The sequence below is a fragment of the Schistocerca serialis genome, chromosome 9 (genome assembly GCF_023864345.2).
Source record: "Schistocerca serialis cubense isolate TAMUIC-IGC-003099 chromosome 9, iqSchSeri2.2, whole genome shotgun sequence".
Classification (NCBI taxonomy): domain Eukaryota; kingdom Metazoa; phylum Arthropoda; class Insecta; order Orthoptera; family Acrididae; genus Schistocerca; species Schistocerca serialis.
The window spans coordinates 309,726,909-310,303,624 of record NC_064646.1 but is presented as its reverse complement, the minus strand read 5'-3'; the positions used below and the strand labels follow the sequence as shown (position 1 = coordinate 310,303,624).

At 42.6% G+C, this 576,716-nt stretch overlaps 1 protein-coding gene, 1 long non-coding RNA gene and 1 other non-coding gene across 3 annotated transcripts; 2 read left to right on the top strand and 1 right to left on the bottom strand.

Annotated features, from left to right (window-relative positions):
• Positions 1–96,213: 96,213 nt before the first annotated feature.
• On the top strand, positions 96,214–467,355 carry LOC126419569 (uncharacterized). Its single transcript, XM_050086756.1, has 8 exons — positions 96,214–97,157; positions 240,915–240,999; positions 348,946–349,113; positions 415,596–415,724; positions 426,190–426,348; positions 441,459–441,666; positions 456,780–457,042; positions 467,178–467,355. Exons 1-8 carry the CDS (start codon positions 96,214–96,216, stop codon positions 467,214–467,216), a joined length of 1,995 nt encoding a protein of 664 aa, XP_049942713.1. The 3' UTR covers positions 467,217–467,355.
• On the bottom strand, positions 374,348–374,422 carry Trnat-agu (transfer RNA threonine (anticodon AGU)). Its single transcript has one exon. It is a non-coding gene; the product is annotated as a tRNA-Thr (tRNA).
• Positions 467,356–497,579: 30,224 nt separating the features above from the next.
• Positions 497,580–557,718, top strand: LOC126419236 (uncharacterized). Its single transcript, XR_007575944.1, has 2 exons — positions 497,580–498,045; positions 557,535–557,718. It is a non-coding gene; the product is annotated as an uncharacterized LOC126419236 (long non-coding RNA).
• The last annotated feature ends 18,998 nt before the right edge of the window (positions 557,719–576,716 follow it).

The following is a 576,716-nucleotide window of genomic DNA, read 5'->3' as shown; positions in this document are numbered from 1 at the left end:
GCCGACACAGTGTTATTTTGAGGGGGCCGATAGGCACGCTATCTAACGCAGACGGGCGTGAATTCTGGAACAGGATAAGTAGTGAATTCTCATAAGAAAAGTATGCAGCTCCTCAAATACTTATCTTTTATTCTTTGATGAATACAGCGTTCTTCTTGAGACATTTATACGATAACTCTTAAACTAGGTAAGGCTAATGGCACCTTGCTAGGTCGTAGCCATGGACTTAGCAGAAGGCTATTCTAACTGTCTCTCGGCAAATGAGAGGGAGGCTTCGTCCGTATTGTCGCTAGCAATGTCGTCGTACAACTGGGGCGAGTGCTCTATCGTATCTCGAGACCTGCCTTGGGGTGGCGCTAGGTCTACGATCACACAGTGGCGACACGCGGGTGCGACATGTACTAAATGGACCGCGGCCGATTTAAGCTACCACCTAGCAAGTGTGGTGTCTGGCGGTGACACCACAAATACGTAGACTGAAAAACCAATTATTGTATGATTATACGATTGCATATCGGTTTGTGGAAGCAGACACATCCGTAAAATATCTACGACTCTGTGTATGGAGCGCCTTGAAGTGGAACGACCATATAAAATTAAATGGCAGCCTGAGAATCACTGCAAGATTCATCAGGAATTGTAGTCCATTAAGAAGAGAAGTAGCTTACAAAATAGTCCTTCGACCAAGAACTGAAGATTGCTCGTCAGTATGGGATCCATAGCAGAAGAGACTGTTAGAGAAATAGAGAAAATCTAAAGAGCAGCGAGCTGTGTTACAGATTCATTTAGCATGTACGAAAGCATCACAGTGATGATCAACGGCCTCCAGTGGCAGACGGTGCAAGAGAGGTGTTCTGCATCTCTGCATGGTTGATTTTACTTCCTCTTACGTATATGTCGCGAAAAACCATGAAGATGAAATTAGTGATACATGAGCCATACGGAGGCTACCAGCAATCGTTCTTCCCACCAACTAGTCTACTGGAATAGGAAAGATGGGGAGTGGGGGTGGGGGGAGTGACAGTGGTCACAAAGTATCCTCCGCGACACACCGCAAGGTTGCCTGCCAATTGCAGCTGTAGATGAAGTTCTTCCAGTCCTACTCATACTACTACAGTAAAATTAGCCCCCACACATTCTCCGGGGCGCCAGCACGCTCTTCATTTCGATCGGATGCACGAACGAGTTTTCGTTCTGATCAGTCGGACTGTGCAGGTCAGCAAGACCCCACACGCTTTGCTGCCACCAATCCTCCGGTGCAGTGTTCAGGCCTAACTGGCAGGCCTGCCTGAGGCAGTATCGGCTCATTAATACGAATTAGCTCAGATGAATGTTTCGCGGGTGATGTGCCGTCAGTTTATTGCGTACCAAGCTATAGAACACACTGTTTCGAGTCAGTAGTCGTTTCATTGCCGGTGCTGGCAAATAGGAATTGTTTTCAAAATCAATGCTTCCACCAAGTGTGAAATGCCTACTGTAATTTGATTCTTGTATACGAGATACTCATTTTACTAAGAACCTTCAACATCGCAGCGCGTCAGCAATCGTTGGTTAATATATTAATAAACTAAAAACCCGCCTCGATTGCGAAAAAAGCACTTAAGTGTTAACCCAGGTTTCTGTGGATCACATTTTTTTAATTCTTAAAATTACGTAGTTAACTGAAATGTATTGTAATACATGTATTTCGTCGTTTTTTGACAGCATGTTATTTGCAAAATTATCCGCCCTGTTTCCTGTCCCTGGTTGGTGTCTCAACCAGTTGCTATTTAGTGCACTGCTTTCACTCAGTTTTTCACAAATTTCCGCTCACTACTTCACCTCACATGCACTTACACAAAATGTGGCGAAGTGTGATCTGAGCAGACACTTCAGACAATACACTCAGTCTGAGCAGACACTTCTGACAACAGGCTCAGTCTGTTCGCACCATCAACAGAATAGGCTCTGCTGACGGTATACTACGCCTTCCACATCGCTGGCATCGTATTCTACACAGCGCTGGTGACTACTTTGAAGGACAGTAACAGGTGCAACCATGTAACTCTTCTACATCGGTTGTGAATAAATAGTTGCCACTAATTAGGTTCCAACCCTCGTACTCAAATACGTAGATATGTAAACAGGCTGAATACAGCGCTGCGGTCGGCAACACCTATGTAAGACAACAAGACTCTGGCGCAGTTGTTAGATCGGTTACCACTGCTATAGTGACAGGTTATCTAGATTTAACTGAGTATGAACGTGGTGTTACAGTCGGCGTACGAGCTATGGGACTAAGCACCTCCGAGGTAGCGATGGAGTGGGGATTTTCCCGTACGACCATTTCGCGAATGTTCCGTGAATATCAGTAATCCGGTAAAACATCAAATCTCCGACATCACTGCGGCCGGAAAAAGATCCTGCAAGAACGGAACCAACGACAGCTGAAGAGAATTGTTCAACATGACAAAAGAGCAATTCTTCTGCAAATTTCTGCAGATTTCAATGCTGGGCCATCAACTAGTGTCAGCGTGCGAAGCATACAACGAAACATCATTGATATTGGTTTTAGGAGCCGAAGGCCCACTCGTGTACCCGTGATGACCGCACAACACAAAGCTTTACGCCTCGTCTGGGTCCCGTCAACACCGACATTAGACTGTTGTTGACTGGAAACATGTTGCCTGGTTGGACAAGTCCCGTTTCAAATTGTATCGAGCGGATGGACGTGTACGGTTATGGAGACAACCTTGTGAAACCATGGACCCTACATGTCATCAGGGGACTGTTCAACCTGGTGGAGGCTCTGCAATGGTGTGGGGCGTGTGCAGTTGGAGTGACATCGGACCCCTGATAGTCTAGATACGACTGTAACAGGAGAAACGTACGTAAGCATCCTGTCTGATCACTTACATCCATTCATGTCCATTGTGCATTCCGACGGACTCGGGCAATTCCACCAGGACAATGCGACTCCCCACATGTCCAGAATTGCTACAGAGTGGCTCCAGGAACACACTTCTGAGTTTAAACACTTCCGCTGGCCACCAAACTCCCCACACACGAACATTATTGAGCATATCTGGGATGCCTTGCAACTTTCTGTTACGAAGAGATTTCCACCCTCTTGTACTCTTACAGATTTATGGACAGTCCTGCAGGATTCATATTGCAGTTCATTCCAACACTAACTACATCAGACATTGAAATTACAATTAAATCAATACCATTAGCTGCTGACGGGCGTTGATATACATCAACGGGGACAGTTGAAAATTGGTGCCCCGACCGGGAGTCCAACCCCGGATCTCCTGTTTACATGGCCATGGCAGACGCTCTATCCATCTGAGCCACCGAGGGCACAGAGGATAGTGCGACTGCAGGGACTTATCGCTGGTAGCTCCCCGTGAGACCCACATTCTCAACTTATAGTCCACTCGCTAAATTCGAAGTACCCCTGCCATTATACCCACTACTCGCGGCAGTCAATCTTACCGAGTCAAAATGGTGCAGGCAATTCGAGTGCATCCGCACTGAAGAAGGTCATCAGCCGGTTAGCCTTAACGATATGAAGATGGCATCTTTTCTTTCGGACATGTCAGAAAGAACAGATGCCATCTTCACATCAGATATTAGTCACGCCCATGCCAAATCGTGTTGTGGCACTTGTGCGTGCTCGCGGGGTCCCTACACGATATTAGACAGGTGTATCAGTTGCTTTAGCTCTTCAGTGTGTATATACATAAAGGAAAAAGCTTATTGCTTATTGGCAAAATTCTCGAAAAGTTCTTGATCGATCTACTCAAAAATTTTACACGACACTCTAATAAACGTTCGGATACTAAAAAGGGAAAAGCTGTTTGCAAAACTGTCCAGAAGTTCTTGACCAATTTACATCGGATTCGTACGCGATACTCTAATAAGCATTTAGATGTACACATGCTATGCATATAGATGTATATACAAAGGGGAAATGTTGTTAGCAAAAGTCTCTAAATGTACTTGACCGATTTACTTCAAATTTTTACATGTTTAACAAACATGTACAAGTGCACATATACATTGTATATGAAAACATATAACACATAATAAGAGAAAAGTTGTTAACAATCGACTGAATGGACACAAGCTCCATATTTCTGATGTATATAACATATAGATAGATATATGTAACATGTAAAGGAGAAAAATTGTTGGCAAAAGTCTCGAAAAGTGTTTGACTGATTTACATCAAATTTTTATGCGATATTGTAATAAACGTTCGGATGGACATAAGCCACATATTTTTAATGTATACAGGGTGATTAGAATGTAACTGTGTACACTTTGCGGGTTCGATGTATGCTTCAAAATAAGAGAAAACGTTAAATAAAGTTTTGTCTGAATTTGCTTTATTTCTGAGTTATGCAGTAGAGTATGGATCACATATGCAACATAAAAAACAGGAAATTACTTCTTCTAATTACTTCTTCTCAGAAACCGAAATCACAAAGGGACCAGAAATTCAACGCTACTACCTACTGTACTTTACTCTAGGACATGTTCAGAATGATGTCCATGCAGACCAAGAACGTGATGTGCTCGACTTCTTACCAGTCTTCGAAAGTTGGAGGCTCTCTTCATCCCAGCCTGCACAGTAGCATGGCTATTTCTGTTCGCTGCTGTATTTGTGCTACATCCTAAATTGCAACACCATACACGAGATCCTTGAGAGATGTCCAGGGGTTGAGATCCGCAGATCCGACGGGCCAAGCTACTGGTCGTGCACGAGCTGTTCACTTATCAGTGTGACCAACTTTGAAATACTTTCTTACCCCCTGACTGAAATGTGCAGGGGCACCGTCGACAAAGACACATCAATCGAAATGAAGGAGAACACGACACGCCGAAAACTTGTACTGGCCCGTGATGTAATGCCTACCACAAAAGACATTTGGCACCATAACTCGGAAATAAAGCAGTCTCAGACAAACTTTATTTAACATTTTTCTCTTCTTTACCTAATATTTGCACCGCAAATATTGCTGAAATCGAAGGTGCCATTGATGTGCGGTTTCCACACAATGGATTAGTAGTCAAGCTCTCGTACCGTTAGCCAATCAAATTTTAATAATACTTAGAAAGTGTAGTTTCTTTTGAAAACATACGCTTTCCAAACGGAACAATGCCTGTTGACATTAACAGACTAAAAGTAGGGTACATTAGAATGTCAGAGCTGTTTGTTGCAGGATTCTAGTGCGAGTCGTTTACGAGATACCATGTTTTGAGAAGTTTCCACACCGACATTTGTACAATACCTATGGCAGCTCACACTAAAGAACAGCACAAGTACATACACTAGTTATGTGTAAACTGACCAATAACGAGACAATTGGCCATCACAAGTTGTGTTCAAAGTGACGCCCAGCAGCGGCAGTACACGCTTCTAGTCTGGTATAGAACGAGTGCTACAACATGCTAGCATTTCAGCGGAGGTGTGCGAGCAGGCTGTGGTAATACGGCGTTGCACATCATCGGATGTAGTTGGTGTGTTATGTAGAAGGCGTCTTTTAATTTTCACCACATAAAAAGGTCTACAGGCGTCAAATCCAAGGAACGGGCTGGCCAAGGTACAGGTATTGAGCGACGAATTCAACGACTTGCAAACAATTCGTGAAGACATCCTGTAGTACTTCGTACACTATGTTGATGCTGCATTATGTTGATACCGCAAGTTCCTTCTGATCAGCAGAGGAACGTCTTCTAACATCCGTGGAAGTTGGTGTGTTAGGAGGCTGCATACACTTATGCGCGTTTAGTGCTCCGTCTATGAGAAACAGTCCTATGAGCCGATGGTTAAGCAAACATAACAATATTGTGCCTAGGAAAGAGGCCCTCCTTAAAGATAGACCGCTGCGCATACGTCAGGACACGTGACACTGCAGGTCTTACGGCTGCCACCAACCGTCTCCGACGAGGACCGAGTAACTACACTCTAGCATGTTTTTATACACTACTGGCCATTAAAATTGCTACACCAAGAAAAAATTCAGATGATAAACGGGTATTCACTGGGCAAATATATTATACTACAACTGACATGTGATTACATTTTCACGCAATTTGGGTGCATAGATCCTGAGAAATCAGTACCCAGCACTACCACCTCTGGCAGTAATAACGGCCTTCATACGTCTGGGCATTGAGTCAAACAGATCTTGGATGGCGTGTACAGGTACAGCTGCCAATGCAGCTTCAACACAATACCACAGTTCATCAAGAGCAGTGACTGGCGTATTGTGACGAGCCAGTTGCTCGGCCACCATTGACGAGACGTTTTCAGTTGGTGAGAGATCCGGAGAATGTGCTGTCCAGGGCAGCAGTTGAACGTTTACTGTATCCAGAAAGGCCCGTACAGGACCTGCAACATGCAGTTATGCATTATCCTGCTGAAATGTAGGGTCTCGCAGGGATCGAATGAAGGGTAAAGGCACGGGTCGTAACACATCTGAAATGTAACGTCCACTGTTCAAAGTGCCGTCAATACGAACAAGTGGTGACCGAGACGTGTAACCAATGGCACCCCATACCATCACGCCGCGTGATACGCCAGTATGGCGATGAAGAATACACGCTTCCAATGTGCGTTCACCGCGATATCGCCAAACACGGATGCGACCATCATGATGCTGCAAACAGAACCTGGATTCATCCGAAAAAATGACGTTTTGCCATTCGTGCACCCAGGCTCGTCGTTGAGTACACCATCGCGGGCGCTCCTGTCTGTGATGCAGCGTCAAGGGTGACCGCAGCCATGGTCTCCGAGCTGATAGTCCATGTTACTGCAAACGTCGTCGAAGTGTTCGTGCAGATGGTTGTTGTCTTGCAAACATCCCCATCTGTTGACTCAGGGATCGAAACGTGGCTGCACGATCCGTTACAGCCATGCGGATAAGATGTCTCCCATCTCGGTTGCTAGTTATACGAGGCCGTTGGGATCGAGCACGGCGTTCCGTATTACCCTCGTGAACCCACCGATTCCATATTCTGCTAACAGTCATTGGATCGCGACCAACGCGAGCAGCAATGTCGCGATACGATAAACTGCAATCGCGAAAGGCTACAATCCGACCTTTATCAAAGTCGGAAACGTGATGGTACGCATTTCTCCTCCTTACACGAGGCATCACAACAACGTTTCACCAGGCAACGCCGGTCAACTGCTGCTTGTATATGATAAATCGGTGGGAAACTTTCCTCATGTCAGCACGTTGTAGGTGTCGCCACCGGCGCCAGCCATGTGTGAATGCTCTGAAAAGCTAATCATTTGAATATCAGAGCATCTTCTTCCTGTCGGTTAAATTTCGCGTCTGTAGCACGTCATCTTCGAGGTGTAGCAATTTTAATCGCCAGTAGTGTATTTCAGACGCGCCCAGCTAGCCGAGTGGTCTAACGCACTGCTTCTCGAGAGGGAAGGTGTGCCATTCCCCGTCACGAATCCGCCCGGCGGATTAGTGCCTGCGTGCCGGCCAGTCTGTGGATGGTTTTTAGGCGGTTTTCCAGCTGCCTCGGAGAATGCGGGCTGGTTCCCCTTATTCCACCTCAGTAACACTATGTCAGCGATTGCTGCGCAAACACTGTCTCCACGCACGCGTACACCATAATTACTCTACCACGCAAACATTGGGGTTACACTGGCCTGGAATGAGACGTTCCCAGGGGGGTCCACTGGGGGCCGAACAGCACAATAACATGAGTTCGGTGTGGGGTGGCGGTGGGATGAGTGGACTGCTGTAGCCTGTTGTGGGATTGTGTACCATTGAGGGCTACGGCGGGGACGAAGCCTCTCCGTCGTTTCTAGGTCCCCAGTTCAATACAGTACAATACAGTACAACTATTTCACACGAGTCTAAGAATTCTTGACTGTGTGTTTAAATGCATGCAAGATCTTGATAGCACACGACAAAGTTAAGACCTTTAGTGGTTGTCTTTTCAGTTACCCCGCACAGTGCCGAGCGTTCACAAAGTATGGTGGACAAGCTCACTAGTGTGACGTCACAAGTTCGTCGTAGGGTCCTTATATTTCGTTGGCTCGACCAGGCAACTACGCAGGGAAATGGCACAAACAATTGTCGGGGTGTAAACTTTTCAAGATCTCGAATTTCGCACTAGAATGCTGCAACAAACACCACTAACATTCTTCTAATTTACTCCTGTATTAGTCTGTTAACGTCAATAGGCATTGTTCCATTTAAAATAGTGTATGTTTGCACAACAAATACACTTTCTATGTATTATTACGATCCGTTTATTGGTTAACAACAAAAGCTCTAGACTACCAATTCATTCTGTGAAAATCGCACGTCAGTAGCACTTTGTATTTTCGCAGTATTCGCGGTGCAAGTTCCATATTATTTACCCTACATCTGTAATACATAAATGGGTAAGTTATTGACCGATCTACTCCAATAAGCTTTCAGTCGGACATTCGCAGCATATTTTTTTAAATAACAACATGCAGATGTCATGATCTAACCGACTGCGGGAAAGAGAATGCTGTGCTGTGATATGAAAACTTGCGGTTTTGTTTTGTTTTTCACAGTCAGTTTGAACTATCACAGCAGGATATTTAAACCATTACACGAGTTGTCTGTCCCATATATATTCTTTCTCCTTTTACAGAGTATTCCACAATTCATGATACATACTTCTAGAGGTTGCAAAGGGGACAGAGTAGATCAAGGTCTACATAGGAAGCCACGTCAAGGAACGTCATTCAGCACCACAAAAGCGTCAAAGTTGTAGGTCCCGGCGCCTGTAAAAGTGTTTATGTTTATATACAGGGTGATTCCGTGATGATATTACATCTTTCTAGGATGATGGAGAAGGGCAAATATAGCAGTTTGAGGTAGGGGTCCATCTACCGAAACGAACGATTCGGAAGTCATAAGCGAAAACTGTTTTGAGACTTCTGACAGTGGAATACATGTATTCGTGCTGTTGTTGCTGAAGATAGTAGGTAGGTAACGTTGAGAGGTGGTATGGGCCACAACAAGGAAAAAATGACCAGTAAACATGGGCCCTGAAATGTATACTAGAGGAGCTATGAGCATCTGTTTATCTTCGTTGCTGTGAAACATCTTCTCTATTGGACAACTGCTCATAGCTCGTAAAGTATGTAGTTTAGAGCTCATATTAACCAAACATTTGATACATTTATCCTACTCGATTGTCCTAGGAAGTTTTTAACATCATCACGTAATCTACACATACACATACGCATCGCCGCCTATAACTTTGATGCTCTCATTGGATGACGTTTCCGGATTTGAGTTCCTATGTATAACTTGTCTACTAAGTCCCATCTTCAACCTCTAGAAGTGTGTAACATGAATTACGAAACAATCGGTATATAAATTTAACAAAAATTCTGTTTACAGCAAAGTGCTATTTTATTTTTTGGTTTCCTCGCAGTCAGTCTTTACAGAAAACAGGAAAGTTTCATTCTTGGCTTATCGGTTTATGATTAGAATAATATTACAGAATCTAAATCATCCAGATCTTTGTAATCTTGCCTGTAAGACGTAAAAACAAGGAAGTAAAAAATCCGCAGAACATCTCACATTTTTTCCGCAAATCGGAGCATCACATAACGCGTTTATCTCCTTACTGCATGCTGGAAAAGTTTTTCTCACTATTTTTTAGGTATTTTACTTCTATGGCAGAAGCCATTTTAATATTAGAATCTTTATACATTGATGCGATTTAGTCGTTCTTATATTCAGTATTGAATCAAGAAGATGCCGATGTTCTGGTGCAAGCATGTGCTGTACTCTAGCGGTGGAAGAATAAATCGTCTGCGTTCGCCCTGCTCCTAGCAGATGGCGCTAGTACCACCCGTTTCAGAAACTCAGTGGTGTTCACGATTCCGTTGCACACGTAGGCCTAAGCACCCCGATTATTCAGATGCTGATTGTGTGGTTTGCCGTTTATCCCGGCACAGTTCGACGAGTCTTGAAAAATTAAAAAAAAGGAACTTACTGGTCTTCTGTTACAACCAGAACGAGTGTTTTCGTTTAAAATACGGTACTCTGCATGAGGTGTATTTTATCAGACACATCGACGCATCGAAATGCGGTGACTAGCTACTAGGATATGCAGGACAAAATTCGTTTGAGTATACGATATTTTGAGTCTTCGTCATAAAAAATTGAAAAACATCAACAGAAAATATAGGACAATTATTTCTTTAAAGTAAAGTAAGTGAATGAAAGAAATGCAGGAAGATTTAAGAATAAATTTGTAAATAATCTGTCTGTTTCGGCGTGGAAAGCGCAACTAATGCACTGGGCTTCTAAATGTTATATTTTGTAAAAAGTCGATTCCGGTTTAAAAAAAAAATGCAGTTTGAATTATCTGTTTTTTCGGTTATCGGTACAGTCTCGAGTCTGCAGTAGTACAGATATCGGGAGCTGAAGGCCGCTGAACTTAATGAAGCAATTTTCGTTCGTCTATGTCATCCACAGTAGTAAAGCAGACAGCGCCAATGCTATATTTATTTGCTTTTTTTGTGTCACCTGTCCAATTGAGTCAAAATCTGTTATGCTGTCAACAGAGTGCGCTGTTTTATAAATACATTTATATAATTTGTGTGAAAAGCAGTGTTGTAAAAAGTAAATTGCGAGCGACACGCAGAAATTAGCAACACTGATAACTGTATTCAACATGGAACCAAAGTCGGCAAACCACTCCGCGTTATATAGTTGCTTTATATCAAGGGTGGGCAAATATTAGCCCCAGGCCACATGTGGCCGGATGTCCTCGTCAATATGCATGCGCAGTACTTTTCCGATGTATCTCGTTTATTTCGACTTCGTCTGCGCAACAGTAAATACATAAATTTTTAACTTTAGTGGAGACATGAATCATCCGAAAAAGCGTAAGATCAGGGCTTCATATTATGTGCTTAATAAAGAATGGACAAACACATATTTCTTGTTGATAGAGGAAATAAAGCATTGTGTTTATTGTGTCACGAAACGATTGCCGTGTTTGAGTACAACCTTGGACGGCCTTAGGAAACAAAACATAGCGAATTTAGCGGCAAAGTTTCCGAGCAAGCATGTAAAATAAAAGCTGCGGAGTATGTGAAGTGCCTGAAGAAGCAACAAACATTATTTACAAAATAGCTCTACAGAAGCAAGTTTCAGGATAGCCTATGACCTTCCTAACGAACGCAGCAAGCCGTTTTTGGATGCAGTGTGTGGGAGAGAGTGCAGGAATAGTGTCCTGCTGCTAGGAGCAAATTTGAAAGCGTTTCATTGCCAAGGACTACAATGCGGCGCATTGACTTAACTACTCCGGGAGCAGCTGAAGACTGCGAGTAAGACATATTTTGTTTTTCTTGGCAATGAGCGAGAGAACAGATAATAAAGGCACTGCACAACTACTAATCCTTATCTGTGGAATTAATGAAAATTTCGTCATCACATAGGAATTACTTGACGTAAAATCAGATAAAGACAGAACCACTCCTCAGAACTTTCTTGAGTGTGCTCTGAACTGTGTGGAGAAAAGTGGCTTATGAAAGAAAATGGTAATCATTACAACAGATGGGGCCAGAGCTTTCAGTGGAAAAGAGTGTGGGTATGGTGAAGCGTTTAAAAAACAAGTTACATGCACAAGACACATAGAGTTATATGCTGTCTTTTCGATGCAGTTTGCATCAGAAGAGCCGTTGTGAAGTTTTACTGGACTTAAAGCATGTGGTCAATCCTATTGTTGGTGTTGTGAACACGATAAGAGCAAGGGTACTCCACCACCGACAGTTCAGATCCGTTCTTCACGATGTGGGGGCAGAGTATGAAGACGTAATTTACCAAAACATTGTGAGGTGGTTGAGCCTTGGCAACGTAATAGAAAGCGTCTGGGCACTGCAGAACGAAAGCCTTGTTTTTGGACACGAAGGATATACCTCATGTTTTTTTTTTTTTTTTTTTTTTTTTTTTTTTTTTTTTTTTTTTTTTTGCAAATATAGGACATGAGGAGTGATAATACGAGATGATGTTTCAGCTGGTATTCGAGAAATTGAATGAAATGAATATGACACCGAAGAGAATGGGGTTGTTTATACATGTAATCTGGACGCATGTAAAATCATTCAGGACGAAACTAGGTCTGTCTGCAAGGCAAGCAGGTGAAGGCAGTTTTTGTCATTTCCCTTTATTAGGAAAAGGGAAAGTTTCTGAAAGTGTTTCTGCTTAGATCAGTGATCATCAGCAGAGTTTGAAGGAGGAGTTAACAGAGTATTTCAGGACTTTTAAGAAAACTGAGCCTCAATTCAACTTGCTATCTTATCCCATCACTGTTGATACTGACGCAGCATTTGAGGAGATGAAGCTTAAACTTATGGACATACATTCAGGTCACACTGTGAAAGAAATGTTTACTGCTGTAACATTAGTTGAGTTTTACAGATCTTAATCACCTGCAAAACTTTCTTGTGTGAAACAATTTGCTGCGGAAATGTTTGGGCTTAGATATATCTGTAAGCGAAGTTTTTCTTATTTGAAGATCGACATGAGTAAATATCGATGCTCTTTGACAGACATTACCTCGCAGACTATGATGAGAATCTCAAGAAGCACTTTCACTCCTAATATCAAAAACCCTGTAAAAGAGTGTGATAAAGATACATTTGCGTCATTAAACGTGCTCTGAAATTAAATGTGCTTGCAGACGTAAATAAAACAAAGTCAACAAAATAAATAAACTGAACAATACTGCGACTATTTTATTCATATTTATTGATTTTTATGGTACAGTTTATACCTTTTCTGAAATGCAAAGTTAAATAGTGAATGTAATCATTTTAAAAGGTGCGGCCTTCCGCTAATCTCCGCTTCCGCAAAGTGGCCCCCGAGCCAAAACAGTTGCCCACCCCTGCTTTCTGTGGAGTACCCGATCGTACAGAACTTGGTTCTTCGTACGAGTTTGTGAGTTATATCTCAGTATTAAAAGACACCGGTATATTCCCGGTAGTTACACTAAGAAACTGCCTGCAACTGCGTTATTCTCTGGCAAACGTGTTCACAAATCCACGGCATTTACTTTGTTAATATTTATATGCTAATGTGAAGACGGAAATAACAGCGCCTAGTGAATTTATGAGGCATCACAGATTAATTTCGACGGATGTTGAATCTGTAAGGAAAAAGGAATATTCAGTTAAGGCAGTGGTCCCCAGTCTATTACCCCTGAAATACAATCAGATACTAGCTAGTAGCACCCCTCCACCCTTCCGCCCATCATCACATTATTATCAACATCAGCATATAACTAAAATTAAAAAATTAAAAAGAATTATTTGTGAATAGCGTTATTTTTCAAAAGATGAGACATAAATGATATTTAGTTTAGTTTTTGTATGTGTTTTATTAAACCACGAACTAATGAATCAATTAGACATTTGCTCATTGTCCTTTTTTTTACGGAATGATGAATAATTCTCTGTAGTACATCACGAGTGCTACCCACAACTGCTTCTCAGAAAAGGAAGCAAACTGTCCACATTGGGGGTAGACACTTGTTGCAAAACATGCTTCCTCTGTACGACTCCCCTCCCTAGCGGCACTTCATTCACACACTGCACCCCCAGTTAAGAGTAAACTAGTTAAAATGTGTGCATTATTACATATCTTTCGTAAATCACTTGATTGCTAGACTCCTTATTTCTAAAATTGCTAAAACTAGAAGACTTCAGGCTGCTAATAGTTTTCGCCTGACCACTTCTAATAATATCTATAATACACTACTGCCCATTAAAATTGCTACACCACGAAGGTCACGTGCTACAGACCCCAAAATTTAACCGACAGGAAGAAGATGCTGTGATATGCAAATGATTAGCTTTTCAGAGCATTCACACAAGGTTGGCGCCGGTGCCGACACCTACAACGTGCTGACATGAGGAAAGTTCCCAACCGATTTCTCATACACAAACAGTAGTTGACGGGCGTTGCCTGGTGAAACGTTGTCGTGATGCCCCGTGTAAAGAGGAGAAATAGTACCGTCACGTTTCCGACTTTGATAAAGGTCGGATTGTAGCCTATCGCGATTGCGGTTTATCGTATCGCGACATTGCTGCTCGCGTTGGTCGAGATCCAATAACTGTTAGCAGAATATGGAATCGGTGGGTTCAGGAGGGTAATACGGAACGCCGTGCTGGATCCCAACGGCGTCGTATCACTAGCAGTTTACATGAGAGGCATCTTATCCGCATGGCTGTAACGGATCGTGCAGCCACGTCTCGATCCCTGAGTCAACACATGGGGACGTTTGCAAGACAACAACCAGCAGCATGTACTATCAGCTCGGAGACCATGGCTGCGGTTACCCTTGACGCTGCATCACAGAGAGGAGCGCCTGCGATGGTGTACTCAACGACGAACCTGGGTGCACGAATGGCAAAACGTCATTTTTCCGGATGAATCCAGGTTCTGTTTACAGCATCATGATGGTCGCATCCGTGTTTGGCGTCATCGCGGTGATCGCACATTGGAAGCGTGTATTCGTCATCGCTATACTGGCGTATCACGCGGCGTGATGTTATTGAATGCCATTGGTTACACGTCTCGGTCACCTCTTCTTCGCATTGACGGCACTTTGAACAGTGGACGTTACATTTCAGATGTGTTACGACCCGTGGCTCTACCTCTCATTCGATCCCTGCGAAACCCTACATTTCAGCAGGATAATGCACGACCGCATGTTGTAGGTTCCGTACGGGCCTTTCTGGATACAGAAAATGTTCGACTGCTGCCCTGGCCAGCACATTCTCCAGATCTCTCACCAATTGAAAACGTCTGGTCAATGGTGGCCGAGATTACTGGCTCGTCACAATGCGCCAGTCACTACTCCTGATGAACTGTGATATCGAGTTGAAGCTGCATGGGCAGCTGTACCTGTACACGCCATCCAAGCTCTGTTTGACTCAATGCCCAAGCGTATCAAGGCCGTTATTACGGCCAGAGGTGGTTGCTCTGGGTACTGATTTCTCAGGACGTATGCACCCAAATTGCGTGAAAATGTAATCACATGTCAGTTCTAGTATAATATATTTGTCCAATGAATACCCGTTTATCATCTGCATTTCTTCTTGGTGTAGCAATTTTATTGGCCAGTAGTGTAATTATAATACGGTGTAGGCCTACAGTACTGCAATAGCCATTGCATAGCAACTGTTGCGTTGTGCTTTCAGGTTGTTTATTGTTGTGAAGTGAATAGTGAAGCAATTTCCGGTCTATATCAAAATCTTCTGCATCTTAAACTAATTGGTATTTTGCTTTTATATCAATATGGCTGGTTTCGTCAGAATCTCGGTGTCATGATAATATCTAAACTGTACTATAAGTAAAGCCACCAACTACAAATTGCTCCCTGTGTACATGTGCAATCTTTACAATTTCTGGTCTGTTGCGGGAACTACCTACAGTTCGGACAAGGCATGAGATATTTAAGCATGTATGATAAATATGTCTCAATTTCACTGTCACAGATGCGTGGCACAAAGCATAATGAATGTGTGTAGTGCGTTGACTATGTGAGGAAGATGTTCATACTCGCACATTCGTCTCACGAGCTGAAACTTCCACCACACTGTGTCACGCATTAGTGCTAGTATTTGAAATATAAAAAGTGGAACCAGTATTACAGTCTGATGAAACAGTAATATCAGTATTGATCTCTAAGAAACAGTTTCGTGATCGGAAAATAGTTGAACCCTTTTGCTTTTATCCCTCTGAAAATTTCATTTTGCAGCTCAAAGGCTAATCATCGCTTGCTGCGAACCATTACGTTGGGGGTATTAAGTCGAAATAATGACTTCTAGGGCCCGTTGCCTGTCACCTTAAGTAATCGAAAACAGTTATGACTTTGATGTACCTGGACCTCTCAGACCTACGTAACTGCCATATAGCACCACTTGAAAGAAAACACACGTTAATATTTGTGAAAGAATGGAAATATAACCGTATTAAAGTAAGATATAGGACGCAAAGATTAGAAAGGCAAAATGAAAATGCGAACGTTATACTTTAAAGACTAACATAGTTGATTTTGGATTTAGACAGCAAAAATTATGTTACCATTATCACAAAAATTCAGTTTCAAAAATATCTGTAAATTGTTAAAACGTCAATAGAAAATCGTCAGCTTGCAGTCTATAATGGCTAGCTAGAAGTGAATATTTACCATAGTCTACAGATAATTGTAGAGCTTTCCTTATGCCGCTCACAGGAACTTGTAATTTCCTGATAACTATGAAACTGTGCGTTTTCAGCGCATGAAACGTTTTCATTGTAGCTGAAAGTCTAGGAAGATATTAAAACTATTGCTAATATTTAGAAAAGTTTGTAACTGAACATTTCGGCTGTGCATCGTACGTAGTTGGTCGAGGGAATGAGAAGAAGCAGCGGGATGCCTTCTAATGGTTTAAATGGCTCTGAGCACTATGGGACTCAACTGCTGTGGTCATAAGTCCCCTAGAACTTAGAACTACTTAAACCTAACTAACCTAAGGACAGCACACAACACCCAGCTATCACGAGGCAGAGAAAATCCCTGACCCCGCCGGGAATCGAACCCAGGAACCCGGGCGTGGGAAGCGAGAACGCTACCGCACGACCACGAGATGGGGTGCCTTCTCTCGTGACTCCGTGTTCAGTCACTTCACTCCCCGTGACGTGCGTAGTTTGCATACCTCCGCATGTTCCCTCTGTAGTGTGCAACGGATCTCACCAAGATACGCTGAAAAATCAACAGCATGAAGACATGTTATCGGTATAAGGTTGCCACTAGATTTTGTCTGGAAAAATTGCTACATTAAATAGGAACGTAGGCTGTTGAAGAAAAGACAAGATTGGAACATTCAATGTTTACAGCAGTATGGTTTGTTTCATCGACCATGTTCTCCATTATTTGCACAGTACACGAAATATTATCACTTACTCCCTAGGAATTAAGCTAGAGCTATAAACTAATAGAACTATAAACGCGTAAGTATTGTATTTCTGCATGAGCCACACACATACCACACTACTGGTGTACCAAGTGTTCCAGACAAGCACATGTGCTTCCTGGCTCGATTTTCACCACGTGTGCTCTAGGTCGCCTTTCCAGCAGTTGATCGATTTATACCTTGTCCCTGCTCTCGTGTATAAGTGCGGTGCACAGTGGGAGATTCTGGCCAATGACGAACCGAGCTTCGTGGCATTGTTTGATTTTTTTGAATGGAGCATCGCGGTTCGTTGGCGCGCAAAACTTTCGGGCACTAAATATGTCGTAATAGCCGTCAAAGAGTTGCACGCTTTCCCTTGCCTCGAGGGTTGCTGCGTGGGAGGAGGCGGCCTTCCTCGTACTGGCGAACGCTATTGTTCAGGGTTTTAGGAAGTCTCCAACACCCACACTCTCTGCCTCCGTACTCTTTTGTGCTTTTCCAGTACTCGCATTTCGTGTGTGGCTCTTTGGCGTTTGGCAGAACTGCTCCCACGCTTATAGAATGTCTGCGTTGTTTCCCTGCGGGCTTCCTCAGGCGTCAAATACCGTGGAACTCAACGCCAACTTACGGTCTCTACTAATCCTTCGCATTCCAGTACTGCAGGGGAAGTAGGGTCTGGAGTGAATCCGGGAACTCTCGTACTTCTCTTTACGAATTGGTAACATTTTTTTGCCCGTTATACTATAAACACAGCCGGCAACTTCAGGACCGCCATGAGGTTCGGTAGTCAAGACGCGTTTTTGTTGAGCAAAATAATTTGTTAGATTTTTGCGGTTGCGTATCTTTTTTTTGTGATACTGTATGTTTAAGACGCAACTTACAACGTCGTATTACAAGTTGTAACACCTGTAACAGGCTTTATAAACCCATGCCATTTTAAACGATTCTTCATCTTCTTTCTTACGCAGAAGGAATTTTACAAGGTACAGTTCTGGTAAAAAAAAAAAAAAAAAAAAGTAGATGTAGTGGGGTTAAACGGGAACTACCTGATATTATCCTAGGACTTCTTTACATATAACTTGTAAGTGTGACGTAAGAAGTATATGCTTTCAGGTGTACGCTACTTGTGTGTACACGTTTTGATAACTGCAATTTAATTTTTACATATAGGATTTACAATTATTTTGCACCAACTACCACACTATTTTTGTCACTGATAAGGTGAGTTATTCCTCTTATTGAAGAGGTATATTTTCACTTCAGGCCGGCCATTGTGCCCCTGCGGCTCTAGGCGCTTCAGTCCGGAACCGCGCGACCGCTACGGTCGCAGGTTCGAATCCTGCCTCGGGCATGGATGTGTGTGATGTCCTTAGGTTAGTTAGGTTTAAGTAGTTCTACGTTCTAGGGGACTGATGACCACAGATGTTAAGTCCCATAGTGCTCAGAGCCATTTGAACCATTTTTTTCACTTCAAACAGCACCATTAAGCGCTTTATACTGTAAGGAAAATAACACTTGGTTTAACAGCATTCCGGCAACACCGGCAACCCAGTACCAAATAGCTCCGTTCTTCCGACTTGCGTATACCACAAGAACAACAACAATGCAAAATGACCTATCTGCCTTTAAAAAGACAGATATTTTTCCCGCTTAATGCAAATGCATTTGGCGAAGAGGAATTTGCACCATCAGCTACAACAGAAATAATAGTGCCAGATTCCCGGAGCACAAAAGAGTCAGTTCCTGTTCTTCTCCACTTCCTGTTCAATCATTTTAAATACTGTATAATTTAAGTCATCAAAACAATACCCCCTAGTTTACGTACGTTGTTCATGGTTCAAATTGCTCTGAGCACTATGGGACTTAACTTCTGAGGTCATCGGTCCCCTAGAACGTAGAACTACTTCAACCTAACTAACCTAAGGACATCACACACATCCATGCCCGAGGCAGGATTCGAACCTGCGACCGTAGGAGTCGCGCGGTTCCAGACTGTAGCGCCTAGAACCGCTCGGCCACACCGGCCGTCCCAGAATGTTCACCTTCCCTTTTATCGCCCCTTTATACAGGGCTAGATACAAATTACATACAATGTGCATCCTATCTCAAATACGGATGTTAAGTACACAAGTTACGTGGTCCCTCTCATCCTCTCATCTGCTAGCGCTTCACAACTTCTGTTACTTGACGTAAAAAGAATAAAAAAAACTCCAGGTACTGGTGTTCGTAACTAGGCCATTTTCAACAACTTACATTGGCACCAATTCATCGAAGTTGGCGTCAGGCAGACTACCTAGCAAATGTCAGCGTCAAGGGGAAAACAGGAAAAATATGATGTCTTGGTGCAGTAGTGAGAGCATTTTACTATCTTCACTAGCTGTCTTTGTTTCCACAGCGTTTACTTAGCTGATTTGCACTGCCAGTGAGGAAATGTTTTTCTAGTGAAGACGAAAAACGTAACGGAAGGCGACGGATAGTCGAATATTGTGGAAGAATCGTGCCGGTATGTGCTCTCAAGTAATAATGGACAGTGGCGTACCTATAACGTCCGGAGTAGACCGCAGAGGAACTTCCATACTATGTCCTCTTATAAGTGAGGTGCTATAAGGGATTCTGGAACGTTTTCTCGGGGAAAAAAAATGAGCGCAGCGACACATTATCTGGCCGAATAACTTAGACGTCAATGAAATGTCATAAGCAGAACGCGGGATTTTTAGGTCGTAAAAAGTGCGTGTTACGTACTAAAATCTATCAGTACCTCATTGAGGCTATATAAAACCTAAAGTAGATCCTTGTTGATATATGAGCACATTATTGTTCATTAAAAACAAGGAAAATGGAAGTATACACTGCTGCACAACACAGCACACATTATACTACAACTTTAATGTTCAAACTGATACGAGACATTTTTAATTTTTCCAAGATAAAAATATCATGTAAAACACATATTGTCACTTGTTGAACTACGGATAAAATGTAATTTAATAGCCGGCCGTGGTGGCCGAGCGGTTCTAGTCGCTTCAGTCCGGAACCGCGCGACTGCTACGGTCGCAGGTTCGAATCCTGCCTCGGGCATGGATGTGTGTGACGTCCTTAGGTTAGTTAGGTTTAAGTAGTTCTAATTTCTAGGGGACTGATGACCTTAGCAGTTAAGTCCCATAGTGCTGAGATCCATTTTTTGTAATTTAATAAATGTCTGATAAACCAATGTTTGCAAACATTCGGATAATAGCTGGCTTAACAGTAAATAACTAATACGTTTTCTAAATTCACCAGCGATTATAGCGCTTGTCGATCAGTATTAATTTATATGCCAAAAATGAACGTCTAAATCAACGAATGTGACCGGGGTGTATTCACCCACTTAAGGAGCATGTTTAACGGGATTGCTGCAATCAGGGGAGTTGGAGTGACGAAGGTACATGTTTCTCCCTCCTCAATAAGTTTTGTAAAGCAGTTCAGTTTTTGAATCTTAGACAAACAATGACACTGTTGAGCGTATATATTCTAGTTTAACTAATTACACGTACTAAAAGGTCTTATGCAGTAAGAATTAATGGTTTTCAGGAATCACTAACATGCCAGTAAATCATTTCTACTTATATTATTCATTAACAAGACAATATTCCAAGTTTTAATTTATTGTCTCCGAATGTCTACAAGTGGTAAAGGAACAGAATAGATAAGCGCGAATAAGTTTGTAGGAGGCTGGCCGGCAGGCAGTCGGCTAACAACCGAACACAACGCGACAATCAGTTACAGTCCAGTTCATGAGTCAAGAGGAATCTCCGTAAAGAGAGTTCAAGGCAATGGAATGATGCTATGTAAATATTTATTACAAAATATTTGCAGGTTCAAAAGTTGCTGTTGGATCAACTAGACTTAAGAAATGTTGCTACAACAATTATACCCAAACTCGAACTCGGGACCTTTGCCTTTCGCGGGCAAGTGCTCTAACATCTGAGCTACCGAAGCACGACTCACGCCCGGTACTCACAGCTTTACTTCTGCCGGTATCTCGTCTCCTACCTTCCAAACTTTACAGAAGCTCTCCTGCGAGGTTCGTGTCAGACCCACCATACTTGCTCCGGACACTGCGAGAGGGCTGTACAAGCAATGATCACACGCACGGCACAGCGGACACACCAGGAACCGCGGTGTTGGCCGTCGAATGACGCTAGCTGCGCAGCATTTGTGCACCGCCGCCGTCAGTGTCAGCCAGTTTGCCGTGGCATACGGAGCTCCATCGCAGTCTTTAACACTGGTAGCATGCCGCGACAGCGTGGACGTGAACCGTATGTGCAGTTGACGGACTTTGAGCGAGGGCGTATGGTGGGCATGCGGGAGGCCGGGTGGACGTACCGCCGAATTGCTCAACACGTGGGGCGTGAGGTCTCCACAGTACATCGATGTTGTCGCCAGTGGTCGGCGGAAGGTGCACGTGCCCGTCGACCTGGGACCGGACAGCAGCGACGCACGGATGCACGCCAAGACCGTAGGATCCTACGCAGTGCCGTAGGGGACCGCACCGCCACTTCCCAGCAAATTAGGGACACTGTTGCTCCTGGGGTATCGGCGAGAACCATTCGCAACCGTCTCCATGAAGCTGGGCTACGGTCCCGCACACCGTTAGGCCGTCTTGCGCTCACGCCCCAACATCGTGCAGCCCGCCTTCAGTGGTGTCGCGACAGGCGTGAATGGAGGGACGAATGGAGACGTGTCGTCTTCAGCGATGAGAGTCGCTTCTGCCTTGGTGCCAATGATGGTCGTATGCGTGTTTGGCGCCGTGCAGGTGAGCGCCACAATCAGGACTGCATACGACCGAGGCACACAGGGCCAACACCCGGCATCATGGTGTGGGGAGCGATCTCCTACACTGGCCGTACACCACTGGTGATCGTCGATGGGACACTGAATAGTGCACGGTACATCCAAACCGTCATCGAACCCATCGTTCTACCATTCCTAGACCGGCAAGGGAACTTGCTGTTCCAACAGGACAATGCACGTCCGCATGTATCCCGTGCCACCCAACGTGCTCTAGAAGGTGTAAGTCAACTACCCTGGCCAGCAAGATCTCCGGATCTGTCCCCCATTGAGCATGTTTGGGACTGGATGAAGCGTCGTCTCACGCGGTCTGCACGTCCAGCACGAACGCTAGTCCAACTGAGGCGCCAGGTGGAAATGGCATGGCAAGCCGTTCCACAGGACTACATCCAGCATCTCTACGATCGTCTCCATGGGAGAATAGCAGCCTGCATTTCTGCGAAAGGTGGATATACACTGTACTAGTGCCGACATTGTGCATGCTCTGTTGCCTGTGTCTATGTGCCTGTGGTTCTGTCAGTGTGATCATGTGATGTATCTGACCCCAGGAATGTGTCAATAAAGTTTCCCCTTCCTGGGACAATGAATTCACGGTGTTCTTATTTCAATTTCCAGGAGTGTAGTCATATACACACTATCAACAAATTTAAAGGTTAATATTATATAACTTCTTTACACTCGGTAATTGCAATAAACGTTTTAATTCACGTATAAATTGGAACACCTTAGAAGTTTTGAGTGCCACTGAAATATATGGCCTGCGGTACCGAGAATGCTCCAAAAAGTGGTTTTAGGCACCAAATTTTTCAACTTTTTTTCCGTTTAGACTCCCCCTGAGATGTATACTCTATCTGTTGCGTCGCTCCCCCGCACCTCCCCCGCCCCCCTCCAACTCCCTTCCCCTTAAGTCATGAAACGCGTAAGTATGGTTTTATTTACAACTAAGAACCCAGGAAAGAATAGGTTTTAACCTAAAGGTCCGCAGTCTAGCCATAAGACATAACTTTCGCCAACTCAACCTTATATTACGTTGTCGAGCTTATACCTTAATCCTCCCCATAATAGATGTAAGGTTTTATCATTATAATGAATCTTCAAAGATGAAGAGGAAGATGTCTGTTGATGATGTTTCATCAGCTTTTCCGTTATACTACTCGACATCCCACGTATTTCATTCTACAGGGTGATAGAAAAAGAAAGCACATATTTCAGTTCTTTATTACAAACTATGAAAGACAGCCGGCCGGAGTGGCTGAGCGATTCTAGGCGCTTCAGTCTGGAACTGCGCGACCGCTACGGTCGCAGGTTTGAATCCTGCCCCCGGGCATGGATGTGTGTGATGTCCTTAGGTTAGTTAGGTTTAAGTAGTTCTAAGTTGTAGGCTACTGATGACCTCATAAGTTAAGTTCCATAGTGCTCAGAGCCGTTTGACCCATTTTTGAAAGACAGAAACAAATTGCGCTTGTCACTGTATAGAGGAAGGTTCAAAAGTTTTATGTTCGCACAGACATAGAAAACGCCTCTGTTTGCTGCAGAGGCTATGCCGATCATATAAGCACTCCAGCATGTATCTTCATGGATTGAACAAGAGCTTGATCATATTTGACGCACTGAATGTACTACCAGCTCTCAACACTCCAGAAAATTGAAGAGACAACAGCATTCATCCCGTAATAATGAAGATGGTTGATCTGCAGCGCTGTGGAACTTCGGTGAACACTCTCAGGATTCAATCGCTCCACAGTTTTCAAGGAAATGTGGACCATCTCGCAAAATTGCAATATTCAACAGGTTCTTATCCCGAATTGCAGTACGCCGACCACATCTATGATCTTAAGTTGAAGGCATATATTCCACGGAAGAAGGAGGGAGGATCACGCAAGCAAAGAGGCATCAGTAATATCAGGGATGTATCGAGCGGGTCGCGAGATAGGCGCCCGTCAAGGGCACAGACGCAGAGGGCGGGGGGGGGGGGGGGGGGGGGAGCATAAAAGATAAAAAAGAATGCAAAGAATGACATTTAAGTACTAACCAGAGAGATAGATTAGTTTCCCTACCCCTCGTCTTCCGAGCTGCGTCTTTCCCTCGGCCAGCGAGTGTAAATGCCATTTGTCTGTGATGTCATTTCGTCCAAGTAGTGTATGAAACAAACAGCTACTAACGAACATAAGTTTATTGCTAACATGGTTTACGCAGCAACAGTGCGCTTAGTTCACCCAGCTGCCGTCTACACAGCTCAGTGGAGCTCTTGCTGCCGTATGATCTCAAAGATCGACTAACGGATGTCGAAATATACAGAGTGGTCACCACCAAATACAATTAGTGTAGTTGTTCTCGAAGTTCAGGAGACTTCCTACTGTCCTACGTCCAATTTTTGTATCGGTCTCTTGTTCGGTTTTAGGAAACCAAACGAAGAATACGATTGCCGACGTCATGTCTGGCGGGCCCTTGAGTTTGCGTGCGCAACGCCGTCACTGGATAACTTCAGTGCAGATTGACTCGGAAACGGCGCAAGGTGTCTAATTTTTCCTGAATAATATTTCTGTGCAAATTCTACTCTACAACATCCTTATAAACTGTTCAGCCTGTTTCTGACCACTCTGTATACGCTATTTGATGGAATGTTTCCAATTATTGTCCACTTCTACAGAGTAAAGGCTGCAGGGAGACTTTTTGAGCAATAGTGCTTCAGAGTATTTAAACAGAATAAGTGAAAAGAAAAAGTGATCCCACGCATATCATACCACTTCATCTGAGTTTAATTTCCCACCAGGGAAAGACTTATGTGAAGGCCCTGCATCTTATCTTGAAAAATGTGCATCTGATTTTGGTGTCAAGTTAATCTGATTATTGATACGCCGGATCTATACTGGTCAAAACAATTAGTGAATCAGTTGAGATATCTAAGTTCTGAAGTATTGTCATCGGCAGAGTGAACTAAAATGGCTCGACATCTTTCTGTCGGTTCTACGGCGTGGAGACAATAACATTACGGTCACTCAGATAGTGGTAATAACGGAAAGTTGTTGCAGCGGGGGTTGGTGTTGGCTTGTGTTTGTTCTACCAAACGAATTACACAAGAATTTGGGTTCAGATAGTGTAGTGAGCAGGTAGTGCAATGCAACAACAACGTGACTTACCGGAAGCTATGATATGGAGTGCCATAGGACGGTTTCGAAGCGGGACAGACACAGAGGGAAGTGGCTGCAGCTGTTGGAATGTCCCAAAGTGTAATTTCCAGAACCTGGACGCGATTTCAGACAAGAGGAACCGTTAAAAGAAGGCAAGGCCAAGGTCGTCCACGGGTAATATCAGCAAGAGATAACCGTTATCTCCAGTTAACAGACGGCGAGACAGGAGGCTGAATGCAATTCAGCTGCAACGCACCCTCCAGGCAGCAATAGGACACGCAGTATCAACACAAACAGTTCGAAATCGCCTTTGGGAATGTTGTCTCTACGCACTGCGGCTTATGGTGTGTGTCCCATTAAAATCATGACACCGTTTATCCCGCAGAAACTGGGCGGAGGAACATCAGGATTGGAGTCGTGGTAAGAAGCCTTAAGAGTAATTAGCAGCATCTACCTGCTCTGTATGTTGTTTGTTGTTGTTGTCTTCAGTCCTGAGACCGCCGGCCGAAGTGGCCGTGCGGTTAAAGGCGCTGCAGTCTGGAACCGCAAGACCGCTACGGTCGCAGGTTCGAATCCTGCCTCGGGCATGGATGTTTGTGATGTCCTTAGGTTAGTTATGTTTAACTAGTTCTAAGTTCTAGGGGACTAATGACCTCAGCAGTTGAGTCCCATAGTGCTCAGAGCCATTTGAACCTTTTTTTTTAGTCCTGATACTGGTTTGATGCAGCTCTCCATGCTACTCTATCCTGTGCAAGCTTTTTCATCTCCCAGTACCTACTGCAACCTACATCCTTCTGAATCTGCTTAGTGTATTCATCTCTTGGTATCCCTCTACGATTTTTACCCTCCACGCTGCCCTCCAATACTAAATTGGTGATCCCTTGATGCCTCAGAACATGTCCTACCAACCGATCCCTTCTTCTGGTCAAGTTGTGCCACAAACTTCTCTTCTCCCCAATCCTATTCAATACTTCCTCATTAGTTATGTGATCTACCCATCTAATCTTCAGCATTCTTCTGTAGCACCACATTTCGAAAGCTTCTATTCTCTTCTTGTCCAAACTACTTATCGTCCATGTTTCACTTCCATACATGGCTACACTCCATACAAATACTTTCAGAAATGACTTCCTGACACTTAAATCAATACTCGATGTTAACAAATTTCTCTTCTTCAGAAACGCTTTCCTTGCCATTGCCAGCCTACATTTTATATCCTCTCTACTTCGACCATCATCAGTTATTTTGCTCCCCAAATAGCAAAACTCCTTTACTACTTTAAGTGTCTCATTTCCTAATCTAATTCCCTCAGCATCACCCGACTTAATTAGACTACATTCCATTATCCTTGTTTTGCTTTTGTTGATGTTCATCTTATATCCTCCTTTCAAGACACTGTCCATTCCATTCAACTGCTCCTCCAAGTCCTTTGCTGTCTCTGACAGAATTATAATGTCATCGGCGAACCTCAAAGTTTTTATTTCTTCTCCATGAATTTTAATACCTACTCCGAATTTTTCTTTTGTTTCCTTTACTGCTTGCTCAATATACAGATTGAACAACATCGGGGAGAGGCTACAACCCTGTCTCACTCCTTTCCCAACCACTGCTTCCCTTTCATGCCCCTCGACTCTTATAACTGCCATCTGGTTTCTGTACAAATTGTAAATAGCCTTTCGCTCCCTGTATTTTACCCCTGCCACCTTTAGAATTTGAAAGAGAGTATTCCAGTCAACATTGTCAAAAGCTTTCTCTAAGTCTACAAACGCTAGTAACGTAGGTTTGCCTTTCCTTAATCTTTCTTCTAAGATAAGTCGTAAGGTCAGTATTGCCTCACGTGTTCCAGTGTTTCTACGGAATCCAAACTGATCTTCCCCGAGGTTGGCTTCTACTAGTTTTTCCATTCGTCTGTAAAGAATTCGTGTTAGTATTTTGCAGCTGTGACTTATTAAGCTGATAGTTCGGTAATTTTCACATCTGTCAACACCTGCTTTCTTTGGAATTGGAATTATTATATTCTTCTTGAACTCTGAGGGTATTTCGCCTGTTTCATACATCTTGCTCACCAGATGGTAGAGTTTTGTCAGGACTGGCTCTCCCACGGCCGTCAGTAGTTCCAGTGGAATATTGTCTACTCCGGGGACCTTGTTTCGACTCAGGTCTTTCAGTGCTCTGTCAAACTCTTCACGCAGTATCATATCTCCCATTTCATCTTCATCTACATCCTCTTCCATTTCCATAATATTGTCCTCAAGTACATCGCCCTTGTATAGACCCTCTATATACTCCTTCCACCTTTCTGCTTTCCCTTCTTTGCTTAGAACTGGGTTTCCATCTGAGCTCTTGATATTCGTACAAGTCGTTCTCTTATCTCCAAAGGTCTCTTTAATTTTCCTGTAGGCAGTATCTATCTTACCACTAGTGAGATAGGCCTCTACATCCTTACATTTGTCCTCTAGCCATCCCTGCTTAGCCATTTTGTACTTCCTGTCGATCTCATGTATGTAGTGACATAAATTTGAAGCAGTTCATTCCCTCCTGTGGTAGTAGTGTGCAGAGGAGTATACTGTCGTCGCAGCGATTACTTCTGCTGCCCACCTGTAATACCTGCGCACACATCTGTTTGAGCAGTCAGTCCTATACGAGATGATCTATCACGGCAGGTAAATTTATTTGCTGCTCCTTTCCAATTCACTCGCGTGCCAATATTGCGCCAGTTGCTGTCGAAAGGCCATAGAATCACTCGCTTTTTAGTTTTCACATCGTCTGACTGGTCTGAATGTCGCATAACAATGACCTTTCTGGTCAAAAAACTCTGCACGGTACTGAGTCTTTGCTGTTTTAAAAATTTTGAATTTTACTCCCAGAACGCTTTGTTAAACACCACTGCGATTTCACTGAGAGCTGTTGCTTCTGATTATTACAGTTTTCATAAGCTCTTTAGTGAATGTAGCCTCACCGGCAAATTCAGGGAACCTTCATCAAATTTAAGCATAAATTCTCCCTCCTCTTTGTCCGACTCAGCTGGCGAGTTGTATTTACTGTTCTCGCCATCGAGTTGGCGATAAATGGTAGTGCCCCTTTCTTTTTCCTGCTCAAGGAAGTGATTTGCAATATTTCTGAGTGGTGTTAGGTGGTGCATGCGATTTTTTTGCAGGATTTTCAACCTGCTACATATCATGCATGACCTTTGTGCAATGCTGTTCATTTGCAACCCAAATTTGACCGGCGGAGCGGAACACAGGTGCTATTTAGGAGCCCTGTGTCGGATGGCAGCGAGAGAGAACCATCCCACTTCAAGGACACGCCTCTAGTTTACAGCGGGCTGCGTGCGCCGTTCGTGCACAGGATGGCCGCCACAGATAAGGCAGGCTAGCGGACGTCGCGTGAGGCCGCCGCAGATATGCAAATAGCGGCCTGGTGTTCGCTCCGGCAGCCCAGCGCCCTCCCAAACAGCCTCTGTGGCTGCACTACACGCCCGCTCCTTACTGCGAGTGCAGACTATCATCATCGCGACACAACAGTCAACACTGCGCTTTCGTTTATTACTGCAATTTAGTGTTGTAACGTGTCATTTCCGTGAGAATTAACGCACGAGTAAAAATTGTTCTTCCGTTTCTTCCAACGGGGAAATCATGAACCGACATCTTAAAATTGCTGTGGGTGATGTTTCTAGTCGCATTATCGTTAAGAATGTCGGCGCACAAATCTATCGTCTTGCGTGGTTGCTCAGAGAGGATCATTTACTAATCGTGAAAGCATTATGGAGATGACAGATAAACTCCAGTGGAAGACTCTAAAAGAGAGACGCTCAGTAACTCGGTATTGGTTTTTGTTGCAGTTTCGAGAACATACCTTCACTGAAGAGTCAAGCAGTATATTGCTCCCTCCTGCGTATATCTCGCGAAGAGACCATGAGGATAAAATCAGAGAGATTAGAGCCCACACAGAGGCATACCGACAGTATTTCTTTCCACGAACAATACGAGACTGGAATAGAAGCGAGAATCGATATAGGTACTCAAGGTACGCTCCGCCACACACCGTCAGGTGGCTTGCGGAGTATGGATGTAGATGTAGGTGTAGAGACCACTGAATATTCACGTCTCAGGTAGCGCAGCTGCTTCATTACGCTGGTGGCCACACGTTCGATAGACCCTTCAAGCATGTGTATAAGTTTCTAACGTGCCGTTAAGACAGGCTCTCCAAAATACAGTACGTCGAGAACGAGTGAACCTTCCGAGATCAGGTTCTGGGCAACTTAGAGTGGATTATCATGAGTCGTTACGTTCACTGCCGAGTGTCGCGACCCCATGAACCAAGCGTATTCACCCATGACGGTTATCAGCTTCTGTTAGAACCTGCTGAAGAGGTAGACCTAAGATCTTCTTGATCTGATCACTCCACCTGTTCGCTTCTCTTCCTCTCGGTCTCTTACTCTCGAACTACGCTTCCATGATATTTTTCCAGCTTTTTCCATTTCTTTTCACAATACGGCCAAAGAACTGGAGAAAATTTTAGTTGTGCCTGTGTTGTGCTGTCCGTGCCTCGCAAACGTAAGAGATGACGGAAAACTCATGTGTTTCAGCAAGTCAGACATTTCTCGTGTTCGTTATTGCTCTTTTCTCCTAGATCTTGGTAAGCTTCTTCGCAGTTACTCACTCTAGCGTGTCCGTCTTCTTATCTCCAGAGTTTCCTTGGCACAGATGGTTGACCCAAGATAGATGAAAGAATGGACGACTTCCAGTTGCTTTAATCGACCTGTGAGCTGAACCTATACTCCTCGATAAATTATCACGAGTTTGGACTTGCTCAGAATGAGGTTCAGTCCGTTTGATACACTGATGTCCTTTACTTTTGTTAATAGCTCAGCCAGTTCGTCTTAGATGCTGGCTAAAGTCGTGGTGTCATCAACAAATCGGATGTTGTAAATAGTTCTACCACCAACTGAGATGTCTTTAGTACAACCATTAAGAGTATTCCTAATGACATGTTCTGCATAGATGTTGTACAGTTAGGGGTACACCACCCTGTCTGACACCTTTTTAAACACTGAAGAAACCGGACGCACCAGCGCTTGTCTGTAAAGCTGCGAGGTGACTATTGTATATACCTCTGATCAGTGCTGTCCAGTGTGGCGGGACACCGAAGTCTGCAAGCACCTGCCACAACTTTTCCCAGACAAGGTAGTTAACGGCTTTCCTATAGTCAAGGACGCAGATGAGGACAGGAATACAGAACTCTATCAATTTCTCGATTCGAAACTTCCTGGCAGATTAATACGTGTGCCGGACCGAAACTCGAACTCGGGACCTTTGCTTTTCGCGGGCGAGTGCTCTACCAACTGAGCTACTCAAGCACGATTCACGCCCCGTCCTCACAGCTTTACTTCCGCCAGCTCATTCTGGAAACATCCCACAGGCTGTGGCTAAGACATGTCTCCGCAATATCCTTTCTTCCAGGAGTGCTAGTTCTGCAAGGTTAGCAGGAGAGCTTCTATGAAGTTTGGAAAGTAGGAGACGAGGTACTGGCGGAAGTAAAGCTGTGAGGACGGGGCGTGAGTCGTGCTTGGGTAGCTCAGCTGGTAGAGCACTTGCCTGCGAAAGGCAAAGGTCACAAGTCCGAGTCTCGGTCCGGTATACAGTTTTAATCTGCCACGAAGTTTCATATCAGCGCACACTCTGCTGCAGAGTGAAAATCTCATTCTGGAATTTCTCGATTATTTGTAGTATGTTGAGTATCTGTTTACGAGTTCCTTTTCCTTCAACAAAACCAGCTTGCAAAACTGGCTTGTATGTGGATATCTAAGGCTAAATGTATGGCTTCAAACGCTGATTCAGGATGTAGATCAGAACTTTGCTTGCGTGGCTTATGAGAGCGATGGTTCGGTAGTTGGATCAGTTTCTGATTGACCCTTCCTTGTGTATTGGCGAATAAATACGTGCTATGATTATTAGTCAGATTGGTTGGCAACTTTCAAACTGCCCTCCTTACGTTCATTTTGGTATCGATCATCTTCTGTTTCTCAAACACATATTGACTTCGCTTAAATCTGTGATGAAATTCTCTTTGTCTTCATGACGACTATATGGAACAGCTACTGAACGACGGTGAGTCTTTTCCGCCCCTCACAACCATGCTCAGCAAGTAATGGTCTAAGGCGTATTGTACGAATTCTACGATATTATACAGTTTATCTATTTTTATCCACCTCTTCGCCCTGAAAGCTGAATATTCAATGTTGACTATACAGATACCCTGCAGTTTGCATCCTGTTCTAAGCAAAACTACTTTTTCCCACATTTCTTAAAACTTCATTGTAATGCCCGTAGTCATTCGTGCTGTCACAGCCTTGTGACTGCCAGCGTCCTCTCCTTATTTACCTCGAGCAGATCAGTTCTGTTAGTTACTAGCCTAACAAGGGGAAGGCCTGACAGACGGCCAACCGATTCGGCTCAGATTTTGCAGGTCGCTTGTGTACAACATAAAACGAAAAAATCTAAGATATTTTGGGTCAACACCCCCACATTTTTGAGAAAATCACCCCTAAAGCTTATGACGAGCGATCGACTCAAAATTGGCGTGATCGATAGATAATTGTAAATAGAGCTTTTTTCATCATCAGGCATGGGGTCCGAAAACGCATACTTTTCCAGAAATCGAGGTAAGAAACTTTTACAACTGCCGCTTCTGTACCCATATGTTTAACACCTGTCGGCGACAGCGCAGATAGCGCAACGGCCAAGGTAACTGGCGGGTAATCGGAAAACCCGGGTTCGAATCTCGAAGAAACCTGTCAGATGTTATTCTTTTCGTTTGTATTTTTCCATATCTCAATTGATAGGGATAGGAGGGTTAATAAGTTAAGTAAATCAATATGGAATGATAATAATAAGGTAGGCAAACTAATTTCCCAAACGCCGTGAGTTAGTAAAGTATTAAACTTTAGCCTTGTCACATGAAAGCAACTCCGAGTAAAAGTGCTGCGACTTCCTCACGAGGAATCACAGATAGCCAACCGTGCGACGCTCGTTTACAGCGAGGTACGGGATAGAATGTACGCGGGGAGAGTTATGTTGTCCTGGTTGCCTCTTCGTCATATCATAGGGAAGGAACAGTGTAGCTGTCGAAAGATTGCATTCATTAGATGCTCTTGGTGCCGTGAGTAAATTTGTTACGAATGTTTATATGACAAGTACCATCCATCGAGTTGTTCGAAGAAAAGTGAGGACACGTAACTGACTGGAAGAGCCATTGTAAAGTGACCTGGAGTAGCGTTTTAGTTGTTTACTATCCAAAGAGATTTGAGAAATTTATTTGCCTACCTTATTATCATTCCTTATTGATTTACTTACCGTATTAACTCTCCTATCCCTATCAATTGAGATATAGAAAAATACAAACCAAAAGAATAACATCCACTACGTTTCTTCGAGATTCGCAGTCAGATACCTTGGCCGTTGCGCTATCGGCGCTGTCGGCGAAAAGCGTTGACCATGTGGGTACAGAAGCGGCAGTTGTAAAAGTTTCTTACCTCGATTTCTGGAAAAGTATGTGTTTTCGGATCCCATACCTGACGATGAAAAATGCTCTATTTAGAATTATCTATAGATCCCGCCAATGTTGAGTCGATCGCACGTCATAACCTTTACGGTGATTTTCTCATAAACGCGGGGGTGTTGACCCAAAATATCTTAGATTCCTTCGTTTTAGGTTGTACACAAGCGACCTGCCAAATCTGAGCCGAATCGGTTGGCTGCGTCTCAGGCCTTCCCCTTGTAAGACGTTGCTTTCACGAGCCGCTTCTCAAACTACCTGCTCGAAGTAATTTTCAGACAGGATATTCAGAACAATCTCATACAAATCTCTGTCTCTGATATCAGTTTTAATTGCATGACACCCTTCTACCGCTTTCAAGTTGACATCTTCTTCTGTTACGATATCACGTTCACGAAACTTAACCGCCATATTTTCAAAATTTCGTCTGAAGGTGTTTTAAAAAGGCACCCGATTACCTTGTTTGAGGCATCTTTGATGCTCAACTTCACCCAAATCATTTCACATTCTGAATCTGTTATAAACTAATTGGATATTCTAAAAATGTTTATGGCAAGAAATACGCCACGACCACTGCTGTCTAGGTGATGCTTGCGATAAATATATTCCAATCTGAGTTCAGGGTTTCGCTACTATTCATCTGCGTTCTAAGGCGACTTTCTATGCTGGCATTATTCACTGCAATAAGCGATACTAATTCTGGGACGTTGCCTTGTTTATTTCTGCAATATTAATACCACTTTTATTATAATCTTCGGAGTCTGTAAAGACAAGAGATGTTCTCTCAGGGTAATATGACTTATCTTTCTTCGATTTTGGCAAGCAATCTATCAACAATCCTAAATAGAGCTTAGTTTAACATAAAATAATCCCGTGTGCGCGCCACACGTATTCTGGTTCCGTAGCAGCCGCCTCCTTCGAATAGTGCACACCTGACCTGTTGAGTGGGACGCTACAATTCTCCATCCGATTGCGAAGCTTAGGATATTTACATCCGAGGTCTTCGTAGAACTTTCTCAATCTCTGGTTTAGACATTTCACTCGGCTCTAAAACAGCCGCTTAGTGTTATTTCCGTATTCGGACTTCGATATCGAGATGAATGCACTAGCATAGGCCGTCCAGTGTTGAATGGATTCACGGCCACAGTATGAGCGGTGTGGACGCTCCATTAGTTGAAAAGACACTCTGGCTGCATAGGCTAGGAGGAAAGTACTAAAATTTAAACGGCCATCTTATGAGCACTGCAGGGATATGAAAGTGCTCGTTAATTAGCGGTGATATTTGGCTTGACCTCTACAAAATGCGTACATAGGATCAAAAATACTATAGCGTGGTGTTTACCCACTTGACTATAGCTGGCGGCGTGGTGAACAGCTGCGTGTGGTCACAATGGTAACTGCTATTGGCGGCTGTTCTACCACGGGTTAAGTACTGTACGAAGGCGCGCACATTTGCTGCATTACGTCAGCTGTAGCCAGTGGTAACTTAACTTACTTAAAAGGCATTATAATTTGCGAATAAAATGTGAAAATAATAGGACAGTTGTATGTATATCATTATGCAAATATAACTATTGAGACAAATAATACACGTCTTTAATAATCTTGCTATAAATTTATGAAAGTTTTTAAAATTCATACGCCAATAGAAATACGTGTAATATTGTTGAACGTCATCTACTGATGTTTCTTGGTACTTACAGCAATGACGTTTCCATGGAAATATCGATAGGATGGCAATTGGTAGTCAAAGTTTATGCTATAAGACGTCATTTGCATGGAAACGCTGCAAGACGGCGGCAGCCGACGCAAGATGTGTGTGGAAGATGCTTTTACCATGGAAACGTCGTTATGTAAAGACTGACTTCCCTAATTAACAAGCACTTTCATACATTTACGGTGCTCATAATCTGAAGACCACCGTTTAATCCAGTTTTGGCTGAGGTTTTTTATTTTTTGCCAACATGTTGAGATGGCAATTTACTGGTTATATGTCTTACGTTAAGTAACGTCAAAGATTTAAGAGCACGCTTGTAGCAGTTTTTCATTGCTTAGTTGTTTCGGTTATTTTTTTTAATTTAATAAAATCAGTTAACAGTTTTGACCTTTCCTAAGTGTTAGTTAAGTGTAAGAAATTGATAATTTATCATGTTATGGGCCCAGATTCGTTTCGAAACGGTATTTGTAACAAAACACTTGGTCACGAAAGGACTCTCACCTAAAAGTTTTTCGCGATAGCAACTACAGTGGAAAAATATCGTATTCCTTTACTCCATGGAACAACTTTCGACGACTGGAAGTTCAGGATGGAAACTCTTCTCTAGGAACTGGAACTTTTACCATTTGTGGAAGGGAATTACCTCACAAAGGTGGAATTTGTGAACGGAGATAGGGGCAAGTACACAACGTGTCGCAAAGGAAACACCATTGGCTGATACAATATTGGAAATTGGAGTATCAGCTTGTTCAGCACATTGGCGGCAGTCACTTGGAATATGCGAAAGATAACGTAACATCTTTGGAGTTACGGACATCTCAGTGCAAAAAATGGTTCAAATGGCTCTGAGCACTATGGGACTTAACATTTGATGCCATCAGTCACCTAGAACTTAGAACTACTTAAACCTAACTAACCTAAGGACATCACACACATCCATATTCGAGGCAGGATTCGAACCTGCGACTGTAGCGGTCGCGCGGGTTCCAGATTGAAGCGCCTAGAACCGCTCGGTCACAAAGGCCGGCCATTTCAACGCAATAAATTTGAGAGAAAAGGAATTTTCTAGTGAACTTTTGTTGATAAAACAATTGTTAAATATGAATTTAAAACAACAAATGATGTACTAGTTGATTACTTTGTAAAGTTTCATAAATTGTGTTGAATCCTTCTTAATCGTCAAATATGTGGGATCTAGGAAGCCTGCCTTCTCGAATCGCTGGACAACATTCAAGCAAATCTTATTAATCAGCTTTAATACGAAATGAACAATGGCAATACTTAACTTTCATAATAAACAGAAACGTCGCAAGCAAAGGGCGACATGCATATAAGAAATCTCTGCAATATACGCAATACCTAAGTCTGATATGCTGGTCTTGAAGTGGCTAACATTGTTGCTGCCGTGATCAGTCAGCGCGGAGCTTATGTCCTCCTCGCATGAGGTCTCTGACGTCGCGTTGTCGTCCTAGAGAGGGGTCGGTTAGAGGGCAATTGGCTGACGTCTTCGTCACAGCCCTCTGTGGTCTCTCGTTTACGACTGGCGCTCTGGCGCTTAACTTTACGCCGAAACAAATTGATTTGAGACTTACTTTCAACTGGAGCTGCTGTCGAAGAAATCGACACCGCGTGGCATCTACTTTTAACGATGGCTGCAGAATTCTCGTAGTTGTCACTACAATCAATCGCCCTAAATGAAAGACTTGACACTGAGCTAACAGGCAATCATCATAGGTCGTACCACTCGTTCCTTCCAGCTCCTGGATTTTTCCCTTACCATCTGCGCCCGTCCTGTCCGCCTCTCCCCTACCCTCACCTACCTTGGCCTCACCATTGACCGTCACCTCACCTGGATCCCTAATCTCCGCTCCATCCAATCCAAAGCCCACAACCGCCTCCGACTCCACAAACTCCTCTCTAGCCAGAAATTGGGGTTGCACCCCTCTACCATCCTCCTCATCTACCAATCCTTAATCTGTCCCATCCTCTGTTATGCCAGTCCTGCCTGGATATCCACCCCCCCCCCCAAATTCTATAAGTCCCTCCAGATCCTCGAGTGCCATGCACTCCACCTCGCCTTGCGTATACGCCTCCCGTCCCCCACGCAGATCCTCTACGACCTCATTCCTTTCCCCCATATGCTCCTATTCCTCGAACATATCTGCATACTCTACACCTCCCGCCGCCTTGATGCCCCTCACCCCTAGTTGCTCCTCTCCTCTCCAATCCCCACCCTCTGCCACGCCTTCATTATTGTGTCCCCCCTACCCTCCATTTCTACACCCTTCATCTCCTTTCCCAAGGTGGCTTCCGTCAACTCCCCCTCCCGGATGATGCCCCCTCTCCCTCCATTTATCCCTCCTATCAACTATGATCCTCACCCCCCCTCCTTTCCTCTGTCCTTTCCCAGGCTCCATCTTCCCCCCCTTCCATCCTGTTTTCTCCCTGCCTAACCTCTCTCTGCCTCCCTTCTCCCCCCCCCCCCTGAGTCCTTTTGTATTCCCCTCCTCTGCCTTTCCCCACTTCATGTCGCGTCTGCCCAGCACCCTCCCCCCTCCACCTCTTTTGTGGGTCCTCGTCCTCCATCGGCTCCTTTCCCCCCCTGCCCCCCCACATCGTTTTTCCGCTCCTTCCCCTCCCCCTATCTTTTCTTTCCCATCATCTGTCCAGGTTCCCCCCATCTGCCCTCGGCTGTGGTATGTCATATTTGTGCCAACTTTTTAGTGCAGTGTTCAAGTGAGTGTTCGGTGTTGTTCGTCTTTCCAAAGTGTTGCAAACAGAAATCATGCTGCCGCTGGGTGTGAATTTTATATCTCTTGCGAACAGAAACCAGACTGTCGCCGTGTTTTTTAATTATCTGTCTATTACATTAACAGTCTGCTTCATATGTATTTTATTAGCATCATCAACCCTTTGTTTATGTTTTAAGCTCGACGATTTTCCGCAATTTTACCATTTAAGTCACCGATTTTATCGCCTGCTCCTGTTATTTATTATCTTCGTCTTTTTAAAACAAACTCTGTAGGCTGAAGAGCCGCGTACTAAGCTGCTGCCAGCCCGCCCCTTCTGGGGGAATAAAAACTCAATAAAGAAAAAAAGAAAACTGAGCTTAGTAAAAAATTGGCTACTGGATGAACAGTCGAAGCGGAAGGGAGTCGTCGGGAAAAACAAAAGCGTCGGTAATACACCGCGTCCTTCAGCTTGTCAGACCGGACATTGTGGAAAGCCTGGTCACTAAAGGCCTAACTCCAGAGTTTAGTTATCAAATAAGAACTAGGACATTAACAATTCAGTGATCGTGGGTAACGTCAAAGAGGAAGATGGTTTTTGTGTTGCAGTATGAAGTGAAGATCAATCAGCGAGTAACATAAATTGATTCCTCGCTCTGGAGCAACGGAACACTTTGTTGACAGTTGGACACCTCTCACTAATTGAAAGAAATTGGAACAAACAATTGAAGTTCAAGTAGCGAATTCAGAAATTTTTCTTTAGGCTAAAGTAAAAACAGAAACTGAACTCACAAATGTTTTAAAAGGATAGGAAATACAGATAAGCATTAAAGATATTGTATCTATGCCTGATCTTAGCTATAATTTGCTGTCAGAAAATTGGAAATGAATGATTTTAGTAACATGTTTGAGGAAGTTGAAGGTTTATTTAAATAAGGAAAAGAAACTGTTGCCATTGCAAGTAGGAATGAATCTCAGGTATGAGTTTTAATTTTTTTGCAATGTACAGCATTGTCAGCTGCTTCAACTGAAGCTAACGTGACACGGTAGCACAGCAGATTAGGCCATTTCAGTTATGTTAGCAATAAACGCCTCCAGTCACAAGTTGACAGTAAGGCACTGGACACTTCAACGATCCCAAGGAAAAGATGTTCAGACTGTGTCGAGCGAAAACAATCACAACTGCCTGACAATCACACTAGGAAACGTCCCACCAGACCTCTTGAGTTGATCCACAATGACTTGTGTGTGGCAATCTCACCGGAATCATTCGACGGTAAGAAGCATGTGCTCACGTTCGTCGACGAATTTACGCTTTTCACAGTGGCCTACGCATTGGAATCGAAGTCGAAGGTAACTCGCTATCTGAACATCGTTCGTGCCGTGGCTACAGCTATTTTGAGTTTGGAGATCAGCAGATTGCGCAATGACAGTGGCCATGAATACATGTCGAACGAGTTGAAACAATTTTTTAAAGAACAAGGAATACATTCTGAGTTTACAATCAGCTACTGCTCAGCGAACTGGTGTCTCTGAGTGAACGAACAGAACGCTTATTGAGAAAGCTTGCTGTTTGGTACTTCAATGTGAATTAAGTAAGACGTTATGGTCAGAAGCTGTTCCTATGCCGTATCCCTACTAATCAGAAGTTCTACTGCCACCCTGGAAGAAAAAATTGATGATACTTTGTTGTATAACGAGAGACTTAACTTGAGTAAGGTGAGAGTATCTGGATGTATTGCTTATCTGCTGTACCAAACGAAATGAGAACGGGAAGTTTGACAGCAACTCCTTGACACGCTCCTTCACTGGCTACTGCCCTAATGGCCACAGACTTCGGGGTCCAAAGGAAGGAAAAATAGTCACAGGTAGGAACATTGTTTTCTACGAAGGAAGATATGATTTTGAAATTGCACTGACTGAGAACTGTATTTATCAGAGAAACAACACAAAGACGATACTGAAGGAGAATTCAACGAAGAAAATATTAAATAAAGTGATGAGTGTCATGAAATAAATCCCATACCAGAAGTGACCAGTGACGAAGAGGAAGCTGAAAAGGAAGCTACTACCAATACCTGGATGACTATGGTGTACATGCACTGAAAGCTGAACCGTTTGTCGATGGCGTACCGAAAAGCTACAAGGAAATTGCAACTCGTGAATATAAGGAATACTGGTAATAAGCTACACCTGGATGAAACTGACTCTATAAAGGAAAACAAGACTTGGATGTTTGTTGATTTATTCCTTGCAAGGAAGGCCATCGGCAGTAAGTGGGTGTTCAAATTGAAGAAGGACAAGGATGGAAACATAAGTCACAAGGCTAGGCTTGTCGCCAAAGAACGTTTAAAAAAAAAGGTTTCGAGTAAGAGGAAATACAACCACCAGTGCTTCGACATTCAGCTATTAGAATCTCTCTCTTTCCAAGCATTAATTTCGACTTGCGGGGTCTGCTGTTATTGTTTACCGGATTTGGCGTGTTTATTGTAAGGGTGGCCGGATGCCCTTCCTCTCGCCACCCCGAGCTATTAGAATAATGGCACTTACTGCAACCCAACAAGGACCCAACAAGGACTGGTTCTGGAACAATTGCTTTCAATTTGCACTATGTTATCAGATTATTGTGGCTTTCTATGATCAGCATCACATCGGGAAATAAAGCGTGATGCCAAATTGTCAGTTCCCATTGGTTGGATCATATGTGACAGCAATTGCAAATGAATATGAAGCATCTCAAGCTGTTAAACTGAAGCAATGATAGTGTAAGAAGATCATGAGAGAAATTTTTCAGCTAAGCACCATAGCTGAAGAAAGACTCATCAGTGGGGAAACGGATTGTTCCTTTGACAAGATAGCTGTTATGAAGGTTTCAAATACTGCGCCATTTATTGCTAAGATGCTATTGTGAATCCTGGTATAAACTAGGTTAAGGGAATGAAGAAACTTCAGTGCTCAACAGGACCACAGCACCTTCAGTGGAAACGCTTGTATAAACTTGTATAAGACGGCCGCGTTGGCCAATCGGTTCTAGGCGCTTCAGTCCGGAACCGCGCGATTGCTACGGTCGCAGGTTCGAATCCTGCCTCGGGCATGGATGTGTGTGATGTCCTTAGATTAGTTAGGTTTAAATAGTTCTAAGTTCTAGGGGACTGATGACCTCAGATGTTAAGTCCCATAGTGCTCAGAGCAATTTGAACCATTTTTGAAACTTGTACAGACGCTTGTATAAACTAGGTTAAAGCAATCAAGAGGTTCCAGAGGTGAATAACACCACAGAATCTTCAATGAAAATATATTCTATGGTATCACATTTTTAAACTGTGCTGTCTCAGGTGATGTTTCTACACACATCAAAAAAAGTTTTGCATCACCTCGGTTCCGAGACTTCCGGAACCTGTAGAGAAAACTGGAATAGAGATCAAGATAAACATCATTTCCGCCCTTTTTATTGCTCATGAAAACCACATATTGCATGTTGTACCACCATACAGTCAGACCTTCAGAGGTGGTGGTCCAGATTGCTGTACACACCGGTACCTCTAATACCCAGTAGGACGTCCCCTTGCATTGATGCATGCTTGTATTCGTCGTGCCATACCATCCACAAGTTCATCATGGCATTGTTGGTCCAGATTGTCCCACTCGTCAATAGCGATTCGGCGTAGATCCCTCAGAGTGGTCGGTGGGTCATGGCGTACATTAAAAGCCCTTTTCAATCTATCCCAGGCATGTCTGATAGGCTTCATGTTTGGAGAACATGCTGGCCAATCTAGTCGAGCGATGTCGTTATCCTGAAGGAAGTCATTCACAAGATGTGCACGCTGGGGGCGCGAATTGTCGTCCGTGAAGAATGCCTCGCCAATATGCTGCCCATATGGTTGCACTATCGGTCGGAGGATGGCATTCACGTATCGCACAGCCGTTATGGTGCCTTCCATGACAACCAGCGGCGAACGTCGGCCCCACATAATGCCACCCCAAAACAGTAGGGAACCTCCACCTAACTGCACTCGCTGGGCAGTGTGTCTAAGGCGTTAAGCCTGACTGGGTTGCCTCCAAACACGTCTGCGACGATTGTCTGGTTGAAGGCATATACGATACTCATCGGTGAACAGAGCGTGATGCCAATCCTGAGCGGTCCATTCGGCAAGTTGTTGGGCCCATCTGTACCGCGCTGCCTGATGTCGTGGTTTTAAAGACGGACCCCGCCATGGACGTCGGGAGCGAAGTTGAGCGCCATGCAGCCTATTGCACACAGTTTGAGTCGTAACACGACGTCCTGTGGCTGCACGAAAAGCATTATTCAACACGGTGCGTTGCTGTCAGGGTTCCTCCGTGCCATAATCCGTAGGTAGTGGTCATTCACTGCAGTAGTAGCCCCTGGGCGGCCTGAGCGAGGCATGTCATCGACAACAGTTCCTGTCTCTATGTATCTCCTGCATGTCCGAACAACATCGCCTTCGTTCACTCCGAAATTCCTGGAACTTCCCTTGTTGAGAGCCCTTCCTGCCACAAAGTAACAATGCAGACGCGATCGAACTTCGGTATTGACCATCTAGGCATGGTTGAACTACAGACAACTCGGGCCGTGTACCTCCTTCCTGGTGGAGTGACTGGAACTGATCGGCTGTCGGTACCCCCTCCGTCTAATAGGCGCTGCTCATGCATAGTTGTTTACATCTTTGGGGGGGGGGGGGGGGGGTTAGTGAGTTCTCTGAACAGTCAAAGGGACCATGTCTGTGATACAATATCCACAGTCAACGTCTATCTTCAAGAATTCTGGGAACCGGGGTGATGCAATACTTTTTTTGATGTGTGTATATAACGAACTCCAACAGAAGTAAACGTTTGAGAGGTCATATCGTGCGAGCATGTGATCCTGATAACTGGAGAAGATCAATTCATGCATACGTTGCTCCACTTATTCCAACTACACTGTAGCTTGTACTACAGTTTGCTTTTGCATCGTGACCTGTTTCGTACCATACAAAAAGGAAACAGTAGAGGCAAACAAAATATAATTATTTATTTCCACTTTTGCTAGCTGCCGACACCATGTAAAAATACTGTGGATACTGTTACTAGTAAAACTACTACAGAAAAAGCGTCGTTTTCCAAATCTATTCTCGGAACTGGAACCAAACTGGACCCAGATTTTCTGTATTGCCGCACTCTACCACATGCGTCTGAAACGTCTTACGAACTGCAGTGCAGTTGAGTGACTACCAAGGAGTAATACGTGGCTCAGAAATAATCAAGCTGACGGTTTGTCTTCACTGCCTCACAGGAGCACAGCTAACTGTGTCCTAGTTTAAATAAGTAAAAGTTCGACAGAGAGCTGCTATACGCAGTCTGTATAGTATTTTCTGGGTACTAATTTTCTCTGTATTCAGAACAACAGTCACTCCATAATTGTGGGATTATAGCAGTGACGGAAATCAACGATCCATCTGCAACGACTGTTTATTTACGCCGGTCATGGGTCACATGATCGCACTCAGCTGCCATCAGCTACCGCCACCTAATAATGAACTGATCACGTTCGATATGGATTGTGCCAAATAAACTGCCGTTGTAACTGGAGTTGTTTTGTGTGATTGTTATTTTCTAGGAACAATAGAGTGTCAGTGATTTGTAACCTCATGTCAAACCGTTACTATCACACCTTTACCTGGAAATCATATTAATAGGTTCTGCCGTACGAGGGCTGGCTAACGGCAGGGAACGCTGCCACGCAGTGAGACGTGTACACTACTGGCCATTAAAATTGCTACACCACGAAGATGACGTGCTACAGACGCGAAATTTAACCGACAGGAAGAAGATGCTGTGATATGCAAATGATTAGCTTTTCAGAGCATTCACACAAGGTTGGCGCCGGTGGCGACACCTACAACGTGCTGACATGAGGAAAGTTTCCATCCGATTTCTCATACACAAACAGCAGTTGACCGGGGTTGCCTGGTGAAACGTTGATGCCTCGTGTAAGGAGGAGAAATGCGTACCATCACGTTTCCGACTTTGATAAACGTCGGATTGTAGCCTACCGCGATTGCGGTTTGCTGCTTGCGTTGGTCGAAATCCAATGACTGTTAGCAGAATATGGAATCTGTGGGTTCAGGAGGATAATACAGAGCGCCGTGCTGGATACCAACGGCCTCGTATCCCTACCAGTCGAGATGACAGGCATCTTATCCGCACAGCTGTAACGGATCGTGCAGCCACGTCTCGATACCTGAGTCAACAGATGGGGACATTTGCAAGACAACAACCATCTACACTAACAGTTCGACGACGTTTGCAGCAGCATGTACTATCAGCTCGGAGACCATGGCTGCGGTTACCCTTGACGCTGAATCACAGACAGGAGCGCCTGCGATGGTGTACTCAACGACGAATGGCAAAACGTCATTTTTTCGGATGAATCCAGGTTCTGTTTACAGCATCATGATGGTCGCATCCGTGTTTGGCGACATCGCGGTGAACGCACATTGGAAGCGTGTATTCGTCATCGGTATACTGGCGTATCACCCGGCGCGATGGAATGGGTTGCCTTTAGTTACACATCTCGGTCACCTCTTGTTCGCATTTACGGCACTTTGAACAGTGGACGTTACATTTTAGCTGTGTTACGACCCGTGGCTCTACCTTTCATTCGATCCCTGCGAAACCCTACATTTCAGCAGGATAATGCACGACCGCATGTTGCAGGTCCTGTGCGGGCCTTTCTGGATACAGAAAATGTTCGACTGCTGCCCTGGCCAGCACATTCTCCAGATCTCTCACCAATTGAAAACGTCTGGTCAATGGTGGCTGAGCAAGTGGCTCGTCACAATACGCCAGTTACTACACTTGATGAACTGTGGTATAGGGTTGAAGCTGCATGGGGAGCTGTACCTGTACACGCCATCCAAGCTCTGTTTGACTCAATGCCCAGGCGTATCAAGGCCGTTACTACGGCCAGAGGTGGTTATTTTGGGTACTGAATTCTCAGGATCTATGCACCCAAATTGCGTGAAAATGTAATCACATGTCAGTTCTAGTATAATATATTTGTTCAGTGAATACCGGTTTATCATCTGCATTTCTTCTTGGTGTAGCAATTTTAATGGCCAGTAGTGTATGCTTTTTGGCGCAGTGGACTGTGTTTGGTTAGTTACGTATCGTTGCATTCAGATACTGCTTTGCAGAGTGACCTCGGACTTTCCTGTCAACCGCAGACTAACACTAATTACGTGCACCAGTGCTTGTACACAGCGTCCACAGTTGGAATTTTGAGGAGCAGTTGCATTCTGAGAACTTACATTCTTGGGATAAACAGTACGATAAGACAGAAAACACGCGTAGGACATTTCTCTCTGCGCCTTCCGGTGTGCTTCTTACAGTAGCAGATGCGATCGAAAATTTATCCTGCTGTCGAGGGTTGCGGTCATTAGTAATTTGAAACTTTCTACATATCGTAAAATTCAGACGTCAAATTAAAGTAAAAGTTCTTTCTTGCGGTCCAGTTCACGGACTATTGTCTGAGGTAATGTTGTTACAGATTGTCTCAGTCAAGTCTAATCACCATACAAAATGGATTGGCAAAACTGGTAATCGTCTGTTAAATATCTGTATTCAGTACAAATAAAAGTGATGCGAAAAGAAGGAAGGGCGGAAAAATAACGCCTTGTTGTGTAGCAGTATGCTTGGGTGTCGGAATTAGTGCGAATGCAGAGGTATTCTGGTGATAAAAACGTTTCTCTGACACACATACAGCAATAGGACGTCAGTTTCTCAACAGGAACATTAATTTTATTGTGGCTTATGATTTGTAAGTCTTTCTAGAACTTTCAGAAAATAGGTAAACATTCAGTTAAAAACATATTCGGAATATATCATTCAGCCCGTGTAGCAGACGATCGAAATTAATATAAAGGGAGATAAATTAATAGCTGTAGTCAGCGAGTTCTCAGGCGGAATTGTTTTCACTTCTTTTATTTTTACCATCGTCTCTCAAAATATACGAGCATTATGCAGATGTGCTTTATTTTTCTGCATCAAATTGCCTGCTGTTACACACCGAAAGAGCCCAGAGCCAAACAAACTCTAATCGTTCTTACCTTCACCGCACACATACTTCTCTATCAGCAAAAAATTGTTAATGTCTTCATTATTTTATCTGAGTAATGCTTCTTTACGCGAGCTTCATGAGTAAAATAAAATTTCTCGTCTTTTATAACAGACCAACTTCCTGAGTCCTGATCACATATTATACCACTGTTTGCTCATTCACTTTTTCGTTTATAGTAATGTAAAGGGATGAATGTTAGTAAATATCTAATTTTAATTAAACTTTAAACTTAACACAAACTGAAAAACGGCAAACTACATGTGTAGGGCACAGAAAGCTTGGACTGTAGAGATTCACTTTTAAAATTTGTCTGCAACAGACAAACTCTAAAATATCCTTAATATCCCTAAACTAAATTGTTACTCATTTTCCTACGCAGTGAAGCCTTATTGATATCCATTTACCAGTCCTTTGCTACAACACGATTTTCGTTTACTTTCACCCAGCTCACAGTAAATTAATGAAAACGATTCAATATGGAACAGGAGACCAAAAACAGTATTGTATCTATCCTGGTACTAAACGTTTTCTTGCTGCGTAACCCGTAGCGTGCCCGTAAACATCACGCAAGGTCCCTTGATGTAATCTATTTGACAGGAAGGTCGGCTGAAAAATTTAAGCCTGGCCTTCCTTCGGAAACAAAAAATGCAGGTCAGCGATTTATTCTCTCGATGCCAATTTCCTATGCACAATCAGTGCTGATGTCCTCGGAGAAGAATCTACCTTGCTACATGTTACATAAAAACAGTAGACTCAGAGACGAAAATGTAAATAAACGTTCATATCATTCAGAAATTCTGCTTAGCTCAACTCTTTTTTTCCAACAGTCAGTGAAGAAGAAAAGGTTCATTAATTTCTCACACCAGCTCGTCAACAGTTTATTGATAGAAAGCATTTTGCTTTACTAATATTTATATATAGTTCCGATTACTAAAAATTATCATTGTAAATCAAAGTGAGATGTAAAGTAATTATGTAATAAATAAAGGGCTACATAATTTAAAGGTGGTGGACAGAACTTTAGGTTAAAGGGAGTGAATTCAAATTTCAATGGCAATTAGAAGCAGCTAACAAAATACGATAAACTGTTGCTAATCGCGTGTTAAGTAAGGTAAAACTACAACTACGTAAGCTTTACTTAAGAGAGGCGAAGTTAGTGGTACATGGCATAGGACTAACTTGAAATACAAACAGCAAATTTAAAAAGAAAAGTTTGAAACTATCAAGTATAGATAAGGACACACTGGAAACAATATAAATATGTTAGACGTAATGTTTCTCTTCATCAAGACCTTACAGAGTAAAACAAAACGTTTTGAACCAAACGGAATGAGATAGCTGGAGGCGACAATTTATGAGTAGTGGATTTGCTGCAAAGCATATGGGAACAGAAAATTTTCTTATCTTGTTTAACAGGTTAGTGCTTTGTTAAAAAAGACTGATGAAGGACAAAAGTAAAGTGGCACGTGTTGTATAGTTAGGTAAGGGTTCTGTATCAGTGCGTTAGTGGAAAAGCCGAAAAATGCATTGAAAAGAAGTACGCTAAACGTCACGACTGCTTCAGTAACAAGAGGGAAAACTCAGGAAATTGATTCAAATTTCAAACAGAGCGCATGTATAATTTAACAAGACTAATGGTTTATTTATAATTTATAAAAAATAAAATTGTATTCTGTGGCGTTTATGTGTCGAATGCAATGTGATTGATCCAAAGGGATTCCAGTTACTTGGAAAAACAGGGTAAAACATTTTTTGACAGCTGGAATAACGTTTGCATTAAAGAAAATGCAATTGCTGAGTATTTCTTCATCTAAGTAAATGTAAAATAGTCACATGGGGTCAAATGCGGAGAAGAGGACCGGCGAGGAACTTCTTGGATATCCAGTCCAAAAATTTTTGAACTACATGAAACCTATTCGCAGTTGCGAATACGGACAAACATCAGCTGTATAAAGGATTGACGGCAGTGAAAATTGGTGCCGGACGTGGAATCGAAACCGGATTTCCCGCTTTCCACAAGCAGTCCCCTCAAAACGCTTTGGCTATTCGCTCACGACTTACAGCCAGACCCAAACTTCCAGATGTCGTCGTTCCTGCATCACAACCCGTACTCGCTCACGTATTATTTTCTTCCCGGCCCACCCCGATAGCTGAGTGGTCAGCGCGACGGATTGCCATCCTACGGGCCCGGGTTCGATTGCCGGCTGGGTCGGAGATTTTCTCCGCCAGGGACTTGGGTGTTCTGTTGTCTTCATCATCATTTCATCCCTTCATCCCCATCCGTCGCGCAGGTCGGCACCAAGGCTACCGGACCTGCCCCGCAAGGAGCCTCCCGGCCAATGACGCCAAACGCTCATTTCCATTTCATTTAATTCCCGTATAGGGAGGAGATTTTAATTGGACATCACTCCCTCGTATCGGCGGATAAATGCGATATCGCAGTGCCTGTGTTCTTACAAAGAACGATGCAATGTTCCTTAGGACATGCATGCATTTCCAAGGGAACAGGCACTTCGAATACATTTCATGTATTTCATAACGGCTGTAGTCGTTCTTCTTAACAACACGGGAACTGCCGTATCATACTTTTGAAGCAGACACAGCCTTCGTGCGTCCCGGATGGTGTAATATCCCTGTGCTAGCCCATTTCGTTGCTCGCAATTGTAGCACATTTCTGCGTCAACAGACTATGAGGACCGTCCAGTATCATTACGTAATAAGACACAGCCCCAGTTTTACGCATCTTTACAGTCAACCATGATGATACCAGAACGTCTGTTTTCCTCGAATTCTATTTTCACATATTTCTTTGCAAATTCACCTTATCATCAAACTCTTTCGGTCACGTTTTAGTCTGTGGGAAGTAATAATGAATCGATTAGTCTACAACAATAAGAGGCTGCCAGACGCTGTTTACATTATGTTTCTACTCCTCCGAAAACCATTTTGATATGTCTTTTGTCTCGCATGTTTGGTTTGCAGTTAAATGCAAGGAAGCAGGAAAATTAGATTTTTAAGTGCCGTCGACGGCGAGGTCATTAGGGACGGAACACAAGTTCAGACTGGATTTGGTATGGAGGAGTAAATCTTTCCTCTCCTCTACAAAGAAACCATCATGGAATATGCCTTCAGTGATTTAGAGAAACCGTAGAAAATTTAAACCCGAATACATCCAGAAAATAATTTTTCACTCTGCATTGGAGTGTTCGCTGAGATTAAAACTGTGTGCTGGCCCGAGACTCGAACTTGGGACCTTTCCCTTTCGTGGGCAAGTGCTCACCGACTGAGTTACCCAAGTACGACTCAGGACTCGTTTTCAGAGCTTTACTTTTGACGTCAGGAGTTGAGGTACTGGCACAAGTAAAGCTGCGAGGACGAATCGTGATTCGTGTTTAAGTAGCTCAGTCCGTGAGCACTGTCTGGCGAAACGCAAAGGTCCCGAGTTCGGGTTTCAATCCGGCAAACAGTTTTAACCTGCCAGGAAAGTTTCTAAACCTGTATAATCGGACTGGGATTTGAACTGTCTGTCGCCTTCGACGATGCGGGCCCAGTGTGATGACCACTCCTTTGGCGTCAAGAAACGTGGCACCCATTGTGCATTCACCATCTTCTTTATAGGGTATACTACGTTTAGAGTATTCGTATGAGGTATGAGATGCTCATCATCCTGACAGTCTTAATGCAAAGGTCTTCCGTTATGACATCACGAATTTCATCGACTTTTCCTTCAGATGAAACTAGACTCTGGCGGTCGAAACAGGCCGAATCTCCATCGTTTGTATGAAAATGTTTAACTTTTGAACTACAGGTGATTTGGTCAAATGATACAGAGTCCATTTGATTATTCCTGTAATCAGTTTGTGTGAGGGCAAGTTTTTCAGAAATATTTTCTCGCGACACTATCCACATCATTATTCGTTTGCACGTAAACTATAACAACTGTCACTTAGATAGCTGCTAACGCACAAGTGCACGTCGTAACTATTTAGGTATTTGAACAGTAAGGATGGATCGGATATTAGGGAACTGGTTAACAGAAAGCGGAGCGTACTGGGGGATTAGTCCACGAAGTATTAAAATATCCTTCAAACACTTAAAAAAAAAAGAAAAAGCAGCACTATTACCTTGTTCACAACTCTCAACGTTTTACTCAAAATGAAAAATTAAATATTAAAGATTTTACCCAGGAGGACTCCACTCACATAAACAATGCTCAAAGAATTAAAGCCAGTAAAATAATCAACACACAAAAGTCAATAAACAAGAAACTCGAGAAGATAATGCACAATTTTTCTGTGGATGATAATTGATCTTAACACAATATTCAATTATTGTAAACCCTATAAAATTCTTACTGGAACAGATCTATTCTAGGAAATGTCCCAGCAGAAGACAACAATAAAGATTAGAAGTGATTTGAACATAGTACATGCAGTGGCCAGACAGCAGTAAAGAACAACACAAACAACTTCTTATTTCTGTGATGCAGAGCCACATATTTTTAAAACAAAACCATACTCACAGGCTACCTGCAACAACCTAGATAGGGGTTCATTCAGAACGGCAGAATTCAACGGTTTGGCTACAGCAACATAAATCACTAAACTTAGTTTTAATCCAAAATTGTGTGCAAGGCAGTCAGTTACACATTATAGGACATGCACAACGACGTTTACCACTGCAATAGGTGTAACACGAGCCTTGACACACATCAAAAGCTCTCCCCCAGATCATATAGCCACAAAATGACACTAGCCGTAGAACGCTACGTATAGCCGAACATGGCCGTCTTCAACTGTTGCGGACACGCAAGAAATAGACGAGCACCCACGCGATGCACGAGCCTGAAGCTGCGCCTAGCTAAGCCGTCTGCTTGTTGAAAATTAACGGCACGCTTTCGCGTCCTGCCGTAATCTCTATAAGCTGTAGCCGTTCCTTACACCATCGACAAACTGTTTGCCTTTCCTCACACTGCAGGCCGAGTCGAAACAACCAGCCAGCTTGCGCTCTTTCGCGGATGTAATAAACTGAGCCGTCCACAACTGCTGCTCAGAGGAATCACTTATTAAGAGACATATCGCTTAACAAAACTTGCCTGAAATTCTTATAACTTGCACTGTCTTTTTACGCTACTCTTGCAGCGAGAATAACGACAGTGGTAACAGGGACACCATTCCATTTTTTTTGGTTCTTGCTCCCTGGCGTAAGGTGTTCGCGACCTGGGGGCGGATGTGCTTGTGCATTATTGTCTTGAAAGACTAACCCATCGCAGAGGTGTTAAACATAGGGCTGGCCATGTCTCGATTAGCAGACTCCTCAAATTATCGTTGATATTGGTGAGAGGGGTGCAATATCCATACATGCAACCAGGCCGAAAAGGGCTGACCAACCACCCCGCCAAAACCGTGGGACACCATTTCAGAGACGTATATTAGTACCTAACAGACCACATACTGTCTTTCGCCGATCTCACGCGGCAGACAAAACCAAAAAGAGCCCACGTCATTGATACTGGAAATTCTCACTGTGCTGCTTTTTCAACGTAAGACCTGCTATTATTTATCTGATTTTGGATGCAGTTGTATGTGGGACGTTTAAGCGTTGCACATAAATGTGACATATACTACACTGAAGTGCCAAAGAAACTTGTATAGGCATACGTATTCAAATACAGAGAAATGTAAGCAGGCAGAGTACGGCGCTGCGATCGGCAAGGCCTATATAAGACAACAAGTGTCTGGCGCAGTTGTTAGATCGGTTGCTGCTGATGCAGTGGCAAGTTATCAAGCTTTAAGTGCGTCTGAACGTGGTGTTATAGTCGGCTCACGAGCGATGGAACACAGCATCTCCTATGCAGCGATGAAATGGGGATTTTTCCGTACTACAATTTCACGAGTGTACCTTGAATATCAGGAATCCGGTAAAACATCAAATCTCCGACATCGCTGAGGCCGGAAAAAGATCCTACAAGAGGTGAAGAGAATCGTTCAACGTGACAAAAGTGCAGCTCTTCCGCATATTGCTGCAGATTTCAATGGTGGGCTATCAACAAGTGTCAGCGTGCGAACCACTGAACCAACATCATCGATATGGACTTTCAGAGCCGAAGGCCCATTCATGTACCCTTGATGACTGCACGACACAAAGCTTTACGCCCCGCCTGAGCCCATCAACAGCGATATTGGACTGTTGATGACTTGAGAGATGTTGCCTGGTCGGAAGAGTCTTTTCAAATTGTGTCGAGCGGATGGACGTGTATGGGTATGGAGACAACCTCATGAATCCATGGACCTACATGTCAGCAGGGGACTGTTCAAGCTGTGGAGGCTCTGTAACACTCCACACGTCCAGAATTGTTACAGAGTGGCTTCCGCTGGCCACAAAACTCCACTGTCTTTAACGTTATTGAACATATCTGGGATGCCTTGCAACGTGCTGTTCAGAAGAGATCTCCATCCCCCTCATACTCTTACAGATCAATGGATAGCCCTGCAGGATTCATGATGTCAGTTCCCTCCAGCACTACTTCAGACGTTAGTCGAGGCCACGCCACGTCGTGTTGCGGCACTTTTGGGTCCTCGCAGGGCCCTACACGATATTAGACAGGTTTTCCAATTTCTTTGGCTCTTCAATGTATGTGCTAAATACATTACCTGACCTAAAAAGTAAAGCACGCAGAAGGGGAGTGCCAAATAAAATGAAACTTCACGGGTTGAGAGGGTATGTGACGTTACTTCACGTATTACACTATCGAATCACATTTACAAAGAACTTGGCAGTGGGATCCTACTTATCAGTATTACGTTTGACCCCATTTAGCCTGGATGTATGCACTGAGTCGGTTTCCAACGATACCGTAAACTGTTGTATCCTCTCCTGAGGTTAGCTGGTCTACGGCTGTTGTAGCTTGCGTGCGAGTTGGTCCCACACTGTATACTGGGAACAGACCCTGGGATCTTGCTGGCGAGGGGATACCAAAACATCACGCCAACAGCTGACAGACAGAAGTGCCATGTATGAGGACGATCGTTGTCCCGTTGAAAAATGCAACACGATACTGTGGCATGAGAATTAAATCACGAGGCCGCAGGATGTCCCTGTGCCGTTAGCGTTACCTCAGCCACTACCAGCCGTAGACCCTGAAGCCATATACGATGGCATCCCATACCGTTACGCCAGACCAAGCGAGGTGGCGCAGTGATTAGCACACTGGACTCGCATTCGGGAGGACGGCGGTTCAAACCCTCGTACGGGCATGCTGATTTAGGTTTCCCTTGGTTTCCATAAATCACTTCAGACAAATGCCGGGATCGTTCCTTCTAAAGGACACGGCCGACTTCCTCCCCCATCCTTTTCTAATTCGAGGTTGTGCTGCGCCTATAATGACTTCGTTGTCGACGGGACGTTAAACATCAATCTCATCTCCTCCACCGTCGCGCCGGCAATAACTAACACCGCTGCGCCTCTCCAAAACATTGCTAGAATGTGACATCTCCCCACGTCGCTGCCACATTCGCCAACGATGGTGATCCCACGTTGTGCAGAGCAACGTTTCATCGCTGAACGCAATGGGGCACCATTCATCATCAACAGTTCATATTTCTCTATCACGGGACCACTTCAAACTGAGCCGTTTCTGTTGTGTTAATGCCAGGGATGGTAATTCCCTAGTCTGGCTGCTGCTAGTATGTGACAAATGGTGAGGTATGACACAGAACGTTGCTGGTAGTCCAATATTTTTCTCGGACGGCATACGAAGATGTGAAGGGGTTACGATATGATTGTGACAATACGGCGATTCTCCCTTGTGATGTTCAGACGTGATCGACAAGAACCTTGACGGCGAGTGTGCCTGCCATCACGTCGCCATAAAGCCTAACAGTTAGCCACTGACACACCCGGATGCCCCAGAAATCTGGACATCGCACGATTCGGCCAGCCGGTCAAATAAAGACCCACGGTGAGCTCTCTTTGAAACTCTGTCAGCGGCTGATAACGCTGTTTCACATAAGTATGCAACATCTCTTCACTCTACATCTGACACTGTTTACGCCACTTGTATACCCTACCAGACCTGATAACAACACGAAACACGAAGAATACTGATGCACCCTGGAATCTGATGCTCGTTCTGTCTGTCACAGAGAACTGCAACTCTAAATCACTGCCGGCCGCTGTGACCGAGAGGTTGTAGGCACTTCAGTCTGGAACAGAGCTGCTACTTCGCTCGCAGGTTCGAATCCTGCCTAGGGCATGGATCTGTGTGATGTCCTTAGGTTAGTTAGGTTTAAGTAGTTCTAAGTCTCGGGGACTGATGACCTCAGATGTTGTCCCATAGTTCTTAGAGCCATCTAAATCAGTCACATACCTGCTGATGGTGTCTACGTGTACAATAGTATACTGATAGCCGACGATGTCTTCTGGATCTTTCACTTTTTTGTCTCATATTGTGATTTTTCAGTGGGAGAGATTTTAGCTACGGTAACACCAGAGAAACAATGGCGGCACTCACATACCGGATGCTTTATCCATTACTTACCTGGATAACACGCCGGTAATCTGATGAAGGCGTTATTTCCAGCAAATGGCTTGATCCCTTTAGCATTTTTTTTAAAATACGGAAGCTTGTGCCACTTCTGCTGTCTCGTCAAAGGCCCCTATCGGACAGGATCTCACATATCGACCTGCCTGTCGCGAGCTGGTGCGTCACTGCCCGAGTGGTCGATAATTCGGGCGTTCACTGACCTGCCATAATGTCACTCGGTCGCTCTTCCCTGCTTGCCGCCTTCGCAGCCCTCGCCGGCGGCGGCGCCGCGTCAGATCGAACGATAGGACGCAAGGCTGAAAAGAGGTTTACTGAATATCAAGTAGACTGACTGTGATTTATAACGTCACGGCTTTTGCTAAACAACCACATCTCTTCTATCTTTTCTTTCCGCTGATGTTCTGGCCGGGGCTACCGGAGATAGCGGTTATTTCTGCGTGAGGTGTGCTTTGGCCAAAAGCTCAATGTGTAGCACTCTTTTCGTTAACTCATCGTCTCATTTTTACATCGAGTAGCACTCCATCCTTTAAGTCATAAATAATATTGTTGACGTTAAAGGTATTTGAAGACTGCTATGCTCCGTTTTCCTAATTCCGTAGACGATATCTCCCCCCCCCCCCCCCCACCAATGAACCCATCTGATAAATTAGCCAAAAACATCCATGAGTGATTTGTCTACCTACAGAAAGGAATTAATATACTTTTTGACTCCTCGGCTACATTCCAATAATTGTTTCCTATTACAATAGTTGTTCCCTTGTGATCGTAACTGAAGCGTGGCATAGTTATAACGTGATCAAGTGATCAACAAAAAACATTTCTGTGCTTGATGATTTTAATTAATGCACATTTCATATGTTGCTAGTCAAAGTTCATAAAACGGAAAACACGGTTTTAAATAAAAATTTGTGCTCGCAAACTCTGCTAATTAAGAGATTATCTCAGACAGCAATTATGCGTCTACGCTTTATCAGACGTGAAACACAGTACTGCAACTCGATGTTTCTGCGAGCCGTATCTGCTTCTTACAAATACTGCTTTCCCAGTGTAATGTGTCATCTGCATCGCGTGGTGAACTTCCATTATCCAGCGAATATTCCGCCGGCCGCGGTGGTCTAGCGGTTCTAGGCGCTTCAGTCCGGAACTGCCCGACTGCTACGGTCGCAGGTTCGAATCCTGACTCGGGCATGGATGTGTGTGATGTCCTTAGGTTAGTTAGGTTTAAGTAGTTCTAGGTTGTAGGGGGACTGGTGACCTCAGATGTTAAGTCCCATAGTGCTCAAAGCCATTAGGGCCAGCGAATATTCCGGATACAATGTGACTCAGACCTTTTGGGTCAAACTGAAACGGGTGATACAGGGTCCACAACTGATTGTATTCATATAGAGAACCAATGGTCCGAAATGCATATTTATTGTGTTATGGACATACAGTATACAGTGTACACCGCATAACAACGACGTACACTATGTGATCGAAAGTATCCGGACACCTGGCTGAAAACGACTTACAAGTTCGTTGCTCCCTCCATCAGTAATGCTGGAATTCAGTATGGTCTTGGCCCACCCTTAGCCTTGATGACAGCTTCCAATTTCGCAGGCATACGCTCAATCAGGTGCTGGAAGGTTTCTTGGAGAATGGCAGCCCATTATTCACGGAGTGCTACACTGAGGACAGGTATGGATGACGGTCGGTGAGGCCTGGCACAAAGTCGGTGTTCCAAAACATCCCAATGGTGTGCTATAGGATTCATGTCTGGGCTCTGTGCAATCCAGTCCATTACAGGGATGTTATTGTCGTGTAACCACTCCGCCACAGGCCGTGCTTTATGAGCAGGTTTTCGATCGTGTTGAAAGATGAAATCGCCATCCCCGAATTGTTCTTCAACAGTGGGAAGGAAGAAAGTGCTTAAAGCATCATTGTAGGCCAGTGCTGTGATAGTGCCACGAAAAACAACAAGGCGTGCAAGCCCCCTCCATGAAAAACACGACTACACCGTAACACCATCGCCTCCGAATTTTACTGTTGGCAGTACACACGCTGGCAGATGACGTTCACTAGGCATTCGAAATATCTATACCCTGCCATCGGATCGCCACATTGTGTAGCGTGATTCGTCACTCCACACTTCGTTTTTCCACTGTTCAATCATCCAACGTTTAGGCTCCTTACACCAAGAGAGGCACCGTGTGGCATTTAATGGCGTGATTTGTGGCTTACGAGCAGCCGCTCGACCATGAAATCCAAATTTTCTCACCTCCCGCGTAACTGTCATAATACTTGCAGTGGATCCTGATGCAGTTTGGAATTCCTGTGTGATGGTCTGGAGTGATGTCTGCTTATTACACATTACGACCCTCTTCAACCGTCACTCAACTGACAAGGTCGGCCTGTACACTTTTGTGCCATACGTGTCCCTTCACATTTCCATTTCACTATCACATCGTAAACAGTGGGCGTAGGGATGTTTAGGTGTGTCGAAATCTCGCGTACAGATGTATGACGCAAGTTACACCCAATCACCAGACGACGTTCGAAGTCCGTGAGTTCCAAGGAACGCCCCATTCTGCTATCTCACGATGTGTAATGGCTATTGAGGTCGCTGGTATGGAGTTCCTGGCAGTAGGTGGGAGCAGAATGCTCCTAATAGGAAAAACGTATGTTTTTGGGGTTGTCCTAATATTCTTGATCACATAGTGTATCCCATAACAATTGTTCAAAACGGCGATGTCCATTCTCAGTGCATAAATTGCAACAACGTACGCAGTTCTTGGAGACTACCCCTTGCGAAAGGATGTGGTTTCAACACGACGGTGCACCAACCCACTTCCATGTTAAGGTCCGCAGGCACCTGAAAGACACGTAACCTCATGGATGGATTGGAAGGGCAGGTTCTGTCCCATGGCCAGCGCTATCACCGGATCTCACACCTTTGAACTTTTTCCTCTAGGTTTACGTCAAGACGTTGGTGTATGAAATCCTCGTAGCTCTTTCTAGCCTTAGAGAAAATTTTTTAAACCTTTATCTGAAATACGCCAATTTTCATGCATTATGACCTATGGAATCAGGTAAAAATACTGGAAAAATTCTCAAGGGTGATAGTTAGCACGATCGTGCTCGTTAGGTTTTATCCCAGACCAAATAGTTTGAATAGTGCTGTATAATAACTGTTTTTATCTATTTTTCTTTCAAGTATTTTGAATACAATGGCATGGCGGAAATGATATAAACATATATATGTTGCAAAATAATCTAATTGCACACAAATACACACAAACAGACATTGATTTTTAACATGGATTAAATGAAAGCTGGTTTTTCCTTTGACTTCCACACTTGGTACTATGTGACGTGGCTCAAAATGCTGGACAGTGTCGTCACTGGAGAGGTTACGTAAAACGGAATCTTCCAAAAAGTTGTATTATTTCTTCATCTGTAAACCCTAAAAGACAAAAGGATATTTTATTTGCATATAAAAACCACACACCGTAGTACGACTATTTACTGTACTGTCTGCATGTGAAAGTGAGACTGGCGTCAAAGCTTGGCATCATTAACACCTCACACGCACGATCGGGTTACTTCAAATATAAATATTTATAAAATCCAACTGGCACTCTATGTACTTTGTTAGACACCATATATACGTTAAGTGAAACATTCTCGGTCAAAAATAAAGCAGCGTTACCTTAAATGAATGAAATGGAGGAAAATACACTGTAGAGCCAAAGAAACCGGTACACATGCCTAATATCACGTAGAGTCCTCGCGAGCACGCAAAAGTGACGCAACACGTCGTTGCATGGATTCGACTAACGTCAGAAGTAGTGCTGGAGGGAACTGACACCAGGTATCCTGCAGGGCTGTCCATAAATCCGGAGGAGTACGAAGGGGTGGAGTTCTCTTCTGAACAGCACGTTGCAAGGCATCCCAGATATGCTCAATAATGTTGATGTCTGGGGAGTTTAGTGGCCAGTGGAAGAGTTTAAACTCAGAAGAGTGTTCCTAGAGCCACTCTGTAGCAATTCTGGTCGTGTGTGTTGTCGCATTATCCTGCTGTAATTGATCAAGTCCGTCGGAATGCGCAATGGACATGAATATATGCAGGTGATCAGACAGGATGCTTACGTACTTCTCCCCTGTCAGAGTCGTATCTAGACATATCAGGGGTCCCATATCACTCCAACTTCACACACCCCACACCATTACAGAGCCTCCACCAGCTGGAACAGTTCCGTGCTAACGTGCAGGTCCATGGATTCATGAGGTTGTCTCCACACCCGTACACGTCCATCTGCTCGATACAGTTTGAAATGAGACCCGTCCGACCAGTCCAATGTTGGTGTTGACGGGACCAGGTGAGGGGTAAAGCTTTGTGTCGTGCAGTCATCAAGGGTGCACAAGTGAACTTACGCTTCCAAAAACTCACATCGATTATGTTTCGTTGAATGGTTCGCACGCTGACACGTGGTGATGGTCCAACATAGAAATCTACAGCAGCTTGAGGAAGAGCTGCACTTCTGGCACGTTGAACGATTCTGTTCGGTCGTCGCCGGTCCCGTTCTTGCAGGATCTTTTTCCGGCCGCAGTGATGGAGATTTGATGTGTTTCCAGATTCCTGATATTCACGGTACACTCGTGAAACGGTCGTACGGGAAAATCCCCACTTCATCGCCACCTCGGAGATGCTGTGTCCCATCGTTCGTGCGGTGACTTTAACACCACGTTCAAATTCACTTAAATCTTGATAACTTGCCATCGTAGCAACAGTAACCGATCTAACAACTGCGCGAGACACTTGTTGTCTTATATAGGCGTTACCCACGCAGCATCATATTCTGCCTGTTTGAATATCTCTGTATTTGAATACGCATGGCTATACCAGTTTCTGTGGCGCTTCAGTGTACATTATATATACCCCGCGGACGCATGGCTCTATTTTCTCGTCAAAGTTTGAAGTCATTTGCTGTCCTCTGGTGGCCACATTATATTTGAGGTGCGACAAATTTAAAACCAAACCCAACGATCGTGCCGGCCACGGTGGAAATGGCTAGAAAGGGATGAAAGACCAGCTTGCTAGGATCCAAACTGCCAATCTTGGTACAACATACATTAGGAATCTTTGAGAGAATGGGGCAGAACTTAATGCGCCGTTGCACTGTATGCATTGAGACTGACGGTTGGCGGATATCGCTTTGAACAATAATTATTACTTTGAGCTACGTTGTTATTACGCGGTGTACGCTGTTTGTGTCCATAACACAAGAAAAAAGCATTTCCGACCTTTGGTTCAATATCTCAATATAATCAGTTGTAGACTCACTGTCACCTGTTTCACTTTGACCCAAAATGTGTGACGCACCCTGAATACAGGGGTACACGAAGGACTCTTCGTCACACACTGCAAACTGATTTGCGGAGTACAGCTGTAGACGTCATTTCCATGCCGCAAATACTCCAATAACTAATATAAATTTTTTTCTTCATTAATATGTGTGACGTTACAGTTAAATGAGTGTCTTTCGTATAGCCTTTCTACCAAATTTGTCGCACCCGCATTAGGAGAAACTCCGAAGAAATTGAAAAGGCTATCTTACGTTAGCCTTAGTTTGAAGTGACGAGCTAATCCGTCAGGGACCCTCTGTTTAAACTTGCTTTAGCTTTGTCATTGAGGGGGTAACTGACCTCTTCCGCCGACTACTGAGTTGCGTGCCTGTTTACGCAAGTAGAGCACTTTCGAGTATACGATAGGGGGGCTGACTGCATGCTAGCGATCGAAACTTCATGTTTTCGGAATTACGACTTCGTAACTAGTTCCGCGACCACGTTTACAAACCACGTGTTCAGGAGCGCAAGGATCTTAGATTAAATTATCAGACTTTACAGTTACGAGTAACAACTGATGTAAATTTGAACCCTGAATATGTCTTTCAGAAGACAGAGTAGAAGACATCAAGTCTTATTAATATTTATATGTGAGTCGGAGTCATGTTCCACAAAGCCCTGTTCACCGTAGTTTGCTTAGATCCAAGAGAAACAAACTGTGTTCTTGTTTCGATCACACGCTGCAGAAAGTACCAGGCCATCACGCTCTTAGTGTCTTGAAATCTGACGTGTAAATCTGCCACTGTGAAAGAGGCAACTATATGCGAGTCGTCCTCAAAGTACCTTGGATGCTCCTCTGCATGGTAGTAAATTATTTATTCATTATCAAATTCTCACGCTGTTCTATCACTGACTATCAGCAGTTCTACTAAATCTCAGCTTTACCACAGCAGACAGCGACGGAAAACCCCGTAGCATCAGTACCGTCTTCGTTAACTTTGGTTGTTTGGCGCTCACTGTTCACGAGAAATTGCGCCGTCCTCTTGGCAGGGAGATTTCCGTGTTGTGCGGCAGTCAAGATGGATGCGAATGTTACAGAACAGAGATGAAACAGTGTCATCAATCTTTCCTCTGTCGCTTCCTCATACATCTCTAATCGAGATGCAGCAGATGGCCTGTCCAGTACCCTAACACTCGGATTCCGAGGACAATTCGCAACGCAACATGAACATGGCTGCAGGATATCTGCATGACATTCGTCCACAATTCCATCAAGGAGGGGCATTTTTCCTACTGCACAACGTAATCACGGTAGTAGTTTACCATCTATCTGTGAACATAGAAGACCCACGACTATAGGTATGCACGTCCATGCCGTAGAGCTCTCAACCCAAATTCTTTAACCGAAAACAGACGGGAGAAAATGTGTTAATTTTCAAGATTGGAAAGACATTCTCTCCATGAATTAGGCCCTTCTCAGACATAGCGCACAGCGAACTCTCAAAATTACGAGCTGGGCATCGCTGAACAGTAGTATTATGTTGAAGTGGGGAGACGAGGAGGGCAGTAGTTCAATCATCGGCTGTTACATGTCGATTCTGCCGGAAACACTGAGGATAATTTTGGGAAGTTTCACACAATTATCTCGTAGAATACTAGCCCTGGGTTACACTTCACTCAAAGAACCCAAAAAATATCACTTTCAAACATCTTTTGCTCACATTTTGTTATTCCATTAAGTATTAAATAAAAATACTTGACAACAGTACAATAAATTAATTTTGTGGTCAGATGTGGTTTTATAAGCAAACAATTTCTTATACATCACACCAATATTAAATAAACATCCTTTAAAGTTTATTTCCAGCTGTCCCCACTGAGGACACTTAACTTCGGATGTTTTGCTGGTTATTTTGTAGAGTAGCTAACATAATTTTCTGAATAATTCTTTTTCTATTTCGGATTATTAATTTTCAGTCTCGACCTGACCAGTAGCTTTTTGTGAATAATTCGTTATACAAACTGGAATTAATCCTAAGAAGGCCATAGTTTAATGTCATAGTCTTTTCCTTTATTTCAGAAGAAGAACTTTCTTTGTGGGTTTGTAGACGATAAAGTATATTTCTGGACTAACAGTCTGGGAACTACATTCTATGGTTTTCATTTTAGCAGAACTGCTGTTTCCGGAAAAATGCTTTATAAATAAGGGCAGTTGTTCCAGTCTTCAGTCCAAAGACTGGTTTGATGCAGCTCTCTACACAAGTTTATCCTGTGCAAGTATCTTTATCTGTACATAACTACTGCAACCGACCTCCATGTGAACCTCCACACTGTACCCGTCTCTTGGTCTTCCTTTGCAACTTTTACCACCTCCCTGTCACCACACACACACACACACACACACACACACACACACACACACACACACACACACACACACTTCCTCCATTACCAGTTACCAAACTGCCGACTACTTGAAGCCGCAGGCTATCTCTTATCAACCTGCTCCTTATTTTAGTGAGGCTGTGCCAGATATAAGGGACGATTAAAAAATTTAAAAATTTCCTTTTGAGGGCATTGATGCAGTGCATGTGCAACGTAGTGTGAAATCGATGTAGGTATATAACCACTCAAGTGTTGGCATGGGATTAGTGTAGCATTCGATCGTAACTGTCCACTAAGAGGACTATGCCTGTCAGTATAGACTAATCGTTTTACGTCAAAGCATCCACACTTCATCAACACCTTACCTGTTGCCCAGGGGAAAGATAACCAGTAATGGCTTGCTCTTGCCACGTGTACACTGATGGGAAAAAATTGCAACACAAAGGAGGAGTTGTGCAATATAAAAGAAAGTTGTTAGGCATGTTTCTATGTCTCAAAGATGATGTCTGTTCAAATTTCACGCCATTCGCTCAAGTGTGGCACTAGTAGCGCCTCTATGAGGATGCAAGTCGGGTTCTGCTTTAAACACACGCCGTAACGGTGGTGAGCATTAGTTACCTTTGTATGTACGAAAAAATAGGAGAGACGGAGACAGCCACAGAGCTCAGTATCAATTGAATATCATTTGCTGGTGTAGCGCAAGCATGCGTGTTTACGTTGCGTAGGCGGCGACAGTGGCTGCTGTCAGTGCGAGCTGTGAAGCTGAGAAACTATTCTAAATCTCTCTTGAGTGTTTAACACCAGTCAGATACATGTACTACGTCTTCAGTGAAGCCGAGACTCCTACTTATTTCCTAGCTAAGTTAATTGGCATGGTACACGCTATTTGGCTGGAATATCGTGTACGTCGTTGCCCTCAAATCGTTTGCAAGTGTTGACTGTCAGTGCTCGGTGCGATTCTCCATACTAGGAGACTTTGCAGTTTAACTCATTATGAGTTAAGACAAGCCTGTGAACAAATGTTCACATAATGACTCTCGCAATCGTCTAAGTGCGGCGTGAGTCGCCTTTCTCAATCACTCAGTGATTTGCTGCAGGAGAAGAAGCGAATTACTCTGTCTGCAATTTGCCTATATATCAAAGCTGGTAGCCCCGTGTTTTCTTTATGACCAGTAAGAGCATTCGTACTTGTTGTAACTCCAACCACTGGAGTTTTTGCAACCTATCGCAGGCGTCGTTTCTTTCCTAGGGCAGAGTTCAACTTCTGATACGTAATACTGAAATAAACAGTTTTTTCTTTCACGCGAGTTTTAACACAGATGGCTACAGTGACTGACCAATGTTTTGAATTGTTTCTCTGGATGTTTCTCCGATATCTCCCGCCGTGTTCCTGTAGAAAGGCTTTCCAAAGGGTTGTCATTAAAAGCAGGGAGAAAAGCAGCTTTTTCCGGCGGCCTGTACAGTGGCACCAGCATCTCATTGTGTCCGCCAGGTGTCCTGCTATGAATATTTTTGGCCTACATGGAATGGGCGTTGCCATCATAAAATTCTCCTTCCCTCAAAACTGCGTCTCATAGCTCGGGTGTGGGGAAATTACTTGCATGGTGTTACTAGTGTGAATGTTAGTCGCTTATATTCATGAAATGTCGGTTAGTTTATTCGCTTTGCCTATCAATAAAATTCGTACATTTGCATGTAACTTTGTTGTGTGCTGTATCGACTTAACTGGAATTGTTGCAGGAATTCAATGTAAGGTGTGTTATTTGTTTGAAGGCTTACAGTTTAAAAAAGGAGTGTAACAAGCATTCAAGCACTCGTTGCGTTGTGTAATGGATAGGGGTGCAATACTTACTTCCAAAAGGGTCTGGGTTCAAAGGTCTATTTTTTAAATTTAAATGCTTGTCGAAATGACTTTGATCTTTATTTCTGTTCAATTAATAGCATTAAATGTATTTTTTTTTTTTTTTTTTTTTTTTGTAAATTTCTGTTCTGTTGTCACGTCAGTTTAATCAGTGTATGAATTTTCACTTACTCTCAATTTTTCTTCCTGTCATTCTTTCTGCACCTGGAATTGTCCTGGTTGTGAATTTAATAATATTTACTCGTCTATCATAGCATTTAAACAACTGAAAATGCTAATCTATCGGTTGAAAGATAAAATACGAAATAATCTATTTATATTGATTGTGCAGTTGTAAGGTGTCAGGCAAATCCAACAACTTCCATGAAAACCCTGACATGATAAGCAAATCCAGTAATATGTCACATAGCTCCGAGTAAATCGTGACATTAAATTAACCAAAGTAATACGAGTAACGAGTGAGCAAATGGAATACCACAGACTAACACAAGAATGCCTAAATGCATGTCATACCTTCCCACCGTGAGACAGACGCAGTTCCGAGGGGAGAAACGAGAACAGAAACCGAGAGCAGAACCGTGTTAAGCTGGAAGGCCCTACGATAAGGGACGGACGGACACCCACGTCGCCAGCTAACCGCTAGGACCACACCACCCGCAAGTTTTAGCGTGAGACTTTTTCGCGTCTCTGTTACGTTTCAAACTTTAAAAACATTGCCCCACCACGAAAAGTATAACTTTTATCATTGGATAGACAGAATTTTTGTAGGTGGAGCTTAAGGATAACATTGAGACCCTGATTGGTCAGATGAAAACACAGCCAGATAGTTTTTTTTTTAAACCAACTTCGGTAAATTGTAGTAAAGAGAAGTTAGGAGAGACTTGCTTCAGAGACGGCGAGGTGAGCGGAGCTGTGCTGCCCACCACCCCCTGACGAACACTGACAAAGTAATGAACGCACGCGATGCCACATAACAGTGCATAAAGCTTCACTCAGAACTGCAGAAGTCTCATCTGTTACACCCCCTTTTTGTGTAATACTAGTGTCGATCGTCAATTAAAGCTCATGGTGTTCACATTTGCCACTTGAAGTAAAAATCTGAAACGCGATGATTTTTCTGTTACATAATTATTGAGAAGCCACATCAGCCACTGTAATTTACGACAAGTTAGATAAGTAATTAAAGATAATTGAGGGTCACTGTAGACCATTTTGATAGTTTTCTGTTTTGTGAAACTTAATTTAAACCTAGATTATAGATGTGATATGGCATAGGTCATCCTTCGACCCATTGTAGAACTTGGAAACCCATTCAGGGAATATTCGTTCACATTTTTGTTGAACGCAGTTGGTTTTTACCATCCTGTATTAAAACATTTCCTTTTATCAATAGTGCAATTTATAAACGATGTTTTGTGAGTAGAATAAAATTTCCAATGGTAAACATAACTGTTTTTTCGACGTTATTTTACCAGCTAACTAAAAATAGGAAAGCCTTGAACCCCTTCCACTAAATTTAGTTAGTATTAAGATTCTTTTACAGGGAGTGCAGTGGAGCTGACGCTGAAATCATTAAGTATTTGGTTATATCATCGCTATTCTCACTGAACTCTTCTGAATTCTACATGTAATGTGTGGTCTGGCGTCTCCTTACCAGCAACAGGACCCAGGTTCAAACTAGTCAATTCCCTAAAAAACACGCTCAGAGCGTCGTTGCGCGAAAGTGGTAGGGAGACACGATATAGAACAAACAGACACCATGCAGAATGTTAGGCAGTGGTGTCAAGAATGTATTTCTCATTGCAAGATGTAAATTTTTTTGATGATAATCGTCATACAAACATATGGAACTTGAATGTCCATCGCAGTATGGAGGAAATAACACAGATAAAGATTTAAACTAAAGAAAGGATTGTAAGTCAAAAGAAATTCAAGCACAATGAGAAATATAAATAATGATTGGAATAATATTGACGAATACAGAGGATGATAAAACGAAAGAATTTAAATCGAAGTTAATACATAAAGATAAATGAAACCATTAATTAAAAGGATCCAAGTGGAAAAAAAGAGAGGAAGGAATGGAGCAAACGAAAAAGTTAATATGACGATTAAAATGTCGTGACAAAAGTATATAAATCAAAAGAATGCTACTTAAATAAACTAATTCAATAAATATAATTATCAAAGCCATTTTGATAGAGACGTGATAACAATAGGTTTGAAAACACGTGACGAGATTGGAACCCACATCCTTTCGCATGTGAGTACTGTACCTTATCTATTAAGTTACGCAACAAATCCGCATAACATTTTTTGAAGATGTAGGGCATCATGCGAAATTCCTAAATTCTTTTTTCTTCTATTGCTTGCAAACGAGAGCCCACCAGAGAGAAGGGGTACAGAATGTGATCCCTGGCACTTTAATCTGCATCACCAAAACATCGACCCCACCGTTGAGGAGCTCACCTTGTTATAGAAATCTTCTGACACTTTCTTGCGGCATTGAAATGAGTATAGGAACAGTTCCCAAACATTTTTGGAACACTGTCAGTCTCAAATCTGTTTTTGAACGGTTTTCAAGACTTGTTGCAGTTTCAGTTGAAAGTAACATTATGGATGTGCAAACGGAGTTGATGGATCTTCAATCTAATCCCCCGTTCAAAAGAAAAATTCTGTTTTGTCGTAAATGTCCAATAAATCTATGAAGTTTTCCTCAAAAATAGTTCACACGTCTCCATAATAAGGCTGCAAATGTGATATCAGTTGTTTCGATAGACATATGTGCGTGGACGTTTTTCGATTGTTGAACTTAATATGGCACGAGTACGAGGCAGCGTTAATGACGATCTGCGAAATTTTCTGTGTCTCTCCCTGTGTCAAGAGTCTATGTCAGATATAAATTCTATTATGTTTTCGGAAAGCAAAAATATAATAATAGTGAAAATTTGCTTTGTTTGTGGTCTTTTACGTCAAGGAATTTGTAATATCAAATCAAGCGACCTGCAAGCCATTCAGTGATCCTTCTGCGGGTAAATTACCATGTAATAGAACACGTTGCAGTTTCTCCATCTCCTCACTGAGACAGTGTGGCGCAGAGATGTTCGCAGACATGGCAGATCATTGGACTTGTGCGGAGTTCTTAGCCATCCCTGAACTACATCACATATGCACATTGTAGAAAGTAATAGCGCTATAACACTTCTTTGGATTACTTCTGAAATTACCTCTACAACTGTCGATTACATGCCGTTAAGAGTAATGTATTCAGTTCTGTCTCTAAGAAAATTCTCAAATCAGTCACAAATCTTGTCCGATACTCAGTAATCTGGTATTTTGTTCACTGAACGACACTGCAGAACTGTGTTGAATGCCTTTTGAAAGTCAAAGAACACGAAAAGCGTATAACTACCGAGGACAGTAACAGAAATGTTAACACTGCTTTAATCCGATATTTTTAATATAAGATGACAGACTTCATTGACACAAGAATGTGGAAGCAGATTGTACTGTATGATAAATACCTTAGTTCAGATGATGAATGTGTTGGGATATACATTAAAGTTTCTTGTATTTGTTCCAGGAAAAGTATTCCCGGTACGACGTTGCGGAAAGTTTGTTTTTACCGAGCCCTTTTAGTACACTTTATGACGGTAACCTCGTCAGGATCTGGCGTGGAAGCAGTGCATCTTCCACGACCTCAGCGACTCGGCATTGTAAATCGCGTCGCCAGTCAGTGCTAAAGGGTGTCGTTGACCCCCAGCTGGAGCGCCTGTGGTCCGGCATGTACATTATGTACGCCCCCGTCTCCAACTGCCGGGAAGTCCACCCACAATCGATAAACCACCTGCGCGCCAGACACCTGGTCGCCTCATGTGTCATGCAGTCTGACGGCACAGTACATTGAGCCCTTTGATGTGACTGGTTTCAGTGTCCAGTATCGGGCCCGAGACAAACGAGGTGCCCTCGGCATAGACGGTTCGCGTGGCAAGATAGTCTGAGTTCTACTAAAATGGCCAGCCGGAGTAGCCGAGCGGTTCTAGGCGCTACAGTCTGGAACCGCGCGACCACTACGACCGCAGGTTCGAATCCTGCCTCGGACATGGATGTGTGTGATGTCCTTAGGTTAGGAAGGTTTAAGTAGTTCTAAGTTCTAGGGGACTTATGGCGTCAGCAGTTGAGTCCCATAGTGCTCAGAGCCATTTGAACCATTTTTGCTACTAAAATGATTAGTGTGTTGTTTTTGTTGTTGTTGTTTTTCGTTCAACCACGACTCGGCACGATTCAGTCTATGCGTTTTTGGATTGGAGGAACTTGTTATCTTAATACACTACTGGCCATTAAAATTGCTACACCACGAAGATGACGTGCTACACACACGAAATTTAACCGACAGGAAGAAGATGCTGTGATATGCAAATGATTAGCTTTTCAGAGCATTTACACAAGCTTGGTGCCGGTGGCGACACCTACAACGTGATGACATGAGGAAAGTTTCCAACCGATTTCTCATACACAAACAGCAGTTGGCCGGTGTTGCCTGGTGAAACGTTGTTGTGATGCCTCGTGTAAGGAGGAGAAATGCGTACCATCACGTTTCCGACTTTGATGAAGGTCGGATTCTAGCCTATTGTGATTGTGATTTCTCGTATCGCGACATTGCTCCTCGCGTTTGTCGAGATCCAATGACTGTTAGCAAAATATGGAATAGGTGGGTTCAGGAGGGTAATACGGAATGCCGTGCTTGATCCCAACGGCCTCGTATCACTAGCAAACAAAATGACAGGCGTGTTATCCGCATGGCTGTAACGGATCGTGCAGCCACGTCTCGATCCCTGAGTCAACAGATGGGGACGTTTGAAAGACAGCAACTATCTGCATGAACAGTTCGACGAAGTTTGCAGCAGCATGGACTATCAGCTCGGAGACCATGGCTGCGGTTACCCTTGACGCTGCATCACAGACAGGAGTGCCTGCGATGGTGTACTCGACGACGAATCTGGGTGCACGAATGGCAAAACGTCATTTTTTCGGATGAGTACAGGTTCTGTTTATAGCATCATGATGGTCGCATCCGTGTTTGGCGACATCGCGGTGAACGCGGATTGGAAGCGTGTATTCGTCATCGCCATAATGGCGTATCACCCGGCGTGATGATATGGGGTGCCATTGGTTACACGTCTCGGTCACTTCTTGTTCACATTGACGGCACTTTGAACAGTGGACGTTACATTTCAGATGTGTTACGATCCTTGGCTCTACCCTTCATTCGATCCCTGCGAAACCCTACATTTCAGCAGGATAATGCACGACCGCATGTTGCAGGTCCTGTACGGGCCTTTCTGAATTCAGGAAATGTTCGACTGCTGCCCTGGCCAGCACATTCTCCAGATCTCTCACCAATTGAAAACGTATGGTCAATGGTGGCCGAGCAACTGGCTCGTCACAATACGCCAACTGGCTCGTCACAATACGCCAGTCACTACTCTTGATGAACTGTGGTATCGTGTTGAAGCTGCATGGGCAGCTGTACCTGTACACGTCATCCAAGCTCTGTTTGACTCAATGCCCAGGCGTGTCAAGGCCTTTATTAAGGTTGTTCTGGGTACTGATTTCTCAGGATCTATGCACCCAAATTGTGTGAAAATGAAGTCACATGTCAGTTCTGGGATAATATATTTGTACAATGAATACCCGTTTAGCATCTGATTTCTTCTTGGTGGAGAAATCGGCCGTGGCAGAGCACGCACTGAATGAGACCGACCACGTAATAAAATTCGCCGACACGGAAGTTCTGGCTGTAGAGAAGCACTATCACACGCGCTTGTTCAGAGAAGCTGTAGAAATCCAAAAACACGCGAACAGTTTCAACAAGAAATAGGAAAGCCTTAAGGTAAACGGATCCTGGCTTCCCGTACTGCAGCGAACGACCGTCGTAGGTAGCAAGAGGAGAACCGCACCGGAAATGACCGCGGAGAAGCCCTCGGACGTTGGCGTGCCAGGTACATATAGTCTGCGGCCGCGAGCTTGGCTCCAGTTCACCACCGGCAATGGAGGGTGAAGCTTTGACAATGCCAGCCACTCGTGCTGGCGAAGCGTCAGAAAAATCATTAGATGAACGTCGGCCGAAGAACCCGAGACAGAAGCCAATAGGCAGTTTGTATATAATGTGCCGAAACCAAGGCAGGGACCCGAGTCACACAGCTCGCATCCTCCTGGACGGTTTTGTGAGCACGAGGATGAGTTGTCGCGTCTCCCCTGGACACCACAGTCACGAGATCTCAGTGTTATTGAGTGTTTGAGATCTACTTTGGAGAGAAGGATGCGTGACCAGTATCAAATGGTTCAAATGGCTCTGAGCACTATGGGACTTAACATTTGAGGTCATCAGTCACCTAGAACTTAGAACTACTTAAAGCTATCTAGCCTAAGGACATCACACACATTAATGTCCGAGGCAGGATTCGAACCTGCGACCGTAGCAGCAGCGCAGCTCCGGGCTGAAGCGCCTAGAACTGCTCGTCCACAGCGGCCGGCTGTGCCGAAACCGATCATGACTTTCAAATGGCTGGTTGCGATGTCTCTTAATAATGTATAGTTGAATAACAGCCACGGAGTGGAACAAGATCCCGAATGGATAAAATGACATTCGTTGTAAACTTCCAAACTTCGAATCAATCGATGATAACGTCTAAATATATTTCGAGTTTTTCAGCTTTGAAATTAAGATCACTATAGCTGTCTCACCGGCAAGAAAACTCCATATATTTTTCAGCAAAATTTCAGTTATCATTTGGAATATTTGGGAGAGTATAGCTACTGCCGGAATTCGGCTGTTCACGAAAGGAAATCTCCATAAAACAGGGGATTTCAATTATTTGTGTGTGTGTGTGTGTGTGTGTGTGTGTGTGTGTGTGTGTGTGTGTGTGTGTGTGTGTGTGTGTGTTCGCGCCTAAGTTAGAACACCTCATAAGGTGTATACAGTCTGTTTAATTTGTTGCACCCGTGAAGTGTTCATGAAATAACGTTATCATTAACTCCAAAAGATCGCATTATTAAAGTCAGTACGTTGCGTTTGTGATAGCAGCACTTGGGTACTTAACAAAATTGCTGGGAATGTGGAAGATACCATCGGATCAACATATTAAGCTTCTGGATGTGTAATAGATCACTTTAGGTATTATAAATGAGGTAGAAGTTCTAAATAATCCTGCATGTATTTTTAGTGGTTTAAAGATTGTAAGAAACTGGGTCTACAAAGCTTAAGTTGACGAGAATAGCTATTTTGTCGACGGGCATATAGCATTATCGAGCCCTCACAAAGATTACATACTTCCTTGTTCTCTGCCGGCCGGTGAACCCGAGCGGTTCTAGGCGCTGCAGTCTGGAACCGCGCGTTCGCTACGGCCGCCTCGGGCATCGATGTATGTGATGTCCTTAGGTTAGTTAGGTTTAAGTAGTTCTAACTTCTAGGGGACTGATGACCTCAGAAGTTAAGTCCCATAGTGCTCAGAGCCATTTGAACCAACCTTGCCAAGCGGTTTAAGGCGCTGTACTCATGAACTGTGCGGCTGATCCCTGAGGAGGTTCGAGTCCTCCCTCGGGCATGGGTGTGTGTGTTTGTCCTTAGGATACTTTAGGTTAAGTAGTGTGTAAGCTTAGGGACTTACGACCTTAGTAGTTAAGTCCCATAACATTTAAAAAAAAAAGAAAAAGAAAAAAGAATCAACCTTGTTCTCTTTTTCTGTATCACTGCCTGACTGCAACTGCTAATTTTTCCTATCCTGCAATCTTTACTGGTAATTATTTCTGTATAATTTCTTATTACTCATTTGTTTGTTTCAGAATTAGGCATCGTTATTAATCTACCTAGGTAAACAGACCACTACATTTGACGTACATCCATTCTGGCATCTGTCTGTGGACTTACACATACGATACTCACCATTTGCAAAGGATAGATAGCCTCGTAGTTTGATATTCTTATGACATCTTTGGACGAATAAAAGAAACAATACTGAAATAGCGACAGACATTTCTAACTGCTTTTAATCTACATTCCGATGATTAAGAATGTGATAAGGCACACTTGCAATTACCAGAAAACTGAAGCGATTTTGTGTTTCTCAGACTTTTCTTGATGAGTGATAAGCCGTTCAGACAAAAGAGAACGGAAGCTAATGATGAAAATTAGGTGGCGAGATCTAATAACTAATGAGGAGATACTGAATCGAATTGGGGGGGGGGGGGTATTCTGGCGCAAGTGGACTAGAAGAAGAAATCGATTGATAGGACACATCTCGAGGCTTCCAGTAATCGCCAATCTGGTATTTGAAGGCGGTGTGGGGTAGAAGGGTGAGGGGGGGAGGAAAGCGGTAAAAATTGGTGAGACAGACTAAAGTCTGAAAACAGCAAGCATTTTCATATTATGGATGTATGATGTAGGAGCTATACAGAGATGAACAGACGTGCACAAGATAGATAAGCTTGGAGAGGAGCATTAAACCAGTTTTCGGACTGAAGACAGCGACAATAACGACAGCACCTACCTATGCTATGCTGGGATCTGTAACCAGCGCCAAAAACTTTCCTTTCCGCGAGTAAACGAGTTCATAAGACACAAATAAGTATTGCAACAGCAAAATGTACTCATGATCCACTATCAGTGCGGCTTTTCCCTGTAGGAGGTTCGAGTCCTTCGGGCATGGGTGTGTGTGTTGTCCTTAGCGTAAGTTAGTTTAAGTTAAGTTATATTAAGAAGTGGGTCAGCGTAGAGACTGATGACTTCAGCTGTTTGGTCCCATAGTCCACAAATTTCCAAAATTTTCATCATCCGCTAAGTCGTGATGAGAAAGAAACATACAAATGTAAAAGTTATATGATTCAAATTACTTTCTGCGTTATTACATGGTACATGAGTTATTATATATTCTCCTATTTATAAAGACAGGTTGTAGTTTAACGTTGTTAGCAAAAATCTTGCAAAGTACTTAACCCATTTGCTTAAATTTTTACATAGAGCTCTAATAAACGTACGGACGGACATAGGCTACATATCTTGTTAATATGTACGGTATATAAGTATACATATACTTCGCTGAAGAGCCAAAGAAACTGGTACACCTGCTTAATATCGCATAGGGCCCTCGCGAGTACGCAGAAGTGGAGTGGACTAATGTCTGAAGTAGTGCTGGAGGGAACTCATCATCATTCCTGCACAGCTGTCCATAAATCCGTAAGAGTACGAGGGGGTGGAGATCTCGTCTGAATAGCTCTATACATCTTAGTGGTAGGTTTCCTGTTAATTTAGGAAACATATTTGTTTTCCCCATCAATGATCAGAAATGTATAATCTACATGTCTTCAGTAGATATGAACTTTTTGAATGCATGTTGGTTTTTTTGTGAAACGTTTGTGATTTAGATAGTTGAGGAATATTTCAGCTATACTTTCCCATATGATGACACCCATAGCTAGCCGATTTGTTTGTTTGCAGATCTCTCCATTGAAAGAGAAGTAATTATAGTTCAATATCATTTCGAAAACGTTAATGAATTCTATTATTTATATGGGTGTGAACTTCTTGTACTTTTTCTAAGGTTTTGTTTAATAACAGCTAAAGCATGATGAATGGGGATGTCAGTATAAGATTTGTTACATCTAGAGAAATTATTTGGCATTCGTCAGCACTGTGTTTGTCTTTCAGATCACTGACAAATGAGAGGTTATTTTTTTATTGAGTAGGTGCTTTCAAACACGTAGTTATCCTGTATGAACTTGTCCACTTTCTGTAGAATTTTGTACCCAGGGTAATTTATTGTTTTCTCTAGATGTAACAGATCTGTATACTAACATTTCAAGAAACGTGCAATTTATTCAGATGATTCAGGATTCACCCTGTCGTGCTCTGTCTCCTCCTTCAAAGTTTAATGAACTCGTTCTGTTCCCATAAAGAAAGCCACGGACTCATGACTCAGTCATAATTAATACATTTATTCTTCTGTTTTTTCTTCTCCGTCTTGTAACTAAATAATGAGTTGTACAAAAAATACTTGCATTCCTTCTCGATTAAGCTCGCAGAAAACAGCAATACTACAAAGTTTAGTTTAATACAAAGTCACAATATTTCCTGCAAGCACATGCAATTGGCCAAATACAGAACTGTTTTCACTTAATTTGGATGACGGCAGTGGCATTTTAGTGCATTGATATGCGTGCAGTTCTTCAAAAGTAGTATAATTCTTTTTCTCTGAGAAACAGAATTCCCGTTGAATTTAATTAAGAACAGTTTTTAAGAATTAGTTGCTTGACGAGAAAATAACATAGAAATTCTGACTCCTGTTATGATAGTATGACATGATGAAATATCCTGATGAGCTTGCAAATAAGAAGAGAGCCAGTGTCTTCTAATCCATCAATCTTCAGCAAACCACAATTCATGACTGCGGAAGGGTGAAAGCAGCTATTAAGATGGAGAGCGCTTCTCAGGACGAGAGACCGACGCTGATCATTTAAGACATTATGGCTGACAACTCGCGTAGATAGAACTTTGATACGCAAAGTTGCTGCAATTGGAGGTGCCATTAATTCTACGAGTGCCTTCAGCGTGGAAGGAAGTAAATCGGCCCGATGTATACATGCAAGTAACGCAGCTCTTGCGAATGAACATCTCCCCAAGACCGAGGTTTTACCTACCAAATCCAGAAATGGCGTCAGGACACGCTTCATGCGTCTGATTGGCTATTTAGATCTTTAACATTTTGAGGCTATGCTTTTTATTCGAGCTCGACACAGCATTCTCGAAAGCACTTTGGTAAATTTCATTCGTGTGGCGTGGACAGTATTTCTGCATGAAATACCTTGTTTTAGTGACACGACGTCTGACATAAATATGTGTTATCAATATATTTGACGAGATCTACTGATTTCGTTACGTCTGGGGCAACAGCGCTTTCAGGAATGCTCATGTAACTCCCCACAGCATACAACATGTTGTGCGTGTGTGGATCATCAGTTCTCCTGAAACACTGCGTGCACCAATTTGACCAGCAATGAAATTTAAAATGAACTGTAATTCATATTGCCACATAACTCGTATCCACTGTTCCGCGCACCTGTAATGTTGTTACTGTATAAAGTGCAGTTGTAAGCGATCAGGTCGTTGGTTCCCCTAGGCTCTGGCTCTGACAAGGGAACCTCCCCATCGCACCCGCTTCAGATTTAGTTATAAGTTGGCACAGTGGATAGGCCTTGAAAAACTGAACACAGATCAATTGAGAAAACAGGAAGAAGTTGTGTGGAACTGTGAAAAAATAAGCAAAATATACAAACTGAGTAGTTCATGGGAAGATAGGCAACATCAAGGACACTGGGCTCGCAGGAGCGCCGTGGTCTCGTGGTAACGTGAGCAGCTGCGGAACGAAAAGTCCTTGGTTCAAATCTTCCATCGAGTGAAAAGTTTAATTTTTTATTTTCAGTTTATGTGACAAACTCTTATGTTTTCATCACTTTTTTGGGAGTGATTATCACATCCACAAGAAAACCTAAATCGGGCAAGGTAGAAGAATCTTTTTACCCATTCGCAAAGTGTACAAGTTACGTTGGTCGACAACACATTCCTGTCATGTGACACACATGCCGTCACCAGTGTCGTATAGAATATATCAGATGTGTTTTCCTGTGGAGGAATCGGTTGACCTATGACCTTGCGATCAAATGTTTCCGGTTCCGATTGGAGAGGCACGTCCTTTCGTCTACTAATCGCACGGTTTTGCGATGCGGTCGCAAAACACAGACACTAAACTTATTACAGTGAACAGAGACGTCAATGAACGAACGGACAGATAATAATTATGCAAAAATAAAGAAAGCAAAATTTTCACTCGTGGGAAGACTTGAACCAAGAACCTCTCCTTCTGCAGCTGCTCACGCTACCACGGGACCACGGCGGTCCTGAGCTCACGTTCTCCTTGTTATTGCCTATATGACACATGGACTACTCAGTTTGTATATTTTGCTTATTTTTTCACAGTTCCACACAACTTCTTCCTGTTTTCTCAATTGATCTGTGTTCAGTTTATCAAGGCCTATCCACTGTGCCAACTTATAACTAAATCTGAGGGGGGTGCGATGGGGAGGTTCCCTTGTGAGCACTATGGGACTTAACATCTGACGTTATTAGTCCCCTAGAACTTAGAACCACTTAAACCTAACGAACCTAAGGACATCATACACATCCATGCCCGAGGCAGGATTCGAACCTGCGACCGTAGCGGTCACGCGGTTCCAGACTGAAGCGCCTAGAACAGCTCGGCCACACCGGCCGGCGTGTCACTGGGTTACACACAACAGCCATCAGCTGCATGGCCTCATTCCATATAATGAACACTTGCGCTGTACAGGAGAATGCCACACGTATCACTACCTACTCTTCTACAAAGGCGTGAAACCAGCGATGTTGGATGAGACGTGGATGCCGGACGCCTTGTCTTCTACTAGGTGTTGATAAGCCACTTGTTCACGTTTGATAAATAACAGTCACAGCAGCATGTCAGCATCAGGAAGTTGACTGTTACTGTTCTGTTCCGTTAAACCAATTTAATTCCACGAATATCACAGTATGCCCATATTCTGCGCGTGGCATCGACCGAACGATCATTGGTAGCCGTTACATAGTTTCGTAGTACGTAGCTTCCCGCTAACACCGAAGTATTCAGTGCAGAGGAAGGAAGTTTGTGACGAATCAGTGTAGTTGAAACTCCTGCTCCGAAAATTTTGGCTAGTTGTTTCTTACAACAAATGCAGTCAGTAAATAATATTTAATAAGAATCCTTTGAAATCGGTTTTTAATTTTGATTTTATGTTATGCTCTGAATATCAACAACGCGTAAATATATGTATACACTGGGATATTTCAGAGAACAAGGTGATACTGTTAGCAGCGCGTGGTTTTGCAAAATTCGTTGGGAACCAAAAGATTCGTCCTCGAAGTAAACACTCCAAAAGCGAATTCACGGAATCCAGATTCTGATGGCTCCAGTATGCAACTATGGAGTGTAATAGGTGCCTGAAGATACCATTACCGAGATTCCGAAACTAGTTGACGTCTAAATGAAATAACTTCTCATAACATACGGCTCTTTGGCAATTTTACCTGGTAAATATTTTACCGGCCGCTGTCTCGCTTCCACAATTGATCAACAAAGATTTAAGGAAATTGAAGACCTATTCCAGCGGTGTACGGTTGTTATTCAGAGGAAGTAGGTTGGGGACACGTAGCGTTTGCCGCCGGGTGCGAATGCCACTGTACTAATTGTGATTCAGTCAATATCCCCAATATAAGAAACCAGCGTGGGGAGCAGCGAACAATGTGCTGTCCGGCAAGTTCTGCAGGCAGAGTTACAGGATGCAGCGTGCTTCGAGGCAGAGAGTACGGTGGATCATTGACATTCGACACCATCATAATCAAAACGTCGGCAGTTTCTAAAGAAAATAGCGTAATGCATTTGTTTCTTGTAACTGCAACATTATAATTAGTGGACGTCACTATCTTCATGTCATTAATGATTGGTATACGACTCTGAACCTTTCCCTGATTACGATCGATTGTTGAAATAAACCGACGAACTATAATCAAATTGAGCGTCTTCATCCCAATACTGAAAAAGATTACAGTGATTAAAGATTTTCTTGATCATCAAACTGGCTGAAATTAAAGTACTTACTAAACGGCTTCGGTTTTAAAATCAAAAAGTAGTTAGTGGCTCTAACGTAAAAGTTTCTTGTAGTTGTTCAGACAAGTTTTTCATACTCTTTAAATTAATTACGTGTTACTTTTTTTTTCCTGAATGTATCTTGCTGTTGTCTAGCACGCTGCATTTCGACAATACTTTTATACAGAAGAAGTTATTTTAATAATTATTGTAGTGTTGGCCAGTTCGGGTCTGAACAGTGTCAGAAGAGATTTGTATTCTTGTGCATGTATTGTCTGAGTGTTCGTAATTGTAGTACAAATCATTGTAATAGTAATTTTCAGAATTTCGTAGAAAATGCGTCTCTTTGGATCATACACTGAAGAGCCAAAGAAACTGGTACACGTGCCTAATATCGTGTGGGGCCCCCAGCGAGCGCGTGCAAGTGCCTCAACATGACGTGGCATGGACTCGACTAATATCTGAAGTTGTGCTGGAGGGAATTGACGCCATGAATGCCGCAGGGCAGTCCAGAAAACCATCGGTGTACGAGGGGGTGGAGATTTCTTCTGAACAGCACTTTGCAGGGTATCCCAGATATGCTCAACAATGTTAATGTCTGGGGAGTTAGGTGGCCAACCGATGTGTTTAAACTGAGAAGAGTGTTCCTGCAGTCACTCTGTAGCAATTCTGGACGTGTTCAAAAATGGCTCTGAGCACTATGGGACTTAACATCTATGGTCATCAGTCCCCTAGAACTTAGAATTACTTAAACCTAACTAACCTAAGGACATCTCACTACACCCAGTCATCACGAGGCAGAGAAAATCCCTGACCCCCCCTCGGGAATCGAATCCGGGAACCCGGGCGCTGGACGTGTGGGGCGTCGCATTGTCCTAATGGAATTGCCAGAGTCCGTCGGTATGCGCAATGGACATGAATGGATGCAGGTGATCAGAGAGGATGCTTACGTATTTGTTACCTGTTAGAGTCGTATCTAGACGTATCAGGGGTTCCATATCACTCCAACTACACACGCCTAACACCATTACAGAGCGTCCACCAGCTTGAACAGTCCCCTGCTGACACGCAGGGTGCATGGTTTCATGAGGTTGTCTCCATACCCGTACACGTCCATCCGCTCGATACTATTTGAAACGAGACTTTTCCGACCAGGCAACACGTTTCCAGTCGTCTACAGTCCAATATCGGTGTTGATGGGTCCAGGCGAGGCGTAAAGCTTTGTGTCGTGTAGTCACCAAGGGTACATGAGTGGGTTTTCGGTCCCGAAAGCCCATATGGTTGATGTTTCGCTGAATGGTTCGGACACTGACACTTGTTGACTGCAAAGCACTGAAATCTGCAGCAGTTTGCGGAGGGATTGCACTTCTGTCACATTGAACGATTCTCTTCAGTCGTCGTTGGTCCCGTTCTTGCAGGATCTTTCTCCGGCCGCACCGATGTCGGAAATTCGATGTTAGACCAGATTCATGATATTCACGATACGCTCGCGAAATGGTTGTACGGGAAAATCCCCACTCCATCGCTACCTCGGAGATGCTGTGTCTCATAGCTCGTGCGCCGACTACAACACCACGTTCAAACTCAGCTAAATCTTTATAACCTACCATTGTAGCAGCATTAACCGATCTAACAACTGCGCATACGCGTTGCTGACCGCAGCGCCGTAATCTACCTGTTTACATATCTCTGTATTTGAATACGCATGCTTATATCAGTTTCTTTGGTGCCTCAGTGAATATAAAGGTACACCGTTTTTTATAAAAAAACTTGAAAAGTTCTACACCAATTTACTTCGAACTTCTACACGATACTCTAATAAACCTTCACATAGGCTGCTCATTTTAATATATACAGTATACAAATATGTACTTCTATATGAAGACAAATCGATGTTTAATGTTGTTACCGAAACTCTCTAAAAGTACTTGAACAATTTACTTAGTATATTTACACTTCATTCTAATGATTATACGAATGGACAAAAGCTACATATTTTAATAAATATGCATTTAATATATAAATGGGGAAGGCTGTTACCAAATATTTCGAAAAGTTCTTGATTGATTTACTTCAAATTTTTATACGAAACCGTTATAGATTTCCGACGGACATAAGCTACATACACTGCGGTGACAAAAACCATATATACCTTCTAATACCGTGTCGGACCTCCCTTTTCCCGGCGCAGTGCAGCAGCTCGACGTGACGTGGACTCAGCCACGCTTCGCCTACAGACAACCATCACTACGAAAGTGTGGCCGGTTCAAGATTCTGTGCACGAACTGACGTCTCCATTATGCTCCATAAATGTTCAATGGGACTCATGTCGGGCTATCTGTGTGACCAGATCACGCACTCGAATTGCAAACAACGTTTTCCAAGTCAATCGCCAATAATTGTGTCCCAAATGTGGTGTCACCGCCAGACACCACACTTGCTAGGTGGTAGCTTAAATCGGCCGCGGTCCATTTAGTACATGTCGGACCCGCGTGTCGCCACTGTGTGATCGCAGACCGAGCGCCACCACAAGGCAGGTCTCGAGATACGGACTAGCACTCGCCCCAGTTGTACGACGACTTTGCTAGCGACTACACTGACGAAGCCTTTCTCTCATTTGCCGAGAGACAGTTAGAATAGCCTTCAGCTAAGTCCATGGCTACGACCTAGCAAGGCGCCATTTGTAACATTGCATGTGCCTCAAGATAGGGTCTCTCTTGTATCATCAAGAATGCTGTATACCAAAGGACGATATAAAAGTTAAGTGTTCTAGTAGCTACGTTCTTTTCTTTAGCACATTCATTACGAATCCTGTTTCAGACCTCTATCTAGCCTACGTGAGATTACGCGTGCCTTTCGGCTACTTCAGTGTGGCGTAGCTGTCTTGTTACGCCACAATACCAATGAAATGGCATACTGTCATCCATAAAAATTCCATCGTTGTTTGGGAACATTAACTCCGTGAATGGTGCATATGACCTCCAGGTAGCCGAACGTAACTATTTTCAGTCAATGATCGGTTCAGCTGGACCAGCGACCCCCTTCCATTCCATGTAAACACAGCCCACATTACTACGGGGCACCCATTACCTTCCACATTGCTGATAACTTGGTTCCTTGGCTTCGTGGTATGTGTACGACACTCGAATCCTACCAACAAAATGGCTCTGAGCACTACGGGACTTAACATCTATGGTCATCAGTCTCCTACCAACAGCTCTTACCAACAGAAATCGAAACTGACCTGATCAGGCCACGGTTTTCCAATCGTCTAGGGTTCTACTGCTAGAGTCACGAGCCCAGAAGAGGCGCTGCAGGCGATGTCATGCTGTTGGCAAAGGCACTCGAGCCGATCGTCTGCTGCCATACACCGTTAAGGCCAAATGCACTTACATAGCGGACACGTTCGGCGTGTATCCTACATTCCTTTCTGCGGTTATTTGCCGCGGTGTTGCTTGTCTGTGAGCACTGACAAATTCACGCAAACGCCGCTGCTCACGGTCGCTAACTGAAGACCGTCGGCCACTGCGTTGTCCGTGGTGAGAGATAATGCCTGAAACTTGGTATTCCTAAGACATTCTCGACACTACGGATCTCGGTATATATTCCATGTCTGTGCGAACCTGTATGAAGTATTTCAATCAAGTTGCCAATAGAATCCCGTAAATCTCTTGACTGATATACTTCAAATTTTTACGTTATACTCTAATACACGTTCGGACAGACATAAACTATATATTTTTAATACGTAAATATGTGTGTAGTATATAAAGGGGAAATGTTACTGCCAAAAGCCTCGAAAAGTTCTTGACCGACTTATTCAAATTGTTACACGATATCCTACCAAAAAGTTCTTGAGCGATTTATTCAATGGGCATATTTATACACTATTTTAAACAACAGTGTAAAGTTTCCTGATAAAAATGACTTTGGGAAAGATAATTCTGTACTGTGATCTGCAGTGAAAACGGGTGGTGTGATTTCTTTCTCGCAGCTAGACTAACAGTTCCGCCCATATATTACAAAACTAGTTCTATGCAACTTCATGAAGCCTTATATTATGTAAACTTATTGATCTCCAAATACCCACTCAATTTTCATGCTGTGTTAGTACTGTCTCACATCATGTTGCTCCATCTTATGTAGGCCTATAGATCTCCAAATAACCACTCAATATTCATGCTGATGTCTTAGGTTAGTTAGGTTTAAGTAGTTCTAAGTTGTAGGGGACTGATGACCACAGCTGTTAAGTCCCATAGTGCTCAGAGCCAGCCATTCGTTCATGCTGTATTAGTACTAAATTGGTCATTCCCGATGTCTCATGATGTGACCTATCAACGGGTCCCTTCTTTTGGTCGAGTTGTGCCACAAACTGCTCTTCTCCCCAATCGTATTCAATACCTCCTTATTAGTTTTTTGATCTACCCACCTAATCTTCAGCAGCCCTCTGTAGCATCAAATTTCGAGAGCTTCTGTTCTCTTTCTATTTACACTGTTTATCGTCCACGTTTCACTTCCATAAATGGCTACACTCCAGACAAATACCTTCAGAAACAACTTCCTGACACTTAAATCTATATTCGATGTTAACAAATTTCTCTTCTTCAAAAACGCTTTTCTTGCCATTGCCAGTCTACATTTTATATCCTCTCTACTTCATCCAGCATCAGTTATTTTGCTGCCCAAATAGCAAAAATAATGTTCTAGTTTAAGTGCCTCGTTTCCTAATCTAATTCACGTAGCATTACTTGATTTCATTCCAGTACACTTGTTTTTCCTTTGCTGATGTTTACATTATATTGTCCTTTCAACACACTGTCCATTTTGTTTAACTCCTCTTCCAAGTATTTTGCTGCCTCTGACAGAATTACTGTGTCATCGGCGAACCTCAAAGTTTTTATTTCTTCTCCATGGATTTCAATACCTACTCTAAATTTTCCTTTGGTTACCTTTACTGCTTGTTCAATACACATATTGAATAACATCGGGGATAGACTACAACCCTGTTCACTCCATTTTCAACCCCTGCTTCCCTTTCGTGCAACTCGACTCCTATAACTCCTGTCTGGTTTCTGAACAATTTGTAAATAGTCTTTCGCTCACTGTATTGTACCCCTCCTACCTTTAGAATTTCAAAGAGCGTATTCTATCAACACTGTCAAAAACTGATCTACCCTCAGGTCGGCTTCTAGCAGTTTTTCTATTCTTCTGTACAGAATCCGTGTTAGTACTTTGCAACCATGACTTTGTGAACTGATAGTTAGGTAATTTTCACACCTGTAAGCAACTGCTTTCATTGGTATTGCTATTACTACATTCTTCTTCAAGTCTGAGGGTATCTCGCCTGTATCATATATCTTGTACACCAGACGCAAGAATTTTGTTACAGCTAGCTCTCCCAACGCTGTAAGTAGCTTTCAGTGCTTTGTCAAATGCTCTCGCAGTACCATATTTCCAGTCTCATCTTCATCTACATCTGCTTCCTGTTCTATAATATTGCTTTCAATTTCATTTCCCTTGTATAGAGACATTATATATTACTTTCACCTTTCAACTTTTCCTTCTTTGCTTAGGACTGCAGCTGCTACTGCTTACCCCCAAAGGCCTCTTAGTTTTCCTGTTGGCGGTATCTATCTTTCCCCTAGTGAAATATGTTTCTAAATTCTGTTATTTGTTCTCTAGCCATTCCTGCTTAACAGTTTTGCACTTCCTGACAGTCTCATTCTTTAAACGTTTATATTCCCTTTTGCCTACTTCATTTGCTGAATTTTTAAATTTTCTCCTTTGGTCAATTAAACTCAGTATCTCTTATGTTGTCCGAGAATTTTAAATTTCCTCCTTTCACCAGTTAAATTTGGCAGTCCTTGTGTTATCCAAGGATTTATCTATTTGATCTTCTGCTTCCTTGACTATTTCATCTCTTCAAAACTACCCATTCATCTTCTACTGTATTCATATCTCCTGTGATTATCAACTGCTGCCTCATGTCTCCTCCGAACCCGTCAACAATCTGTGACCCTTTCAACTTATCCAGGGTCCATCTCGTTAACTTCCTATCTTTTTTTGATTTCTTCAGTTTGAATACACAGTTCATAACAACTTATATAGTTTCCATCTTCTTAATTTCCTTCCTTTTTCCAATTTCTTCAGTTTTAATCTGCAGTTCATAACCAGTAAATTGTGCTCGGAGTCCGCATCTGCTCCTGGATATGTCTTAAAATTTAAAATCTCGTTCCTAAATCTCTGTCCAACCGTTACATAATCAACCTGAAACCTACTGGTGTCTCCAGCCAGGTCTCTTCCACCGATACAGCCTTTCTTTATGCTTCTTAAACCAAGTGTTAGCGATGATTAAATTCTGCTCTGTGCAGAATTATACCAAGCGGCTTCTTCTTTCCCTGCTATTCCCCAGTTCATATTCAGCTGCTTTTTTTTCGTCTCTTTCCTTCCTACTAACGAATTCCAGTGCCCCGTCAGAATTAAATTTTCGTCTTCTGAATAATTTGTCTTCTGAATAATTTGTTTTATCTAATCATACATTTCTTCAATCACTTCATCATCTGTGGAGCTAGTTGGCATGTGAACTTGTACTACTGTGGTAGGCATGGACTTCTTGTCTATCTTGGCTACGATAATGCGTTCACGGTGTTGATCATAGTAAGTTACCCTCATTAATGTTTTCTTATTCATTATTAAACCCACTCCTGCATTACTCCTATTTGACCTTGTACTGATAACTTTGTTTTCATCTGATCAGAAGTCCTGTTCCTCCTGCCACCGCATTTCACTAATTCCCGCTGTATCTAACGTCAACCTATCGATTTCCCTTTTTAAATTTTCTAACCTACCTGCCCTAGTAAGGAGTGTAACATTCCATGTGTAGAATGCGTTTTGTTTCTCCTGATGATCGTATTCTCCTGAGTAGTTTCCGCCTGGAGATTCGAATAGGGGCCTATTTTACGTCCGGAATATTTTACCCAAGAGAACACCACCACTTGACTGTACAGTATAGTTGCATCTCCTCGGGAAAAATTACGGCTGTAGTTTCCCTTGCTTTTAGCCATTCCCAGTGCCAACACAGGAAGACTGTTTTGATTGAAGTGACAAAGCCAGATCAGTCATCTAGATTGCTACCCCTGCAATTACTGAAAAGGCTGCTGCCCCTCTTCAGGAACCACACGTTTGTCTGGCGTTTCAACAGATAGCCCTCCATTGTGGTTGTATGTATGGTATGGCTTTCTGTATCGCTGAGGCACACAAGCCAACCCACTGATGGCAAGGTCCACGGTTCGTGGGGGAATATGAAGTTGCAATAATGGTAAATGAGGCTTACAGTCAGAAAGAGAAAGGAAGAGGAGACCGACCGGAGGGGTGTAGTGGCGGGGGGGGGGGGGGGGGTAAATGGCGTTAAGAGGGGGAAGTAGGAGATAAGATGTGCAAAAGTGGTGGGTGTGAAGGGAATGGACACAGAGAGGTGGAAGCAGGAAATGGGGAGAACAGGGGTACGAGAAGATAGATAGAGTGAGCAAGGAACAGGTGATGGATAGAGGCAGGGGGGGTGGAGGAAAAGAATATAGGGGCGGGGAGGGGGTGCACATGGAGCGAGAGAGGGGTAGCAAAGAGTACGGAGGAGATGACGGACACAGACAGTGGTGAAGGAGTAGGAGATGGAAAAAGAGGGGGTGAGGAGGAAATGAACAGGGAGAGGGAGGGGAAAAAGAAGATTAAGATATGTATCCACTTCTCATACATATTTAGCAATTGCGAAACATTACTAGGTTTGCTAGCATCAGATAAAACGAACGTCAACATCAGTCACATTGTATAATCGACGAAACATGTGGCATGAAGTGGTGCAGTGTGACACGAAATATACTTCTGCACTGAATTTCGCTAGGCTGACTGAAGGGTTCATCAGGGCTGCATACATAAGATGTCTGTAATGACCGTTGTGTGCACTGTTACGACCAACTATACTTGCTAAAATAATATCACCTAATGAGTACACTTATAGCAGACGATTTTTCGTTGACACATGGGTGACTGTTGACGCATCGTCACATGAAAAACATTTCACATTCTTTTAGTTGATGTAAAAACGGAATTTCCAGTTAGAGTTTGTGGATCACTGGTTTAATTAGAGCGAATATGTGCGTATAATCACGGAGAAAGCATTTTCATGACGTTGCAGTGGTCTTCATTATAATATTCGTTTCAATATACTTAAAAAATACAGTTTGTATCCCGTGCAACATTTATTAGAGTGTAAATACTGAAATATGGTTCTGCCTTCAGCGAACCCAATATTTTCTCCTTTAACATCGAAACATTCTTCGGTGAAGTTCCACCATCGTCAATAGGTTCATTTATTTTCTCTCAAATGTATACTCCCATGTTTATTATAAAAATGGATACACACAAATATATGTATACCAGCTGTTACCCGCTTCTTGGTCCGCATATCAGTAGTTTTGTTATGATGAATGGTGGTGAGTAAGTAAGCTACAAATTTTATGAGATGTCTATGGATATATTGGTGTAGAGACGGATGTGTAAAAAATGTATGTAGTACTGGTATGTAGGTACAAAATGTACGTTTTTCTATTACTTTGCTGTATGTCGAACTTGAAAGCATGCATTGTTGTTGTTGTTGTGGTCTTCAGTCCTGAGACTGGTTTGATGCAGCTCTCCATGCTACTCTATCCTGTGCAAGCTTTTTCATCTCCCAGTACCTACTGCAACCTACATCCTTCTGAATCTGATTAGTGTATTCATCTCTTGGTCTCCCTCTACAATTTTTACCCTCCACGCTGCCCTCCAATACTAAATTGGTGATCCCTTGATGCCTCAGAACATGTCCTACCAACCGATCCCTTCTTCTGGTCAAGTTGTGCCACAAACGTCTCTTCTCCCCAATCCTATTCAATACTTCCCCATTAGTTATGTGATGCACCCATTTAATCTTCAGCATTTTTCTGTAGCACCACATTTAGAAAGCTTCTATTCTCTTCTTGCCCAAACTATTTATCGTCCATGTTTCACTTCCATACATGGCTACACTCCATACGAATACTTTCATAAATGACTTCCTGACACTTAAATCAATACTGGATGTTAACAAATTTCTCTTCTTCAGAAACGCTTTCCTTGCCATTGGCAGCCTACATTTTATATCCTCTCTACTTCGTCCATCATCAGTTATTTTGCTCCCCAAATAGCAAAACTCCTTTACTACTTTAAGTGCCTCATTTCCTAATCTAACTCCCTCAGCATCACCCGACTTAATTAGACTACATTCCATTATCCTTGTTTTGCTTTTGTTGATGTTCATCTTATATCCTCCTTTCAAGACACTGTCCATTCCATTCAACTGCTCTTCCAAGTCCTTTGCTGTCTCTGACAGAATTACAATGTCATCGGCGAACCTCAAAGTTTTTATTTCTTCTCCATGAATTTTAATACCTACTCCGAATTTTTCTTTTGTTTCCTTTACTGCTTGCTCAATATACAGATTGAACAACATCGGGGAGAGGCTACAACCCTGTCTTACTCCCTTCCCAACCACTGCTTCTCTTTCATGTCCCTCGACTCTTATAACTGCCATCTGGTTTCTGTACAAATTGTAAATAGCCTTTCCCTCCCTGTATTTTACCCCTGTCACCTTTAGAATTTGAAAGAGAGTATTCCAGTCAACATTGTCAAAAGCTTTCTCTAAGTCTACAAATGCTAGAAACGTAGGTTTGCCTTTCCTTAATCTTTCTTCTAAGATAAGTCGTAAGGTCAGCATTGCCTCACGTGTTCCAGTGTTTCTACGGAATCCAAACTGATCTCCCCCGAGGTTGGCTTCTACTAGTTTTTCCATTCGTCTGTAAAGAATTCGTGTTAGTATTTTGCAGCTGTGACTTATTAAACTGATAGTTCGGTAATTTTCACATCTGTCAACAGCTGCTTTCTTTGGGATTGGAATTATTATATTCTTCTTGAAGTCTGAGGGTATTTCGCCTGTTTCATACATCTTGCTCACCAGATGGTAGAGTTTTGTCAGGACTGGCTCTCCCACGGCCGTCAGTCTAATTAATTTAAAAATGGCTTAATTCATTACATTCGTGAAAAAGTAAAGTTTTTAGTGGTTCCTCTGACTCACCTAATACTGGATGTGAGATTTTGCCAACAGAGCAGCACTTATGAACTGCTTCTTCCTTCCAATTCAATGCATTATAAAACCTAGATTGTTGATGCATCCCCACTAAGATGACTAATTCGTGATTAAAATAGTCAGTTAATAGATGTTAGTGAAATGCAGCCTCAGCTAGTGTCCCACGTCCCACATGTAAGGGTACGACTCTCTGTTGAGACTTCAAGCGTCTTGGAAGCTGTATGAGACGCCTAACTCTCAGCGTCTAAAAGGCGACGGGTTTGTGACTGGACAAATTCTTGTAGGTCTTAAGGCCGCCTGACGTTCTGCATCCAAGTTCTGGCGGATGTGAGACTTCTCTGAAGCTCTTTGGATTCGAGTGACTTTCGCAGCTTAAGCTCTCTTAAAACAATGCGGTAAATCTTACGTTTGCGAGACTTACAGCAATAGTTATAAGCGCTGTTCTCGGGTTACCGCTTTCATTGTTGTAACTGCACCGAAACTCTCCAGCAATGACAGGTGATGTAACAACTCAATATCATAAACCACGTGCTCAAAAACATTGAATTGGCACTGCCATGAAATAATCGTTGTCTGCATCCCAATGAAATATACCATATTTAAAAATATTAATAATAACCAAAAAGATATAACTTTCTGACGTAGCCTATGCTGTACCTCAGGGTTCAAGTTAAATCTGTACCGAATTTCATCGGAATCGGTTCAGCGGTAGAATCGTGACAACATCCCGAAATCTCTTCGAACAGTCATAGTCTAGTCACCCATTATTTGAGAACGAGAGCACTTAAGTGACTTGGAAAAAATTTTACATATAATTTCAAACGTTTATAAAATTTTTTCTCGCTGACAACTCCCATAAATGATAAATGGAAAATGTTTATCGCTTACTACATGCCGATTTAATTTATTACTTCTTTACTATTGACTGTATTCGCGACGCATTTTTCAGACGGTATTGACGTATATCACTGATTGTACCAGCGGAATTATATTATTATGCGACTCGCAGTTCAGCACATATGAAGTCATGAACTTTGAGATGCATGAAAAACTGCCGCATCATACATGACGCTTTAATTTATTACTTCGTTACTACTAACTTTACTCGCAACACATTTCATAGACATTTGGGGATGGCTAAAAAGTCACCTTAAACCCCTAGAACGATTTCAGCCAAATTGGTACACATATTAGTTACGATCTGGAAAGAAATATGTTGGAGTAACAACCACCAGTGTGAAACATCCTGGCAGATTAAAACTGTGTGCCGGACCGAGACTCGAACTTTCGCGGGGAAGTGCTGTACCAACTGAGCTACCCACGCACGACTCACGCCCCGTCCTCACAGCTTTAATTCCGCCAGTTCCTCGTCTCCTACCTTCCAAACTTCACAGAAGCTCTCCCGAACCTTGCAGAACTAGCACTCCTGAAAGAAAGGATATTGCGGAGACATGGCTTAGCCGCGGCCTGGGGGATGTTTCCACAATGCGTTTGGAAGGTAGGAGACGAGATACTGGCAGAAGTGAAGCTGTGAGGGTGGGGCGTGAGTCGTGCTTGGGTAGCGCAGTTGGTAGAGCACTTGCCCGCGAAAGGCAAAGGTCCCGAGTTCGAGTCTCGGTCCGGCACACAGTTTTAATCTGCCAGGAAGTTTCATATCAGCGCACACTCCGCTGCAGAGTGAAAATCTCATTCTGGAACCACCAGTATGCTATAGGGGTGAGCATGATAACGAGGAGAGAGAAAGGGGGGGGGGGGGGGGAAGGAGATTGAAGGTCAGTGAGGTGGAAGGAGAAAATGGACATAGGAGGGAGGGAGGAGCAGATAGACAGAGAGAGCGGAAGGGGGAAATGGACAGAGAAGGGAGGGGGTGGAGATTGACAGGTAAACGAAAGAGGAAGAGATGGACAGAGACAGGGGGATGAAGAGACAGGGAATCAGAGGGGGAGAGGTGGAGATGAAAAGAGAGATAGTGATGGAAAAATGGATAGATGAAAGGGAGAGGAGGAGATGGACAGAGAAAGGGTAAAGGGGGAGATGAACAGGGGGCGTGGGAGGAGGAGACAGGCAGCGAGAGGGGAGGAGGAGTTGGACAGAGAGGGGATGAAGAATGACATGAGGAGGGGAGGACGAAGAAATGGACTAATAGAGAATTGGAATAAATATATATCCAGCTAATGCTGAGTACTCGCCTAGTAACGTATAAAGAAATTTTACCTGATAATAGAAACAGGATCGAGATTGTGGTATTTACATTTATACAGTTACTAGCTCCAATATAGAAAGAAGTGAAGCATCGATCGTAAATTTTTAATCTGTTTATCTCAGATCGATTTCAGTTTCTGCGCCGGCCGCGGTGGTCTCGCGGTTCTAGGCGCTCAGTCCGGAACCGCGTGACTGCTACGGTCGCAGGTTCGAATCCTGCCTCGGGCATGGATGTGTGTGATGTCCTTAGGTTAGTTAGGTTTAAGTAGTTTTAAGTTCTAGCGGACTGATGACCACATATGTTAAGTCCCATAGTGCTCAGAGCCATTTGAACCATCAGTTTCTGTGTAGCTATCTTCAGTGCAATTATATCCAAAGCTGTGACGACTCATCGTAAATATAATCACACTTACTACCCGTTGATATTACAGATAACCAATAGTTAAACTGTAACCGTTCGTTATGTGCAATATGAAGAGATACCAAGCGCAATTTTATTTGCGATGACTCATCGTGACTCGGATATGACTGCACTGACGATAGCTAAACAGTAGCGGAAATCGATTTGCAATGAACACATTAAAATTTACGACCGATTTTTCCTTTTCTCTTATAGTGGATCTCACAGTTCCTGATGGAAACAAAACGGAAGACAATTATTACTAGTTGTTACCTGTGGGTGTGCTGGCGTATCAGTAGTTTCGTTATGACAAGTGCTGGAACCTCCCCCGTCCCTGGGCACCTCCACCCAACCGCGCTTCCCGCCCTTTCACCGCTCCCCACACAGCCTCACCAACTGTCACTATGCATGATGCGGTGGCTCGCTGAGAATTGTTGCTGAGCGCTGCGTGAGGAGGGACGTGTGGGCATGAGCGTGCTTCTGTGAGTCTTGTTATTATACAACATCATACCGCGTGTACATTGTTTCTGCTGCTGTTGTTGTTGTTGTTGTTGTTGTTGTGGTCTTCAGTCCAGAGACTTGTTTGATGCAGCTCTCCATGCTACTCTATCCTGTGCAAGGTTCTTCATCTCCCAGTACCTACCGCAACCTACATCCTTCTGAATCTGTTTAGTGTATTCATTTCTTGGTCTCCCTCTGCGATTTTTACCTTCCACGTTGCCCTCCAATACTAAATTGGTGATCCCTTGATACCTCAAAATGAGTCCTACGAACTGATCCCGCCTACTAATCAAGATGTACCACAAATTTCTCTTCTCCCCAATACTGTTCAGTATCTCCTCATTAGTTGCATGATCTACCCATCTAATCTTCAGCATTCTTCTGTAGCACCACATTTCGAAAGCTTCTATTCTCTTCTTGTCCAAACTATTTATTGTCCATATTTCACTTCCATACATGGCTACACTCCAGACAAATACTTTCAGAAAAGGCTTTGTGACACATCTATACTTGACGTTAACAAATTTCTCTTCTTCAGAAACGACTTCCTTGCCATTGCCAGTCTACATTTCATATACTCTCTGCTTCGACCATCATCAGTTATTTTGCTCCCCAAATAGCAAAACTCCTTTACTACTTTAAGTGTCTCATTTCCTAATCTAATTCCCTCAGCATCACCCGACTTAATTTGACTACATTCCATTATCCTCGTTTTGCTTTTGTTGATGTTCATCTTATATCCTCCTTTCAAGACACTGTCCATTCCGTTCAGCTGCTCTTCCAGGTCCTTTGCTGTACAAACTGTAAATAGCCTTTCGCTCCCTGTATTTTACCCCTGCCACCTTCAGAATTTGAAATAGAGTATTCCAGTCAACATTCTCAAAAGCTTTCTCTACGTCTACAAATGCTAGAAACGTAAATTTGCCTTTCCTTCACCTATCTTTTAATATTAGCTGTAGGGTCGGTGCTGCCTCGCGTGTTCCAACATTTCTACTGAATCCAAACTAATCTTCTCCGAGGTCGGCATCTACCAGTTTTTCCATTTCTGTGTAAAGAATTCGTGTTAGTATTTTGCAACGGTGACTTATTACATTGATAGTTTGCTACATTTCCCGTCTGTCAACACCAGCTTTCTTTGGGATTCGAATTATTATTTTCTTCTTCAAGTCTTGCTCACCAAATGGAAGAGTTTTGTCTCGGCTGGCTCACCCAAGGCTATCAGTAGCTCTAATGGAATGTGTCTACACCCAGCGCTTTGTTTCAACTTAAGTCTTTCAGTGATCTGTCAAATTCTTCACGCAGTGTGATATCTCCCATTTCATCCTCACTACATCCTCTTCCATTTACATAGTATTTCTTTCAAGCACATCACCATTGTGTAGACCTTGTATATACTCCTTCCACATTTCTGCTTTCCCTTCTTTGCTTAGGACTGGTTTTCTTGATATTAATACAGGTGGTTCTCTTTTCCCCAAAGGTCTCTTTAATTTTCCTGTAGGCGGTATCTATCTTATCCCTAGTGATTATGCTTCTACAGCCTTGCATTTGTCCAGTAGCCGTCTCTGCTTAGCCATTTTGCACTTCTTCTCGTTCTCATTTTTGAGGCTTTGTGTTCCTTTTCGCCTGCCTCATTTACTGCATTTTTATATTTTCTCCTTTCATCTATTAAATTCAGTATCTCTTCTGTTTCTTCTAGCCCTCGCCTTTTTTACCTACTTGATCCTTTGCTGCCTTCACTATTTATTCTGTCAAAGCTACCCATTTTTCTTCTATTGTATTTCTTTCCCCTGTTCATGTGAGTCGTTCCCTAACGCTCTCTCTGAAACTCTCTACAACCTCTGGTTCTTTCAGTTTTTCTAGGTCCCATCTTCTTAAAACCAAGAAATTGTGGTCAAATTTCACATCTGCCCCTGGAAATGTCTTACAATTTAAAACGTGGTTCCTAAATCTCTGTCTTACCTTTATATAATCTACCTGAAAGCTGCCGTGTCTCCATGCTTCTTTCACATACACAACCTTCTCTCATGATTCTTAGACCCAGTGTTAGCTATAATTAATTAAGTTCTGGTTCTTTCAGTTTACCCAGGTCCCATCTTCTTAAATTCCTTCACTTCTAATCTACATTTCATAACCAACAAATTTTGGTCAAAGTCCACATCTGCCCCTGGAAATGTCTTACAATTTAAAATCTGTTTCCTATATCTCTGACTTACCAATATATGTATCTGAAGTGTCTCGATGCGTCTTCCATGTATACAGTCTTCTTTCATGATTCTTAAACCCAGTGTTAGCTATAATTAAGTTGTGCTCTGAGCAAAATTCTACTAGGCGGCTTCCTCTTTCATTCCTTAGCCCCAGTCTATATTCACCAACTTCTCATTCTCTTCCTTTCTCTACTATAGAATTTCAGTCCCCCATGACTATTAAATTATCGTCTCCCTTAATTATATCGATAATTTCTTTTATCGCATCATACATTTCTTCAGTCTCTTCATTATGTGCGGAAGTAGTTGGCATATAAACATTTACTGCTGTGGTAGACATGGGCTTCTTCCCTATCTTGGCGCCGGCCGGAATGGCCGAGCGGTTCTAGGCGCTACAGTCTGGAACCGCGCGACCGCTAGGGTCGCAGTTTCGAATCCTGCCTCGGGCATGGATGTTTGTGATGTCTTTAGGTTAGTTAGGTTTAAGTAGTTCTAAGTTCTAGGGGACTGATGACCTCAGAAGTTAAGTCCCATAGTGCGAAGAGCCATTCTGTCTTGGCTACAACAATGCGTTCACTACGCTGTTCGTAGTAGCTTATCCGTGTTCTTATTTTTTTCATGATTAAATCTACTCCTGCGTTACCGATACTTGATTGTGTATTTATAACCCTGTATTCACATTCCTGTTCCTCCTTCCACCGAACTTCACTAATTCCCACTATAGCTATCTTTTACCTACCGTATACATTCCCTTCTTTCAGTTTTCTAACTGATCTGCCCGATTAAGAGATATGACATTCCACGCTCCGATCCATAGAGCGTCAGTTTTCTTTCTCCTGATAACGACGTCCTCCTGAATATTCCACGCCTGGAGATCCCAATGTGGCACTATTTTACCTCTGGAATATTTTACCCCAGAGAATGCCATCATCATTTTCTGCTTTGCTAATGTTAGATTATAGCACTGTCATTATATTATATTCTCTTTTCAGTACTGGTTTGGTACTTGTTCTTTAACTGTCGTTAGTTAGGTTGAAGTGTTTGATTTCGAAAAATGTTGTGGGGATATGTAGGTAATGAATGAGCTTTGTAAATTTGTGATTGAAAGGGGAGGGGGGGAAGGAGCTGCTCAAGAAAGAGGCACATTTCCGTAATTATGTATTAGGAAGCAAACACAGTAAAAAAAGTGAGCCATAGCCACAACGTTTATGCTGCCGTCGGCAAACTAAGGATTCGTTCACCATCGGGTAATGGAGTTGTCGAACGGCTAACGGAGTGTACAGAAGCCCCCCGGAGCCTGCAAAACATACGAGCAACGACGGCTTTTCGAAGAGAAATGCACTGCTACTGCACAACTGCCGTTAGCGCCTCAGGGCAAGGTATTGATCACGAGACCTTTAAAACTGAGAAACAGGCTGCTATCGCAAGCAAAATCTGACAGCGCTTTGAGAGGGCTTTACTGGTTTCTTACACTCAAAGGCGAATAAGAAGGGGGAGGAGAACAAGATGAATATGGCGCAGAAAGGGGAGGAAGAAAGTAGCGGGTAGCGTCGTGTGGCGAGAAGTATCGAGGAAATGCCGGTGCGTGGCACCACGCGCTGTTCTGCGCATGCGCCGGGGCTGTCCGACTGACCAGTGGCCACTTGCCGTGACCACTGTCCCTCTCGACCCCCACCACATCCCTCCCTCCCCTTACACCACCTCGCTGGAGGGTGGGAGTGTTTTAATGCACCGGCCAGTTCGTCTGGAGGACCTACGGAGAAGAGGTCACTGCTGTTTGGGACAACTTCTTACTACGACACCGATGGAAGTGTAAAGCTAAGTGTTTAAACATAAAAAAAAACAGATTCTACATCGTCCCTCAAATTTACAGCACACACTGAAAGTTCTAGACCAGCTTACATGCATCTGTCACCACCGTGTTACACTAATGTCGTACATGGCACATAATCCAAATAGGAGTACTTCATGCACTAAAGCATGTTATAAAGTCGGTAGCAGTAGAGGTTGACTAGGTCTATCCTATGTGAATTAAGTTTTGACAACTACAGTTCAGATTTTTCAAGTGTTATGTACACCAGAATCACGAGTCGTAATTAATAAATGCTGAAGTGGCCTAGTTGCAACAATTGTGGTAGCTTGTTGCACGGTACAACTGCCATACGTGCAGTAAAATCGAAATTCGTAACAGCAGAATACACGCGAGACTTTCTTCGGCGTTTGAGGTAGATTTCCTTTTACAAGATCTAAAATTCTATGTAATTGCGAGATTTCAATTTCAGGCTGAGACATGATGTAAAAATTTAAGAAAGAAAATCTTTCCCCACGGGTGCTTTACAATATAAGTCTCACAATGAAAGATGAATAATGCGAACTGAGATCAGTGAGACACTTCTTTACACGAAAATTTAACTAAGATCTTCGTTGTATTTCTCGGGGCTCCTGCTTTAAGGGTGTCAGAGCTAAGTGTGGTGGTTGTGCTCGCTGCGCTTGTGTACGCTTTGCTGCCGCCAGCGCATTTATTATTCGAGAGCGGAATCGACCACAGCGAGCCATAAATGCACTTTGGACAGGCAGCGCTATCGACTGCTACTCCGGACGAGCGAGAATTCAGTAATCGAATTCTGACTGCCGGTCAAAGTCACGCTAGTTTCAGACAGTAGGAAAAAAAAAACATTTTATAGCCATGCATCGACGACAATATAGTGCGCGTTTCACGAAATTTTAATTAGTTCATAACTTAGCATTTCAGTTCCAGACATTTGGCAGACAGTCATATAGAAAAACGTCCTTAGACACGAATAAAATTGAAACTGTTGAAATTCATAAATAAAAATAAATCTGTTCCCTACAGTTTTTTTCTGGGCATTGAAGGTATACCAGATCTGCATCTATAGTATACATTCGCGGGAATTCGCTTTCAATTTCGATCCGAAAATCTAATACTGTTGTTGTAAAATGCTAATGTTTGGAAAGTGATGAAGAGGAGAATAGTCGCGCTATTAGCAAAAAATATCTACGCAACAACACGCAGCGTCGTTTCAAATCTCAAGATAATTTGGACTAGACGACTTACCGCAGTCTTGAAGAAAGTGGTTTGCGGTAATGCCCGTGTAAAGACTGAATGAAGATAAATTCTCCAACTGAAACCTCCCATGACGTGTTCAGTGAGTATGTAGTTGTTTTAATGAAGTCACCATTATTCGAGAGTCACTATTTGGAGATTAACAGTGCCTGAAGGACAAAATATCTGTTGAGGAAAACTGTTATTGAATAACTTTGTGTTACATATACACTTAACACTTGTTAGTGAACTTAACACTTGTTAGTGAACTCTAAAGCAAATTAGTTTCCAGCACTATTAAGTAGGCTATTTTTCTTTAAACTTTTTTCTTTATCGTGGGAAATGGAAGAAAGAAATGTGATTGATTTTGGAATACTCAAGACAAACGTCCGATAGGTATGGGAAACATTTAACTCTAATGACTAACTTTTAAGAAGTAAAGAACTGTTTCCTGATAAATCAAAGTCGTGCTGCAAAGATTCTTCTCTCATATTGTAAATATTGGTACTATATAAGTAGTTGTTAACGTATTACATTCTGAGAACGGGTAAGTCTCACGGTTCAAGTCTAAATCGTAAACTATAATCTGTATTATCAGCAGATTATTTCAGAGATTCAGTGAATTTTTGACTACCCTATAATTTTGCGGCGGATGATTTACCCTGTACATATAATGTGGGTGACTAAAGACATTTGGTCAGTAATAGAGGCTAGGAGACAGTGAAGACTTGTGTACTTCAAGCAGAAGCCCGTTTTCTCGGATACTAAGAAGGCGATAGCAGGAAGTGGTGTCTTCCTATGAGCAAGGCCGGTACTCTGCAATGCCCGTCATCTCGAGACCGAGAGGTGTGACGTCATCAGGGTCAGGCGGACGAGGAACATCGTCCACGTCGGCGACAACGACCGCCACGTCGACTACCGTAATCGTCAACGACTTGAACGACGACATCTCTGTGACGTCAGCGAGCTTCACCCTTCTGCGCGACAATGAGCCGCTGCCTCCGGAACACCAGGAGCTGAACGTGAAGGCGCTGCAGCGCAAGCTGATGGAACTGAAGGCCGAGAAGGAAGGCGTCCCACTCTTCACCAAGACCAGGAAGTACAACAACAACAACAACAACAATAACCGGATCACGCGGTCACAGAACAACATCTCGGATCCCAAGAAGAAGAGCAACGTCGCAGGGGAGAAGGTGCTGAGCAAGTCGGTGAACAACCTGAGCGCCAGCCTGGTGAGCAACAACGCCGGGCACAAGGGCTATCACCGCAACTGCTACACGAGCGCGGGCCCGGCCGACTACTCCTACTTCCACCTCTACGGCAGCATGGCGGCGGCGGCCGTCGCCAAGCACAACAACTACCGCAACAACCTGCAGAACGGCGCCGCCGGCGCGCAGACCGAGTCGCCCAAGCTGGCGCGCAAGAAGCGCTCCTCTCCAGGGGAGGAGGGCACGCCTCCCCAGCAGCCGGGCGGTCGCGGGCGCGCGGCGCCGCCCGGCCAGGCCAGGGATCGGCCCATGTTCGTGACGACGGTCAAGTCGGGCTGCTTCCTGGAGCCGCCGCCGGAGCTGGCCGCGCTGCTCGGCCTCCCCAGGGCTGGAGGCCTGGACCAGCGCCAGGTGCTGCTCTACTCCTTCTCCAGCCAGCCGCGCGTGCTGCCCAGCAACGCCGGCCGCCAGCAGGTGCACAAGGCGCGCTGCCCGGCGGCCGCCTTGGCCGCCCAGAAGCAGCAGCAGCTGCAGCAGAAAAACGGCGATGCCAAGAAGTGAGTAGCCTCGTGGCGACCTTCATGCAAGGCACATTCAATAAATAATTCCCCACAATTTTGCCCTCAGAAGATATTTCCTTTAAGAGTTAGAATTTGTTGACATCAGTCAACATTTCTTTTGCGTATACTATAGTTCAATTCCTTTATCTTGGCGGTTCGCGCATGCCCGCCCAGACGCCGGAGATTGCTGCGTTGCCAGTTGCAAGCGCCAAGCAAACTCACGTTTACGGGGGAGCGCGCAGTTTATGAAGTAAAGCCACCACGGCCGCATTAACCCTTTCGCTGCCACAGAGACGTGCTCCCCGCATTCCGCGCTGTGCGCGATTTTGTCATCACTCCACTGCTCGCTTGCGCAGACACATGGTGTTCCGACTGCTTTGACACACTTATCGATTTCACAAAAACTATTTGGCCCAAAAATTTGATTTTTACACTTCTTCTTGACTGATACCTTCCCTCCATAAATGACTTAATTTTGTTTCGATGTTCAACGCAGTTATTGTGCAGCATTAAATGTAGTAAACCACTGCACGAAGTTTTGAAGAGTTTGCAGAGGTAAAAGTCCATAGCGTATACTTTCCGTATGGTCGATTTCAGTTGCCACTAGAAATTTCAAAAAATTACATCCAAACGAATAAAATTCATGAAGTAAGACACTTCCATATTGTTTTTAAATAAAGAAAATATTAAGCACAGAACAAGGTTTGAACTCGGAACCTTCCGCTTAGCAGCCAATCACTCTTTTTTTTGTGTTTGGTAGCTGCGGACGCCACATGACATCCGTTCAAGTTCGTTTGTTGATCCTTCAACTCAATTTTTTTATTACAGAGGCCAACCGGCTCTCTGACCGAACACGCTGAGCTACTGTGCCGGCTATTAAACCATTACGCTAACGCAGCCCATCATTCAGTATCATTCCTGGAGGACTTTAGGACGCGAAATACCGACAAACACTATATGACTATGAATTACTCACGTTTCGTCGAAGTACAATAGGAAATAAACAATTACCGCTGTTCTTTATTGCGAAAAAGCGGTTAGTGAGAATGATACAAACACCTTTCCTTGCTATCGCCTGAATTAGGAGGCTTATTGCTTGTTTGGTTTAATTAATTAATACAATATGAAGCAATTGGTAAAAAGGAGGCTTTTTCCAAACTTTCTATAAAAGAAATTCTGCTATCAAGACATTGCTTTCGTTCAGTTACTTTATTTATGACTGAACGTTTCTAAAACTGCAGACACTCGACCGTGCTCTGTACTGCAGTCGAGCTCTGGCAACGTCGTTCTCCGTTCATTGGCTGACTGTGTTTTGTGACGTCAGATGCACAGAACGAACCTAAACTCGGCCGCCGTCATAAATGACGCACACTTTAGTAGCTCAGTACTAGGCATTGCCCAGCTTTGTATTTATCCCAATCTTCTATTAGTCTATCTGCTCCTTCCCTCACCCCCTCTCTGTCCATCTCCCCTACCCACTTTCTGTCCACTTCCTCCTCTCCTACTCCCTGACCATACTCTCCTGTCCCTCCTTCTCCCTCTCTCTCTCTCTCTTTCCACCTCCTCCTTACCCCTCTCACTGTCAATCTGCTCCTCCCTCCTTTCTCCATCTGCTCCTTCCCCTCTCTGTCATCTCCTCCTCCCACCTCCAATTCCATCTCCTCCTCCCCCCTCTCTGTCATTCTGCTCCTCCCACTCTCTCTGTCAATCTTCTCCTCGCCACTCTGTCTGTCCATCTCTTCATCTCCCTCTTCCTCTTCGTATCCTCCTCTTTCCTTTCTCTATTCGTCTCCTCCTCTCCTCTCCTCTCTTTCTCATCTCATCCTCTCCCCACACCATCCCCTCCTCTTCTGTTTCTCTATCCATGTCCTCGTCTGCCCTCTCTCTGTCCATTGCCCCTCTCCCTCTCTCTGCCGCCGCGCGGGATTAGCCGAGCGGTCTGATGTGCTGCAGTCATGGACTGTGCGGCTGGTCCCGGTGGAGGTTCGAGTCCTCCCTCAGGCATGGGTGTGTGTGTTTGTCCTTAGGATAATTTAGGTTAAGCAGTGTGTAAGCTTAGGGACGGATGACCTTAGCAGTTAAGTCCGATAAGATTTCACATACATTTGAACATTTTTTTTTCTCTGTGCCCATCTCCTCCTCTCCCCATCACCCTCCACATTATCACGCTCACCCCAATAGGAAACTGGTAGCCCCATAGTACTTCTTTCCAGACTGTAACTAAAATGTCTACTAAATTTGGTTGGAATCATTCCAAGGGTTTACTGTGAGCTTTTTATTCTTGGCTTTGCCTGTGTACTCACACACCAGATCTATTTCACGTACATTTAATATATTTCACATATATTTGGACCCATATTTCCGTTATCTTTTTAGTGAATTTCGGTCTGGAAGTTCATTTTCACGCTGCACAATGTTTATGACGTCGGATCTCCTGAACTATATTGCATAGACTGATAGAATTTTGCAGGTACATCCAGTGGTATTTGTAACTACAGTGTTCAAAATATGTTATGAGTAGAATTAGTAGTAAAGAAGTAATAAATTGAAACGTGCTTGGTGCAGCAGTTTTTCACAAACCTCAGTGTTTATGACGTCATACTCCTGATCTATATGTTAGACAGTGAAATATTTTTTTATGTACATTGAGTGGCAGATGTGGATATCGTCTGCGAAATTTGTTGCAAATCAAGTTAGTAAGAAAGTTAAAACAAATTTAAATATTGTACATGTTGTGCAGTATCCCACGCATCTTATTACTTGATATCATACCTCTCCTAAACTATGTGTCCTAGAATGATATATTTTTGTAGAAACTTTCAGCGACATATGTGGATATTGTTTGCGAAATGTTTTCTGAACAGAGTCAGTATTAACGAAGTAATAAATTTAAACGTCTTCCTTGATGCGATAGTCTTTCACGCATCTCAGTGTTTATGACGTCACATATCCTGAATTACGCATCGTAGGATGATATAATTTTTCTGGTACATTCACCGACATATGTGAATACTGCCTGCGATGTGTTCCGCGAATAAAGTTAGTAGTAAAGCAGTAAAATCAAACGTCATGCTTTATGCGGCAGTTTTACTGCATGAACAGCGAAAATGTAGTAAACGATAAACTTTTTTCCTTTCATTATTCAGCAGGAGTTACCGGCGAGAAAAAGTTTCGTAGAGTTTTGAAATTACCTGTAAAGTTTGTTTCAGATTTCTAAGTGCTCCCACTCTCAAATTCTGGATGACTGAAATATGGCTAATCGCACGTCGTGGACTAAACTGCTTCATCACATACATACCTACGTACATCCATACGTACATACATACATACGTACATCTATTTTCATAATACGCATTTATTTTTCTACAGAGTGCTGTAGCGGTCGGAATTTTTACAGTATACATCATAAAACTAGATGAGAAACCCACCGTTGCTCGGGTATGTAGTTATAGCTGTGCCAGCGACTTCGTATCCACGATTTTTTTTTACTTACAAAGTTTCCTTCCTTTCAGAAAGGCCACAGTTCTTACCATATGACGGAAAGTGATCCAGTAAAACGAGAGTAATATCTGGCGTTCCCCAGTCAAATGTTATAGTCCCTCTTCTGCTACTGATTTACATAAACGATTTAGGAGACAATCTGAACAAACCTCTTGGATTGTTTGCAGATGGCGCTGTCATTTTCTGTTCTGTAAAACCATTAGATGATCAAAATCAATTGCAAAATGATTTTGACGAGGTATCTATGGTGTGGAAAGTGGCAAGTGACTCTAAATAATGAGAATTATGGAGCCATCCATATGAATACTAAAAGGAATCCACTGAATTTCTATTACACGATAAATCACACACATCCATTGTCCGTAAATTCAGCTAAATATTTAGGGATTATAACAGAGATGAATTTAAATTGTAACGATCACATATATAATGTTGCGGGCAAAACGAACCAAAGTCTGCTATTTATTGACAGAACATATAGCAAAAGCGACATGTCTACTAAAGAGAATGACTACCTGCTCCTCTTCGTCGTCTTCTGGTGTATTGATGTGCCGCATGAGATCGGCATCAGATAGGATTGCCGGAGAGTGTAGACACCCAAATCACAATTCAGTAAATTCGTTTTTCCTCGTCAGCAAGTAAAATATATATAAAACGTATCCACCGAAGCCGAACAATTTCTTTAAATTTTTAATACTCAAAGTGAAATGAGTAAATCTAGCCAAGTAAATAGAATGTCAGCTTGTATTCGTAAAGGCCAGATTGCGGTGCCTGATTCTGTCACTGACGTAAAGTTGGGTAAATACTTCTGCCACTAAGGTAAAAAAGAATTAATAGCGCCATCTACTGGCTTTTTGTGTACTACAGCGTAATGATTAAACTTCCGAAGTATATAAAACTTTAAATTGCCACACTGTTATTGACTAATTCTGTGTTACATATACAGTTAGCTCGATTAACACATGTTAGTGAAATCTAAGGCAAATTAGTTTCCAGCACTATTAAGTAGGATATTTTTCTTTAAACTGAATTATCGTGAGAAATGGAAGAACGAAATGTCATTGATTTTGGAATACTCAAGACAAACGTCCGATATGTATGTGAAACAATGAAGTAAGCGTAGTGTACCGCTGACTAACTTTTAAGAAGTAAAGAACTGTTTTCCTGATAAACCAAAGTCTTTCTGCAAAGATTCTTCTCTCATATTGTAAATATTGGTACTTCTATGTGTAGTTGTTAACGCATTACATTCTGAGAATCGTTGAAGTCTCACGGTTCAAGTCTAAATCGTAAACTATAATCTGTATTATCAGCAGATTATTTAAGAGATTCAGTGCATTTTTAACTTCCGTATAATTTTGCCGTTTGTGTTCTGAGTTTGATGAAATAAAGCCTGTATGTTTCCCCAAGCTACGTTCAATTTGTCTGTGAAAACCCCATGAAAATTTGTCTAGTAGTTTTGGAGATTATTGTGTATAAACAGACAGTCATGACAGTTTTACAGTTTTGTTTTTAGTGTGGATTTGCACTTCACTGCGTCATTTTCATATTAAACCAAACGAATGACTACACCTTGAATTGCATTTGAGTGCGGCATAAAATCCATCTCTACTAGTAATGAATGTTTAAAACTTTTTTATCTGTTCAGTGAAACTATTTGCCAGAAACTGATTGCGAATGACTAGGGACTATAAAAAAATACAATAAAACTATTTTTAAAAACTTTGTTTGTCTATCTGAACAAGCTAATTTCCAGTAGCAGTTGACGAATTTACAGGTAACTTGAGCGTAGCTGAGGCCGACATATAAGCTATATTTAATCAAAATCGGATCACTAAAAAGAGAAATCTTATTTTAAAGTTTTACAAGAGTGCTCAACTTAGTAGTTCGGATGTTTACCTCAGTGGCACGATGATCACAACATTGTACACCAGAGAATCAATGCATGGTGCTGCTAATTTCGCAGAATCAATAGATGGCGCTGCCTTTTTTTTTTTTTACCTTAGTGACAGAAGTATTTTCGCCAGTTTATGTCAATGAGGCCAACTGCCTTCCCGCAGTGGTATCACCGGTTTCCGACAATTCACCGAAGTTAAGCACTTTCGGGCGTGGCTAGTACTGGGTTGGTTCACCGTCTGGATCTGCTGAGTGCTGTTGGCAAGCTGGGTGCGCTTAGCCCTTGTGAGGCGAATTGAGGAGCTACTTGACTGAGTGATTGAGAGGTAGCGGCTCCGGTCGCGAAAAGTGACAACAGCTGGGAGAGCGGTGAACCGACCACATGCCTCCCCCCACCCCCCACCCGTTATCCACATCCGGTGACGCCTAAGTGCTGAGGATGACACGGTGGCTGCTCAGTACCAATGTGCCTTCATGGCGTTTTCGGAAAGTGTCTTTTATTTGTTTGTTTTTGTGTCATTGACATAATTAAGCGCCACCATGCTGTCTTTACCAACACAAACTAAGATTGAAGTTAGTTCGCTAGTAAATGTAAATGTCGTGTGACGAGGGCCTCCCGTCGGGTAGACCGTTCGCCTGGTGCAAGTCTTTCGATTTGACGCCTCTTCGGCGACTTGCGCGTCGATGGGGATGATATGATGATGATTAGGACAACCAGTCCCTGAGCGGAGAAAATCGCCAACCCAGCCGGGAATCGAACCAGGGCCCTTAGAACTGACATTCTGTCACGCTGACCACTCAGCTATCGGGGGCGTACAGTTCGCTAGTGTTAATGGATTTATTGGTTTCGCTTTGTGTATTAAAGACTTTACAAAATTGTTTCTCTCCTTTGGATAGGTTTAACTTATATTTGACTTATAGTCTAGGAAAAACGAATTTATTGAGTTGTGATTTCAGTGCGTAAGTTTCATTGTCCGCCCCTGGTAGCTGAGTGGTCAGTGTGACAGAATGTCAATCCTAAGGGCCCGGGTTCGATTCCCTGCTGGGTCGGAGATTTTCTCCGCTCAGGGACTGGGTGTTGTGTTGTCCTAATCGTCATCATTTCATTCCCATCGACGCGCAAGTCGCCTGAGTGGCGTCAAATCGAAAGACTTGCACCCGACGAACGGTTTACCCGACGGGAGGCTCTAGTAACACGCCATTTACAGTTTACTTTTTCATTTCGTTTCGTTTACTATTTAGAATGACTAGAGAATGGCCGAGTCTTTCTCAGTGCACCAAAACGACTAAAAGACAGAGAACTATACGGTGTCAGGAATTCACTGAAGATCGTGAGGCAACATGAGCTGTGGGTCGAGAAAATCAGGCTTTAACTTGCTCTTTGGAAACTCTTTCCGAAAGCGAGGCGGAACGGGACTCCGATCGAGAGCGTCAAGCATTGACTTGCTCCTCACTACATATTATAAAGAAGTCTCCGTCCATAGTTACTTACAACGCAAACTCCCCATTGCACCCGTCTCAGATTTAGTTCTAATATTGCCCAGTGGAGAGCTTGTCAAAAACTGAACACAGATCAAGCACGGAGATAGGAAGAAGGTGTACTGAACTCTGAAAAAAGAAGCAAAGTAGAAAGTCTGTGTGGTCCAAGCTCAAGGTTTGCAATGTCAAGCGAATTTGAATAGCCACGGCGTTGTGGTTATGTGTTCACGGTGTTGGAGCCGTCGGGTTATTGAAGTGTCTGTTCGCTGTATTCAAATTTATGTGTGTCCCTGTGTACAGTCTGTTTGTGACAGTGAAGTATGCCGCCCGTTGTAGCCGAGCGGTTCTAGACACTACAGTATGGAACCGCGAGACCGCTACGGTCGCAGGTTCGAATCCTGCCACGGGCATGGATGTGTGTGATGTCCTTGGGTTAGTTAGGTTTAAATAGTTCTAAGTCTAGGGGACTGATGACCTCAGTTGTTAAGTCCCATAGTGCTCAGAGCCATTTGAACCATTTGAACAGTGGAGTATAAGGAATGGATCTGCAGACGTACATACCCCCTATTCTACACAAGTACTGTATGTTATGACTTATGCGATCCTTTTTGGAAGTGTTGACTCTTGAATCACTTCGTTGTAACATAGTTCAGACCCTTTTATTTGTTGTTTTCATTTCTGTGAGAGGTTTGCTCTCACTATTCATCGCATTTGGTTGCGACAGTAATATATCCGTACCACATGACTCGTATTATATAACCAATGTATGTTATGTTATGTTATGTTATGTTTACCGGGGACCTAGAAACGACGGAGAGGCTCCGTCCCCGCCGCAGCCGCAGTGGTCCGCAACCCCACGAGGACTACCATGGTCCACTTCACCCCTCCGCCGCCCCACACCGAACCCAGGGTTATTGTGCGGTTCGGCGCACCCGGTGGAACCCCCCCAGGGAACGTCTCATACCAGACGAGTGTAACCCCTATGTTTGCGTGGTAGAGTAATGGAGGTGTACGCGTACGTCGAGAACTTGTTTGCGCAGCAATCGCCGACATAGTGTAGCTGAGGCGGAATAAGGGGAACCAGCCCGCATTGGCCGAGGCAGATGGAAAACCGCCTAAAAACCATCCACAGACTGGCCGGCTCACCGGAACTCGACATCAATCCGCCGAGCGGATTCGTGCCGGGGACCGGCGCTCCTTCCCACTCTGGAAAGCCATGCCCTAGACCGCACGGCCAACCGGAAGGGCTTAACCAATGTACAGTATGACACCTGTCGAGACTACAGAAGAATAGACACGTCTATGACTAGGAACAGTTCATAATTTTGTGAAAAAGAAAATATTGGGGGACGAGAGACATTTGAACACTGACCTCCCGCTTTGCAGTCCAACAAGCCGGCCGGTGTGGCCGAGCGGTTCTAGGCGCTTCAGTCTGGAACCACGGGGCTGCTACGGTCGCAGGTTCGAATCCTGTCTCGGGCATTGATGTGTATGATGTCCTCAGGTTTGCCAGGTTTAAGTAGTTCTAAGTCTAGGGGACTGATGACGTCAGACGTTAAGTCCCATAGTGCTCAGAGCCATTTGAACCGTTTTGCAGCCCAACACCGTTACCACACAACCATGACACTGTGGTTCTTACAGGTCGCTCGACGTTGCACATCTTAAGCTTGTACCGTACACTGTTTCTATTTTGCATCTTTTTTCACATTTCAGTGCACATCTTGTTCCTCTTTCGATGCTTGATCTGGGTATAGTTGTTGACGGGCTACCCTCTGGGTCATTTTACCACTAAATCTGAGAGGGCTGCGATGGGGAGTTTCCCTTGTTAGTGCTACCCGAGCAAAGTTGGGGTGGGTCGCTATTATTAAAGAGTAATGAATCACAGTTTATTAAATTGCACTTGACTGTTCCACTTGGTAATTATATAAAAGGATTAGGAACGCCAACGGGAAGAATGTAAAGAGATTTATCATAAATATTTGTTGTAAGAAATAAAAATGCCTTTGCACGATGCTTATACAAACGAATTTACGAATTACATTTGTTCGTAAGGAAAGGAAATAATAACTTTCTCATTATCAATCACAAAATTCTTGCGGTCGTTAGTAGGGTGTTTAAATCGCGCTTATGACAGACGGAACTGGCGGGCTGGCGTAGATGAGAGCTGTAATGTATTTTACCGAGTAGTGATCCAGCTACTGGTATCGCGTTGGAAGGCACTCTGCAACTCGGCTGGTGTCGTCTCGTAGCAGCAGGCAAGAGTGCCGTGATATTCTGCCCATCTTTCACGGCGGTGCGTATGCGGCGGGCAGTGCCGTCACCATCATAGGTCTCCTCTTTTCCGTCTCGCTAACAAGTGTCTTCTTTATCGACACGATCACAAATATCCAAGCGCCCATCTCTTTGCTTTCTTCGAGCTATGTCCCTGCGAGTGGCCACATGCTCTATTGTCTGGCTCATATTCTTCTTCTGCCAATCACATAATTGTTTTCTATCGTTGTTCAATGTTTTGTGCCTCCTGCAATTTTCACTGCTTATTTTGAGTGGAATTCCTTCATTAGATCGTCTCCATGTCGCCAGTGAAGTTGACTTCTTAAGTAATAGAACCCAGTACGTTGTCCTCGATGGTGAGTGTTCATCGGAGGTGAGGGTATCATCTGGAGTGCCGCAGGGAAGTGTGGTAGGTCCGCTGTTGTTTTCTATCTACATAAATGGTCTTTTGGATAGGGTTGATAGAAATGTGCGGCTGTTTGCTGATGATGCTGTGGTGTACGGAAAGGTGTCGTCATTCAGTGACTGTAGGAGGATACAAGATGACTTGGACAGGATTTGTGATTGGTGTACAGAATGGCAGCTAACTCTAAATATAGATAAATGTAAATTAATGCAGATGAATAGGAAAAAGAATCCCGTAATTTTTGAATACTCCAATAGTAGTATAGCGCTTGACACAGTCACGTCGATTAAATATTTGGGCGTAACATTGCAGAGCGATATGAAGTGGGACAAGCATGTAATGGCAGTTGTGGGGAAGGCGGATAGTCGTCTTCGGTTCATTGGTAGAATTTTGGGAAGATATGGTTGATCTGTAAAGGAGACCGCTTATAAAACAGTAATACCACCTATTCTTGAGTACTGCTCGAGCGTTTGGGATCCCTATCAGGTCAGATTGAGGGAGGACGTAGAAGCAATTCAGAGGCGGGCTGCTACATTTGTTATTGGTAGGTTTGATCATCACGCGAGTGTTACGGAAATGCTTCAGGAACTCGGGTGGGAGTCTCTGGAGGAAAGGAGGCGTTCTTTTCGTGAATCGCTACTGAGGAAATTTAGAGAACCAGCATTTGAGGATGACTGCAGTACCATTTTACTGCCGCCAACTTACATTTCGCGCAAAGACCACAAAGATAAGATAAGAGAGATTAGGGCTCGTACAGAGGCATATAGGCAGTCATTTTTCCCTCGTTCTGTTTGGGAGTGGAACAGGGAGAGAAGATGCTAGTTGTGGTACGAGGTACCCTCCGCCACGCAGCGTATGGTGGATTGCGGGGTACGTATGTAGATGTAGATGTAGTTAAGGATAGAATCCTGTGTTCTGGCCGTTTGTCAGCCCTTCCTCCTGTGCTAAAATCTACTTCCATTTGAGTGCGATCTTTCCCACATCACAGACGCTAGAAGACACTCACAGCAAGCATTCTCTCCGTTAGCAACCTTCACATCGTCCATTTCACATCGGCATTTCATGTCCCATAGTGGCATCCAATTATCCTCTGCTCCATGATCCGATAAGGTCCTTTATACTCTTCTCCTCTGCCCACAGTTGCGGCAACGACTCTACGTGTCCCACGTAGAGGGCGCTGGGTCTGGGCTAAAGGGTCGAAGAGGCAGTTATGTCCAACCCAGTTTTTCATTAGTTATCAGCGTTCTGAAACTGTGTGGGCGTCCAGTGTCCGGTTTTTGTGACATCCAACGCGTCTAATACGGTTCCTGACATTCTTAAAAGTCTTCACTCATACCTCTCAATTGGTGGTCGACCCACCTGGAAGAACTTTCACGAGAATAACACCATCACTATTCTAAGAGGCTGTCATCATGATTTTTGCGACAGACGAAACTATCTTGGATTTATTCTTTTTCGGTTATTGTTGATGCTGACACTTCAATGGCTGCCATTATATTTCTGGCTGAAAGTGATGCACCCAGTTTTCGTCACCTGTAACGAGACTTGACAGGCGAGCCCCTCCATTCGGCTCGGACTTCTCCAAAAGTTCAGATGAAGTGTCTTTTCTTTGAATCTTATGGTCTGTCGTGAGCAGTCGTGGAATCTATTTGGAACACATCTTTGAATATCCTTGAGTCTCAGTTACTGCTCAGGCACTTCCAACGTTGTAGAACCAACTGCCGAATCGTGATGCGCTTGTCTGCACCACTAATGGAAACCACACGATTCAAAATTTCACGTGCAGTGGCTGTGACACGACGTTCTGAAAGTGGTCGATCATGGAACACACTTTCTGGATTTCCTGACGCTTTAGTTCTCTTTACTCATCCCCCAAAAGTACTCCCATCACCTGTATTATTAAAGATACAGTGCACAAAAATTCTTACGGATATCTACCACCGTTTCTCTCTCCGCAACCAAGAATTCAATTATGGTATGTTGCTTGTAAGCGTAGAGCCCACTTTGATGCTTTACTGTGCCTCTGCCATCTGTCGGAATTGTTCGAAACTTCACAAACGTGCAGAAGAAACATCAATTTCAAGCACCTAAAAGGACATTTTCCTGTGCAGCGTGTTTCACAATCTATGTTGCACACTTTTAGGAGGCGTAGAGGGGACTTAAAAGATCAAGTTTTACATAGAAACCCACGGCCGGAAATATCATCCAACGACGCTACAAGAGCGTCTAAGTTACAGGCACCGGCGCCTGTAAATGTATGTTTATACATGGTGATTCACTGATGTTAAAAACTTCCAAAGATGAAGGAGGGGGAAAAATGTATGAGTTTGAGGTAAGGGTGCCTGTGTCTGAAATAAAAGAGTCGAAAGTTGTAAACGAAAACTGTTTTATACCTCTGACTGTTGCTGCCAAGACTGTAGTTGTAGACAACTCCCAGAAGTGATAGTATGGACCAAAGCAAGGAACAATGTCTTGTAAACGTGGGCTCCAAAATGCATATTTAATAGCTATGAGCGCTTGTTCAGTAGAGGAGATGTTGGGTTGGGTTGTTTGGGGGAAGAGACCAAACAGCGAGGTCATCGGTCTCATCGGATTAGGGAAGGATGGGGAAGGAAGTCGGCCGTGCCCTTTCAAAGATACCATGCCGGCATTTGCCTGGAGTGGTTTAGGGAAATCACGGAAAACCTAAATCAGGATGGCCGGACGCAGGATTGAACCGTCGTCCTCCCGAATGCGAGTCCAGTGTGCTAACCATTGCGCCACGTCGCTCGGTCAGAGGAGATGTGTTTCACACTATCATTGCTCAAGTCCCATTTCGGTATTCAACCGCGGGTGAAATAGTCGTTCTACTAATAATTTACGAACATGTAAGTTAGGATCCAAGCAGCCAGTTGCCCATCGCTAGGCCATCTAGTCGACAGTAAAATTTATTATTAAAAGAAAAATAATTGTATGATGTTAACAGTCTCAACAATGTGATAATTACAATTACTTAGTCAGCGCTTGATTTCGTGTAAAGAAATTATCTTCAATAATTAAGATTCTACCTCCCAAATGGATACTTCTGTACAATTTTATGTCAAGCAAAAGTGAAATGCAATCATCTGAAAAAGCTTTTTCTGGCAATTGGTGTAAAAGCTCTTTGCGGTTTGAAATGAAGAAGTTATTTGGAAATCGGATTCGTTTTTAAGTATTTAGAGCAAGTAGTTAATGGCAGATTCTCTGGGGTTTCCTAATCCCTTAATTATGGGACGAACCGGAAAATCTTTTGTGTGTGTTTTATCTCGATCCTCATAGCAGAAGCTTTAGAATTCATTCCTCAGAGTTTACGCAGAAGGTCTGGAGAAGTAATATTAAAACAGCCATCTAAGCAAGATTTGAGACTTTTAGAGTAAGTATGTGTAATGTCACCACCCACTTCTTGCATGCCTTTTCCCTGATAAGATATTAACGTTTTTCACCGTGTTTTCTCAATTGAGTCAACTTCATTTGTACAGCTAGGGGCCCAAATCAGTCCTTTAAGTATCAGTCTTCCATTGAATTTAGTTTGACAGTGGTGTAGCAGAGTGGTGTTTCCGTGCCGTAGAATATTCCGAGGCGAAAGTTCATTATAGATATAATTATACGTAACCCCAAATTAATAGATTGGAAACTTCAAAATTCTCAGTTGTCCTTACTGATGTGAAAAGCACATTTTGGAACTCCTAAAACGACTTAGTTCCGCCACATTTGCACTTAGAATCATTGCAAATCTTGGATAGAGATAGCTCAGTAAGCTGACATATTTTGCATATTTCCATTAAATATGTCATATGGAATGATATTCTGGCGTAACTCGTCTTCAAGAAAGAAAGTCTTTATTGCTCAAAAACGTGCTGTATGAATAACGTGGTGCTCGCTCGTAATCATCTTGCAGACATCTGTTTAAAAAGTTGGGATTTATGACTACTGCTTCAGAATATGTTCATTCCCTCATAAAGTTTATTGTAAATTATCCACTACAGTTGAAAGCGAACAGTGACGTACATAATTATAATACCAGAAGGAAAAATTGACATTCATTACTCCACATTAATGTTGTCTCTATCTTAAAAAGGGTTGCACGATGCTGCAACAAAAATTTCTGATCATCTACTGAGTGTTATAAAATGTCTGACAGAGAGCAAAGTAAAATCTGAAAACAGACTGAAGAAGTTTCTTATTGACAAATCCTTCTTTTCCGTAGAAGAATTTTTACCATTATAATGGGTAAAGTGTGGTATGTAGGAATTACTAACTCACATCTATGTATTAAAAATATATATAAAATAAAATGAAATAAAGTTACAACTGTTGAGCATATACCCATATTTACAAATTAATTTGCAATGTGAATGTAAAATGACTCGTTTCACATGCTAGCAGTTCATCATGCAGAATGATTCCTGGACTTAAAAGTAACTAAATTACTAATTAACCTTCCCACCGGTCCCTTTTTCACATTGAATATTAAGTACATCTGTGATTGAAAATGATTAATTTCGATTTTCTATGTATACATGGATTATTGAGTGAGAGGTAATTGACGCACTTAAAGTTCAAAGGCCTATGCTTCAATTCTAATTGTTCCTAGAGCATTGCAGGCAGGTAGCATGTTCTTCACGCTTTTTCAAGTACCTGTGCCTGTTGTAGCACAGATCAGTTTCCACTCGCAGACAGTTTTGGAAGTGGGTGTCTTTCTGCAAGCGCTCGGGTGATCCAGTTTTGAGGTCAGGTGGAAACAAGAGGATACCGTCTACAATAGAACATTGCTACGTAAAATACAGGGTAATTCCAAGCAACCTTCAGATTAATAAATCTGTATTACAATCACTGACGTGAGCTGTCAACTCCTGTTTCCTGCAAACCATCAGCAGCATAAAATAATTTGCACATTGTCAACTTTTGAAGTGGTCCTCGACAAATGACTCCGTCGTATATTCTGTATGTCACACGATAATTTCTCTCTGGGCGTGTTACAACTGCATGAGACAAGCAGCTGTGAAGGGAACTAACGCATTGGTGGTCCCTAACGACAAACTATACCCTTCAACTCCAACCATTTTTTCTGAATTTGTAACAACGTTTAGGGTCTGTTCTATTGGTAATTTATGTTTTATAAGGCTTGAAATGGTCAAGAATGTAGAAAATCGTCCTTAATTTTCAATATGACCTTTATTTCTCTGGCCCGCATTTTTGTAAACTGATATCGATTGTGGTAGTAGTCGTCTTCAGATGATGCAATATCGTTACAGAGTCAAATGTTATACACAGTCCAGTCACATTAACGTGATCAACGCCCATATCGGGGTCAGAGTGGAATAAGCGCTGAAACATGGCAGGTGACAGCCGTAGCAGTGCACGTTCAAAACGGCATGATCATTCGATTTCGGACCAAAGGCGCAACCATTTCCCAAATGGTTAAGTTTTTAAACTGTCCGTGTGCCACGATGGTTAAAGAATACCGTCCACGACAAAATGGCGCTATCTAAAATTGGCACTGAGGCAAGTGTAGTGCACCACTGGCTATAGACGACAGGGGTGCAGGTTTGGACGAATAGACTTGCAATTGTTGAGCAACTGGTCGCCCAGATGAACCAAGGAACTTTAACTGCATCTCGTCAACGACCGTTCAGCGAAAGTTCCTGCATATGGGCTTTCGCTGACACGCTCCTGGTTCATGCACCCATGCTGACTGTTGTTCATCTGGGCGAAGGTTCGAATTTGCACTGCCAGTACCACATCCGGACGTCGACTGAGTGGCAAGAATTAAGTTTTATGGTCCTTCAGATAGGAGTTGGCGCGTATGGTATGAAACGCCTGTAAGGAAACACCCTGGAACAAATGTCGGGAGGGTCCAGGCTGGAGAAGGGGTCGTTATGGCGTGGGGACTGTTTTCGTGGCATTTCCTGGGTGATCTAGTGATTCTGGTGGTCGCACTAGATCAACACAACTATGCATCTATCCTTGGGGACCATGTCCACCACTACATACAGTTCGTTTTTCCTCTACACAGTGGCATCTAGTAACAGGTTTGCAACACGTCACACAGCTCGCAGTGTTCATGCATAGTTCGAAGATCACCAGGATGAGTTTACAGTTCTCTCCAAGCAACGAAGGCCCCGGATTTAAAACAAATCAACAATCTCTGCTACCGCCTCAGTCGGGCTGTTAGCGCTATAGATCCTCAACCGAGAGCCTAGCAGCTGGCCATAGCACTGAAGATAGCAAGGCTCCATGTCCACATCGGCCACTTTGGGAACCTCATTGGCTCTCCCCCCGCACGACTCGCAACTGTTCGCATTTCAAAAGGTGGTTGTACAAACTTCTGGGAGGTGATCACATTAATGTGATTGGAGAGTGTACGACCGAATACCGAGCCACTACTTGATTGTACAAAGTGTGACGTCTTACACTCTGTAACGATATTTGTGATCAGAAGATGATTCGTCACACTATCGAAACCGGTCGTCTCGTTTTGTAAACTCTCGACCTAGACAAATAAAGGTTATAGCAATACATGTGACTTTGTAAATCGGCCAGTTACGGAGATGTGACGCCATTAGGTTCTGCAAATGCTACTGCTCTTTGACGTCTGGAAGCCTATTCCAGTCGTGGTGATCGGTAACTAATTTTTAATAATTGATTACTCGAGCCCAACACTTCTGACCTTCGTAGCGGGGCGAGCACGAAGTTAATGCGATCTGCCGGGCAGGCAATCTGAAAGCCATCAATGTCGCGACAGGCGTGCGTGTAGACTATGGGCGCCGCTGATGCTAAGAGCCACTCAGTGGTAGCGCACTGCATTTCTGAGGGCCGCCGAACGGAAATACTTTATCCCTCAGATTTCAGAACCGTTGTGGCTACCTCTAACTGGCAGTCACATGTCTTTGAATAAATGATGGCACGAAACGTCCTTAAATTCTTCACTACCCGCTCTGTATTGCCATTACACTATCTGACTGAAAACCTCCACTTAGACATCGCTGTACATCTGACGGTATAAGAATACCTTATTGGGCGTCCTTTATCTATTATTAGAACATCTGACCGTGGAAGCATTCTTTCCAGAATACACTGTGCGAATCAGGCCTTTAGCGACAAAATTTCAGCGTGGTGCATGAATGTTTTCGATTATTTGGAGTAAGGGATCCGGAGTAAATGCATTTCGTTTGGTTTTTTATCCCCATTTATAAGTGTACGTAAGCTACACTGAAAATATCTGCACAAGTGTGCGGATTTCAACAGTATGCGCAGTGTATCTTGTTGGAAACAAACTTATTCAGTTCACTAACGGCACTTGCTGTTGTCTATGGTAACGTACAGTTCATTCTTCGTCCACAAAAATAGTTCAAATGGCTCTGAGCGCTATGGGAATTAACATCTGAGGTTATCAGTCCCCTAGACTTAGAACTACTTAAACCTAACTAGCTTAAGGACATCACACACATCCAGGCCCGAGGCAGGATTCGAACTTGCAACCGTAGCAGCAGCGCGGTTCCGGACTGAAGCTTCTAGAACCGCTCGGCCACAGTCGCCGGCAATCCACTTACAAATCTCCACATGCAACAGGTGAAGTAGCAATGCAAAATTGTTATTTACTGAATTAAAAGATTGTCAGAGCAGACCGAGCGAGATGACACTGTGGTAGCACACTGGTCTCGTAGTCTCGAGGACTGTAGTTGATATCTCTGTCCTTTCATATAGATTTAGATTTTCTGGGATTTCCATAAATAGCTGTAGTTAATGCTGGGTTAGTTCTCCGAAAGGGTACGACCAATTTCTTTGTCTATCATTCTCCAATCAGACATTGTCCTACCTCTGTAATGACCATGTTGTAGTTAAAAGCTTAAACCATAATCTTCCTGTTTTCTTCCTTTTGGTCGGAACAGAATATATCTCGCTCGATGCGCTCCAAGTGTTCTTAGAGACTGAAAGTCAGGTTGTACGTGAGGAACCATATGTGCATGGCGTGTTCTCCAAACCATTCTCAACGATGAATGGGGTGTTGTGTTGCTGAAGACACACACTACGTTCTACTGCTGTAGACGAACAAACGGACTGACATGAGCGGACAGCAGAACATTGTATTGTTGGCCGATAAGAGACGCTGGTAAGTATCGTCGAGGGCCCCTTTTCTTCATGTGTAAACACCCAGAATTTGAAGTACATGATGTTTCGTGACGAATGGTAAAGATTTTAGTAGGTAGTACTGTAGATTAACACGATTAAAACGTTTCCTGTAATGTCTGCAATTTTTATTGGTTACAGAGGTACAACTGGATACAGAGATAAATTTTCATTTTTTGTGTTGGTACTGTAATTGTTATAGGGTTTTTCATCGATTATCGTTATTGTTTTGAAGTTCTAGTCATTTAGATTTGTTTAAGTTTACATAATTGAATTTTTCAATTTTGATGATGATTTTTAGGTCAGTTTCACAGGTTTTTTTGTTTTGTTTATTTTACATCAATATCAAACATATTCGCTCGGTTTGGTATAACCTGTCCTTGGTACTTACCACACATGGATATCTCTAAAAAGTTTAAGGTGCCTGTGAAACCAGACCCTGCCAGGTAAGAAAATCCCAAACACAGTGACGTTTAGACATTAGAATAATAGCTGTTATACATGACCTAAAATATGTCAAAATGGTTCAAATGGCTCCGAGCACTATGGGACTTAACATCTGAGGTCCTCAGTACCCTAGACTTAGAACTACTTAAACCTAACTAACCTAAGGACATCACATACATCCATACCCGAGGCAGGGTTCGAAAGTGCGACCGTAGCAGCAGCGCGGCTCCGGACTGAAGCGCCTAGAACCGGTCGGCCACAGCGGCCGGCTAAGATATGTCAATGAGGAGGGGGGTAACCTTTACTTCAGATGAGACAAACGAACTATTATCTGTACCGCTTTTTTATTATAATAATCACCATACACAGTGGGTTCAGGGTGTGTATTCGGCGATGAAGGAATACCATATGAATGAAGATCCGGTAAAGTGATACAAGAAAAACTTAATGAACCAACATTAAGCAAGATAAACACATGAAAATTTACCAAGGCTATTTTTACACTAACGTAATCTCAAGAGAAAAACAAATACTAACGTGACTTTAAGCATACTGAACACAAGAAAATTTACCCCAAAACTATTATACTGACAGTGTTAGAAAATCACACAATGGACTGTACGCTGACTACCCTATTGCATCTGGATAATATCGTCTATCTGCCGAATGCCTTCCTGGAATTTAAGCCCCAAGAACACAAACGCAATACGTGGCGCACATGGAAACGAGGGAATGAGAAAAATTACGCAAATCGCCTCCAGTATAAAGCAAATTTGAAGCGAACGCAGTCTAGTGTCTTCCACACTTAGCGCCTGAGCAACGCGGTATTTGCCTTGTGCAGACTGCGGCGATAAGGACACCCGTGGTCGGCTTTGGCGTGTGTTGGCGGCAGATGTGTTGAAACGTCCCCTTTGAACAATTATGCACGGGACTGTGCTTAACCTGACACACAATGTTTTTAGCGCAACGCAATCTGACTTTCAAAATTCCCTACTAAAGAATGGCCCTGACTAACGTTAAACTATACCTTTCGCAAATCACTTACCTCACAAAAATCTCCGCTGCTCAAGCTACTGCAATACAGCGAGCGCCACTACTGCCAGCTAAATAAAAGATTCAAACTACTAAAGGCACTAACTACTGATAGGGATAGTTAGCAAATGAAAGATATTAATAGAGAACAAACAATGTATTTACCTTAATATCATCACAAGTCATAATATATATATCAGTTCATGACAAATTAGAAACCTCAGCCATCTCTCTCCCCACATCCACCACTGCTGGCGGCTCACCTCCAACTGCGCAACGCTACGCGCTGTTCACATCCAGCTGCCGCTGCCCAACACTACAATGGCAGACAACAATGCAAACTAGCCACAGACTGCACACAGCACAGCCAGTGTTTTCATATTGAGCGCTACGTAACGTTGCCAATAAGAAAACATAAACAGCCTACTTACATAGCCCCCATGCTCCCCACAAAAAAATTTTTACAAATGGTGTTGGGCACTGGCCAATACAGATTTGACAAAAATTTTTCACAATTACAGTAACAAAGAAATCAAATGCACACACTTATTGATACAATGTTGGTCAAAAGCTAAAATTTTCTCACAGTCCATAAAGACGGTCCTAATCGTACATAACAGGAGAATAGCAGTGTTTTTCTCAAAGTCTGAGCAGTAAAAGAAAATGCACACAGAAGTAGTGGATTTCCATGCAGTCTTGAAGAAGTAGTGTTGTCCTTCCAATGGAAAGACAGTGCTGACTCTCGACATGCTGACAGGTAATGGGCCACAATAGAGCAAACCCACAGCAGAGTCATTCGAAGTTTGGAAGAATATTGGTAGTTAGGTCATCACAGAGCAGACCCACTGTAGTCCTGGTAGAGATTGTGGTATTGGTGGGCCACCAGAGGTGCAGACCCACTGCAGTCCTTGTAGAGATAATGGCGTTGGTGGGTCATCATAGATGCAGACCCACTGTAGTCCTTGAAGAGATGGCCAGCAGCCATCTGTTGTGACTGTGCTGGTGCACAATCACCACTGAAGAGTCTTGCGGACAATATAGCAAGTCCATAAACCACCACTTGTGCACTCACAAAGTTTTTGAAATTGTTCTTAGAACCAGCAATGCTGTTATCCAGTCCCTTGCTGAATTATTAACACACGTGCAAACACTAACAGTCCCTACTTCTCACATATTGTCCATATACTATGACCAACAGAAACGTGTGCAGTGAAATGTAACTTAATTTGAAGAACTGGTAACAATTCCAATTTGGTAACATAAAAATACAATTACAAAGACACAGAAAACATCATTAAAAACATAATAATACAGATAACATTTGTAGTACAGGCTTTACAAAAGAATAGAAATAAACATATACATCAGTGGAATTATGACATGAGTACATACATAAAAGATCACAATAATTTTTGAAACATCAACTTCACACATGAGCATTAAACAGAATAAATAATGTGTAAGCATATTTATAAGGTAAATAACATATTATTAATGCCAATTGTATTTGAGGATAAAAGTATTCCTCATCATAGTGAATGTAGCTTAATATTAAAAGAGAAAAAAAATTCTATGAAACTGTACACAGAGACAGGAAGAAAACAAATACACAAGGGTACACAAACATATAGTGGGATAACACAAAAGGGAAAGGACAGGGTTCATTTTCAGTGTAACATGTGGTACTGCAGTCCAACCCAAAACTTCATATATCTTTCCTCTTATTTCATCCTTTGTTTCCACCCAAAAAATTCTATCCAAGCATGCTTTCTGTATTCTGTTCATATTTCTTTCAAAATAATTATTTCTGATTGTACAATACTCATTTGGGCCCAAATCCTTTTTATATAACTTCGCAATGCATTCTTTACCTATTCTCCATAGTCAGTTTCTCATATAGTCTACCCCCTCTTAAGCTATCTTAAATCTACTGAGCTCAGATGCTAAACTAAGGGATGAGGCAATGCAGCAGCACGTAAAACAATTATTATAAACAGCAATGAAAAAAAATGGAAAATTGCAAAGCAAGCTACAGTATAAATTAGCAAAAGTCAAATTCAATAACACTATGCCTGGCAAACAGCAGCAACTTATACCTAAACATGACATAGCGCAAGCAGAAAAAATATTACACTAAAATGGCCATGTCTAATACCTATGTCACATCTTAACATTAGAGTGATGCATCACAATTTATTCTACAAAAGAAATTACCAAGTACTTGAAAAGAAAATTATAGATGCAGTTACTGGTATTAGTCCCTTCTTATTGTTCTTTCCTTTCCAAGTGCTCCTTTTTTAAAGAATGTGGATCATAAAATAATTATTTAATAGATCTGTTGACAGAAAGTGTTCACATTAGCAAATGCATTTCATTTTATAAAAGCAATGCTGCAACACAGCTGGAAACCAGATGTCAAATGAAATAAGCAACTACGAAAAGCAAAGCATAAAAATATCATTCAGTAGTCATGTGACATTTCATAAGTTAGTAGAAATTCTCTCAACTCTCATAGAAAGACGCTTGTCATAATCAGGTGTGCAGATGTACGAATATTTCCCATCAATTCATAAGCATTTCAGTAATTAGCACAAAGTGCGAGTAATCATATGTTTTCAAGTAACAAGGGTGTCGCATTAGCGATGAAAGGCACACCCTAATGGCTTGTTCTCCAGGTGTTTTCCTGTGCTCTGAAAGGCACGCGCTAATGGCTTTTTCTCCAGGCGTCTGACACAGCTGGGTGCCCGCGACGCATTACGTGCAGGTGGTCACTTAACTTTCGTACGGAAATATTTACGACAGGAGATTCTGCTACCGTTGCAGTCTCATTTAAAAATATTTCACAGGTCAAGAATTAGCGTTGCAAATCTGTAGAAACAAAATCCTATAAATATAAGTGTCCAAAAAAAATATTCATCAGCATTGTGATACAGTCACACATTTCATAACTCTTAAAGTACGAATCTTGGTTTCCAACAACCTTTTTCACAAACCAGAGTCCCTAAACACTACTCATTATTCCTTACCATATTCGTCGACACTTCTTCAATGTTTCATCATAACAGCTACGTGGCTTAATCAAATAACTCATATAGCATCAGCCTATTAATCATAAACAAACCTCAGCAGCATAATACACATCGTCGTCGTAAAAATAACATCATAACACCTCAGTCAAATCTCAAAAACGTCGTAGCTTTCTGCAATAATTTCAAAACCTAAAAAAATTCTCTGCTCATGTCAATAGTGTCATCTGCCTCAAACGTACTTTAAAAATCATGATCTCATACCAAATACATCATTCAAAGCTCTCATAGTATCACAATGATTCCGAAAAAATATGAACAGTTCACAAAGTACAGACAAAATACAATTTCATAAGTGTGAAATTATCCAGCTGTGTAATTACGTAAACATCTGTCACTGACGTAGTAAAAAAAATGTTTATCTCTCAGTTAAATGATCAGATAGCTGTGTAATTCTGTGTTAGAGAAATATGGTACCGATGTGTAAAGTTGTATAAGCAAATACCATATTAGCTAGGGTTCCTTGTGGTTGCCACACACATGGTACACAAAGTAAGCGTGTACCCCCCTGAGGATTAATGTAATTATACCCTCAGGTGTTACAGATTACACCAATGGAATGAAATATATCACGGAAAACTTTCTTTGTAATTCAAAAATCTTTAAAAATAAATGTTTTAAGTATAAAATTGATCACTGAAATGCGTGTCCTGTAGCGCTAAATGTGCATCTTGTTGTAAGATAATCTCTGTGAAAGTGTCGTAGTTATTTTCCTCCGAAAGCTAAGTTCTGCAGAAGCCAATGTACTTACCTCATGATACACAAAAGTGAAATGCTTTGCGTATAAATGTCTTAGTTATTACGCTTATTGCCGTGATGAAGAAAGTACTGTGCAGTAACATATTGTTATGCCACGAAAAAGGCTGTCTCATTGTTGCTATACCACACAAGTTACTACTAAAACATGTTTTACTTTGTAGAATAATTCAGAAAACTGTGCAGATATAAAACAGATACACCGCAAAAGCAACATTGTAAATTGTCACTCATTAGTAGCGTCGTGATAAAAATCGTGTAGCTGTCACATAAACTAACCTCTGTGTCATCTGGTATCTCTCAGAAAGCACCTTGAATCCATAATGTATTTGCAAGTAAACCAAAATGTTGCATTAAAATCTCATTAGCAGTACCAGATATAATGTTATTTTTCTCGGAGCCAGCCGGCGCACGTGTATGCCTGCCGTGCGAGTCATTGTCTGTCTCTTTGTTGCCGCACGTCGTTACTGGGATTAGGAGACCTAACTTCTACGAATTCGCCTTGCCGAGAGGGCCCTGCCCTGTTTAAATCCCGCCAGTTCTGATGCAATTCAGGTCTGTCGTTACGATCACATCGTCTGTCGTCATGTCGATAGCTCCTGTAGTTTCTTTCTTGTCGGTTAAGTGGTGGAGAATTTCTCCCTGAATCGTAACTGCGCGCTGGACCGTTGCGTCTAAAGTTATTCTGTCTCCCTTGATAATATTTATTTTGGTTCCCATATTGTCTGTTTCTCTTATTGTCTCTGTGATAGTCACTACCACGGAGAGGTGATCTTTCCCTGTAATTATTACTACTCTGCCAACGGTTGTCATACGGGTGGTGTCTGTTTTGGTCACGATATGTGTTGTGAGAATAGCCTTGTCGTGTAAAGCTATTACTTCTTTCGTCGCGGAATTGCGACGGATGTGACCTGTAATTGCTGTGTTCCTGGTTTCGCGTTCCGCGATTGTCAGTGTCAATTTCTAATTCTTGTAAGAGTCCCTGAAATGCTTCAATGTCGTCTTTGCAACGTCCTGCCAAAATAATATGTCGTAAATGCTTAGGCAGTTTGATTAAGCAAATGCGGATGAGTTCTGAGGGGCTGTATGGGTTTGACAGGTATTGATTCTTGTGCAACATGTCTTCAAAATATTTCACAAGACTGGAAAATTCAGATTGTTCGAAGTGTTTCATCATTATGATGTTATGTTTTACACGGTCTTGTGTCGCTTGAGACCAATATGCTGAGAGGAAGGCATGGTAAAACTCTCCTTCACTGTGGCAATCGTGAATTACCGATCGCATTCTTACAGCTGGTTCATTCTCTAAGTAGCCACACATAAATTCTAACCTGTGCTCCAATGCCCAGTTGGGAGGGAAACAATGAGAGAATTGATGGAGCCACGCTTGTGGATGAATGTCGTTGGCAGAATTCTTAAACGTTTTGAATTTACGTGTAGTAATGAACAGCTTATAGTCAAAATCATCATGTCGGCGAGTCGCATATCGGTCATTGTTAGGTCGTGTCGGCCGTTCCCTCTCAAAATTCGGTGCACATTCCCAATTTCTTTCATTACTTCCGAAATGCCCTGTGTTATTTTGTGTCTGTTCCGTATTTGTATGTCCCTCTTCCCGTATTGGGGCGCGAGTGTCCTCTGAAATACGTAATTCTTGTACTACTTGTGCCAACTGATCTTGCACTTCCCGGATTTCTCTTTTGTACTGTGTATTGATTTGATTTTGATTTTGTTTGAATTTCCTAATTTGTTCGCTCTCTTCTGTGTTATTAAAGACTACCGGTTTTGTGTTATTCAGATTATCGTCTACCTTCGTAGATAAATTATTTAGCTGATCCGAAAGTTCAACTACTTTCTCTGATAATGAACTAATTTCCTCCATGTGTCTTTCTACTGTGTCCTTTAAGTTTTCCTGAGTTTTTGCAAGTTGCGTAACCGAATCGGTAGATGCAACTGAGTCAATTTTAGCTTGCAAGGTCTCATGATTTTCATGAACAATAATTTGCAGGTCTTTTATGGCTGCTTCGTGATTCTGTAATGCATTTTCATGCCGCGAAAAAATAGGTTGAAAATGCTCACAAATTTGTGTTTTTACGTCGTTACAGACTTTTTGACATTTCGATTCGATTTTATGCAACTCAGTAGTTAAATCTTCACGTGTTTGTTCAAGTGTGGTGTCTAACTTTTGAAGATTTTGTTCCATTGTGTCTAACTTTTGAAGCTTTTGCTGTGTTTGTCTCTGATTTTGTTCCATTGTGTCTAACTTTTCAAGCTTTTGCTGTGTTTGTCTCTGATTTTGTTCCATTTGTTGCATTAATTGCAATAATAATGTATTAGTGTCTGGAATCTGTTTCTCTACGCTTTTCGGCAGTGCATTTGCACCGACAACATTCACATTTTGACAAGCAGAAAATGTGTCTTGACTTATTTGAGAAAACGGTGATGACCCAAAACCTGAATCTACAGTATTTGCGAAATTGTGTCCTGTCATTTCGGATTCCTGAGGCGAGCTGTTGCCGACCGATCGATCGATAATGCTTCCCTTTTCACTAATTGTTTCACTGTCCGTGCCATTGTTTGCCGCCTGCTCCATTTCCCTATGCACGATTACCAAATTACTACTTTGAACATCAGTTAATTCCTTACTCTGCGGCGCTAACACACTGCTTTCGTCTTCACTGTCATTTCTCAGTTTACTTTGGAGCCTAGTATTACGTTTTTCACACGCCATTATTGTCACAATATTTCACACGACAACACAGAAAAGCACAATTAGAAGAGCAAAATAAAATAACATAGCAATGGAAATAATGTCTACTTAATTGCCAGCGCAGCTGCGAAATACTTGGTGCAAATCTACATGCATGCCACAACTGTTTTACTGTACAACAATGAAAGGCTAAACTACAAAGGAGATTCTCTCTACAATTACGCGCTAGCAATAAACAAAATCTACACTAATTACACAAACTACAAGAAAAAATCAGAAGATTCCAGTGAGGTATCCTAGGCTAAGGGTCGACATATGAAACGTCCCCTTTGAACAATTATGCACGGGACTGTGCTTAACCTGACACACAATGTTTTTAGCGCAACGCAATCTGACTTTCAAAATTCCCTACTAAAGAATGGCCCTGACTAACGTTAAACTATACCTTTCGCAAATCACTTACCTCACAAAAATCTCCGCTGCTCAAGCTACTGCAATACAGCGAGCGCCACTACTGCCAGCTAAATAAAAGATTCAAACTACTAAAGGCACTAACTACTGATAGGGATAGTTAGCAAATGAAAGATATTAATAGAGAACAAACAATGTATTTACCTTAATATCATCACAAGTCATAATATATATATCAGTTCATGACAAATTAGAAACCTCAGCCATCTCTCTCCCCACATCCACCACTGCTGGCGGCTCACCTCCAACTGCGCAACGCTACGCGCTGTTCACATCCAGCTGCCGCTGCCCAACACTACAATGGCAGACAACAATGCAAACTAGCCACAGACTGCACACAGCACAGCCAGTGTTTTCATATTGAGCGCTACGTAACGTTGCCAATAAGAAAACATAAACAGCCTACTTACAGTGTCGATGCCTGGCGAACCTGCTGGCGTGACAATTCTACTCTGGCCTTGACTGGATATACAGTCGTAAACTGCCCTAAGTTTTCGTGAGTCGAAAAATTATGTTTTTACCAGGTTAGGCAAGCTGGCTGTGTCCACTCGCCAATACTGAGCGACATGTACACTGTTGCCCTCAAATGATCCGCAGAACTTAACTAACACAGCTCGTAGCTCATAATCACCAATCCAGAGATATTACCAGAGTGTTAATCCAAATATGGGTGATATTAGAGCCTCGTGAGCACACACAGATGTCCACAAAAAATATGTCTTCCGGAGCCACGACAAAGCGGGATGTGCACCGTCCAGCACACAGCCCTTCAAGGAAGCGAGTGACCTCAATTATTGTTTTGTAATTGCCTATATTGTTGAAGACTACCCCCACGTAGGGTAGGTTTTCCTCCTGACACAACCAGTGTCGGTCAGTGAGCGCATTTGCTGCAACTTACGTCTTTTCTTTGCCCAGTGCGGTTTCAGAAACAAACTAGGGCATAGGCTAGTTTCATCCAGTCCAATGAACATTCACTAATCTTTCATTTAGAAGTAAACTCCGCCAAAACAGGAGCTATCCACGTAGATGTTATGCATTGTTCACACCCCGGTCATGTGATATCTGAATGTTTACAAAAATTCTGGGTACTCACACTGTTGCGGTCCCTTCTGATCACTCGCTGCATTCCAAAAGCGGCCTTCTGCTGTGTTCCTGAGTTAAAAGGCTTCTGCAGAGTAGGAGCTGTTCTCATGCCTTCTACATGTGAGTGTCACGTGAATTTTGTTCATGTCAAGATGATGACACACTTCTGCGTAAATGGATGGCTAAGTTCTCCTTTGAGAGCACCCAGAAATGGATCGCATACTGCGTTAGGATGTTTACTTCAGCGCAGGTGCGAGTCAGAAGACTCGCCTAACTGTGACTCATTGTTGTGCGGTTATCACCACCGAAAATGCCAGGTGCGGTCCGCGCGTAGTGTCCCCAGTTAATCTCCAACAGCGGGGGTTTGATGGTTTATGGCTTTCCTGAGCTGAGTTCCGTGTCGCTGTGCCCGGGTTGGATGTGAAGCCTGCTTACACTTCGGCCCACTGCTACAAAAATGCTGCTTGTCTATGAGCATCCAAATTAAGTGGATTTTGTTAGAAGCTAGTTATGTGAGCCATGAATGAATTAATTACGCTTTACACTATGCAAATAACGTGATTCTAAACAAATTATGGCTTGTAGGCTATCAAATTCATCGGCTTGATAAGTAGAATCTATTTGTTGACATAAAAATTACATTAGTTGGTAAAAGTTATCGTGCCACCTTACAAATCCTTTATTTTCAGACAAAAAAATTATGAAGTTCAATTTACAAATAGAATCTCTGATTTACAAAAATTTTGGTGAATGTATTTTGTTTTCTGCTACTTAATATCGAAAATACTGTGTTTTCTTTTAAATTACAATGTATCATAGTCTTCGTACGAAGTTAGATCTGTATTCTCACTCTACTTTATGGCTCAATGTTACATTATTGAAAGATATAGAAATAACAAGGAAATGAATAGTTGCAATACTTAAGTACAAGAATATCACGCCACTACGTACTTGGCAAATATCTCTTTACATTTTCGTTTCTTCCGTATTCCATCATAGTGTTGCGACTCTATATTTGAATTCCAAGGCCGGCCGGAGTGGCCGAGCGGTTCTAGGCGCTACAGTCTGGAACCGCACGACCGCTACGGTCGCAGGTTAGAATCCTGCCTCGGGCATGGATGTGTGTGATGTCCTTAGGTTAGTTAGGTTTAAGTACTTCTAAGTTCTAGGGGACTGATGACCTCAGCAGTTAAGTCCCATAGTACTCAGAGCCATTTTTTTTAATTCCAAGAGCTGGGTTGTCCACCCTCTTTACATAGTGGACAAATTGATCAGATAAGCAAACGACCATATTGATTTTTGGATTGGAAATCGTTTTAAATCTGGCCTGAGTATCTGTTTGATATCAATGTGTTGTATCGCTGTTTTCAGCATGGCAGCATGTCTTCTTTGAAGCCACTGCAGTACTTCATGTCTTGCTAATGTGTCTTTTATATATGAACGTGTTGCATCATCATTCTTAGTATGACAACACGTCTTCTTTAAAGCTATTCCCATACTTCGTTGGCTGCGTAACATGTAAATCCGTTTGTTAATGTCTTTTCTTTGTGAGATTTTACAAAGTTTGGGGAATCGGTTAAGTGAATACCATGTTCTTCACTAAGTAGTGGAATGGTTTCATTGACAACTTTACATGCGTACCACAACGACCTGGTATCTGTTGTTAGTTGATGGTTACTAATATTTTTCCAGACGTCAGTCCAGTTTAAAACAGGGTAATTGTTCTGGACTCTGTTTGAAGCTTTTTCTCGTAAAGGAGCGGTAAGTGCACATTGTATCTCTCCGACTTAACTTACCTACTCTGTTATTGCAGTTGTCAAGTACCTAAGTCTTGGATGTATATTTTCAGCGTTAACGGTGACATGGCTTTCAGGGGTAACAGCATTTCTGTTAGGATATCGGACAGATTTGAAGCATTGACTTTTCTCCTTTTAATAACATTATGTACTAGCAAGGTCTTGCACTTTGCCCCTACATCAGTCATGGTGACTCCACTTTTCTCGCAAGGTTAGATAAACCCTTGTATTTTACCTTGAATATATTTCCACTGCACAGGAGGTATCCTAAAGCTGACAGGATACTCTTAACTGATGTTGACAGGACCGTCAATATGGATGCGACGTAGAAAACCTTGGGTTGGTTGTAGTCGTTTACCAGTTTTGCCTTTTGATGTATGTTTGTCTTTTAAGCCTACCGCAAGTATTCACAAACGCTCACTATGCCAATACGGTATTATATGTGTACGGCTTTTGTAATGGAAACGCTGCTGCTGCTGGTTGTATATGATACAATAAATGATTCTCTAACCACAGAGTATTAAATTCAAGAGTGTTTACTCGTGTTTTCAATAAACTACGTGAGACTGGTGCAGTGCTCAGCAGCTATGTTTCATATGAACGTGTTGGTGTACTGAGTGTGGTCAGGTAGGGGACATTAATCAGCTGCTGAATGTATTACTTCAACTATGAGACACAGAATTTCTCACGTTTAGGCGTTGCACATACAAGAATATGGCGGATATTACGTATGCATGAGCTTTATCCTTACCATTTACAGCGGATTTAAAGCTTTCAACAAGGATATGAAGGTGGATGGCTAGAATTATGTCGTTGGCTTATTACAAATCGCCAAGTAATCCCATTAATGCTGTTTGCTGTTGAACTACATGTAGTCGTGACGGTATCAGTGACAGTCGTAGCTCAGAAGGGTGGTTTGACGTAAACCCACAGTTTACCTCTGTGTAACTATGTGGTGTGGTATGACAATCAGTTGACTGGGCCCCTTCCGTTACCAAATCGTTTCTCATGACACTGCTCTCGATCCTTCCTTAAAAACACGCTTCCAGCATTACTGGAAGGGTCCGTTTGCTACAAGGTTCTTACAGCATGAGGGCGCACCTGCACATTCTCGTCGTAAAGTCACAAATGATCTAAACCTAAGATTTTCCGGAGGAATATAGCGAGAAATGGTCACGTTTCTTGACCACCACCGAGCGAGGTGGCGCAGTGGTTAGCACATTGGACTTGCATTCTGGAGGACGATGGTTCAATACCGCATCATGCCGTCCTGATTTAGGTTTTCTGTGATTTCCCTAAATCGCTCCAAGAAATTGCCGGGATGGTTCCTCTGAAAGGACACGGCCGACTTCCTTCCCCGTCCTTCCCTAATCCGATGAGACCGATGACCACGCTGTCTGGTCTCCTTCCCCAAACCAACCAACCAACCAACCAACCTTCCCTAATCCGATGAGAATGATGACCTCGCTGTTTGGTCTCTTCCCAGAAACAAACCAACCCAACCCAACCCTCCTTACCACCAAGGTCCAAGGATCTTACGCCGTTAGATTTTTCCATGTGGGACGGTTGGAGGACGAAGTCTAGGAAGAAAATGTAGTCACAAGAGACCAACTGATTGCACGGGTTATGTAAAGTGCTGGCGTCACAAAAGAAAGCCAAGACGACATCGGATGAGGTACAGATGGCGTTGTCAAGGGAACTCGAAAATGAATTAAAATCGGAGGTATAATTTATGAAATCGATTTTCAACTTTATTATTTCCCGTCCGTAAACATCTTCTGTGAGTATATCTTCGTGTTACATTCTAAAAGCTGCATCTCCGAATAAAAACTGAGATTATGTTCTATGGAATGTTTTACGTGAGTTAGTCTGTACTACCATCGCCTAAAATATTGCTCTATAAATACCTTGTCTACCCACCGCCTTACTTAGCGATGTCCTTTTGACGAGCACCTGATGCGCCTTTCGCCGTGCTCTTACCTCGCATCGCTGTGTACTTATGTGTACTATGATTCATCAGTCCAGGCGGCCCATTTCACGTTCCGTACATCAAACTATACAGTTCCATTAATGAAAATTAAGATCCCATGTTTACTGATGTACGGAAAGAGGGCACAAATATTGAACTGAAGTGTATCGTCGACATCAGCGTACTTAAAGACAGTTCACTATCTCAGACAAAAATGGAGTCCTTATGTTAACGTAATTATTCGACCATTTGCTTTAAGTGAGTTTTGGAAGCCGTAGAGAACCTAAATGGAAATGTTTCAATGATACTTCCATCTATTTCCGCACAAATAGGGGTCTAGTGTCCCAGTCAACGAGTCATCTAGCTTACAAACAGTCCATGTATCTTCTTGCACTCACGCAGTCAGTGTTTGGTGTATGACCCAGTGTGAAGAATACTACTTAGAAATCCTCTTCCGTTATCATGGACCTAGTAGAAACAATCTATACTGATGAGGCAGCTTGTAACAACCACACATGCCCATCAGTTAAATCACAATGAGCATATGACTGTAGTCCTAACAGTATGGAGGAAATTAGGCAGCTGGTGGGGATATGTACACCTACTTTGAAAATGACAGGCTCGACTCTTACTCAGTTTTACATAACATCGAGTGACGCAGTTAACGGTAGGAGTGAAAAGTGACTGGGTATTGCGTGAGCATAAATACATAACACGTTTTAAACGCATTTACACACACCGAAAAAAGTTTTGCTTCACCTCAGTTCCGAGAGTGCCGGAACCTGTACAGAAAATTGGAATAGAGATCAACATAAACATCATTTCCGCCCTTTTTATTGTTCAAGAACACCACACATTGCATGTTGTACCACCATACAGCGAGACTTTCATAGGTACCTCTGATACCCAGTAGCTCGTCCACTTGCTTTATTGCATGCCTGTATTAGTCTTGGCATACTATCCACAAGTTCATCAAGGCACTATTGGTCCATATTGTACAACTCCTCAACGGTGATTCGGCGTAGACCCCTCAGGGTGGTTGGTGGGTCACGTCGTCCATAAACATCCCTTTTCAATCTATCCCGGGCATGTTCTATAGGGTTCATGTCTGGATAACATGCTGGCCACTCTAGTCGAGCGATATCGTATACTGAAGGAAGTCATTCACAAGATGTGCACGATGAGGACCATGAAGATGAATGCCTCGCTAATATGCTGCCAATTGAGCTGCACTATCAGTCGGAGAATGGCACGTATCGTAAAGCTGATACGGCGCCTTCCATGACCACCAGCAGCGTCCGTCGGCCCCACATAATGCCACTCTAAAACAGCGGGGAACCTCCACCTTGCTGCACTCGCTGGGCGGTGTGTCTAAGGCGTTCAGACTGACCGAGTTGCCTCCAAACACGTCTCCGACGATTGTCTGGTTGAAGGCATATGCGATACTCATCGGTCAAGAGAACATGATGCCAAACCTGAGCGGTCGATTCGGCATGTTGTTGGACCCATCTGTACCACGCTGCACGGTGTCGTGGTTGCAAAGATGGACCTCTCCACGGATGTCGGGAGTGAAGTTGCGCATCATGCAGCCTATTGCATACAGTTTGAGTCGTAACATAACGGCCTGTGGCTGCACGAAAAGCATTATTCAATATGGTAGCTTTGCTGTCAGGGTACCTCCGAGCCATAATCCGTAGGTAGCGGTCATCCACTGCAGTAGTAACCTTTGGGCGGCCTGAACGAGGCATGTCAATGACAGTTACTGTCTCTCTGTATCTCCTCCGTGCCTTAACAACATCGCTTTGGTTCACTCCGAGAGGCCTGGACATTTCCCTTGTTGAGAGCCCTTCCTGGCTTAAAGCAACAATGCGGACGCGATCAAACCGCGGTATTGACCGTCTAGGCGTTGTTGAACTACAGACAACAGGAGCCGTGTACCTCCTTCCTGGTGGAATGACTGGGACTGATCGGTTGTCGGACCCCCACCGTCTAATAGGCGCTGCTAGTGCACGGTTGTTTACATCTTTGAGCGGGTTTAGTGACATCTCTGAACAGTCAAAGGGACTGTGTCTGTGATTCAATATCCACAGTCAACGCCTATCTTCAGGGACGTATCAACGACGACATTTGACCGCTGATGCCTGGAAATATGATGCCTGGTCTGACGAGTCTCGTTTCAAACTATATCGAGCGGATGGATGTGTATGTGTATGGAGACAACGTCATGAATCCATGGACCCTGCATATCATCAGGGGATTGTTCAAGCTAGTGGAGTCTCTGTGATTGTGTTGAGTGTGTGCAGTTGGAGTGATGTGTGACCTCTGATACGTCTGGATACGACTCTGACAGGTGACACGTACGTAAGCATCCTGTCTGAGGTTAAAATGGCTCTAAGCACTGTGGTACTTAATATCTGAGGTCATCAGTCCCCTAGACTTAGAACTATTTAAACGTTACTAACCTAAGGACACCACACACATTCATGCCCGAGGCAGGATTCGAACCTGCGGCCGTAGCAGGAGCGCGGTACCGGACCGAAGCGCCTAGAACCGCTCTGTCACAGCGGCCGGCCGCACGGCCACTCCGCGCGGCTGTAAATAAACAACTCTCCATGTGAAGATGATGGCGTTAAGCATAGAAACGCTTAGTGGCAGAATGAACAAGTGATTGATGCAGAAACTGTTTTATCTGTACCAAGCTACTGTTCATTCTGTTATACATACTGACGTCGACAGCGCGTTACAATCCAGATTTCGTTGTTAATATTCTCCATTCGTGCGTTCACAGTGTCTTTACTCACTTTAAAATTATCGAAAGTATTTAAATTCCGTTGTCCAATTATCGCCTACATCAGAGAGTGTAGTTACATAGACAGAATTTGAATACATTGCTTGTAACACACGAGATTGGAAAGGTGTTATTCCATGGCGTCATTGTGTTCAGCTTGGTGATATGACACTCAGAAATACGCCTCTAACAAAGATTTCTGCTTAGTTCACGTTTTTTCACTTCAAATTTATAATAAAAATAGCTGCACAGGCAAGCTGAGTAACCACATCTCACACTTTTCTGTTACGACTCATGTAACGGAGCGCTTCGTGATGCAGCTTTATTAAATTTCTTAGTACGTCTAGCTAACGCACAAAAGAATGTGTACAACGGGCACGACATAGAAGAGCAAGCACGGCACGCAAACTGTCCATAAAGCACGGCGATAATTCAGACAGAGTTATGGGTTCATTTGACTAGGGCGCGAGCAGCCCGAAATAGCTTAGTGGGGCTAATCAACAGCTGAACGCGATATCGGTTATCGAAAGCAAACATTGCCGCTGGGGCCTCAGCATCGAAGCTGCGTTAATTTCGTACACGCTGCAGCGAAATTACCTAAGTATTGTGATAGCGGTTATGGTTTCCTTACCGTAATCCAGCGTATGCGCAGTACTCATGGAGGGAAGAGGTGGTGTAGGAAGAATTGCGCGTGTTTTTAAATTAAATGAAATTCAGACTAAATGCTTTGTTGTGGCCAAGTACAGGTGACGGCTTTCATTGCGCAGAAACCATACAGGCTCGAAGACTAAACGGTCCGAAATACTGACGATCTCCAGATGACGGAAACGGCTGTTGAATCCGAGCGGCATTACCTATTATTGTCCAAAACAATGTACAGATAAACTTGGCAGTGAGTGCCTATAGCCAAAACGCCGCTGCAGGACAGACGGCTGCTGCTGCTTCTTCCAAGAAGATCTTGCAGAATGGGCACGTGCGGCGACGGTCAGAAGGTTTCTTAACTGGCCAGCGCTTCAGAGTAGTATACCTACACCTATAAAAAAAAAAAAAAAGGCAGAGGGCTGGCGCCAAAGTGCAGGATGGACCAACTGGTAGCTCTCGCCTGCTGGGCCGCAGAAATGGTCGCTTGCTTTTTACCCCAGAGGTTCTCTGCCCTATGTTAAGGTGACTGGATTTTCTCTATTTCTTCACCTCTCACGAACAAGAAGACGCTCCGTTCAAAACTGACCCTTTTTCTCTGTATCTATGGAATTTTTATTATAAGATATCTTTCCTCTGTGTAATTACTTCAGTGTTTTCAAAAACGGTTCAAATGGCTCTGAGCACTATGACACTTAACATCTGAGGTCACCAGTCCCCTAGAGCTTAGAACTACTTAAACCTAACTAACCTGACATCACACACATCCATGCCCGAGGCAGGATTCGAACCTGCGACCGTAGCGGTCGCGCGGTTCCAGACTGAAGCGCCTCGAATCGCTCGGCTACAGCGGCCGGCTTCAGTGTTTTCATCTGCAGTTATATTTTTAGGTACTTCGAAATAAAGTTAATGGACAATTTATGAATACAGCAGTGGTTTCTTCGCCATGAAAACGTACTGATTTAATATTCGTTGATTACTCCTCCACTCGACCTTTACATTAGGCCTTGCGCGGCCGCACGCGCACTCGTCACGGTACGCGGCGTTCTTGAGAGGGTTTATAACAAGATGCTTTGCCGGCCGCTGTGGCCGAGCAGTTCTAGGCGCTTCAGTCCGGAACTGCGCTGCTGCTACGGTCGCAGGTTCGAATCCTGCCTCGGGCATGGATGTGTGTGATGTCCATAGGTTAGTTAGGTTTAAGTAGTGCTAAGTCTAGGGGACTGATGACCTCAGATGTTAAGTCCCATAGTGCTTAGAGCCATTTGAATCATTTTGAACAAGATGTTTTGCAAGATCAGTTAGTTAGTCAGCTACCACTAGCTACTATGTAAAGCCCTTTTAGACATTATGCCTCCATACGACAGGATCGCAACACGGTGGAACTGCTCTCTTCTCACAATGTTATTGTCAGTTTAGCGGCTACTTTCCTAAGTCTCGGAACCATCGCCAAAGTCTCATGCGTAGGGTGGCACATTCAGCGCTACTGAAATAGCAGTCTATGGCTGGCCTGCTTCTAGGAGGTGGAGGAGAAGAAGAATAAGGAGGAGGAAGAAAAGGAGGAGGAGGAGGAGGAGATTAGTGTTTGACGTCTCGTCAACAAAGAGGTCATTATAAACGGAGCACAAGCTCGGATCAGGGCAGGATGGAAAAGGAAACGGACCGCGCCCTTTCAAAGGAACTATCCCGGCGTTTGCCTTAAGCGGTTTAGGAAAATCACGGGAAACCTGAATTAGGACGGCCGGGCGCGGGTTTGAACCGCCGTTCTTTAGAATGCGAGTCCAGTGTGCTAACCACTGCGCTGTTCGCCCCCGTCAGCTGAGAATGTCAATCCTAATGGCCCGGGTTCGATTCCAGGCTGGGTCGGAGGATTTCTCCGTTCAGCGACTGGATGTTGTGTTGTCCTAATCATCATCATCATTTCATCCCCATCGTCGCGCAAGTCGCCGAAGTGGTGTCAAATCGAGAGATTTGCACCCGGCGAATGGTCTACCCGACGGGAGGCCCTAGTCACACGACATTTACATTTATTTACCACTGCACTGCCTCGCTCGGTGATCTGTTTCTAAGCGTCCAATAATGCTACCCGTAAACCCACGGTCCAAGCGATATCGTTGTGACATCACTAAGTTTGTTAACTTCGCCAGACTCTGTTCACTACAGAAGTCGAAGGGCAACTATCACATTACGTAATTTACGCGCATGTTTTTGTTGTCTTTGGATCACATGCCTATTCGAACCAGGAAGTACCCTTTTCTTAGGCACGTCGCACAGTTTACCGTCAGTGGCGAAATGCTAACGGTTGTGTGTGCTCTGTGAATGTGTTTTTACTCGGCTTTTCTCTTTTACACTGTTATAGCAACATTACTTTACCTATTTGCAAGCCTGCATCATTCTAGAATGTACAGAGCCGTCTTACTGAATATGTGCATCACAACACACGATAGAGCTTGGTGATGAATCGTCACGAACATCAGAAGTTCGCACTGCTGCCTTTAATTCCGAACTTCTCTGTCTATACCCTATGTGCTGAGTTTCTGCTAATGAAAGAGCCAGAACGTGTATATGTTAGTGTTGTTGTCGACATTTTTATTCTAAGACATTTTTCAAAAGTACTGTTTATGCCACAAATTCTAACATCGCCCTTGAAAATGTAACTTGCACACAGTAAATTCCCTGCGCTACTAAAGAGAAATAGTTAACTGATAATGACTGCTCGATCTCCCGCTTGCAGCGCACTGCCGATAACTGTTAATTAATGTGAATGACCTTCATAGCTGACACGACATTGTGGGGTCGGCGTCTAATCAGCTGGTTGCCGGGCTGCAGTGACGTGTGATTGCGATCTGTCTGAGTCACTACCCAGCACGCGAGACGCCTGTCGCGAATAATCAAGTGCACTGCAGCTCCGAGAAACCTGCCAGCTCATAGCTCAAGGTCTTCGTGGAAGCCATTCTATGTGTGGGTGTGCAATGTGCATCGGCTGGAAGCAACCTGAAAATTAACTCAAAACTCCACTTGAGTACGTCCCTCCGTCCACCCACGCGCCCTTGTGTGTGTGTGTGTGTGTGTGTGTGTGTGTGTGTGTGTGTACCGTAGAACAGCAGTTATTAATGGTCATTTTCTTAACACAGAAATTAACTAATCCAAACTGCTGGGGAAACTGCAGACCTGCTCATATATTAGAAGTCACAAGTAGAGTATTAAGTTCGAACCCGTAACTTTTTGATATAACTAAATTTCCTTATCTACACTGGAAGATTACTGTCTAACCCTACATTGTTCCACTCCTAACTGCAGTTAATAGGAAGTTTCTTAATCCATGGATATATGTCAAAAGTACCCCTCCAGACGGCTGTATGTGTTAGAACTTCACTTTCGGGACGGGGAGGTGCGCCAGCCCTCCATCCAATCCGCCCTGCGGATAAACGATGAGGGTTAGTGTGCCTACCAGCCTGGATGTGGTTTTTAGGCGGTTTCCCACATCCCATTACGTGAATACCGGCCTGATACCCATACGCAACGCCGGCCGGGGTGGCCGAGCGCTTCTAGGCGCTACAGTCTGGAACCGCGCGACCGCTACGGTCGCAGGTTCGAATCCTGCCTCGGGCATGGATGTGTGTGATGTCCTTAGGTTAGTTAGGTTTAATTAGTTCTAAGTTCTAGGGGACTGATGCCCTTAGAAGTTAAGTCCCATAGTGCTCAGAGCCATTTTTGAACCCATACGCAACATTCGCAAACATTAGAGGACCTTATGTCACTTTTACATGAATAACACTGCACACAGATAGTTGGGGTGCACATATTGTGTCCCAGGGAGGGGTGAATCGAGATGTCGACAGGTAAGGCATCCGGCCACTTCTTAAATTAACCGTACCAAATCCTTCCACAACGCTACGCCAATGTGGGGCAAAGACACAAGAAAAAGAATGAGATATGCTAGAAGTTATCAATGAAGTGAAATGGAAAGAAGACAAGTGTTTCTGGTCAGACGAATATAGGGTAATATGAACAGCAACAGAAAATGGTATAATGGGGCAGGATTCGTTATGAATTGGAAGATAGGGCAGAGAGTGTGTTACTGTGAACTGTTCAGTGATATGGCTGTTCTCATCAGGATCGACAACAATCCCACACCGACAACGATAGTTCTTCAGGTGTACATGCCGACGTCACAAGCTGAAAATGAAGAGATAGAGAAAATATATGAGGATACTGCGCGGGTATTTCAGTACGTAAAGAGAGATGTAGAGGAAGGAATGGAAGATAGGGTTACGGACTAACGTGGGCTTCGTACGAAGAATGATAGAGGAGAGAGACTAATTGAGTTCTGCAGTAAATTTCAGCAAGTAATAGCTGAGGAGGTGGTATACGTGGAAATGACCAAGAGATACGGGAAGATTTGTTGAAGTACATCGTGGTCAAGTAGACATTCGGAAATCAGATATTGAATTGTAAGGCATACCCAGGAGCAGATATAGTCTGAGAACACAGTTTAGTAGTGATGAAGAGTAGGCTGAAGTTAAAGAGATTAATCAGAAAGAATCAATACGCAAAGAGTTGGGATACGGAAATAGTAAGAAATGAAAAGATTCGTATGCAGTTCTCTTAGGCTATACATTAGGAACAGCTCAGTAGGCAGTCCTGTTGAAGAGGAATGGACATCTCTAAAAAGAGCAATCACAGAAGTTGGAAAGAAAGAAATAGAGACAAAGAAGAGAACTGCGAAGAAACCATGGGGAACAGAAGAAATAGTTCACTTGATCGACGGAAGAACGAAATGGTCAGGGAAATTCAAGAACACCAAAATACAAGTCGCCTAGAAATAAAAGAAAGGTCAGAGAAAGTAAGGCGAAATGGCTGCATGAAAAATCTGAAGAAACCTAAAAAGAAATGATTGTCGGAAGGACTGACTTATCATACAGTAGAGTCAAAACAACCTTCGGTGAAATTGAAAGCAAGGGTGGTAACATTACGAGTGCAACGGGAATTTCACTGTTAAATGCAGTGGAGAGAGCGGATAGGTGGAAAGAGTGCATTGAAGGCCTCTATGAGGGGCAAGATTTGTCTGGTGTGTTATAAGAAGAAACAGAAGTCGATATAGAAAGAGCTTTAGAACACTCAAGGTCAAATAAGGCGGTAGGGATAAATAAAATTTCATCAGAATTACTAAAATCATCGGGTAAAGTGGCAACAAAACAACTATTCATATTGGTGTGTATAATGTGTGAGGTTGGTGAAATACCATCTTACTTTCGCAAAAGTATCCGCCACAAAATTCCGAAGATTGCAAGAGCTGACAAGTGCGAGAATTGTCGCACAATCAGTTCAACAGCCCGTATATCCAATTTTCTGACAAAAATGATTCTTAGAAGAATGGAAAAGAAAGTTGAGGCTGCAGTAGATGACCATCATTTTAGCTTTAGGAAGCGTAAAGGCACCAGAGAGACATTTCTGACTTAAGAAAAATCAGGACACGTTCATAGTATTTTGTCACCTGGAAAAAGCATTCGACAATATCAGATCGTGCAGTATGTTCGAAATTCTTAGAAAAATAGCGGTAAACTGTAGGAAGAGACGGCTGATATACAACACATGCAAGAACCAAAAGGGAATAATAGGAATGGAAGACCAGGAACGAAGCGCTTGGATTAAAAAGGGCGTAACACAGGGACGTAATCTTTCGCCCCTTCTGTTCAGTCTATAGATAGAAGAAGCAATGATGGAAATTAAAGAAAGGTTCAAGAGTGGAATTAAAATTCAAGGTGGAAGGACATCAATGATAAGATTCGCTGATGACATTGCTATTGTCAATGAAAGTAAACGAGAATTGCATGAATTGCTGAACTGAAAACGGTCTAATGAGCACAGGTCGTAGATTGAGAGTAAATCGAAGAAAGACGAAAGTAATGAGAAACAGCAGAAAAGAGAATAGCGAAGACCATCAGGATTTATGGAACGAAGTAGATAAAGTTTAAGGCATTCTGCAACCTAGGTATCAAACGAAACAGACGGACGGAGCAAGGAGGACATCAAAATCAGACTAGCAAGGGGAAAAGGACATTTCTGGCCAAGAGAAGTCTGTTACTGTCGAACATGGGCCTTAATTTGAGGAAGAAATTTCTGAGAATGTACGTTTGGAGCACAGCATTTTATGGTAGGGAAACCGGAACAGGACAGAATCGACGTATTTGAGATGTGGTGCTACAGACGAATGTTGAAAATTAAGTGGACTAATAAGGTAATGAATGAGGAGGTTCTGCGCAAAATCGGAGAGGAAAGGAATATGTGGAAAACACTGACAAGAAGAAGGGGCAGGATGGTAGGAGATGCGTTAAAACATCATGGAATAACTTCCTTGGTATTAGAGGGAGCTTTAGAGGGTCGAAACCTTAGAGGAAGACAGAGGCTGGGTACATTTCATTTTCTCGTTCGCATAAGTATGAACAACCTCTACGAGTGCTTCAAAAGTGTAACTTTTTGCTTTGATTTCCCTAATTGATCGAGAATCGCTTTACTCTATGGATGATAGAATTGCTAGTTGGAAGAATAGCCCCAAATATCTGATTCAAAGATAAACTGACGTAACGTTGAAGGCAATTCCTTAGGCGACTCATGGCCCCGCTGTCAATTTTTGCATGCCTGCTGTGTACCCCTCTGATGCAGAAACGCAGAACATCTCGTCCCGCCACGAGAAGCAGAGCTCTTTGAAACTTGTCAGTGTTTCTGTTTGATCTGCCTTGGTGAGGTGCCATGACTCGAGACAGTTTGTGGCCATTGCCTGTCCATTGCAATTGCCGTGTAAATACTTCTCTGAGGTCCACATGCAATTGAAAACTTCTATCATTGACCAACACAATCGGATTACCATCTGTCTTCAGTTGTATTTAGAGTACGCGAGCTTATTGCCATAATTCTGGCGACAGTCTGACTAATGCAGGCTGAGAGAAAACAACATAGAGTGTAAATTTCCGGTCACTATGAGAAAACGGCCTGATCGATGATCTTTTCTCATTTATTGAAATCGAATAACAAACCAAACAAACACTTTTTCTGCCTATAAGACGCCATCTGTTCTGTAGGAAGGTACCTCACGCGTTATTATTTTGTTAGCGAAATTACAGTAAACATTTCTAAGAAGTTACATATCTGACTTTATAATTTTATAAATTAAATTTAAAATTTTATAAATTAAATTAATTATATACTCTCGTGAACGCTAACGGTGTATACCTTGCGTTGTTAAAAGTCAGTCGACAAAATTATTCTCTTATCTTATGCTATTTATATTATGATATGAAGATGATCGGAAACGCTCGAAGCTAGTTATCTACTTTCCTACAAGCGATCTTGTCCAATAAAGATTTTTTTTTACAAAAGATCAACATTCATTGAAGTAACAGGTCGCTGTCTCTACACCGAGAATATCAGATGTCAGCAGAAAAAAATGGTGGACTACAATATCACCATGGCGGATAGTTGGTGGCACTGTAATCGCTTATTCTCATCTCTAGCCTCTGGTCTTACTAACCACCTGGCATTCGTACTCTGTACACCAAAGTTCAGCATCACCAGAGATCAGATAATTAATGATTTAAATATGAATGTCTTCTGGGGCACCGTAGTAATGATGTAGGGCACTCGAATTTTTTTTTTTTTTCCATCAGACATGAAGTAGTGATTTTACACATTCGTATAGGTGATAAACGAGGTTTGCTCCACTTTCAACTCAACTGTTTTTCAAGGTCACCCAACAACCCACTTCCCCTCCATTCAAATAGGTGTACATAGATCGTCGGAAACAGGAAACTTTTTTAAGATCTTTGGCAGGCTAGCGAATAAGAAGAAAACAAATGTTCTCACACAAAATTTTTTTCTTAATTGATGCATATAATTGTACACACAGAAAACAATTCTTTATTTTTGTTTGGTATAATTTCAATAACATCCTGTTTAATTTTTAACTTATAATTTAAATCTACATCTGAATCATCTGTTTCTTTCTGCAGTCAGTAATTTGATAAATACAAAAGCGGTATATTTTCGAATTCTAATATATACATATTTTTTCTGTAAACCTTCTGTTTCATAGTTTTAGCAATTATCTCTGTTCTTTCTTGGAATTCTTCTAGCTGAGATCATTTGGAAAATTTAATTTTGCCTCTTATCTCCTGTATAACACTATTCCTAAGGCATTCCGTATCTTCCTGTGTGTATGTTGTCAACTCTTCTACTCCATAGTCCTATGAAACTTCAGGATGAAACTTTAAATCTACAGCTTTTGCAAATGAATGCCCATTGAAAATAGTTTTCCGCTAGCTTTGAACTCAGCAAACAGCTGTTTTGTTGCTAAGTGCACAGTTCCCAGTCCACCACATTTAGATACATTGTAAGCATCGTTTTTAAGCACAATCAAATGGGACTGGAGCTTTGTCAAAAAATTTTGTGTATCTATTAACACAATAAATGTCCACAGATCCTCTCATTTCTGCAAGTACTCCAACAAGTGACCAACGTACGTTGCTATTTCCAGTAAATACAAAGATCTTAGATTCTCTAGTTGTAATCATATTTCTCCTTACACTAAGTTTAAAGTAATATGGCAGCTTTGCTTATACAATCGCAATGGTTTCTTCTTTTTCCAATTGTAGCTTATGTTCTTCCATCACCGCAGTTTTTTCTCCAAATACTCCAGTTTTCATTTTTTGACCCCAGTGTCCTCTATTTACACTTTTCTTTTGCGTGCATATAGCATATTAACCGCTATGAAAGGAATAATTACTGGAATAGGGAATGGTTTAAGTCTTTGTGATACATTTACTATTTTTATTAAGACCTATGGAATAACATTAATTGTCAGAACCAGTCATAAATCGGTAATACGTTTTAGGTGGAACTGTGGCGAAGAAGGTTCTTGACTGCGGAAAATATGTTTCCTGCGCTTCATTACGATACTACTGCGTAATAATTATGTCGTCTTTGTTAAAGCCTGAGTTAAGAATTTCAAAGTAGTTTACAGGTAAATAGTTAAAAGTATAGGTAGAAAAATGTAGGTTATCATCATTTTTCAGTGTTGATTGTCTGGAAAGTTTACGCTGACTAGATCAGAGTGCAGTGGAGCACTTTACAAATACTTCGTTGGTGTTTAATACACTAATACAGTCTTGCACATTGTCAATCAGACGATCCGTTCTGTAGCTGAATAATAAAGCCTCCAGCCTGATAACATGTAGTTTTTTAGCAAAGGATGGTATAAAAGTTTCTCATAGGCACATGCTTCGACAGTATATAAAATCGATAAAGTGGTTACTGATATCTTTGTACACCCCAGGGCTTATGATTTGACATATCAATTTGTTATGTATCTTTGCTCTACAACTGGAGCTCATCCACATTAAACAGTCTATTCCGTCTTATCATTGCCCACAATCACATGGCTATTTTCTTGAAGACAGAAGTCATAGTTTGATATCAGGTAGTCACACATCTCCATTTTATTAAAACCCCTCGCAAAACCTTGCATTATAACCAGGTCAACAAAATAATAGTCATCTACATGAAGCTGCTTCAGTATCTCAGATCTTCCATTAGTACACCTATTTTAGCGTCAGCCAATTCAACTTTATATGCTGTAGCCACAGGATTTTTATATTTTCTCGAAATGGTTTCAAGTGGTTCCTTGCCGATTTTTGTCGAATATTCCTCTTACTGTCACATTGTTGTTCCTGTGTAGGGATTGCTCAAATGGCTCTGAGCACTATGGGACTTAACATCTCAGGTCATCAGTCCCCTAGAACTTAGAACTACTTAAACCTGACTAACCTAAGGACATCACACACAACCATGCCCGAGGCAGGATTCGAACTTGCGACCGTAGCGGTCGCGCGGTTCCAGACTGAAGCGCCTAGAACCGCTCGGCCACCCTGGCCGTCCCTGTGTAGGGAAATTTACCACATAGTTGCTAAATGACCCGCACGTCTCCTTCTTTAACATAACAGACGATCTCTTCTCTAATTGCTACTGAGAGTCCACTTTGTCACAGATTTTAATGACCGTAATAGTGCAACAGAACGGTTCTGTAATGGATGTAAGCACATTTAAATTCTTCTCGCTAAGGAGCGTATCATTTTCAATGTAATTTGTTACCAATATTAGTATCAAGATTGTTGAGGTTTTTCAATAACAACCACAAACCTAAGCGTTCATCGGTTTGATTTTGCCCTGCTCCCTAATAGCTCAGGGATGCTTAGCACTTTGCTATGTTCACAATTTCCACTTGCACAGAAGTTTTGTCAGTTGTACTACTAAGCCTTCTTTTAGATTCTAAACATCTAAGATGGCGGCCCGTCGGGCACGTCATATCCACTGAATTTGGTTATACTTGCCTTCTAGCTCTGTTGCGCCATTCTCTCTCTCTCTCTCTCTCTCTCTCTCTCTCTCTCTCTCTCTCTCTGTCTCTCTCTCTCTCTCTCTGTGTGTGTGTGTGTGTGTGTGTGTGTGTGTGTGTGTGCGCGCGCGCGCGCGCGCAAAGATATTCATCTGACAATGTGTATTAGACGGCGTTTCAGGGAATATACTACCGGCTGCTAATGAGCTCAACAGGTACTAATTTTCCACACTACTTTTCTCAGTTTCGATCAGTTTTATTTGGCAGAGAAATGAAAATTAGAATTTAAAATCTCGTCGACGACGAATTCGTTGTAGAAGGAGCGCAAGCTCAGATAGGAAAACGATGGTGAGGAAAACCGACCCTGTTCTTTTCATAGAAACCATACCGGCAATTTCTTTAAGAGGTTTTAGGAATATGTGGGAAACCTAAATCTGAATGGCTAGATAGAGATTAGAGCCTCCGGTCTGGTGAATACAAATCCAGTGTCCTACCCATTGTGCCATTTAGCTCGTTATTTTTCTTAGCATCGTCAGATAACAGTTGCAGTGAGCTGTCGAACATTATTCCATCTTTCACGAAAAACTGGCATTGCTTGATTAGTTTCTACTACTCAGTACCCAGGCACAAGGCTTTTACGGATACTGTTTGACAGTAAACGCTCAATACGGACGCCTATATGGTTCCGAATCTATGTGAATGTACAGAGGATAGACAAAGATATGGAAATACGAAAAACACAATACACTATCATGGTTAATACGGTGGAGGAAAAGCATTCGTATTAAAATCAACTACCAGTCGTCTCGTAAAGGATAAATACACGTCCTGTATGGCCTTCAGAGGAATTGTATACCATTACTCCTGCAAAACAGCGGGGAGTTCTGGTAGCGATGAGGAAGGTGGACAGTGATCACGCAGCCTCCTCTCCAAAGTAGACCACAAAGGCTCAATAGCTGTGACTGCGGTGGCCAGAGAACATGTGACAGTTCATCCTCATGCTCACAAAGACAACCCAGTGCGATGCAAGTTGTGTAAACATGGGTCCAGTCATCTTGGAACACAGTATCGCCATTGGTGAGCAAACATTGAATCAACCAAAATGGTCACATAATTCTTGACAGTCATGTGACGTTGTTGGTTGGGGTTGTTTGGGGGAGGAGACCAGACAACGAGATCATCGGTCTCATCGGATTGGGGAAGGACGGGGAAGGAAGTCGGCCGTGCCCTTTCAAAGGAACCATCCCGGCATTTGCCTGGAGTGATTTAGGGAAATCACGGAAAACCTAAATCAGGATAGCCGAATCCAGTGTCCTAACCACTGCGGCACCTCGCTCGGTATGTGTGACCTTGTATAGTAACCATGTGGCGCATGGGATACCACGATATGGCTACGCGAATCATCATCGAACCACCGTCGTATTTCACTCGTAGGACGTAAATTTGACCAGAAGTTGGAAACATTGCGAAACAACACTTAGCCAACAAAATGGCGTTCTTCCGTTGCTCCATAGTCCGGATTTTATAGCTTCGGCACCACGTTTTCCTGTTACGGACATTTGCAGCGCTGACAAGTGGTCTTGGAATTTTAGCTCGCCATATAATTACCAGCTAATAGAGCTCCCTTCAGGTTTTTTATTTTTTTTTTTCCTGCAGCTGTCGTCGTCTTATTCTTCGTCGTCTTATTTTTCGTCACCTTACGGTCACTCAACACACACTTTCGTTCGCTAAGTCACTTAACGGATGCTGTTTTTCCATATTCCCTGTGTGTGGTACAAATCTTCGAACGCTGCCTCTTGAAGCGTCAGAAACTTTGCCTTTCTTGGTTGCGGAAGCACCCATGATGCGAGCACCTACAACGTGCCCAAGTTCGAATTCACTTAGCTCCGACATAATACACTTACAACTACGGAGAACACTGTTCTGACTACAACTGACACTTGCAGCGTACTGAGAACACTGCAGTTGGTGACCAAATACAAAAGCACATCCCTCAGGCTTGGTTAGCATCTGCATTTATGTTCAAGCATGGATATCTCACTGTGTTTCGATACTTTTGTCCAACCACTGTACCTCTTGTATGGAATATCAGTGCGAAAATATCTCAAAAACCTTACTAACAAATAAGATCTACATAAATTTTTGCGTGCACAGACTTCTAGGTCTCGGGAGGTAAAAAGACAAACACGATTTATCTCATACGTACCTTCCACAAGTCTTTGTGACTGCACAGATATTCGAATACCCATTCCTTCAAACCAGTGAACATCTTTGTTCATGTGAACATGGTCAAGACTTCATCCCAGAAAACGATGAAACTCGAGCGTAAGGAACTCGTGGCGTCAACGAAGATACTGAACCAAATTAATGCACCGAGAGGATTGACGCCGCTCTACGACGCGGATTGAATCCAGTTGGGCATGTATGCTATGATTTTGAGCGTCATTTTTCTCTCTCCAGTTGTGTTCTCCCGTATCTCAAAAACGGTTCAAATGGCTCTAAGCACTTTGGGACTTAACATCTGAGATCATCAGTCCCCTAGACTTAGAACTACTGAAAACTAACATCCATGCCCGAGGCAGGATTTGAACCTGCGACCGTAGCGGCTGCGTGGTTACAGACTGAAGCGCCTAGAACCTCTCGGCTACAACGGCCGGCTCCCCTATAGCGAAGTACCTTTTCATGAAGAAATACCATTCACCTATTAGACACACGGGGCTGTATATACAGTGTTACTGCTCTTCATAATAACTGTCTGAACTGACGTACTTTGTTCTATGCCAAACGCACCTCTATATTGTAGTTTTAAAACGTCTTGCAACGTCTGAAATCAGTTCAACAACTTTATATGTGCGTCAATATTTTATATACGCCGTTCACTACTCTGGATTTTGATTAAGTTTCAACGTTTCCAGAATTAAGTTTTCATTTTACAGTGGAGTGTGCACTGATATGAAACTTCCTGTCGGAAAGTTTCATGTTTCAGTGTGTTGCACACACAAAATATGCTGCTACTTTTGTGCCGTTCATCTCTCATGGAAGTCATTATTTTTACTGACGATGCTGGGTCCCTCAGGTATAAAATAATCAGTGCCAGCTAACACACCCTTGAAGTTGAAGAAATTCTGCGTTTTAACGATCAGTCACCGCACAGAAAAAAAATTTCTGATTGCGAGGCATGAAAACGGAAGCCATCATTTATTCAAACTTTCAAGTAAAAGTGTCGGATGATTAAAGTTTTCCATTTTTTGAGGGGGTATATGGTCCACGTTTAGACAAGATAATTTTTCGCATGACGAAGCGCTGTTAAATATTAGTTAGATGGTAATAAATGCACTGAACGAGTTTTTGCATGACAAGTTGATATGTCACATGGTTGAGAGATTGAGAAATGTATCTACAAGATATTTCAACTCAATAGTTTGAATAAAAAAATTTATGTTTCCCAATGAATCCGGCAACCAGCTCTACATGTCAGCATGATATAATGGTGATATGACCATTTGCGCATGCACGCTAACAGCAGAATACTCTAAAGTTATAGTATCAGAACTTGAACGATTATTAAAAAATAATTGCAAAACTAATTCAAACTAATTTAGGATTTTCTGTTTCTTTCTGTCGCCGCTGGTGTCGGGACATTCACAAATTACTATACAGATAAGCATTCATTGTGTACATTAAAGTAAGCCACCTTGAAGGTATGGAGACCTCAAGCTGACGTGACACCTGATTTATGAACGATGAACGCATGAGCCCCGAACATAAAATCGAGTAATCTGACTCCGTTTTCTGAGCTACTCATAACAGTCCAGTTGCAAGGCTTGCGGTCTTATCACCGACTGAAAGATCTCTAGATTACGAAGACATTTGAGACTTTTCTTTCGTTGTCGTGATACGAATGACATTGCTTGTTCAAGTCAGATTCCGTGTTGCCCATAATTAACTATTGACAAAAATAAACTATCAGAAGCCAATAGAATTTTAGACTTCTTTCTGGAAATGTAAGAATTCGTGCTGTTAAATATAACTTTTAAGCTCGAAAAACCTTTTGGAAAGAGTGATAGCTCGCGATTAGTTAGCAAGCATCATTACCAACTTACAGCAAGCCTACTGTACTATGAATATTAGATTTTTTACCTCCTTCCATGGTCGTTGAAGACGATAGTTCTCTCTTACGTACTGCCACGAAGCTAATGAAGGAAACTGACTGATACGATATCTAGGTCTACAGATGTCAACTATTCTAATTCAGTGCGCACCAACAGCTGAGTAGCAGTGAAGCGTCCATCAGGAGGTAGATCGATCCCAAAAGCGGTTAATGAGACTCCATGTCGAAGATGTGAAACTGTCGACTGTTATGAAGAACATCTCATCGCAATTAAGTTCCGGTCCATCACTACCTTTCCGCAGTTTCTTTATACCCCTGTACGAGCAACGATAAACTACTTCTGATAATTAATACCCTGCCTGTCGATGGAGGAAGTACACCGATGGCCTAAAATACTATGATCATCTATGTTATCGTCCAATGCTAGAACGTAAATTAACGGCATAGGGACCAGTACGGTTTCTTGAAGTCATCACTTTGTGACCAGAGGAAGATTCCAGCAGATCCTTTTGGTGATCTGTAATGACTTTTCCGGATGATTTGATAGCCGCAGCGTATAACTAAATTTCTCGTAGCTAATGAATTCTTCTTTTTGGACTTTTGCATGCTCTTATGTGTTTTGTCGATGGAGAAATTATCCTTCAATTTATTCATCAATAAAATTAACTTAATGTACATGCTGCATGGCGTATTCCGCAATAATCATAGTTTTCTCGAAGGCAAATGCTACAACTGACACCTTCACTCGACAAGGAAACTTGTTACAATTTTTCCAGGTCAGATGTTGCTCAACCCAATGCAGTTATAATTGGCAATGACGTTGAAATGCAAAGAAGTTTGCTGCGGGGATGTATTTGCATCAACGTACGTGTTACAGTGCTTTGCAGAAAATTCGATCCTTCTGCGCCATAGTACTCAGTGAATAGTTGCACTAATTGTCATATGTATTGTTTTGCAGAGACAGGGAGTAAACGACATCTCTGCGTCGGAATGTAGCATCGATGCCTACCTGATTGTTTCCGAGATACTCGTTCCATGAGCTGGACCTTTATAGCTAGCTCTCTAAGAGACGGTTTAAATTAAGAGGTTGTGAAGTGCTGAAATTTTTTCATTGTGTAAATATAATTTCTTAAATCAGTAGATGTCCATATGGTCTGTATACGGAAGGAATCAAGTTAGCCGGCCGGTGTGGCCGAACGGTTCTAGGCGCTTCAGTCTGGAACCGCACGACCGCTACTGCCACAGGTTCGAATCCCGCCTCGGGCATGGCTGTGTGTGATGTCCATAGGTTAGTTAGGTTTAAGTAGTTCTAAGTTCTAGGGGACTGATGACCTCAGATGTTAAGTCTCATAGTTTTCAGAGCCATTTGAACCACTTTGAATCAAATTATCTCCATTCCAAAAACAATAAATAGCACTAATCCTCAATTGCAGATTAAATGTCGATGTTTCCTAGGGTGTGACATCAGGCCCAAATCTTAGTCTGAATACTGCTGTGGACAATGCAATCTCGTCGGGTAACAATAGGGACAAAAAATTCCGAAGCCAGTGGAGTTCACCCAACATTTGAGACTGCCACTGGGGCAGCTAATATAAGGAACATTAATCTGTCTTTATTCCAGATGCTCCTTGTTTTGTAGTGTCGAAGTCTTGTGAAACATTTTGTTGCTTGGAAAAATATATGAAATGAAATAATGTGTAGTTGAGAAGGTAAAGTTACACTAGTTAACAAATTTAAACTTTTTTCTGCATCTGGCTTGTAAATGGGTGAATTTACCTAAGTTTGGGGTGCTGAATACACAGGTAAAATCATTTTTTCTCTATGCCGTCACATTTCCTAGATAGACAGAAGAATAAAAAATGGTAATAGCGAAAACTGACACAATTAAGTCAAACAGAAATATACATTTATTACGTTTGAAATCAATACTATTTTGTATGTATATGGGCATGATGCCAATAAAAGGTCCAAATTAGTTCAGAAGATATTTTCACCTTTAGTCGTCTTTAGTTTTTGAAAAATACGACGACGGAGCTTGTTTGGTTTTTCATCACTGTCCCTAATAAGACCCCAGCAGTAGTCATCTATCATCGAAGGGTTCCAATGGCCTTGGTAACGGTGTTCAATGGCAAGAATGTCTTGGTGAAAGCGTTCACCATGCTCATCGCTTACGGCTCCCAAATTTTCCGGGAAGAAATCAAGGTATGAATGTAAAAAGTGAATTTTAAGCGACATTCTACACCCCATGTTCTTATAGTTGTCCAACAGATCATTCACAGTGGTAACATAGTTTTTCTCTTCTGTGTTATCCAAAAAGTCCTTCACAATTGCCTTAAAAGAAGACCAAGCATCTAATTGGATATCTGTGAGTTTGGTATGAAAGGTTGGATCTTTCAGCAATTTTCTTATTAGTGGTCCAACAAATATACCCTCTTTCAGCTTCGCCTCAATTAATTTGTGAAACTTTTAAGTAATTGAAGGCCTCACCTTCTTTGTCCAGAGCTTTTACGAAGTTCTTCATAAGGCCCAACTTGATATGCAGGGGAGGCAAAATGATTTTATCGGGCTCAACCAATGGGGTAATGTTCACACTTACGTTTCCAGGAACGTTTCACTTCTTTACAGGCCATTCCTTGACTGTATAGAGGTTTTTGGTGTGACGGCTTTCCTAAAGGAACAAAAAGCAGCAGTATTTCTTGAATCCAGCCTGTAAACCTGTAATGAGTACAACAACTTTTAAATCACAGCAAAGCTGCCATTCATGATCCTTATATTTGATTGCCTCTAGCAGCAAAGCCTTGGTTCTACATGTTTCTTTCATTTGTACTGCGTAATCCAAAGGTAACGATGGAAATGCATTGCCATTATGCAGTAGTACTGCTTTCAAGACCATTGAGATCTCTTCATACACACATTGAATTCTGCATATCGAAATATTGAGCGACGGAAGCACCTCTTGATGTGAAACAAGAAATTTTGGTCTCTGGAGCTAGAAGGTTCCGTTGTTGCTGTCTCGACCCCAAGAGTTCAGCTTGCTGTTTCAAAAGTTGTACATCGCGAATCAAATCGTTCAGTTCCTTTTGATTAAAGAGCTGAGGCGAAGTGTCATGATATTTAGGGTGGTACTCCTCTAAATGTTCAATACTTCCTGATTCACTTGACACTGTGTCAAGTTCCGTGGCTTTCGAGTTACAGACAGGAACAGGCAACCCCACATCATGGGGCACAGGCAAATGCACTGAAGATACATTTGGATACTTTATTTTATTTCTAGTTTAGCTTGAATGTCCCGAAATATTTGTAAGAGAGAAGTAACAGTCTGAATAATGGTCTGTAGGCTCACTCCACACCATCGGAAAAGCGAACTGCCTGGCTCGGCGTTTTCCTTTCAACCACTCGGTTAAGGTTGTAGTACAGGCTATGCAAGCAATATGAGGCGCAAATTTTATCTTAATCACAAGCAGGACAATGAAAATACCACTTCCATGCCTTCTTAACCAAATCAGTGATTGACTTTCTTTGAGCTTTTGGAGTGACTCTCCCACACACGCAACAAAAGTTGTCGGGGCGGTTTAGACAGCAACGAGATTTTCTAGTTCTAGTGTAAGTTTGAAACACAAAAAGTTTGCAGTATCTTTCAAAGGAAACACGCACTGAGGATCTCTTTCACAACACGGGATCACCACACCAACCATTTACTGACGATTTGTAAATCTTCTAACTCTCCTCTGCAAATCAAAAACAAACAATTAAACATCAAAGCGGAAGTACAGCAAAAAGCGAAAATACTGAATACGAAAAATAAAAAGCCTTTAAAAACTAGAAAATGGTAGGTGCTAGAACATTTTGAAAGGTATAGTCGGATTCTACACACCAAAATACATGTTAGTTGATGTATCACATCGTAGATGCAAAATGGCTGTTGACTAGTGTTATTTTATAAATTTTGGTGACAGATTTTTCGAGTTCAAGTAATGGATTTATAGGTTAAAGCTGATAAATAATATCTTCACCAAAAAATTGCGAATAGCCATCTGTTTATGAGCACTCACACTCAAATATTTAGCTGTGTTACAAATTTCTTGATAAGTGTCATTAGATATGGAGATTTTGCGATATGTTTGGAAACATTTCCTGCAGAAGGTACAGATATTTTCCAAACGAAAATGCTTTTCGTATTTTCTTGATTGACCTAAAATTTCATAATTAAATAATGTTAAAATATGTCTTGGAACGACCTTGGGAAGCTGCGCGGGTGTGTGAACAAGCAGCCGAGCCGTATACTTCGCGGTTCCTGTTGACGGTTTGAGGTGGACACGTAGAAGGAAGAGCCAAGCGCCTACCACGCCTTAGCGGAAATGTGACGAAACCGTTCCCGAATTGAAGATCGCTATTTGCATGACGAATATGAATATGGTTCTATGATTTACAGGATATGAGAGACAACGAAAGGAAATCGAACAACGAAATAAAATGATGTTTACTTCACAATTCCTACTAAGTAATAATAGTCCGTCTTAAAATAATGTAGTTTCCTAGTTTTCTCTATTAGGTCTCCATCAAAAGATGATAAGTTATAAATATCTATTCAAGAACGTAGGGTTAGTTTCCTACAAGTATGAGCGGAAACGCACCAAGTTCTCGATCAGAATAGTTGCATGAAACTTTCAAGTAGCACAGAGACTGGTTTATCATTCAGTAACTTTTTCACTTTTAGTTCTTGTTTAATATTTCCTGGTACATATTCTTCGTCTTGATCAATTATTTTTCAGTTTTTAATTTCTTTTTGTATGTCATAATTTTATCTACATTGCTTTCCACAATTTTATCTTATTTTTCATTCAACTAGTTTGAACTTGAATGATTGTAATCTCGATAAAGTTTGAACTAGCCACTTCATTTTCACACTTTTTCCTAACAGGGTACAGTGCCTTCACGAACTTTATTTACTTCTGTCAAGTCACTGTCTATGTAAGCTTAGTGCCCGCTGCTTCGCTCACGTAGACTGCAAGGCCTGTGGAGATTTTTCTGTTTTTGTTTTTTGTTTTTACTTAATCGAATTTTTACGTTGTTCAGAAATTGCAGCGAGTTCCAAACTTGTCACGCTAATTGAGGCCATATAAGCATGGTCTTTTCCGAATATGCTTCCGACCAAAAAGCGATTCTGGTAGTTAGAGTCCAAAGTTTTTGTTAACAATACCTTTTGCATTCTTGTGGAGATATTTCCATAGCGACTTCCGTCCCATAACAAATATTTCTTTATATCTAACCGAAAATTGAAAAACCAATTTTCGTTGAATTTAGTTTTAAAATGTTTTAAAGTGTGACGAAATATTTTCTTAAAAATTTTCGTTCCCTATTGCACTCCTTTAGGGGTTCAAATTTCAGGAACACTGAAACGTGTATACCAGCTGTAATAGTTGTAGTCTTAAAAATTCTTTGGTAGTGCTTAGTAATTATTTATTTTCAAAGAAACTTCAACCAATGTTTTAGCCCCTTAGTGGCAGCATTCCCAAAAATTCTGAAACACGTATTTTTTTATATACTGACTGAGAAACGAAATACCAGTTTTCGTAGTTCTAGCTTCAAACTTCCCTTAACAGCGGCATTCTTTCAAAATGCCTTTGATCTCTTGTTTCACCCCCTGGGTATTGGAATCTCAGACAACCCCTTCTTAAACGAGGGCTGTACTAGAAAACTTCAAGTTTCTATCCTTAGCGGTTTGTCTGGATGATGATGAGTCAGTGCATCAGTCTGACCCTATTTCACTCCCTTATTTGTTGAATTTCCAAAAACAATGATACATTTATTTTTTTATCTCTTACCGTGAAGCTAAACACCAATTGTCAAAGGTTTAGCTTTAAAAATGTTTTGCAGTGAAATATTTTCATAAAACGTTTCACCCCCTATTTAACTACCAGTTTGGGGCAATCGATCTTCTTCGTGTCAAGAGCTAACACAACATGAAGTTAAGTGATGTAGTGTGTATAGGTGACTTGAAGGTCACTTGATCGAAACAGGTTATCTGTGAATAAGTACACGTTACAGTAGCTTTTGGTTATCCATGTTACGGCTGTGTATGTTTATGTATGTATACATGTATGGTCTAAGCCACAGTGTCTTCCGGTTTCAAGGCACCCACTAGCAAGTCCGTTGCCATAGGCACAGCATAAAGGACGGCGTGTCCTCGCTCGTGGGCCAGCAATGAACTCTGTCATTCATGCTGCCGGCCCGTCCACGATAGGACTATGATTACGATACTGCGCTTCCTGAGACACTTTGGCGTCCTAGTGATTATTCTGCTGATAATTTTCGCTGTTTCACTATAACGTCTTTAGGCTACGATCGTACAGCTATTGTATTTCTTTGCGTTATTGTATACTAAACTTTTACCTAAAGCTACACCTGCGTATACGGTCTACACGAATTGAACACACCTTCTCTTCCTCCTCATCTCTGTAACCACCTCTTCCTCCCTCTCTCTGTCCACCTCATCGTCCCACCACTATCTATGTCCTTTTCCCCACTCTCTCTGTGTCATCATTTTCTCCTCCCCTCTCCTCGTCCATCTCATGCACCCCTCCTCTCTCACTATATCTTGCCCCCCCCCCCCCTCTGACTATATACTCATCCCCCTCTCTCTTTCCATCTCTGCCGGCCAATCTTCCTTTCCATCTGCCCACTACCCTTCTAGGTGCCTCGTGCATATCCCCATCCTACCCTCTCTCTCTCTGTCCATTTCCTCCCCTCATCGCCTCTTCTATACTTCTCAACCTGTTCCCAGCCATGCTCATCAACATCTGTAGCATCTGCAATACACTTCAATAAAGCAGGCCAACACAACTTCAATGCAACACATGTGGTGTGCAGGCCAGCTTACATGTCGTGTCCTGGAAAACCATTTCTTGTCCCTGACACAAGCAAGTAGATTTCGCAAGCGGATATTGCTCCCATAGAATATGCCTGTCATTCAGGGCATCCTATACGCCAGGAGCTGAAAAAAAGACGTTTTTGCTATATCTCCTTCCCTTTGGAGCTAGGAGACTATAAACCCCAGAGTACTGATACTCATTAGCCCCTAGTGTTTTTGTGCCACATTTGGTTGAATCCGATCCAGGGGATTTGAAGGAAATCCCAGTCAGACACACACATTCACGCTGCTTTGCACACGGTATATAACAGACAGATTTGTAAAGTCAGATTCCTGTACTCTTGATTGTAAGCACCGTATAATCAATACATGTCGGCAGTTGTAGATGTGAAAGGGAAACCCTAATTTTCTTAATGTATAACGTAATTTTATTACTGTTATACCTAGCTTATCTTTAATTCAATTCACACATTATTTGCACAACTGTTTTGAAACAAAGTCCCAAGGTTTCGTCTTTTTTCATAAATAAGTAATATATTCGAACTATTAAACAGGAAAAACTTGAAATCTTAGATCAGATTTTATAGGTGGTATCGACTTTCCGTCCACCACCGCAGCTCAGGAATCAGTGGAGCTGACTGCCGTGCAGAGGACCTGTGCTTGAATCCCAGTACTGCCAGGGATCTTTCCTTGTCGGAGAAAAGCAATTGGATGCACTCAGCTTTGTGATGTTACACGAGGATTTAGTTGACCGATTAGTAGATAGTGTCGGAAGTTCCATGCGGCTTTTCGCGGATGATGCTGTAGTATACAGAGAAGTTGCAGCATTAGAAAATTGTAGCGAAATGCAGGAAGATCTGCTGCGGATAGGCACTTGGTGCAGGGAGTGGCAACTGACCCTTAACATAGACAAATGTAATGTATTGCGAATACATAGAAAGAAGGATCCTTTATTGTATGATTATATGATAGCGGAACAAACACTGGTAGCAGTTACTTCTGTAAAATATCTGGGAGTATGCGTGCGGAACGATTTGAAGTGGAATGATCATATAAAATTAATTGTTGGTAAGGCGGGTACCAGGTTGAGATTCATTGGGAGAGTGCTTAGAAAATGTAGTCCATCAACAAAGGAGGTGGCTTACAAAACACTCGTTCGACCTATACTTGAGTATTGCTCATCAGTGTGGGATCCGTACCAGATCGGTCTGACGGAGGAGATAGAGAAGATCCAAAGAAGAGCGGCGCGTTTCGTCACAGGGTTATTTGGTAACCGTGATAGCGTTACGGAGATGTTTAATAAACTCAAGTGGCAGACTCTGCAAGAGAGGCGCTCTGCATCGCGGTGTAGCTTGCTCGCCAGGTTTCGAGAGGGTGCGTTTCTGGATGAGGTATCGAATATATTGCTTCCCCCTACTTATACCTCCCGAGGAGATCACGAATGTAAAATTAGAGAGATTAGAGCGCGCACGGAGGCTTTCAGACAGTCGTTCTTCCCGCGAACCATACGCGACTGGAACAGGAAAGGGAGGTAATGACAGTGGCACGTAAAGTACCCTCCACCACACACCGTTGGGTGGCTTGCGGAGTATAAATGTAGATGTAGATGTAGTTGCGGTTCCAGATCCAGAAAACAGACAATGGCTAGGAGAGGGGTACACTGACACGACGCCCCTCCATACGGCATTCAGCGATGCCATTGGTGGAGGATGACATGGTGCTCGATCGCTGTTGATGGCCCCACCAGGACCTATGGACGGACTATACAATTATACAATTACCATTGACGGTCCATACGGTATTCTATGTCTGCAAATACACTCCGCAAACTACCTTGCGTTGTGTGGTACATCACATTTTTCGTGTGCCTATCCCCCCCCCCCCCCCCCAAATCCTCGTTTCATAATCCGATCGCTATTCTTTAGATGTCCTCTTTCTCCTTTATTAATCCTGTATCATAAAGGCCCATACTGCCAAACAATATTAAACTGTCGGTTGAACGAATATTTTGCAGGCTAGTTTTTCCGTGGATGAATTACATTTCCTTAGGAAGAGTGCAGCTGTCTTCAAGGGGCAGCGGCATTGACTAGTAATGAAAACGTCTTCGGTGCCAGGTTCGCACCCCGGCACTGCTTAAATTTTGAGTAAAAGTGATCGGCAATGGCTGCCGAAGACTTAGCAATGAGAGGCTACCCTCATTCTGCCAACACTCTTGTCACAGAGGTTGCAGGAGTGGACAGATGTTTAGGACACTCCCTTTCCAGTGAGATTGGAAATTGCCCGTAAAAGCGCGGAAGAATCAGCAATGTTCAACGGTGTATGGATGCGGTAGACAATGGACACAACTGCAATAATTTGCCTGTAATTGCCATTTGGCCGGTAATTTAAAAAAGTGTCTTGATGATCTCTCCATTGACAAAAGATTCGGGACTAGTCCCCCATTCAGATATCGAGGACACGACTGCAGAGGGCGCGGGGGTGGACATGAGAAGAAGACTGGATATACAGCGAAGAGATAGTGTTCTGTGATTCGGATCGTGGAATGTCAGATGTTTGAACGTGACAGGGAAAGACTCAATCTACATGTGGTGTGAAGTGAATTGGAAAGGAGACAAGGATTTCTGGTCAGATGAGTATGAGGTAATAACAACAGCGGGAGAAATTGGTATAACGGGAGTAGGATTAGTTATGAATCGGAAGTTAGGGCAGAGAGTGCGTTACCGTGAACAATTCAGTGATGGGGTTGTTCGTATTAGAATCATCAGCAAACCAACATCGACAACGATAGTTGAGGTACACATGCCAACGTCCCAAGCTCAAGCTGAAGAGACAGAGGAGGTATATGAGAGTACTGAAAGGGTAATACGGTACGTAAAGGTAAATGAAAACCTAGTTAATAGTCACGGTGGATTGGAATTCATTTGTAGGGAGGAAAGAGGAGGAGGACATTAGTGTTTAACATCACGTCGACAACGAGGTCATTAGAGACAGAGCACAACAAGCTCGGAGTAGAGAAAGATGGGGAAGAAATCGGCCGCGCCCCCTCAAAGGAAACATCCCGGAATTTGCCTGAAGCCATTTAGGAAAGTCATGGAAAACCTGAATCAGGATGGCCGGACGCGGGTTTGAACCGTCGTCCTCCAGAATGCGAGTCCAGTCTGCTAACCACTGCGCCATCTCGCTCGGTCCTATTGCGGAAGAAGTAGAAGAAAGGGTCACGGGAGAATATGGGCTTGATAGTAATAATGAGAGAGGAGAAAGACTAATTGAATCCTGCAATAAATTTCAGCTGGTAATAGCAAATGCTCTGTCCAAGAGTCACAAGAGGGGGAGCTATACTAGGAAAAGACTGGCAAATACTGGAAGATTTCAGTCAGATTACATCATGGTTAGGCAGATTATCGGAAATCAAATATTCGATTGTAAGCCATACCTAGGAGTAGATTGAGTTCACAATTTAAGGGGCTCCGGAAAGGCTCAAAATCATGAAAAGTTCAATTTTTACTTCTTTGCGTTTTCTGAATCTGCAGACTATTACCTTTTAATAGATATATAATTTATTCAATTCCGAAGACTACAACTATTTTTAAATTTTTTTTGAAATGTGTTCTACTTGGGCGTGACCCACTGTGGCGCTGTTAAACTGCTGTCAAATGGTTTTATTATTAACGTCCATGTTCATCAGGTACATTTTAGTGATGTGAGATAAAGTATGTGTTGTGGCTAACCTGTGATGGTTCAATATATATCGCTGGTGTGATTGTCGATTGTTTCTTGTTTATTTACTCTTTCGTTATCTCGAAAATATTCGTAATTAATTCTGTTTCTTGAGTCTCTGTTTTGTTGAAGTATAATAATGAGTAAAAGTAAAATTATTAGAAATCGTCTGAAGGCTTTTAAGAAAAGTAGAAATGTTGGAAAGCCAAAGGTATGTGCTATTACTGTAAACAATAAAGACGATAACCAAGTGAGTGAACCTAACCTCTCAAGTACACCTGCCCATAGCAGTCAAAGTGGGAAAGAAAATACTTCACAGAAGAAGCTTGGTTCAATGAGTGAAAACTATGAATGTTTTATGGGCGAATCGGATGTGAATGAAATATTTGATATGTCGGTTCTCAAAGGAATTTTTTCAAACTGTGTAAGATGTATTCATTGTAGTGAAGTTGGTCTGGAACTCTCCATAATAAAGCACGTAGGACTTGCTAGTGAAATACAACTGAAATGTGATAAGTGTTCATATGACCACCTTTTGGAACAGTGTTGCAGTAACTGCAACTGAAGAAAATGGTAGCAAAATCTACGAACACAACATTAGATTTGTTTATTCCTTGCGTTCAGTTGGTAAGGGTGCTACTGCAGGTGCAATTTTCTGTGGCATCATGAATCTTCCAAATCCCCCAACCAAGTTTACGACCTATAATAAATTAATAGGGTCTAAAGTAGAAGATGTCTGTATAGAATCTATGAAGAACGCTGTGGAAGAGGCAGTAATGGAAAATAATGGTAACAGAGATTTGACTGCAGCGTTCGATGGTACCTGGCATAAACGGGGACACACATCTCTTCATGGTGTAGTATCTGCCACCAGTATGTATACAGGGAAAGTTTTAGATGTAGCAGTAATATCAAAGTATTGTAGATGTCCACAAAAATATAAAGGTACACATGAAAATAATTGCAAAGCTAACTATAGTGGCAGTAGTGGAGGAATGGAAGTGGCTGGTGTTGCCAGTATATTCCAGCGTTCTGAGGCGTGTGATAAAGTGCGATATGTTAATTACCTTGGTGACGGTGATTCTAAAAGTTTCAAACATGTTCAAGGACTGAAGCCCTATGGTGATGATGTTGTAGTGCAGAAATTTGAGTGTATTGGACACGTACAGAAGCGAATGGGAACAAGACTTCGGCGACTGAAAGCTTCGTACAAAAAACAAAAACTCAGTGATGGTAAAGGGTTGGATGGGAAGGGAAGGTTAACTAACAGTGTAATTGACAAAATACAGAACTATTATGGAATGGCTATTAGGCAAAATACACAAAGTGTCGACGAAATGAAGAAGGCTGTTTGGGCTCTTTTTTTTTCATACTTCTTCAACCGATGAAAATCCCCAACATAGCTTGTGTCCCAAAGAAGAAGACAGTTGGTGTAAATATAACAAAGGATTGCTAACTGGTGAAGTGTACACTCATAAGCATAGTCTGCCTCATGCAATAATGGAGGTGATAAAACCTATTTTCAGAGACTTAGCAGCACCTGAACTGTTGAAAAAGTGTATTCACGGAAAAACTCAAAACCCCAACGAAAGTGTAAATAGTATTATATGGTCGAGAATCCCCAAGACTGTATTTGTTGGAATAGAAACACTTCACTTTGGTGTGTATGATGCTGTTGCGACTTTCAATGATGGCAACATTGTAAGGTGCAAGGTATTTAGAAATATGGGAATGAAGATAGGTTCTAACATGGTGCGAGCGATACTTGCTTTAGACAAGGAACGCCTTCGGGCTGCAGACAGGGCTGTAAAGAGTCTAGAAATACAAGCAAGAGTAAACAGGAGGAGGAACAAGAGGAAGCTGGAGGAGGAGTTTGCAGAGGATGAAGGTAATCCATCCTATGGACCTGGAATGCACTAAAAAGTTAATCCAATCTTTGTCGCACGATTCCCAAAACTTTTATTTTCTCATACTAATTACATGTTTTCTAAGGATCTTCCAAACATATTTGTTTCAAACTTTCAGTAAATGTTACACAGTACCTTCTGCATAATTTAACACAGCCTTTTTTCAAAAAACTGTATATTTTTGAATATATAAATAAAAAATTGCAAAAAAATGTTGTGAATTTTCATTACAATTGAAAAAAAATCATCTTTAATAACTGAACTAAAATTTTGTAAAATCCCTGTGTTAAGCTGCAGCCCATATTCCAATAAATAATCTGTAAAAAGTTCAACTTCCTACCTCAAATACTTTGTGAGGAAAGATGTAATTTATAAGCGTTATTTTAACATTGCAAGTATAGGGCGTTCCGGAGCCCCTTAATAATGATGAGGAGCAGGGAGAAGTTGAAGAGACCAGTTAAGAAGAATCATTAGGCAAAGAAGTGGGATACACAAATATTTAGGAATCAAGAGATGCCCTTGAAGTTCTCTATGGCTATAGATACTGCGCTAATGAATAGCTCAGTAGGCAGTTCAGTTGAAGAGGAATGGACATCTCTAAAAAGCGCAACCACACAAGTTGAAAATGAAAACATAGTACAACGAAGGTAACTGCGAAGAAACAATGGGTAACAGAACAAATACATCAGTTGATCGAGGAAAGAAGGAAACACAGAAATGTTCAGGAAAATTCAAGAGTACAGAAACACAAGTCACTTGGAAATGAAATAAATAGGAAGTGCAGGAAAGTTAAGGCGGAATGCCTGTATGAAAAATGTGAGGAAATAGAGGAAGAAATTACCGTCGGAAAGACTGACTCAACATGGGGAAAAGTCAAAGTTAAGGCCAGGGGCAGTAACATTAAGAGTGCGATGGAAATTGCGCTGTAAATGCAGAAGAGAGAGTGAATACTTGGAAACAGCATACTGAAGATCTCTGTGAGGTGTAGGATTTGCCTGATTATGGAAGTGAATAAGAAACAAGAGTCGATCTAGAAAAGATAGGGATTTATGTATTAGAATTTAAAAGGGCTCGATGGAATGAAGATCAAATAAGGTAGAAAGGATAGACAACATTTCATCGTAATTTCTAAAATCATTGAGGGAAGTGGCAAGTTGGTGCATAGAATGTATAAGGCTGGAAATATATCATCAGAGTTTCGGAAAGACATCATTCACACAATTCCGGAGACTGCAAGCGCCGAAAAGTGGGGTAACTGTCGCACAATTAGCTTATAAGCTCACGTGCAAGAATAATATACAGAAGAGTGGATAAGAAAATAACGATCAGATTGGCTCTAGGAAAGGTAAAGGCACCCGAGAGGCAGTTCTGACGTTGCGGCTGATAATGGAATTGCGACTGAAGAAAAGTTAAGACACTGTATAAAGCGCTCAGTAATGTCAAATGGTGAAATATGATCGAAATTCTAAGAAAAATAGGGGTAATCTGTAGGGAAATTCTGCTAATACACAGTATGTATAAGAACCAAGAGGAAACAATAAGATTGGAAGACAAAGAACGAAGGCAGGATCGTAGTCTTTCGCCCCTATTGTTCAATATACGGAACGAAGAAGCAGTGACGGAAATAAAATAAAGATTCAACAGTGGAATTAAAATTCAAGGTGAAAATATATCAACAGGATTCGTTGATGACACTGCTATCCTCAGTGAAAGTGAAGAAGAATTACAGGATGTGTTGAATAGAATGAACTGTCTAATGGATGCAGGTATGGATTGAAAGCAAATCGAAGAGAGGAAAGTAATAAGAAGTAGGAGAAATGAGAACAGGGAGAAACTTAACATGAGGGTTGATGCTCACGAAGTAGATGAAGTTAAGGAATTCTGCTACCTAGGCAGCAAAATAAAACATGACGGACAGAGTAAGGAGGACATAAAAAGTAGACAATCACTAGCATAAAGGGCGTTCTTGTCCAAGAGGAATCTACTAGCACCAAACACAGTCCTTAATTTAAGGAAGAACTTTCTGAGGACGTACATCTACATCTACACTCCGCAAGCCACCTGACGGTGTGTGGCGGAGGGTACCTTGAGTATCTCTGTCGGTTCTCGCTTCTATTCCTGTCTCGTATTGTTCGTGGAAAGAAATATTGTCGGTATGCCTCTATGTGGGCTCTAATCTCTCTGATTTTCTCCTCATGGTGTCTTCGCGAGATATACGTAGGAGGGAGCAATATACTGCTTGACTCGTCGGTGAAGGTATGTTCTCGAAACTTCAACAAAAGCCCGTACTGGGCCACTGAGCGTCTCTCTTGCAGAGTTTTCCACTGGAGTTAATCTATCATCTCCGTAACGTTTTCGCGATCACTAAATGATCCTGTAACGAAGCGCGGTGCTCTCCGTTGGATCTTCTCTATCTCTTCTATCAACCATATCTGGTACGGATCCCACACCGGCGAGCGGTATTCAAGCAATGGGTGAAAAAGTGTACTGTAACCCACTTCCTTTGTTTTCGGAGTGCGTTTCCTTAGGATTCTTCCAATGAATCTCAGTCTGGCATCTGCTTTACCGACGATTAATTTCATATGGTCATTCCATTTTAAATCACTACTAATGCCTACTCCCAGATAACTGATGGAATTAACTGCTTCCAGTTGCTGACCTGCTATAGTTTAGCTAAATGATAAAGGATCTTTCTTTCTATGTATTCGCAGCACATTACGCTTATCTACATTGAGATTGAATTGCCATTCCCGGCACCATGCGTCAATTCGTTGCAGATCCTCCTGCATTTCAGTACAATTTTTCATTGTTACAACCTCTCGATATACTACAGCATCATCCACAAAAAGCCTCAGTGAACTTCCGGTGTTATCCACAAGGTCATTTATATATATTGTGAATAGCGACGGTCCTACGACACTCCCCTGCGGCACATCTGAAATCACCCTTCCTTCGGAAGACTTCTCTCCATTGAGAATGACATGCTGCTTTCTGTTATCCAGGAACGCTTCAATCCAATCACACAATTGGTCTGATGGTCCATATGCTCTTACTTTGTTCATTAAACGACTGTGGGGAACTGTATCAAACGCCTTGCGGAAGTCAAGAAACACGGCATGTACCTGGGAGCCCGTGTCTATGGCCCTCTGAGTCTCGTGGACGAATATCGCGAGCTGGGTTCCACACAATCGAGTTTTTCAAAACCCATGCTGATACCTACAGAGTAGATTTCTAGTCTCCAGAAAAGTCATTATACTCGAACATGATACGTGTTCCAAAATTCTACAACTGATCGACGTTAGAGATATAGGTCTATAGTTCTGCACATCTGTTCGACGTCCTTTCTTGAAAACGGGGATGACCTGTATCCTTTTCCAACCTTTTGGAACGCTACGCTCTTCTAGAGACCTACGGTACACCGCTGCAAGAAGGGGGGAAAGTTCCTTCATGTACTTTGTGTAAAATCGTGCTGGTATCCCATCAGGTCCAGCGGCCTTTCCTCTTTTCCTAGTGGACGTACGTTTGGAACACAGCATTGTGTGGTAGTGAAACATGGACTTTGGGAAAGCCGGAACAGAAGAGATCCAAGCCTTTGAGATATGGTGCTAAGGACACTGTAAATTAGATTGGCTGATAAGATATGAAGTGATGAGATTCTCCGTAGAATCTGTGGGGAAATGAATATATGGTAAACACTGACAAGAAAGTGGGACAGGATAATAGGACATCTGTTAAGACGTCACGGAACAACGTCCATGGTAGTAGAGGGAGTTATAGAGGACAAAAATGTAAAGGAAGACAAAGACTGGAACACATGCAGCAAATAATTGAGGACATAAGTTGCAACACGTGATTTGAAACGAAAAGCTTGGTACAGGAGAGGATTTCGTGACGGTCCACATCAAAGCAGTCAGAAGACTGATGACCCAAAAGGATTCTCTTACAACAAGTTTTATGTGGTCGTTGGACTTTACGTCGCTAGGGACGCTTACTCCTAGATGTTTACTAATGGACCTTCACGCATTTTGATGTGAAATACGTTTATTTATGCTGAAGATCAACTGACGCTTCCTGCAGATCTTTCAGCTCTGCAGATCTTTCAACTTTCTGGTGTTACAAGTGTCCCGTGAACAGCAGTATCGTCCATAAACAACATCAAAGAGCCGCCTAATCAACTCAGCACTTCACTTAACATACACATTTAAAGTTAACGGACCTATAAGAAAACATTCAGATACTCTCGAACTTATTTTATGTCTGACAGTTTCACCCCCTTGAGAATGAGGTACTCTGAACCTGGTCCGGTAGGCAGTATGCTCTTAATTTGTTCAGAAGGCCAAAGTGCGGAATGTGTGGAGTGCTTTTCGATAATCAAGGAACCACGGCATCAACCTGTCTCCTCCCCCCACCCCCCCTCACCGGCACTCTTTACGGCGCTCAGGACCTCATTAGCGAATAGAAGGATTCGAATTTCACACGATCGCAGTTTGTGGATTTCATGTTACTTCCCGCAGAAGAGATTCGCTTTCTCCAAGTATGGCGTAAGGAAAAGGCGTGAAATATTTAGCATAATTTTGAAACTGGCTCATGTTAGCGATTTCGCCTTCTAATAACTGCATTGGTAGGAAGGCCGATTTTGAAAACGGTAATGACCTTTGTCTTATTCTTGTCATTTGCACGCTTCTTTACTCCGGTGACCCGTGATAAACTGCGGCTAGAGGAGTGGCAACTTCCTTCGTATAATCTCTTATATAGTCGCTCAGATATTTCATTAGGTTCAGATGCCTTTTCTGTGTTGAAAGATTTGTTCATTTTCTTATCCTTTACTTAAAAATTTGTCGTTTCAACTCTCATATGGTGATTTAAAGGTATAACAGTAGGTCGATCGTATGCCGTGAAACTAATATGAAAGACCTCGCCACTTTGGATACACTGGTTTTCGCCTGATCATCATAGAAGTTGAGGGACGTCGGGCCCTGTTATATCCGGATGGGTGACCGTGTTGGTACGTCCGATACCATTGGCTCAAGAACACACAATTTGCCGAAGTGGCCTCCAATTGAAACATTTGCACCATGTCGTTGCGCCCTACGATGTTATTGCTGTACCAGGTGTACATCAGACAACAGATGTATCACCAATGCGGTTTGTCCTATAAAGATTTGACAATGAGTCATTTTGTTGCCACATCAACAAGTGCCGGACTCGCACGAGTGATAAATTAGAAAAGGGTGTGCATAGTGTTGTGTTGTTGTGTTCAATATTTCGAAATTTATACCGAACAAAGAGCACTGGCGGACATTAACTTGTTTTTCATTTTAAGAAAACTGCAGCTGAGTCGTACGATTGCTTCGTGAGGCTTATAATAAACATGCTCCATCACAAGGTATGTGTGAACCGTGGTTTTGGCGTTTCAAATATGGTGACATCTATGTTGCAATAAACCGGCAAAAATGTGAAGAGGTGGAATTGTAGGCACTGTTGAACGACGATGATTCGAAAACACAAAAACAACTCGTCGAGCAATGTAGATGGGTGTTACATGAATTGAACGACAGGCAAATGGAAAAGCGCAAGAATCACATGAGACATTTTACTCCCTCGGTACAAAAGGAAGTCATTTTTGCATCGTATAGTTATGAAACATGAAAAGTGGATCTATTTTGAGAATCGCAAATGCAAAAAATCATGGGTAGACCCAGGCATGATGTCCACATCGACCGCAAGACCGAATCGTTTTAGTAGAAAAACGGTGCTTTGTGTTCGGTAGAACCAGTGGGGCGTCGTCTATTACGAGGTGTTAAAACCAGGGGAAACGTTTAATACCAAACCTTACCGACAAAAGTTGACCGATTTCAACCGTACGCTGCTTGAAAAAAAGGCCACAATACCGAAAGAGGTAACACAAAATAATTTTTCTTCATGGCCTTCAGACGCGGCAAAACCGGTCCGCGACACGTCGTAAGCTCTCGGCTGGGAAGTTCTATCCCATGCCGCTTACTTAACGCACGGCTCCAGATTATCACTTGTTTGCATCGATAGGTCACGCACTTGCTAAATAGCGCTTAGTTTCGTACCAAGACGTGAAGAAATGGCTAGATGAGTGGTTCCAGCAAAAGGGGAAAATTTTTGCTAGCGTGGTATTCACAAATTGCCCGATAGATGGGAAAATGCACAACAAACGATGTAGCATACTTTGAATAAAGCGCTATTTATCATTCTTCTGAATTTAGCATGTTATTTTAGACAAAAAAATGTGTTTTATTCTTGTACACCTGGTAGTATATCAGTTTTCTTTCTGTTACTTTTGTTTATCTATAAGTATTAGACATCGTTTAAATATGTTTAAGATCTCCTCGCTTTCATAGCAACTGTATAACACGGTCACTGAATCACTGGCCGGTCTTTGCCTACAGAGCCTTGCTCGTCACGTAATAGTCTAAAGCATTCAGTAGACTTTTTCTTCCAGCGATACTTCACTTATTCTACCCACAAGAGAGACGTTCGATGTTGACTACCAGATAATTGGGAATCTGTTTCCCGTAACACTTCCGAATGAAAAGTATTTTCCTACGTTTCTTATGATTCATTTTTAACACTTGTAGCCTCTGACGCTATACCACCAATCTTGTGGGTTTCTGATTCGCACTCTTTGCGCTTATACGCAATTTGAGCGGATATCTTTAGTGTGAGAAAAGTTCTGCATAAGAATTTATTGGGCTCCAACGAAGTCCTAATATTGCCTCTGCAGCCCGGAGCACTCCAAATCCGATGACAGGTGGTCAAAAATTAGCCCGAAGCACTATGGGACTTATCTTCTGAGGTCATCAGTCCCCTAGACTTACAACTACTTAAACCTAGCTAACCTAAGGACATCACGCACATCCATGCCGGAGGCAAGATTAGAAACTGCGACCGTAGCAGCAGCGCGGTTCGGGAGCGCCTAGAACCGTTCGGCCACAGCGGCCGGCTATAAGAGCTGGTCACTTGGGAAGACTGATGTCTGACTACTTGACACTCATTACTCCGTTTCCTATGCGGATGAGCGTCCGCAAAGTGCAGCATTGTGTTTAAATGGCCTGTGGATTGTCTCAAAACGACGAAAGTTGTAAACTGAATTATACGATGTTACATAATCAAAAAATGATTTTACTGATTGCAGCTACAAATAGGTAGAATCTCGACACATCGTCTTCGACATCTCGAAGTGAGTCCTAATAATAAAACGCTTCCCGAGATTTTCTGAATAGAAAAACGTCACCGATACTAACAGTATTTCCTTCCATTCTTCAGAGTGTTCTCTTTATGATTATTGTTTTTGTATATATTTATTAATTGTCTGGTTCTCCTCCTAACTTCCAATATTTACCAAACGCATGTAACTGAATCGACTGTGCTTTTTTTTCTTCCTACTGTGTTTTTCTTCTACCATGTCTTCTATCACCATCATGTGGAAGCCAGACACGTCTGAAAATGTAACTCATTAAAATTGATGTGCTGTGATGCCTTTTTGCCAATACGTATTTTATTCCTCCAACTTGTTTCAGCACCTCCCTGTCTGTTATTTTATGTTCATTTTACCTTTAAAATTTACCTCCAACATCAAATCTCAAAGCTGTCCAAATATGGTCATCAGTTTTGTTTGTCGGCAGAAATTTCAGTTGTTTCTCGGTCATCTCTTAAAGTGTTTTTCCCCTTTGGTAGTCTGCTTAGTGATATTATTTGTAATTAGTTCTGTTATTTTCAAATGTCCAAAATATGTAAAGGAAACTTTAATGCCAACCGTATACGGTAAATTACAAAAGTATAAGTCTAATTTGCTAGAGCTTTAAAAAATGGTTCAAATGGCTCTGAGCACTATGGGACTCAACTGCTGTGGTCATAAGTCCCCTAGAACTTAGAACTACTTAAACCTAACTAACCTAAGGACATCACACACATCCATGCCCGAGGCAGGATTCGAACCTGCGACCGTAGTGGTCGTGCGGATCCAAACTGTAGCGCCTTTAACCGCTCGGCCACTCCGGCCGGCTGCTGGAGCTTTACTCATAACTGTCATTCTAACCAGATACCAGAGCATCCTGCCATTTGCGACGCCAACGAAAATTGATTTGGGTTGAGTTGTTTTGGGGAAGCAGACCAGACAGCGAGGTCATCGGTCTCATCGGATTAGGGCAGGACGGGGAAGGACGTCGGCCGTGCCCTTTGAAAGGAACCATCCCGGAATTTGCCTGGAGCGATTTAGGGAAATCACGGAAAACCTAAATCAGGATGGTCGGACGTGGGATTGAACCATCGTCCTCCCGAATGCCAGTCCAGTGTCTAACCACTGCGCCACCTCGCTCGGTACGAAAATTGAGAACGATAAGCGACGAGTGATAAGACTATTAGTAAATATATGTAATAACACGATAAGAAAATCTTGTGCTGAGACCTGATGCCTGTTTTATGTAGAAAGACGAGATATTCTTTGCTGCGTAAAATCTGATATCATTGCAGGAGACGTGGAAGTGAACTCTAAATGCAGCAGCATTTGTAAAGAATGAGAGCATGAAAAACATAAATGACACAGGTGAAATGTTGATGGTTCATAACATCTGAAAGCAGTGAGTATTCTGGCGGCGGTGAAAATCGATTATCTGTCGCGGAGTCCAAGGTGACAACTGAGGCTAGCAGGCTCTCGACGCACGCTGCAGAATGGATTGGACAACGTCCACGAGAGTGAAAGCTGCTGCATATTAATAGTAACGACTTGGTTCCGACACGACGAGACTAAATTCGCGTTCAGTATGGTAGACTTCTGCGAGTGGCTTAAAGCTACTTTGCAGACTTTGAGAGTGACTGTCATAAACAGCTCAAATATTATTGTACTGTATTGTATAATTACTGCTTTCAGAGTTGTTATACAGTTTGATAGTTTGAAGTATGTATTTTGTTTAACTATAGTGATACCAGTTTTACTCTTTTCTTTTGTGGAGGCGGTGATTTAAATTCATTCATTTAATAAATCTGTTTATGGGAAGTGAAATGAGTCTTTGGTAAAAATTGTATTATTTAATTGAATATTATATATTTTAACTTACGTTGAACAATTAAAAAATGTAACAACATATTTGCTCTGGGATGCTCTGTGCCCCTACAGTGAATAGCAGAGGCGCTAGTCCCAAGTGAACAATAGTAGAAATAGTCGTTTACTCGACGTAACACGGAGGGGTCGCCCTGGGTGTGTGTATTCTGCCATTGTCTGCTCTCATTACCGGAGTCAGAGAGTGTAAATAGCATACTCCTCTTCTTCATCGAAGTAACTTGTACACAATATGTTCACATAATACGTTTTGATGCACACAATTCACAAAAAGTAGACTAAGTGTTTTAATATTTGATCTTTTTGATACAATGGGAATGATATAGCCAACCAGTTGCACTTCAGCAGTTTATTCAAACCTTTACCTAGCTTTCAACAAATATAAACCTGTCTTCGTCAGAAGAAATGATATCACCTAAAAATAGGATATATTACAACCAGCACATAGAAGTCAATTGCGCAGTAAAGAGAAGCATAAAAAATTACGTACAGTGGAAATATAAAATAAACTCACGTGTTACGTATTGCATGAAAAAATAAACGAAGTCATAAGGCTTAGTCAGTAGTAAAAATAGTTCACGTAATATCTAAGGCAAACGTGCGTCATACAAACATATAACTAAGAGTACAGCAGCTACAAGCCAGGAGGAAACTTAACACTCAGGTCCCGCTCACATAAGAGGCGGTGCTGATCACAAAATACATGTGACATGTTGATAAAATTACATTAAAATAACATTACAGAAAATGGAAATGATCGTATGGCATTGTTGGCCGGGGGGCCCCATTCGGGGGAGTTCCACCGCCGTACTGCAAGTCCTTTTTAGGTGATGCCACATCGGCGACTTGCGAGTCAGTGATGATGAAGTCCCCTGCCGGGAATCGAACCCGGGCCCCTTGCGTGGTAGGCGGTAACGCTACCGCTACGCGACGGAGACGCACAACATTACAGAAATAGTAGCATAACAAAAATTAAGTAATAGCATATAATCCAATGCAAATGGTGAACAAAACTACGACGCAGATTAAAGTAGAATAATGACAGATCGCGCCTTTGAGAAAAATAATATCTCGAAGATAGCAAAATACCAGATACAGCTGCTATGTCATTTTAGCATCAGCCGAAAGTCATCAAATAAGGTTTTCTTTTTAGACTGTAATTGATTATTAAGAATAAAGGTCCTATAACTGAAATTATGCAAAGTTTGGTCATTATGTTTTAAGGCGTGAATTAAATTTCTTCCAAGACTGTTGTTGTTTGAAAATGAAACTTTACATCCATATTTCTTAGTATGAAATATTGCCTGGAAACGGCATGGAAAAGAAATTCTCTGAAATAGTTTTCCGCTCTGTTTCGAGATGTTATTTTTCTCAAAGACGCAATGTGTCGTTATCCTATTTTAATGTGCATCGTAGTTTTGTTCACCATTTTCACAGTTGTATGTTCTTTTCTATAATTTTTGTTATGTTACTGCTTCTGTAGTGTTATTTTAATGCAGTTTATTAACATGTCAGGTGTGCTTTGGGGTTGGCACGGCCTTTTATGTGAGCGCCACTTGGGTGTTAAGTTTCTTGCGTGGCTTGTCCCTTCTGTCCCGTTAGTTGTCTCTTCATGTGTGTGAAGCATGTAGCCTTAACTTTTATACAGATCATTTTTGCTGTTGACTAAAGGTAAAGGTTTGATTAAACTTTTGACATTCGACTGGTTGGCTGTATGATTCCCAATTTTATTCATAATTCTACAGTCGCTAACTGCTGCCATGTTCAAGATTTTTATTTCGATATGATGATAATATGAGTGCCTTTACACAATCCAATGAAGGAAACCCTGTGGGAATGTATTAGATGGAATAGTACGTAGAACTACCACTGCATGAAGAATGTTGGTACCCGTGTACAAACTAAAGAAATGTCAAATCTGCAGAAGATTCCAAAACTCTATGGAAATCAACGTAACCTCATCAAATGGCTTGTAATGTATCAGATGAATGTAACCAAAATTTAAGAGAGGTGCCTTTAACACCAATGTAAATCACTTACCTACAAGGAAGCTGGTTTGAACATCTCAATGTCTTATTGGTTCAAATGGCTCTGAGCACTATGGAACTTAACAGCTGTGGTCATCAGTCCCCTAGAACTTAGAACTACTTAAACCTAACTAACCTAAGGACATCACACACATCCATGCCCGAGGCAGGATTCGAACCTGCGACCGTAGCAGTCGCACGGTTCCGGACTGCGCGCCTAGAACCGCGAGACCACCGCGGCCGGCTCAATGTCTTATTAGGCTTTGGTCTGTTGAATAGTACTTTTTGTTCAAACCAACTTACAGATGGATAAATGCTTTAGTTTATGAGCAAGCGAAACTGAGCCCTTTCTTTGAATTTGTTTGGGAGAATTACGGTTTACATTACAATCGAAACTACCTTACGATCTGCATGTTCGACATACATACTTCGACAGCATTTAGACGATATAAACGTTTTTTACATGACAAGAGTCTTATACGTTGCTGTCAGTTGTAATCTGTTGTGTAACTCAGGATAGGGCACGAGACTTTGGATCACACACATCTCTGTGGAACATTACGTATAACTGTATTTTAGTTATATTGTCTTTCTATGTTTCTGTTTCGAAGAAAGGACATGCTGTCCCAACCATAAAACAGAGGACCACAAGTTCGGTTGCCATAGTTTTTAACTTCATAAATGGCAGACAAGGTACCAAAACATTTGAATAAAACTGCAGTCGGAATTTTGCTGTGAGTCCGTCTTGAATCAGGACATACGTATAACAGCATCTTACCTTTACGTGGTCCATTGTAGACTAATCTTTCGTCGCCATCAAACTACCAGACCACTAAGAAATCACAATCCACATACGTGGCAAACTGATGGATACTCCTCTTTGCTCTTTCCCTGTCCACGCTAATTAACACGTTAGGCAGTTGGAGTAACAGTATTTGTACTGAAGACACAGACTGTGATCCACATGCTAACCAGGAAACCTCTTAACAAACATTTTCTTTTAAACTGACTTTATTAAAATGGCATGTATATTAGCGATAAGCAAGAAGAATTTTTTTACCTCTTCTACACTTAACAGCACAAGCTTTACGCTATCACTGTTTTGCACACGTGCCAAGCATATCATGGATTGTTTGCTAAAAATATTTATTCGCACTTTGGCTGCAAAGTCTAGGCTAAATAGGAATCGAGCTATACAGTACTTAATATTGCAGAGGAAAATAACTTCCGACGGACGACAGCAATAACTTTTTGCCGCGTAAACCATTAGGCGATGAGAAAACGTGGACGCGGTATGAAACGAGAATGTCTTTAATCCCGTCTCTTTAAGTTTTTCGTTTTAACTAAGTAACATGATTTCTTCGGACTAAATTACTCGTTTCGAGCCGGCCGGAGTGGCCGTGCAATTCTAGGCGCTACAGTCTGGAACCGAGCGACCGCTACGGTCGCAGGTTCGAATCCTGCCTCGGGCATGGATGTGTGTGATGTCCTTAGGTTAGTTAGGTTTAATTGGTTCTAAGTTCTAGGCGACTTATGACCTCAGAAGTAAAGTCGCATAGTGCTCAGAGCCATTTGAACCATTTACTCGTTTCGTTAAAAACACTTTCAAGAGAATAAAATTCATTTAAAAAATCGAATAAGAACGAGTGGGACTCGAGAACCGAGGAATCGAAATTTAACTGTGTATCGATAGTTAATTCATCCTGGAAATCGAGCATCTCGACAATTTTTACCTGTTATCGATATCGATGTAGTCTTTCTCTTGCTGAGAAAAAGGTCTTAACACAAGGATTGACAGACAAGCTGCCCACAAATGACAAAGCAACATTTTTTTCGTGTGATATAACTACAGATTACCAATTTTTGAATTTTTTCCTTTACTTGTACTGTGAAACCTCGCTTCTTGCCAAGTTGCATGGTTCTGGGTTAACCCTGTAGCTTTTGATGGGAGAGTTTGCGAGTATGAAAATGTGTGACATAAATGGCCACATCTTTTGACTTCATTGGCTTAGGAGCTCACATTTATGACACCGCCAAGGCACTATGAACTTATGCGACATAAATTTCAGCTTGTTTCGTATCCCACCTCCTGAGAAAATAGGATCTTAACAGACGGACAGACAGACGGTCTCGTAACAGAAGGCATAAAAATACTTTTTTCGTGTGTTGTAATTACAAGTTAATAGTTTTCTGATTTTTTTCTTTAGTTGTAATGTGAAACTGTGCTTCTTGACTAAGTTCGTGATTCTGGGTTAACGGAAATTACACTATAGGTCTTGACGGGTGAGCATACATGAAATTATGTAACATAAATGGCCGTATCTTTTGATCGCGTTGACATAGCAGCTACAATTTTTTACACAGCCAAGGGACCGTAGACCCTAATACGTAACATAAATTTCAACGTGATACGTCTGACCATTCCTGACAAAAAGGGTTTTTAACAGTCAAACAGATAGACGGGCAGACGACCGACAACAAGGTAATCCTAGAAAAGTTCCGGTTGAGGTACGGAACTGTAAACATTAAAGGTTTAGAAACAGACACGAAAAAGAAAGCAATAGTAAAAAATTATAGCTCAGTTTATGGACTAGACTACATTACTATAATACATAAGATAAAGTCCTCCCTCAGTGACAAAAGTGAAGATACATCTCACTTTTTTTTATTTATTTTTGGGAAGGAACAAACTCTCCGGAGCGTTACCTTCGCATCTTAATAACGGAAGCGTTCTTCTTACTAATAGACGCCTACTGTGTCCGAGACGATCTCTTGTGTGACTAACAAAGTTCATTACTCTGCCCCATAATAACCCTGTCTACGAAGTTTGCCTGCGGGCGGCCAAGTTCCACTGCGCCACTTTGCGCGCGTATTCGAACTTAGTTACCGTCAAGTTGTAAATAGGCAGCTTGTTGCATCGCTTTCGCCCTCACTTCTCTTTGCTAATTAAATACTTAAGGCGTTTAACACACAGAGTGAAAGAAACATTGATCAAATAGGCTCTGCTTTGTGACGTATGTGTTACGTAAATACTTCAAACTAGCGCCCGTAAAATCACTAACTGAGGCTTCTGAGAGAATTATTGTGACGGCTTCGTTCCAATAGTCTTCTGCGGATAAGACTATCATAGATAACGTCTCCATGCTTCCATGTCTTTCCAAGACAGTCTTTATTTGTTACCAATGGCTTTCTCTATTCGAACGCAGTTCCTGGACGATGAAACTTTCCTGCATTTTCGTCTTATGTAACTCATCGTCCTTCTTAAACAAATCAATTGATCTAGAACATACTTCTTCCAGACCACACCAAGGTCTCTTCCGTTTCTTCACTTATTCTCCTACTGTAAAAATAAATAAATAAATGTCAGTGCGCTTCCTTCTGTGGAAAACCTAAGCTGTGAATACTTGAATCCATATATATATATATATATATATATATATATATATATATATATTTAAGGCCCAACGGTACCGACCAGCCGCCGTGTCATCCTCAGACCACGGGCGTCACTGGATGCGTATATGGAGGGGCATGTGGTCACCACACAGCTCTCCTTGCCGTATGTCAGTTTACGAGACCGGAGCCGCTACTTCTCAATCAAGTAGCTCCTCAGTCTGCCTGACAAGGGCTGAGTGGATCCCGCCTGCCAACAGCGCCCGGCAGACCGGATGGTCACCCATCCAAGTGCTAGCCCAGCCGGACAGCCCTTAACTTCGGTGATCTGACGGGAACCGGTTCTATACTTTGACACACATAAACAACAAATAATTACGCATAATATAAGACTAGAAAAAATTGTTTGCTTTACATTTTTTCTAGATACTTTGATCATCGGAAACTCCCAACCTATGATATGTATCATAAAAGAGTAAAAACGTTATAAAAAATATTTTACAGAATCTTCAGACTTTCCAGTTTTACAAAATTATTGGCAGTCATTTTAAGTTCAAAAATGGTTCAAATGGCTCTGAGCACTATGGGACTTAACTGCTATGGTCATCAGTCCCCTAGAACTTAGAACTTCTTAAACCTAACTAACCTAAGGACAGCACACAACACCCAGCCATCACGAGGCAGAGAAAATCCCTGACCCCGCCGGGAATCGAACCCGGGAACCCGGGCGTGGGAAGCGAGAACGCTACCGCACGACCACGAGATGCGGGCTCATTTTAAGTTCTTTCAGGCATGTTAAGACTCTTTTTAGTTCACTTCTTGTCGCTGTAGGACCACGTTGGGCATATTTGTATAGACATGAAGTGCCCATTATATTGAGACAGCGCGACGTAAAGCTTTAATCACGAAAAAATGTTGACTGGAAACGTAGTTTAGCGACCTCAGAATCCTTGCGATGACCCTAGAACCCTTGCCGTGTGTTCACTACGTCAGTTGAGACTATATTTACGCCCCAGACCGGATATGACGTGCATACTTTACGCACATAATATGGTAAATTTGAACCTCTGGATCTCGGTAACGGATAATGATACCGAAAAAAGTTTTCAGATTTACCAATAATATCATGTTAAGAACATACGTTAAAAATTTGGACGATATACCATGAATATAAATTACAGAAGCCACCAGCCCTCCGATTGGTACCTTACGTAACCAAACATTGTGGTTTTTCATGGCTTCCTCAGGAACTATACACGAGGAGAACCAACGGATTCGCTCAATTTGCATCGGTCGCAGGAAGTGCGTAATATTTAAATTTACACCATGTACTGCAGGATAGCTAGGATAGTTCCGATAGGTACACAAATGGTTGCTAGGCCAAGTGCTATTCAAAACACCTGACCCCTTATCTCAGTGATCAAGAAAACCCGATATATGACACCCTCCAGAGTAGCATTATCGCAGACGGCTGTTTTGAATATATGGATCGATTAACTAATTCTTGTTTGTGCTTGGAGGTTTGAGTTTTATACGTAGTATAATAATATTGGCTGTACAATTCTTGGCGAAGCAAACAGTAGAATATTTCAAGCCCGCCACCCTCAATACAGCGGAAGGTGAGACTGTCCTGTCTGCGATACGAAAGTTTTACAGGGACGACGAACTAACATAATCCACATCTCTGCATAACTACTTCGTAAGTCATTCTCACGTTATGGAACAGACTATTTCGTATTAAATTTATAATTTTTCCGTCCTGCTGCATTCGCATATTAAGGAAGGGTTTTAGGAAATTCTTCCTCCACTACCGATTTCCTAAATTTACCCATTGGTGTTTCGCGAAATCAACATTGAGTTTTTTTTATGAAGGTAATGGGAATCATCACTGGGAGAGGTAGCGTAGTCATTATGTTACTGGACTTGCATTCGGAAGGATATTGGTTCAAAACCACGCCCGGCCACCTAGATTTATGTTTACTGCTGCTTCCCTAAATCACTTTAGGAAAATATCGGAATGGTTCTACTGAAACGAACGTGCATGATTTCCTACACTAGTTATGGTCTTCACTGCGAAGACTGATTTCGCGTAGCTCTCCACGCTCATCTGCCCTGTGCATAATTCCCTCTGCTTTGCGTAACTACTGCAACCATCATCCTCTTGAGCCTACACACAGCAGTCAAGCTTCGGTCAGCGTCTACTGTATTTATCCCTAACACTTTCCCCCAGAATTAAACAGGCTGTTTCTCGATTCAGCAGGATGTGTCCATTCAATCTAGTCAAGCTGTACATTCGTGGTACAGCTCTTTTCTCCCCAATTCGATTCAGTACTTGTGCTTTACTTATCCGATCTACGCACTTAGCCTTCAGCATTTCAAAAGTTTCTGTTCTCTTCTTATCTATACTGCTTGTCGTCCACGTTCGCTCATATATTGTGTATGGCTACACACAACAAATACTCTGAGAGAAAAGTTTTTAACACTACGGTCTGTATTCGATGTTAACTTGCATATCTGTTTAGAAAACCTTTTCTTGCTGTTGTACAGCTGCATTATGCACCCTTTTTACTTTTGCCGTCGTCAGTTATTTTGGTTCTAAACCAGTAAAATTCATCTATGACTTTCAAGTGTCTCATTTCCTATTCTAATTCCCTTAGCACTAGATAATTGCCCACTGGTGTTGTGCCTCTTGCACGGTGTTGCGGACGTAGCGTGTGGTTATTGGTATTTCGGTTGGCAACCGTGTGCCCTGGAAAATTAACACGTAACCGTCAATTACATCTGTGCAAAGGTGTATCTGAAGATGAGTTGGCAAGTCCCGAAGTCACTCACTTTCTAGTACTCTTAAATCGACTGAAGTGTTTAACATTACCATAACTTTTAATATAAAATAGTTTTCTAATCACTTCTCTATACAAGACCAAGAACAGTCCAAAATATTCTTGAACGCTAGAAAAATTAGGAACTTTTCAGAACGTTATAAAGTGTAGAACATTCGAAAATATTTTAGAACATCCAAAAATATTTTTTAACATTAAAAAATATTCATAAAAGCTCAACAGCGCAGATAAATTTCGAATTTTTTCCCTTAAACTATGTATAGATGCGAAAGATGTCCTGGTGATCACCACACTGTGGTAGTGATATCTTCAAACACTGGTATCTACAAAAGCGCAACAGCTACCACCGCACAGCCACTATCGTACACAACAGTATAATCAACAGTGACACCTGACACAAAAACCAGTAATTAGCGGTAGGTGGTTCCTGGAAATTGCAGTCTTCTGAATAGAAACTGCGCTTCGGTAGATATGAGCGGGGTCCTCGGAATAAATGCTGTTCTTCCTTTTAGCCTTTCGTGATATTATTCTTGCTGCCATGATATTGTTTGATAATTGTTCACGACCATTTCTCGTTTGGAATTCTTAAATTAATACTGTCAGCCACTTCATTTCTTACTGCTGAAATGGTTGTCTATTAATTTATTTGAGCTGTTGACAGTGTTACGTAACTCATATGTAAGTAAACTTTGGCTGGTTACACAATCAATTGAATGTGTGCCTTCACTAATTTATAATAATTTTTCGACGAAATGTTTCGCTTCTTCATCATTGGAAAGTTGAGCTCTCATACTTGTTCTTAATTGTACTTTCTTCACTGGAGACCAAAGAAATTATTTTTCCGAACACGCACTGATTTCATCTGCTGAAGTTGATTTTGGAATTTAGTGGAATCGTTTGTCGAAAATATCCAGAATGTGTAAGTATTAATTACAGGTTGCCTCGAAGATCTAGAACATTCTCGAAGCTTCTTGAAAATTCTATAACATGTTGCAACATTCTGCAGCGTTCTCGAACATTGAAGAAGGAACGTCTTGTCCAGTGTCAACCTCTTCGGTACTCGATTCCAAGCTGCTTCACTATCTTCCCGTAAGAAGTCCACTAGTACGATGTCCTTTTTTGACAGACGATTATTCGAACCCGACCCTTGCATTTCCATACCTAGCTTCTCATGGATGGGGTATGTAAGTCTACCGTGTGATACAAACCCCAAGGCGTTACCAAAGTGTGTGGAGGAGCCATGGTGGCACGCATGAACAAACAACGCTTACATTTATTATGTCGTCACGAACAAATGCCCTCTTTAGGTACCCATATTTTCTTAACTAATACCTGCGGTTCCAAAACAAAACTTCCTCCTCGGATAGGGGGATGGAGGTTTACCACGCCATATAACCCCCTAGGGCAGCGATACGCACAGACACACCACACTTACTTTTACTATATACACCGATTACTATACGCGGCGGCGACAATGTACTAGGATGGGTAATGCGGACTAACTAATATAATTCGACTGGACTCTATTACTCTTGATATACTTTTGTTGATGTTTATCTTATAACTTCTGTTCACAACACTATTCATTCGCTTCCACTCAGCTAATTTTCCAAGCTCTTTTAATCACTAACAGAATTACAATGCCATCGGTAAACCCCGAAGTAGTTCATTCTTCTCCCTAAGCTTGAAGACCCATTCCCCATTTCTCCTTACGTTCCTTTACTGCTTGCTCGGTGTACAGATTGAATAATGTGGGGGATAGGCTACAATCCTCCCTCACTCCCTTCCGAATTACTGGTTCGCATTCCTTCTACTTGTCTAACATCACAGTGGTTTCTGTACAGCTCGTTGTGGCCGAGCGGTTCTAGGCGCTTCAGTCTGCAACCGCGCGACCGCTACGGTCGCAGGTTCGAATCCTGCCTCGGGCATGGATGTGTGTGATGTCCTTATGTTAGTAAGGTTTAAGTAGTTCTAAGTTCTAGGGGACTGATGACCTCAGCTGTTAAGTCCCATAGTGCTCAGAGCCGTTTGTGCCTTTTCTGTACAAGTTGCTGGAAACCTTTCTTTCCCTTTGTTTTATGTCTGCTACCTTCACAGTTTCAAAGAGCATATTTCAGTCAACTTTGCCAAAAGCTCTCTCTAAATCTACGAATTGCCTTTGTTCAATCTGTCTTCTCAGACAAGTTGTAGGGTTGTATTTTCCCGAAGCACAAACTGATCCTTCGGAAGCTTACTTCTGTCAGTCATTCCACTCATCTGTGAACAATTCTTGTCAGTATTTTACAACCACGACTTATTAAATTCACAATTCGGTGATAGTCTTATCTATCATCACCTACTTTCGTTGGAACTGATACTGTTACGTTCTTCATGAAGTCTGAGCCTATTTCGCGTGTCTCCTGTGTTTCACATACAAGGTGGAATACTTGGGTCATGGCTCTTACTGTCACGGAACTAATTAATTTTGAGGGCATGTCGTCGACTGCAGGTGCCTTGTTTCGACTTCGGTCTTTAAATTCTTTTCGTACCCTCGTTTTGACTTAGTTCTTCAAATTCGTCTCGTAATAATGCATCTACCGCCTCTACGTCGACTACTTCTTCGCCCCTTCCATAATATAATTTTCATGTTTTTTCTATTTTATAGCCCTTCTTTGTATTCCTTCGACGTCTCCAACCTGCCTTCTTTGCTTAATACTCACCAATTTTCTTACCAAAGGGCAAGCTGAAAAATAATGCCTCCGAATTTTTTATGTGGAAACTCTTAAGGCACTTAAAATAAAACAAATGTTGTTCATATCTACATCTTTATTTCTCGTGTTTACATATTTATTTCTGAACACATTGCAGACAAACACATTTGTCCGAACGAGATATCAGTTTGTTGATACCGTCATTGTACTTTGGTGATGGAGACACAACCGCACCTCTGCTTGCACCGCTTCATCGCAATCAAAGTGAAGTCCTCGAAGGTATCCTTCAAGTTTTGGAAATAGATGAAAATCGGATGGTGCCAAGTGGGACTGTGTGGAGGGTGATCGATGGCATTGAAACAAAGGTGTCGGTTAGTCAGACGTCGTAGTGGTCGTGTGTGGTCTGGCACTGATGTGCTGAAGGGGAGGGTTCAAAAAATGGCCGTGAGCACTATGGGACTTAACATCTATGGTCATCAGTCCCCTAGAACTTAAAACTACTTAAACCTAACTAACCTAAGGACATCACACACATCCATGCCCGAGGCAGGATTCGAACCTGCGACCGTAGCGGTCTCACGGCTCCAGACTGCAGCGCCTAGAACCGCACGGCCACACCGGCCGGTCGAAGGGGAGGGTATTCTGTGTGTGGACGAACTCTTCGAATTCGAAATTCGATTACAGCAAGCTGTTTATTACGCACCAACATAGTTAAGTTACACACAACCACTTTACACGCTACGATTCGTAGCCCTCTTGCTGCAGACGGTTGAAAATATGTAGATGTGAAGAAGAATGATGTAGAATGTTAATAACGTTTGTTTTATTCAAAAAGCTTTAATAGTGGAAACGAAAATTTTTGGAGGCATTGCTTTTTTAGTACGCCTTCTTTATTTATACAACTGCTTCTCTTTTTCATAGTCATGCATGCCTCTACAGCTTTGCATTTTCCCCCTAGCCACTTTGAAATTTCAGTCGCTCTCAGTTTTTGACGTCTGAATTCCCTTTTGCCTTTAGTGGTTATGCCCTATCCTTACTAACCTACGCTCGTGCTCCGCCTGTAATGACCTCATGGAAAGGACATAAAGATCAATCTCTATTATACTGAATTCCCTGAACATCTCTGATAAACTTCCCACTGGCCAACGGTAACGATCTTAGTAGCACGAATACCCATTCATTCTGTGTTTGGTGTTATGCTTATCTCATGCTGTATAAAGACTCTTAAGTTCTGCTGCTGAATTCTAAATTTTTTCGTAGTAGCGTGCTGCATTTGCGTTCTTTTGCAGATGCATTGCACATTCCCAGGACCCATCCGACGGTTATGGAGGGTGTTCAGAAAAAAGTGTGAAATACTTTGAGAGGCGTTAGCACTTATCGAAACTAGAAAAAAGAGTCCAGTAAACATGAGCCCGGAAACGCATACTTTCCGATATAAACATGTTTATAGGAAGGTCTGTGTGACGCTTGGTTGTGGGTATTAGCACGATTGTTGCGTTGGCCCTCCATTAAATTTATCGGCAGGAAATTATGATGCCTCACTCACAGTACTCCACCCATCATTAAGTGGCCTACAGTCAGTTGTGTGGTTATAGTCGTCTTGTAGGCTACGTCAGCTTTCGTCGTGTTTGTGTGCCTTATTGCACAGTATGTCAATCCTGATTACGTATCATGGTGTTTTACCTTCTTCCCAACGCGAAATTAACTTATGTGTTTACTGTTATTGCGCGCTTTGTGCGTACAAATGGTGTAGTTCATTTACATTTTCTCTCTTCCGTCACTTGTTTGCAGTGGAAACCCACTACTCGACAAGTGAAATGGCAGATATGATATTCTGCTATGGATTAGCAAATAGACATAGCCTGCGTGCCTGTGCCTTCTATGCTGAAAAATATCAACACTGATTGTCAATCAGCGTATGGGCAGACGTACTTGGTGATAGATTGATAGGGCCATTCATGCCAGCAGAAAGACTAACTTGGGTGTATTAACTGGACTTTCTCGTTAATGTATTGCCTACCTTGCTGGAGGCTGTGCCATTCCAGAAACGAATGCAAATGTGGTTCATACATGATGGCGCACCAGCACACTTTCGTCCCATGTGGCCTGCTCGTTCCCCAGGCCTCAGTCCCCTAGACTTTTGGTTATGGGGACACTTGAAGGCACTGGTCTACGCCACGCCAATCTACGATGTGCGGACACTACAGTGTCACGTCGTCAGTGCGTGCCACCAGGTACAACAACAACCGGGTGTACTTCAAAGGGTACGTCATTCCTCACGCCGGAGGGCATAGGGGTTCATTGTCATGAATGGACGCCACGTTGAACAACTCCTGTTAGCATGTGTTTATCGCATAAACTATGCATTTCCAGAACCACATTTATTGGATTTATCTCAGAAAGTATCCATTTCCGCCGGCCGAGGTGGCCGAGCGGTTCTAGGCGCTACAGTCTGGAGCCGCGTGATCGCTACGGTCGCAGGTTCGAATCCTGCCTCGAGCATGGTTGTGTGTGACGTCCTTAGGTTAGTTAGGTTTCAGTAGTTCTAAGTTCTAGGGGACTGATGACCTTAGAAGTTAAGTAACGTAGTGCTCAGAGCCATTTTTTTATCCATGTTTATTGGACTTATTTCTTTGTTGATGGTGTTGGGACAGCATCCAGCCAAAAATTTACTTTCAGTTCCTTTATTCAAAGGGCACCGTTACCGGTTTCGAATCGTTATGATTCATCTTCAGACGCTTTACACGCTATCCTTGTAACATGTGGTGCGGTGTTTTTACAGATTCTAAAATATAAATAATACATAATTATAAGCACGCCACACACAAATGGTTGCGTTACAGACTTTCGTTGGATGTGACATACGGGAAGTTTCGGTTTGGAGTGTTTGTTTGCATAATATTCGTCTAACAGATGTGGTTACATTCCCACTGCATTCTCATTGTTGCGCACGTAAATTTTTCTCACTTTTAGTGCCACACCGCTATGCTAAATGAAGTGTCGCGCTCTTCGGGTAATTCGGAAAGGGACCGAGCAAAATCGAGGCAGCCCGGGCCTCGACCGTCACGCGGCCGCGCGATCTGCATGTGTCAAGTTTGACTGTGGTAGATCCTGTTCTAAATGTCGCGTCTTGATAGCTTTATTGCTGTGTACAATAACTGACAAAGTTATTAGTAAAAATGTATAAAAAGCCTGTCATCTAGCCTGCTCGTAGCTGCTATCGACAGCCAAACGGCTGCCTTCTGAACTATCGTTAGTTTTATATATCACATCGCTCTGTCCTAAGTGCGATTCAAGACACTGACTGGAGTATTTGTTTTTACAATTAAGATTCCATGCCCACTGACTGCTGTGCATTGTCGTTCTATTGCAGCCTTACAAACTTGCTGAAGAATACTGTCATACCACTATTCGAATTATGACTGCTAAAACCTTTACAATCTACTCCAGTAAATATTCTGTCATGTACATATTGCTTGATATGTTGCGAAACATGAATCAAAATTTCATATTTTTTCACAGCAATTAACTACCAAACAGGAATTGTGCTCTTTGTATGAGGAAGCAGTATTTGGGTCATCATTGTTAGTAGGCATTGGTGTCATGTGAAACGCAATGCCAAAATACGCCATTAGACCTCAGTTTTTAATTACACAATCTTCCGACGCCTTTAATGAGTTCATACGAAGACCACAGTCTCAGCTATGTTAACCCCTTGGCTGCTGCAGCTGCGCGTACGGCTGACCGTGTCGATCGCGCCCTCGAGGTCGCCTGGTCCGTTTACCTGCGCTAACAGCCGTCTCCGCGGACTACTGTCTGTTGCTGAGCTCTTCGCTCAGCCGACTTGGACCCGTGCTGAGTGTGATTACCGACGTTACAAATAAACACAGCGTATCTGGATACTTATTCCACAGCTTTGAATGTGGCGGTGAATTGCTCGACAGACCGAATTTACACAAACTGCTCAGGCTACTAACATGTAACTCCTCTTCAAAGGCTTTCTTTCATTTGCAATTAGTTCCTGCAATTCATCGTAAGGTCTTTGGATACATCTGAGTTTCAGTTGACATACTGATACTTAATTATCAGATTTTACTTACGATGTTTGCGCTGGAAAATCCGTAACGATCAAACTTTGAGGTTCATCTGTGCTATCGCAATAATTCGCCCGCAAACAACTTTCGAGGGAAGCGTCTGGACGCCAAGACACACTTTCGAAGCTAATCGCTATGTTTTGAGCTCATTACCCCAATAAATTATACGCAGGAAAACTTCAAAACCAAAATATCAACGTTTCTGAATTCCCTTCATACGTGACGTAGTTGTTATTATACAGTAGAAATAAACGATGATGTATAACTTTTGTTTAAGAATTCGATAAGGAAATACTTAAGTTTCTACACTACCTAATTAAACGCCATCTTCAATTCCTAATGACCTTTTGTGCCTCAGTACTCAAGTATAGGTCGAACGAGTATTTTGTAAGCCAGCTCCTTTGTTGATGGACTACATTTTCTAAGGACTCTCTCAATGAATCTCAACCTGGCACCCGCCTTACCAACAATTAATTTTATATGATCATTCCACTTCAAATCGTTCCGTACACATACTCCCAGATATTTCACAGAAGTAACTGCTACCAGAATTTGTTCCGCTGTCATAAAATCATACAATAAAGGATCCTTATTTCTACGTATTCGCAATACATTACATTTGTCTATGTTAAGGGTCAGTTGCCACTCCCTGCATCAAGTGCCTAGACGCTGCAGATCTTCCTGCATTTCGCTGCAATATTCTAATGCTGCAACTTCTCTGTATACTACAGCATTATCCTCGAAAAGCCGCATGGAAATTCCGGCACTATCTACTAGGTCATTTATATACACTCCTAGAAATTGAAATAAGAACACCGTGAATTCATTGTCCCAGGAAGGGGAAACTTTATTGACACATTCCTGGGGTCAGATACATCACATGATCACACTGACAGAACCACAGGCACATAGACACAGGCAACAGAGCATGCACAATGTCGGCACTAGTACAGTGTATATCCACCTTTCGCAGCAATGCAGGCTGCTATTCTCCCATGGAGACGATCGTAGAGATGCTGGATGTAGTCCTGTGGAACGGCTTGCCATGCCATTTCCACCTGGCGCCTCAGTTGGACCAGCGTTCGTGCTGGACGTGCAGACCGCGTGAGACGACGCTTCATCCAGTCCCAAACATGCTCAATGGGGGACAGATCCGGAGATCTTGCTGGCCAGGGTAGTTGACTTACACCTTCTAGAGCACGTTGGGTGGCACGGGATACATGCGGACGTGCATTGTCCTGTTGGAACAGCAAGTTCCCTTGCCGGTCTAGGAATGGTAGAACGATGGGTTCGATGACGGTTTGGATGTACCGTGCCCTATTCAGTGTCCCCTCGACGATCTCCAGTGGTGTACGGCCAGTGTAGGAGATCGCTCCCCACACCATGATGCCGGGTGTTGGCACTGTGTGCCTCGGTCGTATGCAGTCCTGATTGTGGCGCTCACCTGCACGGCGCCAAACACGCATACGACCATCATTGGCACCAAGGCAGAAGCGACTCTCATCGCTGAAGACGACACGTCTCCATTCGTCCCTCCATTCACGCCTGTCGCGACACCACTGGAGGCGGGCTGCACGATGTTGGGGCGTGAGCGGAAGACGGCCTAACGGTGTGCGGGACCGTAGCCCAGCTTCATGGAGACGGTTGCGAATGGTCCTCGCCGATACCCCAGGAGCAACAGTGTCCCTAATTTGCTGGGAAGTGGCGGTGCGGTCCCCTACGGCACTGCGTAGGATCCTACGGTCTTGGCGTGCATCCGTGCGTCGCTGCGGTCCGGTCCCAGGTCGACGGGCACGTGCACCTTCCGCCGACCACTGGCGACAACATCGATGTACTGTGGAGACCTCACGCCCCACGTGTTGAGCAATTCGGCGGTACGTCCACCCGGCCTCCCGCATGCCCACTATACGCCCTCGCTCAAAGTCCGTCAACTGCACATACGGTTCACGTCCACGCTGTCGCGGCATGCTACCAGTGTTAAAGACTGCGATGGAGCTCCGTATGCCACGGCAAACTGGCTGACACTGACGGCGGCGGTGCACAAATGCTGCGCAGCTAGCGCCATTCGACGGCCAACACCGCGGTTCCTGGTGTGTCCGCTGTGCCGTGCGTGTGATCATTGCTTGTACAGCCCTCTCGCAGTGTCCGGAGCAAGTATGGTGGGTCTGACACACCGGTGTCAATGTGTTCTTTTTTCCATTTCCAGGAGTGTATGTTGTGAAAAGCAATGGTCCCATAACACTCCCCTGTGGCACGCCAGAAGTTACTTTAACGTCTGTAGAAGTCTCTCCATTGAGAACAACATGCTGTGTTCTGTTTGCTAAAAACTCTTCAATCCAGCCACACAACTGGTCTGATATTCCGTAGGCTCTTACTTTGTTTATCAGGCGACAGTGCGGAGCTGTATCGAACGCCTTCCGGAAGTCAAGTCTAATGTAGTTCACCTTCATTTTATAGCCTCGCTAAAAAAATGGTTCAAATGGTTCTGAGTACTATGGGACTTAACATCTGAGGTCATCAGTCCCCTAGAACTTAGAACTACTTAAACCCAACTAACCTAGGGACATCACACACATCCATGCCCGAGGCAGGATTCCAACCTGCGACCGTAGCAGCAGCGCGTTTCCTGACTGAAGCGCCTAGAATCGCTCGGCCACACCGGCCGGCAGTCTCGGTAAAACTCAAAAACGGCTTACCCGATTTGGATGACTTTTTTTGTTCCGTTCGTAATTGTCCTCACTTTTAGAATCCGAAGAAGAAGTATGCTGATGAGCTCAACTAGGTGAAGTATGTGGACGTGTATTAGCAAGAGATTCTTCTGATGAATCATCATCATCTCTGCAGTCGTTGAAGATGCCACACTCACTGTCACTGTCACTCCTTGTGAATACCTCCAGTATCTCTTCGTCAGTGCAACCATGACGACGCGCTATTTGTTTGTGGAATTCAAAAATGATAGCACTCTAAAAATCCTGAACAATAGGCAGAAAGCTAAACGACACCACAGAAGCAGAATGCAGATATGATCACACGAACCAGCTAGCATCTGTGAAATCTGACGGAAATACCGCTGTAATCGAAACGACATCACAGAAGCAGAATGCAGATGATCACACGAACCAGCTAGCATGAACGTCGAACAGCAACGGTGAAATCCGATGGAAATAGCGCTGAAGGACTATAGACGTCCGCAAGCCCACAGGTAGAGGAACCGGCTGACGGTAAAAGCCGTCATTAGGACTCAGGTAGGGGATATGTAGCGACGGTGAATGCCGTCTGCAGCACCCATGGGATATACCACTGCAGCGGTTAACGACGTCTGCAGCCCCAGCGGTAAGGTAGAGCGAGGCGGAATTTCAAGTCTGCAGCGCTCAGAGGGTTAATTACAGTATAAAATGTTGCTCCAAGGCTCGGGTTTGTGTTGCAAGATGCAGGAAATGTCTGTTGCCGCTGTCCGGCATCAATGGTGATATGAAAACAAGCGATGTCAATAAGACAACTGTCCGGCGATAAGATCTGCCCCGAGAAGTCCATTTTTCCGTGAAACTGCTTACGGGAAGCTTGGACCAGACAGCATGTTTGCCAGCCGTACTCCTCTAAAGACAAAGTGGCTCTCGGTGCAGTCAGAGTAAAATCGTGCATTGGTCTAGTTTCATGGTACCGGTGAGATTCTGCACAATCTTAGTTTGTCGTACGAAGGCTTACAAATTCACTAGTCATCGGACGAATACTGTTGACATCGAGAGATGCGGGGATGAGGTATTCGATCCACATGTGCGACACGCAGGTGACCTAGATATATTCTTCTTGGGTGATAACTCCTGTCAGCTTCGAGCTAGTGTGTTGGATCAATATGTCGCAGATGAAGACATCTGTAGGATGGACCACTCAGCGGTGTCTCCGAATTTGAGTTTTTAGAGCATGTTTCAGATGAATTGAGAATGTGAAATTCAGTGAGGCTTCACCACAATAACAGTGCTCTTTGAGTTTCGATATGGCGACTATGTCACATTGTTGCTAACAACTCCCTGTTAACTGTATAGTTGCTGCCGAAGAAATTTTATTTCTATTACTTTTTTATTGATATCTTCGGCTACGGAACTTTTCTGATTGTGTACTTTGGATAATTTTGTACGAAATATGTTATTATTGTAATCACCAGTCCGAAGACTAGTGTGATACATATATTGACGCTAAGCTAACCTGTGTAAGTTTCTTCATCTCTTCGTAACCACTGAAACCAACATCTACTTAATATTTCTTACTTTATCCCTTCCTTGAGCCAAGTTGTGCCATAAAGTTAGTTTCTGCCTGTTTTGAATCAGAACCTCACCATTAGATATTCCATGTAACCATCTTAGCTGCAGCGTTCTTCTGCAACACAAAATTTCTAAAGATTTTATTTTCTTCTTGTCTGTATTGATCATCCTCCATGATTTGCTTCCATTTGCATTCAAACAAACCTATTCATAAAAGGTTTTCTGACACATTTATATTCGATGTTAACGGATTTTTCTCTTTCAGAAAAGATTTCTTACTTTTATGAGGCTGCACTTTTATACACACAGATCAAAATTTGTCTCAGTCAGTTAACCATGATTCTGCCACTATCATTTATTTTGCCGGCAAAAAATAACAAAACTCCTATAGTAGTTTTAGCCTTTCATCCCTACTCGCCGGCCACTGTGGCCGAGCGGATCTAGGCGCTTCAGTCCGGAAACGCGCTGCTACTACGGTCACAGGTACGAATCCTGCGTCGGGCATAGATGTATTTGATGTCCTTAGGTTAGTTAGGTTTGAGTGGTTCTAAGTCTAGGGGACTGATGACCTCAGATGTTGAGTCCCATAGTGCTTAAAGCCATTTGAACCATTCCCTAATGTAATTCCCTTGCCTAATTTAATTCAACTACAGTCGATTACCCCTGTTTTAGTTATAATCGTTTTACAACCTCATTTCAAGACACTGTCACTTCCGTTCAATTGATCTTCCAAGTAATAGGCCGTGTCCGGCTGGAAACATTACAACGTTGTCGCGAACTCTTAAGATTTTTATTTCTATTTCTTACACAAGTTTTTTTTTCATTTCCTTTATCGCTTGCTCAATTACAGACTATAACAAGTAAGAAAATATTTAGTTCCTAAGGTTTACTATGTTACTTAATCCTTCCGGCATATTCCTCACAAAATGTAGACTCATTTTTCGATCATACTTGAGCTGCAGGCGCTAGTGTACAACATTAATTGCTTGATATCTGAAGTATTAAAAACCCTTACCACTACCACCGTAACACAGGCGAAAGGTTTCTTGAAGGATGTGAAATCTTTGCACGGGAGATAGATAGATAGATAGATAGATAGAGAGAGAGAGAGAGAGAGAGAGAAAGTATTTTATAACATGACATGGCAGCATACCAAGAAACCGCTTATGTAAAATGATTCTGACCAGGGAAGGAAACAGACTTACACCTCTAAAATGTTGCACTGTCGTAATTTCAAAATATCCTCCTGCATTTGCTACTTTTCTGTAGCCTGGTCGTTATGCCGTGACTCACAAAGGACATCTCTCGGCTCGAACAGGAATTTGTATTTAAACGTTTACACAGGACTCACCTCCACATTTCTATCCAGACCTGCGACGACATGAGATTGTGTTACTCTTGGTTTCTCCAGAACAGCGCCTGCAGTTTGGTGGAGGCGGTTAAACATGCGAGTCAATCAGGTACCTCAGCAAGTAGTCGACTTGTGTAGTATACGAGTACATGTGTCGGTATTGACGTGTAGGTACAACAAAAATGGATGAAACTACTAATATTTGTAACGTTTTAAATATTGTGGCGTCCAAGTTAAGAAGGCGTTATCCAACGGATGACGGTGTAGGACAGAATTATGACACTTTCGCAGTGTTTTTGGAGGATTTAATTATTCAGGAATATGAATTTCAGTGCTCAGCAGAAGTTATATTGAAAAGCATAGTGGATGAAGAAAGCGGCTTTATAGACTATAACGCGATTAATAGTGTTCGAAATTGTAGTGCCAGTGGCAGTGGCGAAACAGTACTCCTCAAAGATAAGCTAACATTTCAGGAAACTAAAAGCTTTCACTAGAAAAGAAATCAAATGCTTATAGTATATTAACAATATTTTCGGAAGAACTTCTTGAACGTGTTTATTATGATTATCACGCACATCTACATGGCATCCACCTATAAGAAGCACATCGAACACCAAAGCAATATTTGATTATACGGTGGAAATAAAGCGTAATAAACATCCATTTCGAGGAAACGAGGTAGTCAAAGAACTGGAGATAAAAACAAAACATTCTATCCGAATTTGACATAGCAAGGAATAAAAACAAATGTGTCGATTACAGGCACCTGAAATTTTAGGCTATACAAAAAGAAAGAGATATTGGGCACACAAAGTTCAAATATGCTACAGTTTTCGTAGCACGTCTCAAGAAAGAACATAGAATGTGCCGTAGGTACACTACAGCTGTCATGACAGCCACAGATGTTCAGGAAGGCACAGATATTCACCAGTCTGGGGCCCTTTTTATCGAAGAAGTAAACTAGGCAACTACAAGTTTCCAGGTACAACCACAGTGCATTTGGAGCATTGATCAAAGTGGATTTAATAAGGAACTAACTTGTGGTGCGACATTATGTAAAAAGCTGGGAAATCAATAGTTACCTTGATCCAGTTTGCGCACATTGCAGCTCACACCTATACAACAAGGGGACGTTGAACCAATGTGCAATTAGTAAAAAACTATATATTTGTCTTCAGAGAAAGAACTTTCAGCTCGAGAGTTAAAAAGGTTGTTTAAGACAGTCATCCACCAAATATGTACAAGGAAAAATGCGGAAAAATGCCAAAAGACCATTTAAATTGAATTTTAGTGAATGTTGTAATGAAATTTTCGCAAATAACCAGCTGTTTATACTACTTTGTGTTTCTTGGAGTGCTCACAAGGACACAACAATAGTAAATGACTGCGGGTAAAGAAACTGAATGTACGATCATTGCGTCGAAAACAACAAAATACTTACAGCCTTCGGATGTATATTTCTTCCGGCAATGTAAAATTTTTGCAAAAAGTATGACAGACTCTATAAGGACACTCTGCAGTGACTTCGATACTAAATAAGGAAACAGAATTTTCATAATTAAAATGCATACTTTTACTCATAACCATCTGTTTGCTTTAGTGTATCAGCCTACGCTTCAATATTCATGGAAAGCGGGAGGGTGCACTCATGTGCTCAACTAAAGAATGAGTTCCAAGTGGATTTCGATCTTGCAATTGAAGAATGTCATTCTGAGGATTGTTCAGATATTGCTTTTGCCACATATGCCTATTGTGATTCTGCGTGTTGTTTCATGTATTTTGTTAAGGAACCTGATACACATTTTTAAAGTCCGATAGTGGGCAAACTAAGGTCAACACAATTGAATGCTTTTAACTTCCTAACCACAGTGGTACGTAAGGCTTCTAAACACAACTGGAACACCGAACTTGTTTTCAAGCCGAGAGACATCCGTTGTCAGTGTAACTAATGAGCCGCTTATGATGCATGGTGAGACGCGACCACTTGGAGAAACGTGGCCAGACACCATCTCGTACGCAAAACACGTCTGTTTACTAGGGGACACGCCTACTAATAAGCAGCCACGTCGAGAAAGGAAGCAATATCGACCCGAGGCGGGGAAGCCGGAATCGCGTGCCGCAGATAAGCTGGCCCAGAAGTTGCCGCGGCCCGTAAAGTACGCGACCAGTAGGTGCCAACCCACACAATAGAAAACTTCGTTTCAAGTTGCTGGCAGTGCTCACAGCGCAAGCAAAAAATATGTGGAATACACGTGTAGTCTACATAGCAAGCGCTGCCTAACAGCAAAAGAAAACAATCGCAGAAAATTGTTATAATGTTCTGTCCAACCTTGTAGATCATCTGAGGCTCACTGGAAGAAGACGAATAATATATGTAACAGTAACACTAACAGCTGAGTTAAAAAAAAAAAAAAGAGAGAGGAAGAGAGAGAAATGGAAGAGATAGACCAATGAAAAACTAACATCGCGTGCTGGAAATTTCAAATTGCAAATACTCGATTTATCATAACTTTTCGTAAACTGAATTTTATGGAATTTAAATTTTTAACGATTGTGTAATAGATGCTCTCTTCTTGGGCTGCATTGATATGTGCTTTGGGCCGCATGAGGCCAACAGGCCGCGGGTTGGACACCTGTTCTACGCGGTAAACCAGTGTTCGGCACATTATGTGGGCGGGACTTCTACCGTCGCAGGTTCGAATCCTGCCTCGGGCATGGATGTGTGTGATGTCCTTAGGTTAGTTAGGTTTAAGTAGTTCTAAGTTATAGGGGACTGATGACCTCAGAAGTTAAGTCCCATAGTGCTTAGAGCCGTTTGAACCATTTGAACATAAGGTGGAGCCGTCAAATGAAAACTGAATATCCGCCACAACGGGACCATAGAACGGTTCCACTAAAACGTAACAAAATTGCCACACGTGTTACGACAATTATCCCTCTAGGAGACGAGACAATCAATTCCTATTTCGTAGAACGTGGTCGGTCGCTGATGGCTCCACCACCGCATCCACTGTTGCACTTCCTCATCCAACTGTATGTCTTTGTTCTGGTCAACATGGATGTAAAAATCACATTTTGGAACACGGGGGTTGTACGAAGGATGTAGCAGTGTTTCCCAGCTTAATCGCTGAAGCCTAGCCTTCGTCCGATTGACAGCGTGGGCGTGGGCGTTATCGCGCAACTGGATGGTCTCGTGTGACAGCATTTGGAGAACCCGAGTGCAAATGGGAGAGCCAACAGTGGTAACATCTCACATCTCCCCCGCCAAAGATCAAAGCTGTTCACACTATGAAACGTCCCCTTACAAAAATTTATGAATGAATGCTGATAAACCCCTTACGTTATTTGATTTTCAAACAGCTGAGCAAAACTGAAGGTACTCAGGCATTACTCTCTTTACTTATTATAAACTGCCACACAATATTTTTAGCGTAACGCAGTCTGACTTTCAATAATCGCTATAAAAGAATGGCCCTGACTTACAATAACCTATAACTTTCATGAATCACTTACCTCACAAAAATCTTCGTTATTTGAACTACTGCAATATAGCGTGCGCCAATACTGCCAGCTGAATAAAAGATTCTAACTACTGAAGGCACTAACTACTGATAGACATAGTTAGCAAATGAAAGATTTTGATAGAGAATAAACAATGTATTTACTTAATAGTGTTCAAAAGTCATTATATATATATATATATATATATATATATATATATATATATATATATATATATACCCAGTCTTACAAATTTACTCTTACTGATGGACACACGTCCAGATCATCCGCTCTCAAAACTCCGCAATCTCTCCCCCCATATCCACTGCTGGCGGCTCACCTCCAACAGCGCAACGCTACGCGCTGTTAACAGCCAACTGCCCAACACTACAATAGCAAATTCCAACAATACCACCCAGCGACAGACTGCACACAGCACAGCCAGTGATTTTCATACAGAGCGCTACGTGACTTTACCAACATAAAAACCTAAACAGCCTACTTACAACACAAGTTCCGATAACGTCATTATGACCTTCATCTTCGACCGAAGGGGTCCTCTGCTCGTCGAAATCCGCGTGCGTAAAACCACAATCAATGCGCTGCGCTATGGAGACATTTTGCAGAAATGTCGGGTAGAATCACCCCATTCAACGATAACGCCCCTTCCCCACAGTTCCAATAAGACAAAGGCAACGGTTCAGCGATTTGTTGGGATACACTACAAGATCATCTGTCAAGCTCAAAGCTTTCATCTTTCACCGTGTGATTTTCACGCCTTTGGCGACGTGAAGAAACACATGCGTGAACGTCGATTCCAGTCTGACGAGGAACGTAAGAGTGGATGTAGTTGTGGATCCTTCAGTGGCTGATGACCTACTAAGAAACAGTGGTTGATCGATGCGTTTCCCAGTGGGATAAATGTCTTAACGCGTACAGTCATTACTTTTCAATGTGACGGGTTTTCGGTTTTCATTTTATTGGCCTTTATATTAAATTAATCGTGACTCGGCCAGATAAATACTGTAGGCCATTACCTTATCCATCGCCAAGTGATTGTAACTGTCCCTGATAAACTGAATTATCTACACTGAGATGACAAAAGTAATGGGCTAGCGATGAGCACATATGCAGATGGCTGTAATATCGCGTACACAAGGTATGGAAGGGCAGTGCATTGGCGGAGCGGTTATTTGTAACCGGATGATTCATGTGAAAATGTTTCCAACTTGATTATGGCCGTACGACGAGAATTAATAGACGCTGAATGCACAACATTAGTTGGAGCTAGGCGTATGGGACATTCAGTTTCGGAAATCGTTAGGGAATTCAGTATTCTGAGAACCACAGTGTCAATAGTGTGCGGAGAATATCAGATTTCAGGCATTGCCTCTCACCACGAACCACGCAGGGGCCGAAAGCCTTCACTTAACGATCGAGAGCGGCAGCGATTGCGTAGAGCAGTCACTGCTAACAGACAAACAGCACAGCACGACATAACCGCGGAAATCAGTGTGGGACGTACGGCGAACGTTAGGACAGTGCGACGAAATGGGCGTTAATGGGCTGTGGCAGCAGACGACCGACACGAGTGCCTTTGCTAACAGCAAGACGTCGCTCGCAGCGACGCTCCTGGGGTCGTAACCGTATTGGTTAGACCCCAGAAGACTGTAAAACCGTGGCCTGGTCATATGAGTGACGGTTTCAGTTGGTAAGAGCTGGTGGTTGGGTTCGAATGTGTCGCAGGACCAAATTTGTCAGCAAGGCACTGTGCAAGCTGGTGGTGGCCCCATAATGGTGTGGGCTGTTTACATGGAGTGGACTAGGTTCTCTGGTCCAAATGAGCCGATAATTGACTTCAAATGGTTATGTACGGCTATCTGGCGACCATTTGTAGCCATTCATTGATTCCTTGTTTTCAAACAACGGTGGAATTTTTGTGAATGAGAATACGCTATATCAGCGAATCATTCGAGCGAATGATTTGGCCACCGAGATCGCCCGATATGATCCCTTTCGAAGATTTATCGGACGAAATCGGGATATCAGTTCGTGAACAAAATCCTGCACCGGCACCACTTTCGCAATTATGGACGGCTACAGAGGCAGCATGGCTCAATATTTCTACAGGGAACTTCCAACGACTTGTTGAGCCCATGCCACGTTGAGTTGCTGCATTACGCCGGCAAGAGGAGGTCCGACACGATATTAGGAGGCATCACATAACGTTTGTCACCTCAGTGTGTACTAATACATAGGGACTAAGCGATAATAGTTTCACAGTGGTCCAAACATCGTTAGGATGAACAAATTAGTACGGGACAATTGTGGTATATGAAGCCGGGGAAGTCTCAGATTGGTCTACAAATAGTACCTAAGCTACAACGCGTGCGCGCCACGCGAGAGTTTGGCTAATATCGTCCATGTGTATTAAAAACACTTCTTCTTGCACGTACAAAATGTAAAATTGACGTTTGTGTAAATTTTACCCCAAAATATTGTGAAATTTAGCAGTATAAAATTAACAATTAAATCGTTTTGTTTGTTTGATCTTCTTACTAGGAAATTACTATGTTCGTAACGGACAAGTTTAGATAAAAATGTTAACGTAAATGATTTTTGCATGACATTTACAGAAGTCTCCTTTCTTTTATTACGATGACAAGAAAATTTACATTAACAATTTAAAGAAATAGGCGACTAAACCGGTGGCGCAAGCGAGCGATAAAATGTTGAAGATCCCGCTCAGCGCGCATGCGCTCCAACTTATATGCATTTTGTAGGCCATTTATTCCCATTTTTTATTTCCCGGCTTGATAGGCCGCAAGTCACCCATATCAAATTTTTCGTCTCGACTTTCCCTACACCACTGTGATAGGATGTAATAGTTATCGTGTACACACCGTAAAAAGGGGAAACCATATTAGTCAAAACTTTGAAAAGTTTTTAACCTAAAATGGACTCGTAATGAAACGTGTACTCACTGGAGTCAAGTCATATACACGTAATGTATTACTGAAAGACACAGCGTTCATAGTAAGTTATTCGCAAAAAAGGCGTGTGTCCTAAAAGTAATGTGATGCGATGGAGAGGATCTTACAGCTCAAGCGGTTTTACTCTCGACAAAAGTATCTGGAGATTTTCTGTTAAAACCGACAGCGAAGAAGAAAATGCTGTACCGTGCTATGAAAAGTGCGGTTTCTTTTTCTTTCCGGCGGTGAGTTTTAATTACGATAGCAGGACACTTAAACCATTAGATGAATTTGCTTCTCCCACTTATATTGATCCTCCGAATGTATTATATGAAACAAAAACTGTATACGCAACACCGTGATGTTTTCGTTTCTCCGTCGCAGTTGGTTTTAACAGAAAACCGTTATACTAGGAAGTTGATAGTTGTGGCTTATCAGCTTTTGATTAGAATACTATTTCGCAACCTGATTCGTCCGAAGATTTGTGATATTACCCGTTTGCAGATTAAAACTATGAGAAGTGATGTGTCTGAAGCTAACATCCACGTTAGGTAGCTGGATATGTCTCTCATATCCCGTATAACAATGATCCCACCCAATTTACCCATCTTAAGTGACTTCAGTTCCCAATCAAGGTCTCGTTTGCAGTAACAGTAAACAAGACTGAAGATCAGATATTGAAATACGTCAAATAAGTTGGAAGTGATGTACAATAAGAACGTTTTTCGCGAGGTCAGTTTCACGAACTGGTTGTAGAGAAAACCATTTCATCCTCTTACCACACGGTAAAAAGGGGAAAATGATGTATATTCTGAAGTTGTGTAATTGTATCAAGTCAAAATATTTAAAAACTTTAAGAACTATAAAAAGCAAAAACAAAGGAATCTTTGTCATCCATATTGTACTTAATTTATTACAATTTCGATTCCATACCTTCAAAGTGGGCGAAGTCGTAACAAGGAGCCGAAATTTGCGTCCTGACACAACTGTCAATTATACCCCAGATTAGGACGGACATCTAATTTCCACACTTGTTTAACATATTTAGCAACTGTGAAGCCAGCAATTTTATATACAAAGTTACTATTGTGATACTAATTTTTATTATTTTCATTTACTTTATGGCTGGGATGTTAATAAACTAACTCTGTTTCACGGATACTTATAAGATTAATCCTCTGAAACCGGCAGCATTTACTAAACGGCGAGGGTGAGATTTTATTTATTGGGAGAAATTAATGGTTGCTAAGACAGCCACGATGTAATATCTACAAGACCCAATATATAGCTCTAATGTGCTTACCTGATTTTGCATAATCAGTTCGTTTAAAAATCGGTGCTATGACCATACAGAGTGCACCAGGACGAATGGTAAATATTCAGGGATATGATAGGAAAGATCATTCTAGTAAACATAGGCTCTAAAAAGCATACCTTAAGAGCTATGAGCACTTGTTCATCTTCGCAAGTAAAATCGCTCAACAGAGGATACTCTTATTCGCCATCTTGGGGTATTCTAGAATTAACTGATCCTTACAATTCGTCCATCCCAACGCGCCTCTAGTCCTCTGATTAGGGAACCCGACGGTGGTCTCAAATCGTCGGGGGAAATTAATTTTAGGTCGTATAATTAAAGACTAATGAATATGATTTTTGAAATAATTATTTTATCAGCTCTAGCGGTACATCAGATGAAAGATAATTTAACGAACAACCGGAATCTGAAGTCAAAATTATTCACTAATGTAATCCGTGCACTCTCTCTTTGTCACTGAGCTGGTCCACGCAGCAGTTTGGGCTCGTGACAAGCCTTGTGGTCACTCCACGGAAGGTCTGTACTCTACCTGCTCTTCACTCAGATCATGTAGAACCCATCGGTAAAAATGGTTCAAATGGCTCTGAGCACTATGGGACTTACCAGCTGAGGTCATCAGACCCCTAGAACTTAGAAGTACTTAAATATAACTAACCTAAGGAAATCACACAGATCCATGCCCGAGGCAGGATTCAAACCTGCGACCGTAGCAGTCGCGCGGTTCCGGGCTGAAGCGCCTATAACCGCTCGGCCACCGCGGCCGGCTAGAACCTATCTGACAGCAACGTTTCTCGTCTTCAACTTCTTCAGTTATGATTCTGTAAACTGAAGTAATAGACACTCTGCTCTTCCATTGAATTTCCTCATATATTTCGTCGATCCTCTATTTCAAAATTCACTAGCAACAACATAAGGAGTGTAGTCTTTTGCAGCTGATGGCCGTCCATTTCTTGGGTTGTCCTCAGTGCATGCCGACCTCCATGGAAACGAGCAGACCAACGTGTACTGTGCTACGATCAACTATGTTATTTCCATAAACCTCTTTCAAAGCGTTGTCACTTTCCGTTGGCTTCTTTCCACGTACATATTCGATTTTGATGTTGGAACGCCGGCCGGTGTGGCCGTGCGGTTCTAGGCGCTTCAGTCTGGAACCTCGTGACCGCTACGGTCGCAGGTTCGAATCCTGCCTCGGGCATGGCTGTGTGTGATGTCCTTAAGTTAGTTAGCTTTAAGTAGTTCTAAGTTCTAGGGGACTGATGACCATAGATGTTAAGTCCCACAGTGCTCAGAGCCATTTGAACCATTTTTTATGTAGGAACGCTACTCACAACGTGTAATCCGATCTGACTCGGTATCAGCTTCCATTTTAAAACTGAATTACTTAAGATACAGCCAGGAGAACCAGCAAACACATATACAACCGTCATGCCTGGAGTCTTTCTCACAATTGACATGAATTTCAACTTGATGATGGTCGTACATGCGCAGAGCACACGACTTTTGGAAACATCCTCGTACTTCTCAAAGTGGGATACTGTGGCTCTTTATACTGGCCTGATACAATTCTTATAGGATGATACCTAGCAAAGCAGATCGTAGCACAAGCTGCTCTCATTTTATAGTGGTTTTTGCCATTTGTTCTGTTGACAAAACAATCATTCACGAGTACCTCCCCATATGCGTATAACACAGTAAATAAAACAAACTTCTCTATCTGAGTATGTGCACAGTTACAATGTAGTTTTTTACATCTCGAGCCTGTGCGTTTTCTCTCGTTGAAATTGCGTGACAAGACGTTGCCCCAGCGGCGGTTCAAGGTCCACAGCCGGATGTCGTGTGTCAACGTGCCAAACACAGCGACAAAGGTCTGGCACATGCCAGCGATTCCTTTTGGCACCCCGCTCTCGCCACTTGTCGCCTAAGCACCCATCTGGCCTGTGCATTGCGCCTGAGGGGTAGAATACCCATCGGGCTCGCTTTTCAACTATCCTTCTCTACAACAGCCATAAAGATGCCAACTAGCAGATTTCATAGGCAAATTCATTTTTACATCACTAACTACATGGTAATACTAACATGAAAATTCTTAGCTGTGAGTGGTTTTTAAAAGAATGTAAAACTGAGAAAAATCTTTAATGTTTAATAGCATAGTTAAATTTACTTAAAAGACAGGACACTGTAATTTTAAAAAAGGATTCCCACAGAAATATTAGCAAGTTCCTTCCTGTCCTCTCTTTCAAATCTATAACAAATAAAAACTGTATCCCCCGTATATTAAACACATGTATTTATGGTGCTCTTTCGATTGTTAGACCGAGCAATAAATGTTCGTAAGGTGTGTGCTGAACTCAGATAGTTCATAAATTGTGGCAAAAATTAAGGCAACTTGTTCTAGCTGTTGTAGCTAGGAAGCATTCACAAGTAGCACAGAGAAAAACAGTACTCTGTAACACAACTAAAGCCAGGGCCGTTCATCGCCCTTTTGACAACAAACCAGCAACAGACCAAAATGAAATTAACGGACTCCTCTACATCTCGGCAACACATAAGAGTATTTAGTCGCAGCTGGCCGCCGTAGACCGTATATCTAAAAACATAGTTCGCAGTGCATCCTTTGAACACTCAGAATCTGAATATTCTATAAATATCCCAGGTGCCATGTACACAGCTTATCTCAACTTATCTCACATTCGTCAGTGAAGCCAGTACCACTCTTCAAAATTCAGTAGATGTAGAAGAAACTAAAGCTTACATAAGAGAAAATAAGCTGTTCAACCGAAAACGATTAACATACCATGCTTGAACTTCACAAACGAGATAAGACACTGTAATTCCAATAGGAAATTTATAAAGGAACGATACATCACATCTCGTTATCGTTTTGTTGTATTCCGACATCCTAAAAAAGATAAATATATAGTGGCTGGGTTCGCCGTCATCTCTCGCTGATCGTTGCTGCACCAATTTATCTCTAACATTGGAATAGAAGCCGTTACACTTTGGTGCGATAAGATTATCAAGCCATGCATCAGCATAAAAAAAAAAAAAAGAAAACATTCGTGCTCGGGAGCTCACTCCTTACAGTCTTCGCTAGGCGCATATCATTTTAACGATCTGATTTTAACGCCCTGTACACAACTTCACGAGCAAAAGAAGTAATTACACTATTTCACTGCTGCCTGCATGAGTGCTTCACACTGACAACATGTTGTCTCATAAGGCCATCAGTGCAGAGAACTACTAACCTCGAGTGGCAGGGTATGACAGGCTACGCACAAAATCCTGCTAACACGGGTGCTACGGGAGATGTACTTATCTGCTGCACCCAACCCCTACATAGGATATTGAATTGAATGCTTCATAAATCAAAACTTATGGGTTAGCAGCACAGCATTAAAATTACTTACGTCTAAATATCCCAGTTTAAAAGCAAACCGAAATGAGTGTCTACTTATTTCTATTTGGAGGCTGATCTCGAATTACTACGATCTCCACCTGCCTGTTTTCCCACTCCTTAGACGGGCATTGTGCAGCATTTTGTTGACATAATCTACCACCACTATTTTCTGCTCTCTGATAGCGCCAGATTCCTTTCTGGTTCTGTGACCTGTTACTGTTCCATCCCCCAAAATTGCCACTCTGCTGCTGTATTCCTCTCTTCCGTATTCGCTCACAACCTGATCACGATCCATTAGCATCAATTTGAAAGCGTCCAAACCATCCTTCTCTGCGCAGAATAGGGTCGTCTTATATATATCAATGAAGAGCTGTACTAACCTGTCACTATTACAGGGGCTGTATAGATGCCTATTCCACGTCAGTGTAGCATTAAAGTGTAACATGCATATGGTTGAACGGTACATTTCCATTACTTCAGTCCCAAATTCTCCAAACGTTCTGCAGTATCCTATAAGTATGTTAGAAATTTTCGCAGTGAAAGAAAATTCTTGTCATCGAAATCCTTCCCGCTGATGGACACAGAATCCGACACAACACCCGTCTTTGCTGCTCTCTTTCTTGTCTGCACTGGTAGAAACCCATCGCCGGACTGCGAAATTTCTTAAATAATACGTTGTACAGTGTAAGCCTGTAGAATCCTTTCTACATCCGACGCTACCTGTGCCGTTATTCCTGATCTAGCACTCTTATGTTTCAATTTGTCCACGTCTCATCGAATTGTGACTAGGTCTTCCATTTCTGAAACTGATTTGCCTCCGTGGCATCGAACACAGCCTGCTCTTCCAAAGCCAGCACTCTCTGCAAAAGTGCGGTTTCCAATTGGTGCCCAGTTGGACATTACTTTTCAAGTAACCCTCGTATTTACAAAAGGAAAAATTTTCAGATACAATCCAAATTTTCACACGTAGTACAAGTAACGCAAAAAAATCACCCAAATACATACACAGAAAAATACCAAAAATTTACTCATCAGATGTTGCAGGCTAACAAAGCCTATGCTACAGCAGCGGTCAATCACACGCAAAAGGAAGAAAAGACAAATTGATACTAAAACTGTTACGCTCCAAGATGCCATGAAAATTAGCTGCCTCGTTGTGCTAAAGAACACCACGTATATTTAACTTGTTTAGTGCCTCAGAAATTTAAATGCATATTATGCAAAATATTCCTGCATGGGATGCATGGCACAATTAACGTGAACTGTGACACAATTAACAGAACTCGAATAGGTCGAAGTGAGGCTCAATGGCTTGTGCCAAAGCTACTGTTCTTATAAAAACCTGTGAGCATGTGACACTCGTAACCACCTCTGGACCTCTCGTTTTCTTATATCTTTAAAAACAGTGCTTGGCTAGCGCACACAGCGATAACTCCCCACGAACAAGCAAATATCCTAGGAATTCAGTTGGTTATATACACATCAGAAAAATTTTTGCATCACCCCAATTCCCAGAACTCCAGAAGATAGATGTTGACTGAGGATATTGTATCAAAGACACAGTCTCTTTGACTGTTCAGAGATGTAACTAAACCAGCCCAAAGATGTAAACAACCATGCATGAGCTGCGCCTATTAGAAGGAGGGGGTCCGAAAGCCGATCATTTCCAGTCATTCCAGCGCGAAAGAGGTACACGGCTCTAGTTGTATGTAGCTCAACCATGCCTAGATGGTCAATACTGCTCTATGATCGCGTCCGCATTGTTACTTTGTGCCGGCCGGAGTGGCCGAGCGGTTCTAGGCGCTACACTCTGGAACCGCGCGACCGCTACGGTCGCAGGTTCGAATCCTGCCTTGGGCATTGATGTGTGTGCTGTCCTTACGTTAGTTAAGTTTAAGTAGTTCTACGTTCTAGGGGACTGATGACCTCATAAGTTAAGTCCCATAGTGCTCAGAGCCATTTGAACCATTTTCTTTGTGCCAGAAAGGGCTCTCAAGAAGGGAACTTGTAGCGTTGCTCTTGGGGGACGAAAAGAAAAAGAATTGTTTTTTTTTTTGAAAAATGTCGAAAAAGTGAATATTTTGGTGGGCCACTTGGCAACAGAATCGGGGATCGATTACACTATTATAATAACATACGTTGAGCATTAAATACCTGAATAAGAGCAGCATATTGATATATATATTTGAGATCGTTCGGAAGAAACATTATCATTTCTGTGCATTTTTATAGTCGCGGTGTAGTCATACCGGGATCAACACTAAGGGACCAGAAGATTTATAGACTTTAAAAGAAATGCAACACTACAAAAAAAAGTTGGTTCAGAAATAATGGAAAACGATAATGTTCCTTCTGCCTCATGCTGCGTTCGGCCCATCAGCGTGATCGTAATTTCTGGTGATGAAGTAACACAAAATAATTATAATTCAAGTAAATGAGGAGATTGAAATCATCAAGGTTAATTTACTGAAATAAGCACACTTATCTGTAACACACCTTTTTTTTAATGCTACGTACGTTTTCATATTAAATTACAATAGATGACCATTGTGGTTAAATACTTTATACATAACAGTCAAAATGTCCTCTTGATGCAGTCTGTTCGTAATCAGTTACAAGAAACTACATGTTATCTGATTGAAAAAAAAACATTTAGCATATTCACTCAATATTTTCACATAGAATATAAAATACAGTTGCGGAACGCAGCAAGTCCGCGTCCGCCTTTCATAGAATACAAACAGTAAAAGGTGAGGCGCCGAAAGTCTCATTTGTCTTGAAACAACAGAATTCCTTTTTATACCATTAATCGATACATTTACATAGAGATTTACAGGCACCGCGCAAGAACGGCAAAGATAATAGACTCTGTCGCTGCTATGCGATGGTTCAGTTCTTTTACTTTACAATTGTTCGATAACTTTAGGCCATCAGGCATTTACTATTGAGCGTATATTAATGTTTGTGAGGCAAAAATTACTAATATTACACTGCCTCCCATGAGGAGGGAAGGAATACCGAAGGTATTACTTTCATCCTCATGCCCATTGGAATATTTGTAATTTTCGGGTGTAACATACAGGTTATTAAAAGTTTCTTGTCACATTCATTCCATAATAAAAGAATTAACGTTTCAATTTGTAATTACTGACGGTGGATCATTGTGAATTTGTTCTGTGTTTCTATCAGTGTTTGCATGGATTCAGTCTTTCTTGATGATTCGTAAAATTAAGGCTATAAGTACACATATTTACAAAATTTATAAGGAAATAGAGTCACACTTCATTTTTCATCGTTGCAAAAGTAATTTGACTATCACAACTGGTACACAACTTTCTGTTTTGACTGTATTCATTATATTGTCATCGTCTTGTCGATTGATTGTCTTGTCCATTGTCACAATCATACATTTATTTTCGTCGCACATACACTATTTATGATAGGCTTGGATTGTAGAGCGGCCACTGGTGATGGCTTCGACAAGGAAGTCCATATCTTTCTCTTTCAGGTCTCGAGTGTGGCTTTCCGAATTATTTCAGATATAAAACAGATAAAATATCTTATATTAGAATAGCTTACAAAACTAATTTTATGTACATGTGGGATGGGATATAGGAAGGATAGGATCCTTTGACGTATTTTCGTGTGCTTATTTTCATTCGTATCGTGACCTCGCGTTAAAGTTTTCTTTTCAACAGTGTTCAGAGGTGAACTTGTGACTTATCTCTGTGTACGATCAGTTATTATACTAATTACGCTAACTTCTCTATCTTAGAGTCCCTCAGAAGGTTTATGATACATACAAAAATGTTTTCAGTACTGGATGTGAATGTTTTTGCTACAGAATATAGCGCACGGCAACTGCTGTTGGCAGTTGAACGTTTACATTATCTCGTACACTGGACTCGCATTCGGGAGGACGACGGTTCAATCCCGTCTCCAGCCATCCTGATTTAGGTTTTCCGTGATTTCCCTAAATCGTTTCAGGCAAATGCCGGGATGGTCCCTTTGAAAGGGCACGGCCGATTTCCTTCCCAATCCTTTCCTAACCCGAGCTTGCGCTCCGTCTCTAATGACCTCGTTGTCGACGGGACGTTAAACACCAACCACCACCACCACCATTATTTCGTCAAATGGTGGCGGTCCGGCTCCACTGTTGCGAGAAATCTTGAAATTCAGTCTGTGCACACGCACGTGACAGGAGCTTTCTTGCAGAGCGTTGATTTCGCGTTTGAGATGCCGTGCGTCGCTTTTGTTCGGCGGATCGTGGCTTTGTGCTTTTTAGATTGCTGGAGGGAGCTTCTGCCACCAAAAGTGCCTCACATCACTTCCTGTCCACTATCCAATTACGGATTCACAGGTAAGTGGTAGCTACCGCTGCAACTGCATGTGTGGAATGACACTGATTATTACAAACTGCACACATCAATGAATTTTTCACACATATGGTGCAGTAGAATACTGCCACTGAAAATCGTCGAACTTTAAAACTTCACTTGCACTGTGGTGAGCGTCTGCGTGAACGGTGTATTAAAAGAAATTCTCGCTTCATAACATAACACGGTGTTTACAAGTTGATTTACATACTAATATTTACAAGAGTTCATTTAAAGCGAGAAATAATCTAATTGACCACTTTGAATCAGAACAATTGTTTCTTAATTAGTCTCTTTTTTTTACTATTTATGCCTACGGTCACAGGTAAGCTATTATAAGTCCTTTTTCTGTGACCAAATTCATTCCAATCTCCTTTACAAATTAATTTCATTCGTAGTAATCTTTATAACACTTGCTTATTCATTTTGTAGGCCCAATAAAATTTTTTAATGTTCATCTTATTTAGTGACTTGTGAGGGGAGCTTCATTTATGTCAAAGTTTCTCTCGTATGTGCTTGTCTTTAAAGAAAGTTCGAGGACTGATTTAAAAATAGCAATTCCGCCTCTGGATTTCGTGTGGAAATAAAAAACAGTCGAAAAAGTGGGCAAAGCGGGCCTACTCGCGGATCGTCGACAGAATTTAAATCACTCCTCAACCAGGTCGAAAATTTAATTTACATTGCGCATTACAAAAGCAATATGCGCGTCGCGAACCTACTCATTTTTATACGTAGTGCCTCACTTCCCAAGCACACGTGCATCTTTACAAGTTGATCCTGCGGATTCAATAATCACAGAGAAAACAATAAATATTGCAATGCGCACTTAAAATAAAATCTATCACTTCAAGCATGTATATCTAATATGTATCTTGCTGCAGCTTGCTTACTACTCATTGTTCATTTCTTAGTCAAGTTTATGCATTACGCATGTGGGTATTAATTATCATTTGTATATATAAGCCTCTCACTAGAGTGTTGTTTGCTGCTGTGGCGACCTGTGAAGCTTGGGCGAGATTCTAATTCTATTTCCTGCTAGCTTGTGAATTTGCAGTATCGCTAATGCTCAATAGTACCGTGAAGTTGCCATAATAAACTATGTTACTCATATGTTCTTTTACTCAGCTTGTTTATAGTCTGGACTCATCTTACTTTGCGTTATATAATAAACTTCCTTTTTATTCCATCACGCTTTTACTTAAGGTTAACGTCAGGCCTTTTTAGAACAATTGCACTGCAATCCTAGGTACCTGTTTACTTAAAAGAGATGTTATTTTATCGCTGGCACAGCACTGTGCTGTAACTTACAAGTTAAATCTACCGACTGTTTTGCGCTAACAGGTGGTGCCTTATTTACGTCACATTTGAAAGTAGGGAATAACCTCATGGAATCGAATCTCTTCACACAACTTTCCTCTTTTGTCTGGCCGTTTAAGTATTTCCTTTTAAAACAGGTCATTAATTTGTCCTCAATTAAATTTCACTTACTAATACTAAGCACATATAATCATCATTTTCATATTACTATTTAGCGAGAGAAGTGCATTATTCGCTCCTTCCTGCTCATTCTCAAATTACTATTTAGCGAGAGAAGTGCATTATTCGTTCCTTCCTCTTTCCTCATTTTAGTACCTCGGTGCTAATTAATACCTCTCGAGTACATCATTTTTCTTTCATACTAACTTATAACTAAAATTGAAAATCGCCTCTAGGACATGTCCTCCTGTTTACATAAAGATTATTCATGTAAATACTTGTCTACAACTTATTCTGTATTTTATTTTCCAGACGCGTTGTTTTAATACATAAGGTTTCCTTTTAGCACCGGTTAACGTCTGTAGTCAGTTCAGTTCTTGTTACTCATTGGTTAATCCTGATCTCCAATACCTTAGAATTTTCTTACAGCTTAAATTAACTTAATTCCTGGTGTTATAAAATTTTCTTAAATCATGATGGTGGAACAATCCTTTGATTTTATTCGTGGCAGGGTCAGATAACAAATAGCTACCAACGTATGGTTTCCTCACTATCACAAAGGGACCTTCATAAATGTGTTGTCACTTACGATTCTTCTTTAACAACAGCGATGGTTTAAAGTGAGTCCTGACTAATACCTTTTCTCCTTCTTTGAAATCTATAACTCTGTTTACCTTCTTATCAAATGCCTTTTTCCGGAGGTTAGCATACGTTGTCAATGCTATGAGAGCTTGCTTGATTTTTGCGTCTAGGTCCAATTCGTTGTCTTGTAACTTTGGAAGGGGGTCTATCCATTCATTCCTTTCTTTTGATCTTGACATTAACTCATGTGGCGTGAATCCGGTTGACAGATGAGGAAGGTGGTTTACAATCTGTTCGAAACGTGTTACGAAGTCTACCCACTTAGATTGCTTATTCGGAATGTACGTCCTCATAAATCTGTTAAATTCTTTGAAGATTCTTTCTGTCGGATTCGATTGCGGTCGAAACAGGGATATCAAAATTTGTTTGATTCCATGGCGAGCAAGAAATGCACGCCACAGGCGTGATGTGAAATTTGAAACATTATCGGACAAGATTGATTCTGGAACCCCGAATCGTGGGAAACAATCATTTTCAATGCGACGAATCATCGGATTTGCACAAGAAGATTTCACTGCGTACAGTCTTATGTGCTTAGAAAAATTGTCCAGGATTGCTACTAAGTATTTAGCGCGTCCCCTACTGGTGGGTAGTGGACCTGCCAGATCAATACTAAGAAGCTGGTATGGCCTTTCAGCAATTATTGGATTTAGTGGGATTGAAGTGGAAATGTTTAAGGATTTTGCCTTTTGACAGGTGACACAGTTTCTCAATCATTTAAGGATTCTCTGATGTAGATTCGGAACATAACAGTAAGTCGAGATTTTCCTTTTACATTTTTCTGGTCCGTAGTGACCCCATGAAATGTGAGTGTACCACAGAAAATGTTCAATGAAATTTCGAGGGATGCAAACACACCACCTCTCAGATAACACAGACGTCTTATGAAATAGCACTTGGTTATGAACTTTATAAAACTTGGACAACTTGTGGGCTGGATTTTCGTGAAGAATTTGTCTAACCTTTTTCCATTTTGGATCTGTATTTTGAAGAATCTGAATCTGCCTACATAACTGAAGAAAATACTTTCTGTGAATTGGATCTTTCATTAACAAAACTTTATAATTAGACATTTGTTCCACCAGTTCGCTGGTTTCTGGTAAGCCCTCAGGTGAGCGAGAAAGTGCGTCTGCTACAACATTATCTTTACCTTTTATATGTATAATGTCAAAGTCATGTTCCTGCAGGAATAAGCACCATCAAGTAAGACGGCGATGTTGCAACTTGCATGAAAGGAGGAATGATAAGGCTTGATGGTCTGAATAGACTTTAATTTTCCTTCCATAGATATAGTAGTTAAATCGCTAAAAGCCCATACTACGGCGAGTGCCTCCAACTCCGTAACCGAATAAGACTTTTCACACTCAGATAACACTCGACTCGCAAAGCTGATCACTTGGATTTGCTCGTGTCCATTTACTAATTGAGTCTGGAAAAGACAAGCGCCGATACCCACAAAGGAAGCGTCTGCAGTAATGCAAAATTCCTTATCCATCTGAGGATGATGAAGAATGTTAGTGTTAACCAGACTGTCTTTAATTTTCTGAAATCCGTCTTGGCATTCCGGCGTCCAGTTCCAATGTGAATTCTTTTTTAAAAGGTTGTGAAGAGCGGGATTGTTCAATACCTGATTGGGAACAAAACGTCTGAAAAATGACGTAAGACCGATAAATCCTTCCAGTTGCCTTTTTGTAAGAGGGGTTGGAAAGTTTTTTATAGCAGTCAATTTTTCCGGGTCAGGTTTAACTCCTTCAGGGGTGATGATGTGTCCTGAAAATTTAATTTCACTTTTTCCAAACTTGGATTTCTTAAGATTTGCTGTAACACCATACTCTCTGAATCGCTGAAATACCTTTTGCAGAAGGGCCACATGATCTTCCCAATTTTTCGATGCTACAAGAACGTTATCCACATAGACTGTTACCTCATCTAAAAGTTCAGGACCTAGTACATAGTCAAGGGCAGAAATAAAAATTCCGGAACTCACATTTAGTCCAAACGGTACAACTTTGAAATGGTAAGATCTACCTGCAAATATAAACGCAGTGTACTTCCTAGACTCCTGCGCAAGTTTTACTTGCCAGTAACTGCTTTCAAGTCAAGGGTGCTCAAATACTTCACTCCATGAAACTTCTGCAGATGCTCTTCAAGAGCCTCTGGTCTCGTTCTTATGAGTACTATAATTTTATTGATTAATCTTACATCTAGGACTAGCGTTACGCTACCATCTGATTTTAGTACGGACAATAAAGGACTCGAATAAGGTGAATGAGATACTACTATCACATTCCAGCGTAACATTTTCCTGATCTCTCACTTGACAGCTTCGCGTCTCGCATATGGAATGGAATAGCTTGTTCTACAGTAGATTGAATGGGGCAGGACATCCATTCGATATTCAAAGCCTTTTATTAGTCCAGGTTTCTTAGAAAATACTGGAACGTAATCTGTTATCAAATTGTAAAGCTCATTCTTCTGTTGTTTGGATAATTCAATGGACTCACTAGCTTTACCGTATAATTCGTTCTGACCGGGAATTAGGTCTTTATACTCATCGTCATTAACACTTTCAAGATCTGTCATGTCTTCTGTCTGACTGTACTGTTGTCTGGTATTTGAAGCACCCCAAAGTTTGAAAAAGTGTAGCGTTGCTCTTGGGGGACGAAAAGAAAAAGAATTGTTATTTTATATTTTATTTTTTTTAAATGCCGAAAAAGTGAATATTTTGGTGGGCCACTTGGCAACAGAATCAGGGATTGATTACACTATTATAATAACATACGTTGAGCATTAAATACCTGAATAAGAGCAGCATATTGATATATATATTTGAGATCGTTCTGAAGAAACATTATCATTTCTGTGCATTTTTATAGTCGCGGTGTAGTCATACCCGGATCAACACTAAGGGACCAGAAGATTTATAGACATTAAAAGAAATGCAACACTACACAAAAAAGTTGGCTCAGAAATAATAGGAAAACGATAATGTTCCTTCTGCCTCATGCTGCGTTCGGCCCACCAGCGTGATCGTAATTTCTGGTGATGAAGTAACACAAAATAATTATAATTCAAGTAAATGAGGAGATGGAAATCATCAAGGTTCATTTACTAAAATAAACACACTTATCTGTAACACACCTTTTTTTTAATGCTACGTACCTTTTCATATTAAATTACAATAGATGACCATTGTGGTTAAATACTTTATACAAAACAGTCAAAATGTCCTCTTGATGCTGTCTGTTCGTAATCAGTTACAAGAAACATATTTTCTGATTGAAAAAAAAAAACATTTAGTATATTCACTCAATATTTTCACATAGAATATAAAATACAGTTGCGGAACGCAGCAAGTCCGCGTCCGCCTTTCATAGAATACAAACAGTAAAAGGTGAGGCGCCAAAAGTCTCATTTGTCTTGAAACGACAGAATTCCTTTTTATACCATTAATCGATACATGTACATAGAGATTTACAGGCACCGCGCAAGAACGGCAAAGATAAAGAATAATAGACTCTGTCGCTGCTATGCGATGGTTCATTCCTTTTACTTTACAATTGTTCGATAACTTTAGGCCATCAGGCATTTACTATTGAGCGTATATTAATGTTTGTGAGGCAAAAATTACTAATATTACAAAGTGTCCAGGCGTCTAGGAGTGAACTAAAGCGATGTTGTTTGGACATGGAGGAGATACAGAGAGACAGGAACTGTCGACGACATGCCTCGCTCAGGTCGTCCAAGGGCTACCTACGGGTTATGGCTCGAAGGAACCCTCAAGGCAACGCCACCATGTAGAATAATGCTTTTCGTGCATCCACAGGACGTCATGTTATGACTCAAACTGTGCGCAGTAGGCTGCATGATGCACAACTTCACTCCCGATGTCAATGGCGAGGTACATCCTTGCAACCACGACACTATGCAGCGCGATGCAGATGGGCCCAACAACATGCCGAATGGACCGCCAGTATTGGCACCACGTTCTCTTTACCGACGAGTGTCGCATATGCCTTCAACCAGATAATCGTCGGAGGCGCTGAACGCCTGTCCAGCGAGAGCAGCAAGGCGGAGGTTCCCTGCTGGTTTGGTGTGGCATTATGTGGGGCCGACGTACGCCGCTGGTGGTCACGGAAGCCGCCGTAACGGCTGTACGATACGTGAACACCATCCTCCGACCCATAATGCAACCATATCGGCAGAATATTGGCGAGGCATTCGTCTTCATGGACGAAAATTCGCGCCCCCATCGTGCACATCTTGTGAATGACTTCCTTTAGGATAACGACACCGCTCGACCAGAGTGGCCAGCATGTTCTCCAGACATGAACTCTATCGAACATGGCTGGTATATATTGAAAAGGGCTGTTTCTGGGCGACGTGACCCACCAACCATTCTGAGGGATCTACGCCGCATCGCCGTTGAGGAGTGGGACAATCTCGACCGACAATGCCTTGATGGACTTGTGGATAGTATACGACGACGAATACAGGCATGCATCAATGCAAGAGGACGTGCTACTGGGCATTAGAGATACCGGTGTGTACAGCAATCTGGACCACCACCTCTGAAGGTCTCGCTGTATAGTGGTACAACATGCAATGTTTGGTTTTCATGAGCAATAAAAAGGGCGGAAATGATGTTTATCTTGATCTCTATTCCAGTTTTCTTTACAGGTTCCGGAAGTCTCGGAACTGAGGCGATGCAAAACTTTTTTTGATGTGTGTATTTATTCTTTATGGGTTGTGAAACTATAGGGAAGTTGAAGACATGTGGGTCTGAAAACGTAAGTCAGATTTAGGATTCAAAAATTTTATGTAATGTGATCAAGTTAACAATTGACAGTGAATAATTCAGACCAATGTTCTGAAAGTTGTTGTAAAGACTCTGAAACTCTGTGGGCCCCGCGTTTAATTGGAAGACTGCAGGAAGTAAAATGATTAAGACCTCTGTACAGGCCGCAATGAGACGAATATTCAGCACACGTAACTGAGCATTCAAGATGCCTCGACAAATGAGTTCAGTCCGAGGCGCTGAGAATCTAAGTCACGCTACTGCCTGAGCGAAATTCATAAGAACTTTTGAGAGCGAGCTCAAATCATGTACAGCATTACCTGTTTCAATTATGTATTGGGCAAGTGAAAATAACTTAGCAGTGTTTTCACGTTTAGTAACGTATTCTAGCTGTGTGTTAAGAGTATTCTTCTGGATCCGTGGGCGTGTGGGATGGACTCGTCTATTTATTCTAACTGAGTGTTTAAAACAAGGTACTGGTCCAGGACCTGTAGAGCTACCGGCCGGCCGACGTGTCATCCTCTGCCATGCAGCCTCGTGCGAATGTGGTGTGGATGGGCATGTGGTCAGCAAAGCGATCTTCCGGTCGTTTTTTCGACTTCCCAGACCGTGAAGCTGCTACTGCTCGGTCAGTTCGCTCCACAGTTAGCATCAAGAGGCTCACTGCACTCCTTAGCAATCCTCCCACCAAAGACCAATCCTAGGCAGCACCGGGAATCGAAACCGGGGGCCCTGCGTATCAGACAATCTATGCCTACGACTCAGCCACGGAAACGGGCAGTTGAATATTTACACTTGTATAATACTGCTTGGTCTCTTGCAAAAATTACATATGAGGTTGACACATTTACATCAGCCCAGCCACAGATTTTACTTATTTTCAGTTAGGGTTTGTAAGCGTACTGTCATATCGCTGGCTTGCTTGCGGAATATCTTTGCGAGCGGCTGCATTGCAGAATCGAGCACGAGCCACAGAGCTGCTATGTTGTCTTGTGAGTAACTTTGCATCGGAAAGGCATTATTATGGAAGTTCAAGTGTGGCTGCAAGTACCATTATTGTGAAGTAATGAGATATGCAAGTGGATTCAGTGAAAATTGCGTAAAGAAGTAATTAAGTATGAGCGGTGCCGCAGATAATGTATTTGAGTATCCGCCCGTTTAAGTGTCGTACCGTGCAACTTCAATCATCCACGTCGTATTCGGCCTCCCAGAATGAAACATTTGTGAATTAGTAAAATAATTTACCACGAAGGAGAGCAATCAGTTACCAGTGTCTTATGAGCGTGTGAACATACGTTCGGTCATCGTGTTTCAGCATCAACAATCAGCCGAGTCGTGACGGTTATACGCACGTTCATACAAGTGAGAACTGTATGAACCGTGCTATATTATTACAAGTGTCAAGGAGGACTGGTACCAGATGTCCGTGTGTACGTGACGAGCACAAGAACTTTCGTTCGAACATTCGGCTTCACCATCATCAACAATCAACCACGTCGTGTCGGTTACGCGTACTCTCGTCCAAGTGAGATAATTATGGACAGATGATCAACATCATTGCCTGTGTATCTATCACCGAAGGTTCGGCCAGAGTAAGACTGTGAATAACGTGCGACGGCGTGATGTTCAGTAGTGACAACATTAACATCGTCAAGAATACCGTACAATAATAAAGGGACTGATAATTATGATCTCACCAAATTAGCAACAATGTTAATTGCCGTCGCCACTTGCAACTTGTGTGTAAACAGCGCAACCTGCTATTTTCTTATCGCCTCAGAATGTTTTGTTGATACCAGACGTACGACAGTGTTGTCATTAGTGTTGAGTGGCTTCCCTAAACCCACTTTCATATTTGTATACATATTTTCTGCGCTGTGGAAAAGAAATAATACGACCGCCGTGGAAGTATCAGGTACGTAGCGTGGACAGGGCGCTGTCACAGCGAGAACAGTTTAAGGCAGGCTGTTCCAACCGAGCTCCAGGGAGCCGGAGCGCTCACTGCGGCAGCTCGGAGCCCGCGTGGAGGGGGAAAGCGAACTCACTGACCCCTGGCCGCATGCAGCCGCAACTGACGCAATAATCCGTGTTCAATGACAGCTATGACTAGCCGCGGGAGCCCTGTACCTCTATTGGAAGATACTTTTCTATTGCTCGTCCGCAGTATCTTTTATGTCATAAAGTATTTAATTCGGCGAAGAGGTACAATATACAACGACATTATATACCATTTTGAACATGGCCGATAATGCAGCAACCGTAGACGAAATTTATAATATAACTTGAAAATACAGCTCTTCGGTTATAATGTACAAGTATATTTTTATCTTTAATGTGAGCACTGTTGCTCTAAACCATTTCATAACTACTTACTCTATGTAAGTATGCTTTCTTTGTCTACTGTACCGTAGCAGTTAGCTATGATGTAATATTATTACATATGTTTAATTTAATAATTTTTATATTATTCCAAAACTCTGATATAGGTAATGTAAAAATTTTTTACTTCTGATGAAGGCTGCCTTAGAGCAGTTGAAACCTAGATAAGTTGAAAATTTTTTACCTGTGCAACCGAAGAGCTGTATTTTCAAGTTATACCTCTTCACAAAGCGCACTACGATCAGGTAGAAGGCGTTGCACGCAGAGAACTGGTAGCCAGGCCTAAGAACGACATACCAGGAGACGTAAGTTTGAAAACGGTTTCGTAATACGGAGGGTATCAAAACATGCAACATAGTTCGTGATCTGTAATGCGTTTATAATTTTCAGGTGAATGAGAGCGGAGAAAACAATACAGAATCTGCAATTCGAGCAAGCTACAGGGTCGCTCACATCATTGCGACGAGTGGCAAGCCGTTTTCGGTGGGACCACTCGTAAAATCGTGCATGGTAGCAGTTGCAGAATGTTTGTTTCCAAGGGAGGTGCAGGTAATTGAAGGGGTTTGCCTGTCGAAGCAAAGAACGTTTCGTCGGATCCTGGACATGGCAGCGGATTTAGATACACAGCTCTGGAAAAAGACGGAGAGGTTTGTTGCATTTTCGCTAGCGCTTGACGAAAGCACCGACATATCGGACTGTGCTCAGCTTGCAGTCTTTGTGCGTGGTGTCGACATGGAGCTGCAAGTAACTGAAGAAGTCTAGGATGTGGTACCACTCGATTCACCGCAACAGGACGTGACATTTTTGAAGCTCTTTGTGAATCAGTGGACAATATGAATTTGCCGTGGCATAAGCTCCATTCTGTAGCGACAGACGGTGCACCACAAATGATCGTGCGCCAACAAGGTTTTGCTTCTCGTTTGAAAAATAAACCCAGGGACGAATTCGAGAAACACATTTTGACTCTTCATTGTTTTATTCACCAAGAGGCACTGGTGCTGAAACAGTACAGCTAGGTGGCGTAATGAAAGATGTCGTGAATTGTGTGAATTTTGTGCGGCGTCACAGTATGAATCATCACCATTTCAAAGGATTCCTGAAAGACATGGAAGCGGAGTATGGGGATATACCTTACCACAGTACAGTTCGTTGGCTGAGTCGGGGAAAAGTTCTTGATGTTTTGTTTGCCATTCATGAGGAAATATCCCTTTTACTCGAAATGAAAGGGGAAGAAATGCGTTGTCTGAAAGCTATAAAATGGATATCAGACCTGGCATTCCTAGCTGACATAACTATGCATCTGAATAATTTGACACACACGACCAGATCAAAGCGTTCATGGAAAAGTTAACGTTTATTTGAGAGGTAGATGAGTAATGGACATTTAACGTTCTTCAACCGCCTTGCTTCTTTAAAACTACCTGAAGGTTCTACTTTCGGCGATTACCAAGCAAAGTTAAAGCAGCTCACTAGTTTGGAAATGGAACTTAAGGTGTTCAGCACTCCTTTTTCTCCCCCGATGACTTGTCGTCGTCACTTCCATTGGAGATTACTGATTTGCAAAATTCAACTTTGTTAAAAGAGAGGTACTACAACACGTTGGATTTCTCACGATGGTATCGTTCATTACAGCAAAAAACATTTCCCAGGCTTCACAACAATGCCGCTCAGGTCATGTGCATGTCTGGATCTACGTATTGTTGTGAGCAGCTTTTCTCACAATGAAAAGAGTAAAAAAGTAAGGAACCATCGTTTCTTCAGGATGCAACAATGAAGGCCATCCTCCGCATTAACGCTGCGAACTCTTTGACGCCTGACATTTCCGATCTTGAAATGAAAAGAAAATGTCAAGCTACAGAGGCCCAATAAATTTACTATGCAATTTCTTGTAAAACAGTTGTTTCTTAATTATTCCCTGAGCATCGTATTTCCTGGTGTAGCATGTCACCACGCCTTAGGAGCTAAGAGTATGAGGTTGTCGATCTTGTAAGACACAGCTCGCACATCAAAACGCTCGCCTCGCCGCCTGCCTCAGCCAGCCGTGCCACGTGCTGGCGTGCCGGCCCACTTGAATGCTCACAGCGAGCGACACGGCTCCCTGGAGCAGGGAGCGCTCCGCGGCTCACAACGGACCCGACGAGCTGGAACAGCCTGGTTTAAGGGTCCCACACCAGTTGTACCCCCAGGCGTCTTACAGGTTCACTCTTGTGCAATATTGAAACTTCTAAATAATTTTTTTTTACTTAATTAAACTGAGAAAGTGGAACTTCTACATTTTTACTTAAACTGCTTAATGCAACTGAACCTTCTAAAACTGCTGAGTGAAACTAACGTACTGTCACTTTGCTTGTCTTTATCGTTTGAAAACTGACCTACAGAACTTTCCCTCACAAATACAGCTCAAACTTATTATATTCACTAATGACCCACAATATACAAGGATAACGCTAACTGACTATTAATTAATACAAAAGAATGGCCCTGAATTACAAGAAATCCTGACAATGGCCCATACATTTCATGTCACTTACCTCACAGAAAATCATCATGACATGAACTACAGCAGATACAGCAAGTATACAGCCAGTTAAATAAAAAGGTTCTAACTACTATAGGCTCTAACTACTAATAGGCATGTTGTTAGCAAAGGAAAGATTTAGTTGCAGAGCAAATGATGTATTTAGCAGATTTTGTCTTAATCATGTGACATCCAGTTCGAAAAATTATATAATCGTCAATTTTACAATCCATGTCCAACCAATATAAAATCTTCATGATGGACACACGTCAAGACCGTTCCCTCGCGCTATCACTTCTTTTAACCTCCATCACTTCTAACTATTAACTTCTAACTGCGAGTCCGACCAGCAACAGAGTCTCTTAGCAAGGGCGCACAGCGCTGTCAGAGATGTTAATGCAGTCTAAAGCGCTGGATAGCGCTGCCAACACATAAACAGACTACTTACATAGCCACCCTGCTCCCCTCAAAAAAATTTACATATTAATAATATCAAATATATCAGACACACACAATTAGTAATATACTGTTGGTCAATAAAGCAAAAATTGTCCTCACAGTCCCTAAAGACAGTTCTAATCATTTATCAGAAGAGTAGTCTATAACAGTTTTATGCACAAAGTCTGAGCAGTAAAAGAAAATGCACACGTAAGTAGTGGACCTTCATGAAATCTTGAAGAACTAGTGTTGTCCCTCCAACGGAAACACAGTGCTGACTCTTGAATGAAGACATGAAGATTGGCAGTGGACCACAGCAGAGTCAGTCGATGTCTTGAAGAATATTAGTACAATTGGTAGGTCACCACAGAGCAGACCCACATATTCCTTCTACTGATTATGGTAGTATTGGGCTACCAAAGGTGCAGACTCACTGTATTCCTTATAAAGATTATTGTAGTAATGCGCCACCTAAGGTACAGACCCACTGTAGTCCTTGTAGAGATGTCCAACAGCCATCCATTGCGACTGTGCAGGTGCACAATCACAATTGAATAGTCTTGAGGATAATGTAGCAAGTCCATGAACCACTATTTGTGCACTAACAATTTTTTTTTAGTATTCTTAGAACCAGCAATGCTGTTAACCAGTCCCTCGCTGAATTATCAACACACATGCAAGCACTAACACAGTCATATAATCTTTGAGATTTGATACATATAGTATGACCAAGAGACAAATGAATGCAGTAACATGAATCACTTAACTTGAAAACTGGTGTCTATACAATTACAATTTTACAGCATAAGATTATAATTACAAACATAAAGATAACATAATTACAGTACAGAACGTGATAATACTGATAACATTTGTAGTAATGCATGCCTTACAAAAGAATAGAAATAAGCATATACATGAGTATTACAGGAATTATACATAAGTAAATAAATGAAAAATGAGAATATCCTTAGGAACATTAGCTTGGCACATGAACATTAAAAGAAAATATAACAGAATAAATAATGTCTAAACATCTTCCCTAAGTAAATAATATGCTACGAGAACAGATTAGATTTGTGGATGAGAGTGTTAGTCATTACAGTGAATGCACTTAGTATAACAAGGAAAATATTCTACCAAATTTATCTTATTAGGTAAACACACAGGAAGAACATAAACACACAAGGATACACATTAACATAGCGGAATAACACAAAAGGAAAGATAAGGTCTGTTTTCAGTGTAACATTTAGTACTGCAGTACTCGTGGTACTTCATGTCCAACGAAAAATTTATTTAATTCCCACAGATTTTTCTTCTTATTTCAATGTTTTTCCCCACAGAAAAAGTCCTATCAAAGCATGCTTTCTGTATTTATACTTTCACATATTTCTCACCTCGTCATTCTTTTACAAGAAAATGCTACCTAGCCCTGTTGTCGCAATGCCATACCTCTTTCAAAATAATTGTTCCTCATTATACAATACTCTTTGCCAAACCTTTTTCTTATAGCTTCTCAATACATTTCTTCCCAACTCATCATAACTCATTTTCTTATACAGCATACCATCTCTTAAACTAACTTAAATCTACTGAGATCAGAAACGTAAACTAGAGAACGAGGAAATGCAGCAGCACAAAACAATTAACACAAACAACAGTGACAAAAGTGCAGATTGGCAAAGCAAGCAGCAGCATATCTAAATTAGCAAAGAAAATGCAACATTACAACTAATATAATGCAAAATGCAGCAAAAAAGAAAAGTAAATCAGTGGTAAAACTGGCTTAGTACAGTAATGAAAGGTAAAATTCAGTAGGAAATTGCCTGACAAATACCAGCAGCAAATGCAATAACTTACACCTCAACAAGATACAGCACAAGCAGAAAAAATATTGCAGTAAAGACAGCAATGCAGATAAGGGAAATGTCTGTTCAAATCTTAATGTCTATGTCACATATTAACATTAAAGTGGTACACCACAACAACTTATTCTACCAAAAACATTACTAAGTCCTTGAAAAGAAAAATATGTATGCAGTTCCTGTTACTAGTCCCTTCTCCTTCTTATTGTTCCTTTCCAATTGCTCTTTTTTTTAAGAACATGGGTCACAACATTATTATTTAGTGGGTCTGCTGACAAAAAGTGTTTACATTAGCATATGTATTGAATTTAATTTTATAAAGCTGATACTGCAGGGCAGCTAGAAACAAGATAACAAATAAAATAAGCAAATATGTACTAAGCAAAGCGTGAAAAAAAATCATTCACCAGCCATATGGCATTTTATAAGTTAGTAAAATGACACTTATCATAATCAGGTGTGTAGATGTAAGAATATTTCTCATCACTTCATAGGCATTTCAGTAAGTAGCACAAAGTATGAGCTCTGAAGTCTAACGACATATTTCCAAGGATAGTGTGTCGTGTTTGTGGAGCGTTCTGCAAAGAAATATCGATAGCGAGGTCAACGGCCTCTTCTCTCTACAGATGTGCGAGGACTTGTGGGTGTGCAGTGTGCTTCACAGTGGCTTAAACGTCACCATTTAAAGTTGGAAGGTAACACAACAATGCGTTTTTCCAGGCAGCTAGTGCGCAGCTGGCCACAGCAGAGCATTATGTCAAGGTCACCTACACTCTTTACCAAAATATTTACGACAACAGTTTCCACTACAATGACAGTTTGATACAAATAAAACATTTCACAGGTTGAAAAATTACAAGAGAAGTGTGTAGAAACGAAATCTCATAAATAAGTGTCCAAAAATTTCTGTCGGCTTTGTGGTATTCACATTCACGTATATACTCGCTTTTCATAATGATCATAACCATATCTCGATGTCATAATACACATCGTCATAGTAAATATATCATCATAACACAGCAATCAAATCTCAAAATCGTCGTAGCGTCCTCCAATAATAAAAAAACCTAAAAAAATGCTCTCTGCTCGTTTCAGTAATGTCATCTACCTCAAACGTCCTTCGAAAATCATGATCTCATAAAAAATATCTCTCTCAAAGGTCTCTCAGTTTCGCAATGGTCCCGAAATTATATGTGAACAGTTCATGGAATTCAGACAAAGTACAATTCCATAAGTGCAAAGTAATCAAACTGTGTAATTATGTGAATATGTGTCAGAGATATAGTAAAAAAGTTTATTCCTCTCAGTTAAATGAGATGTGTAATTCTGTGTTGGAAAAATATGGTACCGATGTATAAAATTGTATAAGTAAATACCATATTAGCTAGGGCTCCTTGAGCTTGTCACACGCATGGTACACAAAGTAGGCATACCCTCATGAGCTATAATTAATTATACCTCAGATGTTACTGATTAAAACTGCAGAATGAAAAGTATTGCCGAAAACCTTCTCTGTATCATTGTAATTTAAAAATATTTCTAAGAATGTTACAAGTATAAAAGGTAATAATTCAAATGCGTGTAATGTAGCGCTAAACTGTGCTTTTTGCTGTAAGATAATTTCTGTCATTACTTAACAGTAAAAATGTACGAAGTGTCGTAGTTATCGTCGTCCATAAGCCAAGTTCTCCAAAAATGGATGTACTTACCTTGTCATATACACAAGTAAAGTATAGATGTAGTTATTACGTTCATTGCCATGACCTTGAAAGTACTATACTGTAACGTATTGTTGTGTTACGAAAATTACCTGTCTCATGGTAGCTATGCCACAAAAGTCAGTACCAAAACATGTTTTTCTTTTCAGAAGAACACAGAAAAACTGTGCAGACATAAAACAGATTCAGCGCAAATGCAATAATCAAAATTGTGTCACTCATAAGTAGTGTCGTAGTATAATGGTATAACTGTTTAAGAAACCAAATTCTCTGTCCTCTGTTACCTCTCAGAAAGATCTTTACATAAAAAATGTATTTTCGAGTAAACCAAAATGTTGCAGTAAAACCTCATTGGCAGCATATGGTCCAAGAAAGTAAACCTTACAGTCGTTACCTAATCGTGCAACTAACAAGCAAAAATGTACACACAATAAGACTGTGTTGTCTGTTCCCTATAAAAGTGAACTCGTCAAATTACTGTCTTTATAAGTTCCGCAGGTCCTTGATTAGATAGTTGACTTCAAAACATCGCTGCATGTTAACAGTTTCTAAGTGTGACAAAGCGTAATAGTAAAGTGAAGTGAAAATTTTATTGCAATGACTAAGTCAGAAAGCAAATTATTTCTCAGTAAACGGTTTTATATTAGAAATGTGATGTAACCCTTTACTTTTCTTAGCACCCGGAATTTCAACTTCAACGAAATTATCATGCAGTATACGTCAGATCCTGTAAGGTCCATTGTAAATTAGAAAGAATTTGTGACTCAAATGTTTCTTCTTATGTGACAATGAATGGAGTTTAATGAGAACTTTTTGACCAGTATGTAGTGTCTTTGCATTTGTCTTACCATGCAGTTTTCTCCTTTTGTTTGCAGCAGAATTTAAATTTTTAATATATATTTTACGTGGATTTGGAAAAGGTACAAGCTCTGATTCTGTTCGGTGGTTCCTCATTCTCCAGTACAAGAATAGGTGGTAAAGTAGTTGAAGCATGAGGCATATCATTCAGTACGTTTTGAAATAGGTGTAAAAAATCTGTCGCAGTCAATACTGATGCTTCCTGTGACAATAAAGTCTGCAAAGCTTATTAATTTCGTTCTTAGTCCGTTCAGTCGGGTTGCAATGTAGAGAGTGCAATGAAATAAAAACAGGATTGATTTTGTGATTCCGAAGTATGTGTGACCAAACAGCAGATCTGAATTATGGTCAGTTATCTGAAATGACTTTGGAAATGTGTCCAACTTCACGTAAGAAATTTTTAACAAAGGCTTTGGATACAGACTTTCCAGTGGCTTTGCGTACGGGTGAAAGAAACAAATTTTAAAGCAAGTTCTACAGCAACTAGAACGTATGAAAATCCATTCAATGTTTTGACAAGGGGTCCCAGAAGATCAACAGCAGCAAATTCTTTTAATCTAGTAGGAATAATAGGAAATAATGAAGCACGATGCGAAATAGTAGATGGTTTAGCTTTTTGACAAAGTTAACAAATAGACAAGGCTCTCCTAATTCTGTTTTCCATATTGTTAAAATAACTAGTCGTCTGAAGAATAAGATAACATTTTCGTAGACCAAAATCTGCGTAGCTAAAGTGAAAGTACCAGATGAGCTTATTAACAAAATCGTCAGCAATACGAAGTATCCATATGAAATGAGCGTATTGTTGGCCGGGTGGCCCTATTCGGGGGAGTTCGGCCGCCGCATTGCAAGACCTTTTTAGTTGATGCCACTTGCAAGTCAATGACGATGATGAAAATGATGGTGCAGGACAGACAACACACAGTCCCCTGCTGTGAATCGAACCCGGCCCCCCTGCGTGGTAGGCGGTGACGTTACCGCTACCGCTACGAAGGTGGAGAAACTTGTCATCAACAGTGCAACGTTTGAAGAGTATGTTGTTTCTAACCAGATAATAATGACGAATCTGCGTGTGTGTCTTTTCATGCCATTTACTTTTGATATCTTTACAAATCGGATCTTTGTCTTGTTCATGAGCAATGTCTTTTAAAGGTGCAGTGACGAAGTTTTCAAAGGCTACTTTTTGAATGTAAAGAATATTGAAGTTTTTCTCAAGGTTAGCTTCTGTGTTGCTTTTCTCAAGGCCTGCCTGTGCACGTGACAGTGTGTCCGCAACAATGTTTTCCGTGCCAGGAATGTAGACCATTGTGAAGCGGAATTCTTGCAGAAACAATGCCCAACCTTTCAGCCTGTCAAGATTTAATTTTGATGACATAGAAATTGTATTGCTCGATGATCACTATAAACTTTCACGTGTTTGCCAGAAAGAAACGAAATTTTTCAAACGCCCAAACGATAGCTAAAGCTTCCAATTCAGGGAAGGAATAATTTTTCTCATATTTTATTAGCACGCAGCTAGCAAAAGCGATGGTTTTCTGAACAGTAATGTCATTTTCTATGATTTCTTGAAATAAATGGACACCAAGACCAACTTTTGAAGAATCTGTGCTAAGGCAGAAATCTTGTGACAGTTCTGGGTGTGCTAAGATTGGCGTGTTAAGTAGCGCTTCTTTCAAAGAATCAAATTCCAATTGTGCCTGTTCGTCCCAGTTCCAAATAGCGTTTTTGCCAATTAGAGAACAAAGTTTTGGTGTTACTAGAATTTGCATATTCAGGAAACGACAGTAAAATTTCACGAGACCTAGAAAACTACGAACTTTTCTTTTAGTGGATGGAACAGGAATGCCCCAAGAAGAAATAATGTGACCCTAAACTTCACCTTAGACCTACCGAATTCAGATTTTTCCAAGTTAACTGTAATTCCAGATTCTGAAAAAATACGAAACACACCGTTGACGATACGATTATGTTGTTCCCAGGAGGCTTTCTGCTATTGAAATATGGTCCATGTATGAGGTGATGTGTCGTTTTAAGAACTCTGGTAATATGGAATTTAGCCCACGAATGAATGCTGCCAAAGCAATGTTCAAACCAAAAGTAAGTTTCCGAAATTGATAATAAACGCCGAAACAAAGAAAAGCTGTATATTTTCTACATTCTGAATGAAGTTTAGTTTGATAAAAGCTGGATCTGAGATCAATAGAAGACAACATTTTTACGCCATTGAAATTTTGATTAAGTTCTTCCAACGCTTGCGGCCTGTCTGTTTCAGGAATTATCATGGCATTTATTTGTCTCGAATCTAAGACAAGCCTGATCGATCCGTTTTTCGTCTCAACAACATGTAATGGATTATTGTATGACCTTACCGCTGGTTCAATAATGCCCTAGTCAAGCATAGTTTGTATTTCCGTTCTAACACGGTCTCTATGATGTGACGGAATTACGTATAGTCTGACGCAAAATTTAGTACGCTGACAAACACGAAATTGGTATTGACGTCATTTAATTGTTCCTTATTTGGGAGTTAAAACTGCGGAATGTGCCTGTAAAATGTGAAACAGGTCCTGCATATCAGTGTCATTACAGCTCAAAATTGTTTGATTTTTTTTCTGAATTAAAACGTTAGTATCTAAAACGTCATCAATATCATCCCTGTCAGTACTTGCTAAGTCATTATTAGTGTCAAATTCCGTCGAAAGTTCCAAACAATGATGTAACAAAACTAAAGGTAAAGCCGATTGGTTTCCTCGTCATGGTTTGAAAGCGAATCTTCAAATTTAAAAATTATTGACTTACCTTCATTCTCTAAACTTATTTCAGCGTCGTGAAAGTTTAAAATTACCTTATACTCATTCAAAAAGTCTACACCCAATATAATCTCTGTCGACAATAATGGAACAATAAGGAATATCATAGTAAATCTGTGGCTTTGACAAAAGAATTCTAAGATAGTTTGTTAGTGTACATCTATACTTTTTTCCAAAAATTGCACCTTGTAATTTAATCTTGCGTGAAGGAAGTGTGGACCAATCGTTCAATTTGTTACATTTATTGAAATAGGACTGCCAGAGTTAAGTACTGCCGTAAATTTTATGTCATTTTCTGTTATGTCAGTTACAGGATATGCAATGTTGTTCTGTTTCATGTCATGTTCCTGGAGTAAGATGTCCCTAAAGTCTTCCATCAGCTTCGTAAGTACGTTTTGTGGCTGCCTGCGGTGCGAGTCATTGTCTATTATCTCTTTGTTGTTGTGAGTCGATACTGCGATTCGGAGATCTAACTTCTACAATATCAGCTTGACGAGAGTGCCCTGCCCTATTTGAATCACGCCAGTTCTGATTCAATTCAAGTCTGTTTTCATGACTATAGCGTCTGTTGTCATGTCAGCAATTTCTGTAATTTCTTTCTTGTCGGTCATGTGGTGGAGAATATCTCCCGGAATCGTAATTACGAGGTGGACCGTTGCATCTTAAGTCATTTGACTCCCTTGATAATAATTAGTCTGGTTCCCATATTGTCTATTTCTACTTTTATCTCTGTCATATTCATTACCACGGAAATGTGATCTTTCACTGTAACTATTGTTATTCTGACAATGGTTATGATTCAGGTGATGTCTCTTTTGGTCACGATTTGCGATATAACAATAGTCTTGTCATGTCCAGTTGTTATTTCAGGATGTGGCATGTAATTGTTGTTTTCCTGTTTCACATTACGCAATTGTCTGTGTCAAGTTCCAGTTGTTGCAACAGTCCATAATAAGCTTCGATATCATCTTTACAATGCCCTGCCAAAATAATATGTCTTAAATGTTCAGGCAACTTAATTAAGTTCAGAGGGTCTGTACAGGTTTGACATAATTGATTCTTGTACAACATATCTTCAAAATCTTTTAACGAGCTGGAAAATTCAGACTGTTCGAAATGTTTCATCATTTTGATACTGTGTTTTATTCGATCTGAGACCAATATGCAGAAAGGAAGGCATGATAAAAATGTCCTTCTCTGTAACAGTCACGAATAACCGATCGCATTCTTACAGCTGGTGCATTCTCTAAATACCTAAACATGAATTCTAATCTATACTGTAATGACCAATTACGAGGAAAACAATGAGAAAACTGATGAAGCCAAGCTTGTGGATGTATGTCATAACTGGAATTCTTGAATGCTTTAAATTTTCTCGATGTGATGAAGAGCTTATAGTCAGAGTTATCATGTCGGCAAGTCGCTAATCGGTCGTTCTTATGTCGTGTCAGCGGTTCCATCTCAAGGATCACAGCACCTTGCCAACTCCTTTCAAAATCTCCGAAATACCCTGTGTTATTACTTTATGAATTTTCTGTAGTTCTAAATCCCTCTTCTCGCCACGGAACGCGAGTATTCTCTGAAATATGTAGTTCTTGTATTGTGTGTGCCAAATGATCTTGTACTTCCTGCATTTCTATTTTGTGTTGCATATTAATTTATATCTGACTTTGTTTAAATTTTCTAATTTCCTCGTACTCGTCAGTGTCAGTAAAGGCTACTCGTATTGTATAATTCAACTCATCCTCTACGTTTGTAGATAAATTCGTTAACTGACCCGAAAATTCGGCTACTTTTGCCGATAATGTGCTGATTTCTTCCCTGTGTTTTTCTGAACCAAGTTTTAGAGAATCTACTGTGTCCTTTAAGTTTTCCTGATCTGTTACAAGTTGCAAGACCGTATCAGTAGAGGCAACTGAATCAGTTTTGGTATGCAAAGAGTCGTGATTTTCGTGAACAACGATCGGCAGTTCTTTTATGGCTGCTTCATGATTCTGTAATGCATTTCATGTCGCGAAAATGTAGGCTGAAAATGCTCACAAATTTGTGTTTTTTGATATTTTGACTCAATTTTTGGTAGCTCAGCGGTTAAATCTTCAGGTTTTTGTTCGACTGTTTCTTTAATTTCGTCTTGCGGCTTACTTTTGAAGCTGTTGCTGTGTTCATTCCATTTGTTGGTGTGTTTGTTTATGATTTTGTTCCGTTCTGTCTAACGTTTGAAGATTTTGTTGCATTATGTCTAACTTTTGAAGCTTTTGCTATGATCATTTCTTATTTTGAAGTAATTGCAATAACAATGCATTAGTGACTGAAACATATTCCTTAGTGTTTTTCGGCAGTGCGTTTGCATCGGTAAAATTCGTATTTTGAAAAGCAGAGAGTGTGCCTTGACTTAATTGAGAGAAGTGCAATGATGCAAAACCTGAATCTATGGTATCTGCAAGATTTGGTTCTGTTATTTCGCTTGCCTGGGGCGAACAGTTACCGACCGATCGATCGACAATATTTCTCTGTTCACTGATAGTTTCACTTTCTACACCACTATTTACTACCTGGTCCATGTTCCTATGCACAACAATCAAATTATTGTCTTGAATATTTGTCACTTCATTACTAGGTGATGCTAACATGCTACGCTCATCTTCACTGTCATTTCTCAATTTACTTCGCAGCCTAGTATTAAGTTTTTCACACGCCATGGTTGTCACAGTATTTCTCATGATCAAACAGAAAAGAACACTATTTTAAAAGCAATAATAAGAAGACACACTAAAACAGCACTGGCGATAATCAATATCCAATTAGTTGCAAAAGCAACTGCGAAATACTTATTGCAAATCTACATGGATGCCACAATTGCTTTGCTCTTTGCAATACAGTACAACAATAAGAAACTACAACTACAAAGGAAATTACATATACAATTATGTGCTAGCATTAAACATAACTAAGATACGAAGATTTCGGTGAGGTATCCTGGTAGGGTCGCCGGGTGAAACTTCTAAATAATTTTTTTTTAGTTAATTAAACTGAAATAACTGACAATGTGAAACTACTAAGTTTTTACTTCAGTTGCTTAATGCAACTGAACCTTCTATAAATGCTGAGTGGCACTGACATACTGTCACTTTGCTTGTCTTTATTGTTTGAACACTGACCTACAGAATTTTTCCCGACAAACACAGCTCAAACTTATTCTATTCACTAATGAACCACAATATACAAGGATAACGCAATCTGACTTTTAATTAGCACAAAAGAATTTCCCTGAATTACAAGAAATCCTGATAATAACCCATACATTTCACAAGATTTCCTCACAGGAAATCTTCATCTACATCTACATCTACATTGATACTCCGCAAGCCACCCAACGGTGTGTGGCGGAGGGCACTTTACGTGCCACTGTCATTACCTCCCTTTCCTGTTCCAGTCGCGTATGGTTCGCGGGAAGAACGACTGTCTGAAAGCCTCCGTGCGCGCTCTAATCTCTCTAATTTTACATTCGTGATCTCCTCGGGAGGTATAAGTAGGGGGAAGCAATATATTTGATACCTCATCCAGAAACCCACCCTCTCGAAACCTGGCGAGCAAGCTACACCGCGATGCAGAGCGCCTCTCTTGCAGATTCTGCCACTTGAGTTTATTAAACATCTCCGTAATGCTATCACGGTTACCAAATAACCCTGTGACGAAACGCGCCGCTCTTCTTTGGATCTTCTCTATCTCCTCCGTCAGACCGATCTGGTACGGATCCCACACTGATGAGCAATACTCAAGTATAGGTCGAACGAGTGTTTTGTAAGCCACCTCCTTTGTTGATGGACTACATTTTCTAAGCACTCTCCCAATGAATCTCAACCTGGTACCCGCCTTACCAACAATTAATTTTATATGATCAATCCACTTCAAATCATTCCGCACGCATACTCCCAGATATTTCACAGAAGTAACTGCTACCAGTGTTTGTTCCGCTATCATATAATCATACAATAAAGGATCCTTCTTTCTATGTATTCGCAATACATTACATTTGTCTATGTTAAGGGTCAGTTGCCACTCCCTGCACCAAGTGCCTATCCGCTGCAGATCTTCCTGCATTTCGCTACAATTTTCTAATGCTGCAACTTCTCTGTATACTACAGCATCATCCGCGAAAAGCCGCATGGAACTTCCGACACTATCTACTAAGTCATTTATATATATTGTGAAAAGCAATGGACCCATAACACTCCCCTGTGGCACGCCAGAGGTTACTTTAACGTCTGTGGACGTCTCTCCATTGATAACAACATGCTGTGTTCTGTTTGCTAAAAACTCTTCAATCCAGCCACACAGCTGGTCTGATATTCCGTAGGCTCTTACTTTGTTTATCAGGCGACAGTGCGGAACTGTATCGAACGCCTTCCGGAAGTCAAGAAAAATAGCATCTACCTGGGAGCCTGTATCTAATATTTTCTGGGTCTCATGAACAAATAAGGCGAGTTGGGTCTCACACGATCGCTGCTTCCGGAATCCATGTTGATTCCTACATAGTAGATTCTGGGTTTCCGGAAATGACATGATACGCGAGCAAAAAACATGTTCTAAAATTCTACAAGAGATCGACGTAAGAGATATAGGTCTATAGTTTTGCGCATCTGCTCGACGATCCTTCTTGAAGACTGGGACTATCTGTGCTCTTTTCCAATCATTTGGAACCCTCCGTTCCTCTAGAGACTTGCGGTACACGGCTGTTAAAAGGAGGGCAAGTTCTTTCGCGTACTCTGTGTAGAATCGAATTGGTATCCCGTCAGGTCCAGTGGACTTTCCTCTATTGAGTGATTCCAGTTGCTTTTCTATTCCTTGGACACTTATTTCGATGTCAGCCATTTTTTCGTTTGTGCGAGGATTTAGAGAAGGAACTGCAGTGCGGTCTTCCTCTGTGAAACAGCTTTGGAAAAAGGTGTTTAGTATTTCAGCTTTATGCGTGTCATCCTCTGTTTCAATGCCATCATCATCCCGTAGTGTCTGGATATGCTGTTTCGAGCCACTTACTGATTTAACGTAAGACCAGAACTTCCTAGGATTTTCTGTCAAGTCGGTACATAGAATTTCACTTTCGAATTCAATGAACGCTTCACGCATAGCCCTCCTTACGCTAACTTTGATATCGTTTAGCTTCTGTTTGTCTGAGAGGTTTTGGCTGCGTTTAAACTTGGAGTGGAGCTCTCTTTGCTTTCGCAGTAGTTTCCTAACTTTGTTGTTGTACCACGGTGGGTTTTTCCCGTCCCTCACAGTTTTACTCGGCACGTACCTGACTAAAACGCATTTTACGATTGCCTTGAACTTTTTCCATAAACACTCAACATTGACAGTGTCGGAACAGAAATTTTCGTTTTGATCTGTTAGGTAGTCTGAAATCTGCCTTCTATTACTCTTGCTAAACAGATAAACCTTCCTCCCTTTTTTTATATTCCTATTAACTTCCATATTCAGGGATGCTGCAACGGCCTTATGATCACTGATTCCCTGTTCTGTACATACAGAGTCGAAAAGTTCGGGTCTGTTTGTTATCAGTAGGTCCAAGATGTTATCTCCACGAGTCGGTTCTCTGTTTAATTGCTCGAGGTAATTTTCGGATAGTGCACTCAGTATAATGTCACTCGATGCTCTGTCCCTACCACCCGTCCTAAACATCTGAGTGTCCCAGTCTATATCTGGTAAATTGAAATCTCCACCTAAGACTATAACATGCTGAGAAAATTTATGTGAAATGTATTCCAAATTTTCTCTCAGTTGTTCTGCCACTAATGCTGCTGAGTCGGGAGGTCGGTAAAAGGAGCCAATTATTAACCTAGTTCGGTTGTTTAGTGTAACCTCCACCCATAATAATTAACAGGAACTATCCACTTCTACTTCACTACAGGATAAACTACTACTAACAGCGACGAACACTCCACCACCGGTTGCATGCAATCTATCCTTTCTAAACACCGTCTGTACCTTTGTAAAAATTTCGGCAGAATTTATCTCTGGCTTAAGCCAGCTTTCTGTACCTATAACGATTTCAGCTTCGGTGCTTTCTATCAGCGCTTGAAGTTCCGGTACTTTACCAACGCAGCTTCGACAGTTGACAATTACAATACCGATTGCTGCTTGGTCCCCGCATGTCCTGACTTTGCCCCGCACCCGTTGAGGCTGTTGCCCTTTCTGTACTTGCCCAAGGCCATCTAACCTAAAAAACCGCCCAGCCCACGCCACACAACCCCTGCTACCCGTGTAGCCGCATGTTGCGTGTAGTGGACTCCTGACCTATCCAGCGGAACCCGAAACCCCACCACCCTATGGCGCAAGTCGAGGAATCTGCAGCCCACACGGTCGCAGAACCGTCTCAGCCTCTGATTCAGACCCTCCGCTCGGCTCTGTACCAAAGGTCCGCAGTCAGTCCTGTCGACGATGCTGCAGATGGTGAGCTCTGCTTTAATCCCGCTAGCGAGACTGGCAGTCTTCACCAAATCAGATAGCCGCCGGAAGCCAGAGAGGATTTCCTCCGATCCATAGCGACACACATCATTGGTGCCGACATGAGCGACCACCTGCAGATGGGTGCACCCTGTACCCTTCATGGCATCCGGAAGACCCTTTCCACATCCGGAATGACTCCCCCCGGTATGCACACGGAGTGCACATTGGACACGAACTACAGCAGATACAGCTAGCTAAATAAAAAGATTCTAACTACTAAACGCTCTAACTACTAATAGGCATGTGGTTAGCAAAGGAAAGGTTACGTTGCAGAGCAAACAAAGTATTTAGCAGATTTTACCTTAATCATGTGACATCCAGTTCGAAAAATTATATAATCGTCAATAATTCGATTACCTACATTTTACAATCCATGTCCAACCAATATTAAATCTCCATGATGGACACACATTCAGACTATCCACTTACGCTGATACTTCGAACTATTAACTTCTAACCACGAGTCCGACCAGCCACAGTCTCTTAGCAAGGGTGTGCAGCAATGTCAGTGATATTAGTGCAGTCTATATTGCTGCATAGCACTGCCAACATACAAACACATTTACTGCCTACTTACAATATGTTTTATTATTTACTTCTACATCTACATCACTACTCTGCAATTCTCATCAGAATGCTTGGTAGAGGATTTATGGACCCAGTTTAACGCTATTTTTTCGACCGTTCCACACCAAAACAGTACATGGTGACAACGAACACACAAATTTTTTGATGCGAACTCTGATTTCTGTTATTTTATTACGATGGTGGTTACTCCCTGTGTAGGTGGGCGCCAACAAAATACACTCCTGGAAATGGAAAAAAGAACACATTGACACCGGTGTGTCAGACCCACCATACTTGCTCCGGACACTGCGAGAGGGCTGTACAAGCAATGATCATACGCACGGCACAGCGGACACACCAGGAACCGCGGTGTTGGCCGTCGAATGGCGCTAGCTGCGCAGCATTTGTGCACCGCCGCCGTCAGTGTCAGCCAGTTTGCCGTGGCATACGGAGCTCCATCGCAGTCTTTAACACTGGTAGCGTGCCGCGACAGCGTGGACGTGAACCGTATGTGCAGTTGACGGACTTTGAGCGAGGGCGTGTAGTGGGCATGCGGGAGGCCGGGTGGACGTACCGCCGAACTGCTCAACACGTGGGGCGTGAGGTCTCCACAGTACATCGATGTTGTCGCCAGTGGTCGGCGGAAGGTGCACGTGCCCGTCGACCTGGGACCGGACCGCAGCGACGCACGGATGCACGTCAAGACCGTAGGATCCTACGCAGTGCCGTAGGGGACCGCACCGCCACTTCCCAGCAAATTAGGGACACTGTTGCTCCTGGGGTATCGGCGAGGACCATTCGCAACCGTCTCCATGAAGCTGGACTACGGTCCCGCACACCGTTAGGCCGTCTTCCGCTCACGCCCCAACATCGTGCAGCCCGCCTCCAGTGGTGTCGCGACAGGCGTGAATGGAGGGACGAATGGAGACGTGTCGTCTTCAGCGATGAGAGTCGCTTCTGCCTTGGTGCCAATGATGGTCGTATGCGTGTTTGGCGCCGTGCAGGTGAGCGCCACAATCAGGACTGCATACGACCGAGGCACACAGGGCCAACACCCGGCATCATGGTGTGGGGAGCGATCTCCTACACTGGCCGTACACCACTGGTGATCGTCGAGGGGATACTGAATAGTGCACGGTACATCCAAACCGTCATCGAACCCATCGTTCTACCATTCCTAGACCGGCAAGGGAACTTGCTGTTCCAACAGGACAATGCACGTCCGCATGTATCCCGTGCCACCCAACGTGCTCTAGAAGGTGTAAGTCAACTACCCTGGCCAGCAAGATCTCCGGATCTGTCCCCCATTGAGCATGTTTGGGACTGGATGAAGCGTCGTCTCACGCGGTCTGCACGTCCAGCACGAACGCTGGTCCAACTGAGGCGCCAGGTGGAAATGGCATGGCAAGCCGTTCCACAGGACTACATCCAGCATCTCTACGATCGTCTCCATGGGAGAATAGCAGCCTGCATTGCTGCGAAAGGTGGATATACACTGTACTAGTGCCGACATTGTGCATGCTCCGTTGCCTGTGTCTATGTGCCTGTGGTTCTGTCAGTGTGATCATGTGATGTATCTGACCCCAGGAATGTGTCAATAAAGTTTCCCCTTCCTGGGACAATGAATTCACGGTGTTCTTATTTCAATTTCCAGGAGTGTATTTTTACACTCTGAGGAAAAAGCTGCTGATTTTCGTGAAAAGATCTCCCCGAAACGAAAAACGTATCATATCCGCGATAATATCCACGATCGTCTTTCCCTTATTTTGTAATAATACAAAACGAAATACACCTTTGAATTGTTTCGATGTCCTCCTTCCATCGTATTTGGTAAAGATTCACGCAGCGTTAGCAGAGAATGGGCAAACGTAGTGTAAGCGTTCTCTTGACTAGATTTAATGCATCTTCTACGTGTTTTGCAGTCTTTAGTTCCCCACAAGATTTTCTACGCGATGTGTCCAGTTTAAATTGTTCGTAATTATAATACCTAGGCATTTACTTGAATAGACATCTTTTAATTTGTATAATTTATCGTGTAACCGAATTTTAATGTATTATTTTTACCCCTCATGTGGAGGGCCTCACACTGTTTATGTTTCATGGTCAATCTCCACTTTTCGGCGCCGCACAGTTATCTTGCCTAAATCGTTTTGTAGTTCATATTGTTCTTCTCATGACTTTACTAGACGGTAAACAACAGCATCATCTGTAAACAATATAAGAGATCCTTTATATAGATCTGAAACAGCAAAGCGCTATAATACAGGTGGGAAACAGGCGGCCCGCGGACCGTATTCGGCCCGCAGTTAGTTTCAGTCCGTCCTGCGGAAGAAATTCCTGGAGAGAGGGAAAGGCGCTCGTATTGTACTCCGACCGGAACGCATTTTTGGATGTTTCCAGAGACGCCCGACTCGCTACATGAGTGATGCTTTCTTACTGCCAGTAAAGTCTGTAAAAGTTTTAGTGAGCTCTGCTGTCATGGGTTTGAGAAGTTCCTGCCATTCCGTACAGTGCTAAAAGCATAAGAGTCGTTCGTATCATCAGCAGTGGCAGAAATGTCACACGGAAATTAAGGGGCCTTCACAGTTCAATATTACTGTCAATACGTCAATATAACGAGTACTGTCGTTCTGTCAGTACCATAAATAGTGATAAATAGTGTTGATGCCGACCAAAATATTTTCAGTATTACCAATACGTATTGGGCGTACGAGGGCGAGAACAATTCGCCCTTTACTTTTCATTGTCAATCGCCACTTTTCGCGCCGTACAGTTATCTATCTAAATCATTTTGTAGTTCATATTGTTCTTCTCATGACTTTACTAGACGCTAACTTCAAGCAATTTTGACTTTCAATTTAAAAAATAATAATAAACTATGAAATGATGGCTTAATTCATTTATTCGGAGGTTTTCCATGACATTAGTCGCATTTAGTCATTGAAATGAATCAGTGGCAACAGGTGAAAACTTGTGCCGGGCCGCGACTCGAGTCTCCATCTCCCACTTCCCGCGAGTGGTTCCCTTTAGAGTACGCTTCACATCATCATCATCATCATTATCATTTATTGTACATAACAGGCCATAAAGGCCCATGACAGAAAGCAAAAGAAATATTACAAACCAGAGTAACACACTATACAAAGATCAACAACAAAGTCAATGGCACAGGAAGGAGAATTGTCCTGATCACAGTTGCAGGTATTTCTGGCAGATGTTATTGCACTTTCGGCTGTCCATTGTATCTTCCAGGGATGCTGTTTTTCCTACCTTCTGCAACGTCCTCATCACCCTATCTTTCCACTTAGTCCTTGGACGACCTCTTAGACGTCTTCCAGTCAGCTGTGAATTGAACACTCGGTTGGAGAAAGATTCTCCAGCTCTTGAGGCATGTCCTAACCACTGGAGTCGACGTCCTCTGATGGTCCTACCAACGTCAGCTTTCCCAAGCCACCTTTCCCATCTGCCATTTTCTCTATTGAATGTAGACCCATAGATATTCCTGAGCACTTTCCTTTCAAATGTGCAAATGCGATCTTCATATGGTTGTGAAGTCGCCTATGTACCATGTAAAGTTTGATCTTGCTGTTTTGTGAGACCAAGCATCACTTGAATAAGTTATTGAGACTTAAGAAGGAACGATTAGCATTTATTATTCTCTGTTGAATCTCTTTCTCAACCTCGCTTTTATTAGATAGAATCGACCCCAGGTACATACATTTCTCTACTCGTTCAAAATTGTGTCCATATATATTGACAGCGGTAGGGAAATCCTGTCGGCGTGAGATGATCATATATTTGGTTTTCTCGTCGTTGACAACTAATCCTACTGTGCATGCCTCTTTCATGAACCTAGTGGTATCAGACACTATCTGATTAAGTGAGTCTCCCATTATCACCACATCACAGGCAAAGGCCAAGATTGTGTCAGCTCCAATCATATCCATCTCCGTGTCATTACCATTTTCACGCCGTACCTTTTCTAATTGCAATGTTGAATAGCACTGGGGACAAAGGATCTCCTTGTCTCAAACCGTGTTTAACAGTGAAAGGCTGGCATTTTCTTTCCAAACCATACTTGGCAGCCTGTATCTGTATAACATGCTTCAATCACTTTGATGTATTTTCTTGTGATGCCGAACTCCTGCATTATCCTCCAAAATACCGTCCGATTAATGCTGTCATAGGCCTGTCGGAAATTTATAAATATGAGGTGTAATTATCTATCAAATTCATAGTACTTTTCCGTTAGCTGTCGTAGCGTAAAGATGTGATCGATGGTTGAGCCTCCTGCCATAAATCCACATTGATACGGTCCTATGGTCTCTTGTAGAGCACGTTTCAGGCGACTAAGTAACAGGAAGGTTAAGACTTTATAACCTATCTCAAGTAGCGAGATTCCTCGATACTTGTCTACTTTTGTGGCATCTCCTTTTTTAAAAAAATTGGGCATACAACTGCTATCTTCCATTCAACCGGGATCTCCTATGGTGACCAGATTATGACAATAAGCTGTCTTAACGTACCCAATAGAACTTCCCTTCCGTTTCTAACCAGTTCTGCACTAATGCCACTACCACCTGGCGCTTTATTGTTTTTAAGTGACTCTATAGTTGTTCTTATTTTTTCCGTTGAAGGTTCAGGTACTTCCTCTTCCTCTGCATTTAACTCGCATTCTTGTTGTATACTTCCTTCTGGAGTTTCTACCTCTAGCAATTTTCTGAAATGCTTTCCAAACCGATCTGCTTGCTCCATAGGAGGTACCACATTCCCTTCTTCATCTGTCAGGATGTTCTATACTTCCTTCTGGAGTTTCTGCCGACCGAAGTGGCCGTGCGGTTAAAGGCGCTGCAGTCTGCAACCGCAAGACCGCTACGGTCGCTGGTTCGAATCCTGCCTCGGGCATGGATGTTTGTGATGTCTTTAGGTTAGTTAGGTTTAACTAGTTCTAAGTTCTAGGGGACTAATGACCTCAGCAGTTGAGTCCCATAGTGCTCAGAGCTATTCTGGAGTTTCTACCTTTAGCAATTTTCTGAATTGCTTTCCAAACTGATCTGCTTGCTCCATAGGAGGTACCACATTCCCTTCTTCATCTATTAGGATTTGCCTCGAGCAAAAGCTGCCAACTTGAAAAAGGAGTGCGGTGTTTTCTTCGATTCACATCCGATACCAATTCGCAGCCTCTTCCAACCTACTCATGAAACCCTCACTCACCAATTCGGATTCCCACAACAGATCGGGCTAGGTGTGCATCCGATATATGTATATAAACAATCCACGCTTACGTCATCAATCTAAGTATATTTGGACAAATATTTTAAAAATGTTTGCTAATAGTATTTGTGTACATTAACGCATTTAATTTCAAACACTCTAATCTCCTGCTTGTGGTCAAAAATTACTTCCAGCTGCTTGTCCGTTGGGACCGCCTACCCCATTGCCCTATTTTGAGTTTTTGTTCTTGTATTAATATTAGTAAATAATTTTAGTCCATTGTAGACTTATTAGAACACTGACCTGTTGTAACTGAAGTTAATTTACAGTGAATTAGCTGCAACCAGTTGCTTTTGAAAGCATTAATTTTTTCTTTATGACATTTCAAGATTCCTTAGATCCCATCCTCAGATGTTTGTATTTATTTGCTTGTCATAAACACTATTTCCTTACTAACGACATTTCAGAACTTTGCAACGGAAGTTTTTAGAACAGCTGTTGTAAAACTTCGTAAGTAAAGAAACAATGTTCACGACGCATAAGTATCTGTAAACATGTGCAGATGGGTCAACATAGAATGAATATAATCTCAAAAACGTTGTTTCTTTGTGGGCATAAATTATTGGCGTAGCGTGTCAGGAGAGGGGTGCCATTCACGTCCGTGCTTTACGCAGTAAACGTTATCGTCGCGGTCACTATAGTTTTATCTTTATGTGCCGGAAGCGCTATTGTCGCGTTTTGTGACGAGGCGGCCCGCAAGCTTAATTATTTGAATAAGACCCGCGAGTCACCAAAGACTGCTCATGCCTGGCCTATAACAGTTCCTTCGCGATCGCCAGATACCACTTCTGCTTCACTAGATGACTTCCATTTAGGTACTACGAACTGTCTCCTTCATGGCAGGAAATCACTGATCCATTCACAGAACTGAGACGATGCTCCATGGGGATGCAGTTTGATGAGAAGCCGCTCGTGAAGAACGGTCTCAAAAGCCTTCTGCAAATCGAGAAATATGGAATAAACTCGAAATCTCCTGTCGACACCACTCATGATTACATTATCATGGCGGAACTATGATCACAAATTTTATTTTACTTTGGTGTGGCTGAATATTATGACTGCTAAATACTGCCAGAATGAAGGCTGCCTGATGGCGTCGAGGGCGCGTAACACGATAAGGAAGCTATAAAAGCGGGGCAGAGGCGAAAGAGTAGTCATTCTAGCGACAAAATCAGCCAAAATGACCGAGTTTGACAAAGGGCAGCTTGTTACTGCCCGGCTCCTGAGAAAGTGCATGTGGGAAACGGCGAAACTGGTCGGCTGCTGCCGTGTTACTATCGTGAGCATTTGTGGAAAGCGGTTGAAATATGTAAAGCCATGCGTAGGCGACAAAGTTTCTTTAACTCTCGTCATAAAACGTAGAGGTCGGATGATTGCCTGCTGTGTAAGGTAGGCTAGTCGGCGATCACTGGCGGATGTGACGACAGTGTACGGTGTAGTTACAGGCACACGTGCTTTCAGATCACACCTTCCAGCGCACGTTGTTGAACGTGGCGCTCCACCGTAGCGAGCCTAAGTATTCCCATGTTCACCCAATGAGACGGTCAGTTGCGGTTGCGCTGATGATAGGATAATCAAGATTTACGTGGGTAAGGAAAACATTTCACGTGGTCGGGTCCAGATACGCCATCATCCAGGCGAGCGGAGTCTCGAAAAACACAACACACCACGGGTGCAGGTAGAAGGGAAGTATTACTCGAGGGGCGTTTAATAAGTAATGCAACATATTTTTTCTCGGTCAATTTAGACCGAAAAAAAAATCGGAATTTTTTGTTGAACATGATGGAATATACCCGCTACAGCTACTGCAAGTTTGATAAAGTTCCAATAGGTGGCAGCGCTATACGTACGCAGATAGTCATAGGTGGTTGCAGAATGTCTACGGAGACCTGGCAGTGGACAAAAGCACGGTTAGTCGTTGGGCGAGGCGTCTGTCATCATCCTAACAAAATCGCTCAACCTGTCCTTTCTCCCGTGTTCCGGCGTCCATACACAGCCGTGACTTCTGCAGAGTTGGACTTCAGCGTGTTCGTCGCCATAAAGACGCAAACGAACTTCTTCCTTTCCATGACATTGCAAGATCTCACACAAGTCTGAACACCCGGGATGAGGTCACGAATCTTCAGTAGACTGATCATTCTCATCCAGCCTACAGCCCGGGTTTCGCATCTTCTGATTTCCATCTGTTTGTCCGAATGGAGGATACAGTCAGCGGGAAGCAATAGGTGGTGATGCGGAGGTGATTGATGCAACTCTACATCGATCAGAAGGCTGGTACCCTGCGGCTATACAGGCCCTCCCAGTAAGTGGCATAAGACCGTCGTATTGGTCAGATATTACGTTGAAAAATAGGGTTTTGTAGCCAAAACATTGGGAAATAACATGGTGTGCTGGAACCCTGAATGAAGCAAACCTGCTTTCAGAAAATAGATGTGTTGCATTACTTACTGAACGCCCCTCGCACTATGGCGAACATTGATCTAGACTTTAATGGTGCTTGTGGTAGTAGTCGAAGGCACCAAGGCATCTGTGAGCTACGTGAGCATTGTTGAAAAACACCTGCATTCCTTTAAGCTGATGTGATGCGATGTCGTCTTTCATCAGGATAGCTGTCCGTGGCAGAAACGTACTAGAGTGGTTTGAGGATCATGATAGTGAGTTGACGTTGACGTACTGGCCACCAAATTCGCCTAATCTGAACCCTATGGGACACCTCTTCATCATTATCGAGGACAGCGCCACGCTCATGTACCATTGGCCCGTTATTTACGGGAATTGCATGACCTGTTAGTAGACTTGTGATACAGCATACCTCCTGGAACCTACCAAGAACTTGTCGAATGCATACCACGCAGCACTATTAATGTAATACGTTCCAACGTTCGACTCACACTTTGTTAAGCAGGTAGTCGAAATGTTTTGTCTCCTCGGTGTATGTTTACGGTGGATGTTCGGTGAATATCAATTTAAATGGCCACAAGACCGAACTACTCCTGACGATGTAACAGCCTGCCTTGAACAGGAATATAGCTGTTAAGGTGAAAGAGAAATGTCTGAATCCTTTTGAAAGAATTATGGAGTCTGTGGGACCTAGTACAGGCAAACTAAACGAATCTAATGTTACGAACGATATCGCTCGCCGAAAGATAAACACATCTTTCGTGCAGACACACTAGCACAGATAGCGAAGCAATGAGACACTGTTATCGCTTTCCGAAGGATCAGATTCTACCTTGCACTTGGGTTCTTAGTTGTTGCCCTAAATCATTTACGGAGAATGCCATTACTGTTCCTTTGAAAATGTCATACCCAACTCCTGTTCCACTATTTCTTTAACTAGGGCTTTTATTCCGTCTAATTTACGCTAAACTCTAATGTCCACTCTTCATTCCTCCTTTCGTTTTCGTTCAAAAAAGGTGTGAAAAGATTTCAAACGGCTGATTGCGCACAAATTAGTGATATTAAACAATTAATAAATACCGCGTTTCTCTCCTTAATAGTCGTCAGGCGTATTTTCTCTGATGTTTCGGCAGATATTTGCGTTTCCGTTTTTGCGATGTGTAGCTGACGTCAACCCAAACAAATGTTACTCAACTCTTGTTTTTTGCGACGTCAGGTGTCGACGTAAAACGTCGATTTCTTTGCCGTTGCAAATAAAATTGTTTCTAAAAGCGGAATTTTACGTGTCCATTCGTTACAGCCGTACCAAATTAGACGAGTGGGATATTCGTTTTATCCATATCTGTTAACAGGTATATTAAAACACGAGAAATAACCGCTTCTCAAGGAGCTGCTAAGCAAGCGCTGCTGCATGGCGGTGGGAATTTCTAATTATTCTTTGTGTTTTACTGTTCCTGTTACTACATGTCCATAAAACGAATATCGCACTAGACTAATTTGGGACCGTTCTATCGAATGGGAACGTAAAAGTCTACTTGAAAAGTCATTTTGTTTGTAGCGGCATGGAAACTCCGATTTCTGTCGACTACAGCCGTCGTGTGAAAACCGTAATTAGCAATATTTGTTAGGGCTAAGTCCAGCTATACATTGCAAAAACTGAACTGAAAATATCTACCGAATTAACAGAGAAAATGCGCCTGACACCCTGCACATAATAGATTGAGAAAATATGTCAATGTATTTTCGAATGTTGTTCAAATGGCTCTGAGCACTATGGGACTTAACTTCTGAGGTCATCAGTCCCCTAGAACTTAGAACTACTTGAACCTAACTAACCTAAGGACATTGCACACATCCATGCCCGAGGCAGGATTCGAACCTGCGACCATAGCGGTCGCGCGGTTCCAGACTGTAGAGCCTAGAAACGCTCGGCCACCTCGGCCGGCTCAAATATTGTATTCATTTGTTTACTCTTTAGCTCGAACGCCGATCGTACTTGTTTGATGTTTGGGGTAGCGGCTGTGTTTATGCCTGTGTGGTTATCTGCATTTGAGAATTCTGCCCGAAGATTAGTAAAGGAGTAATACGCGAAACTGCAATCACAATAAAACAAAATTTGAAAACAGGAAAGAAAAACGTCCGTATTAAATACTTAACTTAGATAACACGCAGTATACGGTATTTTATTTGCGGCCTTACGATGAATCATGTACAATTTATGTATTTCCCGAATCTAGAGAAAAACTGGCTGTTGGAGCTCTGCGTGCATGGTTCATTGATGTTGAAGAAACCACTGAAATATTTGCGGCTGTGAAAATCTGTTTATTTCTTTAGCATTTTATCGGTATTTTTAAAAATTGTTTTCCTTCTTTGCTTGGATATATTTCTAATTAGTATAGTAATGTCGAATTTGATATCTGATTCCAGTCCGAAAGATAGTAAAACACTCCGCTATGCCAGTTATTGTGAGGCTTCTGTTTAAAACATGGTACGCAAGTGCGTCATATTTGTAATGCTTCATTAAAACTGAGTTTATCTATTTACAGATTCTCATCTTCCAGTTTTGTCCAGTTTTTCCCAGTACAACATCAATTTGTATTTAGTGCAAGACAATCTGTCGATTCCTGAGAGCTCTATTACAGTGTGGCGAAGCAATGACGTGTGATTCTTTTGTTTGTGGCGAAGGAGATTTAACGTTTCTATTCTCAAACAGATCGAAATACTTCTTTGTTACAGGCAAGATGCCGGCCCTCCGTACGCCAACATCATGTACGACCGCCGCGTCGTACGTGGAAGCACATTTGCTCAGCACCCTATCCCGGTAAGTGGAAAGTAGGCTACCCTCAGCTGTCTAGTAGCCACGAACACAGAACCAGCGCCACACGAGTAGTCTGTGACGTATGGCTTTGTGTGACTGTATTATTCTGTGACTGTGTCTCCTCCCTGCTGTAATTTCCCTCCTCTTGGGTTTTCTCTTCAAATTAAAACACCCTGGCTCACACAATACAACTTAGCAACTTGCATGATTTCGTAAGCAGTCTATTGAACATTATACAATATTTCAAAGTGTTGGGTATCAAAACGATAAACAACATGAATTCCATATAAAATATTAATTATCTTGATTTTTGTACATGTTGTGGTGGACATCGAATCTTATAGTGTTTCCTATTCTTATGGACGTGTTTATGTTGCTTCAAATACTGATCTTACTAAGTTTTAATTTTTGTAAAATACACCGACAGTTACACCCTCCATATTTTATTCATTTTCATTTCACATTGAGAAACTGCTTCGAGTAACGAACTACATCATTCCCTATAACGTTAATGTCATAGAACAAGTCAGTTCTACAATAGCTGGCACCTAAATATGTTATGTTACGCAACGATTATGTGTACACTGATCTAAGACTATATCTTTTTAGGACTTGCATGGCTTTTACAAACTGTTCCTTTTACAAGAAGAGAAAGTGATTTTGTATTTGAACAAGAGATTTCAAGCATCTTTAGAAAGTTGCGAACTTATATCTCGAAAAGAATTATTTTGGCTACGTTTATCGCCATGGTAGACCCTTTCACTTACAATTTATGCGGAATTTTAAATGAAATATTTTAACAAATTTCGTAGAAATTTCCTTCATTAAACAGCAAATACACGATTTACAATAGATTAATTAACGCATTTAAAGTTAATTACAATTTTTACCATTCTAACTACAGCATTTCAACATAGATAGGTCGATAGGAACGAACATATCTTCTGAGCCTTGTTATAAAATATTGTAAACAAACGGCATAAAAATGAGTTTTATCTAATCATCATAAATTATGTATAGTTTGCATCTTTCGTCTCTAAATATTCTGCCTGACAAAAAAGTGAAACACCCAGAAGAAATGGTCGGATGTCAATTTAACGGCGTAGGCGACACACATCGACGGGTACGTATATGATAATAGTTGCAGTTATTTGATAGAGTGCGGGTTTCGTTTGCTGCCAGGCCTGATAGGGTATACTGGGTGATTTCTTTTTTCCACCGTGAACAAACTCTAGGGATTGATCCATGAGTGGATACGGAACAAAAATGGTCTAATGAAATTCTGTCCGGAAATGTATGATTTCCATGTTAGAGACCATTTATTCACTCATACTTTGTTACAGAGACTGCGGTCTAATACGCGCTGTGTCATGCAGCCACAGTTACAGTATGTATGGTTTCCTCGTAGAGGCTGGTACTGCTCCTCATGCGTCATGTCCGAGCGCCCTCTCTTGCCGTAATAATTGGCAATGTTGGTCAGATTCACTTCTCTTGCTGACTCACCTTCTGGTGGATGTGATCTGTATTCGAATCGAGAGCTCGCTGGCATGGTGTTTACTTACGGTAAGGGAAATGGCAACAGCGTGCACAGAGGTTGTATCAGGAGACCTATCCCCACCGATAACAACCACAGCATTCACTGTTTGCAACAGTGTTTCTCCGTTTGATTGAGACAGGGTCGTTTCAGGAAGCAGGAAATCATGAAGGACGTACCCGAAACATTCCGGCACCGGAGGAAAATGTGATTAACACTATGGAAGACGACCGCCGTATCAGTACCAGGCAGTTTGTCCACCAGTACAGAGTAAGCCAGACGACCGTGTGGAACATTCTACATGACAACTGTTACTACCCTTGTCACTTACAGCGTGTGCAGAGCTTACCAGCGACAGACTTTCCACATCGGGAGCAGTTTTGTCACTGGTTTCTTCACCAGGCAACCACGATTCCGGGAATTGTGTCCTGCATCATGTTCACAGATGAGGCCCCCTTTACACGGAATGGTATCTTCAACTCTGATAACAGTCATCTGTGGGATAGTATGCGGAACCTCCATGATATAATGACAACCAGTCGTCAGCATTGGTACAGCTGGAATGTGTGCGCCGTCTTAATTGGCGACCGTATTTTGGGACCATTCTTCCTTCCACGTCGCCCAATAGGCCGGAACTGTCGGAGTTTCTTGCGGGTGACTTTGGCTCCTCTGCTGAAAGAAGTGCCGTTGATGATTCGAAGGGTTATGTGGCTGCTACACGATGGTGCTCCAGCCCACTTCGCCGTTAACGTCCGGAAACATCTCAATCGTGCCTTCCCTGCTCGGTGGATCGGACGAAGGGCCTCAGTTGCGTGGCCTGCTCGTTCACCGTATCTCAGCCATTGCGATTTCTGGTTATGGGGCCCGTCTAAAAAGTATAGTGTACGCAGAGCCCATTCCAGATGTGGAGACACTGGAGCAACGTAGTCATGCTGCCTTTGACACTGTTAGGATGGAGCCTGGCCGATGTTAACTTGTAAGACAGAACATGCTACGGCGCGTACACGCATGCGTTGAAGCACATGGAAACCATTTTCAACACATATCGTAACTGTGGCTGCGTACTGCAGCACGTGTTAGACCGCAGTCTCTGTAACGATGTACGGTTAAATAAGTGTCTCTATTATGAAAACGATGCATTTCCGAACAGAAGTTCATTTTTGTTCCGTATCCTCCCATCGATCAGACCGTAGAGTCTGTACACGGTGGAAAAAACCTTCCTGTATACGGGGCGTGATCAGCGTCAGGTGACGGATCACTGGGAGCACACTGGGATGCCGCGTACCCGTGTGAGACAACGTTATCAGACCTGATACCGTTTAAAAGGGGTACCAAGCGCATCCGAATCGCTTCACACTTGCGCCTACTATCCAAGAACAAGTAATGGATTCCCTGCAACATTGTGTGTCTCGCCGCAGCATTCGTCAGAGGCTAGCAACAACTGGACTGGAGAAATACTGCTCTGCGTAGACAGCCGTTAACACCACAACACGAACGGCTACGTTTGAATTGGTGCCGTAACTGAGAGGCAGGCACTGCCAATGAATGGTGTCGCATTGTGTTCACCGATGAATCGCGGTTTTGGAGCACCCACGACGACCATCGTCGGTGTGCATGGCGTTGTCCTTGGGAGAGGTCCCTTTCTTCCACTAGTTTGGAAAAGCGCAGTGATATTACTCTTGGTGTTATGACGTGGGGAGCCATTAGATATGATTTGAGGCCATTACTGGTAATGATTGAGGAAATTGTGTCGGCATAACAGAACGTCACGGACATCCTGTCTCCTCCCGTGTTATCAACATCTACATTTACATCTACAGCTTCCTGATTACTGTGCAATTGACAGTTAAGTGCGTGGTAGAGGCTTCATCGAACCAGCTTTCAGCTACATTCTCGAACAGTGCGTGGGAAAAGCAAATATTAACATTTTTCCCTGCGAGCTCTGATTTCTCTTGTTTTATCGTGATGATCATTTCTCGCTGTCCGCCCCTGGTAGCTGAGAGGTCAGCTCGGGTTCGACTCCCGGCTGGGTCGGAGATTTTCTCCCCTCAGGGACTGGGTGTTGTGTTGTCCCTATCATCATCATTTCATCTCCATCGACACGCAAGTCGCCGTAGTGGCGTCAACTCGAACGGCTTGCACTAGGCGAACGGTCTACCCGACCGGAGGCCCTAGCCACACGGTATTTCCATTTTACTTTTCTCACAGTGTAGGTGGGCACCAACAAAATATTTTCACAATCTGAGTAGAAAGCTGGTGACTGAAATTTCACGAGAAGATCCTGTCACAGCGAAAAACGCCTTTCTTTAAGTGGGTGCCACCCCCAGTTTGTGTATCATATCCGTGGCACTCTCTCCCCTATTTCGCGATAGTACAAAACGAGTTGCCCTCCCTTGAACTTTTTCGAAGTCCTCCGTTAATGCTCTCTGATGCGGATCCCACAACGCACAGCGATGCTTCAAAAGAGGGCGGACAAGTATAGTGTAAGCAGACTCATAACTAAGCCTGTTACATTTTCCAAGTGTTCTGCCAATAAATCGCAGTCTTTAGTTTCCTTTCCTCGCAACATTATCTACGTGATCGTTCCAATTTAAATTGTTCATAATTGTAACCCCTAAGCGTTTAGTTGAGTTTACAGCCTTTCGATTTGTGTGTTTCATCGTGTAAATCTCATCCGGGGGTATCGTGGTGCCATTCTTCAACAAGACAATGCTCATGTCATGTATCTTGTGAATTGGCTGCGTGATTATAAGGTACTCCCCTGGGCAGCAAGATACCCAGATATGTCCCCGATAGAACTTGTGTGGGACCAGTTTGGACGTCAACTCTCTAACAGTGCGACTATCGAGGAAGGCGTTCGATACAGTTCCGCACTGTCGCCTGATAAACAAAGTAAGAGCCTACGGAATATCGGACCAGCTGTGTGGCTGGATTGAAGAGTTTTTAGCAAACAGAACACAGCATGTTGTTATCAATGGAGAGACGTCTACAGACGTTAAAGTAACTTGTGGCGTGCCACAGGGGAGTGTTATGGGACCATTGCTTTTCACAATATATATAAATGACCTAGTAGATAGTGTCGGAAGTTCCATGCGGCTTTTCGCGGATGATGCTGTAGTATACAGAGAAGTTGCAGCATTAGAAAATTGTAGCGAAATGCAGGAAGATCTGCAGCGGATAGGCACTTGGTGCAGGGAGTGGCAACTGACCCTTAACATAGACAAATGTAATGTATTGCGAATACATAGAAAGAAGGATCCTTTATTGTATGATTATATGATAGCGGAACAAACACTGGTAGCAGTTACTTCTGTAAAATATCTGGGAGTATGCGTGCGGAACGATTTGAAGTGGAATGATCATATAAAATTAATTGTTGGTAAGGCGGGTACCAGGTTGAGATTCATTGGGAGAGTGCTTAGAAAATGTAGTCCATCAACAAAGGAGGTGACTTACAAAACACTCGTTCGACCTATACTTGAGTATTGCTCATCAGTGTGGGATCCGTACCAGATCGGTTTGACGGAGGAGATAGAGAAGATCCAAAGAAGAGCGGCGCGTTTCGTCACAGGGTTATTTGGTAACCGTGATAGCGTTACGGAGATGTTTAATAAACTCAAGTGGCAGACTCTGCAAGAGAGGCGCTCTGCATCGCGGTGTAGCTTGCTCGCCAGGTTTCGAGAGGGTGCGTTTCTGGATGAGGTATCGAATATATTGCTTCCCCCTACTTATACCTCCCGAGGAGATCACGAATGTAAAATTAGAGAGATTAGAGCGCGCACGGAGGCTTTCAGACAGTCGTTCTTCCCGCGAACCATACGCGACTGGAACAGGAAAGGGAGGTAATGACAGTGGCACATAAAGTGCCCTCCGTCACACACCGTTGGGTGGCTTGCGGAGTATAAATGTAGATGTAGATGTCACGGACACGTCTCACCTGTTGTGGCCAGCTCATCTCAGGAGAGGACAGAACAACTTTGTGACAACTTTCCTAAACCAATCAGTGCATGTGTCCAAGTCAGGGGGGTGCACGTCACACAGATAAGTAGGCTCAGAGTGCCGGGTTCATTGCAACTTTGACTCGATTGTGTAATCACCAAAATAACATCACGCGATCTCTCAACCCCCTGAAGCTTCATTTCGTTTCCTCCTATCCTTCTGGGTTCTCCACATTTTGCCACTTTGTGTATGTCCACACTCGGCATGACTACTAGTGACAAATACTTTTTTTCAACTTTCCCTTACTTCTGTGCAAAATAATTGAGGAACAAGGAGCTAACACATTTATCACATGTTTACTTTTGCGTCATTACGTACTGTTTATGACTGATGGTTGGAGAAGTTTTGATATGGAACTCACGGTCGCGGAAAAACTATTTGAACGATAATGATACGAAACAAAACAACAGTGCGATGACTAACAAAAAGTCACCATTTCCTCAAGCGCGTCAGTAATGAGACTAGCGTTTACAGACGTATTCGGACGGACAATGTATTGTTAGTTTACAGAAATTATATTTTAAACCAAAATGGTGTCTTTCGGCATTTTCCTCTTCTCCAAATTACTCCCCAGATAAACGCTTGCAAACGTTTTATCATTATTAAATCGTTATAGCTTGTTATATATTTATGTTCTAAGTGATATTATTTTTTTTTCTTATTTACACATTTACAACGATTCATAAAACATCTTCAACAACTTGCAATGAAGCCACAACGGATCACAATACATTTTCATCAGTATATACAAATTTTAAGAAACGTCGAGCAACACATTTTAACACGAGCATGATACCATTGCGTTGCTTATGTCGGCGTAACTGTAGCTCGATTGTCCTTCGACCATCGTTGATTATTATGGCTGTCTTTGTCCCCGACTTTCAATAGAAGCACGTAACTATTAGTATTTAACGAGTGACAGCATTAAATAGCGTAGCATCTTGCGAGTGCTGCATTATCTGCAGGTTAAAAAAAGTACAAACATTCAGCATGTAATGTTTGCCCTACATGTATTCCCGAACATCTAGTAGTGCAGAAGGGAGTACGTAGTGTGGTGTTGGCAATGTGCTGCTATTTTCTACGCATTTTGTTGACCTTCTGCCTGAGATGGTGTGTTCTTAGTAATTGGTTAACAGCTTTCAAACGAAATGCATTTGAAGAAAAAAGAAAAAAAAGAAAAGAAAAACGACTCTTCGAATGCATTGTATCGAAACCTACCAGTAGCATTATTCAGCAGAAAGATGAGCACTGCAATGGAAACAGCAGCAAACGTAGTTATATCCCCCATTTTTCCTTAAGAAGAAACGTATGGCCTTTAAAACAGTGTGTTATAAAATAAAGTTATCTGATACAATCGTAGTAGCTGGCACTGATAAAATTGCCGGGAAGAACATTCAGTGGCGAATGCCTTGGCAGATTTTCTTAGAAGTCAATGTTCCCAGAGCTTAGACGTTCGGCGTTAAAAGGATAAAATGTCGAAACAGAAACTACGTCTTATTAGCGAAAAATAAAAGTCGAATGCCTTAAATATATTTTATTTAGGAAAAATTTGGAAAAGAGTGTGTGTCTGTAGGAAACTTTTTTCTTCAAACGACCGTTTTTGCTGATTCTGTTGGGTTGGCAGGAGAGCCAACACCGTGTTACTAGAGGAGGCCGAAATCCACGCGTTTAGCTCACGCAGGCTGGCGTGAGGAGGAAAGAACTACACTGACGTGAGGTCTGGAACATGACAAGGAATTAGAATTCAGAAAGCGGGCGGAATTAGTTTCATACTTAACTTTAATCCATTAATGACGAACGTCGCTCTTGATGGTACATGAGTCACAATGTTATCTGTTCAGAAGACATAGTAACTCAATATGGCGCCTTGCTAGGTCGTAGCAAATGACGTAGCTGAAGGCTATGCTAAAGTATCGTCTCTGCAAATATGAGCGTCTGTAGTCAGTGAACCATCGATAGCAAAATCGGCTGTACAACTGGGCCGAGTGCTAGGGAGTCTCTCTAGACTAGACCTGCCGTGTGGCGGCGCTCGGTCTGCAATCACTGACAGTGGCGACACGCGGGTCCGACATATACTAACGGACCGCGGCCGATTTAAAGGCTACCACCTAGCAAGTGTGGTGTCTGGCGGTGACACCACAGATTCTAATGACGCTGATCTTATTTCTTAGTCATCCAGTATCAGAGGAAAGAGAAAGTGATTTCGTTCGTTATACTGGTTGGAAATCATGAGCTTTGTCCCTTAGTAGTTAATATAAACATAACTTCTTGTTGTTTCATGTGGCAGCTGTGGTGCAATGTCAGCAGATCACAATACCCTGCGTTATGTGTATCAGTATATTTAGTCCAGTTTATACATAAGTCGTGCTCAATGTGAACAAAGATCACAAACAAAAGTGGCATCGAGAGTAGCACAGTGACGTATCTTACGTCCGATGCTGCTCGCTACTTAAAATAACTGGCATGGTGGAAAACGGCAGTAGCTCTCTGTAGCTGTTCAAAGACGTCGTCGTTGTACACAGGAATCCAATTTCATAGGGAACTTGTTTCGAAATACAAGGAGACCTACGAGTGATCAGCGATTTGTACAAAGCCTGGCAGCCGACACACTATGAAACAAAATTTAAGTTAACCCACGTCTGTATGCGAAGAGACACGGTACTGACTGCAGTATCACAGAGCAGTCCCATGTTACAGAGATTTAGTGTGAGCAATCGTATTTATTCAGGAAGATTTAAATTGGTAGCGGCCAAATAAATCTTTTGGAAAGACTAGTGTCAAACTGAGATCTATTGGTAAAATACTAACGTCTCGTATTTTGTCCATATAGGAATATTTCATTTCCAGTGGGAGAGAAACGTGGGGGTAAAAGTTGAAGGGGGAGACGAAGTCTTGAATGCACTGATTCAAGTGGATATAGACTCAGGAGTTTCACAGAGCTAAAGAGACTGTCACATCTAAACAATATTCCTAAGACTACAGCATATGAGGCCCACTAGCGCCCTTGGAAGATGGTTGTCATTTCTACTTCGATCGCAGTGGGGGATATAGTTAAGTAAAAGATTGCAATATCATAGAGTGCTGATCTGTCAACGACATAGACTCAGTTTACGGGTCAATATTTAACTAACAGCACATGATATTTAACTAACTACATATTATATAAAATTGCCGTGACAGTTTTGAAAAAATATCACAGAACCCTGAGAAGAGTACAACTACGTCGCCTGTTGAGGGAAGGGTACGTGTGTATAACACGGTGACCACTGCACAATGCGCCGGCAGTATATCGAATGAGAATTCAGGAGCTAGTAAAATCAAACACGGGGAACTTCATTGACCTTACCTATGCAAAAAAAAAAAAAATAAAATAAAATAAATTATATGTTACAGTTACTGATGCCTCATTAAATCCCACAGAGAAACTGACCTTTTTTGTTAGTCATCAGCAACGTTTGTAACTCACGTATTTGAGTATACTAATACTGAATTAGATCTCAGGGCTTCTGAATATTCAGAGTGTGTTAATGTCAAGGTAATACGGAGGAACACATTTCGGTGTACTTAGTAGATATCGCCCACCGAGTGTAAAGGTCCCATGGAGAAATTTTCATTACAGATAATGAAAATTGCATTAATATTAGGCAGTGTTGACCTACGCCATGTAGTATGGAGTTGTAGGAAGGCTGTCATATTGAGGAAAGTGATAGAAAAAATATGTTCAAATGTGTGGGAAATCTTATGAGACTTAACTGCTAAGGTCATCAGTCCCTAACCTTACACACTACTTAACCTAAATTATCCTAAGGACAAACACATACACTCATGCCCGAGGGAGGACTCGAACCTCCGCCGGGACCAGCCGCACAGTCCAGTGATAGTAGAATAAACAAGATGGAACTGTGGTATTATTAAATAATGGTCTGCTAGAGTAATACAAAAAATTACAGTAAGACAATCATTTACAGCTATAAGCAAGGCGACCTCATCACTCGGTATAGAAGCCAGCTGGGAAGGAACTGCGGAAACTTTAGATGCGGATCACGTATCCTTGCCTATTTCCCTCGAAGCACCTATAATTCCGGACATATTAATAATAATTCCATCACGAAGATGAAATACTAGAAGATAAACTGCCTGAAGTTTCAAAAGGAAATGGCTGAGAGGATAGACAACCGGCAGACAACGGAGAGGGGCTACGGATACCTAACAAACTGTGTAAACGACGCGCACAAAACTCTATTCGTCACTTTATACCTTTTCGCCAACCAATAAAATGTGTCCACGTTGGTGAGGCGAAGAATTTAAAAGTCGTTCGACGTAAAGAAGGCTTTCGGCTATATAACAGGGTTTTCACCGATGGAAATAAAAGTACTCTCATTAGCAGCGGAACGTCGCAGGGTTATACCTGAAACACCATTAAGTGTTTGAAGAATGGAAATGGGTTGCCGGAATCAGAAGAAAAAGGATGGAAGCGTATGTTAGATGGTATGGGACCAGAGCTTCTACTTGTAAAATTCCGTTCTCCTTCCATTTATAATTACCGACATTCGGCTGTGCATTGTAGCTTAACAGACGATCGTACTGTGATCGTTTATTTTCGTAAGACAAAAGAACTACTGATATGTTTTTTCATCACATTAAACAACTGAAAAAATGTTCTTTTATCAGCAACATCACCGTTTTCAGGTATGAGGAAAGCTGATGCATTGCAGTTATTGAGGCTGTGCACTCACGGGAAGCAGCAGGTCTGCGATCCTTTAGAAGAGTAACTCACAAAGAATCGAGCTGTTCTTTCCCTTCTTTGTGCTCCTTCTTGCGACGACAGAACTGCCAATACTTTACAGTATTCTTCGGGTTGCCGCACTGCAATGTAGTAGGGGCAAGAATTCTTTTGTAACACTGTTGTGTAATGTGTTATCGAGGTGGAAGGATACTATCCCTTGCCAAGATAGAATACATTATCTAAATGGATTAGGTTGTATGACAACCCATCCACTAGAGTTCCTAGAGTGATGTAACCGGCGAAAATGAATCACTGGCTGAGGAATGGGACATTTTTTAATTTCGGGGAATGGGACACGTAGATGCTATACCGGTGATGTAATACTAGTTAGGAATTGGAGAAGTGATCTTCCAGTTCGTTGTTTAGGTCAGCCAATTACTTAATTGATGAGAGGGGGCGTGTAATAGCAAACTAAGCACATACAGCACCATTCTAAACACACCTTCCATCTCACAGAGGTAACGAAAACGACAGGTGTGCAAAGTTTCTCACATCCATACGGTTAAACGAGATATATACAAATAGTACTGCCTGAATAGTCAGCACTGTAGCTTACGCCAGTACTATTGCAGTACAGTAAGGCGGTATTATATGTCTATGCAAAAGCCGGAAGTGAAATGTGCCTCTGTGTTCCATATTTTACGTCGTTGGAGTAGCCGCATGTAATCGAGTTCACTAACGGATAAATACTCTGAACGGGCATAAGGAAAGCCAAGATAAAGTTAGTGTAAGACTGCAGATAGACTGCCATGTGGAGGCGGACGGCATTTGTTTTTTATCTTGTGCCTCCCTCATGAGGTGTATGAACGAGCGTGGCTATTATCCACGTCCGACTCACGTTAATTACGCAACCGGTGCGGAACTAGTTGCATACTGTGCATTTCATTTGCTTGCCGCGAGCAATTTGTCCTACAGAAGCGATAGTGCTTGGCGGTCTGTGGGGAGGCCATCGAGGCAGCGTCACGTGCAGCGAAGAATGTGCCCTTGTCACGGAAAGGAAATTGTTTCCCCTCATCTAGTCGGTTCTAACCTCCCCACAAAAATATTTAAATTAAAATGTACCATGAACAAGTGTAACCTCCACACGGAAATAATAATTAAATGATGAACCATGAACCAAGTGTAACCTCCGCACAATAATAATAATTAAATGAATTTTAAATATTGTAACCTCTGAATAAAATTGGCTCCCACTTATAATCTCTGTGCAGAAATGCATTCACATTTAATGTACCCACAAAATTCTTTTCTCATTTAATGTTAAGTTCGAAACAGAAAAATTCCTAAACACCAAAATAATAAAACAAATTCAGTAACCTGGTAAATTTTATGACGACAGCAACGCTGCGCCTCGGCCCTGAATTCTGAATAAAAAAAAGCAAAAATTCTTACCTCAATAAAAACTTCGAATATATCTGCTCTTACCTAAAAAAGTTTTGGCACAGCTCCGTGCAATGCTAGCCTATGCTTTGTGATTCGTGAAAGGAATAATTATTCATTGGATAAAAATCTTTAAATTGAAATGAATGCTTTTTTTTAAAAAAATTACTTTATATTATAAAAATTATTATTGGGGCATTTTTTAAAGAAATTGATGACAGTTAATATACATTACTAGATATGCGCAAGGCTGCTTCTTTACCTTCTACAATAATACCCATCCTCCAGAGTCTCGACCAGAGCAGACTCCCGACACGCGCCGACACGCGCACACAACTGCCGACTACTCAAGACTAAACAAGACTACAGAAGACTACTGCCGACTAGCGACAAGCAACAACTAACTACATACTGCTCTCTGGTCAGAGACTCTCCCATGCCTCGCCCATTGCCAGCAACGCATACGTCTTACATAACCCTCCAATTGGGGGGGGGGGGGGGATGGGCGAAAATTTGGCAGCGATGGTGAGTCAATTGGACTTGCCATCAGCAACAAATTTTTCTTAATTAACTAAGTTTACAATCACAGAATATATACATATATATATAAGTGCAGAACATGAAATAAAATATAGTGCACATGCACTGAGTACAGAACATTTCAAGCAATGACAAAATGTATACACAATGAGTACAAAATATATTAACAAATGGCAAAAGTGCACACGCACTGTAGTTCAGAACATATCAGGAAATCACAAAATGTATAGGCAATGACTACAAATTATATTAACAAATGACATAAAGTGCACACGCACTATAGTTCGGAATATATCAGCAAATCACAAAATGTATACGCAATGAATACAAATCATATTGATAAATGACATAAAGTGCACATGCACAGTAGCTCAGAATAGATCAGGAAATTACAAAATGTATACGGAATGAGTACAAATCATATTAAAAAATGACAAAAAGTGCACACGCACTGTAGTTCAGAATATATATTAACTAATGACATAAAGTGCACATGCACTATACTTTTTTTACTATATTGCAAGAACTAGGATAGGAAAGGGAAGGATTGCATCATGGTTGTAGCATATTAGGTTGCACGCAGCTGCACTGAAAGTCCATATCTTTCTACAGAAGCACAACACCAAGTGAGACAATCTGAAGTTCTTTTCCCTGAAGTATTAATCAGTGTAGCCAAGACACTGAAATGTCGTATTAATATTCCATGTTATCATTTTGGTAGTAAATTAGGTACACCAAACAGTGGGACCATAATAACATCTCCATCGCTCAAGGTGGTGGACAGCATCTCGTGTCAACACCACATTCTTGTAAGGTACACCAACGTAGAATTAGTGCAAAAACCAAATATAGTGCTCCATGAGCATGAGGATAGATAGGACAAACGGATATTGCAGTAATTTCTGGTGTTTACGTCAGAAGGTGAAGGACATTAAGTCTTACGCCAGTCATCATTGATAATTACACTAGTCTAACAACTAATTTGAGTAATTCGTGGCACTCATCGCCCATTTACTGAACATTTCAGTACCATGTATGAAGTACTACAGAATAATGTTCATAAGTCAACTATTTACAGAGAACATCGGCACTCATTGACCAGTTACAAACCATCAGAAGTCATCATTCAAAACAGGAGCTAATGAGTGTAACATCAAGCTACTGGTATTCATATATATAGCATGAAAGTGACATAATACAAATTTAAAATATAAGAAACAGTGGCATTCGTTGGCCAGCAAGTATTGAATATTACAAAACATTTTTCATCATTCAAGTGACATGCGACATATTTAAAAATAATTATTGGCACTCATTGGCCAGTTACAAAACATCAGAAGTCATCAGTCAAAACAGGAGTTAATGAGTGTAGCATCAAGCTACTGGTATTCATATATATGGCATGAAAGTGACATAATACAAATTTAAAATATAAGAAATATTGGCATACATTGGTCAGCAAGTATTGAATATTACAAAACATTTTTCATCATTCAAGTGACATATAACATATTTTAAAATAATTATTGGCACTCCGTGGCCAGTTACAAAACATCAGAAGTCATCATTCGAAACAGGAGTTAATGAGTGTAGCATCAAGCTACTGGTATTCATATACATATAGCATGAAAGTGACATAATATAAATTTAAAATATAAGAAACAGTGGCATTCATTGGCTAGCAAGTATTGAATATTATAAAACATTTTTCATCGTTCGAGTAACATTGTTGTTGTTGTTGTGGTCTTCAGTCCTGAGACTGGTTTGATGCAGCTCTCCATGCTACTCTATCCTGTGCAAGCTTTTTCATCTCCCAGTACCTACTGCTACCTACATCCTTCTGATTCTGCTTAGTGTATTCATCTCTTGGTCTCCCTCTACGATTTTTACCCTCCACGCTGCCCTCCAATACTAAATTGGTGATCCCTTGATGCCTCAGAACATGTCCTACCAACCAATCCCTTCTTCTGGTCAAGTTGTGCCACAAACTTCTCTTCTCCCCAATCTTATTCAATACTTCCTCATTAGTTATGTGATCTACCCATCTAATCTTCAGCATTCTTCTGTAGCACCACATTTCGAAAGCTTCTATTCTCTTCTTGTCCAAACTACTTATCGTCCATGTTTCACTTCCATACATGGCTACACTCCATACGAATACTTTCAGAAATGACTTCCTGACACTTAAATCAATACTGGATGTTAACAAATTTCTCTTCTTCAGAAACGCTTTCCTTGCCATTGCCAGCCTACATTTTATATCCTCTCTACTTCGACCACCATCAGTTATTTTGCTCCCCAAATAGCAAAACTCCTTTACTACTTTAAGTGCCTCATTTCCTAATCTAATTCCCTCAGCATCACCCGACTTAATTAGACTACATTCCATTATCCTTGTTTTGCTTTTGTTGATGTTCATCTTATATCCTCCTCTCAAGACACTGTCCATTCCATTCAACTGCTCTTCCAAGTCCTTTGCTGTCTCTGACAGAATTACAATGTCATCGGCGAACCTCAAAGTTTTTATTTCTTCTCCATGAATTTTAATACCTACTCCGAATTTTTCTTTTGTTTCCTTTACTGCTTGCTCAATATACAGATTGAACATCATCGGGGAGAGGCTACAACCCTGTCTAACTCCCTTCCCAACCACCGCTTCCCTTTCATGTCCCTCGACTCTTATAACTGCCATCTGGTTTCTGTACAAATTGTAAATAGCCTTTCGCTCCCTGTATTTTACCCCTGCCACCTTTAGAATTTGAAAGAGAGTATTCCAGTCAACATTGTCAAAAGCTTTCTCTAAGTCTACAAATGCTAGAAACGTAGGTTTGCCTTTCCTTAATCTTTCTTCTAAGATAAGTCGTAAGGTCAGTATTGCCTCACGTGTTCCAGTGTTTCTACGGAATCCAAACTGATCTTCCCCAAGGTCGGCTTCTACTAGTTTTTCCATTCTTCTGTAAAGAATTCGCGTTAGTATTTTGCAGCTGTGACTTATTAAACTGATAGTTCGGTAATTTTCACATCTGTCAACACCTGATTTCTTTGGGATTGGAATTACTATAATCTTCTTGAAGTCTGAGGTTATTTCGCCTGTTTCATACATCTTGCTCACCAGATGGTAGAGTTTTGTCAGGACTGGCTCTCCCAAGGCCGTCAGTAGTTCCAATGGAATGTTTTCTACTCCGGGGGCCTTGTTTTGACTCAGGTCTTTCAGTGCTCTGTCAAACTCTTCACGCAGTATCATATCTCCCATTTCATCTTCATCTACATGCTCTTCCATTTCCATAATATTGTCCTCAAGTACATCGCCCTTGTATAGACCCTCTATATACTCCTTCCACTTTTCCGCTTTCCCTTCTTTGCTTAGAACTGGGTTTCCATCTGAGCTCTTGATATTCATACAAGTCGTTCTCTTATCTCCAAAGGTCTCTTTAATTTTCCTGTAGGCAGTATCTATCTTACCCCTAGTGAGATAGGCCTCTACATCCTTACATTTGTCTTCTAGCCATCCCTGCTTTGCCATTTTGCACTTCCTGTTGATCTCATTTTTGAGACGTTTGTATTCCTTTTTGACTGCTTCATTTACTGCATTTTTATATTTTCTCCTTTCATCAATTAAATTCAATATTTCTTCTGTTACCAAGGATTTCTACTAGCCCTCGTCTTTTTACGTACTAGATCCTCTGCTGCCTTCGTTACTTCATCCCTCAAAGCTACCCATTCTTCTTCTACTGTATTTCTTTCCCCCATTCCTGTCAATTGTTCCATTATGCTCTCCCTGAAACTCTGTAAAACCTCTGGTTCTTTCAGTTTATCCAGGTCCCATCTCCTTAAATTCCCATCTTTTTGCAGTTTCTTCAGTTTTAATCTACAGTTCATAGCCAATAGATTGTGGTCAGAGTCCACATCTGCCCCCTGGGAATGTCTTACAATTTAAAACCTGGTTCCTAAATCTCTGTCTTACCATTATATAATCTATCTGATACCTTTTAGTATCTCCAGGGTTCTTCCATGTATACAACCTTCTTTCATGATTCTTAAACCAAGTGTTAGTTATGATTATGTTGTGCTCTGTGCAAAATTCTACAAGGCGGCTTCCTCTTTCATTTCTCTCCCCCAATCCATACTCACCTACTATGTTTCCTTCTCTCCCTTTTCCTACACTCGAATTCCAGTCACCCATGACTATTAAATTTTCGTCTCCCTTCACAATCTGAATAATTTCTTTTATTTCATCATACATTTCTTCAATTTCTTCGTCATCTGCAGAGCCAGTTGGCATATAAACTTGTACTGCTGTAGTAGGTGTGGGCTTCATATCTATCTTGGCCACAATAATGCGTTCACTATGCTGTTTGTAGTAGCTTACCCGCATTCCTATTTTCCTATTCATTATTAAACCTACTCCTGCATTACCCCTATTTGAATTTGTGTTTATAGCCCTGTAGTCACCTGACCAGAAGTCTTGTTCCTCCTGCCACCGAACTTCACCAATTCCCACTATATCTAACTTCAACCTATCCATTTCCCTTTTTAAATTTTCTAACCTACCTGCCCGATTAAGGGATCTGACGTTCCATGCTCCGATCCGTAGAACGCCAGTTTTCTTTCTCCTGATAACGACATCCTCATGAGTAGTCCCCGCCCGGAGATCCGAATGGGGGACTATTTTACCTCCGGAATATTTTACCCAAGAGGACGCCATCATCATTTAATCATACAGTAAAGCTGCATGCCCTCGGGAAAAATTACGGCTGTAGTTTCCCCTTGCTTTCAGCCGTTCGCAGTACCAGCACAGCAAGGCCGATTTGGTTATTGTTACAAGGCCAGATCAGTCAATCATCCAGACTGTTGCCCCTGCAACTACTGAAAAGGCTGCTGCCCCTCTTCAGGAACCACACGTTTGTCTGGCCTCTCAACAGGTACCCCTCCGTTGTGGTTGCACCTACAGTACAGCTATCCGTATCGCTGAGGCACGCAAGCCTCCCCACCAACGGCAAGGTCCATGGTTCATGGGGGGGGGGGGGCTCAAGTAACATATGACATATTTAATTATTTTTAAATATGTCAAGTAACATATGACATATTTAAAAATAATTATTGGCACTCATTGACCAGTTACAAAACATTAGAAGTCATCAGTCAAAACAGGAGTTAATGAGGGTAGCGTCAAGCTACTGGTATTCATATATATAGCATGAAAGTGACACAATACAAATTTAAAATATAAGAAACAGTGGCATTAATTGGTCAGCAAGTATTGAATATTACAAAACATTTTTCGTCATTCAAGTGACATATGACATATTTAAAAATAATTATTGGCACTCAGTGGCCAATTACAAACCATCAGAAGTCATCAGTCAAAACAGGAGTTAATGAGTGTAGCATCAAACTACTGGTGTTCATATATACAGCATGAAAGTAACATAATACAAATTTAAAGTATAAGAAACATTGGCCAGCATGCATTGAATATTACAAAACATTTTTCATCATTCAAGTGACATATAACATATTTAAAATGTAACACTCTGTAGCTATTACTCAAAGACTGTGGTTGGAAAAAAATTATTCAGTATTACTCATAACTCTTTTAAATTGGTATCATTATTTGGGACTGGTAATACTTTTTTTTTGTGCTAGCAATACATTGCGTTGGGATCGATAATTAATTGCTGGGGCATAACAATATTTGCTTTTGACTTATTGCTGCAAATGAGGATGTGTAACGTCATTCATCATCAGTCAGCTGTAGCAAGGTTATGAAACAAATAGAGTATATGTGATCACATTCATGAATGACACGGATTTAATAACCAACTGCTTATAGCACATTAATTTCATAAATAATTTCTCCTGCAAAAAAAAAAAAAAAAAATACAAAATGGATTATTAAGCTGAAAGAAGAAACGCATATTATGTCGAAAAGTAGTGAACTTCGAATTAACAGGTAATGAAATGTGTATTAAATATATATGTTCTCTAGCTGTCCTTTCCAAAACCTTCAGTCATCATACCATGCGACATAAGACATACTGTCAAAACGAACTGCAACAAATACTTAAATAACTACATAGCATTTCTTAACTAACAGTAAATATATAAACTTCATCATTATTTTCATCTTCAAAGAAAAACTTCATTATCATTACTATCATCACCTGCAAAGAAAAACTTCATTATCCATATCAACATAATTCCATTATTATCTTCACCTATAAAGAAAAACTTCATTATCCATATTAGCATATTCTGCATCACTATTCATCATCATTCATTATCATTGCAAAAAAGTCACTTTATTATTCATTATACAACTACTCATGGTATAGAGTTCCTTATGTCTAGCATATTTCTTCACTAAAACTAAGATGTGTAGTTCTGTCTGACAGTCTGCATCAATCGCCTCGTATTCTGAAAGAAAAAATTAGTTAAAACTGCAATCATACGATGTGTATAGTATATTCTTGTTAATGCTTGTTAATTCTGATCCATTTACTCTTCGTGACGAAGTATTGCATCTTCTTTCGTTCATTGCGAAGGTGAAATTCCCATAATTTATTTCTTTTACACGTTATTTCTTTCGGAAAATGATGAACAATGATTAATGTCTTGCATTTAAATCATATACCCATTAAATAAAAGCTGGTTTCTAGTGATATAATTGAGCATACAGCATAGCATGACAGAAAACGTAATATGTCAAAAACATAGACAGTGTGCAGGTGCAAAAGTGTACACAGAGTATCACAATGTAGCAGCAAAAAGAATGTAAAATAGTCACGATGTTGAGATATCATAAGGCAAAATGTCAAAGTCAACAGGTGTTTGTTATATCTTAAATATTTCATAGTGCATACAAACAAAACAGTAAAACAATTATACATACATGAAAAATGGAAAATGTGCACGGTCTGATGTGTAACGACAAGAAAAGCGACCTGTTAACCTTACCTTGCCGGGCACTTGCCAAGAAAAAATATGAAAATCATCAGTAAGTATTCATGCGAATATAATTGCATAAGTGGTCATAAAATGTGTAAGTTCATCTGGAAAAATGTACGCGGTCTGATGTGTAACGACAAGAACAGCCTCTGTTGGATAGATAGTGCGTACATACTAATATCTTCTGTCCAATGTGAAAGTCACGGCGTGTACAAACCTGTTTTTGCTGTCTTCTCCGGCGCTCTGCGGCACGTTTGATGTTGTTCAGCGCAATGTCAATTATTTCATGGTGTCGTAGTCGACGAGATGTAGGAAAGGTTACTAATTCTATAATTTTGTTAGGTGGCTCAACATTTTTCAGTATAACAGTCGGAGATAGCATAGTAGATTCATTTGGTATGGAATTAATTACATCCTGGAATGAGAGTATGTGTGTGTCCCAATCAGTATGTTTTTTATGGAAGTATATTCTGCACAGTTTACCAATTTCTTTCATTAATCGTTCACAAGGGTTCGAAGAAGCATGGTACCTGGATATATAGATCGGAGAATTGTTTCTAGCTCGTAACATACGTGTCCAAATAGCAGATCGAAACTGTGGTCCATTGTCGGAAATTACTTTCAATACATGCCCTACATGAAATAGAAAATGTTTTACAAATGCTTTCGAAACAGTTTTAGCAGTAGCTTTGCATAACGGAGTAAAGGTAACAAATTTTGAAGTGAGTTCAACAGCGACAAAGATGTAGCAAAAACCTCTATTAGTTCTGGGAATCGGACCAAAAATGTCTACAGCGGCCATGTGTCTCAATTTAACAGGTACAATGGGATGTAATGGAGGAATATGTGAAGTCGTATCTGACTTAGCTTTCTGGCAGATTTTACATGACGCTAAAACTCGTCGAATACGTTTCTCCATGTTGGTAAAATAACAGTTCTGTCTCAGTATAAGAAAACATTTTCTGGCTCGGTAATGTGCGTAACTTAAATGTGTATACCAGATTAATTTGTTAACAAGTTCGTCAGGAATGCATAATAACCAATTGTTGCTGCCAGGGTGAGAGCGGCGAAACAGAATGTCATTGCGTACAGTGTAATGGTTTCTAATGGTAACATTATTCCTATCTTGCCAAAGGTGTTTAATTTCTTTCCATACGTTGTCTTTGCTCTGCTCTTGTGCTATGTCTTGTAATGAAGACGAAATGAAATTTTCAAATACAACTTGTTGAATATACATGACGCTGAAATTTGCTTTGCAGAAGTTGGTTGCGATGTCTTGCTGATTGTTGCTGAGAGAACGGGATAGTGCGTCTGCTACAATATTTTGTATACCGGGAATGTGAACAATTGTAAAATTAAATTCTTGTAAATAAAGTTTCCATCTACTTAATCTGTCGTGTGAAAATTTAGCGGAAAGTAAAAACTGTATCGCTCTATGATCTGTGTAAACGGTCGTATGTCTTCCATAAAGAAAATGCCGAAATCTCGTAAATGCCCAAACAACACATTGTGTTTCAAGTTCTGTAACAGAGTAATTGCGTTCAGCAGGTGACAGAATGCGGCTCGCAAAGGCGATGTTTTTAATTACTGTAAAACCGTCTTCTTCAATTTCCTGAAAAATGTGTACGCCTAAAGCGGCGTTAGAACTGTCGGTGGCAATGGAAAAATTTCTAGTAAGATCTGGGTGCGATAAAAGTGGTGCATTCAACAAAGCATGTTTCAGGTTTATAAATTCGGAATGTGCTTTCTTATCCCAGGACCAAATAGTGTTTTTACCTGGCAATTGACGTAATCTAGGGGTGTCTAAAGCAGAGTAATGAATAAATTTACGAAAAAAGTTAATTAAACCCAAAAAGCTGCGTAGTTGTTTCTTCGTCGTAGGAACAGTAATGTCACGTAAAGCTTGAAGTTTTTCCAGGTCAGTCACCAAAACAAAGAAAATCCGTGTACTTTCTGCAGTCCGGATGGAGTTGAATTTGCCTAAATCCCGATTTCAAATCTAATGTGGAATAAATAGCAGTACCATGAAATTTCTGTAGAAGTTATTCTAGTGTCTGTGGGCGATCCGTTTCATTAATAATAATGTCGTTGATGTGACGCGAATCAAGTACGAGGCGAAGTGAACCATCCTTTTTCTTAACAATGTGGTGCGGGTTTATGTACGAACTAACTGCCGGTTCAATAATTCCTTGGTCAAGCATAGCTTGCAATTCTTTCTTAACCTGTTCTCTATGAATATAAGGAATGGGATAATGTTTAGCTTTAAATGTGTCGTGCTGTTTAACTTGAAATTCATACATAAAACAGGACATAGTACCAGGAACGTTGTCAAAAACTGGAGCTTGCTGTAAAAGAATTTTGCGTAGTTGTGTGCGTTCGTCGTCTGTATTTGCACTGCTCTGTTTAACTTTATCAGAAATCATCTGTATAGCGTCATAGTCGGCTTCGTCTGGAGTATCATGGTTGTGTACGTACGTATCTGTGAACAATGTGGAATGACAGTCTATGTTACGTAATGCGGAAATGACCTCAGTACGATTAATTGTTTGTTCTTCTGCAGATAAAGAGTGCTGAAATTCTAAAGCCAGTTGTACATTTTCATCCTTTAACATTAAATAGGAGTTTTGAAAGTCAATAATTGCTTTGTGTTGTACCAGAAAATTCGTACCTAAAATAACGTCTGTCGTCAATAAGGGAACAATCCAAAAATTTGAGTGAAATGTATGACCTGCAATACAAAATTATAAATGAGTCTGTAATTTTACATCTACTCCTTTACTAGATACTGCTCCTTTTACTTTAGTTTTGCCTATTGGTAACGTAGGATAGATATTCTCTTTATTACATTCGTTGAAAGTTTCCTCATTTATGACTGACATAGGAGATCCAGAATCGATTACTGCTGAAAATTTGGATGATCCAATTTTTACTTCGATGACAGGGTGTGAAATGGTTTTTTTGAATAACTGGTCTTTCCGGCAAAAGAGTGTCGAAAAATTCCTAAACACCAAAATAATAAAAAAAATTCAGTAACCTGGTAAATTTTATGACGACAGCAACGCTGCGCCTCGGCCCTGCATTCTGAATAAAAAAAAGCAAAAATTCTTACCTCAATAAAAACTTCGAATATATCTGCCCTTACCTAAAAAAGTTTTGGCACAGCTCCGTGCAATGCTAGCCTATGCTTTGTGATTCGTGAAAGGAATAATTATTCATTGGATAAAAATCCTTAAATTGAAATGAATGCTTTTTTTTAAAAAAAGAATTACTTTATATTATAAAAATTATTATTGGGGCATTTTTTTAAGAAATTGATGACAGTTAATATACATTACTAGATATGCGCAAGGCTGCTTCTTTACCTTCTACAATAATACCCATCCTCCAGAGTCTCGACCAGAGCAGACTCGCGACACGCGCCGACACGCGCACACAACTGCCGACTACTCAAGACTAAACAAGACTACAGAAGACTACTGCCGACTAGCGACAAGCAACAACTAACTACATACTGCTCTCTGGTCAGAGACTCTCCCATGCCTCGCTCATCGCCGGCAACGCATATGTCTTACACGGTGACTATAATGATACGCTACAAATGGAAAAAAAAAAGAAACAAAAGAGTCAGGGTCGACACGTGTGTATTCAGATAAGGGAACAAGTGTCCTTTGACCCCGAACGGAATACACAAGTTCACATACTTAGGAGACGTCGTCCGGTTGGAAAATTTCTTAGTAGACTATGCCGCCAGGAAAGAAGCGTAAAGTGATTCCAGATTTATGGCACAGCCTTTAAACTCTGACAAAGTCTTTAACATATCTGAATTGAAATCTGTGGCCGTTTTCCTTTTATGGCCAACTACACTCCTGGAAATTGAAATAAGAACACCGTGAATTCATTGTCCCAGGAAGGGGAAACTTTATTGACACATTCCTGGGGTCAGATACATCACATGATCACACTGACAGAACCACAGGCACATAGACACAGGCAACAGAGCATGCACAATGTCGGCACTAGTACAGTGTATATCCACCTTTCGCAGCAATGCAGGCTGCTATTCTCCCATGGAGACGATCGTAGAGATGCTGGATGTAGTCCTGTGGAACGGCTTGCCATGCCATTTCCACCTGGCGCCTCAGTTGGACCAGCGTTCGTGCTGGACGTGCAGACCGCGTGAGACGACGCTTCATCCAGTCCCAAACATGCTCAATGGGGGACAGATCCGGAGATCTTGCTGGCCAGGGTAGTTGACTTACACCTTCTAGAGCACGTTGGAGTGGCACGGGATACATGCGGACGTGCATTGTCCTGTTGGAACAGCAAGTTCCCTTGCCGGTCTAGGAATGGTAGAACGATGGGTTCGATGACGGTTTGGATGTACCGTGCACTATTCAGTGTCCCCTCGACGATCACCAGTGGTGTACGGCCAGTGTAGGAGATCGCTCCCCACATCATGATGCCGGGTGTTGGCCCTGTGTGCCTCGGTCGTATGCAGTCCTGATTGTGGCGCTCACCTGCACGGCGCCAAACACGCATACGACCATCATTGGCACCAAGGCAGAAGCGACTCTCATCGCTGAAGACGACACGTCTCCATTCGTCCCTCCATTCACGCCTGTCGCGACACCACTGGAGGCGGGCTGCACGATGTTGGGGCGTGAGCGGAAGACGGCCTAACGGTGTGCGGGACCGTAGCCCAGCTTCATGGAGACGGTTGCGAATGGTCCTCGCTGATACCCCAGGAGCAACAGTGTCCCTAATTTGCTGGGAAGTGGCGGTGTGGTACCCTACGGCACTGCGTAGGATCCTACGGTCTTGGCGTGCATCCGTGCATCGCTGCGGTCCGGTCCCAGGTCGACGGGCACGTGCACCTTCCGCCGACCACTGGCGACATCATCGATGTACTGTGGAGACCTCACGCCCCACGTGTTGAGCAATTCGGCGGTACGTCCACCCGGCGTCCCGCATGCCCACTATACGCCCTCGCTCAAAGTCCGTCAACTGCACATACGGTTCACGTCCACGCTGTCGCGGCATGCTAACAGTGTTAAAGACTGCGATGGAGCTCCGTATGCCACGGCAAACTGGCTGACACTGACGGCGGCGGTGCACAAATGCTGCGCAGCTAGCGCCATTCGACGTCCAACACCGCGGTTCCTGGTGTGTCCGCTGTGCCGTGCGTGTGATCATTGCTTGTGCAGCCCTCTCGCAGTGTCCGGAGCAAGTATGGTGGGTCTGACACACCGGTGTCAATGTGTTCTTTTTTCCATTTCCAGGAGTGTAGTTTTGTAATTCTTATAATTACAAACTATTTCCAGAAGGCTGTCGTGATTTTCCCGTTGGTGAAATTGGTTTACTATCCGTACCAATGCGACCGGATACTTAAATTTCGCCTACTGACAGCTCGTTGAGTGTAAGGAACTGTTTGTTACATAGTGTAATAACGAGTTACTCCAGGCTACATATTTATCTCAGTCTCAAGTTTCAAAATTACAAAGCAACAGTTTTATAGTTTTGCTGTATATTCCTCTGTGTGCATACTGCACAAATTACTTTCGAATATAGCGAGGAGTTTGCGTGTATTATTTTTTATTTATTTATCGCATGGCATACATACCAATCCTTATACATTCTACACATAGGTTAATTACAGATTGGCATCAAGACATTGAATATAATCAATTGCCTCCTCTGTTGCAGCGAGGAAATCGTTAAAGGTTCCCTTATAGGCTCGAACCGGGCATTCTTCCACTATGTGTCGGACTATTTGTTTCTCAGCGCCGCAGTCGAAATTTGGTGTTGGTATCGTCCCCCATCTCTAGAGGGCGTGAGCACATCTTCCATGGCCAGTACGTATGCGGTTTACAGTTGTCCACACTTTGGTGACTGGTTGAAGCCAGGCAGTTTCTCAGCTGTCATGAAATTTTGGAATTTTGGTAGGCGGTGTTCTTGCCAGTGTTGTTTCCACAGTTCAGGGGTGGTGGCAAGGGGGAGGGAAGCTACAGGCGCACCCCCAATGGAATATCATATTACTCTGGATAAAATGACTTCAGAAATCAGCGAATATATTACTCCAACAGAGTCAATCATCTTTCTAATAATTATGTAGCAATATGGCTTGCAATATACTTCAAACACGTTTAACAAAAGAATAACAGCGGCAAATAGCTTCACTCTAAACCAATAAATATCATTTAACTTAAAATGGGCGTCTTATTATTCATTAATATACATTGGCTGTATATTAATGTACGAGTACCAGTTACAATAATCAAGAAAGCTAAATATGCCGCGAATGGCTACCAACAGTTAAATTGCTGACGCCAGACAAAAATTTCGAAATCGCCGGACATCTGGGACAAATTGTATTATTTTCCCTGGCACAGACGTTCTGTACACACGTTTTTACCCTGAACTGCAAAACAGTTACCAAAATCTGCTTTAAGCATCACCAAATTTTACCAGTTTGTCGGTGGAGAACCCCAGGACCCCAACTCTCCTTTTGTTAAGCGATATTCCATTCCCCAACCCCCCCTCCTCCCGTTAACCCCCCCCCCCCCCCATCCCTTGACCGACTTCTAGAATCACCCCTGTCACAGATTGTCGACATGAAATTTGGAGTACGTCATCTCTTTAGCGGAGAGTAATGCTGGTCTTTTCGATTTAAGTCTTGTGCGCTCAAAGTCAGCTATGTCGCTGTGTATGGGGAGCTGTGAGTTATTAGTTATCTTGTTGAACTCACTGAGAAGAGCGTTTTTTTCGCCGCATTTCTGGGGGTGGTATGTGGCTCAGGGTTGGCAGCCGTACGTGGGCGTAGATTTTATTGTGCCACTGATAGGGCGCATGGTCTCATTTAGTACCGCACCAATCCTGCATGTACACGGGCTGTTAATCCACACAGGAGCGCAGTATTCTGCCACTAAGTAGGCAAGCCCAGCTGCTGATGTGCGGAGTGTGCTTGCTATGAAGCCCCAAGTGGTGCCACACAGTTTGTGGATGATGTTGTTTCTTGTCCTCATTTTATCTGCAGTCTTTGTCACGAGCTCCTTGTAAGAGAGCGTTCAGTACTATGTGACTCCTAGGGATTTGGGGTAGTTGTCCCCTTCAAAGATGACATTAGACTCTCTTCTTGCTGAGTGGTTGCAAAGGTGGAAGCATGATACTTCACTCTTAGTCGGATTCGGCTACAGTCTCCATTTGCGGAAACAGCCACTCAGTAGCTTCAAATCGGAGCACAAAGTGTCTTCAGTAGCCTCTAATGATTCATGTTTTGCAGCTACAGCCCAGTCGTCTTCATAGCCAAACGTGCAACATTGTGTGTTTGGGATGTCAGAAGTATAAAGATTGAAGAACAATGGAGCAAGGACTAAGCGTAGTGGTAGCCCTTTGTCGAGAATTTTGGTAGAGCTCGTTTGTTTTCCAGTAATCACTTGAAGAGCTCTCCCGGCAAGCATCTTATCGACGAGTCGGATGATATTGCTGCATGGGTTCATTAGTATGAGTTTGTACCGCAAGCCTTGTCTCCAGACAGTGTCATACGCTGCGCTCAGGCCTATGAATGCAAGTGACGGTTTTTCTTTTTCTGGTAGCCTGCCTCTATATAGCTTGTCAGGGAAAGTACTTGATCAGTGCAGTTTCTATTAAGTCGAAATCCTCATTATTCGTCTGGAATTGGTTCCAGTATTTTTGGGCTCAGTCTGTTATATAGGACTCTCTCGAGCAGCTTGTATAGGACACTGAGCAATCCGACTGGCCTATAGCTCTTATTTTATTTTTATATTTTATATTACATTTTATATTATTATTATAATTTCACTGGTCTGTTCGCGAATGGTATGTTGGTAGAACATTGGCCGGTTAGCCTCTGAATGAGGTACAGTTTCGTCGATTTTCATACAAGTTCAAATCACGAATAAGTAACATTTCTCCTCAGTCTTCTTGGAACGTTCACTCTCGCAGTTTTTAACCGTAAACTTCTCTGCGTTGGATAACGTATCTCTTACAGCGGCTTCCATTGAACGTAGATGATCATCTCAGCGAGTCTCTCGAGCTATCTAAACGATCCCGTAAGGAGACAAGAAGCTCTTCTCGCAAGCGTCCGGAACTGACGAGCAAGTATTGAAAGGAGCGGGGTGAATGTCATTTTTTTATAAATAATTAAAATATTGCAGTGCCTGTGTTGTTAACAAGAGCGATGCAGTGCTTTAATTTTAGCATGTCTTGTCCTTATTGGAATTACATAATGTGTATACGAGTACAGGTTGTGGCTCAGGGACGACGACAGATGGAAATTTGGGTTTCGCCGTGAGTCGTGCACGGACAGTCAGAGCGATTAAGCTGACCGCTCGCATAAAGCGGAAAATCCGGATTCGAGTCCCGGTCCGGCATAAATTTTCACTGTCGTCACTCCATTATACAGCTATGGTCGTTATTATCCCAAATGCGAATACGTGTCATGCTCTTTACCCATAGATGGTGCTGTGAGCGTCTTAACGTAATTAGGGTTCGCTACAAAAGAATCGCAATATGACGGCGGTGATATGAGCTGCACATTAAACCATCCGTAACGTTAAATGTGTATGACTCTGCACAAGTTCGGCAGTCAACAGGTTTGGCGCTGTCAGTTAGGTAAGCACATCGACCACGGCAAAACCCATATTCTGCAATTCTGCATACTGACGTCTCCATGTAGATGGAAACGGACTTCGTCTGTCCACAGAATATTCGATGGGCATTCATTGACCACTCCCATGCTACCAAGAAATTACAGGTCTAAAGTTTACTTGCTGGCATGTCAGCAGGAAGAAACTCGTGAACATGGATGATTTTGTACGGATAGCAATACAAGACATTTCATGTTTTATGCACCGATGTCGCAGGCATGTCCAACGTTCGGGCAGTTCCCCGCGCACTCCATGTTCGTAAACCAGTGTTCTGTCCTCCTTCAGTGCTGTGGTCACATCATCGTGAGATTGTTTTCCTTCCTCTGCCACATTACACTTGAAAAGAATCTGCCTTTTTCGAATTTTGTAATCATTTTCTCCAAACTGTTAGCGAACGGCGGACCAACGCTTTTCTCATACCCTGAGTGTCCAGGACTTCTGCAGGGGGCTGCCCATGCATGGTCACCGTCCTTGTAAGAAAGCTTTGCGGCATCGTGTGATCCTCCACGGAGTCAGTCATGTTGGTATTCTCGGACACAAATAGCCGTGTGCCGTGCGTCTGGTGGTGTGCATATTCTGACGCTTACAGCGTCGTCTGTTGGTCGTGTTTCTCCACTACGTTTCCCCCTGCGTCAATAATATGCTGTTCAAATTTGACGTCATTATGACTAGTGGTTCCCTTCCTACGGCGTTCTGAAACTGGAACTTTAATAATGGACACCCTGTATATGGTGTCTGCCTTTCCTAAAGCTACTCAAGAGAGAAATTTCGTTTTTCCTTCCCATCTTTTCATTTTTCATTTTCCACTCAACTGTCACCCCTTTCATCAGAATATTACATTTATTTGGCATTTAGAATGATTCCTGCAACCTCCTAAAGTGCCTGAATTTGATGCCATTCGGCTTTGAAAATAGATAATATATAAATTTGCCATTAAGAAATACACCCAAGTTTAAGGGAAACAGGCAAATATAAAAACTATTTATATTTGATCATTAAATTATTTACGAGGTATGGCTCTCACCTTTTTCCATCACCACGGATGTTCATAATATACACTACGACAATATTTCTGTGCTCGTTCCCTCTCAGATCATATTGAATTCTTGACATTATTTCCAGTGATTGGTCTTTAAATTGTATCGATTGTCTGTCCTTCCACAAAGCTTCCATTCCTTTAGGTCTCCTGAATTTCGCTTCATTTTTCTGGCACTGCTGTTTCTCTACAACCATCGGCGTCATCCACGAATAGCGCCGGCCGCTGTGGTCGAGTGATTCCAGGCGCTTCAGTCCGGAACCACGGGACTGATACGGTCGCAGGTTCGAATCCTGCCTCCGGCATGGATATCTGTGATGTCCTTAGGTTATTTACGTTTAAGTGGTTCTAAGTCTACGGAACTTAGTCCTTTAGTCCTTTTGTGCTTAGAGCCATTTGAACCATTTTTAACCACGATTAGCCTAACGCGACGTCCGGCATTTCATAACTATAAACAGTAAGGATCCTACAATGCTCCCTAGGGTTACGCCAAAAACTTCTTCCACATCCGACTATTTCCCAGTTAGCAATTACAATTAAACTTGATTTAAAACAACATTAATCGTTTTCCATCCAAGAACACAATAAAAAAATTCTTGTGTGAACCGATGTTTGATTGAACAACGTAAAGGTATCCGTGGAAGAAATATCCCGATTCTCGGCAGCGTTTAGTAGATTGCTCCCTGTGAAGGTTCCACAGAATTTTTTCGTTGTGTTCAACTAAACCTAAGTTTAAATAACACGAGCACCCTCACTACTTACCATAGCCACACAGAAAACATTGTATTCGACACGAATGTAGGTTATTTTCTTTGATTTGTGCATGTCACTCTAATAGCAGTTTCTAGTGGCAGTACCTAGGGGTGCTAATGTTATCATCTCACCGTGCGCTAGATTTAGTTGAAATTTCTTCAGATTCTCCACAGCTATTCTGGAATATACACACATTGATACTGCACTAAAATGGTGTATGTCAAATTGTACAGTTGTTTGTTAATGTCCTATCTGGTTACTGGATACATCGCTTGGCATGGTATTCGGATGACTGTCATACCTATCTGAAATACTTCTATGAAAAATGAAACCGATAATAAAACTTCAAAACCTTGAAACCGATCCTGTGTTGAACATGCACAAACGTCTCTCAATCTATCTTTTCGTAACTTTTGAAGTACCGTATTTGCCGTCATATGAAACGCACCTATTTCCATCGAAAATAGGCCCAAAAACTGGAAGCGTCTTATATGCCGGTAGAAAGTTAAGCTACGTACCTATAAGCTCAATTTCTTCAAAAATTCTATGTTTCGGATTGAAGCAATTCACCACTAGTTTCCATGTGAATTTTGAGCCTTCCAATTGTCTAGAGCTCAGTGAATGCACATTGGTCGGTAACGGTTTTTACAGTGGTCGATGAAGCTTCAAATACAGTTGTGTTTAGTGTAGAGATCCATTTGTGTTGTATCTGCATTACGGTTTCATTTACAAACAGTGACTGAAAAATTGGATTGCTACACTATTGCAGTTAAGCTGCAAGTGATTCCATATCTAAAGAGCGTGGAACTAGGGCTGCAGAAAGGCATTTCGGATCGGCCCCAACTGAAAAGAGATAAGAATTTGGCGGAATCAGGAAGATGTTTTAAAGAAAGGACCTCGGGGTAAACACAATCTTAAAATTGGAACTCTTAAATTGCCGAAACTGGAAGCAGAACTCAATATTTAGAATTTAGAGAAGAGATAAGCAGTAATTTCATTTTCTACGAAAATGATAGTTCAATAAGCGAAAGCAATATCCACTAACAAAGGGACCGCCGACTTTACTAGATCAACATCATGTCGTTCAAGATCTATGAAGAGGTATCGGCTTTGTATTCAGACCAGGACAAAAATATCGACGTAAATGTCAACCGAGCACGAACAACAAATTGTCGAATTTCATCGATTTGTCATTAACGTAAGGAAAAGAGAAAAGTTTGAGCTTTCGCGAGCTGGAAACATGGATGAGACTCCGTTAACCTCTGATGCGTCATCTAACAGAATTGTAGATGCCCAGGGCACAAAAAGCGTTGTTGCTAAATCTTCAGTGCGTGGAAACACTCATTATACAGTCGTTTCATGTTGCGGTGCTGACGGGACAAAATTGCCGCTACTTTTCGTTTTTAAAAGAAAGAATGAGGTTGTGGATAGATAAAAATGCATCTAGGTGACCTGGATGCCTAATGAAGAAGCCTGCTCTATTAGTACGGGATCAGTTTCGTTCTCACAGAACAGAAGACGATAAAGAGATGGATTGCATGAATTGAAGACTCAACTTTAATTCTACGAGAGCTAACTAGTTTGCTTCAACCATCAGACGTGTGTATCGAAAGATAATTTAAGGACATATGAAGTAGCAGTGGAACAGATGGGTGCAACCAACAGATTTTGGAACTACAGTATCAGGAAGGATGAAGAGAGATTTCTCAAGTATGTGAGTGGGTCAAAGCTTCATTGGGCTCTACAAAAACTGAAAGATAGATGAAATCGTTTAAGAAGTATGGTATCAATAAAGCAATGGATAGTACAGAGGATAATTTATTGTATGAGGATTCAGATTCTGACATGACGGCTTCAAGTATTTCTTTCTTCAGCTCTGTGGACAATTTTGCGGATTTGAGGACGAAATTTTAAAATATGAGCACTTTTCCCTACTTGTATTGCCTGGGTATTTGATGTACGTACACATATGTGACATATGTGTTATAACTGTTTCGCAGTAGATATATTAGGTAAGAAATCTTCTGCCTGAAAAAAAGTCTTAAAAAGTGGAGTGCGTCTTTTACGCAGGTGCAGCTTACATGCTGGCAAATATGGTATACTTCAGTTTATTCGGATTTAGCTACGCCCTGATTACGGCTGTTAAAAACGGAGACGTGCCTCGGTGGGCGTAGAAAGTATCTGGGATGTTTACAACTTAGCAATCTAGTAAACCCCTAAAGATATAGTGGCAAATTATAGGTATGTCTGTTGCTGACAAATTTGTCTCTGGAGCATACAGCGTGTAACGAAATTCCCTTTACAGACTTTGAGTAATTGTAGTAGGGACGAAGATGGTTAAGTTTATCATAGGAACTCATGTTCGGAAACGTACAGTCCTTTCCGCTCCACGCAAAATACTGCAACACACGTTGGGGACTGACTCTTACTGCTTGTCGTTTGGATTCATTTACAAACAGGTCTCGATATGACGACTGCCTTCGTCAACGCAGATAACTTATCTCCAACCGTGCTACAGCACACACTATCACCAATCCTCCCGCATGTGGTGCAGCCATAACCCGCGCTAATAGTTCTTCCTCGGACGCCACAGGGGACTCGTAAATCAAGGATTTCATGTGAACCCACAGATAGTAGTTCAAGCTTCTTCAAGCAGGAATAACGTGCAGGCCAAGCAATCTGGCCACCAAGATCTAGCCACTGTTGTCGAAATCGTTGGTCCAGATGATCTCGGACTGAGTCGAAAAATGAGGTGGTGCGTCATGGTGCAAGAACCACGTATTTAGACGCACATGCAGTGCCACGTCTCCCAAGAGTCCATGCAGTACGCCATCAAGGAATCTCAACTACGCGGCACCGGTGAGATGTGGTGAAAAAATGTATGGCCCAGTCATACGTTCATTCAGAAACACTGCCCAAATGTTCAGACCGTACTGCTCGTGAAACCCAAGTGGGCCCGCAGCATACACGTTTCCATCATCCCACACATGACTGTTGTCGGAATTCAGAATATCTTAACTAGCGAATTTGGCTTCGTCCGGGAAAAGGATCCACAGTGGGAAGTCAGGCTCGTCCACACAACGGTGCAAGCATCACCTACAGAAGTGGGCTCGTGATCCAAAGTCTAGTAGCAGCATTGCATGCACCTTTTGGGAGTGCTATGGGCATAACTGCTGCTTATGCAGAACACGGCAGAGAGTTTGGTGATCCACAGTCAGCCTACCCACTATGTTCCTGGTACTCGCTGTCGCGTCGTCTTCCGCTGCATGGAGTACAGCCTCCCCAAACTTGGATGTGCGGCGCCAGCGTGGAGCACCACAGTCAACCTTGCTGGTGGTGACTGTTCCCGTCTCCGTGGACCGCATGTATACTGTGGCAAAGAGGGACTGCGAAGGCGTCTGTCGCTGCAGAAAATGCTCCGCATACAAATGACGAGCAGACCACACACTACTTCGCCATACAAAAACATCACTTCGGTATATTTGTAATTCACCATGGACGACATCCCACTTCAAATGAAATATACGTACAGTTTGCATTCTGTTCTGCAGTGAATCGTTTACTTCCTTCCAGTGTTGTAGTATGAACGAAGACCGCAAACACAAAGGGAAGTACAAACCTGCCTTGGTGGGCACAGTAATACACTATGAACAAAGCTCTCTGGACAGATCACGAATTGATCTCAGTAGCTTGTAAACAAGCCTGAGACATCAGGTGATCGGCGAATGACGTGTGTAATATTCTAGCCAGTGGGGCCGAAAATGCAGGAGATTTGGACATGTGTTTTGATATTTTGCGTGTAGTTCCTTATGCTAAGTTTAGCAGATTGGCTCCGCGCTACAAGGCCTCAAGGTCTGTAAAGGGAATTTAGTTACAACTTGTAGGAAATCACATCCCTCTTAGTGAATATACTGCTTAACGCTGACGCATATACGAATATTACTATTAGACTGTCATACACTGAAGAGCCAAAGAAACTGATACACCTGCCTAAAATCGTGTAGGGTCCCCGCGAGCGCACACAAGTGCCGCAAGAAGACATGGCATGGACTTGACTAATGTCTGCACTAGTGCTGGTGGGAATTCGCACCATGAATCCTGCAGGGCTGTCCATAAATCTGAAAAGTACGAGGGGGTGGAGATTTCTTCTGAACAACACGTTTCAAGGCATCACAGACATGCTCAATAGTGTTCATGTCTGGGGAGTTTGGTGGCCAGCGGAAGTGTTCCATACCCGCACACGTCCATCCGCTCGATACAATTTGAAACGAGACTCGTCCGACCAGGCAACATGTTTTCAGTCATCAACAGTCCAATGTCGGTGCTGACCGGTCCAGGCGAGACCTAAAGCTTCACGTCATGCAGTCATGAAGGGTACACGAGTGGGCTCCTAAAACCCATATCGATGACATTTCGTTGAATGGTTCGCACGCCGACATTTTTTGAGGCCCAGTGATGAAACCTGAAGCAATTTGCGAAAGTTTTACGCTTCTGTCAAGTTGAACGATTCTCTTCAGTCGTCATTGGTCCAGTTCTTGCAGGATCTTTTTCCGGCCGCAGATCCCTGATATTCACGGTACACTCGTAAACTGGTCGTATGGGAAAATCTCCACTTTATCGCTGCCTCGGAGATGCCGTGTCCCATCGCTCGTGAACAACTATAACACCACGTTCAAACTCACTTAAATGTTGATAACCAGCCATTGTAGCAGCAGTAACCGATCTAACAACTGCGCCAGACACTTGTTGTCTTATATAGGCGTTGCCGAACGCAGCGCCGTATTCTGCCTGTTTACATATCTCTGTATTCGCATACGCCTGCCTATACCAGTTTCTTACGTACATCATTCTGAAATGCTACACATTCTGAACAATAGTCCACACATTTAAGGCAATTTCTCTCAGCGAAAAGCAGTTTTGCGAGGGATGACTCCTCTACATCACTTCACATGCATTCGCATCTCGAACTGAGAAGATCTACAACAACGCCCGTATCAATATCGGTAACCCTCCCCTCTCCTTCCCCTCTCTGAACTTTCTCAGAATATCATCGTGTTTTACAGACTGGATACGCTGCAGGTGGCATGTAGAGTCAATAAAAAGGATGTGTTTCTGTGACTCAACAACAGGACGTGATTTGATTCACATATTTGTATCCTGTAAGCTTTATTTCAAACAACAATTCTTTTGCACCAGAAACTAAGCAACTTCAAATATCAGTTCCATTATAATATCGCCATTATCATCGCATCACGAAATATTACAACTATTGAAATGAGCAGTGTCTTTTCGAGAGATGGTATTCATCTCATACAACTGAAGTATCTTAGGGTTTCATACGCCCAGAAGATTTGTTATCAAGATTAATTTCAGAAGAGATTAGTACATTTACATTAAGTAGTAAACGGTGCAGCAGTCAGTTGCAAATAATGTTTATTGTATATCGCTGTGTCGTCATCTTTAGTGCTAAGAGATATATGAAGAATCAGTTACAGTAAGGTAACATGTATGTCTAATAAAGGGTACAGTTGTATAAGCTTTAAATTTGGTTCAGTCATGAAATACATATCAGTAAATTTATGTTCAAGTATTAAAACTACTTAAGAGTATATATGTACATATACTCAACTGGACTATTCATGTCAAAGGTTGAGTTCATATAGAGGACGCTGCTTATTGCTACAACACAGCTGGCTACATTGTACATTTTTAAATGTGTGATGTGTTGACAACATGTATTAGCTTCATTTTACACTTCGTTTTTATTGTCATGTTATTTATTATTTTATACTTTTTAAGAACTTGCTTACAAACAGCAAATAAGGTGGTTGCAACTAAAAACAATGACTCTTGTTTCACAGTTAGGCACTGTGGTGATTGTGTAAACGAACCATTGACATCGTTTACTGATGCAAGCTTTGCAACTGAACATAATGTTAAAATACAAAACATCTTATTCAAAATACCCAAGTTAGTAATATTTTTTCTTAAACCCTTTTACATATTAAGCAGAGCTGAAGCAATTGGAACAGACAAGACAGATGTTATAAATTATTGTAAGGCAGAGGTATGTCAAAACAACCAGAACTATTTCTGTTTTAAAATATTCTCTGTTATAAATTTCACATAAAAACCATTATAATTTAGAGTTTGGCGTTAAAAATAATAAACTTTCCACTACATCGTGCAATAACGTGAGGAATGCATTATATTTGTCTCCAGGAACTGCAACTCATATCCTTGTGAATATATGTACTGTATTATTCCTTTGTATTACTCTACGATTTGTACCCCCACACTTCCCTCCAGCACTAAATTTATGATACTTTGATGCCTCAGAATATGTCCTATCAACTGATAGGTTGTAACACAAATGTCTTTTCTCTCCAGTTCTGTTGAGTACCTTCTCATTACTTACACGATGTACCCACCTAATCTTCAACATTGTTCTGTAACATAACGTTGCAACTTATATTCTCCACTTGTTGTAACTGTTTTATCATCATATAAACTGCATATTTGAACCATCAGTATTTTAAACCCAAATTCTACTGTCCTTTGGCATATATTTACATTCATGACATACACTACACATGCAATATGGCGGCTTAGACCATTTTAACCCTTCAACCATGAAGGTGGTCCAAGACCTAAACTGGTAGAATTTGGGTTTAAAATAAAAACAGCTGATGGTTCAAATATCCGTTTTATACAGTACTTAATGGCTGTTGGCAGTCATCTTCCAAAAAGTTTTATCATCCATGTTGCACTCCCACATAAGGCTGCAATCCATAAAAATACTTTCAGGAGAAACATCCAAACAGTGAAATCTATATTCGATGTTAATAAATTTATTTTCTTCAGAAACGCTTTTGTTGTCATTGCCAGTCCACATTTTATATCCTCTTTGCTTTGTATGCGATTAGTTATTTTGCTGCCCAAATAACAAAACTCATGTACTACTTTAGGTGTCTCATTTACCAATCTAATTTCCTCAGTATCAGTAGTGGGACAAAGACAGCATCATCCCAAATTTGGCTTGCCTACATCAGGGGCAAGTATACATTCACGGCCGGCCGGAGTGGCTGAGCGGTTCTAGGCGCTACAGTCTGGAACGGCGCGACTACTACGGTCGCAGTTTCGAATCCTGCCTCGGGCATGGATGTGTGTGATGTCCTTAGGTTAGTTAGGTTTAAGTAGTTCTACGTTCTAGGGGACTGATGACCACAGCAGTTAAGTCCCATAGTGCTCAGAGCCATTTGAACCATTTTATACATTCACGGGTAAGCTTATGTTGATTGACATGTCTTTAACCTATTTTTCTGCTGGGAGGACTATGACCCCCTGGGGATAATCCATCCTTTTCATTGGCACATCCTTAACCTATTGTTCAATTAAATGGTTTTCCAAGAAACCTCCACCCATCCCCATCCCCCTACACCTCCCCCTCCCACTCCTCCCCCCCCCCCAGCCATCTGAGAACTCCCTGTGGTGATACAAGGACACTTTAGATATCAATTTCATTGACTAATTAAATCGATCAATTAATTAACCCCTCCACAACCTGTAAATTGGCCATTCAGAGAGAAATCGATTCCTGTTAATTGGATATTGTTTAAACAATTTATACAATGTGTGGAATATTGTTCATTTAAACTATTTACAGGTTGCAAGGTTGTGTATGGAATATAGTTTATTTAATAGTTTAAAAATTTTGTGGGAAATCCATTGCAGTGTCTGGAATATTGATTAAATAATTTCTGGTAGACAAGAGAATGTGTGTAACATTGTTTATTTAAACAATTTATGGGATACAAGGTGGTGTATAGAATATAGTTCAATTATTTATGTAAAGTATTTGGTGGAAAATCGATTGCTGTATATGAAATACTGTTTGAACAATTTAAACAATGTCTGATGTATTGTTTATTTAAACACTTCATGGGATACAAGACAGTTAGAATAGAGTTTATTTATCAATTTAAAGAATTTGTAGTGAAATTGACTGCTGTGTATAGGATACTGTCAGTTTAAACAATTTACAGGTTACAAGGTGATGTATGGAATGTAGTTTATTCAGAGAATTCTTCAGGAAATCCTTTGCAGTGTGTGGAATAGTTAAACAGTTGTAGCGCCTCTTTTCCTCCCAATCATTTAAGGAAACATGTAATCACACTGTCACATGCCACTTAAACAAGTTTCAAAAACTTTCTTGGATCTTGCCATTCGCGCATGTTATCTGGAGTCGGGACACGCGGGAGGGACTTATAAATGCCAACGGGATCGCTGCACCACTGTTCGCTGTCGGCTGCTCCACAGCTACATGCGGTACCATGCGAATCCTTGAAAAAAGGCGACAGGTGTCGGCCAACCTTTGATATTACTACTTGAGAAATTCCTATCGAAACACAGGCTCTCACTCTTAAGTGGTCATGCTCTGTCACGTGACTCTGCCGTTCCTTCTCACACCATCAGTTGCGGTCGCACCGAACCGTAAACAAAGCAATGTTTACCTGGTGAACCCCAGCAGAGGATTATTGAAAATACTCCCCCACTTTGTCAGATTGATTGATAATTAATTAAATCAATACCCTTTGTGTGGCCCACGCCCGGGCTCCCGGGTTCGATTCCCGGCGGGGTCAGGGATTTTCTCTGCCTCGTGATGACTAGGTGTTGTGTGCTGTCCTTAGGTTAGTTAGGTTTAAGTAGTTCTAAGTTCTAGGGGTCTGATGACCATAGATGTTAAGTCCCATAGTGCTCAGAGCCATTTGAACCATTTGAACCTTTGTGTGGGACAGTTTTACTGTGGTGGATAATAGGATTGAAATATTTGGAGGGATTCGATCCCGCAACTATCCAATTCCCAAACTGTACTGGATTTGTTTGCCCTTTCCTCTTATCAGTGGATACTGGCACAGTTGAGTCATTTGGTGCAAAGCCCAATGCATATACAGTAAACAGAGCAAACACACGGCAACTGTAGACTATTGGGCTGGAGGTGACTGCATGCATTTCAATACACTGCTATACTATGCCATCCGACAAGAAAAATAATGCATTTGCGCTAGGTGTTGACAAATGTACCGCATTTACAATCAATTTTAGAATACGCAGCGAGAAGTGAGGTCTTGATCACATGGGCAGTAGTGACGTAAATGGATAAATTACTAAAAATGACGGAAAATACATATAAACTGAAGGAAAATACACCAAAATTGGGGAAATTATAGGGGAATGAGAAAGTACTTGCATGTCTTTTGCTTGGTGCAGGAAAATTCCTGTACATGTGAACTAGTATGCGACAGCAAGCGGAATACGAGAAAGTTGACACGGAAACACTGGGAACTAGGGAAGTGGCAATAAGGCGGTTGGAATAAGATTTTTAATGTGGATGACCACCCAATTTAGACTAATAAATTTGTGTATGTCAGATCATAAGGCCAAGAATGGCCTCAAAATTATTGGCAACCGCCTTACAATTTTTTTATAAAATGTCCTTAGCTAAAGAGCATTGTGTTACCAGCTTGGGTGACTGCAATATACAACTACAGGACAGATCGCGAGTTTGACCCTGTGCAGGACTGTTTAAATGTTTTATACCCTAACAATCAGTATTTACAATGTGCTTCTCTGTACTCTCCACCAATCACAACCACGCAGTGCCACTTAACAAATACCCTACAAACAGATGCTATACAGATTTTTAACAATATTGTATGTCTATTCAGGAAATGGTGATACATGCAAGTTGACTGCTGTCTTTGAGGGTTTCCTGGAAAAGAGAGACATTTGCCTCTAAACTGACGTGGGTCTGCATTAAAGGGTGATAGAAAGTAGATGGAGCAATCAGTTAAGAGGGAAAGAGGGAGATGTAGCTGCAGGTCATTTAGCACACATTTACCCATTTTCTTTCGTTGTTCTCTTTGGGTGTATCAGTTGTGTGGTACAACTAGCAATCGACTCGTATACAACTGTGTGTTCTGCGTGTGACATAGAGCACTATCTATCTATGATCGTTAGCAGCAAACCTTACCATACCAAAGTCATCAGAGGACTTCCAACTCATGTGTGATGAAACATGCCCATCGAAGGAAAACCAGTTTGGTACCCTCCTCTAGACGTATGTGAAGATTTCAATATCTGTCATATCTTGGACATGAAGCGAGTCTTCAGTTTCACATAGGTACGAAGTGACTGTTACTATACGTTTCATGTTTGTCTTATCCTAAATGAATGCAAGTGGATCATCGGGGGAAAGGCAAGTCTTAGGATTTTTTAATAGATTGGTGTATAAGATGCACGAATATTCTCATATAAAATCAAACAGCACATTGGTATTTCAGCAATGTGACCGTATACATATGGAAAACTGTGGAAAAAAATAGAAAATAATATAAAATCGGTAAAATTCGAGAAAAACCTGGTATGTTCATCAAAAATTATGTGAGACATGGAAAAATTGAGGGAAATACCATGAAACATGTAAAGTCGCGAAAACCTTGTAAAATTATGGAAAGTGACTGAGAATACATTAAATTAGAGTCAAATACTGTGGAATGAGTGCTGAGCAAAATCAATAAAATAGCATGTTCTGGATGGGGAGAGTAGGCTTATGCTACATACTATGTATGTACACTATAATAGTGGTGAGAGGAGGCATTCTAGAGACGTAGCGTTAAGACCAAACGGCGATACAGCCTAACATCAGACCAAGACTTCCGTGTGCGATAGGAAGGTTACCAGGGAAGCGGTAAACTGCAGTAAGACTGTTACATCTTCTCTGGGAAATGATTGTGATATTTATTTTCTTATGAGATGTCAGTGTTTTTTTATATGCATTTTCTGCTTCGATAATCATTTTATGGGATTGATGCGAATATACCATAATTTGTGAATTGTAATTGAGCTTGAACTTCATAAACAGCAGGCATCATACACCTGTGGTAACCTATGTAGTACACATCTTAGAAATAATCGATGTGTCATTTGGTGTGCAAGGTAGTAGTTTTAGCACTTTATGGTTTGTCACCACAGTTTACTGTAAAGAAACTTGCAAGGAGAATATAAGTCATGCACAGGGAATATTAACAGTGTTGCATTCTGCACAACTAATGGGTTGGAAGACACACGTCTCTAGCATTATAGTATAAGTGCAGAACTGTGTAGCCTTGGGAATGCATGTGTTTATGTTCCACGATCATTTCTCTCTTACCAATACCTTCTTGGTACTGACCCCAGCAATAGAACTATACTTCCGAACTGATAACGTAGTTGATTTACGTAAAATGCTTCAAACTATGTGCATCTGGAGTTTCTTCATAAACATCTGTTATATCATCAAACACTTTCATATCTGCTGTACACCGATAAGGTCTGCTAACCTCCTCGACATGCGCACTACTGGTGAGAACTTGTACACTTGGATGAGTACCATGAGTAAGATTAGTGCTAAACTGCAGTTATGGACTCAGCTCATTCTGTTCCTTCACAAGACATGGAATGTAGTGTGTGTAGCTACCCCCTACTTCCGATCAGCTGCAAATTAAATTGGTGGCAGTGTTGCAGGGAGGGTTCGCCAAAGACAATGCAGGGAGATCTTTGAATCCTCAACTTCGTCCTAAGTATGCGAAAATGCTTTTTGACTCCCATCCACATAGGGAAAGATGGGTAATGGTGTTCATAAATTAAGCACTATGGTAGAAATGCTAGAAATATGTATATCTATATAGGATGCTGTCTGATATACTTTGGAATACATATGTTCAAGAATTAACAATGAATGGTTGTACTACACGAGTCATCTGTATGGATTCGCAATCTAGTATACGGCATTGGCAAAGTAGTGGAGGGGTGGTTTAACGATCACAGAGAAACTGAGATCCATGCTGCTGCATCATTGGTTGGTGTTGAAATTATGGGACATCTGGTAAAGTTGCTACAATTGACCACACTCTCAACTGGGGTGCTTATTACAGTACATTGACAGTGTCTTTCCCATCCCATCCAACCATTGGTTGATTACCACATAATGAGTGACTGACATCACTTGTTTGACATGGAGAAAGAGTCTTGGTGGGAGCAACACCCTCTGCAGAGGACTTGCACTGAAACAGTGATCACATGCATGAATGCAATATGAGGAGTCAATCGAAATGGAACATCTAGACATCTGCTACCACGTCACTGTCAAAGATGACTTACAATGTAGATGTCATAATTACCCTCAAGCAGCAGTTTGGAAGCGCCCCACAATGCCACAAATCTCTTCCAGTTTCCATACGTTGCGAAGCCTTCTGCATTTTTTGTCAAAAAGAAAAACAGTCTCTGTCTTTTATTTCTGTCATCCTGTGTGTGTTGTGGAAGCATCAGCACCATAATTTACATCATGCGATGTTCAGTTTTCTGTGTGAGTCAGTGGATTGAGACATGTGAATGTTAGTTTAGTATATGACACGTATCTTGAAGTCGTGGTGGAAGAAACAAAATGATGGAGGTGCACATAGCAGTAGTCATACACTGCTTGGATTTGTTACAGCAGAGAAAAACAATTTATCAGACACCAACACAGGGCCGCTCTCTTGTGATGGATATTCTGTGGGATATGGTCCACCCACAGTACAGGTGACAAAACTTTACTCTGGTCTGTGGGAGCGACTTTGACCACAAGCCACCTGCTCCAATGAACCAGTATATTTAATAGGATCGCCACATATGCTCGATGCCAGCATGCAGACAGTATTTGTTTTCGATATATTGGAAGACAGGTACATAGTAATGACTTATCGATTTCTCTACCAGGTGATATTAGCGAAGTTTTTGTAGTTCATGGTTTTTCTCTGTTCGATGGTACAAAATAACAAGGGCTGAGAGAATATGTGGGTGATAAATATGAATTCACCCTGAGAGATGCAGATCACCATTGGACTGCAATACCTGTATGTAGTTTGGAGTCCTTTTCCTCCTGCCACCAGACTTCACTAATTCCCATTAGATCTAACTTCAAACTCTCGATTTCCCTTTTTACTTTTTCTATCTTACCTGCCCGATTAAGGTGTCTAACATTCCACGCTCCGATCCGTAGAATGCCAGTTTTGTTTCTCGTGATGACGACGTACTCGGGAATTTGTGCTTCGTTTTAAGGAAAAGGTAGTTTTCACGCACTTCTTTTCAGCTACGAATCGAACAATCACATAATTTTGGAGATAGATTAAGTGTTATATGTGGATACTATCTGCAGAAGAGTTGTGAATAGAATTAGTGGTAAAAAAATGATACATTAAAACATTCATGCTTGATGCGTTATTTTACTGCACGGACAGCGAAAATTTAGTGAGCGATAATTTCTTTTGTCCTTTCATCATTTTGCTGGAGGGGCTTGCGGTAATGGTAATAAGTATCAAAAAGGCTTCAAATTATGTGTGAAGTTTGTTGCAAGTCGTATGTGTTCTCATTCTCAAAAATTGGGTGAATATAAAGGGTGTGTGGTGCTTAATGTATCATCCCAGGTCATATCCCCATGATACTAACAGGCTAGTTGAAGAAAAAGAAAAAAATCAGCGAGCGCGTACATCGGAAAACGAGTCCTCGCTTATTGCTTATTTTTGGAGGACCTGCGCATTTCAGTAGAATAATTTACTTTATTAGTTGCTGAATGACAGAATTTGATCTGGTAAAGTACTATTTATTCAAATAGTGTGTAAAAATCACTTAGGATACATAAACGTCAAGGTTATAAAACAACATGCGAATAATTTACATAAATAAAATAGAACAATAATAAGAAAATGAATGGTTGTTGGGATCGCGACCAGCGTGATTCTGGACAATTACAGTTGAGATGGTGTCCAGATGCATAAAGGACACGAATTATGCCTTAGACCGTGATAGCAAATTTTTGAAGTTACCAATAAGAGGTATGAATTTGATAGAATATACGGGTACAACATCAATGAGTAAAAGAAGAATCAGAAAGAAACGTCACTAGGCGGGTGAGCTCCAATGAGATAATTCGACAACGAAACAGATATGAGTGGTTACGAGAAAATTCCTCTTTGAAGCAAAAATTAGAGTGCAGAAAAACTTGCATACTAGTGCCTTAAGCGCGTAGATCAAGTTAGGAAGACTAACTAGTAGAAATTGGGAATGAACCTCTCCTCCCTCAGTGTACCGTGATTCCCGATGTCGGGAGTGTGCATAGCGGATGTGATCCTACCGTGACTGCCATTGAGGTGTCTGCTGACTATTCGAAGTGCGGCCGCTGCTGAATGTTGCTGAACTGAGTCGATGTGACGTGACTCATCATCATCATCATCATCATCCTGCTTACTCGCCGCGGGTGTGCGTAAAATCAAAATGAATCTTCGAAGACTTGGCAGATGGACAAAGTCGAGAAGAACACGTACGAGGACCGAGTACAGAATAGCACCACCAGGCAGAGTGTTGAATCAAAATACCCATACGAATCCCAATACTGACTCCGAATGCCACACTCAGTTTTTGGTAGCCTTCCTTCATTCTCGGAAAGGCACCCCCCCCCCCCCCCCACAATCTTTTGTAGCCAGTCCCAGAAAGGGTCTAAGTGTTCTTCCGTTCTTCCAGTCAGCGATCTGGAAGTCAGTTTCCTAGCTGCTACCGTAAAGTTAAAGATGTAACCGCGAATGAGATTCGTTTATAAAGAAATTGAAAACGAGTGTAGCCCCGTTCCCATGTACAGACTTGTTTGTCGGAAATTCTGGAAATTTTGTTGGTCTTCGCACAGCGTTCCCATGGGAAGGGAAAACTTTGGAAAATTGCAGACTCACGAGTGCCTATTTGTTATGCTTGAAGAAACATGTTTGGAGACCACACACAGCAGGATAAAGGCAAGCGGACAACTGAGGACTCCACCTGACGGCTATTGAATTTTCACCCATATCACCAGTGCTTTAGTGTTCTGCTACAGAGGGCACTGCGCCGCTCATTTTCTGTGGAGGCTGAGCAAGGAGGATAATCCCTGAAAGGCATTCGGACAGCGTAGGAGCTACCTTCTGAGTGACCATCAGTGGATGATATTTCCTCCTGTTTTCAATTTAGCGAAAAGGAGTTCCCCTCGTCACGAACAGATGCGACTGATACAAGAATGAAACCTTCGGTTAGGTACACAGAGGTGGGTCACCCACGCTGCTGCAAGCCACATACCAACCACTCATCTGCGCAATGCAGGTGAAAAGTTGACAAGTAAAAACTGAATCGGAAAGTAAAAGAAGCAAGAGAGTTTCGTATGGAATTCGGTATACTAATAGGATAAAATATGAGGAGAAAGGTATGAAACCGGCAGCAGCTTCGCAAGACCTGTAAGCAACTGTAATACTTGTCTTAGTGCGTTAAAACTTTAACTTAAGTTTATAACTCTTAATGAGTAGAAAATGACAGCATTACAAATTTTTAAATTCGGTCAGTAACAGAGTGACGGTCAATAACTATATGAAATATTTAAGACCGAATTATTGTTGCCCCTGGAAAATCAAAGGTAGGCAACCTGCAACTAAGGCAGTGCACCATGAACTGTGTTAGGCGTTTAGATCGTTGATTGTCAGAAGGTTTAAAATTACATCGCGTTGGTTACACTTGATTCTAACTGCGGTCATAATTCACGCGTCTGTGCAAGTATAAGCACTAGGCGTAGTTTAGTCGGCGCGATTTTCATCTGAAACCAGATAAACACCAGATATCGCCGCCATCTCTGGTCCCTCCTACGCCCACCCGCCGCCAGCGGCGGTCAGTGCAGCCACACGACCATTTTTAAGCGGTCTCGCCGCTGCGCCGACCTTGGCGCACGCGACGGGGTTAGTGGACCGCGGGGGATGGCGACGCCCCCGCTGCTGACATTTGGCCGACCTTGGGCGGCAGTTGGCACTCCTGCCTGCTGGTCGGCGGCGCGTCTGACCCCTCGCGTGTCCGTTCGACCGCGACCGCTTGTATTCGTGTTCCTCCCAGGGGCGTTATCAACGGCCATGCAAATCCAGCGGGGTTATACACGTACCGCTATCTCCATAAACTATATGCAGACTCTAAGGTCCGCCTTTTGTAAAAATTTACGTAGGTACAGTTTTAATTTCCGCCCCTACAGTACGTGGTGGATATCTTCATCAGAATTAAGGAAATAAACTCCCAAAATGAATCTAAAAACTTTGTGAAGTTTTGAGAATCAAACTGTTTACATGTGTTAATGTATTTCCAAATATTACTACGTTTTTGCTACTGCCGTCACTCATCATATCAAAACTTAAACCTTGTATCAGTGTCAGTATCAGTGTCATTTGAAATAAAACTTATGCCTCACTCAAATCGTCATGAATGAAAAGGTAATAATCGATCTAGACGACTATATACTCATGAAGTGAGAAGGTTTACTACCTTTGGCCCGAAAAAAGCATGTTCTTTGAGAATTTGTTTCTCGGGATGTATAATAACTATCAATGTCAAATTTGGTCAAAATGTTTATTGATATTTTCTCTACAAACTGGAATTTTTTCGACCGGAAATGTCGGACAACAAAGCCGGAAGTGGCGTCGGAACGAAACAAAATTTCGATGTAGAGCTCCACGCGTGGTATGTCACAGGTCAGCCGGGTCGTCTGAAATCAAAATTGAGTTGACGTTAAGGAAGTATATAAGATTCTTTAGGAATTGTACCTCGCATAAGTTATTTGGACCATAGGAAACAAAATGGCGGCCATTTAAAAAAGATAGCGTCTTTTTCATCAATTTTCCAACTTCGTCGGCCAAGTAAAAATATTTACATTTGATGGATCGGAATAAAAGTGGTACAACTCCTAGACAATTTAGTTAGCTTCATCGGAAACAAAGAATCATGCCAATCGGTTCAATAGATTTGAAGTTACCATACGGCGCGATAAAAAACGCAGTTTTGGGAAAAACGCGTTTGAAGTTTTGACTACATATAAATGCAATATTATGCAACGTACTATCAATCTGCTATTCCGGGTCCATAAACTAGTCCTTCCTCTTCCTCACGGAGGGCGTTCTGCTCGATATGGGCCACCGTGCGCTGCTCTAGAGCCGCTCGTACGGCCGGTGACAAGCGATTTTCGGCCGCTTGAATCCGGTGGTCGTCCGAATGCTTGGCGAACTGCGTCGAATACAGTCCCAGGGTGACGTCCATCGTTGTCATGGTCTTCAGAATTGCTGAATACCCTTCATTGAAGCTGCTCACTGGCAGGAAAGTCGCTATCTCCACAGTCTTCGCACCAGAATGCAAATTCTTGGGGGTTAACTTCCAAACACACGCGTTCTAACTTTCATTTGAATTTTGTATGTTTCCTCCCAAGCGCCGGTACAATAACTCGTCCTCCGAAGGAAAAAAACTGGTGCGTGAAAAAGGCCGATTTCAAGAAGGTGCATTTTTTTGTTCAACCGCGAATAACAAACATTTCCTTTCCGTTTCCGGAAAAACCGTTTCAGGGGTGGATTCTAAACACTTTCATGGATCCAAAACTGTAATTTAAAAAAAAATAGATTTTTTGAACCAAAAGATAGTAAACCTCCCCTTAAGTCTTGGGTCATCACTCACACAACTCTATAGGTTGTTGGTTCCGTTACCTGACTGATTAAAATCACCCTTAACGTGTATGTAACAAACGTTACTTGTCAGTCATTTTTTATCAGGCTTGTTTGGACGCTGTTATGCATGATGAAACATTTACGGAAGAACAATACGATAGGGAACATTAAAATTTGAAACTGGTTATTAACTTTAGCAGACAAGCCTCTATGTTCAGAGGAAGTAGTTTCCTGTGTAGTTCGTCCACCGTGAACGCAGAGCATAAGAAGCGCCAGGTTGTATGCAGTTTCTGAGATTGTCCACGCACCTGATTTCTTCTACAGATGTCCCGGCGCGGAAGCTGCTTACGTGCATCTTCTCTTGATTTGAGGCTGTAAGAAAGTGTCTAGCAAGTAGACCACGGCTCTCAGTGCTGCGATATACGCAGTGAAATTTCAGTAACGGATTTTTTTTGTGAACACAAATCACATAGCTTCAAATAGTTCAAATGGCTCTGAGCACTATGCGACTTAACATATCAGTCCCCTAGAACTTAGAACTACACTAGTGGTCATTAAAATTGCTACACCACGAAAATGTGCTAAAAACTCGAAATTTAACCGACAGGAAGAAGGTGCTGTGATATGCAAATCATTAGCTTTTCAGAGCATTCACACAAGGTTGGCGCCGGTGGCGACACCTACAACGTGCTTACATGAGGAAAGTTTACAACCGATTTCTCATACACAAACAGTAGTTGACCGGCGTTGGATGGTGAAACGTTGCTGTGATGCCTCGTGTAAGGAGGAGAAATGCGTACCATCACGTTTCCGACTTTGATAAAGGTCGAGATGACAGGCACCTTATCCGCATGACTGTAACGGATCGTGCAGCCGCGTCTCGATCCCTGAGTCAAAGGATGGGGACGTTTGCAAGACAACAACCTTCTGCACGAACAATTCGACGACGTTTGCAGCCCAGCAGCATGGACTATCAGCTCGGAGACCATGGCTGCGGTCACTCTTGACGCTGCATCACAGACAGGAGCGCCTGCGATGATGTACTCAACGACGAACCTGGGTGCACGAATGGCAAAACGTAATTTTTTCGGATGAAACGAAGTTCTGTTTACAGCATCATCGTGGTCGCATCCGTGTTTGGCGACATCGTGGTGATCGCACATTGGAAGCGTGTATTCGTCATCGCCATACTGGCGTATCACCCGGCGTGATGGTGTGCCATTGATTACACATCTCGGTCACCTCTTGTTCGCATTGACGGCACTTTCAACAGTGGACGTTATATTTCAGATGTGTTACGACCCGTGGCTCTACCCTTCATTCGATCTCTGCGAAACCCTCCATTTCAGCAGGATAATGCACGACCGCATGTTGCAGGTCCTGTACGGGCCTTTCTGGATGCAGAAAATGTTCGACTGCTGCCCTGGCCAGCACATTCTCCAGATCTCTCACCATTTGAAAACGTCTGGTCAATGATGGCCGAGCAACTGGCTCGTCACAGAACGCCAGTCACTACTCTTGATGAACTATGGTATCGTGTTGAAGTTGTATGGGCAGCTGTACCTGTACACGTCACCCAAGCGCTGTTTGACTCAATGCCCAGTCGTATCAAGGCCGTTATTAAGGTCGAGGTGATTGTTCTGGATATGATTTCTCAGGATCTATACACCCAAATTGCGTGATAATGTAATCACATGTCAGTTCTAGTATAATATATTTGTCCAATGAATACCCGTTTATCACCTGCATTTCTACTTGGTGTAACAATTTTAATGATCAGTAGTGTACTTAAACCTAACTAACCTAAGGAGATCACACACATCCATGCTCGAGGCAGGATTCGAACCTGCGAACGTAGCGGTCACGCGGTTCCAGACTGAAGCGCCTAGAACCGCTCGACCGCAGCGGCCGGCACGTAGCAAAGCCATAAATTGCTAAGGGGAGATGTAATAAATGTTCCACTAGAGCTTCACACGCAATACAGTTCAAATACGTAACTATGCTAGCCTTTGTTCGTAAAAACCTTACCTAAATTACAGGGGAGGGCGGGGGGGGGGGGGGGCGACAAAAATGTGAAAACACAACACATTACCATACCTAATACGACGTAGGAAGCCCGTTGGCATTCAAACGACCTCCCAGTCCTCTCGAAATAGTTAAGTAAATGTCCATATGATTTTCAATAGAATATTATGCCGTTCTTCCTGCAAAATAGTGGCTACTTCAGCTAACGATGATGGAGGTGGATGATGATCACGCACCGAATTAGACCACAAGGGCTTACTAATACTAGGATCTGGTCACTGTGGTGGCCAAGAGAGATACGACAACTCATCCCCGTGCTGGCAAAAGCAGTCCTGTATGATGCGGGCTGTGTGAACAGGTGCCCTGTCATCTTGGAACACAGCATCACCATTTGGGAACAAACATTGTTCCACGGGATGGACCTAATCAGCCAAATTCATCACACCCTTGGCAGTAATGTGACCTTGCAGAATATCCATGAGTTGTCTGTCACGATCACTCAAAAAACTCTTCTGTGTGCTTTGCAACTTAGAGTATGACATTTCTCCCCTTTCCCTGTATGCTGTATAAATCTTGAGTACTGTGTCCCATGCGACACCAAACACTTCAGCTCCCTTGGTTACGGAAGGACCCACCATATGAGCACCTATAATTTGCCCTATTAGCTCCTACGTAGTGCACCCCCAACTACACTGAACATTGTTTTGACCATGACTGGAACTTGCAATGCATTGAAGACACTGAACAGGTGCCGTTCATGTTCAGGTACAACAGCACCACTAACAGAGTTTGTCAGGAGCTGCATTTAAGTTCAAGCATGCGTTAATACTGGTGTTTCCATATTTTTGTTCAACTTGTACAAACACTTATGAAAATAATCTCTATTTACCCTCTCTACTCTCCATTGCCCAAGAGACGTGATAAATTAAGCGATTTAGATCGGTGGCGCGCAGTTACAATGTTAAATGTGCGGCCTCCCGCCAACACCCACTGTGCAGCCGTTCTATTCAGACAGCTCACCAAACACCGAGTCTCCGTAACACAGTCGCTGGTGAGCCCGAAGCAATTTTCTTGGCGCGTATCAGGGGCGATTCTAGAAGTCGGTCAAGGGGGGAGGGGCTAACGGGGGGAAGGGGGAGGGTGTTTGGGGGAATGGGATATGGCTTAACAAAGGAGAGTTCTAGTCCTCTATCGACAAAAAAATGGTTCGAGCACTATGGGGCTTAATATCTGAGGTCATCAGTCCCCTAGAACTTAGAACTACTTAAACCTAACTAACCTAAGTACATCACACACATCCATGCCCGAGGCAGGATTCGAACCTGCGACCGTAGCGGTCACGCGGTTCCAGACTGAAGCGCCTAGAGCTGCTCCGCCACCCCGGCCGGCCATCTACCGACAAAGTGGTAAAATTTGGTGTTGCTTAAAGCAGTTTTTGGTAACTGTTTTCGAATTCAGAGTAAAAATGTGTATTAATAAATATTACGGCGCCTATTTTAAGTTAAATGATATTTATTGGTTATGTTGTAAGCTATTTGCCGCTCTTATTCTTTTGTTAAAATGTGTTTGGAATACATTACAACCTATATTGCTTCATGATTATAAAAAAAAATGATTCAATCTCTTTGGAGTAATATATTCGCTGATTTCTGAAGCCATTTTATCCAGTGTAATATGATACTCCATTGGGGGGGGGGGGCTATAGCCCCCATAGCCTCCCCCCCCCCCCCCCCTTTGCCACCACCCCTGGCGCGTGTTGTTGGCGCGTCGAAGGTGCACAAAGTGCTTTTTCTGCGTTACGTAACATTAAAGTTATTAAGGAATATAGGTAATGAAAGTAGTCTGAATAATGTGTATGACATCTTACTATTGAGGATCGGTGCGATAGTTGCCATTCAAACTAGAATACAACCGTATGTTAAGGAAATGTTAATAAATGAGAGAATGTTTTTATTTATTTATTTATTTATTGTTCCGTGGGACCACATTAAGGAGAAGTCTCCATGGTCATGGAACGAGTCAATACATGAAATTATAACACGATTGTAGAAACAGATAAAATGAAATATAAGAAACATATTCAGTTGTAGATTATAGAAACAGATAAAATGAAATATAAGAAACATATTCAGGCGACAAGTCGTTAGTTTAAATAAAGAAAATCAAGAATGTAACACTGGAATTTGCTTAATTTCTTAGCTCTTCCAGGAGCTCCTCGACAGAATAGAAGCAGTGAGCCATGAGGAAACTCTTCAGTTTGGACTTAAAAATGTTTGGGCTACTGCTAAGATTTTTAAGTTCTTGTGGTAGCTTATTGAAAATGGATGCAGCAGAATACTGCACAAGAGTCAAGGAAGTGCATTCCACATGCAGATTTGATTTCTGCCTAGTATTAACTGAGTGAAAGCTGCTAACTCTTGGGAATAAGCTAATATTGCTAACAACAAACGACATTAAAGAAAATATATACTGTGAGGGCAATGTCAAAATTCCCAGACTATTGAATAGGGGTCGACAAGAGGTTTTCGAACTTACACCACACATAGCTCGAACAGCCCGTTTTTGAGCCAAAAATACCCTTTTTGAATCAGAAGAATTACCCCAAAAAATAATACCATATGACATAAGCGTATGAAAATATGCGAAGTAGACTACTTTTCGTGTTGAAATATCACTTATTTCAGATACTGTTCTAATGGTAAATAAAGCGGCATTTAGTTTCTGAACAAGATCCTGAACATGGGCTTTCCACAACAGCTTACTATCTATCCGAACGCCTAGGAACTTGAACTGTTCCGTCTCGCTTATAACATGCCCATTCTGTCTGATTAAAATATCAGTTCTTGTTGAATTGTGAGTTAGAAACTGTAAAAACTGAGTCTTACTGTGATTTAGCATCAAATTATTTTCCACAAGCCACAAACTTATTTCATGAACTACATTATTTGATAATGTTTCAATATTACACACAAGATCCTCCACTACCAAGCTGGTGTCATCAGCAAACAGAAATATTTTTGAATCACTTGTAATACTAGAAGGCATATCATTTACATAAATAAGAAACAGCAGTGGCCAGAGCACCGACCCTTGGGGAACGCCCCATTTAACAGTGCTCCATTGGGACTGAACATCGTTACCACTCTCAATATTGCGGAGAATTACCTTCTGCTTTCTGTTCTTAATGTAAGAGGCGAACCAATTGTAAGTTACTCCCCTTACTCCATAATGTTCCAACTTCTGCAGTAATATTTTGTGGTCAACACAGTCAAAAGCCTTCGTTAAATCAAAGAAAACACCTAACGTTCGAAACCTTTTATTTAATCCATCCAAAACCTCACAGAGAAAAGATACTAAAGCATTTTCAGTTGTTAAGCCATTTCCAAAACCAAACTGTACATTTTACAGCAAATTATGTGAATTTAAATGCTGCAGTAACCTTGTATATACAACCCTCTCGATAACTTTAGCAAACACCGATGACATAGAAATAGGTCTATAATTGTCAACATTATCCCTGTCTCCCTTTTTATAAAGTGGCTTCACTACCGAGTACTTTAATCGGTCAGGTAACCGACCACTCCTAAAGGAAAAGTTACAGATATGGCTAAGTACTGGGCTAACACACATGGAACAATACTTCAGTATTCTGCTAGATACCCCGTCATATCCATGAGAGTTCTTGGTCTTTAGTGATTTAATTATTAACTCAATCTCCCTCTTGTCAGTATCATGGAGGAGCATTTCAGGTAACAGTCTCGGAACACTTTTTTCTACGAGCGCTATACGATTCCCTGTTGGGACTAGGTTTCTATTTAGTTCACCTGCTATATTCAGAAAGTGATTATTAAATACTGTACGTATATGCGACTTATCAGTAACACGGACATTCCCACTACGCACTGATTCTATATCCTCGACCTGTCTCTGCAGACCAGCCACTTCCTTTACGACTGACCATATGGTTTTAATTTTATCCTGAGACAGCTATTCTATCTGCATACCACATACTTTTTGCCTTCCTAATAACTTTTTTAAGCACCTTACAATACTGTTTGTAATGGGCTGCTGCATTTAGATTGTGACTGTTTCTAACGTTTTGATATAATTGCCACTTCGTTCTTCAAGATACTCTTATCCCTTTAGTCAGCCACCCAGGCTGCCTGTTTGTGCTAGTACCCTGTTTTGAACGTTCTAACGAAAAGTAACTTTCAAAGAGCACGAGAAAAGTCTTGAGGAAAGCATTATACTTATCGTCTACTGTATCAGCACTATAAACATCTTGCCACTCTTGTTCCTAGATAAGGTTTACAAAAGTCTCTACAGCAACTGGATCAGCTTTCCTAAAAAGTTGGTAACTATATTTAACATGTGTTGCAGCACAAAAATCTTTTAGACTCACTGCGCCTCTTACGCCATACTCGTGCTGACATTTCCTTTCTTAGTTACGAATTGAGGCTTAGGAGTGTATACTATGGTTTACAGAAACAGAAACAGCACACATAATAATAATAATAATAATAATAACAAATGAGCTACCCATTTGTACCTATAGCTACACCTACATCTATAGTCCGTAAAAAAATGTCAGGGTGTGTGGCAGAGGGTACTTCTGGTACCACTTACCTCTTACCTCCTTACCCTGTTGCGATCACGAAAGGCGGGCGGAAAGAACGATTGCCGGTAAACCTCCGTATCACCTCTAATTTCTCATACCGAGCATGGTGGTGCAGTGGTTAGCACACAGGACTCAAACTCAGGAAGACGACGTTTCGATCGTCCATTCGTCCATCTGGATTTAGCTTTTCCGAGATAGGATGGTTGCTTTGAAAGCGCATGGTCGATTCTTCCCCAATCCGACCGTTTGCTCCATTTCTGATGACCTCGTTGTTGACGGGACGTTGAATTGTAACCATCTTCCCGTCCTTCTAATTTCTCAAATTTTAACTAAGTGGTTCTTTCGCGAGATGTACTTCGGAGAATTAAGTATGTTTCCCGACCCTTCGTGGAACGTACCGTCACGGAATGTTAGTAGTAAACTTCGCTGAGAATCTCTACGTCTGTTTGTAGCATCTGCCAACGAAGTGTGTTGATCATCTCCGTAACGCTCTCGCACCGACTAAAGGAAAAACCCGTGGCGAAAAGAACCGCTCTTCATTGGATCTATCTCTCCTGTTGATCCAACCTGGTAAAGGTCCCAGACTGATGATCAAAATTCAAGAGTCGGCTGGAAAAGTGTTTTGAAAGCCACTTCTTTCGTGGATCAGTTACATTTCCGTAAGATTCTTCCAATGAATCTCAGTCAAGCGTCAGCTTTTCCTGTTATTCGTTTTATGTGATCATTCCACTTTACGTCACTCTGAATAGTTACTCCAAAATATTTTAAGGTAGTGTGTTATTGTAAAGTATTGAATTCCTTCACTTATTTTGCGCAGTACGTTACATGTATTCACGTTCTGTGCCAACTGTCAATAAAAATAATACTTGAGACTGAAGCTCTTGTTTCTGTTGTTTGTAAACAGTGACATGAAAAGTGCAGGCCTTGACAGTCAAAATAACCAGTAAAAATGACAAACTGTGGAAAAAACTGTATCATATTACATAAAATCCAGGAAATCCATAGCATTTGGTAACACAAAAACAGCCACTGATGATGATGAAAGTTCAGCGAAACATATTGTGCAGTCACATTAACGTGACCATCTGTCAAAAATCAGAATAAAAACGTTTTGCAGCGTGGACCGCTACGAGACGTGCAGGAAAACAGTCAGTGAGGTTCTGGATGGTAGCGACAGGGATTGGGATCCATGCCAACTACTGTGCCTTGGCCATCTGCTTCAGGTTTCTCGGTTGAGGATCCAGGCTGCGAATAGCCCAATCGAAGTGATCCCACAGTTTCTCTACTGGCTTAAAGTCCGAGACGTTTGGTGGCCAGGGGAGTGCGGCAGACTTATCCTGGTGCTTTTCGAACAACGCACATGGACTGCGTGCTGTGTAGCAAGTAGGAGTTGACGTGGCCCACTTCTGTTGGACCCCTGCGCCTTCCAGAATGACGAGATCACCCAGGGAATCCCACGAAAACATTCTCCAGACTGTAGCGCTGTCTCCTCCTGGCTGGACCCCTTTGCTTTCACACGTTCCACACCGTGGACGCCAACGGCCAACTGTCCAATGGAGCTCAAAACGTGATTCACCTGAAAAGGCGACCTGCCCCCAGTCTATGGACGTCCAGTGGCGCTATTGGTGTGCAAATTCCAGGCTTCATCGCTGATGAACAGCAATCAGTACGGGTACGTGAATCACACACAACTGCTGCGGTGGTCCAATCGCAGCAACGTTCATCGGAACGGTCGTTGAGGGGACTCTGTTCGTAGCCTTAATGCTTAATAGTCACACATCTTTTTTACCATTACACATCTCGTCAACCGTCCTTCACCTCTGTCACCAGTGGCTCGTAGTGCAACACAGTTGCCTAGGAGCCGGTTTTGTGCAGCCCCATTTTGCCATCCACAGTAACTTTAACCACGGTGGCACACGAACAGTTCACCAACTTAGCCGTTTCGCAAATGCTTCCGTCCTTGAACCGAAAGCCAATGATCATGCCCTTTTCGACATCAGATAAATTGCTCCGTTTCCACAACACGACGACTGCACTGTTTCCCGCATCCAGCCGACATACCGGGTGATCAAAAAGTCAGTATAAATTTGAAAACTGAATAAATCACGGAATAATGTAGATAGAGGGGTACAAATTGACACACATGCTTAGGATGACATGGGGTTTTATTAGAACCAAAAAAATACAAAAGTTCAAAAAAGTATATTGCTAGACGCGTGAAAGATCTCTTGCGCGCGTCGTTTGGTGATGATCGTGTGCTCAGCGCCACTTTCGTCATTTTTGGCCTCCCAGGTCCCCAGACCTCAGTCCGTGCGATTATTGACTTTGGGGTTACCTGAAGTCGCAAGTTTACCGTGATCGACCGACATCTCTAGGGATGCTGAAAGACAACATCCGACGCCAATTCTTCACCATAACTCTGGACATGCTTTACAGTGCTGTTCACAACATTATTCCTCGACTACAGATATTGTTGAGGAATGATGGTGGACATATTGAGCATTTCCTGTAAAGAACATCATCTTTGCTTTGTCTTACTTTGTTATGCTATTTATTGCTATTCTGATCAGATGAAGCGCTATCTGTCGGACATTTTCCGAACTTTTGTATTCTTTTGGTTCTAATAAAACCCCATGTCATTCCAAGCATGTGTGTCAATTTGTACCTCTTTATCTACATTATTCCGTGATGTAATCAGTTTTCTAATTTATACTGACTTTTTGATCACCCGGTACTTCACATGCCCTGATTTCCTACAGCTGCTACCTGCCGTCTGTGACTGGTTATTGAACGATGACGGGAACATAGGCGGTGGCCCCATTAATAATGACTGGACCGTGTGTAACACACACACACACACACGTTTTGAGGATATGCCGTTGTAATGTATTTAACTTTCTTTGAGACTGTTCCTTCCCGACACAGTCTCATCTAAAAAGAACTTCGATGCTAAATAAATCGGAAACGGCTCAACGTATCTAATTTTTTCTGAACATATGTTTCTCAGCACAACCTACCCTGCAACACCCTTACAAGCAATTCAGGCTGTTGAACAATTAATAATCTTTTTCACTTCAGATCAATATTATCGTTCTGTTAACTAACAACTTTACTATTATCAAGTAGGTTTTTAAGTAAGGCAAATCATTTGAGAAAATTACTGCAGACTGATTTAAAACTGCACTGAAAATGGAGTTTTCCTCAAACTATAAAACTGGACATTGTACACTATAGCTCCGCACATTAGAAAGCAATCACAACTATTTTTGCAGCTGCCGAATAAGTCTTTCCACAATAAATTTGGACACTCGGAATTAAATACACTAGGATAGAATTCCTGCAGTACCATCGGCCTTGCCCTGTTACAGATCCTCTTGGCGTCGGAATTGTATGTTTATAGGGCGAAAAACCATGCCATGATAATAGTATCACCAAATGTAGTATCCGAGGCCCATAAATACTACTGTTAAGGTCCTCTGGTGTCAAAAATCTAAGAATATGAGCCACAATGATCCGCTACTGCTAGCTAGATGTTAACCACAGCACTGCTCCGCCCAGACTCCTCCTGTCGAAGAGGACGAGTTGCCACTTGTGCGCCAAGCACACCATTCTAAGATATTAATCAATTCCGCTTTCTGGTCTGAGGTTATTCCTATTAAGTTTTCCACAATTTCCTTGAAATCATGCCCCTGTCTGTCATCGTCATTTATCACCCTCTTAACATGGTACATTTCGTAGTAGAAATATCGTAATGGAAACAGCGATACAGATACAAAATAGGCTGAAAATAGGTGTTGCAAGTACCCACGACGCTTTTTCCCCCTTCAACGTATCTAGTTCAAATTTCGCTTGTTCTAGTTCAGCCTGAAGGGAACAAATAATTGCCTCCTGTTCAGTGATTCTCATGTCTGTTTTGCAGAGCATGCTGCTTACTGATTCTCATGTCTTTTCTGCAAAAAAAAAAAAAAAAAATAATAAAAATAAAATAAAATAAAAATAAAATAAAATTAAAAAAATGTTCATATGTGTGTGAAATCTTATGGGACTTAACTGCTAAGGTCATCAGTCCCTAAGCTTACACACTACTTAACCTAAATTCAGTCCCTAAGCTTACACACTACTTAACCTAAATTATCCTAAGGACAAACACACACACCCATGCCCGAGGGAGGACTTGAACCTCCGCCGGGACCAGCCTCTTGTCTGCAGAGTCCACAGTTCCATGGGAGAGGCTCGTTGAGTTCCCCATTCAGCTCCCTCTTACAGTCATCCCAGTGAAACTCCAAACTACAATGTACATACCCTCCACCCCTCTTGTCGCAGCATCACAAACGCCATATGAATCCACAATCAACACCCGTTGCTCTTTGAGCGACGGAAGAGATGTCAGAGGAGGAGGAATGATGAGAAAGTAGCCGATGAAGATAAAGTAGCAGCAGACCGGCGTACACGAGACTGTTGGAGTACACATCACGATAGCAGATAGACGTGTGCTGACAACGTTCCGCCTATATAAGTGCGTCTTGTTATCCGGTATGAATGGGCACGTTGTACTAATGTGGCCGCCCTCCATGAACGCCTACTGATTACGTATGGGAAAGCAGTAATGTCTCGTCAGATGGTTAGTCGTTCGCGTTGCATGTTCCGAGATGGGAGTCAAATTTTGGATGATCGAGGTCTATGTGGGTATCCCGACACATCCAATACAGTGCTGAGGTGGAGCAGGCTTCGTAATTCCTTGCATCGCACTGCACCGAGTTTTCCCAGAGTCGTCCCATGAAACTGACTACACACTACGACAAATGTCTCTGTGTCGGTGGCGAACATGTCGAAAATAATACATGTTGTATAATACACTACTGGATAGTGTTTTCGTTTTCGGCAATAAAGTTTCCGTGTGAAAAACAATGAAAAAATTTACCTCCGGTACGTCCCTCCTCTTATCGCCAAATAGCGGAGACATTGTTACAAATGTGACTAGCGACAATGTATAACACTTCTGTCCGTTACTGCTATACCATAACCTTAAAGTTGGGGGCAGGTCGTGAAATAAAACTATCTTGTTAAAGCAATTATGGTATAAAGCAACAGAGCAGTGTTACCCTCTGAGAGGAATTTTGTTATGTTGACCGTGTTGTACCTAACGGATGTGGCTTATCGGAAGTGAAAGTCAGAATTACGTAAATATTTAACCTTAAATATTACGTAAATATTTTACCTATCTACACTGTTCAGAGAATAAAGAAAACGGTCGCCAGCCTAATCAGGCAAGAGAATCATTGACATTCTTGTTCAAGAAAATAAGTATGAGTAACTTTAACGGACAAACACAACCTATACTTTGCCACACGCGAGTGCAATGAACTCTGACACCTTCATATGTTAAAGTTAAGATTGGAGCTGACAGAACACAACAAACTTTTTGCATAAATATAAAAGATAACAATACACACTATTACCTTCAGGGCTTATTCAAAGTGAATGGTCTTTATAACATTAGTATTAATATTCACTGTAGAATCATAAACTGGACATAGGTTCAGTATTACTTTTCACACATTTTCCTAGCTGACATAAAATTGTAAATGTAGTTCACTGCAAAATTATGAACTGATCACAGGTTAAGTCTCTTTCAACTAAATACTATTCTAGTTAGAATGAAAGTTAAATGGAATTCACAAACAGGTTACTTCTCACTGTCTTTTGTATAAAGAAATGATTGTTTTCGTAAATAGTGGTCTTTCTATTAATTGTTATTTATCATGAGCATAAAGGATAACCTGTGCTTCCTATTACACAATTAATATGCACTTTCAATACACAAAAGAAACAAGTGCTTAGCAAGCATGAGTATATAACTTTCCACAATTGCGGTTTTCCACTTTTACTACAGTGAGACACAAAATTAACATATTTGTAAGATATTGACTCGCCTTTTGCGATTTACAACAGGCAGCAATGTGATCATTTACTAAGCAAAACTTTATAAACCTCAGTCTTAAGAACTTTTAATTTTGAAGTTGGCAACAACATATTAATAAGTAGCTTCAATAGGAAAATTATTTTCAGCAAGCTTCATTTAATTTAACTCACTCTCTTGCCACATTAACTTTAACTTCCTTTTTACTATGCTCAAGAGGCATTAATTAGTAAAACATTGGGCTTTAATGTTCTTTCAGTAAGGACACTCGGTAATCACTTTAGTTCAAACGGAGAGGAACCTGAGAGGTGTTATGATAAGAAAAAAAAAATCAGCGTAGTTACATTAATTCAGTTACAAATTACCTTATATTTGAGCACACTAACACATCCAATAAGCTGATCCTTCACTGTACATTACTATTGTGTTCCAATACAGTAATTGCGCGATGTGGTGGCGATTGCATGTTGGTAGGTGGATTTGCAGGTAGAATTGCTGGACTCTGTCATTTCTTGGTGGCGATGATGGATGCCAGTTTCAGAATAATTCCAGCTCTTTATCCATTCATCCGAGACATTGGAAAGCGTCAGGAAAAGCCTCTCTCAGAACCAGCACAATACACAACTTTTACATGAGCACTTGATACTTTGGTAGCTCGTCCCCGACTGATTCTTGGTTCCACCTTTTCTACCTAAGGCAACCACAATTTGCGCTCGCTACACAGTTCCGTTCCCGAGGGGAACCACAACACCTTTTACATACAAAATAACTAAGAACCCTAAGTGAAGGTCAGCAGTTTACATAAGCAAACAAACATTTCAAATAAAGCAGAACCTTTGCACATATTGAGATTTCTATAAAATAATTATTTAAATAAAATAATTCATCCTCAAAATTGACAAAAGACATTATGTGAGAAAGACAAAACATGTCATTTGCTCATATTGTACATATTAGAGGGGTTACACTTCCTATACTCTAAAAGACATAAAAGTTTTTAATAGAAAAGAACAAACACTCTCATGGTATCCATTCAGTCCAACAACATTTACATAAACTCGACGATATAACACTAAACAAAACAAAACGCAAAATAAATCAGTACAGCATTAGAGCTATGGTGTTACAAATACTCGGAAATCGTTGAAACAATGGCGTTCCTCATTCTTGTGAGGTCTTTTCACTATTTTTGAATCACAACATTACCCTGCGATTTGTTGACTCCCACCTACAAAGGGAGAAATGGCCATCGTAATGAAATTTGAGAAATCAGAGCCTGCAGGGAATGATTTAGGTGTTCACTTTTCCCACGTGCTGTTTGAGATGGAACAGCCGTTACCTAGCCGGAAACTGTCTGAATCTTCTGCCAAGCACGTAACTGTGAATTACGGAGTAATCATGTGATAGAGACGTAGAGCTGACAAGCAAATGACAATTTACGGTACTGTGTGTAAACCCACGACACTGCCGTTAGCATCAAACCTGCAAAGACCAAACAATGGAAAACTCATCAAGCCGTACCCTAATGTGTAGTCGTTCTTCACCCCTCTAAAGCCGGTTTCCTTCAATGCCACGGGCCGAGTGTGGCATTAATGGACCGCGGAGCTCATTAATTTCCGGTAAGTGGAAGAGAGAACCTTTGACGGAGAGCCGGACGTCCATCACTTGGTGCCAATGAATATGCGAGCAGAGCTCTGCCTTATCAGCGGTGAAGCAGGAACGCAGCTTAGAGGCTCTGGTCTTCGCGGAGGCGGCTCGTGAATATTCAGGGTTCCTTCCGCACCAAGTAGTGCTCCACTTGATAGGCAGAAACGATGGCTACTTTGTGACGAGCAGTCGCCCTAGGCCACGAAAACACACAGACACACACACACACACACACAGAGAGAGAGAGAGAGAGAGAGAGAGAGAGAGAGAGAGAGAGATGCCAGTATGTAAGCTTACACGCACACTTACACAGTAGCCTTGAATATGGGTATACGCGTCTGTGCCTGCGCCCAATGCAGCTGGAATAATTACAAACTTTATGGTGCCCGTTAACAATTTACGGTTATCTCTTTACAGAAACAAGCGAAAGATCAGAAAATATAACTACATAGAAACGAAAATCAATCGAATGTTTATTTAGAATCCCATGTTTCCTTATTTAATGGAAGCCTCACGTCCTCTTGTTCTCTCAAATTGTTTCTCACGTAACGCATCCAAAATCTGATCTAACCAGTCAGTACACAAAGGTAACCCTCTGCGACTAGAACAATCTTTCTTCTCTAATCTGCGCAGCAATGAAACTGTGGCCTGAAAGTAGGCTAGGGCAACCATGTAGCTAGTCATCGGAGACTATCATTTCAGCTATTTTTCCACAGCAGCAAGATTTAGTGTTCCAAATGGTGTGAAATGCCTTAAGAATCGCTTAGTCCCATTTAGTTTTTCATGTAATTTAGATGTGTCCAAGACGTGATCGTCAGTATAATTGATCAACAAAACAGGCACCATACTCGAAGTCACGGATCAGAGGTAAAATAGTTAAACACAACTTGGCAACAGAAAACCTTTTCTACACAGAAATGAACGGAGTATTTCCACAAAATTTTCTAATTATGATAATATATAACATGAGCATTGAAGCCCTCTTTTCTCATTGCAGATTGCGACAATTTCGAACAAACGAGGATACACTGAAAATACATCAAAGAAAGTTTTGCATCACCCCAGTTCCCAGAATTACTGAAGACAGACGTTGACTGTGGATATTGTATCACAGGCACAGTCTCTTTGACTGTTCAGAGATGTCACTAAACCCGCCCAAAGATGTAAACGACCCTGCATGACAAGCGCCTATTACACGGAGGGGGTCTGACAGCCGATCAGTTCCAGTCAGTCCACCAGGAAGGAGGTACTCTGCTCTTGTTGTCTGTAGTTCAACCACGCCTAGATGGTCAATACCGCGGTTCGATCACGTTCGCATTGTTACTTTGTGACAGGAAGGGCTCTCAACAAGGGAGGTGTCCAGGCGTCCCGGAGTGAACCAAAGCGATGTTATTCGGACATGGAGGACACACAGAGAGACAGAAACTATCGATGACATGCCTCGCTCAGGCCGCCCAAGGGCTGCTACTGCAGTGGAGGACCACTACCTACGGATTATGGCTCGGAGGAACCCTTACAGCAACGCCACCATGTTGAGTAATGCTCTGTGTGCAGCCACAGGACGTCGTGTTACGACTGTGCGCAATAGACTGCATTATGCGCAACTTCACTCCTGACGTCAATGGCGAGGTCCATCTTTGCAACCACAACACCATGCAGCGCGGTACAGATGGGCCCAACAACATGCCGAAAGGACCACTCGGGATTGGCATCACGTTCTCTTCACCGATGAGTGTCGCATATGCCTTCAACCAGATAATCGTAGGAGACGTGTTTGGAGGCAACCCGGTCAGGCTGAACGGCACACTGTCCAGAGAGTGCAGCAAGGTCTGGGTTCCCTCTGTTTTGAGGTGACATTATGTGGGGCCGATGTGCGCCGCTGGTGGTCATGGAAGGCGCCATAACGTCTGTACGATACGTAAATGCCATCCTCCGACCGACAATTCAACCATATCGGCAGCATATTAACGAGGCATTCGTGTTCATGGACAATAATTCGCGCCCCCATCGTACACATCTTGTGAATGACTTCCTTGAGGATAACGACATCGCTCGATTAGAGTGGGCAGCATATTCTCCAGATATGAACCCTATCGAACACGCCTGGGATAGATTGAAAAGGGCTGTTTGTGGACGACGTGACCCACCAATCACTCTGAGGGATCTACGCCGAATCGCCGTTGAGGAGTTGGACAATCTGCACCAATAGTGCCTTGATGAACTTGTGGATAGTGTGCCACGACGGATATAGGAGTGGATCAATGCAAGAGGACGTGCTACTGGGTGTCAGAGGTACCGGTGTGTACAGCAGTGTGGACCACCAACTCTGAAGGTCTCGCTGTATGGTGGTACAACATGCAATGTGAGGTTTTGATGAGCATTAAAAGGGGCGGAAATGATGTTTATGTTGATCTCTATTCCAATTTTCAGTACAGGTTCCTTGACTTTCGGAATCAAGGTGATGCAAAACTTTTTTGGACGTGTGTAACTTATATGCACATTCCCGTTTCTATTAGAAGTTTCGCAATCCAGACACCGTCAACAGAAAATATAATAGTGAACGAAACCGTTTCTGAAATCGTAACGTCTTTACATTGTTACTGTGCTTGGAAATTGCTAGACATTTCCAAAGAATTACTCAAAATTAGTGAAAATTTGGTATGTTGCTGGTAGCTACTATGGTCAAATTTTACTATACAGTAATTTTCAATACACCCATATAATACACTGACCAGTCACATTAATGTGACGACTTGTCAAAAGCATGAATAACTACCTTTCCAGTGTGGGTCGCTGAGAGATGTGCAGGAAGAGAGTCTGGAAGGTACTGACAGAGATGTGGAGCCATACTGACTCCAGTTGCGTGGACAGCTGTGGTAGGTTACCTGGGTGATGACACATAAGGTGAACAGCTCGATAGAGGTGGTCCCGTAGTAGTGGGCAAGGAAGTACAGTTTATTAATCCTGGTCTCTTCTAGCCACAGACGTACACTGCAAGCTGTATGACACATAGCATTGTCCTGCCGGTAGATGCCATCCTGCCGAGGAAAACCAAATTGCATGTATGGGCGGACTTGATCCCCAAGAATAGACGCATACTTGTGTTGATCCATTGTGCCCTTCAGAATAACGAGATCATCCTCGGTATGCCACGAAAACATTCCCCACACCATAGTAGTTGCTCCTCCGTTCTAGACCCTTCTCTCGATTGCTGCAGGTTGTTTGCTTTCAGACGTTTCCTGTGGTACACGCCGACGGCCATCTGTCCGACGGAGCGTAGAACGTGATTAATGTGAAAAGGTCGCTTGTCGCCACTCAGTTGCGGTACTGGCGTGCAAATGACAGCCTTTGTCGCCAGTGAACAGCAGTTAGCACGGGTGCACGAAGGCCCATATGCAGCAACGTTCGCTGAACGGTCATTGAGGACACTCCATGGTAGACCATTGGTTCATCTGAGCTGTTAGTTGCTGAATGGCTAAACCTCTTTTCGTCCGTACACATTTCTGCAACCGTCATCCATCCCTATCATCTATGGGTCGTGGTGCATCACAGTTACCTCGACATCGGTTTTGGATAGGACCATTTTACCATTAACGGTATGCTTTAACCAAGACACTACGCTAAAAGATTACGAATATGGCCGTTTCGGAAATTCTTCCACTCTTGGCTCGAAAGCCAGTGATCATGCTCATTTGGGCGTCAGATAAATCGCTCCGTTTCCACGTGAACCGCTGCACTGTTTTCCACGTTCCGCCCGACACGCTTTAAATATCTTCCACTGCTAGTGCTGCTGGCTGTCGTCTGTGAGACTGTTATTGCACCCTGACGTCGAACACAAGGGATTGTCACATTAATGTTGCTGGAACGTATATATTGAACGTAACAGAGGCGTAACAGAGGTCGCAGATCACTGAGTTGCGCGACTGCTCAAACGTATTAATAACCACCCCGCGTCGAGCTAGCATCTGCAGTGTTGCAGGTATGTGAAGCCATTGCAGCACCATGGACGGTGCTGTGTGTATTACTATAGCCTCAACACAAAGGAGCAGAGCAAGCAGTGTAAACATGTGCGCGTAATGCCACCGAAAAATGTGAAGAGCCAATGTAATAGGGCACGATGCTGCTGAGTTTTTATTTTATTTTTGGTACTGTAATGTTGTGGTAATAACAAAAAAGTGCAAACCGTGGCAGTGACATACTACCGAAATCTCCCGACAAGCTTACGGGGTACTATCAAGAAGAAGCGTTGCGGGATGTTATCCAAGAGGTTTTGGCTGTACGACAACATTCTGCACAGGTTAATCACACTTTCTGCTGCTTTGTGCTAAGCAGTAATGCTTCTCCCTCTGTGGTCTTCTGACACTGCACCCTGTCCCTTATTTCTTCTTCTTCGGATAAAGAAACCATTGCTTGGCAGCCATTTCCAGAATGACGACGAGGTGCTTTTAGAGCTGAAACGTTTTCTTTACAGCCAAAATGCCGAATTCTACAACCACGTTCTACGCCAAGTCATCCATAGTTTGAAATAATATGGCGCATTCAGCGTTGAATGTGTAGTGAAGAACTATCACCGCCCAGGAAAATTAAGGAAATATTGCTACCTGTTAATCTCAGCCTGGAAATACCAGAGAGTAATGTTCCTTGCGAGTGTGGCTGTAGTGGCACTTGAGAGTCTATAAATAATATTTCCGATCGCTGCATCGCACATCAACGTCACCTTATATACATAAATTGCGAAGAATCTGTTGTGGCCTAGCAAAATGTGATCAATAAATAGAAGTCTGTGTTTGAGTATACGAGTTGCGTGGTTCATGCTACGAACTATTGGGACTCAGTGCTTAGTGATGCCGTGGCAATGACACTATGTGGTATCAATTTCACTAGACGTACCGGCTACGAGCTTAACCATGCATGGAAGTGTGCACTGATAAAGAGAGATCGCAGAGGAAGACGTCACATAGTTTACTACGTAATCTGAGTAGTGGCTTTAGAAGCGGAGCTGGCAGAGAACAGAAATATAATCTATGGACGCACAGGGCGCGATCTCAGCGTTCGCCACCTCCGTCACGTCGTCATGACGTTTTCTACTCAGTTTCACGACGATGATGGAGGCATTCATCAAGAATTTGAGATCTTATACGAGTCAGGAGCGGCAAGGTAACTTTACGTCCATTTATCTATTAGCTTTTCAACTTCGTTGTCAAAGTTTATTCTACTGATAATTTTTTTTGTTAGCCATGATTATTAAATTACCTGTTGCTTATCATGTGTACAAGCCACCTAACCTTATGGGTTACAGACGTATTATAATGTCTTTTATAAATGAGAAAAGGACATCCTTACCAAAAAATCAGTTTCAAGTTACTGGTTACTGCTGCCACTAACAAACCGTTTTTCTGTTTTTTGACTCCAATCAGTAATTTCAGAAAAATTTGAACGAAATAGAGAAACGATGCGTTTATAAAAACTGTACATTTTGGCCATAGCTTACTAAACATCATGAGTTTAAAAAAAATCGAATTCACTTGCTACAGCTTCCGAGTGTAATAATTTAATTCAAGTAATACAGTATATAACATACAGATTTTTCTGTAACTTCTGCCTTTTGTCAGATCTACGAGAAATTAAACGCTACTACCCACTAGCGAATCATTCTGTACTTTCATAAAAATGTAGTTATTTATAGGTCAGTAAATATCCATACTTAACAGCAAAAAAATGACGTGAGCCACTGTAGTGGTTAAACAGCGTAATTTCGGAAGGAACCTACACAGACAGAATCGCTCTAGTATATGAGTTGTCCTGAAACCTGTTAAAAATCGACCAATTTCTGTTTTCTTGTGTATATTGTTACATTGTTTAACGTTCAGGAATAGTGGTTACCAATTTCGGAGTTTGCTTATGTTTCATGTTAACTCATTTATTCTCTGTATCTTCTGAGACTTCCACATTGCCCTAAATTATACCCAGGATGCACTGGTTCTGTTATTTCCCTCTTGTAACCAAGAACATTTGACCTAGTCCTCGAAACGACGCGTAATGATAATCAAATAACTTACAAGTATCACATTTATCAATAACGAAAACAAAAAAAAGGTTCCACCATTTTGGTAGACATACACTTTCTCTGAATAAAAATAATACACTGCGCTACTGCGCATGAACGGATACAGCAAACCGTAAACAGATTTTCTTTTAAAATCAAAGAGTTTTACATCTAATAACTGGATGCCAGAAACGTGAGACACAGGCTCTGAGTGTAGGAGGAAGATCTGAGGTAGAAGGGTGAGGCGTTACGTGGTTGATGTTCATCCAATACGACTTTGATAGATCAGTATTCACCAACTAAGGAGGAACAGTGTTTGGATATTACTGAGCTGGAAATTTTTCACCAACTAATGTTTGGATGTTACTGAGTTCGAATTTTCCTTAGTCACTGTAACCTTTTGCTTGTGTTTTAGTTGCCTCCCACATGAAATCTACCTCCCATTTGCCCCTCCTATTACGATGAAGCTACTCCACACCTTTACGTTTGGTCTCTCTTTTCGTCCTCTTTCTGCCTCCTAACATTATTCTGTATTCCATCAACGGTTGCAGTCTCCTTCTACTTCATCTTTACACCTAACCTCACAAACTCACCTGCTCCATCGTTATCCCATACGCTGTACTACAACAGGATCACTCTGTCTTTTCGTTTCTTAATTATCTTTTCCCGTTCGAAGTTACGCAGTGTTTCGCTTACCACATTAACTATATCAAAAGCATTAAGTAAGATAACACTGAATTTATAAAGTCTTTAGTATCATCGCCATGAAAGCATTATTTCCCAGTTTTAATCATCCAGTTATTTATATTGCGGTAAATCCCGACTCCTCTTTTCAAGCGAATAAAAAGACAGTAGCGAATAAAACGTCTCAAATAACTGTACGAGTATCTTTATGGCAGTAAATACAGAAACATTACCGAAAAATGCTTAAGCAGTAGTCAAAACGCAACAAATGCATGCAGATTAGATGTTAATTTTAATCTCTAATATCCTGAAGCTTAAAACGTAAATAATGTGTATTTTCCGTAGCAGCCCAAGTGGAATCCCTACTTTGGATATGCCAAGTTGCTGTCTAAGGTTAGTCTGAGCACCTTCCTGTAAAACACATTCCGATGTTTTAGATAATAGTACACTCACAGAGCTAGCAAAACCGCAGTCTACGTCTTTTGCATAAAAAATTACAGCACGTTCTAATGAAATACCTTGCATGCTCGTCTATTATTAGAATTAGATCGCAGCATTAAACACACATTTATCTGTCATAATTCTTAATCTTGTCCATTCTAAATTGTTTAAATTGTACAGTGATATCTTAATTTTTGTTTCTAGGCTAGGCGCTTATTGCCTATCGCAATATATGAACGCATGTGTCAGGATCTACTTACTGTTAGTGCCGAAGCCTACGCTTCCACTGCCTAAATGTGCAGTCTGCAGTTTAGATTGCTATATGGCTTAAGAGAGAACGGTACAAGGTCATCATTCTTAAGTCAGATTTGCATGAAGCATGAGTGTAACTTTGTCTTTGAGAGTCACCCTAGCCGCTACACGTGTCTCTCACTGGTATCAAGAGTATACCAGTATATCGTTTATGTGAAGGTGTAAATCCAGTTTCGCTGATTTATTGTAGTATGTGACATGACAGTAGGGGACCCTGAACTACAGGGATAAATGTTTTAAAATACTTCAGCTCCTTTTTTTTATTGAATTCATACCTTATGCTATTATTATATACTCTTTACTTTTTATTTCGTTTGCTTGCCTTATCTCTTTTATTCCTTCCACTGAGTTAAAAATTGTAATCTTTGTGTATAATGGAGTACCTGAATTTGACAGAGCGAGAGGAAGAAATTAGATAAGGCGGGAAGGGGAAGGGAACGAGAAAGAGAACAAAGTGTAGAATTGGATGCGGAGAAGCTGAAGAAGCAGGTGAAGAAGAAAATGAAGAAGACATTGCAAGACAGGCTTAGTTATTTGTTGGCCATCGCGACTTTTGGGAACACTCTGCTTTTGTTGCACAAACATGTCAGAATCTAGAAGTTTCATCTGGGACACCGTACTACTCCTCACGCGCACTTACCACTTTCAATCGTACATTTATGTCCCAAATGGGGCAAAGAGCTTGAAGCTGTAGTTTCTCGACTGTTGAATTTTGCGTGTCTTTACTCTACAAAGGTAAGCATTAAAAGTATACGTAATATGAAGATATTGCCGAGTTATCGCTATGGGACTTATCTTCTATCAGATATGTGCTTGGAAATTGCAGTTAACGTATTTCTTTCTTTCTTTCTTTACTTTTTATGTCTTATTATCGCAGAAAGGTAAGGTGTATACATGCAAAACATTCCACGTCACGAATGCTGAAATGAAGGCCAATGTCCGGCTTCTCAGCTGGCTGACCTGCGCCCACCGCGAAAATGCGACACGATTCAGTGTAACTCATATCCACTAAGCATACGTTCGTATTTCGTCGTCAGGCCGTCGATTCTTGTTACACCTAGAACATGAACACAAGATGCTTCTCTTTAAAAATATGGGACTCTATTGAATGACACATTGGCGCTTATTTTGGGAAAATATAATCCATTTCCCTTTATTTATTGAATTATTTAATCTGCAGAGAATAAGACAATCTCAGATCTCGCCAAACATTCTGCTTATTTTGCATTGCATCTAATATGACAAGTATAAGTTAGATCTGATGTATAATCCGACATTACGAAATTAATACGACCCAAAGAGCGCAGTAAACACAGTTTATATTAGTTCCTGTCAAGTACAACAATAAAGACAAATTACTGACACTTGTATTTAGAGTATGAGCGCTAGCAGCAGTGGATATAATAGGAAGAGTGGAAGATGGAAAGAAAGCAGAACGTGATAAAATAGAAGTAATAAAGTGGCGTGAATGACAGCAAGATGAAATGAGAGAGCAGGACACTGGAAGAAGATGGAAACATCGTCATCACTGTTTGAAAAAAGAAATGAAGAGTGTACGTAAAGTTTTGTGAAACTAGATATTAGATGAGTGAGCCTCTGTGTTTCAGGTACTAAATCTCTGATGCGAAGAACTGGGTTGCATGTGCACCGAGGAGCCGATGAAGTGGATTCAGCCCAACCGGGCCCATGAAACACCAACATGGCCAAGTAGACGTGAAATCATCTCAAGTACATGGTCAGAAGCCAGATCGTAAATATTATGTTTTGTTGATCTTTGTATTGATGACAAAGACTGCACAAAAATCAGACGGCGGCTTTCAACTGTAGGATACCTTCCGTGCAGGTAATTTGGTCTGATTGAACTGTATATTCCACACTCTGCCGAGGTAGTGATTAACCTTAGATGTCGTCGACGTACGTGACGTTTTATAAAGTACAAAGTGTTTCAGAAACTCACAGATAATTTTTTGGCGTAATAGGAACTATAAAATCTTCAGATTGTGTTCAAACAGAATGGATAGACTGACAAACAGATACGTCATGCTTTGGAGTTTGGACTTTGTCGGACCTAGTAGAAGATGTACGTAGAATGGGTCATTTCCTGCAGTATGCTGGTAGCGCATCTTCAAAGATAGAAAGGATTATAAACAGGTATAATGTTGAAAGTGTGTTTTGTGCTCCAGCCAATATCAGAGCTCTCCTTGGCTCTGTTAAATATGGTCTAAGGTTGAGGAAGCCCGAATTTTACAGAATCCCCCGCCATTGTAGGAAAACGTATATTGGCCACACTATTCGCACCGTTCACGTCAGGTGTTATAGCACCATCGCCACACACGACTACTACAGCCTGAGCAATCTGCGGTGATGGAGCACCGAGGAACACCAAGTGATGTAAGGTGAGTTACTGATAGTTGCTCGTGCGTCCCACTATAGGGATTGTGTATTTAAGGTATCAACTGAAGTTAGACTGGCAGATAACATTATAAATAGGGACAAGCACTGTCCTTTAAGTAAAATGTGTTATCGCCTTTTATCTGAAATTAGAACACAAGGGTCTTTCACTCAGCTGACATAGTCACACATTCCGTAGCGATTCATTTCTGCCGGCTTTCAGTAGTGGTGCGCAGCGATAATTTCTTTCATAGGCATTATGGCCCTCTGTGGTCTACAAGCCACCATTCCAGCAAAAACCAAGTTCCAGCGCGATATAGCAGGATCCAAAAGAGATCTTTAACCTTTGATTGAGAGAATGGATATTCTGAAATTGAAGAACGTGATCTGGAAGAACTAAACTAACTAAACATTTACTCACAATATAAAAACAAACCTTGAAGCTAAGAAATGGTTGATATACTGTTTTCATATCGGAAGAGGAGTAAGACAGGGTTGGTGTCTTTCACCAGCCGTGATTACCCTGTATATCAAAGACTTGATTATGAAGGTGTTAGAAGTGAGGATGGAAGGAGGAATCATAAGAGACTATGCGAATAATTGCATCAGGTTTGCTAATGACATGGTAGTGCTCACAGATAAAACAATATCTGAAAGTTCCTGTCAGATTAAAACTTTGTGCCAGTCCGAGACTCGAACTCAGTTCCTTTGCCTTTCGCGGGCAAGTGCTCTACCGACCAAGCACGACTTACGAACTGTCCTGACGGCTTTAATTCTGCCAGTACCTCGTCTTCTACCTTCCAAACTTCACAGAAGATATCCTGCGAACCTTGCAGAAGTAGCACTCCTGCAAAAAGGATATAGCGGAAACATGGCTTAGCAACAGCCTGGGGATGTTTCCAGAATGAAATTTTCACTCTGCTGCGGATTGTGCGCTGATACGAAACTTCCTGACAGGTAGAATACTACCCCGCGAAGTACTGCCACGAAGTACTTGGGTACGCTAGGAGCTAGTAAAGCCCCTGTCATGAGGCTGTTGTTGGTAACACAATCGATGTTGAACCTCTCTTCTTCCTAGGATATGTGGTAATAATCTTACTGTAGGATTTAAGATGTGAAGCTCTAGGCAGCTGTTACAGCTCGTGTTGCTCCCTGGAAATTGCGTGACAAGCGCTTACGTGTTCACGGACAAAGAACTCATAAACGCACGCGCATGACGTGCAGCACTATAGCACGATGCCATCGGAAGGCTTTAAACGCCAATATTGCTGTCATGAACTGTAAGCGCGCCGCGGAATATGAGCCTAACATTTCGGTTTATGGATACGTTTTAAAACGCCGTTCTCACTTTAATGTGTGGCCGCTCAATCGATTGCTACAACTGTTATTCACAACATTTCACAAAATAAATGCAGGGCGTAGAAACCAATAGATATTATCGGAGGGGACGTTGTATTTCCAAAGTCATAACTGCACTCTTTCAAAATTCCTAACTGACAAAAACAGTTCAAATGCCTCTGAGCACTATGGGACTTCCGAGTCATCAGTCCCCTAGAACTTAGAACTACTTAAACCTAACTAACCTAAGGTCATCACTCACATCCATGCCCGAGGCAGGATTCGAACCTGCGACCGTAGCGGTCGCGTCGGTTCCAGACTGCAGTGCCTAACTGACAGATGCAGATATTGTTCCCTCCTGGGTTTCAAATGGCGTCTAAATGTTGTTGTCTTCAGTCATGAGACTGGTTTGATGCAGCTGTCCATGCTACTCTATCCTGAGCAAGCTTCCTCATCTCCCAGTACTTACTGCAACCTACATCCTTCTGAATCTGCTTAGTGTATTCATCTCTTGGTCTCCCTCTACGATTTTTACCCTCCACGCTGCCCTCCAATGCCAAATTTGTGATCCCTTGATGCCTCAGAATATGTCCTAACAACCGATCCCTTCTTCTAGTCAGGTTGTTCCACAAGCTCCTCTTCTCCCCAATTCTATTCAATACCTCCACATTAGTTATGTGATCTACCCATCTAATCTTCAGCATTCTTCTGTAGCACCACATTTCGAAAGCTTCTATTCTCTTCTTGTCCAAACTATTTATCTTCCAAGTTTCACTTCCATACATGGCCACACTCCATACAAATACTTTCAGATGTTAACAAATTTCTCTTCTTCAGAAACGCTTTCCTTGCCATTGCCAGTCTACATTTTATATCCTCTCTACTTAGACCATCATCAGTTATTTTGCTCCCCAAATAGAACTCCTTTACTACTTTAGGTGTCTCATTTACGAATCTAATTACCTCAGCATCACCCAACTTAATCTGACTACATTTCATTATCCGCGTTTTGCTTTTGTTGATGTTCATCTTATATCCTCCTTTCAAGACACTGTCCATTCCGTTCAACTGCTCTTCCAAGTCCTTTGTTGTCTCTGACAGAATTACAATGTCATCGGCGAACCTCAAAGTTTTTATTTCTTCTCCATGGACTTTAATACCTACTCCGAATTTTTCTTTTGTTTCCTTTACTGCTTGCTCAATATACAGATTGAATAACATCGGGGAGAGGCTACAACCCTGTCTCACTCCCTTCCCAACCGCTGCTTCCCTTTCATGCTCCTCGGCTCTTATAACTGCCATCTGGTTTCTGTACAAATTGTAAATAGCCTTTCGCTCCCTGTATTTTACCCCTGCCACCTTTAGAATTTGAAAGAGAGTGTTCCAGTCAACATTGTCAAAGTTTTCTCTAAGTCCACAAATGCTAGAAATGTAGGTTTGCCTTTCATTAATCTATTTTCTAAGATACGTCGTAGGGTCAGTATTGCCTCACGTGTTCCAACATTTTTGCGGAATCCAAACTGATCTTCCCCGAGATCGGCTTTACCACTTTTTCCACTCCCTGAAACTCTGTACAACCTCTCGTTTAGTCAGTTTATCCAGGTCCCATCTCCTTAAATTCCTACCTTTTTGCAGTTTCTTCAGTTTTAATATACAGTTCACAACCAATAGATTGTGGTCAGAATCCACATCTCCCCCCGGAAATGTCTTATAATTTAAAACCTGGTTCCTAAATCTCTGTCTTACCATTATATAATCTATCTGATACCTTCTAGTATCTCCAGGATTCTTCCATGTATACAACCTTCTTTTATGATTCTTGAACCAAGTGTTAGCTATGATTAAGTTATACTCTGTGCAAAATTCTACCAGACGGCTTCCTCTTTCCTAACTGACAAAAACAGTTCAAATGCCTCTGAGCACTATGGGACTTCCGAGTCATCAGTCCCCTAGAACTTAGAACTACTTAAACCTAACTAACCTAAGGTCATCACTCACATCCATGCCCGAGGCAGGATTCGAACCTGCGACCGTAGCGGTCGCGTCGGTTCCAGACTGCAGTGCCTAACTGACAGATGCAGATATTGTTCCCTCCTGGGTTTCAAATGGCGTCTAAATGTTGTTGTCTTCAGTCATGAGACTGGTTTGATGCAGCTGTCCATGCTACTCTATCCTGAGCAAGCTTCCTCATCTCCCAGTACTTACTGCAACCTACATCCTTCTGAATCTGCTTAGTGTATTCATCTCTTGGTCTCCCTCTACGATTTTTACCCTCCACGCTGCCCTCCAATGCCAAATTTGTGATCCCTTGATGCCTCAGAATATGTCCTAACAACCGATCCCTTCTTCTAGTCAGGTTGTTCCACAAGCTCCTCTTCTCCCCAATTCTATTCAATACCTCCACATTAGTTATGTGATCTACCCATCTAATCTTCAGCATTCTTCTGTAGCACCACATTTCGAAAGCTTCTATTCTCTTCTTGTCCAAACTATTTATCTTCCAAGTTTCACTTCCATACATGGCCACACTCCATACAAATACTTTCAGATGTTAACAAATTTCTCTTCTTCAGAAACGCTTTCCTTGCCATTGCCAGTCTACATTTTATATCCTCTCTACTTAGACCATCATCAGTTATTTTGCTCCCCAAATAGAACTCCTTTACTACTTTAGGTGTCTCATTTACGAATCTAATTACCTCAGCATCACCCAACTTAATCTGACTACATTTCATTATCCGCGTTTTGCTTTTGTTGATGTTCATCTTATATCCTCCTTTCAAGACACTGTCCATTCCGTTCAACTGCTCTTCCAAGTCCTTTGTTGTCTCTGACAGAATTACAATGTCATCGGCGAACCTCAAAGTTTTTATTTCTTCTCCATGGACTTTAATACCTACTCCGAATTTTTCTTTTGTTTCCTTTACTGCTTGCTCAATATACAGATTGAATAACATCGGGGAGAGGCTACAACCCTGTCTCACTCCCTTCCCAACCGCTGCTTCCCTTTCATGCTCCTCGGCTCTTATAACTGCCATCTGGTTTCTGTACAAATTGTAAATAGCCTTTCGCTCCCTGTATTTTACCCCTGCCACCTTTAGAATTTGAAAGAGAGTGTTCCAGTCAACATTGTCAAAGTTTTCTCTAAGTCCACAAATGCTAGAAATGTAGGTTTGCCTTTCATTAATCTATTTTCTAAGATACGTCGTAGGGTCAGTATTGCCTCACGTGTTCCAACATTTTTGCGGAATCCAAACTGATCTTCCCCGAGATCGGCTTTACCACTTTTTCCACTCCCTGAAACTCTGTACAACCTCTCGTTTAGTCAGTTTATCCAGGTCCCATCTCCTTAAATTCCTACCTTTTTGCAGTTTCTTCAGTTTTAATATACAGTTCACAACCAATAGATTGTGGTCAGAATCCACATCTCCCCCCGGAAATGTCTTATAATTTAAAACCTGGTTCCTAAATCTCTGTCTTACCATTATATAATCTATCTGATACCTTCTAGTATCTCCAGGATTCTTCCATGTATACAACCTTCTTTTATGATTCTTGAACCAAGTGTTAGCTATGATTAAGTTATACTCTGTGCAAAATTCTACCAGACGGCTTCCTCTTTCATTTCTCTCCCCCAATCCATATTCACCCACTATGTTTCCTTCTCTCCCTTTTCCTACTCTCGAATTCCAGTCACCCATGACTATTAAATTTTCGTCGCCCTTCACTACCTGAATAATTTCTTTTATCTCATCATACATTTCACCAATTTCTTCATCATCTGCAGAGCTAGTTGGCATATAAACTTGTACTACTGTAATAGGCATGGGCTTCGTGTCTATATTGGCCACAATAATGCATTCACTATGCTGTTGGTAGTAGCTTACCCGCACTCATTCACTTTTTTATTCATTATTAAACCTACTCCTTCATTACCCCTATTTGATTTTGTATTTAGAAACCTGTATTCACCTGACCAAAAGTCTTGTTCCTCCTGCCACCGAGCTTCACTAATTCCCACTATATCTAACTTTAACCTATCCATTTCCCTTTTTAAATTTTCTAACCTACCTGCTCGATTAAGGGATCTGACATTCCCCGCTCCGATCCGTAGAACGCCAGTTTTCTTTCTCCTGGTAACGACATCCTCTTGAGTAGTCCCCGCCCAGAGATCCAAATGGGGAACTATTTTACCTCCGGAATATTTTACTCAAGAGGGCGCCATCATCATTTCACCATACAGTGAAGCTGCATGCCCTCGGGAAAAGTTGCGGCTGTAGTTTCCCCTTGCTTTCAGCCGTTCGCAGCACCAGCACAGCAAGGCCGTTTTGGTTAGTGTGCAAGGCCAGATCAGTCAATCATCCAGACTGTTGCCCCTGCAACTACTGAAAAGGCTGCTGCCCCTCTCCATGAACCACACATTTGTCTGGCCTCTCAACAGATACCCCTCCGTTGTGGGTGCACCTACGGTACGGCCATCTGTATCACTGAGGCACGCAAGCCTCCCCACCAACGGCAAGGTCCATGATTCATGGGGGTAGGACGTCTAAATACCACTCACAAACTTTTATCCCCCTAGACTGCGAGCGAATTTTCTCTTATTTAAACATTGAGGATTGTCACGTGTACGTTGCATTTATAGTTGTGTACAGCGCTACTGATAGCGATAGCAGTGTTAGACGAGAAACGGGTGGAAAGGCCCAAATGACTCCTTTTAGTAACGGTAGCTGGGGATGAAAATGGGATTTTGAACTGGAAAAATACTCCGCTCCAGGTTTTGCGAAATTATACACTGAGTCAGAAATAGATATACGCGACGCACTCCCATCTGGGACCTAGCTACAAACTTTTAGTAACGTAGAAAAACGTCCCTTTTGCAACAGAAAGAGAAATCCTCGCCTCGATGTGCTCCTAAAAAAGAAACAAAATTTAAGGAGAGTGGAAAGAAATTCAGTCCACAAACTGTTACGGGAACACTACGTAGCGATGATTACATGCATCTGGTCAGTAGCAAGAAAAGAAGCCCTATGTTAGTTATGACAACCAGCAGAAAGGTCTGGCTTAACAAAAACATAACTCATTAAGAAAAATAAGTGCCTGGCAGATGTTCTATTTGCGTGTGAAAGTTAATATATTCGCAAATTAGGTTACAAAGTACGCGTATGGGATAGACATGTAAGAAGTTACAAAAGAAGTATCGTAAAATTCAAATAAAAATGTAGTCACTACAGGTGCTGGAGGGGGCTGGAATTGATGGTCTTACATTTAACGTCGATACTCTGACTACAGACAGCTCCCTGAATATTTTCCAAGGCTGACAAACTGGGCATGAGATCGACTTTCCAAAGTAACGACTCGAAACATCAAAATACACAATGAACTGAGACTGTACTGTTAGTTGCGTGAAGTTACTGAAAACCTCCCCCGATCTCAGGATCTTAATGTTTTTCAGAATTAATTTGACAGAAGAGTTGGGCAAATGCTCTCTTCGTGAGGAAAGATGCAAAAGGTGACATTGGGGGACGGATGGCGCAGATCGAATTACAAGAAGCATTCTGATACATTCAAAAGACGTAACAAAGAAAATAGAAATACAAAGCTTGGTATGAAAAAGTATTACCGATGATTGAAGCGATATTTTTATTTTCTATTTAGACTACTCTTGCAAGCCTCAAATAATTATGAAGTAATCTGTAAACTCATGGCCGCCTGGAAGAATGTAGATAATCTTCAGATTTATATGTAGTCATCATATTATGAGCAAAGTGAAACGGCACAGTCGTATAATTGATTCTTTTGTAACTAACAATCATGTGAGATAAAAATAACAGCGTACACGATATTCCGAACACTGAAGTTAGACACTGAAACTAAAACAAGACTAAATACTTAGGGGAAAAAAAACTACTTAGCCCAGATCGCTATAAAAAACTTTACTATTATAACCGTTTCTCTCAATTTAAGTTACCATCTTCACATCGTGAAGATTATTACAAACATATTGTGCCAACTACACAAAAAATCATTCCATTGAATTTCCAGTTACACAAACATTAAACGAGCGATGTTTGGGGCCTCAGAATTAAAAGTTACTGCCGGCGTGAGTGGCCGAGCGGTTCTAGGCGCTACAGTCTGGAGCCGAGCGACCGCTACGGTCGCAGGTTCAAATCCTGCCTCGGGCATGGATGTGTGTGATGTCCTTAGGTCAGTTAGGTTTAATTATTTCTAAGTTCTAGGAGACTGATGACCTCAGAAGTTAAGTCGCATAGTGCTCAGAGCTATTTGAACCATTTTCGAAAAGTTACTGTGTACGTCACAATTCGCCAAAACATTTCATGCCTACCGGGGCGCCACAACATTAACTGTTCAAATCGTTCAAATGGCTCTGAGCACTATGGGACTTAACTTCTGAGGTCATCAGTCCCCTATAACTCAGAACTACTCAAACGTAACTAACCTAAGGACATCACACACATCCATGCCCAAGGCAGGATTCGAACCTGCGGCCGTAGCGGTCGCACGGTTCCAGACTGCATCGCCTAGAACCGCTAGGCCACTCCAGCCCGCAACAATAACTGTCTTTATAGTGATTTCGGCTGAGAAATTCTTGTTCTCCTAAGTAATAACTACTGATTGCCGCTTCGAGTTCATCGTAAGTAAACCAAGAGTAAATAATAATGTTAACATTAAACGCGAACATTTTAGGTTAGACTTTACCATGACTGTTATTGATATTAAATGAAACAGCAAGTTTACTATTACCAGTCACTGTTTATTTATCTCCACGACGCGTTTCCAAAGGTTTAAACCTCCGTCATCAGGTGCATTTACATTTGTTAGTGTGACATTTGTGTGTGTGTTGTGTTACGATTTTTTGGAAGAACTTGTAAAACAGGTTCCTTTCACTGTCGTAACACATCACATGTATGCTGTCATATTTTGTAAGCGTCGTGGAGATAAACAAGCAGTGACTGGTAGCAGTAACCTTGTTGTTTCATTTAATGTTAACATTCATTTAACTACACATGATTTGAGGCGATATTTCTTGCGGAAGCTATGCGCGTAAGATAACAGTGACTGGATTCCCTTTTCCACGAGCGCCGTACTTTCTGTATACAGAAACGACTGCTGCGTTTATCGCTGTTTAAACCGGAGATTACAACAGGCAATGATAAGAGTTTCGGACGTCCGTCGCACTTTCAGATGCCATAGATGGCCCTGTATGTGGTAGAAACACGTCTACGCTACTTTACAGAATGTCGCGGGATTTTTATTAGTTCGTTTTCATGTTTTATTTGTTTGTGCATTGCGCATCAGAAGCAAAAGAAGAATGTAACTCGAAAAGTGATGAAAATACTTCGTAAATAGCTGTCTTAAATTAAGAACGACAAATCAGCGTTCAGTAACAGGCTCCGTCTCATGTGTTCTCACATTTCTTCCTCAGAAGTAGGCGCATACAGCATCCATTTCTCCACAATCTTTCACATTCCGAAATAGCAAGAGAAGCTGCCGCGGAGATGGCATGGGAGGTTGTACGGTCATTCATGCAGAAGGGATGAGTGTGATATACGCGATATACACTCAAAGCAGAAACGTGTAGATCATAGGAGATGCAGATTACTTCAGTAAATAAGTAAATGCAATCCAGGACGAAGACAGAGAGTTTTATCAGAACGCTGTCAGCAAATACAAATCTATGTCTTGATATGTGTGAAAGTTGAATAATTTTTCACGACGAATTACCTGAAAATGTTAAATTCATAGAAGCCTTACGCATAGAGAGTGAATGACGTCGTAATAAGAGATTGAGGCAGTAATAATAAACTGCTAAAACGTTAGACAAAATTAGCGATGAGGGTGTCATTATAAAGATGTAAAGAAGTCATAATATGTTGGATGGTGTACTAGTGATTATACTTTGTTGACAGAAACTATTCACCGCCGTTCAGGAGTACAAGCGCCATGTTTGTGTGTAATAAATGTAAATATGTGACTGGGGTCTACCGACGGGTAGACCTTTCGCTGGGTCAAGTCTTTCGATTTGACGCCACTTCGGCCACTTGCGCGTCGATAGGGGTGAAATGATGATGATTAGGACAACACAACACCCAGTCCCTGAGCAGGCAAAATCTCCAACTCAGCCGGGATCGAACCCGGACCCTTAGGACTGACATTGTGTCACGCTGACACCTTTCATTTTTTTTTTTAATTGTTCGTTCCCTTTGGTCAGGGCGGACATCACATGATATCTGTTCTAGTTGATCGTTGATTCCTTCACTCATTTTTTTTAGTACAGTGGACAATCGGCCCTCTGACCGAACACGGTGAGCTACCGTGTCGGTTAGCTACCGGGGGCGGACTTTACGTGTAATGATAACGGCGAGATTATTGAGTGATGCTCTGAAAATGTTCAGACGAAAGGCCGATTTGAATGTTGAAAATATTTTGGGAACAGATGATGCAGATGTTTATACTGCAAGTCGAGCGGATTCCAGCGGGAACGTACTTAATTATGTGTTAACAGTTAGATGGCTGTAGCTTTTCGAGAATGATAGTGGCAGAGGGGTGAATGACATGATCGACGAATCTGACTTGAAGTGTACTCATAGTTGGGTGGAAAGGGCTTCGCCAGGTAGGAACTATATTATATTTTAGGTTTAATGGTTCAAATGGCTCTGAACACTATGGGACCTAATTTCTGAGGTCATCAGTCACCTAGAACTTAGAACTACTTAAACCTAACTAACCTAAGGATATCACACACATCCATGCCCTGACGCAGAATTCGAACCTGCGACCGTAGCGGTCGCGCAGTTGCAAACTGTAGCGACTAGAACCGCTCGGCCACCCCGGCCGGCTATATTTTAGGAATTTGTAAAACATGTAACGGAAGTTTGTTTTCAATTAACACATTTTTTAGGTTTGTCTAAATAATGTGCAACAGCTTTCATGGTTCGTTACCTATTGACTTCATCTTTAGACATTACTGTTTGTAGACTTCAATATTTATAGTTCGCGTAAGGTAACTTCGTGATTGCCAAAGTCCAGTGGCAAGAACAGGACAGTGTTTCAGGTGTCCACCCCGCCATACTTGACAAGGCTGTACATGTACCTAGAGAACAGGTACATTTTGAGCGACGACACTAAATGCGTAAAATACGTGGACAATTCTTGTTTGTGATGTGCACCAGGTCGTCTAGTAGAATGGCTCGCCCATGTCGTATTAGATTTAGGTGCACCGAGGTGGATGGACGAACTGTAATAGTGCAGACAAATTAGTGACACACGAATATACACTTTACTGCGCTGTAATACGTATGTTGTCCAACAACTCGTTGGATGTGCTTGCAGACAGCTGAGGTGTCGGGGTCGACGTCCATGGGTTCGGAGCCTGGTAGTGGCGATTCCTGATCCCAAGTCGTCAGATGTAGTGCAGACTGCATCATGCGGCCAGACAACGAATCTGTAAACGAAGATTCGGCGACAGGATCTCGAAAATTAAAGGCCTGGAAGCCTCCTGGACCCTATACAAGAAACATGGATCTACCTAATGATTTTACAATATTGCCGCAGTCCCAGCTCATCCGTCTGCTGTACAGTCTGAAAAAAATTATTAGCTTTATACAACGCCTAAGTGGGTAGAGAAAGCGCCGGCCACCGTGGTGGGTGCAGCAGGTGAAGCAGTGTGCGGTGGTTCTGTCCGTGGAGCAGCACCGCTGATGAAGGGCCGTTGCAGAGCTGGGAGCGTTAAGAGGAGACAACGAGCAGCAAAGCTAGTTGCCGTGTGGGGTGGTTGTCAATCTGCTGTTTGAAAGTCACATGAAGCTCTCCGCTTCTCAGTTTGATCGAGGGTGAGAAGGCGCACTGGTGATGTGACAAATGCCATTGGTTACCGAAAAGTCCTCATGATCTCCCGATATATATTGAGGTCCGTTCTCAGTCACTAGCAACTCTGGAAGACCTTCAGTGCAAAATGTGGACCGCAAGACTCGAGTGTGCAACGTGTCGATGTTGGAATTCATGGGCACGACAAAAGGAAACTTACTATACGCGTCGACAACAATCTGCCGGTGAATATTCCATTAGGGTCCAGTTAAGTCCAAATGAACGCGCTGCCAAGGCGCTTCTGGTTTTGGTCAATCAACGAAATGTTGAGAAGGGGCTGCCTGGTGTTCCGCACATGCAAGGCATTGTGTCATCATCTGTTCTGTTTTAGCGTCCATGGCGAATCAAGTGCAGTGTCTGCGAGCCAATTGTTTCGTGTCGACCACGCTCCAGTGTCCCTGGTGGAGCAATTTGAGTACATGTCTCTGGAGAGCCTTTGGGATCGCCACACGCGATTGTTGTAATTCAGTGCGTAGCAAAGTAACACCTTGAAGCACTGGCAAGTCATTCCTACGTGCAAAGTAATGATTTGTTTCACTGAGCGAGAACTGTGCGGCTGGTCCCGGCGGAGGTTCGAGCCCTCCCTCGGGCATGGATGTCTGTGTTTGTTCTTAGGATAATTTAGGTTAAGTAGTGTGTAAGCTTCGGGACTGATGACCTTAGCAGTTAAGTCCCATAAGATTTCACACACATTTTTTGAACTGGGCGAGACGAACCCATGCAGCCGCAGCGCAACAAAATCTGCAAGTCATGGTCTGCTTCCACTGTCTGGGCGATCTTCTGGTGATGTAAGGAGAATTGGTCCAGAGCATCAATGTGACAACATGATGCTTCTGATGTGTCAAAGTCTCCATCTGGTGCCACGGAAAGACGCGTTTGTCCGCATTGGCGTACTTGGATGTAGGCCTGTAAATCATCTCGTAGTGATAATGCGAGAGAATAAGAGCCCATCGTTGCAATTTTTGTGCAGTGCAGTTTGGAATAGGCTTGGCCGGGTTGAAAAGTGACTGCAGCGGTTTGTGGTCAGTGACTAAGTAGAATTTCCTTCAACACAGATATTGGAGAAATTGATTCACTGCATAGATGATTTTAAGAGCTGCGAATAACTGGACTGAGCGTTTGTGGTCAGTGACTAAGTAGAATTTCCTTCAACACAGATATTGGAGAAATTGATTCACTGCATAGATGATTTTAAGAGCTGCGAATAACTGAACTGAGGCTTGTTGAGAAGATTGGAGACAAAAGCTATTGGTCTGTCTTCAGAACCAAATCTGTCTGAAAGTACTGCGCCAATGCCATACAAGGATGTGCCGGTGACCAAGACAACTGGTTTACCAGAATTAAAATGGACCAGACAACGATCGCTGAGCAAAGCGCCTTCCAATTTTTGAAATGCAATGTCACATTCGTGGCACTACATGAAAGGTACATTCTTGCGTCGAAGATGATGAAAGGGCGTCACGATTTGAGTTGTACGAGGAATGAAGCAGATGTAGTAGGTGAGCTACCCAAGTCTGATTGCAATTCAGAGAGATTTCTTTAAGATTTGAGGTCACGAATAGCTTGAAAGTGCGACTGCGCCGGATGAACACCTTGGGAACTGGTTTCAGTCTGAAAGAAGACGCACATGCGATTGTTACATTTAAGGCCTGCCTCTGACAACACTTTAAACAGGGTGCGCAAATTAATAAAGTGCTCATTTGCTGTGCGACCTGATACCACAGTGTCGTCTCAGTAATTTGTACATGAAGGCGCAGATGCAGTTAACTGTTCCAGATAGCGTTGAAAGCTCGCAGGTGCAGATGCGCTACCGAAAGGCAAGTGAAGTAATTTGTAGAGTCTCGTGTGTGTATTAACCATAAACACTTCCTGTGCCTGTTCATGTAATGGAATCTATAGGTAGGCATCGCTCAAATCAATCTTGGAGGAGTAGCAACCCGCAACTAAGCTGTCCATAAGCTCATCGGTTCGCGACAGTGGGAATGAATCAACTACTGTCTGAGGATTCACTGTCGCCTTACAGTCTCCGCACATTCTCAGTTTCCCTGAAGATTTCTTCACGAAAGCTAACAGGGATGCCCACAAGCTGGCTGTGATGAATGCAATTACGCCTTTTTCCTGCCACTACGCAAGTTCCTTTGCAACATGTTCACAGAGCGCGTATGGTACCGCGCGAGCCCTGCCAAAGCGAGGTTGTTCAAATGGTTCAAATGGCTCTGAGCACTATGGGACTTAACATCTGTGGTCATCAGTCCCCTAGAACTGAGAACTACTTAAACCTAACCAACCTAAGGACATCACACACATCCATGCCCGAGGCAGGATTCGAACCTGCGACCGTAGTAGTCGCGCGGTTCCGGACTGAGCGCCTGAACCGCTAGACCACCGCGGCCGGCAAAGCGAGGTTGTGCATTGCCTTTCATCGTCGCATGAGCAACAACATTGGTAGCTTTACCTAAGCACTCAGTAAACAAATCTTTAAATTCGCCACACAACGGACCAACACTGTCTCTAGAGTCAAACGAAGTAAGCGCTTGCATACTGTCTACAATACGCAATTCAAAAACATGGTAGAAATCAAGGCCTGCCTCTGACAACACTTTAAACAGGATACGCAAATTACTCAGGTTCTCCTCTACTGCGGACTGTCCCGTGAACGCTAAATCTGGAATGACACAGTCTTTTGCAAATTTTGATAGACGGCAGGTACAAAAATGACTCTGGGCACTATGGGACTTAACTTATGAGGTCATCAGTCCCTTAGAACTTAGAACTACTTAAACCTAACTAACCTAAGTACATCACACACATCCATGCCCGCGGCAGGATTCGAACCTGCGACCGTAGAGGTGGCCCAGTTCCAGACTCTAGCTCCTTGAACCGCTCGGTCACCCCGGTCGGCTTAGACGGCAGGAAGGTTAAAAGATCCTAATACTATACTGTCCATTATACGCTGTCAGCGTAGTTGCTGACTTATGTAACTTATGTTTGCGAAGCAGATCATAATTATTCCGCCGCGTGGGGTAGTTGCGCGGTCTCAGGCGTTTTGTCACGGTTCGCACGGCTCTCCCCGTCGGAGGTTCGAGCCCTCCCTCGGGCATGGGTGTATGTGTGTGTTGTCCTTAGCCTAAGTTAGTCTAAGTTAGGTTACGTAGTGTGTAAGTTTAGGGACCGATGACCTCAGCAGTTTGGTCCCAAAGTCCTTACCACAAATTTCCAATTATTGTGATGTAGCGGTGACACTGATGCACTCGTGTCGTACTGAAACTGAAGAACACTTTGGCCAGCAATAACAAGGTCGACAAAAGTTCGTTGGAGTGGCGTTGCACTGAAGAAACTACTGCTTCTTTGTATTGCACAGTTTCACTGTTACGTTCTACACTAGCAATCACAGCTCGGCTCAGAAAGAAAGTGAATTGTGTGGGCGTTTGTTCTGAGCGGAAGTTTTGTAACCCGCAGATAAATAGCTTTATTGTGTCCGTTCTTACCACATGCAAAACAAGTCGCGTAACGCAAAGGGCATCGGTCACATTTGTGAGATTTGAAACAGCTTGGGGAAGATTTCCCGTCGGTAGATTTCCGACCAAGTTGTTTACATGGCGAACTGTGGCGCACCCGACTGGGCCGCTGTGTGTTTGCCTTGGAAGTGGACTGCTTACGTTGCCGCGCAACGTTATCTCTTCGGGGCACGGTACCAATGTTCCCCGCATGAAAACTGTAAACTGGAATGTCGCACGAATTTTGAAAGTCAATAACCTGCAAAACTTGTTGCAGCGTGGGGTCAGGATATTTTAAGACTTGTTCACCGATTCTACTATCTGCCACGTTTTGAGTAATAGCGTCACGAATCATCGAGTCACTACAGTATCTTCCACACCCACACTTAAATGTGTACTGTCTTGTGAGCCCTTCCAGGTCTGTCATCCATTGCCTGAAGGTTTGACCTGTTGCTTCTTGAGCCTAAAGAATTCAAATCTGGCAGCCGTAACATTGATCTTATCGTCGTAATATTTGTTCAATGCTTGAATAAGCTCATCGTGGCTAACTACACTACTGGCCATTAAAATTGTTACACCACGAAGGTGACGTGCTACAGACGCGAAATTTAACCGACAAGAATAAGATGCTGTAAAATGCAAATGATTAGCTTTTCAGAGCATTCACACAAGGTTGGCGCCGGTGGCGACACCTACAACGTGCTGACGTGAGGAAAGTTTCCAAACTATTTCTCATACACAAACAGCAGCTGACCGGCGTTGCCTGGTAAAACGTTGTTCTGATGCCTCGTGTTTTTGAGGAGAAATGCGTACCTTCACGTTTCCGACTTTGATAAAGGTCGGATTGTAGACTATCGAGATTGCGATTTATCGTATCGCGACATTGCTGCTCGCTTTGGTCGAGATCCAATGACTGTTAGCAGAATATGGAATCGGTGGGTTCAGGAGGGCAATACGGAACGCCGTGCTGGATCTCAACGGCCTCGTATCACTAGCAGTCGAGATGACAGGGATCGTAACAGACCGTGCAGCCACGCCTCGTTCCCTGAGTCAACAGATGGGGACGTTTGCAAGACAACAACCATCTGCACGAACAGTTCGACGACGTTTGCAGCAACATGGACTATCAGCTCGGAAACCGTGGCTGCGATTACCCTTGATGCTGCATCACAGACAGGAGCGCCTGCGATGGTGTACTCAACGACGAACCTGCGTGCACGAATGTCAAAACGTCATTTTTTTGGCTGAATCCAGGTTCTGTTTACAGCATCATGATGGTCACATCCGTGTTTGGCAACATTGCGGTGAACGCATATTGGATGCGTGTATTCGTCATCGCCATACTGGCGTATCACCTGGCGTGATGGTATGGGGTGCCATTGGTTACACGTCTCGGTCACCTCTTGTTCGCGTTTACGGGACTTTGAACAGTGGACGCTACATTTCAGATGTGTTACGACCCGTGGCTCTACCCTTCATTCGATCCCTGCGAAACCCTACATTTCAGCAGGATAATGCACGACCGCATGTTGCAGTTCCTGTACGGGTCTTTCTGGATACTGCTGCCCTGGCCAGCACATTCTCCAGATCTCTCACCAATTGAAAACGTCTGGTCAATGGTGGCCAAGCAACTGGCTCGTCACAGTACGCTAGTCACTACTCTTCATAAAATGTGGTACCGTGTTGGAGCTGCATGGGCAGCCGTACCTGTACACGCCATCCAATCTCTGTTTGACTCAATGCCCAGGCGTTTACGGCCAGAGGTAGTTGTTCTGGGTGCTGATTTCTCAGGATCTATGCACCCAAATTGCGTGAAAATGTAATCACATGTCAGTTCTAGTATAATACATATTTGTCCAGTGAACACCCGTTTATCATCTGCATTTCTTCTTGGTATAGCAATTTTGGTTCAAATGGCTCTGAGCACTATGGGAATTAGCTTCTAAGGTCATCAGTCCCCTAGAAGTTAGAACTACTTAAACCTAACTAACCTAACGGCATCACACACATCCATGTTCGAGGCAGGATTCGAACCTGCGACCGTAGCGTTGTCGCGTTTCCAGACTGTAGCGCCTAGAACCACTCGGCCACCCCGGCCGTCTGTAGCAATTTTAATGGTCAGTAGTGTAGTTCTGACCTCGTAGTAGAGAATAACTTCGCACAAGTGCAGTAAACGGCGACAACAACTGTGGACAGGAAAAAAGACTGCTTCACAGTACCTTTCATTTTGTGTGCCTCAAATTGCGGCAAGTATTCCGACCAATCTTCCTTTTCTTCTTCAAATTGTCGAAATGGAGGCAGCACGAAGATTGTGGTGCTTGTGGGCGGCGCAGTGGTGACAGAGTCTCAATCTGTATATCATCTGTCGCCATCTGCGTAGCAGTTCCCCAAGCTAACTTTTATCTGCATTTATAACTGAAGAAAGAGATTTAGATGGAGCAGTGGAGCCGCAGGGGTTTGAGTTTGTGGCCGGCCGCGGTGGCCGAGCGGTTCTAGGCGCTTCAGTCCGGAACCGCGCGACTCCTACGGTCGCAGGTTCGAATCCTGCCTCGGGCATGGATGTGTGTGATGTCCATAGGTTTGTTACGTTTAAGTAGTTCTAAGTTCTATGGGACTGATGACCTCAGATGTTAAGTCCCATAGTGCTCAGAGCCATTTTTTTGCGTTTGTGACGCCGCTAATTGTGAGGCAGGCGAATTAGGAGTTTGGATCGATGGTTTCGACACGGTAAACAAATGCCAATACAAACACACAAGAAATCCTAAATCTAACTTGTGAACTGTGGCAGCACAGCAAGTAAACAGCAAAAACAACAAAGGGCACTAGACTGTAACAAAAAATTTCCGAAAGTACGAAAAGTTAAGGAACAAGCAAGCGAGTAATAGCAAAGTGATACAGGAAACGATGCAGCGTAGTGAGTTTGGAATTCTCGTCGCCAGGTCGCCTGGGTAGAACGGCTCACACACCTCATATTTGGTTCAGGTGCTCCGAGGTAGACGAGGAACGGTGACAGTGAAGACAAATTAGTGACACACGAAGATACACTTCACTGCGCTGCGATACTTAAGTTGTACAGCAACTCGTTGGATGTGCTTGCGGTCAGACACAACTAAGCAGTGGCCTGTCAAGGCGTGCGTTACTGAATACACTGTCAACATGACTGTGTCAGCCCTGGGTGCCACACTGTCAATCACTGTAATAAACACTTATTCCCATGCGAAGGCTATAGGCGACTCTACTTGTAGACCGCCGCGCGGAGTGGCCGTGCGGTTTGAGGCGCCATGTCACGGATTGCGCGGCCCCTCCCGCCGGAGGTTCGATTTCTCCCGCGGACATGGGTGTGTGTGTTGTTCTTAGCATAAGTTAGTTTAAGTAGTGTGTAAGTCTAGGGACCGATGACCTCAGCTGTTTGGTCCCTTAGGAATTCACATTCATTCTACTTGTAGACCAAGTCTCGCAGGCTGATCTCCAATACGAACTGTAGCTACAAACTGCAATCCTGGAACTCCATACTAGAGCTGTCACCCACCAACGCCGAACATGACCCATATGTTACTGCCTTTGGGTGCCGCTTATCACAATGCGGAAGTCCATCCCATTGGCGGCTGCGCGGAGATTGCTGGTTGGAGCGCGCTTGTGGGTGGCGGCGAGCTTCAAAGCGCAGCCTGCGGCGCCAGTCGGAAAGTGTCGCAGCGCCCCAGCTCTGGCTGCGTCCATTGTGCGAGCACACAACTGTTTGACTTACTCAAATTATTGCTAAGAAAACTTAGTTCGGAACTTAGCGTAGGCATTATACAGAGCGTAGAAAAATCTGATAATGAGGCCGGAGTTGCTGACGGGAAATCTAAAACATCGACAAGCACCCAGAAGGGTGTGCATTGAACTAACTTGCGTAAAGGAAAATTTCTTACATTAAAGAGCGCTCTACTGATTAATTTAGCCAATGGTAATAACATAAGCTGAAGAGTGAAATCTAAATCTCTCTCTACGTATGGGTACATTATGCACTTTTTAAACATTATATCTGCTGGGTAAAGCTTGACTGTTAAATCAGCTGCCAAAGTACCGTAATGCCATTAATGTCTTAGGTAATAAGCTGCACTACTAGAGCAAAATTGCAGCAAAATAATCGCCATGTCATATTGCAAATTGCAATAGTTATGCGAATGAAAGTTGTAACTGTAAACTAAGACACTGAAGAGTGCTGCTATGTGGGGCTGACGCAGCAACAGCAAATAGTTATATTATTAACTGTTATTTAAGGATTCGTATCTATTTTAATACAAATCGCATCTATATTTGGCATACGCAAGCAGAGACAGAGCATTTCATTAATTGCAAATCGTTTCTCATTTCTTGCGTGTACCTCGGCTTTCCTGTTGGAGACACACGCCATGTTAATTGTGGTTCAGCAAGACAAACATCTGTCGAATTGACTTGGATCTTGCTTTATTCTAGGCACTTAGAAAGAGACTTAAAGCAGAAACGCATGACCAACGAGCCACTGCCTCAGTCACACTTGACAGTAAATACACCCTCGCCCGCAGCTCGTGGTCGTGTGGTAGCGTTCTTGCTTCCCACGCCCGGGTTCCCGGGTTCGATTCCCGGCGGGGTCAGGGATTTTCTCTGCCTCGTGATGGCTGGGTGTTGTGTGATGTCCTTAGGTTAGTTAGGTTTAAGTAGTTCTAAGTTCTAGGGGACTGATGACCATAGATGTGAAGTCCCATAGTGCTCAGAGCCAGAGCCAAATACACCCTCTTACTGTAATTTTTCTTTTGCCTTCATCTCGTAGTAGATTACTGCCTGCTTCTTCACTCGTGTAGACTATATAGTCCGCACAGCCTTTTCTTCTTTTTCTTTGACCAAATTTTTATATTTTTTACAAATTCCAACACTGCATAAACATTTCACGCTAATTAAGGACATACAAGCATGGTCTTTTCCGAATTTACTTCTGACTGAAAAGAGATTCTGGTGGCTGGAATCGGATGTTTTTCTTAATCCTGCCTTTTGAGTCCTTGTGGTGATATTTCCACACAAACTTTCATCCTGTAGCACATATTTGTTTAGAAATCAAATACAAATTTTCATAGATGTAGCTTTAAAAAGTTCTAATGTAAGGAAATATTTTCAAAAACGCTGAAATACATATTTTTTTATTTCCGTCCGAGAAGCTAAAATACCTGGACAAATTTTCTTAGATTTAGCTTCAAAAGTGCTTCCATAAAGACAAATTTTCGTAAAAATCTTCGTCCCCTGGTTCAACCACTTAGATGTTGAATTTTCAAAATCACTTATTCAGTTTTTTTTTTTTTTTTTACTTTCTAACGGAGAAATCAAATACCATTTCCACAAATGTAGCTTTAAAAATTCTCTAATAGTTCTTTAATAATTATTTTTTTTAAAAACAACTTTTATCCACTACTTCAACCACATTGGGATTGAATTTCAAACATTACTGAAACATGTATATCTTTATTTCTGACTGAGAAACCAAATATCAGTTTTTTTAGTTCTAGCTGCGAAATTAATTTAATATCGACATTTTTCAAAAAAAACTTTCCATCTTGTATTTAAGTCCCTTACTGGAGGAATTTCGAAAAACCCCTTCTTACATGATGAAATATAAGAGCAACACCCTTTCCGACTTTCAGGTTGTCATCCTTAACGGTTTTGGCTGACAGTCAGCCAGGACATTTACTTTTATTCGTATATACAGAGATCTATACGGGGTTGGCCAGTAATTATCGGAATTTGCGTTGTTAATGATAGAGGATGGCCAGGTGCCCTCCCTGTCGCCACTCCTCTATCCCCCAAGACGGTATTTGTGTATTCCAACTGTCTACAACTAGTGTTATCCAACTGACAGTGTGCAAACTTCCTAAATCTTTGTGAATAATGTAACTGCGGGGAATCAGCCCGGTATTCACTTAGGGGGATGTGGAGAACCGCCTAAAAACTACATCCAGGCTGGCTGCCACTGGGCTTTCGTCCTTAATCCGCCGGGCGGATTCGATCGGAGGTCGGGCCGTCATCCTGAATCCTGGAGCGGCTATCTGGTGGGGTATGCTCTTAGTCTAACTACTAAAGTCGTGAACTGATTCCTGAAGCCGGCCGGAGTGGCCGTGCGGTTCTAGGCGCTACAGTCTGGAGCCGAACGACCGCTACGGTCGCAGGTTCGAATCCTGTCTCGGGCATGGATGTGTGTGATGTCCTTAGGCTAGTTAGGTTTAATTAGTTCTAAGTTCTAGGCGACTGATGACCTCAGAAGTTAAGTCGCATAGTGCTCAGAGCCATTTGAACCCTTTTTTTTATTCCTGAAATTGATTATTAAAATATTTTCTTGAATGTATCGGTAATGGGGGCACCGTTATCAGCTAGGATGGTCGCTTGTGCCCCAGAACGGCGTGTGTGGGACCACGACAATTGTGGAATGAGGATAACTCATTTAATAAAAACAACGTTCCATATTCTGCGAGACGTCCATACAGCTGTTTATGACAGCGTCACTGTGGCGAGTGTGGTCATTCAGGCAGCGGTCACTACCTCAGCATTATTCCAAGCGAATCAGCTCGTAGTAGTACATGCGTCCGCAAGGCAGTATCACTGCGTCAGTAGAAGGGCGTGGCCGGGTGGCAGCACTTCTGGTGGCCAGCAGAACAGGCACACAAGTGACCTGCGCCGAACCCAGAACCCTTGGAATCACCTAGACTTGCGGAGAAAGCCACCCTGGAGGAGATCATCCACTGGTTGCACCGGCTCAAGAGCCAGAACCTTCTCAGCCTCGTTTCAAGAACCACCATCGGTTAGAGCTGCTTAACGGATAGTCGCTACCGAGCGAGATGTAGGAGTGGTCAAGACACAGACTCTTATTCGGGATATCTGTGATTCTAATCCCCGCCCGACCATCCGGATTTACGTTATCCGTGGTTTTCTAAATCATTTAAGGTGAATGTTGAGATGCCTCCTATGAAAGGATACAATACGTTTCCTACCTTATCTTTTCTTGCATGAGCTCTGTCTCTAATAACATCTTCGCCGTTGGTACGATTAAATCCCTGCTTTCCTTCTGCCTTCGTAACATCAGCAGCCTCTTTCCAATCATGTCAATACGTATGAGGTACAAGCAAGAACAGTCCTTCGTTGATATTTGCCAAATTTAACGTTGTAGGTGGAGATGTTGAGTAAATGACGAAAATCTCATATTCACTTCATCTCCCACATACTTTTTGTAATACAGTGCGTGACTAGTGAAGCACCCAGAAGACATGTTCGGAAGTCCGTAAATGTAAGTTTTAACACGTACGTAGCTGTTGTTTACAGACCTGGTATGTTATGTAAGTGGCGTGCACAGCGTCAGATTTTGAGGGATCACTGTGAACAACACACAGATGCTGCGTACTCATATGAGACAGTGTTATCGGTACTTGATGTGTTTGAAAGGAGCCTCATTGTTTGTCTACATTTGGCCCGCTGATCGGGCCGTGCAGTATCCAGATTTGTGGAGAATTAGGATATAACAGTGGCCCGATGTTGGACTGCAGGACAGTCATACGGATCGTCAAGGTTCCGTGCGACCACGTCTGGTTACCACAATGGAGGATCGCCATACTGTGCTGTAAGCACATCGAACTCCTTCACGTCTGCACCTGTCGTCCGAAAGCAGTATTAATGGACTCCTTGTAATATTCTGTATTTTTCCGCACCATTAGCAGACAAGTGAATTACCATCCCATGCGTAGGCTCCCGTTTACACTACAAACCAAACAATGCGTTTGCGGAGATGCTGTGAATGGAAATCGTGGGCTGCTGATGAAGGTCGTCGCATTGTGTTCATCGACGAGTCGTTGTTCTGTACGGCCCCGGATGACGATTGTCGGCGAGTATAACGGCGAACTGGGGAAACGTCCCAATCTCTCATCGTTTTGGAAAGGCACAGCGGGGTTACTTTATGAACTGCCTATGTGAATTTGAGATACTCCTGTGGCGAGCTACGACACCAGATACGTCCCCGACAGAACATGTGTAGGACCAGTTCTTACATCAACTCTGTCCCAGAGCCAGTACTCGGGTTATTAAAGACCAGTTACGACAGCTGTGGGCCATCTTGACTCGGCAGAGGCTACAACTGCTGTAAGGCACCATTACCGACAGAACCAGTGCATCTATCTGGGCCAGATGGGCTGCAACGTCATACTGACAGGTGAGCCCATACCGTCAAGTTTTTTTTTAGAAAATTTGATACAATTTTCCGATAGTGTAATAACATCACACGCCATTTCAACTCGGCAGTTTCATTTAGTTTCCTCTTTCCCCTTCTGAGTGCTTAATGTTCTCTGTCAGGCAGTATATAGTCCCCTTCTTAACCACCTCCATGGCCGATATGACTGACGGATGGCTGTGGGTGACTCGGTGGCAGCTCATTAGAATCTCGCCATTATTTATCTGGCAATGAAGGTAAGATTGAAACTTCTCTATTTAAATGTGTGAATCTGTACTTAAATTGCTGAATGACTGAGAAGATGAAACTTCTACGCTATTTGATTTTGGAACATCTGAGTAAAACTGAACGTACTGAGCCTACTTTCTCCTTACTTTTTCTTATCATGTCAACACTGACCCACAATATTCTAGTGCAATGCAATCTGACTGCTCGAAAAAAAAAAATACAGCCTGACTTCAAATAATTAATACAAAAGAATGGCCCTGAATAAGAAGCAACCCTGACAATAACTTATACATTTCCTTAAAGACTTACCTCACAAAAATCATCACGCGAACCACTGCAATACAGAGAGCGTCAACACTGCCAGCTAAATAAAAGGTTTTAACTACTAAAGCCACTAACTCTTAACAGGCATGAGGTTAGCAACGGAAAGATTTTGTTGCAAACCAAATAATGTATTTTTTTACCTTAATAATGTGACATCCAGTGCAAACACGAATATAAATCGTCATTGACTTCCAGTACAGAGACATATAATCATGAATAATTTTCAATCTCCAAGTCGGATGCTTCCAGATCGTTAGCCTACGCTAACACTTCAGGCCTCTACCATCCATCAATGCTAACTTCTCACATCAAACATCCATCACTGCTGGCTGTTCACCGACAACTGCCCAACAACACTTCCATCACTGCTGGCGACTAACTTCCAAATGCCCAACACTACTGGCGATTAACTTCCAACAACGAGTCCAACCAGTCACAGAGTCTCTTAAAAGAAAGCGCAGTCAGAGATCCTATGCAAATGGCAACACAGCGCTGCCAACACAGAAGCAGCCCATATACAAGATGGCGGGGCACCTGGTCGCTAGACTTTGCGCCAAAGTCCTGGGCTAAATTAAAAAATCCCTCTGCGATGTTTTCTGCACTAAGGGACTGTGACACTGTCAATCATGCTCCACACGTTGGGGACGTTAAACTTATTGGTTCCATCGCTATTATTCGAGAGGAATAGACTACGCGCCCGCACCGTCTTTCACAGTCTGCTTCGATTCGTCCGAGGCAGTACAAACACAACGCTCTGCTATAGTCTACAAACACCCATCAGAATGACCCAAACAACAAAGAGAAACGCCTGAAGCTTCACCACAGTTCGGTAGAAGGCAACGTCGAAGTCTACTAAGGCTGCAGTCACTGTACCAGTAACACTGACGTCAGTGGGTTCCGCCGACGAGCGAAGTCGGCCGAAGAATGCCGATCTCTTCAAATTAGTATACCGCTACTTGCAAGCTCACAGTACAGCCGGTCTCATCACTGGGACGCACAGACTTCTGACGAAAGTCAGTGAAATTCAAATAATTTTGTTTTCTTTGATAGAATCGGCCGAAATATGGATTTTGAGAAGCTGGAATGTTTAGTCCCGGAAAAAAGGATTTCGTGGCATTCTGAGAATGAAAAATATCATACTCTTAATAAAGCTCGGAATCTACGAACTGAAGTCGCAGCTTTATTGAAAACCACAAATAGGCAATTTCTTTATCGGGAATTTCAAGCGTCAATTATGACCTCAAAAAATAATTTCTTCAAGTGAGAACGGCGTCATATGTCAGTTTTGATGATTAAAGTCACTGTAATGGACTTTTTTCGATTGTAGTTGGCGGACATTATCTGTGTACGAATTATTATTGCTGCTTACTGGTGCTTTTATGTCAGTAGGATTCTGTTACAGGAAGTGTTTCTCAAATGTGTTGTATGTTTATCCATTTTTCAACGCTATAGGTGCTCAGAGTGTCCTCTAAAATTTATGTTTATGGTTCAAATGGCTCTGAGCACTATGGGACTTAACATCTATGGTCATCAGTCCCCTAGAACTTAGAACTACTTAAACCTAACTAACCTAAGGATATCACACAACACCCAGTCATCACGAGGCAGAGAAAATCCCTGACCCCTGCCGGGAATCGAGCCCGGGAACCTGGGTGCGGGAAGCGAGAACGCTACCGCACGACCACGAGCTGCGGACATTTATGTTTATCTATCACACATATATTGAATGACAGTTATTGGAGGTTGACTGATATTCGTCGTGTTTTTAATAGCAAAAGTTGCAATGCAGCACTCGTTTCCAAGCACAGAGGCTTCGTGGCATCCATCACACGCAAGGAGGTCAAATTACATTCTAACCTCCTTCACAGAATGCATTCTAAGCTCATCTAACCTCCTTCATCCCGCCAGAAACGGACGAAGGAGATCGATCACATGCCGGAGCTCTTTTGGACACCGTCTAAGATTTGGCTCAGTGTGGCATCACAAGATTGCCGTTTATGGTCCTGAGGCACATTTCTTAAGGGACTGACGTAAATTACACATTTCTTTACTCATAGCTGATAAGATAGCTGTAGTATCAAGACAGTTGCCATTGTAAAAGTAGAACAATGATCAACTTTTTGATAATCGTATTTAAATTATTCTTCAGCTGTTTCTCCTCAGAGGAAGTCCTTCTCTTCTCACATTCTATTAATTTTGTAGTTTCACTCTTCTTCAACACCGTTAATTTTTTTTTATCTTATCCAATACGGAAGTTGAACCTGCAACAGTGGTTAGAAAGTGTTGATGGGTTGTTTGGATGTTTGACTATTCGATTTGCAGTCCTTTTTTATAACCACAGTACTGCTGTCCAACTGTCCTGCCACTGATTTTCAGAGTTCTGTTGTAAGGTGGCTATAATATCGCACCTTACAAGCACTCATCGACATAATTTGCCATGATTTACAACCAGAATTAGATATCATTTGATAGGTTGTACATCGTATCTATGAATATTTAAAGAAGACTGACATTGTCACGTACACCTTGTAAATAGTTGTTAACGCTTATTGCATGAAAGGTAACGGAGTGTCTTTATCAAAAATGACCTAATGAATGATTGCCTGTACTAGTAGAGGTTCGAATGCGAGTGGAAATGAAATGGCAGGCGTAACTCAAGCCCTGGGTGGAATAGCCTGCACGGGTGTGTTGGTCCTGCTTGACACAGGAAGTAGACAAGACGAGCGGTCAGGGCACCCGTGTGCTGAAGCACAATACAGCGGCGGCCGGCCGTGATGTAGCGGGGCTGGAAGGATAACTGCATAATACTTCGGAAACTCTGAAAAGCTTGGACGTAGCAGAGAGGATAGAGGGAGCGTTGCTTTGGAAATCACGAAGGCTGGGTTATTTTTGAGGATTTTTACTCCGAGAAGCGCACCATTGTAACTATTCTTAATTAACAGGGATAGGTATTTCCTCACAAACTTTCCCCGTTGGTTGGTCGGCGTTCGGAAGAATCTGCAGAGAGGGAGAATGTTCCGTCGTTTCGATAGTATGATTCGCTTTCTGCAGTTACAAGGACGGGGAGCCGAGCTTTGCTGGGAAACCAGCGGCGGAGAGAAATGGGTCTTCCTTTTTGAGCGCCCGTGTTTGACGGTCGCTTAGTATCAGCTTTTGTTGGTACAGATGGACTTGCTGTCTTTGCTCTCAGGAAATTTCATAGTTAAAGCGGTTAGGCGTTATACTGTTGCTGGACTTCTCCTCCGGGTAGGGAGTCGTCGTTCATTACGCAGCGTTCAGTGTATTGAGAGTAATTCCTCCGTCTATACTCACATAGAAACGTTATCTGAATTCCGTTCTTGTGGCTGGGAGTTCGCGTTTCTTGTCTGTAGAACACAGAGAGGAGAAGACAGTATTAGATTGTACTAGTCAGAGGACTGCCTTCTGCTGTCCTAGTGTATGAAAGAGTTTATTTAGTGGCTGGAGTTCTTTTATCATCGCAGACGTGTACGAGAACCATCACGCTGACGCACTGGACACGGTACATACGGTGACATTGCTAACTGCTTCGGCTTATTAGGGCTATTAGGCTAAACAGCTGTGATCACGTAAGTTTTATTTCCACTGAGGTTGAACACCACTTTAGATCATCGTTGAAAGTAGGGTCTTCCAGTGTTTGGTACATAGATGATGATAGTCATTTCGCATTATTTTATCAGATCACGTAGCCATAAAAAGGGGCAGATTTGAGCAGTTGATCAGTAATATTAGTTAGGAAATATAAACATTTGTAATATAAAGGGGTTTTTAATTACAATAAATGTATAAGCAGAAACAACATTTAGCATTTAGTAGTTACTAGTTCCCTTAATCATTCATCTATGTTTAGGTTGTAATTTATATGTTAAAGAGCAAAAAGGAGGAAATAATATCACAGATCCTAAGATCTGCCTCAGCAGGTGGTCAGACAGTGCCAAACCTTGATTTTCGCGTTCAGTATTTTCTATTGCGCACATTCATTTTACACCCGCCTGTAGTAGCATCTTGAACTGTAGTCTCTCCGTAATGATTTTCTCAGTCATAATGTAATTCTGTATGACCGTAATTGTGTTTCGGGTATAGTCTATCAGCGCTACAGAAGTGGCATTGTATCCAGTGTGGCATTAGCAGTCTTGACTGCTGTGTGCGGACAAACAAACAGAAACTGTAGGCATGTTGGAAGGTTGTAACAAGGCAGGTGCTCCGTAGGGAGTCATACATTTTGTACCCAATTTGCAAGTTTGCGCTAGCGATTAAGGCAAATGGTGAAACTGGTTCCAAGGCAGAACTTTGTGCGACGATGTCACACTTTAAAGGAAACTGGGAGACGCCAAGCTGTACAACTGATCTGAATGTAACACATCGTGCAAATTGTGCAGATGAATCAAAGTGTTTCAAAAGAGTTTCCATGTGGAGGTTTATCATCATCACAGCCCTTATGTAAATTTGTAATTAGGTCATTATATCCAACAACGTTCTACTCAGCCACCACCAGATGAGTGGTCGCTTTTCCACACTGTCATTTTTGCCTTCTACGACAACCTTGGAAATTCTAATAATAATCGTGGACGTATTCCGTTTATGTCCATAATAGCACCTGGCAATTCACACTCCCGTCAGTCACCTGCCTATAAATGCTACCCAGGATTTCCACAATTCGCTACCAGAATACGAACTGTGGTGTCCCATTATACCTCCCGTGAAAGTTTCAGCCCTGCCAATGAACATAGCTGTTCTGGCTGTTTGCGGAAGTGGCGTCAGCCACTGATGGAATCGCATACATCCGTTCACTGACCGACATGTTACTTAGAGGGCCAGTGCACAGAAACGTCAGAATTTTTGGGCTGAGAGGATGTCTTTTGCAGTACTTCCAGCAGACGACGTTTATATATGCAGTATTTTACTGAAAGCGTGTAACAGCAGAAAAACGTTGAAAGAAATGTATCATTTTAGCCTTAGACATATCTCTTTACCTCGCTGTTGACCTACCAGTGATTTGGAGCAGCACGCCCTGCACAAGGGTGTTCCAGATTATCAAGGAAGACGCGTCTTCTGAGTACAGCTCTGTACAGTGGTTTTATTCTACGACTTTAAGTTTGTTTCTGCTACTGTCTCATTCGTACTCAGATGGGGCTTTCGTCGAAACTGAACCGATATCGGCATGAAAACAACTTCTCGACAGTCAGAACGCCAATTTTATAACCGTGAGCTGAATTTGCCTGCACACCCAACATGGTGCAATACGATTATAGGACGACTGCCCTTAGCAGTCACTTACAGCAGGCACTGTCACACTGTTACCTGTGCTCCAATACAATGCCAACACATGAGGTGAAGCTTAATTACGCATCAGTGAGAGGTGGCGAAGTTACATTACGTTTTCCACTGTCCACTGCATCGATTTCTTTAAGCCACATTATTCGTGCCAGCATTACAGCAGTATCATTTAAGGCATTTCAGCAGTATCATTAAGGCTGTGTTCACTGTAGCTTTACGATAGTACAAACAACAGTTAAGGCGACCAATGATAAATCCGTCTTCAATATGCATTGCAGTTTCGCGGTATTTTGTTCATATGGATATGTACACTCGTGAGCATCTGCATGTTCCTAGAAGCAAGTAGCACCACGTTTAGCTGTGATGACGTCTGTGACTCATCGAGGCATGGACTAGAGAGCCACTGAAAGCTTTGGAATTGATTCTTATCGATAATTGTGTAACAGTCGCCTCATATCATTAGCTCTTGAGTGTTTAATCCTCACTAACAAGTGACACTGTTTGATAGGAACTGAGATGAATGCTGCCACACAGCCACTTTCTTTGACACAGATATTTTCTGAAAATCACATTTTGTTTTACAAATTGAAACGCCATTTTTCTGCTGCGTTCTACATTTATTTACGTTCTAGATGCGTTTCGTCTTTTAAATTAAGGCGTCTTTTGTGGATGTAATGTGGAATAATACAGGATACAGAATGTTTAAAAAATTTGTCCGCTACTCCTACAGGAAGTACTGTTGGTCAAAACTAGAAGAAAAGTCCCTATAATGACATGTCCGGAAACAAGTACCTGTTTAAGATATCGGCACTTGAAAATCTGCATTTCGCAGCCTGCGTTTTATTTAATCATGTTGCTGCCTCCACACGAGACGTCACAGTGAAATGAAATGTGTTGCGGCTAGGGCCTTCCATGGGGTGGGCCAGTCGCTTGATTCATGTCTTTTTAGTGGACGTCATTTCGGCGATTTGCATATCGATGAGTATGATAAGATGATGGAAACAACGTGACACCCTGCCCCCGAGCGGAGAAAATTCTCCAACGCAGCTGGGAATCGAACCTGGGCCCCTTGCGTGGCATTCGACCGCGCTGACCACTCAGCTATCGAGTAAGACACGGGATAGTGATGTATCACAAGACTCACATGTGAGCAGCAATCATCGTGATGAGGCATCAGGATCGCCTTGTTATGGGCAGGAGTTATAGGTGATAGACAACAGGACCATAAACTCTGCTAAACAGGTTAACAGATGCTGGGTATAACCGATTTCTAAGCGTTTAATTACCAGCTCTATTTGACGCGTTAAGCTTGCAGAAAGATAACGATTGTGGTTTATGCCCCAATTTCTGTGGATGATGCGGCATTACCTCACCGCAAGGCTTACGGGGCGATGCATTGGTCGAGTAGTCTGGTAGCGAGGCCTTCCCATTCACCAGACATGAACTCCTTGGATTTATGGCTATGAGAACATCAAAGACAGCAGTGTATACCCAACCCATGGACATTCTGCAGACGCTACAGGAGCGTCTGACCAATGCATGCAATGCAATCTGAATGGAGCCAAGTGTATCTGAAATCGTGTGTGTTTCACTGTGAAGAAGGGCTATGATAACCATGTAACCATACGCAGCAGTGCGTGTAGTGTCTGGTTCTATGTAACAGACAGCTGGGAGTGAGAGGATAGATTGGCCCATATCTCAAAAGGTATTGATTTCCGGACATATCATTGCAAGAAATTTTATTCTAGTGTTTTCTTATACTACCTTCTGTAGGAAAATGAGACACTTCTTATAACCATCCTTATATACGAGGGCTATTTGGCAAGTGAGGAACGACTGGTCGCGAAATGGAAACCACTGTGAAAATCCGACGAGGCTTTTCACAGACGTTTTGGGCAGTGTCTCCAGTATGCCTGTCGATCGCATTAAGACTCGCTTTTCAGTTGTGAGCGCACTGTGAGCGAGTAATGGTGCCTACAACAACAATGTCTCCCGCCAAGTAATAGGAGGGCGCGATGAGAGGCTTCGCCTTAATGAACGCAGCCCACCTAACACAACTGCCATGCACTTCCTTCTTCATGGCAATTCTCAGCCGCACTCTGCAGGGGCAGTGAAGGATGCCCATGCAGCCTTTTCGATTTGAAGTGTTCGATCACCCACAACACAGCCCTAATTGGCTCGTCCTGAGTATCATCTCTGTTCACATGAAACGCTGGATATGAAGACAATACTTGGGTGCAGGCTACATGCTATAAACCAGCGTAGAGAATTATCGGAAAGCACAGGCGGCTGCCTTTTATGACGATGGTGTTGGAAATCTGGTATAACGCTCCAACAAACGTCCAAGTCGGAGCGTCGACTATATAGAGAAGCAGCTGGAAGATGTAGCTAAATGTACAAAGAAAACAGTTTTGATTTTCACTGTGGTTTCCACTTCGCGACCGATCGTTCCTTACATTCCGAGCAACTCTCGTATTAGGGAACAGTTCACGTCATAATTTTTGCTTAAAGTTATTCGTTCATACTGTCGAAATCTGCGTCTCATCTTGTTCGATCAGAGCTCGGAGGTTTAGCTGTTACTTCACTTATGAAACATCGACAAATTTTCAAGTCGCGATCTTTTTGAAGCGACAGTTCGACATATGGACCAGATCAGCAAAAACGCATTCAGAAGTACGAAGGAATAACTGTGAGTAATAATTGATTCATGTAAAAACTGTGACGTGAGCTGTTGTCTAATCCGTAAGTACCGCGTATGAAAACAAGACTGTGTCATTCCACATGAAATCCACTGAAGGTGCCTTAATGTAAAAGGCTAGACGTGTGTGGGACATAAATAGATATAGACCCAGCAAGAAAAAAAGTGTTTGAACGTGAAAACGAATATTTCTATACGAGCTGCGGAAAACGGCCACGCAGACAAATTGATGATTAACATTTTACTCACCATGTACTGCTTGTAGACGACACTCTACACTGAGCGATGTTCTACAAGGCTTTATAGAAACGACTGTCATAGGTGTTGATGAGCACAAGTTAACCAATGCACGCTGTGTCGTTCTGCCACTCTGTTATTCTTTTTCCTGTATTGCTTAGGCCGGCCGAAGTGGCCGCGCGGTTCTGGCGCTGCAGTCTGGAACCGCGAGACCGCTACGGTCGCAGGTTCGAATCCTGCCTCGGGCATGGATGTGTGTGATGTCCTTAGGTTAGTTAGGTTTAACTAGTTCTAAGTTCTAGGGGACTAATGACCTCAGCAGTTGAGTCCCATAGTGCTCAGAGCCATTTGAACCATTTGTATTGCTTAAATAATCTTTTAATCATCTGAATACTATTTTTTTTTCAAAGACCTTAATGTATAGTTATTGTCGTTCGCATAGCAGTCAGAAGTAACAATATGAAATGAATATTTTCTACCGTTTCATTTTCCAACATGGGGAATGGTATGACATAAAGGGTTATTAGTGAGTACCTCTGGAATTTCATAAGCGACTACAGGGCGTACAAAACACAGACACACATCAGTGGAGAGAACATCTCTCCCAGTTTGTAACTCACGTTAGGCGTCATAATATGGGCATCGCTTGTGATGTGGCAAACATCAATACGTGCGTCGAATTTGTTGACACGATGTGTCGAGGTAGGCACGACGGCAGCTCGCATTGCAAAGTTGGTAACTGGGTTGCCTACATGCAGGCGCGAAGTACTTCTGATCGACAAGTATGGAGACGAGGGCTAACGACGAAACTTGAGGACAGCACGAACTACAGGCGCTATCTGTAATTATAAGAATTCTGCAAGCCACTGGCAAGCTTCCGTTTGCCAGGAGGCATTGATAAACAGGAATAAAATGCAGCAAATTCCCACTGGCTGTCTCGTAACCTGTTGTGGGACACGTACGATCCGATCGTAGTCATAGGGTTACAGTCTGCATGTCTCTTTGATGGTGTATCTATTTTCATAAACGGTAGTGACAAAAACGCTTTAGTTTAAGGAGTCTACGTGGGAAGAAATCATAGGAGGCGTTTCAGGGCGTATGAACGTTCAGCGTGTTTGAAGCGGTGTTAGGGTCATTAAAGTGGAGAAAATCAAGTAGACAAACAATTTTTCACGCTTGTTCGCTTGGTCCAGTTATCTGAAAGTCTGATCAATGAGAACGATGTCAGTGACGGAAAAGAGTATGACTCTCACAATATCTCCAACATCCTGGAAAGAATTCTTTCGCAGGGTATTCTTTGGTCAGGAATCCACCGCTAGTATTTTCGCACAGCAACTATCAAGTTCCATTTTTCTGACAATTCGCAACACTTTGGAATATTCCATATTGTAAGTACTCATTATTTTACACCGCGGAATATGAATTTCACTAGCAAGTTGGTACAATTATTACAACTCAAATACGACAGCTCTCCAACGTTCTCCTCCGTATTTTGTTGACACCCCTTGCATAAGGAGAAACGATCGTTGTAATAAAATACCAGAAAGGCACTTAAGTGTGAATTGCAGAGTAGTGATGTAGATGGTCAATCTCTGTATCCGACTGTGCATTCACGTGCCCAACGTGAGGTTTACCGCTAGTGTCAGACTTCCCAGCAGTTCCAAGTAAAGAAGTGTACCACGTCTTGAAAATATACTCAAAAGCGAACAGAATTACAAGTGACTCGGAAATGTGATATGGCTAGTGAAAACAAAAGTGAATTGACTTCCATTACGGGATTCTAAACTATTGTTTAGCTGTAAATGTTTTTCAAGTACATCTAGTAACTTCAATTCAAATATAGTCGATTGTCTACAACAGAAAATGCTTTTGATAGACTAGCACTCTCATAGCAGCAGAGAAAGTAGTTTTCTTGTGACCTTTTGGAACTGGTGAAACGCTGGTATTTCAGTTGATGAGGCCTGGATTTTCCCGTACGGTCAGGAAAGGAAGCAACAGTTCACGCACTGGAAATCACCATTTTTGTCAACAGCAAAATTGTAAATTTGAGTTAAGATTTTATAGGACCAAACTGCTGAGGTCATCGGTCCCTAAGCTTACACACTACTTAATCTAACTTAGACTGCCTTACGCTATGGACAACACACTTACCCATGCCCGAGGGAGGACTCGAAACCTCCGACGGGGAAAACCGTGCGGACCGTGACAAGGCTCCTCAGACAGCGTGACTACCGTCCGCGGCCCGTCAACAGCAAAAAAAATAAAAAAAATGTGTGAGTCGATAAAGGACGCAACACTAACTCGCATTGGGAACAACGGGAAACGAAGTCGGCTGCATCTTTTTCGAAGTAAACATCGCGGCAGTTCCCCCATGAGAGTGAAGAAAACCACTAAAAACGTAAAACTGGATGGCAGGGCAGGGAATGGAAACGCCATCCTCCCATATGCATGTGCAATGTCTTATCACCTGGCACTTTGCTTGATCTAGAGGTTAAACGCTATGGTTATCTTTTTCTTCGATATCTAAGACGTCATTATTGTGGCCTGGGTAGTTACTTGTAAAAAGATGAAAAAAATTATGAACACATTTCGGGAATTAATGTTCGAGTGAATATGAGAGAAGGAAAAAAATTCACCTCTGGAGGAACGAGTGCATCTCTCATCAGTATAGTGGGCCCCACCACAGCACTCTACCGATGAAGTGAAGTCTGACTACTCATCTCACCACTGCCACATCACACAGCTGGTTGGACACCGTTTGTTACTTGCTTAATTCCGAAAATCATATCGTCGCCAAAAGGGATTCACTTGGTGACTATGGAGGATACAAGAACGGAAACGACGGAGATACTGCATACAATCATGTAAGACGTCTCGTAGAAACGTTTTGAGAAGTGGAAGTATAAAGTGCACATATCTGATAACTGAACGCGTCCTACGGAGAAGAGGGCCACAACTAAACGACCTTGTACGGTAAGTACACGAATTTGCACATTTAATTTCATGCTTTTGTGTCAGACATCATGTGCAGAAAAACTTTCAGTCCTAAGTGCAACACTGTATCGGCTTAATTTACCAAACTACTACTTCTTATAGGACGATGTACCTTCATACGTCGTTCACACAATCTGTGAACTAATATAGTGTTTCTTAATTTTGCACTGTTTTACTAAAGTTCACTATGGAAACTGTAACGCTCTTGCAGATTTACAGTGTCATTAGGTTCTCATTATTCAGCATAAAAACAGAGGAAGCTGTGCCTGCTTAGTGCAAAAAATAGCAATAATAATTCTTGTCAGTTTGTGTGTTGGTTTAAAATGTGCAGGCCATGTGGTGCTTATATCTCTGAGGTATAGTAGTCGTAATTTACATCCCTTCTCATCTTCATTCCCTAGAAAATTATTGTGCGACATTGTAAGTAAAAGTCAATAACTGTTTACCATGTTTAATACATAAGACGAATGATGATCAGTCGATTTGAGATTTACTTACTAACGTGATGATCAATGCTTTTACATATCTGTTAAGATGTTTAGTTTCCGAGATCTGCTTTCTTACACATTAATCCATTTTAGAACGCTTCGAGGCACTTAGAGTCCAGAGGTTAGTCTGCGTTCTCGCATAAAAGTCCTAGCATTATTAACTGTCCGCTACGCAGTATAGATGAACACTTGCAGGTAGCCGCAGGTTGCTTATTTAATCCCTTAAATGTTTCTAAACTGTTGGTGATTGAAATATTGGCCAAAGTGTTCCAACCTGTACAATCATTTTTTTAGTTCACGTGTAACGATCCGAGTAGCACCAAGCAATCTGGTTGCTACAAATCCGAATTTCACTTGCCGAGAAAACAAACTGCCTGTAGATATCTACGCGACCCACGTCAGTGGTTGGATGGACTGCTCTTTTGAAATGGCAAATACGATCTCCATATGGATACATAGTTTGAGAAACAGTATTACAATCTTAAGACTAATGATGCCAATTATTCAGAGAGGGAGTAACAAACTATTTCGATATGCGCCAGTGAATAAAACTATAACGCTAGTTCTAAATATTTACATAAGGCAAGATTAAATTTCATAACGGCAAACCACTAGTCCTACGAGATTTTCACTCTGTAGCGGAGTGTGCGCTGGTATGAAACTCCCTGGCAGATTAAAACTGTGCGGCGGAGTGAGGCTCGAACTCGGGACCTTTGCCTTTCGCAGGCAAGTGCTCTACCATTTAGCTACCCAAGCACGATTTACGGCCCGTCCTCACAGCTTTACTTCTTCCGGTACCTCGTCTGCTACCTTCCAAACTTCACAGAAGCTCTCCTGCGAACTTTGCAGAACTAGCACTCCGGGGCGTGAGTCGTGCTTGGGTAGCTCAGTTGGTAGAGCACTTGCCCACGAAAGGCAAAGGTCCCCAGTTCGAGTCTCGGTCCGCCACACAATTTTAATCTGCCAGGAAGTTTCACTAGTCCTATTATTGCTTAATAATTGGAAAATTGATTATTAATAACAAATATTAATTGAACAAAACTGAGTTTAATCATAGAATGCAGGCTTTCAGGCCGGTATTTGCGTAAGTTCTGATATTTTCTTATTGGCGAAAGCCATGGTACTAGGCAAAATTCTCTGCCTAACGTTCGAGTCTGTAATTCCTATCTGTATCGTTGAAGTCTGTGACGACGTCTTCATCATTGGAAGACGGAAAGGTAGGCAGAGAGTTGTGCCTTTGATGACGGCTTTATGCGCGTCAAACAAATATGAACAATCTCGCAAAACTCAGTTTATGTGCTATTCAACCTTAAAATGAAATTATTGTACCAATAATCCATTGATGCGCTGTTTTAAAAGCGTTGTCGTAGCTAAAGCGATTTCCCTCGGTACACTATGAGCTGCGGTAGTTGCAGCCCGAAGTGTTTCCACTGCGCCTGACTGGCCCCTTGTTGCAGACGGATGGGGAGTCGCAGGCGGCACGCCAGGCCGAGGTGCGGCGCCGGGCGCTGGCCAGGAAGCGCGCGCATGCGCAGCAGGGCCGGCTGGGGCTGCGCATCGGGTCCCCGCCGCCCGTGGCGGGCCGCAAGCACGAGACCGTCCAGACGTCCGCCTACCTCGAGGAGGTGAGTCCGGCACACTGGCGCGCTGGCGATGGGAGGTGTTGGGTTTTTCTTCCCCTTACCGCCGTCGCTCATTCTAACCTCAATAACACGACGACTATAAAGCGCCAGAATGTAAACTCACCGCACAAAATATTAGTCACTGCCTGAAAAGAACACACTGGCCGCTTTGATGCTCTTTAGATCAGGCTGTTCCAACCCATCTCCAGGGAGCCGGAGCGCTCACTGCGGCAGCTCGGAGCCCGCGTGGAGGGGGAAAGCGAACTCACTGCCCCCTGGCCGCATGCAGCCGCAACTGACAATAATCCGTGTTCAATGACAGCTATGACTAGCCGCGGGAGCCCTGTACCTCTATTGGAGGATACCTTTCTATTCATTGAGTGGGATGGTCGTCCGCAGTGTCTTGTACGCCATAAGGTATTTAATTATGCGAAGAGGTACAATATACAACGACCTTATCCACGTCTTCACGCAGCGCACTAAGATCAGGTAGAAGGCGTTGCACGCAGAGAACTGGTAGCTAGGCTTAAGAACGACATACCAGGAGACGTAAGTTAAGTAATACGGAGGGTATCCAAACATGCAACATAGTTCGTGTTCTATAATGCGTTTATAATTTTCAGGTGAATGAGAGCGGAGAAAACACCACTGAATCTGCAATTCGAGCAAGCTACAGGGTCGCTCACATCATTACGACGAGTGGCAAGCCATTTTCGGTGGGACAACTGGTAAAATCGTGCATGGTAGCAGTTGCAGAATGTTTGTTTCCAAGGAAAGTGCAGGCAATTGAAGGGGTTTGCCTGTCGAAGCAAACAATGTCTCGTCGAATCCTAGACATGGCAGCGGATTTAGACACACAGCTCAAGAAAAAGGCGGAGAGCTTTGTTGCATTTTCGCTAGCGCTTGACGAAAGCACCGACAGATCGGACTGTGCTCAGCTTGCAGTATTTGTGCGTGGTGTCGACATGGAGCTGTAACTAACTGAAGAACTCTAGGATGTGGTACCACTCGATTACACTGCAACAGGACGTGACATTTTTCAAGCTGTTTGTGCAACAGTGGACAATATGAATTTACCGTGGGATAAACTCCATTCTGTAGCGACAGACGGTTCACCACAAATGATCGGGCGTCACCAAGGTTTTGCTTCTCGTTCGAAAAATAAACTCAGGGACGAATTCGGGAAAGATATTTTGACTTTTCATTGTTTTATTCACCAAGAGGCACTGTTTGCTGAAACAGTAGAGCTAGGTGGCGTAATGAAAGATGTCGTGAAGTGTGTGAGCTTTGTGCGGCGTCACGGTATGAATCATCACCATTTCAAAGGATTCCTGAAAGACATGGAAGCGGAGTATCGGGACATACCTTACCACAGTACAGTTCGTTGGCTGAGTCGCGGAAAAGTTCTTGATGTTTTGTTTGCCATTCGTGAGGAAATATCCCTTTTTCTCGAAATGAAAGGGGAAGAAATGCGTTGTTTGAAAGATATAAAATGGATATCAGACCTCGCGTTCCTAGCTGACATAACTATGCATCTGAATAATTTAAATCTGTCATTGCATGGCAAAGGGTAGCTAATCGTTGACATGCACGACCAGATCAAAGCGTTGATGGAAAAGTTACGTTTATTTGAGAGGTAGATGAGTAATGGACATTTAATGTTCTTCAATCGTCTTGCTTCTTTAAAACTACCTGAAGGTACTACTTTCGACGATTACAAGCAAAGTTAAAGCAACGCATCGCGTCTGGAACACGATTCCGAGACCTCACTAGTTTGGAAATGGAACTTAAGGTGTTCAGCACTTCTTTTTCAGTTTCCCCTGATGACTTGTCATCGTGAACTAGAACCTGCTCATATTTTACGACATGTCACGCAATTTCTCTGCTACAGAAACCACTCGATGACTATTGGGCTCATTATTTTCTTCGACATAGCGTGTTTAACATCAGAAGGATCTAAAATATTTGCTACTTCTGTATAAATGGATTGTTATATTCGCTGTAACCAAAATATTTTAATTTACTGGAGATTATTAATTTGCAAAATTCAACTTTGTTGCAAGAGAGGTACTACAACACGTTGGATTTGTCACGATGGTATCGTTCATTACAGCAAAAAACATTTCCCAAGCTTCACAACAATGCCGCTCAGATCACGTGCATGTTTGGATCTACGTATTGTTGTGAGCAGCATTTCTCAGCAATGAAAAGAGTAAAAAAGAGTAAAAAAGTTTGTTAAAACCGGAAGTGAACAGTAACGAAATCCTAGACACAGAATGGAATATATACCGCAAGGATAGGATAAACGCCAATGGTGGAGGAGTATTTCTAGCAGTAAAGAATTCAATAATATCCAGTGAAGTTATTAGCGAATGCTAATGTGAAATAATCTGGGTTAAGTTAAGTATCAAAGGTGGGTCAGATATGATAGTCGGATGCTTCTATAGACCACCTGCATCAGCAACCGTAGTAGTTGAGCGCCTCAGAGAGAACCTGCAGAACGTCGTGAAGAAGTTTCGTGATCATACTATTGTAATAGGGGGAGACTTCAATCTACCAGGTATAGAATGGGATAGTCACACAATCAGAACTGGAGCCAGGGACAGAGACTCTTGTGACATTATCCTGACTGCCTTGTCCGAGAATTACTTCGAGCAGATAGTTAGAGAACCAACTCGTGAAGCTAACGTTTTAGACCTCATAGCAACAAATAGACCGGAACTTTTCGACTCCGTGAATGTAGAAGAAGGTATCAGTGATCATAAGTCAGTGGTTGCATCAATGACTACAAGTGTAATAAGAAATGCCAAGAAAGGAAGGAAAATATATTTGCTTAACAAGAGTGATAGGGCACAATTCGCAGAATATCTGAGTGACCACCATCAAACGTTCATTTCTGAGGAAGAGGATGTGGAACAAAAATGGAAAAAATTCAGAAACATCGTCCAGTACGCCTTAGATAAGTTCGTACCGACTAAGGTCCAAAGCGAGGGGAAAGATCCACCGTGGTATAACAATCATGTACGAAAGGTACTACGGAAACAAAGAAAGCTTCATCATAGGTTTAAGAGTAGTCGAATCATAGCTGATAAGGAAAAGCTGAACGAAGCGAAAAAGAGCGTAAAGAGAGCAATGAGAGAAGCATTCAACGAATTCGAACATAAAACATTGGCAAACAATCTAAACAAGAACCCTAAAAAGTTTTGGTCATAAGTAAAATCGGTAAGCGGATCTAAATCCCCTTTTCAGTCACTCGTTGACCACGATGGCACCGAAACAGAGGACGACCGAAGAAAGGCAGAAATACTGAATTCAGTGTTCCGAAACTGTTTCACTGCGGAAAATCGTAACACGGTCCCTGACTTCAGCCGTCGCACGGACGCCAAAATGGAAAATATTGAAATAAACGATATCGGAATTGAGAAACAACTGCTATCACTTAGTAGCGGAAAAGCATCCGGACCAGACGAGATACCCTTAAGATTCTACAGTGATTATGCTAAAGAACTTGCCACCTTTCTATCAGCAATTTATCGTAGATCGCTGGAAGAACGTAATGTACCTAGCGACTGGAAGAAAGCGCAGGTCGTTCCCATTTTCAAGAAGGGTCATAAATCAGATGCGAATAATTATAGGCCTATTTCGCTTACGTCAATCTGTTGTAGAATAATGGAACATGTTTTGTGTTCTCGTATTATGACGTTCTTAGATAATACAAATCTCCTTCATCATAACCAACATGGATTCCGCAAACAGAGATCATGTGAAACTCAGCTCGCCCTATTTGCCCAAGAAATTCACAGTGCCGTAGACACTGGCGAGCAGATTGATGCCGTATTCCTGGACTTCAGGAAGGCATTTGATACGGTTCTGCACTTACGTTTAGTGAAAAAAATACGAGCTTACGGAATATCGGACCAGGTTTGTGATTGGATTCAGGATTTCCTAGAAGAAAGAACACAACATGTCATTCTTAACGGTTCAAAATCTGCAGATGTAGAGGTAATTTCGGGAGTACCGCAGGGAAGCGTGATAGGACCTTTATTGTTTACAATATACATAAATGACTTAGTTGACAACATCGGTAGCTCCGTGAGGCTATTTGCAGATGACACGGTTGTCTACAAGAAAGTAGCAACATCAGAAGACTCGTACGTACTCCAGGAGGACCTGCAGAGGATTAATGCATGGTGCGACAGCTGGCAGCTTTCCCTTAACGTAGATAAATGTAATATAATGCGCATACATAGGGGCAGAAATCCATTCCAGTACGATTATACCATAGGTGGTAAATCATTGGAAGCGGTAACGACCGTAAAATACTTAGGAGTTACTATCCGGAGCGATCTGAAGTGGAATGATCACATAAAACAAATAGTGGGAAAAGCAGGCGCCAGGTTGAGATTCATAGGAAGAATTCTAAGAAAATGTGACTCATCGACGAAAGAAGTAGCTTACAAAACGCTTGTTCGTCCGATTCTTGAGTATTGCTCATCAGTATGGGACCCTTACCAGGTTGGATTAATAGAAGAGATAGACATGATCCAGCGAAAAGCAGCGCGATTCGTCATGGGGGCATTTAGTCAGCGCGGAGAGCGTTACGGAGATGCTGAACAAGCTCCAGTGGCAGACACTTCAAGAAAGGCGTTACGCAATACGGAGAGGTTTATTATCGAAATTACGAGAGAGCACATTCCGGGAAGAGATGGGCAACATATTACTACCGCCCACATATATCTCGCGTAATGATCACAACGAAAAGATCCGAGAAATTAGAGCAAATACGGAGACTTACAAGCAGTCGTTCTTCCCACGCACAATTCGTGAATGGAACAGGGAAGGGGGGATCAGATAGTGGTACAATAAGTACCCTCCGCCACACACCGTAAGGTGGCTCGCGGAGTATAGATGTAGATGTAGATGTAGAACGATCGTTTCTTCAGGATGCAACAATGAAGGCCATCCTCCGCATTAACGCTGCGAACTCTTTGACGCCTGACATTTCCGATCTTGAAATGAAAAGAAAATGTCAAGCTACAGAGGCCCAATAAATTTACTATGCAGTTTCTTGTAAAACAGTTGTTTCTTAATTATTCCCTGAACATCGTATTTCCTGGTGTAGCATGTCACCACGTCTTAGCAGCTAAGAGTATGAGGTTGTCGATCTTGTAAGACACAGCTGGCACATCAAAACGCTCGCCTCGCCGCCTGCCTCAGCCAGCCGTGCCACGTGCTGGCGTGCCGGCCCACTTGAATGGTCACAGCGAGCGACACGGCTCCCTGGAGCAGGGAGCGCTCCCCGGCTCACAACGGAGCCGACGATCTGGAACAGCCTGCTTTAGATGGTGCACAACTGCTACCAGGCGGTGGTATGACGCTCCACCGCTGTGGTCATTCATGGCAGTGGATGGCGATGAATGTGCCAGGTTGTATCGAATCAGTGCAGTAAGATCGCTCGAACGCACTCCTGCCTACGGGTGTACACGGAAAAGTAGACCCATGTAACAGAATAGGGTCCGAGAAAAGGTACCAAACGTCAGGGATCGGGGACGAGTGTCTCGCGACAATCGGTTTTAAACACGAAGTGCTGTCAGTGCTGTCAGTAAATGCAAGAGCATCTCAACGGGTTCCCGTGGGAACATTGCATGTAGTGGACATTTCCAATCAGGTACCTCGCAAAATGCCATTGCTTACACCGGCATATATAACATTGTACGTCTTTAATTCGTCAAACTGTGCAATGGACAGTAGCTCATTGGAAGTGTGTAGTGCTGTCCTACGAGTTTCATTGAGTCAACCGCCGTTCCATCTCATCCCATAAGAAATATCTGGAACTATTTGCAGTAGCAGGTGGAACTTAGCGATCAAAATACCCACCGGTAATCAAATGTGTGTGTCAAATCTTATGGGACTTAACTGCTAAGGTCATCAGTCCCTAAGCTTACACACTACTTAACCTAAATTGTCCTAAGGACAAATACACACAGCCATGCCCGAGGGAGGATTCGAACCTCCGCCGGGACCAGTCGCACAGTCCACGACTGCAGCGCCCCAGACCGCTCGGCTAATCCCGCGTGGCCTCACAGGTAATCCTCAATGGCTGACTTCAGCTGACATACCTGAAGAAACTTGTGGACTCCCTCCCTCACCGAACTCAGTCCGTTATCAAGATTATACGCGATGCTACAGGAGGTTAGCGTCACGCCCCTGTGAGTGACTAACTTCTTTCTCCCGTATGTGTATATAATAATCACAGTTTGCTGCAAACGGTAATCTACATGTCAAGTTCGTCTATGGAAGGACGTACATTAGTACGAGGCATCTTCCTCTATTAAGGTCCATCGGTCGCGAAATGGAAACAACAGTGAAAATCCGCGGCAGCTTTGCACAGATGTATTGGGTAGTGTATCTCGTCTGTCCGTCGATCGCGAAATGTCGCTCTTTTCAGTTCTGAGCGCACAGTGAGCACGTAAATATGCATAGAAAAAAACGGTGTCTCCCGCCAAGTACAAGGGACAGTCAAATGAATATCGAACACCCGCTATAACGGGAACGTAGAATGGTTGCATTCAAAATTAATCACCACACCCGTTAATATTTTTTCCCACTGGGAGACGATATGATCAATTCCTGTTTCGTAGAATATGGTCGGTCGCTGCTGGATCCACAACCGTACTAACCTTGCACTTCCTCGTCCGACTGAAACCGATTTCCACGCATGCTTTTCTTTTATGACGGTCAAAGACAGGCGTTTTGACCTCATTGCGCGCAGAAGTTACTGCAGAGTATCTTGAGAGAGCTGCTCATTGATTGTGGTTCGCCGGCCGCTGTGGCCGAGCGGTTCTAGACCCTTCAGTCGGGAACCGCGCTGCTGCTACGGTCGCAGGTTCTAATCCTGTCTCGGGCATGGATGTGTGTCATATCCTTAGGTTAGTTAGGTTTAAGTATTTCTAAGTTCGAGGGGACTGATGACCTCAGATGTTGAGTCCCATAGTGCTCAGAGCCATTTGAACCATTTGATTGTGGTTCCACACTCGAGGAATTCGAGGAGCAGAGGGCCCCAGCAGTCGAATAAGGCCATCATGGCTTTACTGGAGCTTAAGTGAATCGCTTTCGATTTCTTTGGCGGGAGAGATGTGGGATCTATCCACTATCGGCTGTGCCATTTGCACTCGGGCTATCTGAATGCTATCGGACGGAATCGTCCTGTTGCTCTATAACACCTGCTCCTGCACTGCCAACCAGACGAAGGCTACGTTTCAGAGATTTGATCGGAAAATACTGCAGCATCCTCCGTACAGTGCGGGTCTTTCACCGTATGATTTTCACATCTTTGGCGATCTGTAGAAAGTCATGCGCGTCGGAGGAGGAAGTACAAGAGTGGGCGCGGTTGTAGATCCGTCAGCGGCCGACCACGTTCTGCGAAACCGGAATTGATCGTGTCCCAGTGTGATAAATGTCGTAAGGCGTGTGGTGACTGCTTTTGACTAACCATTCCACGGTCCAAGCCAGCGGCCTTGCCGCAGTGGTAACACCGGTTCCCGTCAGATCCCGAAGTTAAGAGCTGTCGGGCTGTGCTAGCACTTGGTTGGGTGACCATGCCGTCTGCCGAGCGCTGTTGGCAAGCGGGGTGCACTCAGCCCTTGCGAGGCTAACTGAGGAGCTACTTGATTGACAAGTAGCGGCTCCGGCCTCGGAAACTGACCTACGGCCAGGAGAGCGGTGTGCTGACCTCATTCCCCTCCTTATCCGCTTCCGGTGACACCTGTGGCCTGAGGACGACACGACGGCCGGTCGGTACCACTGAGTCCGCGAGGGCCTGTGGACGGAGTTTATGTTTCCATTGTACGGTCCCGTTATGGCGAGTGTTTGGTTTACATTTGAAGCTCCTTATATATCTGCTGAGAGAAATCGCCTGATTTCATGTAAACCCACATAATGTAACTGTCATCCAGTTCGTTATTCGTGACAATTCTCGACTGCGCACTACAGATACACTGAATATGCTGCTGGAGTGTTTTCGATGGAAAGTGTTTGATTACCCAACATACAGCCCGGCGTTAACTCCCTCCGAGTTTCGTCTCTTCTCACATGAATTATGAAGACAACATTATGGCACAGACAACGAGCTGCGGACCAGCGTAGAGAATTAGCAGGAAGCACAGGCGGCCCCCTTCTACTGCGAGGGTACTGCAAAGCAGGTTCACTCCTACGATAATTATGTCTACGTCGGAACGGTGACTATGTAGAGAAATAGCTATAAGGTGTAGCTACCTGCTATAAATAAAACGTTTTTGATTTCCACTGTGGTTTCCATTTCGTGATTGATCGGACATTAATAAACAAATGGCTCTCGTACACAACAGATGAGAGTTTTCACCCGAAACCTATCATATAAATTTTGGGACTGAAACTGTTAGTTATATCGAAGTGGCTCTGCCTGCTACGCGTTATAGTACCTATTTCTCTTTCAACGTAGGTTTACATGCTCAAGGCAGACACAGTTACATGTTCATAATAAATGAAAGACAATGATTTTTTGAGCATAACAATGAATTACACTGAATTTGAAAAAAGTTTTTTTGAAGTGGTTTGGGATACACAGTACTTTTGCTTTTCCGTTTTCTGAAAGAAAAGTGGCTACCCCACTCGTGAGCATGCAACGTATAACAGACCATATGAAAAGCATGGCTTTTCCAGATTTCATCCATGCACTTGGAGTGCCTGACTATGTGCATTGTTGACGGTCATTGAGAATATAAGGCGAATAGGGAACTCCAGTCGTACAAAATGCAACGGATATACTCACAGGGTGTTATAAAACGAAACCGACAAATTACGCGGGGTTGTAGGGGGTAGGGGGCGTCTTGAGAAACAAATGACGGGTAGGAACCCTTGTCTGGAAACATCTCCCACCGACGCTACAGAGCGCCGATGTTACATACGCCAGCGCTTGCTGCTGGGTCACCCCTTATGCTGTTGTTGTTGTTATTGTGGTCTTCAGTCCTGAGACTGGTTTGATGCAGCTCTCCATGCTACTCTATCCTGTGCAAGCTTCTTCATCTCCCAGTACCTACTGCAACCTACATCCCTCTGAATCTGCTTGGTGTATTCATCTCTTGGTCTCCCTCTATGATTTTTACCATCCACGCTGCCCTCCAATACCAAATTGGCGATCCCTTGATGCCTCAGAACATGTCCTACCAACCGATCCCTTCTTCTAGTCAAGTTGTGCCACAAACTTCTCTTCCCCCCAATCCTATTCAACACCTCCTCATTAGTTATGTGATCTACCCATCTAATCTTCAGCATTCTTCTGCAGGACCACATTTCGAAAGCTTCTATTCTCTTCTTTTCTAAACTATTTATCGTCCATGTTTCGCTTCCATACATGGCTACACTCCATACAAGTACTTTCAGAAACGACTTCCTGACACTTAAATCAATACTCGATGTTAACAAATTTCTCTTCTTCAGAAACGCTTTCCTTCCCATTGCCAGTCTACATTTTATATCCTCTCTACTTCGACCATCATCAGTTATTTTGCTCCCCAAATAGCAAAACTCTTTTACTACTTTAAGCGTCTCATTTCCTAATCTCATACCCTCAACATCACCCGACTTAATTCGACTACATTCCATTATCCTCGTTTTGCTTTTGTTGACGTTCATCTTATATCCTCCCTTAAAGACACCATCCATTCCGTTCAACTGCTCTTCCAAGTCCTTTGCTGTCTCTGACGGAATTACAATTTCATCGGCGAACCTCAAAGTTTTTATTTCTTCTCCATGGATTTTAATACCTACTCCAAATTTTTCTTTTGTTTCCTTCACTGCTTGCAGAATATACAGATTGAATAACATCGCGGAGAGGCTACAACCCTGTCTCACTCTCTTCCCAACCACTGCTTCCCTTTCATGCCCCTCAACTCTTATAACTGCCATTTGGTTTCTATACAAATTGTAAATAGCCTTTCGCTCCCTATATTTTACCCCTGCCACCTTCAGAATTTGAAAGAGAGTATTCCAGTCAACATTGTCAAAAGCTTTCTCTAAGTCTACAAATGCTAGACACGTAGGTTTGTCTTTCCTTACTCTAGCTTCTAAGATAAGCCGTAGGGTCAGTATTGCCTCACGTGTTCCAACATTTCTGCGGAATCCAAACTGATCTTCGCCGAGGGCGGCTTCTACTAGTTTTTCCATTCGTCTGTAAAGAATTCGCATTAGTATTTTGCAGCTGTGACTTATTAAACTGATAGTTCGGTAATTTTCACATCTGTCAACACCTGCTTTCTTTGACATTGGGATTATTATATTCTTCTTGAAGTCTGAGGGTATTTCGCCTGTCTCATACATCTTGCTCACCAGATGGTAGAGTTTTGTCAGGACTGGCTCTCCCAAGGCCGTCAGTAGTTCTAATGGAATGTTGTCTACTCCTGGGGCCTTGTTTCGACTCAGGTCTTTCAGTGCTCTGTCAAACTCTTCACGCAGTATCGTATCTCCCATTTCATCTTCATCTACATCCTATTCTATTTCCATAATATTGTCCTCAAGTACATCGCCCTTGTACAGACCCTCTATATACTCCTTCCACCTTTCAGCTTTCCCTTCTTTGCTTAGAACTGGGTTTCCATCTGTGCTCTTGGTATTCATACAAGTGGCTCTCTTTTCTCCAAAGGTCTCTTTAATTTTACTGTAGGCAGTATCTATCTTACCCCTAGTGAGATAAGCCTCTACATTTATCCTCTAGCCATCCCTGCTCAGCTATTTTGCACTTCCTGTCGATCTCATTTTTGCCTGCTTCATTTACTGCATTTTTATATTTTCTCCTTTCATCAATTAAATTCAATATTTCTTCTGTTACCCAAGGATTTCTACTAGCCCTCCTCTTTTTACCTACTTGATCCTCTGCTGCCTTCACTATTTCATCCCTCAAAGCTACCTATTCTTCTTCTACTGTATTTCTTTCCCGCATTCCTGCCATTTGTTCCCTTACGCTCTCCCTGAAACTCTGTACAACCTCTGCTTTAGTCAGTTTATCCAGGTCCCATCTCCTTAAATTCCCACCTTTTTGCAATTTCTTCAGTTTTAATCTACAGTTCATGACCAATAGATTGTGGTCAGAGTCCACATCTGCACCTGGAAATGTCTTACAATTTAAAACCTGGCTTCTAAATCTCTGTCTTACCATTATATAATCTATCTGATACCTTTTAGTATCTCCAGGGTTCTTTCATGTATACAACCTTCTTTCATGATTCTTGAACCAAGTGTTAGCTATGATTAAGTTGTACTCTGCGCAAAATTCTACCAGGCAGCTTCCTCTTTCATTTCTTACCCGCAATCCATATTCACCTACTACGTTTCCTTCTCTCCCTTTTCCTAAACCGAATTCCAGTCACACATGACTATAAAATTTTCGTCTCCCTTCACTATCTGAATAATTTCTTTTATTTCATCATACAGTTCTTCAATTTATTGGTCATCTGCAGAGCTAGTTGGCATATAAACTTGTACTACTGTAGTAGGCGTGGGCGTCGTGTCTATCTTGGCCACAATAATGCGCTCACTATACTGTTTGTAGTAGCTTACCCGCATTCCTGTTTTTTTATTCATTATTAAACCTACTCCTGCATTACTCCTATTTGACTTTGTATTTACAACCCTGTATTCGCCTGAACAAAAGTCTTGTTCCTCCTGCCACCGAACTTCACTAATTCCCATTATATTTAACTTTAACCTATCCATTTCCCTTCTTAAATTTTCTAACCTACCTGCCCGAATAAGGGATCTGACATTCCACGCTCCGATCCGTAGAATGCCAGTTTTCTTTCTCCTGATAACGACGTCCTCCTGAGTAGTCCCCGCCCGGAGATCCGAATGGGGGACTATTTTACCTCCGGAATATTTTACCCAAGAGGACGCCATCATCATTTAACCAAACAGTGAAGCTGCATGCCCTCGGGAAAAATTACGGCTGTAGTTTCCCCTTGCTTTCAACCGTTCGCAGTACCAGCACAGCAAGGCCGTTTTGGTTAGTGTTACAAGGCCAGATCAGTCAATCATCCAGACTGTTGCCCCTGCAACTACTGAAAAGGCTGCTGCCCCTCTTCAGGAACCACGCGTTTCTCTGTCCTCTCAACAGGTACCCCTCCGTTGTGGTTGCACCTACGGTACGGCTATCTGTATCGCTGAGGCACGCAAGCCTCCCCACCAACGGCAAGGTCCATGGTTCATGGAACACGCGCGATATTGTACACTGATGTACCGCAGGTGGAACGTCTCGCAATGTTTTCAGAATGACATTTTCACTCTGCAGCAGAGTGTGCGCTGATATGAAACTTCCTGGCGGACTAAAACTGTGTGCCGGACCGAGACTCGAACTCGGGACCTTTGCCTTTCGCGGGCAAGTGCTCTACCGACCTGCCCGCGAAAGGCAATGGTCCCGAGTTCGAGTCTCGCTCAGGCACACAGTTTTAATCTGCTACGAAGTCTCGCAATGTTGTTTGTTATTCAGTGATCGTGACTAATTACGATCATCGCGAGTGAAGAAGATAGAGCCAGCTGCTGCGTACACACGGCTTGTCTCCTATGAATACGATGGATGGCGGTTTCCACCTGCAGAGTATTTTTCTTCTAATAAGGAAAATTTTAGAGGGTTCCATGGACAAAAAATAAACTTGTCTGAAACCTTCATCCACCAAGGGAAGGGAGCATCGCTTTCGTAAGTGACAAGGCCTAGCTATGTAGTCTCCATCTTCTCCACTGGCGATTGTGGCAATCAGTCGCCATCACTGAATAACAGACAACATCCCGAGATGTTCCGCCCACGGTCCGTCAGCCTGAAAAGTGACGACTGCTTCCGAATGGGTGACCTAGCGCCAGGCACATGTGCCTATAATTTCGAGTCGCTATAGCGTCGTTGAATGACGTTCCCAGGCACGAGTTCCTATCTTCCATTTGTTCCCCAAGACACACTCTACAACGTCAGTCTGTTAGTATCGTTTTGTAACAGCATATGTATGTGCGTGCGTGTGTGTGTGTGTGTGTGTGTGTGTGTGTGTGTGTGTGTGTGTGTGTGTGTACGTGCTGATAAAATTATTCACTCACTGCAGCGTTCATTCTCACGATCTGGTTGTATTCCAAGTCCAACTAAATTCCCAACATGCCACTTTCGAATATTTTCAGATACCACACCTTCTTATTCCAACACCACCATAGATACAAGGGTGCCTTATTCGCACAGTTTTCTCATACAAATAATGAATCATGTGTGTACAAAATTTGTTTCATTTTGCTCGAGACGTTCCTTAGTTACTGCGTTATGTTACTCCGCATGGAACGTAGGTAGTTGTTACCCCATCAGAACCCTTTCCAGAAGAGCGCACAACAGCTACCCAAGGTTTCATCACAGTCAGATGAATGGTATAGGAAGGCATGAGGATGAGCAAACAAACTTCATTTTTATATATTAAATATTACTATAATTCAGGCAGGGACGTAATGTTTGTTTATTATTAGTAATAATGGATATAACTAAAACCAAGAGCCTCTTGACCGTAGTTTTAATTTATCCGATTTACGTGGTTGTGAGAGCCCATTCCTTAAGATAACACCTTCAGAAAAGTAAACGTTGCAACGAGCCACATTTGCCCGTTTGGAAGTTATACACACTCTTACCCCCGTGAGTTTCTTCGAACCACGGCCTGTCCTGAAGCCAAGACTACACAAAATGTGTATGCAGGGTGCATAAAAAGATTCTGTTTCTTGGACAAAGATGGATCTTTATCATAGGTGCAACTGAAATTACGGAATGGGAAAAGATTTGAGCGAAATGCTTGTTTTCCATTCTATTTTTTTATGATACATAAATTGCTACGAAGCCCGTCCCAACACATACCTCTTGATGCAAAACCAAAAATTTGCTCCCAGTCTGCACTATCACATTCGTGGACATCATAAAAAGGGCAGTCAAATGAAAAGCGAACACACGACACAACGAGATCACAGAATGTTTCGATTCAAAAGTAATCGGCACATGCGTCAAGACATTTATCCCACTGAGAGACGAAACGATTGATTCCTGTTTCGATACTGAAGTGCCTGCGTTGTTAAGTAGAATGATGCAATGTTCCGTCGGACATCTTGTATGTCCTAAGAAACGGGCACTGCGGTGGCAACATCCGTTATGAAATACTTGTAATGTATACCGAATACGAACAACTATCAGCTGTATAAGAGTATGACGGCGAAAATTTGTGCCGGACTTGGACTCTAACTCGTATTTCCCACTTTACACGAGTAATCGCCTTACCACTTTGTCTATCTGTGCACGACTCACGGCCGCACGCAAACTTATATACGTCGTCGTTTTTGAGTCACAACCTGTACTCCTACATACATTATGTGGTTCTCGTACAACAAGGAACGTTTTTTAATTGGAAGTCGCTGCCCGCTATCGGAGGATAAATATGATACTGCAGTGACTGTGTTGTTAACTAAAACGATGCGACGTTGCAGCGGAAATCCTAAAATCCGGGGTTAAGTCTCGGTACGGCACAAATTTTCATTGTCGTCATTCCTTTATACAGCTGATGGTAGTACGTATTCGCAACTGCCAATACATTTCATGTATTTTATAACGGGTGCAGTCGTTCATCTCGATGACGGTTTTTAATGGATTGTGAATGTTTCTGGGGTGCATGCGGATGTGAGGTAAATTGACGTGAAAGAGAGCAACAGGAAACGACTTGGCCAAGCAGGTCGATGACCTGTGGAAGGGACCACGGCCTGGTTGGCGTAAGATTCTTGGAAGTGAGTCTGGCCCAGGACCCTCAGGGGGCGCCAACATTGTCCTCCCACGTAACTGCTTTGACGCCCCGCAGGAGCGCAGTTCGGCGCCATGCGCGGGATTTCGGGGTGCCTTTCCACGCTTTCTGACTTCTTTTGAAGATAAGCATCTCCCCCTTGTAGAAAGCGGCAACCACGAGAACGGAACACTAGCCACGAAGCGGTCATACCTGAATTTCTTAAACCTTTGCGACGCTATGGACATTGGTAGGGGAACGTATAGTTGTCGTTAAAATTTGTAACGTCAGATTACAGCACTGAAATGAATGCCTTAAGATAGTGGGGAAGAATTTCATGTTCCCATTGGAAGCTGAAAAAGACGCGCTATTTTTGGCGGTGTTCTCTGTTGGAAGGAATTCTTGTGATTGAACCGCAGTGGATCGCGATACTGCGATTGGCGACTGGCACCTTTTGGCAGCAAGGAAGAGGCAGGGGGTGAGTGAGCGCTGGTGAGGAAGCAAGGCAAGGTAGGATGCGATACCGTCCGTATCGAATTCGACGCTGTGGTGTCCTGACCGAGTTCACACATGCATGTTCCATATTATATCGCTTTGCGACGTTACGCCCAGATATTTAAACGACTTTACTATGTCAAGCAGGACACTAGTAATACTCTATCCGAACATTACAGGTTTGATCTTCCTGCTCATCCGAATGAAATTACATTTTTCCATATTTAGGTCTAGCTGCCATTCACCACACCAATGGGAATTTTGTTCTAAGTGGTATCTTCCTATAGTCACTCAACTTCAGCACCTTACGGTACACCACAGCATCATCAGCAAACAACCGAAGATTGCTGCCCACCCTGTCACCCAAATCATTTATGTATATAGAGAACAAAAGCGGTGCCATCACACTTTCCTGGGCAGTTCTGACAATACTCTTATCTCTGACGAACACTCCCCTCGAGGCAAACATACTGGGTTCTATTACTTAAGAAGTCTTCGAGCCGCTCACGTATCTGTGAACTTATTCCATGTCCCATATGCATGTACTTTCGTAACATCCTGCAATGTGGAATCTACTTGTTACCCTTCGTCCATAGATCGTAGTATATCATGTGAGAAAAGGGCAAGCTGAGTTTCGCACGAGCGATGCTTTCTAAAACCATGCCGATTCGTGGATATAAGCTTTTCAGTCTCAAGGAAGTTTATTATATTCGAAGTGAGAATATGTTCAAGTATCCCTGCAGCAAACGGAAGTTAGGGATATTGGTCTGTAATGCTGCGGGTCCATACAATTCTTTTATACTGGTGTCACCACCTCTTTTTTCCAGGCTCTTGGGACTGTGTGCTAGGCGAGACATTAGCGATAAATGCATGCTAGGTAAGGGGCCAGTGCCGTAGAGTACTCTTTGTAAAGTCGAACTGGGATTCCATTCGGATCTGGCAATTTATTTGCTTTCAAATCTTTCAGTCGTTTCTCTACACCAGGAATGCTTATTGCTATGTCGTCCATTCGGGAATCCGTCCGATGGTCAAATGACGGTATGTTTGTATGATTCTCCTGTGTGAACAATTTCGTGAACGTGAAATGTAAAACTTCGACTTTCGTTTTTCTGTCTTCAACTGTCACACCAGACTTGTCAACAAGGACTGAATTGAAGGCTTACACAGTCGAAGCGTCTTTATTCTGAATACCATTTGACTTCCGTTTCTGCATATCGACCGTCGAGTGTTCATCAGAACACCTCAGACTACTGCCTAGCCTAAAAAAACCTCATGTGCACTCCACATGTGCTCTGCTACCAGAGTACCTGCTTGCTTTGTGTAGCGCACCCCTGACCTATCAAGGGCAGCTCTACAAATCGCCCACACGATAAGGCAGGTCTAGAAATCTGGAGCCAAGACCGTCACAGAGGCGAGGAAGCCTTCGGTTGAGACATCTCCTCTCGGTTCCGAATCAAAGGACCCCGATCAACTCTGGGAACGGTGCCGCAAATTCCGAGCTCTGTTTGCACCCTGCACGTGAGACCAGCAGTCTTCACCATCTCCGTCAGCTGCCTGTACCAACTGAGAATCGCCTCAGAACCCATGCGACAGGCGTCGTTAGTGCTGACGTGAACCACAACTTGCAGACGACTGCACCCTGCACGCTCGATAGCCGCAGGCAACGCCGCCTCCACATCTCGGGTGAACGCCGTCCCCCCCCCCCCCCCCCCCCCCCCACTGGCGGGCATATACCGAGTGCACATTGGCGTTCTTTCCAGCCCTGAACGCTATCTGCCTAAGAGGCTCCATAAGTCGCCTGACAATGGAGCTCCCGATAACTAGTAAACCCCTCTCTCCGTGTGCCTGCTCGGACCTTCGTGAAGCAACGACCACCTGTCAACTGAGAGATCGAATGGACGAGACGAGGCGGTCAGTCTCTACATTGCCCCCCCCATCGAGCGACGCGTACGCGTTACCACCCGCCACTCACGCTGCTGTGAGGGCGGATCCACTGCGTAGGAGCACTAGGAGGTGCCTATAGGCAATTCAAGCGACACTTGAGGTGTCCCATGCGACAAGACATTCTCCGCCACCGCTACACACCGAGACGGCTGCCTGAAGGTGATTGACCGTAGCCTGTCTCATCTCCTTTTGCATTGGTACTGAATGTGTAGACTTATGGATTTTGGTCACCAACTTTCAGTCACCCTTCGGATTTTAATTACAGAATTAAATAGTTGTCAGCTATCGTTGAACTTCGGGAAAGACTAAATTCTTCAGAGCGCAAGAAGTAATTTGAGTGATACTGGAGTGACACTGCTTTCCATTGAGTCTTCACGCAAATTTGGACAGATGGTTCAAATGGCTCTGAGCGCTATGGGGCTTAACAATTGTGGTCATCAGTCCCCTAGAACTTAGAACTACTTAAACCTAACTAACCTAAAGACATCACACACATCCATGCCCGAGGCACGATTCGAACCTGCGACTGTAGCGGTCACGCGGTTCCAGACTGAAGCGCCTGGAACCGCACGGCCACACCGGCCGGCCATTTGGACAGATTTTTGATAATTAGTTTTAGACACTGATCAGACAGAACAATGTGATCACCTTCCTAACAGTAGGTATGTTTGTCTTTGGCACGGATAACAGCGGCAGTGCGTCGTGGCATGGAAGAAATGATGCCTTTGTAGGTTGCTGGAGCTGCACCGAGTTAGCACCACATCTGCATACAAAAGTCACCTCATTCCCGTAAATTCCGGGGAGGGGGCGGCTGTCTTTGACGCCATGTTCAGTTACATTCCAGGTGTGTTTGATCGGGTTCAGATCTGGCAAGTTGGGGCGCCAGTACATCAATTGGAACTCACCACTGTGTTCCACGAACCAGTCCATCACACTCTTGGCTTTATGACATGGCGCACTATTATGCTGAAAAATGCCATTGCCGTCGGGGAACATGATCGTGATTAAGCCGTGTATGTGGTCTGCAACCAGTGTACGATACTGCATGACCGACATGGTGCCTTGCAACAGCTTCACTGGACCCATGGATACACACGTAAATGATCCCCCAGAGCATACTAGGATGGAGTCGCCGGTAGTTTGTCTCCGTCCCGCAGCACAGGTGTCAAGGAGCAGTTACCCTGAAAGAAGACGGATTCGCGCCCTCCCACCGGCATGAGGAAGAAGGTATCGGGATTCATCAGACCATGTAACGCTCTGCCACTGCGCCAGCGTCGAGTGCCGATGGTCACGTACCCATTTTAGTCGTAGTTCCCTATGTGTGGTCTTAACATTAGCACAGGCATTGGTCGTCGGCTGCGGAGGCCCATCATTAGAAGTGTTCGCTACAGTGTGATTCAGACACAAAGTCTGATGTTAGTTCCTCCACAGTTCGCCGGTTGTCTTGTTTCACCAGTCTCTCCAGCCTACGACGTCTGGATTCACAGCTTGTATCTTTCGTCGCTGGAAAAACTGTAGACCAGTCTGATGAGCAACATTCCAGAAGTGACGCCTGTCCACGCCAAGTTCATGAGAGATTTGTCTGTTACTTGTCATTGGATCTTGCTCTATACGATGTAACACGTCGTCAAACTCAACTATATGAACAGTGTCCTCCTTCCTGTATGATGCTTATTAGCCCGCAGAAGATACTGTCCCTCTCATAAGTCTTTTAATTGATACAAAAGATTTTTTTATGAGGCAGCGTGCGTTGTTGCTCCTAATAGTCGCCCTTTCACTGCTCTTAACAGCGCCGTAGGCCAACTACATGTCATTTAGCTCATTCCAAGTGAAACCATGTTCCATGCTGCTGCTTCATAACACTTACTCTCTTGCTGGTACCTATACTAGTCGGACCACTGTACCTACTGAATACGATGAATGGCTGCTTGCGATCAGTGTTCTGGATTGCACATCAGTCCCACCTAGCGACAGTTAGTGAAGTGCAGTTCGTTTGCATCTAAAAAACACCAAAAGGTTTCAGACCTGAAGACCGTCACACAGCGTCGTAAATACGCAACTGCGAGCCCTAGTTCTATATTGAAATTCATTCGTTTGGTATTGTCTTTCTGCCCTACACCTGTGTTCAAATCGTTTTTCCACATCTTTTATGTCGGTATGCATGCGACAGTATGCGTATTTAATATGCATAAAAAGGGAATTTTCCGGTGCTCATAACTGGGGTTATACTGCTGATAAAAAAGTAGGGTCAAGTGTTTCGGATATCCCTTTGTCAAGGGACCATTTGTATATCCAACACAAGAACATTCTTAGTGTCACTTTCGTGTAGTACAGTGTCAAAGTAAGAATGTTACTTACTTTTTCCTGATCACGCGAATCCAGAAGACCGCTTGGTTCTTTTAGCATTTGATGTGGCCTATCGCGGGCTTGATGAGACTTATGGAGGCATCATTTCTTCATGCGCAATTTCTCGAAAAAAAAAAAACAACACAAAATTGGGTTTCTCACTATATTTTCGTCGTCACCTGTGGACGAAAACCCAGCCGAGGATTCCAGCGCAGCTATGCACACCAAATGGCTTTAATTTTTACGCTGTACTCCTAAGATCCTAATCTCAACCTTGAAAATTTTGTTCATAGCTTTACTCGTTTCCAACACACAGAGGTTCAAATTTACCCATACTTGTACACATAAAATATGCATGTAAAATACGGTGTGGGACGAAAATAGCTTATAAAGTGACGTAGCACAGTGAAACATGCTGTAAAGTGTCTCCATTATCATCTGGAAACCTCGTGTTGTAGTATTGAAGCATCTGAGGTTTTTTTATTTTTTCTCGTTAAATCCGTTCTGAGATGTAAAATTAGTTTTGCCTTTCTTCAGTTTCACTTTAGTGAACTATCTAAATTTTACTGACCAATACTTTTCCTTTAATAGGAATTACATGCTCTGCTGCTTCTCGTATTGGAGCGCAAAAAATGCGAATAAATTACTCTTTCTTTAAAAGACTCTGACTGAAAAGTGCAGTACCTGTTATCTCTTTCTACCTTCTTCAACACCTTTAACAATTTTCCCAAATATGTTTACATGCGAACATATTCGCGCTTTTTTATACTGGGAGCGATGGAGACATGACAGTGGGAAAGAGACGGAAGGGTAATAAATGCTGCCTGAAAGTAGAGAGTGGTTGGGGTACTATAGAGAGAGAAAAAGAGACAACGGCAGTTTGAGAGAAAGAGAGGGCAATAGTAGCAGTGGACCAAAGTTGAGAGTGACAGAACCATGCTGGGAAAATAGTGAAGCAGACATGGCGAAGGAATAAACAGAAAGATAAAGTGGGAGTGGGTGAGAGCCAGTGACATTGAGAGACAGAATGTATTTCAGTGACTACGAGGAAGAGAGGGACGAAGAAATGAGATATTAACAGAAGAGGGAGCAAGAGTGAGACAGTAACAGTGAGAGGACACTGTAGTGGTGGGACAATGAAGTGATCGTATGGCATTGTTGGCCGGGAGGCCCCATCCGGGGGAGTTCGGCCGCTGTATAGCAAGTTCTTTATAGCTGACGCCACTTCGGCAACTTGCGAGTCAATGATGATGAAAGACAAACAACACCCAGTCCCCTACCGGGAATCGAAAGTGGTGGGACAGAACGAAGGGAACTGGGGCTATGGCACAGGAGACAAAGACACAGAGGCACAAGGAAATAATGAGTTGGGGTGAACAAGCGAGTGAGAAACAACAACTGCGACTGGATGGGTGTGAGGGACTTACAACGGTGGACTAGTGGGTGTGAGCGGATCATAGTCAGTGGAGCTTGGGGCAGTTTGAGATCGATGAGTTGAATGTTAAAAAAAGCGCGAATATGTTCGTATTCCAAAATTTTTAGGAGAATTTTTAAAGATGCTGAGAAAGTAGAACGAGACAGCTGGTACCCCACTTTGCAGACAGTCTTTTAAATAAACAGGAACATATTCGCATTTTTATGCACCGGAAGCAGCGCTTTTCCGCTGGTAGTGATTTTGCTTGTACAATCCTTACTCTCGCTACTTTACTAAACACAGCATACGATGATTGTGACTGACTGCTCTATTACATAACATGACCCACACGCTCACTTATCATAAATTTTACAGATTTACAGACTCATGCATCACGTACATGCTGCATTCACCGCATCGCTCACTCTGACAGTATTCTTTATTAAAAGTTAACGTACTATGCAGTCAGCTGCTAGATGGTTTTATCTATTAGCCATTTTGTTCCTCAAAAGTTATATTTTGTTCATAGGCTGTCTTCGGCTTTAAAAGGCATATGCTTAATGTTTTATGAACACAGCACGCACCTACTCCATCACTGGCATCATCACAACGTCTGTAGTCAACCATTAAGTGGAAAGAACAAGAGTCTCTATATCCTATTAGCTCAATATACCGAACAGAATGTTCTTTGTCGTGTATGTTCTTTCTCAGAGAGACGAGAGGCATTTTCTGCTGAAAGGCTTTTTTTTTTTCTTTGTTACATTTGAGTTGGGATACGTCTTTTGACAGTGTTGTCGTTACTTTGTGTCATTTTGCTCGAACTTCACTCTATTGAAACACTCCTTTTGGTTTTGTCTTTGTGGAGAACGCAGCAAGTACTGCGTGTTATACAACATTGCAACGAAGTAACAGCACAATATCACTCGTTCACTTAGAAATATCCGACAAGCAGCTTAACAGAAATGAAACAACAATTTAAATACTGTCAGGAAGCTTAATAGTTGATGAAACATATGTGCAATCAAGAGAAGACCCCAATTAATATTAAGGCCTGAAAATGATCCATACTCGATGGAAAAGTAATTAAAGTTGAAGGAGAGGCAATGAAAGCTTTAAGATTGTCGGCGACATAGTAGTTTTGACATAAGCGGTAAAGGAATGAGAAACTCAGTTGATGGAAATGAATAACGTTTTGAAATGATATTGTTAAGATCAAGAAAAGTAATACATGGGCAATGGAGCGCAGTCGTATTAAATCGAGTATTTCTAGGAAGATTAAATTAGGAAATGTTATGTTAAAAGTAATGGACTGATGGAGGCAGGTCACAGTTGCTATGCGGTGACACACTAGAATGGAGGGCTGCATTAAACCAGTTTTCGGACTGAGGAGCTCATCAGCAACAACATGTGTAGCCACTGCTGCGTTACTGCTCATTGCGATCTTCTTGACCATCTTCTCATACGCAGTATGTGCCAGTTCCGTTACGACTGTGGCCATGAAAAATAAGTCATAGATCATTTAAACAAAATTACGGTGTTTACTCAAAGTAGTCTCCCTCTGAATCAGTACACAGCTAAAATCGTTTTAAAAGTGTTGTGAGACACTCACTGTGGTCCTTTTTGGAACAGCATTTAGTGTTGCGGTACAGTTTTCTTGGATGTCCTTACGTGCGTCTTAACGCCGTCTCTTCATTGCCAACTTTAGTTTGGGGAACAATCAACAGTCGGCTTGGGCCAAATCTGGCGAAAACGGCGGCTGATCCAGGACCATGATATATTTGATGGCCAAAAACTAGCGCACGGTCTACGCTTTGTGGGCTAGGACGACCAGGAACCTGCCTCTCGGTATTCGGGTCGAATTCGACGAATTCTCGCCCACAGACGGAGGAGGACGGCGAAATAATACTCTGAATAACGGTTTGATCTTCTAGTACAAACTTCTTCTGAGTGATTCTTTTGGATTAGAAGAAAACTGTTAACTTTGTGTTAACACGGTTCTTCTGAAAGCTCTGTTTCTTTGGTTTCGGCTACTCTGTGCTCAATAACGCTGCACATGCCGCTTTGCAAGAGACTCATATTGCAAACATTATGTCTCGTTGCCAATTATTGTGGATTCCGTGAAACCTTTACCACTCTGGGGTGTCTGTAATAGGTTTTTGCACAGTTGGACTCGCCATATTTTTGATCGCCTGCGAGTGTGTGTATAGCACAAACAGCGCACAGACTTTCCTGTTACTCAAATTGTAAGTAGGCTGTTTAGGTTTTTATTCTGGTAACGCCACGTAGCGCTCTATATGAAAATCACTGGCTGTGCTGTGTGCAGTCTGTGGCTGGTTGGCATTGTTGGAGCATTCGCCATTGTAGTGTTGCGCAGTTGGCTGTGAACAGCGCGTAGCGATGCGCAGTTGGAGGTGAGCCGCCAGCAGTTGTGGATGTGGGGAGTGAGATGGCGGAGTTTTGAGAGCGGTTGATCTGAACGTGTGTCCATCAGAGAGAGAAAATTTGTAAGATTGGATGTCATGAACTGATTTATATATTATGACTTTTGAACACTATTAAGGTAAAAACATTGTTTGTTCTCTATCAAAATCTTTCATTTGCTGACTATGCCTATCAGTAGTTAGTGCCTTCAGTAGTTAGAAGCTTTTATTTAGCTGGAAGTATTGGCGCTCGCTGTATTGCAGTAGTTCGAGTAACGAAGATTTTTGTGAGGTAAGTGATTCATGGAAGCTATAGTTTACTGTTAGTCAGGGCCATTCTTTTGTAGAGGTTATTGGCAGTCAGATTGCGTTGCGTTAAAAATATAGTATATCAGTTTAGTGATGTTCAGAATAAGTAAAGAGAGAAATGACTGAGTACGTTCAGTTTTGGTCAGCTGTTTGAAACTCAAATAACGTAAGAGGTTTATCAGCACAGTAATTCACTTAGTTTTCTAAGGGGATGTTTCAAAATATTGTGTCAAAATTCTGTGCACAGTAATTTTCGTTATTCCTGACAGCTACTTGATAAGTCGTGCAGGAACACATCTGTCTGATGCCATTATTTTGATGATATTTTGCACATTTTCGTGCGATTTATTTGCGACTTTGATGTTTGTGGCGCGGACATGTTCGGGTCAAAAAATGGTTCAAATGGCTCTGAGCACTATGGGACTCAACTGCTGAGGTCATTAGTCCCCTAGAACTTAGAACTAGTTAAACCTAACTAACCTAAGGACATCACAAACATCCATGCCCGAGGCGGGATTCGAACCTGCGACCGTAGCGGTCTCGCGGTTCCAGACTGCAGCGCCTTTAACCGCACGGGACATTTTCGGAAGAACAAACACTATTGGGAACCCGCACCTGTAATACATTATATGTACGAGAGTGATCCCAAAAGTAACGTCTCCTATTTTTTATAAGTACATAGACCTGTTTATTTCTACAGTGGTTTAAATCAGTTTACAGCTTGAACATTTAGCTAGTTTTCGACATAATCACCATTTCTGTCGATGCATTTTTGTAGACGCTGTGGCAGTTTTTGTATACCCACGTCATACCAGCTCGATGCCATGCAGCTCTAAAAGTTATGAACCTCTTCTTTCACCTCGTCGTCGGAGCTGAATCGCTTTCCGGCCAAATGTTCTTTTAACCTACGGAACAGGTGGTAGTCACTGGGCGCCAAGTTATGACTATAGGGTGGGTGGGTGATTATGTTCCACTGAAACTGTTGCAGGAGAGCAACGGTTTGCCGAGCGATGTGTGGGCGAGCGTTGTCATGGAGAATGTGTACGCCCTTGCTCAACATTCCTCTTCTCCGGTTCTGAATTGCCCGTTTGGGCTTTTTCAGAGTCTCACAGTACCTGTCAGCGTTAATTGTGGTCCCAACGATTCAGCTCCGACGACGAGGTGAAAGAAGAGATTCATAACTTTCTGAACAGCATGGCGGCGAGCTGGTATGACATGGGCACAAAAAAACTGCCACAGCATCTACAAAAATGCATAGACAGAAATGGTGATTATGTTGAAAAATAGCTAAATTGTTCAAGCTGTAAACTGATGTAAGCCATTGTAGAAATAAATAGGTCTATATACTTATAAAAAAATAGGAGACCTTACATTTGGGATAACCCTCGTAAATTGTAGGTGGAGGTGTGGGGGCTGGAGGAGGGAAAGGAGGAAAGGGAAGGGATTACTGGTGCCAGCTGAACATGTACATTACCCAGAATCAGGGACGCTGAGTGAAAATATGTACCGGACCGGGATTCGAACCCGGGATCTCCTGCTTACTAGGCAGGTACGTTAACCACTACGCCATCCGGGACACATCGCAACTGTGCAGACGATCTCTGCGCACCTCACTGCCGACACACATTCCCGCCGAGCACCACCTCCCTCCAGTCCCTGTCCATTTGCACCATGGTCGCTATTGTGAGATTCCCGCAGGAGGTTATATGTACTTGTTCTTCCGCAGTGAAGAAGGTGGATCCATTGCCCATCTAGGCGAATCAGTTATTCTATCGCTTGAGCCTTGCCCCGTAGTGTCAGCCATCGTTAATCGGATTTTACATGTTAATGGTTAAGGGGTGGCCAGATGTCCTCCCTGCCGCCACCCCTTCCCCCCCTCCCCCCCCCCCCCTCCCAGGACGGAATTAGTGTACCCCAACTGTCTGCGTCGAGTGTAATCCATGGAATAGTGCAAATGTGTTCAGATGTCTGCGCACCGTGTAAGTGAGGCGGAACATGGGGAGCATCCCGGTATTCACCTAACGGGATGTGGAAAACCGCCTAAAAACCACATCCAGGCTGGCCACCACGTCGGCCCTCGTCATTAATCCGCCGGGCGCATATGATCCGGGGCCGGCGCGCCTGCCGCCACCCCTTCCCCCCTCCCCCCACCCCAGGACGGAATTAGTGTACCCCAACTGTCTGCGTCGAGTGTAATCCATGGAATAGTGCGAATGTGTTCAGATGTCTGCGCGCCGTGTAAGTGAGGCGGAACATGGGGAGCATCCCGGTATTCACCTAGTGGGATGTGGAAAACTGCCTAAAAACCACATCCAGGCTGGCCACCACGTCGGCCCTCGTCGTTAATCCGCCGGGCGCATATGATCCGGGGCCGGCGCGCCCACCCAAGTACAGCAAGCAGCGCGTTAGCGTTCTCGGATACCCTTGTGGGTCTAGGCGAATCAGTTATATGATTCGTGAAATCTGTCTCCACCTTCAATTTACATGTAACATACCGTTACATTCGCGTCTAGGATGCCTGCTGCAGTGATGCTAGTGCTTTCAGCTTCTAAACGACTGTTGCTGCAACTTCAAGGATGATAACACCGCAACTTGCCACGAGACAGCATTACAGTACAGAATTTGACACAAGCAGTCCTTACGGAAATAGGACACACTATGTTAACTAGTAACAACTAATCGTAATACGTATGTGTTTTAAGAACGTCCTGAGCTAAGAATTATACCCAGAGGTGAAAGTGCTACAGCTCGACTGGTGGGAATTAGTTGCGGACGAATGGCGCCAAGTGTCGGTACTGGAAGTAGGCCGTGGCGCCATATTTTCGGCTTCGGCCTGCCATGACCCGCCGGTACCAAATTAGCCGCAGGGTTGGTGTATGGAAATGCGGCGGCTCGCGTGACGCCGCTGTCCAGCCTTGACTCCGCGTCCGGCCGGCGCGGCGCTGCGGCAGCTACCCCACAACTGGACGCATATACCGCTACTGGCCTGCCGACACGCGTCTTCACAGGTGGCTCGAGACGTAAAGGTACACTGTCTCCGTTCAGTCTGATTCGCCGGGAGTCCTTAGCTCCATATCGGGAGCAAGCTGCGCCTACCATCAGCTCCCGTGCAGGTAAAGTGCGGCTCTCCTACTATCAAGGCGATCTGCTATATTAAAGCTCTTCGTTAGGCAGTACATGAACTTCCAGTACTTTCTGACTTGGGTGACACTTCAATTATTGCAAACCGTTTCCACGCTATAGCATGTGCACCGATTGTGACTATGTTACTTTCGCATTCAATGGGTTCATCGGAAAGCAGACACGCGCATCGGCCTGTTGTTAGATGACGTAAGGGAAGTTCTGTCAAGAGTTCGCTTCACCTAAAAATACGCACAATAGGTTTTTTTGTGTTTGCTGCACTTGGCTATGCGTTGTAGCATCGCGTAGTGACATAAAGACCAGACATTTTCTCTCTTGCTTCTCTGCTCTGTCTTGATGTTAAGGTAAGACACCACAATCAAAATATGCAGCTTATAATATAAGCGGTTTTAACCAAACAGTATATTGCAGTAGCTGTCAAGTCGACGTGGTAGTCCTCCCATGTCCAAGTGATAGTAGCTAAAAATAAATGTCGTGTGACTACGTAGGGTAGACCGTTACGCCGGGTGCAAGTCCTTCGATTTGACAGCACTTCGGCGACTTGCGCCTCGATGGCGATGAAATGATGATGATTAGGGCAACACAACACCCAGTCTCTGAGCGGAGAAAATCTCCGACCCAGCCGGGAATCGAACCCGGGCCCTTAGGATTGACATTCTGTCGCGCTGACCACTCAGCTACCTTTTTTTTTTCATTTTGTTCTATATTGTTCGTTGAATTTGTTCGTGACGGACGTCCGATGACATCCGTGCAGGCTGTTCGTTGATCGGTTCACTCAGTTTCTTTATTACAGAGGGGAGATAAACCTTCTGACCGAACACGCTGAGCTACCGTGTCAGCTTACCGGGGGCGGGTCGTGACAGCAGCTATCTTGCTGTCATATGGTGGGATCTAACGATACATTTGTCGGCTAGTGAACTTTCCGAGTAGATGAATCACGACCGCAATGGTTTATTCAAAAGTGACAACTGCCAGACAGTTGCAGTAAAGAAGGGAGTAAAAGCATGTAAAGAAACAGGAATACGCTCATACAGTCGCAATGTTTTTTTGATTGCTGCTTTTGCAACTTACGGCAAGAGATAAAACTGCATTTCAGATCATAGAGCTAATCGCATCATCGAGCTAATAACACGACTAGAGATAGTGATCTAGTGAAGGACATCCAGCCAGGAATTGAACCGGAGTGCTAGAACTGAGCACAGTAAAGGTGCAGATAATGAAACTCCTCTCCTCATCTCCTCTTCACCACTGAAGAATGCTCTCGAACAGAAACCGAAGGGTAAGAAGAAAAAAGAAAACCGAAGGGAAGAGAGAAATGTAAAACAGATCCTTCTGTAAAGAAAAATACCTCGCGTTCTTTGGTTTACTCAGGATTTAGGTCCAAAGTTTTTCTGACGATCTAAATACTAGCCGTGTAAGTTTGCATTGTTGGAAATTCAGCGCAACCTCTATAAAAACAAGAATGACTCCTTCACTTCCATTCTACTTTTCGATGACTGAGTAGTATATGCACCTCACGATATATTTCTAAGTTTTCTAGAAAATCTCTGGAAACAGCTATGCCAGTTATCCAAACCGTGACAAAGATTTGTTAACTTTTAACATTCCTTCAACAGCATCTATTTTATTATAACAACATCCCTCCGACTCCCCTCTTCTCGCACCTCTCTCCCCTCCCCTACATCCTCTCTGAGCTACTTTACTCTTGCTTTGGATTTAACGCAAACCTGTTTACGACTTTAGAGAAAAAATATTTCTACTGTTAATGCATCGCATGCTGTTTTGCTGGAAGTGGTTTGGCTAGGGGAATGCCATACTGCAAATAACGATTTGCTCATTTTGTATAACTCGCATTTTATTTACCTTAGAAAAGTTTCACACAATAGTGAGAAATTGATGAGACCACGCACAGTGGCATCTGACATCGATCACATGTGGAATGCAATAAATAGCAATTCAGGTGGCTTTGGTGCGCCTTCTCGTTCGTCTTGAACGTCGAAGCGTTAGCAAATATCCAAGCATACACGTGATCTCTTACTCCACTGCAGAAACACGCAGAAACAAACCTGATAAATACCACCGTCAACCACGGACTGAAATAGATTAATTTAGACCGCAGCCGATAGCAGTGCTGTGTGACTCTAAATGGAATGAAAATGAAATGACTTGCGTGTAAATGATGATGAAAGACACACAACATCCAGTTCCATGCCAGGAATCGAACCCGGCCCCCTTGCGTGGTAGGCCGTAACGCTACCACTGCGCTACGGAGGTGGACTACATGACTCTAAAAACGTATTAACGGGCAGATTCAAGCAAACAACTGCTTCTTATTGAAATTGTAAATACAGAAAATATTCTCCCAATCACACAACTTTCGGATTCTTCTTTTTCTCCATGTCTGTTTCACGTTTCGCGTCATCACGCAATTCTAATAAACAACAGTTTTGTCGTCTTTGTTATAAAACACATTTAGATGCTTTAAACAAGATGGTAAATGCGAACGTAAAGTTTCCACTCTAATTTGTATGCTATAAGTAAAATCTTCGATTTGACGCACATAATGTCATGAAAAACGCAAGCTCTTGCAGTTGTAGAAGAAAAGTGTAATGTAACTAGCTCTAATCATATAGTATTTAACATTTTTTAATTCTAATTTAAAAAGTTGCATAGCGTAGGATGGGTATTTCGTTCACTTTTCAAGAGAAAAATTATGTGCCACGCTATAGCTGTTCCGTTAAAGATGACCGTCAATCCAAACGTATCGTGACATTATAGATGAAACAGGAGAGGCTCATTTAAAAGTGTGTAACAACGAATCTTTGTGTGGCTATTTCTAACAGACGGTTTGCTACGAACTGAAAGTCCCCCGTGACCTTTAAGGATCATAAATGATTAGGAAACAAGCGTAAAAATATCGCTTATCAGAAAAAATAATAAAGTAGTTCCTCCACGCCGTGTGTATGTAAATGCTTTTGAATAAAACATAAACTGCTTCATTAGTATTGCGTGAAACGCAAATATGACGTCGTAAATTTTTCAGAATTGAGGTCGGCGATAAGCGACTGAGACCTAACACGGGAGCCTCAGTTGACTGAGGAGGCAGCTCTCGGCCTCCAGGGTGAGCCTCCACGTCGCTCGTCTCGCATCAGCGTCAGTGTCACAACGGCACAGCCTGGGGACGAGCGGGCAGCCTCCTCTTATACTGTATTTCAGATTGTTTGAAAATAGTCAGGCGTCCCCGGGTAACGTCAGTGTCGGTAAACCTTCCAACACCGGAGCAGCAACTGCCTCAAAAACGCCGGACTTCTTCCACTAAAAAGGCTTTTGTCAAACACAGCTTTACTGACGACTTAAATACTGGTGGGCTCTCTGCAGATACTGAATTCTTAATATCTAATAGTAGTGGGATAAGGGGTCCCGAGCGCAATTTTAAAATAAAATTGATTTGCAAATTAATTAAAGTGGCCAATTAATTACACCCACCAACCTAATCCCATATGACGTCATGTGGTTTCCCCAGCCGGCACGTGGGTCCCCGCCCCCTCCTCCTCCCCACCACTACCCCTACCCCTACCCCTCCCTCACCTACACTATTGGTGGGATTTTCGAATTTGGCGGGAATTTCGAACTTTGGCGGGGAATTTCCGTGTCCCAAGGCTGTTCTGACATCCTATCCCAGCCCCCCATGTGGGAACAATCAGGAAACAAAAAATGGTGGTACCCTTTCTGGGAGTCGAACCATCGTCCTTGTGGATGGAACCCCAAGTGCATCCCCCAAACACGTGGAAACTGTCCAGATGCAGGAGAGAAAGGTTAAGTTAGTGTACTTTTTTTTTGGGAAATTGAAGTAAAGGTCGACCTTAATTATGTAATTATTCATAAAGATCGGTTCTAATTACACAGCTACATGCATAGTGTTACACAAGGAGCGCCTAAAATCACAATACAGGTCGATAATTGTCAATGTCATATAACTGGTGTTATCATGTTGGGAGAGAATTTCACAATACCAGTCACAAATACCTGTGTACAAGCTCAAACTCTGTCCTTCACCTACAATTTGCCTCGAAAAAAGGCTGGAGTAGAGGGTATTATCTTTAGTTTTGCGGGAAATGTGTTCAACTGACGAGATGGCGGTGTTCGACAGCGAGGAGATTAAAATGTGTATTACGTGTAAGCATACAACTGAGAACTGTCTCGATTGCTGTTTGATATTAGAGTTTGCTACAGACGCCTCCTGCTGCTTTGCTCGACGTACAACCCTGCAGCCCAGGTAATCGAAATTCAGGAAAGTCAAGACACACTGCCACACCTGATGGAAAATACTTCACTGCTACAATTACACATTCTGATTGTCGTCGCAAATGAACAGCTTCCACAAGTGACCTTTGCTGACCGCATCTCTTCCCCCCCCCCCCCCCCCCTCGCCTCACCCATGACTGAGGGCATAGTCTTCACTACAATGCGTCCTTGGTGAAGCATTTGGATGCACGGTCCACACGATCCGCCTGCTCTAACATCACCATCATCGTACACAACAGACCGTCACGCCCCTTGATAGTGTAAGATAAATTATGGCTACTCTGATCGCAACTTGTTTGTCTCTACGCTGCGCAGCACTACCTCACACGCCGCCAGCATAATGCCCTGCCAGCCATTCTGCGATGGAGAACGCTTATACACTGAAGAGCCAAGGAAACTGTTACACCGAAGGCTTGGACTCAACTAATGTCTGAAGTAATGCTGGAGGGAATTGACACTATGAATCCTGCAGCTCTGTCCATAAATACGTAAGAGTACAAGGGAGTGGAGGTCTCTTCTAAACAGCACGTTGCAAGTCATCCCAGATGTGCTCAATAATGTTCATGTCTGGTGACTTTGGTCGCCAGCGGAAGTGTTAAGACTCAGAAGAGTGTTCCTGGCGCCACTCTGTAGCAATTCTGGACCTATGGGATGTTGCTTGTCCTGCTGGAGTCGCGCAAGTCCATCGGAATGCACAATGGACATGAATGAATGCAGGTGACAGACAGGATGCTTACGTACGTGTCATCTGTCAGTGTCATACCTAGATATGCAGGGGTCACATATCGCTCCAACTGCATGTGCCCCACACCATTACCGTCGACCAGCTTAAATAGTCCCCTGCTGACATGCAGGTTCCATGGATTCATGACGTTGTCTCCATACCTGTACACATTCATCTGCTCGATACAATTTGAAACGAGACTCGTCTGACCACACAACAAGTTTTTAGTCATCAACAGTCCAATGTCTGTGTTGATGGGCCCAGGCGAGGTTGAAGCTTGGTGTCGTGCAGTCATCAAGGGTACACAAGTGAGACTTCGGCTCCGAAAGCCCGTACCGATGATGTTTCGCTGAATGATTCGCGTGCTGGCACTTGCTGATGGCCCAGCATTGGAATCTGCTGGAATTTAGGGAAGGGTTGCACTTCTGTCACGTTGCACGATTCTCTTCAGTCATTGTTGGTCCCGATTTTGCAGGATTTTTTTCCAGCAGCAGTGATGTCGGAGATTTGATGTTTTACTGGATTCCTGATGTTCACGGCACACTCGTGAAATAGTCATCCGAGAAAATCCTCAATTCATCGCTACCTCGGAGATACTGTGTCCGATCGCTCATGCGCTGACGATAACAACGTGTTCAAACTCAGTTAAACATTGATAACATGTCATTGTAGCAGCAGTAACCGATCTAACTGCACCAGACGCTTGTTGTCTTTAGTAGGCATTGCCGACCGCAGGGCCGTATTCTGCCTGTTTACATATCTCTCTATTTGAATACGCGTGCCTATACCAGTTTCTTTGGCGCTTCAGTGTATTTAACGTCAACGCACCTCCTGCAAGTGAGCATCTACTAAAAAAGGAGAAAACACAATAGCAACGATAATAAATTTCCTGTTTCCACGAAAGTAGATGTACTCCATTTTCTCTTAGTTTTTTGAGCAAAATCAGTATAATTTTTACGTTCGACGGCGGGATGCTTGTTAATGCCGGTATACCAGGTGACAGAGGTGTCAAAGTTGTATTAAAATCTAGAATGTATAGTGAGGTACGAAGGTAGAAATCATTCAAATAGATTGGGAGAAGCTTTGTGGCAAACTGACATAAATATAGAAGGCAGTTGATGCCTAAGTATGACACATTCTGTTTCGGCATTATCGTCCTGGGCAGAAGCAATGTTTATGCAACATTTAGTCACTGTGCTTGCTGTTGCTACGATGAAAATAACAGCTCAAGACGCATCACATGACGTATTTCGGAAGTATCGAAGTGCCGTGAACAGACATGGTATGCAGTTGTGTACTTTTTTGGAAGTGACTTTCCTTACAGCTCATATAAGAGAGAGGGTAAAATAAATCTTTTTCTATAAAAATTATTGTCCCTGTATTCAGTTTTTACAACTTCGTAAAAAAATTGCACTTCATCATCATCATCATCCTTTCCGTCCTTCCTCCAGCATTAAGTACAACCCCGGTGGTCCCCACGGTATTGGTGGCAATGACAGTGCCGGACTATCCGGTAAAGCTTCTGTAAAATAATAAAAATGGAATCAGCTCTATGGATCACACACACACACACACACACACACACACACACACACACACACACACACGCACACACATACATACACCCACACAACACACACAAAGAATCAGCTATGTACTGAAATCCACCACGGATTTTCCGTGTATCAGCAAACCCCGACAAAGATACTTGCTCGTAACAAGTTAATTCAATATCACTTTTATTATGGATCTCAGATGTAGTGATTGGTGCTTATAACTTCAAAGAGCACAGACCAATGCTGCATTTATGCATTATATAGCAAGGGGTACACGAATCAGAAGACATCACTTAAGTGAAACATGGCACGGATGTTAACGAACAGATACAGGAACTTGATGCAGGTCATCGGATGTTCAACCTAAATGAATGCAACTTGGGTGTGTCACTAATAGGCATAACACTGTGGGTAACGTTACCGATTTATAAAACAGATTTATAAAAATATTTATAAAATAGATCCAGCAGCGATGTAATTTTCTTTTCGTGTTGACGGTGTTGGTCTCAACTGTAAAGTATTGCCTCAGGCCACAAGTGAACTAATGTAACCATTAGATTATTAAATTCCTTTAGGAATCAAGTACTGTCGACATAAATAGAAACGACAAGGATATGTAACCTGATTGAAATTTGCTATCAGTAAGCTAGGTAGGGAATCTGTACAGGTCCTTTTCTTCTTTAGGGAAAAGCGTGATCTAACTCTCGAAGAACGTTTAACAGATCGAATCAAGGCTTCATAAGCCATTAGATGGCTGTCATAATATTAATACATGAACCCGAAAATTAAAGTACACATTTTTAATATTAGTTATACAAGAAGGTCACTGAATTTATAGAATTCGAAACATACTTTGCCATAGATGTGCACAAAAAAAATTGTGTGCATGTAGCTGTTAAGAGTCGTAAAAGGAAGTAGATGCTTACATATTCATAAACCTAATAATATCTTCTCTATGAGGCATTAAAATCACCAATGCATGAAAATCGGAAATTCTCCTGTCTCTCACTTCGCTAATATTGGCACCAACACCGTTCAGGTGCTATGCTTGAAATGACATGTTTCGTGAAATCGAGACCTAAGGATGTTCACTTGAGTCATGAGCAGTAGAACATGCATACCGGGCAGTTAGAGAGAAACATGTGTTAGGTCGATGAAGTTTCAACACTGAAAATCAAAATATAGTAGTAACGAAGCATTCCGGACAGAAAACGTACTGTTTATTAGCGTCTTCTGAAGGAGTGACTTTATGCTCATTTACCTCCGTTACCACAAAATTTGAAGTAAGTTCCCAATTTTCAGTTCCTTTACTTTGAACAGCCCCAACTTCCCTTCTTATCTGGAAACTACAGTTTTGTCGGATTATGCCTCGAAGGGGAATGGACTGTAAGATGAAGACTTAACGATGCACAATTTTTGATTAGACCAAGTAACAGGAATAATGTGGATGCTGACAACAATACTTCTGTTCGTGTAATGAAAGATAAATTTAAATGACTGATCTCAGGAAATTCCAAATAATTGGAGGGTTGTAGCTGTCGTTTGATGAATTTACAGTGCAGATTTTGTAATGCATACAATTTCGCATTCAATGTTACTTTACGTGATAAAACGGCATTCGCATTGCACTGTCATAAAAAAAAACTAAACTCCGTCCGAACAGGCCTCGGAAAGCGCAGTGGTACCGTCCGGTCACCAAGTCATCCTCAGCGCACAGACGCTACTGAATGCGGATATGGAGGGACATGTGATCAAAAAATGGTTCAAATGGCTCTGAGCACTATGGGACTTAATTTCTGAGATCATCAGTCCCCTAGAACTTAGAAGTACTTAAACCTAACTAACCTTAGGACATCGCACACATCCACGCCCGAGGCAGGATTCGAACCTGCGACCGTAGAGATCGCGCGGTTCCAAACTGTAGCGCCTAGAACCGCTCGGCCACTCCGACCGGCTTCGTTGATCTGACAGGAACCGATGGTCCCACTGTGGCAAGGCTGTTCGCATTGCATTGTCCTAAGAGAAAGTTCATTTTTCGAGATCAGGTCTTTTGAACCATTTGATCGAATTTCAACCACAGGCGATACTACTCCCTATTAATATGTGAAGCGCGGTGTTTCATCCTCGAAATTTCTTTGGACCTTCCGTCACAGTCTGATATAAATCGAATCAATATAGTGTTGGCAGCAGCTGGGTAACATTTTGCGCTGTGTAGGCTAATAATGCCATTGGACAGTGAATGGTAAGAAAAGGTTTTTTTTTTTCGTTTTCAACATTGCTGGCTCATCTGGTTTTGATGAAGATCGTTAAACGCATAAACCTAACCTACATTCATCTGCGCCAGGGTACTCTAGAAGCAGCGCATGTAATGAACTTTTGTCATTGCACTATCATAGAAAATTCCCTAAGCAGCCTGCGAAGCGTTAAAGAGCATAGGGACTAGACAGAGCAGAATGCTGATGGCGATGGTTGGAAGTATGCAGTGCATCATCAGTTGTCAATCGCGTTGATGGAGGAAAGGGAAGATTTTACACATGAATTTCATACTGACACTGCAAGCAGTCAGTTACATGGTGATGATCAGCGTACTGGTAGGGATCTAAAATGCAGTGAGAAGTGCTAAGGTTCTGTTTCCTAACTTCGAATGGAATGATCACAACACGTATACTGTACTAATTTTGACTATCCATTCAAACCTTGTTGTGGCACAAGCCCCTCCATTTATAAACACTATAATGCACTTACCGTCGGTAGACTCCACCTCCATCTCCTCAGATGATTCCATCTCAAGTTCATCGATAAGGCTTTCAACCTCTGCCCAAACCTTCCCATCTGTGGATAACAACGAAAACGATGTTTTTATAGTTACGTTTATTAATACACTTACATGACTCGAAATGCCTCGAAATATTTTCAACTAGATGGAAAGCAAGCGAGATCTAATTCTTTGATATCATCTCTGTGTTGTACTCACTATCAGGCATCTCTCCTTACATTTTCTCAACATCCTCCTCTACTTGATGTAGGAGCTCCCCTGCGGATAGCAACAAAAAAAAACCGCCACTGCGCGTTTTTATTTGCAATTATCTATCAGCTGAGTGCAGATGCCACAACTAGCTTACTTACCTTGCTGTCGGCCGGTGTGGTCGAGCGGTTCTAGGCGCTGCAGTCTGGAACCGCGCCACAGCTACGGTCGCAGGGTCGAATCCTGCATCGGGCATGGATGTGTGTGGTGTCCTTAGGTTAGTTAGGTTTAAGTAATTCTAAGTTCTAGGGACTGATGACCTCAGATGTTGAGTCCCATAGTGCTCAGAGCCATCTGGACCAATTGAACTTACCTTGCTCTACAGTGTCTGCTGTAGATACTGTATCCCCCTCCTCCTTGGCTACATCCATCCACATAAAAGTGTGGATGGGCCTCTCCTCTTCTTAGAACTGTACTGGGACAAAATGAAAGTATCGCAATCACAACCCTTCATATTACATATGTATGTGGATGAATAAGCACACGTAATTGATGGTAATTAAGGAGAAAGATAAACTTAGAGCAAGTCCTCTGACTCGTGAGAAGCTCAGTGATAGTGAAGATCAGTGACTGAACTGTGGTAGCTGTTGTCGAGAGACAGAGCCGTGGATGGCTGGTTGGTGGGGGTAGGTCGAATACATCACTACTGGAAGAGCTGCCTTGGTATTACCTGACCAGCTGCGGGTCCAGATGTTTGGCCTGCCGGAATATAGCCGAACAGTTAACCTCCGTCATGTAGCTGTGCGGCAGACCTCATTCAGAAAACCTGGAGCGATAATACTAATAGACAATGCATACGTTGAATTCAATGAAATGAGAAGCGTGCGATCAGGATGCCAACATATGGAATGAGAGTATGTGGTTAGGGGATGCTGCAACCCTCCTACTTACTTCGGTGTTAGAGCTACTTGTAACTGACAAGCGCACAATAAGCAGTTAATTCGCTTGATCAGAATGTCTGTAATGAACAGAAACAGTGAGGAAAGTGTTGGTCAACAGCGGAAATTGCATAATTCACTGGCGATGTAGTCTGCTTACTTATATACTTCTACAAGTAGGAATCTCAGTACTTTGTTTCTGCAGTGCAATTCCTTTAGTGTTGAAAATATGTATGTAATCGGTGGAGTTTAGGTCGCTTACAAAAATAGGTATGTAAGTGGAGGGTTTTAGTCGCTTACAGAGCGCAGACGCATCTTGTGTATGTAGGCGGTGGGGGGGGGGGGGGGAGGGCGCAGCTGCAGCCCATTGTTAAGGGCGCATTCACACATACACACCCACACAGTCCTGCCAACTGCAGACCACTGGAGAAACATCACTTTCACATGTGTAGCAGCCAAATAAGAAACAACAAGCTCACAGATGTGCTAGTCCACCACAATGAGCAATGAGTCCAATGCTTTGCATGAGCAAAACGTTGTTTGTCTGGTGTCAGGTCATGGTAGAGAGGTCTGCCAGCGATTTGCCACAGCTAACTAGAGCAAATAGTCGTCGTTTTGCTGCTCACCCACAGAACGATGTGAAGGGTGCAAAGCGGGCACCCATGGTGTTGCTAACAAAGAGAGGGAAATGTGTTTGCTACTCCATGCTTCTAATGCTTCCCTGCTATGACAGTAACAATATCTCCCCCTCTACAATAGTCTCCATTTGGATTATAATAGCGCTTTTTATGAAGACAGAAAGTTCACTTCAGCAACTGATCTGTATTGTAATAAGAGAGAGAATTTAACCAGATACTTACCCTCTCAAAAGTATCTGAAAATATTGAGTTATTCTAAGTGATGGACCCATTTTCAAAAATTCGCATGTATTAAAATACAAATCCAAAATGAACAAACTTTATACCATTGAACTGAGGAAATTTGAAAGATTTCTGCGGGCAGCGGCGGGTGGGCGGGGATGGTTTCAGAAGCAGACAGTAGAGTTCACGCGGCAAAAAGGTCGTCATTCCATTTCACTGTCAGTTGCAAGTGAGATGCCGACTGTGGAGCACAGGGTTTTCAGCGTTCTTGAGCTCGAGAAAAGTGAGTCGCAAATTGCAGTGCAGTCAGAATTTCGTACAACCACCATCTCGCAAAAACCTTTAGCCACTGGTTTAAGCAAGTGATACAGACTGGGAGTGTATGCAAAGGAAAAAGCACAGGCCGACCGCGTGTGTCAGAGGATGAAGTCTCATGGATTCAACAAACTTTTGTGAGCAGTCCCAGTAAATCTACTAATGGAGCTAGACAAGAACTTGCAATACCCCAACCAACTGCATGGAAAGTTCCAAGACGGCGTTTGCTGTACAAGCTCAACCAATTACGACTTATGCAGGCTCTCAACCCCCATGACGAAGAGAAGCATCTCGCATTATGTGTTTATGTGCTAGCAAAGATGGCGGATGACGTATTTCTACAGCGCGTAATTTTTACCAATGAAACGATGTTACACCATAGTTGAAAAGTTAACAGACACAATGTCTGCATACGGGGTTTAGAAAATCCACATTCACCGTTGCAACACGAAAGATCAGCGTGTTCTGTGCCATATCCCGTACCATGGTTTATGGACCATTTTCCTTTGCGGAAAGAACTATAATGGGAGGCACGTATCTGGACATGTTAGAACAATGGCTGTTCCACCAAGTTATGGTAGATTCCCAGTTTTTCATTTTCCAACAGGATCAAGCTCCGCCCCATTGGCACTGTGATGTTTGAGGCTTTTTGAATGACTCCCTTCCTCAGTGCTGGATCGGTCGCAGAGAACTTGGGGACCTGGTTCTGCACTTCTGGCCACCGAGATCTCCTGATCTCACACCCTGCGACTATTTCTTATGGGGTTATGTGAAGCAAGCTGTTTACATCCCGCCTCTACCAACCACTCTGAATGATCTGCTGAACCAGATCACTGCTGCCGTGCGGTCAGTAACAGCAGATATGCTTTCGTGTGCGTGGCACATGTTTGTCTACCACGTCGATGTTTGCCGTGCAGCCAACGGTGGCCACATTAAAAATTTATAACATTTACCACATATCTAATTATTAAATAGTTATTAAAAACTAATTAATTACAAGTTATTAAATTTATTAAATTGGTATCTTACATTATGAAAAAAACTTTGAAACTTCCTCTTTTCATTGGTATAAAGCCAGTTTATTTTGGACTTGTACTTGAATAAATACGAAGTTTTGAAAATGGGTCCATCATTTAGAATAACCTGTACGGCAACCGTCGGATCCCGTTTTGAAAGGCTAGTCTATCACTCAGTTTGAAGACGGTGGGTGACTCTCTACCTCAGAAGATGGCATAATTATTAGTCTGAATAAGTCCTCTCCCCATATTCCACCAGGAGTGCAGCGCCATTTTGCTGTAATGAATAAATCATACTGGTGTAGTAAATGTGTATGCTTGTTCCAGTTGAAGTTAGTAAACAGTGCTTTAGCACTTTTTAATACATTTTAGATATCCATCAACCCACACAAAGACATTGATCATTATTCATGTAACTGACTATCATTTGATCAACAATTTTAATTTTAAAAACCAACACCCTTAGTTGCAAAGTTTACCTAGATTTACCTAGGTTTCAGTCGGGATAACCCAACCTTCTTCAGAATAAAAGTAACTACCGTTTGTCCATAGTGGACATCGTTAAGCTAAAACTACAAATCCATAAATTATCGCCAGACTGTAAAAACTTATCTGAAACTGCCTCGGCCCCACTTCGCGACCGCGATGCGGCAGCCGCGAGTGATGTACTGGAACTCCACTATGTCCACTATGGACAAACGGTAGTTACTTTTATTCTGAAGAAGGTTGGGTTATCTCGACCGAAACCTAGATAAATCTAGATAAACTTTGCAACTGAGGCTGTTGATTTTTAAAATTAAAATAAATATGTATACAGTTGCCGACTGGGCCACGAAATGTTGAAAATATTTAATTTCATGACACTCCCCCTTAGCCACTGAATTCATGTGGTCTGACTACCAGTTATGCTGCTCTGTTTGGGAGCTAATTTCTGTGGAATAGTAGTTACAGTACTTGAATGGGAATACACTGCATGTTTTGTTTGGTGTCTGTATCACATAGTGCCGAACACTTGTGTTTTGCAACACTAGTTTGAGAGAGTGTTGGTGCAACACTAGACATGCGCTACGACATCGCTGTGAAATATTGTATAGGTCACCAACTTCAGATAACTGTTTGGAAATGCTCCATAATGCCCCAAACTCTTCCAGTTTCCATATGTTGCGTTTTTTCCACATTTTTGTCAATAAGGAGCATCACCTCTGTGTTTTATTTCTATCATCCTGTGTTGTGGGAGCTGCATAGTTTACACCATGCGATGTGCAGCTGTCTGTGAGAGCCAATCCATTGAAACATGTTGATGTCAGTTTAGCACCTGACACGGACCTCAGAGTCATGATAGAAAAACAAAATGTAATGTGGTGTACAAAGATGTAGTCATTGGATGTGTTACAGCTGAAAAACAATGTGATAAAGTGCTTATGAGAGAAAGACACAGGAAACCTCTCTTGTGACTGATAGTTTTCGGGAGTCGTCTTCCTTGAGTACAGGGGTCAAAACTTCACATACTTCTGTGCATGCAACTTCGAACACTGCCCACCTGCTCCACTGGAGCAGTATATATGTAATATGCTCGATATCAACATACATACGCTATTTGGTTTTCGATATATATCACAAGAAAGTTGTTGTTGTTATGGTCTTCAGTCCTGAGACTGGTTTGATGCAGCTCTCCATGCTACTCTATCCTGTACAAGCCTCTTCATCTCCCAGTACCTACCGCAACCTACATCCTTCTGAATCTGCTTAGTGTATTCATCTCTTGGTCTCCCTCTACGATTTTTGCCCTCCACGCTGCCCTCCAATACTGAATTGGTGATCCCTTGATGCCTCAGAACATGTCCTACCAACCGATCCCTTCTTCTAGTCAAGTTGTGCCACAAACTTCTCTTCTCCCCAATCCTATTCAATACTTCCTCATTAGTTATGTGATCTACCCATCTAATCTTCAGCATTATTCTGTAGCACCACATTTCAAAAGCTTCTATTCTCTTCTTGTACAAACTAATTATCGTCCATGTTTCACTTCCATACATGGCTACACTCCATACAAATACTTTCAGAAATGACTTCCTCACACTTAAATCTATACTCGATGTTAACAAATTCCTCTTCTTCAGAAACGCTTTCCTTGCCATTGCCAGTCTACATTTTATATCCTCTCTACTTCGACCATCATCAGTTATTTTGCTCCCCCAAATAGCAAAACTCCTTTACTACTTTAAGTGTCTCATTTCCTAATCTAATTCCCTCAGCATCACCCGAGATAACTCGACTACATTCCATTATCCTCGTTTTGCTTTTGTTGATGTTCATCTTATATCCTCCTTTCAAGACACTATCCATTCCGTTCAACTGCTCTTCCAAGTCCTTTGCTGTCTCGGATACAATTACAATGTCATCGGCGAACCTCAAAGTTTTTATTTCTTCTCCATGGATTTTAATACCTACTCCGAATTTTTCTTTTGTTTCCTTCACTGCTTGCTCAATATACAAATTGAATAACATCGGGGATGGGCTACAGCCCTGTCTCACTCCCTTCCCAACCACTGCTTCCCTTTCATGCCCCTCGACTCTTATAACTGCCATCAGCTTTCTGTACAAATTGTAAATAGCCTTTCGCTCCCTGTATTTTACCTCTACCACCTTCAGAATTTGAAAGAAGAGTATTCCAGTCAACATTGTCAAAAGCTTTCTCTAAGTCTACAAATGCTAGAAACGTAGGTTTGCCCTTTCTTAATCTAGCTTCGAAGATGAGTCGTAGGGTCAGTATTGCCTCACGTGTTCCAACATTCCTACGGAATCCAAACTGATCTTCCCCAAGGTCGGCTTCTACTAGTTTTTCCGTTCTTCTGTAAAGAATTCGCGTTAGTATTTTGCAGCTGTGACTTATTAAACTGATAGTTCGGTAATTTTCACATCTGTCAACACCTGCTTTCTTTGGGATTGGAATTATTATATTCTTCTTGAATTCTGAGGGTATTTCGCCTGTCTCATACATCTTGCTCACCAGATGGTAGAGTTTTGTCAGGACTAGCTCTCCTAAGGCGTCAGTAGTTCCAATGGAATGTTGTCTACTCCAGGGGCCTTGTTTCGACTCAGGTCTTTAAGTGCTCTGTCAAACTCTTCACGCAGTATCGTATCTCCCATTTCATCTTCATCTACATCCTCTTCCATTTCCATAATATTGCCCTCAAGTACATCACCCTTGTATAGACCCTCTATATACTCCTTCCACCTTTCAGCTTTCCCTTCTTTGCTTAGAACTGGGTTTCCATCTGAGCTCTTGATGTTCATGCAAGTGGTTCTCTTTTCTCCAAAGGTCTCTTTAATTTTCCTGTAGGCAGTATCTATCTTACCCCTCATGAGATAAGCCTCTACATCCTTACATTTGTCCTCTAGCCATCCCTGCTTAGCCATTTTGCACGTCCTGTCGATCTCATATTTGAGACGTTTGTATTCCTTTTTACCTGCTTCATTTACTGCATTTTTATATTTTCTCCTTTCATCAATTAAATTCAATATTTCTTCTGTTACCCAAGGGTTTCTACTAGCCCTCATCTTTTTACCTATTTGATCCTCTGCTGCCTTCACTATTTCATCCCTCAAAGCTATCCATTCTTCTTCTACTGTATTTCTTTCCCCCATTCCTGTCAATTGTTCCCTTATGCTCTCCCTGAAACTCTGTACAACCTCTGGTTTAGTCAGTTTATCCAGGTCCCAGCTCCTTAAATTCCCACCTTTTTGCAGTTTCTTCAGTTTTAATCTACAGGTCATAACCAATAGATTGTGGTCAGAGTCCACATCTGCCCCTGGAAATTTCTTACAATTTCAAACCTGGTTCCTAAATCTCTGTCTCACCATTAGATAATCTATCTTAAACCTGTCAGTATCTCCAGGATTCTTCCATGTATACATCCTTCTTTTATGATTCTTGAACCAAGTGTTAGCTATGATTAAGTTGTGCTCTGCGCAAAATTCTACCAGGCGGCTTCCTCTTCCATTTCTTAGCCCCAATCCATATTCATTTACTACGTTTCCTACTACCCCTTTTCGTACTACCGAATTCCAGTCACCCATTACTATTAAATTTTCGTCACCCTTCACTATCTGAATAATTTCTCTTATTTCATCATACATTTCTTCAATTTCTTCGTCATCTGCAGAGCTAGTTGGCATATAAACTTGTACTACTGTAGCAGGCATGGGCTTCGTATCTATCTTGGCGACAATAATGCGTTCACTATGCTGTTTGTAGTAGCTTACCCGCATTCCTATTTTCCTATTCATTATTAAACCTACTCCTGCATTACCCCTATTTGATTTTGTGTTTATAACTCTGTAGTCACTTGACCAGTAGTCTTGTTCCTCCTGCCACCGAACTTCACTAATTCCCACTATATCTAACTTTAACCTATCCATTTCCCTTTTTAAATTTTCTAACCTACCTGCCCGATTAAGGGATCTGACATTCCACGCTCCGATCCGTAGAACGCCAGTTTTCTTTCTCCAGATAACGACGTCCTCTTGAGTAGTCCCCGCCCGGAGATCCGAATGGGGGACTATTTTACCTCCAGAATATTTTACCCAAGAGGACGCCATCATCATTTATCCATACAGTAAAGCTGCATGCCCTCGCGAAAAATTACGGCCGTAGTTTCCCCTTGCTTTCAACCGTTCGCAGTACCAGCTCAGCAAGGCCGTTTTGGTTAGTGTAACAAGGCCAGATCAGTCAATCATCCAGACTGTTGCCCCTGCAACTACTGAGAAGGCTGCTGCCCCTCTTCAGGAACCACACGTTTGTCTGGCCTCTCAACAGATACCCCTCCGTTGTAGTTGCACCTACGGTACGGCTATCTGTATCGCTGAGGCACGCAAGCCTCCCCACCAACGGCAAGGTCCATGGTTCATGGGGGGGTCAGAAGAAAGAGATGAGATAAAATCTCATAGCATGTTTTATTATAAGGGGAGGTATGATTGGTTAAAGTCTGGATGTACATAGTTCATAGTTTTTTTTTACCTTCTCTGGATGTTAGAAATTATGATGAGGAGTGTTCTTGAACATTATAAATGCCTGTATAGATGCTGACCTGTACTGGTATTTCATGTGTCTAAAATTACTGTAATGCCGTCATGCATGACTATTTGTAATTTGAACATGTGGAATCTTCTCAAACTACACAGATTTTGCTCGTAAAACTAACAGAAATTGACTGTATCTATTCTCATGGAATCATGTCTGTTTTTATTATTATCATCACCATAGTGTGTTTAAAAAGTACAAGTCCTGTGTTATTTTATATTTCATAATCTCTAATTATAAAGTAGACACCACTTGAATTTTAGCTCACTGTATTACCTAGAAATGATACTGTTGTTGCCGACATGTGAGTAGATTGTGTGAAACTCGCTATTCTGTGATGATCAAATTGCTTACGAAACTAGAATGCAAGTGTCTGCTGCTACTCCAAATGATTGTCTGCTGGATGACAGAAACTTCACGCACACATCGCTAGAGGTGGGTTATGGTGCAGAAAAGTCAGATGTCATCACGCATACAGTATTTGTTTCAGACGTATCAGAGGAATCTTACAGGGTTATCTACTACGTGATGTTAGGAGGTTCGGATACTAGACATGTTCTCACGATTTGTTTCGTAAATGCCATTGTGATATAGCATTGCGTTGGTATAACGGCACCTGTCATAGTGTACAAAACAGCAACGTCCTCTCGAATTATAGCCTGCTGTTGTCAAATGCAAAGTTATTGTTATTTTCTGACACGTGAGCAAATCATATTAAAGGCTTTATTATGTAATGTTATTTATATGCCTGAAATGTTTGTAGTACACATGTGCATAACAGTTTATTTACAGACACTGATTTTAACGTGAGGGATCCTCTCAAGCCATGTAATTTTGTCCATCAAATTGAAAAAAAGTCACTCCGATCTCTGCAGTTTGGTCATCGTTAATCAGCATCAGTGCTGTAGCTTTCTCCCTTTGCTGGATGTCACAAAATAACAGGAGGCAGGGGGGTTTTTATCGTGCAGTAAACACTGCACCGAGTTTGCTCATAAGACTAAAAGAATTCGTGGAAACAGAACATTTATTATCGTCGCATTTTTTTAAATAGATACTCACTTGTAGGAGGTATGCTGGCATGAAATACCAGTGTTTTCCATCACAGAATGGGTGGCAAGTGTGGGTGGCATGCAGGCAGCGTGTGGGGAGGGGGAACAGCACAGCACAGAGACAAAGTTGCAGTCAAAGTAGCCGTCAATTATCTCTCTTTGTTCAGGGGTCACTACGGTCTATGTGTATGTCGGTATCATTAGTGCAGACCAAGTATCTGGACCATGCAGGCATGTGCTTCGTCAAGGATGCATTGTTGTAAAGACTGTGCCCTATGATATGAGGGGGGAGGGTGGAGGGGAAGCTGCGCTCAGCATAGGTGGCTTGCAGAAGCAGTAGCAGCTATCCATTTGGGATGACAATTTCGATGTGTAATTAGAACATTGAAGTATTTTCCATCAGTTGTGGTAGCATGTATTGCCTTTCCTGAATTTAGATTACCAGGGGGAGAGGATGACTGTAGAACAATGCAGTGGGAGGCGTCTTCAGCGAACTCCGACGTCAAATAGTGATATTTCTGAGCCTTATGCTTACGAGTAATACATTATTAATCTCCTTCGTTTCCAACACCAGCAGCTCGTTAGTTGAACATATTTCCCGCCAAAAATAAGATAGTAACTTCCCCCTCCAGCCTTTTTGTCTCGCCAGCTTGTAGCTGAAGGGTAGAGTTTGAGTGTACCTGCCACTAGTTTCTGTTTCCCAGGGCTGTGCCGACATTCCACCCCACCCTCCACTTGAGAATTGACAGGGATATTAAAAATGACGGTGCGCTTTCCGGAATTCGATCTCAGTCCTCCTGCAGGATATCGCAAGTTGTATGGCAGCGTCAATTTTGAGCTGTATTTTGATTTTAGGCGCACCTTGTGTAGTGCTGTACATATAGTTGTGTAATTAGAACTGATCTTCATGATTAATTATGGAATTAGGACTGATCTTTACAAATAAATGAAGTCACTGCATAACCTTTCTCTCCCTCATCTGGACAATTTCGATATGTTGCTCAGTGGGGGAGGGGGGGGGGATGGGGTTTGCACTTGGGGTTTCCGAAGGGCACCGCCATTTTTAATATCCCCGTCAACTCCCAAGTGGAGTGGGGTGTGGAATGTCGGCACAGCTCTTGGAAACAGAAATTCCCCCCAAAACTCGAAATTCCCGCCAAATTCGAAAATCCCGCTAATAGGGTAGGTTGGGAAAGGGAGAGGTAGGGGGCAGGGACCCAACTGGTGGCTGAGGAAACCACTTGATGTCATGTGGGGATGGGGCTGGGGTTAATTAATTGATCAATTTAATTAATTTCCATATCAATTTGATATCAAAATTTCGCTTGGAACCTGCTTATCCACCGGCGGGGGTGGCCGAGCGGTTCTAGGCACTACAGTCTGGAACCGCGCGACCGTTACGGTCGCAGGTTCGAATCCTGCCTCGGGCATGGATGTGTGTGATGTCCTTAGGTTAGTTAGGTTTAAGTAGTTCTAAGTTCTAGGGGACTGATGACTTCAGAAGTTAAGTTCAAATGGTTCAAATGGCTCTGAGCACTATGGGACTAAACATCTGTCGTCATCAGTCCCCTAGAACTTAGAACTACTTAAACCTAACTAACCTAAGGACATCACACACATCCATGCCCGAGGCAGGATTCGAACTGCGACCGTAGCAGTCGCGCGGTTCCGGACTAAGCGCCTAGAACCGCTAGGCCACCGCGGCCGGCCAGAAGCTAAGTCCCATAGTGCTCAGAGCCATTTGAACCATTTTGAATCTGCTTATCCCACTACTTCTAATCTGTGTCAGGAAACAAACTGTGATCTCCTCCTCCTCCAGGAAATGTGCCGAAGAACAGAAAGCCAAAGACCACAGGTTCAAATGATCAAGATTATACTAGAGAGTCTTCATGAACTTAAAGTGTTGACTTTGCTAAAAAGAACGTGAAACTAACTTAGACAGCAATGATTTGTGAAAATGACAGATTCTTACTGTCGAGGTCAACTCCTGTACTGCTTTCTGTAAGCCACCATCTGTAGACTTCGTATCTGAGGAACCAAAAAAATTTCCAATCACAGTTAAGAGATGTTGTTATCGGCTATCCCGCACCATGTCCTGGGGGTTGCTATGAAATAGATGCCAATGGCGAAACACTAGAAAACTGTGTAGACGGGGTGAATTTTAAAGTGATAAATGATGCGAAAAATCCCGCATCCTTCAACAGTGGAAGATGGCACATAAGATACAACCCGCACAAGGTCTTTGTTAGTCACAGAAATTGTGGGATACCCGACGCCACGGACGTAACACAGACCAATAATCTGCATAGTCAGTGTGGCTAACAATCCAGAAGTAGTTTCCTTTAGAAGACGCTTTAATTTTAAAATAATCAGAACTTTGTTTTATAGGAGAATTGAACGGAGAAATTAAGCAGTTCGAACCGCGAACCAGTTCTTATCACAACTTTTTTCTGCTGGTAAGAAATAATATCCGAAAAGTACGTACATACCGAAGAACTGTAGGACTGAATACATTGCTGGCCTGGAAGGAGTAACTAAAAAACTTTCGCAAGAGTACGCATCTATGTACGACGACGATCCTTTTTGAAAAATCACTATTCAAGCAGACGAAGAAGACCTACATGCAGTATGAACAGCGCGAACGGGTAGATTGTCCAAACTGGTAATGAATCTCTACATGAAAGCCGGCGAACGTGGAAGTTAGTAAAAAGATCACTGCAGCGATCCTACAACTCCAACACCTGGTCTAACGGGAGTAACTCCCGACCGAATAGCTCACCGCCCTGTATTAAATGTGAAAATGCCATATAAAGTGAAAAGTCTCAAAATCCAACGTAATGTAAAAATAAAGTGGACGTCCTCACCACGCCGTTCAGTAGTGAGGAGATAAGAAGAACGCTGCATCAAATGAAGGAACAAAAAGCTGCTGACTCGCATGACAGCTACACTGAACAAATTAAGCGTTTTGGGCCTGCAGCCCTAAAATGGACTGTACACTCTTGCTGTATCATTACCACGCACATCCCGAAACTCTGGAGAGAAGCCAAGGCGGTGGCTCTGCTAAAGCCAGGAAAAGAACCTACGGATCTATAGAGCTTCAGGCCTGTCTCACCTCTGTCATCTCTACAAGGCACTTGAAAGAATCGTCTTTGACAGAAATACTCGGTCTCACTCAACACAGAGGACACCTTCGAACGACAGCTGATAACTGGAGTCGCATTTATAGATGTCTCGTCTGTCTCGGACACTGTCAGTCGCCAACGGCTGCTCATTAATTTTTATGACATGACTAAGGACTTCCGACTGGTGACATTAGTGCAATGTCTCCTTCGAAACAAACACTTTCATGTGATGTTACAGAGAAGGAATAGCCACTGGAAAAGGCAAAAGAACGGCCCACCCAAAGGCAGTACCCTGTCGCTAGTCCTGTATAACAACTTTACAAACGGCCAGAGTATAAACGCAGAGAAGAGACAGTTTATATACACCGATGATACTGCCGTGGTCACACAACGAAAAACGTTTTAGGAAGTGGAAGGGAGACTGATGCGGACTCTCGAAGCCTTAGGTGTCTACTAAAAAGAGAATTTCCTCAAGCCAAATCGTTGTAAAACTCACATGTGCGTCTTCCAACTTAGAAATAAAGATGCACGTACAGACCTTATCATAACAAATAAAAAGCTATCATTATAGGTAATTGTTGGAAATATGCAGTGTAGTTGGTGACCCAGATACGTAACGTAAGTAAGTAACAACATCTGTTTCGGGCTGAGGGGTTAAAAGTCCAAATTTGGCAGGAACGACAGATAAGATTTCGTATGTAATAGCGACCGAATGGAAGCTCATACGAGAAAGACATTGACGATGATGTTGTACGAAGAAAGCTGAATGGAACAGAAAACCAAAATTTAATGTAACCATTACATTAAAGTTCATCGGTAGGACTTATACAGGGCGTTTATTTTAACTTGAGACAACAAAATATCTCAAAACAGAAGCATCGTACGAACAAATTTTCTTGGTAAAAACATAATATTAGTAAATGTGGCATCTGTCTTTGTTACCACTGGCCACCTCTTAACCACCCCTCCTGCGTTGGCGGGGTCAACTTTATGTTTTGAAAAGGGAGTCCTCCGTTTTTATTGCATATTCGGGTTCTACGTCAAAAAATACTTACGGTTTACGAAAGCTTTGTTTTCCATTCGTTGTAGGCAGTGCTGCAATCGAAATGTGTCAAGTGTACCTGTTTTTGCAATGAAGAACCAATGCATTTGATTCTACATTTCATTTACGATGTAAATGTGAACCTTTGTCTTCTAACGTTTGATACTGATGTTCAAACGTTGCCTGAGTGTTGCAAATGTACAGTACATATAATATGGCTACGCATGAACATTTCTGGAAGATAAGCTACTTGTATGGTAGTTTTCTGTTCTCTACGGGTTGATCATGGCGAGCCCCGAAACCGTCGGAATGCTGTATTTCGGTGGCCACCCTCGAATTCCGCCATCACGGTGACTGATTTCCGTGTGTGTTTCTATCCAACCGCCTAACTTCCACGCTGGCCGCTACGCGGGTATCTGTGGAATACAAACCACAACGATTGTAATACGGGGAATGTTTATTACGTGATAAGGACACCTGTCGTGGATACTAACCGAAATCTAGCACCGCAGTGGTGAGACGTTAGGGGACTCGCAGAAATCAACCACTCAACTGCTGAGAAGCAAGGGGACACACGTAAATGAAGTATCACAATGGCAACAGAAAACTATTACAGCCACAACCGTGTTCCTAGATGACTCTAAACGTGGTTTCTAACCAGCAACGGCTAGTCATATACACTCCTGGAAATGGAAAAAAGAACACATTGACACCGGTGTGTCAGACCCACCATACTTGCTCCGGACACTGCGAGAGGGCTGTACAAGCAATGATCACACGCACGGCACAGCCGACACACCAGGAACCGCGGTGTTGGCCGTCGAATGGCGCTAGCTGCGCAGCATTTGTGCACCGCCGCCGTCAGTGTCAGCCAGTTTGCCGTGGCATACGAAGCTCCATCGCAGTCTTTAACACTGGTAGCATGCCGCGACAGCGTGGACGTGAACCGTTTGTGCAGTTGACGGACTTTGAGCGAGGGCGTATAGTGGGCATGCGGGAGGCCGGGTGGATGTACCGCCGAATTGCTCAACACGTGGGGCGTCAGGTCTCCACAGTACATCGATGTTGTCGCCAGTGGTCGGCGGAAGGTGCACGTGCCCGTCGACCTGGGACCGGACCGCAGCGACGCACGGATGCACGCCAAGACCGTAGGATCCTACGCAGTGCCGTAGCGGACCGCACCGCCACTTCCTAGCAAATTAGGGACACTGTTGCCCCTGGGGTATCGGCGAGGACCATTCGCAACCGTCTCCATGAAGCTGGGCTACGGTCCCGCACACCGTTAGGTCGTCTTCCGCTCGCGCCCCAACATCGTGCAGCCCGCCTCCAGTGGTGTCGCGACAGGCGTGAATGGAGGGACGAATGGAGACGTGTCGTCTTCAGCGATGAGAGTCGCTTCTGCCTTAGTGCCAATGATGGTCGTATGCGTGTTTGGCGCCGTGCAGGTGAGCGCCACAATCAGGACTGCATACGACCGAGGCACACAGGGCCAACACCCGACATCATGGTGTGGGGAGCGATCTCCTACACTGGCCGTACACCACTGGTGATCGTCGAGGGGACACTGAATAGTGCACGGTACATCCAAACCGTCATCGAACCCATCGTTCTACCATTCCTAGACCGGCAAGGGAACTTGCTGTTCCAACAGGACAATGCACGTCCGCATGTATCCCGTGCCATCCAACGTGCTCTAGAAGGTGTACGTCAACTACCCTGGCCAGCAAGATCTCCGGATCTGTCCCCCATTGAGCATGTTTGGGACTGGATGAAGCGTCGTCTCACGCGGTCTGCACGTCCAGCACGAACGCTGGTCCAACTGAGGCGCCAGGTGGAAATGGCATGGCAAGCCGTTCCACAGGACTACATCCAGCATCTCTACGATCGTCTCCATGGGAGAACAGCAGCCTGCATTGCTGCGAAAGGTGGATATACACTGTACTAGTGCCGACATTGTGCATGCTCTGTTGCCTGTGTCTATGTGCCTGTGGTTCTGTCAGTGTGATCATGTGATGTATCTGACCCCAGGAATGTGTCAATAAAGTTTCCCCTTCCTGGGACAATGAATTCACGGTGTTCTTATTTCAGTTTCCAGGAGTGTAGTATTGCCCAACCAATTTGCAACGCTAAAATAAATATCTAACTTAAATATTAACCGATAGGACGCAAAAGTTTACATTTACAGTGTAAATGAAATGTAGGTTCAAATGCGTCGGTTCCTAGTTGCAAAAACAGTCACCTTTGATATTTGTCAATTATAGCGCCATGTACCACGAATGGCATACAATGGTCTGGCAAACGGTACGTGTTTTGTGGCGTAGAATTCGAATATGGAGTAAAATGGGGGTTCTCATTTGAAATACAAGGTTGACCCTGCACACACAGGAGGAGTGGTTAGGAGGTGGCCAGTTCAAACACAAACAGATGTCCCCTTTGCTAATATTAACTTTTCAAAAAATGTGTGTGAATACCAAAGGGACCAAACTGCCTTGGTCATCGGTCCCTATACTTACACACTACGTAAAGTAACTTAAACTAACTTATGCAAAGTACAACACGCACACCCATGCACGTTGGAGGACTCGAACCACCGGCGGGAGGGTCCGCGCAGTCCGTGAAATGATGCCTTAAAACACGCGGCTATTAATTTTTCACCTAGAACTTGCGTAGAGGATAAAACACGGTACTAACCGTGTAGCACTGCCTCAGTCCTTGATAACGGCCTCAATTCAGAGAGAAAGAGAGTCGACAAGTTTCTTCAGAGATGCCATATCCATCAGAAGCCCACTCATTGATGATTTCATCCCGTACAGTTACCAAAGAATGGGGATATTTACACTACTGGCCATTAAAATTGCTACACCACGAAGATAACGTGCTACAGACACGAAATTTAACCGACAGGGAGAAGATGTTTTGATATGCAAATGATGAGCTTTTCAGAGCGTTCATACAAGCTTGGCGCCGGGAGCGACACCTAAAACGTGCTGACATAGGGAAAGTTTCCAACCGATTTCTCATACACAAACAGCAGTTGACCGGCGTTGTCTGGTGAAACGTTGTTTTGATGCCTCGTATAAGGAGGAGAAATGCGTACTACCACGTTTCCGACTTTGATAAAGGTCGGATTGTAGGCTATCGCGACATTGCTGCTCGCGTTGGTCGAGATTCAATGACTGTTAGCAGAATATGGAATTGATGGGTTCAGGAAGGGTCGTCGAGCAGATGCGCAAAACTATAGACCTATATCTCTGACGTCCATCTCTTGTAGAATTTTAGAACATGTTTTTTGCTCGCGTATCATGCCATTTCTGGAAACCCAGAATCTACTATGTAGGAATCAACATGGATTCCGGAAACAGCGATCGTGTGAGACCCAACTCGCTTTATTTGTTCATGAGACCCAGAAAATATTAGATACAGGCTCCCAGGTAGATGCTATTTTTCTTGACTTCCGGAAGGCGTTCGATACAGTTCCGCACTGTCGCCTGATAAACAAAGTAAGAGCCTACGGAATATCAGACCAGCTGTGTGGCTGGATTGAAGAGTTTTTAGCAAACAGAACACAGCATGTTGTTATCAATGGAGAGACGTCTACAGACGTTAAAGTAACCTCTGGCGTGCCACAGGGGAGTGTTATGGGACCATTGCTTTTCACAATATATATAAATGACCTAGTAGATAGTGTCGGAAGTTCCATGCGGCTTTTCGCGGATGATGCTGTAGTATACAGAGAAGTTGCAGCATTAGAAAATTGTAGCGAAATGCAGGAAGATCTGCAGCGGATAGGCACTTGGTGCAGGGAGTGGCAACTGACCCTTAACATAGACAAATGTAATGTATTACGAATACATAGAAAGAAGGATCCTTTATTGTATGATTATATGATAGCGGAACAAACACTGGTAGCAGTTACTTCTGTAAAATATCTGGGAGTATGCGTGCGGAACGATTTGAAGTGGAATGATCATATAAAATTAATTGTTGGTAAGGCGGGTACCAGGTTGAGATTCATTGGGAGAGTGCTTAGAAAATGTAGTCCATCAACAAAGGAGGTGGCTTACAAAACACTCGTTCGACCTATACTTGAGTATTGCTCATCAGTGTGGGATCCGTACCAGATCGGTTTGACGGAGGAGATAGAAAAGATCCAAAGAAGAGCGGCGCGTTTCGTCACAGGGTTATTTGGTAACCGTGATAGCGTTACGGAGATGTTTAATAAACTCAAGTGGCAGACTCTGCAAGAGAGGCGCTCTGCATCGCGGTGTAGCTTGCTCGCCAGGTTTCGAGAGGGTGCGTTTCTCGATGAGGCATCGAATATATTGCTTCCCCCTACTTATACCTCCCGAGGAGATCACGAATGTAAAATTAGAGAGATTAGAGCGCGCACGGAGGCTTTCAGACAGTCGTTCTTCCCGCGAACCATACGCGACTGGAACAGGAAAGGGAGGTAATGACAGTGGCACGTAAAGTGCCCTCCGCCACACACCGTTGGGTGGCTTGCGGAGTATCAATGTAGATGTAGATGTAGATGTAGGAGGGTAATACGGATCGCCGTGCTGGATCCCAACGGCCTCGTATCAGTAGCAGCCGAGATGACAGGCATCTTATCTGCATTGGCTGCAACGGATCGTGCAGCTACGTCTCGATCCCTGAATCAACAGATGGGGACGTTTGCAAGACAACAACCATCTGCACGAACATTTCGACGACGTTTGTGGCAGCATGGACTATAGCTCAGAGAACATGGCTGCGGTTACCCTTGACGCTGCATCACAGACAGGAGCGCCTGCGATGGTGTACTCAACGACGAACCTGGGTGCACGAATGGCAAAACGTCATTTTTTCGGATGAATCCAGGTTCTGTTTACAGCATCTTGATGGTCGCATCCGTGTTTAGCGATATCGCGGTGAACGCTCATAGGAAGTGTGTATTCGTCATCGCCATACTGGCGTATCGCCTGGCGTGATGGTATGGGATGCCACTGGTTACACGTCTCAGTCACCTCTTGTTCGCATTGACGGCACTTTGAACAGTGGACGTTACATTTCAGATGTGTTACGACCCGTGGCTCTACCCTTCATTCGATGCCTGCGAAACCCTACATTTCAACAGGATAATGAACGACCGCATGTAGCAGGTCCTGTACGGGCCTTTCTGGATACAGAAAATGTTCGACTGTTGCCATGGCCAGCACATTCTCCAGATCTCTCATCAACTGAAAACGTCTGGTCAATGGTGGCCAAGCAACTGGCTCGTCACAATACGCCAGCCACTGCTCTTGATGAACTTTGGTACCGTGTTGAAGCTGCATGGGCAGCTGTTCCTGTACACGCCATCGAAGCTCTGTCTGACTCAAATCCCAGGCGTGTCAATGCCGTTATTACGGCCAGAGATGGTTGTTCTGGGTACTGATTTCTCAGGATCTATGCACCCAAATTGCGTGAAAATGTAATCACATGTCAGTTCTAGTATAATAGATTTGTCCAATGTATACCCGTTTACCATCTGCATTTCTTCTCGGTGTAGCAATTTTAATGGCCAGTAGTGTATTACTACGTTTCACCCGCCGGATCAGATAGCCCTAGAAATTTTCTATGTGATGAAAACTGCGTAATTTAGAGGTCCAGTCGGGATGCAATAGGGTTCCTGAGTGTTCGTCAAATCAGAAACGTATGTCTGTAGTCTTTTGACCAGAGCTATTGTCTTCCCAGAAGACGGGAGTGTCCACAGAATATTCGTTGTAAAGATGTACAAGGAAAGACAATGCGTGGTATCCGAAAGTGTAGAAATAAACATGGTAGTTCATGTTTACGGTAGCCCGAATGATTGTGCCTACGTCATGCCATGAAAAACAGCGCCAAATCACCACACAAGAATCTCCGGTCTGAACCACACCGTCCACACTCTGTCGCTTAAATGTCTCGTTGGGTCGTCAGTGGCCTCGAAGCCTTGCATCATTTGTAAAGAGAAAAGATCACTAGCCATCGGATCAGTCTAAACACCTTCACTTACCTATTGCCCAGGTTGTGTGTTGTTCTGCCTACTAGCCAGCCGTAGTGGCCGAGCGGTTCTAGGCGCTACAGTCTGGAACCGCGTGACTGCAACGTTCGCAGGTTCGAATCCTGCCTCGGGCATGGATGTGTGTGATGTCCTTAGGTTAATTAGGTTTAAGTAGTTCTACGTTCTAGGGGACTGATGACCTCAGTAGTTAAGTCCCATAGTGCACAGAGCCATTTGAACCATTTGTTCTGCCTGCTAAAGACCTGCAGCAATTGGTTCCGCTTTGGGTTGTTTATTTTGGGGAAAGAGACCAGACAGCGAGATCATCGGTCTCATCGGATTGGGGAAGGACGGGGAAGGAAGTCGGCCGTGCCCTTTGAAAGAAACCATCCCGGCATTTGCCTGGAGCGATTTAGGGAAATCACGGAAAACCTAAATCAGGATGGCCGGACGCGGGATTGAACCGTCGTCCTACCGAATGCGAGTCCAGTGTCTAACCGCTGCGCCACCTCGCTCGGTCCGCTTTGGGCAGTGGACATTTCCCACGTACTCGATATTCATCACATGCTGTTCCCTGAGCAACGATCGCACGGTAATTGGTTGAGCTCGCCCTACATTGACTAATAACAGCAATTCCTGTCGTGTTTCAAACTAGCCGTCACTGTCAAAGCGTGACGCTTGGTTCCGGGCCCCGAAGAGTGCAACATTTTTACGACCACTGTTCTTACATCATGCGAGTGCTTACACCATCCCGTGCAGAGTCGCCGCTCCCACTTACACATATGTTGTAGCGTTGTACCAACTTCCCAGCCGGCCGCGGTGGTCTAGCGGTTCTGGCGCTGCAGTCCGGAACCGCGGGACTGCTGCGGTCGCAGGTTCGAATCCTGCCTCGGGCATGGGTGTGTGTGATGTCCTTAGGTTAGTTAGGTTTAAGTAGTTCTAAGTTCTAGGGGACTTATGACCTAAGATGTTGAGTCCCATAGTGCTCAGAGCCATTTTGAGCCAACTTCCCAGTACCCTCACCATAAAAGGCAGCCACCTGCGCTTTCCGTCAGATCTTGACTGTACCAAAATGTTGTCTTCATAGCCAGCGTTTCATGTGAAAGGCAGATGAAAGGCGGAGAGAGCAAGGGTGAATGACTAAACTTTCCATCTAAACGCTGCAGGAGAATCTTCGTACTAGCTGGAGTGTGTGGCCAAGCATTGTCACGAAGAAGAAAAATGCCTGATGACAACATTCCTCTTCGCTTGCTATGAACTGCCCTTCGTAAATAGTTTTGATTCGCCTGCTCCACTCGCTGAACAAGATCATTGGTCGATACTCGCTTACTTTCCTAATAGTCTGCGTCCTGAATGTCTGTGCTTCCTGCTTCACAGTTCCTGCAACATTTTCACACTTTACTGTCACGCATGGGAGTTGCATTATGTGGGCTGCATGAAATCTGACGAAAACCCTCAGCATGAAGAAATCGAATAACAGCACGCACTTCAAACGTGGCAGAAACCACTATTGTTGTAGACATCTTTAAGCGCTCGCTGTGCACTCAGAAATGAAAAGCGCGACGTGATGTGTCAATGGACGTGCTAGAGACATCGTGCAACACATCTACACAAAGCTTCATCGCAGTTGCCCTGTGGTTTTAATATCAGGCCGATAGCGCTTTGAAAGAAAAACTTCCCTTGTATTTACGTTGTCTGTTACTTAAGGTTACGAGACAATGAATGAAGTTATTTGATCGGGAAGACCATTAATTGCAATATTTTATTATGCTTACTAGCTTAGTGGCTTCTGATTAGCTCGCGTACACTGTATGGCCTGCACAATCTTTTTTGTTTTTATTTAATTGAATTTTTATGTTGTTCTCTAACTGAAACACCTTCTAAGCTTTTCACGCTATTTAAGGCCATATAAGCACGGTCTTTTCTGAATATACTTCTGACCAACACCCCGTAATAAATATTTCTTTATACCTAACAAAGAAGGAAAATACCAGTTTTCATAAACTTAGCTTTAAAGTTTTTTTAATGTAACGAAATATTTTCTTAAAATTTTCATCCCCTATTGCACTATCTTAGGGGCTGAATATCCAGAAATGCTGAAATACGTAACTTTCAATTTTTAACCGAGAAGTCAAATACTATTTGTCACAGATGTAGCCTTAAAATCGTTTACTAGATCTTTAGTAATTATTTATTTTCAAAAAAACTTTCACCTATTATGTTACCCTCTTAGTGGTTGAATTTCCACAGATACTGAAAACCGTATTTTTAATTTTCTTTCTGAGAAACCAAATACCGGTTTTCGTAGTTACAACTTCAAAATTCCCTTAATAGCGACATACTTTCAGAAAGCCATTCATCCACTATTTGAACACCTTAGGAGTGGAATTTCGAATAATCCCTTCTTAAACGGTGCCTACAATACAAGATCCACACCCTTTCCAAACTTCAAGTTTCTATCCTTGGCAGTTTAGGCTGGGCGATGATGGGTCAGTTAATCAGCCTGACCCTCTTTCACTCCTTTAGGGGTTAAAATTCCAAAACTACTGAAACACGTATTTTTTTCATCTCCAACCGAGAAGCCAAACACCAGTTTTCAAACACATAGCTTTAAAAATGCTTTCTCAGTGTGATATTTTCATGGAAAGCTTCACCCCCTATTTTACCCCCTTAGGGGCTGAGTTTCCAAAAGCAGTGACATGCGTAAGTTTTATTTCTAAGAGAGAAGCCAAATACAATACAAATTGTCATAGATTTAGCTTAAAATATGTTTGAACAATGAAATACTTCCATAAAAACTTTCATCCCTGTTTCACCCCATGGAGGTTGAATTTCCAAAAACTGTGAAACACCAATTTTTTTTATTTCTAACCGAGAAGCCAAATATAAACTTTCATAAACTTTTCTTTAAAAATGATTTCATAATAAAATATTTTCCTAAAAAATCTCATACTCTATTTCACTCCCTCAGGAGTTCAGTTTCCGAAAACACTGAAACGTGTTTTTTTTTTTTTTTTTTTTTTTTTTTTTTTTTTTTTTTTTTTTTTACCGAGAAGTCAAATACCAATGTTCATAGATGTAGCTTTAAAACTACTTCAGTAGTTCTTTAATAATGATATATTTTCAAAAAACGCTTTCACCCACTATTTCACCCCCACAGGGTGTTTCTTTACTCCTGGCCGAGAAACCAAATCCCAGTTTTCATTGGTCTACCTTTAAAATAGCGATATTTTTCAAAAAATCCTGCAACCTTTATTTCACCCCCTTAGGTTCCGAATTTCCAAAAATCTCATGTTACACGCCGTCTACAGTATAAGATCCACACGTTCTCCAAGTTTCTATCTTTAGCGCTTTGGGTTGGGTGATGATGAGTCAGTCAGCCACTCAGTCAATCTGTCAGGACATCACCTTTTACATACGAAGAATATTTCCAATAAATGTCATTTTCTCTTAGTATGATACCTCTCAATGTATATTTGCGCTAAATTTAGTAACAAAATCCCATTGTTTTAAGTGATTAGACGTATACTAGTAGATTGCCTTCTTTCAGAAAGATCTAATCGATTCCAGATGAGAATAGGAAGCATAATCATTGTGTTTGTCAATACCCACACGCATTTCCTGCAGAACACGAATCAACAAAAATCACCGTATAGGCAAAAGTGCAACAGTCAAATACTCTTTCGTGCGCTCCGCCAGTACATCTAATAATCGAACCTGACAAAGTTAGTCGGCCGTTGTGGCCGTGCGGTTCTAGGCGCTTCAGTCTGGAACCGCGCGATCGCTGCGGTCGCAGGTTCGAATCCTGCCTCGAGCATGGATGTGTGTGACGTCCTTAGGTTAGTTAGGTTTAAGTAGTTCAAAGTTCTAGGGGACTGATGACCACAAATGTTAAGTCCCATAGTGCTCAGAGACATTTGAACCATCAGGAATAGAGTACGCAGGTGCGTGCAGGTGAAAATTTTCTGTCATCATAACAGTAATAAACATTTGAAATATTCAATAATGGTTTTCATCTGTAAGACGGGTTCTTCGCACCAGAAACGTGAACCAGTGTAAAAAAAAATTCATCTCGAAGTAATCATTATGCACTTGCTCAGGATTTTTGGTGTATTAAGAGTTGCAGAAGAGCCTCTTTCATTTTTTCAAAGTGTAACTGAGATATGTTGGCATACTATTTATACTTCGAGGCTTGATAAATAATGTTAAGTCACATGGTAATACCACGGACCGTGACGCACAAGGTTCTGAGTTCAAGCCACAACCGAAGAATAGTGTCTTTCTCCAGAAAGTTTGCTTTTTTACTTTGTCAATAACCAGTAGATTTAGAGGAACACATGTAGTAACAAATCGCATATTATAAAGTAATTCGGTGTTGGCCACTTAGTCTTCTTGGCTATTTAGCGGCAGTAGGATAATTCTGTCGCTCGTCGTTTGGTTATCAAAATGAGTATATTTCACGATTTGCTCCATCATTCATAATCCAAGACAACAAGCGAAAGGACAGTGTCTTCGTTGTATCTAAATCTAAGAGAGTATTGTGACTTTGCACTACAAGTCTTCCTGTCGAAGAATTTTTGAGTTATGTTTTCGAAATCTCGCTGTTCAGTTAGAGTTGATAACAAACTCTACCTTCGTAGACAAGTTAGTACAGTATTGGATGTTAAATAAAAATTACTACTGCATTTTGACAAAACAGTATGAATACGTGTCATCTTTTTTCCCACAGCCTCCTCAGTGTTCAGAGCTATTACTTCGCAAAACGTCCACCCCCGGTAGCTGAATGGTCAGCGAGACGGATTGTCAATCGTCTGGGCCCGGATTCGATTCCCGGTTGTGTCGAAGAATTTTCTCCGCCCATGGACTGGGTGCTGTGCTGTCCTCATCATCCTCCTCTCATCCTCATCGACTGCAGGTCGCCGAAGTGTCGTCAAATTGAAAGACCGGCACCCGGCGAACGGTCTGAACGACGGGAGGCCCTAGCCATACGATTAAATAACTAAACTTCGCAAAATTGGCTTCATAATTGCCAAGGCGGAATACTACAGACGGAAAAAAGTCTTTCTGACTGGTAGAAGTCACATACTGTCGGTAATCAGCAAATAATGAGATGATGTCTTCAATAAAATGCTAAAATCAACCCACTGTATCACAAAATGAAGGTGTTCAAGACAACGCAAATGGAGTCGCAGCAATCAGATACAGATTTCAATTTCGGTGACTGGTTTGGCGCGTTTTTAGAAGACCAGGTATTGTCAATGTAAAGAGTTGCGTAATTCTTCATTTCCTCCGTTACATCGAAACACCCACAGTGTCGCAAACTTACTACGGCACAATGAAGTAGACGGTAGAGCTTCCTGAAAAATGTGGAATTTGGGTTCTAGGTGATATGTGTGTATTTGTGTTTTATGGTTTATGGTTCATGGACCGTCAACAACGAGGTTATCAGTGCACTTAGTAAATTAATAGAAACGAATGTGACTAAAACGTCTAAAATATTATAAAAGATGTACGAGGGTTGTTCAATAAGTAACCCCCACATTTTATTTCTCAGAACTTATTGATTGTTAAGAGTCAAAATTTGCTGGCAATATACATCAATATATCTTGTCCATGCCCTATTTTTCTACGTAGTCTGCATCATGTTCTACGGCCGTACGCCAACGTTGTAGAAGAGCATGTATTCCCTGCTGGTAAAAGCTCTTGTCCTGTAGGCATACCTATGTTTTCACTGCATGACTGACACTCTCGTCATCTTCAAAGTGTGTTTCCCGTAGAGATCCTTTAAGCGGCCCAAAGAGATGGAAGTCCGAGGGTGCAGGTCTGGACTGTTGGGTGGATGAGGCAATGATGTCCAGCCCAATTTGGCGATGTGTTCCCGGGTTCTCAGACTTGTGTGTGGCTGCGTATTATCGTGTTGGAGCAAGATTTCAAAATGGTTCAAATGGCTCTGACCACTATGGGACTTAACTTTTGAGGTATCAGTCCCCTAGAACTTAGAAATACTTAAACCTAACTAACCTAAGGACATCACACACATCCATGCCCGAGGCAGGATTCGAACCTGCGACCGTACCTCTCGGCCATTCCGGCCGGATAGCAAGATTTCTGCTGGATTCTTGTCCGATCTAAGACGCCGGAAACGGTTCTTGAGTTTGTTCAGAGTCTTCACCTATGCCTCTGAATTGATGGTTGACCCTCTTGGCATCACATCCACGAGAATGACGCCATCACAATCCCAGAAGACTGTCACCATGTCTTTTCCAGCAGAGGGAGTTGTCCTGAATTTCTTCTTTTGTGGTGAATGAGGATGATGTCACTCCATCGATTGCCTTTTTGTTTCTGGTGCAAAGTGGTGCGCCCAACTTTCGTCCTCCGTAACGCTCCAGCAATTCAGATGAAATGGCCTTTTTTTGTATCTTATGGTCCGCTGTGAGCATTCGTGGAACCCATCGTGAGCACCTGTTTGATTATCCGAGAGTCTCGATCATTGCAGACGCACTTCCAATGCTCACCGACAACTGTAGAGCCAAGTGTCGAGTTGTGATGCGCCGGTCGGCACGAATAATGGCATCCCCATGATTCAGCATGTCTGGAACAGTGGCTGTGACAGGACGTCCCGAGCATGGCTCATCATGGAGCTCTGTTTCTGCATTTCCTGAGGCTGTAACTTGCTTTACCCATCGTCCAACTGTACTCCTATCAACTGCAGCACCGCCATACACCGAACATGAACGTTTATGCATGTTAACCATGGCTTCGTTTTCTACACAGAAGAATTCAATAACAGCACGCTGCTTGTAACGTGAGTCGTATGTAGACGCCATTTGGATGCTGTACTACGGCTCTGCCATCTGCCAGAATGGTTCGAAACTTCACCGGCGCAAAGAACAAACATCAACTACGAAGCACCAAAAAGTACGTTTGTCTATGTACATTAATGGCTTCTTTAAAAATGTGGGGCATTAGTTACTGAACGACCCTCGTAAAAGTCAATTTGACATAAAAACTGCACTCAATCTCCCTGTATCACTAATGTTGGCCCGCATAATCACGTTATCTCACGTCCTCTAAGATACCGTAAATTTGGTCAAATATTCTAAAATTTTCAATGAAAGGTCAGCAATATCAGAGGAAAGCGAGAACAATTACTCTGCGAAACGTGGCTGGTTGAGACAGCCATCCTATTTTCTGTGGTAAGGAGATTGACTGTTAGATTTAATCATGGTTTCGTTTTGAGACTCTAACAGCAAAGGTGTTTCCAGACTAAATCTTGAGCGTACACGTCAGGAAGAGTGACAGCCGTTCTGTAGAAGCTCGTTCGAGATAGAAAAATGCCTCATCCCAGCTGGAATATGTCGCTTAGGGCTGAAGCCCTCTCCACGTGGAAAAATGTTCACTGCCCCAGGCAGCATGGCCTTCGTTTGCTCTAAGAAAAGGCGACGATTTCAGTTTTACTGATATTGCCATCTCGTATCCTTTCAAACTTGCCATCTGCAACAGACATGTTATTGTGAGTCTCGTTGAAGAGCTAAGTATATCACTTTATCTATAAATGTAATTTTGTTATGCGAAAATATTTTGTAGTCATACTTTGGAGTTACGTACAGTTATTTTCTAGTACCTGTCCTCATCTGCATTTTAATCTGTTGTATAAATAAATAAAGTATCACAGGAGAGCCCGTAAAGCCTGTTGTCAAGAACACAGTACATGGTCATTGGAACAGTGGTCCCAGGTCATGTTCACGGACGAGTCCTAGTATAGCATCAACAATGATTCTCGCCGGGTTTTCATCTGGCGTGAATCAGGAACCAGATACCGACCCCTTAATGTCCTTGAAAGGGACCTTTATGGAGGTCGTGGTTTGACAGTGTGGAGTGAGACAATGATTGGTGCACAAACACCCCTGCATGTCTTTGACAGAGGAACTGTAACAGGTCAGGTGGATCAGGAGGTCATTTTGCACCACTATGTCCACCTTTTCAGGGGTGCAGTGGGTCCCACCTTCCTCCTATTGTATGATAACGCAGGGCCCCACCGAGCTGCCATCGTGGAAGAGTACCTTGAAACAGAAGATATCAGGCGACCGGAGTGGCCTGCCTGTTCTCCAGACCTAATCCCCATCGAGCACGTCTGGGATGCTCTCGGTCGACGTATCGCTGCACGTCTTCAAACCCCTAGGACACTTCAGGAGCTTCGACAGGCACTGGTGCAAGAACGGGAGGCTATACCCCAGCAGCTGCTCGACCACCTGATCCAGAATATGCCAACCCGTTGTGCGGCCTGTGTTCGTGTGCATGGTGATCATACTTCATATTGATGTCGGGGTACATGCGCAGGAAACTGTGGCGTTTTGTAGCACATGTGTTTCGGGACGGTTTTCTCAAGTTATGAGCAATACCTTGGACTTACAGATCTGTGTCGTGTGTGTTCCGTATATGCCTATGCTATTAGCGCCAGTTTTGTGTAGTGCCACGTTGTGTGGCACCATATTCTGCAATTATCCTTAATTTATGAGTATGAGTGCACTTTAATGATGAACCACCACACGTATTCATAAAAAAACTATACGAGGAAAGCACTGTAACATTTTACACTGTGTAATTTATTTCACTTTACAAACAGAAACAAATGACAAAGTAATTTTCGTTCTGACCATACAAGGGAAAAACATCACAAACGTCTCTACAATACAAAGGAAACTGCACAATCATGAACATCCCTCTCCACACCCAATCAAACTATCCAGTGACACATAAACAAGCAAGCTTCAACTTCATGCTCTACAGATTACGTAGAACATCCTAAACAAACATAACTACATACAAGAGTTTAGCACAACAAATAGCGATTCTTATACAGCCATATAACAGAAAAACTGAGCAGTTATATGAAAACAGACAGTAAGTTAACACGTCACGTGCACACATCTCCCTACACATGAAGACAGAAGTACCTAACCCACAGACAGCGACAACACATAGGGCACAAGAGAACAAGAATTTACACACAAAACAAAATCATGTACAATAATATTGCAGTGCACACAATAAGCAAAATTTTAAAGAACGAGGTCTTTTTTTAGGATACTGCAATGATAACTACAGAAAAAAATAATTCGGAACTCAGGCCACACATACTGGGATATTCTGTGGAGGAAGGAGGCGGCATTAAGCGAAGGAAGAAAAGACAGACATAAAGTTCAGATTTCGCCCCAGACTGCATTACAACAGGTGATCATCAACAAAAGGAAAGGACGCAGCTGTGAAGTAAACATTGTTTTTTGTGGAGTTCAAAAAATGTTCAAATGTGTGTGAAATCTTATGGGACTTAACTGCTAAGGTCATCAGTCATGTACAATAATATTGCAGTGCACACAATAAGCAAAATTTTAAAGAACGAGGTCTTTTTTTAGGATACTGCAATGATAACTACAGAAAAAAATAATTCGGAATTCAGGCCACACATACTGGGATATTCTGTGGAGGAAGGAGGCGGCATTAAGCGAAGGAAGAAAAGACAGACATAAAGTTCAGATTTCGCCCCAGACTGCATTACAACAGGTGATCATCAACAAAAGGAAAGGACGCAGCTGTGAAGTAAACATTGTTTTTTGTGAAGTTCAAAAAATGTTCAAATGTGTGTGAAATCTTATGGGACTTAACTGCTAAGGTCATCAGTCCCTAAGCTTACACACTACTTAATCTAAATTATCCTAAGAACGAACACACATACCCATGCCCGAGGGAGGACTTGAACCTCCGCCGGGATCAGCCGCACAGTCCATGACTGCAGCGCCTTAGACCGCCCGGCTAATCCCGCGCGGCTTTGTGGAGTTCGACAGTATAGTTTGCGAGTATTGTTCATCAAAAATATCTGCCGCCTTTATTTCTAAAGCAGATGAGCATGGAGGTGAGGACAAATGCGGATCACATATTGCAAACGCAAGCTGGTATTGGAGAGGAATAGGAAAGGAAGAAACCGTGTCCTTCTCAAAAGAATGATCTTAATATTTGGCTAAATAATTTAGGGAAACCAAGGAAAAGAAATATATGGGTGTCTGGACGGCGATTTGAGCTGGCACCTCCAGAAAGCGAGTACAGTGTGTTAAGCATAGTGCCTCCTTGCTTAGTCGCAGAAACCACAAGCTCTCCCGCAAACTTGCGAAACTTGAGGATTTATTTCTGAAAATATCAGAGCTCTGTAGTAATCTGAGAGCTCAAACAGAATGAAAACCGTAAACAAGACACTGACAGGACGTAATGCAACCCATTAGCCTCCAATAAAGGACTGCTATAAACTTCTGCAAGATTATTTCTCTGACACGATTTCGACTACCAAAGGAGGCCATGGTCGCACGTGGCAGACAGCCTATCACGTCGCATCGAAGTAGGTCAGCAACTCCGAGTAACTATATTAACTATTAACTGTTTTCTAGTAATGTAAGAGGTATCCTTCAATTCTAAATAAATATATTGTTTTCTATCTATTCCAATGACCTCTTCTTGAAACTGTTGCATGTCAGTGGCTTCTGATTGATCTTTACCTTTTTGTGTCAAGTTCGACGCGCTGCCTGTGACTGTGCCCTACTTTTAATACAAGTTTATACGGATGGTGGACGTTTCGCAGATCCTCGACCGGCCGCTGGAAGAAGACGCCTGCTGCCAGACAGACCTGTTCCTCGACCGGCCGCCGACGCCACCCTACGTACCGGCCAAGACCGGCCTCGACCAGGAGACGCAGATATACCCAGGAGACGTGAGTATACTCCAGCTCAACCTCTGCACTCTAGCGGTAATACAGTGACACCAGCAGCAACAGATGAGCGACACATATGTCACTATCTCTTACAGACTTCTGTAACTGTATGGTGTGCTCTTAACAACGGAATACTGAATTTCTCCTCCAATCCTCCAGTCCAAATAGTACTTATTTATTTACTGCGTATTTAGCTTGACCAGATCATATAATGAGAAGAATAATGGGCCCAATACTGATCCTTGTGGAGCCCCTGATACTGGTCCCTACATTGTGAGCTTTCTGTTCCAATAATTATACACTGTTGCCGAAGTGGAAGGTATGAATGGAACCACTGAACAGCACTTGAAGAAAAATTTTGACTTGTCAGTTCAGCAAGTAGAATGTCAAAGTCGACAGTAGTTAAAGCTTTCTTGAAATCGAAAAAGCATGCAATAAGTCACCTGTTGTTTATTCCTATCTTGTTTGTTTGTCAGTCACTTTTGTAAGAGCAGTCATCACTCTGCGATTTTGGCTCAGAGAGGAATGGCATTTATCTAAACGATTATTTGATATTAAATAATTAGTAATCTGTCCCTGAACTGTGTGTACTAAAGCCTTGAATAATGCTGGTAGAATGCTTATGACCCTGCAGTCAGAAAGCTTTTTGGCGGATTTCTTCTTGGGTAATGGTTTCATGAGTCCGTGCTTCCAGGCTGTTGGAAATATGCTGGAGGTCAGAGAATGGTAATAATGTCATTTATTTTTGGCAGCAGAAAATGACGAGAGGATTGTTATTTACAGTGTTATATTGTCGTGCCCTGCAACTGCTGAACGAATTCACACAGTTGACTTCCGTACCGTGTTAGCGTTTACCAGCTGCAGAAAAAGTACGCGTTTTTCAGAAACAGATGAAAAAATGCATAGCTACTATAAACTCTATATTTTCCAAAGTATTACATGTACCAAAATAATTGATGCATGAATAGAACCGTGAACTCAACAACTTTTCATTGTACCCTCTACAAATGTTCTATGAGTGCCCTCTGCTCACACGACACACGCCCAAGCGGCAGTCAAGATCGTCCCATACCTTATGTAGCAACATCCTATCAGTGATCATCACAGCAGCAATACTACGTTGTCTCAGCTGTTCCGGTGTTCTTGGTAGTACCCTCAAGCGACCAGTGAAGTGGGCGGTGGGAAGGGGGGAGGGGGGGGGCGAGGGAACAGAGCCACTATGCCGAATCCAGCCACGTGGAAGCTCGTCACTTAAGTAGCGACGAACATCGATGCTGCAGTGACAGGGTGACCCGTCTTAATAGAATATGAAATTCTCGAGATCAGCAATTAGCTGTGGAAACAGCCGCAGCTGTAAGATATCAACGTAAGAGATAGACCTACCCGTCACATTCTTCTCACAGAAGAAAACCGGCCCATAAAGCTGCTTTCGTGACAGTATACAGGAAACATTAACCTTCAGGGAATCTCGTTCAAGAGTCACAGTTTCACTAGGTTATTCTGTGCCCCGCATCTACGTCTACGTGATGACTCTGCTATTCACAATAAAGTGCCTGGCAGAGAATTCAGTGAATCTCCTTCAAGCTGTCTCTCTACCGTTCCATTCTCGGACGGCGCGTGGGAAAAACGAGCACTTAAATTTTTCTGTGCGAGCCCTGATTTCTCTTATTTTATCGTGATGATCATTTCTCCCTATGTATGTGGGTGCCAACAACGTTTTCGCCATCGCGGGAGAAAACTGGTGATTGAAATTTCCTGAGAAGATCCCGCCGCAACGGAAAACGCCTTTGCTTTACTGACTGCCACTCTAGTTCACGTATAATGTCTGTACTCCATCTCCCCTATTTCGCGATAATGCAAAACGAGCTGCCCCTCTTTGTACTTTTTCTATGTCATCTGTCCGTCCCACCTGATGCGGATCCCACACCGCACAGCAATACTCCAGCATAGGGCGTACAAGCGATGTGTAAGCAGTCTCTTTAGTAGGCCTGTTGCACCTTCTAAGTGTTCTGCCAGTGAATCGCAGTCTTTGATTTGCTCTACCCACAACATGATCTATGTTGTCATTCCAATTTAGGTTATTTCTAAATGTAATCCCTAAGTATTTAGTTGAATTTACAGCCTTCAGATTTGTGTGACTCATCGATTAATCTAAATTTAGCGGATTTCTTTTAGCTCTCATGTGAATAACTTCGCCGGCCGATGTGGCCGAGCGGCTCTAGGCGCTACAGTCTGGAACCGCGCGACCGCCACGGTCGCAGGTTCGAATCCTGCCTCGGGCATGGATGTGTGTGATGTCCTTAGGTTAGTTAGGTTTAAGTAGTTCTAAGTTCTAGGGGACTGATGACCTCAGATGTTAAGTCCCATAGTGCTCAGAGCCATTTGATCCATTTTTTTGAATAACTTCACACTTTTCTTTCTCCAGGGTCAATTGCCACTTTTCGCACCATACAGATCTTATCTAAATCATTTTGCTTTTAGTTTGCTCATCTGATGACTTTACAACAAGTTAAATGACACTATCATCTGCAAACAATCTGAGTCGGCTACTCAGATTGTCTCCTGTTTAGTTAATACAGATAAGGAACAATAGAGGGCCCATAACACTTTCTTGTGGGACGCCTGGTATTACTTCTGTTTTACTCGATGACTTTACGTCTGTTACTACGAACTGTCACATTGTAGCGATTAAACTTTCCACATGAATGGAAGGCTGCTTCCTCACTGAATATCGGTTTGAAGGCGGAAGTTCTTCCTGTACTGTGATGCAAAACTGAAGGCGCTGTCCATAATACATCGGTTTTAATTGTTGCGCGAGCTGTAGACGGCATGGTTTGAAATGTAACCGCCGTCGCAAAATCTTCCACGCAATTTTCTGCAGTATCCAAATTCGTGGTTTGCGCAGACCGTTGATTTTATTAGACAGCGTACGAAACTCTCTTTCTCTCTCCTCGTTTGCATCTGGCACACTTGGGCGACCGGTATTTTTCTATGTACAGAGACAACCAGTCCCCCTAAATTGTCGTTACCAACGCACGTCGGTCTGTCTAGGCGGGGGCTTTTTTACAAAAATCCTACTGAATGCTCGTTGCTTTCTCGTTACAGATAAACATATAACATAATCCAACACACAAAAACTCTTTTCTTGCTTTTTCGCCATGATATCAAGGCGCTGCAGTCACTAGCGAAGTGGTGGGCACAATGCAAACTGGGTGAGTTCACGTGTCCTTTCACGCATCAGTCGACTTTGTACATGTTTGGAAAATATAGAAGTTTGAAAACGAATGAGTCATTTACAGAGGCCGTATATGCTTTACGTCAAAGCGGGACTAGCTATAAACACTCGCGTTGTAGAATTCTATGATGGCAGAATATTGTAGAGCCGATAACGCCTTCTGTCTTTTGCGAAGCTTTGAAGCATCTGTTTTTTCAGAAACCGGAGTCAGCACTTGACTGCTACTTCCTTAAGGTTCCGGCTGGCGATATTACTGTCGTTACTGGCTCTCAAAACCAGGTTACTGGTATCTTTACTTGCTGTGACTGAGGCCCAGTTGAGATTTGTGGCTAAATAAAGACTCTACAACAGTAATTTTACTCTGCGAATTACAGTAAAGTGAGTGGTAGAAGGTATGTTTTTTATTGCACCTTACAGGGTGTTTGTTGTGCGGTGTGCCTAACGGGAAAGGCATTGTTTCAGCGTCATAGGCCGTCCCCGTTTGAGAACGGCAGAGTCCATTTGAAAACGACAGCTACCCTCGGAAACGTCACAAAATTTCCTTTTGAATTGGTATCATATACTGAGCAGATATATAATTCGACGAAATTGTATTGAAACGTCCCCTTAGAAAAATTTAAAAATGACAGTGCTGGAAAACCTCTTACGTTATTTGATTTTCAAACAGCTGAGCAGAACTGAACGTACTCAGACATTTCTCTGTTTACTTATTCTGATCAACACTAAACTGACACACAACATTTTTAGCGCAACGCAATCTGACTTTCAATAATCTTGACAAAAGAATGGCCAAGACTGACAATAACCATATCTTTCATGAATCACCTACCTGACAAAAATCTTCGTTACTCGAACTACTGCAATACAGCGAGCGCCAATACTGTCAGCTAAATAAAGGATTCTAACTACTGAAGGCACTAACTACTGATAGGCATAGTTAGCAAATGAAGGATTTTGATAGAGAACAGACAATGTATTTACCTTAATAATGTTCAAAAGTGACCATTTATATATCAGTTCATGATACCCATTATTACAAATTTACTCCTTCTGATGAACACACGTCCAGATCGTCCGCTCTCAGAATTCTACCATCTCTCTCCCCACATCCACCACTGCTGGCAGCCCACCTCCAACTGCGCAACTTTACGCGCTGTTCACATCCAACTGCCCAACACTACAATAGCTAATATTCCAACAATGCAAACCAGCCACAGACTTCACACAGCATAGTCAGTGATTTTCATATAGAGCGCTACGTGGCGTTACCAACATAAAACCCTAAACAGCCTTGGCATTAACTGCTGTTCAACATGGTGCTAACGATAGTAAGTAGCGATACCAACTTTACGGCGTGAACATGTTTACAGTTGGAATATGCATTGAATAGCGGTGGACACATCAGCCATGTTGTAATCAGGGCTGTCAGTACGTCTCACTGGACATGTATGAAACAAGCATTCTCTGGAGGAAGCTGAATCCGAGTACGGCCATCACCGTGGTTAAATAGAAACTGTCAAGTCATTTGGACACTCAGTCCCTGTTCATTCTTCAATGGCCAGTCCCGCCTTTACTGTGCCTGTTGCTATCGTGAATCAAGATGTCAGTAGGCTTACAAGAACCTATGTGCAGTTTGTCTCCAATGGAGTCTTAGCTGCAACAACGTGAATTGCTTTTATCTGAAACGTTGGTATCATTTCCAGCATCGACCACGCCACGTATTGTCGTTTGTTCGGCTTTGCAGAGTCCTTCCCCCCATTCGTCTCCGATGTCCAACTTACTCGATGTACTAAAACGACACACCCCATGCCATTTATAAACGTTTCCACCGTCTCTGGTACTCTTTCGACGGAACCTCAACATATTTGCGATTCATTTCTGCCTTGAGTTCACATCACTTGAAGCTCATATACTCTGCTCATGGCATGAACGGGAAGATTTGTCTGTATCTCCGCTACCTATTTTCAGTTTTTTCATCTTTCTAACTGATCCTTGAAGTTTCATTGTATCCTAGAAACACTCATTTCCACGATAGGAAACGGTCGAAACACTCTCGGTCGTACACAGGCATTCCTACCAACAGTGACAGTTTAAAGTATGGGTACGTAAATAACATTGTGGTTATCAGTGAGATAACATTAACACCAGTTCTAAAACTGTAGGAAAATTGCGATAAATACCTATTCAGAGAGGTCACAAACATGACATGAAACCAACGATGTTTGAACACCTCGATAAAATAAATAGCTCTTCCACGAACATGTATCACTTTACTCAATGCTAGTACAGACGCTGCATAACAGCACAAATGTCGCTCGCCTGTTGATACAAAGACATCAGTACATCACAAGAGTTGTACAGGATTAAGCTGCGTGGCTAACGGCATTAGTGGTCCAAGCTGCTCAATAGAAAGCATAGGAAAATTGAAAAAAAAACTTCCAGCTCGAAATAGCAATTTAATAGTTCGTCAAAAAAATTTAAATAATAAGCCAGATTAATAAAAGTAGCAGAAATGAAATGAACGACTACATCAGGGACTCAGGTTCGAAGTATTTAAGTATGTACTGATTTTTATTGGCTACTAGATGGGTGATAACTATACTGATCTGCATCGTGATGTTTTCGCGGCGTAATAATTAATGCATTAAATTTCAGAAGTGCAGCTGAAATATTAGGAGATGACAAAATAAAGTTTGTGCGTCTCCGCTCCCGAAATTTAATAGACTGATAACGGTGCTGTTTTCCTCTATTAAACTGTTCATTTATGAATGGCTAGATTGGTGATTATGACTGATATTTTAATGCCCTTTCCAAGAGTTATGGACGACACCATTGTTATGATGGCAGCAGAGACCAAATATTTATTGTTCAATAACAACATTTTTTCATTTGCAGTACGTATGATTGGATCTGCTGTTTCAACACGGACAACCTTTCTGGGACAGAAAGTTTGTGTACGCACATGAAAGGATATGCTTCATTTTTGTAACGGTGCGTCTCTGATGCAGGCATCTCAATAACATTGACAATATCCTTAAATATACAAATACTGGAGACTCTTTGATTCCAGCTCATCGTTAATGTAAATATATTTTACATATTTCCTGTAAATAGCCGAAAAGACACTATCGTTTATTTAGACAGTCGGGGAAAAGTAACTAAAATCAGTCGCAGCACTCTAGCGTCTAGGGATATCCGACCGAGGTGACGTTAGGTGAACGATCATAAAAATGTAGTTATGTGTTGCGCAGATAGAAGACGTAAATTTACCGGAAGAATTCTTACAGCATATATTTCGCCCACTACGTCATCTAGGTAAACCTTGTTGTCTTAATTCCGTACAGTGACTGTGTATCTGTGCCGAAGTAAGTTACCGAAACAGCTACGCATCACAGAGAAAGTTACTCTCAAAAATATGAGCACCCACGTTTAATTACCAGTAGTATACTACATCCTCCAACTTACTTTTCGCATAGTGAAGATGGGGGTAAATTTAATGAAATTCGGCGGTACCCGTGGATCTTTCTGCTCGCGCATCCGCCACGAACTGCACCCGAAATCGTGGAAAGGCTTGTGCAACACAATACGCTATAGGACGAATTACGGTGCATAAATTTAGACGTAGAGGACACTACAGATTTTTTTCAATCAATGGCTCTGAGCACTATGGGACTTAACATCTATTGTCATCAGTCCCCTAGAACTTAGAACTACTTAAACCTAACTAACCTAACGACAGCACACAACACCCAGCCATCACGAGGCAGAGAAAATCCCTGACCCCGCCGGGAATCGAACCCGGGAACCCGGGCGTGGGAAGCGAGAACGCTACCGCACGACCACGAGATGCGGGCACAGATTTTTTTGATATGGTTCTTAACCTCTTATGAACAATTTCAGATTTCATTGATCTAGGATCCCAAGGAGTTAAAATTGCTCAGCCGGCCACGGTGGTCGAGCGGTTCTAGGCGCTTCAGTCCGGAACCGCGCGACCGCTACGGTCGCAGGTTCGAATCCTGCCTCGGGCATGGATGTGTGTGATGTCCTTAGGTTATTTAGGTTTAAGTAGTTCTAGGTTCTAGGGGACTGATGACCTCAGATGTTAAGTCCCATAGTGCTCAGAGCCATTTGAACCAAAATTGCTCACTATCTGTAACACTTTGTAGGAGACAACGAACTGGATGTGAGGTGGGTGGAGCCTGTGGCTGTGCCATGGGCGACAGAGGTCGATAAACCGAAACAAGCCTGTGTTTAATGAAGTTATACGGTTTACAAAGGGGCGTCCAGGAAACATGGAATTATTCCGAGTGTCAGTCTCATCGAGCAACATGGGTGGGTGGCAAAAGTTACAGATAGTCGAAAGGAGCAGGCGTATTTCTGGGGCGGATGTGGAATAATAGTGAGCGGTAGGTAGCTTAGCCATCTGTCCTGAGACAAAGTAAAATTGCAGGAGAGACTGAGATAGGAGGGCATAAAAACGTGTGACCTGTATGAGAAGTTAATTTCTAGAGAGCGAAGCTCAGAAGGTCCGCCTCCGTAGGTAAGGAGGCATCGTCTCTGGCTGCTATGCGGAGGACCCGTGTTCGATTCCAGGTACAGTCACGCATTTTTCCTTCATGGGAGGACTGGTACGGGATCCATTCATCCTCGTGATGACAACTGCGGAGCTACTTGAGTGAGAAGCAGCCGCTCTGAGGTCAACAAAGACGGCAACGGCCGGGACGGCGGTTTGGTGACCACACGCCTCTCCATAACACATCTGAATGATGCCATTGGCCATGAATCACTCGGTGGTCGGTCGGTCACGATTGGCCCGTCCGTGCCAGAACGCAGAGCTGCCTCAATAATATTGAAAGAATACAGGGCACTGCTGCATCTCGGTGCTGGCTTTGTAATATATTTGGACTTTTGTCCCATAGGTCGGCACTCATAAAGCGGCAGATGTAGCCGGCTACAGTAGCCGTGTGCCCAATGTAAACAAGAAACGCAAAATGATAAATAATAATAATTTCTACGGATCAGAGTTGAGACTTACAACTGGAACTCTACAGGGTGTTTAAACAAAAATGTCACATATTACTACAGGAGGCGGTATTGATCAAAACAAGTAGAAAAGGTCCTATAATGGTATGTGTGGAAACCAGTACCTGTTGAGACATGGGCCTGTCTGAGGTCTCAGACGCTCGTCTCACTTACGTAGAAGTGGACTCTACATGCAGTGCTGCATGTGGTTACCACTCATCCTGAGTCCAGTGAATTACGCTCCATTTCGAATAAACTTGGCGACACTGGTGCTGCGGCACATGCATCGGTCACACGCTCCTGTGACGTCTGCACATTGTCATGGGTTGGGCATACAGCAGTGCCTTTAATTGTCCCACTGGCCATAAATCCAACGGATTCACTTTTGGGGATCAAGGAGACAATGCTACGGGACTTCCTCGACCAGTCCATCGCCCTCGAAACCTTGTGGTGAGCTAATGTTGCACGATCCGTAGAGAACGGGATGCTCTGAATGGTATCAGTACTACCACACTACTGGCCATGAAAATTGCTACACCAAGAAGAAATGCAAATGGTAAACGGGTATTCATTGGACAAATATATTATACCAGAACTGACATGAGATTACATTTTCACGCAATTTGAGTGCATAGATCCTGAGAACTCAGTACCCAAAACTACCACCTCTAGCCGTAATAACGGCCTTGATACGCCTGAACATTGAGACAAACAGAGCTTGGATGGAGTGTAAAGGTACAGCTGCCCATGCAGCTTCAACACGATACCACAGTTCATCGAGAGTAGTGACTGACGTATTGTGACGAGCCAGTTGCTCGGCCACCATTGACCAGACGTTTTCAGTTGGTGAGAGATCTGGAGAATGTGCTGGCTAGGGCAGCAGTCGAACATTTTCTGTATCCAGAAAGGCCCGTACAGGACCTGCAACATGCGGTAGTGCATTATCCTGCTGAAATGTAGGGTTCCGCAGGGATCGAATGAAGGGTAGAGGAAATGTAACGTCCACTGTTCAAAGTGAAGTCACTGCGAACAAGAGGTGACCGAGACGTGTAACCAATGGCACCCCATACCATCACGCCGGGTGATAGCCAATATGCCGATGACGAATACACCCTTCCAATGTGCGTTCACCACGATGTCGCCAAACACGGATGCGACCATCATGATGCTGTAAACAGAACCTGGATTCATCCGAAAAACATGACGTTTTGCCATACGTGCATCCAGGGTCGTCCTTGTGTACACCATCGCAGGCGGTCCTGTCTGTGATGCAGCATGAAGGGTAACCGCAGCCATGGTCTCCGAGCTGATAGTCCATGCTGCTGCAAACGTCGTCGAACTGTTCATGCAGATGGTTGTTGTCTTGCAAACGTCCCCATCTGTTGACTCAGGGATCGAGACGTGGCTACACGATCCGTTATAGCCATGCGGATAAGATGCCTGTCATCTCGACTGCTAGTGGTACGAGGCCGTTGGGATCCAGCACGGCGTTCCGTATTACCCTCCTGATCCCACCGATTCCATATTCTGCTAACAGTCATTGGGTCTCGACCAACGCGAGCAGCAATGTCGCGATACGATAAACCGCAATCGCGATAGGCTACAATCCGACCTTTCTCAAAGTCGGAAACGTGATGGTACACATTTCTCCTACTTACACGAGGCATCACAACAACGTTTCACCAGCAACGCCGTCAACTGCTGTTTGTGTATGAGAAATCAGTTGGAAACTTTCCTCATGTCAGCACGTTGTAGGTGGCGCCACCGGTGACAACCTCGTGTGAATGCTCTGAAAAGCTAATCATTTGCATATCATAGCATCTTCTTCCTGTCGGTTAAATTTCGCGTCTGTAGCACATCATCTTCGTGGTGTATCAATTTTAATGGCCAGTAGTGTTGACACTTTTCTTAAACACCACGTTCAGGTATTGATAAGAGGTGAACATGGTTAAGCGCAGCTATGTTTTTTACCTGTAAAGCACTTTTTTGTGTGTGATTACGCACACCGTGTAAGGTGCTGGGCAAAGTAACAAATACTAGTAATTTACGATGTGTCCTCTTAAGTAGGTTGTTATACATGTAGATCACCGATCTGTTAGCCGAAATCCGGAACATAGTTTTCCAGTTACTCTCTTCATTCGTGCTTTTACCTTCTAATTCTGTTCGTCCGCGTCAGATATGTTGGTGCATTTTACTGTTTGTCCGCAGCTCTTCGACTTCGACTTGGAGGTGGAGCCAATCCTGGAGGTGCTCGTGGGCAAGACGATCGAGCAGGCCATGATCGAGGTGCTGTCCGAGGAGGAAATGGCCGCCATGCGCGCGCAGCAGCGCCGCCTCGAAGAACGCAGGGCCGGCGAGGAGGCAGAGGTAAGCAGCGCCGCGTGCTGGCGCGGAGCGTTGACGAACCACTCTGACATCTCGGTTTCCACAGGGTGACCCCGGAAGAGTGGTCCGTACTCAGGGGTATGACAGGAGCGATCATTCAAAGCAAAGAATTTCGTACAGACTTACGCCCTATTTCGAAATGTGTCCCATATGTAACACATTTAATGTGCATTGTTATCTTTTCTCTCTGTTATTCAATACGTCGTTAGGTTTACACGTGTACAACAGTTAATGAACAGTACAACACGCGTTTTACAAAGTATCAATTGAAAAATACGTAGTTTTAACATATTCGCCTATAAGCATAATCGTACACGTCACATTACAACTGTTGCACAGTTCACAATAAACGTTCGAATGTTTCACCGTCAGCTGCAGTGCAAGAGCCTCTGTACGTTCTCTTATGAGGGCAGCAGTATCCATTACGCGACCAAGCAGTCCATCATCCGTTTTCACCTTTCGTTTGTACACCTCAGACTTCATCGAAGCCCATAAACAAAAATCTTATGGCATAAGGTCTGCCGATCTTGATGCCTAGTTAACTGGGCTGCCACGGCCAATCCAGCGATTAACTTGAGTGCGGTTGAGATGTTCCCTTACACGTCTGTTAAAATGTCGTGGGGCTCCGTCATGCTTGAAATACATTTCAGTACACGTGGCCAAAAGAACGTCCTCCAGTTCTTCAACAAGCGAATTTATTTTTTAAAAGAAAAGAAAATCAAGTAAGTTTTTCGTTTCATTCGCCCTTCCAACCTTTCGGGCCTATCAGCATGTTACTAACCATATTGATAAAATTTTCTGACTTCCAGCCGCGTCCAGTGGTTTAAAATGCGCGAGCTTTCGGCCGAGTTCTCCACGGCCATTGTCAAGTGGTGACTGTCGAATGACTGCTGCTGCCATCCTGCTGCGGCAGCAACAATCATTCGGCAGTCACCACTTCACAATGGCCGAGTAGAACTCGGCCGAGAGCTCGCGGATTTTAAAACACACGACGCGGCTAGAAGTCCGAGAAAATTTTCATTGTATATCACTGCGAAACTATGCACTCGTATATAATACTGACCATGCTGTACCGAACACTGATCAAAAAACAGATTTCGAAATTGATTTCGCAAGCCGCTATGGCCGAGCGGCTCTAGATGCTTTAGTCTCGAACCGCGCTGCTGCTACGTTCGCAGGTTCGAATCCTGCCTCGGGCATGGATGTGTGTGATGTCCTTAGCTTGGTTAGGTTTAAGTAGTCTAGGGGACTGATGACATCAGATGTTATGTCCCATAGAGCTCAGAGCCATTTGAACCATTTTGAAATTGATTTCTACTCTGGAGTTTGGAGTTTTCTGCGACCACCGAAGATTTTTACGTGTGTTGCTGATTCCATTCCGTGCAAAAGTGGCTTCATCGGTGAATAGTATTTATGAGAGGAAATGACGATAGTCATTTAACCAATGTATTCGAGTCGTATGACATCGTCGCCAGTGTGAAGATTGTGGACACGCTATAAGTGAAGTGGGTACAAGTTTTTCGCAAGCAATTTTCTCCACACACGTGTTCACAGGACACTGATTCGCCCAGAACTTCGCCGTGTGCTGGTGGTAGTACTAAGCTGCACCATGTCAACAGTTTGTTGCTGTTCCTGCACAGGATACTTAACTACACTCTCAGAAGAAAAATGGGAACTTCGAAGAATACGTGTTTCACGCTATGTGCTAGAAGCTCTGGGAAACACTATACTATGTGGAATTCGAGGTGCCGGATAGCGCTGACAGTATTCTTAAACAGCGGCAGAAGCACTACCATCGCAGAAACTGTAAACACATCTACATCTACATCTGCATACATACTCCGCGAGCCACCGTACTGTGCACGGCGGAGGGTACCCTGTAGCTCTACTACTCTACTACTTCCTTTCCTGTTCTACTCGCAAATAGAGTGGGCAGAAAACGAGAATCTATATACCACTCTATGAGTCCTAATTTCTGTTATCTTTGTGATCCCTACGCGAAATTCACGGTCGTTCTGAACTTTCCCCGAAAGAACATCGCCTTCCTTCCAGGGATTTTCATTTGAGTTCTCAAAGCATCCCGCACAAGCTATTTGCGTATTTATTATTAATGTAAATGGGTGGCATTTAAGCAGCGCATGTACAAACAGTTAACGCTTCCTGCTCTCTTATACACTCTGTCCCTCACACTACTTCACTCATAGCGCACCATGGCTAAATGCGCTTGAAAGGGCTGATTTAGTGGCACAAAAACATACCGAGCAAAGAGGATGAAAGCAACTAGGTCGGTTGGGCTATAATAAAACGTCAAAGAGGTTGAATCAGCAAGACACATCAGTGCACACAGCTAGCCCAAAAGAAAATAACGTCCATGTGTTCTGTCTCGGAAACCTTTCGGAATGGGGCATATGTACATGTGAAGTTTCTTGTTTCAGGTAATCCTTCCTGTCGTATCCACGAATATGACCGCTTCTTCTAGGACATCCTGTATACGGCGTCATAGTCTGTGAACAGACTCCAGCAGCTTCCTTCTCTGTATTATTCATTTTTTTGTAATGCACTCCCCGTGTCCTGCGTACTTGGAGCACCCAAAAAAAAAAAAAAACTCTCTGAGGCACTTGTGATTTTGCATTGGTGGCTGGCCCTTGGAGATGTATTCGTCTACCGAAGAACAGCAGAATGAAGCCCCAAGTATCTGTCACTCCAAACAAATGCAACATTGTAAGTAATACCAACAGAAGGTCCCAGGCTGAGTGAAATAACTCCACGAAAATGAGAATGCGACAACGTTCAAAAGTTTTGTCCTTCCCTCCCCCCTCCGCATGAAATGATGACGGTGCCGAGGAAGCTTTAAAACGCACGCACACTGGATGCAAAGCTGAACGATGTTCCTAGTGTAATTCATGAGAACTCAAAAACTATCGCATGAAACGGCACTCCAAGGTGATTTACTACTGTAGTGCTATTTATCGGCAGTTGTAGGCTGTGCGTGGGGACGCAAATACACGGATTTTGCTTCTGGAAATGGACACGCATGAAATAACTGCCCTAACTTCATTAGGAATTCTCAAAGATGGCCGGAAAAAGCCCTAAAGAACATTGATCATACACGAGCTGTAGATTAATGGGAGAGATATGAAAGATAGGGGCAATCTTGAAGTTGAACTGATTTTCTTCAGGACTAATTACGGAAAACGTTCAGTCTGAACAAAATTTGTTATTGAAGACACGGCACTGAAACAAGTCTCGAGTTTTATATATTAAGGGTGCGATGTCAGCTTAAATAATGACATTGATATATAGACTAAAATAAAATAAACAATATGTTTCAGCACTTAAGTGAAGTTATAAAACCTTAAATAAACAATAAATAAACAATATGTTTCAGCACTTAAGTGAAGTTATAAAACCTTAAAGAAGAAGACGGGGAAGAGACAAAATTAAAATTTTACGAAACGACGGCTATTCTCACCAGCTATATCGCAATGAAACTCAGATTAAAAAAAAATAAAGACGCATGCAGTCAGCTGAAATGAGATTTTTAAGAGATATCAAAGGTCGCAAAGTACAAGAATAAAGGAAGAAACGTACCCAACATCTTAAACGTATGGAAGAAGACAGAGTTCCAGTCATCGTAAACAAGCACAGTTCCTGAGGAAAAAGAAACGTTGAAAGATCGAGAAAAAGATAGTGTTATAAATGTGAAGTCGGAACAGTATAGTTGCGTAAACCCTGAAGTAAAGAGGAAAGGAGACTGTTGAGAGGAGCCAGTCTCGCCAGAAGACTGTACTTGCGGGTGTCCCCCGCGTTGTGAACTCGTATCTTAATGACCGCAGGCAACGCTCTGATGGAACGCCTGCTAACGACCTAAGGTGCGTTGTGCTACAGCCCTCCCTCTTTATTACAAAATACTTGACTGCTACGGAAATGAAACAAATATTTATTCCATCTCTGAAGTCCGTAGAGATAAAGAAAGAGGGAGCGAAATGTTGTCTACAAATTTTACAGGAACTATGCTACAGCTATAAAAGCTGAACAATACAATACGGTGTCGGTAGGTCATAAGATAGTGAGACAGGTTCATAATTTATTATGCTTGTTATTAAATGCATACGTAGAGCAAGCAATAAAAGGAGAAATTTGAAATAATAATCAAAGAAATAAAAATTTTGCGGTTTGCTGAAGACATAGTAATTATGTCAGAGAGATGGCAATGGATTTCGATAATCAGTTGAACAGAAAGGTAAAAGTGATTTGATGAAATTTGTTAAGATGAACATCATCAGAAGTACGAAGGCTGTTCGGAAAGTACGGTCCGATCGGTCGCGAAATGGAAACCAAAGTAAAAATACAAGTTTTGTATGGAATAGTTAGCTAAACCTTCCGGCTACTTCGCTACATACTTGCCGCTCCGACTTACACATTTGCAGTTGGGTAGTACCAACTTTCCAATACCCTCGTCACAGAAGGCAGCCGCCTCTGCTTTCCACCACTTCTCTACGCTTGTCTGTAGCTCGTCGTCTGTGCCAAAGTGTTGTCTTCATAGCCAGCGGCTCATGTGAGCAGAGGTGAACATCAGAGAGAGCCAAGTTCGGGCAGTATGGTGGACGATCGAACACTTCCCATCGAACACGCCGGAGGAGCGTCTTCATTGCCCCTGCAGAATAATGAAGGAGGAAACGCATGGCAGTTATGTTATGTGGGCTGCATAGCTTAAGGCGAAATCTCCCAGCCGGCCCTCATAATTGGCGGGAGACACTGTTGTTCTAGGCACCTTCACGTGCTCGCTGTGCGCTCAGAACTGGAAACAGCGACATGATGCGATCGATGAACATACCGGAGATACTGTCCAACACATCTGTGCAAAGCTTCGTCGTATTTTGAGGTGCTTCCTTTTCACGCCAGATATGACCTTTCTTTCCGAAGCCGGCCGGAGTGGCCGAGCGGTTCTAGGCGCTACAGTCTGGAACAGCGCGACCGCTACGGTCGCAGGTTCGAATCCTGCCTCGGGCATGGATGTGTGTGACGTCCTTAGGTTAGTTAGGTTTAAGTAGTTCTAAGTTCTAGGGGACTGATGACGTCAGAAGTTAAGTCCCATAGTGCTCAGAACCACTTGAACCATTTTTTTCTTTCCGAATGGCCCACGTAAAATACACGTAATGGTTTGTAGTCGAGTTTAATCGGGCGATGCTAAGGGAATTATTTTACAGAATGAGATACTGAGAGTCGTTGGCGACTTTCGTTATTTAGACAGGTAAATAACTGGTAAATGGAGGAGTAAAATGCAGACTGCCAATGGCAAGAAGCCTACCTGTACAAGAAAGTGTATTAAAATTAAATAAAAGTAAGGCTGTTAGGAAGTTCTTTCTTAAGGTATTACATAGATGTACAATGAGAAGAATTCGTTACCACTGAATATACACTATGTGATCAAAAGTATCCGGACACCCCTGAAAACATAGGTTTATCATATTTTGTGCGTTGTGCCACCTACTACCAGGTACTCCATTTCAGCAACGTCAGTAGTCATTGGACATCGTGAGAGAGAAGAATGGGCTGCTATGCGGAACTCATGGACTTCGAAAGTGGTCAGGTGGTTGGGTGCCGCTTGTGTCATACGTCTGTACCCGAGATTTCCAAACTCCTAAACATCCCTAGGCCCACTGTTTCGATGTGATAGTGAGGGGGAAACGTGAAGGAACACGTACAGCACAAAAGCGTACAGGCCGACCTCGTCTGTTGATTCAGAGACCGCCAACTGTTGAAGAGGGTCGTAACGTGTAATAGGCAGACACCTATCCGGAATATCACACACGAATTCCTAACTACCATGACAGTTAAGCGGGAGGTGAGAAAACTTGGATTTCATGGTCGAGCGGCTGCTCATAAGCCACACATCGCTCCGGTAAATGCCAAACGACGTCTCGCTTGGTGTAAGGAGCGTAAACATTGGACGACTGAACAGTGGAAAAACGTTGTGTGGAGTGACGAATCACGGTACACAGTGTGGCAACGCGATGGAAGGGTGTGGGTATGGCGAATGCCCGGTGAATGTCGTCTGCCAGCATGTGTAGTGCCAACAGTAAAATTCGGAGACGGTGGTGTTATGGTGTGCTCGTGATTTCCATGGAGGGGGCTTGCACCGTTTGTTGTTTTGGGTGGCACTATTACAGTACAGGCCTACATTGATGTTTTAAGCACCTTCTTGCTTCTCACTGTGAAGAGCAATTCGGGGATGGCGATTGCATCTTTCAACACGATCGAGCACCTGTTCATAATGTACGGCCTGTGGCAGAGTGATTACACCACAATAACATCCCTGTAATGGTCTGGCCTGCACAGAGTCCTCACCTGAATCCTGTAGAACACATTTGGGATGTTTTGGAACGCCGACTTCGTGCCAGGTCTCACCGACCGGCATCGATATCTCTCCTCAGCGCAACACTCCGTGAAGAATGGACTGCCGTTCCCCAGCAAATCTTCCGGAACCTGATTGAACGTATGCCTGCGAGAGTGGAAGCTGTCACCAAAACTAAGGTTGAGCCAACACCATATTGAATTCCAGCATTACCGATGCAGAGCGCCACGAGCTTGTAAGTCATTTTCAGTCAGGTGTCCGGATACTTTTGATCATATAGTATATGCGCGAAGAAAAGAGAAGTCATCAGTTCCCACTTTCTCTCTTACGCATTCATTTATGTTTCTTTCCCTACCGATGCTATCAATGCTACCGGTAATCCTACCATTTACTGTGTCATTTATGTACTGTGCCAAAAATACTGAACTGTAGCTTTAGTAGAGCGCAACTCTACCCATGAGGCATGTTGGGTCGCAGTGTCGAAAAGGGCTGTAATATTCCCCCTTTTTTGGCGGATATGAGAGAGTTGTGTTTGTAGAGTGTGGTTGAGTGTACTGGATGCGTGTTATAGTGCGGTGTTACGTTTGTATTGTATGTTGATGAAAGAAGGCAGAGGCTGAAACCCAGTTCCAGCAAGTGGCCTACTCCTCTCGAATAGTACTGTTGTTTCTGTTTGGTTTGGCGGACAAGAAAAGTTCACGTATATCTGACAGAAGAAATTTTATTTAACAAAAGAGAATACGTCTTCCCCGACGTGTCTTTTAGTACAGCGTATGAGTTAATCGTTTGACAAAAACAATTACTTCTCGAATAAGAAATAAACTTTACTGTAAAGGAAGTCTCTATTCAGGTACTGAAATAACAGCCATATTTTATTCCAAAGGCCTGAACGAAAAAGTCACATCTTGGAACAACGAATAAATATCAATTTTGTCTTAAGGCTCAAGGAAGAGAACAGAGGCGTTTCTCGTTACGGCGGAATTTTCTCACGAAATTCCAATCGCCAACTTTCTCCACCGAATGTGAAAATATTTTGTTGGCACCGACCTACATAGGGATAAACGATCACCATGATAAAATAAGGGAAATCAGAGCTCTTACGAAAAGATACAGGTGTTCGTTCTTCCCGCGCGCTATACGAGATTGGAACAATAGAGAATTGTGAAGATGCACCGATGAACCCTGTGCCAGGCCCTTAAATGTGATTTGGAGAGTATTCGTGTAGATATAGATGTAGACACTGCTACAAAACAGCACTTAGTCTTAAATACACAGTGCACTACCCTAGCCAAAGTTTAAGCCCTGACGGGACAGTGCACAATTCAGAGTTTGAGCGCATAGAGTACGAGGTAAAAATCCCAGAAGGACAGCTCAGTTTCTAGAATTGCAGTATGATGAAACACAGTCAAGTACCGGGTAGAAACAACGACGAGAAATCTTACAATTCTGCTAGTTGATGCACGAAGGCTGACTCCTGTGAATTACGTAATCGCTTCCCACGGATACTCAATGCTGATTACTGGCCGGGTAGGCGCTAGGCCTACCCACCTACCCACAGTAAGCACCAAGCTTGACGTCCCGATCCGAGGGACGGAGCACCATCAACTGTCGCGTACCATTGTTTCGTCAGACACTGCGGAGAGGTTTCTAATTTAATCCAGGACATTAGCTCAGCGATTGGTGATCACTCTGCCTATTGGAATTTTCGAGTCGAATTTTGTTTGTTGCTGATGTTACTACTGTACCACGACTCGCTGTATTCCGTCATATTCCAAGGATTAACATAGGTTAACCAGTGCAACACTTCATGAACTCATTCACGCTTTTAGGTTGGATCAGGTACAATATTTTCAGGGCTATACGAAACGGAATATGTTTTCCTTGTGTTTCACATGTTGCAGGAACTGGTGCGATAGCCAGGTCGCTTGTACGAGGGACACTCCAAAAGAAATGTACACTATTTTTGTAAAAACACAGTTTTCATTCTGCATGTGTGAAAGTTTTACAGTGTGTAGATACATCCTTGTTTTCAAACTTAGTTCAACCTGTTCCCGTGAGTGGCGCCGTCACAGCATGTCTTCAAGATGGCTGCTGCACTTGACGTTCGTCAGAAGCAACGTGCTGTCATAGAATTCCTGTGCTGTGGAAACGAGACAGTGGGAAACATCCACAAGAGGTTGAAAAGGAGTATGGAGATGCTGCTGTCGATCACATCGCAGTACAGTTAGTCGGTGGGCAAGCAGGTTACGTGATAAAAGCGGGCATGGCAATATTGAGGATTGTCCTGGCAGCGGCAGGCCTCGTACTGCACACACTTCAGACAATGTACAGAGAGTTAACGAATTGGTGACTGCTGACAGATGCATCACAGTGAACGAACTGTCACTCTACGTTGGGATAGGGGAAGGAAGTGTTTTCAGAATAGTGAATGTGTAGTGCCAGGTTGGTTCCCAGGATGCTGACAGTGGCTCACAAAGAAACAATAAAAACGGTACGCAGCGAACTTTTGGAACAGTACGAGAATGGTGGATATGAATTTCTTGGAAGAATTGTGACAGGTGCTGAAACATGGCTCCATCATTTTTCACCAGAGACGAAGAGGCAATCAATGGATTGACATCATGCAAATTCACTCAAGAAAAAAATCAAAACAACACCTTCTGCTGGAAAAGTTATGGCTACGGTATTTTTCGATTCCGAAGGACTCTTGCTTGTGGACCTCATGCCAAGTGGAACCACCATAAATTCTGATGCATATGTGATGGCACTGTAGAAACTTCAAGCTCGACTGAGTCGTGTTCGACCACATCGACAAAAGCAGGATGTTTTGCTGTTGCACAACAATGCAAAGCCACATGTCAGTCAACAAACCATGGAAGCGACCACAAATCTCGGATGGACAACACTGAAACACCCGCCTTACAGTCCTAACCTGGCTCCATGTGACTATCATCTCTTCGGGAAACTGGAAGACTCTCTTTGTGGAACAAGGTTTGAAGATGATGACTCCGTTGTGCACGGTGCCAAACAGTGGCTCCAACAGATTGGTCCAGAATTTTACCGTGCGGGTATACAGGCGTTGGTTCCAAGATTGCGTAAGGCAGTTGAGAGGGATGGAAATTATGTGAAGAAATGAAAATATTTTTCCTAAAGGATGTATCTTCACACTGTAAAACTTTCAAAGATGTAGAATAAAAGATGGACGTAAAAAATAGTGTGCACTTCTTTTGGAGCGACCTTCGCACTTTGTAGTTAACTCTACGTATTGCAGAGGTATCGGTATTTTTCGACCAACTACTTTTCCTAGAGTGAATCTTTCACTCTGCAGCGGAATGTGTACTGTTTGTAAAATTTTATGTCGTATTAAAACTGGTCGCTGTACCGGGACGGGTCGAGGATAGTGCCTGGATGCACCGTCGGTAGGAGCATCGCCGGCGAAACGAAGGCTTCCAGGTTCGTAGCGCGGTCTGCGACACGGTTTTAATGTAACACTCGTTTTCAGAACAGTAGATATTCCTTTGCAGAATAATGGATTTATTCTGGAATTAAGCCATAGGTTGTGTGTATGGCACTTCACTACAATAACATAAATATCGGGATTGCTAGACCTGCAAGATGTGCAGGACGACTGTAAAGCTTGGTTGGTGTGAGAGAGGTACTAGCAGAAATAAAAGTGTGAAGCGGGTCGCGAGTCGTACCTACAGTTACAGAGCACAGAAAGCACGGCTCTCGAAAGGCAAGTTTCTGGAGTCGAGCGGCTGTCACACGGTCATAATTTTTCTGGAAATGTCAAACTGCTTTTGTTTGAAAGTTGACCTGTTGATGAATCCTAGACGGTACTGAAACCAGTTGTCACTAAAACGTTTTGACATCCAGATTATGAGCTCTTTAACAGATAAATGTAAATGTCGTGTGACTAGGGCCTCCCGTCGGTAGACCGTTCGCCGGGTGCAAGTCTTTCGATTTGATGCCACTTCGGCGATTTGCGCGTCGATGGGGATGAAAAGATGATGATGAGGACAACACAACACCAAGTCCCTGAACGGAGAAAATCTCCGACCCAACCGGGAATCGAACCCGGGCCCTTAGGATTGACATTCTGTCGCCGTGCCACTCAGCTACCAGGGCCGTACGGTTTTGATAGATAATCAAGGTTACGGTTTTCTCATAAGATTGTGTCACTACCCAAGAAATATACAGAAATCTATACGGAGTAAATATTCGAGATGAAAAATGTCCCCCCATTTCTTAAGGTTACTTTCGAGTGATCTGTGTTTTGTGGACCGACCTTGGAAGCGGTTTCTTTCAATAAAATGATGGTTAGGGACCCTAGGCGGGTCCGTCAAATGTCGAGGGTTTTTTTACAAGAATACTTTTACTTGTTAACTTTCCCTACTGGATCGGGTCATTGGCTCTGGCTAAAGGCCTGTTATGAGACCTAACCTGTTAATTAAAACTGCCCCTTTACTAATTTTGATTAATATTTAATAATTAAATAGTGTTCAGGGAAGTGATCACTACTAAACAAACAAGGATAGCATTGAACACATTTATTTAACAATAATCTTCCTAACATCAAAGTGAACAAAGACATACATTTATAAGTGATAAAATCAAGCTAGTAATGGCAATGGCCCTTAAATTCCAAAACTAACTCTTAAGGTCGGATAACGCACCTGTACTTGTTATTTTCTACTCTCTCACCTTGTCAGACGGCATAAAATACGTCAGAAAAAGCTACTTCAATTACCAAATTTTCAATAAGAGCGTGGCTGGAAAACTGAGCTCTGGTAATCACAGGCGTGCGTAATATCGGATTAAATGCCGAAGCTGAGCGTCGCGTTACCAAATGCAGCGTCGGGGACAGGTCAGCAAGTTGCCGATGGCGTCTGCGTCGTCGAGGAGCCTCAATTGTAACAAAAATTAATTTATTTTCGCGAACAGGCTTCCTGTTAGTAAACTCCTATTCAAAAGCTAATTCTGCTTTCTTTCCAATCGTCTCGCACTCGTTAAGACGGGACTCACCAGCCCAAAGGCGGAACTCAGTAACGTCTTTAATAAAGTGTGGCTCAAGAAAATTGCTCTGCTCCTGTATACTTCCTGTGAGACAGTATTCCCAACTGGGATTAGCGGAATCAGCCTGTCTCTAACAGTAAAACATGACAGTACCCCTAACTGAATACTAGTTTCAGTTGCAGCTGGCAGATTTATTCAAAGTTCTGCACAGCACACTGAAAAGAATTTACTTTCCTACAGCAGAGCCGAAAGCACGACGTCCGCTCGCTACAGGAGCTAAGACGCTTCTCTCGATAACAGCTCGAAAAGCTTCCCTCTGCAAAAATCAGCACCCCCACACTATTTTTCGAGCTGGCCAATCCCGTGGCTCTAGACCAGCACAGTTCGCTCCCACTATTATTTCCTGGCTTCTTCCAGCCAATTAAAACATTCTGCGTCTTACTGCGCCTAGAATGTTCTGGAACAAACTGAAACTCCGTTCAAAATTGAACCCACCGACCGTGTCTCTCTGTTCGCCCTTGCACGGGAAAAGGTCATTGCACTAGCTTAACCGCGTTTCTTAGAAAGCTTTAGAAAACGTTAAGATTCGTGGGAAGGCTCCCTTAGGCGCCAGCTCGTCTCGACATAGTGGCGTCGGCGTAACGTCCAACGCCAACGAGGCGCCGTCCCTCGTAGGCCTGCCTCTGTTCTGCGTGCAATGGGTGCCTACCTGTTCCGGCGGCGCGTCTCCCCCAGTGGGACGCTTTCGCATGCCGACTCGTAATGGTCGGTTGTAAACTTCCGCACCCCTCTCTCCTGCCTTTGAGCAGTGCCGCTCGTCCGCTCCAGCCAAACTCCGTGAAAATATTTCCAGAACCCCGACTTCATGCAACATCCGAATTTCTTAAAGTTAATACGCGTTTTATGTCGTCTGATACTCCCTATATTAATTTCAATAGGCTGATTGCCTGATAAATAACATAATAACCGATATCTAACTCGTCTTTGCAACAATTTATTATATTACAGTAAGGTGCAAAATACTGCTACCTTACAACCTTCATAGCGATGTCACTGAAGACGGCTGTACAGCGCGCTCGACTCATGGATATGCCAGTTCGTATCGTCGTGATGCATGAAATTTTCACTGACAGTACTTGGGCAGCAAGGGGAGGGCAGGAGAACTCTTAAAGTTCCTCATTACCAGTCTATGCGTCGATGTCCCGGATTAAATTTCATACCTCGGTGCAGTGTGTCATGAAATGAGGACATGTGTCGCACTGTTGATGGGTATCCGTCTGTCGGATGAGGACATTAAACTCAGTGGCCCATGCTGCCATTCGAGAAAAGTAGGCTATCTGCAAACACCAAGTTTCTCCCTGTTTCTTCCCTTCATCTATGACTATACAGTCTACAGGCACACACACTTGAATCTTTACACCAGATTGTAAGAAGGCAACGGAAAACCACATTCACTATAACTTTGCCCAGGATCTCGATGCACAATTTGTAAGGTGTCAGGCAAATCCAACACCTTCCATGAAAACCCTGACATGATAGCAATTCCGGCAGTATGTCACATAGCTCCGAATAAATCCTGACATTAAATTAACCAAAGTAATACGATCAACGAGTGAGCAAATGGAATACCACAGACCAACACAAGCACGCCTAAATGCATGTCATACCTTTCCACCGTGAAACAGACGCAGTTCCGAGGGGAGAAACGAGGACAGAAGCCGAGAGCAAAATCGTGTAACCTAGAAGGCCCTACGATAAGGGACGGACACCCACGTCGCCAGCCGACTGCCAAGACCACCCCCCCAGCCCATGTTAAAAGATAGAGCCCTCCAGAAGAACAGTATAGATCTTACGATAACAGTAAAAGGGCCACACCAGCTGCAAGTTTTAGCGTGAGACTTTTTCGCGTCTCTGTTACGTTGCAAACGTTAAAAACATTGCCCCACCACGAAAAGTATAACGTTTCTCATTGGATATACAGAATTTTTGTAGGCAGAGCTTAAAGTTAACATTGACACCCTGATTGGTCAGTTGAAAACACAGCCAGACAGCTTTTCTTAAACCAACTTCGGTAAATCGTAGTAAGGAGAAGTTAGAAAAGAGTTGCTTCCGAGACGGCGAGGTGGGTGGAGTTGCGCCGCCCACCGCCCCCTGACGCTGCCTAACCAACGACAAGGTAATGAACGCACGCGATGCCGCATAAGGCTTCACTCAGAACTGCAGAAGTCTCATCTGTTAAATCCCCTTTTTGCGTAATACTAGTGTCGATCGTCAATTAGACTTCGTGGTATTCACATTTGCTATTTGAAGTTAAAATCTGAAACGTGATGCTTTTTCTGTTATATAATTATTGAGAAGCCACATCAGCCACTGTAATTTACGACAAGTTAAATAAGTAATTAAAGATAATTGAGGGTCACTGTAGGCCATTTTTGATAGTTTTCTCTTTTATTAAATTTAATTTAAACCTAGATTATAGATGTGATATGGCATAGATCATCCTTCGATCCATTATAGAACTGGAAACCCATTCAGGGAATATTCGTTCACATTTTTGTTGAACGCAGTTGGTTTTTATCATCCTGTATTAAAATACGAGGGTTGTCCAGAAAGTAAGTTTCGATCGCTCGCTAAATGGAAACCACAATGAATATGAGAAACATTTTATTTGCAAGAGTTAGCTACACTTTCCAGATTCTTCTCTACATAGTCGTCGCTGACTTAGACATTTGTCGGATCGTTATACCAAATTTCCAACACAATCATCATAGAAGGCAGGCGCCTGTGCTTTCCGATAATTCTCTACGCTTGTCTATTGCGCATAGCCTGCGCCCAAGTGTTGTCTTCGTATCCAGCGTTTCATGTGAACAGAGATGATACTCAGGACGAGTCAATTAGGGCTGTGTTGTGGGTGATCGAACACTTCCCATCGAAAAGGCTGTAGGAGCGTCTTCATTGCCCCTGCAGAGTGCGGCTGAGAATTGCTACGAAGAAGGAAGTGCGTGGCAGTTGTGTTATGTGGGTTACATTCATTAAGGCGAAGCCTCTCAACGGGCCCTCCTACATGGCGGGAGACATCGCTGTTCTAGGCACCCTAACTCGCTCACAGTGCGCTCACAACTGAAAAGAGCGTCTTCATGCGATCGACGGTCATACTAGAGACACTAGCCAACACATCTGTGCAAAGCTTCACCAGGTTTTCACTGTGGTGTCCATTTCGCGAGCAATCGGAACTTACTTTCTGGACAGCCCTCGTATTTCCTTTATCAATAATGCAATTTATAAACAATGTTTTGCGAGAAGAATAAAATTTCCAATGGTAAACTCAACTGCTTTTTCGACGTTATTTTAGCAGCTAAGTAAAAATAGGAAAGCCTTGAATCCCTTCCGCTAATTTTAGTTAGTATTAAGATTCTTTTTCAGGGAGTGCAGTGGAGCTGACACTGAAATCATTAAGTATTTGATTATGTCATCGCTAGTCTCACTGAACTCTTCTGAACTCTACATGTCATGTGTGGTCTGGCGTCTCCTTACCAGCAACAGGTCCCAGGTTCAAACTAGTCAATTCCCTAAAAAACGCACTCAGAGCGTCGTTGCGCGAAAGTGGTAGGGAGACACGACTTAGAACAAACAGCCACCTCGCAGAATTGTAGAAATTACTGCATCTGGTCCCCTGCTCCCTGGCTCTAATTTGACTGTGTGTGTTGCTGGCTCACAGATCAAACGACTGGAGGAGCGCGAGCGGCGCATGCGCGAGGAGAAGGACCGGCGCGTCTCGCAGCTGGAGCGCGAGCTGCGCGAGCAGCAGGAGGCGGAGGAGCGGCTGGCGGCGGCCGTGCTCACCAGGGGCTACCTGGAGGACGCGCTGCCCGCCGTGCTGCGCGGGCTCAACGAGGCGGGGTACTTCATCGACGCCATCCGCGAGGGTCAGTTCCCTCCTGCCACACAGCACCACAGCTCTGCACTGGTCTGACTTACAGCGGGCGGGCTTAGTTCTTTCTGCACATGGCACTAATATTGTAATCAATCCAAACATACGAGTGCTATTCCGAATGTAAGGAATGATCGCTCACGAAATGGAAACCGTAGTGGTTGCCCGCGAAAGGCGAAGGTCCCGAGTTCGATTCTCGGTCCGGCACACAGTTTCAACCCTTTCGTGGGCAAAATTATTGAGCAGTTTTTTTTAATGATTAGAGAACAGAGAGTAGTTAACAGATAGGTATATTTATCATACAGAATATCAAATTTGCTCCAATTGTGGAAGTGTGGTCACACAACAAGGTGGGAAGTATTCTTCCCACTATCCTTCCTTGGAGTAAAATGAAAAACAACTTTTTCAATATACAGGGTGTTATAAAAAGGTACGGCCAAACTTTCAGGAAACATTATTCACACACAAAGAAAGAAAGTATGTTATGTGGACATGTGTCCGGAAAAGCTTACTTTCCATGTTAGAGCTCATTTTATTACTTCTCTTCAAATCACATTAATCATGGAATGGAAACACACAGCAACAGAACGTACCAGCGTGACTTCACGCACTTTGTTACAGGAAATGTTCAAAATATCCTCCGTTAGCGAGGATACATGCATCCACCCTCCGTCGCATGGAATCCCTGATGCGCTGATGCAGCCCTGGAGAATGGCGTATTGTATCACAGCCGTCCACAATACGAGCACGAAGAGTTTCTACATTTGGTACCGGGGTTGTGTAGACAAGAGCTTTCAAATGCCCCCATAAATGAAAGTCAAGAGGGTTGAGGTCAGGAGAGCGTGCAGGCCATGGAATTGGTCCGCCTCTACCAATCCATCGGTCACCGAATCTGTTGTTGAGAAGCGTACGAACACTTCGACTGAAATGTGCAGGAGCTCCATCGTGCATGAACCACATGTTGTGTCGTACTTGTAAAGGCACATGTTCTAGCAGCACAGGTAGAGTATCCCGTATGAAATCATGATAACGTGCTCCATTGAGCGTAGGTGGAAGAACATGGGGCCCAATCAAGACATCACCAACAATGCCTGCCCAAACGTTCACAGAAAATCTGTGTTGATGACGTGATTGCACAATTGCGTGCGGATTCTCGTCAGCCCACACATGTTGATTGTGAAAATTTACAATTTGATCACGTTGGAATGAAGCCTCATCTGTAAAGAAAACATTTGGACTGAAATGAGGATTGACACATTGTTGGATGAACCATTCGCAGAAGTGTACCCGTGGAGGCCAATCAGCTGCTGATAGTGCCTGCACACGCTGTACATGGTTCTCCCGTAGCACTCTCCATTCAGTGACGTGGTCAACTTTACCTTGTACAGCAGCAACTTCTCTGACGCTGACATTAGGGTTATCGGCAACTGCACGAAGAATTGCCTCGTCCATTGCAGGTATCCCCGTCGTTCGAGGTCTTCCCCAGTCGCGAGTCATAGGCTGGAATGTTCCGTGCTCCCTAAGACGCCAATCAATTGCTTCGAACGTCTTCCTGTCGGGACACCTTCGTTCTGGAAATCTGTCTCGATACAAACGTACCGCGCCACGGCTATTGCCCCGTGCTAATCCATACATCAAATGGGCATCTGCCAACTCCGCATGTGTAAACATTGCACTGACTGCAAAACCACGTTCGTGATGAGCACTAACCTGTTGATGCTACGTACTGATGTGCTTGATGCTAGTACTGTAGAGCAATGAGTCGCATGTCAACACAAGCACCGAAGTCAACATTACCTTCCTTCAATTGGGCCAACTGGTGGTGAATCGAGGAAGTACAGTACATACTGACGAAACTAAAATGAGCCCTAACATGGAAATTAAGCGTTTCCGGACACATGTCCACATAACATCTTTTGTTTATTTGTGTGTGACAAATGTTTCCTGAAAGTTTAGCCGTACCTTTTTGTAACACCCTGTAAGTCATATTTATTTGATAAATTTACTTCTCTTGTTACAATGATTGTTCACAATTGCTTGCCATGAAATTTTCTGAAACATGGGTCTATGCAAAGTGGTATTTGACAATATATACAAACACAGCGAGTGCTCTTTTCCGCAGCATTTGTACTACAATGACGGCACGTCCAGTAGGTTTATCCTAAAATGGGTTGATGCTCTCCTACAGCCACATGACGAAAATCTTCAGGTACTTTACCCGTTTCTGCCAGAAAGACAGGTTTTTGTCCACGCCTTTTTTTGGGATGAGAAGTCAGCGAATAATTGTCTGGCTAGATGGATCCCATATGTGAGCTGAAGAAAATGGCTCTGAGCACTATGGGACTTAACATCTGTGGTCATCAGTCCCGTAGACCTTAGAACTACTTAAACCTAACTAACCTAAGGACATCACACACATCCATGCCCGAGGCAGGATTCGAACCTGCGACTGTAGCGGTCACGCGGTTCCAGACTGAAGCACCTAGAACCGCACGGCCACACCGGCCGGCTTATGTGAGCTGATCATGCTGTTCACTTTCTCTTTTACTTGTTTTCCACAGGACAAAACCGTTCACTGCAGCAGCGTCCGCCAGGAAATAAAATATTCTGTGCGACTATTTTACAGAACGTCTGCCAATAGCATACCTTTCTCGTAATTGATCAAACTTACCGACACCACCCATTATTTTGTTGTATTCTGCCACAACTTCAGGGCAAGAAATCTCTGTACTAGTACCATCCTTGTTTTTCCTTTTCACTGTTGCTGTTTCTCATGGGTCATGAATTGAGGACAGGAAAGTGACTGGACGGTTATCCATCCATTTTACTGCAGAAACGGCTGCTTTTGTTTCAAACTGGAATTCTCCTCGTTCCAATTTTACGTTTTTCTTCATAAATTTGGGTAAATCAAAAGTATTTACCTTATACTATAGCTTTGAGAAAAAAATCACAACTCACAAATCAAAAATCACAAATCACGCAAACAGCACTGAAAGGCTCCTCTACAGAGTAACACTCAGCTATACAATGCCTCTGCGCAAAGGTACAGCAAAAACTTTGGGAACTTCCGATTGCAAGCAGTACCCTATACTGTTCACTAGGTGGTAGCACCGTACAGAGGTGGGGACTGTGAATCCCACGGGACTAGGAGCGAGTTCATTGTAGTGGGAAGCATGTTTCCCACGGCTCACGAAAGGGTTAATCCCCCAGGAAGTTTCAAAATCAAAATTGTTCTACACTCATACTCATAAATTAAGGATAATGCTGATACATGGTGAAACAACGCTGTGGTGGGCGGTTTGCGGCTTTAAATCACCTCGGGGTGTGACAATGCGGTGCATTTGACCTGCGGTTGTAGCACGGTGGCGCTGGCAGCAGTCCACATACGCAGAGGTGTGTTGGTGCATGTCAGAGTACGGTGGAGCAAGTAATTGTGCAGACGTTTTCAGACCTGCTAATGCTGACTGCGTGTTGAAAATGGCTCAGAGAACACATACTGATGACGTTATGAGGGGTAGAATACTAGGGCGACTGGAGGCTGGTCAAACACAGCAGGTTGTAGCAGGGACCCACCGTGTGCCACAAAGTGTGTTCTCAAGATTATGGGAACGATTCCAGCAGACAGGAAACGTGTCCAGGAGCTACAGTCCGGGACGTTCACAGTGTACAACACCACAAGAAGACCGATATCTCACCATCAGTGCCCGCAGACGGCCAGGGAGTACTGCAGGTAGCCTTGCTCGGGACCTTACCTCAGCCACTGGATCGGTTGTCTCCAGACACACAGTCCACCGACGACTAAACAGACGTGGTGTATTCGGCTGGAGACCTGCAAGGTGCATTCCACTAACCACTGGTCACAGGAGCGCCCGTAAAGCCTGGTGTCAAGAACACAGTACATGCTCATTGGAACAATGGTCCCAGGTCACGTTCACGGACGAGACCAGGTATACTCTGAACAGTGACTGTCGCCGGGTTTTCATCTGGCATGAACCAGTAACCAGATACCAACCCCTTAATGTCCTTGAAAGGAACCTGTATGGGGGTCGTGGTTTGATGGTGTGGGGTAGATGAGTGGTGCACATACACCCCTACATGTCTTTGACAGAGGAACTGTAACAGGTCAGGTGTATCGGGACGTCATTTTTCACCAGTACGTCCGCCTTTTCAGGGATGCAGCAGGTCCCACCTTCCTCCTGATGGATGATAACGCAGCGCCCCACCGAGCTGCCATCGGTAGAGTACTTTGAAACAAAAGATATCAGGCGAATGGAGTGGCCTGCCTGTTCTCCAGACCTAAACCCCATCGAGCACGCCTGGGATGCTCTCGTATTGCTTCACGTCTTCAAACCTCTAGGACACTTGAGGAGCTCCGACAGGCACTGGTGCGAGAACGGCCGACTATACCCACGCAGCTGCTCGACCACATGATCCAGAGTATGCCAACGCGTTGTGCGGCCTGTGTACGTGTGCATGGTGATCATATCCCATATTGATGTCGGGTTACATGCGCACCAAACAGTGGCGGTTTGTAGCACGTGTGTTACGGGACGGTTTTCTCAAGTTATCACCAATACCGTGGAATTACAGATCTGTGTCGTGTGTGTCCCCTATGTGCCTATGCTATTAGCGCCAGTGTTGTGTAGTGCCACGTTGTGCGGCACCACAATCTGCAATTATCCATAATTTATGAGCATGAGTATATTTGCAACAGTTAGCTACGAATTCCTGCTACTTCTCTATATAGTCGCCGCGCCGACTTAGCATCTGTCGTAGCGTTGCACCAACTTTCCAACACCCTCGTCGTAGATGGCAGTTACGTTATGTGCGTCGAATGAAATTAGGCGAAATACCCTGGTAGGCACGTTACTCGGCAAGAGGCACTATTTTCTAAGTATATTTACGCGCTCAGTGTGTACTCAAAAGTGCTCAAATGGCTCTGAGCACTATGGGACTCAACTGCTGTGGTCATCAGTCCCCTAGAACTTAGAACTACTTAAACCTAACTATCCTAAGGACATCACACACATACATGCCCGAGGCAGGATTCGAACCTGCGACCGTAGCAGTCGCACGGTCGCAAAAGTGCGAAGAGCGCCGTGACGATATCTACGGGCATACTAGAGACACTGCCCAACACATCTCTGCAAAGCTGGATCGGATGTTCACTGTGGTTTCCATTCCGCGACCGATCGTTCCTTACTTTCCGAATAGGCCTTCTACTTACAGTGGCAGGGAAAATGGAAAATAATGTTCTTGAAAGAGTTACTCGTCGGTTTTCTACAAATCCTCTCACTCTAAATTTCAGAAGGGCACGGCATATCCAGTTCTACACCTCCAAATGTACTACAGCGATAATAGATGTAATACATGGAAAGAAAATAATAAGTAGGGTGAAATCAAAAAAATTTGTGGTCTATATCCAAGAACATATAAACTGAAAAAATCCATTATTGAACTCCTACAAGAACGCAATTCAGCCACATTAGCACTTCGAATCGCTGCAAATCCTGAGAAAATACAAATCGCTAACTCAACATGTTTAGCTTAATTTGAGTCAGTAATGTTCTCTGGGATTATTCGACACTGTGAAAGAAAGTTTTCGTTGCTCAAAAACATGCTTCAAGAATAATATGTTATTCTTACCCACAATCATCTTGAAAACATCTGCTTAAGAATTTATTTCCCCGTGACTTTTGTTGTAAATAACCAACTACAAGTCAAAGAGAGAACCATATACCTAATTGCAACACCAGAAAGGAAACTCACATTTATCATTTCACATTAAAATGGTCTTTAACACAAGAAAGTTCACAGCACTGCAACAGAAAATTGTTTATCGTTTCGTTACTCAGTTACCTACTTAGCTACTTAAATGTTCCCTAGAACATTTGAACGATTCTTTTATCAAAATGATGTGAAACGAATCAGTTTCCCGGTTATGTACACGTGATTAGTGCTTGCATTAATCAACATGTAGTATTGTATTGCACTGAACTGGGGACTTAGAAACGACGAAGAGGCTTCGTGCCCGCCGTACCCCGCAGTGGTTCACAACCCCAAAACAAGCTACTGCAGTCCACTCACCGCACCACCGCGCCACACCGAACACAGGGTTATTGGGCGGTTCGGCCCCATGTAGCCATTCAGGTATGAATGTGTAACATGAATGTAAAATGACACTTCCGCATTATTGTACGAATGATCTGTGGAACGTAAAAGTGACTAACATGAAATGTGTAGCACAGGTCAAATTCGTTTTCAGCAAGAAAGGCTATGGAAATATGGCTTTATCATATTCTAAGTAACTATGCTAAATTAACTGATTTTATGAGCGGTACTGAATGCAAACTTCAGGGTGGCGAGTTAAAAGCAGCCTTTACTGTTGTCAACAGCAGATACTGTGAGCGAATGAAAAGAAGACACACAGCGCATACTGTCGACATTTATACTGCTCTGCACTGTTTTCAGTGCAAGACAGATTCAAAAGTAACTAGGGAAAAAAACCAAACGACATGCAGTAATTCCGTAACAAGCTACCAGAGACCGCGGGTCTTTTGTAGCAAAATTTCAGAAGGTACACCTGAAGAACTTCTGAGAGTTTGTCGGTGGAGTTCTGGTTCACCGCGTATACGAAATAAAAATGAATGCCTTTAATTAGTGCTAGAATTTTCCGATAAATAAACATTTTTTACGCAAATGTAAATTTTAAAAAGTTTTCCACAATTAAATAAATTCTTGTTTCTCAGTTATTAGCAGATAATATTTACATTGATTTCCATTCTTTATTACTTAAACGAGGAAGAACCTGTGAGATATTTCATCTTAATCGACAGATGTAAAGGTAATATACGGAGTACCACAGGGAAGTGTGATAGGACCGTTGCTGTTTACAATATATATATATATATATATATAATCTAGTAGAAAGCGTCGGATGCCCTCTGAGGCTATTCACAGACGATGCAGTTGAACGCCAGAAGATAGTAAGAATTCGCAGAACGACCTGCAGAGAATTGATGAATGGTGCAGGTTTTGGCAGTTGACCCTGAACGTAAATAAATGTAACATATTGCTTATACATAGGAAAAGATATCCACTAGTGTACACCTAGGCTATTGATTACAAATAGATGGAGACAACGTGTGCCATAAAATATCTAGTCGTAACTATTCAGAGCGACCTTAAGTGGAATGACCATATAGAACAGATGGTGGGAAAAGCATACACCAGATTCAGATTCATCGGAAGAATCTTAAGGAAATGTTACTCATTCACGAAAGAAGTGGCTTATAAGGTTCTTGTTCGCCAGATGCTTGAGTATTGTCCATCTATCTGGGATCACTATCAGGTTCAGGTAGAACTGATAGAGGAGATACAGAAGATCCAACTAAGAAAGGTGCGTTTCGTCACAGGATTGTTTAGCTGGCGAGAGAGCTTTACGGAGATGCTAAGCAAACTCCACTGGCAGACGTTACAAGAGAGGCGTTGTGCATTACGGAGAGATTTACTATTGAAATTTCGGGACAGCACATTTCAGGAGGAGTCGGACAACATATTACGTCCCCCTCACATACGTCTTGCCTATTGACCACGACGAGAAATTCGAGAAAAATTAGAGCCAACACAGAGGCTAACCGGCAATAATTCATTCCACGCACTATTCGCAAGTGGAACAGGGTTGGAGGGATCAAATAGTGGTACCGAAAGTACCCTCCGCCACACACCACTAGGTGGCTTGCGGAGTATGATGTAGATGTAGATGTTAATACGAGGATTATCCAGAAAGTAACGGACGTTCTGGTCTGTCTAGGAGGTGGGCGGGGCTGGAGCCGCCATCTTGGTGCCATAACGTTTCTGCACTCAGGGCGCATCCAGCGGTGGTAGCGTGTGGTCTGTGTCTTTACTTTCTGTGATGTTTTAAAATGTGCGCTGCAATAGAAAATCTCGCCCCTTGTGAGGTGAGTTCTGTGATTAGGGTCTTCTTGGAAAGAAACTGTAAACTAAGTGAAAGGTATTGCAACCTTTGTGTGTGTACGGAAGTGGAATAATTAGTGAAAGTCTAGTGAGTTAATAGTGCATTGATTTTAAAAATGACCTCACCGATGTTCACGATGAGAACCGCAGTGGCACGCCTAGCCTTTTGACTGACGGAGTGGTAATGAAAATAAAGCTCAAAATTCGTGAAAATCGTCGTTTCACGATTATGGAACTGTCTCAACATATTCCCCAAATTTCACGGGGTTTGGTGCACGAAGCTGTGGCGGAGAAACTTCGTTACGACAAATTTTGTGCTAGATGACTTACCAACATCCTAACGGAAGATCACAAAAAACACAGACTGGCTGCAGCACTGACCTTCCTCGAAGTTTACGAGAAAAATTGTTAATTTTTTATTTCAAAACGTTTATTACTTTCTGGATAGCCCCCGTATAAACAACTGCTGCCCTAAATGCAGGGTGTAGATTATCTTATCGGTTACTCTCACCAAAGAAGTTATAACACCCATATCCGCTACTGCTATACCATAACCTCGAAGCTGGAGGCAGTTTGCAAAACAGAATTATTTTGTTAGAGTAATTATGGTATAAAGCAACAGATCAGTGTTACCTTCTGAGAGGAATTTTGTTATGTTGACCGTATTGTACCTAGTGGAAGTGGCTTGTCGGAAGTGAAAGTCAGAACTACGTAAACATTTAAACAGTAACAAATAATATTTTACTTAGCTATACTGTTTAGAGAGTAAAGAAAACGGTCGCCAGCCTAATCAGGCAAGAGAATGATCAACATTCTTGTTTAAGAAATTAGGTAAGAGTAACTTTAACGGATAACACAACCTATAATTTACCACACGCGAGTGCAATGAACTCTGACACCTGCCTATGTTAACGTTAAGGTTGGAACTAACAACTAGAGCAGCACAAACTATTTACAAAAATATAACAGATACCGAAACACACTATTACTTTCAAGGCTTATTCAAACTGAATGGTCTTTATAACATTACTATTAATATTCACTGCAGAATCATTAATTGGACACAGGTTAAGTATTATTTTTCAAACACTTTCCTGGATGACATAGAATTATAAATGTTGTTCACTGCAGAATTATGAGCTGGTAATAGGTTAAGTCTCTCTCAGTTAAATACTTTACTATTTAAAATGAAGGTTAATTGCAATTCACTAACAGGTTACTGTCTTTTGAATAAAGATATTATTGTCTTCATAAATAGTAGTAAAGGATAACCTGTGGATCTTATTACACTATTAATATGCACTTTCAATACCCAAAAGAAACAAGTGCTTAGCAAGCCAATATAACTTTCCACAAATGCAATTCACGACTTTTGCTGCAGTGAGACACTATGTTGACAAATTTACAAGAAACTGAATCACCTTTTAACATTTACTGCAGGCAGCACTATGATCATTAACTAAGCAAAACTTTATAAGCTTCAGTTTTAAGAACTTAATTTTTAAAAGAAACAGCAAATTGTCTTTATTACCACAGTCTTCTACTTTCAAGTAAACGATTAAATAGGTGACTTTGAAACTCCACTAAACTTTAAATTATACTGTTTCCATCCCTGGGAGGCTTTCACAAGACTACATTTACTACCTCCCACAATTTCATTAAATCCACAGTAAATCTAAACTCTCACTTCTTACCAAAGATCAAACAACATTATTTAATGTTCTGAGGCTTTCATGTTTTTCCCACAAACTAGGACACTCGGTAATCATTATTTAAATGGAGAGGAACCTGAAAGGTGTTGTGATAGGGAAATATCAAGGTAGGTACATAAATTCAGTTATAAGTTACCTTATATTTGTGCACACTAAATCACCAAATAAGCTGATCCTTCACTGTACATTATTATAGTACTCCTTTACAGTGATTGCGCAATGTGATGGCAACTGCATGTTGGTAGGCGGATTTACAGACAGAATTTCTGGACTCTGGCCTTTCTTGGTGGCGATGATGAACACCAATTCCAGAATCGTTCCAGCTACTTATCTATCCATCCGAGGCATTGGAAAGTAGCAGAAAAAGCCTCCCTCGGAACCAGCACAATATAAACCTTTACATGGCAGTGCACAGTTTGGTAGCTCGTCCCCGACTGACTCTTGTTCCACCTTTTCTACCTAGGCCAACCACAATTTGCGCGCGCTACACAGTTCTGTTCCCGAGGGGAACCGCTACACCTTTTATATACTAAAGAACTAAGAACCCTAAGTGAGGATCAGCAGTTTACATAAGAGCAACCAAACACATTAAATGAAACAGAACATTTGTATATATTGACACTTCTACAAAATATTATTCACACAGAAATTACAATTAAATACAGTACGTTTTGTTCCCTCCAATTGAGACAAAGAATTTAAATGACAGATATACTACATTGCATAGAATCAAATCATGACATCAAAGTTTTTTACAAAGAAAGGAGTAAACAAATTGTGTTATCGATTCAATCAAACACATTTACAGAAGCTGACCGATGTAACATTAAATAAAACAAAAGCAAAATAAATCAGTAGAGAATTAGAGATATGGTGTTACAAAGTCGAGGATTTCCCTCTCCACAGCCTTATTGCACCAAGTGTCTCACCTTCTTCGCTGCTCGCTCACATGTAGTTCATTTCTTCATTTCTGGTGATGTCTAGTGCAAGGCAATACTGCAGTACCTAAAGTAAAAGTAGCAACTATTTATCGTCTGCAGCTGTGTGTTACAGAATTTAAGGATAGTTTCAGTTCAGATCCTGTTCTGCCAACCACGTGAGAAAGCAATAAAGACTGAACAGCGATCTCTCATACTAAACGCCTGGAGGGCAAGAAACATCGCTGAAGTTCCACGATAGGTTTTTCTGCAGGAACTAGTAAATTTTTAATTTGTTTTCAAGACTTATATAAGACATTTGCCTCAGCTGACATACCTCTTTCTAAGTTAAATAATCCGGTTTTAGGGAAGTTTCTCTCCAAATATTCATACCTTGACACTCCTGAAGAGAGAACGTTGAAAGAAAAGTATCTTTCAGAATATTACCAACAAAGTCTTTAACAAATTCATTCCGTGTGTGAAATGAGGAAATCTGTGTAACGTTATACGAAATTAGAGAACATACTGGCAGGAAAGTTGGGAATGTTGTAATTGAGTTTTTAAGAAATGATCAATTAAGCACTGCAGATTTTCTGGCCAGACGGTATGGAGTTTTTGAATGTTTTACTGTTTATATCAGACGCTGCAGTATACAGGGTTGTCCATTGATAGTGAACGGGCCAAATATCTCACGAAATAACTATCAAACGAAAAAACTACAAAGAACGAAACACGTCTAGCTTGATGGGGGAAACCAGATGGCGCTGTGGTTGGCCCGCTAGATGGCGCTGCCATTGGTCAAACGGATACAACTGCTTTTTTTAAAATAGGAACCCCTATTTTTATTACGTATTCGTGTAGTACGTAAAGAAATATGAATGTTTTAGTTGGACCACTTTTTTCGCTTTGTGATAGATGGCGCTGTAATAGTCACAAACGTTTAATTACGTGTTATAACGTAACATTCCGCCAGTGCGGACGGTATTTGCTTCGTGGTACATTACCCGTGTTAAAATGGACCGTTTAGCAATTGCGGAAAAGGTCGATATCGTGTTGATGTATGGCTATTGTGATCAAAGTGCCCAACGGGCGTGTGCTATGTATGCTGATCGGAATCCTGGACGACATCATCCAAATGTCCGGACCGTTCGCCGGATAGTTACGTTATTTAAGGAAACAGGAAGTGTTCAACCACATGTGAAACGTCAACCACGACCTGCAACAAGTGATGATGCCCAAGTAGGTGTTTTAGCTGCTGTAGCAGCTAATCCGCACATCAGTAGCAGACAAATTGCGCGAGAATCGGGAATCTCAAAAACGTCGGTGTTGAGAATGCTACATCAACATCGATTGCACCCGTACCATATTTCTATGCACCAAGAATTGCATGGTGGCGACTTTGAACGTCGTGTACAGTTCTGCCACAGAGCACAAGAGAAATTACGGGACGATGACAGATTTTTTGCACGCGTTCTATTTAGGGACGAGCGTCATTCACCAACAGCGGTAACGTAAACCGTCATAATATGCACTATTTGGCAATGGAAAATCCACGATGGCTGCAACAAGTAGAACATCAGCGACCTTGGCGGATTAATTAATGTTGCGGCAATATGGGAGGAAGGATAATTGGCTCCCATTTTATCGATGACAATCTAAATGGTGCAATGTATGCTGATTTCCTATGTAATGTTCTACCGATGTTACTACAAGATATTTCACTGCATGACAGAATGGCGATGTACTTCCAACATGATGGATGTCCGGCACATAGCTCGCGTGCGGTTGAAGCGGCACTAAAGAGCATATTTCATGACAGGTGGACTGGTCGTCGAAGCACCATACCGTGGCCCGCACGTTCACCGGATCTGACGTCCCCGGATTTCTTTCTTGAATGATATTTGCTATCGTGACCCACCAATAACGGCTGAGAACATGCGTCAGCGCATTGTCAGTGCATGTGCGAACATTACGGAAGGCGAACTACTCGCTGTTGAGAGGAATGTCGTTACACGTAATGCCAAAGGCAATGAGGTTGACGGACATCATTTTCATCATTTATTGCATAAATGTGGTATTTACAGGAAATCGCGCTGTAACAGCATGCGTTCTCAGAAATGATAAGTTCACAAACGTACATGTATCACATTGGAATAAGCGAAATAAAATGTTCAAACGTACCTACGTTCTGTACTTTAATTTAAAAAACCTACCTGTTACCAACTGTTGGTCTAAAATTGTGAGCCATATGTTTGTGACTATTACAGCGCCATCTATCACAAAGCGAAGAAAGTGGTACAAGTAAAACAATCATGTTTCTTTACGTACTACACGAATATGTAATAAAAAGTGTGTGTTCCTATTTAAAAAAAAAAAAAAAAAACGCTGTTGATATCCGTTTGACCCATGGCAGCGCCATCTAGCGGGCCAACCATAGCGCCATCTGGTTTCTCGCCTCAAGCTAGACAAGTTTCGTTGTTTGTAGTTTTTCGTTTGACGCTTATTTCGTGAGATATTTGGCCCGGCCACTAACAATGGACCACCCTGTATATAAAAGGCAGTGAGAGGTCCTGTTGGTAGTTACTCTAAAATGATCCAAGTTACATGGATTGGCCTGGGTTACACAAACTATGTGAAGAAATTAGGAAACTATATCCTAATGTGAATACAATTATTTCTTACGGAAAAGAGTTTTCATTAAGTTGCCGAGAAGAATTGACGTATTCAAGACTAAAAGCCCAAGGTATCATTGCCACCCACCCCAGTAGTAATACGGTTGGGAACTCGGCCCCAGTATTATGCAGAAAAATTTGATGGTTTTGCCTCAGTCGTTAATGTACCGCACAAAGATGACGCAGCTGCAGTTGGAATCCTTGAGGAAATGGTAAGTGACACAGTGTTAAAAATTAATTGGCACACATAAATGGGAGGTGCCGGTGAGGAGGATGCAATGATGATGAGGCCACCACAACACCCAGTTCACGAGTGGAGAAAATCTCCAACCCGGCTGGGAATCGAACCGGGGTCTCGCTGTATTTGAGGCAAGCACGTTACCTTCTTTTTTTTTCTTTTTTTTTTATGTACGCTGATGTGACACTTCCTCACAGATTAAAAATGTGTGCCGGACCGAGTATCGAACTCAGGACCTTAGCCTTTCGTGGGCAAGTGCTCTACCAATTTTTGTTTTCCCCAGCCAGATTCTTTGACTGTTGCGCTGTTTTTTTTTAACAAGGGAGCCACTTTTTTGTCAGGAGTGAGGGTTTTTTATTCTTATTATTTTTTTTATTAAGGAAGGTAGGAGAAACAGAAACCTTTATCATTCACAAAATAAACATAGTACGTCCTGACACACGATAACTGTCCTGGAAGGAACCTCGCTGCCGTCCTACCATGCAGCATGAAATAACAACAAAATCAAAATTGTGCCACCTCCGGCACCCTAAAGAAAAGTATTTATAGATATGAAAACAAAATTTGAAGTACATCCATTTGCTAACTGTGCAAGCGTTAGTTTTTCCTAGGTCGCATACTCGCATAGTGTTCTTAGCCGATCACTTTACTTGGTCGATTTCACAACGAAAACACCGCCGCTCATCTTTGCGCACCCGGCACACCAGAAGTATCAGGCGGGTCCGCAAAAACCGTTACTAGGAAATTGGCATACCAATCCTTGTACTTTTGTAGCCGTAATAGTTTTGTGTGTCCATCTTGCAAGTGTTGCCAGTAATCCAGGACGTTCGGTACGTTTGTACGTGTGTCTCTATAGATGTAATGGACCGTGATACCTGTGATCCACGCCACTGCGTTCGTCTTATGACGCGGAAAATACGTTTCATCTGGAAAAAATACTATGTCAGAAGAGACTGCTGTATAGATAATGCGCCGCATGAACGTTATTATCTTTCTTGCGAGAGTCCAAACAGCCAATGCCTCGCCGCAGACCAGCCGATGGTCGTCCGTATCCAGCACGCCGCATTGCTGACACAAGGGCGAATCCGCCAAATGTATTGCGTACTTTTTATCATTCGTAGGGTATTTTCGGTTCACGACAATGTACCATGTTGATCTGACTGTTGTAGGTAGGTGGGGGTGGTGGACCGTGCGCTACACCACGTGCCAATTAACAGCTGGATGTTTCCGTTCCACCCTATTCCGGGCGATCTGTCGAAGAAGCAGATGGTACACGTCCTTCGATGTCGACTTCCGGCTAAGCAGGCAGATGGCTGAAGAGACACGTAGGCAGGCTCCAACTGAAAGAAGGGTGGGAATTGTATACATACTGTGTCACGTCTACTCCCTTGCTATGCGTCCGTTCGCTGACACGTTATTTCCGTGTACAGTGGAACTCGCTCTCTCGGATAAATCGGTACCACGTGAGCCCCAACACGCGGCTGTGGACGACGTTGAAGTGCTACCATTCAATACTGGTGTTTCATTAATTTGCAGTAGCTGTATACACCTACCTGTCGCGTGACGTGTGGCCCCTTCCTGGAATGTTGCAGACGTGCTGCAGAACTTCATGCCGTGGCTGATGAACGAGGTGCGGCAGGAGATGGACCAGATGGTGGCCTCGCGCCAGGTGCTGACGGACCTGGTGCGCGACATCGTGCGCTCGCGGCGCGACATCTACATGGCGCTGGTGGAGAGCGACCGCCACCAGCGCTGGCTCGAGGGCCACGAGCACGAGCAGGAGTTCCAGCGGCAGCACGCCGACAGGCTCAAGAAGGAGCAGGAGCTGGCCGAGGTGGAGGCGGCCAAAGCAGAGGTACGTGATGTGGCCTGCTGCTGGGGGCTGGCGAAGAGCGAGAGAGGCTCATAAGGAGAAGGCTGGCAGGGAAGAGCAGGCACGTAGCCTCCTCCTGACAGGTTGGGAGGATTTATACAGTGGCGGAAAAACTGGAGCACCGGACTGTAAATGAGAATAAGCATGTCGAGCTGGTGCTCACATTTCTAAACGTGGAAAGACAGGGAATTGATGACTATCACGGATAGTATGATGTCATGGGCAGAGTAAATGGGTTGCAACACTTCTAAGATACGCTTCATGCACCTGCATGAGGAAAGTTGGAAGGCTGGAAATGGTACACTCCTAACCATTAAAACTGCAACACCATAAAGTGCAATACATCCTTCGTTATGCAGGTGACTGGCATTTCAGGACAACCAGACGATGTAGATAGAAGTAAAAGTTTAGTATCGACATCCATTGGGATTTCCCACACAGTCCCAGTATCGATACGTGGAACACGTCAGAGATACTCGGACTATATATATGAAGATGGTATCAGTTCTTTCGGACATGTTCATTTCAGGACAACCAGACGATGTAGGTAGGAGTAAAAGTTTAGTATCGACACCCATTCGGATTTACCGCACAGCCCGAGTATCGATACAAGGAACACGTCAGAGATACTCGGAATAGATATATGAAGATGAACATGTCCGAAAGGACAGACACCATCGGTGACCATGCATCTTGTTAGAATGAAATTACAATGAAATGAATACCCCTAGCTGCATACAGGCCTTGATATAAGTCAACGGGGACAGTTGAAAATGTGTGCCCCGACCAGGACTCGAACCCGGGATCTCCTGCTTACATGGCAGACCCCTCTATCCACCTGAGCTACCGAGGACACAGAGGACAGTGCGACTGCAGGGACTTATTTCTGGCACGCCTCCCGTGAGACCTACATTCCCAACTTATTGTCGCGCACTATTTCATAGTGCCCCTGCCCATCATACTCATTACACGCGGCTTTTTGCCGATTCCCGTAAGAGTTCGGGCACTGTTTGTGCATCCGCACGGATGGTCAAATCCTTCACTCAAAACTTCTGGGCTGATAGGCCGTGGTCGAAGTATAAAACTCTCCTGACGTTTCGTCTCCGACTGCGGGAGACATCCTCGGAGGTAAAGCGGCGAACTGCGAAGAGAACTCGAGGAAGCGCTGATTATATAGGCAGTACAGAGGGCGCCACTGTCGATCACGGCCGGCCGCGGTGGTCTAGCGGTTCTAGGCGCTCAGTCCGGAACCGCGCGACTGCTACGGTCGCAGGTTCGAATCCTGCCTCGGGCATGGATGTGTATGATGTCCTTAGGTTAGTTAGGTTTAAGTAGTTCTAAGTTCTAGGGGACTGATGACCACAGATGTTAAGTCCCATAGTGCTCAGAGCCATTTTTTGTCGATCACGTGGCGTCGGCTATGAGACTGTCTCTGCTAATGCCAACAGTCTCGATTGAAAGTAATCGATCGTCACGCTTGCGGTGCAACGCTGACATCCAAATTTTATCCAGTTTAACACCTTCGTCTTTCCTGTTAAAATTATTACGATGTTTATCAATCTCGATAGCCTCTCTACACAAGCGTGCATAATAATGCGAGGTTTTTGATATGACGCTCGTCTCGCTGAATTTTATTTCATGATCACCTTCCTGGTAAACATGATCCGCTACAGCCGATTTATCCGTGTGACCCAGGCGACAATTCCTCTTATGTTCAACAAGACGGGTGTTCACACTTCTCTTTGTTGTACCGATGTAAACCTGGCCGCAACCACAAGGAATTTTATATACCCCCGGTGTAGCCAAAGGGTGCCGTGCATCTTTTGCCGACCTTAAAAATTCTTTTATTTTCCTGGTGGGGCTGAAAATAGTTTCCACCCCATACTTGCCTAAAACTTTCCCAATGCGGTCTGTGACCTTACTAATGAACGGAAGAAAAACTTTGCCCTTGGACGACTGTTGTTCGTCGATACTCCTGATTCTCTGCCTAGAGCGAAGTGCTCGATCTATATCCTTGCTAGAATAGCCATTCTTCACGAAAGTTGACCGTAGATGTTCACTCTCATCTTTTAAATAAACAGGTTCACAAAGTTTGTACGCCCTGTCTACCAAAGTTTTCATTACACCTCTTTTTTGTCTAGTGTGGTGGTTTGATTCTTTGTGTAGATAACGATCAGCATGTGTGGGCCTTCTATGCACCTTATGGCCCAATGTTCCGTCCCGTCGTTTAATCACAGACACATCCAGAAAGTTCAATTGCCCATTCCTTTCTGTCTCCATAGTGAATTCGATTTTCGGATTAATGCTGTTTAAATGTGTCAGGAAGGCATCCAACTCCTCTGCTCCGTGTGTCCATACTACGAACGTATCATCGACATAGCGATACCGTCTGGCTGGTCTCTTACTGGCAGTCTGCAACGCCCGTTGTTCAAAAGTCTCCATAAATAGCCACAGCAGGACTGAGAGGACTGCCCATAGCCACCCCGTCAATCTGTTCATAAAAGTTATTATTGTATTGAAAGTAGGTTGTGGTCAGGCAGTGTCGGAATAATGCCACAATATCGGTAGGAAAAATACCCGCTATGCGTAAGATAGCTTCGTTTACCGGAATCATGGTAAATAACGACACAACGTCAAAACTGACGAGGATATCATCCGGGCCCACGGTCGTTTCCTTTAACTTGTCAATGAAATGAGCTGAATTTTTAATATGACTGTCCATCCTTTAACTTGTCAATGAAATGAGCTGAATTTTTAATATGACTGTCCATCCTACAAACGAGCGTGGGCCCGGATGATATCCTCGTCAGTTTTGACGTTGTGTCGTTATTACCAGAGACAATCTCATAGCCGACGCCACGTGATCGACAGTGGCGCCCTCTGTACTGCCTATATAATCACCGGCCGTGAAAGCTTACATTGTAAGATGATCAAATGGCCGGTAGGCCTTAACTATATATACACTCCTGGAAATTGAAATAAGAACACCGTGAATTCATTGTCCCAGGAAGGGGAAACTTTATTGACACATTCCTGGGGTCAGATACATCACATGATCACACTGACAGAACCACAGGCACATAGACACAGGCAACAGAGCATGCACAATGTCGGCACTAGTACAGTGTATATCCACCTTTCGCAGCAATGCAGGCTGCTATTCTCCCATGGAGACGATCGTAGAGATGCTGGATGTAGTCCTGTGGAACGGCTTGCCATGCCATTTCCACCTGGCGCCTCAGTTGGACCAGCGTTCGTGCTGGACGTGCAGACCGCGTGAGACGACGCTTCGTCCAGTCCCAAACATGCGCAATGGGGGACAGATCCGGAGATCTTGCTGGCCAGGGTAGTTGACTTACACCTTCTAGAGCACGTTGGGTGGCACGGGATACATGCGGACGTGCATTGTCCTGTTGGAACAGCAAGTTCCCTTGCCGGTCTAGGAATGGTAGAACGATGGGTTCGATGACGGTTTGGATGTACCGTGCACTATTCAGTGTCCCCTCGACGATCACCAGTGGTGTACGGCCAGTGTAGGAGATCGCTCCCCACACCATGATGCCGGGTGTTGGCCCTGTGTGCCTCGGTCGTATGCAGTCCTGATTGTGACGCTCACCTGCACGGCGCCAAACACGCATACGACCAACATTGGCACCAAGGCAGAAGCGACTCTCATCGCTGAAGACGACACGTCTCCATTCGTCCCTCCATTCACGCCTGTCGCGACACCACTGGAGGCGGGCTGCACGATGTTGGGGCGTGAGCGGAAGACGGCCTAACGGTGTGCGGGACCGTAGCCCAGCTTCATGGAGACGGTTGCGAATGGTCCTCGCCGATACCCCAGGAGCAACAGTGTCCCTAATTTGCTGGGAAGTGGCGGTGCGGTCCCCTACGGCACTGCGTAGGATCCTACGGTCTTGGCGTGCATCCGTGCGTCGCTGCGGTCCGGTCCCAGGTCGACGGGCACGTGCACCTTCCGCCGACCACTGGCGACAACATCGATGTACTGTGGAGACCTCACGCCCCACGTGTTGAGCAATTCGGCGGTACGTCCACCCGGCCTCCCGCATGCCCACTATACGCCCTCGCTCAAAGTCCGTCAACTGCACATACGGTTCACGTCCACGCTGTCGCGGCATCCTACCAGTGTTAAAGACTGCGATGGAGCTCCGTATGCCACGGCAAACTGGCTGACACTGACGGCGGCGGTGCACAAATGTTGCGCAGCTAGCGCCATTCGACGGCCAACACCGCGGTTCCTGGTGTGTCCGCTGTGCCGTGCGTGTGATCATTGCTTGTACAGCCCTCTCGCATTGTCCGGAGCAAGTATGGTGGGTCTGACACACCGGTGTCAATGTGTTCTTTTTTCCATTTCCAGGAGTGTACATGAAGTTGGTATCTGTTCTTTCGGACATGTCCCCGTTGACTTATATCAACGCCTGTATGCAGCTATGGGTATTCATTTGATTTTAATTTCATACTCGGAATACATATTCCGTCCGCAGCTTGTTTCCAAGCGTAGAACGCCGCCGCCGCCTCCGCCGCCGCCGCCGCCGCGGTCAGCGCGTCAAGTGCAGTCGCCCCTGACGAGTGTAGGCCGGCTGTGGATTTGTTTTTCGTTAGCTATTCACTTTCCGAACCCCGCTGCCATCGATCTCTGGAACTGCCTATTATTTCACCAATCTCTGCGTTACCGCCAGCGCAACTGCGTTTTACTTTCGCACAGCTGATTTCTCTTTCATAAATAAAATTTGTTCATTAGTTGTTTTTGAGACGGCCATGGCATGCCTCACGTGACAAATAGAAACGGCTGCCATCACGTATCGGGACGCGACAGCATCAGGGTCGTGACCTATCGTGCGTGTGTTATATCATTCTACATTAGCAACTTTGTGGTGCGTGACGGTACTCCTGCCCGCGTTTTGGCTTAGAACCGTCTGTATGGAACTGATAAAGGCGAAGTGTCATTTGCCAGACGCATTTCGCCTCAATGTGTTGAGGCATCATCAGTCACCACAATAAATACTCACTTTCATTTGTATGCAGCATTTTCATGTTAAATATTCTGGTATTGTACATGTATGTTGCAAACATTTCTGATCTAGGCACCTTCTGTTCAGTACACATTTATTACTTTTTTCGTGTGCCATTGAGCACGATCTCAATGGCCCCACGCGACTAGCGCCCAAGAGGACAAACACATTGTGCACTCTCCCAAGCAGGATCGTTGAGCTGTGTCACTTTCAAGTGGTCAGGGAATCCGACTGATTGCAGAGAGATACGTATCTGCACGGGATGTCCAACGATCTCTGGAGCACGACAGACTACCAGCATGGTGACGGTTGTTGCAGTTTCCCTTACCATGTCAGCAGTGAGAGGTGTGTTGACAGTGCACCCCAGCGAACATTCTCAGAAATTTCTTCCTCAAATTAAAGCCTATGTATCATACTAGTAGACTTCTCTTGGCCAGAAATGCCCTTTTTGCCAGTACTAGTCTGCTTTATACGCCCTCCTTGCTCCGTCCATCATTGGTTATTCTGCTGCTCAGGAAGTAGAATTCCTCAACTTCATCTTCTTCATGATCAACATTCGTGACATTGAGTATCTCGCTGTTGTCATTTCTGCTACTTCTCATTACTTTCGTCTTTCTTCGATTTACTCTCAGTCCATATTCTGTGCTCAGACTGTTCATTCCATTCAGCAGATCTTGTGTCCGCGGCTCGTGGTCTTGCGGTAGCGTTCTCGCTTCCCGCGCACGGGGTCCCGGGTTCGATTCCCGGCGGGGTCAGGGATTTTCTCTGCCTCGAGATGACTGGGTGTTGTGTGTCTTTCATCATCGTTTCATCCTCATTCACTCTCAAGTCGCCGTAGTGGCTTTAAAGAACTTGTGGAGCGGCGGCCGAACTGCCCCCAAGGGGTCTCCCGGCCACCAATGCCATGAGCGTGTGTATATATAGTAGATCCTGTAATTCTTCTTCCCTTTCACTGAAGATAGCAATAGCATCAGCATATTCTTTCACCTTGAATTTTAATCAAAATCTTTTAACATTTATCTTATTTCCATCATTATTTCTTCAATATACAGATTGAATAGTAAGGGTGAAATACAACATCCCTATCTTACACCCTTTTAAAACCGCGAAGTTCGTTCTCGGTCTTTTTCTCTTAATATGCCCTCTTGGCTCTTGTACATGTCGTATATTACCCATCTCCTCCTGTAGCTTACACCTATTTTCCTCGAATTTCGAACATTTTGCACCATTTGACAATGTCGAATGCTTTTTCAGAGTTTGGCAGATCCTATGAACTTGATATTTTGTCAAAAACTGACATATTGAGCCCGTGACTGTGTACAAAATATAGGTTGACTCTTACATAGAAGATTACAGCAATCAACCACTTTTTATAATGCTATTTATTTACTTAAATAGCGCCGTTACCGGTTTCGAACCGGTAGGTTCATCTTCAGACGTCTAGTTCACGTTTTACATTACGTTTTCAGTTTTGTTTCCCCATCTGACAATTACGATTAAAAAGACGCTGCCTCACATCTTGTTTTGGTTGTAGGGCATCACCACCCCAAGGAAGTTTCGTCAGATGGGGAAACAAAAGTCGAAATGTAATATAAAACGTTAACTAGCCATCTGAAGATGAACCTATCGGTTCGAAACCGGTAACGGCGTTATTTAAGTAAGTAAATAGCATTATAAAAAGTGGCTCGTTGCTGTAATCTTCTTTGTAAGAATCAACCTACATCCTATGAACTTGTCTTGATTTTTCTTTAGTCTTACTTCATTATCGACAGTAAGGTCAGATCTGCCTCTCTGGTGCCTTTACCATCCTCAAAGCCCAACTGATCGTCACCTAACACACCCTCAATTTTCTTTTCCATTCTTCTGTATATTATTCTTGTCAGAAACTTGGATGCATGAGCTTTTAATCTAATTATGCGATAATTCTCGGACTTTCATGCCTTAATCGTGGGAATTGTGTTGACGACGTCTTTTTTGAAATTAAAATGCGTATTGAGTTACTCATCCACTATCCTCATATACTTTCTCTATCTCTTCATCCCGACTCTAGAACGTTATCCTTTCGTTGGATATTCAGTCTTTTTCTCATGGTCACCTCCCGTTTGACAGTTCCCTCCCGGAGATCCGGATGGGGGACAATTCCCGGATTTTTTGCCAATTGGGAGATCGTAATGACACATTTTCAGTTACAGGTCACATGTCCTGTTAATACACATTATGTGTCTTTAATACTGTGGTTTCCATTGCCTTCTGCATACTGATGCCGTTGATCGTTGCTGATTCGTCCACCTTTAGGGGAGTTTCTCACCCCAAAAGCAAGAGATTGCCCTGAACCTATGCTCGCTCCTCCGCCCTCTTTGACAAGGTCGTTGGCAGAATGAGGGTGACTTCTTATGCCGGAAGTCTTCGGCCACCAGTGCTGATAATTTTGAATCAAAATCTAAGCGGTGGCGGGGTTCGAACCCGGGACCGAGAACGTTTTGATTACTAATCAAAGACGCTACTCCTAGACACGTGTTAAATCCGTTGGTCGTGTTATAGTGTTTCAACAAGGTAACGCAAAACCACATCTTGCCTTTGCTACGTGAGCTGATAGTTGCCCTGGATGTCACGTTCTCCAAATCTCACACCCACTCGCCAGGCAATTCGACTGATTATCTCTGGCACACAGTCGATGTAACATGGAATGATGTACCCACACGTGTCATCCAAGCTCAGTAAGACTTGCAAATCACGTACAAATTTATGCATGTATTCTTCCTGCTATACTGTATTTGCACAATGAGTTAAATTCGTTCATTTGCTGTCTATCCTGATTTTACAATTTTAATAGCCAACGGTGCACTTCAGTCTTCTACTCCGATTATTAGTGGGCGTTGTTTTACAGACATTAAGAATGGCGCAAAAGACTGGCACCGCACGAGCATACATTCCACAGTAAAACATTCCAACAACTTATTTATGATTTGTTGGGAATCTGTAAAAAAGGAAATCGAATTATAGTAGGGACAATAGTTGACAAACACAGTCCAGTTCCGTAAGTTAGTTGTTGTTAAGGAAAACACGAGGCTTGAGGAATTTATTGTGGTCCTGAAAGAATCGCAAGGATAATTTTCTCAACTATTTGAGGACATTGCCAGTCCTGCATCTGTTTTCAAGACCTTTTGCGATTTAAGTTGAAAGCACCCATGCACATGTACAGATGTGACTCATTGTTCTGTAACGTAGTCCCCATTTTAAAGGCAAATCCCTGCACATTAAAATTATCCAGAATGTCTACATTGTTTTTCTCAGGTAGAGTTCCCACACTTTCATTATTGCAAAAGTGCCAAATATTTTGGTCAAGATATTATGGGTATGAAAGACATTTTTTCGATTAAAAACCAAACTAAACTCCGTCCGAACAGACCTTGGAAGGTCCAACAATACCGACCGGCCGCCGTGTCATCCTCAGGCCAAAGGCGTCACTAGATGCGGATATGGAGGGGCATGTGATCAGCACACCGCTCTCCCGGCCCTATGTCAATTAACGAGACTGGAGCCGCTACTTCTCAATCAAGTAGCTCCTCAGTTTGCCTCACAAGATCTGAGTGCACCCCGCATTAGACTAATGAAGTCATGATTATGTGACAAACTGAGTGCAAAAATCTTTGAAACTAGAATTAGATTTTCACTCTGCAGCGGAGTGATATGAAACTTTCTGGCAGATTAAAATTGTGTGCCGGACCGAGACTCGAACTCGGGGCCTTTTTCCTTACGCGGGCAAGTGCTCTACCAACTGAGCCACCCAAGCACGACTCACGCCCCGTCCTAACAGCTTTACTTCTGCCAGTACCTCGTCTCCTACCTTCCAAACTTTACAGGAGCTCTCCTGCGAAACTTGTAGAACTAGCACTCCTGGAAGAAAGGATATTGCTGAGACACGGCTTAGCCACAGCCTGGGGGATATTTCCAGAATGAGAGAGTTGCAGAGTGAAAATCTCATTCTGGAAACATCCCCCAGGCTGTGGCTAAGCCATGTCTCCGCAATATCCTTTCTTTCAGGAGTGCTAGTTCTGCAAGTTCCGCAGGAGAGCTCCTGTAAAGTTTGGAAGGTAGGAGACGAGGTACTGGCGGAAGTAAAGCTGTGAGGACGGGGCGTGAGTCGTGCTTGGGTCGCTCAGTTGCTAGAGCACTTGCCCGCGAAAGGCATAGGTTCCCTAGTTCGAGTCTCGGTCTGGCACACAGTTTTAATCTGCCAGGAAGTTTCATCTGTGAAACTTTCTGCAACTATTCATAAGCCAGCATACTGTACCAGATAAAAATTTTAATATGTCTTCAACGCTCGAAAAATAATAAAATTTGTTTCGTTTGTGATCTGTGCTCTAGAGAAATATGAAATATGAAACTAAGACATATGCATTGAGACTGCATTGCCATCTAAATATGGTACATTCGCAGTTTCCCTCTCTTCCCCCTCCTCTCACTCAGACAGCGTGGTCTGGTGGTGTGGTTGTGGGGGAAATGTGCATCCAGGCTGAGTACTATGTTACGTGAGCAGGGCATGGTTCGTGAATCGAATACTTGGCTGCCCTGGAATAACCGGAAATGTGACACTTCAAGGCTGGTGGATGGGCTCTATTTTCGAGGTCTTCATGACGTTCCGTTTCAATATGATACCACAAGGTCACATAGAGATCTCTCTCCCACTGGAAACATCTGCTCATGGGTTGCAGATACGCTGATACGCCACCACTTGACAGCCACTATTAATCAACAACTATTGGATAGATTTGAACCAATATGAAATTACATATCCATACCAGTCATCCAATCTCAGTTCGACTTATTTCCCTACATGGTTCAAGCCATTGTTGTTGCCAGAGGCAGCAGCTCTGGGTATTACTTTCTGTACATTCTGTAGTTCCAAATCACTTCCTACTCCACTGTGAACGCGTAATAAGTAGAATTTCGTTATTTGCAATCCTTTCTGGTGTAGAATGTTTTTTACCAGCTTTGTATGCCCTTGTTAAAACACTATAATTTTACCGCTCTGCAGGATTTCGAAGTGTCTCGTTTCTGAAACTGGTACTTTAACGTTGCAGGAGGCAGCAGACGAAGAAGAGTCCGGAGCGTCGTCTTAGTTCTCAGCATCTCCACCGCGGCCCTTGGCGCTACTGCCTCTGGAGCGCCACAGCGCTGCCAACGGACGACAGGCGAACCATTTCGACACACCGCTCCGCCAAATTACCAGAAGAAAATGCCAACGTTCGGAGAGTGCAAGCAGAGATGTACAACACAAATTTTTGCCCTGTTAATGTCATTTCAGATAATTTATTCAATACAATCGTTTCATCGATTCATGTCATTTGTCGTTAAAATAAAGATCAGCTGAAATAATGTTAGCAGTTTTAAAACTTTTAAAATAAGACCATTTGCAATAGAATTTATAAATACCTAGTACAGACAATCGTTCTTAGTAGCAAACAATATGGATTTCAAATAAGACTATCATCTGAACAGGATATATTTACTAGACTGAATAAATCAGATATTATAACTATTTTGATTATTTTGTGACTTGGCTAAGGCTTCTGTTTGTGTAAAACCATGATATCTTCATGATGGTGAAGTCAAAATGTTATGTAGTGCCAGACACAGCAGTTTGATTATTTCTATCTCACTTCTATGACAAAAAGCCTTGTGTAACATTTTCACAGATATTACGTTAGCAATAGGCACTCAGCATTTGAATCAATCAGTGAGGTCCACCATGGAGTTCTGTTCTATGTTCTTTCTGTTACTTATAATCTTAAATGATCTTACCAGAAGGTGTAACCTCTTCACAGTCGATGCAAGTATGAAAATTAAAAATAAGTTGAGCCTTATTATTTAAAAAAGAACAACAATTGTAATATTTGAAGGCATCAACAGATGTTACAGAACTCCTTAACCTGTGACAAAAGTTTATTCAAAGTACGAAGTGTACTGATCAGTGTTGATTTTTATTGCATCTGGAATGTGCACATCCTCGATGTAATGAAGTGCCGTAGTTAACTTATTACTTAAAACTGAAGAACTTAGTTTGTCATACTTATTCCCATTCTATAATGAATTAAAGAATAATTTTTTGTGAATTCGATTTATGGGGATAATAACATTTCAGAATACAGAAGTGTATAACGAATTATATCTGGTATTAATTCTGGAACATCCTGAAGAATATTGTTCAAAATAGATGTTATTTTGACAATTATTTCTCGACTAATATATTCATTAATGCCCTTTGTTTTTACCAATATTTCATTTTGTTGTAAAAATTGTAAAGTATATATGAAGAGTGGAAATAGTAAAACATTGCAAGGGACAAATCTCATATTTGTCAGGACAATGTATGTCTTTTTGTACATTGCTTACTTCTATCCAAACTGATCTATCTAGTCTGAGACCACAGAATTATATTGCCCACCCCATTACAGCAAAATTTAATGACCCCAACTATAAAATAAATAATTTGTTAAGAACATCCTAGGTGCCATACCAGGGAACTGACTGATTCCTGGTACCAATAAAAAAATTTTTGTTTAAAGTGCCAGTACTACTGAGGCTCTATGTTTCATTTCTGATAAGACATGCACAGAATTACACCAGTGATGTTTTAACTAGTGCAACTTAGTCAACAGAAACAACTTCTCATATCATTAATTCTTACAAGAGAATAACAAAATTAAATTAATTTTTTTATCGCACTTATGTTTCTTACACAACTCTATTCGTGATAACAGATCGTTAAGGATACTTATAAAACTCCCTGTGCAGTTCAGGTAGAAATGGCTTTTCATAACATTTTCCAGACACATGTCATTTTGTCTCTTCACGGTTCTAACTATTCTTACTATTTTTAAAACCCAGATTTTGTCCTTCCATTATAAAGAAGTTTTATTGGTGCAAAGAAACTTAAAAGCACACTGCTTTGCATGTAAACTGTACATCAACAAAACAGGCAGATATTGAGCTCTTGGGACTCCAGTGGGAAGAACTGTATGGGATAAATACCATGAGCCATCTAGTAATGAATGTTAAAAAGATTTTTGCCTTCACTTGACACTTAGAACTAATCTATGAAGATCCAACAGAGTACGGAGAACATAATAGCATTAAAAACACGTTTTGTGAAAAAATGGCTCTTAGAATTCTTTTACATTTGCATTCTTCAATTTTATGCTCCACAGATTGGAAACAATTACAAAATGTTCCTCTAGTGGGCAGTTACGTGGATACCTCTAATGAACTTCTGCCTCTCAATATCTCTAAAACACAGAACCACCCATTCACTAACACTACAGTGAAAATGATATGCAGTGGTTTTTAAGCGCGAACGACAAGAAATGTGGCATTATGTAGAACAAATTGTATTTTTATTCCAAAGCTACTCCTATTATTCTCACATAAATAAGATTAATAAAGATGATGAAGGGATCTTGTCTTCTTGAGTAACAGATAGAATTCAGTACAGCGGGAGCGTTATTTCTAAAAGACGTGATTTAAATGGAAGGTAGATCAACATAACACATTGATTCCATTCTTCCTCATACTCATGAAGTGACATGTCTTGATAGACATTTCACAAAGCTGAACGAAGGGTGGTGTCTAAACTCTAATTATGAATTCGATAAGGTGATCTAACTGTTAGTAATACGAACGGCAGTAACTGTGAACTTTAAATGACACAATCTTCCACAATGCACTTAAATCAGACACTCCGGAACCTCTGAACCCACTACCTTTCTCTTCCTTCTTTATTAAGTAAATGCGACCACAAGTGCCTAAACTCCGAGTCTTTCCACAGTCACATTCAACTACACATACCAAAATCGAAAATCCAGCAACTCATCCTCAGGAGAGACTCCATCATCATTAAAACTTCAGTGTACACAGACGAAGAAATTGAAAGCGAAATGAATTCGCTACGGGGTATGAACGAACGCAAGGCACTACACATTCTAAATGATAATGGGATATCCCTACTTAGTAAGAGTTATCTCAGAATCACCAGACTCCGTGTACAAACGAATAAAATTGGGGCTTTGATTTACCATAGGAAGCCTCCTGCAGAAGCATCCAGAACAACCACACAACAATATCGATGGCGGCGATGCCTCCATCATAACGATTTCATAACCCAAAATTCCAAGCGCTGCAAGCAACATCACCGTCAGGAAAACAACGCTCGAACTTACAACCTCCCATCTACGACAACACCCGCGATCAGTCTCGTCCCAGCTACTCCCACAAGTCCAAACGCCAACCCCCACCCAAAAAAACTAGAACACATCATTTCCAAAGTACTTCATATAACCAATTCCCTCCACCCTCCGCCCACCATTGAAGCCATCAGCTGTTTCGTAACCTTAGTCTTCCAAAATATGTGCCCTTTTGAAAGACTCCACGTCCTCCAGCAAATAACTCTCGCCACCATCTTCCATCTAAATACATACGTCGTTTCCAAAACAAATCTTATTTCGTATCTGATGACCTCGAAACACTCTTTTGACCCTAACTCTCCAACACTTCTCCGTGTATTTGAAAATGACGCAGCAGACGCACAATATCCCTCACCAAAATATCCTTTTTCTGCAGCTCCAATAAGTATATACAAGAAACAAATATCGGTTCTCCCCCTCAACTATTCCTAAACGATCCAACTGAGGAATTCATTCTCGCTATCTTTCTCCAGAAACTCACACTTGCCCTTTCCATGTCTGTATCCATTCGAGCCATGCAATCACTTACGACTTCGTTAGCAGCTTAGGCTGTGTTTTAACACAAACATAATCGCTGCCGCTCTTAACCTGCACTTCCACAAATCGGCCCCAATCAGCGGTGACGCTTATCAATATTCACCCTGATCACGATATCCTCATCCTTGCTCACACCATCCCTGACGCAGATATTACCACCGATGCATTATTGCTTCCAATAACCTCTTGAGGTACATAATAATAAAAGTAGATACAGCTGGAAGTCTACAGGGTGGTCCATTGATAGTGAACCGGGCCAAATGTCTCACGAAATAAGCATCAAACGAAGAAACTACAAAGAACGAAACCCATCTAGCTTGAAGGGGAAAACCAGATGGCGCTATGGTTGGCCCGCTAGATGGCGCTACCATAGGTCAAACGGATATCAACTGCGTGTTTTTAAATAGGAACCCCCATTTTTTATTACATATTCGTGTATTACGTAAAGAACTATGAATGTTTTAGTTGGACCACTTTTTTCGCTTTGTGACACATGGCGCTGTAATAGTCACAAACGTATAAGTACGTGGTATCACGTAACATTCCACCAGTGCGGACGGAATTTGCTTCGTGATACATTACTCGTGTTACCAATTGCGGAAAAGGTCGATATCGTGTTCATGTATGGCTATTGTGATCAAAATGCCCAACGGGCGTGTGCTACGTATGCTGCTCGGAATCCTGGACGACATCATCCAAATGTCCGGACCGTTCGCCGGATAGTTACGTTATTTAAGGAAACAGGAAGTGTTCAACCACATGTGAAACGTCAACCATGACCTGCAACAAGTGATGATGCCCAAGGTGTTTTAGCTGCTGTCGCGGCTAATCCGCACATCAGTGGCAGACAAATTGCGCGAGAATCGGGAACCTCAAAAACGTCGGTGTTGAGAATGCTACGTCAACATCGATTGCACCCATACCATATTTCTATGCACCAGGAATTGCATGGCGACGACTTTGAACGTCGAGTACAGTTCTGCCACTGGGCACATGAGAAATTACGGGACGATGACAGATTTTTTGCACCCGTTCTATTTAACGACGAAGCGTCATTCACCAACTGCGGTAACGTAAACCGACATAATATGCACGATTGGGCATCATAATATGCACGATTGGGCATCGGAAAATCCACGATGGATGCGACAAGTGGAACATCAGCGACATTGGCTGGTTAATGTATGGTGCGGCATTATGGGAGGAAGGATAATTGGCCCCCACTTTATTGATGGCAAACTAAATGGTGCAATGTATGCTGATTTCCCACGTAATATTCCACCGATGTTTCACTGCATGACAGAATGGCGATGTACTTCCAACATGATGGATGTCCGGCAGATAGCTCGCGTGCGGTTGAAGCGGTACTGAATAGCATATTTTATGACAGGTGGATTGGTTGTCGAAGCACCATACCATGGCCTGCACGTTCACCGGATCTGACGTTCCCGGATTTCTTTCTGTGGGGAAAGCTGAAGGACATTTGCTATCGTGATCCACCGACAACGCCTGACAACATTCGTCAACGCATTGTCAATGGATGTGCGAACATTAGGGAAGGCGAACTACTTGCTGTTGAGAGGAATGTCGTTATACGTATTGCCAATTGCACTGAGGTTGACGGACATCATTTTGAGTATTTATTCCATTGATGTAGTATTTACAGGTAATCACGCCGTAACACCATGCGTTCTCAGAAATGATAAGTTCACAAAGGTACATGTATCACATTGGAACAACCAAAATAAAATATTCAAACGTACCTACGTTCTGTATTTTAATTAAAAAACCTACCTGTTATCAACTGTTCGTCTAAAATTGTGAGCCATATGTTTGTGACTATTACAGCGCCATCTATCACAAAGCGAAAAAAGTGGTCCAACTAAAACATTCATATTTCTTTACGTACTACACGAATATGTAATAAAAAATGGGGGTTCCCATTTAAAATAACGCAGTTGATTTCCGTTTGACCTATGGCAGCGAAATCTAGCTAGACGAGTTTCGTTCTTTGTAGTTTATTCGTTTGACGCTTATTTCGTGAGATATTTGGCCCGGTCACTATTAATGGATCACATGTCCTTCTCCGATTACACATTCTTTACCAAACCCTCCCAGATCCAGTCCTAATCATCTACCCGGACAAAACCAGGATTAACCCCGAGAAGACTGGGATACATACCGTGCCAGAATCCATACTCTAATCTAAAGCTACGACTACGAACTTTAAAACCATAACAATATTCACCGGAAGACTGATTTCCGACAACACACCATTCAAATGCAGGTTCCAATCAAATCCCACTATGAACTCTCTACTATGAACGTCGTACTCTCCCTCCCTGCACTACTCAAAGCAGCCCATCGTCTCCACAGAGAATTTCGTCATCCTTCTGACCCAGACACTGCCTCACGCCGCTGGTGGCTCTAATGACATGTTCGCAGATACTTACAAGTTAAACGACGTCAGGATTCACACCTGACGTACACTAAACTAAACGAAACATCAATAAACTGTATGACGTACTGGAAAGCACTCCATAGGCTTCTTGGAGACAACCCCACTCCCACGTATATTATTCTACACAACAACAGATCCCTTCCTAATAACATCGGCAGAGCCAAGTACTTCGCATGCTACCTACAGAACACTCTGACCATCCCACATCTTCCCAACTTGATAAATGGTTGGATCACTACATGTATGAACGTACAAACAGATGTCCCAGCTTTCACGCCAAGCTTACTTACAGAGCATTTCACGAACAGGCCTAAACACCCCAGTAACAGCTGAAGATAATAAACAAACACATGCTAAGAAGAGAAACTATGTCGTTGTCACGATACCATTACATACTCTACTACCTCAAGGAAAGTTCTCGACTCTACCCCGAATCTCTTGCTATTATTTCAATACCATCCTCTAAACAGGTCATTACCCAGAGCTGTGGAAAGCATCCTAAATATTGCTCTTCCTGAACCTGGAAATCATCCTGACAGACCTCATCCAATCGTCCTATTGGTCTAATACCAGTTTTCATCACAATCCTTGTAATCATCCGTACTCAGCGGATCCATCAGAACCATGTAACACACGTTCCCATCTCCAGCACCCAGTCTGGCTGGCACCTAGACCTTACACAACTAACCTCCCATCAAAGAAATAAACGAGAATCCACCACATTTTTCTCCTTTCATACCCAAAAGGCTTTCGCGTTGGGGTGGTATCCGGGACTGCCCTTCAAGCGACAAATCTGTGCAGTCGCATTGAACTACGTCCACCTTATAACATCGTTCCTTCACCATCTTCCTGCATACGTCAAAACTAACCGTACATGCTCCCACATATTTCACCCCTCTGCACGTGTGCCACAAGGCTCTGTCCTGTCCTCCCTACTTTGCATCATGTATACAGCAAACATTACCAAACCACCATCACGCACTTATCTTCTGCAACGTTTTGAGGACACTGACTACTAGTTACCCAAAACACTTACCAACTCTCCCACGCGAAAACTGGACGTAAAATACAGTTAGTAAAATCAGTATCTTTTGTAACAATTTGATTTGAGGTCTATAAAGCAATCTAATTGTAAATACGATTTAATGAAAGCTGTGATAATGTTTCATATTAATAAAAATACTCGTCTTTTGTATTTACAAGGAGAGATTTAATATGCTGTTAACACATAATATGTTTAATATGTCATCAGCCTTTTTGTAAAGAACCTTTCGGCGCACTGACAAAACCCTTACAGTACATTTAGTGCGTTGCGAAGAATGTTGTCAACAATCAATCGCAGTTCGAAAAACAGTAGCACTTATCAATACTCGAACGAGATGTAATTTTACTGTTCAAATGGTTCAAATGGCTCTGAGCACTATGGGACTTAACATTTGAGGTCATCAGTCCCCTATAACTTAGAGCTACTTAAACCTAACTAACCTAAGGACATCACACACATCCATGCCCGAGGCAGGATTCGAACCTGCGACCGTAGCGGTCGCTCGGTTCCAGACTGATGCACCTAGAACCGCTCGGCCACATAGGCCGGCTTACTGTTGAAAGGTGGCTACACTGAGCCACAACGCCAGAGATTGCGCCAAAGAGTATTATTCAGCCGCCTCCACTGGCAGTGCTTATCGAGAAGTCGTGGTGGCAGTGCTTATTGAGAAGTAGCAGTAGGCAGTTCTTGTCGAGAAGTCGTGGTGGAGAGTGCTTATTGAGAAGTAGCAGAAGGCAGTGCTATTGAGATGTAGCAGTGGTGAGTCGTTGTTGAGAAGTTCCCATGGAGAGTGCTTATTTAGAACTTGTAGTATTGTTTTGATGGGCTAGACACCAGATGTTGTTGGATTGGGGATGCTGCAATGATCAGAGTGCGCCACGTGCATGGGGGCTTAATTAAATAAGGAATGCAAATACTTTTTTAATCCTTAGTCGCTGTCTGTCCGGTTACGCAGTCTCGTAAACGGTTGGCCCTGCCTGGTATTTGTACGCAATCTGACTGCATAGCATAACAACAAAGAATGAAAGGAATTTTCCTTTAACACAATTAATTAATTAAGTCCCCAGCAACTATAAAACCTAGGTAACAATAAAGCACAAGTGTAGCTGTTCTGTGTATGGAAGTGTGATTCAACGTACACATCTGGCACGGTTCTTCCTCAATAAGACCAGATATTTTAAACACCATTTACACTGAAGTAATTAAAAAAACCATAAATACTATAATTGCACATATAAACCAGAAATACAGTCTAATACAAGAACACGAGCCAGATGCTTTGTTGACTGAACCTGTGACCAAGAGGCATTATTGTTTAAGACATTGAAATAATGAAAAACAAAGGAATTTTTTACCTTCATATATATTGACGAAAAGCACACTCTGATCATTACAGCATCCCCAATCCAGCAACATCTGGTGTCTAGCCCATCAAAACAATACTACAAGTTCTAAACAAAGCACTCTCCATGAGAACTTCTCAACAACGACTCACCACTGCTACATCTCAATAGCACTGCCTACTGCTACTTCTCAATAAGCACTCTCCACCACGACTTCTCGACAAGAACTGCCTACTGCTACTTCTCAATAAGCACTGCCACCACGACTTCTCGATAAGCACTGCCAGTGGAGGCGGCTGAATAAACTCTTTGGCGCAATCTCTGGCGCTGTGGCTCAGTGTAGCCACCTTTCACTGTTCATCATCCACCTCGTTGCAATGTATAAAAAAGTTAAGTAATCAGCCATTAAGAAACTCTGATCGCCTTGTCCAGTGATGTAAACAGTTTACACACTAGGTAATAAAACGAAGCTCATACACATACTGACTGAGAACTCCAACTACTCCATAAAGAAATTTTGAATGTCTAATGCTATAAAATATATGTATGTGTATGTTTGTTTGAAAGATACAGAGAGACGGCACATAAAATGGGAATCAAAATGAAGATAATAAAAGATTAGTAAGAAAAAGGCAGTCATGTAGATGGTCAATATGATTACATGTTTTTCACTGAGCAAGTGTATTACAGTATCTATACAAACCACGTTGAAGTAATAAGAAGTAAAGATTAAGTTAGACAAATCCGTACTATGTGCAGTGTGGCATATACGCCGCTTATCGCAACTGTCGGTGAATTTTCATATCGATGAACTAATGGAAACCTTGTACAGAGAACGCTTATGGACCTAAGCTATGGTTTACAGACTGCGCAGTCTCCGTTTCTAACATTACCGAAAACATGTTGAAAGTAATGGACAGGTAACATACCACAGAAGATCGGTCGATGATTAACATGACTTATATATGTGTGTACTAGATATATTCTGTTGTGTCCTGTCCACTAGTCTAATGTAGAGTGCCTAGGAAACCTGCTTTCTCTGGTCGCTAGACAACAGTTCAAGCAAATAGTATTAATGAATTTTTAATACAGTAAGATAAATGACATTACTTAACTTCGAAATACAGAAGTATCGCAAGCAATGGGCGACAGACAAATAAGAAGTTCCTTCAGTATATACAATTCGTAATACAAGTGAAACAATACAAGTCCTACGTCACTGCTGTAGCATTCGTAGACTGCCCTGACTTCTACTGGGCTGCGGCCAGGCGGAGCGGTGCTTACGTTCTCTACGCCTAGAGGCCGCTGCTGTCTCGGTGTCGCCCTAGAGAGGGTCCGTCAGTCATTGGCTGACGTCGTCTCACAGCGCCCTGTGCCGTAACGTCCCTGATCATCGTGCCGGCGCCTGACGTTACGCCGGAACATAGTCACCGTCTTTGTCGGAAACATAACCATCACCATCATCATCATCACTAAATAAAGGTTATGGCTTGTCGCTGCAATCACTCTTCTCTATTTACTACTGTGATCTCTCATTTTTTGATAACTTAGACACTTTTTTTTTTACCTCCAGTAGGTGTTTCTTGGTCTCCCCTTTGTTTTATTTCCCAAACTTTTTCCTTCCAGTATGTTTACTAAAAGCTATTGTGTCTACAGGAGTGACCAAAAAGTTCCCTCTTTACATTTTTCTGCCTTTCTCACTGATTTCCTTCAGAACGTCATGATTGGTTTTATATCTGCGCAGCTGGTCATCGTTAGCATTCCCCATTGCCACGTTTTCTTCGCTTCGATGCTCTTTCCATCCGTTGCGAAAAGTGTCCAGCCTTCTCACCTCTATAGCAGAACGCTCCAGGCACACTTCTTGAAAAACTGTCTTACTCTTTTTGTACCAAACAACTTGTCTACTAATTTGCGTCTTTCAGTGAAGGCACGATTTTCGTTTCCAATTCCTTTTCCATTATCCATGTCACATTTCTTGGCTTTTGCAATGAAGGTGCCTAAACAACAAAATTCATCGACTTTTTCTGCTCGTGTGTTTAAATTTTGATGCTATATGTCCACCTCAGTTTCGATTTGCGTACATCATTTGATTTACTTACTGTCTTTTCGGCTATTGATTTTAAGTTCAAAATTTTTTACAATAGTTGATAATTAAGGCTTCATATGTTTCTCGCTCATTTCGGCAATATTATCCGCAAATATAATACAATGAATTGGACTTCTGTTCACTTTAGATGATCCACCTCTGAAGATCTCAATGGCTTTTCCGAGGAAAACGTTAAACAAATATGGTGCTAAATAAACCTCATTGTCTTGCCCATATTTAATATGGCTTTATGGTGCTCTCTGTTTGTCTCTATCCTCACACCTTGTTAACTGTATGTGTTTAATATTGCAGAATTTTTTTGATCTTGCAACGTTCCTTATTTATAAATATTTGTGTTTATTGATGGACATACAATGCGTAATGTTTGTCTTGCGGAAATTTACTATGTAATGTGTTGTTGAGCAAATGGTGATCTTAGCCACTTTTACTGTAATCCAAAGAAAAGTTAAACAACTTAATCTGGTAAACCAGTATGCAATGCCTGTAATGAAATGAGTCCCTCTGAAATTTACTCAGTCTCGTGAGCACCGAGTTCTATGGCCCTGTGCAATAAACTTATAAAATTCGCTATGCAAATAACCAACGAAATAAATATTTCTTAGCTCTTGAGTTGCAACGGGTGTAATCTTGGTATTCCGTTCTCTCCACCGTAGGCATACAAAATATTCAATCTTGGCTCAGCGAAGTGCAGTGCCGGCCGTAAAAAAGCTTCATACAAATAATGTCAGTAGATTAGTTGATAAATAAATAACCTTTCAAATGATCAGTGATAATTTTGGATAGTGACTCAGCGCTGTGCAATGCTGCCCACATTAAAACTGTTACAAACATTAATACTTTTCTGAATCTGGCACATTAATATTTTTCTGGCTTTGACTGAAAAATCATTCCTTTTAAAAAATACTCATTGGATTTAAAGAAACACGACATGGAAGAGGGTGAGGTACTGATAACGGGATATGCTAAGACCCAATGCTTCAGTTTGAAAATTGTATTCAAAATAAAGTTTCTCCTTCACAAAATCTAATCTGAAACATTTTACATTAACTTGAAAATCGATGAGGTTCTCACATGTTCTACAATTCTCTCTTACTGTCGCATTTGAAAATACTTGGATTGTTACATGGCAAAAGGTCTGACATCGTTTGACAAAATAGATTACAAAATTTAAGTTCGCTGTATCAGGATTACAAAACACACAAAATATTACAAATCGGGTACACCTAATCAACCTATACATTAAATCTGATGGAAAATACTTGGTTCCTACATTCAAGGGTCCATAGTGCTAGAATTAGCAAAATCCCCATTGCGTTGCTGCATACTTAAAACTAAATATACAAAATTTAATTACCTTACAAAACTGTATTATGCTGCGTCCACAGGCCAACAGCTAAATTGTCACAGCTAGCCACTAGCTTTTACTCTTAAAACCTAACTACGACAGAGTGAAACAGAAACTGCTATTGCGCTCCGCGCGTCCCTGCTTAAAATCGATTCTGCCACTCAGGCAACATCTTTGGCTCAGTGGTATCAAAGACACAATCTCTTCTACGTGTGCTAATCACTTCATGTCAGTTTTCATGAAATATGTTACAAAATCGGGCTCCACGTAGAAGTGGTCCCTTCACAACGTATATACCGTAATATCGCGTTTATTTCACATGACGATGACAGAAAGGAACGGGTGAAGCCCAGTGCTAGGACATAGCCTACCCCATTCTAATATCACCATGGGAGCAGCAGTTGGACCGATCATCCTCAAGTGTCACGTGCCTCACTCCACAAGACATAGAGTTCAGGATTGGGATTTAATCCAGGACACCGGCGCAACGCCTGGTGATCAGGCAGTATACGCCACCACTTCAAGCTGGCCAAATATTAACGGCGAAAATTTCTTTCACCATCAGGATTCGAACTGGCTATCTCAGAGTGGAAAACCACGACCACATGCTTGCGCTGACCACCTCGATACCGAAGGAGGGGCTAGTTTGTTGAATGATGTCTTCGAAGGTTATGGTTATTATCGTAAATCTGGTTTATATATAATACAATGGAACAGCTTTTGAGTACTTTGAAACACGTCGGTCTGGTAATCGTATAGTTCAGTTCCTCTCTTAGAGGCCTTTAGTAATTCTGCCGTTTTGGGAAGGAACTATGCAGTGTATCTTTGATTCTGTGTTTCCACGCACAAGTCTCTGACCAGAGAAGTTTTAAAACTATAGAAGCCTTATTCTACCGTAGTCTGCGATAAAACATAACAAAAAAAGCCTCTCTGGGCTAGGCACCACTAGAGGAGAGTGTTCTCGCCAACGGTCAGACGACACTTCTTCTTTGCACTACAATGGGGCAAAAGCATGGCCCAGTATATTTGGTCAGGCGTGAGGAGCTGGTATGTCTCTTCATCTACATGGTGTAACGGGTATAAACGCAGATACTGCTGTTGGTGATTGGGGACAGTGTGTTGAAGAAAATGGAATCAGTAGTTAAGTCACTTGCAGAGTAATAATTATAGCTATTACAAACTACACTCCTGGAAATTGAAATAAGAACACCGTGAATTCATTGTCCCAGGAAGGGGAAACTTTATTGACACATTCCTGGGGTCAGATACATCACATGATCACACTGACAGAACCACAGGCACATAGACACAGGCAACAGAGTCTCGCGTCCGTCGGTCGTCGTAATTTAATGTATATATTATTATTGTTATTATTATTTTTTTTGATTGTTGCCGACTTACGTGGTGGGCCTTAATAAAAATGATATTTAAGTTGAGCAATGTAATAAACTTTTCATATAAATTTCCTCGGCTAGTCAGTTGACGTTAAAGCAAAAGATCTTTAGTTATTAATTACAATTGCGGCCCACACACGCGCGAGAGTATTTTCTTACCTCCGTTAACCATTGTATTGTAGTCAGAGTCCTGGCTCTGGGTCTCGGCCATGCTACTGAAAATAAGAATCTTAAAGCTAAGTATTTCTGCAACTTCGTGCGGCTGTGGAGAAAAATTAATATTATGCTAATAGCGGGCGAGTTTTCCGCTTCCGCTAATTTTTCATAAGTTAATATCGCCACGTAATGGCGTCGTTGGCTGCATCGGCCGCTGCGATTGTTGAGCTGTAAATTACTTGAATGCAGGTTAATTCAAGGAAGGCGGACATGAAATCGGGATCACCTCTTACAAATTAAAAGTGCACAATAAATTTAAATCAGTATATTATATGCTTAACTCATACAAATATGCTTACATTTGTCAGCACTCGCAAGATGTCCCTCTATCCACATTCAAGACAAAAGAGGAAGTAAGGTCGACTAAAAAATTAACAAAAGAGTGTAACTGGGCTTCTCTTTAGATCATTCTGTCATAAATTATTTCTTTGCAATCTAAACCTACACAGAGAAATTATTATTTTAAGGCTACATGAGAAAAAAAAAATCTCTTACAAATTATGAATGTCTTCTTTATAAATATTGTCTTTTCGTAATATGGCACTGGGGACGCTATATTGCCCCCCGAAATGTTTATGTCATAAAAAATGTTCGTGTTTTTTGACATAAATATTTCCACTTTCATGTCCACAGTGTCCACACGCAGAGTTTTCTTTCATAGTCTATATATGTCACATCGTATGTTGTAATTACTGAGGTGTGTTGTCCACAAAGTGTAATACAGATGAGGTTCAAGGTATACAACCACGAGTTAGTCCGGAATATTTGAAGTCCCAGGGGTGTCAACTGTTCGCTCCCCATTTGGCGCGGCCGTAGGGAAACCTGGGGAAAACCTCAGCGGAGCGACAGACTAACTGCTTTGGTCACTTTCACTTAATTGTTTCTGGAATGTCATTGGAGTACAGGATGTGCATACAAATATTTTTGTTGCACTATGCAAAAAATGAGGTCATTATAACAATTGATTGCGGTGTCGTTGATCTACGCCGCGACGTTTGGCTCGCGACGGCGTCGGTTGGTGTCTTCGGTGCTCGGCGTTCGCGGCGGCTGCGGAGAGGTCAACGCCCGCTCGACGCCAGCGTGTGTCTCGCCGTCGCGGAACGTCAGAATCAGCTGATCGGCTGCACCGTTGGCGATGCGCTTCTGTCTCGGCCGGGCGTGGCGGAGTGGGATGATGTCCGCCCTCCGCTCTTGTTGGCAGGAGTTAGCTCTGCTACGCATCTCCGACGTAGTACATGAAACACACACACAACCAACGTAATATTTGTTTCCCGCTGCAGATGGTTACGCTAGTGGGAAAGGAGCATTTATTAGTGCGGCAGTTGTTGTTAAGTTTTCGCCAGTTTCCGAGTGTCAAGCTAGCACTGTCTTGCAGAAAACATGACATGGACCTTCTCCCGTGAATGCAGTTTTGATGCAATACTGTTTCCATTACACGTCAGTTTTGTCTTGATAAAATTATTTATGTTTTCGCCGCACTCGCAGGCACTGGTGAGTGTCCCAATACGAGCTTAGCACAAACATTCGCCGTTTCTGCGGTCGCTGTTTTGCAACAGTCCACGCATCGCATTCCAATTTCGCATTATTGTGCTCACTGAAACTACAGTCTGTCCCAAAAATATTGACTGTGGGTTCACTTCACGTTAACAGTTCACATTTATAGTAAATTCACAGTTTTTCGTGCGTAATATTGGCGTTTGGCGTCCTCACCGCTGTTGAACGTTCAATACTAGAACTTCACTGTCCATATCACAGTTTCACCTTCACAGTTTTTCACACTGCTTAAAGTAACTGTTTCGATTAGTTCACAAACACTAATGTATTTCATTCAGTCTGAACTGGATTTTGGCTAGTGCTGGATTTTACCAGTCTCTCGCACTAATTATCTCTTTTTATTTTCCACTTAGAGTCGTACTTGCCTTCAGATTTTTTGACTATACAATTGTATTTCCGTCTCATCTTAGGTAAGTCCCCATGTCATGTCTGCCCACTCATTGCGTACTTGCTCTCCAGAGCCAGGCTCGACTTTACAAAACTTTGCCTCTTGCATTATTGTAGACATTTTATAATCTAGGCCTAGCGTGCAAGTTCCTAGATTAATGTTAGATTTGTGACTTTTGTTTACACTACAAATTCGTGCAAATCTCTGCCTTAGCAGATGGCAATATATTTTAACAGTGCTTAGCGGTAGTCGCGTTTACTGATTTGCTTTGTACCTTGTCCACAACACATGAGGTACCTTGGGTGATGTACACCCTGCACTCACATTGTTTAGTGAATTATGATTGAGCATATTTCAAGAACGGTATAGACATAAATACATGGAACAACATATACATTATAATATTAAATTTTCATAAGTTTCATTACTACTACAGTTCAAAAATATTCATGACACACTAATGAAAAATTCTTTCATCGTTACATGCTATTGAATTTTCTCTTTTTTTAAATTTTTTTTTTTTAGCGTTTTTCAACATGAAATTTTTAACATATTCTTAAACCTACGTTCATTTTTTTTTCAAAATGCAATTGTTTAAAAATACTATTATTCCTTAACATCTACAAAATTGAATCGCACTAATCTTGTGTGCCTCATTGTCGTTAAATGTTACACTAAAATCTTAACATTTACACACAGAAAAAAATACACTCTAAACTTAACCTACTACACATATGTAAACGTTGCTCTACTGAGCGAACTTCTTTAAGTCTTTGTATGGATAGAGTCCTTTAATCTCTCCCGATTCTACGTCACCCAACAAATAGCTACATCCATGTGGTATGTCTATGATTTTGTAGGGCCCGGCATACACCAGTTGCCATTTTTTATTCTTTTTCGCTAACAGAGATGACTTGGGATGAGTCCTTATTAGAACCAAGTCACCTGGTTGATACACTGTTACCTTCTTTATTTTCTTGTCATGCTTTTCCTTTCGGCGCTCCGCGCACCTCGTTAAGTTATTTAGAGTCTCAGCTATAATTTGTTCGTGAGGTACAACTTGTCGTGGTACAGTTGGTAATGGTGACAGCCAGCTGTCGGTTTCATTCTTTCCAAACATGACTTCTAGTGGAGTATAACCGGTGGCTGAATGTGGCAATCTATTATGGAGTTCCTCAAAAGTCGAAACGTATTCTGCCCACTTGGTGTGGCGATTCGGAATGTAAGTTCTCATGAACCTGTTCAACTCTTTAAAGGTACGCTCTACAAGACTGCTCTCCGGGTGAAATCGAGCTACAAAAATGTGTTTAACACCTTGCTCTTGTAGAAACGTTTTCCATTTGAGACCAGTAAAATAGGTGGCATTATCGGATAATATAATCTGTGGTTTGCCAACATTAACAAAATAATCTGTTCGTAATTTTTGAATGAGGGGTGTGGCCGTTGAAGCTTTTACAGGATACAATTTTAGAAATTTGGAAAAGGCATCATATACAGCAAATACATATTTCACACCACCTCTGCCAGTGGGTAGTGGGCCTAGAATGTCAACAGAAACTAGTCGTAATGGTTTGTTAGGAACAACAGGATGCAATTCACTTACAGTGGGCAGATTTGTAGGTTTCGTCCTTTGACAAACTACACATGTCCTTACAACATTCTGAATTATTCTTTTCATATTCTTAAAATGACATTGTCTTGCGAGAAGTGCTCTACATTCTTCAATACCCACGTGTCCCCACGAAAGGTGCACGTGCCAGATTAAATCACTAATACATACTTCCGGTACACAGATACACCACAAGTCCTTGTTAACCTCCTTCCGGTAATATAATACCCCATTTTGCACAGAATAATGGCTACCTATCTGATTTCCACCCGAAGATAGGAGTTCTTGTTTGACTTTTCCCCAAGCTGCATCTTCGTCCTGTAAACTAGGCAGTTGCTTGCACGTCTGCAGGAACTTTTTTCGACAAGTAGGGTCTTTCATAACTAAAATTTTGTACTCTGTTGCCTGTTCTAGTATTGTTGTTAACTCAGGCAGACCTTGCGGCAACCGTGACAAGGCATCAGGCACTACGTTGTCACAACCTTTTATATACATTATTTGAAATTGATATTCCTGCAGAGCAAGCACCCACCTAGTCAACCTGTCGTGCATTAACTTGCATGTCAGCAAAAAACTTAAGGCCTGATGGTCACAGAAAATTTTTACATTTTTTCCGTACACATAGTATCTGAACTTCTTCATGGCCCATACTACTGCTAGTGTTTCGAGTTCGGTGACTGTATATGATCGTTCACAACTTGACAACACTCGGCTTGCGAAACCGATTATTCTTACGTTCTTGTTTCCACCATCCTCATCGATTTGAAATAAACACGCGCCTAGTCCGACAGTGGAGGCGTCTGTAGCAAGGCAAAATTCCTTTGACATGTCAGGATGTGACAGTAGATTAGCATTTAGAAGGGCTTGTCGTATTTGCTCAAATGACTGCTGGCACAGTTCATTCCATATCCAGGGTGTATTCTTTCTCAACAAGTTTAACAGGGTATTATCATTTAAAAGCTGGTCAGGTATGAATCGTCTGAAAAATGACACTAGACCCAGAAATGCCTTTAACTGTTTCTTGGTTCTAGGAGGAGGGAAGTTCTCAATTGCTGCCATTTTCTTCGGATCGGGCACAATACCTGTAGGTGATATTACATGACCAAGAAATTTTATTCTCTCCCTGCCAAATTTGGATTTTGCGAGGTTTGCTGTTACGCCTACCTCAGAAAATCTTTTTAGTACGCATCTCAGCGTGTCCATGTGGCTTTCCCAATCGGGAGTAGCTATTAATAAGTCATCGACATACAACGTTACTCGGTCCAACAAATCTGGTCCTAATACTTTATCGAGCGCTGCAATGAAGACACCTGCACTAACATTTAATCCAAATGGTAAAACTTTAAATTGGTAACTTCTGCCGGCAAACACAAAGGCAGTGTACTTTCTTGATGATTCAGTTAGTGGGATTTGCCAATACGACGAACGCATATCGACAGAGGTCAGATATTTAACTCCATAAAACTTCTGTATCTGTTCATCCAGGTTTTCTGGTCGCGTTCTGACAGGTACAATTATTTTGTTAATGTCGCGCGCATCAAGCACGAGACGTATACTGCCGTCCGCTTTCGCTACGGCCACGAGCGGACTGCTGTACGGGGACAGAGATGGTTCAATTATCCCCCAATCAAGCATTTTTCTTATTTCCTTCGTAACTGCCTCCCTCTTTGACCACGGGATGGTGTAGTTTGCGTGACAGAAAGTATCATGAGGTACCACTTCGATGTTACAGGTGTAGCCCTCGATAACACCGGGTTTTTCCGAAAACACATTCTCATAATCTGTAAGTAGCTGAGTCAATTCGTTTTGTTGTGCTTCAGTCAAATGTTCTGACTCCCTAACTTTCATTGCTATCAGTTTCCTTTTTTCCTCTCTGTCTTCAGTAATAAACTCCTTATAACATGCTTGTCTTGTACTTAAGTCAGAATATAAATTCATTACCTGTATTCCTTCGAATCTCGTTTGAAAGCTCCGGCAATATTTACCGTGCACTTCCCGTGTCCTCAACAACGGCAAAATTACACGTCTATCCTCATTCATAAGGCTTACTTCCCCGCACAAGAGGTCGATTTTTGCGTCCCTCTGGCGTAAAAATTCCATCCCCAGAATGCAAGCAACACCTAATCCCTTAACTACTAGGAACGAGCTTTTCATTGCTTCATTTCCTACCGTAAACTCGACCTGCACCTGGTGCTTTATGATATGAGATTGTGCACCTATTGCACCTGTAACACGACAATTCTTCACTGGCAATACGGGTATTCTATTATTTTGACTCAAGTACTTGTAAAAATTTGCGCTCATGACATTGGTTGACGCACCGGTATCGACTATTATGTGTATTGGTGCTCCATACATATCTGCTTGCAATATAGCCTGCACAACACTTTTGTCGGTTCGGTTACATGTCTGCGGTATGTCTACAAGTTCCTTTTCTATTTTTGTTCCTTCATTGTATCTCAGCATACAAAGTTTATGGCTGTCATCCGTGAATGTGCCCTCACTACACCATCCTGCAGCCAACAACGGAGAGCGTATTGTGGCTGTCTTTAGTTTAACGGATGAGCATTAGTGAGTTGACAGTTGTCTGTCACTTCCACTAACCTCACATTGTGGTTCTGGTTGTTGTTGTTGCTACTGTTGGGTTGGCCGCCCTGCCTCCCCGATGGTGTATTTTGATATTGTGTATGGCTCTGGTTTTGCGGTGGTCGGTTGTAATTCCCTGACATTCTGTGACGGACCTGGGTTGGCGTTCCATTGTGGCGCTGTGTTTTGTTGCCACTGTGGTGTCGGTTCGTTACGACCACGCCACTGGTTTCGGTTGTTCCGCCATTGCGGATTGCCGTTACCATTATATCCATTACTCATGCGTCCATCATGATGTCTCTTTCGATTTTCACGATTATAACCGTTGCCGTTATAACCATTGCCATTGTTTGTGCCTTGATTCTGTTGCCGGTGCTCTTGCCTATTCCCGTTACCATTTGGTACTAAGTTACTACCGTTACTGTGGCTGCTATTGTAATCGGCTTTGTGTTGATTATAGCCTGCATGGTTCCACTTGTTTTCGGTTTTCATATCTTCGATCAATAGGTCAACAGAATCCACTATTTCCATGAATTGTTCTATATCGTATTCCGGCACATTGATGAAATATCTTTTAATTTCACTGGGCAACTTCATTTTTATTAATCTGATTATGTCACGATCGGACATTGGCTCGTCCCAGTACCTGGTTTTGTTTATATACTTTTCGAAATATTTGCGTAACGTTCCCATCTTAGGATTGTACATTTCTGGACTGTACAACTCCTTTCGTAGTCTTTCTTGGACGCTATCGGACCAGAATTTTTGCAAGAATGCACCTTCAAACTGTTGCATCGTTAGACATTTTTCGGACACGTCGTTGGCCCACAGTGCCGCGTCACCTTGAATAAAGGAGACCACGAACTGTATTCTTTGTCTTTCCGTCCATGTCCTGGGAAACACATTCCTAAAGCTCTTAATAAATACAACAGGGTGGACATTTCGTTTTTCGCTATTGAAGGGTTGGAATGTCCTGTGTTTTATTACATTGTCCTCTTTTTTGCACGTCTGATTGCTACATTCTGGGACATTCATCACTTCGTGATGTGCGCTGCACGGTATCGCGTGTTGCTCGTGCTCATAATTCGCATTAGGTTGCGGTTGCGCACTGGCACCCTGGCTACCGTCAGCGTTATTATAGTAATCAGTACGCGGAGTCTGATTCATGATCTGTCCGCCACTGTTTACATTGCTTTCCAACGCAGACAGTCTCCGCGCGACCTCCTGTTGCCAATTTGGCAACTCCGCAGTCACACGGGACTTAATCTGTGTTAATTCGGCATGTAGTGCGGCAGCGCTAGCGTCAGTATTTACACTCGCGGCCGCAGTCGCTTGTTCTACAGCTGTTTTTACATCGCTTTCAATCTTTGCAGATATCTCGCGATCCTTTACTTCTAGCCATTCATTTAATTCTTTTTCTACTTTTTGAGCTTGCACTTCCAAATATGCGTCAATACTTTTCCGTGCATCTATCTCCACATTATCCACGCGGTTGGTTAAAGTCTGGACATTGTCTTCAAGCCTAGCCTGCGATATCTGTAATTTTTGCATCTCTCCGGCTAAGCTTTGCACAAGATCGGGTATTTCTTTGCACGCGTCCCGCATCTCGGCAAGTTCGCTTTGGATCCTATCTAGTTTCGCTTCATTGCGCTGCTCTTGCTCACGTAGCATCTGAGCCAGTTTCTGATCTCTTTCCCTATCTCTTTCTTCTAACCTGCGCAGAAATTCTGCAAATGGGTCTGCAATCGGTGAGCATACTGGTGCCCCGCTTAATCTAGCACTCGATTGGCCCCCCTGCCCAGGCAGTGGAGTTGTTACTCTATTCCCATTCTGCTGTGGAGCGTCATTCACCGTCCACAGATCCTCGCCCCCCGCTCCGGAAATTACGTTATCCGAGGTGGTGGCTTGGGATTCGTTTACGTATTGCAAATGATCCTCACTTTCCATATTAACAGAATTTTGTTCTTCTGGTACGGATGCTTTAGGTTGTCCTATCTTACCCATACTAAATTCACTTTAAGCCACTGACAAATCTTTAACACTGATACACACACGATTAATTATCCCCTCCAAAAATAAACACATAAATACACAAAACGAATAATTATCCCCTCCAAAAATAAACACATAAATACACAAAACACCGAAGGTATCTCATGTGCACATGGGTTCGATATTCCGCACAGAGCTACACAGGATACTTGCACAATAGGCCTTACCTTACTTATTTTTCTTTCTCGCAATCCTCTTTCTTTTCTACACTTTTTCCTCTCCAGATCTCCTCAGGGTGTGGTTTTGTTGTTGTACATGTAAAAGAATTCATACAAGCATTAATATTTTACAATTATTATACACATACATAATTACACTCATTACAATAGAATCATATTAATCGGGCCCCAAAGTTGCGGCGCCAATCTCGCGTCCGTCGGTCGTCGTAATTTAATGTATATATTATTATTGTTATTATTATTTTTTTTGATTGTTGCCGACTTACGTGGTGGGCCTTAATAAAAATGATATTTAAGTTGAGCAATGTAATAAACTTTTCATATAAATTTCCTCGGCTAGTCAGTTGACGTTAAAGCAAAAGATCTTTAGTTATTAATTACAATTGCGGCCCACACACGCGCGAGAGTATTTTCTTACCTCCGTTAACCATTGTATTGTAGTCAGAGTCCTGGCTCTGGGTCTCGGCCATGCTACTGAAAATAAGAATCTTAAAGCTAAGTATTTCTGCAACTTCGTGCGGCTGTGGAGAAAAATTAATATTATGCTAATAGCGGGCGAGTTTTCCGCTTCCGCTAATTTTTCATAAGTTAATATCGCCACGTAATGGCGTCGTTGGCTGCATCGGCCGCTGCGATTGTTGAGCTGTAAATTACTTGAATGCAGGTTAATTCAAGGAAGGCGGACATGAAATCGGGATCACCTCTTACAAATTAAAAGTGCACAATAAATTTAAATCAGTATATTATATGCTTAACTCATACAAATATGCTTACATTTGTCAGCACTCGCAAGATGTCCCTCTATCCACATTCAAGACAAAAGAGGAAGTAAGGTCGACTAAAAAATTAACAAAAGAGTGTAACTGGGCTTCTCTTTAGATCATTCTGTCATAAATTATTTCTTTGCAATCTAAACCTACACAGAGAAATTATTATTTTAAGGCTACATGAGAAAAAAAAAATCTCTTACAAATTATGAATGTCTTCTTTATAAATATTGTCTTTTCGTAATATGGCACTGGGGACGCTATAAGAGCATGCACAATGTCGGCACTAGTACAGTGTATATCCACTTTTCGCAGCAATGCAGGCTGCTATTCTCCCATGGAGACGATCGTAGAGATGCTGGATGTAGTCCTGTGGAACAGCTTGCCATGCCATTTCCACCTGGCGCCTCAGTTGGAACAGCGTTCGTGCTGGACGTGCAGACCGCGTGAGACGACGCTTCATCCAGTCCCAAACATGCTCAATGGGGGACAGATCCGGAGATCTTGCTGGCCAGGGTAGTTGACTTACACCTTCTAGAGCACGTTGGGTGGCACGGGATACATGCGGACGTGCATTGTCCTGTTGGAACAGCAAGTTCCCTTGCCGGTCTATGAATGGTAGAACGATGGGTTCGATGACGGTTTGGATGTACCGTGCACTATTCAGTGTCCCCTCGACGATCACCAGTGGTGTACGGCCAGTGTAGGAGATCGCTCCCCACACCATGATGCCGGGTGTTGGCCCTGTGTGCCTCGGTCGTATGCAGTCCTGATTGTGGCGCTCACCTGCACGGCGCCAAACACGCATACGACCATCATTGGCACCAAGGCAGAAGCGACTCTCATCGCTGAAGACGACACGTCTCCATTCGTCCCTCCATTCACGCCTGTCGCGACACCACTGGAGGCGGGCTGCACGATGTTGGGGCGTGAGCGGAAGACGGCCTAACGGTGTGCGGGACCGTAGCCCAGCTTCATGGAGACGGTTGCGAATTGTCCTCGCCGGCACTGCGTAGGATCCTACGGTCTTGGCGTGCATCCGTGCGTCGCTGCGGTCCGGTCCCAGGTCGACGGGCACGTGCACTTTCCGCCGACCACTGGCGACAACATCGATGTACTGTGGAGACCTCACGCCCCACGTGTTGAGCAATTCGGCGGTACGTCCACCCGGCCTCCCGCATGCCCACTATACGCCCTCGCTCAAAGTCCGTCAACTGCACATACGGTTCACGTCCACGCTGTCGCGGCATGCTACCAGTGTTAAAGACTGCGATGGAGCTCCGTATGCCACGGCAAACTGGCTGACACTGACGGCGGCGGTGCACAAATACTGCGCAGCTAGCGCCATTCGACGGCCAACACCGCGGTTCCTGGTGTGTCCGCTGTGCCGTGCGTGTGATCATTGTTTGTACAGCCCTCTCGCAGTGTCCGGAGCAAGTATGGTGGGTCTGACACACCGGTGTCAATGTGTTCTTTTTTCCATTTCCAGGAGTGTATATGTCTTTAGGTTGCTTAGTGTAATCTGGTTTCTCAGGATATAGCTGATCAGGCTATGGTTGTAGAGGGGGGGGGGGGGGGGGGGGGGGCATACTGTCACTTGCACAAAACACACAAACTTTTATTTTCCTAAGAACCACTTAATTACACATTGCCTTAAAAGGGTTAAAATAAAATAATATGGCTGAAGGCCTAGTTAAACTTGAGATACGTCCTGGACAGAAGGCCCAAAACCACACCAAAAACAAGAACGGCTGAATACCTGACCACGAGTTATAAAAAGATTGCTTTAAAGAATACACGTGGCTAAATTAATAGACGGCTGAAGGCTTTATTTAAAAAGTATTTCACGTAAATACTCGGCTGAAGGCCACACACACAAGACATTGAACAACTCAGGGGTTAGGGCCCCGATCACAAGAACTACAGATAGAGCAAATTTTTAAAAAAAATCGTTTTAAACAATTGAATCTTCAAATTTTAATTTCAGATGTCTGAAGGCCTTATCTTAAAAATATTTCATGTAAAAGCTTGGCTGAAGGCCACACACTGGACACTGAACAACACAGGGTTTAAGGGCAGGATAACAAGAATTTCAGATAGAACAAACTTTCAAAATTTAGTTTTTAAACAAATCAATCTTTAATTTAAGTCAGCTGAAGGCCTTGTTTGAAAATTAAAGCAAACTAAATTAATAGACGGCTAAAGGCCTCCCACAGTGCTTCAGACTAAAATGAGAATCACAATTTAAAACCAACACATTGCTGCTAGCCAAAATGGCCCAGGAAGTAACGAACGGCGATGAACCAAGATATGTCACAGCAGTTGAGGTTTCATAACAGGTTAACTGATCACTCAACTTCAGTGTCCAGGTTCGGTGGGCAAAGAAACTTTGTAGCTCTCGCAGCTAGCGCCTCACAATCCGACCTCGTGTGCACGCCGCAAGCAGTCCCGGCCTGACCTTGCGCCGCGGAGAGTTCCTCGCTGCTCTATCCCGACTGCCACACACACCACCACACGGAAATACAGCGGTCACACCAAAGATGGTACAGCAGTACTGGTATCAATAAGCGCTGCTGCTGCCACTGATGGAGGCAAGTCAGCAACTCGTTGTGATTGTAACTCAGGGAGAAATAAGACGCCACTCGATGGTGACAAAATGCCAAAGAGCAAACGGCATCAATGCATGCTGCCCACGGCTCAGTTAGTCCCTCCAAGTACTTGTGGCAGGAGCGAGCCATCAATGTTTATTTCCCCTGGGCAGCAGGTCAGGTGTTGAAGTGTGGATATGAGGATGCAAAATGCTCTTGGTGGTGCAGAAAACATCCAATCGAAATGTTTGTGACGTGTTTCTGGGAAGACTGTTTGATGTGGAGAAAAAACAACAAACACACTAATGTGTGAACATATTAAGGTTCACATATACAAATAACCGAAATTATACCCTTTACACCCTCTATAGACCACAGAGGTGCGTAAATGTTTTAACGAGATTGGCGTTTCCTTCTTGCACTACAGGAGTGCTTTACCCATACTTTAAAAAAAAATCAATGTTAATGTGTGATTTCATCCTACATTCTTTGTCTACTGGATACGAAACTGTAGCTCAATTTAGTCATTCTAAAACACGAATGAATGTTTTATACTGCTATCTTTCACTGTTAAAAAATGTCGCTGTAGTGCTTCATATTGCTTTCCTACAAATTTCCAATTAAATACTCTAATTTTCTCCGTCTTCTTCATATACTGTACCACAAGGCCGTGGATGATTTTATTTTTTGTCATTGGTGCTTCCTCCACTGCCTAAAATGTTTTGGAAGAGTTTGCTTATAGCTTACCTATGAATTCCTAATTTAACTGTTTGATTTCATTTCAGTTTCCCTGTGTAGAGAAGCATGTGGCTGCAGCTTAACTTAGCTGGGAATTGAATCGATTGAAGGTTTTCGTAAATCTTGTGTGTGGAGTACATTTTGTTTCGAGTGTTTCTGTACTCCAGCAGTACGCAAGTAGTTCTTCGTCCAAACTATGTCACATACTTAAGAAGGACAGTCGATTATCGCATCTCAGTCTTCCTTTCCATATCTGAATGCTGTGTGCTACTCTTGTGAGTAGTATGATGTGTTCTTCACCCCAATTCGATGTTAATGATGTTATTTATTATTACTGGACGTTGTGTTATTGTGGTGATATCCCATGTTCAGTGCGCGAGCTATCCATACAAAAATGTTATTTCCATTTTTAACTTCTTACGTAATAGAAGCCAGCATATTGTCCTCGACGCCTAGTTTTGATAAGGGACAACATATCGTCAGGTGTGTCCCAGGGAAGTGTGATAGACCTGCTGTTACTTTCTGTATACATATGTGATTGGCGGACAGGGTGGGTCGAAACCTATGATGCTGTAGTGTACAGGAGGATGTCGAAGCTGAATGAGAGAATAAAAGGTCTTTTAGACAACTTTGTAGTTGGTGTGATGAATGGCAGCTAGCTCTAAAAGTAGAAAAATGTAAGTTAATGCAGATGAGTAGGAAAAGCATTAGTGGTGTGCTGCTTGACACTATCAAGTTGTTTAAATATCTGGGCGCAGAGTTGCAAAGCGATATGAAATGGAACGACCATGTGGGGACTTCAGCAGGGAAGGTGAATGGTCGACTTTGGTTTATTGGGAGAATTTCGGGAAAGTGTGGTTTATGTGTAAAGAAGAAATCATATCGGATGCTAACGCAACCTACTGTTGAGTACTGCTCGACTGTTTGGGCTCGGTACCAGGTCAGTTTAAAGGAAGACCTCGAAGCAATTCAGATGCGGGCTGTTAGATTTGTTACCAACACGTGAATATTATGAATGTGCTTTGTGAACTCAAATGGGAGTCACTGGAGGGAAGATGACTTTTTTTTTTTTTTTTCGAGGAACACTATTGAGAACATTTGGGGAACCGGCATTTGAGGCTGACTGCAGAATGATTCGACTGCCAATGACGTACATTTCGCGTAAAGACCACGAAGATGAGAGAAATTAGGGCTCCTACACAAGCACATATGACGTGTGACAATAAAGTAATGAGACTGACTTTCTTTGCAAGATGTGGCAACCCTGCAGGCTTGCGTAGGCACAATATCTTTAACCTTGGTCTATAAGCTGCTTCAGTCCAAGCGGCACATCGATACAACAGCTCAGTCGTGAATTGTGCTGTAATAAATTAACACGTGTTTATGTCTCTCGTCACGGAAATGGAACTACATAATATTGCGCAACGGTATGCCATTTCTTTTTGCGTTAAATTGGGTGAAAACGCGAGGACAACTTACGTGAAGTTTCAGAACGCTTTTCGAGAGGAGGTTATGTCAAGGGCTCAAGTTTTTCGTTGTCACAAACTGTTTAGTGAAGGCAGAACGAATGTTGAAGATGAAGACCACAGTGGACTGCCATCAACATCACGGACGGATGTCAACTTGGCCAGGGTGCGTGAACTCGTACGATCTGATCGAAGATTAACCGTGAAAATGATTGCAGAAGAACTGAACATCAATCGAGAAACGGTTCGTCTAATAATAACTGAAGATCTTGGTATGAGAAAGATTTGTGCAAAAATGGTCCCCAAAAATCTCACACCAAAACAGCGAGAAACACGGAAAAATGTGGCAGCCGATCTTTTAGAGTCAACGGAAATCTATCCAGAATTGTTGAGCCGTGTTATCACTGGTGATGAAAGTTGGTTCTTTCAGTACAATCCAGAGACAAAACGCCAAAATTCGCAATGGGGCTCAAAGTGATAACCAAGACCAAAAAAAGCTCGTATGTCAAAGTCAAAAGTGAAATGCGTGCTTGTGTGCTTCTTTGATTCCAAGAGAATTGTTCATAAAGAGTGGGTGCCTCCTGGACAAACAGTTAACCAATATTACTACAAAGAAATTTTAGAAAGTCTTCATAAAAGAGTTCTTCGTATCTATGACAACATTGCTGATAATTGGATTCTGCATCACGATAATGCACCATCCTATACTGCTCTGTCAGTACAGCAATTTTTAACCTTGAAATAAATTTCAGTACTACCGAAGTCATCTTATTCATCAGATATCACTCCGTGCGACTTTTTGTGTTTCCAAGAGGCAAAACGGTGGTCAAGGGACATCATTTTCAAACAACACAAGATGTCCAAAACACTGTGACGAGGGTCTTGGGGGATATTACAGAAGATGAGTTCCAGAAATGTTACGATCAATGGCAGAAGCGCTGAAAAAAGTGTGTGCGATCAGAAGGGAACTACTTTGAAGGAGACAACACTGAACTTGACTAAAATGGTAAGCAACATTTTTTTCCACATCAGTCTCATTACTTTATTGTCACACTTCGTAGACAGCCGTTTTACCTCGCTCTATTTGGAAGTGGAACATGAAAGGAAATGACTACTAATGGTACAGGGTACTCCCCGCCACGCACCGTATTGTGGTTTGTGAAGTGTGTAGGTAGATGTAGCTGTAGGAAAATCCAGGATGGAATGCAACAATATTATAAAAAGGGTAGTCGCTACTCACCATATAGCGGAGATGCTGAGTCGCAGATAGGCACTACAAAAAAATTCACACAATAAGCTTTCGGCCAACAAGGCCTTTGTCAAATATAGACGACAGACACACCACACACACACACTAACGCAAAAGCGTGAGTAGCAAGTACCATTTTCATAATACTGTTAGATGTAGATGTAGAATGTTTAACACAGCCAAACAGTAGCTACAGCACCCTTTTGATTAAACTTAACTGATCAATCGTGAACAGGAGCGAGACGATCAGGTAATTTCGATGTATTGCTCACTCGCTGCCTGCGACAGAAAATATCTTTGCTGCAATGGAGTCGCAGGTCACAGCAATTTCGGCAGTTGTTGCAGTCGCTCGCTGCTACAGTGCAGTTGCAGTCTGTCACTGGTACAGCGCAGTTCATAGCCACGTATTGTAAGGGAAATTTTATTATTTTTATTGGCATGCGCGTAGTTAAGTCACTTGTCTGAGATGTTAATATGAATTTGTTTCAAACTTTTTGTGATTCGTCAGCACCAGTTGACCCAGATTTGTAATATTTTCATATAATGGATTGCAGATCTTTATCAATAATGTAAAGGAATTTCAGAATATAATTTTTACCGGTCTACCAAAAAGGAAGGAATGATTTTGACTTAAGTCATTTCCAGTCCCCGATCCAGTCATTTATTTAAATTTAAATATTTCAGAAATTTTCGCAGATAATAGTCATGTGTTCTTTAGTAATCAGACGACCAGGTGTGCAGCTATGTCAGTAAGCAAAGTCAGTTTTTCTAATAATTCAGATCTCAGACAAATGTTGTCCAGTATCAGCAGATAGGACAGCATTGCACTAAGCTGTGCCATTCACGAGCAGATATATAGACAGCGTTATCCCAAAACACCATCATGAGGTAAAAATTTTTTTCAGTTTATTCAGATTGATTTCACAGGGCCATGGCGTAGTGCTGCTTGCGTCAAAATTTATCAGTTTTCATGAGTTAAGATATTATCAGAAAAAAAATTATTTTTATTTTCATACGGGAAGGTTACAACATGCTGTTAGCTCCAGGTAGCATGCTTTATCCAGGCTTTATCCTTGTCGCGTTTCTTCAAAATGTTCAAATGTGTGTGAATTCTTATGGGACTTAACTGCTAAGGTCATCAGTCCCTAAGCTGACACACTACTTAATTTAAATTATCCTAAGGACAAACATACACACCCATGCCCGAGGGAGGACTCGAACCTCCGCCGGGACCAGCGGCACAGCCCATGACTGCAGCGCCCCTAACCGCGCGGCTAATCCCGCGCGGCATGATGAAGTCAAAACAGTGGCGATACAATGGTTAACAAGTCGGGCGGCAGACTTCTATGAGGAGGGTATTCAAAAACTGGTACAACGTTATGACAAGTGCCTCAATATTGACGGAAATTATGTAGAAAAGTAGATTAAGGTACAGGCTTTCATGGAAAAGACCGCCTAAGACCGGTCGGCTAATCCTGCGCGGCAGCGTTTCTTCCAATTAACTGAATTGCTAAGTGGCTTCCTTATCGTTCCGGTTTCTCACGTAATCTCACTAGTTAAGGCGGGCTACTTGCAACTTTGCAAAAGTTTCCATCTTAAATGTCTGTAACGAACGTGCTTGAAGCTTAGGGAACGACGCGCCGATACGGGTCTTACGCAGGGCAGCGGAGTGAACCGGGCGGCACTGCTTATATCTGCGACACGAGCGCTGCGGTTCACCGAACAGCTGGAAAACGCTCTTAGGAAACATCTGACTCCCTCCAGCAGGCCCGAGCCGCTTGCGTAATATCAGAGTCTGCCAAGCGCAGTTGGCCTGCAGTCTCGTGTAACACACGCACACGAAAGCAGTGCAGATGGACAGCAAGGTCCTCTTGTTGTTGCTGGTGGCAGTGGTCGCCGCAGAAGAACCGAACAGGCTGGCCGATTTCGGCTGGCCGGACATCATCGTCAAGCAGCCGGAAGAGCTGCCGGGCGGCTACGCGGTTTCGGCATCGGCGGTCCCGGGGTCGGTGCTCGCCTGGGCCGCAGCAGCAGCCGCCGTGGTGCGCTACCTGCTGCGCGCGTAGCGCGAAGACAGAGGTCCAGGTGAGCAGCGCTCTCCCACTCGCCAGCGGTGGTGCTTGTTCACGGGGTAAAGAGGAGGGGGCATGGCGGGAGCCTACAAGCAGAGCAGGTTGGGGAAACAGGTCTCAATAAATATACACTACTGGCCATTAAAATTGCTACACCAAGAAGAAACGCAGATGATAAACGGGTATTCATTGGACAAATATATTATACTAGAACTGACATGTGATTACATTTTCACGCAATTTGGGTGCATACATCCTGAGAAATCAGTACCCAGAGCAACCACATCTGGCCGTAATAATGGCCTTGATACGCCTGGGCATTCAGTCAAACAAGGCTTGGATGGCGTGTACAGGTACAGCTGCCCATGCAGCTTCAACACGATACCACAGTTCAACAAGAGTAGTGAGGGGCGTATTGTGACGAGCCAGTTGCTTGGCCACCATTGACCAGACGTTTTCAATTGGTGAGAGATCTGGAGAATGTGCTGGCCAGGGCAGCAGCCGAAAATTTTCTGTATCCAGATAGGCCCGTACAGGACCTGCAACATGCTGTCGTGCATTATCCTGCGGAAATGTAGGGTTTCGCAGGGACTGAATGAAGGGTAGAGCCACGGGTCGTAACACATCTGAAATGTAACGTCTACTGTTCAAAGTGCCGTCAATGGGAACAAGAGGTGACCGAGACGTGTAACCAATGGCACCCCATACCATGACGTCGGGTGATACGCCAGTATGGCGATGACGAATACACGCTATTAATGTGCGTTCACCGCGATGTCGCCAAACACGGATGCGACCATCATGATGCTGTAAACAGAACCTGGATTCATCCGAAAAAATGACGTTTTGCCATTCGTCCACCCAGTTTCGTCGTTGAGCACACCATCGCAGGCGCTCCTGTCTGTGATGCAGCGATACGATAAACCGCAATCGCGATAGCCTACAATCCGACCTTTATCAAAGTCGGGAACGTGATGGTACGCATTTCTCCTCCTTACACGAGGCATCACAACAAGGTTTCACCAGGCAACGCCGGTCAACTGCTGTTTGTGTGTGAGAAATCTGTTGGAAATTTTCCTCATGTCAGCACGTTGTAGGTGTCGCCACGGGCGCCAACCTTGTGTGAATGCTCTGAAAAGCTAATCATTTGCATGTCGCAACATCATCCTCCTGTCGGTTAAATTTCGCGTCTGTAGCACGTCATCTTCGTGGTGTAGCAATTTTAATGGCTAGTAGTGTAGAAGTGACGACGACCCGTCTGGATTGATTTAGAGAAGAATCCAGAAGTCTAGACGAGGTTTCATCGTGACTGTCGCAGAATGGAAATACCTCAGTTATCAACGTAACTGAGAGAAAATACTGAGGAAAGCCGAAATACTACTGAGAACCGTATATTTCTGCGTGTGTGTATGTGTGTGTCAGTGTGTGCATCGTCGAAGGAGGAGGGAAACGAGAGAAGAAAACAGATGCACACCTTTGTTTCAGGAACGGTTCAGCAAACCGAAATGACGTTCTAGTTAAAAACTAGTGCGAAGCAGTGCACTTTATGTTGTTTCATTTTCAATCGCTTCAACCCTCGTATGAATCGAGAAATTAAAGCAGTTTGTTTGATGGAACGGTGTACTTTTTTTAACGGCATTCGAAAGCTCCTGAAAAGACGAATATAGTGATGTGCGTTTAAACGTTTCGCAGTAGTGTTTAGTAATATGCTCAGACTGAAAGACGAGACTGCCGGAAACGGCTATTAACGACTGAACAGTTCAGGAAATAAAACGACTATTACCTGTATCATCCTTTTACTTCTCTCCCAAAACCATTTCATTAATTCACTGTTTCTTTTCTTCCTTCGTCTGTCCAGTTTTTGTCTGTTACTTGTATCGCTGAGAAGTGTTTAATTTCTTTGTTTTTTATTTTAATTCTGGATTGTTGTCTGTCTTCAATTTCTTATTCTGAAATTTTCAGTTTTACAGGTGATCTAGGGTTTCTTTCATCCAGCTGGTTATTTCCATTAACTTTTTTTTAAATGAGTGTTTCTTTTGGTGAGTGTGTTTCCATCCACCGCACATACGTGTCCGTAGAGCTGTAGCTATCTTTTCCTAAATTCATCTGTGACGTCTGTATGTTCGTAGAATTCCTTTGTAGGTGGTCTGACCCAAGTTCCGCTTCGGAAAGCAGCGCTGTAAAATTTTCGTTCCTGTTTCTCTATGTTATGAATTTTTCACATCCCTGTAATTACTGTGGTTTGTCTCACATACAAGCCTTCCGGTAGAACTATCGTGATGTAGTAGCGCATATTTTCGTTACGAGATGTTGCTCTTTTTGTTGTAGTGATTAAATATCAGTTTGTACGCCTTTTACTCTCTGAATATTTTCTCTGTGTTGAAGATTGTCTTCAATCTTGTGGGTTGGGTGGTTTCTCCTAAGTAGTTGGGGAACAAACATTGTACCTGTGAGATTTTTCCATACGTGTTTTCAGTGGGAGTCTTCTGATTGATTTAGTGTCCATACACTGAATTTTTTCATGGGAAATTTACATTCGGTTTTACAGGAGATTTCATGTAGTTTATCTAGTTCTGCTTTGCGTTGCTTTTTAATATAGACAGGTCATCTCCACATGTCAAGGATATCACAGTGACCCCTTTTCCTTTCTCTTTTCCTATTTTGATATCTTTGACGTGTCTTGTTTGATTATTTGTTCCAACATGAGGTTGAACAAGAGTGACGATATGCTAGCTTCTTGTCGGACTCATATGTGAATTTCCAGTGAGTTTGAAATTTCTCACACGAGTTTCACTTTCCAGATAATATTTGATGGAGTACGTCTGTGATATTACAATCGACTGCTAATTCTTCTAGTCTGTTAAACAGAGTTTGTCTGTCAACAGAATCGTAAGTTCTTTTGAAATCCACAAACGTGAGTGTGGTGTCGGCATCGCTGATGTGTAGAACGGTTTTGAACTTCCACAACTCTTCAGCACAGGATCCCCCTTTTCTGAATCTCGCCTAATACGTTTGCGGCTCAAGTCGACCCAGCAAAGCTTTAGAGAAAATTTTATAAGTTACGGGGAGATGTGAATTCGTCTGTGATTGTTCGGAGCTGTTTTGTCATCTGTTATTGATTCGTTGCATCAAGGTGCTCCTCCATTTTTTGGGGGATTTTTTCTGTTTTCCATACTCCTGATATTATTCTGTGAATTTTTTGTGTTATGTTTTTGTGGTTCAGTTCCCATAATTCTACAATAATTCCATCTCCTCCAGGTACTCATTTATCTTTCAGTGATTTGAGTTTCACTATTTCTTCCTGTGAGGATCGAAGAGAGTCAAGATTTGCTGCTAGTTTTGAAAATCGGAGTTACTCAGATGGCTTCTCGCAGTTGTGAGTTGTGGAGTGTAGAGAAATGTTTGGCTACAATTTCACACTTGCTTCTGTACTACTTTCCAGAGGTCCCTCAAGTCGTTTGAAGAAAAGACTGAAAGGTTAGTAGCCGGCTAAATTTTCTCTGAATGTCTTGTAAAAGTTACAGGTATTCTTGGTAAAGTCTCATGTGTGAATTTGCAAATGGCTCTGAGCACTATGGGACTTAGCATCTGAGATCATCAGTCCCCTAGAACTTAGAACAACTTAAACCTAACTAACCTAAGGACATCGCACACATCCATGCCCGAGACAGGATTCGAACCTGCGATAGTTGCAGTGGCGCGGTTCCGTACTGGAGCGCCTAGAACCGTTCGGCCACCATTGGCCAGCGTGAATTTCCAATGAGTCTGAGATTTCTCCCACGAATTTCACTTTCCATGTCTTTCCTGGAGTACGTCTGTGATCTTCCAATCGACTCCTAATTCTTCTAGTCTGTTAAACAGCGTTTGTCTGTCAACAGAATCGTCAGTTCTTTTGAAATCCACGAATGTAACTGTAATCTTCCGACAGCGCTGAAGTGTTCAACCTCTTATTGCCGAAGTTGAGGTTTTACCGTCGAATGATTTCAGAGGCTTTATGTACATAAAACACGAAACAAAAAATTCCGCTTGGTTTTTATTGTTCCGTACCTCAATCGGAAAAATGGAACCCTTGTAGACTAACTTTGTCTGTCTGTCTGTCCGTCCGTTAGGACTCTTAACAATAAAAGTTGAGATTAAATGTTTCTATTTTTGAGCGCAGTATGTTCGGGCCAGACAGATAAAGTACGGTAACAGCTAAGGATGAAGAAAGACGCCATACTGCCTGTCTGGCTGAAATGATCTAGATCTCAGACTGCTCCCGTATCAGAACACTTACAGCCTGAAAGTGCTAAGGAACTTGCAAAAGAGATGGGTAGTGAATTTTCTGCAAGCCACTGCTGGTTGAAGCGCTCAAGAGAGGAAAAAGTACAGAATCGAAATACATTTGTAGTGAAATTAACCAAGTTTACCGACTGTAACTACAGGCTGATTTGCCGTTTTGCATACAGTACTTGAATAACGTGACGCCAGAGATGTCTTCAGCACAGACGAAACAGAATTATTTCATCGCTGCGTACCCAAGAAAGTTTTGACGTGGGTCACGGGAGGGGATTACTGTAAGCATGCTGAAGTGGATGTACGAATAGGTTGCAGTAACTGCCCAGACATGAAGCAGCTTGCACAGGATAGACTTACGTTGAGAGTTCTACATCTACATACATGTTCCGCAAGCTACCGTAAGGTGTGTGGCGGAGGGTACAATTAGTCGTTTCCTTTCCTGTTCCACTGCCAAACAAAGCGAGGGAAATGCCTCTATATGAGACCTAATTTCTTGTACCGTATCTTCGTGGTCCCTACGCGAAATAGTATATGTTGGCGGCAGTAGGACCGTTCTGCAGTCAGCTCCAAATGTCGGTTCTCTAAATTTTCTCGCTAGTGTTCTTTGAAACGAATATCTTCTTTCCTCCAAGGTTTCCCACTTAAGCTCCCAAAACATTTCCGTAACACTTGCATGCTGATCGAACCTTCCGCTAACAAATCTAGCAGCTCGCCTCTGAATTGCTTCGATGCCTACTTTCAATCCGACCTGGCGCGTATTCCAAACACTTGAGCAGTAATCAAGAATAGATCGCACTAACGTTCTGTATGCGGCCTCCTTTACAGATGAACTATTCTTTCCTAAAATTCTCCCAATAAGCCAAAGTCGACCACTCGCCTTCCCTGCTATAAACCACACAAGCTCGTTCCATTTCAAATCGCTTCGCAACGTTACGCCCAGGTATTTAAACGATGTAAGTGTGTTAACCGGCACACTACTAATGCGGTATCCGAACATTTCGGGTTTGTTTATCCTACTCATCCGCATTAACTTACATTTTTCTGCATTAAAAGCCAGCTGCCATTCGTCACAGCAACTAGAAATTTTGTCTAGATCATCTTGTATCAACCTACAGTCACTTATCTTCGACACCTTGCTGTACGCCACAGCATTATCAGCGAACAACCGCAGATTGCTGTCCACCCTCTCTGCCCTATCAGTTATGTGTATAGCCGGCCGCGGTGGTCTAGCGGTTCTAGGCGCTCAGTCCGGAGCCGCGCGACTGCTACGGTCGCAGGTTCGAATCCTGCCTCGGGCATGGATGTGTGTGATGTCCTTAGGTTAGTTAGGCTTAAGTAGTTCTCAGTTCTAGGAGACTGATGACCACAGATGTTAAGTCCCATAGTGCACAGAGCCATTTGAACCATTTTGAAGTTATGTGTATAGAAGATAGCAACTGTCCCAAGACACTTCTCTGGGGCACTCCTGAGCTTACATCTGTCTCCGGTGAACACTCGCCGTCGAGGACAATATACTGGGTTCTATTGCTTAATAAGTCTTCGACCTAGTGACATATTTGGGAGTCTAACCCGTATGCACGTATTTTTATCAAGTCAGCAATGGGGTACCATGTCGAACGCTTTTCGGAAATATGGAAACATGGAATCTGCCTGTTGCCCATTGTCCGTATTTCTCAGTGTATCATGTGAGAAGCTAGCAAGCTGGGTTTCGCACGAGCGATGCTTTGTAAAGCCGTGCTGACTCGTGGACATGAGCTTTTCGGTCTCTAGCAAATTTATGATATTCAAACTCAGAATATGCTTTAGAATTCTGCAGTAGACCGATGTTAAGGATATTGGTCGGTAATTCTGCGGGTCGGTTTTACTCTTCTTATATACAGGAGTCATCTGTGCTTTTTTCCAGCCGCTTGGCACATTGTGCTGGTCGAGAGATTCGCGATAAATGCAGACTAAGTAATGGGCCAATGATTTAGTCTCCTCTTTATAAAACCGAATTGTGATTCCAACAGAACTGAAACACTCTTCGGACTGAAGACTGCAACAACCATTTTTCTGTAAGTACAGCGTGTAATGATTCATTCATGACCGCTAACAATGGCTCTGAGCACCATGGGCAGGATTCGAACCTGCGACCGCCGGCCGCGGTGGCAGAGCGGGTCTAGGAGCTTCATTCAGTCTGGAACAGCGCGACCGCTATGGTCGCAGGTTCGAATCCTGCCTCGGGCATGGTTGTGTTTGATGTCTTGAGGTTAGTTAGGTTTAAGTAGTTCTAAGTTCTAGGGGACTGATAACCTCAGATGTTAAGTCCCATAGTGCTCAGAGCCATTTGAACCATTTGAACCTGCGACCGTAGCAGCAGCGCGGTTCCGGACTGAAGCGCCTAGAACCGCTCGGCCAGAACATTCATGACCGCATAACATGTCCACAAGTAACATTGTTTCCATAGATAAATAAACATACAAGGCGTGTATTTTAAGTAATTACCGTTTTGAAATTTAAAAAAGACGTGCTAAGATCTCTCAATAATTTTATTTTTACATGAAAGCCTGTATCTTAATCTACGCATTGACGCCATTACAGTCTTGATTCTTCCTCGTTTTCGTTGTTTGCTGAGTGTTTAAGATGCCTCCGACAATCGTGAGTCCCACCGACTGTGAAGTACATAAGATTTCTTAGTGCCAAAGGCCTAAAAGCCATCGATATTCATCGTGAGATCTGTGCAGTTTACGGAGAAAACATTATGAGTGATGGAATGGTAAGAAAGTGGGTGAGAGCATTTAAAGATGGCAGCACAAATGTGCATGATGAACAACGGAGTGGGCGTCCTTCAGTCGTTAATGAAAGTTTGGTGCGGGAAGTGGCAATAAGATGAGAGAAAACAGACGCCTTACGATTTCCTCCTTGTGCGATGACTTTCCTAATGTTTCTCGTAGTGTTTTGTATGGCATTGTGACCGAGCACTTGAATTACCGACAATTGTGCGCAGGTTGGGTACCGAAAATGTTGACGGATGTGCACAAAACCAAACGTTTACACAGTGCATTGAGCGGTACCACAACGACGGTGATAATTTCTTAAGCCAAATTGTTACGGGCGATGAAACATGGGTGGCCCAGGTCACACCAAAATCAAAGCAACAGTCCATGGAAGTTGAGCAAGGGCATCGTTTTGCTGCAAGACAATGCCCGTCCGCATGTGGCGAATCACACCAAAGATCTCATCACATCTTTTCGATGGGAAACTCTAAATCATTCTCCGTAGAGCCCCGATCTTGCGCCCAGTGACTACCATCTGTTCCTGCACTTTGAAGAAACACCTGGGCGTTCAGCGTCTTCAAGACGATGACGAACTCAAAACATTACAAATGTGTGTGAAATCTTATGGGACGTAACTGCTAAGGTCATCAGTCCCTAAGCTTACACACTACTTAATTTAAATTATCCTAAGGGTAATCCCGCGCGGCATGACGAAGTCAAAACAGTGGTGATACAGTGGTTAACAAGTCAGGCAGCAGACGTCTGTGACTAGGGTATCCAAAAACTGGTACAACGTTATGACAAGTGCCTCAACATCGTCGGAAATTATGTAGAAAAGTAGGTTAGTGTACAGGCTTTCATGTAAAAATAAATTATTGAGATATCTTAGCACGTCTTTTTTTAATTTCAAAACGATACTTACTTAAAAAACACGCCTCGTACAACAGCATTAATAATAATCACGGATTATCTGCAGCAGTACTTTCCAGGAAAGCGTCATTCTACATTTTCCTCATCGTTACGTCACCCTGTGTGAGCGCGATGAGCGGCAAGAGGGGAGACAGCTAACGCGCAGCATTTAAATGACAGTGCAGTCACACTGCATGTGACGTGGTCTTACATTTCTTATTTCTCAACAACATAGATCGCAAACCAGACAAGTTTGCAGTATTAATGAATTTTTTCCTTTTGTCACTGAAGGCAAAATATAATTTTTATCTCGTGTAAACTAGCAGCATACGCACAGATTCAGACAATTTCACAGAGTCTCGCACTCAAGTTGCCACAAGATATTTCACACAAATATGTCGATCGAAATATTACAGCGCTTTTGCAACCTCATTATGGTACTTGGAAAATCACCTCAGGAAACCAATGTAGAGGTTCCGGACAGTTTTAACGTAAACAGATTCGCCACTGAAACTGGAAATACCTTGCAGGTCATTCAGTTACGTCCGCACATGCGCAAGGCGCTTTCAGCTGAAACAACGAACGGTCCTGAAAAAAGCTCTAGAAGAAGTGTAAGAGGTCAGTGTCCTCAAAACCTTTATGAAACTATCTTCTTAATTCTTGCTAGGCCCCAATGAACTCTTCAGACTTAGCGCTTTCTTTAATGGCACTGAGCTTAGGGTTCAAATGGCTCTGAGCACTATGCGACTTAACTGCTGTGGTCATCAGTCCCCTAGAACTGAGAACTACTTAAACCTAACCGACCTAAGGACATCACACGCATCCATGCCCGAGGCAGGATTCGAACCTGCGACCGTAGCGGTCACACTGAGCTTAGGGAACTGGAATGTCTTTGTCAGAAAGTGTCCGTTCTACAGCGCGATTTTATTTTTTAAAGGCATCCCCATCAAATCAGAAAGATTTGGGTGGGCGGCCGGGGTGGCCGAGCGATTCTAGGCGCTACAGTCTGGAACCGTGCGACCGCTACGGTCGCAGGTTCGAATCTTGCTTCGGGGATGGATATGTGGGATGTCCTTAGCTTAGTTAGGTTTCAGTAGTTCTTAGTTCTAGGGGACTGATTACCTCAGAAGTTAAGTTCCATAGTGTTCAGAGCCATTTGAACCATTTTTTACTTTGGGCAGTGTGCAGTCAGGTCAGCTTCAAATGTGAATTCTGAAATCCATTCCCGACGTTTTAATTTTAGTGCTTGCACTTCTTTTACTTTATAAATTCAACACCAGCGAGATTTACATCGAAAAATCGTTCCAGGCATACGTCTTGACTTAGCGAACATACTTTGCGGTTGTATATGAAGTCTCCATTGGAAACTGTGAAACGTCCCCTTAGAAAAATTAATGAATAATCGTGCTAATAAACCTCTTACATGATTTGATTTTCAAACAGCTGAGCAGAACTGAACGTACTCAGATATTTCGCTCTTTACCTATTCTGATCAACACTAAACTGATACAATATTTTTAGCGCAACGCAATCTGACTTTCAATAATCCCTACAAAAGAATGGCCCTGACTAACATTAACCTATACCTTTCATGAATCACTTACCTCACAAAAATCTTCGTTACTCGAACTACTGCAATACAGCGAGAGCCACTACTGTCAGCTAAATAAAAGATTCTAACTGCTGAAGGGACTAACTACTGATAGGCATAGTTAGCAAATGAAAGATTTTGATAAAGAGCAAACAATATACACTCCTGGAAAATGAAATAAGAACACCGTCAATTCATTGTCCCAGGAAGGGGAAACTTTATTGACACATTCCTGGGGTCAGATACATCACATGATCACACTGACAGAACCACAGGTACATAGACACAGGCAACAGAGCATGCACAATGTTGGCACTAGTACAGTGTATATCCACCTTTCGCAGCAATGCAGGCTGCTATTCTCCCATGGAGACGATCGTAGAGATGCTGGATGTAGTCCTGTGGAACAGCTTGCCATGCCATTTCCACCTGGCGCCTCAGTTGGACCAGCGTTCTTGCTGGACGTGCAGACCGCGTGAGACGACGCTTCATCCAGTCCCAAACATGCTCAATGGGGGACAGACCCGGAGATCTTGCTGGCCCGGGTAGTTGACTTACACCTTCTAGAGCACGTTGGGTGGCACGGGATACATGCGGACGTGCATTGTCCTGTTGGAACAGCAAGTTCCCTTGCCGGTCTAGGAATGGTAGAACGATGGGTTCGATGACGGTTTGGATGTACCGTGCACTATTCAGTGTCCCCTCGACGATCACCAGTGGTGTACGGCCAGTGTAGGAGATCGCTCCCCACACCATGATGCCGGGTGTTGGCCCTGTGTGCCTCGGTCGTATGCAGTCCTGATTGTGGCGCTCACCTGCACGGCGCCAAACACGCATACGACCATCATTGGCACCAAGGCAGAAGCGACTCTCATCGCTGAAGACGACACGTCTCCATTCGTCCCTCCATTCACGCCTGTCACGACACCACTGGAGGCGGGCTGCACGATGTTGGGGCGTGAGCGGAAGACGGCCTAACGGTGTGCGGGACCGTAGCCCAGCTTCATGGAGACGGTTGCGAATGGTCCTCGCCGATACCCCAGGAGCAACAGTGTCCCTAATTTGCTGGGAAGTGGCGGTGCGGTCCCCTACGGCACTGCGTAGGATCCTACGGTCTTGGCGTGCATCCGTGCGTCGCTGCGGTCCGGTCCCAGGTCGACGAGCACGTGCACCTTCCGCCGACCACTGGCGACAACATCGATGTACTGTGGAGACCTCACGCCCCACGTGTTGAGCAATTCGGCGGTACGTCCACCCGGCCTCCCGCATGCCCACTATACGCCCTCGCTCAAAGTCCGTCAACTGCACATACGGTTCACGTCCACGCTGTCGCGGCATGCTACCAGTGTTAAAGACTGCGATGGAGCTCCGTATGCCACGGCAAACTGGCTGACACTGACGGCGGAGGTGCACAAATGCTGCGCAGCTAGCGCCATTCGACGGCCAACACCGCAGTTCCTGGTGTGTCCGCTGTGCCGTGCGTGTGATCATTGCTTGTACAGCCCTCTCGCAGTGTCCGGAGCAAGTATGATGGGTCTGACACACCGGTGTCAATGTGTTCTTTTTTCCATTTCCAGGAGTGTATTTATCTTAATAGCGTTCAAAAGTCATTATATATATATATATATATATATATATATATATATATATATATATATATATATATCAATTCATGACATCCAGTCTTACAAATTTACTGTCTCTGATGGACACACGTCCAGATCATCTGCTCTCAAAACTCCGCCATCTTTCTCCGGACATGCACCACTGCTAGCGGCTCACCTCCCAACTGCGCAACGCTGCGCGCTGTTAACAGCCAACTGCCCAGCGCTACAATAGCGACTACTGCAACAATGCCGACCAGCCTCAGACTGCACACAGCACAGCCAGTGATCTTCATACCGTGCGCTACGTGGCGTTACCAATATAAAAACCTAACCAGGCTACTTACAACTGTTGCAACTGACAATAGAAGAATGGCTGCGACGTCAGGAATTTTACTATTCGTACGACCAGTTTCTTCAAGTGCTCCATACATGCAAGTTTAGTACGAAATACTTCTTGATGTACAGAACAGTGAATACCGCCTATCAGTCGTTGCAATTTTTTGCACTTTCATTGTCATCTAAACGTATAAATTCTCCCTGCATGGTACCGTAACGTCGTTTCATAGCAAATAAGCAGTACTCGTCGCTTATGCAAATTGAAAATTCTCATCTCTCACTCAAACAGCTACTGCGTCTGTGAGCATAGTTCATACCAGGAACAAATAGCGAAAGATAAACAGCGCTCACACAACAATTCTCTCGAACTAAGCGAATGGAACGACCGAAAACTTTCGTACCCATTTGACATTTACTCTCCTCCTCCTATAAAGGGGAAAGTGGGGGAAGGCAACGGGTGACAACGACGAACTTCAGCGTCTAAAGCCTTTGCTTAACACATGTGAATCAGTATTCGTGGAGAGCCAATACCGAATAATGGAAAGCGCCGAGTGAGTGCGCAGTCAGTTTCTTATCAGCTTTCCGGCAACAAACAGGATGGAGTGGTTGTTATCAGTACACCGACCACAGCACTCATATGGTATCACTCCTAGCAAGCGCCGCTGCGGAATATTTCCGCGGAAGTCAGTTTCCTTGGATTTATATTTGCACTGCTATCTCCGGAAATGTATGAGACAGACCCTGAATAGCTACACGGAGGTCTAGATGTCATTGGTGTAGTGCGGTGCAACTCACAGACGAGAAAATGGCTTCCAGCGTCCTGTCCATTGCGCTGGTGGTTCCGTGCGCTGCGTCTGGTCCTAGCGGAGGACGACGGAGAATGGAGCACCTTCTTTCGCTCCCTATGGCCCAACAGTTAATCAGCTGCCAGACGGCAGGTGGATAACGATAAGTGCGGCTTCACAGCTCGGCTTTCGAGCTACAGTGATGTTCACTAGCGTGGTCTCAGCTTTTCTTTCGGGCGCTTACAGTTTTAGTAGAAATGAAACAGGAAAGCAGCACTCACTGAAAGGTACTATGTGATTGTGAGTGAGTGACTGCTCACACCTGCTCTTTTTTTATGCTGCGCATCGCCGAGCATGTAGAAAAAGGAATTTTCTTTGAAACAACTGCAATTTATATACAGCTGCTGCGAAAATGGCCACTACAAGAAACGTGAATGAATACATCTAGAACAATGCATCAGCGCATTGTCATTGCATGTGCGAACATTGCGGAAGGCGAACTACTCGCTGTTGACAGGAATGTCGTTACACGTATTGCCAAATGCATCGAGGTTGACGGACCTCATTTTGAGCCTTTATTGCATTAATGTGGTATTTACAGGTAATCACGATGTAACAGTATGCGTTCTCAGAAATGATAAGTTAACAAAGGTACATGTATCACATTGGAACAACCGAAGTAAAATGTTCAAACGTACCTACGTTCTGTTCAAAATGGCTCGGAGCACTATGGGACTTAACATCTGAGGTCATCAGTCCCGTAAAACTTAGAACTACTTAAACCTAACTAACCTAAGGACATCACACACATCCATGCCCGATGCGGGATTCGAACCTGCGACCGTAGCAGTCGCGCGGTTCCGGACTGAAGCGCCTAGAACCGCTTGGCCACCACGGCCGGCCTACGTTCTGTATTTTAATTTATAAAACATACCTGTTACCAACTGTTCGCCTAAAATTGTGAGCCATATGTTTGTGCCTATTACAGCGCCATCTATCACAAAGCGGAAAAAGTGGTCCAACTAAAACATTCTTTACGTACTATATGAATACGTAATATTAAATAGGGGTTCCAATTAAAAAAAAAAAACGCAGTTGATATCCGTTTGACACATGGCAGCGCCATCTAGCGGGCCAACCAGAGCGCCATCTGGTTTCTCCCCTCAAGCTAGATGATTTTCATTCTTTGTAGTTTTTTCGTTTGATCCTTATTTCGTGAGATATTTGGCCCGGTCACTATCAATGGACCACCCTATATATATATATATATATATATATATATATATATATATATATGTGTGTGTGTGTGTGTGTGTGTGTGTGTGTGTGTGTGTGAGGGAGGGAGAGAGAGAGAGAAAGAGAAATGTTCAAATGTGTGTGAATTTCTTAGGGACCAAACTGCTAAGGTCATCGGTCCCTAGACTTACACACTACTTTAACTTAAACTAACTTACGCTAAAGATAGCACACACACGCATGCCCGAGGGAGGGCTCGAACCTCCGGCGGGAGGGGCCGCGCAATTAGTGACATGGCGCCCTGGACCGCGCGGCCTCTCAGTGCCGCTGAAAGAGAAATGAGAAAGACAAGTAGGGATAGAGGTAAGGAGAGGTAGAGAATAATTTACGATTCGAATATGAAAGGTGTAAAATAATTGGTAAAAAAAGTTATTTCAAAAAATTATCATATGTATGTGTCTCAGGTTCATAAAAACACCGTAGAGACGGTTACGAGAACAGGTGAAGAAACATGATTACCACTAAGCCACGTTAACCAAGCCTGGGAAAAATGCTGGTACTTAATGAAGAATGATAAGGATCTTGCTGGAAGCTCAGCTGGTGTACTTTTACTATCATGGTTGGTACTTTGCTGGGTGGCGCGTTGTCAGGCTGAAAGAACTTTTCGTAAAGCGCGACATTGTCTAGCGATGGAAAAGCCTCTTCTCTTTTAGGTTTTTAATGTTCCGTACCTCAGTCTGTGAAAACGGAACCTGTCCCATTTTAGAAAGCTGACTCTTTTAGAAACAGGTAAAGTACCAAGTTGAAATTTACGTCACGTACTAAGATCTGCAGTCCGTTGGCGGTGTAGAAACTGAAGCTTGTATGTCAACGTAATCAAAAGATATGACAATTTACGGCACATATTTTGATGCTTGCAAACTCACTCATCAAAATCTACAGGGATACTCTCCGTTTGCCAAGAGTCATGAAATTTAGCAAGAAGCAAGGTTTCACCGTACACCTACAGGACTAAATCCGAAATCTTTTAAATTGTAATAATGTCACACGAAACGAATATTTCCTTTGTCATTTGTTATCCAGTTTCAAAATTAGAATTAAAGCATTCTCGAAAGACTTGGAATTCGGGGGACCGATATCTTGCCAATATCAATATCGATGAAAGACAAAAATCATCGAGACTCTAGATTCCCGGGATGGATGAGCTGTGAATGAATGAATATATCTAGAATATTTTCTTGTCTTTCAGTCTGTCTTTTATCAATCAAATGATTTTCCAAAAGATTCTGTATTGGAGCATGGTGAGGCCAAGTTAGAATTCTGATTTGTGCAAGCAATTTATCAGGTTTATGTATGGTGAAGCAGGTTTTTTTTAAAAAAAAAATCTGTTGACTCGTTAAAAGTATGGTGCGTATGTTTTCAACAAAGCAAACAGACTAAAGCGATTCGCAAAACGATGAGCCACATAACATTGCTAACCAAGACGATAACAACACCAGTTTCTTTCTTTCTTTATTTCTAACTGTAAGCAGTGGAGTTAAAGGTTTAATATCCTGTCCTGCAAAATGTGATTAGAGATGGAACACACGCTCGATTGTGAGAAGAATGGCGAAGGAAATCACCCGGATCTTTTTCGTAGAAACTATCGAGTCCACTTTGGAGATGATTCATCAAAATATAAACAGCTGCAAACTGGCCTATGACGAGGTGCTATCACAATTTACTCCCTACTGAATTTGTACATTAATTGTTTGGTCCTTCTATTAACTATGCACGGAGTAACTAAAGTTGTACTTTACGCGAATGATCTGTTTGAACGTAGCCCTTACGAGAGGCGTCTCAAAATGTACTGCTCGCGGTATCACCAATACTCTCAGAAGTCTAGCCGTACTCACTAACGTTAGGGCGTCCGATCTCATGAGAAACCGTGTCGTCGATTCACGGGACGGCTGCTTAACGTGATTTGCGCTCACAGCGTTCGCCAGCGGCAGTTTTCGGCTTTATTTGGCTCGCAGACCACACAGTTGCTTTACGAAAACAGACGCGAGCAAAATAACTGCTTTAACTATGTTAGCAGTTGTCGGGGAAGTGCAAAGAAAATCGTTAAGAGGATTCTGGACACGTCGGTGGCTTTAACAGCGAATTGGTGGCAGAGGGACAGTACATGATGTTGAACAACGATCTGAGACATCTACCAATAGAAGTTATTAGTTAAATCAATTGCATTTTCATCCCATTTTCGATTTTAAATTGAATACAGTTCACATATAGTGTCTAATGTCAGTTTGTTCGTGTATAATATCCATATTCTTGATGTTGCATAGCCTACCATCTATCTGAAATAACGTAGTTTCAAGACAGATTCGTTTCGTAATTTCATTCAAATGGAAGACGAGATTTTTTCGAACCTGTTCTCCATCATTGAAAAAGATATTTACCGGTAAAATACAAACATAAGCCACTCCATAAAGCCAGAGATAGGTATATTTATTTTAAAGAACGTTACATAATAGCAAAATTTTCCAGTGTGTGACTTTGCGAGTGACATTGTTTACTTTCATAGACTGGCAGCCACGATAAGACTCCTGGTCACTGGGGAATCATCCACACTTTGGCCTTTGCAACAAGAATTGCAGTAGATACATTAATAACATCAACGTTTGAGATAATATTTATACACTCTTGGAAATGGAAAAAAGAACACATTGACACCGGTGTGTCACACCCACCATACTTGCTCCGGACACTGCGAGAGGGCTGTACAAGCAATGATCACACGCACAGCACAGCGGACACACCAGGAACCGCGGTGTTGGCCGTCGAATGGCGCTAGCTGCGCAGCATTTGTGCACCGCCGCCGTCAGTGTCAGCCAGTTTGCCGTGGCATACGGAGCTCCATCGCAGTCTTTAACACTGGTAGCATGTCGCGAGAGCGTGGACGTGAACCGTATGTGCAGTTGACGGACTTTGAGCGGGGGCGTATAGTGGGCATGCGGGAGGCCGGGTGGACGTACCGCCGAATTGCTCAACACGTGGGGCGTGAGGTCTCCACAGTACATCGATGTCGTCGCCAGTGGTCGGCGGAAGGTGCACGTGCCCGTCGACCTGGGACCGGACCGCAGCGACGCACGGATGCACGCCAAGACCGTAGGATCCTACACAGTGCCGTAGGGGACCGCACCGCCACTTCCCAGCAAATTAGGGACACTATTGCTCCTGGGGTATCGGCGAGGACCATTCGCAACCGTCTCCATGAAGCTGGGCTACGGTCCCGCACACCGTTAGGCCGTCTTCCGCTCACGCCCCAACATCGTGCAGCCCACCTCCAGTGGTGTCGCGACAGGCGTGAATGGAGGGACGAATGGAGACGTGTCGTCTTCAGCGATGAGAGTCGCTTCTGCCTTGGTGCCAATTATGGTCGTATGCGTGTTTGGCGCCGTGCAGGTGAGCGCCACAATGAGGACTGCATACGACCGAGGCACACAGGGCCAACACCCGGCATCATGGTGTGGGGAGCGATCTCCTACACTGGCCGTACACCACTGGTGATCGTCGAGGGGACACTGAATAGTGCACGGTACATCCAAACCGTCATCGAACCCATCGTTCTACCATTCCTAGACCGGCAAGGGAACTTGCTGTTCCAACAGGACAATGCACGTCCGCATGTATTCCGTGCCACCCAACGTGCTCTAGAAGGTGTAAGTCAACTACCCTGGCCAGCAAGATCTCCGGATCTGTCCCCCATTGAGCATGTTTGGGACTGGATGAAGCGTCGTCTCACGCGGTCTGCACGTCCAGCACGAACGCTGGTCCAACTGAGGCGCCAGGTGGAAATGGCGTGGCAAGCCGATCCACAGGACTACATCCAGCATCTCTACGATCGTCTCCATGGGAGAATAGCAGCCTGCATTGCTGCGAAAGGTGGATATACACTGTACTAGTGCCGACATTGTGCATGCTCTGTTGCCTGTGTCTATGTGCCTGTGGTTCTGTCAGTGTGATCATGTGATGTATCTGACCCCAGGAATGTGTCAATAAAGTTTCCCCTTCCTGGGACAATGAATTCACGGTGTTCTTATTTCAATTTCCAGTAGTGTATTAAATGAAAAAGGGAGATCCACAGTTTCTTAGAAAAGAAAAGATGAAAAAAATTGGAAAAAGCGCACGCGAATCTGCTACCTTGCTTTTCAGAACTGAGCGCACGACGCTGTCATCTGCGCTACAACTTCGGCCTGGCACGTAGGTGGCGTACATGTATCAAGAATGTATCTACAAATGGCATTCTTTGCTATTTAATACGCAAATTGTGCCAAAAAGAGGAGCTTCTGATACATCGTCATGGTGCAGTAGCACTGAAACACATATACTTTCGTAGCACACAAGTTATAACATTAAAAATATCAAAAATAAGGGAAGTTTTCGTCTACCGATGTGTAAAATGTTCAGATGTTCAAACGTGTGTGAAATCTTATGGGACTTAACTGCTAAGGTCATCAGTCCATAAGCTTACACACTACTTAACCCAAATTATCCTAAGGACAAACACACACACCCATGCCCGAGGGAGGACTTGAACCTTCGCCGGGACCAGCTGCACAGTCCATGACTGCAGCGCCCAAGACCGCTCGGCTAATCCCGCGCGACCTTAGCTATGTGTAAGTCCCTGTCATTTTATTATAACAAATCGTAGCTGAAACGACACATTTTGGAGAGAACCTCAATTTTTTGATGATTTGAAATATCCTTGTATCCGTACAACGTACTCTGTGACAAAGAAAACCCAAAAAATATGGTGTTTAACGCCACTCAATATCGTGGCTCCCTTGTTCTGCTTGTAACGTAAAACGACGTCGCTCCTCATCGGTCACGTTTCTGTCGACGAGACACGACTCTGACGCACCACAATCTTTATGTCACGCTCCGCAATGTATGGAACGCGGAATTCCACGCTGTGACGTCCGAGCTCATCGTCCACGCACGCTTTCACGTCCCGTGAGAGGACGGGTTAAGCGAATGATGTAAGGAGAACTACTGTAAATCCAATCCAAACATCATGTCAAACTTTATTTTTTGTTAACGTAAAAAAGCAACACCATTCATATTATTCAATAACACCCTACTAGAAGAAGGCTGCAGTTTTGAGTATCTGAATGTTACCTTTGACACAAAGGATAATACCTTAAGACGTCGTTAAACACTAAGTACCTTGCGGAGATTACCAGGCAGAAAATGGGGGCCCGCAACGTTAACATTTTGCTCTACATGTAAAATACTGTGACGTAGAATCCTTAATAAAATATAGCAGTGGAGGACTCATAGCCGTACCACAACGAGATATTAAGAAACTGGAATGTGTCCGCAATCAACCGATGACAATAAATAACCCAAAATGTCGACATAAAAGATTTCTGGGTATGGTACCGCGTCATAATGTATAAAACTACTGCTGATGGTTTTATACATTATGACGCGGTACCATACCCAGAAAATTTTTATGTCGACTGACTCTCGCCGCGGAAGACTACGCTATTATAAGCCAAAATTGTCTGTAAAATTGCTCTGTAATTTTACGAACGCCAACTGGCTAAATAAGTTGCCAAACACTGCCTGAGACACACATAAATGTAACTTAGTCCTGTGAAAATAAAATTGTCTGCGTGATAAAAATAAGAATACTTTTTTTATTTGTAATTATATCATACAAAAATATTTCTTTTGTAATTTGTTATCCTTCTTCACACTTGAAATTAAAACAGTCAAATAAGTCTTGGAATCCCTGGGAGCGATCGATGTCTTGCCAGTATCAATGTCTGTAACAAGCAACAATCATCGAGATCCTAGATTCCTGGAATGGATGAACTGTGTATATACATAATCAAGTTTGTACGGAACCGTAAGTGTGCGAATACCGCTTGCACCTGGCCAGATTTTTATTATTAGTACAGCACACAGTGGACCAGAATCTTCAAAACGTGGCCAAAAACGAAAAAGAATAGGTTTCTACATGGGAATTTTGGAGTATCAAATTCGCTACAGTAATGTTGGGACTACTGAATGCCAGTTGTGCACACGATCAGCTATTCATTTCATTCGTTATATTTCAGATGAAACGTGGCAATTCATTGTTAGCGGCATAGGCAGCAGGCCAGGCTACAGAGTAGTCTTGTCGTTATTGATAAATATTTGTAAACAGTTTTTGATGTTGCTGAGCAACAGTCATACAATAATTTTTACATGAACATACGGATATTTAACTGTATTGTTGTTTATTTAGTTACGACCCAGAGTTTCGGCCTTTTATGCCATTTTCAAGTGGCTGAGTTTATGTCTTTAACATATATTGCATGACATCGAGCTAAAATTTGGCCATAAACTAAGAAATATATTCGTGCCCCATGAAGTGTCAGATTTTTCTTAATTTATGACCAATTCTGAGCTTGATGTCCTGTAATATATGTTAATGACATAAACTCAGTCACTTGAAAATGGCATAAAAGGCCGAAACCTGGGTCGTAATTAAATAAACAATACAATCAAATGGCTGTGCGTTCATTCAAAAATAAACAAATAGCTGTGTTCTGTGTAAGTGAAGCGAATATTTTGAATATGAAAGGTGTTCCAAGAGGTATGTACTAATTAAAAACATTTATATCATTATTAAATCATTAATTAAACATGTTTTTTTTAATTAACTTACTACCATAAAATGCGCTAGCAAATTGTTCAGATGGCTCTGAGCACTATGGGACTTAACTTGTGAGGTCATCAGTCCCCTAGAACTTAGAACTACTTACACCTAACTAACCTATGGACATCACACACACTCATGCCCGAGGCAGGATTCGAACCTGCGACCGTATCGGTCGCGCGGTTCCAGACTGTGGCGCCTAGAACCGCTCGGCCACACGGGTGGCTAGCAAATTGTAAAATCTGCTTAAAAATAAAGTTACGAATTCGACGACATTCCTCTTTCATTTGCTCTGCGTCCTTAAGTACATATTATTGCCTTTGTAAAGTAACCTTCAAATCTTGGAAAATGATAATAAATTAATTAATTATGAGCTACATTTGTACAACTTAAATTATAATCGATGCCTATAAACATTGCAAAGAATATAATAAATAGAAAAAGGACGGAAACAACGCTCTCTCCTTCACAGTGGAATAAATAACTTAGAAAATGGCAGAGGTCGCCGCCCCACGATTACTGTTATGCAGTTTTCAAGAAATGATTGCATTCCGATTTCATCCTTTAAAATGAATATTCTCGTTATTTTTTAAAAGAAATTATTAATATTAAGAAACTTTTTCATTAATAATTATGAAAAAGGTATACGTTTATTGAAACACCAATATTGTACGTGTTTCACAGAGATGCTTTTAAATAGGTGTTCTAGGCGCTTCCGTCTGGAACCGCGCGACCGCTACAGTCTCAGGTTCGAATCCTGCCTCGGGCATGGATGTGTGTGATGTCCTTGGGTTAGTTAGCTTGAAGCAGTTCTAAGTTCTAGGGGACTGATGACCTCCGATGTTGAGTCCCATAGTGCTCAGAACCATTTTTTCTAAATGGGTGTGAAGAAATAAGTATTGAAGAAATGAATAAATGAATGAATGAATAAATAAATAAGATGTAAATAAAGCAGGAACTAATAATTAAAATTAAAAATTTGATATGTAAATAGGTACTAAATAAAGAATTAAATTAAAAACAAATTTTTGAACTCATAATCTTCATCAGCAACCTCAATAATTCCCAAAAAATTACTTTTATACTGGATACATGTTTTGGTTTTCTTTTCGCTTTTTTTATATCATACTCTTAATCACAAGTATCGTTAACCTTTACATACTAACTTTGGTAGAAATTCAGAACTCTTTATATTTTGGCCAGCGTTTTGGGATTCTTAACCAATGTGCATCATCGTAATGAATCAAGACTACCACATAATTGGTGCTATTTGACTGCAAGTGAATAACTTTTGCGTCCGAATTACAATGTGTTTTTGTTTGAATCTTATTTATATAAGAAGAAATTACTTTGCACATTTCAGTTTTCATTTATGCAACAGTGGGGTGCTGACACGTTATTACAATTTCTTCTTTCCACTTGAGTTGGATTTGCAGGTAACTGTTTGGGATACTCCGCAGCAGCATTAACTGTAAGAAACAGGTGGTGGGCAGTTTCCAGCAAGCAAGTCACAAATATTGTTTATCTCATATTTCAGGACTTACGAATCATTCGAACCTCACTTCTCAGCGACCCTTAGCTACACTGAAAAGTGTTGTAGTGAAACTGTGACAGATACTTGGTGCTTGATTAATACCTAAAATCAGCGTTTCTTCGCATTATTTTAGTTTTCAAGGTTTTCTTAAACTGGCTAATCTTAATGACGACAAGTGTCCTACTAGATCATGGATGTCTTCTTCGTGTTGTTCTCTACAGACGGAGGCTCTAGTAACGTCACTGTTAATTCAGTGTTGTTCCAAAAGAAAGTAGCCATTGGGTCAGAATACCATAAGAAGTAGTCCGGCGTCCCTGCTTAGAAGTTCATGTGCATCAAATTTATTTTAAGACAAAAAAAAAGGACGCTCTATCAAGGAACTGTCAGAATGGGACGGAAAACGGTAGATATGATGTACAAACGATTACAGTTTCAAACAAATTTGCTTATTTATTCAAGAGAAAGAGCTCTACAAATTGGGCAAGCCAGTAACGCGTCAGTCCATCTCTGGCACTTGTGCAAGAAAGTATTCGTCTTGGCGTTGACTGATAGAGTTGTCGGATGTCCTCCTGAGGTATATCGTGCCAAATTCTGTCCAACTAGTGCGTTATATCGCCAAAATCCCGAGTAGGTTGGAGAGCCCTGCCTGTAATGTTTCACACTTTTTCCATTGAGGAGAGATCCGACTGCCTTAGTGGCATAGGTAGGGTTTGGCAGGTACGAAGACAAGCATTAGGAACTCTCGCCATGTGCGCGCGGACGTTATCTTGCTGAAATGAAAGCCCAGGACGGCTTACCATGAGGGGCAACAAGACTGGCCGTACAACGTCGTCGGCGTACCGCGGTGCTGTAAGAGGGCCGAGGATGCCAACCAAATGGGCACTGCTATGAATAGAAATGGCACCCCAGACCATCACTCTTGGCTGTCGGGAGGTATGGCGGGTGACAGCCACGTTGGTATCAGACTGCTGTCCGGGGCGTCTCCAGACACGTGTTCGCTCTGGAACCTCATTGACTGGAGCAGAATTGTCTTCAGTGATCAGTCCCGCTTCGAACTGAGCCTCGATAACCAGCGAAGACATGTGGCAGTTACGGTAAACCGATGATAGTAAAATATACACTGACGCGACAAAGAAACTGGTATAGGCATGCATATTCAAAAACAGGCAGAATACGGCGCTGCGGTCGGCAACGCCTATAGAAGACAACAAGTGTTAGTTGTTAGATCGGTTACTGCTGCTACAATCTCTGGTTGTCAAGATTTAAGTGAGTCTGAACGTGGCGTTATAATCAGTACACGAGCGGTGGAATACAGCATCTCCGTATGACCATTTCACGAGTGTTCCGTAAATATCAGGAATCCGGTAAAACATCACATCTCCGACATCACTGCGTGGAAAACGATCCTGCAAGAACGGGATCAAAGACGACTGAAGAAAATAGTTCAACGGGACAGAAGTGCAAGCCTTCCGCAAATTGTTGCAGATTTCAGTCCTGGACCACAAACAAGTTTCAGCGTGCGAACAATTCAACGAAACATAATCGATTTGGGTTTTCGGAGCCGAAGGCCCACTCGTATACCTTTGATGACTGCTCCACACAAAGCTTTACGCCTCTCCTGGGCCCGTTAACGACGACATTGGACTGTTGATGACTGGAAACCTTACTTTCGTCAGTCCATTTTAAGGATAATGTTGGATTACGATTGCAGCGTTTTCACATTCTTCTCTTATTGGTTATTCGAAACGTATGACGGAAAGAAAGTTACATTAATGAGAAGTAATGGATTATATTACTGGGTTTAATACATATTTAAGACAAGAGAAATGTCAGAAAATAAATTTCTTCGGGTGTATTATTGACAGAAGCACTCCAATATTTCATCCGAAATTTTGCTAAATGCATTTCCTGAAAATTATTTCGAGCAGTTAGTTCATGAGCCCACGTGAATAGTAAACGGATTTGAAAACACGCTTGACCTCTTAGCAGCAAATAATCCTGAGCTATTAACAAGCATGAAAACGGGTACAGGTATTAGTGAACACAGGGTTGTCGAAGCGAGACTGGATATTGTAATCCCCAAATCCTCTAAAAATAAACGAAAAATATACCTGTTCAAAAAAGCAGACAAAAATTCACTTGACGCTTTCCTCAGAGACAATCTGCACTCCTTCCAAACTAACAATGTAATTGTAGACCAGATGGGGCTTAAATTCATGCCAAATTCAAACGGACGCAAAATCACCAAGATTGGCCATCGTTTACAAAAGCTCGAAATTTAGGGCAGACTTCAATGCGAGATGCTTATTAAACTTTCCACAACGAAACTTTGTCTCGAAACCTGGCGGAAAATCCAAAGAGATTCTGGTCGTACGTGAAGTTTGTTGTCGGAAAGAAATAATCAGTGCCTTCTCTGCGCGATAGCAATGGAAATACTATCGACGACAGTGCAGCCGAAGCAGAGTTATGAAACACAGTCTTCCGAAATTCCTTCACCAAAGAAGACGAAGTCGATATTCCAGAATACGAATCAAGAACAGCTGCAAACATGTGTAACGTAGAAATAGATATCCTCGCAATAGTGAAGTAACATAAATCACTTCAAAAAAGCAAGTCTTCCGGTCCAGGCTGCATACCAGTTAGGTTCCTTTAAGAGTAAGCTGATATAATAGCTCCACACTCAACAATCACATACAACCAACGCTCGATGAAAGATCCGCATCCAAAGACTGGAAAGTTGCACAGATCACACCAATACTCAAAAAAAGGTAGTAGAAGAAATCCACTACATTACAGGCCCATATCATTAACGTCGATGTGGAGCAGGATTTTGGAGCATATATTGTATTCGAACATTATGCACTACCTTGAAGAGAACGGTCTATTGACACACAGTCAACATGGGTTTAGAAAACGTCGTTCCTGTGAAACACAACTAGCCCTTCACTCACACGAAGTGCTGGGTGCTATTGAGAATGGATTTCAAATTGATTCTGTATTTCTCGATCTCCGGAAGGTTTTTGACACTTTCCACACAGGCGGTTTGCAGTGAAACTGCATTCTTATGGAATATCGACTCAGTTATGTAACTAGACAGAGGGGTCACAGTTCGCATTAATTGACGGGAAGTCATCGACTAAAACAGAAGTGATTTCTGGCGTTTCCCAAGGTAGTGTTATGGCCCTTTGCTGTTCCTTATCTACATAAACGATTTGGGAGGCAATCTGAGAAGCCGTCTTAGGTTTTTTGCACGTGATGCTGTCATTTATCGGCTAATAAAGTCATCAGAAGATCAAAAAAATTGCAAAACGATTTATAGAAGATTTTGTATGGTACAAAAATTGGCAATTGACCCTAAATAACAAAAAGTGTGAGGTCATGCATCCACATGAGTGCTAAAACGAATCCGTTAATCTTCGATTACACGATAAATTAGTCAACTATAAAGGCCGTAAGTTCAACTAAATACCTAGAAATTACAATTACGAACAATTTAAATTGGAAGGAACACACAGGAAGTGTTGTGGGGAAGGCGTTTTATTGGCAGGCCACTTAGAAAATGTAACAGATCTACTAAAGAAACTGCATACACCACGATTGTCCGTCCTATTTTAGAATACTGGTGCGCGGTGTGGGATCATTACCAGATAGGACTGACGGAATGCATCGAGATAGTTTAAAGAAGGGCAGCACGTTTTGTGTTGTCACGAAATGATGGAGAGAGTCTAACTGAAATGATACAGGGTTGGGGGTGGTTATCATTAAAACAAAGGCATTTTCCGTGCGGCGGAATTTTCTCACGAAGCTTCGATCACCAACTTTCTCCTCCGAATGCGAAAATATTTTGTTGACACCGACCTATATAGGGAGAAATGGCCATCATAATAAAATAAGGGAAATCAGAGATCGCACGGAAAGATATTGCTGTTCGTTTTTTTTTTTTCCGCACGCGGATTCGAATAATAGAGAATTATTGTGAAGGTGGTTCGATGAACCCTGTGTCAGGCACTTGGATTTGATTTGCAGAGTATCGATGTAGATGTAGATGTAGACACAGCGTAAGTCTGTAGCGACAACCCCCGTTATTATATACGTCATCTACATGTAACAACAGTAACTCTGGTTACGAAAGATGTATAGAACTCCTTGTGGCATAGATTACAAAAACTACTGCCACTTATCAAACAGACAACTGACAAATTTTTCTTCATTATGTATATGAATACGTAGAGTAGATGCAGAGACCGCATCGAGCTGGTCACTAATACAGAAAAGCCCTGACTATGAGAGCATTGTGCTGATTATCTGCTTTTCGGCTGTAAACAGGAAGACGCGACTTATCAGCAAGCACCACGCATTGCCCTAGCTACTGAGATACGAACAGCATGAAACGTCTGTCCAGAATATTCCACGGAAGTCAAGTTCCTGGGGCTTATTTTTGCAGAGTAATCTGCGGATGTCTGTGAGATTAATTGAGATCGGTTACACCATAGCCTGGACTAGGCGCGCGTAGTCCGCTCCAGTTCACAGACGGGAAAATGGCTTCCAGAATCTTGTTCGCTGCATTCATATTGTGCAACCTGTCTCTGGCCGTGGCACAGGACGATGCAGGACAAGCGTCCGTTGTTACCGACGGCACGATTGATTCACAGTGGAATGAGCTGCAGCTTGTGACTGATGGAGCTATGCAACTGAATGTTTTTGCATCTGCTGTAGCCACAGGGGTGGCCGCGGTTTTCGTAACGGGCCGTCTGCTGTCTAAATAGTACAGGAAACTGTTGCGGCATAGACTGAAAGGTATGACTACCGTATATATATATATATGTATATATATATATATATATATATATATATATATATATATATATATATATATATGTGTGTGTGTGTGTGTGTTTGTTTGTTTGTTAGAGAGAGAGAGACAGAGGAGATGTATCAATCTTCTGATAAATCGTCTAATATTGATACTGACGATACATTGGATGTAAAATATCGTATCTTTCGATATAGAGGACTTGTAATACATCAACAAGAGTACTTCTCATATGAAAATAGTTATTAAAGTGTAGGATTCTATGGCCAGAGTCTGTTAACAACAAAGTTTTCTGGGTACAGAGCAGCCTCATGTTATAAAATGTTGTTTTACAGAATGACACGACTCGGTACCCAAGTAAATTTTATGTTAATAGTTACTGAGTTCGAAACAATAATGTTAAAAGAGAAACACTTTCCTAACGTTACGCAAATATTTACAGAACAGCACAAAATTGTATCGCTTCTAACATTATTTTCGTGATATATCAAGCACCGACAGAGAATTCACTTAATGGTTGAAACATGAAATTTCTTTCTGGATTTGATGTAAGGTAGCCCTGCAAACGTACACGAGTTTCATCAAGAAATTTCTTTACTTTTTATTTTCATTGCTCTTGAATTATACAAATCCGGTTAATTACACTAAACCCATATCAATAAAAAGAACAGACAGAAATAGATAAATTCTAAATTTAAAATATTATTATTTGGAAATCAGCAATAGCAACATGTCGTAAAGTTCTTCTTAATATCTTAGTTCAGTACTGGGTCAAAGAAATTATACTCAAAAGTGGATTCATTTTCAACGCTAAATAAATTTTAATTTTGAGAGTAGGCTCACTCTTAATAAAAGGCGGAACCTATAACGAAAATTGCTCTTAATATCCAATAATTACTCTTAATAAAGTTTGGATAGGTGCGAAATCGTGTAACATAAACCTATGTCATTAGGAGGTCAATTTTTCTCTGTTGTAAAAGTGGGGTTGGATCATTAGTCATTATATCTCTTTACGTACTAAGTTAGTTTAATAGTTTTGACAAAAATATCTGAACATTTTTTATGAAACAGTACTCTATACCTCATCATTGTGACCTTCCACGAGTAGTTCAGTACGTTTCCTGACCATGTAAAAGGATGTTTCTTTCCCAAAATTTCCAGTAATCTTCCGATTACGTGGCGATCATTTGTTTGATTGAATGTTCGTCGCACGATGTCAAATATTGTACAGTTCACTGCGTAACGTCGTAGTGTGCGCATCGTATGTTTACTTTCAGGGTATGCGATCTTCCCATGCACCGCGCCGTGACAAATTTGTGATAGTGCGGCGCAACTTACAATAGTCAGTGAAGTAACGAGTTTATTATTATTTGGCAGTACGCATCCCCCAAACACTCACCATGTTTGGTGGGAATAATGCTGAGGGTGAGAACGAGAAAGTGGTGAAGCAGAAAACCAGCTCAAGTCGACTATAAATAGTGCGCAGATATCAGAAACGCCGCTCGGCTCTGTCTTATCCACTGCAGTGGTACCACAATCGGGATAAATTCTTTAAAGGTGGCATACGACGTTGAGATAGAGCTCGATATTGACAAAAGAACAACGAACATAAAAAAATTAGCTGAGGCAGCTGAGGAAAGACGACAAATGAAAACCCCAGTGAAGACTATAGCGGAGACAAAGACAGAGCAGCTTCCTGAGCCAAGAACAGGTTGCAGGTGGGAGAAAAACAAGACTAGAACATACCGGAAACGTCCTAGCCAACTTTGACACAATGAACATCTCATAGCATATATTGTATTGTATGTTAACCGGGGACCTAGAAACGACGGAGTCTCCGTCCCCGCCGTAGCCGCAGTGGTCCACAACCCCACGACGACTACCGCAGTCCACGTCACCCCTCCGCCGCCCCACACCGAACCCAGGGTTATTGTGCGGATCGGGCCCCGGTGGACCCCCCAGGGAACGTCTCAGACCAGACGCGTGTAATATTTTGACTAAAGTTCAGTCTTGATCACATGTTTTAATGATATAGATAACCGGTTTCGGTTCTTTCTACAAAACCATCATCAGACCCAAGGCTCCCTTAGGATGGTAGGCGGAGCTCTCCTCGCTGCTACGCAGTCAACTGATCAGTTGACTGCGTAGCAGCGAGGAGAGCTCCGCCTACCATCCTAAGGGAGCCATGGGTCTGATGATGGTTTTGTAGAAAGAACCGAAACCGGTTATCTATATCATTAAAACATGTGATCAAGACTGAACTTTAGTCAAAATATAACAATTAATTGATCACTGCTTTCCAAAAATGTTTACCAAAAAAGACGCGTGTAACCCCTATGTTTGCGTGGTAGAGTAATGGTGGTGTACGCGTACGTGGAGAACTTGTTTGCGCAGCAATCGCCGACATAGTGTAACTGAGGCGGAATAAGGGGAACCAGCCCGCATTCAGCGAGGCAGATGGAAAACCGCCTAAAAACAATCCACAGACTGGCCTGCTCACCGGACCTCGACACAAATCCGCCGGGCGGATTCGTGCCGGGGACCAGGCGCTCCTTCCCGCCCGGAAAGCCGTGCGTTAGACCGTACGACCAACCGGGCGGGCCCATAGCGTATATAAGAAGACAGATCTGGGCTCATAAGTGGTGTATATTGAAAGTCCCGACAGAAATGTTGGCAAACTCCACACAGTGAACGTGGGTAAACTAATCGATTCACAAGTACCGATCACGAAGAATAATATTGTGAACGTGAGTGTTATTGGCAAGAACCGTGTCAAAAGAGTTCTTACAAAAAATGAGCTACCGTATCAGTTGGTAAAGGGAAACGACCGGCAGCGGTAGATCTAACCACATCCTCTCCAGAATTGGGTACTGTACCTCAGAGAACAGTCCGTTATGACACACTGGTATCAGATCACTTCCCAATGGAAATTAAACTAGGAATAATCACTACATCAGAGAATGAAGTACAAATAGATGGTAAATGAAGAATAAAATAAGCGAGATGGGAAGAATTCCAGACACGTACTCAGTACCTAATTTCTGACCTCGTAATATGCCACAACGTAGACGACAATCATAAAGCATTTGACGAACTAATAAACAATCGCCGTGAAGAAAATACCGTAGAAACAAAAAAGAATCTGACCATTTCGTCAGATGCAGAATGTTCCAGAGCAGTTGTGGCAAAGAAAATGCAATGAGAGAATATCTGCAAACCAGTCACACAATAACTTCTTTCAAGACGAGAAAATAGATTCCTAAGTGAAGGATGTTTCGCTGCCGGCCGAGGTGGCCGAGCGGTTCTAGGCGCTACAGTCTGGAACCGCGCGACCGCTACGGTCGCAGGTTCGAATCCTGCCTCGGGCATGTATGTCTGTGATGTCCTTAGGTTAGTTAGGTTTAAGTAGTTCTAAGTTCTAAGGGACTGATGACCTTAGAAGTTAAGTCCCATAGTGCTCAGAGCCATTTGAACCATTTTGATGTTCCGCTGAAAAAAAAAAGAAAGAGACAGCTTTCTGTAGAAAATACCGTAAAAATGCTAATGTTGTAGGTATATGAAGATGTATCAAGGCTCTAGGGCATAATAATCAAGGAACTATCGCTTTGAAAAGAATGCGCGACTCATTCGCACACATATTCCTAGATAAAACTGTGCGCTCCTCAGTGTCAACAGAACCTCTGAGCGTTACAGGGGAAGCATCGTAATCATTTCTTATTATCTAAGTTTTACGATGGTGCAAATGTCGATTCCCATATCCTGCACAGCGAATATAGCGCAGGGATTGGACAAGAATACCATTATTATGCAATGCTGCAGAACACATCTGAACCTCCAAAAGAATGGCTGCTGCAAATTAACAATCGAATATGTCTATGCAACTCATTTCTTGAGGACAGGACTACGCAGATAATTACAGTAATTCTGAAACGGTCTGCCTCCTCCTACAGACCCATAGCACTCTCGTTGTGCATTGCGATAACATTGCAACGATTAATTAAAAATCATTTCGAGTGGAGATTCGAACGATATACTGTCAGTCTATCAAACTGATTTCTGCAAACAACGGTCTCATACACTGGATAATTTGGCAACACACTTTGGACATACGAAATGCATCTGGGGAAAGATACTATGTTATTTTCACGTTTGTGGATATTGAAGGAGCATACGATAATGGTATCATTCCTTTATTATCGCAAAGAGACTGAACTGCCCAACAACTTCGTTTATTTTATAAGCAACTTTCACGTTAAAATCACTGTCCTCTTACCTATGAAAAATAATACTGTAGGTCCAAGGTACACCGTCCACAGGGATCGATATAAAGCCCACTGCTGTTTAGACATCTACATACATACTTCGAAAGCCACCATAGATGCATGGTAAGGAGTACCCTGTACCACTACTAATCATTTCCTGTCCTGTTCCACTCGCAAATAGTGCGAGGCAGAAACGACTGTCTACGTGCCTCCTTATGCGCCCTAATTTCTCGTATCTTATTTTCGTCATTATTACGCGAAATGTATGTTGGCGACGCTAGGATCGTTCTGCAGTCAGCTTCAAATGCCGGCTCTGTCAATTTTCTCAATCGTTTTCCTCGAAAAGAGTGTTGCCGTCTATCCATGGATCCCCGTTTGAGTTCCCGAAATATTTCCGTAACACACAAGTGTTGTTCGAACCTGCCGGCAACAAATCTAGGAGCCTATCTCTGAATCGCTTCGACGTCTTCCTTTAATCCGGCCTGGTGCGGATCCCAAATACTCGAGCAGTACTCAAGAATTGGTCGCTCTAGAGTCTGATATGCAGTCTTCTTTACAGATGAATCACACTTCCCCAAATTCTCCCAATAAACCGAAGTCGACCATTCGCTTTGACAACCACAATCTTGGCGTGCCCGTTCCATTTTATATTGCTTTGCAACGTCACGCCCAGATGTTTAAACGACGTGACTGTGTCAAGCAGTACACTAATAATCCTGTATCTTACCATTATGGTTTTCTTTTTCCTACTCATTCGCGTTAACTTTCATTTTGGAGAACCGTGCTACCAACAACTATTCAAGTTGTTGAGTACTCTGATAAGGTATGCATAGCATACTTGTATTACTACCCTTGATGAAACAAGAAGAGTAATGAGTTTAGTAACGTCGCAGTTGGAAACCTGTTTCATTTTACAAGATGGTTACTGTTGGCTTTGGCAGGTGAAGGAATTAACGTGGACTAACGCGTATGAGATTAAACGATAAGCTTTTTCCGGTGAAGGAATGGTAGTGGACTCTCATGCTCACTGACGGGGCATATTGAATATCTCACAGAGAGCACCCAGTCTTCTCTCAACGTGCTGCGCTCAGTTACAATAGAATGACGAGGATCATATTTTTCTGCTGAGGCTATTCGACGGGCGTCCAATAAGTAATACAACACATTTCTATCTCGGCCAGTTTCATCTGAAAACACGCCGAATTTTCTGTGAGACATCGTGGAATATTCCCGCTTCATCCCCTGTAGTTTCATGAAATTCCGATAGATGGTGGTGCCATACGCTGCCATCAAAATGTCGTCTGTAAAGGACGTGCTTTCCAAGTAGAGCGCTGTCATCGAGTTTCTTTCGGTGGAAAACCAGAGCATCGCAGATATTTACAGGCGCTTGCAGAATGTCTACGGAGACTTGGTAGTGAACAAAAGCACGGTGAGTCGTTGGGTGAGGTGTCTGTCATCATCGCAACAAGGTCGCGCAAACCTGTCCGATCTCCCGCGTGCCGGTCGGCCGCACACGGCTGTGACTCCTGTAATACTGGAGCGTGCGGACACTCTCATTCGAGGTGATCGACGGAGCACAATCAATCACCTCACTGCCCAAATGTACGTCTCTGTTGGTAGTGAATGCTCCAGTTGGGGTACTCAATGGTGTGTTCCGTCTGGGTTCCTCGCCGCCTAATGGAATATCATAAAGATCAGTGAAGGACCGTCTACGAGGAATTGCTTGCACGCTACGAGGCTTATTGTGTAAATTTTTTTGTCGGACATCGTTACAGGTTGTCACTTAGAACCAGAAACAAAATGGCAATGCAGGAGTGACGCCTCATCGCCCTTGCTCGTAAGAAGGAGCACCCTCAGCCAGTAAACTCCTGACGTAACTCTTATGCGACTCTGAAGTGGTTATTCTGTCTGATGTCCTCCATCATGGTGCAACGATCTACTCTCAAGTGTACTGTGCTACCCTCAGGGAACTGGTGAAACGACTTCAGCTTGTTCATCGCTACACGAATGGAAACGACTTATCCTTCTCCATGACAACGTAAAGTCCCACACAAGTCTGTGCATCCGGGAGGAGCTCACAAAACTTCATTGGACTGTTCTTCCTCATCCAGCCTACAGACTTCATTAGACTGTTCTCCCTCATCGCTCCTACAGCACGGATCTCGTACCTCCCGACTTCCATCGGTTTGGTCCAATGAAGGATGCACTCTGCGGGAAGCAAGAGCGCGGATGATGGGGAGGTTACTGATGCAGCAAATTGCTGGCTCCGACGTCGAGAAGTGGCGTGGTACCATGCGTGCATACAGGTCCTCCCAGTAAGATGACGTAAGGCTGTCGCATTCAACGGAGACTATGCTGAAAAATAGGTTTTGAAGGGCATATCTTCTGCGGTGGTTATTACAGCTGGGCTGCTAGTGATCTGGAGTGCCTTCAGCTCTCCACCAAGGCGTGGTTACAATGGTGTGCCTGGTGGTTACGAGTTGGTTCATAGACGTTCCGTCATGAAAACTGTTACGTTCATTCGATAAGAAACTGTCAGTGGTGGCGGTCTAGAAGGCAGTCATCGTCCCTCTCTCACCTCCCCAAGGGGCAAACTGGACTGGGTGGTGACGTAAGCAAGGAGACTCCCACCGTGCGTGCGGAGTCCCCAGTGTCGGCCGTCATATTCAGCAGCCCGGTTGCACATCTTGGTGTGGGCGCGCCCGCCGTGCAGAATCCGACTGTAGACCCCAGTGCGGGCAGCAGCGGCTCGCAGCTGTGCCTTGTGCCAGTGCAGGCGGCGACGGACGGGGACAGCCTGTGTCTGTACGGGTGGTGGCGGGCAGAGAAATCTGATGGCCCAGACTCGAACCGTGACATCCGTGGCCGGTGACCAACAACAGCTGGAAGTTAGCCAGCAGACGGCCCGCCGAATGGTAGGCACCAAGTCAGCATCGTTTACACTTACAAGTGGGCCATCAGACCTGTTGATGGTAGATTTTAATGAGTCTTAGGTATAACTCTTCAGGCTTTCCCGGCGAGATCTTGACATGTGGAACAATCGGGTCTACTGCCGGATGTTTGTGTCTCTCTGGCACAATATTTCGGCCACGTAACTCGTTGCCTTCTTCAGGGGAAGAGGCAACACATTACAAACAGCGCCAGGCGGGCGCGGACGGCAAAGACAGCACTCAGCGCCCTCTGGGCATAAATACTGGACAAGATCCTCCAACACGTCAGTCTCAGGTAGCACCTGAAGAAGGCAACGAGTTACGTGGCCGAAATATTGTGCCAGAGAGACACAAACATCCGGCAGTAGACCCGATTGTTCCACATGTCAGTCTTAGGTACGTTGTAGAGAGACCGGTCCTGGGCGTATAGATGCCGGCTTTTCGTGTGACAGTCCGTAGTTTAGGAGAAAATCGATGCAGGCGTTTTACGTGTGCCTCCTGTAGCGAAATGTTACTTCCAATTCGACTTAGTGATTGCAGCAACTAGGGGCCGTCGCATGGAAAGTCGCTAGCCAAGTGCTCAGTGAAGGTCCCTCTACAACATACCTATAACTCAGCCATGATTAGCAGGTCTCTGAGAGTCCCCTTGATAGCGCAGACAGAAGGCCCGCAGCTAATGCAGCCAGAGTCTGGCATCGCAGGTTGTTGGCTCGTTTCGAATCGTAGACTAGCGTAAACCTCCGTTCGAATCTGACTCCTGGTGACAATTGCATGCTGCTGGTCTAGAACTGGCGGTGCACTGTACGCAAGCCTAGTCCGACCTGTTTCTATAAAGGTAGCGGTTGTGCCATCTAACAAGGGGATGACACGGTGCGTAAAGATCAGAACTCATATATCAGTCAACGAAGTGTAATTCTCGAGAAAATCGAGTTTGAAATTTTCTGAACGCCTTCAGTACCCTAAAACAAGGTCAAATTTTATGAACCCAACCTGGCTCTCTTGTAGAATTTTCGTCTGCATGTTGGGGGGCTTGGGTTCGATTCCTGGCTGATGCAAAATTGTGAACAAAGGTGCATGTTCCACTTTTATGTGAAGTATAAAATATGTACAGTTGGAAAACAATCGGTAGCCCTCGAAACTGGTAAACGATGGATTTCTGGTTCGAGCCTCCTTTCATTTTTTTTATCAATTCGAATACGTACGTTATTTAAAAATAAAATTCATAAAATATTTGCTTATTAACCTCTATCTAATCGTAATTTTTTACGAAAAAATGCGCGTCTTCTTTTCTTTAATGACATATCACACGCACACAAATTCAGTTTTTATTGCAAATGCAAGTTCTTATTTACTGATCTTTTATAAGAGATTATTAATAAAGATTGTTTAAACATAAAAAACTGGACAAGTGCGAGTGGGACTGGCTTCGAGCGTTCCGTTCAAGCTTAACTATGTAGGTTTAGCTAGTTAATCCACCAGAGAATCGAGATTCTCCGCGCTTTTTTTCTGGTATAGATTTCGACATTGTCAAGATATCCGTCAGCGGAATTCCAAGACAATCGAGAACGTAATGGCTTTTAGTTTGAGGATTAAATTGTTTAAGCGATTTCTCATTTGCTTACGTAATTTTTCACTTAATGGAATATACTAACGTGCTTTGATAATAGGCAGTTCCAGATACTACGACGTCGTCTGCTCTCGTCCCTTTTGCGATAACTGACAAGATTTGAAAGAAGTCTCCAGAGATGAAAACGGTACAGCCGGCCACAGGGCTGTTGTTGCTACGGAAATGTCTGTCTGTTCTGTGGAAGATGTCGATGGATATTTTATGGGATATTGGAGCCTCATTCCAATCCATGGAAGAGCAATTGTGCATCAGTTACGAGTATTACTCTGCTTTTAAACATTCGAATGATGAACGTGTCGTAAATACAGACTGTCAGGGAATGTTAAGTAGAATGAGCTGGTGTGGCCCGGGAGTCGAGCGACCTTACTACGCCTGTCATAGGTAGATGGCAAACGCATCGTTTGCAAAAGCGGCAGAGGACTTCACTTCAGCCAGTTATTACGAAAGACTTGTAAATTATATTCACAAAGCGTCCTCGTGTATCACTGTACCTCTTACTATATACCAGATCAAAACTCCTGCAGTAGTTCCTGAGATTTCTGGCAGATTACGAAAGCAATGTAAGTTGTAATCACAAATGAACCATTTTCGGTTATTTTCCTTTACTTGTACTTTAAAACATTGCTTCTTGTCGAATTTCATGATTCAAGATCGACGGGAAGTACCCTATAGGTTTTGATGAGTAAGTTTGCGAGCATCAAAAAATGGACGTATCTTTTTATTGCACTGACTTAGTTAGAAGCTTAAATTCTTTACATCGCCAAGGAACCGAAGACTTAGTGTGTGACTCTGATTTCAGCTAGATACCTCTAGCTGTTCCCGAGGAAAAAGAGTCTTAGCAGTGGGACGGACTGAGAAACGTACGAACAACGAAATGATCCTTTAAGGGTTCCTTTTTTTACAGACAGATGTATGGGAACCTTAAAAATCGTTAAAAATTAAATTCCTTTTATCTTTCTGTGGTTTGCGCTTCACAGAAATATTCGTAGAACATGCACTTTTGTTTAAAAATCAGCATCGGCCCTCCCTGACAGGCAAGCATTCTACCAAAGAGCCACTCTGCATTTAGAAAATCAGTTCTTGCTTTAGGACATTGAAGACGCTCCGAAAATTTCGAAGTCGGTTTTATCAGCTATTGAGAATTGTGTGGAACTGCTCTGGAGGACTGATATTTCAGCTCTGAATTTCGAGTACTATGGACATAAAAAAATAAAAAAATTCGATTGCCGTGTGGCCTCCTTGTAAGTCACAACATCGAGGCACAAGCAACAATGACATCATTGTCCCTGGTTTCCCATCGTGTCAGCAACTTCACAGCCCTGACTGTGCTCCGATGCTGTCGCAACTTCTCCTTTCCGAAGCTCTGGTGGACAACTTCTGCAATGTCAGCGCACCGAACATATCTTCTTTTGCAAGAATACATAACTATTGAGGTGTGTTGCGCCACCCTTTCTATCGTGTCTCTTTGCTGCGAGTACGCAGCTCGAGGTCTCGCGGTGGCGTTCTCGCTTCCCGGCCACGGGGTCCTGGGTTCGATTCCCTGTGGGGCCATGGATTTTTCACCTGCCTCCAGATGCCTGGGTGTTTGTGCTGTCCTCATCATCATTCATGAAAGTGGCGAGACTGGACTGAGCAAAGGTTGGGAATTTGTACGGGCGCTGACAACCGCGCAGTTGAGCGCCCCACAGGCCGAACACCATCATCATCTTTGCTGCGACGATCACGGGTGTTTGCTGCTTCGCGAGACGGGACCGCAGCGCAACAATGTTGTTCTGCAGAGCTAACATGAAATAAATTTCGAAACTAGATAGAATCTAATTCAATGGCACGAAAACGTGCCTAGGAGCTTTGTGGTCCACGCCAAAAATTGGAGTGTTAACGGAAACAACGTAACTGCCCAGCGACTTACGATGTGAAATAAACACTGCCCAAAAATCAGAATTATTTTTAATATTTGTAGATTTCAAGGAAATTTCACCTCATCTCCGAAGAACGGCAACATATCCTAATTCTGATTGCTAGTACAGCGAAATAACTTCGGCAGCCAATATTTTTTACTTTCCAATAATAATTTTCGCCAGAATAGAACAATTGGTAAACGTCTGCATTGCTGATAATTTCCCAGAATATTTCGATCCCTACTCTGATGTGTCCAAAACCACAGGAAACGGCAGAGTGAGAGACGCGCTCCTGTGTCCAGGTAAACTTTGTAGTGAAACTCCTACATTTTCCGCAGAAGCGACAGCTATACTTGCAATTTTACGTTACTTCCACAATCTCATAGGAAAAGACACTTTGATTTTAACGGATTTTACAAGATTGCTCCTAGATATACAGACACCACCGCTTCTCAAGAAAATTAATTCACTGGTAATGAACATTATGAAGGCTAACAAGGGAAAGGAAAAATCAGGAAGAACGTAATATTTATACGGATCAAGGAACACGCTCATGTTACATATAATGAAATAGTCGACGACTTAGCGAAGACCGCCCATCGAAACAGCACATTTAAAAACATCTTATTACCATCACCATACCTAAAGACTACATTTGAAGAACAACGAGAGGCCACTGGCAAGACGACTATCACTCATCAGTACGTAGTGAAGGAAAGTATTATGGACGAATGCAGCCAAGTATTCCCTCGAAACCTTGATTCCACGCAACTGAGGTGGATAAATATAAGTTCAATAATTCGCATGAAATTTAATCATGGAATATTCTCCACCCACTTTCACCGAACATACATTATTTATGAATGTAAACTTCATGCATACAAGCAATTTACTTCATATAACAGTTAATGAGACCTCATCAACCACTACCAAATAATACAGTAGATCACCTTTATCAACATAAGACATTAACTTTAAAAGTAATTATGAAATTCTTAAATAAATAATACCTTGCCCTGTAAAATCATGGAAAAACCCTGAAAACAGAGATTGCTGTGTGATCTTCCAGCCACAAACCAATAATAATAATAATAATAATAGATCAGATATTCGAGATAAGAAAACAGGAAGAAACCATTGGGAGCTAGGTGGGGAAAATAGGATGGAATAGGAACCAGGGTTCATTACAACTAACACCTTTTCGCTATTGTAGCTGGTGGTCTGTGGACTGAAACATTAATACTGTCCCGTACGCTAATCCCAGCTGTTTTTAATCAGCTCATGTTTCAAATTATCCAGTAAGGCAGCATAATCTGACACAGACATGTTTCTGCCAGCCTTACACATTTCTGTTTCATTCTAAGTACCGTTTGTCCATTGTACTTTTTTCTTCTCGATCTCTTTCCGTGATATGAAATGTTCGTTGGCATCCCATTTCTGTCAACAGTTGTAAATGCAACAATGTACAGTTTTTATTGCTGCATGTAATAATTATACTCGCATATGCAAGGTAACTAGAATGTCTGTACGTCACACACCGCCAAACAGTAGAAAAGCAGCTAGATTCCTCTTCGGTTATCAATCGTTAAACTGTCCACACATTAAAATTAAAATGACTAATTTTGATACTAAATTGGTTTTTCCCCATGCACTACATCACCACTGTCAAAGGACAGTTCATGTTGCTCCCAACAAAAATCTTCACGTTATAGTCCTCTAATACCTTGAATGTAAGTGTTACCAAAAGTATTGTTCCTACAATTTAACGAAATCTCGTACTCTTACATGGAATTGAAGCTGGCTTCCCAAGCTGCCATTGCAATTCGATAAATCAGAAGAAGGGGAAAAATGAGGATAGTTTGTAAGATATCACTGAACTATATTTTCTTTAATTTAAGTTCTATAGAGTTTTACGTAATATTACTAGTGTCAAAGTTGTAAAGACATCTACCATAGTAGCTTTCAGTGAGTTTTTACAGTTTTCCGATCTGTAATGCTTTACTTGTACAAAACCAGTGCCTACTCGTTGGTGTACTAACGGCTAATGCGGGGGTCTTCAAGTCGGGAGCATTATCTCTATTTCTTGGGCAATACGTATCAGGAAGTTTGACGCAGAGCTACGCTAAAACGAACTGAAGCACAAAAATCGTTTTGCAGCTACACTGAGTCCCTTCTTAACTTCTGCATCAATTGCACACATACATACCTCTTTTAGCTACAGCTTGCACCATCAGCACACCCTTTAAGAAAACATGAGCATGTCATCATTTTCAGCACCACCATCTAGCATCACCACTTACTGTAAAGTAGGCACCAACAAATGGCTGACAAAAGCTGTGTGCCAGCTTAGACCTTAAGCCATGGGACGCAATGCAATGGTCATTCCAGCGGAGCTGTCCACACACACTGTTCCATAGCAGGTGGCTAGGTCTACGGGCTCTATCGATTAGTACGATTTTTCTCCCGAAGAAGACTACTAACTCACTCATACATCAATAATGGGACGATACTTGTAAGCTGCGTTTGAATTCTGCTCCTGTGATATGAAGCAATACCGAAACTTTACACTAAGGAATGCACTATATAACGTGCCCTTTAACAATATTGTGAGTCAGAAAATGTAATTTGTATCTCTGTCTTCAAAATTGCAGTGCATATTTAGTCGTAATCAACCAGTGACTTTTTTTTTCAATAAGAGCAGCCGATTTTGTAGAAAAGGTCACAATATTGTGTTTTGTTTACCTGTTCATGTAAAATTCAAATCCTTCTCCTGTTACTTTTTTGGTACACAACGTGTTTCATACATTTGTGCCGTCAACAGTTTAACAGAGTTCAATAAAATACGAACACACTTAAGATGTCTCAAACGTGATGAAAAATATTTTGATAAGAAGAGAAACAGAAGAGAACTGAGATTTTGCATAAACAGACAGAACCCAGAACTTCAGTTAGTAATGCGGTTCAAATCCTGAAGTATGCAGGTGGCACCACGAATGCTATCCCTAATTTAATAACCGGTATTTTGAACAAGCGGGTGATGTCGCTATGGGAAGGCACCTTGATCCCATGGTGTCTCCCGTGGTGGCGAAGTATTTTATGGAAGACTCTGAGGAGAAAGCATAGCGATTGGCAACTCTGCAACCTTCCTCTTTTTACCGATATGTTGACGACACACCCGCGGTGTGGTCCATATGAACTCGTTCCACTCAAATATGGCAGCTTAGCGTTTCTGGATGTAATGGTCAGAGGTAAAGCCGAAGGAATTCTGGGACACATTGTCTATCGCAAACCGTCTCGCACAGATTTATGCTTGTAGGTCAAAGTCTGTGCATAGCGCTTGCAATGTGTTAGTGTCTCATGATACCTTGTACATAAAGCACATATGTTACCAGATTCTGACTGTCAGGTGAGCTACAAGATCTAAGAACGCTCTTCCAACAGAACGGTTTAACTGATAATCACATAGGCAATGCCTCTATGGTTCTGGGATGTACTGGCAGGATATTTCGGCGGGATAACGGTTCCATCGGCGCCGCCTGACGATGGTGAAACGGTTGTCTGCCGAAATACCGTGGATTTCCGACAATAGGATCCGGCGGTACACCTGAGAACCATTGAAGCCAGCAAAGCCTCAGATCACAGATACGTAACGATAAATGCGAATTTAGTGCATCGACGTAGTTTAAGAAGCGGAGGCACTCACTGGTATAGGCTTTATGCTGTATTTTGGAGTCATGTCTTCTGGAATCGAAATGGTCCTCAAGAACCACGACAGTAAATGCGTTTGAAGAGTTTATATTCGGTCGAAGACTACTGGTGCATGGCCCCTTTAATACGTCCTTGCACAATGCATACCACAGCTATTATTAGGACGGGAAACGGGATGGCTAATCATGGCTGGTAGTCATACTTTGATTTACACAAAAAATGGCTCTGAGCACTATGGGACTTAACATCTCTGGTCATCAGTCCCCTAGAACTTAGAACTACTTAAACCTAACTAACCTAAGGACATCACACACATCCATGCCCGAGCCAGGATTCGAACCTGCGACCGTAGCAGTCGCGCGGTTCCGTACTGAGCGCCTAGAACCGCTAGACCACCGCGGCCGTCTTTGATTTACACATACTTAATTTATTAACATAATGTTGCTTCAGATAATTCCCCACAATCTTCAGTACAATGCAGCAGTTACTTAGTATAAGTTCTTATTGAAACAAGACAGTTATCAGAAGCCAACAAGTATAATTACAAAATGCATATGAAATCAGTTAAGAAACAACTAGCAAACACAGGCTTCGCCACACTTAATAAAAGCTTACAAATGACAGTGTAGGCCAGCCACTTAATTGCATTTGATTACTACACGGCCCAAACAACACTGAAAATTCACGTGGTTAACCACAATTCACTAGAACGTGGATATGTAACAGAAGCAAGAAAGATTGCCATGAAACAAACCCAGATTACACTTTACGTCGCTACACACTGTAATATAAATAGAGATGTGACATCGACTCAACAAGCACTACAGAGACAGATCACTGCAGTTAGTCCAAAATAACATGACAATCGATAGAGATAATTTAATTACTTTACATCTGCTCTGTTTGCTAACGTTTACTTAGTTGCAGGTCTATCTTTATGTAACCCAAAAAAAGTTTAAACATCAGAAAATCACAATGAAATTACAAAACGCGTCTTACCCGCCTAGGCGGATAGGAAAGATATACTATTGGTATGAGGTCTTCGCCCAAAGCAATCCAGCCGTGGCAGGGTTACGTAAACACAGCAGGACCTAGGCTGCGGGTTACACCTCACTCCCCGCCAAGGCGTTGGCACTTACAGCAGCTTTTGGCAAACACAGGAGAATTGCAACTCTCTGAAACCCACACAAAAATACAGGGCAGAATCCTTGCACCAGACATACGTGCATCAGTCTACAAAATTTTCCGTCCATAGCAATCACTGACCTTTAAATTGAAACCATTTAAGGACGGTTCACCGATAATAGTAATATCACTTAGGTGTAGTTTTCAGTCACTTAATACCCTTAATAGTCAATTAGAGAACAACCAGTACAGTTATAACTAAGACTTCACTGCGAAGCCAACATTTAACCCACTCACACATAGCTCATCCACATAATTTTCGATTGACGACTGTGTGAGTTCCACAATCATCTAACGAGTGAAACGCCTCTTAACACGTCTCTCAGCCACATACACTAACGACCAACTTACTTGATGTTTGCACACAGCACAACTCAGCGGCTCAAGCAGCTTAACCACTTTACTTCAGGGACCTTTCCCTTGATAGAAATCACAAAACTTGGATCTCCGAGCTGCTTCAAAACTGACTTGCCGACCAATACAATTGCGCGGTATATCACGCTGATAGGGCACAACCGGTCGCAGTCGATACTCCTTTCTCTGGAGACGTCCCAAGTCTCTCAGTGTATTTATTTCGATAGCTGACGGCCGACAATTGAAGCCCGCCAACCCGGAAGAAAGCCACACGCTATCCAAAGATCACATATAACTTCCAAAATCGATCGCAACGATATAACGAGAGTACCCGATGCTGGCGCCAGTCCGCCACGGCTCAACTACTTTTGCCGTAAGAAACCCGGCCTGTATAGGAACCCATTACAGCCCGGGAAATCGTATATTGGGCAGACAAGTCACACCCTGCAAGATCGTTGCGTTGAACACTGTATTCATAAACGACTGAGGTGACCTTGTAAATCAGCAATCAAGCAACACTACCTGAACAAGGGGGCATTTCTTGACTGAAGTTTTATCCTCAGCATAATCGTTCAGACACTGTTTCATTAGGGAGGCCATACATACTAAACACTGCTTGGAGCCCAGTACCGGCTAACATGAGACTAAAACGGGAAAAACTAGAGGCCCCGACTTCTGACCCTAGGCAGCGAACGAGAAAGAGTTAATTCAGTGTCAACCAGAGCAGTGTCCGGTAGCACCATCACCGCTCTCTGCACAGCTGCAGAAGGCCTATCTTCGGCTCCTGGCATCAGGGACCACAACATCACTTCCGACCAACTGTGAATGATTTTCCGTGCATGCATATTTTGTGCTTGCGGCCCCGATAAATTTCGACGCCGCCTCTCAACTATCACCAGTCGCATCTTGTAGCAGTGACGACAGCAACTACCATCCCCAATGATGTCGACTAGTTGTTTTGATGAAATATTGTGTGACTTGGACAGTCTTAACGGGTAACAACGCGAGAAGTGTACTTGTGCCAATGAATTATTGCTCAATAGCACCTCAGCTGTCAAACAAATTCATTATAACTCTCAGTACATTCAATTTGTACGCTCAGCAACGGCGACCGAAGACTTCCGGCGTAAGATGTCACCCTCATTCTGCCAACGGCCTTGTAAAAGAGGTGGGAAGGAGCGAGCAGAGGTTCAGGGCACTCTCTTGCTTTTGGGGTGCGAAACTGCCCCTAAAGACGGAAGAATCAGCAATGATCAACGGCACGAGGATGCGGGCGGCAATCGAAAGCACAGCATTAAAGACACTTAATTCGTATTCACAGGATATGTGGCCTGTAGTTGAAAAGTGGCATGATGATTTCTCCATTGGCAAAAGATTCCGGAATAGTTCCCCTTCTCATCTTTAGGAGGGGACTGCCAAAGGGCGTGTGTCTATAAGAAAAAGACTGAATAGCCAATGAAGGCATAACGTTCTACGAGTCGAGGAGTGAAATGTCAGAAGTTTTAACGTGGTAGGGAAGCTAGAAAGAAAATGCAAAGGCTCAATTGAGATGTAGTTGGGGTCAGTGAAGTGAAATGGGAAGAAGACAAGAATTTCTAGTCCGATAAGTATACAGTAATATCAACGGCAGCAGAAAATGATATAACAGGAGAAGGATTCCTTATGAATAGAAAGGTAGAGCAAGAGTGTGTTATAGCGAACAGTTCAGTGGTAGTATTGTTATCAACGAAATCGACAGCAAACCAACACCGACAACGATAGTTCAGGTATACATGCCGACATCGCAAGGCGGACATGAAGAGACAGAGAAAGTATATGAGGATAATGATTGGGTAGTTCAGTACGTAAAGGGAGATAAAAATCTAATAGCCATTTGGGATTTGAATGCGGTTGTAGGGGAAGGAGCAGAAGAAACGGTTACGGGAGAACACGGTCTCGGTACTAGAAATGATAGAGAACAAAGACAGATTGAGTTCTGCAATAGATTTCAATAAGTAATAGCGAATACTCTGTTCAAGAATCGCAAGAGTTATAGCTGGAAAATGCCGGGAGATGCGAGAATATTTCACTTAGATTACATCATGGTGAGGCAGAGATTCGGAATTCAGGTACTGGATTGTAAGGCATACCGTGCAGAAGATACAGAATCAAATCACAATTTAGTAGTGATGAAGAGTACCCTGAAGTTCAAGAGGCTAGTCAGGAAGAATCAATGATCAAAAAGATGTGGGATACAGAAGTACTAAGAATGAAGACATACGCTTGAAGTTCTCTGAGGTGATAGATACTGAGATAAAGAATAATTTAGTAGGCAGTTCGGTTGAAGAGGAATGGACATCTCTAAAAAGGACAATCACAGAAGCTGGAATGAGAAACGTATGTTTGAAGAAAGTAACTGCAAAGGAACCATGGGTAACAGAAGAAATACTTCAGTTAATCGGTGAAAGACGGAAAGACAAAAATATTCCTGGAAGTTCAGCAATACAGAAATACAAGTCACCTAGGAGGGAAATCGATGAAATGTAAGGAAAGCTAAGAAATCGAAAATGAAAATATTGATGGAAGGGCTCACTTAGGATACAGAAAAGTTAAACAACCTTCGGTGAAACTAAAAACAATTGTGGTAGCATTAAGAATGCTACGGGAATTCCACAGTTAAATACAGAGGAGAGAGAGCGGATAGTGGAAAGAGTACTCTTAATGCCTCTATGAGGGGGAAGATTTGTCTGATGCGATAGAACAGGGACAGCCAAGAACGCGGCACGTGTGCATGCACGCGTGCCGAGCTTTCACACGCGTGCGGATCGCTCCCTTCTGGCGTCACACGTCCCCCACTACCACACCAGCTGACTGCGCGCGCATGCGCGGAACTACGAACACGCCGCACGCGACAGTGCATTCGCATAAGGAACACCGCCCTGCTAGCATGTGGCTTAGTTTCATATTACGACATTCGATAATATTAAGCTCTGTACAACACATCATGTTAACCAATACTGAATCTTTGTTGGCTGTTCATACACCTACAGAAAAATAACAATAACCTGAGTTTGAATCTGCATTACACCAACAATATCGTGCTTCTCACATCGTCACTCGTAAAATTCTTACAAAATTTAAGCTGAGATGTAGAAACAGACTTGAATGTAGTCTACAGCATGCAGTATGATGTGGAATAAGTGGTTCCAACTACATGTGAAACAAGCAAATTTTATATTCTGGAACTACTGTACAAAATTTGCAATAACTACAATTCTCAACAAAAGATATGACAAATACAACAAAATTATCACCATTAATGTAATTATTTTTCGTTCACTGTAGGCATTATAAAGAACATATCCGGCACAAACTGATGGTACATGGGCAAACGCAGCCAGTTTCTCATATTTTCGTCACTCAGATTGCCATGTAATCCTGACTTATTTAGTTTCATAATCGTAATAAACCTCTCGCACACGTATGTCGATCCAAACACTGATATAACTTTTGCAGCCTCATTGTGGACACAGGGAAACTCTTCCCGAGGAAAACCTTCGTAAAATTCCTGGACAGTTTTAACGTAAAAAAAATTGTGCTTTAAATGGGAATTACACTGCAGATCGAGCAATTCCATTTGCAAATGCACTGGAGTACTTTCAACTGAAACGGCAAAGGGTCTAGAAAATAGACTGGCAGTGTCCTGAAAACGTTTAGAAAATTGTGCCTGTAGTTCCTCCAACACAGAAACGAATGCGTCAGAAGTTGTGTTCTCTCTGACTTTAGGGAGTGTAGGGCAATGCGCGGCACTCATTTTTATGAGTTGTTCCTTCCACAATGCGAGTTTCTTATTAAATGCATCCACTTTTTTCATCAGATCGGAAATAAGCTGCTACTCACCTTGCAAAGCCTTATTGAGAGCGTTCAAGTGTGCAGTCAGATCAACAAAAAAGGCGAGGTCTGCAATCCATTTTGGATCTTCTAATTTTGGCGCTGCCTTTCCTTTTTCCTTCAGGAACTCAACAGTAGCGAGTCTTAAATTGAAAAATCTTTCGAGGCATGATCCTCGACTTAACCAACGTACTTCCCAGTGGTAAATAACATGTCCGTACTCTTCGTTCAGTTCCACGAGAAACTGACGGTATACTAAGCCATGCGACTTCAAAAAATGTTCTATGGTGACTACCAACTTCATCACGTGCTCCAAATTTGCATACTTAGCACAAAGCTTCTTGGTGTACAAAATAATGAATTCCGTACAAATCTTCTGTCGATCGTCCTAGATTTTTACGCAACAATGCCACAAGCCCATTTTAAGCAGCTCGAATTGCTGGCGCTCCATCCGTGGTGACTGAAACTAACATTTTCCACTTCAGGCCAACGGCTTCAACTGCCTCTTCAACTGCTTTTAGCAAGTCGGTACCCCTCGTTGTGTGCTTCATTGGTACTAAATCTAACAGTTCTTCTGTCATGTGCAAATTTGTGTCGACTCCACCAACATAAATCGCTACTTGTGCTGTGTCCGAAATATCGGTCGACTCGTCCACATCAATCGAGAATGCAATAAACTTGCAGGCGCTATCAATTACTGCCTGTAGACATCAGCTGCCATGCCAGCTATGTGGCGAGCTGTTGTCTGTCCGGAAAGATTAATTTCACTAAACCTCTTTACTTCCAGTGGCGTCAAGAGTTCCGCCGCCAAAAAAATACACTCCTTGATGAAATCACCATCACTGAAAGGCTTATTCGCTCTTGCAATTTTGAGCGCTATTTTGTAGCTTGCTATTAAAGACAGGTCGCTACGTTCGGTTACAGGCTAAAAAAAGGAAATAAAAATTGAGTCAACTCTAAATTCGAATTCTAACGACAAATATGTACAAATACAAACATCAGAAACACAAAGATTTGTAAGTGGTACTCGCGTTCGGTCCGTCTCGCTGCATAACGCTACGTCTTCTTAATTCCGCCAACTTGTTTGATCTATCAACCCAACTAAATCATTAAGTCCTTTGTGTGTGGTGTTATAATGTCGTTCTATTGCAAATTTGCGGTGCCTGGCGAGTATGAGACTGCGTAATAGACATTGAGAATTTTCATCCTTCTCTTCGAAAAAATATTGCAATTCGCATTCACTCTGAAGGCTCGTGACATTGTGTCACTACCCCGCCTCTTTGTGTGCGTGTGTTCCATTGCAACAACCACTGTACAGTACTTATAGACTTCCTCTGAATCGCTAACAAATAGCGAGGAATAAACATGGCTGACACTACGAATCAAGTAATACATCCTATGCCGGATGAAAAGATGTCGCATCGCACAACTAGTCTAATGTCGCGCCGTGCCGAGCAGTGCCGCGAAAGACCGAGTAAAGCCGAGTAGTGGCGAGGCGGACCAAGCCCTGGACAGCACGTGTGCAGCACATCTGTACACGCGTGGAGTTTGGCATGCCGTGGCCGTCCCTGACGTATACCCATGTAAATGACTTCTTTGGGTATCAATTACTGCGGACGTTGTTTTTGATCTTGATATTATGATCATGCAGTTTACAGGAATGTGTCATATTAATAATTGTAAAGGATATTAATGAGTGTATGCATAGTGAAAGAGTTGTCGAAGTAGCAGTTTTCTTAGAGAGAGCTATACAGACTGTTTAATGGTCAACACCAGTTATAATCGTTATAAAATGTTTTACTATCCCGAAGATATTATCTCTGTAACTCGAGTTTAATAATAAATGATTCCTTAACTTTTTGGTGAATGGAAATAACTACAATACAATAAATTCTTCACTGTCAGATCACGAATAGCTGTACTCATGGGTACTGAAAATGTACTGGAACTATTGCGTTTCAGTGTGTCTGACATCTGCGTTTTTCAATGCATGCTGCTATGTAACCCCAAAAACTGAACGCTGCTGAATCCGTGTAATTCCACGTGTTTCTGTATTGTAGTTAATACATTGTGGTGTTGCAGGAGAAGCATTAAGCGTTGAGCCTTTAAATACAATCGAATATTTGGAGAAAACAGCTCTGTTAACACCGAAATTTCCACAAATTTTATTGTGACTTCGAAACCACACTGGTCAAACGTCTTGTGCTTCAGGGAACGGTATCTTCTTTTGAGGTTAAGTGATGTGCCTGTATCTTTGAGGCTTCGTATAATGATAGAGCAACGAACTAAGAAAAAATATCATTGCAAGTGGTAAAATGATGGAAACGGAAGTCTAGTGCAGTACTTATAAACTTCCTACGAATCGCTAACAAATAGTGAGGAATAAACATGGCTGCCACTACGAATGAACTAATGGATCCTATGCCAGATGAAAAGATGTTGCATCGCACAGGAAGTCTAATGTCGCGCCATGCCGCGCAGTGCCGTGAAAGACCAAGGAAAGCCGAGTAGTGGCGAGGCGGACCGAGTCCTTGACAGCATGCATGCAGCACATCTGTACACGCGTGGAGTTTGGCACGCCTGGTCGGTCCTGCGATAGAAGAAGAAACAGGCCTCGATGTAGAAGAGATAGGAGATCCAGTATTAGTATCAGAATTTAAAAGAGCTTTGAATCACATAAGATCGAATAAGGCAGAAGGGATAGACAAAGTTCCAACAGAATTTGCAAAATAATTGGGGGAATTTGCAACAAAATGGCTATTCAAGTTGGTGTGTAGATTGTATGAGTTTGGCGCTATACCAGTTGACTTTCGGGAAAACATCATCTACACAATTTCCAAGACTGCAAGAGCCGACAAGTGCAAGACTTACCGGACAGTCAACTGTTCACACATCCAAGTTGCTGACAAGGATAATACACAAAAGAATGGAAAAGAAAATTGAGGATGTGTTAGACGAGTATCAGTTTGGCTTCAGGAAAGCTAAAAGCATCAGATAGGCAGTTTTGACGTTACGGTTCATAAATGAAGAAAGACTAAAGAAAAATCAAGACCGTCCACAGAATTTGTCGACCTGGAAAAAGCGTTCGACAATAGAAAATGGTGCAAGATGGTTGATAATCTGAGAAAAATAGGGGTGATTTATAACGAATGACCGGTAACATAGAACATGTACAAGAACCAAGAGAGATCACTAAGAGTGGGAGATCAAGAACGGAGTACTCAGATTAAAAAGGTTGCAAGATAGGTATGTAGTATTTCGCCCATACTGTTCAATGTCTAAATAGAAGAAACATTGACGGAAATAAAAGAAAGATTCAAGACTGCGTTTAAAATTCGAGGCGAAAGGATAGCAATGACAACTTTCGCTGATGACATTGCTATCCTTAGTGAAAATGAAGAATCATTGCAGGATTTGCAACAGTCTAATGAGCACAGAATATGTTTTGATAGTAAATCGAAGAAATATGAATGACAACAGCAAGAAATTTAACATCAGGATTGATGATGAAGTAGATGAAGTTAAGGAATTCTTCTACATCCGGTCGGTGTGGCCATGCGGTTCTAGGTGGTTCAGTCTGGAACCGCGTGACCGCTACGGTCGCAGGTTCGAATCCTGCCTTGGGCATGGATGTGTGTGATGTCCTTAGGTTGGTTAGGTTTAAGTAGTTCTAAGTTCTAGGGGACTGATGACCTCAGATCTTAAGTCCCATAGTGCTCAGAGCCATTTGAACCAATTCTTCTACATAGGCAGCAGAATCACCCATGAAGGACATAGGAGGAAAGTAGTAAAAAGGAGAATGGCATTGGCAAAAAGGGCATTCCCGACCAAGAGAAGTCTACTAGTATCCAACATAGCCCTTGATTCGAGAAAGAAATTTCTGAGAATGTACGGTAGAAGCACAGCATTGTATGGTAGTCAAACATGCACTTTGAGAATGTGTGTTTGGAGCAGAGCATTGTGTGGTAGTCAAACATGTGCTTTGGGAAACCTGGAACAGAAGTGAATCGAAACATTTGAGATGTGGTGCTACAGAATAATGTTGAAAATTAGACGGAGTGATAGGGTAAGGAATAAGGTTCTCCGCAGAATCGGCGAGGTAAGAAAACTGTGGAAAACAGTAGCGACATGATGGTAGGACATCTGTTTAGGCATCAGGGAATATCTTCCAAGTTACTATAGGAAGCTGTAGAGGATGAAAACTGTAGATGAAGACAGAGATTGGAATATATCTACCAAATAACTGACGATGTAGGTTTCAGGTGCTGTTCTGAGATGAACAGGTTGGCACAGGAGAATAATTCATGGCGGGTTGCATCAAATCAGTCAGGAGATAGATGACTCAAAAATAAACAAATAAATAAATTCCTACGTAACTCCTTTCAATACCAAACATTCGTATATGATGTAGGGATCTAATTCTTTTCTTTCTTTCAATTGCAGTAAGTTATCAGGGTGTGTTACATTCAAATGAAGGACCTCATGAAAACACGAATTCATTTCTTAGTAAGCTTGCTTGCTTGCTTGCTGTTACCTTTAGAAACTAAATACGGCAAATGACTGAGAACACAGAAATGTCAATAAGTGGTTCGAGATTACATCATCCATTTCAATAGATTTTTCAACTTTGCTCTTAGTAATTCAAGTTTCGCACTTTTCAATTATCTCTTACGTAAGATGATAGTTCGAAGAATATTTCGCCTCTTGTCTGGAATGCTCAGTCATAGACTTCCGTTTTCATTATTTTTATACTTCCGTTTCCATTATTTTACCACTTGTAATGATATTTTTTCTTAGTTCGTTGCTCTATCATTATACGAAGCCTCAAAGATACAGGCACATCACTTAACCTCAAAAGAAGATACCGTTCCCTGAAGCACAAGACGTTTGACCAGTGTGGTTTCGAAGTCACAATAAAATTTGTGGAAATTTCGGTGTTAACAGAGCTGTTTTCTCCAAATATTCGATTGTATTTAAAGGCTCAACGCTTAATGCTTCTCCTGCAACACCACAATGTATTAACTACAATACAGAAACACGTGGAATTACACGGATTCAGCAGCGTTCAGTTTTTGGGGTTACATAGCAGCATGCATTGAAAAACGCAGATGTCAGACACACTGAAACGCAATAGTTCCAGTACATTTTCAGTACCCATGAGTACAGCTATTCGTGATCTGACAGTGAAGAATTTATTGTATTGTAGTTATTTCCATTCACCAAAAAGTTAAGGAATCATTTATTATTAAACTCGAGTTACAGAGATAATATCTTCGGGATAGTAAAACATTTTATAACGATTATAACTGGTGTTGACCATTAAACAGTCTGTATAGCTCTCTCTAAGAAAACTGCTACTTCGACAACTCTTTCACTATGCATACACTCATTAATATCCTTTACAATTATTAATATGACACATTCCTGTAAACTGCATGATCATAATATCAAGATCAAAAACAACGTCCGCAGTAATTGATACCCAAAGAAGTCATTTACATGGGTATACGTCAGGGACGGCCACGGCATGCCAAACTCCACGCGTGTACAGATGTGCTGCACACGTGCTGTCCAGGGCTTGGTCCGCCTCGCCACTACTCGGCTTTACTCGGTCTTTCGCGGCACTGCTCGGCACGGCGCGACATTAGACTAGTTGTGCGATGCGACATCTTTTCATCCGGCATAGGATGTATTAGTTGATTCGTAGTGTCAGCCATGTTTATTCCTCGCTATTTGTTAGCGATTCAGAGGAAGTCTATAAGTACTGTACAGTGGTTGTTGCAATGGAACACACGCACACAAAGAGGCGGGGTAGTGACACAATGTCACGAGCCTTCAGAGTGAATGCGAATTGCAATATTTTTTCGAAGAGAAGGATGAAAATTCTCAATGTCTATTACGCAGTCTCATACTCGCCAGGCACCGCAAATTTGCAATAGAACGACATTATAACACCACACACAAAGGACTTAATGATTTAGTTGGGTTGATAGATCAAACAAGTTGGCGGAATTAAGAAGACGTAGCGTTATGCAGCGAGACGGACCGAACGCGAGTACCACTTACAAATCTTTGTGTTTCTGATGTTTGTATTTGTACATATTTGTCGTTAGAATTCGAATTTAGAGTTGACTCAATTTTTATTTCCTTTTTTTAGCCTGTAACCGAACGTAGCGACCTGTCTTTAATAGCAAGCTACAAAATAGCGCTCAAAATTGCAAGAGCGAATAAGCCTTTCAGTGATGGTGATTTCATCAAGGAGTGTATTTTTTTGGCGGCGGAACTCTTGACGCCACTGGAAGTAAAGAGGTTTAGTGAAATTAATCTTTCCGGACAGACAACAGCTCGCCACATAGCTGGCATGGCAGCTGATGTCTACAGGCAGTAATTGATAGTGCCTGCAAGTTTATTGCATTCTCGATTGATGTGGACGAGTCGACCGATATTTCGGACACAGCACAAGTAGCGATTTATGTTGGTGGAGTCGACACAAATTTGCACATGACAGAAGAACTGTTAGATTTAGTACCAATGAAGCACACAACGAGGGGTACCGACTTGCTAAAAGCAGTTGAAGAGGCAGTTGAAGCCGTTGGCCTGAAGTGGAAAATGTTAGTTTCAGTCACCACGGATGGAGCGCCAGCAATTCGAGCTGCTTAAAATGGGCTTGTGGCATTGTTGCGTAAAAATCTAGGACGATCGACAGAAGATTTGTACGGAATTCATTATTTTGTACACCAAGAAGCTTTGTGCTAAGTATGCAAATTTGGAGCACGTGATGAAGTTGGTAGTCACCATAGAACATTTTTTGAAGTCGCATGGCTTAGTATACCGTCAGTTTCTCGTGGAACTGAACGAAGAGTACGGACATGTTATTTACCACTGGGAAGTACGTTGGTTAAGTCGAGGATCATGCCTCGAAAGATTTTTCAATTTAAGACTCGCTACTGTTGAGTTCCTGAAGGAAAAAGGAAAGGCAGCGCCAAAATTAGAAGATCCAAAATGGATTGCAGACCTCGCCTTTTTAGTTGATCTGACTGCACACTTGAACGCTCTCAATAAGGCTTTGCAAGGTGAGTAGCAGCTTATTTCCGATCTGATGAAAAAAGTGGATGCATTTAATAAGAAACTCGCATTGTGGAAGGAACAACTCATAAAAATGAGTACCGCGCATTGCCCTACACTCTCTAAAGTCAGAGAGAACACAACTTCTGACGCATTCGTTTCTGTGTTGGAGGAACTACAGGCACAATTTTCTAAACGTTTTCAGGACACTGCCAGTCTATTTTCTAGACCCTTTGCCGTTTCAGTTGAAAGTACTCCAGTACATTTGCAAATGGAATTGCTCGATCTGCAGTGTAATTCCCGTTTAAAGCACAAATTTTTTTTACGTTAAAACTGTCCACGAATTTTATGAAAGTTTTCCTCGGGAAGAGTTTCCCCGTCTCCACAATGAGGCTGCAAAAGTTATATCAGTGTTTGGATCATAATCGATATAAACCTTTCGCACACGATTGTGCGAAAGGTTTATTTCGATTATGAAACTAAATAAGTCAGGATTACGTGGCAATCTGAGTGACGAAAATATGAGAAACTGGCTGCGTTTGTCCGTGTACCATCAGTTTGTGCTGGATATGTACTTTATAATGTCTACAGTGAACCAAAGATGATTAAATTAATGGTGAAAATTTTGTTGTATTTGCCATATGTTTTGTTGAGAATTGTAGTTATTGCAAATTTTGTACAGTAGTTCCAGAATATAAAATTTGCTTGTTTCACATGTAGTTGGAATCACTTATTCCACATCATACTGCATGCTGTAGACTACATTCAAGTCTGTTTCTATATCTCAGCTTCAATTTAGTAAGAATTTTACGAGTGACGATGTGAGAAGCACGATATTGTTGGTGTAATGCAGATTCAAACTCAGCGTTATTGTTATTTTTCTGTAGGTGTACGAACAGCCAACAAAGATTCAGTATTGGTCAACATGATGTGTTGTACAGAGCTTAATATTATCGAATGTAGTAATATGAAACTAAGCCACATGCTAGCAGGGCAGTGTTCCTTATGCGAATGCACTGTCGCGTGCGGCGTGTTCGTAGTTCCGCGCATGCGCGCGCAGTCAGCTGGTGTGGTAGTGGGGGACGTGTGACGTCAGAAGGGAGCGATCAGCACGCGTGTGAAAGCTCGGCACGCGTCCATGCACACGTGCCGCGTTCTTGGCCGTCCCTGGTAGACATGCTTTCTGCAATTAATTAGATTCTCTACTCTACTGAAGAACTTTTTCACAGGGATTCTGAAAACTAATTTATTGTTGCAAAACAATGCATATCGTTCCAGTAATATTGTAATATTTGAAACATTTAATTCAGTTTAACATACTGCAGTTAAATACAGGGGTTTGTTGAAATAATGACTCAGAATTTCTGTGAAAACTCTTAAAAGCTTTTAAAACAAAACAATCATAGTGAACATTTTCAAGTTCAGTCTTCATTTGTAAGTATTTACAGCCCCCTGCCGCTAGAGGGCTCCGAATTGAAGCTTGTGCCATGTCGATCTTTAATATAATTATGTCGGTGCGTCAGAAAGCGAAGATCTCGTCCACACATGGAGTGCCCTCTCCTTTAGCTTGACAGTGCCGGACCACACACAAGCGCAGCAGTCCACCACCTTGGGATCACTGTCATTGCCCGTCCTCTATACAGTCAAGACTTGGCCCCATCCGATTTTCATCTGTTTTCAAAACTTAAAGAACTTCAAGGACTTCACTTTGATAGCGATGAAGCGGTGCAAGCTAAGTTTGTGGCCCCGTCAACAAGTCACCCATACATGAAGGCATCAGCAAACTTACCTCTCATTGGGAGAAATGTGTTCGTCGCCAGGATGACTATGTTGAGAAACAAATACAGGGTGTTTATAAATGAATATCGGAATTTTAACGCTTTATGATATTTATTATATTAAACTTACAGTTATAAATGATATGTCAAATGAAAGAGCAACTCAAACAGTTTTACCAAGAACCTTATAAATGTTCAATGTGAGCACCATTTGCAGCCGAGTTCATCCCAAAGTTGATAAGTGTGTCTTTAGTGATTGTAGCAACAGCTGCTTCAATCCGGTTTCTTATTTCAGGGAGTTCTGCTGGTTGCGGAGGCACGTACACATGATCCTTGATGAATAACCTGTATGTAGACATGAAGAATAAAACTGTAGAATGTTAACAATGCTTGTCTTACCAGAAAAGCTGTAAAGATTTTCCGCATAAAAAAATTCAGGGGCATTGGTTTTCAGCACGTCCTAGTAGAATTAACTTTGATTTCTTACCACACCCCAGACATCTCTCGTATCACGATGGAAAATTCTTCAAGTAGTGTAATAGACTGCGTGGTGAACAGGTGTGTGGAGATGGGCAGAATTAATTAACGTTTGTTTGTTGTTTGCACATTGCAGTGTTACACTATAGACACTATAGAAAAGCTATGCTAACCACATAATAGTAGAAAACAAATTACCTGGACTATATCGTCCTTCTACTGACAGCTCTAAATGTTGTACTGTAAAAAAAATAAAAAAATAAAAAAATAAAAAAAAAGAGCTGTTTTGGCCTTATTATGTGTAGAAATACTAACTGATGCACAGAAACCTTAAAATTATTTTCTAGAAATAATCGGATAATATTGTTTAAAATACACTGCTTGAGGCATGTCACGGACCTAGTGGCCACTCCCGCCGGAGGTTCTAGTCCTCCCTCGGGCATGGGTGTGTGTGTTGTTCTTAGTATAAGTTAGTTTAAAAATAAGTAGTATGTAAGTCTAGGGACCGATGACCTCAGCAGTTTGGTCCCTTAGGAATTCACACACACACACACACACACACACACACATACACACACACACACACACACACACACACACACACACACTGCTTGACAAAAAGTCAGATATCCAGAAGACGTGGTCGGATATCAATATCACTTCGTACATCTACATACCACAGGCGACTATAGTTAATCTGAGTTGTAACAGGTAGAACGGCCATCAGAGTGCATTAGTGTTGTTCGTGTATAACGTTTTTACGAGGCCTAGTAGTATACAGAAGGGGCATGAGTAGCGTCAAATGCCAGGAAGGTGAAACTATCTTTAATTTTTTTTTTTTTTTTTAAACACTGACCTACAGAATTTTCCCTGACAAAGACAACTCATCCTTAACCTATTCATTTATTATCCACAATATACAAGCAATCTGACTGCTATACATTGACAACGTGACTTCCAATTATTAACACAAAATAATGGCCCTGAATTGCAAGAAATCCTAATAATAATACAGATCCAAAAAATACGTAATTAAGGAAATATGGAACTACCTCAAACTACCTCACACTGCCTTAACTCATTTCGATCGCAAATCCCGATAGTGGAAATCCTATTCTTTTTCATAAGTCACTAACCTCAGAGAAAATCTTCATAACACGAATTACAGCAATTACAGAAAATAGCTACAACAGCCAGCTAAATAAAAAGATTCTATCTACTATAGACTCTAACAACTAGGAGCCATGTGGTTAACAAAAGAAAGATTTTGTTGAAAAGCAAACAATGTATTTAGAAAATTTATTCTGTGACATCCAGTTCCAAAAATTATATAGTAGTCAATAATTCCATTGCCCAAACATTATACATTTCCTTCCGTATTTTCTTATAAACGCATAATTTCATCTCACTTTACAATCCACTTCCTACCAACACGGAGTCTCCACTAAGAAAATCATGTCTATACACTTTTCTATCCACTCGCTAACTGCTAGTCCGTCCAACCACAGAATCTATTTCCGAGGGCACAGTCTACAGTACTGGCAACATACAAACAGGCTACTTACAAAAGGCACGCAGGAGCCGCAAATTCATTTGAGACAGCGTCATCAGCACCTGACGGAGTCTGAAAGAGGCCTCATTGTTGGTTTCCATCTGGTCGGCTGGTCGAATAGTGCAGCATGTTGATTTGTGGGGCTTTCGAATGTGACAGACGATGGTAGACTACTACATGGTAAAATGACGGCTGACAAACGCGTCGTCAAGGATCCAGTCGACCACATCTGACCACGACGAGGAAGGATCGGCGTATTGTGCACTAGGCACACCGTAACCCATTCACATATTCGGCTGCTATCCAAGGAAAGTAATGGTCCTTGCTACATTCTGTGTCATCCCGCACCATTAGTCGGAAACTAGCACCAGCGATACGGGAATTATCGTGCATAGGCTGTCATTGATACCACATTACAGACGGCTGCTAGAATGAAATTTCCACTCTGCAGCGGAATATGCGCTGATATGATACTTCCTGGCAGGTTAAAACCGTGTGCCAGACCGAGGAACTCGGAACCTTTGCATTTCGCGGTAGAGCACTGTCCGACACACAGTTTTAATCTGCCAGGAAGTTTCATATCAGCGCACACTACGCTGCAGAGTGAAAACCTCATTCTGGAAACATCCCCCAGGCTGTGGCTAAGCCAAGTCTCTGCAATATCCTTTCTTCCAGGAGTGCTAGTTCTGCAATGTATCCAGGAGAACTTCTGTGAAGTTTGGAAGGTAGGAGAGGAGGTACTGGCGGAATTAAAGCTGTGAGGACGGGTCGTGAGTCGTGCTTGGGTAGCTCAGTTAGAGATTGAAATACATCCATCAAATAATAGAGGACGTCGGTTGCAAGAGCTACTCTGAGATGAAGAGCGGCTTTGACAAAGGGCAGATTATTATTACGCAGTGGCTCTGAACGAGTATCGCGGTAACGGCGAAGTGATTGAATGTTAACCTCCTACTGTTGTTAGGGTGCTAAATGATTGAACGTCCACGACTCTTCACAGAATATGGGGTTCGGAGGCTTGTCTGCTCTGTAAAGTAGGATAGATGGTGGTCTCTGCCATCTTTTCTGAAGGAGCATAATGCTGGTGCACGTATAAATGTTTCGGAGCACGCCGTTCATTGTACATTGTTGCACATGGAGCTCCGCAGCAGACCACCCCTACGTGTTCACATGTTGGCCCAATGACATCGTCAATTACGATTGCAGCGTGCTCGGGACCATCGGGATTCGACCGTCAACGAATGGAGCGTGTCGGCTCTTCGAGTGAAACATGTTTTTGCTACGCTAGGTCGATGGTCGTCCCCACAAATGTTGTCTTCGAGGTGAACGGTAGCTCCTCGAAATGCGCAGGCTGGTGGAAGCAGTATTATGTTATGGGAGACATTCTCCTGCGCTTGCATGGGACCTGCGTAGTAATCGAATATACGCTGCGAACCACCTGCATCCCCTTAATGCTTTATGTCTTCCCCGACGAATATGTCATCTTTCAGCGGTATGATTGTCCGTGTCTCGCAACCAGAACCGTGCTACAGTAGTTTGAGTAGCATTATAGTGAAGTCACGTTCACATCTCGGAGACCAAATTCGCTCTATTTAAATCCCTTGGAATCCATGTGGGTCGCTATCGGGCAACCTCACCACGTACACAAATCAGCGGAGCATTATTTATACGAATTACATGACCTATGGGTAGACCTCCAATGCTACATGCCTCCACAAAGCCACCAATGAAATTTTCGCTCTGCATCGGAGTGTGGGCTGATACAAAAATTACTGGCAGATTAAAACTGTGTGCCGGACCAAGACTCGAACTCGAGACCTTTGCCATTCATGGACAATTGCTCTACCGTCCGAGCTACCCAAGCACCGTTGGATCACTGATACGAAGAATAAGTTACGTATTTCTTTCCAAAGTCGGACAAACAAGCTATTAAGAAGGTTGTCATAATGTTTTGGGTACCAGTGTATACAGTACATGTAGATACTCTATAATTACAAACATATCCTGCAGACGTTTTCCTGTAGAATTTTTTTCTCTTGAGCCTTACTGTTATTACAAGTAATATGATTATCATGTAATCGAGGATTGCCCTCTTTGACGTCTTTCATTTTCAAATTCGAGTTGATACTGTCAACAGTTCATTAATATAATGTTCCATATTCGATATCATCTTCATACATTCATGTCACTTGGTGTTACAGAGATTATTTGGCTGAGAAGCATGTCAACTGTAACAATGTAATTCTGTTTGATTTTGTTACAGGATAATGCATATACCACTGCATCGGAGATCAAAGCATGACGGTGGAGTCCTACCAACGTACGGGCACCCAACCCGCCACTAAAGAGATAATATAACGATACTCAATACTTTTACCGCTCTTCTTTTGTTTACATTGTAATTGTTTAATAACAGTAATTTTTGTGACTAAACTATTGGATACGTATTTACTGAGTATTGTTTCTCATTTTCCTTATTTTTCCCTCAGTTCCCTCTGAAACACCGAAGCTTCTTTCAGGAAAAAATATTCTCCTTTGTCAAAGTCGATCGATTATGAAGAGATATACTTATCAGTCCTAAGTTGGAGTGCTCCTCGCTATTTTGTGCTACACCCTTTACAAAGGATTATGCAACAGGTAGTTTGAGAGGGCTGAGAAAGTGTGTTAGAATACCTGTCTGACTTATTTGAAATTGGTACGAAATATTTCGAAGAATAAACGGAGGTACTCTTAACTAACAGCCATCAATTATAGAGATCTAAAAGTCACTTGCCGAAGAAGTAATGGTAGAAGTACATACAACGAAAAACGTAGCTCCCTTTAATTTCTTACTGTACAAGTATTCAAACATTCATGACATTACATAACCCACACTCAATCAAATCACAACCAAATAAAATGATTGAAATAGCGCCGCAGGACGTTGGAATGAAGTATTAAAAAGAACCGTGTTCTTCAAATATAAAATATCACTAGATAGCACACAGCAAAAATTTGAACCACTTACTGGATGGACCTGATACTTCTGTGACCTAAGCTATTTTCTTTTCTAATTGGCTGTTCTTAGATTCAAGAGCCCTCTTGACAATTGGATTCGTGTTTACATTCGGTTCGTTACTGGTAGCAAACCATACAATGCCGGATTAAAATTCAAGATTAATGGAAATCAATGATAAGATACACTAATAACACCCAAAATGTGTAGGAAAGAGACATCACGATTCTGGCAGTCTTATCTGGTCACTACTTTCCGAAAAAGGCTTCATGCAGGTCAGTGATACAAAGGGCAACCAAAAGACCTTTCAGCAAAGAAAGTATCCCACTGGAGGCAAACACAGTAATAAAGATCGCACCATCCAACGACTTCTCTTCCTCCATCTCCAACGCATTACTGAACAAAATTACACAGTAGCAAAACAGAAGTATGTGAATAACTAGTATTACTAACATTGGCGGTGTATCACAAAAGATTCCAAACTACTCAATAAGACACCACATTATAATAGTATTCTTTGCAGTAGAAACGAATATACAGTGTAAATCGTGATAATGACCCATATCCAGATGCAGTAATATGTAATGTGACAGAATGTTCCATTTTACACCTAGTAAAAACTGGTATACTTTATCGTAATAGATATTCAGAACACATAACAAACACACAATAACGACAGTAATATATGCTGACAATACAGGATATGTTTGGAAAACACTAAGACTACACCAATAACATAAAAGCCATAAAATGGATTTCAATACAGAACAGGAGTTATATTGTCCTTTGATAAAACATGAAGACAATGTACTAAACGACAGAGTCGAAAGTAAGGCAGTGGATTTTTTCAGGCGTTCCCACACTATTCTTAAATAAAACATTACTACTAAATAGACCACCTAATCAAAGGTCTCCGGTCATCTATTGGTGTCGACTCTATGCTTGAACTCTGTTGGGAACACTTTCAGTTATATATATATATATATATATATATATATATATATATATATATATATATATTCTTTCACACAGATAACTTGACACCACTGACTGCCAAGCCAAAGCAAAGAACAACGGATTTCTTCCATGCAAGATGGAACCAGACGGTTTCAGGGTTCTTAGCGCACTAGATCACGGGCTGCACAGAGGTTCATTAAAATACCTGAGTACTCCACCTGACAACCCTACTACACTAACTGGAAGGAAAAACGACATTCAGCGATCGTGGATTCGTCGAAGCGTTTCAAAGAAGCTGAAAGGTGCTGGGAAAAGGAACCTACCACTGGATAATAACACAGCTTTCCCTATCCTGTGGCAGTAAAAAGTGCCGAGAAGAATGCGTTACTTGACTTGTGACAATATTGCATGGGGGCTTAATTAAATATGATTGAAAATATTTTTAGTTTTTAGTTGCTGTAAGTCCGATTACGCTGTGTCTCGTAATCGGTTGGCCCTGATTAGTATTTGTACGCAATCTGACTGCATAGAACAACAACAAACAATGAAAGAAAATTTTCGTTAACACAATTAATTAATTAAGTCCCCAGCAACTATAAAACCTACAAAACCAAAGCACAAATGTAATTGTTCTGTGTGTGGGAGTGTGACTCAACGTACACATCTGGCACGGTTCTTCTTCAACAAGACAAGAAATTTCAAATACCATTTATACTGACGTGATAAAAGAAAATTACAAATACTATAATTGCGTAAGGAAAGCAGAATTAAACTCTAATACAAGAACACACGCCAGATGCTTTGTTGACTGAACCTGTAATGACGCATTATTTAGGACACAAATAAAAAGAAACGGAGTTGGTTACCTCATTTATATTGATGAAAATCACTCTAATCCTTACATTATATCTCACACCGACTCTCTACTATCACATCTCAACCAGAACTCTCCAATATCACATCTCAGCAAGCACTGCCTAATAGCACATCTCAACAAACACTCTCTGCTACAACATCTCAGCACAGACTACACCGAGTCCTCGACAGGCACTGACTACTACGAGCTCTCGACAAGCACTGACTACTACGAGCTCTCAACAAGCAATGTGGAGGCGGCAGAATAATACTCTTTGGCGCAATCTCTGGCGCAGTGGCTCAGTGTAGCCACCTTTCATATGCCCCTCCTCCACAGGCCAGAATTTGATGGTATTTTTGCCAGCATTGGTGGTGAAAATACCACCAAATTCGTCCACAAAAATACAGACAAAAATAAAAGATAATATTAATACCTAAGTATCACATAATTAGTTAAAATTTTGGCTTTGCACTGACCTTTCAATAACCTAATATATGAAATACAGTAAGCAATACAACTTCTTTTCATACATGTGACTTTACATAAGAGTTCACACAATACACAAAAAATCAGTTTATACAAATGTTCACATAAAATACTTTCGATTATTCAAAAAAAAAAAAAAAAAAACAAATAGTTGATAATTCCAGCCCAGCAATGGTCAACAGGTGCAAACACCAACAAGTGACATCATTTCAGCAGAAACAGTCCATCAGTTGCACCCAGCAATGTTGAGAGCAGGTGCAGACACCAACAAGTGACATCATTTCAGTAGAAGCAGGCCATCAGTTGCCCCAGCAATGTGAGCAGGTGCAGACACCAACAAGTGACATCATTTCAGTAGAAGCAGTCCATCAGTTGCACCCAGCAACGTTGAGCAGGTGCAGACACCAACAAGTGACATCATTTCAGTAGAAGCAGTTCCATCTGTGGCACCCAGTAAAGTTGAAGAGGTACACACAGCAACAAGTCACATTAGTTCAGTAGAAGCAGTCCATCAGTGGCACCCAGGAACGTTGAGTAGGTGCAGACACCGGCAAGTGACATCATTTCAGTAGAAACAGTTCTAACAGTGGCACCCAGCAATGTTGAGTAGGTGCAGACAGCAACAAGTGACTTCATTTCCATACAAGTAGTCCATCAGTGGCACCTAGCAATGATGAGCAGGTCCAGAGAGCAGTCCATGATATTCACTATCACCGATCACACTGTTCATCAGAGTATATAAGCACAAATTAAACATGTCCTAGTGGCACCAATCATGTAGAAAAAGTACAAGTAACAGTCCATAATATTCACTATCACTGATCACACAGTTCATCAGCAGAAATTAAACATGTCCTAGTGGCACCAATCATGTAGAAAAAGTACAAGTAACAGTCCATAATATTCACCATCACTGATCACACAGTTCATCAGCAGAAATTAATCATTCCTAAGTGTCACACATTATGTTGAAAAAGTGCAAGTAACAGTTCATAATATTTACCATCACTAATCAGACAGTTCAGGCATGAACAATAGTTTGAATGCACTTACAAATGCTTTTACACTAAACATACAAATCATAACAAACACACAAATGATGTCAGATAATTTTCATATTAACTATTACAAATACTCAAATATCAGTAAACCTATAATATTTATGGGTGTCAGTGCAAGCCACAACAAACAAATAAAATAATATTTAGGAGATAGGTGGGTAGGATTAGGAAAGGAAAACACACAAAACACACTCATTCATCTTTCATCCACATTAAGTACTACTGTGTAATTGAATAGTGTTAACTGTGTAAATGCAATTCTGTCAAAATCTGATGTTCATCATGTGTATCAAGTAGTAGTGGCAGCAATGTATAACAGTCAATAATAGTTAAGTCAATGTCATAGTCATCATTTCAAGACCAATGTTTGCCAAGCCAGATCAAATGTACTGTTGTTGAACAACTGTCAGTGAGCCAAGATATGCAATACTTCCTCTCTTAAAAAAAAAGTATATACTGCTTAGTGATTTAACAAAGTGTGTGTATAGACTATCTTCCTTCTACTTTAGTGTTCTAGTCTGCTATCTTCATCCTCCTTGTTCCATAAGACCAACAAAAAAAATATGCTCCTCACTTACTTTACCTCTTATACACCAAACCTCCAATAATCATCAGCATCACATAATCTCAATACTTCAATAATACCTCTTACGTCGATACATATAAACCTTATTATCAATATCATTTACCTTACCTCTTGTCCACAAAAACTCCAATAATCATCAACTTCATATAATCTCAATACCTCAATAACATCTCTTCAATATGTCGATACATATAAACCTTATTACCAATATCACTTCACTTCCATAACAACACTTTCCTCTAGTCAGTCTCCTCGAACAAGTACAGATAAAATCCTAATGCAAACCTCATCATCCCATACAATCCGAAGACACATTGTCAACACACAACCTCTGTGTAATCCATCTGAGCCAAATCTTCTACTCATTATGAATTATAAACATAGAAATGCATACATGACCTCTAACAGACTTAGTTCGAATAATTCTCAGTAATTAAGTACGAGTACGGAGTTTGAATGATAGTAATATTTCACAGTGTGTACATCACTTCAAGAATTATGGCAAACAGAAGCAAACATGTGGAGTATTTCTTGTGTCAAGTGTCACTTCCTATTTCAATTGCTCACGAAAAATGCAGTGTAATAATTGTCAATGGTCTAAACCTAGTAATGGTATGTCACGTCGTTAGCTTCCTTCCTATTAGCATAAATTTATACAGCTTCCATAAAACCTCAGCTCATGTGACTTCTATGAAGTTTCTTGTACCAATGTTGTTCGTCGAATTATAGCAGTTCATTTTCTTATCTTAAAAATATAAGCCACTGAGCGTAAGCAAAACATGCAATAGCGAGTAAATATACCAGTAGTGAACAGAATGTCAACAAGTGGATGCAGCACAATCCTTACAACGAGGCTCTGCCAAGCGAACAATCCATAACCTATACCATAGTGTAACCTAAACTCTATGTTCGTACACTGTACATCAGCATTGCCATATACCAAATTAAAGAGTAGTTGTGACAACAAACAGAAATGTATAAATATGCAATCCATACGCATAGCAGCAAACACGTCATTAGCATCATATCAGCATAAGCAAATAAATGTTCATATGTCCTCTTAATAAGTAAACATGAAGGCGCAAGCAGATAAATCACAAAGTATAACTTACATACATATCAGCACAACTAATCAGGTGACAATTATAACTTAAATAAATAAGCACAGCAGGCACATAATTAAAAAATATGACATCAGTGAAATAGCAGTGCAGCCAAGCGATGCATAATATATACAAATAACAATCCTGTTCATCTCAACAAACACTCTCTGCTACAACATCTCAGCACTGACTACTACGAGCTCTCGACAAGCACTGTGGAGGCGGCAGAATAATACTTTTTGGATCAATCTCTGGCGCAGTGGCTCAGTGTAGCCACCTTTCAATATATCCTAGGTGAAAAACGGAATTTTTATTAGCAAGTTCCAACTGAATAGAGGATTTGCACCTCTCTCTGGCAAAACCCAGTGACTAAGAACAGAAAATGTAATATTGACTGTACATGTTCAGTGTAGCTGTAACAGGAATACCGTTAAATTTCTCGGTATCTTCTGTTGCTGCTTGTGCAGATTTCTATTGCAGTAATTTGTATGTGTTTTGACCTGTGTTGTACATCCTCAAAATAAGTTTTTCTTTTTAATATCTGCAATAAGCGACACAGAAAAACCAGGGTCTTTCCTAAGTACATCGTTATAACTGCACAGGTTCAGTATTGTTCGTCCAGAAAAATAGGAAGCTAGTGCTATTTTTAAAATATAGCATAACTAAATATGTAGCAAACATGCAGAGTGCCTACACCAAGAAAGGTCAAATAAGTAAGTATAAACAGGTAAGCAAGCAGGCAAGCATAAAAATCTAGAACGCAGAATAGTTTACTTAAGTCAATAGTAAAATCCCGTTTCTCATTCATTGTTCGCTGGAACGAACGTCATTTATTCGAGAACATTTGACAGTAAACAGTTATTGAATATTTAGTGACTAAAACTTGTGGTGTAGAAAAATATTACGTAGGCAGCGTATAGCGAACTCTGCTGCTGTATCTGCGTTGTCCACGTCTAGGTTTAAAACGAAAATAAATCTTAAAGCAATATTAACTTAAAATGTAATTGTAAATGACTTCATAAATCAGTTACGAAAGAGAAACACGAGCCACAAATCCGACGTGTCATGGACTCGACTAATGTCTGAAGTAGTGCTGGAGGCAATTGACACCATGAATCCTGCAGAGCTCTCCATAAATCCGTAAGAGTATGAGGGGGTGGACCACAGCGCGTTGCAAGGCATCCCAGATATGCTCAATAATATTCATATCTGGGGAGTCTGGTAGCCAGCGTAAGTATTTAAACTCAGAAAAGTATTCCTGGAGATACTCTATAACAATTCTAGACTTATGTGGTGTCGCATTGTCCTGCCGGAATTTCCCAAGGCCGTCGGAACACACAAACACATGAATGGATGCAGGTGATCAGACAGGATGCTTACGTACTTGTCACCTGTGAGAGTAGTATCTAGACGTATCATGGGTCCCAAATCACTCCAACTGCACATGCCCCACACCATGCTCCCTGCCGTCGTTGGATAAGCAGCTGCCAGCAGCAAGTCGTATACTCCTAGCTCACTCATTTGCTACATAGTTTAATTCTTAATTTCTTTGCGTGTTTTTGGTACTTGCATTGTCTAATTCATAAATTTCTGGCGTATTATAGTATTTGAGAGTTGTAGCATCGCGTTTTAGTACCTGAAAAGTGTAAATTCGCGTAGTCGTTTGTCTTCTGTTTTTGTTTTGAACGGCCAGTGTCGGTTTGTCACAGTCAGTGTGCTCCCTGCTGCCGTTGGATAAGTAGCTGCAGCAGCAAGTCGTATACTCCTAGCTCACTCATTTGCTACATAGTTTAATTCTTAATTTCTTTGCGTGTTTTTGGTACTTGCATTGTCTAATTCATAAATTTCTGGCGTATTATAGTATTTGAGAGTTGTAGCATCGCGTTTTAGTACCTGAAAAGTGTAAATTCGCGTAGTCGTTTGTCTTCTGTTTTTGTTTTGAACGGCCAGTGTCGGTTTGTCACAGTCAGTGTGCTCCCTGCTGCCGTTGGATAAGTAGCTGCAGCAGCAAGTCGTATACTCCTAGCTCACTCATTTGCTACATAGTTTAATTCTTAATTTCTTTGCGTGTTTTTGGTACTTGCATTGTCTAATTCATAAATTTCTGGCGTATTATAGTATTTGAGAGTTGTAGCATCGCGTTTTAGTACCTGAATAGTGTAAATTCGCGTAGTCGTTTGTCTTCTGTTTTTGTTTTGAACGGCCAGTGTCGGTTGGTCACAGTCAGTGTGCTCCCTACTGCCGTTGGATAAGTAGCTGCAGCAGCAAGTCGTATACTCCTAGCTCACTCATTTGCTACATAGTTTAATTCTTAATTTCTTTGCGTGTTTTTGGTACTTGCATTGTCTAATTCATAAATTTCTGGCGTATTATAGTATTTGAGAGTTGTAGCATCGCGTTTTAGTACCTGAATAGTGTAAAATCGCGTAGTCTCCTTCCGCCGCCGAGCAGTGTGTCAGCAGTGCGCAAGTAGCAGCATTACTGCATTTACTAGGCAATCGTGTATTTTAATAACCGTTTAAATTTTGTGTCGATTTGTTTGCGCTCTCTGTAGATTAGTTCAGACGTTCTTTGCACAACAGTTTTTAGCATGGATAGGGACTGCGACTGCTGTGTTCGGATGCAGGCTGAGTTGGCATCCCTTCGCTCCCAGCTTCAGGCAGTGTTGGCTTCGGTCACACAGCTTGAGATTGTTGCCAATGGGCATCACTGTGGGGTTCCGGATGGGGGTTTGTCGGGGACGGCCAGCTCGTCCCACGCATCCCCCGATCGTACTGCGACTGTGGTTGCCCGGGATACTGCCCGCATTGAGGCTGATCCCTCACCTGTGGTACAGTGGGAGGTCGTCTCAAGGTATGGCAGGGGGCGAAAGACATTCCGGAGGGCTGAACGGAAGGCCTCTCCAGTTTGTCTGACGAACGGGTTTCAGGCTCTGTCTCAGGCTGATACTGATCTTCGGCCTGACATGGCTGCTTGTCCTGTTGCAGAGGTTGCCCCTCAGTCTGCAAGATCCGGGCAGTCGCAGAGGGTGGGCTTACTGGTAGTTGGGAGCTCCAACGTCAGGCGCGTAATGGGGCCCCTTAGGGATATAGCAAGAGAGGGGAAGAAAACCAATGTGCACTCCGTGTGCATACCGGGGGGAGTCATCCCAGATGTGGAAAGGGTCCTTCCGGATGCCATGAAGGGTACAGGGTACACCCATCTGCAAGTGGTCGCTCATGTCGGCACCAGTGATGTGTGTCGCTATGGATCCGAGGAAATCCTCTCTGGCTTCCGGCGGCTATCTGATTTGGTGAAGACTGCCAGTCTCGCTAGCGGGATGGAAGCAGAGCTCACCATCTGCAGCATCGTCGACAGGACTGACTGTGGACCTTTGGTACAGAGCCGAGTGGAGGATCTGAATCAGAGCCTGAGACGGTTCTGCGACCGTGTGGGCTGCAGATTCCTCGACTTGCGCCATAGGGTGGTGGGGTTTCGGGTTCCGCTGGATAGGTTAGGAGTCCACTACACGCAACAAGCGGCTACACGGGTAGCAGGGGTTGTGTGGCGTGGGCTGGGCGGTTTTTTAGGTTAGACGGCCTTGGGCAAGTACAGAAAGGGCAACAGCCTCAAGGGGTGCAGGGCAAAGTCAGGACATGCGGGGACCAAGCAGCAATCGGTATTGTAATTGTAAACTGTCGAAGCTGCGTTGGTAAAGTACCGGAACTTCAAGCGCTGATAGAAAGCACCGAAGCCGAAATCGTTATAGGTACAGAAAGCTGGTTGAAGCCAGAGATAAATTCTGCCGAAATTTTTACAAAGGTACAGACGGTGTTTAGAAAGGATAGATTGCATGCAACCGGTGGTGGAGTGTTCGTCGCTGTTAGTAGTAGTTTATCCTGTAGTGAAATAGAAGTGGATAGTTCCTGTGAATTATTATGGGTGGAGGTTACACTCAACAACCGAGCTAGGTTAATAATTGGCTCCTTTTACCGACCTCCCGACTCAGCAGCATTAGTGGCAGAACAACTGAGAGAAAATTTGGAATACATTTCACATAAATTTTCTCAGCATGTTATAGTCTTAGGTGGAGATTTCAATTTACCAGATATAGACTGGGACTCTCAGATGTTTAGGACGGGTGGTAGGGACAGAGCATCGAGTGACATTATACTGAGTGCACTATCCGAAAATTACCTCGAGCAATTAAACAGAGAACCGACTCGTGGAGATAACATCTTGGACCTACTGATAACAAAAAGACCCGACTTTTCGACTCTGTATGTACAGAACAGGGAATCAGTGATCATAAGGCCATTGCAGCATCCCTGAATATGGAAGTTAGTAGGAATATAAAAAAAGGGAGGAAGGTTTATCTGTTTAGCAAGAGTAATAGAAGGCAGATTTGAGACTACCTAACAGATCAAAACGAAAATTTCTGTTCCGACACTGACAATGTTGAGTGTTTATGGAAAAAGTTCAAGGCAATCGTAAAATGCGTTTTAGACAGGTACGTGCCGAGTAAATCTGTGAGGGACGGGAAAAACCCACCGTGGTACAACAATAAAGTTAGGAAACTACTGGGAGAGCAAAGAGAGCTTCACTCTAAGTTTAAACGCACCCAAAACCTCTCAGACAAACAGAAGCTAAACGATGTCAAAGTTAGCATAAGGAGGGCTATGCGTGAAGCGTTCAGTGAATTCTAAAGTAAAATTCTATGTACCGACTTGACAGAAAATCCTAGGAAGTTCTGGTCTTACGTAAAATCAGTAAGTGCCTCGAAACAGCATATCCAGACACTCCGGGATGATGATGGCATTGAAACAGAGGATGACACGCGTAAAGCTGAAATACTAAACACCTTTTTCCAAAGCTGTTTCACAGAGGAAGACCGCACTGCAATTCCTTCTCTAAATCCTCGCACAAACGAAAAAATGTCTGACATCGAAATAAGTGTCCAAGGAATAGAAAAGCAACTGGAATCACTCAACAGAGGACAGTCCACTGGACCTGACGGGATACCAATTCGATTCTACACAGAGTACGCGAAAGAACTTGCCCCCCTTCTAACAGCCGTGTACCGCAAGTCTCTAGAGGAACGGAAGGTTCCAGATGATTGGAAAAGAGCACAGGTAGTCCCAGTCTTCAAGAAGGGTCGTCGAGCAGATGTGCAAAACTATAGACCTATATCTCTGACGTCGATCTGTTGTAGAATTTTAGAACATGTTTTTTGCTCGAGTATCATGTCGTTTTTGGAAACCCAGAATCTACTATGTAGGAATCAACATGGATTCCGGAAACAGCGATCGTGTGAGACCCAACTCGCTTTATTTGTTCATGAGACCCAGAAAATATTAGATACAGGCTCCCAGGTAGATGCTATTTTTCTTGACTTCCGGAAGGCGTTCGATACAGTTCCGCACTGTCGCCTGATAAACAAAGTAAGAGCCTACGGAATATCAGACCAGCTGTGTGGCTGGATTGAAGAGTTTTTAGCAAACAGAACACAGCATGTTGTTATCAATGGAGAGACGTCTACAGACGTTAAAGTAACCTCTGGCGTGCCACTGGGGAGTGTTATGGGACCATTGCTTTTCACAATATATATAAATGACCTAGTAGATAGTGTCGGAAGTCCCATGCGGCTTTTCGCGGATGATGCTGTAGTATACAGAGAAGTTGCAGCATTAGAAAATCGTAGCGAAATGCAGGAAGATCTGCAGCGGATAGGCACTTGGTGCAGGCGTGTCAACTGACCCTTAACATAGACAAATGTAATGTATTGCGAATACATAGAAAGAAGGATCCTTTATTGTATGATTATATGATAGCGGAACAAACACTGGTAGCAGTTACTTCTGTAAGATATCTGGGAGTATGCGTGCGGAACGATTTGAAGTGAAATGATCATATAAAATTAATTGTTGGTAAGGCGGGTACCAGGTTGAGATTCATTGGGAGAGTCCTTAGAAAATGTAGTCCATCAACAAAGGAGGTGGCTTACAAAACACTCGTTCGACCTATACTTGAGTATTGCTCATCAGCGTGGGATCCGTACCAGATCGGGTTGACGGAGCTGATAGAGAAGATCCAAAGAAGAGCGGCGCGTTTCGTCACAGGGTTATTTGGTAACCGTGATATCGTTACGGAGATGTTTAACAAACTCAAGTGGCAGACTCTGCAAGAGAGGCGCTCTGCATCGCGGTGTAGCTTGCTGTCCAGGTTTCGAGAGGGTGCGTTTCTGGATGAGGTATCGAATATATTGCTTCCCCTACTTATACCTCCCGAGGAGATCACGAATGTAAAATCAGAGAGATTAGAGCGCGCACAGAGGCTTTCAGACAGTCGTTCTTCCCGCGAACCATACGCGACTGGAACACGAAAGGGAGGTAATGACAGTGGCACGTAAAGTGCCCTCCGCCACACACCGTTGGGTGGCTTGCGGAGTATAAATGTAGATGTAGATTACAGAGCCTCTGCCAGTCCAACGTCGGTGCTGATGGGCCCAGGTGAGACATAAATCGTGGGTACTCCGAAAACCTTTGTCCATTATGTTTCGTTGAATAGTTCGCACGCTGACACTTGTTGATAGTCAATCACTGAAATCTGCAGCAATTTGCGGAAGTGTTGTACTTCTGTCCCGTTGAACGATTATCTTCATTCGTCGTTGGTCCCGTTCTTGCGGGATCTTTTTCCGGCCGCAGCAACGCCGGAGATTTGATGTTTTACCGCATTCCTGATATTTACCGGGAATTCCCTTCTCCATCGCTACCTCCGAGATGCTGTGTCCCATCCCTCATGCGCCGACTATAGCACCATGTTCAAACGCACTTATATCTTGATAACCTGCCTTTGTAACAGCAGTAACCGATTTAACAACTGTCTTATATAGGCCTTACCAATCGCAGCGCCGTATTCTGCCGGTTTACATATCTCTGTATTTGAATACACATGCCTGTACCATTTCCTTTGTCAAAAATGGCTCTGAGCACTATGGGACTCAACTGCTGTGGTCATCAGTCCCCTAGAACTTAGAACTAATTAAACCTAACTAACCTAAGGACATCACACACATCCATGCCCGAGGCAGGATTTGAAACTGCGACCGTAGCAGCATCGCGGCTCCGGACTGGAGCGCCTAGAACCGCACGACCACCGCGGCCGGCCATTTCCTTTGTCGCTTCAGTGCATAATAACTATGAGCTATATGTGAGATAAAACGAGCTCACTATCAAGCTGTGATGTCAAACTGTAAGAAGTCAAGGACTTATTTTTCAGAATAATTTCCTCAAAATCGAATGAGAAAGACCGCATAGCTTTGAACATGCGCGAATCCCGAAACAGTGGTTTTTAATTTATTACGCGAAAAGTAAAAGAGTTTAAAAGTTTTACTGAGAAGCTATTTACAGAGACGGATGTATCTTTGCTCCACATTCATAAATTAATTAATGTTTCTAGGTCCATCGGATGACTTCAAATTAATAGCTGGCAGCCCGATGCAGAACGTACACGCTTGAATACTGAGCTCGTGAGGATAAGTAGTTAACGCTAAAATAAGTTTCAACATCGTAATGAAGTCTATTTCATATTATCTATTGAAGGTTTCACTCGTTTCAAAACATTCCCCGACGGAAAAAATATAAACTAAGAGCCGGTTTCCGCATACTGTAGACGTAGGTATACATACAAATTTAAGACGTTTGCGTAAGTATTGCATGGGGGCTTAATTAAATAAGATTGGAAATATTTTTAGTAGCTGTTAGTCCGATTACGCAAGTCTCGTAATCGGTTGGCCCTGACTAGTATTATTACGCTATCTGACTGCAACAAACAATGTAAGAAAATTTTCGTAAGCACAGTTAATTAATTAAGTCCCCCAGCAACTATAAAACCTACAAACCAATAAGCACAAAAGTAACTGTTCTATATGTGGGAGTGTGACTCAACGTCCACATCTGGCACGGTTCTTCTCAAACAAGACAAGAATTCTTAAATATCAATTATACTGACGTGACAAAAGAAATTTAGAAAAACTATAATTAAGCAAGAAAACCAGAATTCACTCTAATACAAGAACACAAGCCAGATGCTTTGTTGACTGAACCTGTAGTGACGCATTATTTCAGACACACAATTAATAAAAGAACATTGTAGTTTTTACCTTCATATATATTGACGAAATGCACACAATAACATCTGCTATCTCTCCCATCAAATAACTGCATAAAACATGGAACAACACTCTTTACTACAACATCTTACTCCGACTTCACGACAAGCAGTGCCCACTAGCACATCTCGGCACGAACCCTTAACACACACTGCCACGAGCTCTCGACAAGCACTAACTGCTATGAACTCTCGACAACCACTGACCACTACGAACTCTTAACACGCACAGTGGAGGCGGCTTAATAGTACTCTTTGGCGCAATCTCTGGCGCAGTGGCACAGTGTAGCCACCTTTCATATGCCCCTCCTCCACAGGCCAGAATTTGATGGTATTTTTGCCAGCATTGGTGGTGAAAATACCACCAAATTCGTCCAGAAAAATACAGACAAAAATAAAAGATAATATTAATACCTAAATATCACATAATTAGTTAAAAATTTTGGCTTTGCACTGACCTTTCAATAACCTAATATCTAAAATACAGTAGGGAATACAAATTTTGTCATACATGTGGCTTTACATAATAGTTTACACAATATACAAAAAATCAGTTTATACAAATGTTCACCTAAAATGCTTTCAATGATTAGTTTATACAAAAAAAAACACCAACAGGTAACATCTTTTCAGTAGAAGCAGTCCATCAGTTGCACCCAGTAAAGTTTAGCAGGTACACCCAGCAACAAGTCACATTAGTTCAGTAGAAGCAATCCATCAGATGCACCCAGCAATGTTAAGCAGGTGCAGACACCAACAAGTGACATCATTTCAGTAGGAGTAGTCCATCAGTTGCACCCAGCAATGTTGAGTAGGTGCAGACACCAACAAGTGACACCATTTCAGTAGAAGCAATCCATCAGTTGCACCCAGCAATGTTGAGCAGGTGCAGACAGCAACAAGTGACATTATTTCAGTAGAAGCAGTCCATCAGTTGCACCCAGCAATGTTGAGAGCAGGTGCAGACACCAACAAGTGATATCATTTCAGTAGGAGTAGTCCATCAGTTGCACCCAGCAATGTTGAGTAGGTGCAGACACCAACAAGTGACACCATTTCAGTAGAAGCAATCCATCAGTTGCACCCAGCAATGTTGAGCAGGTGCAGACAGCAACAAGTGACATTATTTCAGTAGAAGCAGTCCATCAGTTGCACCCAGCAATGTTGAGCAGGTGCAGACACCAGCAAGCAACATCATTTCAGCAGAAACAGTCCATCAGTTGCACCCAGCAATGTTGAGCAGGTGCAGACACCAGCAAGCAACATCATTTCAGCAGAAACAGTCCATCAGTTGCACCCAGCAATGTTGAGTAGGTGCAGACAGCAAGAAGTAACATCATTTCAGTAGAAACAGTTCTAACAGTGGCACCCAGCAATGTTGAGTAGGTGCAGACACCAGCAAAAAGTCACATCTCTCAGCAGAAGCAGTTCCAAAAAATTCACTAGCACTGATCACACTGTTTATCAGAGTTTATGAGCAGAAATTAAACATGTCCTAGTGGCACCAATCATGTAGAAAAGGTACAAATAACAGTCCATAATTTTTTAGAATCACTGATCACACAATTCTTCAGCAGAAATTAAACATGACTAAATGTCACACATCATGTTGAAAAAGTGCAGGTAACAGTTCAGAATATTTATCTTCACTAATCAGACAGTTCAGGCATGAACAATAGTTTGAATGCACATACAAATGCTTTTACAGTAACATATAAATCATAACAAACACACAAATGATATCAGATAATTGTCCTATTAACTATTACAATACACAAATACCAGTAAACCTATAATATTTATGGGTGTCAGTGCAAGCCACTACCAACAAATAAAATAATATTTAGGAGATAGGTGGGTAGGATTAGTAAAGGAAAACACACAAAACACACTCACTCATCTTTCATCCACATTAAGTACTACTGTGTAACTGAATAGTGTTAATTGTGTAAATGAAATTCTGTCTAAATCTGATGTTCATCATGTGTATCAAGTAGTACTGGCAGCAATGTATAATAGTCAATAATAGTTAATCAACGTCACAGTCATCATGTCAAGACCAATGTTTGCCAAGCCAGATCAAAATGTACTGTTGCTGAACAACTGTCAGTGAGCCAAGATATGCAATGACTTCCTCTTTTCAAAAAAAAGTATATACTGCTTAGTGATTTAACAAAGTGTGTGTATAGACTATCTTCCTTCTATTTTAGTGTTCTAGTCTGCTATTTTCATCCTCTTTGTTCCATAAGACCAACCAAAAAAAATATGCTCCTCACTTACTTTACCTCTTATACACCAAAACTCCAATAATCATCAGCATCACATAATCTCAATACGTCACTAATACTTCTTCAATACGTCGATACATATAACTCTTATCATCAACATCATTTACCTTACCTCTCGTCCACAAAACTCCAATAATCATCAACTTCATATACTCTCAATACCTCAATAATACGTCGCTACATATAAACCTCAGCACCAATATCATTTCACTTCCATAACAACTCTTTTCTCTAGTCAGTCTCCTCGAACAAGTACAGATAAAATCCTAGTGCAACTTCAATTCAGCATCCCATACAATCCGAAGACACAGTGTCCACACACAACCTCTGTGTAATCCATCTGAGCCCGATCTTCTACTCATTATAAATTATAAGATACATTTTGGTTCCTTGTCCATCATTAAATAAAAGAAATGCATACCTGACCTCTAACAGACTTAGTTCGAATAACTCTCAGTAATTAAGTACGATTACGGAGTGTGAATGATCATAATATTTCACAGTGTGTACACCACTTCAAGAATCATAGCAGAAGCAAACATGTGGAGTAGTTTTTGCGTCAAGTGTCACTTCCTATTTCAATTACTCACGAAAAATGCAGTGTAATAATTGTTAATGGTCTAAACCTAGTTTTGGTCTGTCATGTCGTTAGCTTCCTTCCTATTAGCATAAATTTATACAGCTTCCATAAAACTTTAGCTCATGTGACTTCAATGACTTTCTTGTACTAATGTCGTTCGTCGAATTATAGCAGTTAATTTTCTTATCTTAAAAATGTAAGGCACTGAGCGTAAGCAAAACAAGCAATAGCGAGTAAATATACCAGTAGAGAACACAATGTCAACAAGTGGATGCAGCTCAAATCCTACAACGAGGCTCTGCCAAGTGAACAATCTATAATTAATACCATAGTGTGACCTAAACTCTGTTTGTACACCTTATATCAGCATTTCTATATACCAAATTAAAGAGCAGTTATGGCAACAAAACAGAAATGTGTAAATATGTAATCCATACAAAAAGCAGCAAACATATATCTTACGTAATAAACAGGTCATTAGCATCATATCAGCATAAGCAAATAAATGTTCATATGTCATCTTAATAAGTAAACATGAAGGCGCAAGCAGATAAATGACAAAGTATAACTTACATACCTAAACACATCAGCACAATAAATCAGGTTACAATTATAATTTAAATAAATAAGCACAGCAGGCACATAATTAAAAAAAATATGACATCAGTGGAAAAGCAGTGTAGCCAAGCGATGCATAATATACACAAGTTACAACCCAGTTCATTAATAATTATTGTCAAAATCAGTTAACGTACGCAAGCACGTCGCTTCACAAGTAAATTCATAGAACATGAAATTAGCACAAAGTATGAATCACGTAATCGCGAGCAGCAAATTACGTCTAAAGTACGTACCTAAGTGAATTTATGTTACCTGAAAAATAAACTCAATTAATGGTTACCTTTTTTAGTTAATTAGTTTCTTCTTGGAAATTATATTCTTCCTGAAAATTTCTCGATAGCAGGTCGTCTTAACGTCGGACACGCACAGAATTTACCTGAAGTTCTTAAATACTTTATACAACCGTATCCTGCAAAATACTGAATGTTAATAACACAATTCATCAAGTCACTATAGCTTTATACTGAATTTAGTCGGAGAAATTAGACTGTGTATTTGTTTACGGCTGTCAGTGCATTCGCACTGAGCGCTCGATCAGCTGTAGGCGCGTGACGTAGGAAGCAATTGTTCGCGGTCAACGACTGCCTTGTGCGGCGCGCAGACTTCACTGTTGCTTTGAGTATGTGCCGCCGCCAAAACACAGCGCGGTGTCCTTGTACTCTCCGCATGTTTACATCTAGCTGTTGGTTTCTCAAAAGTATGTCATTCCACAAAAATTTTTACGTTAGATATGTGATGTATTCCCTTAGAGCGTCGAGATTTAAGAGTTTCTACTTCAACAGTGTTATCATGAATAATTTTGCGAATTCTATATGGACCGTTATAAAGCAGAAAAAATTTGCGACACAAGCCTTTTCCTTTGTGAGACAAACGGTGGGACTTAATTAACACCTTCTGACCAACTGACAAGAATTTTGAACGACCAGGACGCTTAGCTGATTTCTCTCTTCTAGCAGCCGCAGATGCAATATTTCGTAGAGCCAGGTTGACAACTTCAGAATGCCGCAGTTTCCGTGAAGGCGGAAAAGGAACGAGTTCAGATATGCGATTTGTCGGTGCTTTATTTTTTAATATCAATAGAGGCGGTAAAGAAGTCGAGTCATTAGGAAGTTCATTCAGAATGTTTTGAAAAATATGAAGATACTGATCCCAAGTTCTGTGATTCTGATGACAATAAAGACGGCACAATTTATTGATTTCCTTCATCCATCTCTCTGAAGCGTTAGATTGAGGGTGAAAAAGTGAAATGAAAATTGGTTTAATTTTACGACGGTGTAGAGTACGAAGCCAAATTTTAGAGCGAAACTGTGATCCATTATCTGATATAACTTTGTCAACGTGACCAACTTCTTTAAGAAAATGGTTAATGAAAGCATTAGATACTGAACGAGCTGTTGCTTTGCGTAACGGTGTAAAACACACATATTTTGATGTCAATTCCACTGCTACGAAAATGTACGCAAAACCATTAGTAGAACGAACCACTGGACCAAACAAATCGACTGCAGCCATCTCCTTTAATTTCGCTGGAATGATGGGAAACAATGGTGCTCTGTGAGAAATCGTTGGAGGCTTAGCCATTTGACATAATTTGCATTTGGCAAGAACAGATCGAATACGTTTTTCCATATTACTGAAGTAACAATTTTCTCGTAATTTGTGAAAGCATTTTCGGGGACCAAAGTGTGCATAACTGAGATGCGTATACCAAATCAGTTTATTGACCCACTCATCAGGAATACAAACTAACCAAACGGAGTTGTC

Excerpts from the sequence above, each read along its gene's own strand:
- LOC126419569 (XM_050086756.1), top strand. The coding sequence starts at position 96,214 with ATGCCCGTCATCTCGAGACCGAGAGGTGTGACGTCATCAGGGTCAGGC. Across the intron at positions 415,725-426,189 it reads CGCAGATATACCCAGGAGAC|CTCTTCGACTTCGACTTGGA; the intron begins GTGAGTATACTC and ends GTTTGTCCGCAG. Across the intron at positions 426,349-441,458 it reads GGGCCGGCGAGGAGGCAGAG|ATCAAACGACTGGAGGAGCG; the intron begins GTAAGCAGCGCC and ends GCTGGCTCACAG.